This window comes from Pleurodeles waltl, chromosome 9 (assembly GCF_031143425.1).
Source record: "Pleurodeles waltl isolate 20211129_DDA chromosome 9, aPleWal1.hap1.20221129, whole genome shotgun sequence".
Classification (NCBI taxonomy): Eukaryota; Metazoa; Chordata; class Amphibia; order Caudata; family Salamandridae; genus Pleurodeles; species Pleurodeles waltl.
In genome coordinates, this window is record NC_090448.1 from 973,659,942 (window position 1) to 974,153,436 (window position 493,495).

The following is a 493,495-nucleotide window of genomic DNA, read 5'->3' on the forward strand; positions in this document are numbered from 1 at the left end:
CCGTTTTCCTTAAAGGAAAACAGGATGTATTTCATAAAGAAAACTGAAAAGTTTTCTCTTAATTTTGTAGGAGTAGGCAGTTGTCCGTGGGACCACTGCCTGCTCTTAAAACATGTTTTTACCCACATTCGCAAAGGGGAAGCAGTCCTTTAGTGACCCCTTCCCATTTGCGGATGGATTGCCACCAATTGAAAATGGGTGCTAACCTGTGAATGTTTTGTGACCGCAATACGGTCGCAAAACATCCTTTCGTCCCACTGTGAGTCGCTATTAGGAAGGAACACCCTTAACACGCCCCTTCCTAATACCGAAATGCAGACTCTCTTTGGAATTCAGTAATAGGTTACCGAATCACAAATAGGGCCTTGGTACATCCCAAAATGGTTTGCAGTCACAAACTGCCCGATTCCGTCAATCGGACCATTTGCAAGCAATAATTTTTTTTTTCATGTGGCTCATAGTGTGGACGATTGGTGTAATCAATTGAATTCAGAAAAGCCCCAACTTTCCCATTAAAACAATTGTTATATTATATTTGTTTGCGTATTAAATAAAATATTCCATAATTTGTGTATTTATTTGATGAATGCTTGTTTTGTGCATTGGTTTGCAGTTCAAATCATTGAAATTACTTAGATCATGACCTCCCACTTCAAGTAATGACTCAGTGAGGGTCCCTGGATTCCAAAAATGATTCAGTGGGGATCCACAAATTCCAGTAATGATTGAGTGGGGGTCTACAAAAGACAAAAGGTTAAGAACCACTGGCCCACAACAAGGTGGCCCTCTTGGCATAAGGGGTCACCGCTAAGGCATTCACAAGTGCTGGCCACACAATTAATTCAACGGTGGTGCTCTCTGGTATATGAGGTCAGGGCAACAAGGCAGTATGGGGTAGGTGCTCCCAGCATAGTGCAGTCCAGGGCACACTGGTCTTGGCAAGCAGGCAGGGCTGGTACTCCAGAGCAGGTGGTCTTGGGCTTCCCTGCCCTGCCCCCTGCCTAGTTAGAGGTAGAAGTATTACAGAGCTTACCCTTCTCAAACAGCCTGTCTGCCTGCTTGGCAGATAATAAATATTGGGGTTTCATCCTTTTCCTCATATTTCATTTCCAGGCAGCAAATGTGATTTATGGTCTGCGTCTTTGAAGTTGCATGTTCTGCTTCTTTTAAAGTGTACACTTCTCTTTCTCTTCTTTCCTTTTTGAAAGGCTGCCTGTCCCAGAAGGAGAGACTCCAGAGCTGATAGACGCACAACACAGGCCTTGGGAGTGACTAAAGTTCACACCTGAATGTCAGCCACAGTGATATGTACAACAACAGATGAATCCTGGACTCCTGGCCCCACTCTTTTCAGCCCATCTCCTTCCTTAGATATGTCCAGGCCCATTCCTTGTGATTTATCACTGATTCAAACAGCACACTTTTTAACTGTAGAGGAGAAGTCTCTTTCTCCCATCCTACAGCGTGTCCCACCAAGCTCACAGGAATGCAGCAATCCACAAATCTGTCTAGGGGAATTCTTCTGCTCCTCAAGTCTACACCCGGTAGGCCTGGGCTTCTCAAAATGCAAAACAGGGTCCTCCATGTAATGTACCATTGTAGGCGCATTTGCACTCAGTGTACATACACAACACATGTACCGCCCAGCATTGTTACCTCCATATAGTGTGCCACCACAGACGCACATACATTCAGCACACATATTCAATCTGCATGCACGCTTCAATACTGTAGCTTCTCTTTATTGTACTGGGGTGTGCCGTTTGCAAACACACACACTGCCAACACACACACTCACCATGTGTGCACTACACAATACTTTACCCTTGACGTATTGCACTTCTCTCAAACACAAATACACCCAGTTCATGCTTTAATTGCGCGCACACTGCACAGTACTACATCTCTCATGTAATATATTCCTTGCAGGCATAGGTACATGTATGGTTAGTGTATGTACACCAGCACATACACTAACCATACATGCATTCTTTCGAGGCACACATATACCCAGTGCAGAGTCACTACTCCTGTGCTGCACAGCACTCTACATTTACCGTAAGCTGGCCATGGGTAAGTTAAGCACAAACCAGCGGAGCTTTAGAAAGGCGAGTGAGCCTGTTGACTTCACTCCAGTGACACACAATAAAAAGGACCTATTCACTCCTACTGATCACTACATAATATGCTGCCACCAACGTGCTGCTTAACTCTTGGTGAAGGCTGTAGCCTTCCACCACTAAGAGGGTAGCTCTTTGGGTGCCCCTTCTTATCCAACAGCACCTCAGGGGGAGGGAAAGGGGGACACGTCAGCCGCTTGAGTGCACAGCGCCAAATCCACGAGGGGGCCACATGCCCACTGTCACATCCTGGGGAGTGCAAAGCCACAGTCTCTCAAGTCTCTACAGTGGGTGGGTTGCCCACTGTTCCATCCTGGGGAGTGCAAAGCCACAGTCTCTCAAGTCTCTACAGTGGGTGGGTTGCCCACTGCTTTATCATGGGGAGTGCAAAGCCACAGTCTCTCAAGTCTCACAAGTGGGTGGGGTGCCCATTGGTACATCCTGGGGAGTGCAAAGCCACAGTCTCTCAAGTCTCTACAGTGGGTGGGTTGCCCACTGCTTTATCCTGGGGAGTACAAAGCCACAGTCTCTCAAGTCTCACAAGTGGGTGGGTTGCCCATTGGTACATCCTGGGGAGTGCAAAGCCACAGTCTCTCAAGTCTCTACAGTGGGTGGGTTGCCCACTGCTTTATCCTGGGGAGTACAAAGCCACAGTCTCTCAAGTCTCTACAGTGGGTGGGTTGCCCACTGTTACATCCTGGGGAGTGCAAAGCCACAGTCTCACAAGTCTCTACAGTGGGTGGGTTGCCCACTGTTCCATCCTGGGGAGTGCAAAGCCACAGTCTCACAAGTGGATGACAGTCTCCACTGGTTCTGGAGGGGGCATGGTGCCCAGAGTGCTTCATCCTGCTAAGGACAGAGGTAGTGGAGGACAGTCTCTATTGGTTCTGGAGGGGGCCTTGTGCCCAGAGTGCTTCATCCTGCTAAGGACAGAGGTAGTGGATGGATCTCTCCACTGGTTCTGGAAGGGGCATGGTGCCCAGAGTGCTTCATCCTGCTAAGGACAGAGGTAGTGGAGGACAGTCCCCACTGGTTCTGGAGGGGGCATGGTGCCAAGAGTGCTTCATCCTGCTAAGGACAGAGGTAGTGGATGACAGTCTCCACTGGTTCTGGAGGGGGCCTTGTGCCCAGAGTGCTTCATCCTGCTAAGGACAGAGGTAGTGGATGGATCTCTCCACTGGTTCTGGAGGGGGCCTTGTGCCCAGAGTGCTTCATCCTGCTAAGGACAGAGGTAGTGGATGGATCTCTTCACTGGTTCTGGAGGGGGCATGGTGCCCAGAGTGATTCATCCTGCTAAGGACAGAGGTAGTGGATGGATCTCTCCAGCTGGGCTTGTGCTGGCTGTGGCCTCCTGGGCAGCTGGGCTTGTGCTGGCGGTGGCCTCTTGGGCAGCTGGGCTGGTGCTGGCGGTAGCCTCTTGGGCAGCTGGGCTTGTGTTGGCGGTGGCCTCCTGGGCAGCTGGGCTTGTGCTGGCGGTGGCCTCCTGGGCAGCTGGGCTGGTGCTGGCGGTGGCCTCCTGGGCAGCTGGGCTGGTGCTGGCGGTGGCCTCCTGGGCAGCTGGGCTTGTGCTGGCAGTGGCCTCCTGGGCAGCTGGGCTGGTGCTGGCGTTGGCCTCCTGGGCAGCGGGGATGATGGCGGTCTTCTCCGCCGTGCTGCTCTTCCCAGACTTGCTGGGTTTCTTGTGGCCCTTCCCCACCTTGGAAGGTGTCACAGCTGACTCCACACTCCCACCGGGACCCCTGGGAGCGGCTTTGGTGGCTGGAGTCTTCCCCCTCTCCCGCCAGGCACTGGCCAACTTCTGATGCTTCACAGGTAGGGGAATGTCTGTGCTGTGGCTCCGTGCCACACTGGCTGCCCTGGTGGCTGGTGCACTCCAGATTCCGGTGACTACAGGAACCACTGGTCGAGGAGATGTTGTGGCTAAGGTGCTAGTTCGGGACCTAGGAGACGGACGGGGTGGGGGAGGTGTTGGAAAGAGGTCAAGGTTGGACAGGAAAAGTCTTTTTGACACACTGGGACGGGTAGCTGGAGGGGGTTTGGGAGTGGAGGAAGAGGTGGTGGTTGTAGGAGGTGTTCGTTTGCTGACTTTGGGTGAAGGTGCATGCGCTGGAGGCTGTCGTGAGGTGGATGGCTGTTGGGTGGGTGTGTGCCCGCGTTTGTGTATCTTGGGAGGGGGCGTCACAGACACAGTGGGAGGGGACACAGGGGACGTCTGAATGGTAGTGGGGGTGGTGACTGCACGTGAGCGGGGTGTGGTGGTGGGTGTGCTGGAGAGGGACGTAGTGGCTGTAGAGGTAGTGTATGCAGGTGTGAGTGTGGACGAGACAGGGAGGGAGGAGGGAGACGAGGAGGAGGGGGACACAGTGGAGGCAGTGGATGTTGGTGTGTCTGCATGTGTGTGATGCTTGTGTGAGTGCCTGTGGGATGTGTGGTGCTTATGTTTGCCTGAGCTTCCCTTATGTGTTGACGTGTGTGCATGCTGGTCTGTAGTGTGCTTGGGATAGGCTGAGGTACAGGGGATTGGGTCTGGGTGGAGGAAGTTGGAGGGGGGAGGCTAGACACAGGGACAATGGCTGCCATCAGTGCTGAGGCCAGAGTCTGAAAAGCTTGCTGAAGGGCCGCCTGACCAGAATGAATGCCCTCCAGGAATGCATTTTAGTGTTGCAACTGCCTTTCTACACCCTGGATGGCATTCAAAATGGTAGACTGCCCAACAGTGAGGGACCTGAGGAGGTCAATGGCCTCCTCACTGAGGGCAGCAGGGGTGACAGGGGCAGGGCCTGAGGTGCCTGGGGCGAAGGTGATGCCCACCCTCCCGGGTGAGCGGGCACGGGGTGAAGGCTGAGGGGCTGCTGGGAGGGCGGTGTTGGAAGGGGGGGTGGCGGCTGTACCTGTAGACGGGGGTGGCACAGATGTTGCCGCCACCACAAGGGAGCTCCCATCAGAGGACAAGTCCGTGTCACTGGTCTCAGCTCCTGTCCCCACAGTGGAGCTCCCCTCGCCCTCCATCCCACTGGTGAACTCGGAGTCCGTAGTGTGGCCCTCCATGCCCATGTGGGATGCAGCCCCCTGGTGTTCCGGTGCCACTGCTCCTCCGCCTGATGATGCTAATGCACACAAGAACAGGGAGACCACAAAAAGGGGGGGAATGACAGAAGAAAAACATGTTGAGTGCGTCATTACCGCTACCGTTGGCGGACACGACAGAGACAGAAGCCCCCTGCACTACGCCGCGCACTTAGGGTCCACTCTTCAATCCCTGGGAAATGGCCTACAAGGCTATGAACGACATCTGCACACATAGATGATACAGGGGCATGACTAGGTGTGCTTTGCACTCTACAGAGGTGGGGTGCGGTGCCACATGGGCTGCCTAACGGAGGGACCTTGCCCACGGAACTCGCCCTGGCCTAGGGAAACCCACAGCCCACCTCCCCCACCCAGACCCCTCCTCTGCGCGCAAAGTCAGCAGAATGAGAGTGTACTCACCCCCTTGTGGCTGCTGTGATGCCCTCAAGCGCCCATCCAACTCCGGGTAGGCCACCGCCAGAATCCTGAACATTAGGGGGGTCATGGTGCGACGGGCACCCCTCCCACGTTGGGAGGTCATCCCCAGCTGAGCCTCCGCCGTCTTCTTGCTCCAGCGGCGAATGTCCTCCCATCTTTTCCGGCAGTGGGTGCTCCATCTGTGGTGGACCCCCAGTGTCCGGACGTCCTTGGCGATGGCACGCCAAATATGTTTTTTCTGGTGGGCGCTGACCTACATGAATTGTACAGGGGGAAGAGAAAGTTAATACCAACTGCACCGTCAAAGTGATTGGCCCCCATCCCTACCCTTGCCATGTGGCACATGCATTCACCGTCGTTTCATGCATGCCGCACTTTCCCCCCTTCCTTCTTACATCCAGCCCTCTCCACACAGACATAGCCCATACATCATGCTCCCAGTGTACTTACCTGTTTGTCTGGAGGACCCTAGAGTAGCGTGTACTGGGGGGAGGACCCCTTCCACAAGTTTCTCCAACTCCTCCAATGTGAAGGCAGGGGCTCTTTCACCAGACACTCGAGCCATTGTCTCTTCCAGACCGAGGTCACAGCAGCACTTGCAGTGTAGGTCCTCTCCTGTCGAAGATCAGGTATTCAGTGATTGCACAGATAGAAAATGGGGGTCACGTCTGCGGCGGTGCGTACCGTCACCGCCGGCGTACATCGTCATTGGCTCCTGGGACCCATAGGGTCCAATGTTAACCAATGCAGCATTGCGCCGCGGTCTTCGACCGCCTACCGCGACGGTGTACAACGCCAGCGCAGTTACCTCACATCCCATTGTCCCACTTTAGAGGTCAGACAGCCGCCATTTCAGGGGCCCACCTGGCTTCATTTTCAACTGTGTCACACATACCTAGGCCTAGACTCAACACACATACAGGCCACTTTTTGAGTATGAATGGTGTTCTGTGTAAGCTGTGGGTACGTACCTCTGAGTTGTTTGGCTCTGTGCTCGCTGTTGTCCTTCATAGGCACCGTCCACTGGGACATGTGAGGAGATGGCGGCATCCTCCGGTGTACCGACTGTTGGTGGACCTTTCAACAATGGAGGAAAGACATGTGATTATAACATACAGGCTTGACCGTGCCACAATCCAGGAAATGTGTACCCAGTTGGAGCCAGACCTGATGTCAGCTATCCGCCATCCCACAGGAATCCCCCTCAAGTGCAGGTGCTGTCAGTGTTCCATTACATTGCAAGTGGGTCATTCCAAACAACAGTGGCCATAGCATCAGGGATGTCCCAGCCTATGTTTTCCAACGTGTTGTCCAGAGTATTGTCTGCCCTTCTGAAACACATGCGGAGCTACATCGTTTTCCCTCAGGTGGAGGATTTGCCTACAGTGAAAGGTGATTTCTATGCCCTGGGACATATCCCCAACATCATAGGTGCCATTGATGGGACCCATGTGGCTTTGGTCCCCCCCCCACAGGAGTGAACAGGTGTACAGAAACCGGAAGAGTTATCATTCGATGAATGTACAGATGGTATGTTTGGCAGACCAGTACATCTCCCATGTGAATGTCATGTTCCCTGGCTCAGTGCATGACGCCTACATCCTGCGGAATAGCAGCATCCCTTATGTGATGGGTCAACTCCAGAGGCACCGTGTGTGGCTATTAGGTGAGCACCTGAAAGCTAGTCAGTGGAAATGGTTGTCTGGGTCTGGGGATATCCCTCCAGGTTAGTGTGTGTCTAACAGTTGTCCCTCGCCATTTGCAGGTGACTCTGGTTACCCCAACCTGTCATGGCTACTGACCCCAGTGAGGAATCCCAGGACCAGGGCAGAGGAACGCTACAATGAGGCCCATGGGCGAACTAGGAGGGTGATCGAGCGGACCTTCGGCCTCCTGAAGGCCAGGTTCCGGTGCCTCCATATGACAGGTGGATCCCTATTCTACTCACCAAAGAAGGTGTGCCAGATCATCGTGGCCTGCTGTATGCTTCACAACTTGGCTTTGCGACGACAGGTGACTTTTCTGCAGGAGGATGGTCCAGATGGCGGTGTTGTGGCAGCTGTGGAGCCTGTGGACAGTGAAGACGAGCAAGCACATGAACAACAGGGACTCAGTGATCCAGCAATATTTCCAGTGAGACACAGGTAAGAGTACAGACCTGCTTACTACATGTACTTAAACAGTACTGCCTCTCTACTGTCTGTCGTTTTCACCTAGTGTATGGTCACTGAGTTTTCAATTTCCCTTACGATTTCACAGATGTGGGTCCCACTGTGTGTCATCTGCTTTGATTCCTCATGGATTAGAGCTGTGTGACATAGGTATGTTGACATTACATTTGAATGAACATTTTGCCACTGTAATTGCTAATACACTATTTCGAAATCACAGACAGACTCCAGATTGTTTTGTGCTTTAAGTGTGTTTATTTAAGTGCTCAATATTGGAGGGGGTAGTAAAATGGTGAGGGTTGATGGTGGAGGAATGTCCATGGCAGAGTCTAGTCTATTAGTCTCACAGGTGCATTGTCCAAAGGGGCATAGGAAGTGGAGCTGGGGTAGTTTAAGTATGGACAGGGTGACAAAGTGGGACAGTAGGATGACAACCAGGGTGGTCTCATTTCTTGGCGGGGGTCTTGGCATCGTTCTCTGTCTTGTTCCTGGATATCAGGGATCATTTGCGAGGTGGTTCTCCCTCTGCAGGGGGTGGGGTACTGGTGTGGTGGTCCTGTGGCGGGGCGTCCTGTCTACTAGCGCCAGCGGAGGTGGTGGGCAGTTCATCATCCAGGCTAGTGTCAGGGGCCCCTTGTTGTGCCACAGTGTCCCTCCTGGTGTTCACAAGTTCCTTCAGCACCCCTACGATGGTGCCCAGGGTGGAGTTGATAGTTCTGAGTTCCTCCCTGAAGCCCATATACTGTTCCTCGTGCAGGCGCTGGTTCTCCTGAAACTTGGCCAGTACCGTTGCCATCGTCTCCTGGGAGTGGTGGTAGGCTCCCATGATGGAGGAGAGGGCCTCGTGGAGAGTGGGTTCCCTTGGCCTGTCTGCCCCCTGTCGCACAGCAGCCCTCCCAATTCGGTCCCTGGACCGTGTGCCCACTACCACTGCCCCCAGTTCCCTGTTGTTGTTGGGGTGGTGGGTTAGCCTGGGTTCCCTGTAGTGGTGGACACACAGCTGATTGACGTGTCCTGGGGACAGAGGTATGGGCCCGCTGGGTGGGTGCTGTGCTGGTGTTCCCAGAGGGGGGAAGCTCTGTAGTGGCCTGTGACTATGTGATGGGAACCGACTGTCCCGAGGTCCACGATGGGCCGTGCTGGTCATCAAGATCCAGTTGGACAGAGGTGCTGTCATCACTGTGGGCCTTTCCTGTTGGTGGTGTGGACGTGTGTGGACCTTCCTGTCCGGTGAAGTTGGGTAGGGGTCCTGCAGGGGTATAAAAGGATGGTTATTACATCTGTGTGTGGCACGGTGTGCAATGGGTGGGTGACCGTATACCCCAGTGCTTGCATTCCTGTGTGGGGGCTTGTGTGATGATGGTTTAGGGGGGTGTTTGGGTATGTGCAGTGGGCATGCTTTAGTGATGGGTGTCCATGCTTTGTTGTTGCATGCAGGGCGTGGTGTTGGGATGGGTGGTTTGTGATGTTGGGACATTTGTGAGGAGTAGGAGTGCTGGGGGTGAGGGTGAGGGTGGGGGTATGTGCTGGCATGCAGGTAGGGTGGGGGATGTAATAGTTAAGATTTGTCTTACCAGAGTCCATTCCTCCACCTACTCCTGCGAGGCCCTCAGGATGCAGAATCGCCAAGACCTGCTCCTCCCATGTTGTTAGTTGTGGGGGAGGAGGTGGGGATTCGCCACCAGTCCGCTGAACCGCCAGGTGGTGTCTTGAGACCACGGAACGCACCTTCCCCCATAGGTCGTTCCACCTCTTCCTGATGTCCTCCCGATTTCTTGGGTGTTGTCCCACTGCCTTGACCCTGTCCACTATTCTTCGCCATAGCTCCATCTTCCTAGCAATGGAGATGTGCTGCACCTGTGATCCGAATAGCTGTGGCTCTACCCGGACGATTTCCTCCACCATGACCCTGAGCTCCTCCTCCAAGAACCTGGGGTGTCTTTGCCGTGCCACGGGGTGGTGTAGGTGATGTGTGGGGTGGAGTGTGGGGTGATAAGTGTGCTGATATGTAGTGGTGTGTTGTGTGAGGTGCGTGGAAGTTCTGCGGGTGATGGTGTTGTGTGCCTGTGGATGCTAGTGTTTTGCTGGTGCTGTCTCTCTCTGGCTTTCGTTCATGAATTGTTGTCGTAAGGGTTTGTGGGTGATGTGGGTGTGTGTTTTATATTGTATTGGGTGTGTGGGAGTGGTGTGTGTATGTGTATCAGGTGTGTGGATTTCGATTTGTCCAATGTGGCAGTGTTTTGTATATGTGTGTGTATTTTGAGCGCGGCGGTGTGTACCGCCAATGGAATACAGCGGTTGAAAGACCCCTGCGTGGATTCGTGGGTCGTGATAGTGTCGGCGTATTTCTGTTGGCGTGACGGTGGAGGTTTTGTTTTCGCCAGTTTATCACTGACCTTTGGTGTGGCAGACTTGTGTGGGTGTCTAGATTTTGGCGGATTCACAACTGTGGGTCATAATAGCTGTGGCGGAATTCCGCGGCGGTGTGTTGCCGGTCTTCTGCACGGCGGTAAGTGGGATTTACTGCCAATGTTGTAATGAGGGCCTATATGTTTTGTGAAATTCCAAAACAAACTTTATTTTGCTATATAATGTACATTTCTAAATCTTGTTGAACCATAAAAACTATGCAGGCAGTGTTGTACGTTTTCACATTTCCTGTGACTAAACATGGAAATAAAAAATAATTGTTTTGCATTTTGACTGTGATCATCTCATTCTACAGTGCATGGTTTTATTTGACTATGCTTTCCTTAAAACAGAATTGCAGGCATAGTAAAAGCATCTCTCTCCCTTCCATCTGCTGCCCTGGTGGTTTTTGGGGTGGGGTTGGGAGTTGATGGTATTCCACTTCATCAGAGCTGTACTTGCCCCAAACGTGGAACACACACTGCCACTATCCTCCAAGCTCTAGAGGTGAGTCTTGGAGTGCTCTCCCACTTTTGTGTAAGCAGCAAAACCCCGCCTTAAGCAGTCCAAAAGTGTGTGGTATAACAGCCCTTGTTTGCTGGTGGGAAATATTGTACCAGCTTATCTCCTTAATCATAATCCACGTGCATAGTGCATAAGCAATGTCATCTAACCCAAATTAACAAAACATTAAAAACACAACTGTATACTATGGATTAATTCAAATACATGTTGGAAATTAAAAATACCTAAATGAAAATTATCCCCAACGTCTCCTCTTGCAAGCCAGCTGCTTGGCACAGTGCCAGAATATATGAGTCATGAGTGGAACCTGGAAATTTAGCAACAAATTCAGTTATTGAAGATCCAGCATTTCAAACTATCTGAATGTTTAAAGAGTGCTGACTCTTCTGATCCCTGTACAAAGTGCCACAAGAAATAAAATCTGGTCCTGTTTGCTGCAAGTCTTGTGGAAAACTGGGAACAAATATATCTATGAATGTTTAGCAGCATTGCATCTAAAAAAAAGTGTCTCTTTGTTTCTGGAGAAACAAGTGTAGCTAGTGGGACCATGCTTTTCAAAGGGAGCTTTAGTACCTATATGGGGGGGGGTGGCAAGGGGTAATTGGGTGGAAGGCGGATGAGGCTTGTTAAACATTTTTTTAAAACAGTAACAAATTAAGCTTTATAAAGCACATTTTTTAAGTATGTTGGAGAAAAAAGCTACATTTTATGGATTGGCTTAATCTGTTTGCCAACAAAGAATAGACTTTGAGGATATAAAGCTACTTTTTATATTTGGGTTTCTAAAAGCACTATTTTTTATTAACACAAACCAGGAACAGTACTATTTGTCATGGCAGCTTCTACCAAAATATGACTGGAAGTGACAGTCTTTTGGCCTGTTCTCTCTGTGTCATCTGCCCACCTGACTATTGCATACTTTCTGCCGGTGTTGGAGGGTGGTGGGCATTGGCACTCAGTTCATGGCACTTATTTTTCAGCATCAAAATTTGACCCAGAGCAATCAATGAATAAAACATTTATAGAGCACAGCAAAACACACATGAGCGTCTTGATGTTCTGGAGTTAAATGCTGCCGCATACAGGAATGATCATTTGAAGATCCAGGTCTTTAGTTCTCTTCTGAATTGCTGGAATGGCGGTGCAGTCCTGAGGTGCAAGGGGAGGTTGTTCCAAGCCGTGGCTGCTAAGTGCGAGAAGGAGCGTCCTCCGCTGCTGGCTTGACAGATCCATGGGGTGTCTGTGAGGGAGAGGGAAGCTTATCAGAGGTGTCTGGTCTGTTGGTGAAAGGTCAAGCATTTGTTGATGTATGCTGGTCCTTTGTTGTGCAGGCCTTGTAGACGTGGGTCAGCATCTTGAGCTGGCATCTCTTCTGCTTCAGGAGCCAGTGTAGCTTTTTGAAATGGGGTATGATGTGGGTCCTTCTAGGGCAGTCGAGTATGAGTATTGAGGTTGAGTTCTGTATTGTGTGGAGTCTCTTCAGGAGGCGTGCTGTGATTCCTACGTAGAGCGCGTTTCCATAGTCCAGACTGCCGTGATGAGGACCTGCGTGATGGTCCTTCTGGTGTCTACTAGGAGCCACCTGAAAATCTTGCGGAGCATGTGAAGGATGTGGAAGCATACAGATGAGACTGCATTGACTTGTTTCTTCATGGATAGCTTGCTATTCAAGAAGATGCTGAGGTTGCAGGTGTGGTTGGGGTGAGGTGTGCTCAGCTCTGCAGGCCACCAGGAATCAGTCCATGGCAAGGTGAGAACTTCTGTTTTTCGGCAATGAGTTTGAGACAGTGGTCCTTCGTTCAGTCCGCCATGTTCATCATGCTTCTGAGGAAGTTAGCTTTTGTGTGGAGAGATCTTTGGACAGTGAGAAGATAAGCTGCGTGTCGTTGGTGTAGGAGATGATGTTGAGTCTGTGTGATCTGATGGTGATGGCTGGGGGGGGTGAGTTGCTGGTTGATTGCTTTCTCGAGCAGTCTTGCTGGATAGAGGAGGAAGAGAGGGGAGCAAGAGAGAGGATGGCAGAAAAGGAAGAGAGAAGGAATGACAGGAAAATAGTGACAAAGGGAGAAATCAGGGAGGAACAAACCTGCAAGAGTGAGATAGTGAAACCTGAACTGGCTGGATGGGATTGCTGGTATACATTGATGCTTCTCCCTCCTGCCAAACTTGTGGTTCCATCACCCCATTTTAGAGTGAGGAAACCACTGATAGACTGCTGGTAGAAACACATTTACCGCATTTGCCTTTCATGCATTTAGAGCCCCGTATTTAAGGCAATTCATTCAATTAAAAATGTTCCTGTCAGGTCCGTCATGCTAGATGTGGTGGTGTTGGGCAAGGAAAGAAGCAAAGACCACTATGTACAGGGAGAAATCATCTAGCTTTTCAGATTCAATGACTTTTTGTCATTAAAAATAAATGCTGAGAGGCGGAAAAACATGGCTGGTGGACCAGTGGATGCCTTTCTGCATACAAATCCCTGTAAGACATGTAGGAATTGCTAAATACTGTTGGCAATCATCCACCGGGGAGGGTGGAGGACAGGACTTCCACCAACTCATCAGCTGCAGGCTGCCTGCCGTGGAATCTCCCCCTCAGACAATTATCCATCAGTTCTGCACACACCACAATCAGAAAGACGTCACTAAGGGAGGTTCCTCAAGTCATAACCAGTAAGTTAAATTATCTTCAGATCTAGTCTATAGCACCTAATAACTTAAGACAACTGGTCTACTTGTTTTGGAAGGGGACAGAACTCAGCTCAACAGGGTGTACATGGAGACACCTCCTAGGAGCAGTATCAGGAACATAGACATATTATTTACTAAGTCCCTGGCTTGTCATTGTTGGAGCTCACCCCATAGGCCAGGAAGGTCTACTCAAGTAAGGGAGTGTAGTGTATGCCACACCACTTGTGTTTCAATATATTTGAGCAGTGAAATAAGGCCTGCTACTGACTTTCCCAATCAGTATGACAAAGAGGAAAAAGGGAATTATCTATTGCTTTATGGTGGATGTCCTCATTGTAGGTATGGACTTCCTACTAGTCAGCAGCTAAAACTGTATCAGGAAGATTAACGGAATTTAATTGGTTTTTCATCCTCTGTGCATAATAAAACCAAATGGACGTGTTAAGTCGTTTGAGGGACAAGTTTGATATGTTTTAGCTCTAATTTCATCAGAACTGGAGGATAAAAACAAGGGAGGTTGTCTCCAAAATTTGTAATTGTACCTGAAACAAACAAAAAAGAGCATAATGAGAATGCGTACACCTGGCATCCACAGAAGGTCTGGAAAGAAACGGCCCTAGAGTATGAAGTTGATGTAGCAGAAATGTTATTGCAACTTTTCATGTCCTAGTAATCATCTATTTGTGACAATGTATGCATTCTGTTATTTGAAAAACTAATTGAGCAATCATAAAGTGGTGCACTGAAAGCCTCGGTTAGGATGCATTCACTGCAGAACAGAACATTTGAGTTTTGTGGTATAGCCTTAAAACTTCATGTATAACAAATCAATTCAATTCTATGTGTTGCTTTATCATGCTAATTAATTGTTTACACTAAACCGACAATAGATTTCTGAAGAGAAAGTTAAATGCAAAAGTCAAAGGTAGCAGTTCTGCACTGTAGTTAATGTAATGTATTAACAGAGTTATTTTGTTTGAAGACTAGTGTAACATGGTGACTAATAGAGCTTATAAATGAGGAATTCATAATATTGAATGCTATATGTGCATTATTTACATAAATGAATGTGCCATTTTAATTCACTTTATTTAGCCTAAGTAAGGGCTGCACAAAAATGTTTCGTCATTCTTGCTAGCGTGACTTTTCTTTCAGACTTTGTTCCCCTGAAATGTTAGCTTGGTAACAGATTTCCTATTCTTTTACACATAGTGAGCCTGAGAAAGAAGCATTGAACCCAGTACACTGAGGAACTGTGAAAATTGATTCTATACAGTTTCAGCCCGTACAGATGAGCTAAGATGGATGCCTTTCACATGATGGACTTGGGAATCTTTCCTGATGTTGCTGTTCCATGTCACATGGTGAACTTTTATTAGACAATCACACCTTCTGAGACATGTGGAGTGATGGTGGAGTGAATCATCCTCCACTTTGGACTTTATTATACCATTCCCCAGTTGGATGTTGCTCAGTCTGTTTCACTCTACCCTCAAAGCCCGGGTGAGTAGCGCGCTTTATAAATGTTAATGATTTGATTTGATTTGATTTTTGCAGGACCCCATTGGACTCTGAGAGGTAGGGGTATTGGCCTCTGTACCCTTACCTTTTTTTACAATGCTTTGCTGAGACTTAGAAATGTTTCCCCTGATCGCAAGAAGACTCTTGACTGAGATTCTTTAGTTAGTCACCTTTAGCCCCAGATGTCACCTTTCCAAATCCACCTGTTTGTACTTTTTCTTTTTATTTCTGTCCACATGTGCTTTACCCCAACACTCATTAACATTTGACTTGCTAATCTGTAGGGTTTTCCCTTGCCCTCCAAGCTTAGATTACATTTAAATTGCCTTTGTGATTGAAAGAACTAAACAGTGCTTATTTTTTATCCATCAGATTATCCTTGTAAGGTTTGTATTTTCATTGTCGAATGTTTAGTTCTTTTGAATGTAGTTCGTGTAAATCTTTCTGTCACATTGGTCAACCAGTGGTGAGTCTGAACATTTATAACTTTGTCTTGAGAATTGTCTACATGGCTTTAAGTCTGAGCTTGTAATAAAATCCCTTAACTATTTCAGACTGGAGTTTTCCTTGTGTGGCCACATGGGTCACCTTAATTTGTGTTGTTTGAAGGAATCCTGTTTGAACTATTTCTCCACCCCTCCATGCTGGGTCAAAAGATGTATTGACTTTGTTTAAAGCATTACCTTAGGAAAGAAATGCTTTATCAGGAGCAAGGAGTGTCCTGGAGACAGAGAGTGTGTAGCTGTAGTCTAGCAGCGTAGTATTTGGGGTACAGCTATGTTCCTAGGGGAGGTCCAATGGGTACTAATGGCAGTTTCTTCCCAGGCTTATTTGTCTGCAGATAGGAAGGAAGAGTTGTTTCAATACTTATTTCTATGTAAAGGCCTTTGTACCGTCAACCCAACCGTCTAGTTGTTCAGCACTTGCCATGCATATTACTGGAGTGGCCGTAAAATGACATTTGTGCTTTGCAAAAAAAAAGAAAACAGTTCAAACAATGTAATAAATCTGATTATTATTTGCAGTGCATGACTACTCACTTCAAGGAACAATCACAACCGTTGTCAGGGTGAACGCTCAAAGTAACTAAATTAACCTGGACGCTGCACCCTAGTAGCTTTGGTGCAGAGCATACACGCTTAACTAAGGACAATGTGTAGAGTGTTAATTAAGTGCCAAAGCAGTAATAAAATCAACATGCAAACAATAAAAAATCCCAAACCAAATTAGAAGATTGGAGTACAATTTATACAACAAAATGACACAAAATAGCAAAAATTCAAAAGGGGACCAGGAGGTATGAAATTTTAAGGTTTTTATGTAGAAATCGTGCAAATCATACTTAATGGTTGCAGCAGGCTGGGATAGTGGCGGCTAGTGAATATACAAAGTGGTGGGGAGTAAATTAAGACCTTGATTTTCACTGAGTAAGACAACAAAGAAAATCAGCTACATTTCTAGGCCACATATAGGGTGCACATTACAACAGACTTCTCTTTTAGTTCACTAATAGCATTGTCATGGGGAGTGTATGTTTCTAGATTAATTTTTATAAAACACAGGAGTTGATTTGGTCTAGTGCCTATAACTACCAACCATACAACATGTGAAAGCAGTTTCGAATCCTACCAAACCACCCAAAACCAAAAATGTATTGTAGTCTATGTCTTTTATGATTCGTCCTTATGTCCTTGGGCAAAGTTCACTCTTTGTAAAACTGCCAAAATAACATGTGAATTCTGCCTGGCACCAATATTTTAATCCAGGGGTCTCCAACATATGTTCAATAAGAACCAACATGAGTTACTAATATTATAAGTGTTGTAATAGTGACCACCTCAGACAAGATTATGTTAGTGGCCACCATAAGTAAGATTACACGCGCTGGTCACCTCGGTGCATCAAGCACAGTTGCCAGCAGTAATGTAAAACATGTATTATCCATGTGGAATACTTCCACATGGATAGTTCATGATTGAATCAATAAATGAATGAATGAAAAGAAATTCATAGAGCACACGGCTGCTCCTGGGAGTATCCTGGCGCTGTAATGCATCACAGCCATAGCTGCAACGCCTGACACCAAGTTAATAATACCAATAATGATATTAATAATATTAATAGCCCTGCCTCTGCCTCCCATGATTGACAAACTAAGCCCACTGGCTGAAATACTATGCCCTTGTGGATAGCAATAGGAGCATGGCTTGCTGTTCTGCAGTAGACACAACGAACTGCCCTTGAACAGAGTCGTCCCAGTCAAACCATCTGACAATCATTGCTCTCCTTCCTCAGTCATGGTTACCAATGGTCCCTCAGGAAACTGAAATTGAGTCAGATTCTTCCATTTCAGGGACTACCACTCCCTTTGCATTGTTCCGGATACACCTAGTCCAAGTCTAGAAGAGGGTAAATCAGCACCTCCACTCGCCTAAAAGAATTCTACTCTGTTGAGAAGGGAGAAAAAACCTGAATAGTTTAAAACAGCACCTAGCCAAAAACAGCATCTAGCTAAAAGGAAATCCTTGCCTTTTGAGGCAGCCAACACTCTTCAGGTCCTTCAAGGGCAGAGGCCCGTAAAACTCTGCCACATATTCAAGCTGTAAAACAAAGTAAGTATATGTACACTGAGCTCAATGCAAGAAATAATGAGTAACCATGCCCATTAAGACACATTGCCACAGGACCGTACATTGAGAACTTAGTTTTGAGTTCTGTAACAAGTGCCCCAAATAATTCAATAGCATCCACAGAAGGCATCAAGGACATCCAGTCATCAAAGCTCAACAAACATGGATCAGGAGTTGTTTCAACACCAACACTTGTTTCTGAGCTACCCAAGTCAACTATGGAGAACCCAGAAAGCATATGTGCACCGACTGGTTCAAAAACAACAATGAGAAACCAAGACCCCCGGATACATTGCCCGCAGGAATGCCCACAGAATACGTAGCCACGACCTCTTTATTTAGCACTCTAAATAAACCAACTGCAGGCACCCAGGGGACCAACGACACTGAGCTACTAAAGAACACTGTGCAGGAACTTGGGGCTCCAATAGCCACAACTGTCACATAGAAACAAACATCAGGGATAAGCACCAACACAGTTCATTCTTACACTGGCTCAATCTCTAGGACATTCAGGGACTAGGACCCCGATGTAATAATTTTAAATACATTTACAAAAGGGACTATTAGTTCTGACAGCAATTGTCACAATGCCCCTTGGTTCAACAGCTTCTTGCCCATTGACTTGGACCAGATGGTCCCCCAACACGTCCCTTTAAACAACCTGCAATGGGAACAAGCAACCAGCAGGCCCATTTGAAACCCGGGCGACAGCAATACCCTTGTCAATTATCTACAGTCTTCCCCACGACCCTCTGACAAATGGCCCAGGGTTTATTGGCACTACAATCAAGCCCTCACTAGAATATATGAGCTGCCTTAAAAGGAGGGGGTTTACCCTAATAGCCCTACCATACCTGGGTAAACTAGGACATTATATAAAATGTGGTGCAATAGTAGGAAAAAATGTAGTCATCAATACAACAGTGAAATTCTAAATCAATCACTAAAAGAACAATCAATTTCTACAATTCATTTAATGATATTTAATTGAACGATATAATAGCCTAAATCAAACAATATTAGACATGTCAAGACACTTCTGGACAAAAATTACATATCATACAAAACAACTGAAGCAAACATGATTGTACATAAATCAACACAACCAATTATGTAACCGATTCAATTCAACAAGAATGTTCTCCAGTCGTCCTTTCACTCCCAGACAAGTGTGGTTATAAACAATACTTTCTATGTTAATCCACATGAGTTGCATCGTGGTCACATCAAACAACTAATATTGTTCAATTTTTATAAACAAGATGTGTACCATGGGCATTCCTTATAGGTATTATTGAACTTTTCTAGCAACCTCCCCCAGAAAGAAAATGTTGACGCGTTTCAGCCCCTTATAATTGTGGGCCTCTTCAGTAACATAGGAAAAAAGAAGTACCTATTTGGGCCAAGATGTGTCAACACATTTCAATGAGGAATACACCCCTGGATGTGTGTATAGTGAAGACGAAGCTAGCCCATCTGGGACTCCTGGTCAGTCAACAACTGTGAGCCTTTCCCTGCCCACATCGACTCCTCCCAGCCCTGTTGCTTCAACATCACAGAAAACCATTCGCCCCAAACCTGTGTTCCAACGACAGTGTCTACCCTCTTGTGCCCCCAGTACAGATACCTGAGTCTCCTGTTGTTAACCCAGACAATGATGGACCCGGCATCAGTGGGAGTAGGCAAACCTTCCTAGGGGCACAGACACATGGGGGTAGGGTAGGTGAGCGCTATGGCGCGGGTCAGAGGATTGAGGCTCCTAGGGATGCAACTGGCCAGGACACCATCTCCAAAGTCTTGGGAGCTTACCAACATTCCCAAGGCAGGCCAGGTACTTACCATGATGGGGGAGATAAAGCAGCTGCAGTGGGACAATCACCAGAAAGTCATGCAGCAGTGGCAGACACATAATGCCCACTTGGTTTCCATTGCAGGGGTGCTGAGAGACATGAATACCACACTGATTGGGTTCTGTACTCACCAGCTGGCCCCTTCCACTAGCAATGAGACATCAGCCCCTTCTACATCTGTGGCTGCTTGTGGAATGGCGGCCCTACCAGTGGAATAACATGCCTCAGATACCCCTGCCTCTGTTGCTGGCAAACATGGACGTCCCCCAAAACATCCAAGAGGAGCAGATGCCAAAACCAGTGCCGGGAAGTGAACCTCTACTAATTGGTACACCTTGTGTGGCACAGATACACCCTGATGACGTTTCTGAAACATTTCTCCATTTTTCTATGGTACAACGACACTGGACTTGTGTCTTCAAATGTAGAAGCTACCCTGATGATTTCATACACCATGACTGAACCCTCCTTTGTTTACTTTCTGTCATATTTGATCCAATTCACTGATTTTGCTGTGCACTCCCAAATAAATACTACTTAACCACAGATAATGTGTAAGAATCATTTATCAACCATATTTTAATGTCATTATAACACCTCCTGCACAAAGGAATTTCTCTCAAATGTAAGGCATTTGTAATGCTCCATCTCACATGTCCTGTTTCATCTGGGTAGATTTTTTGTTCAATAATAATAACAGACATTACTCTAATAACTTTCATTGAGCTTTCCCACATCCAGGTTTGGAGAATACCAATGATCACACAGTGAAGTACTACTGCTCACTTCAGTGTATCAGCATAGGTGTCATACACTACCACCACACAGACTACTGAACTTATGGACTTATCAGTCTTTCAGTATCCCAATAGGCAAACATGTTGTTACAAAGTATCATCAGCTAACGCCTTATCATATACCCATACCATAGCTCCCAATTGACCATACCCCATTATACAGACAGAGGTCAGTGCGAATGCTCCTAGTCATGGAACCTTCCACTTACCATGATCAGGTATCAGTAGGCATGCCACTCTCCTATGTCAGGCTTGATACACATCCACAGTGGCCTGTAACGAAGAAACACAGAGACAGCTATAAACAAGTTACATATTACCAATACAAACCATTCTGATGGTTGAGGGTATGGATAGCACACGGATGACATGTGTGAGTGACAAAAAGAACACACACATGGCACCATTGAACAAACCTCCAATGCCATACAGGTCTATTGAGTCCCACTGTCTGACAGTCTGGGCATGGAACTCACACATCACAAATCTCATGCCAGACAGTACCTTGTATAATCTATGTCCACTTCACTTGTCAGTCTGCAAATTCCACCTGCCTGTGACACTGTCAGATATTGCCAAATGCTGATGAGCTTGTGAAGTGATCTGCAAAGTATAAATGTCAAACATAAGGTATAGGCTGCATAGAAAATAAAACATCATACAGCCAATTCCCATATACAGTGGTGACTGAAACTATGCTTTGTGAGAAAATAAGACTATGGTGATAGAAAACATGTACACTACTCCATGTAACATTCTGCATGCACATCAGAGTTATGTGTTTTGAAGCTACTTATGACCTGTCCGATGGTTATACTAAGAGTGGGTAGATGGCCATGTGCATATGTGCACAGATAGATTTTGAATCCTGAGACATAGTAGAGTGTGTGATGTATGTACCCTGACCCAACTGCAGACTGTAATACATGATCAGTGAATGTAGTGTGAAAGAAATTGAAAAGATATACCATGTTTAAAGACATGCTTGTGGTCTGGTCACATGTTTCAAGCTGACAAACTTGCCACATTTTCATTCCCTTTAACAGGTTAGTGTATGATGTGAAGGATTCTAAGCCTTGACAATGTGGTAAGTGCAAAGGGTGAAGGATCTCCAAGGAACACATTGATTTACAGTCCCCAACATTGGTACACAGGTGTGCACATTCTAATTTGTTTCAGGACATGTTACTCTCCTATGTAGTCCCCTCTGTACAGAAGCATATGATGATGCACATGTGACTGTGTCTAATGTGTGTACCACTATACAGCTTTTCATCCCCTGGTGGTTGTTCCTTTCCACCTACAGATCAATACTCACAATATCATGTTGTTAAGTTGTTCATGCACTCTGTCCATTCCAATGTCCCTTGATCCATGTCTATGTGCAACATTGAGTCTGACAATTTGAAGTCCTTCCAATTTTTCAAAAGGTTTCTGATGAGTGATAGTATCATATGAGGCTGTGATGTCCATCAGACATTTTGCATGACATACTTGCATGACGTATTCACACCTGTTACAAGGACAACCTCCTTGTTAAGTGAGGGATGTACATAGGCCTGGGAAATGCATCATCTGAGTGGCCATCCTACATGTTGGTGACCGTGGAAATATTGCTAGGCTCCTAATGGATCACATACATTGGTGTCAGGGCAATGAATGTTAGTACCATGTTCATGTTCTGTAGGTGGGAAGTGGCTATACAACTATATCCTTAGCCTTGGTCAAGAAATATTCTGAACAGTTACAATCTCAACAGTTTTTTGCCAGCATCATGTCTACATTAAAAGGTTACATCACGAGTCACATTGAAAAGAGTTATTAACCCTGTGAGTGCCTTAGACATAATGTTTACGTCCTCGGCCACGGCGCTCGTGTGCAGAGGACGTAACCGTTACGTCCTGACCCTGGCCCACGCATAGGGATCGTGCTGCAGGAATATCCACCAGACACCAGGGAATTTTGATTACATTGGTAAACAAATAAGGGGAGCGGCCCCTTGGGCAAGGGTCGCTCCCCAAGGGGGGCAATTTATTTTAAGGCCTTTTCTGCCCCCTTTGAGGGCAGAAGCCACTAGGCACCAGGGATAAAAAATGTTTTATTTTTTATAGGTGGGGAGCGACCCCTTAGGCAAGGGTCACTTGCCTGGTCGTCAAATTTACTTTAGCCCATTTCTGCCCCCCTTAGGGGCAGTTCGTCCTATTTTTATTAGGCCAATCTGCTCCCAAGGGGAACAGAAACCACTTACGCACCAGGGATTGGTGTGTGCGTGTGTGTGTTTTGTTTGTGGGGGCAGACCCCCAAACAAACCACTATAAACAGGGATTTTCTTTTCTTTACTATTTTACGTAAGGGGAACAGCCTTGGGCAAGGGTCATTCCCCATGGGGACAAATCATTTTAGGCCATTTCGGGCCCCCTTGGGGGCAGATCGGCCTATTTCTATTAGGTCCATCTGCCCCCAAGGGGGGGCAGAAACCACTTACACACCAGGGATTGTGTGTGTGTGTTTTGTATGGGGGCAATCCCTTGGCAAGGGTTACTCCCCATGGGGGCACATTACTGTTGGCCATTTCTGGCCCCAAAGGGGGCAGATCGGCCTATTTTTGTAGGGCCCATCTGCCCCCAAGGGGAGGCAGAAAGCCCACTAGACACCAGGGTAGGATTTCTTTTTTTTAAAAGAGGGTGGGGGAAAGGCCATACCCCCACCACAGATTAATGAGGGCAGTGGTGTTCTGCGCACCAGTGGGCAGATACCGTAATTAGCCCCAATCAACTCCCCGAGGAGGGGGGTAGAAAGCCTACTAGATGCCAGGGAATTTTTTTTAAAAATAAAAAATAGTGGGGTGGTGGCTAGCAACCAGTATGGGCATGGTTATGCCCCCGCTCCAACTGAAGGGGGTAATAGTCTTTTAGCTCTCCCCCCCCACACACTAAAAGATCTTATCCCAATGGCAAACAAGAGGATATTTAGGCCCATATTCATACTTTTTTAGTGCCGCATTTGCCCTGCTTTTTGATGCAAAAAACGGCGCAAACGTACAAAATACAACTGTATTTTGTACGTTTGCACGGCTTTTGCGTCAAAAGATGACGCAAATGCGACGCTAAAAAAGTATAAATATGGGCCTTAATTATTTTGGGTTTTGATTTTACATTTTGGCCATGAGAGCTTGGCTAACTCTCAAAATCGTTCCCCTTGGAATGGTGAGGGCTGCACTTTTTGGACTTTGGGAAGCTGCCATCTAGAAAAATCTACAAGACCTAGACACATCTGAAAACTAAACATCTGGGTGAGTGAAAGGTTGTGGTGTGCTTCACATGCACCCTGCACCAATTTGTTACCCACAATGCCCTGCAAACCTACAACTTTGCTTGAAATCACAAATTTCCCCCAGATTTTTGTGATGGAACATTCCGGAATCTGCAGGAATCCACAAAATTCCTACCACCTAGCAATATTACATCTATACGGATACAAATTCTGCCCCTCTTGTCAGCCTAAAAACATTTTTTTCAAACTGCCCTTTTGCACCCGCTTTGGTTCCCCCCTCAATTTCGACATGTTTTTGGCTCTTCCCTGTCACAGGCACTTGGCCCACCTACACAAGTGAGGTATCATTTTTATTGGGAGACTGAGGGGAAAATGTGTGCCAGTGCTGTGATCCCACACAGAATACTGTGGAAAATGTGATTTTTGTTTAGCTAAATTTGAGGTTTGCTAAGGATTCTGGGTAAGAAAACAATGGGGGATTCCCGCAAGTTACACCTCCCTGGATTCCCTCGGATGTCTAGTTTTCAGAAATGTCTGGTTTGGTAGGTTTCCCGAGATGGCTGCTGAGCCCAGGACCAAAAACGCAGGAGCCCCCCCTCCGCCTCTGCAAAAAGAGGTAGTTTTGTCATTGATAATTTTGATGTGTCCACGTAGAGTTTTGGGGCATTTCCTGTCCTGGGCACTAAGCCTACCCAAACAAGTGAGGTACCATTTTCATTGGGAGATGTGGGGGAATGCTGGGTGGAAGGACATTTGTGGCTCCTCTCAGATGCCAGAATTTTGCAGCACCACAATGGGAGGGAAAAGTGTTTTTTTAAACACATTTTGAGGTTTGCAAAAGATTCTGGGTAATAGAACATAGTGAGAGCCCCACAAGTTACCACATTCTGAATTCCCCTAGGTGTCTAGTTCTAAAAAATTTATAGGTTTGCTAGATTTCCCTAGGTGCTGGCTGAGCTATAGGCCAAAATCCACAACTAGGCACTTTACAAAAAACAGGTCAGTTTTCTTTGGAAAAATGTGATGGGTCCACGTTTAATTTTGGGGCACTTCCTGATGCGGGCAGTAGGCCTACCCACACAAGTGAATTACCATTTTTACCCAGAGATTTAGGGGAATGCTGGGTGGAAGGAAGTTTGTGACTTCTGTTTGAGTCCAGAACTTTGCATCACCTAAATTTGAGGAAAAAGGTTTTTTTGCCAAATTTTGAGGTTTGCAAAGGATTCTGAGTAACAGAACATGGGGAAAGCCCCACAAGTCACCCCATCCTGGATTTCTCTAGGTGTCTAGCTTTAACAAATGCACAGGTTTGCTAGGTTTTCCTTTGTGCCAGCTGAGCTAGAGGCCAAAATTTACAGCTAGGTACTTTCCAAAAAACACATCAGATTTCTATGTAAAAATGTGATGTGTCCATGTTGCATTTCCTGTCGCTGGAACTAGGCCTACCCACACAAGTGAGGTACCATTTGTATCGGGAGACTTGGGGGAACACAGAATAGAAGAACAAGCATTATTGCGCCTTGTCTTTCTCCTCATTTTTTCCTTCCAAATGTAAGACAGTGTGTAAAAAAGAAGTCTATTTTAGAAATGCCCAGTAATTCTCATGCTAGTATGGGGACCCAGGAATTCAGAGATATGCAAATAACCACTGCTTCCCAACACCATATCTTGTGCCCGTTTTGGAAATACAAAGGTTTCCTTGATACTTATTTTTCACTCTTTATAATTCACCAAATGAATTGCTGTATACCTGGTATGCAATGAAAACCTAATGCAATGTGCAGCAGCATTTATTGGCTCTGGGTACCTAGGATTCTTGATGAACCTACAAGCCTCTATATATCCCCGCAACCATAAGAGTCCAGCAGACGTAACAGTATATTGCTTTTATAAATCTGCCATAGCTGGAAAAAAGTTATACAAGAAAACGTGGCCAGAAATGGCTAATTTTTTCACCGCAATTTCAAAATGCCTGGATTTTTCCCCAAACAGATGTACGGCTAGTCATGTCTGATGTGTGTTTAGTGATGTTGCCACTCAGTCATTGGGCTATTGATGGAACACTTGCATGATACTTTGCACTGTATGTCACCTTCATGCACATTACAGGTGTCCATTGTCTTGAAATAGTAGATGTACTGCCTGTGGATGTGTGTGAGTAAATGTTTTGTGTTTAATAGGCCCTTATATGAGTGCTGTATTTTTTTTTCAGGAGGACAATGACTTAGATGACTTGGTCCACAAAGTATGTATAATCCTTTCCTACAACACAATTGGTCCATGTGTAGGTGACGTGGTTTGACTCTTTCATCTTCTAACATGTGGGTAAGCCAATTATCGTTGCATGTTTGCACAGTTCCATCATGAAGGTTGTGTACTCAGTGACATGAGGTGGATATGGCTTGTGTACAACATGCTGTCTTGTGTACAACATGCTGTCTTGTGTTCACAATACTATATGTTTCCTTGCCTGGTATATGATATCAGGCCACACTTTTGGTGTGTGTTTGGTGTGTATGTGATATATGGAAATATATGTTACATCTATTCCCCATAGCTTGGTTGCTGGTTGTCTATGTAGCTGTGAATAGGAACCCTGTATCATGTGGGCAAGTCACCTAGTCATGGAAAGGTTAGTTTGATAGCTCTTCTGAGATGTTATTGTAGGTGTGAGATAGATAGCATAGTTGGCGTGTGACTATGCCATGATTGAGGGATGTACAATTAATTGTGTTGTGACATGATGTTGGCACTAAACTGATACTACCTTAGGGTGTTGGTTAACCAGCTGTGACGTTACTGATGTGTACAATGTGAATTAAGTGCTATGTAAGGAATGTGATGACCCTACCTCACTTTCTGTTTCCCAGTATCAACATCGGCAGGCGAAGGAGATGGGGCAAGGCCACAGGACCTCCTGTCAAGAGGGCACTGACACCAAGGGACACAGTGGCCTGGAGGGCAAGGGGAGTGCACGGGGAGACTGGTTCCAGTTCATCATCTTCGGAATCCTCCTCTAGTGGACGCTCCCTAGAGATGGCAGACCCATCTGGGACCACCCCGCACCATCTCTGTCTACCACCCCACTTTCTATCACCACCCTCCCTGTAGCTCTCCACCCAGTTGGCCGTGCCCACTCCCCCTCCTATGCCAAAAACCAAACCCCCCCAAACCTAAGCCCAAGCCCCCTCACTCCAGCACCACCCTCTAGATCATCCCTGAGGTGCCTCCCCGTCCCCTTGATGCCCCTACTTGTGGAGATTACATGGCAATCAGGATTCAAGTTGGGGCATCATATAGTGCCTTTTTCAGATCTGAAATTCATATTAATATATTCAGACCAGCCAGTTGCTGGTTTTCTGGTTACATCTTTGTCCTGCTTTTCCTTTCCTAGGTTTGAGTCGTTCCTGCCTGACATAAGATGTGTGTGAGTATTTGTGTGTGTGTGGTGATTGTGCTTCCTGTATCGTTTGTGATGGTGTGTGCAGTGCTCTTGTCCCCCATCCCCCAACAACAGGGTGTGTGTTGTGTGATGGGCATGTGTATGTTGCAGACATTTTGTAGTGATGGAATTGTGTGGTGTTTGTGTTGACATGTGTTTGTTGTTGTAGTGTGTGGCTTTGTGTGCTTTGACTGTGTGAGTGTGCGTGTATTGTGCATGGTGTGAGGGGTATGATGTGCTGTGTGTGTATTATCTGTGTGTTGATTGCCAAGTTGTATGATTGTGTATTTGTGTGAGTTCGTTCCCTGTTGGTTGTACATTGTGTTGAATGTGTGATGGGTCCCTGGCCAATGTCGGTTGTGAATGATTGACAATGTGTTTATGATGTTGATGTTTTGTTGTTGTTGTGACGTGTTGTTATGTTGTGCAGGATTGTGTGATACTGGGCCTATACTGTATTGTTGTGCATAGGTGTGTTCTTGACGTGTGGTGTGTGTGTGTGCTGGCTGCAGTGTGTGTGCTGTGTATGTGTGGGTGTCTTTATTGTTGTATGTGAGTGTGCTTGTCTGTGTACTGTGACGTGTGAGTGTTGCCCTTGCTTCCCCCACCCTTAAGGTTTGTTATGTAACTGTACAAAATAGTTCAAATATAGAACTGTAATAGGTCAGTGTGGTGTGTGTACTTACGGTTACTGTTGGCGGCGGCGGCGAAGAAGATCCAGTTGTCGTTCAGCAAGCAGGAGCAGCGCAATGATGTCTAGTTGTGGTTCCATAGCGGTTCCGGATGAGTGTGGCTTCCTGCAGGTGAGTGTCTTTTTCAATACAGTTAGTTTCTGCCTGCCTTTCCTTGGTGGTCCGACCGCAGCTGAAATGTTGGCAGTGTGCAACCTCGTAATGAGTCCAACTGTAACTTGCTCTCCATCGGCCTGCTGTTGCCTTCAATCGTCCGCGGCGGTCTGACCACACTGGTAGTGCCGGCGGGGTTTTGGCTGCATTCTGTTTGCAACACCGTCAAAGTCATAATTTGGTGGTCCTTTCTGTCAGTCTATGGCGGTCTGATCGCCACCGCCAACATGGGAATCCTCAAACTGCGATACTTGCAGCCCTAACTCTTACTCTGCCTCTCTCCATGGAGTGGATTTTGTGTTTTTAGTAATGCTTTTAAATGGGACAGGTAAATGTGGCTTTTTTTTTAGTAATTATAGTATCTTGGTTGGTTACTGTATATATGTATGTACATTTTTTTATGGTTTTTAACTAAACAATAAATTGACATTGACATTGCCATTGAATAATTCTACCCAATACCACACAGTGTTTCACTCAACTATCAGCTTTAAACATATTTTTGAAATTCAACCATTTTTCTCTAAACATCAGGTTGTGAGTTCTGAAAATACACACATTTTTGTCGTAAATACACGATTTGTAACTTTGCTGCACATATATTAATTTAACCAAGCAAAAGCTTCTAATTTACTAGGATGGAGTGCACACAAGAGAGCTACTTCCACGTAGGTGAAGAGCTACCAATAGCTCACAAGGTACTCGTTGGAGAAGCCTGCTCTAATCTCATCCTCCAAGAATTAAGGACAAAGCATTATTATTCCAGGTCAGAAAGAGATACGCATCACAGAAACTCTACTAAATCAGTAGGGATGCATGGTAAATAGTTCAATGGGTTGTAACAGAGCAGCGAACCAAATACCAATAAGAATAAGTCCCTCTTTTTTGAAAGACGGTTAGTTCAAATTTTTCTAAATGTTGCTGTTTTCCAAAAATAACCCTACTAAATGTACTGAGATGTTGTTCCAATGAAGACTTACACATTTGTCTTCATAGAAAACTCCCACACAAAACTATGTGAAATGTTCAAATATGTATTTTTATGCAGCATGGGTTATTTAGCAATAACAGTTATATTTGTGAGGAGTATTTTAGTGGCTAGACTGTGGTTTATTCTAGAAAAAAAAAGGTGTTGCATTCATGAACCTTACGGTCTTTCCGAAATATAGTTAACAAAGGAGATGCTTTGTTTAAACATTTTGGGGAAAAATACTGGTGTGTTAATTTATATGTACATAAAAGAGTTTATTCCTGTTATATTTTAATAGCAGCACTATGACAGTGAGTTAACTGAAGGCACTAAAAGAGAAACATTCTTACCATCTCCCATAAAGGTCAGCTTTTTTTCTCTCATCTTAGCACTGTTTTCGCTACCAGCTTAATAGGGCCTAAAAATGTCCCACAGCCCTGCTCTGAAAATACTAACCTATTTTATGTAGCAGCATGAATGTTGCAGAAAGCTGAAGATGGCGTGGATGAACAATGAATCATACCCAAGATTGCGGCCCTTTCTTGTATTGTATTGCATCGTATTGCAGCAGTCATATAGTGCTTATTGTCCCTTTGTGGGGTGCTGAAGTGCTTGCCTACATTAGTAGTCTGCTACACCATGTAGGATGTTTGGTTGGAAGGATGTTGTTTTCGTTTTGATCCTATGTGGGAAGGGTTTCCATGTTGTGCGTGATAACCACTGAGGTGTAGTTTTCGTATTACAGGGCACGGCATGTGGCAATGTGATGGATAATGAAGTTGAAGAGACAGATGTGCAGTTTTATGGTTTTCCGCATGCTAGTAGTTTTGAACACTGCAGGTCCCTTTATCTTACCTGTTATTGCTGTATATTGTCAATTTTCGCTCACACACACAACATACATTCGGGAAGGGGTGCGAGGGTGACACAATACGCACACTCACAGACAGCCACACAGAAACTTGCATATACACAGCGAACACGCCACAGCCACCACACACACACACACACACATGCGTCACAAACACACACGGGTATGCACGGAAACACCGCATAGGCCCAAACTCACACACAACCACACAACAGCACAACACGTCACAAAAACAACACATCCTCACCAACTACAATCACTTGGCAGGGACTCACAGGGGACACTACCCAGGGACACATCACACAGACTTCACAACGTAACACCAACACGCAAAACACATATACAAATACACAATCAAACTGCTTACCTATAGGCCTACAAAGAACTCTGTGTCCAACATTTCATGCATATAACACTCACACACTCAATGCACACAAAGGCAATGAACACACCAACAATCACATCAGCACACCAACAACACACAACACTCACACAACTAATCCCTTCAACACACAAATGTCCATGACACAACACATATCCAACCACTTTCGGACAAAAACACTGGACACAACCACATATACTGCACAAACAACTCACGTAGCCCAAGCAGAACACACACATACATACAAACAAACAACTAGTGTCATCCAAGAACAACTCCATACCAGGGAAAGAAATACATGACAAGGATGTAACTCGGAAACCAACCACTGGTTTGGTCAAGTAATTATTGTAAGTACACAATACATGAATAGCAAAGACCATAGGCCAGTCCACAATGCAGACATGCTGCATGCACACAGTGCACAGATGTGTTCCCCAAACTTGACTCCTGACTGCCATGTAAACTCCACAGGAAGGGGCATCAATGGGGCAGGCAAGCACCTTAGGGGTTATCAGGGTGTGGGGGTTTGGGTTTTGGAGGGGGGGCATTGGGATCAGACTTGGGAGGGGTGTTTGGGTCTGGACTTAAATTTAGGGGAGAGCTCGCTTTTAGGTGGAGGGGTAGAATTATTGGCAGGGGGAGGGGCATGGGAACTTGCATGGGTGCAGGGGAGGTCTTGGAGGTGGAAAGGCTAGGCTTGGGGAGAGACACTGAACATTTAGGGGTATCACAGGGTGGGAGAGGAGTAGGGAAAAGGGCAAACTCCGAAAGGAAAGCTTTCTTAGACACTCGGGACGGTCATAGCAAAAGGGTTTGGGTGTGGAGGGAGAGAGAGTGGTTGTAAGAGGTGTTGGTGTGGCTATCTTGGGTGCATGTTTATGTGAGGTATGCTTGTGGGTAGTGGGTGTCTGTTGGGTGGGTGAGTGTGGGCATTTATGTGTTTTTTGGAGGAGGGGAGAAGTGGAGGTGTTGGGAGATGCAGTGGTCCGTGAGTGTTTGTTGGGGTGGTGACTGCAGGTATTTGTGAATGTGTTGCATGTAGGCATGTCTGTGGTTGCGGTGTCTGCAGATGTGGTGACTGGGGTGGATGTTTGAGGGTCTGCTGTTGTGCTGTCTGTGGGTAAGATAGGTGTAGTGGCTGGATCTGTGAATGTTAGTGTGGTGTCTGCAGGTGTGTCAGGTGATGTGTCTGTGATGCTGGGGGTGGTGGGGGTGTCTGTGCAGGTTGTGACTATTGATGTGTGTGCAGTTGTATGTTCCTTGTGTGCATGCCAGTGGTGTGTCTTGTGGTGCTTGTGTTTGTCTGAGCAACCCTTGGATGTTGAGTCGGATGCATGCCTGTCAGTCTGTGTACTTTGGTTGGGTCGGGGAAGAGGGGCTTGGGATTGTGAAATGGAAGGTGGAGGGGGAACGGAAAACAATGGGTGACTGGCTACAATCAGTGGGGAGGCCAGAGCCAGAAATTATCTCTGTAGGCCAGCCACTGCACCGCGAATGCCCTCCAGGAATGCATTGCTCTGTTGTATAAGAGTTGCCAGTCCCTGGATGGCATTCATGATAGTCGACTGACCCAGAGAGATCAACCTCAGGAGCTCAATAGCCTCCTCACTGAGGGCAGCAGGGCTGGCAGGGGCAGAGGTGCCCGCGTCAAAGAAGACGCCCACCCTCTTGGGTGAGCGGGTGCGGCCAACTGGGTGGGGACCTACAGGGGGGGCAGTGGTAGTAATTGGGGTGGTAGACAGAGATGGTGCTGGGCCACTGGGTCCCTCAGTATTGGTGGTCTTAGCACTCCATGTCCCGTGGCCAGCAGCTTCCCCACTCTGCTGTGCCCCGTCTCCTTCACCTGCCAATGCTGATGCACAGAAAGAGAGAGAGAGGGGGGGTCATCACATTTTTCACACACACTTACTGTACAACATGCACTGCAGTAACTCCATTTGGGTAAATGGACTTGGGAACACTAGGTGGAAAGGATGACACAGCAGGTTACAAAAATGTATGGCTGAGTAGAGTCACACATATGACTCCACATGCAGTCATACTATTTGGTTGACAAAGGTGATTAACATGTCCCTATGCACAATGCAATGGCCACATCTGTGTTTGTATGTTGGCAACTGTAGTACCATGTCTTCCTAGTAGTCACCATACCTGCAGCACTTACCACATCGTCACAGCTGCAACACATAAACATCATACACTAAACTTTCACAGGCAAGTACATGGGTTCTGTCAGTATTTACCCCTTTCTGGCTGCTGTGCTGCCCTCAAACGCCCATCCACCTCAGGATAGGCCACCTCCAAAATGCGGGTCATTAGAGGGGTCAGGGTCCGATGGGGGTAGAGTACCCTACCCTAGGGTAAGTCACTTCCCCCGCCGCTGCAGCTCCACCTGCCCAGGCCCCTGCCACCTCCAGTAGACCGTAAGTGCTCCTTTGCGCTCTCTCCTGTACAGCTCCTCGTTTTTCTCCTCTTCTCTTGGCACTCTCTTGTCCAGCTCCTCGTCTTTTCTCCTCTCCTCTTGGCTCTCCCTTGTCCAGTTTCCTGTTTTTCTCCTCTCCTCTGTGCTCTCTCTTTGTCCAGTTCCTCGTCCTTTCTCCTCTCCTCTTGGCTCTCCCTTGTCCAGTTTCCCGTTTTTCTCCTCTCCTCTGTGCTCTCTCTTTGTCCAGCTCCTCGTCCTTTCTCCTCTCCTCTTGGCTCTCCCTTGTCCAGTTTCCTGATTTTCTCCTCTCCTCTGTGCTCTCTCTTTGTCCAGTTCCTCGTCCTTTCTCCTCTCCTCCTGGCTCGCCCCCGTGAACTTCCCCTTCTACACTCTGCCACTGCGCCTTTCTACTCCTGTGTATCTCGCCCCTCTTTTTCCACTGCGCTTTCTTTACCCCTCTGACTCTTTCTACTTTCCTGCCATCTTCGCCTTTCTTCTGTGAATTTCCCCTTTTCTCCCCACTTTTTCTCTTTTTTTGGCCTCCCGCTCTCTGCTTTCCCACGCTGCCACCCGTGCGGCCCGCCCCCGCTCCCATTCGTCACCCTGCCTCCCACCCCCAGCTGACCCCTCCTCCCCCCCTCCCCCCCTCTTAGGGAAGGCGCGCCAAAGGCAAGCCCGTCTGCGCCCGTCCACGCCTGGACCGCGCCCAGCGCCAGAACCCCTGGCCCCCAGCGCTCCCATAACCCCCAGCACTGCTACGACGCCGCCTCCCTCCACGCACTCAACCCGGGACGTACTACCACCTGCTACCAAGCCAGCCCGAAACGCACTCCTGGACCCTTCGCCTGTCAAACCTGCAAGCATACCTTCCACAATGACTGCATCCCGTCCACCAGCCCACGCGCCAACAACCACCTCAAGTGCATCCTCATCAACGCACGCTTCATCCACAAGCACGCCATTGAACTATGGGACCTCCTGGACTCTACCGCCCCGGACGTCGCCTTCATCACTGAGACCTGGATGAACGCTTCATCGGCCCCCGACATCGCCATAGCCATCCCCGACGGCTACAAGATCACCAGGAAAGACCGCACCAACCAAGTCGGAGGAGGAATCGCCATCATATACAAGAGCTCCATCAACATCACCACCTCCACCGAAGACACCCTCCTCGCCGCCGAACACATGCACTTCCAGATCCACACCGACCCCAGGACCACCCTCAGAGGAACTCTCGTCTACAGGCCCCCTGGACCAAGCGCCCTATTCAGCGAATCCATCACAGACTTCATCTCCCCGCACGCCATAGCCTCACCTTACTACATCCTCCTCGGAGACCTGAACTTCCACCTGGAACAGAACAACGACACTAACACCACCACCCTGCTCGACAACCTCGCCAACCTCGGTCTCAAACAACTGGTGAACACGCCCACCCACATCGCTGGACACACGCTCGACCCCATCTTCTCCGCCAGCAACCACGTATCCTTCAGCCACTCTACCGAGATACACTGGACCGACCACAGATGTGTCCACTTCACCTTCAGACGCAAGACTCACCACCCGCGCACACAACCCATCGCCCGCAGACCTTGGAACAAAATCCCTGCAGAACAGCTACTCTCCACCCTCAACCACAACCAACCTGCCATCACCTCCGACGCCAACAACGCGGCCCTCAGGCTCACACAATGGGTCACCAACTGCGCAGACAACCTCGCCCCCCTCAGACGCCACCCATGTCAAACCAACGCAAGAAAACCCCAATGGTTCACAGACGCCCTCAAAAACTCCAAGAGAACCTGCCAGACCCTTCAAAAAACCTGGCGCAAAGAACACACCGCAGAAAATATGTCAGCCCTCAAAAACGCCACCCGCGAACACCACCAACTGACCCGCACCACCAAAAGAGCATCCTTCAAAGAAAGACTGGATAAGAACACCCACAACAGCAAAGAACTCTTCAACATCGTCAATAAGCTCTCCAATCCCAACGCCAGCTCCAACTCCATCTCGCCCTCACAAGAACTCTGCAACTCCCTCGCTACCTTTTTCCATCGAAAGATCACCGAACTACACGACAGCTTTGGTCCACAGATCCCGCCGACCACCACGGAACTCACAGCCTCAGCCGTCACCCTCAACACCTGGACACCCATCAGCGCCGAAGAGACCAAAACTACCATGAACACCATCCACTCCAGTGCCCCATCGGACCCCTGCCCATACTACATCTTCAACCAAGCCGACGCCAGCATCGCCCCCTATCTCCAGACCATCTTCAACAGCTCGCTTGCATCTGCCACCTTCCCCGAGAGCTGGAAACACGCGGAAGTCAACACCCTCCTGAAAAAAACAACAGCGGACCCAAACGACCTGAAGAACTTCCGCCCCATCTCGCTCCTCCCCTTCCTGGCCAAAGTCATTGAGAAGACCATCAACAAACAACTGACCAACTTCCTCGAAGACAATAACCTGCTGGACCCCTCCCAGTCCGGTTTTCGGGCCAACCACAGCACGGAAACCGCCCTCCTCGCAGTCACCGACGACATCCGAACCCTACTGGACAACGGAGAAACAACCGCCCTCATCCTCCTCGACCTCTCGGCTGCTTTCGACACCGTCTGCCACCGCACCCTAATAACCCGCCTCCGCTCCACCGGTATCCTAGGACAGGCCCTGGACTGGATCATCTCTTTCCTCTCGGACCGTTCTCAAAGAGTCTACCTCCCGCCTTTCAGCTCGGAACCCACTGAGATCATCTGCGGCGTCCCACAAGGCTCCTCGCTCAGCCCTACTCTCTTCAATGTCTACATGAGCCCCCTCGCCAACATCGCACGCAAACACAACATCAACATCATCTCCTACGCCGACGACACCCAACTGATACTCTCCCTCACCAAAGACCCAGCCACTGCCAAAACCAACCTGCATGACGGAATGAAAGACGTCGCAGAATGGATGAAACTCAGCCGTCTGAAGCTGAACTCGGACAAGACGGAAATCCTCATCCTCGGTAACTCCCCATCCGCCTGGGCCGATTCCTGGTGGCCCACGAGCCTCGGCACTGCACCGACCCCCTCAGACCACGCACGCAACCTCGGATTCATCCTGGACCCCCTTCTCACCATGACCAAGCAAGTCAACGCCGTCTCGTCCTCTTGCTTCCTCACACTTTGCATGCTCCGAAAGATCTTCCACTGTATCCCCGCCGACACCAGAAGAACTGTGACCCACGCCCTCGTCACAAGCCGCGTGGACTACGGAAACACCCTATATGCAGGAACCACTGCTAAACTTCAGAAACGTCTTCAGCGCATACAAAACGCCTCGGCACACCTCATCCTCGATGTACCCCGCCACAGCCACATCTCCGCCCACCTTAGACACCTGCACTGGCTACCCGTCAACAAAAGGATCACCTTCAGGCTCCTCACCCACGCACACAGAGCCCTCCACAACAAGGGACCCGAATACCTCAACCGTCGCCTCACCTTCTACACGCCCACACGCCAGCTTCACTCCACCAGCTTCGCTCTCGCCACCGTCCCTCGCTTCCGCCGAACCAACGCAGGGGGGAAATCCTTCTCCTACCTGGCGGCCAAGACGTGGAATTCCCTCCCCGCCCACCTCAGGACCACCCTGCACCATTTCGCTTTCCGGAGGCATCTCAAGACCTGGCTCTTCGAGCAGCAGTGACCCCCCCCGCGCCTTGAGACCCTCACGGGTGAGTAGCGCGCTGTATAAATACCGTGATTGATTGATTGGTTGATTGATGGGCACCCCTCCCTTGTTGGGTGGACATCCCAGCTGCGTCTCTGCGGTCTTCGGGCCCAGCGTCTCAGGTCCTCCCACCGCTTCCTACAGTGGGTGCTCTGCCAGCTGAGGACCCTCAGGGTCTGCACTTGCTTGGCGATGGCAGGCCAGATTCCCTTCTTCTGATTGGTGTGGACATGCATGGATGAGACAGACAAAAGGAAAGAGTCATGTCCACAGGCACCATACCAATGGTAGTGGACAGTACACTTCAGTGACAGCAAGTGGGCAAACATTCCCATCCTCTCAGCTCACACTCATTTACAAATTATCATCTGCATTCATCAACACCTTCACTACTTAACAGTTCAGCTACTCCATCATACACCACACCTACCACACATTGGTATTGCATTAGACTCACCTGTTCCTCTGGTGCACCATATAGCTGTTCATACAGGGGTAGGACCTCCTCCAAGAAGTTATCCAGCTCTTCAGGGATGAAGGCTTTGGACCTCCCACCTGCAGGTTGTGGTATGATAGCTCCCAGAGGCAGTACACAGCAGCCCAGCTAGTGGCGGTCTTGCTGGCAGCAGTGTCAGGAGTCAAGTGAGCAATATAGCAGACTATGGCGGTCACGTCTGCCACGTACATGACCATCACCACCGACGGACATCACCATTGACCCAAGCCTGACAAAGGCTGCAATGTCTTCCAATGACAATTACCACCGCGGTTGTGACCGCCTACCGCCATGACGACTTCTGCCGGCAGACTTAGGTCACTTACATGTGTCCAGTACAATAGGCCAGGCGGCTGCCATTTTAAGCACATTTCCTGTATGGAAGAGTTTTATAATCTGCATCATAAACTATACCCCAAATTGTGCAGTACATATGTAAGTACTGCCTTCATGTTTAGTTGTCAATTTGTGCATCTGTGCAGTAAATGCTGTGTTACTTGAGGACATGTGGTGATTGCAATGTACACTTACTCGGAGGTTCCTATGTGCTTTGGAAACGTAGATAATGTGCAACAATATGCATTTGACATGTCAAATCGGTTGGACTTACAACCGTGTACAGTAACAGATGAATCTGAATGCGCAGTTCAATAGTTATTTGGGGGAATGTGCACCAAGGAGGGTGTCATCAGGTGCTTAGCTATGTGTTGTACTGTAGATATCAGAGTTTGTAAGTGACCTCGACAGCAGATGTGTGTGAGTTGTTTATCTGATTTTACAAGATGTCTGCATGCTGCATGTCACATACTATGTTGACAGTTTTTCACATAGTTATTATGCCATGAGGAGAGGACAACTACCACCAGTGTACCGTCCAATAGTAGACCTGCACACCATGGATGAGAGACATTGTATCCAGACATATCGGCTGAATCGTCATACTATTATGGATCTTTGTGACCAATAGGAGCCAGATCAGATGCCTGCCACTCGCTGTCCCTAAAGCATACCTCCCATTGTTCAAGTCTTGTCTGTGCTATACTTCCTGGCCACTGGGTCCTTTCAGAATTCAGTGGTCCTAACTGTAGGAATGTCTCAGCCCATGTTCAGTCTGGTTTTGAGGGATGTACTGTGTGCAATGTTGAAACACCTGGACAGAAACATCAGGTTTCCCCTACGTGCCATATTATCCTATGTGAAGGCAGAATTTTATGCTATGGGGCACAATCCACATGGGGTTGGAGCCACAGTTGGCACCCGTGTAGTCCTGGTTCCCCCAGTGCCAATGAACAGGTTTATAGGAACAGGAAAAACTACCACTCCATAAATGTTCAAGTGGTGTGTCTGGCAGACCAGTAAATTTCACAGGTCAGTGCTAAGCATCCAGGATCAGTCCATGATTCCTTCATCATGCGGAACGGCAATGTCCTACTGTTGAAGACACGACTCCACACAGAGAGGGCCTGGTTGGTTGGTAAGTAACAACTGAAATGTGTGTTTGCAATGTATGTCTCATGCCATCACAGTCTTGCATGTCCCACATGTGTGTATTGTTCTACCAATTTGTTCACAGGTGATTCTGGCTATCCTAACCATCCTTGGTTGTTGACACCAGTGAGGTCCCCAACCACGTCAGGGGAAATCCACAACAATGAGGCCCACGGGAGGACAAGCCGTGTTGTTTAGTGGACTTTTGGGCTTCTGAAGGCAAGATTTAGGTGCTTGGACAGATCAAGAGGAGCCCTCCTCTACTCAACCACCAAGCTATGTCAGACATATGTTGCCTGCTGCATGCTCTACGATCTTGCCCTGAAACGACAGATAGCATTTATACCAGATGAGGGGGAGCCAGCATAACCTGTTGGTGGAAATGCAGATTTGCCACTTGATGAAGAGCCAGTGTAAGATGAAGCAGGAGACTCTAGGGCAGATCTCATCAATCAGAACTTCAACTGACTAAAAGGTATGTGAAGTAGACATAAAATTGTGGTTCAAATTTGCAACCTGAAGTAGATGGGTGCATGGCACTTCCTTTCTTGCATCATCTGTGGGGTTGTAGATAGCTCCAATGCCTATGAGTGAGTTGTGAATGCAAACTGAAAATATGTATTGTGTACAGGATAGAGTGGTCTACAGTATCACGTATTGTTATAGCAGATAAAAGATTCACTTGTGGATATGACTTCTCTGCTTTGAGGAGTGTATTCTGCTATGTCCCATCCCTCTTCCCTTACAATCACAGATTTTCCTACATCCTGTTTGGCTCATCAACCTTGGCGAATGACAGACAGTGTCAGAAGCAGATGGGAATTTGCAGACAGACATGAGAAGTTGACATGGCTGATACCAGGTACTATAAATCTTGATTATGTGGAGTGTGACTAACATTACTAGACTGTCAGGACAATGGGGTGGAAAGTGTTTTCCCGTCAAGTGCACTTGTAGGGTACAGGAGGTTGTCAAATGCTGTAATTTGTGTCTGGATATGTGTCTGGCTCATGTGGAAAGGCGGGTCTATAGCCTCTCCCATCACAATGTTAACAGTTGTATGTAATCTACCTTGAATGTAGCTGTCAGTGTGTTCCTACTTTCAGACCAATGTACATGTCACTGTGGACCGTCATAGGTGAATGACAAGCCTACAGGTATGTGACCAATGTAAGTGAAACATTCCAGGACTTGATAGATCTGTACTGATCTCTGTCTGTATCATGGGATATGAATGTTTGGAAGCTATGGTATGGGTATGTGATAAGACTTTACCAGATTATACAAATAACCAATCTGTGGGCTGCCAGCCTTGTTGGTGCAGTTACATGTCCCTAACGTCTGTATCATGTAGTTTAGCATTGTGTTACACCCTAGCAGACATCCTGATGCTACTCTCAGACATGCTCTTTGTGCTGTTAGCATATCTATCACTGATTGTGTGTAGTTGTAGTTTACAACTTTTTTGGAATCTATCCTGTTGCAATCCTATTGTAATGAGTCTCCTGCTGATGGAGTCCACATATGAGGTCCATAACAATGGGTGTACAATGCAGAGGGACATGATCAGACTAGAGTTGGCATGCATAACTATTGTACAGGGATGATAAATGAGACATGCACAGTACCCGTGTTTAAGTGTGATTTATTGTGGAAATAAAAACAATATATGTGACTATTAACGTAAAACACACCCAAAAAAAGTGATAGGTTCAGTCATGGTGGATGAAATAATCAGGGTAGCTGCTACACCATTTGAAAAACACAAGTCCAGTGTCCTTGCACCATAGGAAAATAGAGATTGGTTACAGAACAGTCAACAGGATGATCTGTGGCACACAAGGCGAACAATGCAGGAGAGGTTTACGTCCTGGTAGTGTATTTGGTCTTGGCATCTGCTCCTGCAGAGTTGTACTGGATGCTTCCTTGCAGCGATTTCCCAACGGCGTAAGCCATTGCAGTACGCTCTAAGCAAAGCACCAGAACAGTGCCCATTGGATGAATTCAAAACAACATAGCTGCCATCCATTGGCCAAGTGGACACACCTGGAAATCACACTAAAACACACCATATCCTAGACCATGCTCCTTTGCCTCTCCACTGCAGCACAGCTACAGAGAGACCACACATCATTGTTATGTTTTTGTGAGATAAGGGAACCCTTTTTCGCATCCCATTTAACACTTTCCACACACTTCTTTTTTTCCTAAAATCACTTGCCTAGTCTTTTCAGTCCTTGTCACCCACTTTAATTTACAGTTATGTCACAATAAAAAAAATCCACACTTTTCTGAGGCTGAGTTGACAGTCATGGTGGATGAAATCATAAGAGTAGAGCCACAATTGTTTGAAGCCCAAATCCAATATACTTCTTTCAGTAGGGAAATGGAAATGTGGCAAAGAATGGTTGACAGAATGAATGCTGTAGGCAACACCTTGAGCACTGAGAGGAAATTAGGAAGAGTTAGAATGGCATGAGGGGAAAGGTGCGTTCCCTGGCCTCCCAGCAACACCTGGAGGCCCAGAAGACTATTGGTGGTCCTCCCAGTGCCCCATTATAACTCTTTCCCTGGGAGGAGAAGTCTTGGCCGTCCGGCATCCTGAGGGCTTGACAGGAATAGCTGGCGGAGCGGAGTCTGGTAAGTTACACCTCAATAACTGTCACATCACTTCAATGTTCTGTATGCTGTCATCTCAGCTTTTGCCATTGTGTTGTCAATCTACTTTCCTAACATGCAATATCCAAAGTATCAGAGAGGCCAGATTGTCAATGTGTATTGTTGTATATAACATCACATGTATCAAGCTCCATTACATGCCATATGTTGGAGTGGGGTCTGTCAGTGTGTTACTGGTGAAAAATCACCCCAGGACTCACCCCAGGACCCACGGTATGTCTCAATATGTAAATGTATCATCCAGGCTAACCAGTTTAGCAACAGGTATGTAAGATTAACCATCTGGCAAGTGTTGGGAAATAGAGAATGACATGGGTTACAACTACCACAAGGCCCTGTTTCTGTAACTCAAAACAAGAGACTATTGTGCTCTTGCCCATTTTCACTTGCTTGCCATGTCAGAACTGATGTTCCCTTATCATGGAGTTTATCATTTGTCAAGTTTTGGGAGTTAGAAAGCGACATGACTACAACTACAATCAAAGCCTGTTTTTGCAACTCAAAACAAGAGGCCATTGTGTTATTGCCCATTTTCACGTGTTTGCCATGTCACAACTGATGTTCACTTATCATGGAGTTTACCATTTGTCTAGTGTTGGGAGTTAGAAAGTGACATGACTACAACTACAATGAAGGCCTGTTTCTGCTACTGAAAACAAGAGGCCATTGTGCTCTTGCCCATTTTCACTTTTTTGTCATGTCACACCTGATGTTCACTTATCATGAACTGAGAAATCTACATACAATGCTCTACTCAGAGACATGTCTGCCTACTTAGCTTGATGTTTTTCTGGTCTCCCCAGCTGAAATTATTGATGGCCATTGGAAGTGGAAGGTAACCCATAGACCCTGCATTGCTCACATTTTGACTAATGCTACACATACAACCAAGTTGTGTGTTCGCCTGTATCATACACAACTAGGCATTGGTGTAGTCAAATACACTTTTTACTTCAATATAGATGTTTATATTCATCTATATTGAGTCAATTATCAAAATGAGTCCTCCTTGAACATTTGTTACATTAGAATTATAAGTACTCAGTTCTTGGGGGAATATTGGGTTACCCTCTCTATTATGAAACCCCCAGATATAGCCAATGTATATTGAAAAGATCCTGTGGCCAGAAAATGCAATACTGTCATGAGTCCCACAATAGGTGGGATACATGATGGATTAGTGTATTGAGGCATGAGATCAGGCTCTAACTGATTACATAAATCTTGTATTGTTTGCCTATTCAGATGAAATTTCTTTATAACCCCTTTTCTTCCATGGTCTGAAGGTCTGGAAAAAGGGCATTACACTGGAGGTTGTCATCTCCTCCCTCTCCCAGGGACCCTATGTGTGGAATCAAATAAATTGGAGCATTGGTCACAGTGTCCAGAGTAACATATATGATGAGTAAGACAAAACTCATGTGACAAAACATAAGTGGCTCAAAAAGCATTACACATAATTCACCTAGCAATTGTCTACTATTCAAAATCCAGCTATAATCCCCATTGTAGTCTACAAATGTGTCTACAACATTTATGTACACATTATGGGGGTCATTCTGACCCCGGCCGGCGGCGGTAGCCGCCGGCCTGGCTGGGACCGCCAGAAGACCGTACCGCGGTCAAATGACTGCGGCGGTCATTCTGGGTTTCCCACTGGGCTGGCGGGCGACCGCCAAAAGGCCGCCAGCCAGCCCAGTGGGAAACACCCTTCCACGATGAAGCCGGCTCCGAATGGAGCCGGCGGAGTGGAAGGTGTGCGACGGGTGCAGTAGCACCCGTCGCGAATTTCAGTGTCTGCTGAGCAGACACTGAAATTCAAAGTGGGGCCCTCTTACGGGGGCCCCTGCAGTGCCCATGCCATTGGCATGGGCACTGCAGGGGCCCCCAGGGGCCCCACGACACCCCTCACCGCCATCCTGTTCCTGGCGGTCGAAACCGCCAGGAACAGGATGGCAGTGAGGGGGTCGGAATCCCCATGGCGGCGCAGCAAGCTGCGCCGCCATGGAGGATTCCCATGGGCAGCGGAAAGTCGGCGGTACACCGCCGACTTTCCGTTTCTGGCCGCGGCTGTACCGCCGCGGTCAGAATACCCTGCGGAGCACCGCCAGCCTGTTGGCGGTGCTCCCGCCGACCCCGGCGTCCTTGACCGCCGGGGTCGGAATGACCCCCTATATGCCTAAATGATTCTCATGAGCATCTTGATATTGTAAAGTTTGTTTTGTTCTCTCAAAATACCGACAGTGTAAGGTGGACCATGGTTATATGGTGCCTATGCCCAGTAATGTCCTACACTGATGATGGTGTAAAAGATATTACAGATCAATGAAGTAGTACATATGTAAACGTGTTACAGCACATTTGTTCTGGTGGTGACGCATTTACCAGTCACCAATAATGTAGTTTCAACCTCTATAATGGCGGATGCCTGGCCTTGTTATTGGACTTTTGGAAGCTACTGCCGCCGGCAGAAGTCAACCGCACGGTGGGCGGTTTCGTCCACGGCAGGCACAGCCATAGGCTAGCATTGTTGACTGTGATGGTTGTGGGACAACAGCTGTGTCCATCTATGTTATGGTTTGGAAAATAACTCACTTGCCTCCTGATACTGCTGCTATCAACTCTTCCCCCAATTTAGTTGCGGTCTGCCACATTTAGGAGCAGCCATGCCTGGCCAAGAAGGTGGGAGGGCCCCTGCCTTATCTCCAGAGGAGCTGGAGAAACTTGTTGAAGAGGTAATTTCCCTGTATGGTCAGCTCTATGGCTCACCAGAGGAAAATTTAGCTATCTCATATACATATTTCACTCTCTTCAACGCCATCTTCCTTTCTCATAGGCTACAATATGCCTCTGAGTTCCAGAGAGATTTTTAGATTGCTGTATTTAAATTTTGTGGTCCATACATAGGATGAAAATATAATAGAATGTGGAGCCCTGTACTTTATGTACTTAAAATCACCATTGTATTTTGTGATGTGTGATAAGCCCTAGATCCTCTGTGTGTTCCATTCACATATCTATGTAAGTATACTTTTCAGGGTGCCTATGATATTTATGATGGTCAGATAATGGTAAATGAGAAAATAAATGTACTTGCATTACAGCATGAGCTGTGTATGTAAAATGTTGGAAGTAGCTGAAGAGGATGTTACCTATGTGTACAGTCCCACATATCACTCAGCCCAGATCAGGCCTTGCCAAACTGTTGTCTGAGATCTACATAAACCTCACTGACCCCTTCAGAGTGCAACACAACCTTGAACTCACTGAGTGGATGCCCACAAGATGTACCTTTATGTATTGGATTGATGGAAATGTGATGTTCATGTGGGTTCCTTATGCTCAGCCTACAGAGAGCAAGGCCTGACAAAGACTTTTGCCCGTTTTGGGCCATGGTCCAGGCTGGGGCAAAGTTACTGTGGCAATATAACCAATGCACAGTGTAATCTTCCTGTAGACCTGCAGATCCTTGGAGGTTCCCAAAACGAGTCTTCCTAACCAATATTACCCCTGAATGTTTTTACATACACTGCATTTGGAATAGTGACTGAGGTAACCCCCTGGCCTGGTACATCTTTCCATTGACCCACATTGCCAATGTGTAACATTTACTAATGACAGGCCTCTTACTCCCACATCTGTTGTCACTTTTCCATAAGTCATGGTTGCACTGTACTGGCCTATTGCACGAGTGAGAAACTTACAGCACAGATAGTTGGTTAATTCTGAAGACATCATTATATGTGAATTACTAGCTGTGTTACATTCAACCAATCAAACAAAACATACCATGCTATGTTGAATTGCACCTCTGTAACAGTGTCACATATGGGAAAAGATGTGTCCTGTGATGCCAGTACATACCACACAATCAGACTTAGTATGATATTCCATTGAGTAGTCTACATGTCCACACATCCCCAGTGAGTATGCTCTCAGTGACACACATGACAGCCCTTTCAGTGTGACCTAAGTCTTAGGATGTAGTCTATACTATGCAACTAGCCTGTGTGGACAGTGTGCAACAAGTCAATGGGCCTGGCTGTAAAGGTGTCGGTACAGTCATGCACAAGTAGTTTATCCTTTAGAAGGTCACACTGATGTGTTGTGTTTCATAGTAGCTCACATCACAGAACCTCAGTTGGACCTGGGCTACATGATATTAGCGGGCTGGTTTAGCCAGTGTAGGACATGACCAGGGTTGATGATAGTCAGCAGATGACTACAAAAGTGTGTATTTATGTCCCTGTACTTTTCAGCATCTGAGAATTACATATGTAGTGTATTAAAAATGTAAAAATGCTTGTGCTAGGTGTATACAAAATGTGTGTTACCCAAAAAGATATTCTAAAATATACAATTATGATCTGTTTATTCATCCATTGCATCCATACAGGTCAACAACCATTAGAAGCAATCCATTTGGAGAGCCATTGCCCCGAAGATGCAGACCCGGGGAATCCTTAGCTGATGCAGCGTCCATTGCCAGAAAAGTTAGGAGGATCTGAGATGCTGGACCTGAAAGATCATGGATGTCCAGCTGGGTCTGTCCTCCCAATGTGGACATAGCACATGCTGTACTCTGATCTCACTAATGGCCCACATACTGGTGGTGGCATACCTGTAGCTTGATGAGCGGTTGAGGTACTCACAACAGCTACAAGGGGGTGACTCCTGACCAGAGTCAAACATGTTACATTGCCATCTGTATGTGTTGCAGGCAGGCATCTCCCCATCAATATTGGGGGTGGACCATGCGCAACTCACAAGAAGAGTAATTGTATGTGTAGGTCTGGTAGTAGGTGCATACTGATGTGGTTTGCCTATTGTCCTTATGACCAGGAAGACAGCAGACTCCAGTCCACTACCAAATAACTGTCTTGAGCAGACACATGGCTCTATACAGTGATTAATCAGCTCATGTTGTTTGATGTTGTGAGTCACATTTGTACCCAACAGGCCACTTGTGTTCAGTGTGTCAAGAGTGATGGTACTTCACTACTGTGTCGTTTATGATGGTGGCACTCTTACATGTGACAGAGCATACAGTGCACTTCGGTGCAGTCACTGAGTAATACTTTGCCTTGTTAAATGGGGAATGTACAGTTACATGAGATATCAAACATCACTGGTGCCATCAGTAATAGTGTCTACATGTTGGCATGTGTACCTTTCACTTTTGTAGTATCATTTACACTACTGTTTCACACATGATCACATGTCTTCCTAGGTTGATGACTGATTCTATCATATATGTGTGTGTCAGCCAAACTGTTTTGGAAAACAGTTTTATGTGATGGGTATACAGTTCATGTGTTACCACAGACCGGAATGTGTAAACATTGGTTGGTGGGTCACACATACCCTAAGCCATTACTCAATGTCATTAGCCAGGTCCAATTTCTGAAACAATGAAGGACATGACAGAGGGACCTACAGTAATTTCTCAGTAATGTGAATTTCTATGCCATTTATGTGGACGTGCTCAGCTAAGTTATTTGCTCATGTTTACTTGTGAAGGTTCATTCACTGACTGTTGATATGGATCAGGGAGTGACATGAAGAAATATAGGAATCATATGTGAGTGTCTACACTCAGTGATACAATGGAATGGAATTTGTGTTTGCATGAAAAAAGGTACAGTGATGTGCCTTCGCTTTAGGAAACAGATTAAACCACCTCTTCAGGTAATGGAGATTCCCTGAGCCTCAACAACATTCAATGGACTATTGGCTTTTAGTTATGCAATGTAAGAATTGTGTTCTGGAATGGGGATTTCCATAGGCCTAGCTGATTCATTATGCTGTAGATATTTGTAGGCCAATCTCCCAGATATTGTGCCCAGATGATCTCCAGTCTATTTTTCTGTGCGACATTTGATACATAGCAAAGCTACACAAGTACAACTTTCATGAGACTATTCTGACAATGGACAGATTAGGACACTACCATAGGGAAATTTCAACAGTGTGACATGAGTTCTTCCATGTCACCTCATACTACTGTACATATTGCTGCAACATAGCTGTATAAGTTGACCATCATTTCATCATGATGTGGTATTAGGTATATGAACATTTGCTGATTGCAGGGCCTTGTGTGGAATCTGTAGGAATGATTTTGGCATTGCCATACTATTTGATAACATTAGGTTACTGAGGTATGCTACAAGAGCCAAACAATTCATGGTGATAAGGTCTCCTACTTGACACATGGGTACTGTGATAAGACAACTTCACTCATGCAATTGGAGCTGTCTGTGATTATGACTTTACTGTGAGCAACTGTTAACAGGTCATGTACCAGCATTGCACGTGGTCTTGCTAATGTTTAAGCCACTTTAGTGGACCTTGTGTGTTCTGGCACATGCAAAAAACCTATTTGTATTTGTCATTTTAGCATCATCCCAGGCAAGCGGAGGGGACAGGGCCGACATCTGTGGGGAACCAGCTGGCCATGGTTTCTCTGGTCATGACACAACAAACACAGTGGGTCTCGTGGCCCAGAGGGTAATGGGAGTGCCACAGAGGACACAGACTTAGGGGGTTATTCCAACTTTGGAGGAAGTGGCAATCCGTCCCAAAAGTGACGGTAAAGTGACGGATATACCACAAGCCGTATTACGAGTCCATTATATCCTATGGAACTCGTAATACGGCTGGTGGTAAATCCGTCACATTTGGGACGGATTACCACCTCCTCCAAAGTTGGAATAACCCCCTTAATGTCTTCATCATCAGAGTCAAGCCCCAGTGGACACTCTCTAGTGGTGGCATAACACACAAGACCAGTTCCTACACTATCCTTGTCTGCCACCCACACTACCTTCCCCACCCTCCCTGTTGCTCCCCACCCAGTTGGCTCTTAGATGAGCAGGCCTAAGAGGGAAGACGTCTTCTTCGCTCTAGGCACCTCAGCCTCTGCCCCTGTTACCCCCACTGCCCTGAGTGAGGAGGCTATTGACCTCCTGAGAAACATCTCTGTGGGTCAGATGGCACTACTAAATGCCATCCAGGTGCAGGGCAGCCATCTGCAATAGATGGTGGCCTTCCTGGAAGGCATCTATAGTGCTATGTCTTCCCAACAGAGATCTTTTCAGGCTCTGGCCTCCTCCCTCACGACAGCCTTCCACCCATCCCAAACTTCCACCCCACCTCCTGCCTCTTCCACATCCAATTTCCCTATTCCCATACCTGTCCCAAGCACACACACACAAAAGCACACACACACACCTCAACAGCCCCAAGCAACACACAAAAACAGAAACACAACAAAACACACAAGAACGCAATCATTCACCAGACACTCACCCCTCACCACCACCCCAACATTCCCCCAAACACCACACCCACACACCCATTCACCACCCCAACATACCCCCAGATGCCACATCCACACCGACACACCCATCCCCAACATACCCCCAGACACCATACTCACAGACCCATCCACCATCCACAACATACCCCCAGACACCACACCTACTCCCACAGATCCATCCACCACCCCAGCATTCCCACAGACACGACACCCACACCCAGCATTAACCCAGACACCACACCCAGAGACCCATCCATCACACTTCCAGCATTAACCCAGACACCACAGCCACAGACCCATCTACCACCCCCAGCATTCCCCAAATACCACGCCCACACCCACAGACCCATCCACCACCCCAGCATGCCAGCATGTACACATCACAAAAAACACAAACACCCACACTAACCCACACAACAGACACCTACAAAACACAAACATAATACTTCAGGCACACAGATAGCAGCACCAAAAACACCCCCACCCCCACCTGACACTTCCACTCCCTCAAGGACATCCCATCCCTTCCACATCCAAATCCCGCCCTGTGAAACTTGGTCTCCCCACCACTAAACCCAGGCAAAAACCACAGAAAGCCAAACCCTTCCCAAAACCAAGGACACCCCTCACAAAGACAGGACCACCCCTCAAAAAACCAAACTCACCCATCTTAAAACAAACCCCACCACACCCCTCCCAAGACATAATTGAGGTCCCTGGACTGCCCACTGGATGCCCATTCCTGGAGGGGTTCCTCTGGCAGTGTCATAAGAGGCTAATTGAGTGGCACAGTAGTGTACTGGACCACACATTGTTATGTTGGACTGGCCATTGGCCTTTACATTATTGCATGTTTTAATTGTTTAGAATAAAACAAAATTGCTAGTTTTATTACACATTATTCCTGCCATTACTTTTCTACCATTGTAGTTGTGGTTTTTGCACCCTGATTGATGATCCTTTTGATGTGGTTGGTATGATCTGACCTTGGAACTAGTACTGGAATCACCCAGGACAAGGGAAAATATTCTGTGGATGGATGTGTGGGATGCAATCCAATTGGGGCTGACATTGCATTGGGCGGTATTTCATATGGTAAGTATTTCATCTTGGCTTGGCCAATGTAAACATCATTTGGGTTGCATTTCTCCCTACAATGTAGGTTGGATATATGTTTAATAATGTGAGCAAGCTAGAGATCAGTTAACCACACATGGAGGGTGTTCAATTGTCATACCTTTGCATACATTTTAATGGACATGTGTTGATTGTCATGTGTGTACCTTACACCTACTTTATCTAAATGTATGACAAATGCTGTTACTACTGTGTTTGCTTTCATGACTTGCACTTATACATTTGTCACACATGCATGGCACTTGGTTAGTCTATTGGTTGTCCCTGATATCCTTAAAGCTAGGTCCTGTGCAAATAGAAGTTTTGAGGCATGTACAAAGTGGATTGTGGCCCAGGGCACCAGCCTTACAAGGGTGCCCCATGTAGAGGCAAACCCAATCTGCAGAAAGTCTTTGCATTGTGACCTTTGAACGTTTCTCACCCTGATTATTTTGAATCCCATTTACCTAGCATTACCTTGGAATGCGGGTGATATGTGAGAGTCCATTACAGAGATTTAGCATAGAAGGTGTGTTTCAATTGCATCACACATCCATACAGATTGTATCTTTGATATTACAACAGGACCTAGCATATGAACAATGTGAGGGTGTCACTTAGATTAATAGGTGTGATATTGTTGAGTCGGTGCTGTTGTGTGACACAATTTAGTACACACTTCACTATCACTGATTATGAGAAGTGCACACATACCAACTTTTGTAGAGTGTGTCTGTGCAGTGTCAGTGACCTGGCCAAATAGCTGGGATTGGGTCATACATTGAGAGCAACTCCAAACAAGGGCCCACAAAATGTGTTTGGCTCAGGGACAATAAACCCCTTGTCAGGTCCATGGTAGGGCATCTATTTGTTATGGAGTTGATGGAAACGGTTAAGAGTTTAGCTTACCATTGGGTGTGTCCCCAACGGTGTCGATTTTGGGCATCATCAAGCAGCACAAGCAGCAGAAGTACGCGTTCGATCGGCTCTATTGCAGCGCAAGGTGTGTGAAGCTGAGTACAGGTGTGTTTCTGCCATATATGCCCCCCTTTATGCCGGCTTCTTTGTGGTGGTTGGAACACCACAGCCCCGTTGGCGGGAAGACACTTCTTAATTGGTCCAGTGGTAACACTGATGTCCGCCCTCCAACAGACACATTGGCCTATCCAGCCACTGCAGCAGTCGAGATTTGCTGTTGGTGTCAGTGGTATCGCAGCGTTTTTTTGTCTATGTAACTGCCTGCATCGTAATACAGCTGTCAGACCACTAACACTGCGGCGATGAATCAGATGATTCCATACCAAGACCGCCAAACTCGTAATCAGGCCCTTCATCTATTAAAAAAGGGACCACTGACATAATATCGAAAATAACAATATTGGTTCACAAAAATATTTGAATTTAAATATTGTTGTAAAAAATAATACCTTCCTATACTTTATTAATAAAAACTCAAATATTGATGACCAAAATATTACCATGAAAAATATCTATTTTCTCATACATCGATAACACAAATATTGGAAACAAAAATATCATTACCATCAACTATACATATAAATTGTTAAAAATATCACAGCAACAATATTGACTACGTTAGTATCACAAAATAAAGGCACTTGATTATACAACAATGTGAGAATAGTATTTTAATTTAACCAAAAAATAATAATCAACTCTAAAAACATCTGTAACAACAATACAAATAATTTTATATAACTAAAATAAACTAGTTCCAAGGCCAGATCATACCATAACGTTAACTTATAAATACTAACTAAACCCTCTATTTTTTATTATGTCAAAAACTTTAGAAACTACAGAAAATGTACTACACCAACCACAAACTAGAATCCCACCAAGAAACTCTAGCAAACAAAATAGTTATAGAGAGACACACAGATTGTAAGTAAATAAAAAAAAGATCTAAATATCAAGTCATCTTTAAATGCTAAAACATAAACTAAAATCCCTCAACCCCAAGTAGCTACCAACACACAAACTTTTAAATTAAAACTCAAATAACTTTTTTCCCTAACAGACTGCAATTACAATCAAGAACAATATCTAAGTACAAAATAGAAACAATTGCAATAATTTTGTATGTACATTTTAAATGTAAAGTAAATGTATTACAAATTAATTAACACTATTATTAAACTACTTTCAGACATAATGACAGAAGGAGGACAATACATCACACCAAATAAAGTGAAACGATTACTCTCTCACATGGGCTACGCTTTCAGCCAAGAAAGCGCAAGCCTAGAAACTATTAATTGGAAAGGTACAAAATATTACTCTAATGCTTGTTATAGGAAGGCTACTACAAAATATGATGTTGTTATTAATGTGAGAGAATACAACATCCTTCAAATTTCACCAAAATCAAAGTAAGGCATATACTACAAGATTTAAGAGAGGCAAGCACTACTTTCCACTAATAATATACTAAATGGCAAACTCCCTCAGGCACCTAAACAAATCACAGGTCAGCTACCAGCTATATCCACTGTGAAACACTTATTAGCACATACTAAAAAAAACATTAATTGTATTCCTCCCGACCCTAGAAGATACCAAAATATCCAAATTTCCAAACACTTCACCACCACACAAAATAAAGTACCTTTCCTCTATATGACAATGTTAACAATGAGAAACACATTATTACATTTGCTACAGCAGATAACTTATTGAAACTGAGGGACTGCTTACGAGTTCGGCGGGCGGACCACCAGAACGCCAAGGCGGTGGTCCCAAAAAGCCAGCTGAGTCGACGGTCTCTCGTCCGCCATATAACAATGTTATCGCTGGCCCAGCGGCCATGTACTTGACAGTGGTGGACCGGCGGGGGAGGTGGTCGGCAATACAAGGTATATTTTCACATTTGTGTTGATGCAGGTGTGTACATTTTGACCAAAAGGTACACATATGCATGACACATGTGCAAAAAAACTTTGTGCATGTATCATTCCATTGCTGTAGACTTGGCCACATAAGCCCAGTGCAGTCAATGGCAGAAAAATGTGAATTGTACTCATCTGTATTTTAATTTTTCAGGGGGGAAGTTGCTGTCGTGAAGGGGGAGGGGCCTGGACGAAGGGGCTCACGTTGGAGACTGTAGGGAAAAGACAGAAAGGGAGGAGCTAGAATCACATTTCCTTAGATTCCGCCATCTCGAAGCAGGCAGTCTCTCCTGCCACAGTCAGCTCGGTGGAACAGCACATCGTAATGTGAACGGCAGTACCCTTGTCTATACTGCCCTGTGACAGCTGTCTTTTCCCAGCTGACATCGAGGCAGTCGGCAGATGGCTGGCGGTGTCGTTACATCGTAATACACTGGTTGGACAACCAACATGGCAGTGGTCGGACGGCCACCATGGCGGTCCCTAAGACGCCAAATGCATAATCAGGCCCTAAGTCAATGTCAAACATGGATGATGGATGGAGCATTCAAAATGTACATCAAACCATTCACTCAAATTTGTCCCATACACAGTGAACATCAAAATACTAACATGCCTGGGATCCAGGGGTGCCCTGTAGAATTCTTTAAAATGCATAATGCTTAACTAGTACCACATATCCTACAGGCAATCCACACATCGATCAGGAAGGGAATGGTACTCCCTGAGTGGCGTCATGCCAAGACAGTGTTTTTTACTAAACCAGGTCACCCAACGGAAGATCCTGAATCCTACCGACCGATATCTCTATTGAATACTGAAGCTAAGCTACTGGCCAAAATACTGGCCAATTGGCTTCTACCACATCCTCCCATGCTGGTACACCCATATCAGGCAGGCTTTATGCCAGGAGAAACAACATAGGTGTGCTTCCAACACCCTGGCATTGGCAGATCGTCTTGGGCAGCCCACTGCCATCCTATCTGCCGACTTGGACAGGGCTTTTGACTCTGTCGGCTGGACATAACTGTTTGCTCTATTGTGGAGACTCAACTTTGGCTCTAAATTCCTAGCCCACGTTAGATGCTCTACACCTGCCTGAAGGTCTCCCTCTGTGTGGCAGGACACACATCACAACCATTTCCCGTTCGGCGGAACCCATGCCGGGGGTGCCCGCTCTCCCCTGTTCTGTTTGCCTTGGCATTTGAGCCCATGGTGGAGTGGGTGAGCATATATGCTCAGATACAAGGCTTTGACTGGGGCCCATCATATTCTGACAGAATAGCGTTATACACTGATGATGTCCTATTTGTTAATGACACAATTAGAGACCACTGGGCACCTTCTTCTTCAAATTATGGAAGTCTTTGGAGAGACATCTGGTCTCTTCCTTAATAGGTCTAAATCTGTTTCATTGTCTCTTAATGGGTGCAATGACCCCCTTGCGTGGACATCAGGCCTACAGGTGACTAATATAGGTTTTAAATACCTAGGGGTGTTCCTGACTCGCGATCAAGAATTATCCTGGACTAGGAACATTGAATCAGTTGCCGACCAGACCCAGGAAGAAATCAAAATGTGGTCACCCCTTCCCCTACCGTTCTTGGGACGTTCAGCTATCTTTAAAATGATTTCCCTTCCACAACTTCTATACCGACTCCAAAACTATCCATTCCCTATACAATGTGGTTGGTTCCATCAGATCAACTCAGCCCTTTCTGGTTTTCTCTGGAAATGGGAGGACCCCTCGCATAGCCCTCACCACATGTTTTCAGTCTACCTATTCTGGGGTTATAGCCGCAGCTGACATATACTTCTACTAGGTTGCAACACATTTATTGGTCATAAGCTATTGGTGGTGCGGCCCACACCCTGCGGCATGCCAACGAAGACAAGAGGGGTTGGCGACTACTCACATACGCCACAACTGGACCCAGAGAAAAGTTTCCCCTCCAACTAATTGTAGTTGGGAATCGGAGCTGGATGGGTGGAGGGATTAATGACAGAGCTGTGGCTATCTGTACTTAGAATGTATTGATGGTTATTGTTACAGTTCTTAATTAGTGCTACTGCTATATGATGAACGCCACGGAATGCAATCAAATTTGTTATAAAAAACACTAGCATGCAATTTAAAAACACCTCTTAAACAAAGTAACACTAACTAAAAACTACTAAATTAAATTCAAACAAATTAAAATTAAAATAAACAACTACTTCCACATAACAATTGACTTTGAACATGCCATGATACAAACAATTCTTAAACTATACCCACACACTGCCAAACAAGATTTTTGCTACAATTTTAAATTAAGCATTTGCACGATGTGTTGAGTATGCAACAAATAGCCAATTTGCCTTTGAAATAAAAAAGTGATTACACAAGCCTATGTCTCTATAACAGAGGTCATTAACATCTACAACTTACTTGTGGAAAGTCCATTCTACCAACAAAATTAACACAGGCTAAGTCCCATAGTGAACTACTTTGAAGACACTTGAAATGGAAGACTGTGCCACTATGTTCACAGACACTAACCTGAATTACAAATACTATGGATTAATGTCTGTGACAGCACATGGCTCAAGAGTAGTAGAAGGTTGGCAGAATGCCTTTCAATCTATACTAGGGAAAACCTAACTTACTCTGCACAAATACATAGAAGCCCTACAAAAGAACAAAGATACCAACAGCTGATATCTTCACAGTAACAAATGTATTCACCATGGATGGGCCTATATTGCATAATGTCAGGTAGCTTAATTCAGTGAAATTGCTGATAAACTATGCAAAATTAAATATAATTATGCAGACTGCATTTCACACTGAAAAATTACCCAAAAACTCAACTTGAAAATGTGAGTTGCTCAGTTTAAAACATTGCTACTCAAGTTAAATTTGCAGTTTCTAATATAAAATATACCCAAATGGTCTGCATGGGTAAAACAAATCTACATGAAATGTATGTTGACAATCTACATTAAAGGAACTGGTACTCATGTTCAAAACTTGTAGTTTTGTGTTGCAAAATTAACTGAATTGTCCACTCAGATTAAAAATCTACCTGAAATTGCTTTCATTAAAATGAGTAATGGTGTAATCCATGTAATTTTTTGTAGATTTTGTTATGCAAAGTTACCAAAATTACACCAAATACTCCATCTTAACTAAATTTTGCCCAGACTCAGGGTACACCAGCATAACTTAAATATTTTAACTAAATATTAAACACAGTATTTTTATATAGCAACTTGGCCTAACACAGAACACTATTAAACATAACAACACAAATTACAAGTAAAAAACCCAAAACGTAGAAACCAAAACCATCGAAAAATGACACAAAGAGATTATAAAGTAAAGTTAGGGGCCCAGTAATATGATCACCTACAGAAAACAATATGATGTTAAATGAAAATGGTTAAAAGCCTTCAAAAATGTGTAAAAAAGTTATAAAAATGTAAAGCATGTAAAAAAAGGTAAATGAAAATATGAAATAGTTACGTAAAGTATAAAATAAATAATATTAAAAAAAACAAAAACATAAATATTATGATATCATTTATATTATACTTTATAAAACGACACAAAAGATGTTAAAAACTATGGTGGTCATTATGAACACGACGGAAACAACCACCTTGTTTATGCTGGCGGTCAAAACACTGACCGCCAGTGACCCCGGAACCCCGCCGGCCAGATAATGAACATTTCTGAGAGCCGGCGGGTGAAAACTTTGTTTCCGCCTGCAGGCCCACAGAAAGGCTCAGCCTGCGCGACGGGGCTCTGCACCGGGGCCCCCGCACTGCCCATGCAAAGTGCATGGGCAGTGCAGAGGCACCCCTTCCGCCAGCCTTTTCCTGGCGGGATATCCCGGCGGGCGGGAAATGAAACATTATCCGCAGGGTAGCGCAGCTACCCTGGCGGATGGTGTTTCAACCCGCCGCCAGGCTGCCTAACGGCGGGAGCCTGGCAGTGGGTGACGCCATGATCACCTATGTTGGACAAATGTACATACTTACTATAACTAAAAGATAAATAAAAAATAAAAAATGTCAAACAACATTCTGAAAGAATATATAACTTGCATTTTTTAAGATGTATGAAAATGTTGTTTAAAATAACAATAAACGTTTTGTTTCGTGTATAAATATATGTCTATATTAAAAATGTGTACATATACATTGAATAAATGTTGAAAAATAAAAATAAAAATTACAAAATGTGTCATCTACATTTATCATGTAAAAAACACAAAAGGAATTACATTTACTACTCAAACTGCAGTCTACACCATTAATGGGAATGTCTGGACACCAAAGGGGTAGGATTTACTTTTCCCACTCAAATCTAAACCACTTAGAGGAATGTGTTGGACACTAAAGGGCTAGGATTTAATGATCCAACTCCCTTCTAAGCCACTTAGGGGAAGGTGTTGGATGCTAAAGTGGTCGGATGAAAGGCTTTAAATTCAATCTAAACCACTCAGTGAATGGTGTTGAACACTAAAGGGGTAAGATCTGCTATTCCCACTCCAACCTAAACCACTTGACGCAAGGAGGTTGACACTAAAGGGGTAATATTTACTATTCCCACTTCAATGCATTAGTGAAAGGTGGGGACAGTAAAGATGTGACATTTACTATCCCACTCCATTTTAAATAATTTAGGAGAAGATGTTGGACATTATAGGGGTAACATTTACAATTCCCACTCCAATCTAAGCCATTAAGGGGAAGGTGTTGCGCAGTAAAGGTGTAAGAATTACTATTCCTACTCCAATCTAAACCACTAAGGGTCATGTATTTCACACTAAAGGAGTGACATTTACCACCCCTACTCCAATTTAAACATTTGTCTGAAGGTGTTGGACACTAAAGCGGTGATATTTACTATTCCTACTTCATTGACAGCCATTTTAGAGAATGTGTTTAAAATGAAAGGGGTGAAATGAACTTTACCCACTTCTACCTAATAAATCTTTTTAATATTATTAACAGTAAAACAATAGATAGGCTAAAATAGAAAATACTTTTTATATTTATAATAAATTAATACAAAATTATATATCTACTACATAACATAACACATTAACATAAACTAATAAAATTACTAAACATCATACATTAATAATGATATATTTGTATTAAATAAAATAAAAATATTATATATAATATATAGGCATTCTGAATTGCACACATAAATACTTGTATTTAACGCCTTGCGTGCGTCGGACAGCCGGGGACCATCTGACGCCGCAGTGGGAGTGTGCATCAGACGCCCCAGCTGTCCTAGCACTCACCCACGGTGGAAGCACTGGCGCTCCACCCCGTAGGACGCCCCCTGGACCCCTCTACCAGGGATGACAGCGGAAGCACTTCAGTTGTAACCCCCGACTCCCTGGTGACATCAACGCACACCCGGGAACACTGGCATCATCAGAGCAGGCTGGCAGTTCTGGAAGCCATTTGCTTCCATCACCGGAAGAGAGAACATCACCCTTGGTGGGGTGTTTCAAAGAGGCACCAGCAGTTAAAAGAAAGAGTTTTTCCTTTCCCTCAGTGTCTCTTTGAAATGTATTCCTGCTGCATGATAGTGCATGGGGTTGCGATCGTGCAGCAGGAATACCGCTGAGCCACCAAGGATTTTTGTGTGTGTGTTTTCATGTATGGGGAGCGGTCCCTTGGGCAAGGGTCGTTCCCCTTTAGGGGGCATATATTTTGGCTGTTTCCGTACCCTTTGGGAGCAGATCTGCCACTTTTTTAGGCTGATCTGCCCCCAAGGGGTGCAGATGCTGCTAGGCCACAAGGGATTGATAAATGTTGGCGATTTTTGGGGAGCGACCCCTTTAGCAAAAGTCTCTTCTTTCAGGGGGCTTATATTTAGGCCATTCCTGCCCCCTTTAGGAGCAGTTTGACCATTTGTTTAGGCCAATTTGCCCCCAAAAGGGGCAGAAAACAATAGGCCACCAGGGAATTATAAATGTTGGTGATTTTTGGGGAGCGACCCCTTCGGTAAGGGTTGCTCCCTTTAGAGGGCATATATTTTGGCTCTTTCTAGACCCTTTGGGGCAGATCAGCCTCTTTTGTTTAGGCCCATCTGCCCCTAAGGGGGCAGAAATCTCTAGACACCAGTGATTTTAAGTTTGTCAATATTAGGGATATTACATTTTGGTGATTTTGGGAAGTGGTCCCTTGGGAAAGGGTTGCTCCCTTTAGAGGGCTAATATTGTGGCAGATCGGCCATTTTTTTATACCCATCTGCCCACCAAGGGTGGGGGGGCAGAAATCATTAGACACCAGAGATGTTGTATTCACTATGTTGCTGCTGTTGTTGTGGGGAGTGCATTTTCGGGGGATTTCAGATTACTTTGGTTATAATAGGCGGCATCTTGCTGTTGCTATTTTTTCTGCACAAGGGCTGTCCCTTCACAACATGGAGGACTGAAATTGCTTCCACCAGCACAACTGTGTCAAGAACGCATGATGCAGTACTTCAGAGCACCACTCCTGCAACAACTGGAGTGCGACTGGTCTCTGTCATTCCGACCGGCCTTGCATTGTGTGCAGCCCACTGAAAGTCTGTCTTTCTACGCAGTGCTTACTTTCATTGGATGCTGATCTGTTGATGTTCTCGCTGAGGGCTCATTACCAGACATGCAGGTTGAGGATGCGTTTGCTACGGGAAGTTGTCTATGAGTTGCCCTTTGTGGATAATGCAACTCTTAACTCAACATTGGGCACAACACGGAAGCTGCTTCCTCAGCTGGAGCTCCCGCTTTGAGACATGAGTGTTCTACACCAGTGGTTCCCAACCCTTTGACTTCTGTGGACCCCCACTTTATCATTACTGGAACCCGGGGACCCCTACTGGATCATTACTAGAATTCAGGGACCCCCACGGATTAATTAGTGGAAGCCGGTGACCTAGGCCAATACATTGTTGATGATTTGAACAGCAAATAATACACAAAAAGTACAGAAACAAGTATTTCATCAAACACATATACAAATGATAACACATTTTATTTAATTTGCAAACATATAAAACAAAATTAAATTTTTTAAATATAATAAGAAATTTGGAGCTTTTCTAAATTCAGTTGAAGCCACACATCGTCCATCGTATCTTCTTTTGGATGCACCTGCACTGCTCCCACTAATCAATGTAAGGATGCTAATTTAATTTTTAGCCTCCAATTTCAAATTCCTAACATTTACAATACATTTAAAATGTTTCAATTATACATTTATCCACAATATTGTGGGCAACAGTCAATACCCTTTAGGGGCTGAATGTTTTGGCCATGTTTTTAGGCCTATCTGCCCCCAGCTTGTTGTGTGTGGACTGGTGCATTATTTGCATTTGTGACTGTAATGTTTATCTCTCCTTTTTATTCTAGTACAAAGCTTTTGATTCCTCTGCTGTGACTCCTGCTTGCTGTTTCGGCAGTGGTAGATCTGAAGTTTGCGTAGTTGCTTGTGTTTGGTAAGAACAACTATTTTGTACTCTTTACTTCAATTAGTATCATTGCCATGCATGGATGAGTTTTTTGTAAATGGTATAATAGCAGCATATTTAGCTTATGTTTTATTGTGTGTGAAATTCTCCTTGGATTTGTGCACTATATGTATTGTGTTGTTTTATGTGTAATTTTATTTTATTTTTCCTTTATTGTGGCATATCGTTGGTGCTTGTTGTGTCTGTGCAGAGTAGGTGCAGGTGAGTCTAGCTGTCTCTGGCAATTGAGTGGTATGAGTATATAGGTCTTTCTGATAAAGCCACACTTTGTCTATTACTTTTTTACACAGTGTTGGTTGTTGTTGACATTTTTGTCAAGTTACTTTTATTAGGAAGGATCATGGCTAGCTAGCAGGATTACTGCTCAGCAGGTTGCTGGTATGCTTTTTGAATCTTCTGTTGACCATGATAATGAGACTGACTCTGAATCTGAGGCAGAGGAGGAAGTGTAAGATTCTGGAAGTGAATTTTCTGTCCGAGAGGAATTATCTGATGATGAAGTCACGGTAAGCGTGAATGAAGTGTCTGTTTTAGAGGCAGACACTGATGTGCCAATAGTGCAGTAGCCTGGGGCTGAAAGGCTTCCTATTGTAGGATGTGAACTGGGGGTTGCCCCAACTTGGTGCAGCCAGCTCTGCCTGCCTTTACTGGTGTCGATATATTTACTTCTGCTTTGGATGCTGCATTTTGTTGATAATGCTTTAGCGTTGCCACAAGATCAACCTGATTGTGACTGTTGTTTAAAGATACGGCTGCCCTTGATCACTTTGTAGATCGATTTTCAGAGATCTATATTTCAGGAAAGGAAATAGCTGTAGACGAGTCTTTTGTCCTATTTATAGGCCGTTTGTTTTTTAGGCAGTACATTTCTAGCAAGAGGGCACATTATGTGATTAATATAAATAGTCTGACTGAGAGTAGTACAGGATTTGCTTATAATTTCCGGGTCTACCATGGTAGGGATTCTACTATTGACGCCCCTGGTTGTCCATCCACTTTTTGACTTAGTGAGAAAATTGTTTAGGAACTTGGTAAAGGACTTTTTAACAAAGGTCACCGTTTTTACCTAGATAACTTCTACATTGGTGTGCAATAGTTCAGGGAATTGTTCAAAGTAGACACTGTTGCTTGTGGCACAGTCCGTTCTAACCGTAAAGGTTATCCAAAGGAGCTTGTCTGTAAGAAACTTGAGAGAGGACATTGCAGTGCCTTGCGTAATGATGAACAGCTAGCTGTGAAATTTGCAGACAGGAGGGATGTCTACATGCTGACTACCATCAATGATGAAAGTATTTCACCTGTGACTTTTTGAAGTCAGGTTCCTGAAGTGCGCAAAACTGTGTGCATTATAGACTACAATTAGCACATGGGTGGTGTAGATAGAGTAGATCAGAGGTTGGAACCTTTCACTGCTGTGCGTAAGGCTTACGTATGGTATAAGAGTTGGCTATCCATCTCCTCCATTTAGTGACCTTTAATGCTTTTGTTGTGTTCAAGGATGTCAGAGTCAAAGATGAGTAGTTCAGTTTTGGGAATCTGTGATAAGTAGCCTTGTTGTAGTAGAACAGGCAAGTGTTCCTAGAGTTGGAGTGGTGGAGGTTATGGCTAGATCGAAAGATCGCCACTTGGATGATCACATTCTTCCCACACCAAACAAAAACAATCCCTGTAAGCGATGTAGAGTCTGTATGTGAAGAGGCATGCGGAAGGAAAGGCGTATGCACTGCCCTGATTATCCTTCTAAACCTGGGCTGTGTGTGCCCGCTTGTTTCTAAATGTACCACACAAAAAGGCTTTTTGGGAGCACCCGTGAGCATTGCCTGGTCTGTATCATTTTATATTTTTTGTTCAGTTTCACGGTTGGCATTAGTGTGATGTATTTAGTTAGAGTTGTTGCGCCTGTAGTTTTACTTGTACTTACAGCTGGTTTGTGTTTTCTTTTTTGTTGAACAAAAATGTGATGGCAGTGTACGTGGACTGGTGCTTGGCTGGTGGAGTGTGTGGACTGGCACTTGGCTGGCTGTGTACATGGGCTGGCGCTTGGCTGGCGGTGTGAGTGAACTGGTGTTTGGCGGGCGGTATGAGTGAGCTGGTGCTGGGCTGGCACTGTGTGTGTGCTGGAGCTTGGCTGGCTGTGTGGGTGAGCTGGTGCTTGGCTAGTGGTGTGTGAGCAGTGGCTTGCTTCTGGTCACTACACACACTGCTAGCCAAACACCAGTCTACACATTTCATCAGCTGGTGTGATTGCTGTGTCAGGCATGTGGGCGTATGAAACCAAGCGGCCCTTGAACAGAGCTGTCTGTTGATGTGAGTATTGTCATGAGCTGGGCCCGCGGCTGGCAGCATGAATGGTCTTGTGTGTGTCAAATATGAAAGGTGTGTGAATGGACTGTACAGAGGTTGATGCCTTTATGCAGCTTTACAGCTCACAAGCTGGGAGTCATTGCTTCAGGTTTTAAACCTTTCAATCATTAAAAGTGCATTTCATTTTTTTAAATCTCTTGTCAATAAAATTTCATCTATTGAACCACCACTCAGCCTCGTGCAAAATCCAACCAGTATGTGTGTATACTTGATAAATATCTGGCTGTGCAGTAGTATTTGTCTTTTCTGTCTCTGCAAGGGTGCCCATTATGCCTACATTGTCTCTTGCCGTGAATGTTGTAATGTACTGGCCCTGTGGCTGGTGGTGTGAGTGATCTCGTATGAAAGGAGTGTGAATGGCCTGTAAAGCAGATGGTGCCTTGTCATGGCTTTACAGCACACAAGCTGTGAATCATCGGTTCAATTTTTTGACCTATCCAATTTTTAATAGTCCATTTCTTTTTTGTGAATTCTCTTATCAATACATTTTTATATATTGAACCATTACTCACGCTCGTGCCAAATCCAACCAGTATGTATGATGCCACTGAGGAGAAAGAGACGAGAGAGCTCACTCACCTTTCCAAATTAGTATCAACAACCACAAGAAGTGAGCATGCTACCAGGTCTCTTATTTCTGTGATGCCCCAAAAACTCAAATTATGAAAATCACTGGCTTTAACCTTTGCCGAAGATTACCACGATTAAAAATACTCCATTTTAGTGAGCAACCACAAGACAATTTCATTGCACTTCTCCTCTCATTCGGGAATTCAACTCATGAAAAAAACCTGCTTCGCTGTAATCAGGCATCAGAGTACACCCCTGACACACTTGGGCCCTCATTCTGACCTTGGCGGGCGGCGGAGGCCGCCCGCCAAAGTCCCGCCGTCAGGTTACCGTTCCGCGGTCGAAAGACCGCGGCGGTAATTCTGACTTTCCCGCTGGGCTGGCGGGCGGTCGCCTTCAGACCGCCAGCCAGCCCAGCGGGAAAGAGGCTTCCACGATGAAGCCGGCTCGGAATCGAGCCGGCGGAGTGGAAGCTGTGCGACGGGTGCAGTTGCACCCGTCGCGTATTTCACTGTCTGCGCAGCAGATAGTGAAATACATGTAGGGGCCCTCTTACGGGGGCCCCTGCAATGCCCATGCCAGTGGCATGGGCACTGCAGGGGCCCCCAGGGGCCCCGCGACCCCCCCTACCGCCATCCGGATCTCGGCGGTCCGACCGCCGGGATCTGGATGGCGGTAGGGGGGGTCGGAATCCCCGCGGCGGTGCAGCAAGCTGCGCCGCCGCGGAGGATTCAATGGGGCCACGGTACACTGGCGGGACCCCGCCAGTGGTGCCGGTCCGACCGCGGCTTTACCGCCGCGGTCGGAATCCCCATTGGAGCACCGCCGGCCTGTCGGCGGTGCTCCCGCGGTCCTCCGCCCTGGCGGTCAAAGACCGCCAGGGTCAGAATGACCACCTTGGTGTCTCGGCTGGGACCCCAATAATGAAACATGCCACCAACTAGGTTGGTGGGTGAGGGGCCTTTTTAACAAAAGCTAAGGGCATTTTTTCACAATTTGAGTGTTTGGGACATCACAGAAGTAAGAAACTTGGTAGCTAACTCTAATCTTGTCTAAGGAATATCTACCAACTCTGGATATGTTAGAAAATATGTTACCTTGAATTTCTGTGCCAAATTCTTCCAGAAACAGAAATAACCAGAAATGTCCTAACACCCAGCATTCCCCTCGGTCTGCCGATAAAAATGCTACCTCACTTGTGTTGGTGAGCCAAGTGTCCCCGACAGGGAAGGGCCAAAACACAACGTGGATACATCAAAATTACCTGTTTTTGCAAGGGGGCACCTGAGCTTTAGGTCCTGGGCTTTGTGTCCATCTAGGGAAACCTACCAAACCCAGACATTTCTGAAAACTATACACCCAGGGGAGTCCAGTGAGGTGTGGCTTGTGTGGATCCCCAATGTTTTCTTAGCCAGAATCCCCTGCAAGCCTCAAATTTAGCTAAAAAATCTTATTTTCCTCACATTTCTGTGTGGGATCACCACGCTGCCACAAATTCCTACCGCCCAGTGTTTCCCTCGGTTTCCACAGATATGCCTCTCACACGAAGTGTGCAGATACTCCCTCAAAGTATCTCAGACCATGCCCCCTACTCACCAAGCTGGGGTTCTCGCTGGGGACCCTGCGCCCAATGTGGCGGTTCAATGTGTGGTATCTTCCGGACAAAAACGGTGTCAATTTCATGGAAAAGGAAGTGATGGTCTATTGTAGGGAGAACTGTGACTCAGTAGAAGCAGAAGGGACATTGTGGGCGACCAGTAAGCCTACCCCTTAGGGGTATTATCAAGAGCTATATACCGAAGCAAGAATCCCGAAAACTGACACAAGTAACAGAGTTACAAATGCAGATCCTGATACTGGAATAACAAAAAACTATCTGTCATTTTCAGATACAACTCGTGAGCTGGACCGAGCAAGATCACGACATGTACCACTGGAGGAGGCCAAACTATATTGAAGGCCTCCCCTCAGCGAGTTTATGAAAAGGGAGATACACCTGGCAAGCTATTATACTGGCTAGCCACTAAGTACTCAATGTCAGAATTGTACATGCAATACGGGATGCCAATGACATCACCCACGAACGCACAATAGAGATGGCTCAGGTAGTTGCATATTATTACCAAACGCTGCATGCAGCAGCACCCGTGCCATCAAAGAAACACGACTACCCACTGCTGGAGAACATCCGCCTGCCCTCGATCATGAGATCTCTGGGCCGCAAGCTTGATCAACTGGTCAAGCTTGAGGAGCTCAATGAGGCACTGTGGGACCTCAACTCAGGTAAGACTCTTGTCCCAGATGGCTACCCTATTGAATTTCTTAAGCACTATTGTTCCATCCTGCTCCACTGTCTTCTGGAATGCTGCGCAGTGGCAGTAGAACATGGATCACTCCCTTCGGAGATGGACACAGCCACCATCGTGAAAATACAGAAGACTGCTCATCCTATGGACCAATGAGCCTCATACAGGCCTATCTCCTTGAGAAATGAAGACATTAAGGTGTTTGTTAAAGCCCTGGTGACCCGCCTAACATGATCCATCCCCATTTGATACACCCAGATCAATATGGGTTCATGTCAAATAAGAGCACTGAACACTTCATCTGTAGAGTACAACTGGCTTTCTCCCAGGTACATCGTATTACCCACCCTATGGTGCTCCGCCTGATCTATATTGAGAAGATGTTCGACACAGTTGCATGGCCTTTCCTGATAGGGGTTCTACGAAAAGTTGGCTTTGGACCTCACTTCCGCAAATTCATTAGCCTCCTCTATAACACCCCGCCGCCCGAGTGCAAGTGAATGGAGTGTGATCCCCACCCTTTCCCATTCGTAGGGGCACCCAGCAAGGAATCCAGCTTTCCCAACTCTTATTTGCCCTGGCAATTGAACCCCTGGCAAAACTCATCAGATGTGATGCCAGAGTGGAAGGATAATCCAGGGGCGATGTATCAGAAGAACATGTATCGCCTTACGCAGGCGATCTGTTGTTGTTTCTTGCGGGACCTAGATGTCTGGAAATACTTCACCTATCTTGGGAGGTATCAGGACTGAGGGTCAAAAAGAGCAAATCTGTGTTGGTACCTACTGAGGGAGACGGCGAAGGATGCAGTTGGTGCCGCACGATTCCAGTCCATCGCCTCCCCTTCAAATACCTGGGAATGTACATCTCACACTTCCCAGAACTGGCATGGAGCTTGAACATTAGCCCATTGGTGGCTGGACTGAGAAGGGACCTCCATCACTGAAAACGCTTGTCCCTAAACCCCTTGGGACGAGTGGCATTTTTTAAAACAATCTACCTTTCTCGCTTTCTATTTGTCCTTGCCAATTTTCCCCGTCCGATTCCTAGGATGTGGTTTTAGATCAAAATGTCAAAAGTTGCGACCTTCATGTGGGCAGGTGGGTGCCACAAAGTAGCCTTCATTAATGGAGAGCAATTGCCATAAGATGGGGGATTGGGTATTACGGAACTATACAGCTACCATCTATAAGCTCAAAGGAAGATCATTAATGAGTGTCTCAATGAAGGCTGGGATTACTTCATTTACTATATGGAACTGCGCCTACTGGGCCAGGATGGCCTTTTGGGCTTCCTCTATAGAAATCCAGTCCCTCACTCCCTTCCTGACTGTACCCAGGTAACCTTACTCAGCTGGAGAGCAGCATTCCGCCTCATTACATGGGATCGTAAACTCACCGGGGTGACCCTGATTTGGCTGAGAACCTGGCTGCCTCATGAGCGGGACTGCAGACCTGGTAGATATCTGGCGAGGGAATACCATGATGTCATTTCAAGAGCACTATCAGCTCCCCCCACACAATTCTACCACTATCGCCAGCTGCACAACACAGTATCAGAACACATTCCCACAGACATAAAAATACCTGACCACATCCCTCTGGAGGCCAAAATATTTGATGGGGAGCCTGGGAAGCGTGCCATCTTCTGCATCCATTGCTCCTAATTATCAATGTCCCAGACCGCTTTACTGTCCTACACCAGTGGTGAGAGTCTTGGGTGCGGGGGTTTGATGATGATGACGTGGGTCAGGCCCGGATGGCCCAAAGGGAACTAGCCATTTCTGCCTCTCTCAGAATTGTTCAGCTCAGCTATTTACACATGATCTACCTGACCTCCCAGGGCCTGCATCGCACTGGGATGACCACACATGCCCATTCTACCAGGTGCTCATTAGTTGAGGCCGACTTTTTCCACATGGTTTGGGGCAGCCCTGCGAACACCCCTTTCTGGGATGATATTGAGAGGGAACTATCCCAGGTCCTGGGGCATGCAGTGGAGCTTACACCCAAGGTGGAATTGCTGGGAGTGCTGCAAGAGGTCGGGGGCACAGACTGGAGAGGACATTTGTAGGGTTGAACACATTGGTAGCTAAGAGAGACACTGCTCGCAAATGGAAGCTGCTGGACCCCTCTCATTGACAGAATGGAGAAGAGGGGGGGACTGGTGCGCTCGTCTGGACAACCAATATATGGAGCGAGAGGATGTCCGCGGAAGCACAACAAAACCTGGGACAAATGGCGGGAATACCACAATTTCAGTGGAAGGCCATAAGTCTGTAGGATTGCTGGTTAAATTCTGCCTACTGCATTAAAACTCGAGGTGATAAAGATTGACTCTGTAAATGTACAGTTTACAAATCAATAACATTTGGTTAATAAAATAATAGTACAAAAAAGTACTAAATAACCCATATAAATAATATTATATACAACAATATTTTACAAAATTATATTTTTACAATAATTTAAAAAAACAACACTTAAAGTTATATTATTACCGGAAACATTCATATCCACAATATTTTTTTAAGTCACTAAGGGGGTCATTACAACCGTGCGGCCGCCAATGCGGCCGCACTCCGAGGTGCCCATTAGGACATCCCCGCTGGGCCGGCGGGCAGAAACAGAGTTTCCGCCCGCCGGCCCAGCGGGGATGTGGGCCGCAACATGGGAGCCGGCTCCAAATGGAGCCGGCGGTGTTGCGGCCGTGCGACGGGTGCAGTTGCACCCGTCGCGCTTTTCACTGTCTGCTGTGCAGACAGTGAAAAGCTGCACGGGGCCCTGTCAGGGGGCCCCTGCACTGCCCATGCCAGAAGCCCTGCGACTCCCCGTACCGCCAGCCTTTTCCTGGCGGTTCAAACCGCCAGGAAAAGGCTGGCGGTAGGGGGACTTGTAATCCCCTGGGCAGCGCTGCAAGCAGCGCTGCCCTGGCGGATTATCACCGGCGGGGCAAATGTGGCGGGAAACCGCTGGCCCCGGCGGTGCGACCGCGGCGCTACCGCCGCGGTCGTAATCCCCTCTGAAGCACCGCCAGCCTGTTGGCGGTGCTTCAGCCAAAACAGCCCTGGCGGTCTTGGGCCGCCAGGGTTGTAATGAGGGCCTATATTCTTGACACAATATTTATGTGTCACAATATTTTTAATTCAATATTTTGTCCAAACATCTTAAAAAAGATCACAAGATCATTCAAATGATGCAAGTAAGAGAGATCCATAGATGGAGACAGAAGATGAAAAAGCCCTGGAGAAGTACTGCACTCTTTGGTACCTTCAGCACGTAAATAAACATACATACTCTACAATCTACAACTTCTGACCAAGATATATGAGTTTGCCAAGTCAAGTTCCACAGCCCAGCTTAAATTATGTTGGCAACAGAGGAGGAAACCACTGCAAAAAGTCGGCCTCAACTAATGAGCACCTGGTAGAATGGGCATGTGTGGTCATCCCGGTGCGATGCAGGCCCTGGGAGGTCAGGTAGATCATGTGTAAATAGCTGAGCTGAACAATTCTGAGAGAGGCAGAAATGGCTAGTTCCCTTTGGGCCATCCGGGCCTGACCATGTAATGAGGCGGAATGCTGCTCTCCAGCTGAGTAAGGTTACCTGGGTACAGTCAGGAAGGGAGTGAGGGACTGGATTTCTATAGAGGAAGCCCAAAAGGCCATCCTGGCCCCACCCCCCCAACCCCACCCCAAAACCTAAAACCCCCTGACCCCCACCCCCTCCCCAAAACCAAAAACGCCCCACCCCAAAACCTAAAACCCCCCCACCCCCTCCCCAAAACCAAAAACGCCCCACCCCCCCAACCCCACCCCAAAACCTAAAACCCCCTCAACCCCCACCCCCTCCCCAAAACCTAAAACCCCCCACTTACCTTAGTCGACCCCTTGTCACCTGCGTCCTACTCCTTCGCCATCTCCCTTCTTTGTACCTTAACCACGCATGTTCGTAGTTCAGAACATACGTAGTTAAGGCACAAAATAATGGAGTTGTGGTTCAAAAAAGCGTTGTTGCGCTTTCGTTAACCACAACTTCGTTAAAAAGACTTCGTTGAAAAGGATGTTTCCCCCTAAGAACTACCCAGGACCACCTTGCCTCCAGGAAGCACCTCAAGACATGGCTTTTTGAGCAGCAGTAATCCTCCCCCCCCCCTCCCTAGCGCCTTGAGACCCTTGCGGCTGAGTAGCGCACTCTATAAATGGATTGATTGATTGTAAATCAATAAACATCAAATATAACATCAAATAATCAACATAATCAATTGGAGTCAGTAATTTAAACACACCATGACCTATGTGGCCATGAATCACCACACCAGTTTAGTAAAGTTTAAACACGTATTGCCCTTTAGATTAACAATGCTAAATTCAAGTAAATCAAGTGAAAGACCAAATAATAGAAATACAGAAACATCAGAAGCTGTCCAAAACGCCTCAAGAATCTCAATCTAATTAAGAAATTTAACATAAGACATTCCAAAAGAATACAGAACAACAATAGTATTAAGTGGAAAATAGAAATGGCATACATTTAGTTTTGCAACTCAATTAAATCACAATCAATTAATATACATTGAAAATTTGATTTAGGTCAGGCATCCCTAACAAACACTCTAATTCAAAAAGCATGTGTGGGCTTCATTCAAAAAGGAAAAATAAGACAAAAACTTATTTAGAAAACATCTAACTAGGGCTCTAACCATAATAAGCAGTTGGATTTTCCCAAGGGAGAAAAAAGCACAAATGCACATTGGTTATACCTCTCCTAAATGGATCCGAAACTGGCATACACCTAGAGCAGAGCGCAGTAACATCAGGTCTTCAGGAAACAGCATCAGGACATGAAGGAAAACAGTTCAGCAAGTTGGGCCTAATATAACTGAAACTGATAGAATCATAGGCAAAGACAGAAACACATCTAACTCAGCATAAGGCTGGAACAGTACTACTTAACATCACCTAAAACTTTGCTATATTAAAGTCCCAAAAGTTACTAAACAAGCTTTTATGGGACATTACTGTGGGGTGTTTTAGTTTGCAACCAATGAACTTCATCTGCTCATCAGATGTATCTCTTAACGTTTTCTGCAGCCATTATTGGTTTACGATGTCACTCCTCTCTCGTCTTCTTCAAACAGAAGCTTCCATGACTAATTACTTTTAAAACTGTGTGAAAACACGAAATGTGCTTCCTGCCAAAAAATGAAACTCAAGCAGGAATAGAAATGTTAAATGAAAAACAAGACATTGAGCGCTGAAGCCCTTTGTTTAGTTTGTACGTTATTATCTCATCTCAGGAAGGACCACTGTTACAATCAAAGAACATAACTTTTTCACAGTGTTCAAGTTACACAGAATGCTTGAAGAAACAATATTTTTGCAAAGGTAGCATTCTTTTAAAACATTGTGCCTCTGGGAAATTACTAAAACATGAGGCCTTAAAACTAGTGCTAAGCACGAAGAATAAAACATTTAATTTAAAACGAAACCCTTAACCTTTAATACATTATTAGTACTCATCGTGCTATTATATTTAAACATGATAAAACAAAATATATTTTCATTAGTCATTATTGAATTTTATGTCAAAATACATTGTGGCTGATACCAGATTAAGCACATTTCAAAGTTCACAGTTTTCACTTAGACCTTTAAACACGTTAGTTTTATTATTTCATTACATATTTTAGTGATACATTTCTATTAATAAATTTTACTCTCCAACAATCCCTCCTCTGACGACTACATATGTCGTCACAAAAGAATACATTTATCAATATGTGTATTATTACTAATGAGGTTATTCAAAACTTAAATGGTCATTATAACCCTGGCGGACGGTGTTAAAGCAGCGGTAAGACCGCCAACAGGCCGGCGGTAAAAAATTGGGAATTACGAAAGGCGGGAGACAATGTACCGCCCACACTATTATGACAGGCCAATCCGCCACCTTTTCCGGGGCGGATTCACCGCGGATAAAAACACGGCGTAAACAGGAAATTTGAAGAGAAAACGCTCACCTCATCACACTCCACGAGGAAGGAGGGCACCATGGAGCCAGAACTCCATATTCTTCCTGCGCCAGTCTTCCTGCTCCTGTATCAGGAGCACCAACGCCAGCGGCGAAGACCACGGTGAGTACTGCACCTACGACATAGGGGAGATGGGAGGCAAAAAACAGGGACACACAGACGCAACACCCCCATCCCCACCCCCACCCTCACCCTCACCCTCATCCATTATAACACACACACTAATACAGCATGTCCAAACAATACAGTGGTGCTTGAGTTGGCGGTCCATGCCCTGTTCAGCGGTGCTTGAGTTGGCGGTCCATGCCCTGTTCATCGGTGCTTGCCCTGTTCGGCAGTGCTTGAGTTGGCAGTCCTTGCCCTGTTCAGCGGTGCTTGCCCTGTTCAGCAGTGCTTGAGTTGGCGGTCCTTGCCCTGTTCAGCGGTGCTTGAGTTGGCGGTCCTTGCCCTGTTTAGCGGTGCTTGCCCTGTTCAGCGGTCCATGCCCTGTTCAGTGGTGCTTGAGTTGGCGGTCCTTGCCCTGTTCAGCGGTGTTTGCCCTGTTCAGCGGTGCTTGAGTTGGCGGTCCATGCCCTGTTCAGTGGTTCTTGAGTTGGCGGTCCTTGCCCTGTTCAGCGGTCCTTGCCCTGTTCAGCGGTGCTGGAGTTGGCGGTCCAAGCTCTGTTCAGCGGTGCTTGCCCTGTTCAGCGGTGCTTGACTTGGCAGTCATTCATTGCCCAGCTAGGCTGGGGCTGGCGGGCCTTCATTGCCCAGCTGGGCTGTGGCTGGCGGGGCCCTCCTGGGCAGCTGGGCTGTGGCATCGGGGTCCTCCTGGACAGCTGGGCTGTGGCTGGCGGGGCCCTCCTGGACAGCTGGGCTGTGGCTGGCGGGGCCCTCCTGGGCAGCTGGGCTGTGGCTGGCCGGGCCCTCCTGGGCAGCTGGGCTGTGGCTGGCCGGGCCCTCCTGGGCAGCTGGGCTGTGGCTGGCGGGGTCCTCCTGTACAGCGACGAGGGGACTGGCGGTGGCCTCCTGTACAGCGACGAGGGGACTGGCGGTGGCCTCCTGTACAGCGACGAGGGGACTGGCGGTGGCCTCCTGTACAGCGACGATGGGGCTGGCGGTGGCCTCCTGGGCAGCGACGATGGGGCTGGCGGTGGCCTCCTGGGCAGCGACGATGGGGCTGGCGGTGGCCTCCTGGCCAGCGATGATGGGGCTGGCGGTGGCCTCCTGGCCAGCGACGATGGGGCTGGCGGTGGCCTCCTGGCCAGCGGGGTTGATGGCGGTCTTCTCCGCCGAGCTGCTCCTCCCAGACTTTGCGCCTTTCTTCTGCCCCTTCCCCACCTTGGGAGGAGTCACAGCTGAGTCCACACTCCCCCCGGGACCCCTGTGAGTGGCTTGGGTGGCTGTGGAGTCTTCCCCCTCTCTCGCCTGGCCAACTTCTGGTGCTTGACGGGGGGACTGGCTGTGCTCTGGCTCTGTGTTACACTGGCTGTCCTGGTAGCCGGTGCACTCCACATACCTGTCACAACAAGCACCACTGGTCCAGGTGATTTTGTGGCTGAGGTGCTAGTACGGGACCTATGAGTTGGACGGGGGGTGGTGGGAAATAGGTTAAGGGTGGACATGAAAAGTTGTTTGGAGACACTGGGACGGGTAGCTGGAGGGGGTTTGGGAGTGGAGGAAGAGGTGGTGGTTGTAGGAAGTGTATGTTTTGTGGATTTGGGTGCAGGTGCATGCGCTGGAGACTGTTGTGAGGTGGATGGCTGTTGGGTGGGTGTGTGGCTGCGTTTGTGTATCTTGTGAGGGGGCGTCACAGACACTGGGAGAGGACACAGGGGACGTGTGAATGGTAGTGGGGGTGGTGAGTGCACGTGAGCGGGGTGTGGTGGTGGGTGTGCTGGTGCGGGACGTAGTGGCTGTAGTGGTAGTGCATGCAGGTGTGAGTGTAGACGATACTGGGAGGGAGGAGGGAGACAATGAGGAGGGGGACACAGTGGAGGCAGTGGATGTTGGTGTGTATGCATGTGTGTGATGCTTGCGTGAGTGCCTGTGGTATGTGTGGTGCTTATGTTTGCCTGAGCTTCCCTTGTGTGGTGAGGTGTGTACAGGCTGGTCTGATGGTGTGCTTGGGATACGCAGAGGTACAGGGGATTGGGTCTGGGTGGAGGAAGTTGGAGGGGGGAGGCTAGACACAGGGACAATGGCTGCCATCAGTGCTGAGGCCAGAGTTTGAACAGTTCGATGAAGGGCAGCTTGACCAGAATGAATGCCCTCCAGGAATGCATTTGTGTGTTGCAACTCCCTTTCTACACCCTGAATGGCATTCAAAAAGGTAGACTGCCCAACAGTGAGGGACCTGAGGAGGTCAATGGCCTCCTCACTGAGGGCAGCAGAGGTGACAGGGGCAGGGGCTGAGGTGCCTGGGTCGAAGGAGATGCCCATCCTCCTGGGTGAGCGGGCACGGGGCGAAGGCTGAGGGGCTGCTGGGAGGGCGGTGCTGGTAGGGGGGGTGGCGGCTGTACCTGTTGAAGTGGGGGGCACAGATGTTGCCACCACCACAAGGGAGCTCCCATCGGAGGACGAGTCTGTGTCGCTGGTTGCAGATCCTGTGACCGCTGTGGTGCTCCCCTCGCCCTCCGTCCCACTGGTGTATTCCGAGTCCGTAGTGTGGGCCTCCATGTCCATGTGGGATGCAGCTCCCTCGTGCTCCGGTGCCACTGCTTCTCCGCCTGATGATGCTAATGCACACAAGAACAGGGAGACCGCAAAAAAAGGGGGGGGAACAGAAGAAAGACAGGTTGAGTGCATGGCTTACCGCTACCGTTGACGGACAAGACAGACACAGAAGTCCCCTGCACTACGCCGCGCACTTGGGCTCTACAGTGCACTTCCTGGGAAATGGCCTACAAGGCTATGGACGACATCTGCACACATAGATGAGACAGGGGCATGAATAGCTGTACTTGGCACTCTACAGAGGTGGGATGGGGGGCCACGGGGCCATGCCTTATGAAGGGGCCTAACCTACGGAACTCGCCCTGGCCTAGGGAAACCCTCAGCCCTCCTACCCCACCCAGACACCTCCAATGCGCGCAAAGTCAGCTGAATGAGAATGTACTCACCCCCTTGTGTCTACTGTGATGCCCTCAAGCGCCCATCCAACTCACAGTAGGCCACCGCCAGGATCCGGAACATCAGGGGGGTCATGGTTCGACTGGCACCCCTCCCACGTTGGGAGGCCATCCCCAGCTGAGCCTCCGCCGTCTTCTTGCTCCAGCGGCGAATGTCCTCCCATCTCTTCCGGCAGTGGGTGCTCCGTCTGTGGTGGACCCCCGGGGTCCGGACGTCCTTGGCGATGGCACGCCAAATATCCTTCTCCTGGTGGGCGCTGACCTACATGAAATTTACAAGGGAAGAAGAGAAGTCATTACCAACTGCACCGTCAAAGTGATTGGCCCCCATCCCCACCCTTGCCATGTGGCACATGCGCCCACCGTCTTTCATGCACACAGGACTCTGCCTCCTTCCTTCTTACAACCAGCCCTCTCCACACAGGCATAGCCCATACAACATGCTCCCTGTGTACTTACCTGTTGGTCTGGAGGACCGTAGAGAAGCGTGTACTTGGGAGGACCCAGTTGACTAGCTTCTCCAACTCCTCCGATGTGAAGGCAGGGGCCCTTTCCCCAGACGCACAAGCCATTGTCTCTTCCAGACCGAGGTCACAGCAGCACTTGCAGTGTAGGTCCTCCTCTGTCGAAGATCAGGTATCGAGTGATTCAACAGATAGAAAATGGCAGTCACGTCCGCGCCGGTGGGTACCATCACCGCCGGCGTACATCGTCATTGGCTCCTGGGACCCATAGGGTCCAATGTTAACCAATGCAGCATTGGACCGCGGTCTTTGACCGCCCACCGCGACGGTGTACAACGCCAGCGCAGTTACCTCGCATCCCATTGTCCCGCTTTAGAGGTCAGGCAGCCGCCATTTCAGGGACCCACATGGCCTCATTACCAACTGCGTCACACATACCTAGGAATACTCTCAACACACATACAGGACAGATTTTGTGTATGAATCGTGTTCTGTGTAGACTGTGGGTACATACCTCTGAGTTGTTTGACTCTGTGCTCACTGTTGTCCTTCATAGGCACTGTCCGCTGGGACATGTGAGGAGATGGCAGAATCCTCCGGTGTACCGACCGCTGGTGGACCTGTCGACAATGGAGGAAAGAAATTTGTACCCAGTTGGAGCCAGACCTGATGTCAGCAATCCGCCATCCCACAGGAATCCCCCCTCAAGTGCAGGTGCTGTCAGTGCTCCATTTCCTTGCAAATGGGTCATTTCAAACAACGGTGGCCATGGCATCAGGGATGTCCCAGCCTATGTTTTCCAACGTATTGTCCAGAGTGTTGTCTGCCCTGCTGAAACACATGCGCAGCTACATCGTGTTGCCTCAGGTGGAGGACTTGCCTACAGTGAAAGGTGATTTCTATGCCCTTGGACATATCCCCAACATCATAGGTGCCATTAATGGGACCCATGTGGCTACTACATGTACTTTTACACTTCTACCTCTATCCTGTCTGTCGTTTTCACCCAGTGTATGGGACCCGGTGTACAACGCCAGCGCAGTTACCTCGCATCCCATTGTCCCGCTTTAGAGGTCAGGCAGCCGCCATTTCAGGGACCCACATGGCCTCATTACCAACTGCGTCACACATACCTAGGAATACTCTCAACACACATACAGGACAGATTTTGTGTATGAATCGTGTTCTGTGTAGACTGTGGGTACATACCTCTGAGTTGTTTGACTCTGTGCTCACTGTTGTCCTTCATAGGCACTGTCCGCTGGGACATGTGAGGAGATGGCAGAATCCTCCGGTGTACCGACCGCTGGTGGACCTGTCGACAATGGAGGAAAGAAATTTGTACCCAGTTGGAGCCAGACCTGATGTCAGCAATCCGCCATCCCACAGGAATCCCCCCTCAAGTGCAGGTGCTGTCAGTGCTCCATTTCCTTGCAAATGGGTCATTTCAAACAACAGTGGCCATGGCATCAGGGATGTCCCAGCCTATGTTTTCCAACGTATTGTCCAGAGTGTTGTCTGCCCTGCTGAAACACATGCGCAGCTACATCGTGTTGCCTCAGGTGGAGGACTTGCCTACAGTGAAAGGTGATTTCTATGCCCTTGGACATATCCCCAACATCATAGGTGCCATTAATGGGACCCATGTGGCTACTACATGTACTTTTACACTTCTAACTCTATCCTGTCTGGCCTGTTTCAGCTCCTCAAAAGCTTTCTGACAGCTAGCTGTCCACAATACCTTTTTAGGCATCTTCTTGGAAGTGAGATCATTAAGTGGGGCTGCAATGGAGCCATAGTTTTTAATGAATCTCCTGTAATACCCAGTGAGGCCTAAGAAGGCTCTCACCTGGGTCTGAGTTGTGGGGGGAACCCAATCCATGATTGTTTGGATTTTCCCCTGAAGTGGTGCAATCTGTTCTCCACCTACCAGGTGTCCCAGATAAACCACTTTCCCCTGCCCTATCTGGCACTTTGAAGCCTTGATAGTGAGGCCTGCCTTCTGCAGGGCCTCCAACACTTTCCACAGGTGGACCAGGTGATCATCCCAGGTGGAGTTAAAGACAGCTATATCGTCCAGACATGCTGCACTAAAGGCCTCCAACCCTTGCAGGACTGTATTCACCAACCTCTGAAAAGTGGCAGGTGCATTTTTCAAACCAAAGGGCATTACTGTGAATTAGTAGTGCCCTCCAATAGTCGAAAATGCAGTTTTTGCTTTAGCATCCTCTGATAACTTGATCTGCCAATACCCTGCAGTCAAATCAAAGGTGCTTAGATACTTAGCAGATGCCAATGTATCTATGAGCTCATCTGCCCTGGGTATAGGATGAGCATCAGTTTTTGTTACCTGGTTGAGACCTCTGTAATCTACACAAAACCTCATCTCTCTTTTCCCATCTTTTGAGTGAGGCTTTGGTACAAGCACCACAGGAGAGGCCCATGGGCTTTCAGAATGTTCAACCACTCCTAGTTCAAGCATTTTCTGAACTTCTTGTTTTATGCAGTCCCTGACATGGTCAGGCTGCCTATAGATTTTACTTTTGACAGGCATGCTGTCTCCAGTATTTATTGTGTGCTCACACCAAGATGTGGTGCCTGGCACAGTTGAAAAAAGTCCAGAAAACTGACCTAGGAGATTTATGCAGTTGTCTTTTTGCTCAGCAGTAAGACAGTCTGTCAAAACTACACCTTCCACTAGAGCATCTTGTTGTGTGGAAGAGAAGAGATCAGGGAGAGGGTCACTCTCTTCTTCCTGTCCTTCATCTGTTGCCATGAGCAGGGTGAGATCATCCCTGTCATAGCAGGGTTTTAGGCGATTGACATGGAGCACCCTAAGGGGACTCCTGGCAGTGCCCAGGTCAACTAAGTAGGTGACCTCGCCCTTCTTTTCAACAATGAGATGGGATCCACTCCATTTGTCTTGGAGTGCTCTTGGGGCCACAGGCCCCAATACCCACACCTTCTGTCCTGGTTGGTACTGAATCAGAACAGCCTTCTGGTCATGCCATTGCTTTTGGAGCACTTGGCTGGCCTGAAGGTTTTTACTGGCCTTTTTCATGTACTCAGCCATTCTGGATCATAGTCCACTATGTCTTGCTTGGGAGCTTTTAAAGGTTGTTCCCAACCCTCCTTCACAAGTGTTAGGGGACCACTTACAGGGTGTCCAAATAGGAGTTCAAAGGGGCTGAAGCCCACTCCTTTCTGGGGTACCTCCCTGTAAGCAAAAAGGAGGCAAGGAAACAGGACATCCCATCTCCTCCTGAGTTTTTCAGGGAGTCCCATTATCATTCCTTTGAGAGTTTTATTAAACCTCTCTACCAGTCCATTTGTTTGTGAATGATAAGGTGTGGTGAATTTGTATGTTACACCACATTCCTTCCACATGGCCTTCAAGTATGCAGACATAAAGTTGCTACCCCTGTCTGATACAACCTCTTCTGGGAAGCCCACCCTGGAAAAGATTCCCAGGAGGGCTTTTGCCACTGCAGGTGCTGTAGTGGTCCTTAGAGGAATTGCTTCAGGATATCTTGTGGCATGGTCCACTACCACAAGATAAACCTATTGCCTGAAGCAGTAGGAGGGTCAAGGGGGCCAACTATGTCAACCCCTACCCTTTCAAAGGGAACCCCAACCACAGGCAGTGGAATAAGGGGAGCCTTTGGGGTGCCACCAGTCTTGCCACTGGCTCGGCAGGTCACGCAGGACTTACAAAAGTCTTTTGTGTCCTCTGACATCCTAGGCCAGAGAAACAGGGGTACAAGCCTTTCCCATGTTTTAATCTGACCCAAATGTCCAGCCAAAGGAATGTCATGTGCCAGAGTTAGGAGGAACTGTCTGTACTGCAGGGGAATGACCAATCTCCTGGCTGCTCCAGGCTTTGGGTCCCTTGCCTCTGTGTACAAGAGGTTGTCCTCCCAGTAAACTCTATGTGAGTCACTGACATCCCCATTTTGATGTTTGACAGCTTGCTGTCTGAGGCCCTCTAATGTGGGACAGGTTTGCAGTGCCACACTCAGCTCCTCTCTGGCAGGCCCCCCTCCACCCAAAAGCTCAGCAGTGTCTGCTGCCAGCTCCTCTGGTGAAGGTTCTGCACAGGGGGGAAATTCTTCTTCCTCAGAAGTTGAATCATCTTTAGAGGGAGGGATAGTGGGTAGGGATTTACCCTTGCTAGCCCTAGCTTTAGGGAGTACTTGGTCCATTGTTCCAGGATCCAAGTCACCCTGTTCTTTTTGCTTTTTGGTCTGAGCCCTTGTCAAAGCAAAAATATGCCCAGGAATGCCCAGCATTGCTACATGAGCTCCAACTCCACTTCTGCCCAAGCTGATGTCTCTAAATCATTCCCTAGTAGACAGTCTACAGGTAAATCTGAGGCAACCACAACTTTCTTTGGACCAGTAACCCCCCCAGTTGAGATTAACAACAGCCATGGGGTGGCTAAGAGTGTTGTTATGAGGGTCTGTCACTTGGTACTGGAGACCATGTAGGTGTTGTTCAGGGTATACCAGTTTTTCTATTACCATGGTAACACTGGCACCTGTGTCCCTGTAGGCCTGAACCTCAACACCATTGATTAGGGGAAGTTGCTTGTACTTATCCATATTAAGGGGACAAGCAACCAAGGTGGCAAAATCAATGGCACCTTCAGAGACTAACACAGCCTCCCAACCCCAACTAAATTACCAGAAGTGAGCCCAGCTACTCCCTTGGATTGGTTATTAGTAGGTTTGCTCCCACCACCACTGCTATTACTAGGGGCACTAGAGGTTGCAGTAGGGGTTGTGGTAGTGGGAGGTTTGGTGCTTTTCTTTGGACAACTGGCATCAGTTGTCCAATGGCCTTTTACTTTACATAAATAGCACCATGGTTTCTTTACTTGATTAGAAGAGGATTTGGACCCACCACCCCCACCAGAGTGTTTTTGTGGGCCTGATGAAGAGTCATTTTTAGATATGTCCCCACCCTTGTCTGAAGACTTACCCTCCTTCTTCTTGCCATCCTTGTCACCCCCTGTATGAACTTTTCTGTTCACTCTTGTTCTGACCCATTTGTCTGCCGTCTTTCCCAATTCTTGGGGAAGAGGTCAGATCTGAGTCCACTAGATATTGGTGTAACAAATCAGACACACAGTTATTCAGAATATGATCTCTGATGATTAGATTGTACAGGCTTTCATAGTCAGAAGCTTTACTGCCATGTAACCACCCCTCCAAGGCCTTCACTGAATAGTCAACAAAGTCTACCCAGTATTGTGAGGACTCTTTTCTGGTTTCTCTGAACTTAATCCTGTATTATTCAGTGGTTAAGCCAAATCCATCCAAGAGTGCATTCTTCAAAACTGTAAAATTATTGGCATCACTTTCTCTAACAGTAAGAAGCCTATCCCTACCCTTTCTACCAGTAATGCTAGGTGGTCTGCTAAGGGGCAGATTAGGAGGAGAACCCTGTACCACTCTCTCAAGGGGCTCCCCTGAGTCAGAGTGTGAGCTATCTATCAACTTTTCAGATGAGGTGCCACCCTGGGCCTTATCATTCTCAATAAGCATATTAGACAGAAAGTCTCTAGAAGGGTTCTTTCCTACCACTAAACCTCTATCAATGCAGAGACTCCTTAGGCTCTTAAAGTTAAGACGGTCATAAGTTGTATTGATTAAATTAAGAGGAGTTCCTACACCAGACATGATAGAAGAAGGTTTAGAGACAGATAAAAGATAGAAAAAGTTTCAGGACTTTTTAAGGAACAGAAAAAAAAACTTTTTCAACTTTTTGAAAGATTAGGAGTACTTTTCAGCACTTAGCAGATAGTGTAAGAGAAGAAAAGCAAAACTTTTTGGCTAGGTGTACATACACTGAACTTGTTTTGTATATTTTTCTCTTATGAAAAGTACAATATGACAAAGTGGTAAGTAGTTACAAGTACTTATCCCACCGCTGCACAACCAATGTAGGAGGCTGGCCTGGCTTGTAGTGGGTACCAAGGGGTACTTACACTCTGTACCAGGTCCAGTTATCCCTTATTAGTGTAGAAGAGGTGTTTCTACCAGCTTAGGCTGATAGAAGGTAGCTATAGCAGAGCAGCTTAGGCTGAACTAGGAGACATGCAAAGCTCCTACTATACCACTGGTGTCATATGCACAATATCATAAGAAAACACAATACACAGATATACTAAAAATAAAGGTACTTTATTTTTATGACAATATGCCAAAAGTATCTCGGTGAGTACCCTCAGTATGAGGATGCCAAATATACACAAGATATATGTACACACTACCAAAAATATGCAGTAATAGCAAAAGGAAGTAATGCAAGCAGTGTAAAGTTACAATAGATTGCAATAGGAGCACATAGGTATAGGGGCAACACAAACCATATACTCCAAAAGTGGAATGCGAACCACGAATGGACCCCAAACCTATGTGAGCTTGTAGAGGGTCGCTGGGACTGTAAGAAAACAGTGAGGGTTAGAAAAGTAGCCCTCCCCAAGACCCTGAAAGGTAGGTGTAAAGTGCACCTACAGCCCCCAGATAGCAAGAAAAACCAACACCAGCAAAGCAACAACAGTGAATTTCCGGACCTGAGTCCCTGTTAAACAAGGGGACCAAGTCCAAGAGTCGCGACAATGTCGAGAGTGGGCAGATGCCCAGGAAATGCCAGCTGAGGGTGCAAAGGAGCTGCCACCGGATGGAAGAAGCTTGGTGTTTTGCAAGAACGAAGAGGACTAGGAACTTCCCCTTTGGAGGATGGATGTCCCACGTCGTGAAGAAGCTTGCAGAGGTATTCCCACGCAGAAAGACCACAAACATGCCTCTCTAGCTGCAAGGGTCGCGGTTAGGGTTTTTTGATGCTGCTGTGGCCCAGAAGGGACCAGGATGTCGCCACTTGGATGAGGAGACAGGGGGGGCGCCCAGCAAGTCAGGGAGCCCTCACAGAAGCAGGCAGCACCCGCAGAAGTACTGGAACAGGCACTTAGAAGAGGAGTGAACCGGAGTCCACCCGAAGTCAGAAAAGGGAGTCCTACGACGCCGGAGGACAAATCAGAAGGTTGTGCACTGCAGGTTAGAGTGTCTGGGACCCAGGCTTGGCTGTGCACGAAGGAAATCCTGGAACAGTGCACAGGAGCCGGAGCAGCTGCAAATCACGCGGTACCCAGCAATGCAGTCTAGCGTGGGGAGGCAAGGACTTACCTCCACCAAACTTGGACTGAAGAGTCACTGGACTGTGGGAGTCACTTGGACAGAGTTGCTGAGTTCCAGGGACCACGCTCATCGTGCTGAGAGGGGACCCAGGGGACCGGTGATGCAGTCATTTGTTGCCTGCGGTTGCAGGGGGAAGATTCCGTCGACCCATGGGAGATTTCTTCAGAGCTCCTGGTGCAAGAAGGAGACAGGGTACCCCCAGAGCATGCACCACCAGGAAACAGGCGAGAAAGCCGGCAGGATGAAGCGATACAAGGTTGCAGTAGTCGTCTTTGCTACTTTGTTGCGGTTTTGCAGGCGTCCTGAGCAGTCAGCGGTCAATCCTTTGGCAGAAGGTGAAGAGGGAGATGCAGAGGAACTCTGGTGAGCTCTTGCATTCTGTATCTGAAGAATTCCCCAAAGCAGAGACCCTAAATAGCCAGAAAAGGAGGTTTGGCTACCTAGGAAGGAGGATAGGCTAGTAACACAGGTAAGAGCCTATCAGAAGGAGTCTCTGACGTCACCTGCTGGCCCTGGCCACTCAGAGCAGTCCAGTGTGCCAGCACACCTCTGAATCCAAGATGGCAGAGGTCTGGGGCACGCTGGAGGAGCTCTGGACACCTCCCCTGGGAGGTGCAGGTCAGGGGAGTGGTCACTCCCCTTTCCTTTGTCCAGTTTCGTGCCAGAGCAGGGCTGGGGGATCCCTGAACCGTTGTAGACTGGCTTATGAAGAGATGGGCACCATCTGTGCCCATCAAAGCGTTTCCAGAGGCTGGGGGAGGCTACTCCTCCCAGCCCTGACACCTTTTTACAAAGGGAGAGGGTGTAACACCCTCTCTCTGAGGAAGTCCTTTGTTCTGCCTTCCTGGGCCAGGCCTGGCTGGACCCCAGGAGGGCAGAGACCTGTCTGAGGGGTTGGCAGCAGCAGCTGCTGCAGTGAAACCCCGGGAAAGGTAGTTTGGCAGTACCCGGGTCTGTGCTAGAGACTCGGGGGATCATGTTACATAGCCATGTTCGGAGTTACCATTGTGACGCTATACATAGGTATAGTGCACGCGTGAAATGGTGTCCCCGCAATCACAAAGTCTGGGGAATTTGCCCTGAACAATGTGGGGGCACCTTGGCTAGTGCCAGGGTGCACATACACTAAGTAACTTTGCACCCAACCTTCACCAGGTGAAGGTTAGACATATAGGTGACTTATAAGTTACTTAAGTGCTGTGGTAAATGGCAGTGAAATAACGTGGACGTTATTTCACTCGGGCTGCAGTGGCAGGCCTGTGTAAGAATTGTCAGAGCTCCCTATGGGTGGCAAAAGAAATGCTGCAGCCCATAGGGATGTCCTGGAACCCCAATACCCTGGGTACCTCAGTACCATATACTAGGGAATTATAAGGGTGTTCCAGTATGCCAATGTGAATTGGTGAAATTGGTCACTAGCCTGTTAGTGACAATTTGGAAAGCAGAGAGAGCATAACCACTGAGGTTCTGGTTAGCAGAGCCTCAGTGAGACAGTTAGTCATCACACAGGGAACACATACAGGGCACACTTATGAGCACTGGGGCCCTGGCTGGCAGGGTCCCAGTGACACATACCCTAAAACAACATATATACAGTGAAATATGGGGGTAACATGCCAGGCAAATTGGTACTTTCCTACAAACGTGTAACGCAGCTGAAAGTTGTACCTCTATTGAACCAAGTCCTCGAAGGATCCCCCTCAACGGATACTGGATGGTACAGAACTACAAGCATTATTGGATTTTTCAAGTCCTGGACTACTTCAGGCAGATGTCGCCACTCGTGATCAGCTAGGTAACAGCAGCTCACGCTGTTGGCTCTGCCATTCAAAGGTCCTCCAGGAGATGGGCAGTGAGCCACATCCAGTGGTGATGTGCCCAAGTACACAGTCTCAATGCTACCAGGTAAAGGAAGTAACACCCTACTTCCCCCTTGCATGTTCACATACCACATCGCGGTCATGTTTTTCATCAAAATCTGGATGACCAACCCACACTGGAGAGGAGGAAGGCCTTGCATGCCAGCCAAATCGGCAACAGTTCCAGCAGGCTGATGTGAAGCATCTGTTCTTCTTGAGGAAAGAGGCCCTTGCGCTCCAGATAGGCTCCCCCAGCTCAGGATGGAGGCACCAGTCAGTACCAAAGCCACAGCCAGAGAGGAAGCGCAGGCCATACTGTGAGTTAGAGTCATCTCATCCTCCCCATCAAGCCACTTCTGCCCCAGAGCTGGGGGAGATCACAATGGAATACAACAGGTCTCCCCCATACTGGAGCCGCTGCCTATGGAGGCACTCAGGTGGCAATGCGCATGTGTGACCAGGCGGATGAGGAAGCCAGCAGACCTAGAAAATAAAGAACCCTCAAGACTAGGACTCTCATTCCTTGTTGGAAAGATAAAACCATTGTCTGGCTGTTTGAGTCTCTGTCGGGGAGGAAATGCACTGAAAAGGCTGGAGTCCCATACCGACCCTATGAACTGGAGATGTTAGGAGTCCCACAGATGCGATTTGGGCTCGCTGATCAAAATGCCCAGGTGAAACTGCAGGGATACTATCATGGCTTTGAGGAGACAGTCATCCAGGTACAGGAAAATGGGGATGACAGACTGTCTGTGATGGGCCACAACCACTGCCATCACATTTGTAAAGACTCGAGGTATCAAAGTCAAACCAAACGGTAGTACTGCAAATTGGTAATGCATAGAACCCACTACAAACTGCAAGTAGTTCAGATGAGACCGCAGGATAGGGATGTGGAAGTATGCATCCCGCAGGTCCAGGGACAAAATACAGTCTCCACGCTCTGACTTAAGTAGAACGTCATCCAGGGTCAGCATCCTGATCTTTTCCTATTTGAGGAAGAAGTTCAGACTCCAGAGATCCTAAAATTAGAAGTAAACTGCCATCCTTCTTGGGTACCAAAAAGTAACATGCAGAACAGGTCTGACCCATTTCCTTCACTGGCACTGTCTCCACCACTCCTTCGATGAGAAGGGCTGCCCCCTTCTGCTGTAGAATGGCCGGATGCTCGGGAAGCAGAGAGGAGGGTGAGGGTGGAACGGGGAAAGCACCTGAAGGAAGCAAATGGTCCAGTCCATTTCTTTAATTTAGAGGGACCACTGGTCAAAAGTAATGGCCTTCCGAGTCTCAAGAAAGTGAGACACCCAGCCTCCCACGGGCACAGGATTGAATTGGGGAAGCAAAGTAGGCCTGTTTTCTTGGTGGTGAAGTAAGAGGAGGAAGGTTGCAAGGCAGATCTGCAGCCTTTTCTCTACTACAGCCTCTGTATTGTGGGATGAGCAGATACTGCTGTTGTAGGAGCGCTGGTGTATACTGCCAGGGTTAAAAGGAGGAACCCCTTTCAAGGCCATGAAAATGGTAAACTAAGCAGTGCTCTTTGGTCAGAAGCAGGAGCTGAAGGCCAAAGCATCAGGCAATGGCTTTGCAAGCTTTGAACAGCTCCAGCTCAGTTGGCCTTGTCCCCGAACAGGCGTACTCCATCAAAGGGGGAGATCCATTAGGTTGGCTTGGCTGTCATAGGAAAATGTTAATGTTCTAAGTCAAGGAGATTTTAAGACAATACTCCCGGCAGAAAGCCCTTGTTGTAAGATGCTTCCAGGCTTTAGGGAAATTGGCACCAGATTGGGCCCTCAAACAGGAGGCTCGAATTACTAAACTCTCAAGCAAATTATGCATGGAGAGGAAGGCTGGATCATCAGGAGAAGAGCAATAATGGTAGCCCACAAGCCTATTGACCACTGGACCATAGAAGGGCTTTGCCCATTCCGCCATGATTGCTTCAAGCAGAGTCTCATTGAAGGGGAGATGGTGTTCTGAAGAGGTCGTTGAGGACGTTAGTCTTTGTCTCAGACATTGGCAACTGCCAAATGTAATACCTCCACTACCTGTAACACAACCTTATGCAGTGTGACAACTTCCAGTGTTAGTGGTCGGTGGGGAATTCTGTAGTCAGCTCACGGGAGGTATCCAAACTACTGGCTGAAGACGGCCTAAAATCTGAGAGGGTCCTGGAATGAGTCAGATTCTGAGGCTTGCCATTGGGCTGCAGCACCATATTTAGAGGCAGGAGTGACACCATACATGGTATGAGTTGCGGCACAGAGAAGCTGAGTGCCAGATCCAAGTAATGTGGTGAAGGCCCTTGTTCCGAAAGTGTGGCAACGAAGGGCATCAGTTAAAAAGGCAGGAACATTGGCAGGCACAGTGGGGCTGCTGAGCCTGGAATGTATGCTAGATAGTGCTGAGGCCTTAGCGAAAATGGAATACATCTCTAGGAGACAATGGTATGTATTATATGGTGTGGGTGTGCAACCTCACTGTGTAATACACTTACCAACCCCATTTACCACTCATAGGTTCAATTTGTCAAACCTTCAACTCAACCCTGGCTTGCTGCGGCTCCAAGGAGGAAGGTTTACACAAAGGAACAAGTATAAAGCATGTAAACAGCACCAAAACAATTAATGGAGGAATCGACAGGACACCAAAGAAATTTGACACCAATTTATAAAAATAGATGGTAATTTTAAACACCACAATAAAAAAGATTCACCAAAGGATTCCAGAAAGATAGAATTTACAAGGTATCTTAAATCAAAGCATTTTATTCAACCTCAAACAAGAATGGACAAATACAACAAATTTGACACTTAGGAACTTTTTCAGCAAAAGGTTTAGGCTAGCTGTAATGCGGTCACTTAGTCACTTTAGGTGACCAACTTTAGTAGGGGAGCCAGACGGGGACCAGCAAGGTTCTCAGAAACAGTTACCTCAGCAGATAAAGCAGTCCCCTGTCCATTCCAGGAACTTTTATCCTTTGTGGGGCTTTCCAATGGAAGTGGTCTTGATACAAGGGATTAAGGATGTTGAAAATCCTCAAACGATGCTATGAATGCGATGAAGTCAACGTGGGTATTGCTGCAAATACTCCTTGGTCCACGAAGGGGGTGACGTGGCCATGGTCATAGGGTCAACTAAATTGAAAGTCCTCTCGGTATTAGCAGAAGTCTAGTCGCCACTGGACCACCAGTCGCAGAGTACCACAGGTCACAAGCCAATCCTTCCTGGGCAGAAACTCACCCTCTGGAGGTCCCAGCTACACTCAAACAACACTTTGGGGTTCAGCAAATTTGGGTGCAACTTTGTGCATTGTGTCCTGGTCGGTGTTGCTGCATGCCGGCAGTTAGAGTTGGGTCAGAGATTCTGGGCTACCAACTTACCCCATCAGGCTTCTCGGCTATTGTGTCCCTGTACTGTGAACAGGAGGCCAGCTCACTGACACTTGGGGGCTCACAGTTTTGGCTGGGCTCTGGAAAAGACTTCTTCTTGAGGAGGACACAGCAGGCACAGTCCCTCTCCTTTGCTAGCCACCAGGTTCAGCAACTGCAGTCCATGCCGGTGCAACCTTGCTTTGCCTTTTCCACAGTACAGCAGGGCAGTCCTTCATCCAATGCAGTTGAGATCTGAGTTCGGCGTGCCCTTCTTATGCTCAGAAAATGCCCTCAGGGCAGGGTGTGGCTAGTAGCCAATGAGCTAAAAGGTTCCCTCGATGCCTGATGACCACTTACTGTGAAGTGTGGCATCTGGGCGTCCCAGGATGCACTATTTTGCCCACTTGCTATATGGAAGGACTCATCTCCCAGCTTGTGGCACTCCCTAGCCCACCCAGAGGTGTGGCTACCAAGGGCGCTACACGCAACTGGTTTCATCTCTCCTGTTCCAAATGCCAACCTGTCTGCCTGAACAATCGATCAGCCCCTCTCCCAAATGTTATCCATTTGCCCTTCCAAGGCGGCTCCTCTTTTGAAGCTTACCTTTGGGGACAACATCTCTGTGGCTTCCTGCTGAAAGGAAGGGGCACCTTCTTTGAGAGCAGGCCCTAGTGTTTCCTTTCCTTGGAGTAGTTAGCATGTCTCCCCAGGAGGGCAGAAAGCGGTCTCAGTGACAGGACCCTGAGTGCAACCAGATGGGGCACAGGGAACTAAAGGTAACAAAGTGGCAACTTTGCTAAAATTGCACACTGCAACTTGTTACAATAATTTCACCCTGAGAAAAAAGTCAGGCTTAATGTAATGAGTTGTTTGATACCTTGGATGGCCAATTTAGTTGCACCGCTCCAGGGTCAGCATGTAACTCTGTACTCCCCAATTTGCCAACCAATCTTTTCTACAATAAGAATTTTTACTATCAGAACATGTACAATCATATGCTCTGCTTGTATGATATGTTGCAAACTTGATTGGCCTGCCATAGGTGTTCACATATACCAGTGGAATTCTGGCTTTGCCATTACTTCAAATGACAAAGTCAAGCTAGCAGTGTAAACTGCTCTTCCAGCCTCCAAATGGCGAGCTGGGAGTCTTGTTTCACATGTGTCACCCACAGGGTAGCACAACCAGTGGTGCAATCCTTGGGGGAGGGGGACCGTCTAACTTACATGCTCAGGGTACCATCATCTAGGGACTTACAGGTAACTCATCTTACCCAATTGAGTAAGAGCCAATTTAACATACCAATTTAAAGGCACAGGCACAGGCACTGAGGTCTGTGTAGCCTGCATCAGTGCACTCTCCGTTGAAAAACCAGCACATCAGTCCAAAAACTTGGGGGTGAACACGCAAAAAGAGGCATTTCCTTACAACTGTCTCCAGAATGCTACTTGATCTGATCCCAGGATTGTGAACTCAGGGAATGCTGGAGTTTCGAGTGTAAGAGGAACTGGTTCCCGAAGGCTCCGAAAATTGAGGTGGTCTGTCCGGAACCGGGTTCATAGGAGGAGAAGAGCTGCACGGAGGATCTACAGGCACCAGGTCAACATGCTCCAGTTCAGAAGACAAAGGTCCTGTGGCAGACGGAGAGCGACGAGGAGACCCACCTTAGGAACGCTTCTTCTCCTGTTTTCTTCTGGCTGATGAGGAAGAAGGAGAGTGGGAACAGTACCAGGAGAACTTTTGGGGTCGATGTAGTTCCTTTGCCCTGGCCATGAAGAGCTTGGCCTCTCTCTCCTTGATGGCCGTAGGGTGCAAACTGAGGCACAACGAGCAAGACTTTGAATCATGGTCCGATCCTAAGTCCTATAAACAGACTGCATGGACATGTACCCTGCACGACCCATACAGGGTTCAAACCCAGACTTCCTGTGGGAAGACATGGTACAGCAAGAAAGAATTGTGGGAAGAAATTCCTCAGCGAGTGAAGCTCTGGATCAGTGGCAAAGGTGTGGAAAAAAGGGAAGTGACATTTCAGCAGGGGAAGGAATGCTTCATGGCATCAGGTTGCGCACCTGACATCAATTCCAGCACCAACCAGGTCCAGCTCCTGCTAAGGTAACCTTGTTGTTTTTAAGTTTTCCAGATCCAGCCTGGGGTTTGTTTTACAGGTGAAGAATCTGCAAGTAGAAGTACCCATCAGAGGATAGTCCTTACAATAAATGGAAGGAAGAGGAGTGCAGAATGGTTGTGGGTTTGTTTAAAGCGGGATCTATAATTTGGCATTTCACTTTGATGAGACCAAGAGGCTTCGATATGCTCAAGTGAAACAGTCCTTCAGCCTCAGATTAATAAAAAAAAAAATCCAGTGGTGAAAAAATACCCTTTTGAGTCATTGATCCTGAAATGGGTGAAAAAAAGAACACATTTGTAAAATCCGTATATTACTAAAAAACTTGCTGCCAACAAGTGTGGTCACATTTGGGTATTTGGCAGAAAACACTGACCAGACTACAAGACAACGGGAGAGGCTGGGAACACATATACATAAAAGCTTGCACTGTGTGAGAAATGTATGAGATACTGTAAAATACCTTATAACCTTATAATTGGCATTCAGGTGTCAGGTCAGTTGTGGAGTATTGCAGTGGTTCACACAATACAGAAAAAAAGGAAGAGCCAGATAAGATTCATTACTGCACCCATTGCTTAATTTGTAAAACAATGTGTCAGGGCTCTCGTCACTACACTTGCACTACACATTGCACCTGCCATGCTGCCAATGACAGCAACCACACAACCCTTAACCAACACCCTCTTACAAGGGTGACAATTCAAACTATTCCAGGCCCCAAAACATATAAAAATGGCTTGGGCGACAGGTAATATATATATTTTTTTTTAATAAACATTTTATTGATATCTCACAGGTAACCAGGCTGAATCGACCAGAAGGATACCAAAGACATATTTTAAAACAATGCAATAAACAATAACTTAGAACAGGCACGCATAAGTCCCACATACCCAAAGGTAATAGTTATTTTTAATGTATATTGGATGACTAATTAACTACTGTTGTAGGCATCTCTAAATTAGCCAGATAGCATCACCTTGTGGAAGACTGTTACAAGCACTAGTGTTGACAATGAAGTGCCGGTGCTGATCACCTGAAACTACCTGCTCAAATAAAACACCGTTTGCACCTCCCATTTATGCCCAGCAAGGCAGAGCCACAATGATCTTAGTGTCAGATCATGACATTCGTTGACTGCTAAATGAAAGGAGTTGGCAGAGCCACTAATGATTTAGGGTCAGACGTACAACACAGTTTACCAGTCGCAAATGGCCCATAAAGACTTTTGCCACTGGTAAAACGTGTTTTTGTGAGTCTCTAACTTGTTACTGACCCCTATTTTTCTTTAACGATTTGGTATTAGGAAGGAGCAGGTAAAAGGGCATCCCTTCCTAATAGTGAGCCGCACTGGTATGTATGAATGTTTTCCAACCTGTAATGCAGTCGCAAAACATTCATAATTTACCAACTCTTTGAAGGAGGTGGTAACCCATTCGCAAACATGAAGGGATCCCCAAGTGGTCCCTTCACCTTAGTGAATGGGGGCACCAACATTTTTTCCAGAGCAGGCAGTGGTACCATGGACCACAGCCCACTCTACCCAAAAAAAATTTTTTTTTTTTAAAAACAACAAAAAACTCATTTTTTAAAAGCATCCTGTTATCCTTTAAGTAAAAGGGCCTGCATTTTAAAAAAAAATTAAAAAAAAAAAAATACGTTTTATTTAAAGAAGCACCTATGAGTGCCAGCCATTCCCAATGGGTCATAAAATCAGACCTGCCTCATAAATATTAATGAGGCAGGTCCTTTGCAACCCATTTGGGAATTGCAAACAGTGTCTTAGACATTGCTTCACATCAGTGCTTGCGACTCGCAATTTGCAAGAATCTCCCATTTGTTCGTCTGTTGGTGATTCATGCTTAGGAGATCCGCCAGCTGATTGTGTATTCCTGGAATGTACTCTGCTAAAAGATGAAAGCGATTGTGAATTGCCCATTTCCATATTGTCGGGCTAAAAGGGACAGTTGAGATGAATGTGTCCTGCCTTGTTTATTCAGGTAATACATGATCATCATATTGTCTGTTTTTATCAGAACAATCTTGTGTTTGAGAAGGGGTTGAAATGCTTTTAGGGCAAGGAACACAGCTAATAATTCTAAATGGTTTATGTGAAATTGTTTGTGTTTAGAATCCCATTCCCCTTGAACGGTAAGGTTGTCGAGATGAGCTCCCCAACCTATCATTGATGCGTCTGTTGTTATTGTGGTCTGAGGCACAGGGTCTTGAAACGACCGCCCCTTCATTAGGTTGCTGAGATTCCGCCATTGAAGGGACGTGTGCATTTGGCGGTCCATCAACACTAGATCTTGCAATTGACCTTGTGCCTGAGACCATTATTGTGAGAGGCATTGTTGTAAAGGTCTCATATTGAGTCTTGCATGTGGTACTATTGCTATGCAAGACGCCATCATTCCTAGAATCTTCATGATAAATCTTACAGTGTATTGTTGATTTGGCTGTATGTGTGCTATGAGATTTTGGAAAACCTGTACCCTTTGTGTATTTGGATATGCTAGGGTTTTTGTGTATTTAAAATAGCACCTAGGTAAGATTGTACTTGAGCTGTTTGAAGGGGATATTTTTGGTAATTTAGAGTGAACCCTAGTGTATGTAGGGTCTCTATTACGTACTGATTGTGTTGTTGGCATTGTGTAAAATTGCATGATTTTATTAGCCTATCGTCTAGATATGGAAAGACGTGAATGTGTTGCCTTCTTAAGTAGGCTGCCACTACTGCTAGACATTTTGTGAACACTCTTGGCGCTGTGCCAAATGGCAGAACTCTGAACTGATAATGTTTTCCTGCTATGACGAACATGAGGTATTTTCTGTGAGATGGATGGATGGGTGGGTATGTGGAAATACGCATCTTTGAGGTCTAAAGCAGTCAGGTAATCTTGTTTCTGTAGTAGTGGAATGACGTCCTGCAGAGTTACCATGTGAAAGTGTTCTGACGGGATGTATAGATTCAGAGACTTGAGGTATAGGATGTGCCTTAGGGTGCCATCATTTTTGGGAATAAGGAAGTATAGTGAGTATACTCCTGTTCCTTGTTGAGAATGTGGGAACAATTCTATTGCTTGCTTTAGCAGTAGCAATTGTACCTCTTGTTGTAATAGAACCTTGTGTTCTGGGGACAAATTATGGTAACGTGGGGGAATGTTTGGAGGGGTGGAGATCAATTCTAGGCAATAGCCATTGAGGATGATTGACAATACCCAGTGATTTGTGGTGAGATTTTGCCAATGGATGGGAATTTCTGTCGTCTTCCCCCACAGGAGATGCGTGGGGTTGAGGGATGGTAAATAAGTCACCGTTTGGATGGTGTAGTGGCTTGGATACTGTTGCTGCTCTTGTCCCTGCTTTGTCTGGGAGGTAGGGGCTTCAGAGGATTGTGCTTTGCATCCTCCCCTAAATTGTTGCCTGCGAAAGGAGCCTCTATACGGTGTTGAGTATAATGCGTCTATTGCTTTGGCAGTGTCTGAGTCTTTCCTCAGTTTCTCTAAGGTCATATCAACCTCAGGACCGAACAAATGTTTCTTGTCAAAAGGCATGTTGAGTACTGCCTATTGGATTTCTGGTTTGAAGCCAGAAGAACATAGCTATACGTGCCTTCTTCTAGAAATGGCAGTATTAATACTCCTGGCTGCTGTATCCGCAGCATCCAGGGCAGACCTTATCTGACTGTTGCAAATGGCCTGTCCCTCTTCTACAATCTGCTGTGCCCTCTTCTGATGCTCCTTTGGGAGGTGCTGCAGGAGTTCTTGCATCTCACCACAGTGGGCTCTATCGTATCTGGCTAGAAGTGCTTGCGAATTTGCAATTAGCCATTGGTTGGCCGCTTGTGTGGCCACTCTCTTGCCTGCAGCATAAAATTTTCCACTCTCCTTATCAGGGGGAGGACCATCCCCTGAGGACTGGCTATTAGCCCTCTTTATAGCCGCACTCACTACCACTAAATTTGGAGGAACTTGGTGTGTGATTTAGTCTGGGTCTGCAGGAGCAGGTTTGTATTTCTTGTCAATTCATGGAGTAATTACTCTAGTTTTGACTGGCTCATTAAAAATTTGGTCCGCATCTTTGACCATTCCAGGCAACATCAGAAGGCACTGATATCTAGAGTGAGTGGGGGACAGAGAGTTGAACAATAAATCCTCTTCTAAGGGTTCAGTGTGCAGAAGCACCCCATGATAAGCAGCTGCCCTGGAAACAACCTGCGATTATGCAGTAGTGTCCTCTGGTGGAGAAGGCTTGGAAGGGTATAAGTCAGGATCATTATCAAGAATAGGATCTGGGTCGTACAGATCCCAAGGGTCCACTGTATCCCCATGTGAGTATTGTGAATGCGTTACTGAAGGCAAAGGGGGTGGGCTAGTGGGTGGAAGTGAAAATGAAAGCTGTGGTGAATGAGGAGAAGTAGGGGCAGGTACTGGCTTCTCCTTTTGCTTATACGTTTTTGCTTGTGGTTGAACAGTGTCTAATTCTCCCTGAAAAGCCAGCTTTCTTTTGGTTTTCAAAGGAGGTGCAGTAACAATTCTGCCAGTCTCTTTGTGGATGTGGGTTCTGGATTGTCTTTTACCCATAATCTCCAGGATGGGCTAAATCGCAGTGTCCTCATCAGAAGGTCTGTAAGATTCCTGCATTGGTTTCGAACTCTGTTTGTGACAGCTCAAAAGTCCCTGTTCTGTGTAAGAAGATTTTTTGGGTTCTGAAGTTTGGAGTTTTTTCGGTCCCGAAATTGGAGTCTGTTGTTTTGGCTCCAGAGTGAGGACGCTTACTCGAGTCCGAGGCAGAACTCTTTACAGATTTACTCGACTCAGATGTCGATGGAGAAGTGGCCTTTTTCAGCGCTGAACCCGAAGGTCGGTCAACGACAGTCTTTTTTCAGGTTGAACCATGGCCTTCTGGAAGTGGTGTACTCAAGGCCTTGGATGTTTTTTTGTATACGGGCGTGGGGGCAGACGTACTCACGTGCTGGCCAGCAGTGATAGGCCCATCTTCTTCCGATTCTTGCTCGGAGTCGGTGTCTCGGATGGAGACCGTTGTCTGCACCTGTTCTTCCATGACGTCGATATGTTCTGTACTTTTCGACGCCATCTCTAAACTTCTGGCTCTCCAATCACACAAGGTCTTCTTGGATCCAAACGAATGACAGGCCTCACAATCCTCTTCTCGGTGGTCCGGAGAAAGACAGATTACAAGCCAGGTGTTGGTCTGTATAAGGAAACTTTGCGTGGCACCAAGGGCAGAATCGAAATAGAGTCCGATCCATCAGGCTTCCATGCAGTAGGCCCAAACAGGCCAGAGTCAGGCGCCTGCGCCCAGAAAGGCAAAATCTAGATTCCGATGGTACTATCAGTTCGAGGCTAGATGGAAAACGCGATCGAAACAATACCGATGATTAAATAAGTTTTCTAAAGTTTACGATTCAAAATCTTGGAGCGAGAGGAAACCCGACTGAACTTGACAGTGGAAAGAAAACAATCTAACAATGAGTCGATATCCATGTGCAGTGTAACCAAGAGGAGGAGTCACTCGATCCCGTGACTCCGAAAAAACTTCTTTGAAGAAAAACAAATTGTAACACTCTGAGCCCAACACTAGATGTCAGAAGAGTTACATGGAAAATGTCACTTACCCAGTGTACATCTGTTCGTGGCATGTTCCGCTGCAGATTCACATGCTATGCATAGTCTGCCATCTAGTGTTGGGCTCAGAGTGTTACAAGTTGTTTTTCCTCGAAGAAGTGTTTTTCGAGTCACGGGATCAAGTGACTCCTCTTCGGCTCAATTGCGCATGGGCATCAACTCCATGTTAGATTGTTTTCTCGCAGAGGGTAAGGTAGGAGTGATTAGAGTATAAAGAAAAGAGATGTTCATGCAAATGGAATATATACATATATATATATATACACACACGTACAAGAGAATGTTGAACTTAAACGGCTACAGGCTCCCGGGGAGGTGGGAGGGTGCATGTGAATCTGCACCGGAACATGCCACGAACAAATGTACACTGGGTAAGTGACATTTTCCGTTTAATGGCATGTGTAGCTGCAGATACACATGCTATGCATAGAGTACAAAGCAGTTATACCTCCCATAAAAGCGGTGGTTAGCCTGTAGGAGTTGAAGTTGTTTGAAATAATGTTCTTAGTACAGCTTGGCCTACTGTGGCTTGCTGCATTGCTAACACATCTACACAGTAATCCTTGGTAAATGTATGTGGTGTTGACCAAGTGGCTGCATTACAAATTTCAGCCATTGGTATATTTCCTAAGAAAGCCATTGTAGCCCCCTTTTTCCTTGTGGAATGTGCTTTAGGTGTAACTAAGAGCTGCCTTTTAGCTTTAAGGTAACATGTTTGGATGCATTTTACTATCCATCTTGCTAAACCTAGTTTTGAAATGGGGTTACCAGTATGTGGTTTTTGGAACACCACAAATAACTGTTTAGATTTTCTAAATGATTTTGTTCTATCTATGTAATACATTAAGGCTCTTTTATTATCTAATGTATACAGAATCTGGCTGTGAGAAGAAGACTGGCAGTTCCACTGTTTGATTGATATGAAACGGTGATTCAACCTTTGGGAGAAATTTAGGGTTAGTTCGAAGTACGACTTTATGTTTGTGTACTTGTATGAACGGTTCTTGAATTGTGAAAGCTTGGATTTCACTAACTCTTCGCAATTAAGTAATTGCGACTAGGAAGGCAACTTTCCATGTATTTTGAATGCATAGGTTCAAATGGCGGGCCCATAAGTTGTGTGAGCACTACGTTTAGATTCCACGAAGGCACTGGAGGCATTCTGTGTGGGATGATGCGTTTTAACCCTTCCATGAAGGTTTTGATAAGAGGAACTCTAAATAAAGAGCTGTGTTGTATATTTTGCAAGTACACAGAGATTGCAGTGAGATGTATTTTTATGGATGAAAAAGCTAAGTTTGTATGTTATTTGCTTTATTTGCAAAAAGCAATGTCTTGTATTGATGCTGAAAGAGGGGTAATTTGTTTAGATTGACAGTAATACACAAATCTTTTCCATGTCTTGGCATAGCACTGCCTGGTAGTGGGTTTTCGTGCTTGTTTAATTACCTCCATACATTCAGTTGGTAGTTGTAGATACCCAAATTATATGACTTCAGGAGCCAAATCGCTAGATTGAGTATGTTGGGATTTGGATGCCTGATCTGCTGTTTGTTTCGTGTTAACAGATCTGGTCTGTTTGGGAGTTTGATATGTGGTATTACTGACAGGTCTAATTGTGTTGTGTACCAGGGCTGACGTGCCCACATTGGCGCTATGAGTATGAGATTGAGCTTGTTGTGACGCAGTTTGTTGACTAGAAATGGAATGAGAGGGGGAAAAGTGTAAGCAAATATCCCAGACCAATTCATCCGTGGAGTATTGCCCTTGGATAGGGAATGTGGGTACCTCAATGCAAAGTTTTGGCATTTTGCGTTTTCGCTGGTGGCGAATAGATCTATGTCTGGTGTTCCCCAATGTTGAAAATATAGTTGAAGCACTTGAGGTGAATCTCCCACTCGTGTGTTTGTTGTTGATCTCTGCTGAGAACATCTGTCAATTGGTTGGGTATCCCTGGAATGTATTGTGCTACCAGGTGAATTTTGTTGTGGATTGCCCATTGCCAAATTTTTTGGGCTAGGAGGGAGAGTTGGGATGAATGGGTCCCTCCTTGTTTGTTTAGGTAATACATTGTTGTCATGTTGTCTGTTTTGATAAAGATATTCTTGTGAGTGAGAAGCGGCTGAAAAGCTTTGAGTGCTAGGAATACAGCTAGCAACGCTAAGTTATTTATGTGTAACTGATTGTGTTTGGCGTCCCATTGTCCTTGAATGTTGCGATTATTGAGGTGTCCCCACCCCCCCAGCCAATCGATGATGCATCTGTTGTAAGTATGGTCTGAGGTACGGGGTCTTGAAATGGCTGCCCTTTGTTTAGGTTTGTGGAACTCCAATACTGAAGGGACATGCATGTTTGGCGGTCTATCAACGCTAGATTGTGAAGTTGACCCTGTGCCTGTGACCACTGCTGTGCAAGTCACTGTTGTAAAGGCCGCATGTTTAGTCTTGCATGTGGGACAATGGCGATACCGGATGCCATCATGCCCAATAGTTTCATGACGCATTTGACAGTGTGCTGTTGGGCTGGCTGTATTTGTGGCAATATATTGCGAAATGCTTGTATTCTTTGTGGACTCAGGCTTGCAAGCGCTGTTTGTATATTTAGTGTTGCCCCTAAATACTGTTGAATTTGTGCAGGTTGTAGGTGTGATTTTTGGTAGTTTAAGGAGAACCCTAGGTTGTGTAGGGTTTGTATTACATAATGGTATGGTTTTGACACTGTGTTTGACTGTTGGATTTTATTAGCCAATCGTCCAGATATGGGAAGACATGAATGTGTTGCCTTCTTAAGTAGGCTGCAACTACCACCAGGCATTTTGTGAATTCTCTGGGAGCTGTTGTTATTCCGACGGGTAACACTGAACTGATAATGCTTTCCTTGAATCACAAACCTGAGATATTTCCTGTGCGCTAGATGGATGGGTATGTGAAAATACACATCTTTGAGGTCTAATGTTGCCATGAAATCGTACTGTTGAAGTAGTGGGACAACATCCTGTAGTGTTACCATGTGAAAGTGTTTTGACAGGATGTAAAGATTGAGGGTTCTGAGATCTATTATTGACCTTAAGGTTCCGTCCTTTTTGGGAATTAGGAAATACAGTGAGTAAACTCCTGTTCCTAGTTGATTTTGCGGCATTGGCTCTATTGCATGTTTGAGTAATAGAGATTTTACTTCCTCTTGCAACAGGGCAATAGGTTGCGTGGTTTTGGTGGAATATTTGGTGGAGTTTGTGCCAATTCTATGTAATAGCCATTACGGATAATTGATAATACCCAGCTGTCTGTGGTAATGGGTAGCCAATTGTTGTGGAACCTTTGCAGTCTTTCCCCCACAGGTGAGGTGTGAATTGGGAAGGGATGGATCAAGTCACTGCTTTGCCTGGTGTGAGGCTTGTTTTGCTGACTGATATTTTCCCCTGCCTCTGGGGTACTGGCCTCTGTAAGTGCTTTTGAAACCACCCGTTTGATATTCAGGTTGGTAGGCCGACTTTGTTTGTGAGGTGGATGCCTCAGGTGTTTGGGTTCTAAATCCACCTCTGTATTAGGGCTTACGAAAGGATGCCCTGTATTGTATAGTATACAAAGCACCCATGGCTTTAGGTGTGTCAGAATCCTTTTTAATTTTTTCAATAGCCGTGTCCATCTCTGGGCCAAAAAGCTGTTTTTGGTTAAACAGCATATTGAGGACAGCCTGTTGTATTTCAGGCTTAAATCCTGAAGACCTAAGCCATGCGTGTCTTTTTATGGCGACAGCAGTGTTGATGGTTCTAGCTGCTGTATCTGCAGAGTCTAGGGCTGGGCTGATCTGATCTGATTGTGATAGCTAGCCCTTCCTCAACTATTTGTTGTGCCCTTTTCTGTTCCTTGGGGAGATGTTGTATTATGTCTTTCATCTCATCCCAGTGGGCCCTATCGTATCTAGCCAACAATGCCTGAGAGTTGGCTATCCTCCACTAGTTGGCTGCCTGAGATACCACCCTTTTGCCTGCAGCATCAAACTTTCCACTCTCCTTGTCTGGTGGGGGTGTAGCCCCTGATGACTGCGAGATTGCTTTTTTTCTGGCTGCGTTTACCACTACAGAGTCCGGAGGCAATTCTGTGATAAAGGCAGGATCAGAGGGAGGTGGCTTATATTTTTTCTACACCCTAGGAGTAATTATTCTAGTCTTAACTGGCTTCCTGAATATTTGGTCAGCATGCTTTAACATGCCGGGGAGCATGGGAAGCGACTGATATTTTGCATGTGTAGAGGAGAGTGTATCAAAAAGGAAGTCATCCTCAAACAGCTCAGTGTGCATGGCGACATTGTGATAGGATGCCGCTCCAGCTATGACCTGAGTGTAGCCCATACTATCCTCTGGTGGTGATGGCTTACAGGGATAGCAGTCTGGGTTGTTATCTGGAATGGGATCGGGATCATAAAGATCCCATGGATCCACATTGTCCTGCTGTGAATCAAATGAATGTGCTGGTGATTGCACAGGTGTGGGACTAGTAGGGGGAGAGATAAGCAAATGCGGAGAGTGAGGTGGAGACTGAGGAGGAGAAAATTGAGGAGGTGGAGGTTTCTCTTTGGTTTTCGGCACTTTAGCTGGTGGCTGAGCAGTGTCCAATTCTTCTTGAAAGGCTAATTTCCTCTTAGGCTTTAGAGGAGGTGCTGTTATAAATCTGCCAGTGTCCTTGTGGATGTGAATCCTGGCTTGCCGTTCATCTATTGCCTCCATTTGTGAGTGTTCCTCAGTCAGTTTATGGCTTTCTTTCAGTGCTCGTGAAAGTCCATGTTCCTCCGTATAAATTGGCTTTTTCGGCGCCGAAGATGGTTTCTTCGGAAAGACTTGGGGTGGATGATGGCCTCAGCTCCAAAAATGGCTTGGGTGGCGTGGCCTTTTTTGGTGACCAAGTTGTGGGTTGGTCACCGAAGGTCTTTTTACAGGTCGAGCCATGGCCTTCCGGCAGTGGCGTTCCCAAGGTCTTATGTTTGGGCTTGGCTGGGACAGGGGCAGGCGTACTCACGTGCTGTCCTGCCGTGACCGGTCTGTCCTCCTCAGACTCCTGCTCGGAGTCGGACCCTCGAACGGAGACAGCCCTCTGCATGATCTCTTCCTCTTCGACGTCAAGACGTTCAATGCTCTTGGATGCCATCTCCAGTCTCCAGGCTCTTCGGTCTCTGAGCGTTTTCTTGGAACGGAAGGATGTGCAGGCCTCGCAATTTTCTTCCCGGTGGTCTGGGGAAAGGCAGAGATTACAGATGAGATGTTGGTCTGTGTAGGGAAATTTTGCGTGGCACCGAGGACAAAAGCAGAATGGGGTCTGGTCCATGAGGCTTCCACGCGTTCGGCCCGACCAGGCCAGAGTTGGGCATTCGTGCCCCTAAGGGCAAGTAGAGATGTTTAACCCGACTGTACCGAAGAGTCAATAGAGGATGGTAAGCGATCGAAACAATACAGATGAGAATTAGAGAGTTTTTAAGCTTTTCCGACTCGAACTATCGGAGCGAAAGGAAACACGTGCGAACCCGATGGCAGAAAGAAAACAATCTAACATGGAGTCGAAGCCCATGGGCAATGGAGCCGAAAAGGAGGAGTCACTCGATCCCGTGACTCGAATACACTTCTTCAAAGAAAAACAACTTGTAACACTCCGAGCCCAACACTAGACGGCAGACTATGCATAGCATGTGTATCTGCAGCTACACATGCCATCGAACATATTATATATATACATGGAAAATATCACTTACCCAGTGTACATCTGTTTGTGGCATGAGGCGCTGCAGATTCACATGCTGTGCATTATCCTGCCATCTAGTGTTGGGCTTGGAGTGTACAAGTTGTTTTTCTTCGAAGAAGTCTTTTCGAGTCACGGGACCGAGTGACTCCTCCCTTTCGGCTCCATTGCGCATGGGCGTCGACTCCATCTTAGATTGTTTTCCCCGCAAAGGGTGAGGTAGGAGTTGTGAGTATACTAGAGGTGCCCATGCAATGGAGTAGTAATGTATGTACATAGTGTGTATTAAAATTATATTTATTTACATATTTACAATTTTCATGCAACTAAAAACGGCTACAGGCTCCCGGGGAGGGCGCATGTGAATCTGCAGCGTCTCATGCCACAAACAGATGTACACTGGGTAAGTGATATTTTCTGGAGTTGAAGTTGTCTGAAATAATGTTCTTAATACAGCCTGTCCTACTGTGGCTTGTTGTATTGCTAACACGTCTACACAGTAATGCTTAGTAAATAAATGTATGAGGCGTAGACCAGGTGGCTGCCTTACAAATTTATGTAATTGGTATATTTCCAAGAAAAGCCATTGTGGCGCCCTTTTTTCTAGTGGAATGTGCTCTGGGTGTAATGGGTAATTCTCTTTTTGCTTTAAGGTAACAGGTTTGAATGCATTTAACTATCCATCTGGCAATGCCTTGTTTGGATATAGGGTTACCTGCATGAGGTTTTTGGAAAGCTACAATTGTTTTGTTTTACAAAATTGTTTCATTCTGTCAATGTAATACATTAGTGCTCTCCTTATGTCTAATGTATGCAAGGCCTTTTCAGCTACTGAGTCTGGTTGTGGAAAGAAGACTGGGAGTTCCACAGTTTGGTTTAGATGGAATGGTGATATGACCTTTGGTAAGAATTTTGGATTTGTACGGAGAACCACTTTATGTTTATGTATTTGTATAAAGGGTTCTTGAATTGTAAATGCTTGTATTTCACTCACTCTTCTAAGTGATGTAATAGCTATTAGAAAGGCTACTTTCCAAGTCAGATATTGGATTTGACAAGAATGCATGGGTTCGAATGGTGGGCCCATGAGTCGTGTTAATACAATATTAAGGTTCCACAAAGGTACTGGTGGCGTCCTTGGGGGGTATGATTCTTTTTAGTCCTTCCATAAATGCTTTAATGTCTTGGATTCTAAAAAGTGATGTTGTATGTGTAATCTGCAGATAGGCAGATATTGCAGTGAGATGGATTTTAATGGAAGAGAATGCTAGATTAGACTTTTGTAAGTGTAATAAATAGCTTACAATGTCCTTTGTGGAGGCATGTAGTGGTTGAATTTGATTACTGTGACAGTAGCAAACTAATCTTTTCCATTTGTTTGCGTAACAATGTCTTGTTGTAGGTTTTCTCGCTTGTTTAATGACCTCCATACACTCTTGTGGAAGATTTAAATGTCCGAATTCTAAGACTTCAGGAGCCAGATTGCTAGATTGAGCGATGCTGGATTCGGGTGTCTGATCTGTTGTTTGTGTTGTGTTAACAGATCTGGTCTGTTTGGTAGTTTGATGCAGGGTACTACTGATAAGTCCAACAGTGTTGTGTACCACGGTTGGCGAGCCCAGGTTGGTGCTATGAGTATTAGTTTGAGTTTGTTTTAACTTAGTTTGTTGACCAGATAAGGAATGAGTGGGAGAGGGGAGGGTGGGGGGGGGAAAGCGTAGGCGTAAGCAAATATCTCTGACCAGCTGATCCATGGAGCATTGCCCTTGGACTGAGGGTGTGGGTACCTGGACGCAAAGTTTTGGCATTTTGCGTTTTCTTTTGTTGCAAATAGGTCTATGTTTGGTGTTCCCCAGCGGTGGAAGTGATCCTGTAGGATCTGGGGATGTACTTCCCATTTGTGAGTTTGCTGGTGATCTCGACTGAGATTGTCGGCTAACTGATTCTGAATGCCTGGTATGTATTGTGCTATTAGGCGAATGTGGCTGTGAATTGCCCAATGCCAAATCCTTTGTGCTAAGAAACACAGTTGTGACGAGTGTGTCCCCCCCCCCCCCCCTGTTTGTTGAGATAGTATATTGTTGTCATGTTGTCTGTCTTGACAAGAATGTGTTTGTGGGCTATTAGTGGTTGAAACGCATTTAATGCTAGAAATACCGCTAGCAGTTCCAAGTGATTTATGTGAAGTAGTTTTTGTTGATTGTCCCATTGACCCTGTATGCTGCGATTGTTGAGGTGTGCTCCCCACCGAACCATGGAAGCATCTGTCGTGATAATGGCTTGAGGCACTGGGTCTTGGAATGGCCGCCCTTTGTTTAAATTTATAGGGTTCCACCATTGAAGCGAAGAGTGTGTTTGGCGGTCTATCAACACTAGATCTTGAAGTTGACCCTGAGCTTGTGTCCATTGTTTTGCTAGGCACTGTTGTAAGGGCTGCAAGGGTAATCTTGCGTTTGGGACAATGGCTATGCATGAGGACATCATGCCTAGTAGTTTCATTACAAACTTTACCGTGTAGTGTTGGTTTGGTTGTGTGCTTGATCTTACATTTTGGAACGATTGAACTCTTTGTGGACTTTGAGTGGCAATTGCCTTTTGTGTGTTGAGTGTTGCTCCCAAGTATTGTTGCATTTGGGATGGCTGCAGATGTGATTTTTGGCAATTTATAGAGAACCCTAATTTGTGTAGAGTTTCTAGGACGTATTGCGTGTGAAATTGATATTGTTTTTGAGTGTTGGCTTTTATTAGCCAGTCGTCCAAATATGGGAATACGTGCATGTGCTGTCTCCTTCTGTGAGCGGATACTACTGCTAGGCATTTCGTGAATACTCTGGGGGCTGTTATTCTGAACGGTAGAACTTTGAATTGATAGTGTTTGCCTTGCATTACAAGGATGGATGGGTATGTGGAAATACGCATCCTTGAGTTCCAATGTTGTCATGTATTCCTCCTTTTTTAGTAAGGGAACTACGTCTTGAAGTGTTACCATGTGGAAATGATTGGATTTGATGAAGAGATTCAGTGTTCTGAGATCTAAGACAGGTATTAACGTTTTGTCCTTTTTTGGAATGAGGAAATATAGTGAGTAGACGCCTGTTCCTTTTTGGTGCCTGGGTATGAGCTCTATTGCTTGTTTTTGTAGCAGTGCTTGGACCTCTATTTGTAATAGGTCCAAGTGTTGAGACAGTCTGTGCGTTTTTGGTGGCACATCTGAAAGGAAATGTTGTGAATTCTATGCAATAACCATGTGGATAATTGATAGGACCCATGTGTCTGTGGTTATACGTGTCCAGTTTTGGTAGTGTGTGGTTAGCCTCCCCCCCCCCACTGGTGACAAGTGTTGTGACATTGAAGTCACTGCTTGGTTTGGCTGGTTGGCATTTTCCCCTTCCTTTTGGGAATTGTCCTCTATAGGAACCACAACACCCCCCCCCCCCCCCCCCCCCCCCCCCCCCTGGTATTGTGATTGATAGGTGGGTCTGGTTTGGGAGGTGGAAGATTCAGATGTTTGTTGCCGAAACCCCCCTCTGAATTGTGGTTTCCTAAAGGTGCCTCTGACTTGTGGGGAATAGAGCACGCCCATGGCTTTGGCCTTGTACGTGTCTTTTTTCATTTTCGACTTCCAGCCCAAACAACTGTTGTTGGTTAAACGGCATATTTAATACCGCCTGTTGAATTTCTGGTTTGAAACCAGAATTCCGCAGCCATGCAGGTCTACGAATGGTTACAGCCGTGTTGACAGTTCGTGCCATTGTATCCGCTGAGTCTAATGCGGACCTTATCTGATTGTTTGATATGGCTTGCCCCTCTTCAACTACTTGTTGGGCACCCTTTTGGTATTCCTTGGGTAAGTGCTGTATGATGTCTTGCATCTCGTCCCAGTGTGCCCTGTCATAGCGTGCAAGTAGGGCTTGCGAATTAGCAATTCGCCATTGATTGGCTGCCTGTGATGGCACTCGCTTGCCTGCTGCATCGAATTTCCGACTTTCTTTGTCAGGTGGTGGAGCATCCCCTGATGATTGAGAGTTTGCTCTTTTTCCTTGCTGCTTCTACCACCACTGAGTCCGGTGTGAGCTGCTGCGTTATGAACACTGGGTCTGTTCGAGGTGGTTTGTATTTCTTTTTGACCCTAGGTGTGATCGCTCTTCCTTTTACAGGCTCTTGGAAGACCTGTTGTGCGCGCTTGAGCATGCCCGGTAGCATTGGCAGGCTTTGGTAGGATGCGTGGGTGGATGCCAAAGTGTTAAAAAGGAAGTCATCCTCCACTGGCTCAGTGTGCATTGCTACGTTGTGGAACGTAGCTGCCCTGGATAGTACCTGCGTATATGCAGTACTGTCTTCTGGTGGTGACGGCTTGGTTGGATAACATTCTGGGCTGTTATCCGATACTGGTGGATCATATAAATCCCATGCATCAATATCATCTTGGGTCATCCCAGTAGGTGTGGGTGACTGCATTATAAGTGTTCCCACTGGTGACAATTGTGGTGAGTGCAGTGGGGATGGTTGTGGTGAGACCATTGGTGGTGGTTATTTGTCTCTAACCACTTTGGCCTTTGGTTGCATTTCTGTTTCCTGAAATGTAAGTTTCCTTTTCGATTTGGTAAAGTCTGAATCTTGCCAGTCTCTTTTTGGATATGTAACCTCTGTTGTGTATGGTCAGGTTCTTCCATACCTAACTCTTGCTCAAATCGATGTCTTTCCTTGAGTTGCATGGAAAGTCCTTGCTCTTCTGTATAAAAGCTTCTTTTCGGCTCCGAAGCTGCTTTTTTCGGTACCGAAGTTTCTGCTTTTATAGTCTTTTTCGGGTTTTGGTCGATTTGATCACTCGGTGTCAAAATCGTTCAGTGCCAGATTCTCGACCGGAGTCGGAAGTCCTCGGCAACTCCTTGGCCTTTTTCGGTGCCGATGTTTGGTCACCTTCCTTTCGGTGGGTTGAGCCATGGCCTGCTGGCGGTGGCGTCCCCATGGCCCTAAGTTTCTTGGTGTGACCCTGAGTTTGGGACGGGGTAGGTTCACTCGCGGTTTGTTGCACCGTCGAGGTCACTCACTGTCGGATTCATCAGATTCCGTCTCTTGGATGGAGATTCTTTCCTCCTCCTTGACGTCGAGCTGATCTTTCAGTTTTGACGCCATTTGCAGTCTTCCTGCTCGTCGATCTCTCAAGGTCTTCTTTGATCGAAACGCCCGGCAAGCCTCACAAGTATCCTCTCTGTGTTCGGGTGACAAACACAGATTACAGGCCCGGTGCTGGTCTGTATAAGGATACTTTGAGTGACACTTAGGACAGAAACGGAAGGGGGTCTGGTCCATTAGTCTGGGACGACCAGTGTGGTCGGGCCGACCAGGCCTCGGTGAAGAGTGGAAGCCCCGAAGGGCCGCCGAAGCGGTCTTGATGTTTGTGCCGATACACTGACACTAACCCGGTACCAAGCGATAACAATACCGTCAACTTTGATGCTTTAGCTAACTTTCCCGATTCGAAATACGGAGCGAAGAGGAACACGTCCGAACCCGATGGTAGAAAGAAAACAATCTAAGATGGAGTCGACGCCCATGCGCAATGGAGCCGAAAGGGAGGAGTCACTCGGTCCCGTGACTCGAAAAGACTTCTTCGAAGAACAACAACTTGTAACACTCCGAGCCCAACACTAGATGGCAGGATAATGCACAGCATGTGTATCTGCAGCTACACAATGAATATAAAGCTGCAGGTTCCTTACCTCAGAATAGTCAACAGGCATCCGACTGGATCTGGAAGTTTGAGCAGTACCCCTACTTGCCGGTAGGTGGCATCGTTTGACTACGCATTAGTGGAGGCGACGTTCATGGCGCCTATATAGGTGGCAGCTTGGCATGCTGATGTCAGTTCCTTTTCAGGACTTTACAAACAATAAAGGAGGAGCCACGATTAAGACTGAAAACTGTTATGAATTTAAGGCCCTTTGAAGGGGACCCTCACACTAACCAGCAGGGAGGATGAGAGGGTTGGTAAGGAATAAACCAGTAGATAAGAGTCTCTACCAGATAAGGAGCTACCAAAAGGTACCTTGTTCATCTGACAGATCTTTAGCTGTAGATTCCTTAGCTTAGAATAGACACCCAACCAATGCCTCCCTGAAGGTGGGTCCACAAGCCAACGTAAACCAGAAAGTCTTGCAGGGTCAAAAAGTTAGTGTTCATCACTACGGACTTGACTGTCCAGGCAGTTGCGCTTGGTGAATATGTGCAGAGATGCCCACATAGCTGCCCAAACGCAGTATTGGCCCTTGTGGGATGAGGGTTGCTTCTTGGCCAATGCATAGCAGATCTTTATACACAGTACTATCCATCTTGGCATGGTCCTTTTCTGCGCAGCCTTCCCTTTCTTTGCCCGGTTGTATTCTATGAAGAGTTGATCGCCCAACTAGAACTCTTGGGCGATTAAGGTAGCACAACAACACTCTTTCAGTCCATATGGTGGAGTCCCTCCTAGTTAGGAGGGGGAGGAGGCGCAAAGAAGGTATGGAAGAATGTTCTGGCCTACAGGGAAAAGTCACAACCTTCAGGGGGAGGGAGGAACGTGTCCCGAGTACCAGCTTATCCAGAAAGAAGGTGATATAAAGAGGGTGCACAGAGACTCCTAGCTGATGTACTGGCCACTAGAAAAACAGTCTTGATAGTTAATAAACCAAACGAGCAGTTGTGTCAGAGCGAGCACATCAAAAAGGTCAGGACTAGTCTGAAGTCCTATTGGGGCATGACAAATGGCCTGGCAGGAAACGTATTTTAAATCTTTCAAGAACCTAGTCACAACAGGTGGTTTGAATAACAAAGGTTGGTCCAGCGACCCGAAACGTGCTGGGATGGCTGATAAATAGCCCTCGACTGTCCCCAAAGTACAGCCTTGCTGTGCCAAGGATAGAACAAACAGAAGAATATGAAAGTGGTGCAGATGATCGATTTTCCTAGACAGACAACATGCCACAAATTTACTCCAGCAGCTTGTGCATAACAATTTGGTGGAAGGACACCTGGCTGACATAATATCACAGACTTCGGGAGGAAGGTTGAAAGCTACCAACTGTTGTCACTTAATCTCTATGCGTGAAGGTGGAGGATGCACAGGTTCAGGTGCAGAGAATGTGCTGCAACAGAAGAGCCTCCTGAATAGGCAGCCTGATTGGAGGCGTGATGCTCACACTCAACAGCTCAGAACACTAGATTCTCCATTCCCAATCCGTAGCCACAAGAATGACTTGGGTCCGATCTTTCGTGATCTTGACAGCTCAGGGCGGGAATGGTATGGCTAAAAAAGTGTCCAAGAGGCTTGAGCACCACTCATGACAAAAAGTCCCCAACCGAGAGCAGTCTTGGAAACTTCAAGGAGCAAAATATGCAGACATTGCACGTTGTTGGCTGTTGCGAACAGATCTAACCAAGGCCTCCTCACTCTTGAAACAGACTGTGTCCACCACCTCCGAATGGAGGCACTATTCATGAGGCGGAAGAGTTTGCCTGCTCTGGCATTCAGAGAGCCTGCCAGGTGCTGAACTGCCGGGGCATTCCAGCCATGTCCTGAGGCACACAGCCTCTTCACAATGGGTCCACAACCCAAACACGCCCTGTTAAATTTCAATACCACATGGCAGTGCTGTTGTCCATGAACACCTGCACCAGCCTTCCCTTGATGAAAGGAAAAAAAAAAAAACTTCAATGCCAAGCGGATCATCAGAAGCTCCAACAGGTTGATGTGAATCCCAGACTCCACCGGAGACTGGTCCTATGATCTACACCGCTCCCAGATGGCCTTCCCAGCCTAGGAGTGTAGCAACTGTCACTAGTCCGCTCTGGTTGGGGAGGGAAGAGGGATCAGCCACTGACCTAATTGTGATTTGTCAGCCACCACTACAGAGCTTTTGAAGTGCTCATGGTGATCTGGACCATAATGGGGAGATTCCCCATATGCTGTGCTCACTGGAACTTCAGGTCCCATTGCAGGGTCGGCGTATGTCAGCGGGCATGTGTTACAAGCGGGATGCAAGAGACCATGGAGCCTAACTGCTTTCGAGTGGGTCTCACCAAAATCCAGGCTAGAGACTGAAAGATCAGTACCTTACACTGAATATCCTGGACTCACCGCTTTGAAGCTTAGGCATGAAAAAGCAGTGTGTCTAGAACAGCGCTGATAAAAGGAAGCATTTGACAGGGAGTCAAGTGCGACTTCCGCACATTGATCTTGAACTCCAGCGAGTGCAGGAGTTCACTGTAGTCATGGTGGGAGACGACTACCTGGGGTGAGCTTGCTTTCCAGCCAATCGTTGAGGTACGGGGAAGACTGAAACCCCTGATCTCTGCAGATGTGCTGCAACCACAGAAATCACCTTGCAGAAATCCCAAGTGGCACTGACAAGCCTGAAGGGGAGCCCAGCAGACAGAAAATGTGCTTGGACCATGTGAACCACAGGTAAAATCTGTGGGCAGGCAGGACAGGAATGTGGAGATGTGCATTCTGCAAGTCCTACGCTACCATTCAATTTTCCCGGGTCCAGGGCAGACATTACTTGAGCGAGCATGAGCATTTTAAATTTCTCCTTTTTCAGGACGAGATTGAGAAGGCACAGGTCCAGGATAAGATCTATCCTTTTTTGGGCACCAGAAAGTAGAGGGAATAACAATCACAACATACTTCTGATGCTGGCACCCTCTTGATGTCTCCCTTGGTCGACAGTGAGCACTTCCTGACAAAGCAAAGAGAGATAGCCCTGTCAGCTGGTGGTAAGTGGGTGGCATCGGTGGAGAGGTGGTCTCAAGGAGGATGGAGTAGACCCTTTGGACTATCTATAAAACTTAATGGACTGACATTAACCGATCGCCAATGGTGCAGGTGATGCAGTATCCTGCACCCTACTGGATGCCCATGTTGATAAGAGTGCAAACTGATGGGTTTGGAGACTGCTGGGAGTGAGGGGTTGTGAATGACTGGCCCGGCCTCTAGCTACCTGTCCCATGTGGTCCATGGGAACCACATTCTCAGCCACAAAAAGGCTGTGAAACCTTTTAGTCATGGTGGTTGGGAGGGTACGAACGTGTTTGGAGACCCCCTTCTTTGGCCACGAAAGGGGCAGATGCCGGACTAAGGTTGGTGAGAGGCCAAGGAGAAACCAAAGGACCTGGCTGTAGCTCTGCTATACTTAGCCAGTGTCCAGTCCACCTTCTCACCAAAAAGATGAGAGCCATCAATGGGCATGACCATGAGTAAGGCTTGGACATCCTCTGAAAAGGCAGTTCTCAGGTAGGTGCAAGGGCCACTGACAATGAAACCAGTCTACCCAGCAAGACTGTTGGGTCCAATCTAAGTCTCCATCGTATGGTGAACTTTGCTATGTTTGCCCAATCAGCAATAGCTTGGGATAGTATAGCTCAGGCCTACTTAGACCATCTGCAGCACTTGTGCAACCAAATCCCAGATTGTACGGGCATATTGACCCAAGAGGCACAAAATGTTCACCGACTGCAGTGCTGGGCTGGCAGAAGAGAACATCCCTCTTCCCTAAAGGTATCCACCTTCTCAGATTTCCCATGCAGTGGAGTGGTAGGGAACGAGCCAGGGTTGACTAGAGGTGGAGGATTGGACAACCAAGCTCTCTGGGTGGGGTGCTGGGTAAGGAAACCGGGATCCCCAGGAATGGGGCAATGGAGGCAGGCAGTTGTCCTGTGCACAGGAGCACCTTTACAAGGCTTGGACCAGGCTCCAAGTAGGCCATCTGTAAGAGCTTCATTAACAAGTAATGGTTCGCTTTGGGCAACTCCCAGGCTGATGCAACTCTATCAAGACATTTGTCTCGACTGCCACTGAGGGCAATTGAAGGTCCAAGACCTCAGCCGCCCTACGCACCATCATAGTAAATGAGGCACCCTACTTCATAGCCACAGTAGCAGGAGTGACCAAGCCAGTGTCCAGTGAAGTGTCTAATTTACTGACCTCTAGCAGTTCCTCATACCAGCTGTTCTCAGCATCCTCCAAGGTATGCTAATATCCATAAAGGTCCTCAAAACCCTCCAATGCGTTTCCCTCTCCAGGGCTGTCAAACGTAAAAGGCACTGTCTCCAACCTGCAGGGCATAATCCCAGTCGGTACTGGAACCAGCTTTGGACAGTACCCATCCGCCTCTCTGTCCGAGTCGGAATGACCTTGGGGATGGTGCTACCGAGTGGCGTTGGAGGCACTGTGTTGTGGTAAAGGAAGATCTCACTCTTACAGGTGGTGATGCTCTGCACCTAACACCGGATTCAAGCAGCCCGGGTAGCACAGAGGGTGAACCCACTGTCAAGTATCCAGTGGGGGACCCTCCCAAACCCATGGGGCCCAAATGTACTCCAGAGGGGCCATGACACTTAACTAGGAGGTGCATGTCTGCTTGGAATTGGGTGGGTGGGTGTACCACGCCTCAGCTCTGTCAAAGAAAAGGGCCTTGAGTGCCTACGCTTCCTTGCCTAATTCGAGACTTTAGATGGGCACAGCAAAGCCTAAGACCTGTTTGGTTTCTTATTGTGGCGAGATTTACCAGACAACATCAAACAAGACAACTTCCTGAGAGGTCCAGAGACCTTCCTCGCAAGCAGGATTTTGAACGTAGCTGGGTTGTCCTATGTTAGGAGGCGAAGAGCCCTCCATCAGCCCTTTTGGGTGCATGACATGCCAGTCCTTACAGGTCTTGGAGTCACTGTCCCCCTCCAAGCACCACAGGGGGAGAAAAAAAAAAAAAAAAGACATCCACCCGTGACACTGTTTGTAACCGGGAGGTTTCTTTAGGGACATACCTGTCATTCCAGGAAAGAAATATCTAAACAAAACCAAAAATAAATAAATCGAGATTCAGAAAAAAAAACCTAGCCAAAGAGCACCAGAGGGTAGCTCATCAAGGATCAGCGCTATCTGTTAAGGAAAGTAAAGAACGGATGTCCGCGTGCCAGGGTGGCACCTATAAAACACACTACGCATCTCACTTCCGGCACAGCCGACAGGGAGTCAAACACCACACCTACCAGTGTGCAGGGTGCTACTCGAAAACGTCTGGATCTAGTCTGACGCCAGAAGGATCATTTTAGATAAAGGAACTGCGGCTAGAAGCTGCTATCAGATTTATAAAAAAGAAAAAATTATAAATTTTTTTTAAAAAACACGACATTTCTTCGCTTAAATAAAAAAATGTAAAAAATCGAAAAGGTTAAAGTGACAATACAGTTATGTGTTGAAATAAGAGAAACTAAAGGTATTAAAAATAAATACATTTAAAAAACTGAAAAGTCTCCAGTTGCAGTTCACAGAGTTAACTATAACGTGCACCTGCGCCATACACACCTTATAACTTCACATTTTAAATCACTCACAATATGTTAAATGACATAATTGATGAGATCTCAAAATACACTGAGTTACTGTGACATTGTGCTATAAAACTTGAAGTAATCCAAAACGCTACACCTCTCAATACATTTCTGTTCACCTTAATGGGATTACCTTCAAGACTCTACATGACCCACAATTTGAGGTTAAGAGGTCGACAGGAATACATTTGTAAGTCAAAACAAAAATCTTCGGTCAGGCCATATTTACTGCTCTCCATAGTTTAGTAATATACACTAAACACCTTCCTACAATAGCCTCAACTGCAAACAACCTTAGAGCCATGCTTACACCGCCAATGTAAGATAAACCACCTAAGTGGGACATTGCTACATTCTAAATTATTCAACAATGTGCAAATCCTTAACATTTTCAGCAAAGTTCTGGAAATAAAAATACACACCATATAACGCACTATATAGAATTTGTCTATATCACTTCATTTTAACTATTTGAACACTGGTTGTTGGCCAGTTCTCCACCAGTGGATAATCTTTTGTGAACAGAAGCTTTGGCCTTTCTAACATACTTTTTGGAACAGGCTTTGGCTTTAAGGCCCAACCTACTTCCAAAATACCTCTACAAACTATGTCAGGTGCTTTGATCCTTCGTGAAGAAGATGGAATACTACTTGAACCACACACTCAAGTTATATGGTGCTGTTTTACAAATCACTAAACAAGCACAATGACACTTGCATCCAGGGCTTCCACGATTTCCAAGCAATGGACCCATGCGTGCACACTCAATAACGCTATGATGCATATGACTACAGTGTTATCAGTGATGTAATCAATGATTTCAATTGATATGTCAGTCAAAGCATTTAACAAGTCATGAATAATGTAAGGTTATAAGCACAGCTTGATGTGGACACACTATCACTTGTGAATTTCAGTATTCTGTTTTTTAAATGTTAGTTTTTCCTATTTCAAACTTTTTTTTTTTTTTTTTACATAAGCCAATTTCTTATTACTATACCGAACTTTACCGTCAATTTAACCTTTTTTTCCCCCTTTAATTTCTTGGGATTTCGATTGTATTCAACTAACTCCCACACTGCACACAACCTTTGGATGTAGGGCCTGGCCTCCAGTCAGTTCCTACTGCCAACTCCACCTAAGATAGCCAAATACTAACTGAACATGGCCTTTGGCTGTGTGCAGCAGGGGTTTGAAAAACAGTTTTTTTTTATTTGCAGTACTGCAGGGCTCACGTGACCAACCTTACAAATATACTTATTTTTAACCCCTTCAAGACCAATTTGGTCAACTCTTTAAACGCAGATTTCTCTAAAATTATTGAACTGATTTACATCAAAATAACGAAAATCACAGTTTGAAAAAAGAGCAAAAGCTTCCTATGGGAATTAACATGGAAAATCAGTTTTTTAAAAGGAATCCCTGTTTACCGAACCCGGCATGGGTGTTCATTCCAACATGGCTGCCACACTGAATCCTGGAGACAAGGAAGTGCGCATTTTAGCTGCATTGCCAGACAGTGCAGGACAGAAGGGGCAAGAAGGTGTGTTTAATAATAAAGTCGGAGAACGGGGAGAAGAGACAGCCAGCGTGGGAGGTCAGAGCAACCTGGAACAGACAGAATCTATGACCCCAGCGGCAAGAGGAGAGGGGAGAACAGCAGAACACGGAGAACTGCAGGAAGGAGAGCTTAACAGTGACAGACCGGGCCATAAGGAAGAAGACGCTGATGTTCCCAATGCCACAGCCCAGGAGGAGAGCATGGCTACAGGCAAGTGCGATTTACAAACTTCTTTGGTTTGCTGAGTTGGTGGAAAGGGGTTGGAGGGCACTCATAAGGCGAGGGGGACACACTGAGACTAAGTCATAAAAAATATTTTTAAAAAAGGTGTGGGGGAAGCACTGACCAGAGAGGTGAAAGTAGCACTGGGTGACAACCTATGAGAAGAGAAAACCCAAGTCATTGATTGCTGACGCCCCGGGTGGAGTGCAGAAGTACCAAGAAGGAACTCTCCAGAACCAGTGTGCCTATAACAAGGGGAGAAACTGATCCTTGAACTACAAAATAATATTAAAAAACAAAAAATAAAAAAATAAAAATTGCATTTAAAACCTGCATCTTAAGACTGTGGTGATTCATGTATTCGGCTACAGAAAGTAGGTGGATAAACCTTTTTTTTGGAAAATTTTGTGCAAAGTGCGGCCAACATTATTAGTAAAACAAAAAAACAAATCCCTCTTCCTATGAAAACCTAGACCCAATTATGACACACACCCACTTTTATGTGCGTATATAAAGTATCAGATGTTACACTGCATAATGTGTTTTAAAATACCTTGTTGCGAAAGGATGAATTGTAAAAATCTGTGGTAAAGGCATGCACTGTTGTAAACTAGATGCATTGAAACTATTGACATTCCTCTAGAGTTGGGTGCTTGGTGAGAAAATACAGGTAACCACATGCCAAGTCTAATGTCTGGCCACCTGCCAGTACACAGTTAGGCAAAAGGATGCAAGTAGCAATTAGAGTACTTGAGGGCAGCATTAAATGGGACAAAGGTTCAGATACTGCTGGTCCGGGCTGCATAATTTCTGTTAAACCATTCTTTTTAGTCTCAATGTCAGGCAGCTGTAATGACAGCACTTCTGCTACCCTATGAAGCACTACTGCAAATGAGGCATTTTTTCTGCTGGAGGCCCATGTGATGAGCCAAGCTCTGTGTCCAGGGCTATGAAACTCACTGGCAACTAGCAGGTATATGCCATCATCAGTGTAATAGATGAAGCATGTCACACCCCCCTCATCATCTATTACCTTGGAGGTTTCCTGTTATGACACAGGATCATAGTTTGAGCCAAAAAGATAATAGAGCTGTTAGGTGCAGCATGGGTTGAATCCGGCTGCATGACCAGTGTTTGCGCTTTTGTAATTTCATAGCACCATCAGTCGAGCTCAGGCAGACATCTGTTCAGATCTGACATGGGTGTCTTCACCAGATCATCTAGGAGGTATCAGAGTGGTAGGAACTGGCATGGATCCCTGGGATGCAGGGGAGTCTGTAATGTATTCAGTACAGGACCAACAACATGCCATAAAAGGCATAGACAGCAGTGGGGAGAGGCCTGCTAGCAGAAACCAGGCTGGAAGCCCCAGCTGTTCTGTGTGGCCTGAAGGTGCACCAATGAGACCCTTAAGTATGCTGAAGAGTTGCAGCAGGACCTTGAGACAGTCCATGACCGTAACTTGGAACAGAATCTACATGATGGCTTTATTTTCGCGTGCTCGTCAACATACAACTTCACCCCCTGATTTCTAAATCCTTCAGGTACACATCGTCAAGTTGTGTCCCGAATTAAACCCAAGCACATATCATGCAGGTCCGTGACAAACCACTACTTCCTGCAGTCGCAGCACAATTTAAATCCTGCTATATCTGGCATGGACATTGTTTCCTAGTACAATGTGGACTTTTTTTTTTTTTAGCAAGCCGAAAAGCAGCAAACTAAACAAGCATTTGCAATGCAAAGGTCTCACATTTGCTAGAGTTAGAGCAATTGGCGTTGTAAATTCCTAACGTGACTTTTCTTGCCACATAAATTGAAAATGAAGTGTAAAACAGTTGACAGAAGCAAGCAGATTCAAAGCACTGTCACCACGAGCGCAAGAGTTATTAGCTCCCTGCCTGATTACATAGAAATGAGCCCGGCTGGGATGCAAGGAAAACCAAAACCGGAGCCATCACACGCTGTAACAGGAGGAACGTGACGTAATGTGATGCCCAACATAGAAATGTTCAGGAATATTCACTTAGTTAATACACCAGGGGAGGACACTCAGCACACAAAGGAGGGACATTTGACAAAATGCACCAATAAAAATGAAGCATTTAAGACAAGCACAACAAAGAATGAATAGCAAGTGTTGGCGTGGTTAAAAGCCCAGAGCTCTAAAGTGCTTACAAGCTCAACCCTAAAACAAAAAAGGGATTGAAAGAAAGGAACCAACATCAGTGTGGAGGGGTGGAGCTTATATATGACTCAGGTCTAATTCCAAGGCATGTAGAATTAGTGCAGAGCTGCACAATACCACCTAGCAAAGTGCAGGCGCACTGCCACAAAAAAAAAAAAAAGTCTTTAGATCCTGTCTGGTGCCCAGGTGATATTCTAAGAGAAGGGAATCTGTGGTTAGCAGTACCCATCAGAAAAGCCAATCAATAACATTTGTCAGAAAAGGTGGAACGGATAAAGTCAGGAATCTTTTACACATCAGCTTGAAAAACAAACTGCCAGAGCAGAGCACGATGATTACGGAGCTCCTGGTTTCCTTAAAAGGTGCAGTATCAAATTTCAGCTCCAATCTGCTCCATTTTTATAATTTGTTTTTCATGAAAAAAGGAATTAGTGAAGTTAACCTCAGCTAGCTTGGTATGTACTATTCTAATTTTAACCTTAAACCAACCTTTTTTTTTTTTTTTTTAAACGAATGGAATTTGGAAAAGCCTGCAGATGGGCTTTAAAATGTGTTTACATTTAAAAATGTCTCCCTACCCCACACATAAAATAAATTTTTCATTGCTCTAGTAACTCACATTCACAGTACAATTCGAAGTGTCTAACCATCAGTGAACATCCAACGAAGGAGAGCCACTAAGCCTATTTAGACAGCAACACATTGAGACTAACAGCCATACTTAGAGAAATATCTAACAAAAAGGTAATCAGTCAAACATATCACTTACTTTTACCGTGTACTGCCTAGGGACAGCCCACAACCATCGGATCTACTTTACTCTCCCCCTGCCCCCGCCAAAAAAACTCTACTGAAACCTCAAGCTGCTTCACTTCTGCAAGGAAACTTACTGCCAAATGAATTCCATGTCAATAGTAGAAGAACAGAAACTGACGATAATAAAAAATGTCAAGTCTATCTTAGTACTTTTTGGTCTCCATGTTGATCTAAATATGTCCTTGTGTTTGTCAAGATTGCATTGTCTCGGGGTTTTACTTTCTTGCAGATATGACATTCAAATATAATCTATAAATAAGAGAAGTGCCATCTCACAGGTTCTGAAAGTTCCCCAAACCTTGTTTTGTTGTGCGGCATATTGGCAACATTTGTCTTCCAAGCAGTTTCTTATACATGTTTAAATCTGGTCTATGGCTCTCTAACGGTGCAAGATAATCACAACATCAGACACATACAGGAGAGGCATTCCAGAAATAGTTTATTTTTAAAATGTTACGATGCACTTGTGTTCCCAGCTGCAGTCAATGAACTGGCAGCTAAGGCTGTGGACACTTAAATCCTGTAATGCTGTCAAATTGTAGGTCCTTTCCTCATAATTCGAGATTACCCCATGTACAACTTTTGTGGTGAAAACACTAGAAAATCTTAAATTTTCACGCATTACTTCTGTCAAAAAACTGACTGAAATGAAAAAAAGAATACCTAGAGATGAATTTGGGGTCACTCGAGTAAGTCCGTGTGCCACTTTCTCGTCATCTGGGGTGCCAATTATGTATGGCCTATGACTGGTATCCAAACAAGCACTCGGTCTAAACCCTCTGTCTGAGGGGCATCAATCCAGAGCATGCTTCCAATACAAGGGTGGGAAGGGTTGAGAAAAAAAAAAAAAACAAACAAAAAAAACACACCCCCAAAAAAACATTCAGGACAAGTTAAATAAATTTCAGTACACACAAAGAACTTGCTCGTCGGGCTAAAAAAGTGCCATAATTTATGGTTTTAAAATAATCGTGCCCCATATCCAAATGTCTGTTTAATGGCTTCGAAGTAGTGCCGCCTCCAGCCCTCCTTTGTCATGGCATCCTCGCTGGAAGGCACTCCCACCCCTTCCAGTTTCAATTCAGTCTCTCCACCTTTGTCGTGAAACATCAAGGTGATCACTGCATAATGCCCTAGAAAAAAAAAAAAAAAAAAAGCAATAATTGACCACATATATAAAGCGCTTCATTCTGGACAAAGCTTAACCAAAGGACTTCATAACATTTCAGGCATTACAATAATAGCTTTGCATACACCAAACTGTAGAAAGTGCACTTTTCTGCGAGCTTATGTTTGACTCTGTTTATGAACTTTTAATTGCTCTTTCTCGTTTTCTGAGCTCTGCTTACCAGCCTTCACAGCGTGCATTAATTCTTCTAAAACATGCCAATTATTCAGAAAACACTAATTGGCTTATTTGACTTCCATGAAAATTCACAGTAAGGTGCGCAAAAACCAGGCGGGTGGTATAAGATGTCAATTTCCCACGTAAAGCGCAGCAAGACTGCCATACATATGCTGAAAATAAACATGAAATGTCTGACAAGCAGCCAGGCCAAAAACTGAATTGGGCCTCAGTTTGAAAATGTGACTTCAACTGTATTTGGACAGTAAATAAATCTGCTGTTCAGTATAACGGTAGAAACAGCAAGGTCCAGTCACTTAAAGAAAATAGTGCCCATATGCATATTTTTGAGGGAAATATTAATATAAAAGCCTATTTAGCAGAGAGGCTGTGACAACATACGTATGGGAAAGTTTCTGTAATGCTTAGAAGTCCACTTTTATAAGTAAGGCTAGCAAACACGCCCGATATTGTGCTATTTACTGAAATCTAAATCTTTGGCATATTCAGATTATATGCCGAACAGAAACCTGGTTTTACTTTCAGGTGTTAAGAGTGTTCAAGTTTGAGGAGCTTATTCTCATATCACATTAAGAATGATACCTCGGTCTCCCTTACTTACCATTCTTGTTTCCTATACAGAACATTTGTGCATAATTGGACATCAGGGCAGAAAAATAATGGGTATACAAATAAAGACAGGAAGTACACTGCAGGCTGTGAGGGAGTTGCATGCTTTAGCGATTACAAGAGCACTGATTTCACATGGAAATATATAGCGTGAGGTCAAACATGTAAAGGACAATTAGAAAAAAAAATAGCCACACATTCTGGAACTGAACTACAGACAAGTTATGTGCCTCAGTCCCTCACTACAGACCACACCTGCTTCCCTAATTTGGTGTGGCCAAGAGTGGTCAGCTTCACTTGTTGCATTCCTGGGACAGTGGTGCTCTTGCAGCACTCTACACTAAGGGCGAGGCCTTCAGCGAGCAGCCATTTTGTTTCAAGGCACCTCAAGTGTACAAGCGACCAAGGGGTAGCTTGAGAAGAGAAGGCAGGCAACACACAAAGCACGAGAGTAGGAAGGGTGTCCTAGTCGTTAGGAGCACAACACGCAGTCCAACCCTCCAATGCTATGTAACCCTGGTCTACATTCTGTCACCAACATGCAGTCCAAAATCCCATAGTCACCCTTTTGGTTATCCTAACAACATTAAAATAACCACACTGTTATGAAGGAATCCACCAGATCTTCCAGATAAATTACAGAAGTACAACTCGAGCATGGGCATTGTACGCCAGCCTGGAACTGGAATGTTCCCCACTCAGGGGAAAGCATGGAATGCATAGAACAATGTAACTGTCCATTAAGCTTCATAAGCAGAAAATATCCTCTTGCCTTCCATATCCACAAGGTAAAAATAAAGATGCAACACAAATTACCTATATTTTATATAGTTCTGTTACGTATCTTGGTTGTTTGTGAACCCTACCTTCATCTCACCTCGTTTCGTGCAAGAGGCATACACAATCCTGGCAGGAAAGTCCCCACCTCCAACCTCAAGACTCACTCCAAGCCAACGTAACAGGCATAAATCAAGGTCACTCATCAACATAAAAAGACTGCAACTCTTAATCATCCCTGCTCTACACTCGTCCTCCCCTCTGGTAAAGTGCTTTCCCTCTCTGGTTCAGTTTCCCACCTGCCCACGAAATTTGGTCAGACCACTTATCTGACCAGATTTGACCTTCACCCAAACTCCAACCTTCAAATTACCATCCAGGTTCACATTCACGTTTTCCCGAATTTTACCACACCCTCTTTTTCAACCATGTGGGAACCATTTTAGAGCATAGTTTAATGCCTCTCAACACAAACAGGAAACGTTGTTCACAGTAGTGCAATAAGCCCATAACATTTATGCCACAATCCTCTGTCAATATATTTTATGAAGGAATCCAAGAGATCTTTTAGATAAATTATAGGAACTTTACTCAGAAGTGCAACCTGAGTGTAGTTGTCTTGGGCAAGCCAGAAACCAACTACCTGGAACTGCAAAGTCCCCACTTAAAGGAAAGTATAGAAGGTAGAAAATATTCCAACCATTCATAAAGCTACCGAATTATAACAAACACACACCCTAAATCACAAAAGCATCGAAGGTCACAGTTGACAGCGGTCAAACTGGGTTTAGCTCCAAGATTCAGTGGAATTAAGTACAGGACCTATGTTACACACTAGGCAGTACATAATGGGACTAGGCTAAGAGCCTGGAGACTGGACTGGACTGGATCAACCTAGCTCGGATCTGAACACTCCATTTACTCCAGTTATGATCTACTCCATCAAGTAGTAATTCAGTGCCTCTCTGGAGGCATACGTCATCAGCCAGACTGACTTCACAGATTCATGACTCTTGCATGTATGTGAGTATTTGTGTATTTTTGTCCAGTCTGATATACTTTATACTTCAGGTCAAGAGGTGTAATGCGAAAAACAAAACATGCCATAAGGACTAAGTTCATCAAAATTAATAGTGGCTATGCAGAACACAGGTTTTATATGCTTTTCAGCCTTACCTACTCCACCTCATACTACATGATACAAAAGCCAGATGTACGATTCGCAATCCAGCATAGAAACAGATGGCACGTCCCACTTGACTGTTTGGACTGCATTGCATTATATTAGCAATACGTTTATGCCTTAAGGATATGTCCCATGTACATAATTTTCACTCCTGCCATCTTTTGGCAGCACAGTTTACCATTCTGTACATAAAAGGTTGCATTGCCAATAATGTTTAATCATTTTTGTTGACAAAGTAAGGTAGGCAAGTTTTGTTATTCTTTCTTTCTACATGAGAGTTCCAGAGTGAAACTTATTTCCTCGCCCAGTTCCTAAATGTTTTTTTCTAGCAGAAATGTATGAGGAATGTACTAAATTCTCAAAAGGAAGGCATGAAAGAAATCTCGGGATAATCATAGTTAATGGTAATTCCCTTTGGCTGCCCCCAACTCTTAAGTCTTCATAAATATTCTCTGAATTACAACGAGCAAGCACTGAACAATGAAAGCTCATGATTATCTGAATATTTTCTTCAGTGCTGCTAACACCAGTCTGTGCTTCACCTTGGACAGTATGGACAAGCGTAGTTTTTTGGTAGAATGCAACAACTTTTTGTATCTACTATTATCAAAGACCTGGCCTCAGAGGAGAATCAGTTTTATGAATCTTGGTAGAATTACTGACTGGCTGATACCAAGCAGCATGATAACCAAGAAGAAAGTTGAACACTCTGATTTTGGGAGCTGTGTTTTATCTTAGTCTAAGTTATTATGATGTACTCAGGAATGTCCATATGTACATCCATAAGCTACCAAGTCAGATATAGTTGTAGCAGGTCAGTAAGAGCCATTTCTAAAAGGGTGTCATTCATTTCCTGTCCCTTGTGCCTCAAGAGATTCTAGCAAGTCACTGAACACTGAATGGACTCACAAAACACCCAGTAATAAGCAAGTGGCAGCAAATGCAACCTTCAATTAACTCGATGTGCCATCCAGACCCATTCTTCTACTTGTTTTGTCAAGTAGTAGGTGGGCCATGTGAAGCTCTTATCCAGAGTCAATCTGGTATCGACCAGAGTCAAAAATACCTTCTTGGTTAGCATGCTTAGCCCTGGGACCAAAAACAGAACTGGCTTTACTGAGGTTGAGTGCTGGTACGTCTTCAAGACTAATTACGACTTGACTGGTGAACAGACAATAGGATGTAGGGTTTTGCTGCTACACTGACCACGATGTCAGGAAAGGTAAAGTCATTAGTAAGATTCTTGGTAACAGTTGAAAGAATGCATGATACTCCACTTCCAACAGTATGTACTAATGTCTGTTGTACGGTGTCTGTGGCTCCCTGGAGATGCAGTAATGAAACAGATTCTGGAATGCCTAATAGTTCTTGAACAACTTTGCACTCAAGTTATGTGTTTTGATATGTGGCGTGCTAAATGCCATGGTAAAAGTGTCTTATTTTTTTAATGGGTCATGTTTGCATGACATGACACTTGAAAAGCAATCAATGTTTTAGGTAGTATCAAGGACAAAGGGATCACCGTCAGCATAGTGTTCACATGTTAACAAGGATTTACAACAAGCAAGTTGTCAATGATTCACATTGAAACTATGAATGCCTAGATGCCAACGACAAGGCGAGAGTTAAGCTTGCTACTCACTCACAGCAGCCTATGTTAGGAGCTCTATATCTCTTTTTTTAATGCATTATAGCAACCAGTGCTTTGGCAGAAATATTCTATTACTACATTCAAATGGATTCAATCAAGGAGAGGTTGTAGGGCTAGAAATTGCTAAGCAAGATATAGGTTTTGGTTGAACATTATGGACAAGTCAAGAACTACTTGTTTTGATGGAAAACGTGCTTCTCCTTTCAACAGTGGAAGCTATGTTCTACAAAATGAGAGGTTTCAACAATCTTAGTGTTTTGAAAGCACAGGCAGAGGTGAAACACTCAGAAGCAGACGCTTCAACATCAAAGCAGGTGCACTTCAAATTTCTCATGCACGTCTTGATATGAATATCAGCAAATGGCTTCACTTGCCTGAAGGCTCGTCATGGTGGCAGATTGGGCTTCAAATATGTCATGATCACTTCTCCTGGTCTTTTTTTGCCTATTTAGCCTTTTACATTAACAAAGAAAGGGCACTTGTTAAAGAGTGACAGCATAGGGCCCGTCGAATTAGTCAAAAAAAGAGTGTTCGAGAAAAAAAAAAAAAAACACGCTTCAAAATGTGGCGCATACTTTCATCAAAACAACTGACACATATACATGTCTTATGCTGCACAGTGAAACCTACAGTCTGCTTCGAAGATATTTAGAGAAAAAAAATGCAATAACAGGCAAAGCTTTGTTTAGGGCAGGGGTCTTCAAACTGAGGGGCTCAAATGACCCAGAGTGGGGTGGACGCATCAGCCGCTGGCCAAGAGAAGCATTATGCCGATAACACAGCTTTTTTTTTTTTTAACCTCAAAGACATGCAAAGCAGTAAACCACTCTGTAATGGTACATGGCTAACATGTTTTGTCATTTATATCCGAGCTGGGAGCATGTGTTAAAATACTCGCCAAAACTCCCATTTCTGTGGATACTTTTACACATTAGTAAGGCCTGCCTGACCAGAATAGTATGTTTGGCATTATTTATTTGATTGTTGAAACAGTAAAAACTTAACTGCAAAGTTAAAATAAGTCTAGACATATTTAAACATTGCCAATTAAATAGAATAATTGTGAAAAATTCAGAAGGGGGGGCAGGATTATTATTTTTTTCGAGAGGGGGAGGACTTAAAAAATAAAAAATGGTTTAGGGATACTTGTCACAGCTCAGAGCCAATGGGAAGTTGCTTCTCTACTTCAGTAGAGCACAAGGAGAAACAGACCGACACATAATCCAAGGTATGGTAGGGAGGGAAAAGCAAATCAGTCTATCAATAAGCAGCAATACAGAAACTTAGTTCAGTTCACCCAGAGCTTTATATTCTAGTAGCAGTACAAGCTGGAGTTTGCTGCACACACCTGAAAAAAAAATCTATCTATATATTTATTTAATTATTTATTGCCCTTACTGGCATACCAATTAGTCAGTCAATACTTACCTGCAGGCCAAGACTTAAACCTCCATTTCATCGCTATCTTTGTTTCGGGAATCTAGAAAAGTCAAAAACAGATCAAAGTCCTTCACAAATTCAACCTCGACATGAGCAGCAGGCTTTAAGAGAAAGTCACTTCTACAATAACAGCTAGATGCAAGTGCACTACACAAAAGCAAGAGAAAGAGCTCAGCATGTGTTGTCATCCCTAAGCAATGTGGAGGCCTTCAGGAGAATGCTATGCCAGTACAACAGGAGCAGAAGTGTAAATTTCCCATTGATCCCATTAGCACACATTAAGCATGTGAAGCAGCACTGTACACTAAAACATACTTAATAGAAGGTCGTGTGCAATGCACCAATTTATCGCATACACAAGTTAGAGTGAAGGCAACAACAGCATCGCCTTCCATTCAAAGAGCAGCAACAGCACAGACCGCAGCACTGCTTGCCACCCATGTTCTGAACATCAGATTTCTTAAAATGGACCGCCTCACAGGGAATAAACAACATGACAAGGGCACAAGAAGAATAAAAGTAATGTTTGGGTTTAGAATGAAAGATAATAAATGCAACTAGAGTGCTCTTGCCAGGTCAGAAAAACATCTGCAATATCTGCGACTACTTTAAAAGCCACTTTGGCTTTTCTCCAATTTGAATGGCATCTCTAGTTTATTGCTACAGGTTATGTATCCAGTACTTGAGAATGTAACCAGCATTTTCAATTCACGCACTGAAGGACAGAGGCAAGGAGTGGAGGCTGGGTTTCCAAACTTAACGAGTTCTGGCAAGTGATAAAATGTTTAGTTAGGAGGCTAGAGACCACTTTAGAGGTCTTGCCAGCCTTAAATAAAAAAACAAACAAATCCTAAATACAATATATAGTGGTGTATCTAGAAGGTCTTTGAGTCAGCCCTCTTCAAAGACTGATTTGTTGAACTGCAATTCCTATTTTGCTTCCACAGCACATGGCCCGAGGCAATTGTTCTGCCTAATTCAGCCACTGGCTCTCTACAACATTGAGTAACCTCATTTTGTCCAATCACATGCACATCTGCTTGGAGAGAAAAAATGCCTATGTTTTGGAGTCGTTTAGAACTTGTTCTTGGGGGAGTAAAAGAAAGGATTTAAAGTGTGTGATAGAATTACATAGTGGCTTTACATTGGATCCTACCTTTCAGTTGAACGGGAACTGGAAATTGTGTACTGGGCCAATCTGCAACCAAGGAAACTGTGCGCTAAGCAGTAGCTTCCTTCCCCTCTGCTCCCTTGATTTGTTGAGGTGAAATTGAGACTATCTAGGGTAGGAATTTAGGGTTGGTGCAGAGAACCATCATGTCTCCCTGTATTTGGAAGAAGGGTTCTTAAAGTTAAAACCTGGAGCTCACTAACACGCCTAAGTGATGATATTGAGACTAAGAATGCCACCTTCCAACAAAGAAATCGAAGGAAGCATGAGACTAGAGATTCAAAAGGGGGATCCACAAGTCTGGTGAGAACTATATTAAGGTTCCAGGAGGGGGCTGGAGGAACCCTTGGTGGAATTACTTATTTGAGTCCTTCCATGAAGGCTTTGAAGATTGGGATTTTGAACAGAAAAATGTAGATTAAAGGTAGGCAGTCACTGCAGCAAGATGTAACGCATGGAATTGTGATTAATTTGTAAGCACAGTTTGCCTTTTTTAAGTTAAACAGGTAGCAGACAATGTCTTCCACTGTGGCTTTAAAAAGATCAATTTGTTTTGATTGTCGTAGCAAATGGGGACAAAGCCACAAAAACACAAAGCTTAACTGCCGTAGAAAGGAGATAAAAGCAATCATCCATCAATGCATACTTTTAATACCCACTCACAAAAAGACTTCCTCAATATCCCGGCAACCACACACAGCACCTGCAAAAATATTGAAAGCTATCCTTCACACAACCTGATCAGAGGTACATAGATGCTTACTCAACAAGTCTCTGGCACTAGGTTTATTCCCACTTGAGCTAAAAGCCTCTTATGTTTGACAACTCCACAAAAAGAAAAACCTCGGTCCACTGGACCAAGCAAACCATAGGCCTTTATCAAATGGACCATTTTTAGGAAAACTATTTGAAAGGCCAACGCTCAACCTTTACATAACATAATGGCTTGATGCCAGACCAACAGTCCAGCTTCAGAACAGGCAGAAGTACAGAGTCAGCAATCATATCCATATGGGATTATCTAAAACTCACAGTGGACAAGAACGGAGTGGGCGTCCTATTGCTTCTGGATTTCTCAACTTCACACACTGCTACAAAGATTTCTTTATCCTGGGTCCACAAAAATACTTTAAAGTGGATTGCTTCTAACCCCAGGGACAAAGTGTAGTTTACCTTCCATGTTTCTCATCAGTCGCCAGCATACAACACTGTGCTGTCCCCTCAGGGATCCATCATATCCCTTCTACTATTCAACATCTACCCAACCACTGTAATAAACCTGATAAAATCAATCTCTCTCTGGTTACAACTATGCGACAAAATCATTTTATAATTGGATGTCCGGCAAGACCTTCACAATTCAAAATTTGATGACTGCCTTTGTGCTATAAAACACATGGATGAGAAATACTAATTGAAAGTTCAATGTCACAAAGACAGATCATGACCTGAAATGTCAGCTCACTGATATATATATAGCCCAAGGAACATGTCCCTCCAACAACATCAAGAGAAGTCAGAAACCTAGGAGTAACCATAGATTTTTTTGCCAGGTATCTGATGTGCTCTCGACTGAACGTGCACTGGGTTCTTGCTTCCCAGATCCCCAGTTCCAGATCTCTTTCCCCAAATTGTACAGTTTGTCGTTTCACTCAATTGGCACCATCTTTAGCACCATCTGTAAGTCCCTAGTAAATGGTGTCTACAGCCTGGGATTCTAAAGAGGGTCGCCAAGGGCACAAGCATGAATTTTGCCTCCCTAAGGGACCCTCACCAAACACAATTGGCTGCCATTGATTGCTGCATGTCTCTAATCTAATTATTAATTTACCACATAAAGAGTCAGCTTCCTGCAGGTAAGTAACTTGTTCTTCTGACCGCAGACTCCTCACCTTTTGAGCAGAAGCCAATGAAGTGCCTCTCAGGTGAACTGACTCAAACCAACAAGTCCTACAGGGCTGAGCGGGCAAAGTACCCCTTTTCGACTGGCCTGACTGTTCAGACAATAGTGCTTCCTGAAAGTATGGAGGTATGCCCTCTTTGCTGCCTGTCAAATGCCCAAGAGAGGCACCCCACATGCCAAGCCAGTGGTAGCAGCGTTGGCTCTAATGAAGTGAGCCCATAAGCCTTCTGGGGCCTGCTTTTTGGCCAGTGTGTAGCAGATCTTAACACAGAGCACAATTCAGTGAAAGATGGCTCTTTTCTGCAGAGCCTTGCTTTTCTTGGCTCCAGCAATTCCGATAAAGTGTTGACCATTCACCTGGTGTTCTCTGGTACGATCAATATAGAAACTAAAGGCTCTTTTCAGATCCAATCGATGGAGTCTCTCCTTCCAATTAGATGGGTGTGGTGGAGAAGGGAGAAGCAGGACCCTGCCCTGCTGCTTTGACAAGAGATCCTACCAAAGGGGCAGTCTGTTCAGCAGACAGATGACCAAGCCCCAGAGCTCTAGATAGCACACTCTCTGTGCCCACTATGGTGTAAGTAGGATGACTTGAGCCTGGTCTGCCCTGATCTTACTCAGAACTCAGGGGAGGATTGCTTTTGGCAGCTAAGTATATAGGAGCCCAGAGTCTCCAAGCGAGAGATGCCTTTGGCAACTAATGCGTGAAAATGGTGAGAACAGAACCAAGGTTCTTGTCAATTGTGGAAAAGTCCTTGCACCACCTTGGGATATAGCGGTCATTCATGAGCTGCTAAGAATCAACAGCGGAGCTTGCCTGCCCAGAAACAAGGAGATCCAACCAGGTGCCAAACCACCAGGAAAATCTTCTAGCGTTCCAGCTATGTCCAGAAGCGCAGTGCATCCTGTTATAGGGTCCATGACCTCACATCGTCCTGCTTGTTCAAGTACCACATGGTCATAGTCTTGATGTGAGTAACTGTACCAGCTTACCCTTGAGCGGAAGAATGAAGGAAAGCTCTTAACACTTAGAGGATGGCTCAAATCTCCACAAGACTGATGCGAGAGTGAGCCTCCTCTGGAAACCAGAGACCTCTAACCTACAACTCCCCCAGGTGGCTGCCCAACGCTACTGAGCTCAGTCGTCGCTGGAGAAGGGAGAGGGGTCAGCCTCTGACCCAAGGTAGGTCTAGTAATCACCACTGCTGATCTTTCACAGTCTTCTTCAAAACCTGGACGTGGTCGAAAAAGTACCCTTGATGTTGAGCTCATTGGGATTTAGGATCCCACTGCACAGCCCGTATATGCCACATGGCTGCTTCAACAGCAAGATGCAGGAGGCCATCAGTTATCACACTGAAATTCAGGACAGAGGCTAAAAGAACAGGCTCACAGCCCAAATGTCCTGGACTCTCCTTTCTGGCATGCGCTGTGGCAGTGCTATATCTTCAGGGGATTTGGACCTTCTGTAGCCTGGGCTGACCAGGGATGTTATTGCTTTTATTAAGTCGTCAGGATCTTAAATGTTTACATATGCATTCACACCACTACTCTGTTCCTAATCCTAACGGTACCGATACTCACTATGCTTTCACATTTCCCGATCGAACAGCACTTTTTGCACATTGCACTCTTTTTGTACTGATTTGCAGTGTGTATGCTGATGCAAGTCCCATTCTTAATTGCTATTAACACAAGCAGCGTAACTAAGAGGAAATGAAAGCATTTGTAAACAATGAAAAGGCCCTGCATGGTGAAGGCAGACGTTTGGCCTTTCTTGATCCACTGACGCCCTCCATGCCTCTGTCACCTTTATACCTGTGTTTTTTTTGTCATACACTGTGTGAGCAACAGATGTGACCATGGGAACAGGAGCAGGAGCAGGCATTGGTCTTGTAGCCAGAGTGCTGAACAAATTCTCCTGAAGTTTTTTCTTAGACCCCATTCTGTAAACCGGGGGAGTGTTAAAAAAAAAAAAAAAAAAAAAAAAAAAGTCCGCAGGTAGAACTGGTTTGGGGTGGCTTTTGCTTCAGTTGCCTCTAGTGTGTTCTGCAGACTCTGGCTTTGTGTGGGTTGATGTCCTCACAGCAGCTGGTCTCCGCCCTGAGGCACCCAAAACAGAGGCATAAAGAAGTGTGCACTATCTGCTCCTGGCTATGAGCAGCCACAAAGAGTGAGCAGTAAGGATACCAAATGAGTAGTTTTACCCTTCTCACTCTGAGCAACAAGGACTGCAGCTCTCTTCACCCCTACCACTGACCAAGTGACAGTGCTACAGAAAGACTGATCAGCAGCCCCCTCCCAAGCAAAATGACCTAATCGAATTTCTGTTAGAACCTAGGTTCCTTTGTCCTCATTTTCACTCTCTGGGAGAATACCACCCCCAACTTGTACAAAGGAACAAGACTGGGCCATCCAAAAATGGGACCTAGAATCCTTCATCACTCTGCTTCAATTATCTATGCGTATAGTACAATATACACAAATACGCACAACATACATTTGGATGGGATTAGGTGACAGGGTATTAATCTGGTTGTGCACAGGCGAGGTACTCTCAGTCTGTGACAGACATGTTTTTTGTGAGAGTGAAAAAATAATAATGATAGTAATAGTAGTAATAATAATAATAAAATACAGAATAATGAGGAATCTTTAAATAAGACCTTTTCTTTTCCTACCACCCCTTGTGCAGCATACAGAAGCTCTAACAAAGTTGAGATATCCCAGACTATATTTAAAAAAAATTGCTTGGGGAGGCGGTGCCAACCAACATGGCCGACCGGACGTAAACTCCGGAGGCTCCGGAGAAACTCCCCACGGGCACGTTAAATGAGGTGTCGGCGGGGGAGTTCTCCACCTGCGATGCCTCGATGACGGTGTCTGGACACCAGGGGGTGCAGAGAGAGAAGGTGGCAGGGCCCCGCATAAGAGCTGACCGCTCCGGGCGGCAGGGTGAGGAGGCGGGCCAGAGCATGTCTCGGAGTGTCCTGAGACCTGCAGCCCAGTGACGGGCCGGGGGCCGAGAAGAGGAGCCTGAGCTAGGGAGGCAGAGGCCCCCTTTGGCAGTGGGGTGGGGTGGGGTGGGGTGAGGTGCCTTCGACGGGCTCCCCTGGTGTATCAAGCGGCCGCACGGGAAAGAGGCAGTGAGGCTGCGTCCTGGACGGCGCTGAGGCCCGGGGAGGCCCAACGCATGGTGGCGACCGGGGTCCACTGCTGGTGCTGCGGAGGGGTCCGCCTGCACCCCTGATGAGGAGAGTGAGGGGGCCGCAGCGGGTCCCAGTTTATTCAGTGGAGGGACGAACTGGCAATGGATGCCTGACCTCAAGATGGCGCCTAGGGGCAGCGCGGGAAGAGGATCCTGGAGGTGGCCGTGGCCGAGGGACGGTGCGATCAACCCCTTCTCCTGTGAGGGTGCCCTGGATGGTATTCTCTGCGCGGTGAGGAGTACCTCAGTAAGAGGTCTAGTGGGGACTGTGAGGGGAACAGCGTGCAGGGGCGGTGGCAGGAGCTCATAAGGGACAAGACCCTAGGGTGCGCCTATACCTCGGTGGAGACTACAACCAGGGTCTCCAACTATTTCACGCCCACCAGAAAGGGAGGGCCTGCCTCACCACAGGCAGGAGAGATGGAACTAACGAAGGAGGGCCTCCTGTCATCCCCTCGCACCATCAAGGCGAAATTGAGAGAGCAGCTCACGGCCAACATCAGGGCTACATTGGATATGCCCCAAACATGAATAGTAGACTGGCCTCTCTCCAAGCTGATGTGGACTCAGTGGGGATACAAACTTTGGATCTGGAAGTGCAGGTCTAAGAGATGAAACAGGTCACCCTATAGGGGGGTGGGTGGGTAGAGAGAAAGAGAAAGAGGCAGAAAGAGAAAGAAAGAAGTCACGCACATCAAAATGCAACTCCAGCTCTCCATGCTCTAGTGCGAAGACTTGGAAAATCGCACCCGCAGAGACAACATTGGAGTGAAGGGGTTGGAGGAGGGCAGCGGGGGAGTGGATCTGGAGGCCTTTTGTGGTCAGTCTCTTCTCCACCCTCCTGGACGATAAGCATCCAGCGGTACAGGTGGAGAGGGTGCACAGGGTGGGGAGCTGCCCCGCCGGCAAGGGAAGGAGGCCCAGAGACAAGCTGGTGACAGGAAGAGTCTTCCACTTCTGCGGATCAATGGAGGCAGCCAAGGAAGGGGGGGGAAGACCCTCAAGAAATAAAACTCTTCTCATGGCATGTGACAGCAGCAGGACGAGCGAGGGGGACCCCGAGTGGGCCCATATAAGAGTTCTCAGTGTGCTCGGGAGGAGGGGAAATACCCCACTGGGTGGAGCACAGGGAGTTATGGTTGAAGACAGGTACGATCACCGGACGAACAGGTTTGGCGTGGTCCCTAGCACACTACAGGTGAGTAATGGTGGAGGACCCCACTCATGACACTGATGTGGCTTTCGTCAGTGACCTGGTGGGGGGTGGAAGTGGATGCATACCCAGTCTATGCCATGAAGACCACAGGGAGGTTTGAGAACCAGCAACCTGTTCATAGGTTTTTTTCTTGTTCTGAAGTGTTATCTATGTTTGGTTATTGTTAACTATCCCTACTTAGCGTGGGAGGGCCATCGGGGAGGCCTGGGACACTTCCGTGGACCTTGGAAGAGGAGGGTGGTGGGAGGGATCTGAATAGTTGCAAAGGGGAGATGCCCACCTCAGACGAGGGAATTTTGGTCACAATGGTGAAATGTTTGAACTGTTATCATGGAATGTTAAAGGGCTGAACTCGCACAATAAGTAGTCACAGTTGAGAAAGTACTTTGACGATCACCACTACACTATGATATTGTGGCCTTGCAGGAAACGTATCTTAGGAGGGGAGAGGGCCATTGTCTACACCACAAACAGTACCCACAGATATGCACTGCTTCATCGACAACAAAGCATTGTGAGGTTGCCCTGCTATTCCACAGATCTATCCACGTTTAGATTTTGAGGACAAAACAACATGAGTGAGTGAGAGAGTGAGTGAGTGTTTTTTTCTTTCTGGAAGGGTTGGAGGGATTTGCGGAGGGAGAGATAGTGCTATTGGGTACCTTTAATTTGATCTGGGATGCCTCTCAAGACAACTCATCCCCAGAGAACACCTGCAAGTGCTCGGCAAAATCAGTTAAGTCGGCCCTCCACAGGTTAGGGCTCTTTGATTCCTTGCGTACCCTTAATCCCACGGGGAAGGACTACACTTCCCATTCTCACAGATCCTACTCAAGGATAGATTATATATTCTTGAGTCGATCATCTGATTATTATATTGGGCCATGCTCCGGTGGAGATGGTCTGGATTGGTCCCTCGCGCACTTGAAAGTCAGGCGGTGGTACTTCCCAAACATTTTAATCCGTGACTCATCGACCCGCAACAACTTGCGGAGAGATATCAGAGAATTCTTCCAGCATAATTAATCAGGAGACACTTCAACCCCCCCCCCCAAAATCTGGGACGCATTCAAGGTTGTCATTAGGGACACAAGCATCGCCTTAGCGTCCTCACTATATCAGTTAAAATCTGAAGAAAGACAGGTTTTAGAAAACAAATTGAAGGTAGCCGAACAGGCCCATAAGCTCTTCCCTACTTGGCAGGCTCAGAGGAATGTGACTGCCATTAAACGCAAACTGCAATCCATATATACGAATAGAGCAGAAAAAGCACTGTTGAGACTTCACAAAACGCACTAAGAAAAGGGGAATAAAATAGGCACATTTCTTCCTAGGCAACTACGAGCTAAACAAGCCGAGGACTATAGAGCTCAGGTGAATGATGAGTCAGCAGGACATTATTCGACGAGAAGGCGCGAGCTTTTAGAGAGTTCTATGCCCGATTGGTACAATCTGATAAGCTGAATACCCTGGCTCAAGAGAGCTACCTACAACACACTCAACTTCCGCAGGTCTCCCGGGAAGCTAATGACGTTCTGGCAGCCCCATTCACCACGGACGAAGATCAGGTGGCTATTGACACTCTTCCACTTCACAAAGCGCCTGGTCCCAAAGGGTATACTGCACATTTTTATAAATCCTTTAGTGCAGCTCTAACAGCGCACCTAACTGACTTGTTCAATTATGTAAGAGCAGAGGGGGCACTGTCCTCTACTATGGGAGAAGCCCAGATCGCACTTCTTCCCAAGGCAGGGAAGGACCCTCAGCTCTGTGCCTCTTATAGACCTATTGCCCTACTCAACCTCAACGCAAAATTATATTCCAAAATTCTAGCCCGGAGACTTGAAGAGGTGCTCCCTGATTTGATTCATCCTGATCAAAATCGGGCTTCATCGAGGGCCAACAAACGCACGACAATTTGAGACGAGTCATCCACCTAATGGAAAAAGTAACAAGGAAACGGGTACCCGGACTGCTGCTGGTGCTCGACGCCGAAGAAGCATTCAGTAGGGTGGAGTGGTCCTCCCTGGTGGTGACTTTGCAGCATTTTGGGTTCGGGGAACAGTTCATAGCAATGGTGATGAGCAACTTCTCGTGTCCCCGGTCACGAATACTGGAAAACAAGGTGGTATCTGACTTTTTTTTTTTTACTTGTCGCGGGGAACGAGGCAGGAATGGCCTCTTTCCTCGTTGCTTTTTGATCTTAGTGTGGAACCTCTGGCGGCACGGTTTAGGGCATGTCCAGACTAACAGGGCATCAAGTTTAGCCCAGACCACCAAAAGATTTCCTTGTTTGCCAACAACATTTTGCTGTTTGTTACTGAACCCCGTATGTCCCTCTCGACAATCCAGGAGGAGCTGGCTCTTTATGAGGAAGTGGCAGGCTTTAAAGTGACCACGGGGAACTCGTATATCCTTAATTTGACCATACCCACTGCTGAGGTGGGACTGACATCCACGTCTCCATTTATTTGGGCCAAAAAACAAATTACATACTTGGGAGTCAAGCTCATTCCTAGGGTTGCCGACCTGTTTAGGGCCAACAATCCGCCCCTACTTAGGACCTTGCAAACGGATTTTAAAAGATGGTCATCGCTCTGGCTTACATGGTTGGGTCGTATTAATATCCTCAAGATGACAGTGCTCTGACGCTTCTTATATCTGTTCCAGAGCCTGCCCATTGACATTACTACAGACTTTTGTTTTACAGAGATGTGTACGAGGTTTATATGACAGGGAACTAGGGCCGGTCTTTCCAATGAAGTGCTTATGTGCACCAGAGATGGGGCAGTTTGGCACTCCGTGATCTCCTCAAGTATTATAGAGCGGCACAACTCTATGTCATCGCTGAGTGGTCCCTCCGAGAGTCAGACAAGTCGTGGCTCCATATGGACAGGGCAGTGGCGAGACGGACATTATGAGACGTCCTTTGGAAGCCCAAAGGGGCACGACAAAAAAATGCATGCTTTAGTACCCCCACCTCTACCACTCTTAAGGTGTGTGACACTGTGACAAGAGCTTTTGAGATTACAACTTTTCCCTCACCGCATACCCCCATTTATTTTAATACGGCCTTTCTTCTGGGGAATTCGACGGGGTCCATTTGACAGGTAGAGGGAGGTTGTCTGCGGATTGCAGATCTGTTTCATGGGGATCAGATACGTACATTTGATAACTACTGTAGGTACTTTCTACTGCCCCAATCTGAAAACTTCCATTACACTCAGTTAATTCATTGGGTTACGCAGCCTCACATGCGAGCGGCGGCCATCAGGGACCTTTCCCCAGTGAGAGATTTGTTCAGCAGGGAGGAGTGGCGAGAGGTAGTATATCCACACTAATAAATTATTGGCTTCAACGCAGCACGCGTATGCCACCCTCCCACATCCCTTTTTTGCAGCAGGTGCTGGGTTTTTCGGTGGAGGAGGGCCTCTGGCATCACCTGTTTCAGGATATAACTAAATACAACCGTTCTATGGGGGCTAGAAAAGCGCAATATAAGCTACTTTACAACTGGTACCTCTACCCTGAGAAACTTAAAAAAATATATCCTCAGGTATCAGAGAGGTGCTGGCATGGCTGTGGAATGTTGGGGGATTTCAGGCATATCTGGTGGGACTGCCCTGCCATCCGCCCTTACTGAAACAAAATCTTATCACATTTAAAAGAGATGCTGGGCTACCTCATACCAACATCTCTGGTGCATATTCTACTGGGCCTCCACGCCCTAGAACTGAAACGTCAAACGCAGGGAGATCGCTCCATAATGTGGCTGGCGTTAGGGGCTGCGAAGGTGGCATTAGCGTCATATTGGAAAAAAAGCAGACCACCTCCAATAGCACTGCGGTATACTAGGCTGTGGCGCAGCCTCGCCGTGGAGCGTTAAGCAGATAAAATGGATGAATCTCGAAGAAGCTTTGACTACATTTGGGATCCCCTGGTACGGTTCCTCTCAAAAGGGCCTGCCTCTCACAGCCTGTAGCCCACGCCTTAGGGCTCTGCATCGTTTCCATATGTAGGGGCCAGATCAGGGTGGGGAGATGAGTATGGCTAAGGGTGAAGCTTCGGGCTTGGACAAGGGATCCATTGGCTGAAGTCTTTTCAATCCTCGTCTGCTGTGCTGAGAGGGATAGAACACTGGTTTTGTTGTCAAGTTTTATTACTATGTTCATTGTTTTACGGACACAGTGAACTACTACGCCAACTGCGGGGGTGTCGTGCGCATTGAGATGTGTATTTCTCTCCTAAATGTTGTGTCATGACATGGCCGGGGAGGGACGGGGGAAGCCGCAGATTATTGTGAGTGGCTTGATGCCATCTGTAACCTGGCTTGCATACTTTGTTGTATCAAAAATTCTAATAAAAACAGCTTAACAAAAGAAAAACAGCTTGGCACACAACAGGGTAGTTCTTTTAATGTTTAAAATGATGCGTACACTCGAAATAACATGTTTAAGCTTTCTGCCCTGGATGCAGAGCACTATGTATAATGTGGTTTATTGATACAACTTATACTCTCTTAATGCTGGCTATATCCCGAAGACGTCTCCCACTATACACCTAAAACCCTGCATGGAAAGAAAGAAAGAAAAAAATAAAAATAAAAAATAAAAAAATCACCTCGACCCTGATTCTATTTTGTTTTCTTTTAAAGTGACCCCGCCTTCTTTCTTTACATACTAAGCTCACCTTCTATTTATGAGTGTAGCCTACTCTCAGCCTCATGCCTGTCTTCTTCAAATCCTTCTTATTGTTATTCTGCAATACCTCATTTCACAGGTCATAACTTCTCTTCTTTAAAATCCTTGCTCTCTAACCTAATATTACCGGCCAATCTCTCTCACCACTCATTCACCTGAAACCACACTAATGACCACACCTAACTGGCATTGTATGAACACAGTCCATCACTGAGTGGAGTAAAATGCATGCAGTTTTTTCTTAAGAGCAATAACTACTTGATTAACCGCTAACTCTGGGTTCTGGAGTGGTGTGCTACTTGCATGAAGCGCTTCAACGCCTCATCAAGGGTAGTAAGCGCCATACAAATACAATTACAGTGATCACACGCTGTCCCAAGAGCCCACAGTGGAGCTGCACGAACAACAGCTAATCGCCAAGATATGTTTCACGGATAGAGCTGTGCAGGCGGACCAATATTTAAAGCAAAAACTGCAAGTCATAAAAACAAGACAGGTAAACAGATAAAAGGCTCAGACGCCCATGCAGAACTCACCAATTCTAAAAACTCTCCAGTGACACTTCCATTGAGCATCTGAAACTTTCCACCTTTATCTGGCTCCAAAACTGCTGCAGAATGGGTAAATGCCTGAACCAACTGCGAAGAAACAAAAATGTTCACCACTAATAACTTGAAGATTTTACTGAACTCTAACTTTGGTAGTAATAAATTACAAGTTTTTACTTTTTAGTCATAAAAGCATTTTCATACAAACAGTTCACTAACATACATAAACATTAAGATTGTTCTCCAAAATAGCCCATAAGCCAGTACTCAAAATAGGGTTCCACCCCTTGTATCACCTGCTGAATAAATCTGTTTAGGTGCTAATTGTATCGCTTGTTAGAGGCCTGTCAAATGAGGGACTTTTACTAAACTTTTTTTTGCTTATTGTTATGGTATAAACAGATGATGCTGGCTTCTGAGAAAAGATGTTTGGCTCCCATCTGTTTTTTTAAATTGAATATCATTTGAATTACATCTCTCTGTGTTTATTTTTAACCAGTTACTATACTGAAAAAATACACACCACATTCTTAGACTTAAAAAAAAAAAAATATTATTTAAAAGAACTGAAATAGCAAAAACCAACAAATTAACACTGTCAATACATACTGATCAAAAACTCTCAGAATAGGCCACACCTACGGGACACACCCATACACAATAAGGACAGAACTCTGCTTGGTTGGGGGGATGGGGGGGCACCAGAAATGACATCAGTACATTGTTTTTTTTTTTGGTCTCGCCAAAAGTGAACTCATTGCTGTGGCTCCACTCCAGCCCTTGCCTTACGGGTAAATTGCTTAAACACACAACCATGCTTTAAAGTACACATGATGGTGCTATACTGGCATTTTCCCCCCCAAGGTTAGAGTGCTAATGGATAACTGCTCGCATGGGTATACACTTGCTTGGATCTGGTTTGTGGTGCAGATTATGCTCATATTAACTACAATACAATACTGATAATGTGCTTTCAATTCAATTGAGGGGCAGGGTATGGCTCCGTTCACAACTGGGCATTTTAAACTGGTAATGGGGCTTTCATGATTGAGTAAACAATTAAAAGGAGCAGGCCTCTTCACAAAGTAGCTATGTTCTGCTGCCCAAATGTCTAACATAGGCCGTTTCTTCCAGAAGTCATGCTTCAAAATATATTTCAGTACTGCATTATCAGAGATGCTCTTCCCCTGGCGCAGCGCTAGAACCTCCTGCCTAGAACAAGAGCTCTGAAGTTCCTAGCTCCATTGCTTAACTCACCCAGCCCAGTTTTTCCTTTGCATTCTGGGATGTGTAATTCTATTTATCCCATTATACAATTTGGACTACAAGCCCATGAAAGCAAAGGCAAAAACCATGATTATTCGAGTGACTCGAGCATGGACCTTGGAAAACTGAGAGCTCTGCAAAAGCAACCGACTGTCTTGTTACCTACCTTGGTACATGGTGGCTTTTGTGCCTCAGCAACCCTCTTCTTTGTCAAGCGGTCTCCGCTCATATGAGAAACTTATTCTGTCCTAGCTTACTTGGAGGGAGTGGTAGTTTTTCTTACTCAAACTGGCTTTTGAAAGCCAGCTGGCATAAAGTTACAGCTGGCCATAATGGCTAGACTAAAGGTGTCCTGCACAATGTGGGGCCAGCTCAGCAGCTGTACACAAATCATGCTATCAGTTCTAATGCCCTCCTATTATCTGCCGCTGCGCACTCTGAGCCAGTTGCTCCAGTGGCTTCCTGACACAGAGAACAGGGATGAGCCAGTTGCATATTACAGGTGGAGAGATTTATTTCATGCATGGCTGAACCTGCCCTTGAGCACAGTGATGCACCTTCCCCCAGCAACAGGATCAGCATTCCTCATTGACTGCTCCAGTTTGCCATCTACTCCCAGCACACCTGGGGCAGTATTACACATAAGGGCATATGCACCCGCTTTTTGAGCTCCTGTGGCACTAATGTATTATGTGCCGCACACATGTAGCATCAGCACTGTCTTCAGAGAGCGTAGCCTCATTTGCATTGGGGTGTGGTCCAATGGAAATGTTGGAATCACTGTGCCTCTCCGGCCACACCGCATTAGGGATGCAGGTGCAGAGGCAAATAGGCCTGGTGGAGGCACAAAGAGTGACACCGTTAGTGTGGTGATCCTATGGGACCACGCTTCAGCCATGCTCCCTGCAGACAGGTCGCTCACTGCATATTCTGCCTGCAGGGATTTCATTGAATCCGCTACCCCCCCCCCCGGGCATGCACATGTTTGCAGCTGCTCTGAGGGCAGCACATTAATCGCAACAGGGTACAATCTCCCATTTTGTGCCCAGCGCACCTGCCACTGTTCCGGGGAGAGGCAGGTGCCATTTAATTTGGCAGGAGTGGCAACCAGCAGGACTGTTAAAGCACCACAAAGCAGGTGGAAGCAGCAGAGGGGAAAGGGTGCAAAAGGAACATGGGGGAGGGCAGGAGAGGAACCTGAAGCAACACTGTTCATTTTCAGTGATTCACAGTATTTAAAACTGCTTGCAGGATATCTAGCTTCCCTGAACAAAAAAAAAAACAATTTCCCCATTCACAATGACAATGGTGCTGTCAGAAAACGTATCAGCACACCTGAGAAGCTCAACGTGCAGGCGTTATGCAAATATCTACAAACGAATCCTCCTAGTTTGTGAAAATAAACCTTATAAATACTGAAGAGCGTCAGCAAAAAGTTACTTCACATATTGCACTTTCTTCATATGTCTTGTTAAACCTACTCTGTAGTGGGGTACTACAAAAGAAAACCACACAATTAAACTAATTTTGTTTCAACAATATGCTTTCTATTTAAAATATTTTTTATAATACAGTTTCATAAACCATTTTCAATATAAGCACATTACCCCCTAAGACACTCATTTCTGAAAACAATGACAGATATCCGCAGTTTCAGTCAAACCTTTTATATCTTTCTAAACTGTACACAAATTAATTAATAAAAACATGCAATATAAAAACTACACAACTAGTACCAATGGGGTTCTATATTGCTCTCACAGATTCAGGTGATATTTATTTTCCTCTCACCTTTTGGCCTTGTGGTTTGTCAAAGTCACTAGAACTTCTTGATGGCAAGACAGGCTCATATTACATGGTTACCAAAGAATATAATTTATATATGTATACACATTCATACACACAAGTTAACTCGCTACACACTTAATTATATATCATTTTAGTTCATTGTGATTCTTATGCTACCTAGCTGTGCATGCTGAAGCAAAAATAAAAAAAAGCCGGTAGTCACATTATCTTTGTGGGACTCAAGTTCTTACCTCTTGCGTTAGAAAGATTCGGTAAAGCTCCTCAGGCGATGTTAAAAAGGTCTCTTTCAAACTGATTTTGCAAGTAGGGATCTTCACTCCACCAGGGTTACAAGACTGTGGAGTGCTACTGGCAGAAGCAACCTAGGAGGCCAAAGTGGACAGACTGTTACAGTCCCAGGAAATGATCTTACCCAACTAAAGAACTACTCATCAATATATTTTTTCCAATAGAAAGATAATTGACAGCAAGATAGCAATAAGTAAGTGGGGATTGTGACTGGCGATGAATGGGACAACAAACGGATACGGGATATTTATATATATATTTATATATATATAGTTCATTTGTGATTTACTCAAATTACGCGTTTACAATATGTAGCACAAGGAGATACAGACATGAGCCCCTACTCACACACCTGTAAAAGTCTCAAGCAAACATTACAGATTAGGCTGCCAGTACTGGGGGGAAAGATTTCAGCAATTTGGCAACTATGCCATGCTGAATCCCAGAGTGCAGAGTGAAAATTAAACTGTGCATATCTTCAGATTAGGACTTCATAATATACGAGACCAAGGCTTTCCAGCAATAGATAGTGTTTTTGTGGTGATTTCAATACACTTGTACCTTGTTCTGTGCTCTTAACTGGTTCTAACTACTTCCATGTCACTGACAGCACCCAAAAGCTTTTAAGAAAGAATGCCATCTCGTTTACAGGCACAATCAGCAGACAATCACAGCTGAGAGTTCCATGCTATGCCCATTTGTAGAATATAGAGAAATGGTTTAGAAGTGGGAACAGACTGGGGAGGAGCTGAACACTGCAGTGTCCATTGGTAAAATATGGAGCCAGGTGAAATGAATAAGGGCAAATGAACCCAGGGGAAGGATGATTTTGGGAACAAGACTACCTAATGCCCAGATATTTGAGAAAGGGCACAGATGTATAGGTCTTCTGGAGCGTTATGGAGTTTCAAATGGCCTCCTTCAGCCAGTGGCTGCAAAGGGAGGGCAATAAATGTCTTTAAAGCGAGAAGGCAACCTACTGCTTTACTATGGGACTTGAGGACGACATGGGTATACCAGCCCTAGGAAGGGATTAAAAGTGTGTTCCTGAAATATATCTTAAGGCATAATACTCAACCTCAACTACTCCGACTAATTCTGACAGACTACTGGACAATTGTACACTGACTGCTTCAACCGATGACATAACAGAATTTTAGTCTATTAAATAATTGAACCTGGGTAGTACCTTCATAGTACAATGGTTTGCAGATGTAACATCTTGATACTGATGATCACAAGGCACATTGTAACCTGGGGATACTGGGTCTTAAACATAAGCTACACTTGGTTTACTTAGGAAAAGTGACCTGAAAAACTAAGATGCGCATTAATCAACAAAAACCCATAAACAGATTGCACCACTGTTGCCTGCAGGCTCAGCAAGAGTTCAGATTTATTAAAGAGTTGCATGATGTTGAAAGAGAAGACATGCATCAAACTAGATCGAGAGACCTGGTTTTGTCTCACTGAACAAGTTAAAAGTAACATAATATTAAGGTTCCATAACTCTTCAAAGCTGGATTATTCCCTAGTAACTCTCTCCCTCCATGTTTACATCCCTTGACATACATGCAGATGTCACTCACACATATGGAGAAAAAAAAATGTATGTTACGGGGGCTTTAATGCTGAAATTACAATCTAACTCTATAAATTGACTAGAAATTAAGAACATAGTTCCAACAAATTCTCAAAAATTACAACCCAATAATAAGGAATTGTGCCTGAATAAAACGGTACCTTTTGTGGGTTGGCAGGCACTTTGGTATCCTGAACGGGCTCCTTCACACCATTAGCAGTTGGCAAGATCATGCCTTGAGTGAACTCTGGAAATATATATAAAATATCTAGTTACTATACACAAAAATTAACTAAATCCCAAAAACACATTCGAAGATTCAAAATTCAAGATTCAAGATTCAAAGGCAGGGTACCAAGAATACAAAAGGTATGAAAAAGCTCCTTGCCCAATTCCAACAAGACCACTGTCCTACTGCTTAGTGGCTGGAAATGCCTTACAGTTCCTTAGTTTGCAGCAGTCTGGATACACCCACTTTGATAATTGCCAATTCCTTGATATACCGAAGGCAGTAATTTATTAGTAAGCATGTAAAGCAGCACAAGGACAGCTAGTCAGGTTCGATAAAGTAATTTTAAATAAAGTGTTGACTGTGGAAAAAAGTCTCACTCTGGTGTTAACTGGGCCTATAGCGCCCCATAATAATAATTCACTGGCCTCTAGAAGATGAGCGGCAAAATCACAGCAATAGCTTAAGTGCTCAAATCAAGCCTTGAGGTCTCAAAAAAAAAAAAAAGAAGGACACTAATGAAGACTTGAGCACCATTCTGGTTCCATAATTCAGTGAGAGATGTGGGACAGGAGTATGTGTGGTACACACTAAAGAGAGACAGCAAGAGTGGTAATTAGAACTATATGCTAGCAACGACTGGGCCCCTTCGTTGGTATATGGCTCACAGTGCCTCACCCAATCTTCAGTCTAGATGCTGAAACACCAGTGTAGCAGAAGTTATCTTCCGCAAATGACAGCTCCCTAGCCTCAAGTCTGCTGGGTGTCTCACAGCAAGCTCATTAGTTCATGTCCTCTTAGTTTGCCAGTTTTCAGCTCGGCCATGCGGAATGTTTCAGGTGGGCAGTGCTGCGTGTATATAGGTATTTGCTTTGAACAACAGTTCTCTATCCTATGAATTATCATTGAAGTCATATACAATGGGTCTCTCCATTTACGAGGGGGATCAGAATGACTTCCAATCAAAGGAAGCAACTCTCCAAACTTAGTTTTTTTTAAGCCCAACAGCAACAAGCTCTTTTTAATTATTATAAAAGCAAATAAATAAAAGGCCACTCCAAAACTTTCCATGGGTTTGCAGCTTCCCATATAAAGGAAAGTCTATGTAGGAGGATCTCCACAGACCTACAATGCTGTACAGCAACAAGTAGACCATCTAGTCAGCTGGTATCGGACAGGAGGTTTGTTTGAACAATTTAATCAGGACACTAACAACAGAGAACTGTTGCTAAGAGCAGGTAACCTGCTTTCGCACTATGCGACACTCCATAATATTCACAAAAAATATTAAGTGGCAAGCAAGCGCAACCTCTTCCGATGGCTGGAGTGTCTTATGAGATCTATACTTGATCAAGAACCCCTGAAATATACGCAAGGTAAAAAATAAATACATTTAAAAAAAAATCTTGGGAGAATGTTCCAGATGCACAAAGTGAATATCACTGGAATAGAAAGTAGCTCTTTTAATTTCAAAATCATGTATGCAAAAACATTTTCTTAACCAAGGAAGCCTGGATTCCTATATACATTGAACACAACAGCGTATGGGCTCAACCAAAAGTCTGTGGACTCTAGTTCAACACGGGAATAGCTAGATAGCCCAATTAGTCATGGACACAAGAGTTTTAGTTTATTAACAAGCTCATTTTGGATTTATTGGGTCCTTCAACATAGCTGGTTAAGTGCCTTGATCACTGTAAATAAGGTACAACATGTGCCCCCTCACGAAGTAAGAAAAAAAAATAACAGACAATATATGAAGAACCCCTTGAGCTGAGCCATTTGTCTCCAGGTGTTCTTCAAAGTAAGTGTGAGGCATTTGACACAGGGGCAGAAACGTTTCTTCCAAAAAGATACACCCATGCTTGGACTCGGTCAAGTATGCAAAAACAGTGCAGTCTTCTAGAATTCTTAAAATGGGAGGGGGTTAAGTTCACTCAGCTCTGCATAATCAAGCTTATTGTAACCACTTCCTTCTTTTTAGTTTTCCTTTAGATTATATTACAGTGGTGTTTACAGGATAAAGCGCCATACATTTCCAATATAGCGGTTTAAATTTAAAAAAGTAAATACTACCCAATTGAGCATGTTTTTCCATCTAGGTGATAGATTTTTAAAAACCATTGATCTGTTGAAAAGTATTCCAGGATTTCACAAATATGCATATATTTCATCTTTACGATTATCTAAGAAATATCAGATGTTGAAAAAGATTGCTTTTGCATAATTAATAAAGTATGATAGCTATTCTACTGCCCAAACCACGTAAGAAGTTTTCTACTGTGGGTTTAGTGTAGAAAAAGGGTAGTGCAACAACATGGTGAAAATTTCAGTGGGTGTAAATTTCAGTAGGTGCTTACGTTTCCTTTCTTGTTTACAGGCATGTTTAATTCATCTTTTGCAATTTCATAACAGCTACAATTCTAGTGTGCAACTAAAGTGGTTACCCAATTCAAAGCATGTGCTCACAAATGTGTTCTGTGAACCTGCAGTCTAAAGGGAAAGACAGCAATGGTTGCGCACGCAAGCGCTTCGACATGTTGTAATACATCTGTGGGCTTTTAACCACGCCCAACGCACGTCCATCAACATAACTCGTTTATGGACTTGCCTTTCAAAAATCTTTTATCATCATTAGTAAATGCTTTACGTTTGTCCCTCTTTGGGGCGATTGTGTTCCTGCCTTGGCCATCGACCCCGTTACATGGATAATTGCACGTCTGCTGATAAGTTTGACTGCGAGCAAACTTATTTTTCCTTTTGTGCCTCTCCTTTGCGCTCACGGCTGCCGTGGCGCTCTGAATTGGCTTGCTTATGTCAACTTGTTTACTTTTGATTTTCAATTTATGAGGCCAGAAAAGTCCAGTTAGGAATTTAAAACGCTAGTAGCTCGAACTCGAGCAAACGGGAGACCCATCGCATAACAAAAGCTTGTTTCCGTTGGTATACATTCTTGACCACCAATCCCATTCTACTCACACCTGGAGTGAATCCGGATCTCATAAGACAGGGCTCACCAGTCCATACAGAACTTTACTAGGTTGCAAAGTAGAATAAGAGACTCCAATCCCCAGTAAATTTCACCCCAAGCCATTTTTCAAACTCTAGTGATAACAATAGAGGCCCAAGTCAAGACGGCAAAGATACCTTTATTTGCCACTAAGAGGACCAAAAAAAAAAAAATCTGTCTACTTTTTTTCTTTTACAACCCACATTATCTTTAATCTGGAGATATTCTACCAATACCAAGCCACATACACAATAAAATAATTCAAAGGAAGTTTAAAAGCTCTCCTCTTCCCTAGTACTGATTATGTTTTTTCAAAGTCATATACTTGCAGAGTACTACACAAGCCAAACGGGCACTGTTCTCCAGATCCGAGGAAATAAGGTTGTGTGTATCAAAAGCATTAGACGATTCATACAGTACAACACCTATAATATACAACACTTTCAAATACTGGCAAAATTCGAGCTTTGCATCTATAGACTCATCACAGGCACCCTAAAATCAATCTGTCTTTGCTCACAAGACATGATGCTTGCTAGTAGCAATAATGTTTCCCGCCACAATGTCCTGCTGTAATGCATTCATACCAGTCTTCAGAGTGCTGATGTAGTCTGCAACAGCTGCTCGGATCTTCTTGGAACCCTCCTTCTTCATTAAGGCAATGAGATTTGTGTCTGGCTGGTCTTTAGCAAGTGTGACACGAATCTGTTATAAACAACAACAAAATGTTTAGCTTGTCTCCATGAAATGCCACTCAAAAGTGAAGAATGTAATCTAACAATTACACCCTGCATTTGTAATAACCACCCATGTCACTCCATTTGTGTAGATGCTTTCAATCAATTAGCTGCTTTTCTGTATATTTGACACCAGTTAGTTCCCAAGAAACACAAATCTATGAGATACTTTACAAACTTTACAATTATTTCATCAGTCTGCATTAAATCGAACTGAGAATACATACATCAACTTCACTGGGATCGTTTTCATCTGACAGATTGGGGATCTCCACGTGGCCCTTGAATTTCACACCAGACTTTGAGGTGGCTGCAAAAAGCGATAAAGTTAGTTATAATTGTGCTTTAAACAAGCACCAGAAATGCAGTTAGGAAAATGTACTTATTTGTAAATAAGTAAATTTACTCTCTACATTGACAGGACCGGAAACAGTACCTTGAACGCCACAGTCTGAATAAGAACCCATTGATCACGAAAAAATTCCTATGTCTAGTGGGCTTTCTGCTGCCACCCCGCACCCCTCACCAAATTGTGTGTGTTGAGTGGGAGAAAATGTTGAATGGGGGTTAAAACCTCCAATCTACCCCTAGGAGGAGGGCAGAAAGACTTTTGGACTTGGGAGAGGGGTTAGCACTAGCCCATTGCGAGAGGGCAGCTTCTCTCAACAGTAAAGTGTCCTGCTGCCTAGTGTAGTGGATCCCTGCTTGGATTGTCAAGCAGGGATCCACCAGGGAAAGGTACCATTGGAAGGGGGTGGGGGACGATTCTCCCCTTTTGAACGATACCTCTCGTGTGCTTCAGTGCTCGGGGGCCAAGATATGCCCCTGAGCACCGAAGCAGTGAAAGTGAAATGAGACCGCCAGCGCATATGACTTTCACCTAAATGACGTCAACGCACTAGGCCTGCCGATCGTCATTTCAAGTAGAGGAGAGAAGAAAAAAAAATTACAAAAACATAAATAAAAAAGCTTCAGGAGTTGGGGATGCTCTTTCCCAGCTCCAAAACATAAGAAAATTAAAGGAAATCCCTCTGCTACTCACACCATAGGGATTTCCTGCCTCTGGTGCGAGGACAGCCTCAAGTAATTCAAATGTTATTCTTATTACACAAATCCTTTATTTTCACGAGCTATTCGTTTCAAAACAGGCTTAAAGTGAGACGCTGCGTTTAAAGCAGGGTTTAGAGTTTCCATCTGAAACGTCTCCTGAAGAAGGACCTGATACAGTCCAAAATTAATTAGGGTGGCTAGTTTAGTTCTTCCGGAGTTGAAGTAGCCAAATTCACTTCTATTGTTCGTTTTTGGACATAAGACATGCTAAAGGAACACAGGAAATGTGTATGAACTGACCATCATTATAAGATTAAAAAGAGTGCACCGGGAACATCTTATAATTGTCAAACAAGCTGAAGCACAATATAAGTGCATCTTGAGGATAACATGAATTAAACAATACAGAAGAGGACTCAGAGACTGATGTTACGAGAAAAAGTAAGAAGGCTCCTGTGAATCTGAAGATGAACCAAGGTTTGGAGGTGAAGCATGTTAGCATTGAGATGGTATAATATTCTGTGAGTCAATTGCTGCAGTGATCTCTGCTGGCTGGTCCAAAGAAAGAAAGTGCCCTTCGTGAATCAACCTGAATCCCAGTAAATTATAGTGAGCAGAAATACTACCCTTGCTCTCAAGAACACAGATCAAGGGCACAGACTTAGCCGAGGAGCAATCAAAATACTGGAGTGAGTGTAGATGGCAGTATGAGAAACTGATAGATTTCAGTTTGCATGATCTTGAGTAAGGTAAAGGTAAATGTTTTAGAGACAAGGTTGAAAGAGCAGAAAGCAATTAAAATATGTTGCACAAAATGTTTGCATCTTTCTAATTCTTCATTCTTGGATAATACAAAGGAAACCGAAATGATATCGGTGTTACAGTAGCCCGATAGTGCTGAATAGGTTTAGGGGCTTTCTGCTAATTAACGAGGAGTTAAATGATTTGCCAGACATGTCAATAGCTGCTTCTTCGACAATCAAGTATTCAGTTGGAATGTCAATTCTATGATGTGCAAACTATGTTGATATGGCCTACATACAGATGGCCTGTACAATGTTTTAATTTATTTATTTAGGATAGCATTAGGTCCAAAGCTTTATGTGAATGCTTGTTGTATTCAGTTCAATGATACTGACAAACTAAATTATAATTAAAATGTATTTATACTTTATAGTACCTTTTCTTTAGCCTACAAAGTAAAGTCTAATTTCTACATCCAGGGTGGGAAACAACCTTTATTCTGGGCAGTGCAAAGCTGGTAGTAGGTTAGAAGTAATGTTCGATGAATTGCACAGAAAGCTGTAGCCAAGTCAACCTATATATGCTCTGGCAACTGTGAAAGTAACTTTTCAGGAAATCGTCTTTAAGCTTAGCTTCAAATGCAAGTTCCACTAACAGATAGCAGGAGTATTAATCGACCGGGCAAGCTAACCGCCACATCTATACACTACTCCTAGGGGAGTGTACAAAGGGGAAATCCCTTCTCTTTTTTTATATATAACCCTCACCCACTCTAATAGTACTTCATCATCAGGTTCACCCTGACTCCTAAAGGTTAGTGTGGGCACAACTGTATTCCAGGGAGCTCTTTAAAGAAAGTTAAACAGGGGGGCGTAAATCTAAGAAAACAAATTCCTTATCCACTCCCAAGGTGTCCCTTTACAGCTGGGGAGGATGGGAAAGGTTATAAACTATAGACCAATAGGGTTTTTATAGGATTTAAGGGTCCTATGACCCAAAGTTCACACATTTCACCAACATGTTTCAGCCCTACACTAATGGCTTATAGAGGCCCCAGGCTTTCGTCAGTGTGGGTTCCAATTTATAGCACTCCCACAGCACTGTGTTTCACATGTTTTGGTGAATAATGCAAAGTCACTCAAAGCATCCAAGGGCAGCCATATTTGCCACACTTGGTTTCTACCTAGTGTTTAGGATACTCTAACCCTAAAAGGTCAGGAGGGTGGGTTGGCTCTGCAGTCAAACTTTTGTCAAGGGTCCCTACCCTCTGTCACCTACTTGGCTCCACTCTCCCCCGTTAGTGATGAAGTTAGGGCCATAGGACCATTACGTTCTCTAAAACCTCTACTGTTATATAGTTTTTAACCTTTCCCATCCACCCCAGCAACGAAGGGACACCCTGGGAGTGGATAAGGCATTTTTATCTTACAATTAGGCCCCCTGGTTAACTTCCTTCAAAGAGCTCCCTGGAATATGGTTGAGTCCACCCTAACCTTTAGGAGTCAGGGAGAACTCGATGATGAAGCATGCCACTATTAGAGTGGGTGAGGGATATATATATCGATAGATAGATAGATAGATAGATAGATAGATAGATAGATAGATAGATAGATAGATAGATAGATAGATCGATCTAAGGGTTTTCCCCTTTGTACACTTCTTTAGCTGTAGTTGTGGCGGGCAGCTTGCCCCCTCGGTTAATAAGCCTCTTGCTTATGAGTGATACTCTAGTGTTAGTGTTTACAGACCTTTCCTATCCAAGAAGACATTTAAGTGAACTTTTATGCAACAGAGCTGAAAGGGGGGCTTCATCAATATAAGCCATAAGGTAGGACAGATTCCGATAGGAAAGCTATATGACAGAAAATTAACTGTTATATAGAAAGGGGTTCTGAAGTAGTAGTTGTGAACTCTACATACATCTAAACTGAACTTTTTTCCACTACGGCTATACATAACCCTTAGACAACGAGATGTATTTCATTCTTAAAACAGTTCAGATTTTTTCATTTAAATGTTGAATTATTGGACTCTGAATAAAAATATTAAAGAATTATTGCACAGCATTTGTCGACTCTCCCTGCTAAACCGTAATCACGTTTTGGATGGAGGACAGCTAACCCATGGAGCTGGGTAATATGGACATTATGAAACAAATGTATTTTTTTTAACAGCGCTGTCCATTAAACCTTGGTTGTCTGTTGCTACTATACAGTCAAAGGATCGCCCCCACAAGCAACATTTCTAGAACTTAAATTTGTAAGAAAAATCTCAAAAATACATTGCAACACATTAAAGTCTAGTACTTGAACACCACAAATGCAAACTATCTCAAACCTAAAATCAAACCTTACATAGGACATGGTAGTTAATTATCTCTAAGGTATTCAAGGGTGGACCCAATTTGAATATCTGCATGGTCAATGCAATCTCTTTCCTAAAATGTATTTTGACAGTACTGATTTCCTTACCTCATTTCTAATCAGGTAAACGTGATTATAATGCTGCACTCTGTTTTGTATATGCTTCTCTTATACAAAGAAAAAGCAAACCACAAATCCAGAAAAAAGAAAAAGCCCTTTAGTACACGGACACACAAGTCTGTACTAATGTCATTACCATCACACTAATCTACACAAACTAAAACAACGAACATACTCGTTACCAATCTTACACAAACATCCAAAACATATGGCATAGTCGACTTTGGTTATACATTAAGGGAAGCCATTTTTTTTAATGCGCTACAATGCGATGGTAATCATGGTTATACAAAAGCAAAAAACAACTTTGAACTGGCTGTATGGAATACAAATTCTAGGATTTTCTAATAACTAAGCATATACAACTAGCACAGTCTTTTTCTTCTATCCACCAGCAAAATTATGCCTCCAGTCCTGTGCATACTTACCTATCCAATCAAGTTTAATATTCCACTCATAGAAAAAAATGAGTTTGCCCTTGCGATTGTTGATTGAGGCTTCACCTTCTACTTTGCTCACTTCAGTCACTTCACACACACCCTCCTCGCTTTCTACCCTCACTGCCATCAGCAACGCTTTCAGTTTGTCTGTTGACCAGCTGGAAGCATCTCGCTCCGTCCTGTCATGAGAGAAGTAGGGATGTCACACATTCAGCACAAGAAATTAATAACTAGAACACTTGCTCACAACAACCAGAGATATCACACTAGTGTGCAACACAGTTAAAGGAACAGGCTCCACATGCAGAGTTACCACCTCAAATGAAGAGACTTCCTGCAGTGCCCATAAACAACTTAATAAAAAATAAAAAAAAGTTGCTTACCTTCCGTAAAAATCTTTCAGGTGGAGGCTTCATCTATCTGCAGGTTCTTCACCACTGAATATACTAGACACTGGTCTGGATCACCCTATCACCCCCTTAGGGGGACGCCCGGTAAAATACATGAAGATTTGAGGTACATGGCTAAAATATTTTTAAAACTGTCACTCGCTATGTGAATAATGTACGCCAGGATATGGAAGGATAGACATGTTGTTGATGCTTTTGCTCAAGGTTAATAGTCATGTCGTTAATATAGATGTGTGACAACTGGGTACTACTGTTGTGCGTGGACTATTCTTTTAAACCTATAACAATAATCAAAACAAGAGAGGACAGGGCAGCCAGTAGAAAAGCGCTCTGAAGTTCAAGAGTACTTTGTATTATGCCCACCTGATGGCATATCTAGGAGGAGGATAAACATGCACTATGGTCACAAAAAGGATGCCTCGATTGGCAATTCCAGATGAGTACTTCCCTTCCTAATATTAGGCCTCTGCACTAAACGAATGTTACTGCCATCTGTGTTAAACACACACACTAAAAAACATGGGGCAGTAGTGTCTATGATGCAGGTGAGAGCATGCTTTAATGCCAGGAGGTGGTATTCCTGTTGACTGGGCTGGAGACGAGGGGACGAACAGGAGGATAGCTTTCTGCTACTACAACTTTTCAGCCAAAGAAACAAGTGACAATGTAAGAGCAGCGTTCTAAATTGGAAATACATAAATACTGGTACTCTGTATGCAGAGTACTTGTTTGCGCCTGCTGGAGCCTAAACATCATTGATAAAAGTGTGCTACTCAAACGAAATGAAATAACATGTATTTAAAATGTGTAATGCTGAAAAATGTGCTTTAGAAAAACATGTCCACTCTGGTGGCAGTCATAAATCTAGTTCGACATAATAAAATAACTGTCTAAGGAATTATAATTTGTATATGCATAATTAAATGTACAGAAAAACAATTATTAAGAATGTTTAACTCCGTATAATTTAGAATTTGTTTTAAAAAGGCTTCATGTTAGTTACAGTTTTACATAAGCCAGACGATTTAAGCACCCTGCCATGAGGGTGAAGGAGCACACAAAATGAAACAGAAAATCGTTTGCAGTCAAATGTACCGGCAAATGTGCAGATAGATCACGCTACGTAGAAAAGAAAAAGTAATCCAGATACCATGGTGAAAACATGCAACCTCGTATGTTTTCAGTACTGAAAACATACGAGGTTGCATGTTTTCAGTAGTTGGCCGATGCGCTCGAGGAGAGCTAACAACTGGAAAAGGCATGACGTATGCACGCCTTTCATAAATAAAATCTTAAAAAGGCAAGCCCACGAACCAACAAAACTGATGGGCGTGGCTTAAAGCCCACAGAGAGATTGCAGCAGGCTACAGCACTTGCGCACTCAACCCTAAAAATGCTAAGCATCACGTGACATTTTGTTTGCTCGCAGCGGGAAGGTTATGTTCTTATGTTGCATCATTTGTTTGCCTTCCTGCAAGATTGTGTGTTTGCAAGAACAATAGTTAAACAGTTTTATGTGTGATGTGCAAAATTTGCATTCTACTGAGGAAACTGGTGAGTGGGAGATGATGAACCAATTGTGAATGCAGAAAGAATACAGCTGAGAACGTGGAGTGAATGCATTTGGCTTTGACCTAAACCACCCCACAGACTGACCAATAAGAGTTTTATCTAGTTGCTTTATAGGAGTTCAATATGACAGTATTAGTTGATTTACGTTCAAGCATTTCTCTGTTCCTGGCTTTGTTCTGATGTGCTTTTATAATTGCTAGACTAATGATGAGCTATGTGTTTTAGCTTTCTGCCACTGACAGTTCAGATACACAAAGGCCAAACATTACTGAGCTGTTTTCTATATCGTCGCCATTTGCCCAATGAAGACGGCCAGAAGGCGATCCACTGATGAAGACATTGCTGCCTGTTGATCCAATTAAGAGAGGTATGACCAAATTGCACATTTGTCTTTCTTGCAAATTTTCATGTTTTCTCTTTTAAAAACCCAACTGCTAGTTTTGGTTAGTGCCATAGTCAGATGTTTTCCAAATTAATTTTGTCTTCTTTTAGCATGAAGCCCAAATATGCCTATCAGATTAGAATAATAAAGGGTGTCACATTCTAAATTTGACTGTTCTATATAAATTGATTGTAAACAATTCACCTGTAATAACTCCATGGATTATGTATTGATCATGTATTTGCTATATTGTTGATATTCTGCATGGTGGTTCTTGAATGCTTAATGATAAATATTCTCTCTAGACTGAATTTTTTTTTAGAAGATTTGGTCAGCCTGTGTTATTCATATACTTTTATCATTTGGTCTTGCGTTTGGTTTACGTGACCTTAGTACTGTTAATCCAAAGGACAATAAATGATTGAACTTTACTAAACTGGTGTGGTGATTGATGGCCATATGGGTCATGGTGCATATAAGTTACTGACTTCAATAATGAAAAGTGATGTTTATTGATTTGATTTTATTGTTGTTAACCATCTCATTCCTATCGGAGTCCAAAGGTCTGTGTCGACCTCTAAGAGAAATTGATGGTTATCCTATACAGCTCACCTTATAAATTACCAAAGGAAATACAAGGCTAGACACGCTCACACACCTGAAAAGTGCCGGTACTCTCCTACTGAATGTACTGCAGCACAAACTAGCAACCCCTTTTACAAAAGCGTCTAGGGCAAGCCCGGCTTCTACGATGCCGCTTGCAGCTAGAGTAAGCAAACAACATATTGTATCAAAAGCACTTTTAAACTTCCATAACCTCACCGAACTGCAAAAACCTCCCAACTAAGCACTCGACTTTAGTTCCTTCCATCGACAGGGTTGGTTCGTTGTCCCATCAATCTCCCTTCTCCCGCACCACCGGGGCACCGCCCTCTGGTAGTCACCTTACAGAATCTATTTTAGTGGTCAATGAGACCGATTTAATAAATAAAATTCAATGTAACTGTACACGATTAAGATGCAACGTAAATTCGGAGGGCATGCTCTAAAAACAATGCCTCTAACAAAGTATAGAGCGTTATCCATAGAAACATTTAGACATGTGGTAACCCTGCTCAGCCCCGTACACCCAGGGTGCTCACCAGTGCCAGTTGTTAACGTTGGTGGCGTCTGCTCTCTGCTCCACGATCCAGCGAGGATCTCCCTGGCCCCACTTGGCCATGGCGATTCCTTTCTCCTACAAGGGGCCTGGACGCTCTGTACTGCTTAGACGCTCCCTCAATGCACTGAGCTGGGGTGCCTGCTCCCAGTCCCAGTATTGTCTGCTGAGAAGCGTGCGCTTTGGTGTCTTCGCCGAAACTCCCTAGTTCTGAGCTCTTTTGCTTTAGCTTAGTTTTCTTCAGATCTTGTCCCCGGCACTATCCTCCTGCTGACAAATAATGCCAGCCCGGCCTGACTCTTCTTTATCAATCGGGGAGATCCTTGTGTAGAAATTACTAGAAGAGCCTCGAAAATGCCGGCCCTGGCGACACTTCCGGCCCCGCCTCCAGCCGTAACAGACACACTAGAAGGCTTCTGAAGTGCCGTTTAGACTGCGCCTGTGCAAGGTTAGAACGCCACATTAAAGGCAGGCAGCCTATTGGTGATGCTGAAAGAATGATAATTCCGGTTTAGTAACTACTTTGTCTTTTGGGGCATGAGATATCTATCGGGCAAATAATTAATATTAAAAAGACACCGTAAATTATTGCCTCTGGGATCTATGATTATTATGAGTCGTTGCGAATGGCAGAATGTTTTATTTTGTGTACTAACATAACTTAAAACGTTAGTATGGTTTCCGTAACAAAACTGCTTATACTGTGTATTAGTTATTTTTATGTGTAAGCTATTGTTTCGAACTATAAAGGTTTTGTTGACTTTTTTCATATTTTACAAAATGGCCGCTTTGTTTGCAGCGGAGTACTATGTCTAATGCAACGCACACTTAATCGTTCGAGTCTGCTGCTGTTCTTTCGTACCGACTAGTACCCGGAACTGATGCTGAGCAGTTCTGCTAGGAGATGTAGTCCAACGAGAATTCCACCCTTATGCGAACAACTGACTAAGTCTTCGTAATTGAACTACATTTCCCACAGTATTGCATGGCAACCAGAGTAGTTGAGTGGGGTGGCGGTTGAATATACTACGGGGGATTCATGTGAACAGGAAGGGGCCTAGAATGCTAAGGTAAGAAGGGATGGGCGTCAATGACCATCCTTAAGTAGGGACACGATGTCTTGTCAGTAGGTGTAAGTGTAGCAGTTGCCAATTATCCCAAAGCCGTAAACCTATCCATAATATTCCAAGCGGTATTATGTCACTAATTCAGGCACAGTCGATACAAATGCTGATGTTTAGCCACCCCCTACGAGGGAGGGAGATTTTTTTGTAATTTTTTAGTTGTAGATAAACGAGAAATCTGGGGTCCATCGGTTGTTCATTTTTAGGTTGCTGCCGTTTGCTAAAGATATATTGGGAACTGTCAGAAAGGTGACCTGGGTATGCATTCCGCTGGTGTATTACCATTGGCTTTCTGATTTGTAACTCACACTTAACACGGAGGTCAGATGCTCCCTTTCAAGGGCACTTATTTCCTTTCTTTCTCTGACTTCAAAGTGAGAGGATGACAGTCTTGCTGGATGCTGGGCGTAGAAAAGATTGTTTTTATAGCACACAACAACATGTAAATGAACTGTGTAAGTATTTCAGAATATGTTATTTCGGAAGTGTGTTGGAAACAAATACTTCAATATGATCAAAATGAATCATTAAACTAGTTGATGCAATTTCCACACATTTTTGTCTTTGCACTGTAGTTTCTTTAATTACTAAAACTGTATGTTTGCGCAAACGTAATGACCATTTCACTTGAAAAATGTGTTGTCTGTAATGACTGTGCTACCACACCATGATTGGTCCACTCTACCTCATTCTGCTCTGCATCACTCCACACCACTGCACTCTGCTCTGCACCACTCCACTTTATACCATTCTTCGCCACTGCACTCTGCACCTTTCCACTCTATGCTTCTGCACTCTTATGTCGCTTCATGCTATGTCTCTTTACCCTGTATCACTTTACTCTATGCCAGTGCACTCTTCGCTACTGCACTCTACACCATTCCATTCTAGGCCACACCAGTCTACTCTGCACAACTCCATGCCACTGTACTTTACACCACTCTGCAACACATCATTCTACGCCACTGCACTCTATGCTCCTGCACTCTACTCCAATCCACTGTACGCCACTCTAATCTACTCTGCACCATTTCACTCTATGCCACTGCACTGTACACCACTTTATTCTATGCCATTACACCATATGCCACTCAATGCCACTGCACTGCACCCTACTCCACTCTACACCCCTTCACTCTACTCTGAAACAATCTACTCTGCAACTTCACTCTATTCCACTCTGTGCCACTCCACTCTATGCCACTGCACTCAGTGCCACTCTACTCTTAACAACTGCACTCAGGGGTGTGGAATTTAATAAAACAGCTGCTTGTTGATGGGGCAGGTTGCTTCACAAATCTACTTGTCCTGTAAAAACAAAATCTACCCGTCCCTTTGGTGCCTTATAGTGTGCCACAAATTGTGGCAGTAATCTCATTACATAATAGCTCTGACAATAGCCTATCTGATTATGCCGGGTTAATAGCATAGTAGAGCCTGAATACTAGCAATTTCCTTATTTTACCCCCTTTCTGCAGATCTACATACAAGAGGGTGTAGGTAGCAGGCAGTAATAGTTCCAGGGTTGGAATGCCCCTTTGAGTCTGTGCAAACCTACTAACTTGCACGTTTTAAAGGTTTTCACCAGCTCTTCTCTAATCTTTTGAGAGAAAAGTTGGGCATTTACTTCTGACAAGTGTCAGAAGTAAAATCTCTTCCAGGATTGGGTAAAAAGTAGTTGGAAGGAAAGTGAACTTGTAAACTCTCAACAGATTTTTGCACAAGCAAATCTACACATGCATATTTGCTCATGCTAAAATACAGTTCACAAATATTTTCTAGGAGTACGATTTCCTGGTCCACGTCTGTAAATCATTGTGAATTCATGAGACACGCAATCTGCACAATGCAAAGACAAAAACAATGGGTACACTTTTGTGAATTTTTTTAAAGAATTGATTAGTTTGGGCCAGTGCCATGAACTACTATGGCAATGTGTGCTTTTTGAGACCAAACAGTATTTTTGCTTTTTGCCAATGTTTGTTACAATAGTGAGGGCCCAGAGGCTCCCACAACAATAACGTTTTACAAAAGTCATGTAAAAACAAGGCACACATTGACAAAACCAAAGGACTGGCCACCTATGTCAGATCTATTGACTTTGCCATTGCAGGACTGGCCACCTATGTCAGATCTATTGACATTGCCATTCCTTGTTTAATTTCACGTTTCCAATAATCTTGTTGAAACTCGTTTTACTGACTTTCCATTATGAATATTTTTTGAAATTCTAGCATACATCCACACATTTTACTAACTGATGCTTCAAAGAAATGGTACATAAAATTTCACAGTAGTTTAGTAAAACATTTTTTCCTAGTTCCATTTTTTATGAACATTTTAGTTTGAAAGCAAAGACCCAACAATCATGCTTTCAAGCTTCTGCAAATATTTGCATTTAATCGGAGAGCATTCTGGGAGCATTTTACATAGCCTCATATTGTAAAACTTTGCAAACAATTTTTTTACTGAAACAAGTCAGTAGTACAGTCTGAGCTTACAACATTCATTTAGAATGCCCCCTAATAATAAAGGTTTGCATTAAAAAACATAAATACAAGTTCGAATAGCATTAACTTATGTACACAAATATGACCTCAACTGCAGGCAATTCCCTTCCCTGCTCATTAATGACTACTGTCATTTAGCAGACAGAGGGTTCGTGCTGCAGTAGGTTGGGCCTTCTTGTCCCAAGGACAATATAAACCAGGAAACCTGTTGTCCTTGACCCCAAACAATATGTCCTGGCACTGGGCTATAGGAATTCCACACAATTGTGTACTGTACACCACTGCACTCTACTCTGCATCACTGTACTCTTCACCACTGCTCTCTATGCTACTCTACACCACTGGACTCTAACACTCTACTCTGCAACACTGCACTCTCCCCCACTAAACTCTTCTCCACTCTGCACTACTCTATCTGTGCCACTGCACTCTGTGCCAATACACTCTATGCCAGTGCACTTTACTTAACACTTAACTGATGCCCCTGCACTCGACGCCAATTCACTCCACGCCACTGTAATCTAGTCTGCATCACTGCACTCTATGCCACTGCACTGTACACCACTTTGCTCTAGGGCATTACACTCTGTGCCACTCTACGCAATTACACTCTACCCTGCTGCACTGCACTTTCTGCCATTTCACCCTTCTCTAGTCTACTCTACACAGTTGCACTCTACACATGTCTGCGTCACGCCGCTCTATGCCACTCCACTCAACGCCACTCTACTCTTAACCACTGCACTCTACGCCAATGTACTCTACACAACTGCACTCTGTCAGTGCACTCTATGCCACTGGACTCTACTCTGCATCACTGTACTCTACACCGCTGCTCTCTACGCTACTGTACACCACTGCAATCTGACACTCTACTCTGCAACACTGCACTCTCTGCCACTGAAGTCTACTCCACTCTACACTATTCCACCCTATGTTTCTCCAGTCTGCACCACTGCACTTTATGGCTCTATACTTTACTCCAGTGATATTTAAAGTACGGCCCAGGGGCTGCATGCAACCGCCTCACCCTTGCATGTGGCCCCCTGGTAAACAGCAGCACCAGGTTGCTGTTTACTAACGCAGCACTAACATACTAAACAAGCGTTTGGAATATAATAGGTCTCACATTTACTTGCGTTGGAGCTATTGGCATTGTAGATGCATACCTGGACTTATTTTTTGCCACATTAATTGGTCAACCCAGCTGCAAATTTTGGTCCGCTGTGCCACATAATTCCGGAGGCACTGCATATAACTAAAGGGCTAGTAAGCCTACTGGAATATTTTTTTAAACAAGGCCCTTAAAACACAAACTACTCGCAGGTGGAAAACATATTTACTTGGCAGTTGGTACAGGCAACATTGTCAGGTGGGCAATGAATAAATAATTGTACTCCAAGAATGCATGCTTACTGGATCACTGTCCCTTTCTGCAGTCTGGGGAGTCGAACAAAACGCCCATGATTGTTCACATGCTTAAGGAGAGCCACCTCACATGATATTAATGATCCTTTGTCAGTCAAAGAACAGGTACTAGGCAAATCAAAAAGTGCATATAATGTAAACATGTCAAAATAACTCAGGCGATTTATGTTCTTTCTGGAGAGAGAATTACTTTTGTATAGTGCAAGCTTGGAGTCATCATGAGGTAGCACACAGGGTTAATATGCCTGCTGCAAAGAACGTGTACGAAGCAGATCGGAGTGCATATAATGTAAAAATGTCAAAATAACTCTGTCGATTAAAGAGAACATACTTTTGTTTAGTGGAAGCTTGGACTCATCATAAGGAGGGTTTATGTGCCTGCTGCAAAGAACGTGTTCTAGGCAAATCGCAAAGTGCATATAATGTAAAAATTATTCTGGCGATATATGTTCTTTCTGGAGAGAGAACTTATTTTTAACTAGTGGAAGCTTGGAGTCCTCGTAAGGTTGCCAGACGGTTAAGGTGCCTGCTGAAAGACCGTGCACTCAGCAAATCACAAAGTGCAGGTAGTAAAAATGTCAAAATATCTCTGGCGATTTAGGTTCTTTCTGTAGAGAGAACATACTTTTGTCTGGTGGAAGCTTGGACTCATGATAAAGTAGCACACAGGGTTAATATGCCTGCTGCAAAGAAGTGTGCTAAGCAGATCAGAGTGCATATAATGTAAAAAGAATGCCGCCGATCAAGTTTGCGCTCACAACGCCGTGAGCGCCATGGCAACCTTGGAGCGCAGACTAAAAAAACAAGCATTTGCAATGCAATAGGTCTCAAATTTGCTTGAGTTAGAGCTGTTGGCACTGTAAATTCATAACAGCTCCTAGAGGGCACCATAACAAAAAAATATAATTTGTAAGAAACATGGTCATGTAACCACTTAGTTAGCCCCTAGAGCGCATAACCCCATGAAAAAAACAGGAGAAAGTAATGCAGCATAACCATATACTTAGCACCCAGAGAGTGTTTTTAGTGCTAGCAGGCCTACTGCAACAATATTACACACAAGGAATTTAAAATAAAACTTCACCCAGCTGTAAAACAAAAGTTATAGCCATGAGGAAGTTTAAAAGACACTGAATGGTGGGAGGGGTTATTATTTTGTGGTCCCACTAACCTAGTGTGGGGACCCAGAGATGGTGTAGACAGGACATTTTGAAGGTGGTCCCACTGTCCTAGGACCACCACAGGATGAGATATGAGCAAAAATGTTTTATAAAAGTAATGCCCTGCAAAGCATTATGTGGCAAGTTTTTGTGCCGCAAATATAGCATGATGACTGAAATTCAGAACGGGCCCTTAGAGGACACCACAATCAAAATAGCATTTGGAAGAAACATGGTCATGTAACCATAGAGTCAGCCCTCAGAGGACATAACAGCATAAAAAAAGAATGGGAGAAAATAATGCAGTGTAAGCATATATGTAGCTTCTAGAGGGCATACGTTTTCAAGATAGCAGGCATATTGCAATGATATTACAAACAAGGGCCATAATACATAACTTCCCTCAGCTATAAAACAAAGTTTACAACCATGAGAAAGCTTAAAAAGATAATGAATGGTGGTAGGGTTTATTATATTGGAGTCCCCACTAACATGATGTGGGGACCCATACAAAATGAAAATGACATTAAATAATGCAGTGTAAACATATATTTAGCTCCTAGAGGGTGTATTGAGGTTCATATTTTCAGGAGTAGCAGGCCTATTGCAATTATATTACAAACAAGGTCTTTAAAACAAAAGTTCCAGCCATGAGAGCGCTTAAATAGGCACTGAATTGTGGGAGGGGTTATTATTTTGCGGTCCCCACTAACCTAGTGTGGGGACCTAGAGATGATGTAGCCAGAAAGAGCATGTTGTGGTGAATGTTTTGAAGGTGGTCACATTGTCCTAGGACCACCACAGGCCGAGTAATAATGGCCTGCAAAGCATTATAAGGCGCGTTTCCATCCTGCCAATATAATACTATGTTGATATGTTGACTGTAATGCTTAGAACAGCCCCTAGAAGACACAAGGAAATTAGAATTTGTAAGAAACATGGTCATGTACCCATATAGTTAGCCCCTAGAGGGCATAACCCCATGAAAAGAAAATAGCAGAAAGTAATGTAGTGTAACCATATATTTAACCCCTGGTGGGTGTAGTGCCTTACTCATTTTCTGAGCTAACAGACCTACTGCAATGAAATTAGAAACAAGGCCAATAAAAAAAGAAAACTACTCCCAGCTGTAAAATAAAAGTTCCAGCCATGAGAGAGCTTAAACAGACACTGAATGGTGGGAGGGGTTATTATTTTGGGGTCCCCACTAACCTAGTGTGGGGACCCAAAAATGATGTAGACAGAAAAAGCATGTTGTTGTAAACATTTTGGTGGTTGTTCCATTGTCGTATGACCACCACAGGCTGAGTTATCGGCAAAAATATTTTGTAAAAGCAATGTCCTGCAAAGCATTATAGGGCGAGTTTCCTGAGTGCAGTGAATATTGTCATATCAGTTCTCCTGCTCTGCCGGGAGAGACGCTTTTGCTTTGAGGATTTCTGTTTTATGTAAAGCATTTACCAATTTCAAGTGTTTTAAGGCGAGAGCCATAAGAAATGACTTTGATTAGGTAACTGTGAACAATGTGACCAGTGCTCCAATACCACTGATCGAGTTCACTCTGTTTTGCCTGTTCACGCTGTGAACGCCATGGCTGCCATGCAGCACGAATGGGAGAGACAAAAGAAAAAAGTAGTTTGCCTACGCTGAAGTATATCACAATCATGCAATAATCCATGAAATAGGGAATAAAACAATACTTCATTATCGTTTCATTTTTCTGCTGTTGACTCAGGCAGCATGTGAAGGGAGGGGTGGGATCATGGGAGGGGGGAGAAGGAATGGAGTGCACTAAGTGTGTATGTGTGTTAGGGTCAACGCAGCTGGAGTTGACCCTGCTATGCCTGCCTCTTTCTGTGCTTTACAAATGGGTGTGTCAAAGAGTTTGCTGTCCTGCCAGGCAATGCCTTATTTGCCTATCTGATTTCTTTAGCCCTAAGTGGAAGCAACAGGCCAGCAATTCCTCCTGACTGAGCGTTCTGCTTTTTCTTGAAAAAACAGTGGTCCTCCTAACTTCTAGCCCATGGTTATGCCTGTATAACGTTTCATAATATTTGCAGAAAATCAGTGGGATTCATATGTGACCTTGTGTGTTTTTTGGGCATTCTCTGTGTTGAGTAAATCAGAGATCTAATTTTTCAGCTCCTTTTTTGAGTTTGCCCAAGTACACAACTGTGTCATCTTCTTTATATTCCTTTGTGTGGAAAAGTAGCTGAACCAACAATGTCTCTTCTATCTAAATCACATATCATTGTCTATTTATTTCCGATCCAGAAGGTGACAGGTGGGTGTGGCAGTCGTGCAACACTAAGAGGCGAGCATACAAATTATACCAAGCTACGTATTCAGATTTGTTTCTCAGAATTAATATACAGTATGATTTTCTCCATCAGAATGCCCTTACGGCGATCCCAGATATGTTATTAAAGCATTGTGTAGTGGGAAGTCTACAGTGCATCATAGGTTTAGTATGGAAGCATTTAAAAGTTTTGTTTAGGAATTAGTCGTCTCTTTTGAAATTATTATTACATTATTTGTGGGACAGTGACTTCCCCAGATCAATGACAATTGTATGCTTGATAAATTCCTACAATATAGTATAACATAGACCACTAAATTGCTAATTCCAACTTAGCCTCCATGTCTACACCCATGTTTGGAGTAAAAATGGATGTCTACCCATTTACAGCTGTCATAATGACTACTTATGATCAACAAGGAAGCAAAAAACTTTGAACATATCAATAATGATCATCAGTGTGTCGAGTAGGAGCTGCAGAGTTGGGAAACGCAACTCCACTGGGCCATGGCAGATATTGTCTTGTTCTTGACATTGGGAGACAAGTGAGACTGGACAGTTCTGCTGGTGACTCCATGATGATGTTTTGGAGTGTTCACATGATGAAGTAACAAGACGTGCAGGCTGGTGGTTGTTGGTTGTCACAGGCAGTAGGTGAACTAGGCTCTGCGCGATGAATGGAGATGGCCGGTACAGCTTGTCCACACGGAGGAGCCAGGGAGGAGACTGCTCGCATGTGTTGCTGGCAATTATTAGTTTGTAGAGGCCCCTTTCGATTCCACTTGTGAATTTAAGTTAAGTCCCCCTGATTGGCCAACCTACAGCTGGTCTTGTTCTTGGTCTCTGCCAGTTGCTAGCAGCTGGAGGTGGTGGTGGCTGGAGTTCAGATCTTTTACCTGTAGACTTTTGAACTTCTATTGGAGCTCGTATTGGGACCTACTTATAGGGCGTGATTGTGAGGTCTGATGGACTATTGGAGTCATAGTCCATAACCAGATTTTGTCTGCTGTTGAGGAAGCCTTTGAACTTATAAACCTTTTTGAAAGCACATGTTCCTTTGCTATTACTTGACTCTTTTGACCCTCTCTGAATAAATAGGGAAACAACATGACGGCAAGGAAGCCCAGTTTGGGTAGACTGAGACATTTAAGGGCTTGTAAAATGACCACATCTAACGCCCTCAGGAATAAAGCTATTCATTTAAATCTAATGAGGAGTTTGAACCCTATTTTGTTTCTTTTTTCAAGAAAATGTGGATCTGAGTCTTGGTGACATTAATCCAAAGTCAGGGGCATACTCTTTTCTCACAGAGCTCAAAGACACCACAGAGTTTGCATCTTTATCCCCCCTGCCATTGATTGTTATAACTACTACGAATTTAGTGTTTGAGGAGGATGCTAAACATCATAATGAGGATTTCAAACATCATAATGATTTTTTAGCGGGTGTTGACACCAAGAAGAGAAATCACTCATCAAACGAGATAAGCCCCTCTACAACTCTCCTGGCCAACCACAGACAACAGGATTGAAGCTTTACAGCAGTACACCTACGGAGCTATCATCTGCTCCCTCAGAAACGTCTGCCACCCCTGATTTGGAGTTACCCAGGAATATCTGTCTTGGAACCTCCCAGGTCAATATATTCAAGTTTCTGAATCCCTTAAGGGCCTGGAAAGAATTTTATTGTCCATATTAGCTCTTTTATAAAAAATAAAAAAAAGAAACAGTAAATAACTCAAACCACATTCAAGGTACCTTATTTATGATCCTGAAAGTTCTGGTGGATCTAAAGGGTGTGGCGAACACCTTTAATCAGGTTATGCAGTCGGTGAGAAATGGAAGGGATGGAAGTAATTTGCCCAATGTAGGTGCAAAAGTCCTCCTCCACCTCCTGCGTGCTAAGTTTGGGCCGAACAACTGTGGGTCAGAAGTCGTTAAACCTCTGTGCCTGAAGGTAGATCCTTCTCTACTGTCCGGATAGGCGAAATGCACTCATAAAGATTGTGAGACTCAAGCTGGTGAATTAAGAAGCCTACTGGGATCTCTAAGAAGCAGCAGAACAAGGAAAACCCTATTTGCTCTATAAAAACTCTCTTTGATCACGGTTTCCGGAGAAGACTAATTGTCCAAGAATGGATGCTTTTCCCATTTTTAGGTTTAGAGAACTTACCAAAGGGAGCTTGACTGATACTCCTGTGCCTGTTCAGCACAAAGAGAAGACCAAAGTAAAAAAAACTCTCTTTGCAGGAAAAGAATAAACGAAGAATCTCAAAGAGGGCCCAAAAAACTTTATTTTCAAGACAGTGGTGGGACTGCCAGGGAAGAGGTTATGGTTAATAAGATTGACAGTGTCAATAGAAATGTCTTAAGGTTTAATGATGTCCACCCATAAAGAATGATCTATTCCGTGGCTGGAAGAGTAGTTAATGTACCTGCAGCTGCTCTCATTCCTTCGCCCCCCCCCCCAACTTATTGTTAACTAACCTTAATCCAGCTGCTGTGCCTTTTTGTGTTGAACCAATAGGTAAATACAAATATTGCATGGGCAGGTGGAAATGATGCTTTTCTCTCTCCTCTTTTACTGCAGTTACCTCTACACTGGATTTTGTAGCCTTATTTGATCAAGATGTAACTTTGAACCACTCTTTTTTTATTATCATGTTTTGTGGATATTGAGTACCTGAAGATGATTCAAAGTGGTGATATGTCTCATGTTACCCTATTGTATTTCCCTTTGGCAAGTAAAGCAAGGGTTCCATTTCGGTCCAAATTAGATGCAAATCAGGTGTTGCAGAACAGTGTCTCCCTTCAGTGTAGAGGGATTGATTAAATTCCAGTACTCGTGGAAATTAAAAACTACGAACTACAATATAAAAACATGTGCTGCTCTCTCACATTGCCATCTCTTGGCTTCAAACAAGATTTCCTGTGAAAATCCAAGGCTCCTACAGGTCTTGGTAGTGAATGAAGGGAGATATGTGGTTAACCGTGGTACTATGGGGTCTCCTCCTTCTATAATAGATGATTATTGTTCCAAATGCTATTAGTTCTGTAATTGAGGATGATTGTTTCAAATGGAATTAGTTGGTCAGTTCACTTAACTGTGACCGTACATTGGCCCATTGTTTAAATCTTCTAGTTAATAATAGCTTAAAAGTGGTTTCCTGGAAGGCAGCAGGCTTAATGAGTAAACCGGAGAAATTGCAATTTTTAAATAAATTGATGGCTGATGTAATCTGCATTCAGAAAACCTGGTGCTCCTTTGACCTTGTTCTTGATGGTTATTTTGTACTAAGCTGTAGTGCTGCTCTATCTCTGAAAGGACATGCAAAGGGAGGCACAGCTATTCTTTTAAATAATAATTTCAAATGGAATTATAATCATTGTATCGATCCCTTTAATCTTTTCCAGGCTGTAAAAAGTACCCCAATCCTGGATGAGAGTTTAAGGGGTCCCATTTTAGCTGTAAATGTGTATATTCTCCCAGATTTGCATCATAATAAATTGCTACCTGACCCTTTTGCCATTATTAGCGGGGTTATGGATAAAGTTACAAACCTCAGGTTATCTTGGTGATCTAAATTATAAGGTCTCTACCCACTCTATCAGCTCGTTTGCTGATGTTGAAAAAGAAGAGGCGTTACATATTCCCCCCAATCCACTTACCGTCAAAAGTGAAAACAGATAAGAGAGGACAATTACTCCTTGGCCTAGTAAGAAAGCGTAAGTGTGATTATAAATGGTAGATGTATCCATGATTCACCTGCCCAATATACTCATAAATCTCCGCTGTGCTTCTCAATAATTATTTATCACATTGCCTCTTAGTCTGCCGTTAATCCTATTTATAGATAGCAGTTTAGAGATCATAGAACTTTAGTTTTTTCTTTACAGAACTATGGGCCAGATGTAGGAACCAGTTTGCGACTCGCAAACGGCAAAAATTGCCGTTTGCGAGTCGCAAACCGGAGATCCCTATGCAGACATGCATTTTGCGAGTCGGGACCGACTCGCAAAATGCATTTCCGACACGCAAATAGGAAGGGGTGTTCCCTTCCTATTTGCGACTCGCAGTGGTATGCAATTCCATGGAGTCGCAGTTACCATCCACTTGAAGTGGATGGTAACCCACTCGCAAATTGGAAGGGGTCCCTACGGGACCCCTTCCCCTTTGTGAATGGACCCCAAAATATTTTTTCAGGGCAGGTAGTGGTCCAAGGGACCACTACCTGCCCTGAAAAAATACCGAAACAAAAGGTTTCGGATTTTTATTTTAAGTGCAGCTCGTTTTCCTTTAAGGAAAACGGGCTACACTTGAAAAAAAAAACTGCTTTATTAGCAAGCAGTCACGGACATGGAGGTCTGCTGACTACAGCAGGCCTCCATGTCAGTGAGTGCCCATAGTCGCTATGGGGCCGCAATTTGCGACCCACCTCATTAATATTAATGAGGTGGGTCGTTGCGACCCCATAGCGACTCGCAGAACGGTGTCTGAGACACCGTTCTGCATAGCAAATTGCGAGTTGCAATTTGCGAGTCGCTCGGACTCGCAAATTGCAAGTCGCAATTTGCTTTGTACCTACATCTGGCCCTAAATGTCATCATGGAAATCGGATGGTGCTATTTCTATGTTTAATAAGAACTCTATTGGAACACAATGGATCCCTGTCAGCATCTTTAACCTAAAAGGAATATTGGAAAGGGCAGTCAATGATATAGGCTTTTGGAAAGCTTATGTACATAACTTACTTTGTCAACTCATGAAGCAGATTATTAGTAAAGACTTTCAGATCGATACCAAACCATCTCCTAAACCTTTGTGCTTTCCTCTCCTCTCTTTGAATAAGGAAATGAAATGAACAGATTGATAAAGTTGACCACTCAACCCTGTGTTAATAGTCTAAAATAGGAATGCCTGCCACCTTATTGTGTTTAATTATTGCTCTGCACTCCTTCACCTGGTGCCAGGTACTGTTAGGCAGGACTGGAGACTATCTGTGGTTATTTCTACAAAAAATAGCCTGAAGCAAGGGTGTCTGCTTGTGCCGTTGTTATTTTCCCTTTATATAGCTGACCTACCTAGCTTCCTATGTAAAGGATTGGGTTATCCTCCAAGTATTGGGGGTCGCCCGGTGACCTGCTGGTTATGTCCGGACAACATTGTTATCCTTGATTTAACCCATAAGGGCTGAAAGAGTAATCTTTTTGCATTACAGCAGTGCACTGTATCATACTTTTTGAAAATTAGATCTTCTAAAAGTTAAGTTTTATGCTTCCAAGGTAAATGATTGCAGAACACTTCCAACTATTCTTGGCATGCCAAAACTGGAAATAGTAAAATCTTATACTTTCTTAGGGAAAAATTATGTGTAGTACATTAAATAACTCAGAACACATCTGATAGCGTCAGTAAGGCACACTCATAGGCCAAAGGGCTGAGTGCATTCTACAGTGCTTGGGGCGGAGGCAGTTTTCTCATCTTTTCTCTGTGTATCAAGCCAAACTCCCACCCACTCTATTATATGCGGTTGAGTTAATTGATTTGGAATCTTTTTTTAAAATGTTTTTTTTTTTTTTTTTTAGATAAGACCAAAGTAGTCAATATTTTAAGTTACTCCACTATTAAAATAAGCATTTGGGTTAGAAAGCTCATTCGCCCAAGGTTTGTTGGGAGTGGTGCGTTAGGGTCATTGCCTTTTGAGCGGTGGTTGTAACTCTCGAAGACATCTTATGTTGAAGGAAATTTTCAAAATGAGAAAGATAAATCCTTGTTTTTAGGAATGTCAATTATGCTGAAGGGCAACTTGATCTGGATGAAAGATTGGTATAATCTATGACACCAGCCTAGTTAAAAGCCCTTCTCAAGCAGGCCTCTCTTAATTTAGGTCTTTGTTTGGACATTGTCTCTTGCAATAAAACTCTTTTCTCTTGAAAAAGCCACAAGATTACTTGACCTATAAAATGTCCCAGGGGGGGCGGACATTTCTGGACATTATTACGTTTAAATATCATTTAGCTAAAGGTTTTTACTTCTAAATGGTATGGAACATCAGGCACATGTAACCTCTGTAATAATGGAGACCAGGATTTGAAAAATGCTGTTAATATGTCCAGCCCTGTTGTTATAATGCCGTAAGCTGTTGAAACCTCTTTTTAAAAAGTTCTGGCCGAACAACTGCTGTAGCTACCCGTCAAATGAAATGTTTTGTATTCAAGTTTTTAACTTTTTAAATTTGTATTGAACTATGCAGAACAATGGTACTTTCTGATTATGTAATTGATTATACTGTAGGGGATAACTGGTTTTATGGTGTTAATAGTATGGAGATTGTTTTGTATTTTTCGTATAACCCCTTTTATGTGAACCTCTCGAGTTCCAAATCAGAAACTAGAACTTGAACTTGACAGGCAGTTATGATCTAGTGAAGGGGCAGGGTGGATGTCTGGCCATCCTCACCTTATAGTTTCTTGCCTGCATATTATCATAAGAATTATTACACAAACCACTTTTCTATCTTAACTGTAACTTCCTTCCTGAAAACTGTTAACAGTTCTATGTCATGTAACAGAACTAACAACTTATGTATTGTAATTGTTCTTATATACAGCACACTGTCAGCCAATTATGTCTTGGATGTTCTGTACAAAATATGAAAAATAAATAAAATGTTGTTCATATCAACCAATTACATTGTTAATCTTGATCTTGTCCATAGCATACTTATGATGGTGCTGGCCACCTACTTTGGAAGAGCTGTACACCAATTTGTAAAATAACCATCTCTTGATTTAAATAATAGTAGAATATGCTATGCTTACCTATATACAATCTTTAATCCTCTTCCCAGACTCTTAGAAAGCCTTTGACCACGTACACAAGAGGTTCCTATGGGAAGCCTTAGGATCTATGAAATTCCTTATTCAGTTTACTAGGGCATTATGCACCCTCTACACCAATACAACCACCAATTTAGCTATAAACAGACTGCCAACAGTTAAAATTGCTAATCTGCAGGGTACATAGTAGGTTTGCCTGTTGTTAACATTATGTATAGAAACTCTGGCAAGTACTATTATGTGTAATGATAGTATCAAGCAACATATTTGCTAATCAGTCATGTAACATAGTTTTACGCCAATTACATAGGCTCTTATTATGACTGTGGCAGTACATGGACTGCCTGGGCTGCTGTGGCGGTCTCACCGCCGTGGGGCCGGCGGTGTAGACCTCCATATTATGACCGTGGCAGTTTGGCCACTGCCAAACTGCTGCGTCCATGCCCGTCCTGCCACTTTACTGCAGCCCGCTGGGCTGGAAGTTTCCACCTGCAGTCCACCAGGAGTCGGATAACCACTGAGGTTATTCCGACTAGGACACCGCCAGCATTTTCCTGGAGGTCTCACCGCCACAAAATGCTGGCGGAAAGGCATACCAACGACAGGAATTTGTGTTCCTGTCACCGGGATACACTCCCAAACACCTCTGCACACGCACGCATGGACCCACACACACACAATCACACAAAGACACACCCCCACTCACACACAAACTCACAACATTCACCTCATAGACACGCATACATACCGATACACATCACACATGCATACACTCTCAATCCCCCCCACCCCCTCCCTTCAACTACATAACAACACTCACCTTCACACAACCACACCCCGTCCCCCCATCGTACCTCGCCACACACACACACAAACAAACATACACGCACTCACTTACACTCCCCCTTACACCTTACACATCCACCCACCACACACTCCCAGCCTCCCTCCTCTTGCAGAAGATTCTTACCTCGTCCGACGAGGTGCTCCTCTGTGAGGGAACGGGACCCGGCACTCCCACCGCTGGCACGGCCACACCAGAAAAAGACCTCTACACAGAATTACTGGTCGTAATTCTGTGGGCGATCTTTTTCTGCCGTGGCGGCTTTAGCCATGGGACCGCCTAAACGCTGCCTACTGCCATAGTGAATACCACCAGATATCCGACCGCCGGCAGTGTCGGATATCCGGTGGCAGTCATAATACGGCAGTCGGAAGACCGCCATCACTGTTGCACTTCAAGCAGCCGCGGCAATCTTGGGAAAAGACCGCCGCAGTTATAATGAGCGCCATAGTGTTTTTATTTTTCTAAATGCCATCATGGGCAATGTTACTGAAACATTAAGTATATCGAAATTAATGCTTCCAAGGAATCACTGCCCTCAGACAGGCAATCAGTAGATCTACCAGTAGATCGAACATCACCAAAACGATACTTGAGGGTGGTAGTGTGTGTTTAAGTCTAGCTGTACAACTTAAACCACCAGTCTTTACTTAATATTGTTGAATTCTAATTGAAAAGCTGGTGTAACCTGCCACATTCACCGATTAGATGGTTTAACTTCCTAAAAATGACTGCTTTTCCAAAATGTTATTTTTATTTTCTGGTATTACGTTTTACCTAGCATCCATATTCTTTAAAAAAAGAAGTAAATAGTTTGTTCACCTTCCCATTCCATATGAAAGAGTTATCAGAGTCAGCAGAAGAAATATAGCAATGGTGGCTGGGCTTTGCCAAGTGTCAATAAATAGTTGCATCATGCCATTTCACTGCAGCAGCTCATAGTGCCTGTAAAGCAGTGCTTCCCAAAAGTTTTAGAACCACGACCCACTTTTTAGCATGACAACTTTTACGACCCACCTAGCTTCAATGGACATGAGGCAGGTGACTTTTTAATTTTTATTGTTCTTTAATGTAACTAAAGCGTCTGGTAGCGCACTGTTGTTTACAGACATCACATTTTTTTCTATTGAAATGGCCACTGAACTTGCACTGGAATACAGTTTTAAGTTTTACTGATAAAAGTATATGTCACACATGATAATATGTGAAACTCTTGTATCAATGAATATTTATCATTTGTGTCTTGATTTGTTTTGATTCTATTAAAATGTTTGTTTCCGTTACTCCTCAGAATTACAAACAAATGTGCTTCATGTTTGCTTTCCGAACTGCTGAATATGTACAGTTAATGTGCACAGGGTCAGAAGATGGTCAGTGTTTGATTGGATGGGTAACTGGTTTCTAAGAGTAAAGGTTGACCCGGAAGAAATCAGCTCTCCCGGATACATAATAAATTAAATTACTATAATCAGCCAGGCAACCAGGATATGTTGGCTACATGAAAATTGAAACCATGTATTTCATTGACGGAATTCAATGGAATCAAATCTGTGAAATAATCCACTCTGTTTTCAAAAGATCCAGTCTTTATAGGATCCACTACTTCTGTCTGTACCATCTTTATTATACTGCAGAACATTTGTACTGAATGAAATGGAGAAATCAAGAACATTGTGTGAGAGGCAGATGGGGGTCGGCTCTTGGGAACATATGATGTGGTTGTGCTCTAAACTAATTTTGTTTCTGAAGCTGCTTATGGTGTAATATCAGCCGTTCACGGTTGGTTAGTCCACCCTTGCAGATTTTCTGCTTTATCGATGATAGCACTTGGGAACCCTGCACTGCAAAAGGTTTAGAAATTTGTCATTTTTTGAAGGCTGTTTAGTCACCCAAGTTTTCATAGCAAAGAAATGGGAAGGTAAAGAAAGTGTTAGCATAGAAAAACATAAACATTTTCTAAAAAATTATCACATCAGAAAAAATGTTACCTACATCTTTTGGAGTAGTGCGTCTGTTTGTTTGTTTCTGTCTTGATACACAGAAAAAGTACCATGTGATGTACAGTATAAGAACAATCCAAATTACATATGAGTTCCCTGACCATAAAGTGCAAAGCTAAAGGCGAAGTTTCTGTCTAGGGTTATACACTGGGATGACATGCAGTACCGTTTCAGCATACAGCAACGGGTATTTTAGGCCTCGTTATGCAGGACTACACTAGTACCCTTTCTTTAAAAAAATCCTAAATCCATTGCTCCTTCTTATGAATGAGTATAGTTGCAAATCTGTAAAATACATGTAATGAGAAGTTAAACCCACCAGTGTACAACCATTATTTTGATGCAAAAACTTATCATACTCAATGTTAAGTAAGGTACTTTCAATACCCACAACAGTTTATAATGTGCAGTAAAATGAAAATTACAGCTGTGCAAAAAATATAAGAGCCCCCATAAATTTCTCGATTCTGCTAATGAACATTAATTTCAAGAAAAGAGCTCAGAAAAACTGAAAATAAAATGTTCGCTGTTCGAAATGGCAGATGTAAATCCTCTTTGCCTGCCCTTCACAATGTCTGCCAGCTGTAGCCGCATACATTGAAACTTAGTATAGTCGAGCAGCTAGGCCATTTTCTTATTACAGGTACCTAATCGTGTCATAGTTGCGATATGGTTCTGGCCTGTGAATTTGTTATCTTGATGAATTTGGCCTAAAGCTGGCGCCTGTGATACATCGTTTCTGTATTTTATGCAGTGCTGCTGCCTGGACTGTAGGGTTCTGATTTGAACTTGCTCTACTGTTTCCCTTGTTTTAGTTATGGTACTACCAATTAAATGAAATTAAATTATAGTTGTCCTGCTGAGGAGTTTTGTTGCTGTCACGTTAAGGGTACATCATCTCTGCTGAGAATTTCTTGCACTATTAGTTAAAAATGCAGCAGCCATACTTAAAGGTTCTGCTATAACAACATTAAAGCTTTAGCATCTATTGTGAAATGTGCCACTAGTGTTACATTAATGTTATAACAGGCCACTCAAAGATGCTGTATTTCGTACGATATGAATATGAAACTGAACTGGCTTAATTAACACTTAAAGTCATTAACAAAGGATTCAAGTCTTCATTAACAAAGTCTCCACATATCAGTTTAACATTTACACAAGGCTTCTCGCAGCGCTTGTGTTCTTTTGACCTCAACGTATATACATACATGGAAGGTACTCAACTTTAGTTTGGGTGCAGTACGTCTTCCAGCAATTCTCCCCCTCTACAGAGTTGCCTTTCTGTGGTCTACAGTTGAATGGACCATTATTGGTGGAAACGTAACTTCAATAAGAGTGACCTTTTAATAACTGGAAGCAAACAAAATCTCTGGCAACACAGATTCTGGCCTGCTGACGTCAGTCATTGTCCCCTTCCTGCCACCAGTGTGAAGAGTCTGAGAGTTAAAGCCAACATCTCTCTTCAGATGGACTGGAAGTTCTCTTCTGCCATCTTCTCATGTGTATACAGTTTACAACATATTTAACCTCTGATTCCCTTACTCCCTGGGTGCAGAAAAAAAATGAATCCCTGCCATTACTGGCTCGAAACTAGATTGTTGCAACAGTTTCTGCTTGGGAATTAGGAATCCATCTTTTATCTGGCCTCAGGCCAGCCAGTCAGGCTAAATTTTGGTGCCCCTTGCTTCTTCCATGCCAAACCCAAGCTATGTTAACTTTGTGTAACCATGTTACTTTTGAAAGCAGTTTACATAATCCACTAACCTCTCTGTGGTACATCACCTAAACGTATCTTGTGAAGACTGCTCAATCAGGATGATCAGTTTCACTTGTCATCCCTCATTTCCAGAAAATGTGATTGGGAGATCAGCCTTTCTCAGTCCAAGACACTCAAATCTGTAGTCGGCTACCCCTCGAATTTCAATCACCACTCCTTTACAATGCAGAAATGCCCATAAAGCCTGGTTGCTTCCATAATCGTTTTCCTGTTTTTGTTTTTTCTTTAAGTCCGTATAGCAGCAAGAGACCTTCGGATGGTGATGTACTTTTATACATTCAAAAGCAACTAAAAAACTAACGTACTAATGTTAAACGGTGCTGAAGCTCATACGCTGCTAGCGCAGCAAGTGATGTTTTTGCTGGATTGTAAAGTATATGCTTAGAGACAAGTGTAAATTCCATGTTCTTTTGTGCCAAATGCAAGGTAGCGGATGTATAAACTACAACAAAATAACGTAGTAGGTTAAACAATTACTTTGAGAATAGTGAATAGTATGCAGTTGTATTTGTACCCAAATTCCCTTTGGTTTGTCTGGTTAGCCCCACATCCAGGGTAAGCTGGTAGTCTGCGGCCGTTTTTGATCTGCATGGTGTGCATTGCGACCAAAGGCTTCTTTTGGTAGGCAGAATGAATGTCAGTGGGCTCATGGCTCTAGAGAGCTGTTTTGTGGTGTAAGGATCAGGGCCAGATGCTCTCTACCACCAAGTGGTAACGTCAGACAGGTGATAGCAAGGGTTGTATGTCCGAAGAATGCATGCCTTTACAATGCATGCCATTACTCCGCAGTAATTACAATGAATGCATCTTTAACACGCATTCCTTTACCAAGCATATCATTACAGTGTCATGCCTTATGGAAAGCGCTGGACTTTGGAGCGGAATAATTTATTATTCCAACTCCAGTCCATGCAACAGTAGGGAAAGCGTTGGACTTTAAATTCCAATGCTGCTTTCCCTATGGCATGTTGTTGTAACAACATGCGTGGTAAAGAAATGCGTGGGAAAGACGCATTCGGTTCGGCCCTTGCGGTAAAGGCTGTTTCCCATAGCAAGGAGACCCAGAGTCAATGGTCTGTGTATCTGTTGAGCATTGTGTGCTCCAGTTTGCATGGCTCAGAGTCAACAAGGGCAAAGGTTGACTGCCTTTTTAGTTACATTGTTTTGTCCAAATCTGGAAGAATGCAGAGGCCTAACTGAGAAGTTGGATGTTCATGGTTTTCAAACAACGACTTTGCTAAAAACCTCAGGCAGCAGAGCTCAGCAAACAATGGACTTCTCGCCAAGAGTTCAGCTCTTGCCTTCCGTTTGTATAGATGTTAGAATGGACATGATAAATGTGTCTAGAGAGCAGAACAAGTTCTGTTACACATGTCTATGAGACTTAGAGAATAAGTAATTTATTTGTAAAGATATTACTGGTTTGGCTATCAGACAGAAGAGGATGCTTCCAGGCTGCGGAGAGGTTCACAACACAGCTGTCCCTTCGACTGCGCAAATGATACAAGTCAATATCTCACATTGCAGTCCTATCCCTGAGTTAAATATATTAATTGTAGCAATCTCTATGCACAAGGACAAAAGGGCTATTTCTTCTGTTGTGCTTTTATGTTGCACATCTAACAGCAGAGATATCTCTCTGTTTGTTCAGTTAATACAGACAGATATTTGGAAGGAAAATATATCCAGAGATGCGTTGTTTTATTGGTATTCTCCAAATCTGTATAATTTGGAAGATCCTTAAGCCAGAAATTTAGAATACAATTCACATTGACCACATGTTGTTGTTGTGTGTGTGTGTCTGTGTGTGTATTTGCTGAAGAACCACTAGACATGTTCAAGGAAAGAGCAATTGTCTGCACTAATACAACAGACTTATATTTCTTCACAAACAGTAATTCCTAAACTGTCCTATTTTAAGGTCGACAGACTTGAAACTCCTTCCTGAAAATGTGTACTTTAGGTCCAAGACCATCAATGAGATGGCTATATGTCTCAGATGCTTTTGATAATGGTAATTTTGAAGGAGCACTGATGCTGAGGAGGGCGGGCCTTTTTTGTGTGGGTTGTGGGGATCCCTGAGAAGTCTGCAGTTACCAGACTGTATCTTCAGTTGATAATGGTGCTTACTAATGGTGTCCGACGGCCACCAATACTGTGGCGCTCCAACTCGATAACCACATTGCTCCTTGAGACACTCTCCAAGGGTACTGCATACAAACAATGAAGGTGTGGGGGGGTCAGAAACCCAAATATAGAACGAACAGTAAAGGCCACACAGATACTGAAAAGTAAATTAAATGAATGTACTCAATGAAAAGCAAGGAAGTCTTGAAACCTTCTAGGCCTGATGTATGACTTCAAATGTTTGTTTAGTGTTTGTGCATTAGGCGCTATGTTATGAAGTGCAGCAATCGGAAACTACTTGGGAGAACTGGTGGTGATATCCCAGCAGTGCGATTTCTCTTGCAATGTTTGGCTCCTTCAGGAGCTGCTCGATGGCAAATCATGGGATGCCTCACAAATAATACAAGAAATCGCGGGAAAGAGGTACATTGCTTATCACAGTCTCCTGTATTAGGCTAAGAAAACTGAGACAAGGTCCTCTTTCCTCCACTTTATCAGTGATGTTTTGGGGATCAAAACAGTGTGGCTTAACAAGCCCTGGTGTGAAGATATATAGGCAAAAACTATGGGGCTTACAAGTCTGCCCATAGAAGAGATTTAAGGAGCCTATGATTGATACTAGAAGTACCTCTAGACACACTCTAACTTATTCTAAGCAGAGGGCACGTTGGCTTATTCCACTCTGCAGATCCAAGGGTTTTAGGAGTGGTAACTAGCCCTCAGGATTTTTAAATCAAACGTGTATGGCAATGTGGCATGTTTATTGGCAAAATTCTTGGAGGCAATTTGGCCCATTATACGTAAATCCTTGGAGTGCCAATCATGATATATAGCATTATTATTGTTATGAGTTAGCAATTGTAAATTGAAACCCAATATTTTAGCTAGGACCTATGAGAACTAGTTTCTATTTGAGAATCTGAGATGTGCTGTAACTTTGTAGTTATGATCCTAATATTGCTTTTTTAACTCGCAAATGTGTTTTATTAAATTGTATTTTATTCTTACACTAGATTTTTCATGTGGCAGAATTGTTATATTTATTGCTCGCCACTATTAGCTAGAGGTTTTATGATTTTTACTTTATCTTCTGATGTATTTATGTGTTTTGTTTATATGCTTTGATGGTATTTTCTTTTACCGAAATAAAGCTAACTAACACTCTCTAACCCAGTTTTGGGGTGAAACCCAGTTTATGCCGTTTAAGGTACGACAGTACAATATAATATATATTGGCTAATTGTGCTAGTATAGTAACACTGGGCCAGATGTATGTAGCTTTTTTCAGCTCACAAATGGCCTGATTCGCAGAGGTGACCGTTTGCAACTGGAAAAATCTTTTTCCTATGTACCAAACCCTATTTTGCAATTCGGTAACCTAATACCGAAACGCAAAAAGGGTCAGTTATTCAGTATTAGGAAGGGTCACGTTAAGGGCTTCCCTTCCTAACAGCGACTCACAGGGGTCTGTATGAATGTTTTGCGATAAAAATGCGGTCGCAAAACATTTGTTTTTTAGCACCAATTACAATTTGGTGGTCACCCGTTCACAATCGGGAAGGGGTCCACAAGGGACCCCCTTCCCTGTTGTGAATGGACGCAAAACGTTTTTTAAGTGCAGGCAGTCATCCCATGGCCCACGCCCTACTCTTAATAAGTGAAAAGAAATTTTTCATTTTTGTTTTTGAAACGCATCCCGTTATCCATTAAGGAAAACGGGCTGCGTAAAAAGAATATGTTGCTTTATTTAAAAGAAAACACAGACTTAGTGGTATGCTGTCCCCAGCAGGCTACCATCCCTGTGTTTTTAGAGATTCCCAATCGGTCGCAAATTGCGACTTACCTCATGAATATTGGTGAGGCAGGTCAATTGCAACCGACAGGGAATCACAAACAGTGTAAAGCACACTGTTGTACATAGCTGGTTGTGATTTCATAATTGCGAATCACAAAGATTTGCAATTAGGAAATTGCAAACACACAACTTTGTACATGTGGCCCTAAGCATTTTAGAGTACTGTTGCACTATTCCCAGAGTGACCTTCTGCACACGCTTCCTCGTCTGATTCAGTTTTGTAGTTCAAGGGATGAACCTACCTGCTTGGAGTGGTACTTTTGCTGAGAATCCATGAGCAGTATTTCAAGCATCACAAACGTACATGGCTCCTCTCTGCTGATGAAATGGCAGTGACAAAGAAACCCACGTGTTCAAAGAAGTCCAGCCATGCCTGCTCTCATTTTGCAGGTGAACACTTCTTATTTGTGAACTGCTTTTACCTGAACGCATTTGGGAGAATTGTGCTGTTTCACCAGCAATGTGCTCCTTGTATTGTTTTTAAATAACATTGAGACGTGCCAATTGTCAGTCAGTGTGACAGAGGGACCGGACAGATAGCCAAAATGTAAAATGTTTGTTCTGAGTCTAGCTCTTTGTTTCAATATTTCTGGCGGTAAGCCGGACAACCTAGTGAGTTTAAGGTCCAGTGCATGACACCATATAGCCCAAAGTCCACCACCAAACAAGTGTCCAGCCAAAGAAACAATAAAGTGATGAATTTAGGGTGCGAATGGTCTAGGTGCCCATTTCATCAATGCTATGTATTCAACGACATGGGCAACAATCTATGCCCACAGGAATTAGGGTAATTATATGTAAACCAAACAATTGTTCCATGGGACTCATTTAGATAAATACTTCTCTTAAAGTTAACACGTAATTTATTTATGTCTGTGAGTGTTCATATCATGTCTTGATCCATTAAATGCCATTAAATATTTGACAAAATCATATCAATCCACTTTTTCATTTTCTTCTAGCTTTTAGTTATTTGTCTTATAAGATAAAGGAGCATTATGTGCAATGAAAAAATAGAGCAAATGGCATAGTGCTAATGAAGAATAAGCATATGTACAGATGTTCCAAATAGACACTGTGCAGATCCCATGGTTGTTACGCTAGTGAGGCAGTATTCTTAAGAGACTGTCACAGTTGATGTACATTCCCACCATATGAAACAAATCATTTGATAACTAAAGGAAGGTAGATGTTGGCGTTTTGAGATCCTGAATTAATTATCAGGTCTTTTCAGGACAATAGTCACATTTGACAAAAGAAAAAGTGGTCTAGGTAATCTCACTGTCACAATATAGTCTCCAGTCACTTAATGTCAAATGATCACATACTCACTACATAAGTATGTAGTCGCAGGGGAGCTGTAGTCATCAATCAAAGTGATCAATCCATCTACAACATAACATTAATAAACTTAGCCATATTCAGTAGGTATAGGGAAACTGTGAGTCATCTTGTGCTTGTTAAAACCTGTAATGTGGGATCCCGAATGAATTGAACAGGAGTACTCCAGTTCATCTATCCAACACATTCACAGTATCCTGTTATTTAAGTGAAGTGGGTAAACCATGTAACTGAATATATCTATGTTTAGTGATTCTTAACACTGTTCATATCTAAGAGGGTGCAATGATTATTTGAGAAAGCAACATGAGTAAAGAGGCATATCAAGATAACATATGTTTATGCACAGTGCACCACAGACAGCCAGTTTCTTTTATCAACCCTTTTATTTATTGGCATTTCAGGCATCACATTTGTACAGTATTATGCTGGCACGTAGGTCGGCACAATATTTTTGCGATTTGTATTATATAACATAGATGCCTACAATATAACACTCTTCTGTTAAGGTCACCCTGGCTCTCTTTATAGACCAGTGATTACTTGCGGTGATATATGGTCATGGGTACAGGTATGTCTGCCGAATGAGACAATGCCATAAAGAGTAAAGAATTAACATTTTTTATAACAGTCAACTAAGAGCATAACGCCCAAGTTTGCTGGTATTCTAGGGGGTGAAGAGTCAGATATTAAATTGGAGTTCTTGAGTGGAGAACTACAAGGCAGTATTATGGGGTGGGGTGGGGGGGTAAGCTGGGTGAACGCCCCGGCAGCATGGCGGGAGGTGGGAGCCACTGGCACTCCACCATTAGGGTTTTAACACCTCAGGGTGTCAGGGGCAGTACATCGGTCAGTCTTGTTCTTGGGTCCCTCAGAACTGATGGTCACTCTCTGTGATAGTTTGTGTCCCCGCCATCTGTGTGCTCCGCTGCCTCATCAGTCATTCTCCTGTGGAGTCACTCTCTGTTCTGTTGGACTCCCAACCATCTACTATCTCTGCCCATAATGGGTCGCTGCCTGATCCCTCATGCCTCCTCTCAGCGCCACACCCTTTCCTCTGCCCTAGCCAACAGTGTAACATTTTTCACCCACGTCTCCAGTCTAGGACCTGTGCGTGATTTCCATGCCAAGGCTATTCTCCACTTGGCCAGGTCTATAAAACTATTCCCCACTTTTTAGGGGGCTGGACTTTGGAAGAGGCCCAGCAGGCACGTTGCAGTGGAGTTATCGAGGGATCTATGCAGTGTCTGATTCAGTCTCTCAACAACCTCCTGCCAGAACCCTCCAAGGCATCCCCAAGTCATGTGACCGAAATCAGCATCTAGATTCTTGCAGCAGGTCTATCCCTTGGGGACTCCCCCATAAATAGTTCAGATTCTATCGGGGGTCAGAGAGGTCTGGTGTGTGTAAATAATCTGTATGTATTTGAGTCTGGTATTATGGGAGACCTTGTGTGGGTAATCAAGTACTCTCCCCCCTATCCATGTTCGACCGGTCTCAGCCAATGTCAGTAGTCCAGCGGGCTAAGAGGGCATCCATTTGTTTCCCTACTTGACCATTCAGTGCTCTGTAGAACCAGGTGACTAAGTGAGTGCTCTCCCCTAGCGTCAAAAGGTATTGAAGGACTGCATGCATGGGCCGTTCCACGTCAGCATTACCCTATAACTCTAGTAGTGTGCAGGCCAGTGCTTCATAAGTAAGGAATTGTCCCGGGGGAGCCGGGCTGTTCAACACCCATCTGAAAGCAATCTCCCAGGGTCTCAATTACCTTGCCTGTCCAGTGGCCCAGTTGTTGCTTTGTGAAGAAAGTAAGGGGAGTCACCGTGTGGGAGGCCCACCATTGGGAGCTCAGGGCCATAGGGCATCCCTGTGGCTGTACGCCTCAATCCTCACCACCAGCAAAACACCAGGTCAGGTCGAATTGGTCCCAGCTCCATGCCACCTGCATCACCCAGCGATCTCGCAAGCCACTGCGTAGTATAGTTCAAAGTCTTGTACCCACAGACCACCCCCCTCCCTCCACCATGGAAGGACGGGCAGAGGGTAGCCAGCACAACTCTCTGGCTCCCCAATCCCAAATCAGTTCCCGGAACAGAACATCCAGTCTCCTGAACCAGACCACTGTGACCCGCACCAGTAAGTTTGCAAAATAATAAAGCAGTCTTGGGAGCATCACCATTGTGGTAAGTGAGATGCGCACCATGATGGGTAACTTGAGGGTGCGCCCCAAAAAAAAACACAGACCCCAACAACCTACAGACCCTCCCCAAGTTTCCCTCCCTAGATCATGGAAGACCTGGATGCCCAGGTATTTAAATGTACATGGGGACCATGTCACGTCTAGTGGGCACGAAGTGGGACAGTGGAGGCCCTCAGTCACCGGGAACACACAGGTCTTCCTCTGGTTAACCGAAGACCGGATTGTCGGCCAAAAGTCCTCCAGCAGCTGCGAGGCCCGGGGAATGTCCCTATAACCATCTCGAAGGTAGATAAGGAGTCTACTGACATGATGACCGCCAATGGGTCTACTGTATGGCCTTGTATGTAAAGTATTGAGTAGAGGCGGAGGTGGTTGTGAGCGGTATTATGAGTGGGTATGAACCAATTTTGGTCTTTGTGGATCAGGACCTGCAAGCAAGTGAGCAGTCTAGCAGCTAGGACTTTGCTCAAGATTTTGAAATCAGTATTTAGCATGAAGAGGGGATGGAAATCAGAGGCCGTTTCATCCTGTGATGTGGATTTGGGCAATGGGACAACCAGGGACTCCCTAGTTGGGGGAAGGACACCCAACTCATATGTCTCAACATACAATTTAACAAGTTTTGGAGCCACTGTTCCAGCAAATAACTTATAGATCTCTGGAGGGAGTCCATCCGTCTGTGCCCGGTGTCTTGCCAGTTGCCAAAGCCTTTTTGGCCACCTTGACCCCTACCTCCAACACCGGAGCACCAATCGGCTCCCGCTCGTCCTCTGGGAGGGTCCTCCGGTGCAGGCACTCCAGAGAGTTGTGCAGTGTCAGAGGAAGGTTTGTCTGTGGTGCCTGTGGCACCTGTGTCTGTTCCCTGTGCACAGAGGAGTGAATAATCACCCCCTCTGACGTCAGCAGCCTCGTAATTGGGGTGCCTCTAGACTCTGGCCAAACAAGCCAGGCCAGCAGACTACTAGATTTTCCCTCTTCAACTTGAGCACGGTTCACGTAGTTTGTATAATTGTGGCACCTGAGACGTTCCAAGGCCACGTTGTACATCTCTCTTGTTTCCAGTACCTGCAGGAGGGCCCCCAGGCTTGTGCCTTGTTCGTTGTCCTGTGCAAGCAGTTCAGTCTCCAAGTTTCAGAGGTCACGCTCCAGATTGCATCGGATTTACACCGTTTGCCCTAGGCAATGCCCTCTCACCACCACTTTAAAGATTTCCTATTCAGTGCCCTGGCTTGACAACGTCATCAGGTTGAAGGTAAAAAACTCCCTATCCTGTCAGGGTGCAATGGGGGGAGCTGTGTGGCAGTCGGCTGCAGAGTCAGGAGTGGGCTGTGATCCGACAGTGTGCGGCCTATTCCATTTGCATGATGGAGCCGCTAAAGGATTTGGTGCAAATGAATCTGCAATCTGCGTATGGACTTGGCGTATAGTTGAGAAAAAAAGAGTAATCCCTTTCTGTATGGTGGTATGTATGCCAAGGGTCTTACATATTCCAGTGTTCAACCCAGGTTGACAAACTAACAGCCACCCTGTGGGCCGTAGCCCCCGGGATCGGCGGGCAGAGTGGTCCATAGACACTGTTGAAGTCTCCACTCAGAAGATATGGCTCTCCGTCAGTTTGGCCATCCTTGCAGACAGAGTATGGAAGAATAAGGATTGATCATGATTCATTGTATGTATACTACCTAACAACAGTGGCTTGCCGTCTAGGCCCCCCTCCACTAGCATGTATCTGCCCTCCTTATCTATGTCCACAATTGTGGCTTCAAAGGGAACCACTGCACGTACCCAGAGCAATGCCTCCACCTTGCAAAGGCCAAGTGGGTGGTCGCGTGGAGCTGTCTTCACCAGCGCCTGCGTAAGCAGTCAGCCTCTGTGAGTGTAAGGTGTGTCTCTTGGAGGAGGGTTATGTGTACACCCCGCCTGTTTAAGTACCGTAGGATATTATGCTATTTGGACATAGGGCCCAGTCCCCGAACATTCGAGGTAATCAGTTTGTAGGTGTTAGGTGTGATAGTGATATAGTTTGTAATATTTCATCCATACTGTGAGCAACACCCCCCGCCCCACCCATCCAGCCCCACATCAAACCCTACCACCCACAAGGCAGCACAGGACAGTAAAAAAAAATATGAACATTCCAACTTCCCAACCTTAGAGCAGTCCAGCAAGACCGGGCCACCTAAACCATTCTATCTAACAGTAGAGCAACAAATAGCAACTCAACTCCAGAATTCTCTGGGTGGTGGTAAGGGGTGTGTGTAAGAATAGTTCCACAGGTCTGCAACCTCCGCGTGCAGCAGAATTAACACCCACGGTTCAATTTGAGTAGAACCACCCGGGGGAGCAGTGTTGGTCAAGCAATGTCCTCTGCCATCTGGGAGGTCACGTGCGGGGCCCCTCTATCTTAGGGAAGGCAAAGTCTGAGTCTGAGATGTCATCCCGGCATTCCGAGCTATTGTCATCCTCTCTATCTGTGGCCCCCTTAGCAGTCAGCAAAGCTGCTGCCTGTAGTGCTGCCTCTTTACCCAGGTCGGATTGTAAACAGGTGGGTTTGTTAGCTTGTTTGGCCTTGGACGACCCAAATATCTCCAGCATTTCCTGCAGCGCAGTGGATTCTCTCTCGTCCCTCCAGGGGGCCCGTCTGTCCCGTACCTATAAGTCTCCAACCACATCCACTCATCATCTGGGTCCTGACAGAAATGTGAGTGGCCATCTACCATGATTTTCAATCTGGTAAGGAAGATAAGAGAGTATCGGACTCCTGCTTTTCGCAGTGTCCATTTTGCTGCCAAAAAGGAGGCCCGTTTGGTTTGTACTGTGGCCATAAAATGAGGAATCTTGGCCGTTTACCACCCGGAATGAGTAAGTAGCAGTCTTTATAGTGTAGTAGTTTGGCCACAATAGGTCTGGGTGGGCGTCCAAGTGCTGGTGGTGTCACGGTCTGCACGTCTCTTACCGCTGTAGCCTGCAATCATGAAGCACCACCTTGTTTCTTGCTTTTTCTAGATTGACCAAGATAAGGGTGACCCCTTCCGGTAGCCATGGTGCTGCCGACTATATGACGCCAAAGCAGGCTGTACCCACCAGAAGGAGTCCCAAAGGAAAAACCCAGGATATGGGAAAAAAACTCAACCACAGGAACTCCTGGAATAAAATAAAAAGAGAAACAATAAGACCTCAGAGTCAGGAACAAAGACTGCTGGAAAAAAACATGACAGAGATCCAGACCAACTGGGAGCAGGAACGAAGAGTCACCACCAAAACGGAAGCGTTTGCAACGCAAGGAAAGAAGGATCTTCGGTGCTTTTATACTACCAAACAGGAAGTGACATGCAGGAAGAGCTCATGATACCATCTTGGATTGGGAAAGCCATAAAGAAAGAAATAAAGAAAATGCCACGTCAGAAAAGGGAATGCAATGCATGCAGGGAAGAAAGCACAGACACCTGGGGAAAAAGACAATATGATCAACAAAAAGGAAAAAGAAAAGAATCTAGGAGAACAGGTAAAAGAAAGAATTTATGGGGGCCGCCAACAGATGCGGAGCAGCCCAGAGCCCAAGAGAGGACTCATGGGCCACACTGCGGCCGAGAGAATAGGTCACAGCCCAAAGAACGGTCCACGGCAGGACCAGCCGCCTGAAATGCGGACCGCCAAACCTACCTCAGCCTGCGAGTGGGACGCCGTGGAACCCGCAGCATCACAGTAGGCCCCCTCGAAGCCCCAGGCTTGTCCAGAAAACGATGAAAAAACCTGCGGATAAAGTGGGGTGCATGGACTGACGATGCATCCTCCCAAGAACAGTCGGTAATGGTGTAGCCTTTCCAGTGAATCAAGCACTGGAGACGTTTCCGGAAAATGCAAGAACCACAAATTTCTTGTACTTCATACTCAGGATGGCCATCAACTGGAGGAGGATATCGGGCGTGTCTATGATAGGGATCAGGGACAAAAGACTTGCGTTGAGAAACATGAAAATCCGGATGAACCTTCCAAGTCTGTGGTAAACAAAGTCAAACAGAAACTGGATTAGGCCCATGGAGCATTTTTTAAAAGGTCCATAATAACGGGCTTGAATTTATTCTAGGATAAACGAAAAGGCAGAAATTTAGAGGAAATCCATACTTTATTCCCAGGGTGGTATGATGGTGCAGTACTACGCCGGGTATCAGCGACTTTATTCGTATATCGCTTCATGGCTAGAATAGGGGTACGTATGATGTCTTGGACGTGGTGAAGATGCTGAGCAAATGAGGTAACCGGTGTAACTGTAGATTGTTCACGGGTGACATTAGGAAAAGCTGTAGGATGAAAACCATAAGTACATACAAAAGGTGTGGATCCTGTCATACTGTGAACTGTATTATTATAGGAAAACTTGCCTAATGGGAGATACAAGGGCTAGTTACTTTGTGTGGCATTACGAAAACAGCATAGGTACTGTTGTAGCCCCTAATTAAGGCGTTCCGTCTGCCCATTGCTCTGGAATGGAATCCATATCTATCTATGTGTAAGGATTTACAAAAGGCTTTCCAAAAACGTGACACATATTGGGGTCCTCGATCTGAAATGATTATTTGTGGGAGGCCATGTAGGCAAAAAATAACTTGCATAAAGATTTGGCTCATTTCTTTAGCAGTGGGTAATTTCTTCAAGGCTGTAAAATGAGCCATCTTGGGAAACGAGTCAACAGTTACCATTATGGCATGGTGTCCTGCAGAAGATGGCAAAGAACATAAAAAATCTGTAGACAGTGTGTGCCACGGAGCAGATGGCACAGGCAAGGGCATCAATAAACCTGCCGTTTTAGATCAGTGTGTTTTGGTTTGAGCACATATTGGACAAGAAGTTACATAAGTTTCGACATCTGTCTTTAAAGTAGGCCACCAAAAGGAACGAAGCAGAAGTTCCTGCATGTTCTTGAGTCCACGCTGTCTAGCAGAAGGAGAGTCATGGCTTCTGTTTGCACTTTTTTAGTAGGGAGAAACAAAGTGCCTTGATGATAGTAGTATCCTTGGTTCTTTAGCAATTGAGGACCCAGCATGTTCAACTCTTCAAGCGGAAGAAATGCTTTCACACGATCAAGAAAGGACTGTACGACTCCAATTATTCAACATGGTTCTATTATGTGAGGAGCAGAAGTAATCATACTTTCCGGGTAACATCATGAAAAAGCATATGCCACAAGGTTTTGGTATTCCGGTATGTTTGTTACTACAAAGTCATACTGACTGAAGAAGAAGGCCCATCTGGCTTGCCGACTGTTCCGACATTGAAAGCTGCGGAGGCATTGTAGATTACAGTGATCAGTTCTGACTTCAAAAGTTTCCTTAGTACCCATTAGAAAATGCCTCCATTCTTTACAACGTTTTTTTAGAGCGAGCAGTTCTCTTTCCAATACGGAATAATTGTGTTCTGCAACTGTCAGTACGTGGGATAAATAAAAGATAGGATGTTCCAAGCCATAGTCATCTTGTTTTTGTAGCAATATGGCTCCTGTATCTCTATTGGATGCATCAATGTCCACAATGAATTTGCGTGTCAGGGTGCCATAGTATGAGAGCTTGGGTAAATTAAGTAATTTCAGGGCCATCTGTAGAAATTGTACTCCACCACTCATGGGCCAACTGGCAGCTCTTTAGGATTGCCTGTAAACGTGAAGGGATTGCTGTTCTGTGTTAAGCACACTAATGCTTAACTAATGCTTAATGTGAAAGCATACTTTCAGGCGCAGCAGTGTCAGAAAAAGAACTCAATAAATAACCAACCATCTAAGTGAATAAATATAACTATAACTATATGTATATGTATGCCACCACCGTTGTCCAGCTGGAGTTTCTTATTAAAGGAGAAACATATTTTATATTTTGGCTCCCCCTAATAGTTACTTAAATATTTACACAAGATTCTTCTTAGCATTTCTTTGTACCGATGAGCAGCTGTCCAAGTTGCTGAAAAATGCGGCCTGACAAAAAATGCTGCTGCTCGACATGCTGCCTCCTTCAGTTTCTCTACCCAGGCCTTTTGACAGCTAATAATTTTCATCATTATATTTCTCAAGCTCCCCCTGTCCTTGATTTTTGCCTGCAAAAACTTTGATAAAATTGCAGAGGCTGAGAATGGGATGCCGTTGCACTCGTTTCTGACAGTCGACGTCCTTTTCCTCAGGACGTAAGTCTGACATCTTGCAATGAGGCCAGGAGACTCTGCGCCCTCCGGCACTAAGCAGAGCGTGTTCAGTACTTCTGGGCGGCACTGCGTATTCCTTGCACGAGTGAAAGTACACCCAACAATCGTGACTACCAAAGACCACCGGTTATCTGCGTTTTTAGGGTTGAGCCTGCATCGCATGCGCTTGCCCCTGCGTTTGGCTAGCGAGACGCTTTAGGAATTAAAAAGGCTCGGAGCCCCGTCCACGTCACATCAGTGTCTTTCATTGGTTCGTGTGCCTGCCTGTTAGAATCTGCTTGATTTCATTAGTAGAAGGCACGCATACGTCATGGCTTTTCCGGTGGTTAGCCCTCCTCGAGCGCATCGACCAAGTACAGAAAACATACGAGGCTTGCTGTTTTCCGACCGGTTTGTGGACTACTTTTTCTCTATTTTCGCAGCACGATCTCGTTTGGCAGAAGTTGAGCGCTTTGCATAATATCAACCCTGTTACACAGTTAATTGCACTTTTTCCGGTTACGTACATAATTGCACTTTTGCCAATAGGTTTCATTAGGAGTGAAAAGTCCGATTAGGAGTTTACAACTCTATTAGCTCTAACACAAGCAAACGCGAGACCCGTTGCATTGCAAATGCTTGTTCTGCCTGGGGCCTCCCGGCAATCTCAGGCGGCTATCTTCATCAGTGGCCAAAGCGCTAGACTTTTGTTTTTAATTCTGTAAACATTTCAGTATTATTTCTGGACTTTCAATATGATTTCCTGTCTTTAACACAGGCATATGGCTTATTTATCTTGCTGTCACTTCACTTGCTTGCTTGATTCTTTATTTACATAAACACATAACTGCACTACTCTGCACAGCTCCACATCATTTCACTCTACTCTACGTCACTCTGTACCACTCTCCTCTATGCCACTCTACACCACTCTCCTCTATGCCCCTCTACACCACTCTACTCTGTCACTGTACTCCATGCGGCTCCACACCACTCCATGTCACTCCACTCTAAGCCACTCCACTCTATACCACGCCACTCTGTCACTCTACTCTATGCCATTCTTTTCCACGCCACGCCACTCTACTCCATGCCACGCTACTCTGTGCCACTCCACGCAATGCTACTCCACAGCATTCTGCACCACCCCACCCAAGCCTACTCTACTCTACACCAATCCACACAGTGCAACACTACGCCACTCTACTTTATGCCACTCTACGCCACAGTACACCACTCCACTCTGTGCTGCTCTGCACTACAGCACTCTGTGCCACATCAATCTACATCATTCCACTATATGCTACTCCACCCTACTCTACACCACTCCACTCTACACAACTCCACTCCACACAATCTCACTCTACACCACTCCTCTATATGCGACTCCCATGTACACTAGCCCTCTCTATACTACACCGCTCTATGCCATGATGCTGTATTCCACTCTGGTCTACTGTATGCTTCTCTACTCTATGACTCTCTACTCTGTGCCACTGTACTCTATGCCACTCTACTCTACACCACTCTATACCACACAATGCAATTCTATGCTTCTATGCCACTCTACTCCACTCTATGCTACTCTACTGTGTAGCAATCTACTAAACGATACTCCACTCCAACCCACTCTGTTCCATTCTGTTCTGCTCTACTCTTCACCCCTCCACTTTTTTACACTCTATGCCACTCTCTGCTGCTCCACTTTATGCCACTCCACTCTACCTATGCCACTGTACCCTATACCACTCTATGCCACGCCACTCGACACCACACCACTAACATTTAGACATGCTGAACAGCAACCACGCTGCAATACAACCTGGCTAAAAGACATTGGCATAGCCAACAGCTCTTACATAGGCGAGACCTAGTGGCTTTACCAATGCTTGTTTGTCTTAATCTCCCAACCAAGGCACGTATAGAGGGAGGTCTTTGGTGTGACTTCCCGCTTATTAACACCAAATTCATTGCATTGCAGGATTGATGCAGCTAAAATATCCCTCAAAAGGACCTGAGCATTTGCATCTAGCCTGTGAACATGGTGGGTCTCACGCCCTGAGACGGCTCTTATGTTGAGGGAACGAGTGAATGTTTGCAAATTGGCATCCGCATTGGGCCTTCGATTGTGCCTTGACTACTTATGCAACAGGACCTGGTAGAGACCTACTTGTTCAAAGTAAATCACAGGAGAGTTGACATGGACAATTCAACAATAGTTCTTTTTTTTTACCATTTGATTGTTTTAGAATTTACAACACGATGTGACATTTGTTAATGTTCATCATTTCTTAACGTAAACAAAGAGTGCCTGATTAACAAAGCGTATTCACTATGTAGCTGTAGATTTAAGTTTATTCAGTATACCTCCTACATTTCCATGAGTAGGACCCACTTACTTAGAGGAAAAAGCTTTTCAAATTAGGCCTATTAAGATTCGAAAGAGAACCCCCCTGACAAACCTGCCATGAGTGTGCAAAGATGCAATTACCTTTTTGGTATGTTTTTTTTATAGTATAAACCCTGAACTAAATCACTTCAATGCATTCCTTGATTAGCAGTTTAGGAAATCGAGTAGCGCCCAAAAAAGTAATTTGTCGAGGATCACACAATTTGGCGAGGTGGGGAAGCTAGCGAAAACTACAGACTGATTTCTGAGTGCGCTTTAGCTCGAGGGGTCCGCAGTGAGAACGAGGTACAGGGTCCCTTTGAGAAGTACTTGCATTGTGACATACGGTTGCTGTGTGACGCGGTGCTCATCCTGTTGCCAGGTCCGAGTGTTCTGGTCAGGAAACAGATCCGCAGATGTCTAAGGTATGTCACAGATAGATGTCCGGTCACAGTAGGTAGCCTGTTTTTTATTGTTGAGCCCTTACCTCTCAGTTCGTGGAAACTGGTCCAGAATTCTGGCCGCAGAAGTGTTATTGCCCTGTTCTCTTGTGTGATAGTTTGTTTGGGGGAGAGGGAAGGTCGTGGTTTAAAAGAGGAAGATTTCAGTTTGGTCCTCCTCCGTGGGGCTATGGCGTGCCCGGTGAGGGTGGGAGGTTGTTCCGAAGTGGAGGGCAGGACCCTGATAAACGCCTCTTTCATTTACCACTAGTTCTTCGAGCGCCCAGAGTATGTTGGTTTGAGGGAATTATAGTGGGTGGGTTGATGTGACTTTGTAGTTCTCAAGGTCCCGAGTGTTGTAATCATTTCTCGATAAGGCGTGCACGTTTGAAGATGATTTTAGCCAGAGCCGAGAGCCTGTGGTGGTGGTGTGCTCTGTCTGCACAGCGTCGACCAACCCCGTGGTCAAGGAACAATAGTTTAAGACTATTCGTCTTTTTCAAGAGGTAAATTAATTAGTAGCAGTAGCTTCATTCAGCGCTATGTGCAAAATCTGAAAGCAATACCGTAAAGCGAGAATAGATTTACAGCTCAGCATTGACTCCCAATCCAGAGTGTTTCAGAAACAAATATGAATACTATTACCACACGTTTTCTGCATGTATTTGTTTTTTAAATGTGTTTTATTAAGATTTATCGTAAGCATTGTGCATGTGTTTGTTTCTTGGTTTCCAGCAGCCTGTTGCTGGCACAAATCATTAACTGCACTGCCGCATCACTGTTACTATGCGGTGAAGCTAGAATGTAAGGTAATAACTCGCGTAGTATCCTCAGTTTACCACATATTGACCAGTGCATGGCCAGGCAATCCTAGGCACACACTGGCTGTGGAGAGACAGAGGCCTCGTGGTTGGGTGGATTTTCTGCGTAGCTGAATCTGTGGAGAGGAATTCCTCAACCACGTTGCATGTGTGTCTCTATAGTGGCCCACAGCTTGTGATGTCACTCCGGTATGTTTGTGGCCATCTGTTAAGGTGACATTGCTTCTGTTACATGACATGACTGCAATGTAAGATGAAACTGTTTGCTAAAGCATGAGCCTCTGTTCTTTGTAGATAAGTCTTAAGCAACATCTGCCATAGACCTGTCCCGGCCACACCAGACCTCTGTGGAGCTATCAGAGAAGAAAGTAGGCACATGATAATCCCTCAAACGGAGTGTCTGGGTGAGCAAGGGGATGCATTGAACAGAGACCTCCAGCACTTTATAGGGAGCTAGATTTTCAGGGAACAAGAGCAGATATTGGCAGGATGGTGCATAAAAGGGCACAAACATGGTGGTTCACGGGCCACACCGAGGGCTATAGAGAGCAGGCCAGACAGAGGTTGAGCATAATGTCTCACATAAGCATGATGCGGAGTGCTCAGACAAACTGGTACTGCCAGTTATATGTACCAGGACACAGCAGTGGGGGTGGTGGTGGGAGAGACGTAGCTGAAGTAGGTAAGTGTGAACTAGCCAGAGTGCATCATAGAGCAGGAAATCATGGCGATTCAGAAGGCAGTGGCTGAACACCAATGCTTATGTTTAGGATGCTGAAACCGGAAAAAAACTGACAGTATTGGATCATTTTTGGCAATACAACAGCAGACAGAGACTGGAATAGACAAAGGGGGTCATTTCGACCTCGCTGGTCCTTTCACAAGACCGCAGAGGGACCGCCGTGCTGAAGACAGCGAAGTGGTGGCGGTTTTCCGCTCAGCGTATTATGACTGCTGGCAGCCCTCTGTCCTTTTCCGGACGGAGAGCCTCCAGCAGCCATACTGGCGGGTGGCGGGGAAGTGGAGGTTGCACCACCTCCACCGCCACGTCAACAGAACACTGCCCACCGAATCACGTTCTGTGATTCGGCGTGGCGGTGTTCTGTTGACGGTGTGCTGGCTGCGGAGCAGCCCCCATGGATCCCGTCCCCTCCCGGAAGATCAACAGACAAGGTAAGTTGATCGTCCGTTAGTGGGGTGGGAGGTTGTTGTGTGATGTGTGGGTGCATGGGGGTGTGCGTGTGAGTATGTAGAGGGGGTGTGTGAGTGCGTGTATGCATGCGGGGGTGTAGTGTGAATGGAAAAGTGTGCCTGTCTGTCTGTATGTATGTCTGTATGGATGTGTGCGCGTATGTCTGAATGAGGGTGTGCGTGTATCACTGTGTGTGTGTCTGTTGGCATGTTTGTTCGTGTGTGTGCGGGAATGTGTGTTGATGGTGTCTGCATGCCTGTCGGGTTTGTGTCTGTGTTGTGATGTCGGGGTAGGGGTGGGGAGGGGGGTCCTGCCACCTTTGGGGGGTGGCAGGGGGGTGGGGAGTGTCTGGGACGGACTCGGGGGAGGGGGTGGGGGGGTGGCGGAGACCCCTATCAGTGCCAGGGAAGGAATTTCATGGCACTAATAGTGCTTACCGCCATGGATTTCATGGCGGTTCCAAACCCCATGAAATCCATGGCGGTAAGCCGGGTCATGATACCGCCGGCCGTCTTGTGACGGCCGCTGGGCTGGAGACCCAAGTCTCCAGCCCAGCGGTAATCTCCGCCATGGCGGTCTGATCGGAGAAGTGGCGGATGACCATGGCAGCCGCCATAGTCATAATTCCAAATTTTTTACCGCCACTTCTCCGTCAACCGCCAGGGTCGTAATGACCCCCAAAGTGTCATCACTGGCAGAGGCTTTCACTGGCTTGTGGTAATAAAGATATAAGTTGTGGTCAGTCTGTTGATGTGAACCTCCACACTCAATCCGTGTCTGTACTGACCCCTTCATTCTTTATACTGCTGTCAGTAGGGCTACTGAATTACCTCTAACACCCCAAGAGCATGGAAGGTGGTTCCCTATTTGGTATGCAGGCAGTAGCCAAAAAACTCACAAGAGTTCCTAATGTCCACTTAGCACTTACCCCAGACAAGTACCACCTTCCCATGCTCAGTGTTGAAGGAGCTACCTCACTGCTCCATATCCTGGTAATCATTGTATTGGCTAAGGCAGAGGTTGCCTGCTGTTGTCTAAGATAGTATGTCATCTTGTGATGGTCATGATGTGGAGCATGAAACCAACCTCTAGCAAGTCCCATAGCTTTATCGGATTGGTTCTGAATTGACTGGACTTCTGTGGAGCATGTCCTGTTACCAATGAGGGTCCAATGGGAGCCCTGAGTGTTTGCAGTGTATTGTAGCCATGTTATGGTGTCTTGCTTTGTGGGTATCACACCCACACAGCCCTGTGACTGCATCTTGACCTTTGCACCCTTGCCAAGGCCCGGCTGGTGTCCAAAATTAGTACAACATGCCATGAGCCTGGGAAGCATTTATGTATGTGTGGAGGAGTAGGCCAGCATCTCATACCTACTTAACCTTTTGACTAGCTTATCTTTTAAGACAAAGGAGCAGCTTTGGGATTTCTTAGATGGCTCGATGTCTTTGCATGCAGGACCTGCTGTGATTTGTGTGGGAAGTCAACAAGCATTCCACATGGGGTTAAGTGTGTATTCCAGAGTTGCCATAAAGTATTGCATATGAATACTTAGGAGAGGACCCAATAGTTTAATATTGTAGTTTGCCCAGGCGCTTTGTCTCTATGGTCACAATGTGAGGCATATTTTACTTTGTGCAGCGTGTAGCATTATAAATATTAGCATGTCATTAGTGGTGTCTTTTTCTTGTGTCCTCTTTGCTTGGACACGATTTTCTAATTGCTGTCCTCTTTTTCAAATGGCATTTTAGTGTTAAAGCCAGGCTTAAGAACCCTACTCACAGGTTCTCACCTTGTCATAGTGATTGAAACAACAGTATGGTGATGGATGGAATACTTTAATTAATCTCAGCCACCGGCAATTGCTTGGGGCTGCACTCCAGTCCATCGTTTTTCACCCACCATGCCACACCAATTTCGAACCACGCATGTGAAAATAAGTCTTGACCCTGCTCCAATAGGAACAGCCCAGCCTTAACTGCCAGGCCATCACATCTCTGAACCGGATCGCAAGAATCCCGGGACCGGTTTGGCCCTGAGTGGGGCTCTTCAGTCAGGAGTAGCTTGGTTCCAGTGGCACAGAAAGTACGGGAAACATGTCTGGGCAAACCCAGGTGTTTAGGGGCACAACAACAAAGTTAGTGAGGGACAGAATAATTGAATATTCGGCGATACCGGCAGTTGCTTGGGCTGCACTCGAGTCCATCTTCTTTCGTCCACCATACCACCTCAGTTTGGACCCAGCCATATGCAAATCATTCTTGACTCTGCTTCAATTTGAACAGTACCGCCTGAACTGCCAGGCCAGGTCCTCCCTGACGATGGACAAGACTGCAGCCTGAGCGATTGCCAGTGACTGAGATTAATTTAAGCATTCTGTTGTTGTTACAGTTGTCCTAGTCTACAGCATTCTTCTTTGTCTGAAAATTGGAGGGGCTAGGAAGAGGTGTTGACTCTAGTGCCTGCACTTTCATGGTATTTTCAGGTATTTGATAGCAGGTCCTTGCCACTCACAGTATTATCAATACTGCTATGTGACTTGGGTTTTCCTTGCTGGCAATGTTCTTTCTGTGTTTGCTGTGCTCTGAATAAAAGTTATATTTGGAGCAATGTATCTGTGCTTCTAGTCTATCAATGTAATCCTCATTGCAGGTGTTTGAATATTGGAAGCTGGGTATATCAATCTTACTTTTAGTGGAATTATGGTTTTGCAGGTCTCGATTTCAGTATGTGATTATGAATTCAGATTTTAGCACCTTTTGTCTCTCAATTGCAGTGATCGCTTTTTGGGCCCTGATCCCGTTGTTTTGTGGCTTCTTCATTTTGGAGAAGATAATAACTCGATCTGGGCACCTGTCTGCTCTACGCATTGGACATTTCCCAAAGCTTTATAAAGAGATTTTCATTTCAGTGTCCAAGATGGAGAATTCCATTTTTCTATTTTTGTCCATTTAGGCTTTGACCAATCAGGCCCAAAATGTCTTAATGTATTGTTATAACTGGGTAATATGTTAATAGCAGAATGTTGTAATGGAATGTGGGGCTGGAGAATGTTGTGGGAGGCATTCGGGAATTGGAGACGGAGAGGAGCGGAGGACATTCAAGCTCATCTAAAATAAACTATATTTACCTTTCCACTGGTGAAACAATGGAGTTTTTACATGTATGCACTCTGTTTATCCATGACATATTTAAACTATCGTCAGCACGTGGAAATAACAGTTGGTGGCCAGAGATTTTTGTTTCCCGTCACACCAGATGTACACATGGGATACAGGGTACCAGATCGCACAAGATATCTTTTCAAGAATAACAGTGACATGTGTATTATACAGCTAAAACGCTCATAAGGATTATGGGAAAGACATTTGGGATTGAAGCATATTCTTCTTCCTCCTATTTTAATGTTGTGGCATAGTGACAATTAGACAATACAAGAGAGGTCAGATGGTACTTAGTATTTAGGTAGTAGCTCTTCCTGCCTGCTGTACGAGAGAAATAATATTCATAAGTGCATCATTGTATTCATTGTAAACTGATGTGCTGATTTGCTATCTGCAAATCAGTGTTTGCCATTTTTGCATGGAACGCATTTGGCCAAGTTTACAGTAGCTGGGACTAGCATTCATTTGTTCATCCTAGCGACACGTTGCATCCTCCCCTCACACCCATCTCGCCCTTAAATTTCCCTCTTATATACTGCCCAGACCCTTCCCTCCATGTCCCACCCCCCTAAACTGTGCTAATTGCTTTTTGCCCCCGTCCCCAACCACCCTTGATCTTTTGCCTCACTGCTCATCAGTTGCCCAGTAGCTCATGCTCCTTCTCCTGTGCTCTTACTGCTCTTTTGTCTATCTCCATCCTCTTCCTGCAGCTATGGGAGCATTGCAGTCCTCGAGCTGCAGCTACTTCTCCTTTTCCACTTCTTCCTACCCATTGATAGTGTGGCATCTCGCTGCCTCTCACTGATCAGCCAGAAGCCGGCCTGAACTGTTTGATCCTTCCTGCTGAATGCACGATCCCATACAATGTCCATTGTTGCTATCAGTGCTCCCTCTCCTCGTTAAGCACAGATGCTGTATTCACCGTTCACATGCTTTCTCCAACCACTCGTCCTGAAATTCTCTCTTTGTCCACATGCAAACATTCCTTCCACCCACTCACGCACAAATTAGATCCACGCAGATCTCCACCCAATCATAGGTCACCCCACGAATTTAGTGTATCTCCTTTCCTTCCATATATTTCCTGCTCCCTATACTCACTATCGAACACACAAAATCTCTGTATTTGTCCATCCAACCTTCCACACTGCACAAACACTTGCTCCTTCCACACAAACTCACCATCAGTCCATACACACAATTATCCATCCATCTGCAAACATTCTCCATTAACACATTACATTATCACTGTATCCATTTCCACTTTGTCTACAGTCACCCTAAAACAGATTCTTTATCTTTCCACTTGTCATTTTACCAATTTGTCACCCATCTGCTCACTTACTTGGCCACTCTTCTAAGTCACCACTCCTGCCACCCAGTCAACTAACCTATCTACTTACCCATTCAGTACTTGGTGTGAAACTGATTGTAATATAAAATAATTCAAGCTATAGAAACATACAACCGGATTTGTACAAATTAAGAAACGGTGTCACACCAAGAATGATCTACATATCATTAACTCACAAAGTCTGGTATGATACAATGCACCACCATAAAAAAGAAGGGTTTTATTTATATAATTATTTTTCGTCTAGCCATACTGTCGCACATTGACCATTTTTTGACGCAATATTAAAATAATATACACTAGATGAACTGAGGAGAAGGCTGTGTATATCCTATGTAACTAAATAATGTGGGAGTACATTTAAGTGATATAATATTGTGGGTATCAAAAACACCCCAAGGATCTTTAACAGGGATAACATAAACGCTACAGCCCATTGGGAAAGACATATTGATAAACACCTAAAAAAATGGATGCGAACTGATCAGAGTCATTGGGATTCATCAGTCATAGCTGCTTTCATTTTAACTGAATAGTACTGACTTAAAATAATTTTTAAAAACGTTGAAGTCGTTTGTATCGCTAAAGTACGCTGGATGATAATTCCATAGTAGTACTCCTTGGTGGCTCAGGGAGCGGCCTTTGAATCTGGCCCTCTTGATAGGTGGAATGTTCAGCAGAGATTGTTTGAGGTTTTTTTCTTCTCAGTGGGATATATTTCAGCACTCTGACCTGAGGGTAACTGACCCCATCTTGCAAAATGCTCTGTGAAAGTTACAGAGAATGTTGATAGTGATACATCTTCCAATGGTCAGTCATCTGAAGTCTTTCGGAAATGGTGTGATATGGCTTGCTTTCCACAAATCAAAACAGTAGATGTAATTTGTGTATTTTGTTATGTTGGACTGTAGGAGCTCACTTATTATTCATTATTTCACGATAGAGGAATATAATAGAATATGTTAACCTTTTAAGTTTGTTTATGATACTGGTAAGGTGGTTTTCAGTCACACTTTTTTATTTTGTGTTAAAGATTACACTGGCCTACTATGATAATTATCACCCTAATAATATTTGACACAAAAACTGAATTGTTTGGCCAAAGAGATGTGTGGTGATATAATCTACAGATTTGCCTATTAGTGTTTAAATTAATCCTCCTTGTTTTCTACTAGTAGTAGTTTGTGTGTGTATTTCCTTAATAGTAATTATATATACACTGTAATTAATTGATGCCTTATTTCAGCTAACAAAATAATTTATTTACCAATTGTTCGTAATACAACAATACTTCATCAGGCTAGCTGTCACAGAGGCTTTAAAATAAACATACACTTGTTTTCTTCAACAACTATTTTCTGTTTCTATGAACCACTGCAATGTATAGAAAGCAATACCAACCAGCCCCCAGTTAATGCTACATTTTGAAATCCAACATTTCTCCTTAAAGCTTACACGTGCACGTAAGAATATATATGTACCTGAAACAGTAAGGTTTACTTAATCATAAGTGTGAAATGCCCTAATCAAAACTACTATGTAAAGGAAACTGGTCAAAAATTACATGAACAAGTGAATCCCCACTTATGTAGCCCCAAGAAACCCAAGGACATCCTGCTGGATGAAATGTGTTTGGAACCCAAGCACTTCTTCCTAAAGCTAAAGACTGCATGCGGTATGCAGAGGTAACAGTATGTCAGGAAGACACAGCTGCATGGAACTGTATAGTTCACGGAGAGGTTGATTTCACATGCGTCCAAATATCCAGAGCAACTGTCTTGATAGTTAAACTTCCATCCCTTTTAATTGGCAGGAGGCAGCCACTCACCTATAATCTACTTTTGAGGCTGCAGGATTGAGGCAAATCCACCTCACCCTCTCCTACCTGAACCCATAACCACACTGCTTATGTAGCATTTGTGCACATGAGTGGGGTAAGGGGACTGGGAAGAGAGAGAATATGCCTTACAGCTACATCACCAGGACAGCCTTCTGTTGTGCTCTGACCTGGCTTAGTCTGGTCTTGTCCGCCTATAAGTAACCCAGATCGCTGCTACTGAATTTCTGTGCACGGTATGAAAGGATCACCGACTGAATACTGTCATGTACTAACTACGAAGCTCACCTGCTAGAACACTTCCCGCACCTACTTACACAATTTTCTTTAAGAGGCTTCAGCAGGAGTGTAGCTTGGGGGTGGGGCGTTTAGAGTGTTGCACCCTCCTAATAAATGTATTCTTTAGCAAATAGTTGGTACAGGTGATTTCATTTGGATATGTAGAGGTGTCTGTTAGATTACAGCAAGGATTTTTACATAAACACACACACACTTTCTCTCTCTCTGCTGTCTTTCTTTCCCTCCTCTCTATTTTGAAGATCTTAAAAATGACAGTTATTTTACAAAATGCTTTATTTTAAGTACTGCTAACAATACGCACTCCTTTACATTTCCACTGCCTCTTAAACCCACATCACGCGCTGCTTCTCGTCTGATGTACATCCCACGATATGCCAGCATAAGTGTTGGAAAATCTAAAGCTTACACCTCCACAATCGTCCTTGACAAGCAAGGCCCCTGGGCTTCAGAGGGTTTGCTTTAGGATCAATGGAAAGTTACACAGAGATTTACCTAAGAGCACAAGTGCAATGAGAATTACCAAAATGCGCTTTGCTTTTTCTCACAGTACTTTTTGACCCCCTAGGTGTGTCAAACTTATGCTGTTATCATTAACACAGTAGTTTCAAACATTAGCTTAATTCCTTTCAATTATTTGTACATTGGCTTCATGCATTTGCATCACCGTGCATTTCAATGTATGGGATAATTTTTTCAGTTTCTTGTAATCTGTGTTAATTATTTGTTTTATATATAAATAGCCCATGGACTTAGTTTGCATTCAACCTTTTATCCTTGTACAATATGAATCACGAGCCATGCATTTATATTCATTTAAACCATGACTTGTTTACCCGTTGTTTGTTTTCTCCGTATAACAGTGTGCATCCTTTCGCCATCCAAACCATGGTTATCCCATCCCACTGTGTCATTCCGTTAGCCTTGTGGGGTGTTTAATGCTGTTAAGTGTTCTATCCAGATGTTGTCCTCCGGGTGTGTGTTATTTCTTTTTCACCATTATATGATGTGTATGTTTATCTACAGCCCCCTAGGGACATATGGAACTGTCATGATTAAGGCAGGATTCTTCCTTGAGTGTGTTGTCTAAGCTTCTGGACTACCTTTAGGGGTCATCTCATCTGATCTTGCCTGTAGCGCCAGCAGTATTGTGTCCCACTCTGTGATGGGTGCCCCCTTACCCAATTGTCTCTATATCAGAGTCATTACGTTTTTTTCTCTGGTACACCTTTTTTTTCAGTTCCCAGAGCCACTGCGGTTCAGGGGGTTTTGTGGGTGCCCTCCAGCACAGCGCTGTACTCCGTTTCCCTAGAAGTAATGCCAGGTTCATGAATGTGGTCGTGTTCGTAGGTTGCCCTGTGTGTCAAAAACTGTCCAATATGCAGTGTGTAATTTTCCATACAGCAAGTTCTTCAAATGTGAGGGGTGTACCCACACTGTGTTAATCATCCATTGTGGTAATTCTAGCCTGTATCCAAGGTTGTGTAGAGTGATGGTCTGCCGCAGACGCCATGCCTAGTGGCACCCTCAGTGGTAGATATGGACAATAAGGGCCATTCGCTCCCAACATCCTTGTGTATTTGTCCTAGAAGGCTTTGATTGTCCACAACGCTCTAGGGTAGGGATCTCTTGGTCTAGCTCTTGCGTATAGTTCTGTCATGAGGTTCCTGTTGTCTATTAGATTCACGATATCCTGAATTTCAGGATCTGCGTCCACTGCAAGCCACCTTGTAACCAGACCAACTGGGCTACTAAATAATAGGTCTCAGGGTTGGATACACCATTCCTTCCTGTCTAAGGGGCTCATGGCAATCTCCTTCGATACGTCTCCTTTGGTCTCCCCAGATAAGTTCCCAAAACATGGACCCCAATTCAAGAAAAAAGGATTTTGGTAAGATCAAGGGGAGAGCCTTAAAAAATGGCACAGTCTAGACAGGATTATCATTTTAGTGATAGCCACTTGACAAATGGAGGATAGTGGAACCCAAAGCCAGAATGGGTTAACGTGTCGACTTTGGTAACGCATTTATCCTGGTCTCCCTCTTTCAAGCCAAGATCAGTGTGATAGAACTGGACCCCCAGATATTTAAAGATGTCAGTTCCCATTTTAGGGAGGTTACAATGTAAGTAGGGCATTCCGCCTCTTCCATGCTCTTAAGGGGGAAAAAGCAGGACTTATCCCAATTGATCTGGAGGTCTGAATTGGCACCATATTCGCTCAGCCGTAACACTGATTGGGGCTGCGTGATCTCCAAGTCCCTCAGGAACAATAGTGTGTCGTCTGCATACCATGCCCCTGTGTGGTACCTGCCACTGATTTCAATACCTCAGTTCGGGATTCTGGCCCGCAGCATGCATGCCAATGGTTCGATGTCCAAAACAAACAGAATGGGGGATATAGAGCATCTACTTGCACTTGCCAAATCAGTATTGGTAGGAGGACATTCCCAGGAGTCTGTGTTAATAATAAAAGATTATGGCCTGAGTCAGTATGGCACAAGTATATTGCATTGTAGATATGAGGTATAAGCCTAACTAACCCTGTGAGTCTGTCTAGTCTCTCGTGCAGTCAATGGACACCTGAGTGATAAGATTTTTTGCAGCTCTCTAGGAGGACCTCCCTCCACAAATCCATTAGTTTCCACCCAGTAGTCAATTGGCGGAAACTATGTGCCAGCTGTCTGCATGTACTTGATGTTATTGGTGGTAGTGAGCAGTCCAGATCACAATCAAGGCCCAAATTATAGTTTCCACCCCACAAACCAAGCAGCCCCATTGTTCTAATAAGGTATGTGGATAGGATATCCAGAAACTATATCTGTCCAGCACTGGGCACATATAGACCAGCTATTGTTAATGGCGTCCGGTTGAGGGCCCTTTCAATAATCATCAATCTACCGCCTAGGTCAATTATTGTTCATATGATCGTGAGAGGGACCCCGGGAGCCACCCAAATCATTGTGGCCTTGGAAAGGCAGAGGATACAGTGCTCCATAATTGGCCTTTACAGTGTTTCACTAGCTCCTTTAGCTCTGGGGCCATTACGTGGGTCTTTTGAAAGCAGGTTGTATGCGTTTACCTACAGCGAAGGGAGGAATGCACCCTGTGACATTTCACTGGAAAACCTAGGCCCATGACGTTTCAGGTGATGAATTTGTATCTATTTTGCATGTTAAGAAGCTAATGAGTAGTAGGGCCCACACAGGGGCCTGGTGTACATGTCGGGTGAGGGGTATACTGACCAATGTAGGATAGGTGCGATGCATTTAATTGATGGTATGACAACACAATATCTGAATACAAGTGTTCGCCAATGCCCCAGTTAAAGCAAAACAAGCTTCGATCACCTGAACTGAGATAAAAACAAATAAACAAATCAACTATTGTCCATGTGTTTGTGCGTATTTGCAGAGTCTCGATGGAAGCGATCTCGGGGCTGATTCATGGGTGCTGCCAAAGATAATAATTAAGATGTGTTCCCAGCTTGTAGTTGATTAGGTATAGTCAGATACCACTTGGCTGTGCCTCCCGAACTAGAATAAATATCATGTCTTTTTATATCTCTGTGCCATTGAGTGTTCCATAGATATCAGATTATGTTGTCTGCTGACCTCAGGGGTAATGAGGAGGCCCTTCCTTGGTGAAGTCTGTCCTCTGGAAGATCTCACCTCTGAGCAGTCCTCAATCGTCTCTACATCACTGAATGCTGACTGTGCCAGTAACTTCCTCTGCGTGTGCATGTCAGAGACCAGTGATGCTGTCTCCTTCATGGGGGACCGTGATGCCAGTCGTATGCCACGTTTTCTAGGTCATTGTCTCCTACGGGGGAGGATCTTGTTCTTCCGGATGCAGGGGAAATGGTGGCCTTCACTTTCCAGTCTCAACCACATCTTGGCCAGAGTGGTGAAGAAGAATGATTTATTGGCTGCTGTTACTTGTAGCTCCACTGGGTAGATCAGGTCATATTGTGTCCCCAAGGTTTGCAGCACCTGCTTGGCATCCATAAAGTCCCATTGCCTTTTCTGCACAAGAGTCTTTTAATCAGAGAAATCTGCGCTTTGTGCCTCATCAGTTCCCGAGGGGCCATGTGTCCGAGACCTCAAAGGATTTTGGCTGTGTCTCGATAGTTCAGTAATTTGGCTACCATACCATTGGCCTCAGTGGAGCACTCAGGGCAGCGGGCAGCACTGGACCCTATTCGCCTTTTCAGTGATGAAAATCTTGGGTTATGTTGTTAGAAGTATCACCAGGAGCAGACATTCTTCCAGGAACAATTCTGCAGAAGGGCTCTCAAGTCACTCAGGAAGGCCCACCACTCTGACATTGTTTTGTCAAGGCCAGCCTTCTGTGTTTTCCACCCTTTCCTGGAGGATCTGTTTTTCACGTTGCAAGTAGTTCATCTTTTGTTGTAAGGCAAAGACTGTCGGTCTCATAGTGGCAAGGACAGACTCCGTTTCCTACACCCTATCCAAAAGCTTCCTATGATCCACTTGGAGTAGGCCAGCAACTATGGCTATGGCGTTTTCTGTTCCAAGGCCATTCTGAAGTCCTGGATTGTCTGGGGTATCACATCAGGTCTGTCCACAGTGACGGGTCCCTTCTGTCCACTCCGGGTCCCTGGCCCCATCTGTTCTCTGTCTATCTTGTAGGCCTTCCTTCACTCCACTGCTGCGTGCAGCCTTATGAGTGAGTTTACCCATGATGTGTGCCCTCGCGAGCTGGGTTGGTACCTCTTCAATATTTATGGTCTGCAAAATCATGCCTCCAAAGTAGGCAATCTAGCAATCTGACATTTCCAGGCCACGAAGTTCAGAGCCCTTTTCTAAGTCCATGTGAGGGAGTCAGTCACCACAGGACCAGAGCCGCCTCAACACAGTCCAGCCCCAGCCAGGCCTCCATTTACACAAGACAGGGTTTGGCAGGCCTACCAGCTGTACAGTTCAAAAGATATTTGCGGCCACTGGGTAGGACAACCACTGTTCCCTGTATGTGACCCCTGCCTACTGTCTGGGCTGGGTCCTCCAGCTCTGGACAACTCAGATGCAGTCCTTGAACGGCGCTGCCAGCAATGCAGCTGCCTGCCCCACTTCGCTCTGCGCAGCCCTCAGACAGTATGCATCTTCAGACCCCAATGCCGTTGCTACTCAGGGATCGAGACCTTCCATCTGTCAGAGCCCGCCGTCCTTCTTTCTTCAGTTGGTCCCACAGTGCTGCTCACCTACGCCACCTCCTATAGTGCTCCTGGCCGTGAGTCAAGCTGGGAGCACTCCCTCGGGTGAGGCTTCTGCTGTCCTCAGTAATCTACCTCCACCAGGTCTTCTATATTGAGGTTTCTTGTTCTGGGGGCCCCAGTCCTGAGTTGGGGTTTCGTGCCACACTGGGATCTTGTAGTGTGTAGGCTTGAGTACTTGGATAAAGTCAGGATATTGCCAGTGGAGTGAGAGCATGTATCTCACATGTCCACGATATTGTTCACTCAAGCCACGGCCAGAGCCTGTGAAACAAGGTCTGACCTTGGTGGATTCCTCAATGGCAGGCACAACCTGCTAGATGGGAGCAGCATGTATGCCCACAACTAATATGGCTGACAGTTCAGCGATGGTTGTATTTTTCACAGGAGCCACTCCAAAGATGGCCACTGGCTTTGCTGCTCTCGATCCCAGCAGTCACATCTCCCAGCACCACACATGTTCCTGCTTTGAGGATGCATGCCAAATCCTTGCGGCTCCCAGTGAGAGAGCTGGAAGGAATGGACCTGAAGGGTAATGTCACCCAGGTGCCCTTAAATATGCATAGATTGCAACATTCTGCCTTGACACGGTCCACTACCCTCTCTGTACTGTTGTCCAAAATCTAACTGAATAGACCCTAGCAAAGCTCCCTTACAGAGGAACTATCCTGATATGATTGCCCTAACGCCATGCTCACCAGCTGTCTGGGTTACCAGAACTGCATGTAACTGTTTAGATTGCATAGACTATTTTCTTTATTCAGTAGGAAAAATCAAACTACATATCAGGGATTTGTAAATTAAAAGGTGGTGTATATTATCCTTTACCCACGGAGTCCATGTGCATCATCTAGCCTAGTAATGGAATTTGCAATTCACTTTTTTTAATCTTTTAATCTGAACAGGAGGAGCTTGACAAAATAATCCAAAAGTGATGAAGGACCAACCTGACTTGCCCTGCTTCCAGGGAAAGTATTGTTAAAGAGGGCCCTCTCAAGTGGGCTCAGCTCTGGAAACCAAAGAACCATCCGTTGTCCCTGATGAAACAACCTGAGCGACACAGACCACAGAAATCATGGCAGAAGTCAAATTTCGGAAACCAATCATAGCATCATCTATCACATAGCAACCTGTCATTGAAGTTCGACCTCTTGGAGAAAAAAATGCATAACAATTGAAGGAAAATTGTTAGGCTGGAACACCTACCACTTGTAGTTCAAGTGCTAGTGTTTCAGGTGAACCAACTGTAGAAGGTGCATGTTGAGCTTGAAATAGAAAATAAGGAATAATAGCAGGATTTTAGACACACATGAATGGAAAAAGAAATAAAAGAAATCTACTTTTTTAGCAAACGATTTTAAAACACCCTCAGCTTTCTTTGATTAACAATAAATATTTAACATGCATGCTTCCTAGCTCCTTCAACAAAGTCCACCTTAATACAAAACAAAGAGGCATAATAAGTAGGGTCTCGTGTCACAGTGAACTAATTCATCCTCTTGAGAAACCATAGTTTGACTTCATGGTCAAACCCCGGCGCGTCCACTCATCCTTCTGAGGTCGATAAAAATAGTGCCATTGAGTTGCTTAACAGTAAGCATTTATTACTTAACATCAAGGTGCCCGACCGATTGAACGTGTGCTTCCAAGTACACGTTATCTTATACAAATGTGCTTTGTCAGATACACACAAGCCAACATAATTTCTGAGATGGCAAGAAAAAAACCAGACAATTTGCTTGCAAGTCCCCAGTATAATTGTACTTCACGTACCCAGTGCCTGAAAATTAAATGCTACTAGTGGACCATAACACTCCTTGTGCCACCAATTAAATTAGCACTGTAAAAAGTGTATCCAGGTTCGCCCCTGCTGTATGTGTGTGCAGTTTTAATCTGCCGTTTCGATCCAAAGTAGTCTTTCACTAAGGCGAGGCTGGCTATTCCATATGTTAACATTGTTATATTTAATACTTTTTAAGTTCAGTTTGAGAATAGTTAGAAAAATTATTTTAGGACTCATTTTAATAGCTATTTAAAATCCAACTTAACAGGTGAGATTTAATATTACTGTTTTGGAAATCACACTTTTAGAAAGTTGACATTTTACTGCCTAAAACCAAAAGGCTTTCCTGCCAGGATCCAACTGTCACCTTTACCTTGATCGCACCCTTGTGGTGAGATGTGTTTATCTCCCAGGCTGTGAATAAAGGGCTCTGGGTGTGGCGAGGGGACCTGGGGGCTGTACCTAGCCCCTTTCTGAGCTTCTAAGGATGCCTACCTTGTCTATGGCAGATGAAACTCACACCTAGGCTAGCATCCCTTTTGTCTATCTAATAAGGCTGGCTCCAAACCCAGTGAGGGTAGGAACTGATCAGAACTGATTTTGGAGGTGGAAAAAGGCTTGCCCTCCACCCACAGCATGTGGGCATAAACATGAGCCCCACAAACCTCTCCTCAGAACACGCCTGGTTCTGTGAAGAATAAGGAGGAGGACTGCCCTACTGTCCAATGAACCTGATGAATGACTGTTTGCCTTGAACCAGGACTCCAGAAGTGACTCCAAGGATTAGTTTGGCTGCTCTCCTGTTTGCGCTACATGGACATAGCAAACGTCCAGAGGCCTCTCTCCCTTTAACTGACCAGCTGACCAGTTCGAAGTGGACCTACCCTAGACCCTGCTGCTGCCCTATTTTGGAGTGAGCCCTAACCCCTCCTCCAAATTGTAACCCCTACCAGGTTCTAGACCCTGGGCTGATGTTAAAGAGTACTCCTCCTGCCCCACACTGCAAGAAGTTTGACTTAGAAACTTTTTGCCAACTTTCTGCCTGGAGAACAAACAGAGACCAGGGTCACATTCAAAGCTGCAGCAATCTTGTGGAATCAGTGATTGGCCTCAATTTGGGGGCCTAACATGCTAGTGTGCCTAGTGATGTAATTGGGCAGCAGAATCTAGTTTATAGACTCACTATAACCACTTTATTTTGAACACTGGATGTGAACGACACCTGGCACAGTGTTTTAATTTGAGAGATTAAAAAAATCATGATGTATTTGCTCATCGTGGACAATAGGTCTGGTTGCATCTTGAGTCCTTACTTAAAAATTAAAATGTGCTGCAAATAATAATAAATGAAAAACAATTGTGTTCTCTATATAGTACAGTTATGAAATAAATATTTTAATCTGTGATGAGTCAGTGTATTAGAAATGCATTAAATCCAATGACACTTGTAATATTGCAGATGGGATATACGTCACAGTTGTGACAGCGATATCCTTCTGTTGAACTCTAAATCAGACATCTAATCACCACAATCCCGGAAGAATGAGAACAATGTGTTCAACTTACCCAGTCTAATATTGGATGGATTGCACCATGCAACAGAAGCTGTAATATTATGTGGAGACCTTTTGGGACCATATCTTGTATGTCTTTTCCGGAGTCCACCTGTGACATAATCCTAAATAAAGTTGGTTATTTGGGGTAAGCTGTCAAACCGTGTTCTATTACAAGGGAAACCTGCAGCTTCCTTCTTACCTTTAGTTTCTTTATCAGTAGAATAGAAATGTTTCCTGTGGCCACAAAGAATACTATGGTATGACATAAGACATCACAAGTTTTAGGAAGGCACTAAACTCTCATTTGTTTATGAGCTGTTTTAGATTTCCTGTTTTAAATGGGCTCATAGGCTATCTGTTTACTGATCATGGGCATTGATTCACAAAGCAATTGTTATCCCGCAGCTGAGCTTGGGTGCACAGATACATCAATTTATGAGTGTAAAAACTTGCAATCACGAAAAGTGAATTTGCATTTGTACATGCTATAATATTACTTGTAAGAAAAATTGCTGTTGGTTGTGGGCTTTCCAAGGGGGGGGTGCCATCATAATTAAGCGAACATCCACATACTCACAAACTTGTGGACATTGACAAAAAAAGGTTTGCCAGCACATTCTCGCCCCGGATAGGGTCTGAGATAAACTCCTCGCAATGGCATTAGTAAATTCCTACGAAGAGTGTGAATGGGGAGGGGAGCCGCTCCAAATTGGTAGGGGTTGAATGAAATGGGTTTCTCCATAGGGACATATATATTTTCCCAATGAAGAACCAAAAATACACTAGGATGGCACATTTACACATGCACAGATGTACTATTGCTGCATTTATGCATGCCAGAATTCTTATGGATTGAGCAATTTGGATTTCACAGAGAATTCCAGAACGACTACCAGAAATCTGCAACAGTTGCAGCTCCTGAGGAGTGCTCCTGTTATTCTTCTGTGAATTTCAAAAAAGTCAGAAATGTACTCCAAATGTAAGTGTAGGCATGAGGAAGTAGTGGTGTTTCAGTTTGTAAAGAATATGTAGGCTTCAAAAAGGATTTGTTCTTACGTTGAGGTTTTATATTGGTGTTGTGTAAATGTCAGTTGTAAGGGATGTAAGGGATGTTCATGTGGTTGAGTGTGAGTAGAAAGGATACTTCTAAAGACTTTCAATGCTTTCCAGCGTTCTGTTAATCTCTGTCAGTACATATTATTGCTAAAAGATCTTAGCCATATTTTGATAACATATTAATTTGCCATAAAACTAAGAACTCCTTTGTTCTGCTATCAACTGATTGTATAATCATATATCTCCCCATCCCTGCTGCTTCACCAACAGATGAAATGTGTGATGCCCTTTTTTTTCCCTAAATAACCTGTCCTTTATCCGCTTCTTTCCCTGCTTTTCACTGCTTTCTTCACATTATAGAGAATGAACTCAGTGTTTCAAGTTCCATAGTGGTTATTTCTTTTATGTTTTATGTATTTCTACTACTCTGGTCTTGACGTTTCCTAAATGTAAGGTGCACTGACAACATTTGGGTAAGAGTAGTGCTGTATAAAAATATAAATAATAAAAATAAAATAAATCTTGCCATCAAAATTGCAAAATAAGAGCTAATTTGTGCATGGCAGAATGTTCTTCATTGAGGCTTTATATGTAGCCATTAAAAGGAGGACAGATGTTTGATCAGTGTAGACACTAATGTGGTCATTACGACCCTGGCGGCCGGCGGTACACTGGCGGTAACACCTCCAACAGGCTGGCGGTGTTCCACCTGTGTATTATGACTGTGGCACATTAGCCACGGCCATACCGCCTGCCCCTCCACTTGACCGTCAGGCTTCTGCCAGGCGGTCATAATCCCCAGGGCAGCGGTGCAGTCCCCAACCGTCAGCCTGTCCATGGCTGTAAACACCACCATGGAAAGGCTTTTGGTAAGGGGGACTCGGGGTGCCCCTGGGGGTCCCTGCACTGCCCATGCACTTGGCATGGGCAGTGCAGGGGCCCCCAGGCTCAGCCCCATCGCGCATTTCACTGCCCGAATTTCAGGCAGTGAAATGCGCGACAGGTGCTGCTGCACATAAACATTGCCGCCGGCTACAATGTTGATGTGACTTTTCCGCTGGCCCAGTGGAAATGCCATAATAGGGAGCCACCAATACCGCCAGCACTGGCGGTATTGTGACACCCGCGGCTTCGGCGGTCTTTTTGCAAGACCGCCGAAGTCGTAGTGAGGGCCTAGGTCTTCTTTGTGTCAACTTTAGGTCCACGGAGTCTTAGTCTTCAGGACTTGGGGCCTTACTCCCCATATGTAAATCCCATCCAAGCAATATGTGCAACTTTGTTTACATCATTGTCCTTAGCTGCCAGGCTGTAAATGTCTTATTTCTTCCTTCTCTGTAGATGAATCGACTCAAGAGTGAGGAGGAGGAAGAATATTGGAACAGTTCCAAGTGCAAGGCCTTCACCTTTGAGGATGATGACCAGCTTTCACAGGTTTGATCCTAGGGCTTCTGCTGTTAATATGCATGCGCATAGTCACTTACTCGGTATGGGTTCATCGTGGCAAACCGCTGGTACCAGGTAAGTGAACCTAAAGAGAGTCTTTATTTTGTAAATATTTGGGTGCCAGTTTCTATCTTGTGTTGGTTTAGTGTCTCCATTAAGTAAATACATCCTATGATTTTTGGGACTTCAATGGAGACTGTGGCCCGCCGCCCGCCAAAGTTGCGCTTCGTGAATACCGCACCGCGGTCGGAAGACCGCGGCGGGTATTCAGAGTTTTCCCCTGGGCTGGCGGGCGGCCGCCGAAAGGCCGCCCGCCAGCCCAGGGGAAAACGACCTTCCCACCATGAAGCCGGCTCGTAATCGAGCCGGAGGAGTGGGAAGGTGCGACGGGTGCTACTGCACCCGTCGCGTATTTCACTGTCTGCTATGCAGACAGTGAAATACATTTTGGGGCCCTCTTACGGGGGCCCCTGCAGTGCCCATGCCGTTGGCATGGGCACTGCAGGGGCCCCCAGGTGCCCCGCGACTCCCCCTCCCGCCATCCGGTTCCCGGCGGGAGAACCGCCAGGAACTGGATGGCGGGAGGGGGAGTCGGAATCCCCAAGCCGGCGCTGCAAGCTGCGCCGGCTTGGAGGATTCCTTGGGGGCAGCGGGAAACCGGCGGGAGACCGCCGGTTTCCCTTCTCTAACCGCGGCTAAGCCGCTGCGGTCAGAATGCCCCGCGGGGCACCGCCGGCCTGTCGGCGGTGCTCCCGCGTGCCGCGGCCCTGGCGGTTCTATACCGCCAGGGTCGTAATGAGGGCCTGTATTCCATGGTTACCTAGGTCAGGAGAGAAGTAGCATCCTGTTAATATTAGCCAACCGGAGGAGTTTGTATTATGTGGGCAAATGGACCCTTGGAGAGTCTATGACCTGAAAATATTCTAGTACAAATGGAGGTTAAGTGCTTTATTCCCTGGCGATGTTGCACCCAGACTGTAATAATGTATGAGGTTCTATCTTTGAGGGTAGTTGGACTCCAGGAAGACTGAATCCCAGGAGATTTGGAATGTTGCATATTTTGCATTTGGATACTGCATCTGTGACATTGGTCAGGCTGTATCTTGGGGTGAGTGGATGCACTGTGACATTAAAAGTAACCACATGGCAAAGCAGGCTTTATTCTGGCCACCCAAAGTACAATCAAAACTTGAATCATCTGTAGACTTTAGAGTTCAAATATTTAGTGCAAAGGAACCTTTTATTATGACTATCTCAAGGTTATTATGTGAAAGGCTGTATTTCAAAAAAGATATATGCAAACTAGAGTACGCTTTTTGGGGTCTCGTACTTTGGCATTTACTGGATTCCACTGAGTTTCATTCCCTGGTATGTGGGCTTATTCCCTATGGATATATTCTGAGGTTATGGAGGTTCCTTGGTTGCTCTAACCTGGGGATAATAAGGGCCAGTTTTTACTCCTTTGTGACAGTTTTGAAGTTCTAGGATTGTACTACAATGGCAATATTGAGGTAGTCAGGTCTTCTGTATTTTGGGATTATTGATTTAGTAATGATTGTCTGTTTGGAGGATAGCCAGGTCGCAATTTTTGCTCTATCATTGGAAAACTAAAATACCAATGGAAGCTGTGGGCCTGATTTAGATGTTAAGTTGAAAGAACCACGGCACATCCAAGCATTCCAAATGTAAGTCCTTTATTCTTCTTGGGTATTCAATGAAAACAGCAAACGTTGTACCAATCCATGTATGTACAGCCGACACGTGTTTCGTCGTGAAAACGACTTTTTCAAGGCTGTGAAACAATATCCAAAACATATCATGGTCAGCCAATAGTTCCAATGCCTAGTGTACGATCTTTGCCATCACCCAAAAAAATGTACCCCTCCTTTTATGTTAGGTGGGTTAGCAAATAACCGATTGGTGCTCGCCTAGATTGCTAGAGAAAGGAATATTAGGCATGCTGAATGGATATAGCCCATAGATAAGAATTTAATGGAGTGAGTCGTTGTATCACCCAGTGTACAAGATTACAAAAATGCATATCAGTGACCCTAGTGGCGAACAAACGAGAGGAGGAGAGAAGATATCTGTATAGAAGCAATAAAAGAACCACCAAGGATTATACTCAGGAATCATACCTCATTAAAGACTGTAAGTTATTTGATCTGGGTCACAATATGGTCGTCTTGTAATATTTGGTGTAGAAGTTGCTTATCACATGTGTGGATATATCAATATATATTTGACGGTACACCTTGGTAATGAATCAAGGTTTGTACCAGGACCATGATAAGTCCAACTGAGAAAAGAAAATAATCAAAAGAAAAGCTCCGTGCCATATACTAGTAAGATGAGTAATGAAAATAGTGACATCATATACAGTAACGATCTAGAGGTGAGTGATGTGTCCTTCTATATCCAGAGAAAAGGTATGTGTGTTCATACTACAAAAACATCCATCTCCTGATATGGTGGTAAGAATAAAGAAGACAATTTGCACTATTAGGATTCAATCTTTAAATGCAGCATAGCATATTGGTCCCATCTCCCTCCTAGGGAATATTCAAAACAGATTGCCAAAGTGGAGAAAATAATTATATAGAGCTTGAAATTAAATCACCCGCACATGGAGTGTCCATTATGTTGTTGCCACACAACTCTGACTAACAACGGTAAAGCCTTTAGAAAAACATGTACACCGCATTTTTATAAATGCGGTAAAATATCGAGGCATTAAGCTTGATGTGTATCCTCTTATTTTGTCTTGCTGTCTGTAATGCAGTCAAATCGTAAAGATTCAAGGAGTTTGTGACTTCCCATATTCGACGAAACAAACGGTAATGTTATTCACGAGTCATATCTATTTAGAGAAATGCCAAGAACGTGTGTTGAAGACGCGGAGAGAGAAAAAAAGAGAAAAGCGAGCACAATACTGTGAGCATTCTTTTCAGTATTGTATTTAAGTAACTAGCACATCTTAAAGCCAAATATATTGGCGAGGGCGACAAAGAAATAACGGTTGGTTTATCAAGACACATAGGGGGTCATTACAACATTGGCGGCTGTAACCGCCGTGCGGCCGCACTCCTGCGGTCCCCATTACGACATCCGCGCTGGGCCAGCGGGCGCAAACCTAGTTTACGCCCGCCGGCCCAGCGGGGATGCGGCCGCAACATAGGAGCCGGCTCCTAATGGAGCCGGCAGTGTTGCGACCGTGCGACGGGTGCAGTAGCACCCGTCGCGCTTTTCACTGTCTGCTATGCAGACAGTGAAAAGCTGCACGGGCCCTGTTAGGGGGCCCCTGCACTGCCCATGCCAGTGGCATGGGCAGTGCAGGGGCCCCAGGACTCCCCTTACCGCCAGCCTCTTCCTGGCGGTGCAAACCGCCAGAAACAGGCTGGCGGTAGGGGAGTCATAATCCCCAGGCCAGCGCTGCTTGCAGCGCTGCCCTGGCGGATTATCACCGCTGGGGCTAAAACGGCAGGAAACTGCCGGCCCCGGCGGTGCGACCGCGGCGCCACCGCCACGGTCGAAATATGGGTCTCCGTACCGCCAGCCTGTTGGCGGTACGGACGCCACTTTAGCCCTGGCGTTCTCCGACCGCCAGGGTTGAAATGACCCCCATAATGTCTAGAGTTAGTTAAACAAAAGAGAATATTATTAAAGATTTAGATAAAGCAGACATGGATTCCTACCAGACGTGTGTTCGATCCCGTTTCTTGTTTGTAGTGCTCAGAAACGCTCGTGCTGGTTTGAACCAGTTTTATAGTTTCACCTGATTTAGATGTTGGTGGTAATGGTTCCTTGTCGACTTTTCGACTACAAACACGTCTGCTGACGCAATGGTCTGCCTGCCATATTTAGATGTTGGCAGTCCCATAGCCAAAAGCCTGCATTCAAACCGCCGCCTCAGCCAAGAAACACTGCCCGCATCAACAGTGAGATAGGGAAAAGTGACTGCCAGATTGACCTCAGCCACCCTTCCTCGCGTGCATATCTGGATGTGTCTTACTGGCAAGCAAAAAGTGGCAGTCCGACCACTTCTGAGTTGGTGGATTGGGGAGGGAAGTCCCCATTCCATTCACCTTTTTTCCCATTCCACCTCTGTCTACGACTGAACAACACCAGCTGTCACTGCTGCCACCATTCCCCCCTCTGTCACTGGTCTCAAGGGTAGGGATGCCACATTGCCAGGGTATGTCGGGTGGGCATGCAAGGGAGTTGGGGACCACTGCAGGCATATACATGTCACAGTAATTTTTTTTAAATAACTGTGACATGCATATGTCGGGGACACGAGTGGGTCACACATTGCTGGGGACACACTTGCACAACACACATATCGTACACATACGCAACTGTCACTTTGGTGTCGTCATTCATTGCCAAATGAATGCTGACACCACAACGACTGTACACTCACACTTGACAGCGGTGTCCATGTGTGCGCATTGCAAGGGGACCTGTACTGGTAGGTTTGTGCCATATGTTGTGTATGTGAGTTAGTACGTGTATGTGTGTATGTGGATTGGCTGGTTGAGGTTGAGGGAGCTGTAGTGGGTGATGTGGTTGTGTCAGTATGTTTGTCACTTGCATTTGAGAACCATGTTGTTGTGTATGTTGTGTTGCCATGTGACACATTCAGGTGAGTGTTGTTGTGTGGCGGACACTGTGGTGATGTGTGTAGTTTTGCCTGTGTGTCTAGCTGTGTGTGTAGTTGTGTTGGTTGTTGTGGTTGTGTCGTGTGTGGGTGCAGTGTCAATGGTGTGTGTGTGTGTTGTGTCATGGATGTATGTCAGTGTGTGTTTTCGACATGTACAGGTTGTGTTGGTATTGTAAAGGATGATGGTGTATATGTAGTGTGTTGTGTGGAGTGTAGTGCAGGGGGACACATATGGCTAAGGCACAGAGTGTGTGTCAATTACCTCTGTTCGATAGCCCCTGTCATTGTAGGAAGTCCAGTGGTTCCCACCACTGCCTTCCTCCATCAGCAATCCATCGCCAGTCCCCAATTCCAGAGCTGTATCATCTATATACAGCAGGTGGAACACTGTCGACTTGACAGTCTTTTCGGGTCTGTCGCCGACCCTGCTTGGAGGTAACATGGCCAAGATCTAAATCGAGCCCTATTTCTTGCATCTAGGGAACATTGAAGTATTAGTGATGGTTGTATCTGATAGAGACATCTAGCTGTAGATTCCTTACCTTTGCATTTCCCAGGCGTCAGACTGAATCTGGAAGATTTTTAGTGAGCAGTACCCCTTCCTGCCAGTAAATGGCTTCGTTTGGTTCCGTGCAGCGTTGTCGTAGGCCTATATAGGCGCACCTCAGCACTCCAGTTAGCACTGATCCAGAGAAGAGCTACCCCGCTGTCATTTTTTGACAGACTTTTTTCGACATTTTATGGAATTCTTTTTTTGGTGCTTCGAAGGTGTCTTCAAGGAAGACAGGGTTTTAGCCATGTGGTGCCTGTCATCACGCAGTGTCGGTTACAGACCCCCATTCTGTTTGTGGTGTCTCGAGCGCGGCGTCTTTCTTGGACTGTTGGCCATGGCACTGAAAGCTTTGAGGGAGCGGTCCCTAAAGGTGCTAGATGCCTGGCAGGCGACGTTGTGTCGTGCCACTGCTCAGAGATCTCGGTCACAATAGAGGGGACAGTTGCAGAATTACTCCAGGAGCCCAAAGTCCTCCTCGTTCCATTCCAAGTCTTTGGGACACTCTGGGACGAGGCACAAGAAACATAAGAAGTCGAATTGTGCTTCGACTTCTCCACCTGTCCATCGGCCTGCACAATGAGAATGGAACGAGGGCATTCGAAGCACTGTTCTCTGGAGTTGTTGCCAGGTTTGATTCACCGCCTCCCTGCTTTTCTGGGAGCCGAGGTGACCCCCACTCGGGTTAAGGAATTTTATGAGACCATGTTCCACGTTTTTGCGCAGGCAACCCCTCCGGAGCACCTCCTGCCCCCCTGGGGTCAGAGGAGGTCCCATCAGGTTCATGCTGACGGATCTGGCCTCTGCTCAAGTGAGCCCTCGTAAATCCGATGACAGATCCTGGTTGTGCCACAACAACTTTCCCCGACGACGATGCTCCCAGCACCCACTGGTAGTGCCAGCCCCCTTCTGATCCTGGACGACTCTGAGTTGGAATGACATCGATCAACACTGATTCCGACAGGACCCTTGTGTCCTAGGTTGTCACCTAAGCCATTTTCTGAGGGGCTAGGCATGGGAGAAGAGTGGGAGGGGTAACTGGACCCTTTGGAATACCAGTTGGAAGACAGGATTCAATTGACTGGTGTGGATAACTGGAAAATACCAGTGAACTGGATACTTCTCCAGATATCTAATTGCTTTCTCCTCCTATTGTGGCTACAGAGGAGGGAGCATCTTATTCTGTGGTGGTGAAGAGCGCATGGGGAGGCCCTCGACTTCGAACTACTCTCAGCAGCGCTCAAGACTAACATCTTAGACTTCAGCCAAGAGCTTTCTCTTCAGAACCCCAGCTCCCTTTTAATGTAGCACTTGTCCTGCTGGGAACCTTGTCTAAGCCCAGCACAGGGGCTCCTGTGAACAGGGCTATCCCTCGCCTCCACTGCCAGTCCCCAGGGGACCCATCTTCCCTCACCCAACACCCCACCTCCGATAGCTTGGTTGCCCAAGCCCCTACTTCTAATGGCGTGTTTCCTGCCGCTCCCCAGACAGGGAATCCAAGAGGCTGGATACCTTAGGCAAGAAAATTAAAATGTTTTCTTCTGTCAGCCTGGCATTGCAATCGATGAACACTGCGTGCCTTTTGGGCTGCTATTTCCACACACTGTGTGCAGCAAGTGCTGCCATAGGTCCCGGTGGAGGCCGGGCCATTCTCTTCCAAGTGGTCAAGAACCGGAGAGATGGAGCCAAGTTCACCATTAGGTGCGGTTTGGATACAACCAACTCTCTGGGCACAGCGGTTTCCTCGACAGTGGCGCTTCACGCCTCGCTGAGAACATGTGGCTTTTCTGGGTATATCCAGGCCACCCTCATGGACATGCCGAGGTGGCGCCTATATAGGTGACTGCGACGTCACTTCCGGCATGCACAATGCTGCTCAGAACCAAACAAAAAATCTTCTGGATCCAGTATGATGCCTGGGAAATTCAAAGGTTACCAGGTAATTTGTTACCAGGGTAAGTAACCTTTTTATCTTGGTGGTGGTGAGGCACTAATGCAGACTAATGTACTGGAAAATTGAGTGCTGGGGTGATTATACATATGTAAAAGGAGGAGGCTGTATCCAAAGGGCATAGAGTTACCAAATGCTTCTATAACCTGGTAATATTGAAACACAAATGAAAGGAGAGGCTGTATCTTATTGAGGGGAGATGGTTCATGGAGGGGGTATTGATGTAGCCAGGAGGTTTATTGGGAAGTAGTAGCAGTGGAGCCTGTATTCTTGCCATGCTAAGGTAGAAGGATGCACCCATTATGTTATTGAAGTTCAAAGCAGTTTTTATTATGGAAATGTTGAGGTATGTGGGGAAAGCTGGATCCACCCTGTGTTTCAGTAATTTGATGATACTGAGATGCAGTTTTGTGGCGGGTTTTGAGGTACCCAGGGAGGTAACCCTGGTATATTGAGATACCAGGAAAGGCTGTATCCTGAGAAAATTGAGGGTGCAGCAACATCAGTATAGCCAGGATTGAGCTAAGAGGTTAAACTTCTCCCCTACATTAGCAGGGGAGGCTTTAACCTTAGCATACAAAGGTGGGAGGGCTGCATGATCGTGATATTGAAGTACTTATATTTATTTGTTTTTTAGATTATCCTGTATAAAAAAAAAAAAGGATGTGTTCTGGCGGTAGCAGGCTACTGGATGTCAAACTCTCTCTTCCATCCTACACATAAGGAAGTGATGCGAACTGAAAAGTTCGCCCTACTCTTAGATCTCTCTTATATTTCAGTGTATTTTATTGATAAAAATATAAATAAATGAAAAAAGCAACACCTAATAGAAATTCGTCTCCTCTTCCCACCCGACTAATTGCAAGAAAGAATCACACAATTAAAGTCACACGTTACCCCTCAGAATAAATAGACTCAGATGTATGGCATCTTTACAGTTGGGTGGTTAGTTGTGGGGCTCTTAAGGTCATGGGGCAGGTTCTTGAAGTTTGTCGACATGTACTCCAGGCTGGACCCCAGAAGTTTTTTTTTAATGTTCTTTTTGTCATTATAGATTGCAAATCTAATTTTCATCATCCCCAGTATGAAACGGAGTTTCAGTTACCCGTCCTTTAAGGCAGGTACCCCACTCTGTTTCCGGTTTGTTAGGACTGCCTGTTTTGCTCAGAGTAAGAGAACATTTCTGAGTTTCGCACGTTTTCCACTCTTTGGGGGTCATTCCGACCCCGGCGGGCAGCGGGCGCTGCCCGCCGGGCGGAAACCGCCCAAACTCCGCCCCGCGGTCAGATGACCGCGGGGGACATTCCGACTTTCCCGCTGGGCCGGCGGGCGATCAGCAAAAGATCGCCCGCCGGCCCAGCGGGAAAGCCCCAGCAAAGATGACGCCGGCTCCGAATGGAGCCGGCGGATTTGCTGCGGTGCGACGGGTGCAGTGGCACCCGTCACGATTTTTTGTGTCTGCCAAGCAGACACTGAAAATCTTTATGGGGCCCTGTTAGGGGGCCCCTGCACTGCCCATGCCAGTGGCATGGGCAGTGCAGGGGCCCCCAGGGGCCCCACGACACCCGTTCCCGCCAGCCTCTAACCGCCAGGAACAGGCTGGCGGGAAGGGAGTCGGAATCCCCATGGCGGCGCTGCTTGCAGTGCCGCCATGGAGGATTCCTTTGGCCAGGGGAAAACCGGCGGGAAACCGCCGGTTCCCCTTTTCTGACTGCGTCTTTACCGCCGCAGTCAGAATTGGCCAGGAAGCACCGCCAGCCTGTTGGCGGTGCTTCCACGGTCCCCGGCCCTGTCGGAATGACCCCCTTTATCTGTTTTGTGTCAGGCATCCATCCCATTTTCAAGGCGGTTCCCGCGGGGTAAGGGTATCTGTAATGTCCTCAAATCCGTCAGTGCCTCGTAATAATACTGGTTACGTTTCAGGCAAACCAAACGTGTATAAGTGATTGTGCCCTCCTGATTCTATTCCAGGTCTGTGGAGAGCGGAAGTTACTAATATTGTGCAAGTAACTCGGGGTCCAAAGCCAGCGATGTAGTATCTTGCAGGCAATTCCTCTGCCCTTTACATGCCTTATTCATTTGTTTGTTGCAGCGATCCCTGTTGTTCCCCAGACAGGGAGAAGCCCAGCCCCTTTTCTCACTTTAGATGTTTGTTGGTTCTGTTAAGTATAGACTAGTTCCCCGTTCCTATCCCCCAGATATAATTTGCTTATACTTTTTTTTTAGATTTTGAATATTAAGTGTGCGTTCTCAGTTACCCTCTGGAGCATGGGTACTCGCAAACATTTTCCCAGGGGCCAAAAAGTTTGGTCTGTGACGTGCCTGGGGGCCGCATTGATGTCAGGGCAGTGGCGGTCGGGTGGGGTAGCTGGAGGGATTGGTGGCAAGGTAGGTGTAAGAGAAGCAAATGATATACATCTAGTGGCTGAAAAAACAATGGGAAACCAGAAAACCTAGAATTAATCGCAGCTTACCCACTTTTCCAAATTGTGTGATCTTAGGCAATTGTTTAGTCTCACTTTCCCTCCTTTTTCTACATTATCACATTTAAGATGACCTCGAAATACATGATTCATGGTGTGCGCTGCACAAAACCTGCTTCTATGTTTGATTTATTAAACTATAATGTTGTTAATGTATGATAGGAACCCAGGCCACCCATAAAGTGCACATACCAAGTGGCTTACCTCTTTAACTTACTATTAATGATGTCTCAGGGTAGAGGAAAGAATTTATGTTTCCAAATTTATGTATGAAAACTATCACTTTTAAATGAATACATCACAATGCATTGATGAAATAAATTGTACTAAGGCAAAAATGTTCTGAATGTTAACTAAATACACTTTTTTAATTTTGAAGAGACTGTCTTGGTTTTACACTTGTGCTGCAAGATGTCTTTAAAAATGAAGGCATTTCTAAAGTTAAGTGCAGGAGTCCCTAGTTACTTCTTTTCTTTTACACCAAATAAGTTTGAAAGTCCACAAATGGGACGAAAAACAGCGAGCCTCGTATGTTTTCAGTACGTGGTCGCTGCTCTTGAGGAGGGCTAATCTACGGAAAAGCATGACGTATGCATGCCTTCCACTAATGAAAGCAAGGAGATTTTAAAAGGCAAGCCCATGAACCAATGAAAGACACTGACGTGACATTGGCGTAGTTTGAAGCCCAAAGAGAGATAACAACATGGAATGGCGTGCTTTGCGCTCGCCCGTAAAAAGGGACCCGAATATGAGTCACTAATCTCGGAGGTCTGCAAAGGCACTCTTTTTTTAATAGGGACTATCACTCCACAGTCTCTGTGGCATGCTTCACAGCAGAGTCCATCATCCAAGATGATAGTGTATCTGAATGAGCTCAACCTTATTGACTGAGCTCTTGATAGTATTAAAGCAGACAGGACCTAAACAGAAATCTGTTAAAATTCCCTAATGTGCTGACTCATCACCCCCCTTTTAAGGGTCAAACTTGGTAGTGCAGGCACCAGCGCATGTGTCTCGCTTGCGACACTCTGTTGTGTACAGTAAAGGGCTTGTTGGCCACCTGTCACCTACTATTTGTTGGCTTGCGTTGCTCTCTTCATTATAGCCTCATAATTTGTCTCTGCAGGAGGCATGTGTGGAGTGGAGACCAAGCACTGATTGATTCAACTTAATCAGTGCCCGTCTGCTGCTCCCGACTTGATTGCGGTACTATTTTGTTCTGTTTAATTTCTAGTGCCCTGGAAATAGAAGGCTTGTGACTCTCAAAATCATGCCCAGCAAGAAATACTAAATTGCATAGTTTTATGTTTTATAGCTTACTTTTTTGTAGTTTGCCAAGTTGTGTTTTCTCACTTTGCACTCATGTTTCTTTTGTTTTTGCTTGTGTCCCCTGTTCTCAAAAGATGACGATTATTTTGTTTGAAATATTACAAAACGACATTGGTTCTTTATTATGTGTAATTCCTGAAACGCTTTAACACACAATCGTGCGGGACACCTGAATCCACCACACTCCAATCTGCCCAAAAACAATCCAACCTAACCCACCCCACCTCACACCAATCCACCCCAAACCAATTCTGTCCACTCCAACTCACCCCAATCAATACTCCCAACCCACCTCAATTTAATCTGCCCCACTCTATTTCCCCCCACTCCAATCCGAAACAATCTACACCACTTCAAAACAATCTACCCCACTCCATTCCAAAACAATCTGCCCAATCCAAAACAATCTGCTCCACTGCAATCTGCTGCACTCCAAACCAAAATAATCTGTCCCACTCCAATCCGCCCACACCAATCCAAAACATTCTGTCCTACTCCAATCCAAAACAATCTGTTCCACTCCAATCCAAAACAATCTGTTCGACTCCAATCTGCCCCACTCCATTCAAAAAGCAATACACGCCATTTAAATCCAATCCACCTCACCCCACTCCAATCCACCCTACTCCAATCCACCCTAGTACAATATGCCCCACTCTAATCTTTTCCACTCCAATTCACTCCACTCCATCCCAATTCACCACATTTCACCCCACTGCAATCCAGTCCACCCTGCACCAATCAAATCCACCCCAGTCCAACCTACCCCACTCCAATTCAATACACCTCACCCCAATCCAATCCAATCCAGTCCACCCACTCCACTCCAGTCCACCCCAGTCTGATCCAACCCACTCTAATCCATCCCACCTCACTTCAATACAACCCACCCTATCCAGTACAATCCACCTCACTCCAATCCAGTACAACCAATCCACTCCACTCCAATCACGTCCACTGCTACCCAATCCACTACACTGCATTCCAGTCCACCCACACCACACCAATCCATCCCAATCAAATACAATTCACTTTAATCCCTCCCACTCCAGTCCACTCAAGTCCACATTAATCCACCCTACTCTAATCCAGTCCACCCCATTCAGAACCACCTTATTCTTTCCCACTCCAATTCATTCCAACCCTTTCCAACTAACCCACCCCACAACAATCCAGTCCACCCCACCCCAATCCACTCCACATCCAACCCACCCACCCCGCCACAATCCATTCCAATCCACCCCACCCTACTCCAGTCCACCACACTCAATCCAATCCATCAGACTCAATCCAATCCACCCCACCTCAACCTATTCCACCCCACTCAATTCAAACCACACCCAAATCCACCCCACTCAATCCAATCCACCCCCTCCCTAATCCACCCCACTCAATCCAATCCACCCTAATCCACCCAACTCAATCCAATCCATCCCACTCTAATCCACCTCACTCAATCCGATCCACCCCACTCAATCCAGTCCACCCTACTCTAGTCCACCCCATTCCAATCCAATTCACCCCATGCCAGCCCAATTCAGTCCACCCCACCTCACTCCAATCCACCCCTCCAGTCCACCCAAACCCATTTCAATCCACTCCAATCCTCCCCACTCTACTCCAATCCACCCCACTGTACCCCATTCGACCCTCCATCCCAGTTCAGACCACCACTTTATAATCCAATCCACCCCACGCCAATCCAATACACCCCACCTCATACCAGTTCAGTCCTCTCCACTTCAATACATATACCCCACCCTAATCCACCCAAAGTCAATGAAATCCACCCCAGTCCAATCCAACATACCCCACTTCCATCCGATCCACCCTACCCTACTGCAATCCAGTCCATCCCACTGTAGTCCACCACACTACACCCCAATCCAATCCACCCTACCCCATTCCAATCCACCCTACTCCAAAGAAATCCACTCCACCCCACTCCACCACATCCCTCTCAATCCAATCCACCCCACTCTAGTCCAATTCACCCACTTCAACCCACCCCCTTCCCTTCCCAATCCAATCCATCACATCCCAGTTCAGTCCCCCCACACCAATCCATCAAGCCCACCCCACTCCAGTCCAACCAACTCCAATCCAATCTGTCCCTCTCCAATCCACCCCACTCCACTCCAATTCACTCCACTCCACTCCAATTTAATCCACCCCACTCCAATCCAGCTCACCCCATCTCCAGTCTATTCCACCCAACCCCATCCATACCCACCCAACCCCAGCCCTATCACTCCAATCCAGACCACCCACTCAAATCCACCCCAATCCAGTCCAATTTACCCCATTTCAGTCCACCCCACTCCAATCCAATCCACCTCACTCCAGTCCACCCCACTTTACTCCAATCCAATCCACCCCACTTCCCAATCCACTCTAACCCACTCCACGCCACCCCACTCCACTCTGACATTCTCTCCCACTAAACCACTGAACTCTACTCCCCTGTATAGCACTCCACTCCCCCTATTCCATTCCGTGGCACTCCAACAAATCCACTCTACAACACTGTGCTCATACACTCTACTCCACTAACTTTTAGCTATGTTAGGCAGCAGCCACACTGGTGTACAACATGGCAAAACACATTGCCAAAGCAATAGCTCTTGTATAGGCGAGACCTATTAGCTTTGCCAATGCTTGTTAATATTGGGGTCCCTTGGCAAGATTAAAAACAGAGGTGATGCAGGGAAAGGATTAATACTTCTGCGTGTAAAGGTTTACCTGTGATGGCTGGTTTTACATGTCTTTCCAGGTCATATGACTGTAGATCCCTAATAATTCTTAGGTCATCAGAATCTTATTATAGTTAAATTAGTGAAACGAGTTAAACTCAGACCTACATGCACTCAGCCATGCATACATGTGTTCACTATGGAGATTGCCAGGTTACTATCTGTGGATGCAGGAAAAGATACATTTATCATATTAGAGGGTATACAATGATTTGGCACATACCTTATGCAGGTGATCACTGTGTACATCACAGCAAGCCACACTTGATGTTGTGAGGCTAAAGACTCACAAAGGACAAAGCAGCATATCTAGCATTAAGTAATGAATGTTTTTAAATGTCACAGGGATTACTTTGTGGCCACAAAGTGAAAAGACATGTTTTGACAGTGTCGAAAACATACTTTTGCATCTATTTCATGTGGGTGGTCACACTTTTTTTTCCCAAAAAGGTCATTCAACATGTCTTTGTGCGCTGCTCAGTGTTATTATAAAATAAGGTGTAAAACTCACTTCTGGTAGGGCATTATTGTAGTCCCTAACGGAACAAGAGATGTCTGTCCTTATTGTAGAACACTGTTGTGGTAAACAATGAAAACGGAAAAAAAAACATATTGGACTCGAAAGGTCAGGCTGGACATTCTTAAAAAAACACGAATGCGCTCTTCATACTTCTACTCACGTCTTTAAAGGTCCCAGCCTGCGTGCTGCACCTCTCGGATCTTCTTGCCCCTGCAATTGGTGAGTGTGTGGGTGGCCATAGTTTTAACGCTGCTTGTCACCCAGTGCTTAATTTGTAAATAAGAAGGTGCCGGTGCTCATAGCCCCCTTCTTAAACACGAGGCTGCTGTAATTAAATCTGCCAGCACTGAATACCGAGGCAGCGTAATCCTGAAGCCATCTCGGGCCTCTTAAATCCATTTACGGCCAGCCCGCTGCCCCTTCAGCTCATCCTGCAGCTTTCTACTTTCCCCATTTATGTCGCTTTTTCGTTTTTCGCTTCCTCCGTCTTTCCCATTTGTGTTTTTTGCTCGCAACAAATGCCTGAGGTATAAGAATAAGCCCCGGCCCTCACAAATAAGTGCCGGTGCTCAGCACCGGAAACAACAGGCACAAATTAAGCACTGAGCTATATGCGGCGATATACTGGAGCGACGGAGTGTGCTCGAGTTTACAGGTCAGTCTAAGCCCTGTTAAGGTCATTTTGTAACGGGCACATTACAGTAGTATTTGGATGCGGGCTTTATCCCTGCATATTCATGCATCCAGGGACAGGACAGGCAGGTGGAATGCGCCAGGCAGGCGGTGAGTCCAGGAAGAGAGCTTGCTCAAAGCAGGGAACTTTACTCCCCATCTCGCAACAAATATAGATGGTTGAAAGCAGAGTACAACACTGGCTAGGATCTTGTGTGTTTGGATTCATGACAATGACACACACTAACTTACACGCAGACTCACTCTTGCACACTCTTACTCACACAAACCTCACTCACAAACAACCACTGACAGGCACCCACTCACATTGTCGTTCTCTCGCACAACTTTGCCAAGCTGACATATCTTCTTAACATATAAGATCTATGTTTGAGTTTCATTTCTTCCGATAGTAGGGGGGGGTGCCACTGCCACATGCTGTGTGTAGAGGTGTTTATCAGCGCGACCTTCAGTTCAGGGATCAAACCGCCTCACCATTCTCATCATAACGGGGGGTCACCTTGGTTACATTATCACATTCCAGTGAGCGAGGCGGCCACGGCCAATGGCTGAACACAACAATCTTAAAAGTGATCAGGTACATACATGAGAAACAAGAAGGTGCTTGGCCCATCCGTGAACCAAATTGTGACCCTGATGGACAGTGATCAGTAGTCATACCCCCTCCATGACCGCCATGGACTCCATAACCTGCAGTTGGAAGATGCATATCAGTACTGGCGATATTCTGGAGTAACGGAGTGTGAATTCGCCAGGCAGGCGGTGAATGCGCCATGCAGGGGGTGAGCCCGCCAGGAAGGCGGTGACTCCGCCAGGCAGGTGGTGAATGCGCCAAGAGGGCGGTGAGCCCGCCAGGCGGGCGGTGAATGCGGTAGGAAGGCGGTGAGTCCGCCAGGCAGGGGGTGAGTCCGTTAGGCAGGCGGTGAGTCCGCCAGGCAGGGGGTGAATGCGCCAGGCAGGGGGTGAATGCCAAAAGAAGGCGACGGGAAGCAGGAAGAGAGCCTGCTCAATGCAGGAAACTTTACTACCCATCTCGCAACAAATATAGATGGTTGAAAGCAGAGTACAACACTGGCTACGATCTTGTGTGTTTGGATTCACGACAGTGACACACACTAATTTACACGCACACTTACTCATGCACACTCTTACTCACACAAACCTCACTCACAAACAACCACTGACAGGCACCCACTTTTACCGCATACGTAGTACACTTATTTTAGGAGACCCGGACAGTTTATATGTGGCTCTCAAGGATTAGCAGTAATCAGAAATGGCAAATATGCTTCTGTAACTCCACTGGCTCCACCTTTTGTCAGAATTACAAACTGCTCCTCTTAAACACACTGGTGCTGCAATTAAATGTGCGAACATGGAATACTGAGGCAGCGTAATCCCGCTACCATCTCGGGACTCTTCAATCCATATAAAGCCACTACCTGCCCCTTCAGCTCACTCTAGTAGCTTTATGCTTTCTCTCATCGTGACGCTTTTTCGTTTTTCTCTTCCTCCGTCTTTCCCATATGTGTCTTTTGCTCGTAGTATATGCTTGAGGCAGAAGACTAAGCGCCGGCCCTAAAAAATAAGTGCCGGTGCTTAGCACCGGTAACAACAAGCACAAATTAAGCACTGTTGTCACCCTCTGTGTATCGCTGTGACCCTGAGTAGAGGGTGCAATAACGTGATCTGTCATGCGCGCGGAGCGTGTCTGGGGCCTCACGAGCGTGCGTCACACAGTAAGAGATATAACTGCATCATTCAGAAATAATGTGCAGAGGGTTACCCAGTTAAAAAAGATAACAGGATGTCAACTAATTAGCTGTCAATATGACCGCATCCACCTAACATTTTTCATAAATGGAGGATTTACACGGTGTGTAATTTATTCCCTACACAAGTTCGTATTGTTAGTAGACCATCAGGGACTTTACGATTAGAGTCGTGCGCCCATCCCGATTGCTCTCTGTATCTCTGTTGAGAGATTAGACAGTCACTTCTCTCATGTAAACAGCTCTATATTTATTAGTCTTGCTTTGCCATATTGAGATCTGTCCGGGGGATACCATCGAAACCTGTTTTATTGCGTTCCAATGTATAAAGCAATCGTTGTACTTTCTCCAGAAGTATTCCGGACATTTTAAGAGGTGCACGGTTCCTCATTTGTTCAATGAGGACCCAATCAATGGGCCTCCTTCACAAAAGAGCCCTGCAGTCCCGGCAGAGGCCCCTTAGTCGCAGCCGTGGTCCTGCACTTGTGGTAGGACCTCTGCAATGGAAAATGGGGGCTCGGGGGGAGCAGAGGGCTTGCCCGGTCACCCCCAGGGCTATTCGGGCATAGGTGGTACAGACCACACACCCGAGTTATGATTGGTGATCAGTGCAGGAAGGGGCGGGTTTTGGGTGAGGGGATAAAAGACTGGGGCAGGGTGTGGGCGGCCTCTTTGGCCGTCGTCACACCCAGTAGGCGTGTTTGTCTTCGTGCCCTCCCGCCCACCCATGCATCTGAGTTGTTTTATAGGGAGCATTTTCCCAATTTCTTTGTTGGTTTTGTTTTTAGGAGTTAAATGTTTCATTTTCATTTTGAGTTTTTAAGTACGAGTTATTAACAAGTTTTAGCTTTGAGAGGGCAGGTCTGGGTCAGTTTAATGGCTTATTCTGTTTGTTGGAACGGGTAGGGGGGTGGGTTGGTTTTCTTATTTTTGCCGCTGGTAGTCAGGTCTGGCTGCGGGGGGTTTCTGGGCAAGAAGCATTTCGGGTGGGGAAGGGGATCGATATAAAGATGAGTGGACAGGGAATTTACACAAGGCAATGGGAATTTTTAGAAGGGATGGGTAATGGGTAGGTCAGATCAAGGTGGTTGGGATAAGGGGTAGTGTTGAATGGGTTCTTTAGAGGGAGGGGGAGGGGATAGGAGGACATTTATGTATTAGTGAGGTTTCTATAGTTTTGTGAGGCTTTATGCCAAGGTGGTTTTGTTTTGCCAGACCTGTTCTATTAAAGCGGCCTTTTACCCCTTGATAACGAGTTTGTGGTCTGTTCACTGTTATTGCCTGACAGTTGTTCTGAGGGCCCACCATGAGTGCGGGACCCCTGCCGTGACTGCAGGCCCTTTTGGGAATTGGGCCCTATATCTTTTACGCTGTGTCCCAGCAGAGGCCCCTTAGTCGCAGCCGTGGTCCTGCACTTGTGGCAGGACCTCTGCAATGGAAAACAGTTGTTCTGAGGGCCCACCATGAGTGCGGGACCCCCGCCGTGACTGCAGGCCCTTTTGTGAATTGGGCCCTATATCTTTTACGCTGTGTCCTGTCATGATTTAGTGCTTGCTCACGTGTGTTGTGATATGACAGTTTCACTTGATGTTGCTGCGATCTGTGCTGTTCGGTGTCTTGATTCTGCGACTGGTCACCCCAGCCTACCTCACGTTACAAGGGCATTATATTATGTAAATGACACTGTATGATTTGCAGTTACTTTGATTTCTAAGTATTCAGTCCATATTGAGGCCTAGATCTAGGGGCTCATTCCTAGATTGACGGGCGGCGGTCGCCGCCCGCCAAGCGGGAACCGCCAGAAGACCGTACCGCGGTCAAAAGACCGCGGCGGTCATTCTGAGTTTCCCGCTGGGCTGGCGGGCGACCGCCAGAAGGCCGCCCGCCCGCCCAGCGGGAAACCCCCTTCCACGAGGATGCCGGCTCCGAATGGAGCCGGCGGAGTGGAAGGGGTGCGACGGGTGCAGTTGCACCCGTCGCGATTTTCAGTGTCTGCCACGCAGATACTGAAAATCTATGTGGGGCCCTGTTAGGGGGCCCCTGCAGTGCCCATGCCAGTGGCATGGGCACTGCAGGGGCCCCCAGGGGCCCCATGACACCCGTTCCCGCCAGCCAGGTTCTGGCGGTGAAAACCGCCAGAACCAGGCTGGCGGGAAGGGGGTCGGAATCCCCATGGCGGCGCTGCTTGCAGCGCCGCCGTGGAGGATTCCCTGGGGCAGCGGGAAGCTGGCGGGAAACCGCCGGCTTCCCTTTTCTGACCGCGGCTTTACCGCCGCGGTCAGAATGCCCCCGGAAGCACCGCCAGCCTGTTGGCGGTGCTTCCTCCGTCACCTACCCTGGCGGTCATAGACCGCCAGGTTAGGAATGACCCCCTAGTTTCTTGGTACGTCTGGTAAGATGACAAACACTGCAGCTCCCACAGGGGTAAAGGCTTGTAATCAATGTCGTCCCCCACAAGTGTTGATTGTGTCCTCGGGGGGGATTTTTTCTAGGTCAGCTATGTATCAGAACATCCCTCAAGTTCTAACCTCTTGTGGGAAAGCATTGGTTTCTCGAAATTGAGTTTCCCAGTGTTGAGACTTATCTGATCTTTATTTATGATTTTTTTTTTATATTAAAGCTATTTGCATTAGACTACCTCAACACGAAACATTATAGATGACTGAGGAACTGTTTTATTAAAATGATTCGCACCACATGGCCCTCAGGAATTTGGTTTAGAGGACGCCTATAAAGACATTTTTGAAACGCTAAAAGAAACAGAAATTTGGCAGATTGGTTAGAATTTCATCGAAACGTTTCTGGTTGGTTGGGACACAAAAAGACCGTTAAACCTGTGTAAGATTGAAAAGCGGCTGGGCCCACACTCTGAACGTCTGCTATTTCATTTTTGCTTCTACAGTTACTGGTTTCACCAACCGTTCTGGACAGTTTGCAAACCCCGATATGGAGAAACAATTGCTGAGATAATGTGGCGGGCATGGTGAGATAATCCCAAACCCGAAGAGACCCCAGACACACCTTAGAAGAACGAAAATGCCTTTCATGCGTTTAGAAAGTATTAATATAACAACACAGTTTAAAAACGGCATTGAACTCCTTGAATTTCGGCACAAAGAGAGCACAAATCACCTGAATAGGACCATGGCAACAAAACACAGTGTTTGAGAATTAATTTTCCCCAGCACAATGGTCAACGTAAGGACAAGCGATTTGAGAACTGAGACAGGTTGGTCATCTAACCTTTCTGCAGGTAAATTTTGAAAAATTCTGCCTCCGCCCGATGCATACTCTTTGTGCACTAGATATCTTGGGGAAGCCTGACATGCCCATATGCTTGGCAACTGACAACTTTCAAATAATTTGGTCTAGAAACATATCATGATATGAAGTGTTCATAGTTGAAAACATTTCAGCGGCACTCGCCATGGCACTGGAATTTATAGTATTCTGGAAGAAACATTACCTCAGCAGGAGGGGCAGGATTGTTCTCTCCAAGATGGCGGTGCTACCTTGATTTCTATAATTGTGAATGTTATCAATAAAGATGTATAAAATAACTTTTTCTAACTCTAAACTTGATTTTAACTGACTGAGGGCCTGATTACAACTTTGGAGGAGGAGTTAATCCGTCCCAAAAGTGACGGTAAAGTGACGGATTTACCACCAGCCGTATTACGAGTCCATTATATCCTATGGAACTCGTAATACGGCTGGTGGTATATCCGTCACATTTGGGACGGATTAACACCTACTGCAAAGTTGTAATCAGGCCCTTAGTTTGAGGGGGAGACAGATGGAGCCTGGTGCTTCCGAAACTTCAGTCATCATTCACAACACAAGAAACCCACTGTCTGTGAAGTCGTGTGTCAGGTGTGGCCATTGCGACTAATTGTTTGGAAGTAGAAACCCAATATACTGGCACAACCGCTTAATAAGTAATGCCAGATGCTGCTAGAGACTCTGGGCCTGATTACAACCTTGGTGGAGGGGATTACTCTGTCCCAAATGTGACGGATATCACATCTGTCGTGGTACAAGTTCCATAGGATATAATAGAACTTGTAATACAGCGGATGGGACAGAGTAATTCCCTCTGCCAAGGTCGTAATCAGGCCGTCTGTCTCTGACATCCAGAGACCTCTAGATATACTCACCCGATTTGAGTCTGTAGTGCTACCCAAAGCTATGTGATTCACTGAAGTCCATTGATGATGCAAAATGTGCCGAAGCAGGCCTACAGAACATAGGGACTTGTTTGATAACACAGTAATACTCACCTTTGAGGACCTTGGATATGCTGTACCCCATTTCTATTGGAAAGTTGTTAGTGCATGGCAACTTGGTGACAGAAATTACGTATACTTGAGGCCGGGGCTTGAAAACAGGGAACCCTAAGATGCTCCTGCTACTCCACACACTCATTATTTTTGACAGAGCAGAGATAGCTGTCACAATACTATACCAAACTATTCAAGATTTGACAAGAGTATCACTTGAGCAGCTCAAGGTGACTTGGAAAAGAAACGTGGGCAGGGAACAGCCTTTGACAGAATAGGTACGAGTTCTGGAACTTGGTAAGGGTACAAGGAACCCAAAGCTTAATCTAATCCAATAAAACATCTTACATCAAGCACACCTGACCTCAAATTGATTGCACAGTATATGAACTGAGGGCCACACATGTACCCCAGATGCAGTACCAACGGAATAGGCCTCATGTACGTGATGTGGTCATGCCAAACTATATTGGCAGATGATCACAGACACAGTCAAACCCAGTGTAATGTCTAGGCCCAAAGATAAAATGTAAATTTGCCAAATTGATGTTTATTTTAATCAAAAACCACAATGCTTTGTGTTGGAAATTGCCAGGAGCTTGTATCATCCCAGGAAGCTGACCTTTTAAAATAGTCAGAGGCTGAAAGTGCAGCTCTTCGTGCTCAGAGACCGAGAAATTAAGGTGATAAAGGCATAGGGGCATAATCCTAATTAGCATAACTAGAGAAAAAAATATGACAAAAATATGACAAAACACTATTAAAAAAGATATAGGCCCTCATTACGACCCTGGCGGATGGCGGTAATTTGGCAAAAGGTACTGCCAACAGGCTGGCGGTAACTTTCCCTAAATTATGACATTGGCAGTTTGGCTCAAGCCAAACCGCCAAAGTACCACTCAGTCTGCCAGGGGTGTAACAGCCGCCTGGCTGGTGACTTTGGTCTCCAGCCAGGCGGCCATCACAATCCCACCCTCGGGATTACGACCCCGCCTACTGTCATGGTTTTCGTGGCAATCTTACGCCACAAAAACCATGGTGGTAGGCACCATCAGTGCCAGGGAATTCCTTCCCTGGCACTGATAGGGGTCTCCCCTGCCTCCCCTCCCCCTCCCCAGAGTCCTCCCTCCACCCCCGACATCCGCACACCCCACATGCACACAAACACACTCATCCACACACGCATACCCACATCCTTCCTCGCATGCACACATACATACCCACACACTGCAACACACACTAACATACATTGATGCACTCACAACACACACGTACACTCACATTCATTCACACACGCATTCCAGGCGACTCACACCTGCATACACCCATACAAAAACAGACACAAAAACAGACACACGCCCCACCCACGCCCCACCCACACACACCTCCCCCCCTCCTCTCCTGTCGGAGAACCCAACTTACCTGCTTGCAGGGGTTCCTCCGGCAGGAGACGGATGCGGCGCTGCTGCTAGCAGCAGCATCTGCCAACAAAACACCGCCAGGCCGTATCATGGAACATGATACGGTAGGCGGTGTTTTGCTGGTGTGCCACCATGACCATCGACGGAATTCCGCCAGCCTTCAGGCGGAATTCTGCCTACGGTCATAATGCGGTTTGCGGCTGGTAGCCACGCCAACGGTATGTTCCTGGCCGTCGCCGTGGCGGTAGGCGGCATTTGCCGCCATTGTCGTAGTGAGGGCCATAGTCTGATTTTGAGCCAGCTTAAATAGTGGATGCTGAATGTCTTACCATGCACTCACATCTTAACGTAGGTGGGTGAGCTAACAGCATTATGTATACTGTTGACTGTACATGCCAAAATAAAGGTGACATACTTCCCCCTGCCCAATCCCTACCCTGACACTGCACCTGATTAGCAATGTTTTACCTAATATAACAACCTATACTGTTTTGTGAGACTCACTGCACAATCCCAATGAAAGTGTGATTCAAATTGCTCTTTGTGCCCTGTGCTGATATGATTAGGTTTGCCAGATACTTACATACATACATTCAATTTACTCTTTAATTTCGTTGTACTAAGCAGACAGTTGACACCATAATGTGAATACACCATTCTTTTCTCCGTGCTATTTTTTAAAAATTTGTTCCTAGCTTAAAATAATAAAAAGATTTAGGGGGTCATTACAACCCTGGCGGACGGTGTTAAAGGTGCGGTCATACCGCAAACAGGCCGGCGGACCAAAAAAGGGAATCATGACCCTGGCGGAAACCGCCAACAAAGACAGCCACTTTAACACACCGCCCTCCACGGCGGTACAGACAGGCACCGCGGCGGTCACCGCCAACAGACAGGCGCAGACAATGTACCGCCCATAGTATCACAACCCGCCAATCCGCCACCTTTTCCGGGGCGGATTCACCGTGGATAAAAACACGGCGTAAACAGCCATTTCAATGGGAAAACACTGACCTGAACACATCCCACGAGGAAGGAGGACCCCATGGAGCTGGAACTCCAAATACTCCCTGCGCTTGTCTTTCTGCTCCTCTACGATCACCATCTACGTAGGTGCCGAAGACAACGGTGAGTACTGCACATATGACATATGGGAGGCAAAAGTCAGGGGTACACACACGCAACACCCCCACCCCCACCCTCGCATATTACAACACACACACCAATGCATTCACAAAAATTACAGTAACAACCCACAACCCCCCCGGAAGAATGCAAAGACAAAACAAAATCAGTCCAAACATTGTAATGTATCAATATACATGTCTCAAAAATATACACATATATTAGAAAATCATACAAAAGTATATACATTCCGAGAAGTAGTGCAGATATGCACATATCAATGTCCGTGCACCACTAGTCCAAAAATGCATGGGCAAGGCCCACAAAAGATACCTGTCCACACACGGAGAGAACACTGCCGGGGCATCAGATCGAAATACTACAGGCACCTCAGGGGGAAGGGAAGGGGGGGCACCTCAGCCGGAGGAGTGCAAAGCCAGATCCACGACGGGGCTCCATGCCCATTGATGTATCCTGGGGAGTGCAAAGCCACAATCTCTCAAGTCTCTACAGTGAGTGGTTTGCCTACTGTACCATCCTGGGGAGTGCAAAGCCACAGTCTCTCAAGTCTCTACAGTGGGTGGTTTGCCCACTGTACCATCCTGGGGAGTGCAAAGCAACAGTCTCTCAAGTCTCTACAGTGGGTGGTTTGCCCACTGAACCATCCTGGGGAGTGCAAAGCCACAGTCTCTCAAGTCTCTACAGTGGGTGGTTTGCTCACTGTTCCATCCTGGGGAGTGCAAAGCCACAGTCTCACAAGTCTCTTCGGTGGGTGGCTTGCCCACTGTTCCATCCTGGGGAGTGCAAAGCCACAGTTTCGCAAGTAGATAACAGCCTCCACTGGTTCTGGAGGGGGACTGGTGCCCAGACTGGATTGGTCTCCCCGTGGAAGTTCCTGTCCCGTCACTGTCCCACCTGCACATGGTATAACGATGCTTGAAGTGGCGGCCTTTTCATTCATCCCCGGTGCATGTCCTGTTCAGCTGTGCTTTACCATGGCGGTGTCTGGACTGTTCAGCGGTGCTTTGCCATGGCGGTGTTTGGACTGTTCAGCGGTGCTTTACCATGGCGGTTCTGGACTGTTCAGCGGTGCTTTACCATGGCGGTGTCTGGACTGTTCAGCGGTACTTTGCCATGGCGGTGTCTGGACTGTTCAGCGGTGCTTTGCAATGACGGTGTTTGGACTGTTCAGCGGTGCTTTACCATGGCGGTTCTGGACTGTTCAGCTGTGCTTTACCATGGCGGTGTCTGGACTGTTCAGCGGTGCTTTACCATGGCGGTGTCTGGACTGTTCAGCGGTGCTTTACCATGGCGGTGTCTGGACTGTTCAGCGGTGCTTTGCCATGGCTGTCTCTGGACTGTTCAGCGGTGCTTTGCCATGGCTGTCTCTGGACTGTTCAGCGGTGCTTTGCCATGGCGGTGTCTGAACTGGGCATTGGTGTGTGGCATGACGTTCTCTGGACTGGGCATTGGTGTGTGGCATGACGTTCCCTCATTGCCCAGCGGGGCTGTGGCAGCCGGGGCCCTCCTGGGCACTGACTCCGGCGGTGGTCTCCTGACCAGTGACAATACTTGGGCCCTCCTGGGCACTGACTCTGGCGGTGGTCTCCTGACCAGTGACGATACGTGGGCCCTCCTGGGCACTGACTCCGGCGGTGGTCTCCTGACCAGTGACGATACTTGGGCCCTCCTGGGCACTGACTCCGGCGGTGGCGGTGGTCTCCTGACCAGTGACGATACTTGGGCCCTCCTGGGCACTGACTCTGGCGGTGGTCTCCTGACCAGTGACGATACGTGGGCCCTCCTGGGCACTGACTCCGGCGGTGGTCTCCTGACCAGTGACGATACTTGGGCCCTCCTGGGCACTGACTCCGGCGGTGGTCTCCTGACCAGTGACGATACTTGGGCCCTCCTGGGCACTGACTCCGGCGGTGGTCTCCTGACCAGTGACGATACTTGGGCTCTCCTGGGCACTGACTCTGGCGGTGGTCTCCTGACCAGTGACGACGGTGCTGGCGTCCCAACCGCCGGGAAGGATGCCGCCGTTCTCCGCCGTGCTGCTCACACTAGGCTGTGCAGACTTCCTCTGGCCCTTCCCCACCTTTGGAGGAGTCGCAGCTGACTCTGCAATCCCCCTGGAACCCCTGTGAGTTGTTTTGCCTCCAGGAGTCTTCACAGGGTCCCGTCGCCCACTTTCCAATTTCAGAGCCTTTACAGGGGGTGGGCTGCCAGTGCCTTGGCTCCGGGTCACACTGCCTGCCCTGGTGGCCGGTGCACTCCATCCACCTTGAACAGGCACCACTGGTTTTGGAGCCTTTTTGGCTGAGGCGCTACGACGGGACTGATGAATTGGAGGGGGGGGGGTCAAAAAGGTCAACTTTACACAGGGACAGTTTCTGACGAACACTGGGGTGGGTAGTTGGAGGGGGTCTGGGAGTGGAGGAAGAGGAGGTGGTTGTAGAAGGTGTCACTTTAGGTGTTTTGGGTGCAGGTGCAGGTACTGGAGGCTGTCATTAGGTGGATGGATGTTGGGTGTGTGGGTGCCCGCATTTGTGTACTTTGGGAGGGGGCGTCACAGACACACTGGGAGAGGACACAGGGGACGTGTAAATGGGAGTGGAGGTGGTGATTGCAGGTGAGCGGGGTGTGGTGCTGGGTGTACTGCTGCGAGTCCTAGTGCCTGTAGATGTAGTGCATGCAGGTGAGTGTGTAGACGACACTGAGAGGGAGGAGGGAGACGACGAGGAGGGGGACACAGTGGAGGCAGTGGATGTTGCTGTGTCTGCACGTGGGTGATGCTTGTGTGTGTGCCTGTGGGTTGTGTGGTGCCTATGTTTGCCTGAGTTACTTTTGTGTGTTGAGGTGTGTGCATGCTGGTCTGATGGTGTGCTTGGGATAGGCTGGGGTACAGGGGATTGGGTCTGGGTGGAGGAGGTTGGAGGGGGAGGCTAGACACAGGGACAATGGCTGCCATCAGTGCTGAGGCCAGAGATTGCAGGGTTCGCTGAAGGGCAGCCTGACCAGAATGAATGCCCTCCAGGAATGCATTACTGTGTTGCAACTCCCTTTCTACACCCTGGATGGCATTCACAATGGTAGACTGCCCAACAGTGAGTGACCTGAGGAGGTCAATGGCCTCCTCACTGAGGGCAGCAGGGGTGACTGGGGCAGGGCCTGAGGTGCCTGGGGCAAAGGTGATGCCCACCCTCCTGGGTGAGCGGGCACGGGCGAACGCTGAGGGGATGCTGGGAGGGCGGTGCTGGTAGGGGAGGTGGCGGCTGTACCTGTAGAAGTGGGGGGCACAGATGGTGCCGCCACCACAAGGGAGCTCCCATCGGAGGACGAGTCCGTGTCGCTGTTTGCTGATCCGGTGGCTGACGTGAAGCTCCCCTCGCCCTCCGTCCCACTGGTGCATTCTGAGTCCGTGGTGTGGCCCTCCATGGCCATGTGGGATGCAGCTCCCTCGTGCCCCGGTACCACTGTACCTCCGCCTGATAATGCTGATGCACAAAAGAACAGGGAGAGCACAAAAGGGGGGGGGGAGACAGAAGAAAGACAGGTTGAGTGCATGGCATACCGTGACCGTTGGTGGACAATACAGACACAGCAGCCGTGCTCCTGGACTCTACAGATGCAATTCCTGGGATCTGGCCTACATGGCTATGGTGGACATCTGCACACATGGATGCCACAGGGGCATCTATACCTGTGCATGGCCCTCTACTGCGGTAGGGTAGGGTGCCACATGGCCTGCATTACGGAGGGGCCTAGTCTACCTATTCCTGCCTGGCCTAGGTACACCCACAGGCCTCCTCCCGCACCCAGACCCCTCCACTGCGCGCAAAGTCTGCAGAATTATGTTGTACTCGCCCCCTTGTGTCTGCTGTGATGCCCTCAAGCGCCCATCCAACTCAGGGTAGGCCACCGCCAGGATCCTGAACATCAGGGGGGTCATGGGGCGACGGGCACCTCTCCCACGTTGGGAGGCCATCCCCAGCTGAGCCTCCGCCGTCTTCTTGCTCCATCTTTTCCAGCAGTGGGTGTCCCGTCTCTGGTGGACCCCTAGGGTCCGGACGTCCTTGGCGATGGCATGCCAAATGTCCTTTTTCTGGTGGGCGCTGACCTACATGACATGCACAAGGGAAGAAGAGAAGTCATTAACAACCGCATCGTCAATGTGCGTGGCCCCCCTCCCTACCCTAGCCATGTGGCACATTCATTCACATGCATTAATGTTCCCTGAACTCTGCCCCCTTCCCTCTTCCAACAAGCCCTCTCCACCCAGCCCTAGCCCATACAACGTGCTACCTGTGTACTAACCTGTTGGTCTGGAGGACCGTAGAGTAGCGTGTACTGGGGGAGGACCCCGTCTACCAGTCTCTCCAACTCCTGAGCAGTGAAGGCAGGGGCCCTTTCCCCAGACGCAGCAGCCATTGTCTCTTCCAGACAGAGGTCACAGCAGCACTTGCAGTGTAGGTCCTCTCCTGTCGAAGATCAGGTATCTAGTGATTGAACAGATAGAAAATGGCGGTGACGTCCGCGGCGGTGCGTATCATCACCGCCGGCGCACTTCCTCATTGGCTCCTGGGACCCATAGGGTCCAATGTTAACCAATGCAGCATTGCGCCGTGGTCTACGACCGCCTACCGCGACGGTGTGCAACGGCAACGCAGTTACCCCACAATCCCATTGTCCCAGTTTAGAGGTCAGGCAGCCGCCATTTCAGGGGCCCACATGGCTTCATTTACTTCTGCGTCACACATAGCTAGGCCTACACTCAACACACATACAGGAAGGGTTTTGTGTTTGGTGTCGTGTTCTGTGTAACTGTGGGTACATACCTGGAAAAAAGATGACTCGATCCTCGCTGTTGTCCTTCCTAGGCGCCGTCAGCTGGGACATTTGAGAAGATGGTGGAATCCTCTGGTGTACCGACCGCTGGTGGACCTGTTGACAATGGAGGAGCGACATTTAATCGTGACCTACAGGTTTGACCGTGCCACAATCCAGGAACTATGTACCCAGTTGGAGCCAGACCTGATGTCACCAATCCGCCATCCCACTGGAATCCCCCCTGACGTGCAGGTGCTGTCAGTGCTCCATTTCCTTGCAAGTGGGTCTTTTCAGACAACAGTGGCCATGGCATCAGGGATGTCCCAGCCTATGTTTTCCAACGTGCTGTCCAGAGTGTTGGCTGCCCTGCTGAAACACGTAAGGAGATACATCATTTTCCCTGAGGTGGAAGATTTGGCTACAGTGAAAGGTGACTTCTATGCCCTTGGACATATCCCCAACGTCATAGGTGCTATTGATGGGACCCATGTAGCTCTGGCCCCCCCCACAGGAGTGAACAGGTGTACAGGAACCGTAAGAGTTATCATTCGATGAATGTACAGATGGTCTGTTTGGCAGACCAGTACATCTCGCAGGTAAATGCTATGTTCCCTGGCTCAGTGCATGACGCCTACATCCTGCGGAATAGCAGCATCCCTGATATGATGAGTCAACTCCAGAGGCACCGTGTGTGGCTATTAGGGGACTCTGGTTACCCCAACCTGTCATGGCTATTGACCCCTGTGAGGAATCCCAGGACCAGGGCAGAGGAACGCTACAATGAGGCCCATGGGCAGACTAGGAGGGTGATCAAACGCACCTTCGGCCTCCTGAAGGCCAGGTTCAGGTGCCTCCATATGACAGGTGGTTCCATATTCTACTCACCGAAGAAGGTGAGCCAGATCATCATCGCCTGCTCGATGCTTCACAATCTTGCTTTGCGACGCCAGGTGCCTTTTCTGCAGGAGGATGGTCCAGATGACGGTGTTGTGGCAGCTGTGGAGCCTGTGGACAGTGATGGGGAGGAAGCTGAGGAAGAAGACAACGACAACAGGGAGTCAGTCATACAGCAATATTTCCAGTGACACACAGGTGAGAACATTTTCATTTTTTACATTACATTCACTGTCACACGTCTTACTCTATCCTGTGTATAATTTACTGGGATTATTTGGTAACTGAGTTGTTCCTTTCCATTACGGTTTCACAGGTGTGGTTACCAATGTGTGTCATCTGCATGCATCCTTCAAGGACTTGTGATGTGTGACATTGGTATGTTGCCTTATCAACTAAAAAAGCATTTTGACAATGTCATTGATAATACATTTTACAATATCATAGACTGACTCCAGAATGTTTTGTGGTTCAAGGGTGTTTGTTTAAGTGCTCAGAAATGGAGGGGGGTTGTGAAATGGTGATGGGTGATGGTGGAGGAATGTCCCTGGCAGAGTCCAGACTATTAGTCTCACAGGTGCACTGCCCATCTGGGCATAGGAAGTGGAGCTGGGGCAGTTTAAGTATGGACAGGGTAACAAAGTGAGACAGTGGGGGGACAATCAGGGTGGCCTCATTTCCTGGCGGGGGTCTTGCCATCTTGCTCTGTCCTGTTCCTGGATCTCAGGGACCGCTTGCGTGGTGGTTGTCCGTCTGCAGGGGGTGGGGTGCTGGTGTGGTGGTCCTGTGGCAGGGCGTCCTGTCCACTAGCGCCGACGGCGGTGGTGGGCAGTTCATCGTCCTGGCTAGTGTCAGGGGCCCCTTGGAGTGCCACGGTGTCCCTCAAGGTCTGCTGTATGTCCTTCAGCACCCCTATGATGGTGCCCAAGGCGGAGCTGATGGTCCTGAGCTCCTCCCTGAACCCCAAATACAGTTCGTCCTGCATGCGCTGGGTCTCCTGAAACTTGTCCAGGACCTCAGCCATCGTCTCCTGGGAGTGGTGGTATGCTCCCATGATGGAGGAGAGGGCCTTGTGGAGAGTGGGTTCCCTTGGCCTGTCCGCCCACTGTCGCACAGCAGCCCTCCCAGTTCCCCTGTGTTCCTGTGCCTCCGTCCCCTGGACCGTGTGCCCACTACCAGTGCCCCCAGGTCCCTGTTGTTGTTGGGGTGGTGGGTTCTCCTGGGTTCCCTGTAGTGGTGGACACACAGCTGATTGACCTGTCCTGGGTACGGAGGTTTGCCCCTGCTGGGTGGGTGCTGTGCTGGCGTTACCAGAGGTTGGAAGGTCAGTGTTGGGCTGTGCCTGTGCGAGGGGAACCGACTGTCCCGAGGCCCACGATGGTCCGGCCTGGTCATCAGGCTCCAGTAGGGCAGAGCTGCTATCGTCACTGTGGGCCTCTTCTGTGGGTGGAGTGGAGATGTCTGGACCCTCCGGTGTGGTGACGGTCCTTCATGATCCTGCAGGGGCATAAGAGCATGATTATTGCATGTGTGTGTGTCATGGTGTGCAATGTGTGGGTGTTTGTGTACCCCAGTGCAAGCATTCCTGTGTGGGGGCTTGTGTGATGATGGTTAGGGGGTTGTTCTGGGTATGTGCAGTGAGCATGCTTTGGGGAGGGGTGACCATGCTTAGTTGTGTCATGCAGGGCTTGGTGTTGGGATGAGTGGTTTGTGTTATTAGTACATTATTGAGGATTTGGGGCGATAGTGGAGGGGGTGAGGGTGGGGGTGTGTGATAGCATGCAGGTAGGGTGGGGGATATGATAGTTAAGATTAGACTTACCAGTGTCCATTCCTCCACCGACTCCTCCGAGGCCCTCTGGATGCATGATGGTCAAGACTTGCTCCTCCCATGTTGTTAGTTGTGGGGGAGGAGGTGGGGGTCCGCCGCCAGTCCGCTGTACCGCGATGTTGTGCCTGGAGACCACTGAACGCACCTTCCCCCGTAGTTCGTTCCACCGCTTCCTGATGTCCTCCCGATTTCTTGGGTGCTGTCCCACTGCGTTGACCCTGTCGACTATTCTTTGCCATAGCTCCATCTTCCTGGCTATGGATGTGTGCTGCACCTGTGAGCCAAATAGCTGTGGCTCTACCCGTAGGATTTCCTCCACCATGACCCTGAGCTCCTCCTCGGAAAAGCGGGGGTGTCTTTGGCGTGCCATGGGGTGGTGTGTGTGATGTGTGAGGTGGTGTATGTGGTGATAAGTGTAGTGATGTGTAGTGGTGTGTGGTGTTTTGTGCGTGGATGTTGTGTGGGTGATGGTGTTGTGTGCCTCTGTGTAGTGGGATTGTCTAATCAGTGCTGTCTCTCTGGCCTTCGTGACTAATTTTTGGTCGTAGGGGTTTGTGGGTGATGTGGGTGTGTGTTTTATATTGTGTTGGGTGTGTTGGAGTGGGGTTTGTATGTGTGTCAGGTGTGTGTATTTGGAATTGTCCAATGTGGCGGTGTTTTGGAGATGTGTGTATATTTTGAGCGCGGCGGTGTGTACCGCCAATGGAATACCGCGGTTGAAAGACCGCCGCGTGGATTCGTGGGTCGTAATAGAATGGGCGTGTTTCTGTTGGCGTGGAGGTGGAGGTTCTGTTTTTGCCAGTTTAACACTGACCTTTGGTGTGGCGGACTTGTGTGGGTGACTGAATTTCGGCGGATTCCAAGATGTGTGTCATAATAGCTGTGGCGGAATTCCGCGGCCGCGGCGGTGTATTGGCGGTCTTCTGCACGGCGGTAAGCGGCTTTTACCGCCAATGTTGTAATGACCCCCTTAATGTTCTAGAATCAAGTCTCTCTAGATCTTAAACACCATTTTGATTTCCAGATTTACAAACCAAATCTAAAGTACATAAATAAAGTTAGTAAAGTTGGCACAGGACTTAGCCCTGCAGCAGGAGCTCACTAGCCATACCCAGTGGCCACGTCTTGCAGGCCTGTAATTTGAGGAACTGGATATAGGGCAAGTCCAAAGGCCATATCATCCACCCAAAGCCCAACTCCTCGCTCTCACTGAACTGCCAAATCAATGCCGTCTCATCATCCTGCTTCCACACACTCTGCCTACTTCAAAATATTTTCAAATGGATCCTCACTGAGTCCAGGAGAACGGTTACCCAGGCGCTGGTCAGCAGCAAGCTCGACTATGCCAACTCATTCTACACTGGCACCACCCAAAAACTCCAAAAGAAATTGCAGAGAATCCAGAACGCCTCGGCAGACTCATCCTGAACATCCCCTGCTGCAGCCACGTGACCAGTCACCTGAGAGACCTTCACTTGCGCACAATCAATAAAAGAATCACCTTCAAGCTCCTCACTTACACCTACAAGGCCCTCCACATCGGATCCACATAGCTCAGCCACCGCCTGTCCTTCTACACACCCACCAGACATCTTCACTCCACCCAACTGGCTCTGGCCACCATCCCAATGATCAGCAAGAACTCGACCGGAGGAAGATCCTTCTCCTACCTCATCACGCAGACCTGGAACGCTCTACCGCTACATCTCAGGCAATCACCCTCACTGCCTCATTTCAAGAAGGAACTCAAGACCTGGCTCTTCGACTGAACTGCAACATCCTCCTCCCTTAGTGTCTTGAGACCCTAACGGATGACTAGCTGTGCTTTACAAGTACACTGATTGATTGATTGATTGATCAATTGAGCCTTGGAGACTGAGTTCAGGGTTTCACTTGAGGCCACACCCTATCACCAAAGCATGCTGGCATGGACAGAAACTGTTTACAACATGCAGTGGGGAAGGCAGGTCTATGTGGAAGGCACAACCATAAGCAATCTTCAATGAGTATTTTTTTGGGGGGGCAAAGCTATATCAAAATCAAACAAATACATAAAATATACGTTTTAAAAGGTAAATTGTGCTTGTTTACTAAGATCACAAAGTGTTATAGGTACCATATTCGCTTTCTTGAAACTTTCAGTTGAAGTTATATTATAGGTATGATCCGGAACCCAGGAAACACAAAAAGTTGCATCCAACAAAGAAAACATAATTGATGACATCACTGGTAACTTCTTATATCACATTGGCATTTTCAGTGGCATCATTAAAGTTTTGAACAATTGATCTATTTCTTTAAAGTGGACACACAGGCCTTCTTTAAATATATACATATTTATCAAATAAAAGGACACCTGTGTGTAAACCCAGCAATACCAGCCTTTTTACTGCAATTAACAATTATGAGGCTAGTTCTTGCTAGTGAGCAATCACACCAGTCTATTCAAATCCATTTAAAATACTGACACTATGCTCAGATCACAAGTGAAGTGAAGTTTTAGGGGCAAAGGCAGGGGCACCAGCAGGCTGTGGGGTCACACGTTGTGGACATGCTAACAGCATTTCGCAGCGGTGATTTGAGATAAGTCCTTCCTCAGTAAACAAAGAGCCACAATAGAGTCCCAGCATAAAATTAATTTCGTTCCAAATACAAAATATCCAAACCAAAATGTGAGATTTATTTACAGAAGCTCCACCGGCCTTTGTGAAATGATAGTTCTGTTTTGTGGGTTTTTTTAGGATTATTTTCTTCTAGTTAGTAGTTGGTTTTATTGTTTCTCCTCATGGGCATAACTCGGCCATGGTTATAAAACCAGGCCTTCCCTCTTTATACTTAACATCTCTCTTCTTGCTGTTTATCCGGGGAACCCAGGAAAAAGGCAGAGAAATGATGGACAAATTCCTGTGGTGATGTCCCTGTGTGAGCCTGTTAGGACCTAATTTGGCCAGTCCACCTACACCCTTACTCTCACCATAAGCAAACTGCTTCTCCTCCATGCATTGTTGAGTACCAAACCTCCTCCAGGTGCTCATCCTCTCCTCGTCCAGAGAGTCCATGAGATCACAGGAACAAACCAGTCTAAGAAGCTGAGCCTTCCACTGGGCTTCTTTGGCTATTCCACGGTGACACCTCAGTAGACTTCCACACACTTGTGGGTAGAAGACCCTTCCATAGAGTATTCTGGTGCTCGATGACATAATCTCAGCAGATGTGTAGTATGAAGATCCTTCCATGGTGTCACTTCTCCAGTTTCCTTTAACTGTTGAGACGGTGTGCTTTTCAGTGTAATTGAAGTCTCTGGATGGTCCTCAGAGACTTTGGTTGCAGTTGGTGGTTTTGGAACAGCATCTTCTGGTGATTTAATCTCTTCCACACTTGAGCACAAATGTACTCTTTCTACATTTTTGCTTACGCACATGCTTTTGCATTGTAATAATGTGGAATTCACAATGGATTACAGAACTGCTGCTGAACCTCTGTGACAGTGAGTACATTTACTACTCTTTAAATAGCATGTTGATATCAAAAGAGCGTGTTCGTTTTACAATAATGATTAATGTTGTTCTTGCGGGGCTGTGTTAGATGAGAGGTCTTGGGGAAAGCATGCGTAGAAGGGATACTCCAGGATGCTGTGGTTTTTTGATCTTGTTCGTTACATAGTAGTTCTGTTTGACTGGATGTCCTTTCCTGTGATATAAAAGTTAAATATAATTTTGCTGAATGATCCTTGTCATATTTTGATGAGGTCCCCACAGACTCATTATAATTGATGTGCTTTAGACAAGAAGCCCCTTCCAGTGTGTTGCATGTCTGCCGCTCCCATGTGGACCCATAGATCACAACATAAGTGGTGTTTTTTGGGTAACTCCACCTTCCAATTATAGTCATCAAACTACCAGCACACATCAAAGAATCCTTAGCATCCAGCAAGTATACTACAGATCTCAAGACCTCCTACATCTAACAAATGCTAAAGAAATAATGTATTGATCCAACATATCAATCATTTTCACCCTGATATCTGCTTTCTTTAAAGACACAGGGGGTCATTCTGACCTTGGCGGACGGCGGAGGCCGTCCGCCAAGGTACCGCCGTCAGAACACCGCACCGCGGTCAAAAGACCGCGGCGGTGATTCTGAGATTTGCCCTGGGCTGGCGGGCGGCCGCCAAAAGACCGCCCGCCAGCCCAGGGCAAATCAACCTTCCTACTAGGATGCCGGCTCAGAATTGAGCCGGCGGAGTGGGAAGGTGCGACGGGTGCAGTTGCACCCGTCGCGTATTTCAGTGTCTGCTAGGCAGACACTGAAATACTTTGTGGGGCCCTCTTACGGGGGCCCCTGCCGTGCCCATGCCATTGGGGCCCCGCGGCACCCCCTACCGCCATCCTGTTCATGAGAACAGGATGGCGGTAGGGGGTGTCAGAATCCCCATGGCGGCGGAGCGCGCTCCGCCGCCATGGAGGATTCTGACGGGCAGCGGAAAGTCGGCGGTACACCGCCGGCTTTCCGCTTCTGGCCGCGGCTGTACCGCCGCGGTCAGAATGCCCGGCGGAGCACCGCCGGCCTGTTGGCGGTGCTACCGCCAACCTCCGCCATGGCGGTAATTACCGCCGGGGTCAGAATGACCCCCACAGTTTTCATTTGGGGTACCAAACAGAATGTATCCCAGACAAAGGGACAACATTTGCCATAATCATACCTTGAGATGATTGGAAGACGTTTGTTGACACAAATGGAGTCTCCATAGCACTGGACATCTGTTCTGCTTTTGATACCATGTATGAACCCATCCTCCATCAGAAACTGCGTGACTTTGGTATTCAAGGGACCTTCCCGGAGTGGATTTCTTCTTACGTCTTTCCACAATATTTCACTTCCATGTTTTTCTTATGCTCCCTATGACTCTAATGCTGGTGTCCCAAGGCTTCAAACATTTTTTCACTGCCCTTTAGACCATAATTCAGCCTTCATTAGATAATTCAACCTGCAAACTACCTACAACTACTATGACAACGACACCAGGATCAACTGACAATTTTGAACTTCAACTCCCTAGGCTGGTGCCTCCTACGATTGTACCATTGGTTGGTAATCAGCCACATACAAATCATCATAAAAACATAGATTCTCACCTGCAGGAACTGGTTGAGTTTTCACCCTAGTACCATTTGGCCTCAAAAGCTTGGACTCCCACCAGCCACCCTGTTGGATGTAAAGAACCTGGAGGGGATCACAGGTTCCACCCTGCCACTTGGGCCACACCCATAAAAGTACCTTCTATATGATAGGAAGAAACCCTGTGCCATATCTTTCCATATCGAGGCTTTCTTGACAGAGTTCAGGACATCAGTGGTTTGGTCTATGTTACATCAATAATCCCTATCTTGGGTCCTTGTTTTGGGGGCCCTCTCTATCTTCTGTAAAGAATGCACAAAATCTTGTCTGCAGTTGCCGGCAACTCCTGCCTCTAAGCAATATAGCACCGACACCGCAGGCCCTCCATTGATTGCACGTAGCCAAAAGCAGCTCAGTCAAGGCTATGTCCTTTGCTCATTCAAGGCTCTGGGTTTTTTCCACTGGGATGTCCACAGAAGCAGACTCTGATTACTCCAACTAAAGTTAAGATCATACGCCCGAAGAAGTCACTACGTTCCAGACTGACTCCAGTCCTGACCATCCCTCCATTCAAGAAAAGGTGCATTAGTGGTACTTCCTTATCTACTTGTACAGCCATGATTTGGAACTCAGTGCCAGCAAGAATAAGAAACATTCATGGCATCTAGGATTTAGAAAGGCCAGTAAGATGTGGCTGATCCCAAACAGACACTTTTGCATCTTTGTCATCTTAGTGGAGGCTGGTACTTCTAAGCTTGCCCTAACCTTTCCATCTTCCTCCCTTCTGCTGCACTTGAGGCGTAGGCGCAGTTACAAGATAGGTTTTTCACAGTTGGATCACCCTCAAAATCTTGTGCCATATGTCCAATGCTTCACACTTAAACCAGACTACAAAGCTGCACCTTACCAATCAAACACAAGCATTTGGATAGATTTTTGCCCAACTGCCTAAAAATGGTAAATGTATGCAAATACAATGCAATTACATTTACATCTGTTTTCTTCATTCTGTTCTTAAGCACAACCACGAGCTTATCCTGCAGATCTTTCCCTCTTTGGTCACCCTCTAAGCCTTCACTCTACTAACCATGTACAACACATGGATTAACCTTACTCAAAGTTGGGTAAGAAAGGCAAATACAGCTATCTTTCTTGCATCTCTACTTCACTACAGGCTTAAGCCCATCCACACGTTTGCTGCAAAATGAATAAAGCACTCCTTCGCATCTCATGCACAAGACTGAAACCCCTCCCATGTAGACCACTGTATAAATCCACACTTTGCCAACTGTCTCTAAGAGAACTGTCTGACTTCACCATACAAAGCACTTTGGGACCTCATCAGGGGTATGAGTGGTGAAGCAGATGCTACCATTATACAGTAGCTGGCTGAGAACTACACGTGCTCCAAGGCACAGCTGGATTTTGATTATTACTGACCCCTACCAATGATCAATATGGATATAAAAGCCATCAGTAAAGTAATAGCGGAACGGCTATCAGGGAGTTTAATTCAAAGGAACCATTTTAGGTTTATCTCCCATAAAAACACTCGTCTTAGCCAGCATCCAAAGATCCAGAGTCTCTGGTGACAGTTTGACTGCTGCTGTTATTTCACAGATGTGGAATATTCAGTTGGGAAATAGACAGACTAGTCCCTGCTATTCTTTCTTCTGGTCATATACGTTTTTTTGCCTAATAATAGAGTAATGTGGGCTCACTTTCAAACTTCAAATTAATTGCGCAATTTTGGTCAACTGTAGTTTATTGGCTGTGAAAATAACTGCAGTGCTTGACCTCAGTACCAGGTTGCCAATTTAGTCATTTATGTATCTGGAGGTATTGGGTCCGCCTAAAACCTGCGGATGTTACAAGCCAAATGTGTTAAAACTGATGTGTTTTTTGGCAAATCGAGTAAAATTTGGTTTTCTTTTTATGTTGTTACTCAGCAGAGTGATCCTCACAAAGAAGAAAATGCTTAGGTTGTATACATTTCCCATTGCCTTCAAATGCTGATCTTGAACTTTGCTTCAGGGGTAGAGCCTGTACCGGCACTCTATCCTCACTGAAATTGCCCTCAAGCAGCGTGGTGAATCCTGAAGTATGACTGATTCTCCCCTAAGGATAGCTGAGCTGGTGTTAAGTTGATGCCCAAGAATTAAAAGTGTGTTCTCTTGGCCCAGCTAAAATATGTGGAATTATCATTTGTTACACAATGTACAGCCCAGATAACCCGAATGATCCTTAACACAGGAAGCCCATAGGTGTAAATAAACATTTTGTTAAAAACAATAAAGAAAACAAGGAAGAGCTTCAGGCATTCAGTTATGAAAGCATTATTATTTACCCCAACCAGCACAAAAGGAAGGGTTTTTGATATTTTTTTATGACAGTATTGTCACAACTTACGTGCTGCTTTACCCTGGAGGCCGCAGAGCGAGTGGTGTGGATCCTGTTCTTGAATGTTCGGCCTTGGCCCAATTAGGGGCGACTCTTTCTGGTAGCCACGGTGCTGCAGGCAATGGGTACGCCAAGAGCAGGCCGTGTCCCTCAGAAGTAGCGCCAGAGGGAAAAAACCCCAGAAAAGGGGAAAAAACTCCACAAGGATATGTTCCTAAAACAGGAACAAAAAGGAAGAGATATCACCAAGAGCAAATACAGGAAAAAGTATTCCGAACTATCGAGAACCAGCACAAGAATACGAGGAAGCAGGAGCGAAGACACCATCCAAACAGAAAGTGTTGCAGCGCAAGTAGAGAGAGAATCACAGCCCTTAAATACCAACAAACAGGAAACGACCAACAGGAAGTAAAAGGACACCATCTTAGATAGGGAAAAGTACATAGAACAGAATGGACTAGGAACCATAGAGAATAGGGAACAAGGAATGCTGGGGAGAGAAAGGTAACATGGGAAGGGGGAAAAAACAAAAAGGAAGGTACAACCAGATGTCCCAGAAAAGAAGAAAAGAAAAAAGAGAAGAAAAGAACAGGTGAGTGGGGGTCAGAAATGCCTGAAAACGCGGTGCACAGAAAAAGAGCGAGGCCCCATGCCCAATTTGGGGCCTCGGAAAGCACACAGCAGACTGGGGGCGCGCTGCATCTTGGAAATGCGTGTTGCGGCCCGAGCCGAATGTTCGGCTCGTGCGCGTGCAGCGGCGCAACAGTAGGTCCCCCCCCCCCCCCCCCCCCCCGAAGGCCCAGGTTTGTGCGGAAACAAGCGGTGAAAATGATGAATCAGAAGAGGTGCGTGAACAGAAGATGCATCTTCCCAAGAGCATTCACTGAGAGGGTAACCCTTCCAGTGAATCAAGTACTGAAGACGTTTGTGAAAGATACGAGAATCACAAATCTCCTGTACCTCATATTCAGGTACATCATCCACTAACACAGGAGGAGGACAGGGAAAATGACGAGAGTAAGGATCAGGTACATAGGGTTTTAACTGAGAAACATGAAAGACCGGGTGAATCCTCCAGGTACGAGGCAAGTGAAGACGGACAGTGACGGGATTGATCAGCTGAAGGATTTGGAAAGGACCATAGTAACGAGGTGTGAACTTATTCTGAGAAAGGCGTAAAGGTAGAAATTTAGATGAAAGCCAGACTTTATCCTGAAGGTGATATTCTGGAGCATCCCTCCGTTTCTTGTCTGCTATTCTCTTCATGTATCTCTTGGTGTTCAACAAGTTAGAGTGAATCAATCTATGAATCTGTAAAAGTCATCTGGAGAATTAAGTAACAGCAGGAAGAGAAAAGGTAGACTGAGGAGTAGTAGGAAAAGAGGTAGGATGATAGCCATAAGAACAGAAAAAAGGAGTGACCTTGGAGGCACTATGGACAGAGTTATTGTAGGAGAATTCAGCAATAGGGAGATAAGTGTTCCAGTTGCTCTGAGTAGAATTACAAAAGCAGCGAAGGTACTGCTCCAATCCTTGGTTGAGACGCTCAGTCTGTCCATTGGTTTGAGGATGGAAACCCGATGAGAGTGCTATGTTGAAATTCAGTGTCTTACAAAAATGTTTCCAAAACCGGGAGATGTGCTGAGGTCCCCTGTCAGATACAATGCTGTGTGCAAGTCCATGGAGACGGAAAATATGTTGGATAAATATCTGACTTAGTTCTTGGGAATTAAGTAGTTTTTTCAGAGCAGTGAAGTGAGCCATCTTAGTAAAAGAATCTATGGTGACCATGATAACCCAGTTTCCTGCTGATGGAGGTAATGAACACATAAAATCAGTAGAAATGGTGTGCCAGGGAGCCGGTGGAACAGGTAATGGTTGTAGTAATCCTGCAAGTCTGGTACGTGGAATCTTTACTTGAGCACATATTGGACAATCCTGAACGTATCTTTCGACATCTGATTTCCAGGTAGGCCACCAGAAAGAGCGCAAGATTAGTTATTGTGTGGCCTTAATGCCTCTATGACCAGCAACTGGTGAATCATGGCACATTTGTAGTGCTTTTTCTCTGACTCCATTAGTAGGGAGAAACAACAAGTTCTTATAATAATAATATCCTTGCATCTTACATATGTTCAGTTTCTTTATTTCTTGATCAGTCAGATTGGAGTATTCCAGTTGTACCTCATCCAGGAAAGACTGAGCTACTCCGATGATTTTACTGTGCTCAAGAAGATACTGTGATGAGGTAGAAGTACAATCTGGATAACGGCGAGATAGGGCATCAGCCAGAATGTTTTGGGATCCAGGAATATAAGTGACATAAAAGTCATACTGACTGAAGAAGAAGGCCCAACGAGCCTGACGACTGTTCTGGCATAAAAAGTTACGCAAACATTGTAGATTGCGATGGTCTGTTCATTCCTCGAAGGGCTCTTTGGAACCCATAAGAAACTGTCTCCACTCAAGGCAGGCTGTTTTCAGGGCTAACAACTCCCTTTCAAGTACTGAGTAATGTTGTTCTGATGCCGAAAGTACATGGGACAAATAGAACACAGGATGTTCAAGACCGTCATCTTCTTGCTGTTGGAGTAAGGCAGCTCCGATGGCTTTTTCGGAAGCATCTGTAACAACAATAAATTGTTTGTTGGTATCTGGGTGCCTCAATATCGGTGCTTGAGTGAAGGCCTTTTTTAGACTCTGAAAAGCTTGTTCATCCGCCTTGGTCCAGACGAAGCCTTTCTTTAGATTTTCCTTTTTTAATGTTTGTGTTATGTGGCTGGTTTGTTCTGCAAAGTCCAAGATAAACTGCAGATAAAAATTAGCCAATCCTAAAAAACATTGTGGGGGTCATTCTGACCCTGGCGGTCACGAATGACGGAAGCACTGCCAACAGGCTGGCGGTGCTTCCAAGCCCATTCTGACCGCGGCGGTAAAGCCGCGGTCAGAAAACCGGGGCCGGCGGTTTCCCGCCGTTTTTCCCCCGGCTGGGCAAATCCGCCAGGGCAGCGCTGCAAGCAGCGCTGCCATGGGGATTCTGACCCCCTTCCCGCCAGCCTGTTTCTGGCGGTTGTCACCGCCAGGAAGAGGCTGGCGGGAACGGGTGTCTTGGGGCCCCTGGGGGCCCCTGCACTGCCCATGCCACTGGCATGGGCAGTGCAGGGGCCCCCTAACAGGGCCCCATGAAGCTTTTCACTGTCTGCTTAGCAGACAGTGAAAAGCGCGACGGGTGCAACTGTACCCGTCCCACCGCTGCAACACCGCCGGCTCCATTCGGAGCTGGCTCCTGTGTTGCAGCCCCCATTCCCGCTGGGCCGGCCGGCGCTAACTTGGTTAGCGCCCGCCGGCCCAGCGGGAATGTCTGAATGCGGGAAGCAGTATTTTGGCCGCATGGCGGCCAAATGCCGGTTCCCGCCGCCCACCAGAATCGGAATGAGGGCCTGTGTTTCCTTAATAGAGGAAGGAGAAGGCCAATCTAGAATGGCTTGTACCTTTTCTTGGTCCATAGCTATGCCAGTGGGACTAAGGTGATATCCCAAATATTTGACTTCAGTCTTGTCAAACTCACATTTTTCGGGTTTACAGGACAGTTGAAGTTCCCGGAGTCTTTGGAGGACCTGTTTAATGTGAGAGGAATGAAGTTCAGGACGTTAAGAATAAATAAGGATATCGTCTAAATAGATGACGACCGTATGGTTCAAGAGATCAGAGAATACTGAATCCATAAATCTTTGGAAAATGGAGGGGGCATTAGTAAGACCAAAAGGCATAACTCTGTACTCATAATGACCAAATGGGGTCTGGAAAGCAGTCTTCCACTCGTCTCCTTCTTTAATACGCAAAAGGTGGTAGGCTCCGCGAAGATCCAGTTTGGTAAATCGTTGAGCCCCTCTGACTGCCTCTAGAATATCCTTAATGAGAGGCAAAGGATAACGGTCCTTTATAGTTATTTTATTTAGCCCGTGAAAATCCAGACAGGGACAAAGATCCTTTGTTTTCTTGGGTACAAAAAAAGAGAGGAGCCCCAGCCGGAGAGGACGATGGTACAATAAGACCGCTATGTAAGTTTTCTTGCAGATATTGTTTTAGTACTTCTCTTTCAGGTTCAGTGAGTGAATACATCCTCCCAAAGGGAACGATAGCTCTGGGTTCCAAGGGAATAGCACAATCGTAATCTCTATGTGGGGGTCACACAGGTCTGGTTGGTTTTTGGAACACATCTTGAAATTCTAGATAGTGATCAGGAACCCCTTGAACTGTATTGATGGAACTTCCAGTAATATTTTCAGTAGGCATCAACCTCTTGGGTGACCAATAAGTGTCTGAAGCAAAGCAGTTCTCATGACAAAACTGTGAGGACAGGGAAATAGTCCGGGTTTCCCAATTTACATAAGGGTTATGTCTTATGAACCACCGAATTCCCAGAATGATAGTATGGCTGGGGGATGATATTAGATCAAAAGAGATGTGTTCTTGATGGTTTCCAAATTGTAAACTCAGTGTCATGGAGGTGGTATCAACTGGACCAGAGGATATTAAAGACCCATCCACTGTGTGAACTTGTTCTGGGGTTTCTTTGGGTCGTGTTGGTATTTGTTGAGTAGTGGCCCAAGTCTTGTCCATATATATGCCACTGGCACCACAATCAAGTAAAGCCAGTGTTCTCTCTTGACGGCCGTCCGGTAAATGTAACGTCACAGGTAACATAAACAAAGTAGTGGCATTGTCTTTAAAGGAACTGATGGAAGGTATAGCTGATGATCCCGTCCCCTCCCTTCTTACAGAGGACGGGAAGTGGCGTTTCCCGATGGCCTTTGAGGACGAACAGGGCAGGTCCGGAGCATGTGGCCGGCAGCACCACAATATAGGCATAATCCCTTCCTACGTCTGTCTTCCCGCTCACTAACGGAAAGTGGTCCTCGAGTGGTATCCACCTGCATATGTTCGCCTTCGGCGTCTCTTGCAGGAGGACGAGGTTCATCGGGACGATGCATAAAGACACGTGAAGTGCTTGGCTGAGATGATCCTCTACTCTTTCTCTTCTCTATACGTCGCTCTTGGAGACGGTATCCGATGGAAAGAGCCTGATCCATCAGACCACGAAGATCTTCAACTCGGGTGGAGTGTACTAACTCATCTTTGATTTCTTCTTTAAGTCCTCTACGAAATAAGCTCACCAGAGTTCGTTCCACCCAAGTGGTCTCAGCCGCTAGCTGTCGAAAGCGGGTAATATATTGGAGGACATCTTGTGAGCCTTGTTGGATGTCACATAAGGCTTCTTCTGCAGAGGCCTCCAATCTTGGACGACTGAACATCTGTTTAAACCGACTCACAAAAGCAGGATAGTCTGATAATACCGGGTCATTGGAGGATACCATCGGGGTTGCCCAGGCCAAGGCACTGATAAGATATCCCACCTTTGTCTTGTCGTGGGAGAATTGGGTAGGTCAGAAGGCGAAATACACAGTTAATGCATCGAGGAACTCTCGCAGCTTAGTTGGTTCACCCGAGAAACGAGGAGTAGAGGTGGAGACGGCCGGAACATCCGCACTGCGAAAGGCCAAAGCTTGACGTAAAGTAGCATTCTCGTTGCATAATTGTTGCAGTTCCTGAGCCTGTTGCTGAATGGTTGCCAGAAGAGATGGATCAGGATCTGCAGCAGCCGCCACTGTATCATCCATGATGTTAGACGACGTCGGGAGTATTGGGCGCTGCAATCTGTCACGACTTATGTGCTGCTTTACCCTGGAGGCCGCAGAGCGAGTGGCGTGGATCCTGTTCTTGAATGTTCGGCCTTGGCCCAAGTAGGGGCGACTCTTTCTGGTAGCCACGGTGCTGCAGGCAATGGGTACGCCAAGAGCAGGTCGTGTCCCTCAGAAGTAGCTCCAGAGGGAAAAAAAAACCAGAAAAGGGGAAAAAACCTCCACAAGGATATGTTCCTAAAACAGGAACAAAAAGGAAGAGATATCAACAAGAGCAAATACAGGAAAAAGTATTCCGAACTATCGAGAACCAGCACAAGAATACGAGGAAGCAGGAGCGAAGACACCATCCAAACAGAAAGTGTTGCAGCGCAAAGAGAGAAAGAATCACAGCCCTTAAATACCAACAAACAGGAAACGACCAACAGGAAGTAAAAGGACACCATCTTAGATAGGGAAAAGTACATAGAACAGAATGGACTAGGAACCATATAGAATAGGGAACAAGGAATGCTGGGAAGAGAAAGGTAACATGGGAAGGGGGAAAAAACATAAAGGAAGGTACAACCAGATGTCCCAGAAAAGAAGAAAAGAAAAAAGAGAAGAAAAGAACAGGTGAGTGGGGGTCAGAAATGCCTGAAAACACAGTGCACAGAAAAAGAGCGAGGCCCCATGCCCAATTTGAGGCCTCGAAAAACATACAGCAGACTGGGGGCGCGCTGCGTCTTGGAAACGCATGTTGCGGCCCGAGCCGAATGTTCGGCTCGTGCCGCGTGCAGCGGCGCAACAAGTATGCTGTTCTTTGAAAAGCAATGACTATTCCTCACTGTGGTATGACCTGAAAGTAATAGTTCTATATGGTAGTTTTATGAAACTGATTTCTGATTTTGAGAAATTTCATACTGTGAGATACAGCTGGGAACACTTTCTCATATATCTGTCAGGACAGTATGGCTTAAATTACTATTAGTACCAGAAATACTTTTGATTGGAAAAACAATCAGTCTTTTTAGGAGTGGCACACTTTTTTATCATCGGTCCTCATAATTTTATCTCTGTATACCCCACTTCTGCTTATATATAGATATAAAGAATAAATAGCTGTAGCTACATAAATCTATAGGTAGATATATAGCTAGAGATATATAACATGTTATTTAGGTGCTTTCCACAGAACTCAAACAATTCACATCAAAAACAAAAGAGGGAAGAAGGAGATTGTCTTTAGTAACACATTAGATAGGAACGGTGGTCCTGTAAGTGGGTGGAGGCAGAGGAGGTGTATTCAAAATAGGAACTAGCATGATCTGTAGATTATAAAGAAGGAAGAAAGTAGCTCAGGAAAAGGCAGAAGAGATAAGACTTTGGGTGCTTCCTGAACACAGTGCTGAGAACAAATACTGTGAAACAGCGAGTTCTAGGCAGACTTACTGCACCAGTGACATATTGCTTCTGAGAAGAGAAATGTATAGAGAGTTGTGTCTTCTGATGCCTTTCTTCCCACCAGAGAAGAGGTGTTGTGATAGCTGGAGTCAGGACATGTTATTCTCTTCATCTAAGATGAGACCCAACTCCCTTGGGTATCGGGAATGCTTGGGAAATGTAGCTTCAACTTCAGGTAGGCTGCCAGTATTCAGAGTATTTTTTCTTCACATCCTAGGTGCTCAAATCATGCTTATAAGGGGTTGTTTCCTACGTCCTTTCAAGCCTTTTTCTTTTAATCTTTTGTAATATAATGGAATTAATATTCACATAACACACATCTGCTACTGGAAGTTGACCCTAGCTATATAAGGTGGGCCTTGAATATTGATTTGAAATGATCCCATGTGTCTTTAGCACGGTGCTGGGAATTCATACAGCTAGGAGTTTTTTATGGTTAGCTTTGAGGGCAAGGCAGGACAGTATGAAATTAATTCTGCGTTCAATGGAAGCTAATGGAGCTCGCAGAGAAGAAGGTTGGTGTGATACAATTTCCTTGAGGTTGTGACCAGTTTATCACTGAGTGGAGAACTACATTTAGTGGTGCTAGAGATGGTTGTGGAACACTTGCTAAGATTGCTTTTTTTGAAGTCTAATCTGCAAATTACTAGAGCATTACAGCTAATTTGAGGCGATAAGTTTAAAGAGTGGAGGCAGAAACCCCAGGGGAATCTTCCCAGATGCCTTACCAAGCCCACAAGGTGCAGGAAAGAAGAAATGCAGGACTGTGGCTCCCAGATAGATGTCAACAGGAACAGACTGGAGAGACACTCATCTCTGTCCAACTGAGGAAAGCAAATGTTGCATCTTGGAATGCATCTCGCCACAAAAGAGGAGAGAAGAGTTGTCCTCACATGCACCTGGCACTGCAGACCTCAAACAGGCTTAAGCCTGCCGGGAAGTGGCCACAGGGTGAATGTAGCAGTTTAGCCCAGAAATGACTAACTGTTCTTTATCAGGACATAGACTCCAGAAGCCCACCAACAGATACAGTGTGGAGAATGGCTTGTATTTATATTTTAAAAAGTAGCCAGGTGCTTCTACCATAAACAAACACAAGTTCCTACAAATGGCTTTTAGTATCTGCATCTGCTGCACAGGACCAGATTGCAGCAGAGTTTGCATTAACCCTGTGACTCTTTTCCATTTGTGGTTGCATTTCTCTGGACTGGAAGTATTTGAGGCAGAGATATTTCAAACCATGGCATACTATGGCAACGTGTTTGGACTGGCCCTTGACGGCAATTCCGTTTTTCAGCCATACTCACTGGACCTGCTTCCAGTAGAGAGGAAAGCTAAAATGAGGGCAAGGTTTTTGGCACCATGTTGCGCTGAACTGAAAGTCCCAAAAATACATCAAGTTTTAATGCTTAACCAAACTGACTGAGATATCAAAAAAATGCTTAACCTTCAAAAGGCATTTAGGATCAACATGGAGAAAGAATGCATAGACTAACTGCCTAGATGCTTTGGTATGTCCTTCTGAGTTGACAATAGAAGTTTTTGTGAGTATATTATATTCCGTTCCATGTTCCACTGATGAGGAGCTTGTTTACAAGGAGCCTTTCTTCTTGACCTTTATTGCATTTACTTTGTTTGTCTAATGATTATTATAGAATTTTTCATCACCTGAGTATGGCGTTGTGTAAAATCTCAGTAAATAGATCTTTATTGGAACCCATCAGTGTATTGAGATATATTAAAATGGAGAAGTGCGAGCAAATTGTAGTCAACATTAACACAACAATCAAGTTGAATGCCTTTTTCTGTTACTGTTGTGTCACCCTCAACTGGTCCACAGGTTTTTTTAAGACTTACGTTGTTCACAGAGATTATTTGCCTACCAACAATTGCATTTACTGAACTATCAGTGAATTCTGTGAGGTACTGCAAGAAAATGCTGTCAAAGTCAAATTATATTATAGTTAGCAAGGGTACCCTATTTCTTTCCCTCTCATTGGAGTGGTACACTGCAATGTAAGTTTTAGCATTGTGTGTACAGTGGTAATACCAAACAGATCAAATAGTGCAGTTATAATGCAGAAGTGACACAATGTTAATGAAAACAATTGCCCACTCTGTGAACAAATGATGAGACAGCCATGCATTTTCTGGAAATGTAACATTCCTCGTAGGAATGTCGGGAGTTTGGTACCATGAAGAAGCAAAGCAAAACTTTTAGTGTTAAGAGACAAACCTCTTGGATTGAGCTACATCCATACGAAATGTACATATGGCTGGGTACTTGCTAAGCCAATGTTGAGGGAACAGGAGCAACTTGGGTTCAAATTTAGGTTATATTTTCTAAACAGTGGCTTTTACGGTAGAATTCTTGGCAGTGGTATTGTTGCAATTAGTACAGTACAGTAGTTGTGAAGTACTCAACACAACATAAGCGAATGGCACTTTGGAACTGTTCTCATTGTGTGCAGATTCTAGCAACTTGCTGGGAGTATCTTCAAACTGTACCTTTCCTGTGGAATGAACACCACTCTGGTGGCAAAAGAGCTAGAAGGCACAGCTGCCCTTTAACACTTCTTTGTAGAAGCAAGCTTAAGCTAGTGTTGTAATAATATTGCATGGACAATGCACGACCTCCCCCACAGGTGTAAATGAGCAGAGAAATAAAATAATACTCCCTATTCTGTACAACCTCTTCCACATGCCTCCCTAAATGACCTGCATACTCAACTGGTCCTCGGCACTCCCACCGTTTGGTAGAAGGCAAGTCAGTCACCAGTTAGACCAAACCGGTTTTGTTAATACCTCTATCTCAGCTCTCCTAGTCTTGAGGTAGTCACAAGTTTGGTGAAGCATGATGTTTGACTCTTTCCCAAGTGTTGGATGACTAATACTGTATATATACAGATATAAGGCAGGCTCTGTCCAAGGTCTCCTGAGCCTGGGTGTAATCAGTCGCACATGGATTGAATTCTGCACATTGGTCACTTTGCTGCAGGCCGGCTGTCTTTTTAGAAACATAGGGGGTTATTACAACTTTGGAGGAGGTGTTAATCCGTCCCAAAAGTGACGGTAAAGTGACGGATATACCACCAGCCGTATTACGAGTTCCATAGAATATAATGGACTCGTAATACGGCTGGTGGTATATCCGTCACTTTTGGGACGGATTAACACCTCCTCCAAAGTTGTAATAACCCCCATAATCTGTTTTGTGAAATATGTCAATTCACATCTGAGGAAGCATTTCAAAATGTTATGTGCCATACTGCACTGCTAGACTACATTTATAGAATACACTATTTCATGAGTGTTTTCTTTGGATTTGGCAAACCAGCTGTGGTGATCAACCCTTGAGAACATTTGAAGACTAAGGGGGTTATTACAACTTTGGAGGAGGTGTTAAACCGTCCCAAAAGTGACAGTACAGTGACGGATATACCACCAGCCGTATTACGAGTTCCATAGGATATAATGGACTCGTAATACGGCTGGTGGTATATCCGTCACTTCACCGTCACTTTTGGGACGGATTAACACCTCCTCCAAAGTTGTAATAACCCCCTAAGTTTGAAGATAATTCTCTGGGAGACAGTGACCAGAACGAGAACCCTCTATGGTCCTGTTTTTCAAACCCACTAATAAATCAAACTGACATTCGCAGCCTGCATTGATTGTTGCACAAGTTCCACAGAGGGCCCAATATAATAATGTAAATAATGTTACATTAGCCATAATGTCAATTGATGGCTGTCGTTAGCATCAAGTTTGGTCATAATAGGACAGAATTTAGCTCGCGGATTGAAGAAGGTTGTGATCAACAGCCCTACATTGAGGGTCATTCTCTGTGAAGCAGAATGGCTCAGCTCTTAGTAGTATCTCCTGGAGGCAGTGTGGAGAGTAAAGAAGGCTGAAGATTCTGAAAAAAACAACCAGCTAATAGGCCCAAACAGAAAAACTTGCTTAGAAAGCTATTAGCCTTCCAGTTTTCAAGCCTCCCATGTCAACTGAGCAGTCTTGGAAAAATGTATGAAGGTAGTCTGATTAAAAATACAAAAGAGCATGTTCGAACTAGAGGTAAAACAGAGGAGCCAGGTGCATATTGTGAAGAGTCGGAGAAGACGTTGACCCCAGGAAGACCCCATATTTATTGTTGCCTGAATTCTGTGTCATGCTGTACACAACCCCAGGCTTGCAACATTTTACTGTCAATGCAGTATGATGAACTGCATCCATACCCAGCAAGAATGAATTTTGATTACCAGGTTGCTTAAGCAGTTGTAGTGTGCAATGTTGCTTGAATTTCGTTAGATTTGGTACATATGCATTGCTGCCGCCTTTAACACACCATTGACTTTACGGCTCACCTGTCATGGACCCCACAGAAGCAGTATGACATAGGGTTTTTTGAAAATAACACTTTAACAAAACAAAGCTCAACTAAGTGCAGCAACAAGTTGTGAAAACAAATATTGATCAGCAAAAATTGCTGCAAAAGAATTAACCACACCAATAAGATGTTTGCTTGTGGTAATTGAGCTTAATAGGGATGCCACTACATTTTACTTCACTGCTGTTACAGTGATTACTGCTTCTAGGGTTGAGTGCAAGCCAAATGCATTGATGTCTTATCCAAAACTGTACTATAACCGTGTCCGCCACCAAAAAGCCAGCTACCGCAAAGCAAACGAGTTAGAGCTACCCGACGCCCGGGACATCTTGTTTGGGGTCAAGGGCAACAAGTTTTTATGTTTACTTTGTCCTTGGGACAAGTAGGCCCAACCCCCTGCAGCACAAACCCTTTGGCTGCCTGTTTACAGAGAGTTGAACTCTCTGCAGTTGAGGTAATGTGTTTCCAAAAGATAATGCTGTTCGAACTTGTATTTATGGTTCATTATTTGAAAGCCTTCATTATTAGGGTGCATGCTGTAAATAAATGTTTTAAGGTCAAACTTCACTACTGACTTTGGTTCCAGTACAAAACAAAAAAAAACGTGTACACACATGTTTGAAAAGTTTAGGCTAAGAGGCTAAGTATAATGCTCCCAGAATGCTCTCTGATTATATGCAAATGAAGTGTCATTTAGTAAAATGTGTTGATGCATGCTAGTATTTCCGAAAAATATTTCTAATGGAAAATCAGTGTAACCATTTTCAACACGATTATGGGAAGCATGAAAATAAACAAACACTGACAAAGCCAACTGATCTGACATACTTTTATAAGTCTTTTAGTTTCATCAATGCGTGTCTTGTTTTGACATGGCTTTTGTAACACTTTATTGTTGTGGGAGCTACCAGGCCCTCAACATTGTAGCAAACATTGGCAAAAACCCCCCAAAAAGTTTTTGAACTCTTAAAGCACACGTTGCCACCAGCGGCATAACAAAGGCCCCGCAGCCGCCCTCCAGGGGGCCCCGTCAGCACAGCACCTGCCCTGAGTGAGTCTGGTGAGGGGGCTCCTCCATGTTCTTTGCAAAGGGGCACCCTCCAGTTTCGTTACGTCACTGATTGCCACTGTAGTTCCTGACACTGAACAAAACTACTTTGTGTGGCAATATGCTCCTTGTGGAAGAGCAGAATGCGATCACTCACAGTAAAGCCAGCCGAAAGAGAGAGAAATAGAAGTTTAATAAAAACAAAATGTCTTTGTTAACACCAGATCTAATTAGGGACCAAGACCCACATGTAGGTAGCTTTTTGCATGTCGCAAACAGCGACTTTCGCTGTTTGCGACGTGCAAAAAGCACATTGCGATGCACAAACCCAGTTTTGCGATTCAGTAACCTGGTTACTGAATCACAAAATGGGTTTGCGACTCGCCATTAGTAAGGGGTGTTCCCTTCCTAATTGCAACTCGCAGTGCAATGTAGGATTGTTTTGTGACCGCGAACGCGGGCGCAAACCAATCGCAGTTTGCACCCATTTCAAATGGGTGCTAACACTTTCGCAAAAGGGAAGGGATCCCCATGGGACCCCTTCCCCATTGTGAATGTCACTGTAAACATTTTTTCAGAGCAGGCAGTGGTCCTGCGGACCACTGCCTGCTCTGAAAAAATGAAACTAAAACGTTTCATTTTTCGTTTTTGTTATGCATCTCGTTTTCCTTTAAGGAAAACTGGCTGCATTACAAAAAAAAACAAAAAAAACTGCTTTATTGAAAAGCAGTCACAGACAGGGTGGTCTGCTGTCTCCAGCAGGCCACCATTCGTGAGGGGGTCGCAAATTGCGACCCACCTCATGATTATTCATGATGTGGGCATTTGCGAAGCCCTTGCGAATCACAGATGGTGTCAAGGACACCATCCTACATTCGGATATGCGACTCGCAATTTGCAGGTCACAAATCTGAACCTACCTACTTGTGGCCCCAAATTCTTAAAGAAAGTCACAAAAGTGCACCCATGGCATATGTCGTACCCCTATAAAATATTTGTGAACTGTATTTTAGCGTGGGTAAATACGATGTGTAGATTTGCTCATGTGAAAATCTATTGAGCATTTGCAAGTTCATTTTCCCTCCAGCCACTTTCTTCCCAATCCTGGAAGAAGTTCTAATTCTGCCATTGTCAGGAGTAAATGTCCAACCTTTCTTATTATGGGAAAATATTAGAGAGAAGCTGGTAAAAATCTTTAAAACATGCAGGTTAGTAGGTTTGCAGACTCAAAGGCATTCCAGCCCTGGAACTATTGCTTACTGCTTCCTCCAGCCCCAGTATGCAGATCTGCAGAAAGGTGGCAAAATAAGGAAATTGCTACAGTAGGGATTGAAACTCCCAAGTATTCAAGCCCTACTATGGTAGTAGCCCTGGCATATTCAGAGAAGCTATTAATTGCTGCCATAATTTGTCGCCACACTACATGGCACCAAAGGGACAAGTAGATCTTTTTACAGGACAAGTAGATTTGAGAAGCAACCTGTCCCCTGGACAAGTAGATATTTTAATAAATTCCACACCCCTGATGCCACATAAATTGAAAAAAAAAAACAAGCGCAATCACACTATGTAAAGCCCAGCGTGATCGCACTGAAATTGAACACCAAAAAACTAAGCGCAATGGCGCTATGTAAAACCCAGCGCGATCTCGCTGTGTGGAAAATAAAAAGATAAAGTAGTGCAGAAACCAAGCTGAAAACATGGAGCCTCGTATGTTTTCATTAGTTGTCCGGTGCGCTTGAGGAGGGCTGAACACCAGAAAAGGCATGCCTTTCACTAATGAAATCAAGTGGATTTTAAAGGGCAAGCCCACAAATCAATCAAAGTCACAGGCTTGACATGGGCGTGGTTAAAAGCCAAAAGAGAGATTACAACAGGGAAGGAGCGCTTGTGCGCTCAACCCTAAAAATTGCTTAATGTGCTGAGGGTGGTCAAAAGGGGGGACCTGGCACAATAATAGTCAAGAAAAATTAGGTCGTACTGCACTGAAAAAAAATGAGAATGAGGACTTGCCTCACTGAGTTCACTAAAAACAATATGTGCAATATAATTTTATTCTGCTGCTGCAACGACACCGAAGCTGACTTTAAAATTGGCAATATATGTTTTGCTAGTGAAAAGCAATACTAAGAGTTGCACTTTATTGATCACTAAATTGCTGCGCATGCTGGGTTTTGGGTGGGAGCCGCCTGCATTAAGTGTTAATTGTAAATGACAAAGCTAATGCATTGTGGCAACTGAATACTGGGTTGTTTTAAACATGAAAATGTGCTTTCCTGCGCTCTGTATTTTGTATATTTTGGTATCAGAGAAAACTAAATACACAGAATAGAGAGATCCAGGGGGTTGTACCTTGACGGTATTGGTCTGCTGGTAGAAAATGCTATAGTAAAACTGAAATTTCTGTTATTTATTTCATTAGCTGAAAGAGTCAAAGCGCGCAGTAAACAGTTTGCGAGATTTTGTCGACGACGACGATGATGAGCAGGGGAAATACAGCTGGACTGGAGAGCCTGTGGGAAGTAAGTGAAAAAGCTGTGCTTCTGTACTGCTCATACCTTGGGGAGAACATCTCTGTGACCAGGTTTAGAATGAGAAAGGGCTTCCAGTCAAAATATAGAAGTATAGACAAGTGTGCATCTGTACATTGAATAAAGGAAGAGCTATAAAAAGATTTTGTAGAATTACTCAAATCTGATGGAAGACTAGTATAGTAAATGAAAGCAGTACATGCTAAGCAACTAGCTCCAAATTGAGAGGTCTTACAATTTATTTTTTTCAATGTTTTTCTGAAAGTCATTCTCAGCTGCCCTACTTTACTGTATTTTATTCAGAGTGGCAGTACCATCACAAAGGACTATGTATTTGTAATAATACTTATTATCTATCATTTCACACTTTTGTCATGCACTTGTGTTTGAAATTAGTAACTTTTATGGATCAAATCTGTTTATTGGTATTCAACATACACAAACAATTACAAAGCTCTGTGTCAATCCTCCAAACATGTCCACTATCGACATATCAGAATGTCCCATACCGTTCATGTCTAAGGGCTGTCTCACAGAACCGCTTCTCTGACATAGGAGGACACCTTCCTCCCCATGTCTGCCCCCCACACGGACTATAATCGAAGTGGCCAAAGCACAACAGTCTGAATCCCCTCAGAGCTAGCAACAAGAAACAAACATAACATAAATACATAACTGTACTTCCCTGTCTGAATGCCCTGTACCTCCCCTAACCCCCGCACCCTCTCATCATCCTTTCAAGCTACTGTCCCTGCCCCTTCCCGGGCCCCACTAGTCCAATCATTCCTCTAAACATCTCGGGTCAGCCCCAGGACCTTTAGATATGCTGGGCACATCAGTTCAGTAAATTCTGTAGACAAAATCTGGAAAAATGGTCTCCACAGTGGTCAAATGTCGCCCACCCTCTGCCTAGAAGCCAGAGTAAGTTTCTCCATTGCTAAGAGGAACCACAACTTCTGAAGCCAGGACGCATACGTCGGCAGCCTGTCAGAGCCCCATAGGGCGAGAATCGTCTGGAGCACAGCATTAAGAGCTAAGGCCATCTGTCGCCCTCTCAGTGAACGAAGGGGGAAAGTGAGGGGGTTGGGTATACCCAATAATACATATGATGGAAATCTAGGAATCTCTTTCTGGATCAATACCTTATCGATGTCATCCAAGATACTCTTCCAAAATCTCTGTAACCTGGGGCAATGCCAAAGAAGACGTACGAGTGTGCCCGAGTTGCCGCACCCCCTCCAACAAAAGCCTGACTTAGCGGGATCCCATGCGTGTACCCTTGCTGGGGTATAATACCAGTAGGAAGCTACCTTATATGCCGTCTCTGTCCCCGCGGCATTATAGGCCGCGTGATGTGTTCTATAGTATATATTGTCCCATTCCTCCTCCATTAGCTCCCGCCCCAGCTCCTTCTCCCATCTCTTCTGTCCCTTGGATTTAGGTGGGCGTTCCACCCCCTGCAGAAATCTGTACAACTCGGATATCACCCACTTAGCATCCTTCTTTGTCAGTATCCATTTCTCAAACGGGGTAAGCGGCCTATCTATCAAGGGCCTATTTGCCGGCGAGAGGGCCCAGTGTCGTACCTGATAATACAACAATCTGTCTGCCTCGGTCAATCCATACGTCTCCCTTATCTGATCGAATTGGATCACACCGTTCTCATCAAATAGGCTCCCCACCCTTTTGCAGCCTCCATCGTACCAGTGGTGAACATTCTCTACCTGCAGGCCTGGCGCAAAGTCAGGATTCGCACCGATCGGCGACATTGGAGACGGGAACGTCGTCAGACCCAGCCTCCGTGCCACCATATCCCATACACGAAACGTCGCTCCAGTGATCGGGGAGGAGTAGAGCCCCGGTGCCCTATCCCTGCGTCGAAGCCAGGGCTCCTTCCAAATGTGGGACCCAGCCACCGCCTGATCCATAAAGCACCAGTGCTTCTCAGTGAGTGGCCTACTCAACTCCAGCAGAAAGCGCAGCTGGGCAGCTTGAAAATACCGCAGGAGACAGGGAACCGCCAGTCCCATCTCCCCCCTGGGGCGATACAGGGCACTGCGCGGGATCCACGCCGGCTTCCCATCCCATATAAATTTCAGGATAGCTGACTGGAGGGTCGCTATCGTAAGAGACGGTGGAGTCAGAGGGAGTGCTTGAAACACATACAGTATGCGTGGCAGCACTATCATCTTCACCGCGGACCTGCCCAGCCAAGAGAGTTTATGCTTCCCCCAGCTCCCCAGATCCCGCAGTATCTCGCGGACTAATGTGGCATAATTCAAGCTCGCCGTCTTCACAGCCGAAGTTGCCAATTCAATACCCAGGTAGGGTACCTGCGACGTTGACCAAATAAAAGGATAATGGGCCCTCTAGCTTTCTTCATGTTCCGGAAGGGTAGACAAACTTAGGACCTGCGACTTCTGCATATTCACCGAAACCCAGAGACCTGGCTGAACTCACTAAAGAATTCCATGAGAGCTGGCAGCGAGACCATGGGCTCTGCTAGGGTAAAAATCACATCATCCGCATATAGACTAAGGAGGTGGTGGTCTCCCCCAAACTTGATGCCAAAGATAAGAGGGTTATCACGCAGGCGCTGGGTGAAAGGTTCCATATACAGCGCAAACAACAAAGGGGAGAGCGGACACCCCTGTTGCTTTCCCCGACCAATCGGAAACGGCAAGGACAGAGTTCCATTTACACGGACAGCAGCCTAAGGTGCACACTAAATGCATTGGATCCAGACCCTAAACACTGGATCTAGCCCAAAACGCTCCAGTACCTGAAAAAGATAAGGCCAGTGGACCCTTTTGAACGCCTTCTCCACGTCAACGAGATCTGCTAATTTTATCAATTAAATGCAGAAGTCGTTTCGTATTGTCCCCGCACTGTCGCTGAGGTATAAAGCCTGCCTGATCCAGGTCTATAAGACCAGGCATGTAAGGATTAAGGCGGTTAGCCAATATGCCGGTAAACAACTTGACGTCTATATTCAAGAGCGAAATGGGCCGATAAGAACCACATTCTCCTGGGTCCTTCCCAGGCTTGTGAATGACCGCGATGGTGGCCTCCAGCATGCTAGGCGTGAGGACCCCGGACACCCGGAAGGAATTAAAGAGCCACACCAGAAGCGGCGCCAGCTCAGGGCGAAAAGTTTTATAAAAAAGTGCAGTGAAGCCGTCCGGGCCGGTGGATTTCCCAACCTTTAGACGTGAAATCGCTAAGATAACCTCCTCCACCTTAATGGGCTGATCTAAGATGGACGCATCCACGCGGCCGGCACCACTGAACTCCATGCCTGCAGGCACGGCCCAGGTCCGGGAGGGCCCAACGCCTGCGGGCGCTCACCCGATCTCTCCTTGGGGCAACCAGACCTTCTTGCCCCTCCCCTCTGCTCAGGGTGGCCCGAATTAGCAAAGATCTGGGGTCATGGTGCTGCTGAAAGGGCCCAGGCAGCGGAGCTCTCAAAGACGCATCCGCTCACGCCGCCATCTTGGCCATGCCCATGAGTAACTTTTAAAGGTGCATGCCTTATTCACCAGTTACTTTCTGTGACATGAAAAGAACCCTCGTGAAAACCATAATATCTGCAAGAGGGAGCTGCAAGCGCTGTGAACAAATCTTTTTAAAGTACACTTTGGTTTGGATTCTACCCAAGAAGGGAATAGTAGAGACTCATGATGTAGGTTAAATACAAGTGACATCTATTTTGACCTGTGTGTTTGGTCTGCCATATGCCCAAGATCCACCCCTCGGCCATCTGTCAAAAGCGTATGCCCCATCTCCCTCACTCCATCCACCCAACCAACCAACCAACCGATAGGCTGCATTTGGAAAAGGGAATCTGGTTAAAGTGCACATCTGAGTGCAGAGGATCATATCCTTGTTGGGCACTACAAAAAATAGTCTGGCTAGTACCTCCATCCAGTCAATCAGCCAACCAGGACACCTAGGCTGAAGCTGGTTAGTTACTTAGCAGTTTACTGATTGTTCCAATGCCAAATGTAAACAAGCTCTTGGGCCACACATGAATGTATATATACTTGAACAGCCTAACAACTTTCTGTTGGATAGGCAATACCAGAGTCATTTCATACACATCATAAGACGCTTTGATATGTTTAATAAAGATGCATAGGACCTGGCAGAGAGCTTGGCTAATACATATGTTATTCATACATATTCTTGAACCTACTTAAATGAACAAATAAATATGTGCTAGGAATGCTACAAGGTAATTTCTTCAATAGGAGGGTGACTAGCAGGACTGTTCCAGGACAGAGGGCCCAAAACCTGTCTGAGAGCCATTTGATAAACCTGATCCTAGGGACATAGAATTAAGGCACCCATGTAACGAACCAGTAAAGTCCCTAAATATATCCATAATCAGCTTCATTGCTTCATGGGAGAGCACAGCAGACTGTGAATGAGAGGATTCTGTATGTTTAAGTATGCTATTCTCTGTCATCAGGCATTACCTGGTCAATCAAAGAGACCGCATCCAGCAGCCGATCAACAGCAGAGGTACGAAACCTTGAGTCAACAAAGGGCCAAAATGGGAACGCTTCATACCCATTCTCGAGACAAGCATCAACCTACTCCATCAGCAGCTTGTTCAAAGGTAAAAGCAATGCAGTGCTTAAAATGGGTGCATTTTGTATAAATGCTATTCACTCCTTGGTGCTTGAAGGGGAGAAGGGAGAGAACGGAAGCAGTGTTTAAGTGTTTACACTGATCATTCCAATGGTACAAAGAATGAGAAAGGCTGTAGCTTTACTACATTTCAGCGCCTTGGTGTTGAACCGTTATGCTTCTTTAACTTAAAATTATGTGAACTAGATTCACCTTTAAATTTTTTTTTATTTTAATATGATTTTATTGACTATAATGACAGAACAAGTTGCAAGTGCAAGTAAGGTACTGTATGAGCAAGAGAAATACTGAAATCCTATTACTTCTTATTCTGTTCTAATGTTGCTAGCATTTTAATGCTCTGCCACAAATAAGCATCAGGTTCAGTTTGTAATGGCAGGTCTCTCTTGGTACCCAACTCATCTGAATCTCTTATTGACATATTTATCTTTGGCCCTTCTATCTCCCCTGTGTCTGTGAGGCTGTCATTGGTCTTCTTTGACCAAACTCATTCAACTGCCTCAATGCCCATATAGGTAATGTCCAAGTCCCCAACTCAGTTGAGTTCCCTTCAAACTCAGAGGAGCTCACCTCTGAGAATACAAACAGGAGGGGGTGATGTAATGCACACACACATACTACAAAGTCCAGCATCCTTTGTCAAACCACCACAGAGTTTGCAATCTCTGCCCCCAACCATAACAAGTGTGATTTCTGCCTCGCCTTTTATTGCAAAAAGACTGTAAGCTACCAAAGAGATAGAAGTTGGGTGCACCTAAACATGCAGCATCAGCCTCTTTTGAGACACTTGAATGAAATCTTTGGCCTACAGGACCCACTTGGCATTTAAAAGGAAGTGGGGGTCTCCTCCAGCATTCTGGCAGCCCAGTCAAATCCCAGCCCTGGGTCATTGTACTTGATTGCCTCTGAGGTAAAAGATCAAGAGATTGCACCTTCATCATCAACACCATCTAGGCCACTCAAGAAGAAGACACCGAGAGGTGTGAGTATTACACCAGTGGCGAGCCACGGGGGAAAGCAACTCCCACCCAGATGTTCTTCTATGTCACTTCAACTTCAAGGGCCTTTACCAAGTGTCTTGGGGTGGTGGTCGCTCATCTATGCAGAGGAGGCATCCACACCTTCCCATATGTCAATGACTGGCAGATAAATATCAGTAGCAGGCAAGAGTGCCTGAGACTCATTCGAACATTGCTAATCCTGCTTCAGTGATTCGGGATCACTGTAGCTACAAAGAAGACCCACTTCCAACCCCATTAGATCCAGTTCTTCTTGTGCTCAATCGTGAATGTTGCCACAGAATGCATACTCCAACCAGCATATGGTATTGGCATTTCAACAGCTTATGTCTCTTTTTCAGTGAGCTCATCCCTTAACTATAAGAATCGTAATAAAGCTGTTGTTTAGGAGTGCATTCTGAATAGAAATTGTCCTCCATGCCAGATTGCACATGTGCACACTCCAACAGTGCCTTATGAGACAAGAGTCACAAGCAGAGAACGCTGCATAGGATACACTCCTAGGTAACATGGCTATGCAGGTCATCTGGACCAAGGCAACACATCAGCTAATTAGGACTCATGGCCGTTCACCTAGCACTGAAAGCGTACTACTTGCTTGCCACCTCCAAGGTGGTCCTTATAAGATGGGCAACATAATAATGGCCCACATACAGAAGCAAGGGTACTCGTTCATCCCCACTGTATTCACTTGCATAAGACATCTGGCACTGGGTAATAATTCACCACAAGATCCATCTCCTGGCATAACACCTTCTGAGGGTGGACAAGAACTTTGCAAACCTGTTAAGCAGGATGCATCAACAAGTCCACAAGTGGAAACTCTGCCCGCAAATCCTCCACAAGTACATCCAGCAGGGGGGACCACTGACCTCTTCACCACCCCAGAAAATGCAAAATGTCCACTTTACCATCAGGTTTCTACACCCATAGATAGTGCACTATGGATGAATTGTAATGGAAATTTGCCCATGCTTTTGGGAGTGCCCTCAGGATGAATTAATATCCTTCACGGAATGGTTTTACCAGTGAGAGACATGCTCACATTTTACATGATCTACCAGTAATTCAGACACCACTTTTCTAGATGTTGATATCCAAGTAGTTTACCAGAAGATCATGAGAACACTTCATTATAAACCCACGGATAAGAACTATTTGCTTCATTATGGTTCATTCCACCCTAAAGCACTAAGGAACAGCCTACCAGTTCTCCGAATCTTCAGATATCACAGAAATTGTGGTTCTACACAGGAATTGGCGTGGACTCATGCCTGCTCTGTAGCAAACTGAACCAAAGGGGATACCCTAGAATGGTCATACAAAACGGCTACAGACGGCTGTTGAGGGCTCCTAACGAAAGCCCTACATATCACATTTGTATCCACATTTGATCTGCTGTCATACCAGGTTTATAATGTTATCAGAACACACAGGTTCATTTTGGAAACAACGAAGGGGCCTTACCTAAACGCAAATTTGCCTTCAAGCACCTCAGCAATTTGAATGACACACTTGTACACCGAAGGCCTGGGAATGACTCAAACAACAACTAATTATGGCTTTCCTAGCCTCAATAAGTTTGTCTCCCATGTGGGTGCTGTAATGTATGTGTCTTGACTGAGAGGAGCAGTAAGGTCAGACTATGAAATGATAAAATCTGGCATCAATTCAAATTCACCAACTGTCACAGCCTAGAAGTAATATACAGGATGGCCTGTCCTGTGGGCTTCATTATATAGGTTTTACAGCCGCAAATGTTAAACTTCAGATTCAAAAGCATATTCGCACTTTGCATCTAAAGAAATTGCCTACAAGATTGGTAACATGCTTGAAGGACTTAGGTCATTCCCCAAACACTTAAACAGTGCTTAAACATGTCTCTGAGATCATACCCCCAATGGAACAGATCTTATATAAAAAAAGAAGCAAGTGGATCTCTCTGGAGGCAACAGATAAAGATGGACTGAATGACTTTATAGACTGGAATGGGGTGTCACTCTACTTACTCACTCCTCTCTTGGTGTGGTGTTGTGAATAGATTATGTAATATTGGCATCCATTGGCATCCAGTACTTGTGAATGCATTAACAGCTTGTCTTTTGTTGAAATCATACTATACAAGTATGTATATCTGGGCTCCCACAAGCATAGTACCAGGTTATTTATACCTGCTATACGACTTCTAATCTGATACCTGACATTTTAAACCATAGTAATCACCCAATATGTCTCCAGATGGGTGTTCATAAACAGACTATCCCTGTACTTCCATTATCAGTGCCTTTTCCCCAATATCACTTATTACTTTAATGGATTCTAACATTATGATCCCATTCCAAATGGCACATACAATAATAGTACTGATTTTACTTCCGGTACTGGGCCATTTAATTTACGGGCCTTCGCCCCGGAAGCATTCTGTCCTGCATCTGACACTCCTTTCATGCCAGTGTACATTAGAGTGGAGTCTTGATCACACATGCATTATTCTCTGGCATTCTAGTCAACTTTGCCTGACCACTCCTTTTTGCTAGGGTGTTTGGAGCAAATGCTTGCTGCTTTTCTGGCTTTTTAGCATTGAGCTGCAATTCTGGTATTAGATGTGCGTTAGACTGCAAGTCATGGCACCGTTTTCGGCGATTGATTGTTCTAGAGGGAACCTGAGCCACATTGTGTGAGCACGCATGTGCATCCATGGCAGTCATCTTGGAATGTTTTTTCTTACCATACCTTTGCAATCCATGTTTTTTAATGCATGGAAGATAAATTACTAAATTACTGGTAAATAATAATTGTCATTCTCATCAGATTAACAAGACACATATGTCATGAAACTTTATATGTTCCACACAAAAGTTGGGAATGGTGGGATCGTATACGTTGACACGTCTGTTCTGCTTCCGCTGACTTACTTGATCAGTTTTGTCCTTCAATAGTATTCTTTAAGCTGTATGTCATATTGTCACCCACATCCAGTGCTGCATCCATGGCGTTACTATCCTCTGAAAGCATAAACTAAATGATACTTAGATATGTACCACTTCTGCTTTCTGACTCTGCATGGTTTCTTCCTGTAGAACATGAGAAATTCTTGAATAAACAGATGCCTTTGAGTACTAGTAATTTTAGGTTTCTTATGGCTGAAATCAATGTAATGCCCCCTCAAGGAGTCATTGTGATACTTTCATGTTCAGGGTAGGGCAGAAAAGCGATTGGTTAAATGTCACAATGTGAATGTTTTTCTTTTCCCTTTTTTCTTCAGGAAGAAGCAAGTCTGGCAGCTTCCAGGCACTCTCTGACAGTTAGTAATCATTCAGTTAACATTTTAAGAAAGCAACTTACTGAAAGTGTCCTTTTATTGAAGGTATCTCTTGTATGAAAAATACATACTTCTTGCATTGCGCCATATTTTGCTACTTATTTTTTCTACATGTATATGAATAGTAATTCACATAATCTTTGTAATACATAGTGCCCAGTATGCATGATATTAAGACACCTGTCTAAAATCTGGCATTGTATTCAAAGTACCAAAAGCCCTCATTATAAGTGTGTGTGTGTGTATCTGTATTTATATAGATACACACACACATACATAAGTAAAGATTTAATTGGATAGCAGGACTTTGGGATCATTGCTAGAGATTTAATTGGATTGCAGGGCTTTGGGAACATTGCTAGAGTAATGCAAGAACACATGGGTCTGAGTCTTTCACCCAGACATTCCATCTGCTCCAATTAGGCAAAATGTGTGGGAGAAAAACTGCCCGTAAATGGTGACTAGTGTTATGAATGCAGAAAAACAGTTCTGAGCATTAATCCCTATCTCTCAAGTGCTATCTTGTAAATGTGTGGTACAGCACATCCCTGTGATATCAATGCTTATCATTACTTGTACAGAAATGCTGAAGCGGGGTCCTTGCTACCTTGGAATGGCTGGGACTCACGCAAGAATGCTGTTCTAAAAGGTTGATTCTTTATTTATGACAGGAAAAAGGTTATAAATTCAAGATGTCAGCAGGGAGTTCCTTGACAAATATGAACCTTAACTGCCTACTCTCTCTTGCTAAGCTAGATCTTTCTTTTTATAAATGATGCAGGTCCCCTTCTTTGGGGTGATACCCTGTGAACCCGGTTTGCTCTGATAGCAAATGGATTCAGTCTGGTTACAAACTATGCTCTGATCATGTCACATATCTCATTGCATATACCAATCCGTCTATATTCTATAGACCAAAGTCTTGTGTTTTCCGTTGAATCTCTTAAATGTTTTTAAAGGATTGTAAGATGACAGGCTATGTCATAAGAACATGCCTGTGAATGCAGAAAATACAAAAGCCCAAAAACTCTAATATGAAAAAAGCTTCAGATTTCCTTTCTTAAAAGGTGCTTTTTGGTATCAACGGTTGTATTTGGGTTAGGGATCAGCCAACATCCTGAGAAACCTAACAACCTCAGACATTTTTGAAGGCACATTGGATTCCAAGTTGGTGTGACCTGTGTGACTCTATGTCACGGCAAAAAACAACAAGTGATGGACGGAATGCTGAACATTGTCAAACATTCACCCCCAGTACAGTGATCTGGGCCTAAATCCATCGTTTTTTTGCTGCCCATGCCATTCTAGATTGGACCCAGCCATATGCAAATCAGTCTTGACCCTGTTCCCCATGGGAACAGTCCAGCCCGAACTGCTAGGCCAGGTCTTCCCTGGACTGGAAACAAGCATCCTGGGACCGGTTTCAGGGTTCCACCCCTCATCAGCCAGTCTAGCTTGAATCCAGTGGCATGGGAAGCACGGGACCCACGTCTGGGCATACCCTTCCCACTTAGGGCGACAAAGCAAAAAACAACAAGTGATGGACTCTATGTCACCACATTTCCTTACCTAGAATGTCCTGAAAATGTTAAATGTTGGTAAAATAATGAATATTCTCATATGTCTGTGATGTAAAGATCTGATATTGCAGAGAATGGCAAAACTACTACCACCCAGTGTTCTTACACTTTGTCCAATAGAAACAGGTGGGTCTGTCACAGGAAAGGCCCAAAAATGCAACTAAGAAAAGGACTTCAAACTTCATTTTCATAACGCATTTCTTGGAAGTAGGTAGCTGTGGTATGTGGGTTCACAGCCACACTACAGGCAAAGAAACCCCTAGATATATTGAAATCTAGCGTACTGTAGAGTTAAGGATAGTGTGGGTTAAGCATAAGATACTCACAATCCTGCGGTTCCTTGTAATGCCAAGGAAATCGCAAGATGGTTGTGATAGAGTAGGCCAGGAGCCCTTCCATTTGAGCTAACTCATTAGGCAAGATTCCGCCTCAGTACAGCGGTGTCCTGATTACCCATCTGAACGCTTGGACGTTCTGCATGTGTGTTGATCTTAAAACTGTGGAAATCAGTTATTTTCTTCGGAACCAGGCCTAACTAGCCCTTTTGAAGACAAAGCTGATGTTTTCAAGATGCGAGAGAAAACATGGTGGATGAGAAGTGGATCAGGGTGCAATAGCGTATCTGGGGTACAGCAATCGCCTGACCATGGACCTATGAGCCCCCACCCCTGCGCCTTGCTCCAGTTAATTCCTCTTAAAACTATAACCTATGAATAATGCTTCAGCTATAACCTATGAACAATGCTTCAACCATAATCAATAAATACCACAGAGTTCCCTCAGATAAGTCCATAGACCCTCCGTTAGAGATTCCTAGTTCTGCGACTAGTAGAGATTAAAGAAGCAGAGCTCCAGAAGCAGCATACTATTTTGTTTAGTATTGAGATTCCATTGTTGCAGAAGTGAAGTGCCCTGTAGGCATTCTTTTCTTTCCCTTGTGCCTCCATATTTAGGCATAATGATTGCTGCCTCTGTTTCTTGACTCAACTGTATTGACATGCAAGACAAAGAAGATATCCAGAAATATAGCGCTCGCCTGATATCTGCTGTCGGCTTTTTCACAGGTATCCTGGACACAACGGCTAGGAGCTTTGCCCCAGAGCTGCGGAAGCCAAAGGGTGAATACCAGGTGGGTTTACCAAACTGATAAATGATAGTACTTCCCTATAGATTGGATTTTGAGCCAGTCTATTAATGAAGACGTATATGAAAAATATAAGTGTTTAATAAAGTAATACAGATAAAGAATTCCAAAATAAGACAAAATAATGCCTTACGTACCATTTATATATTTAGACACAAAAAGTGAATACCACTGATCAGGTACAAAAAGATCATCACAAAATAATTGCACACAGAGTAAGGTTGAAGAGGGCAAACACATAGACCATACTCAAAAAGAGTGCTCAGATGAGAGAGGTTGCACATAAAAGTCAGTGAAAGCTCAGAGAGAGAATGTGGAGCACACAAAAGGACAGTGCAGAAATAGAGATTTTACACTGAATGGCTGTGCTGACAGAGTGAACGTGCATTGTGCAGTGAGAGTGCAGAAAAGTGAACGATGCACAAAGAGCCAATAACTATACATACACACACACAGTTGTCACTGGAAACCAGATGCAGAAAGAAAGTTCAAATGTGTCAGGACTATGCCAGGTTCAATTTAGGACGTGTTTCAACTAGTCAGTCACAAGTACCAGCATAAATTATCTAGTCATTTACTTTAAAATGATTTGGCACATTGAGCTTGGTACTCCAGAATCAATGTGTTTACATGTGTCTGACAGGCTTTCAGAGCTAATGTTATGTAACGCAAGAGAACATTTTATAATTAGAATATTGTTTCCTTCTCAAACAGCTTAAGCAAATAGCATTTGTAACCTTTCAAAATGACCTGAATCTTCTGTTTCATGTAAGCATCATAATAACCAGAGAAATGGCAGTCAAAATGCCAATCATCTCTAACAAGTGCTATTAAGGATTTTACTTAGGATGTTATCTGGACTGTATACAATCATAGGCAAGTAAAATGTCAGCGACTGTAAAATGAGGAGATAGCCAAGACGAGCTGCTCTAGTTTATTCAGCCCTTTGTGGACCAGTTGTTGTGGCACAATAGCTGAAATCATAGTCACTGTAAATTTTGAGTGTTCTAATCTCATTCAGTTACGAGCCATGAAAACAAATGTATAGACACAATAAGCTTCATATCAAATGTGGTTATCTTGCCTGTCCACATATCACTATCTTGAGCAATTGTTAGCAGTTACAGGTCGTCAACAAGATGTAGTACAAAATTACCACTTTTGTGCACATGCCAGTGTCTCTGATAATGATTCCGTTTTATGTAGGGAATAACACTTTTCACTTGAAAATCACCTACGTTTACTTGACCAACAACATTTAGATGGCTCTAAATTTTCTGAAAATGCACCTAACGTTCAGTTCCCTAGTGGGAACAAACTTCTAGACATAAGTAAATGGAATAACAAAAATGAATGGTAATCTGTTTATCTCCCTTGAACATAATACGAAAAACACCAGATGATTGTAGTACAAAATAGGAGACATTAAGAGAAAAAAGTGCCAGCAGGCTGTAGTTCTTATATTTTAGGTGTGAGTGAATCCAAGTATTTATATGACAAAGTTCATTTTATTTTATAGCACTTATTATTGCCCATTAGGCTGTTTCTGACAAGATAAGGACTTTAAACCCATCAACATTCTCTTACCAAACACAGATTCTTACCTCTGGTATTCTGGACTGTGGCCTTCCTTCATGGTCACTTTCCCTAGGTCAGACAATTTTTTTATGTTTAACTCTGGCCTCTCTATCTCCCGATGCTCAGATTGGAGGGTGCCTCACAAGCTGCTCTTTATACAACCAGAACAGCCTAAGGGGAAGACCTACATTTCCTCCCTGGTTAGTTCTCTGCTTTTCAGTTTTTCCACAAGAAGTTCATCAGTTCGTCCACTGATTTTCCTTTTCTTTCAGTAGGTCATCAAAGGACTTCAAAACCTCTCCTATAATAAGCCTAGGCTTTAGCCAAGAGGGAGGCTTCCAAACCTAACACTTATCTCTCATAAACAGATCCAGGCAATATTAGCATGGCCAAAGCCCTGTGCCACCTCTGATCCTAAAATCTTTGCATTAGACCCTGCCAAACTATAAAAAAGCTTGGAAAGATCTAAATGTAACATACTTGATTGATTAGGATCAGCCTACTTAAGTAAAAAAAAGCATGGGATGAAAGGGGCGGCCATTTACTCGCAGGGCTATCAGGAATCTAGTTATCATGGTCGGAGGTGGATGGAAGAGGGAGATGGGCAATAGCAGAAGTGAGAGTAGGTCTGACCAACTTTGTATGTGTGGGATACTACACACCTAATTTGGATACCCCGGACCAGACCAGGGACTTATTCGGTAGATTTCTAGAATATAAAGAACCCGTTATATGGGGGGAGACTTTAATATTTGAATGAATATTATCTTAGATAGATCTAATTCCCAGGTAGGTATAAGCCCACCCAAGATGCCAAGTAGCTTAAAGAACATGCTAATGTTTTCAGGAGTAAGAGATATATGGAGGGAGAAGATAGGATAGAGCAAAGAGCTTCTTCTTTCTATAGAACCCACAGTCCTAGTTCTAGATTAGACTACTGGTTTGTGGATTACAAACAGGTCTTCAAGGTGAGACAGGTTAAATATACTCCAACAGCCACTTCAAACCATAAATTAGTGTGGTTAGAGGTAGAGCTTGAAGAGAGAAAGAGTCCAGAGTGGGCTAGAAGGACAATGGAGTTAAAGTGCTTCGCACACCAGGATTTTATACATAACATTCAGACCCTCACCAAGGAGTTCTTTGGACTAAATAAAGTAGCAGTACAGACAGGGTACTCTGGGATGTTTACAAAGCATATTTTAGAGGGCAGTATCCAAATGGGTAAGGAATCGTAGACGTGAGGAGAGAAAAGTGGAGGACACCATACAGAAAGAACTACTTCATCTTGATGACATGCTTTGTGATCCGGCATTAGCCAACCAGTTTGAAGAGATTAAGACAATTTGTGGTCCAAAGACCGGAGTTTAAGCTTATATTAGAGGAAAAGCAGCATGAGATATGGGTAACAAGCAGGCAGGAGCCATTTCACTTTGGTGAAATAGCAGGCCCAGAGAGCAAAAACCCAAGGTACCCGTAATTATAAATACTGTATTAAGCTAGGTAAGAGAGAGAAGGAACTAACACAGTCTGGAAATCCGATTTGCATTTGAGGAGGTTCTATCAGGAGTTGTATAAAAATACAGGAAAGTGGCTAGACTCTATACGGCTCCCCTGTTTATCGGCAGTGAATAGTGAGGAATTAGTACAGGACATTTCAGAGGGAGAGATCTGCGAGGCCATCAGGAGAATTAAGAAGGGGAAGGTTGCAGGCCAGGCCAGATTTTGGCAAAAGTAGATCAGGTAGAAGTACATTTATATACTATTAAACAGAACTGCCCCTTACTAAGATCACTTTTTTAGGTCGAACATTCAAGACCTCTTGTATATACTTTAATATATACTTCTTTGTGGGCTCTCTGCTTTTTGATTGGTTTGTTTCCGTGCCCTTAAAAAATCCTTGCTTGCTAGTGGTCATTCCTTCCTCTTTGTTCCACCTTTTTCTCAGTTGTACACTCCCCTAGAGCATGACCCCAGCACTTGTACCCTCCCACTTGTGCCACAATAGCATGTGTTTAGGGACTACTTTTTTCTTAGGCTAAGAGCATTTGACCAGAGTGCTGGATGTTTTGAGTGGCTCCAGTCTGTTTCTGTAAACAGGGCTGTAAATCATGTTCTTCACTGGTTACATGTGCTGTGCATTCAAAGACTGAGGTCAAAGGTTAGAGGCTGTTTTATGAGGGCGCCTGTTTCCGCCCCCCTGCCGCGCCACGCAAAGGCATTCATGACCACAACTATGTTTACATCGATTTCCTTACGTGCTGCTGACGAGTAGAGAAAATCGCTACCATTAGAATATCTAATGTATATTCCCCCAATTTAAGATGGCCGCCGCACGTCATGTGTGATGACTTAATTAATGTCATGACAAGGCCATCTCTTCTTCTTCACCGTTGCTTGTTTTTGTTGTGACCTCCTCCCTGACATAAGCTCTGCCCATGAGAATCGTGCCGCACAACATCCAATGCTCTGGTCATGAAAATTATTCGCAAACCAGTCCACAGTAGTACCCTGGTGCATTACCGGGGCAAAAAGAGAATTCACTTATTCTCCTTAATGATCAGTGTCAAGAGAAACGGTTGCACTCAGAGCGAGTCAATAACAACAGCCTAATCATAGGCTTTCAGAGCTCTACTCACGCCCAGCAGGCCCTCGCATTTTAATTGGAAAATAAAATGTCTGAAGCTGTGCATATCCATCACAGCCAAACAACGTCTTCTTTTCATGGCCTTTGCTATCTTTGAGATCACCTCTGACCTAACAGCAAGAAGCAAACTCTCTCGTCCATAATGCCTTCATTTAGCGAAGACACCTTCATCATCAATCTGCCATGGCCGCTATGTCCACAAAGAATAGTCAGTAACAGAACTCTTCAAAAATTTGTGTGACCTTCGTACTACAGTCATCCCTTCACAGTTTGAAATACGGTGGTAGTTTTAGTTAATCCATACCTCTGGACCCAATCAAGACTCCGCCTTCGCAGTTCTCTGAATATTTAAGGCGTAGTGTTAAGGTCAGGTCTATTTTGTCAGTTTGCTTTTTGTGTTTGGGGCGTCATGTCAAATGTGGCTTGGGGGTCAGGGATAACATAGGGGAAGAGAAAAACTTTAGTTATATTTGTTTGTAAGATATATATATATGTATATATATTTAAACTATTCTACTGCAACAACTTTACAACAAATCAGATATCTGTCTCAAATACATTTAGTAGCAGTAATACTATTATGTGGGTATAATAAAAATGAACGCTAATGTTCTTCTGAGACATGGTTATGAACTTTTTCTCCATCAGTAGTTTTTCACCCCATTTAACAATATCCTAATGATATTAAGAACCAAGCAAACACACTTTTACAAAAGAGGGCTTAATAATGCTTGGCCTGGAGCAAATCTCAGGGGCTTTACTAATAGCGCAGAAGTGTACTCGAAAATATTTATCACCAATGTTAAGAAAATTTGAAATAGCTTCTGTTACTGCCAGAACTTATGCGACTATTAGCTCAGTAATATTATTGCGAATAACTTCCGTGACGTTCTCCCGTTTCTCAAATGTAAGGTCTTGATTTGGTGTTTAAGAACCTTTTTTTATGGATGCTGCATGAAACAAACGCAAAAAGAATGATGGACGGAATGCTGAACAATGCAACCATTTACCCCCAGTCACAAAGATCTGGGTTTAATCCATTGTTTTTTTTGCTCACCACGCCACCCCAGATTAGACCCAGCCATATGCAAATCAGTCTCGACTCTGTTCCCCGTGGGAACAGCCCAGTGTGAACTGCCAAGCCAGGCCTTCCCTGGACTGGAAGCAAGCATTCTTGGACCATTCTCAGGGCATCACACTTCATCAGCCAGGCTAGCTTAAAACCAGTGGCGCAGTGAGCACAGGGCCCATTTGTCACCTCAAGTGGGAAGGGTATGCCCAGACGTGGGCCCTGTGCTTGCTGTGCCACCAGATTCAATTTAGCGTAGCCTGGCTGTTGAAGGGTGATACCCTGAAACCGGTCCCAGGATGCTTGTTTCTGGTTCAAGGAGGCAGGTTGAGCTGGAACAGGGTGAAGACTGATTTGCACATGGCTGGGTCCAAACTGGAATGGCATAGCAGGCAAAAGAAACTGATGGATTAAACCCAGATCCGTGACTGGGGGTGAATCTGCACTTCCCTCCATAATACCAGAGTTTCCTTGGAAAACAAAACTGACCATGTGGTAACTGATCTCCACACTGATCATCACAAATTGGCTGACAATGTCCAAACCGCAAAACAAACTATTGCTGGATTGCAGCCACGATCTCAGGACATGGAGTTATCCTTGAAAACACTTGTGGATCGGGTCCAGGCATTGGAGAATAGGGCGGAAGACACTGAGTACTGCTCTTAAAGAAACAACATTTGTGTGATTGGCCTTCCCGAAGTCATCAAAGGTCCTGATGCAGTTGCCCATGCTGGTGCTGGTTATGTGATCGACTTCCTCCGGCAGCATTTTCACAATTCTTTTCCATTGAAAGAGGCCATCGCATCCCTGCACGTAAACCTCCTCCAGGCTCTAATCCCAGACCAATGCTGTTCCAACTGCTTCACTACAGTGAGAGAGACTCCATCCTACAGGAAACTAGGAAACTCAAAGACGTTATTGTTGACAATGCTTGTATCATGTTGTTTACAGACTATACAGTAACAGTACAATGTCAGCGAAACACCTTCCTAGCTGTTAAACACTGTCTTCTTGAACTGGACTCCTGATACTCACTCTTATTTCCTGCCTGCCTTCAAGTGGTTGCCAGCGAGACAACCCACTTCTTTAAATCCCCCCGAGGACACCTGGGACTGGCTGGATTCATCTGGTCTAGCATCTACTAGACATTCTCAAACGTAAACACCAATGTTGCACAACACTACTGGAGCTCACCGATGGAGGCACTAGCGCCAACAGAAGCTCTCCCTTAAGCTTAGATTTACCCCTGACCTAAAACAAGTCATACTGGAAAGATGACGCGCTCTACAGACAGCAGCTGCAATCCGTGAGACCACTCAAAATCCGGACTTGGAAGAAAACTCCACCAAATCCTCAGGTGAAAATGGCTCCTGTGCCATGTGACCCCCTAAGACGGACTCTGCTCCTGCCTGAGGTCACTCCTCAAACCGCTGACTAATTCATTTGTACTTAGTCTTGCAAGTGATATTTCCTTTTTTTTTTAACATCAATGTGCTGTTTATTGCCTATTATTGTTTTAATCGCTTTACTAACAATTCAGGTTTTTTTCTTTTACAGCAACTTTCTTTTTGAACAGTTATTGACCTGTACACACCAAGGCTTATTGATTTAATGTATCGCCTTCAGGACTAGTTTTTGTACTTTCCCCTCTAACACTGCATCGATCGCCTCTCACTGCTGGTGCTCACACACACCTACACATCATGGAGTAGGCGTGACCACATCGTTGCACCTCTATATGTCTACCTCTGTGCTCATATTGCTGTTTTAGATACACACTGCTTACAAGTTTGGGCAGACACACGTTCATCTGCTATGGTTGTATTTACCGTTGGTATTTGACTGTCATTTTGGTTCTGTTCCTATGTGCTGCGATGCCCACCCCCCACCCACATGCAGCATTGTCGCTACACCCTCACTCATTGTCTTGTCCATATATGTGTGACCGAATGCTACACTCTTCCTCACCGACACCATGATCAACACATAAGTTATAACTTGGAACATGCAGGGAATGCGCACTCCATGATGCTGATATGCCGCCTACTCCTATCTTAAACGCTGTTCCACTCACATTGTGCTCTTAAAGGAAACACATTTAATGCTTATAGAGGTGACTAAATTAGAAAGGTGATGGCGTGGACACGTATTCACCACTAATTACTCTGCCTGTGCCAGAGGCGCACTGATTTGGGTAAGACCCAGGGTCACCTTCAAGGCAGAAAATCTTATAATAGACCCATTGGGTCGATATGTTTCTAAAAGGTCTCCTGCACATCCTACTGGGGAACATATATGCCCTAACTCGGACCAGGCCACGTTCTTTCATAGCTTATCTGACACTCTCTTCCACTGCAGCGGACGCCGATGGCTTATAGGTGATGATTTTAACTGTGTATTAGACACAGGCCTAGATCGCCCTTTCACTTCTTTGCCCCGTAGATCTGCCACCACCAATGCCCAGGCACCTCACGATTGGCTTCACCATTGGCATGTGGTCAACATTTGGTGACAGCGGAATTCAAACACAAAGGTGTACTGCTTTTTCTCCCCTCCATACTGTTTCCATGTTTGGATTGATCATTTCGTGAGTGCGACCAATCTATTACCCTCGGTCACTCTCACTGACTACCTAGGCCGTATCCATTCTGCTCACAGTCCTCAATAGCTACAACTCATTTGGGACACTGGCCCCTACCTGATCCTTTCTTGGCGCTTACAGATAGCTGTGCTGGAGGATCCACACTTCCGCACATCACTCAACAGAGCCATAGGAAATCTCTTTGAATTTAATGCTGACACAGACACTATCAAATTGATGAGTGGGATGCTTTTAAAGTGACAATAAGATGACATTGCTTTGGGGTCAATTGGTGCCTATGCAGGCAACTTGACAAAGAAATATCTCACTTTGATTGAAAACATTTAGACTATGATACCCAGGTGGCACATATACCATCACAAGCTCATCTTCTAGCAAAAGCGCAACATGAACACTCTTCATTGTTAGAATGACTCTGCTGCCTTAATTTTGCCGGCCAGTCTGCCAGAACCCACTGCACAGCGCACAGATCTGGTTTCTTACTAGTGTGGCTAATACGCCTAGATCAACCTCAACATCCCATTATGATGCCGGATTCCACCACTAGCACCTTCCTATACACCCAGCATGACATACTTGATTAGCTGACTTGCCATTACACTTCATTATACCAGTCAGCCACAAATGCCACCCGGGAAGATATTACCACCTCCTCTCTAACATACCTCTACAACGCCTTACCCCTGACCACTGGGCAGAACTTGATAACACTTCTTAAAATTCAGTAGGCTATCAGATTCTTAGCTGCCAACAAAAACCCTGGGCCCAGATGACTTACCTTCCGAATTTTACAAAACTTACAGTTCTTGCAACCGAGGAGCTAGGAGGGGGGTATGACGAGGCCTTGATGGCATACCCTTTGTGAAGCTCTTCTTATTTCTTTCCCTAAGCTGGGCAGAGACCGCACTGAACTTGGCTTATATAATCCCCTAGCTCTACTCAACACTGATTACAAAATACTAGCTAAGATCCTTGCAAATCGCCTGCACCTCTAGTCCTGTCCTTGGTCCATTTGGACCAGAATAGATTTGTCCAGGTCTGCAACACCTCCCTCAATTCCGACGTTTTTTCCTCATCATGGAAATGCCCCATGTCAATGGCCACAGGCGGGCTGTTTGGTGCTAGATCTCGAAAAGTCCTTTGACCCTTTGGAATGGGCATTTCTGTTTCCAACAGTGCAGTGCTACGGTACTGGAAACTGCTCGTTTGGTGAAATTATTATATAACCTGCTAGTGGCCAGGGTCAAAACAGGCCCCTTTATTTCAGACCCAATACAGATGCATAGAGGCACTCGCCAAGGATGTCCCCTTTCTCCACTGCTCTTTGCCCTTGGAATAGGACCTCTAGCACTGGCCCTTCGTGAGCACGGTAGCAACTGGAGCATCCCCTTAGGGGATGGCACTCATATTGTCTCGCTCTACACAGACGATCTGATTCTTTACCTCCCTGACATGCCATCATTCCTGACCATGATCTCTCTGGTACTCAGTCGTTATGCTGACCTTTCAGGCCTGAGGGTCAATTGGGCAAAGTCGTGCTTATTCCCTTTCATATCCACGTTGCCCAACCCAAACTTTATCCTCTATGAAATTCAAATATCGTGGCAACCTACTATGTTTCTCTGTTTGGGAATCTGGGTAAATTATTCACCCCTATACCTTTTTGATGGCAACCTCATGCGCAGCAATATGTCTTAAAACCCAGATGTCCTTCTGGCGGACGCTGCCTCTGCTGGTGGCAGGGCGCAAAAGCCCTCCTCAAGATGGGAGCACTCCCTTGACTTTTATATTGTTTTGACAATCTTCCCCTCTCCGTTTCACCATCCTTTTTCACTCCTTTGAGGAGTCAATTAGAGACTTCATTTGAAACAAATCCTGATGCAGAATAGCCCTTTTGAAACTCTATCTACCTACAGACCGAGGATGCCTTGCTGTACCAAACTTATAACAGTAACCCCCCCCCATCTCAACTTCAGTGGGTGGCCAAATGGTTGGTGGAATTACAGCTGTCCCCGACACTGCAGAACACTGCCTTCCTGGACTCTCAATAACATCCTCTGTCTGTTTCACCCCTGTTCCAAGACACCAACACCAGACCACCTTCTACTGGAAGTAGCAAGCCGTTGCTTTCATTGTAGCCTCTTTATTGCACAATCTTCACCTCCTTATGCTCCGGCAATGGCCTTGCTTGGTACAACCAGGGGACAAGGTGCTACCTCAATGATAGAACTAGCTGATTGGCATGCTGTGGGTTTGCACACTCTGGGCAACCTCTACCGCGACGGGACTCTTCTTTCATTCAAATCTTTGATGGCGTATGACGGTTTGCCCCCTGGTCACTTTCTTCATTATAACTCTTTGATTATCATACTGCATAACAAATGGGGTGACATGACACAAGAACATCAAACACATCTTACCATGCAATACTTTTATGTGATGAGACCAGGTAGATGCCTGATCCACTGTGTTATAACTGCCTCCATTTATATGCTGCGCCTCCTCTTGTATCCCTCCGCTGCCACTGGGACAACTACCTATCTCATCCCTGTACAGATAAGGAGGGGTCTGCTTTGTTAAAAAGCCCGTCCTATATTGCACACATTGGGAGGTATAAAGAATAACAAACACAAAGCCACGTCCCGTTTCTTTGGACTTGGCCTTTTGATAGCAAAACGCCTCATTACCAGAAAATGGACATCCCACGTACTTCAAAACCTTGTGGCCTGGACAGTCTCTGATTTTATGGACTAAGGCAGAGAGTACTGCCCTACACAGAGAATACAATTTTGTACTTCGGAAATACCCAATAGCGGCCACCTGGGACATCATCCTAACAGACGTTCAGGCAAGCTCACAGCCTGCTTCTGGCTCACTTATTTGATCGAAGATTGGGGGGAGAGGACAATAGACACTTAAGGATCCAACTGATGTCACAATCTCTGTTGGATGTATGGCCTTCCCCTATTCACGTAATTTCTGTTCTGAGAGTTATTAGCATAACCTGCTCATTTTTGTGAATTCTTTTTTAAAAATTGTGCCGATTGCTGTGTGTAGGGAGGGGGCAGTCTCAAGAGAGTATTTTTTTATTGTGCTTTATTCCATTTACCTGTTGTTGTCGTCTTATTAAATTGGAAATGTTAGCCTCTGTTTACAAAACATCCTACTACTTTTGTTGATATCCTACTGGCTGTGCATCACACTTCATTTCCATTGAGCTCATTTATATACTAGCAACCATTTCTTTATTATGGTGTGAACCTTTCTTCTAGACATTGCATTTGTTGTTACACAAGCTTCCCTGTAGTGCCTTACAGTTTACCTCCTGTACACTATGTGGACTTTCATTAGGCAACATGGGATTTGTCTACAGATGCTGGGCTTTGCACTTTGTATTTTGAAAACCAATAAACAGACAAACAAAAAAAATTAAGACTGTCTGACCTGGACATAGAGAAGGTTTGGCATGCATCCTTCGGCATTTTTTATGATATTGTGAAACAAGCTGTGTTCAAAAGGGATCACCTGTTCACTTTATATAGGGCATATTGGATGCCATACAAACTAGCTAAACTGCAGTGGAGGTAAGAATCTAGATGTAAGGACTGTAATTTACCAATTGCAGATGGTTTCCATATGTTTTTGGAATGTCCCAAACTGAAGATTTTCGGGATAATGTTAGTTTTATCCTTGTTGACCTCTTGAGGCAAGATATCCTGGTATGCCCCCTACTTGGTTTCTTTGGGATACAACAAGGAGTGGAGGAGGATGTGTAGATTAGAAAAAGGCGGATGATAAGGTTTTATCTCATATTACTTGCTAGCTATAGGATCTGTGGAAATTGGATTGAGTCATTACCTCCTCATTATATAAAATGGGTTGCACTGGTAAAGAAGGCATGTGTATGGAACATGAAATATTTTAGTTTCAATAGAAAAGAAAACTACTGGTCTCCAGTGACAGATTGGTTTTGTTCCGTAGCTCCTTGGTAGGTTGAAATGTCTATTGGACTTAAGGTGATGGGGACACATTTTTTTAAAAAAACGAACTTCTTTATATGGTATCATTGCGTGAATCTCATGGGCTGTGGATGCATTTCCTTTAATCCCATAGTTTGCTGGGGCTATAGGAGTTAGAGCATCTCACAATCCCCTCTAACTTTCATAATTTAATTGTGCTGCACACAGGACTACAGTGGAGACTGGAGTATGGAAGACACCATCAAGCGAATGCAGAAGGGAAAGGTAAGGGCTTGTGGGTCCAACCACCCTTGTGCTCAGCAAACATTTTTTCTTTGGCAAATATCTTTGTCTGGACATTACTCTAAATGATTAGTGCATAGATGTATTAATCTGCGCATCTCGCACTGTGTATCTTGCACAGTATCTTACCTATCCATCTCTGTGAGTGGTTAGTTGACTTTTGCTATAATGTGTATTACTTGTCAAGCTGTGTGTTCAGCTTGTCATTCCTAGATGTGTTTGTATGTTACATTTTGGCCCACTGCTATGTTTTGCTGGATTTTTTTTATCTTGTCTGCATTTATATATCTTCCAGCCCGCTTCTAAGTACAGCTATTATATTTAAATGTCTGTAAAGAAGTACGGGGTCCCCTAAGAAAAAGAGCGTAGCTGAGGGGCAAGATTCTGCCCCCCCGCTGCTTAAGCTCCTGGTTAGGAAATAGAGGTCAGAGCGTGGTTGTGGAGTGTTGGAAGAGCTCGGGGGAATTTCCTTTACGGACTGGGTGGTCTCACACACTGTATAGTGTCATGCTTCATCATTTGACCACCTGTCCCACTCAGGTAGGACAGTACCACCTGGGCGGACTCAACCTCACTGTTTAAAGAACAGGAGGGAGTGCGTAAATTAATTCTTGGTCTGGAAAGATGTGGGATCCAGCTAAACTAGGGAAAATAAAAACACCTAATCAGTCACCCATGCAAAGTTACAATTTAATAATGGTGTCTGTTTGGTGTTGTTAAAACAAAAAAGTGGGACACTTTCGTGAGAACAAGGACTCACAGGGTCACCTATCTAAAATGCGTTTGCCAACATGTTTCTGCCCTTATACTTGAGCCAAGGAAGATCTCGGGGCATTCATCAGGGCTTTGGATCCCTAAGACTTACACTAGAATGAAAAGAACCTGCTCCAAGAAATTGGAGAGTGAAGGTATTTAGATAGAGATAAAGGGCCTAACTTACCCAAGGAGTTACCTTTGGGAGGCCCTATCCCTAGAGACTAATAGCCTCTGGTATCCAGGAGGGGGAGAGTCCCCTTATAGTCAAACATGCATCATGCTCGCCGTGCGAATTGCACCGTCCTCTCCATGGACCGCTTGTATTTGTATTGCCTCTAGTTTGCCATACTTGGCTTGGCCAGATGTGTCTGAGTGTAATTTCTGAAATCGCTCTTGATAAAAGGTGTGGGCTGTTGTTGGCCAAGCCATTTTACCTTCTGTATCTCTGAATTTGCTTATGTTTTGCACTGTAGAAATGTCCCTACCTGCTGGTCCCAAGAACCCAGATATCAAAAGGACACCTGGGACTGAACTGAGAAAGCACTTGCATTCATCTCACATTCACTGGGTCCTATGTTCTTTCTTTCTAAAACAAACCACTATCCTTCCCTCTGGCATTGAAGCAAGTGAGAGCCAGCAGGGCATTGAAATGTACCAGACAGAGTTACCCTGTTAAAATGCCAGTTTACAATATTTCCATATTTTGTGCACTAAACTGTTTCTTCTGAGTGTTCATCAATGTGTTAGCTGTTCACTTTATGTATATATTGCTCTTTTGCAGGTCTACTCACTGGAAAGATTTCGCTCCTTGACAGATAAACTGGCACTCCTGGATGAGGCAGTCCGATTGCATGATGGGAACGTGATTACAGCAGTGAGTAGTAGAACAGCAAAGCATAAAGATAGATTCTGTCATCTACTGTGGAGATTTTTTATTGAAAGCCTCTAAGCAGTGGATATGTCCTAACCCAACAAACCAAAAGGCAGTAGAAAGAGTAGCAAAGATATGAGCAGCACTGCTGAGTTTCACTCCCAATTTTACATGTTAAGGACAACAATCCATTCACCCATCCTGTCACCAAGGGTTCTATGTATAGTACCCACACCTAGGCCCTGTATCCCAAGTCAGAACTTCTGCAGCACCTCAAATAGAAAGTGTCCCCATTCTGTACATTCAAATGTTTTTTTCGTATCAAGAGAGAGATCACCCACCCATTGCAAACAGCTACAAAGCTTACAACTATTTGATGTGTTGAATCTGTGTGCTTTGAACTTTGACTGATCTGACATAGGAGGAAGGTATTAACCAGGAAAATCCTGGGTCAGAATTTTAGTTTTGATCTTCAAAAAAGAGATGGAACTGCATGTTGATTCTTCTGTGACAGTTTACCCTCTTTATCGATAAACACTGAAGGTCGTCAGACAACATTCCAACCCCTCTGTCTCTTTGTAGCTGTTGAGCGACCCATCACTCACTGTCATTATCGAAAGGGACCAGCAATATGCCAATCTGACACAATATTTTCACATGATAAACAGCAAGATGAAGGATGAAATGCCTGAATTAATCTCAGTCACTGAGGAGCAGCATGGGAGTGGTATGGGAACATAGGAACATGTCTCCTAACCCCACAGTCCCATACCCTCCACCCACAGATCTGCGTGGTCGGACACGATGTGCTGTGGGTGAACAGCTCCTTCCCACAGCAGGTGCAGGGTGAAGTACCAGGTCTTCAGAAATCACTGAACCATCTGATTCACCAACTGTGTCTCCGCAAGCCGCTGGGAGTCCTTGCCTCTACAATGAATCGCAGGATTTAGCAGGATTTTTGGGTGGCCAGGCAGCAGATCCTTAGCTGAGCAGCCATTTATTTTAATTTATTTATTTATTAGTGTGTACAGTTAATTAAAACCATTACACAATTGGTACGTGACTAAAAGAAAAAGGGTCAGTTTAAAATATTCAGTTGGATTGCAGAGAATTACAAAGTTGCCTGCTGGCTACTTGTGCACACTTGCCCTACTTGTTCAGTCTCTTGGAGTAGACGCCCTAATTTGTTCTGGAATTTTACCAGCCTGCAGCTGAGCTGCACATCGTCCCCTTTGAATGCTGCCAGGATCGCTGGTCTGCAACTGCACAGCCCTCTTTGAAGCCAAGCTGATTGTAAAATTTTTTTACAGTCCATCATAGTACTTTTATAAAGACATATCTGGTGGACCAGTGTTTCCGGAGCCAGCCCCCAGAATCGGCAAGTGCCTGTCATATTACATTGTGACCACCTGGGGAGATGGGGTTATGTTGGAAGGCAGCCCATTCGGTATTTCGTAAAAGCTGCTTTAGTCCTTGGGTTGAGTGCTACCCCCAGGTAAGATTGTGGGATGAGAGTATCGTATGATGACAAGATGAGCCAGGCGTTACTTCTTTGTCCAGTTGCTGCGAGAGAGACTTGTCTCTTGCTTTCATCACACGCTTGATGACCTGGAGCAAACTGAATTGAGGCATCTGGTCTACCAGATCCAATGCCGTCAGAGAGGCCCGGGGTAAAGACGAGAAGGTGAGTTGGTGTCTGGGGCCATTTCGGCCCAGATAAGGGAACTTGGCGAACCTTCCCTTTCTGCTTTCAGTTTGTAATTTAGGTGAATAAATGCCCCTTTCCTTTCTAGAGACTGTCTGGCCAGGCCAAATTCTCGGCAGACCTGGGCGGGTGAAGCACGATTTGGTAAGCTGAATAGCCTCTTGAAAAGCTTGACGATCATTTGTCCAGGTGCTCTTCACCTCTGCCCCTCAAAGCTGCGCTGCTGTATTCGATTGTTGAAATTAGTTTGGCTTGGATGACCTTTAACAGCGGCAGGTTGGTTGAGGAGCCGGTTGCTTTTTTTAATTCGGTGAAATGCAAATGTGAGCGAGATGGATTTCCGGCTTAGGCATTCTAGGTGAGGCTTAAAGGAGCTTTTGCAGTCAAGAAGAACCCCTAGGTATTTATATTTGCGCACTTTTTAAATTTTGTTGTTGCCCAAATACCACTGGTGCCACGGCCGTGCGGTCATCCTGAAGGGCATAATTTTTTATTTGTCCAGATTTATCAGAAGAGCATTTCCTTCTGAAAAATCGGCTGTTGCGTTGAGTAGCCTTTGCAGACCTATTCTGGTGTGGCTAAATAGAATAAGATTGTCGGCGTACATCAAGCATGCCTTAGCAGTTTGCCCCAACCTTTGTGGGTGTGAAGCTGAGCAGCCATAACAAACCAACTCAGTCAATACCCCATATCACCAACCTCTTTCTTATCATGGCTAAGAGCCCAATTCATTCTAAGCTATCCCAGTCTACCCAGCCTCATTTCCACTCACAAAAGCAGGCATGATGCAGGGCTTGGACAGGAAAAAGCTGACATACATTATGTCTGCCTGTTGAAATTGCCTAGTTTCGAATAACACTTAACATTCTGTTCTTAGGTGTTCCTCTTTTTCTAGACAGCATAACAGACATATATTTTGCTTTCTAGTTGACCTTCCTCTTTGACGGATCAGGTCACCCTAGTCAGAGAACACTTTGTCATTCAATCTACCTTCCAGCTGCTTTAGAGCTTCCTCACAGGATATCTCTGTGAAGTGAATGCTATGTGAGACTTCGCTCTTGAAAAAAGCATCACAAATAAATACATAAATGGAAAGATTGCACTACTGAGGTATTCTGAAAAGAGGCTCTGCAGCTTTTACCTGAAAGTCCTGTGTCTTCCGTCACCCAGACTGTGTTGATTCCTCTTTTTCTAGTCATTTCCAGCTCTCGCCTCATCCCAACAGATCTAGTCCACTCTCTTCCCATCCCGTTCTGCTTGCCTCTGCTTCAGGGTCTTACCAACTTTTCCTGCCTCTCCATTCTCCAGCTGCTGCCACCTCTCACCGTATCCTCTATCTTCCCTCATCACTATTTGCTTTTTTTTTTTTGCTGGCCTCCCTTTAGCTTTAACTGCCCTCATCTATATTCCATAGTTTTGTTGGTCTCCAGTATTAATCCCGGTTTTAAATAATCTCTCTGGGCATGGGCAACACACATAAACTCTCTCAGTTGGACACATTGAAGAGAAGACTCCATGTACATATTACCATGCTTACAACAGCAGTCCGCTGAACCATACTATGTACTATCATACAAAAAACTCAGAACTTCATGCAGCCACCACTCCCCAAATATGCAATTAGTAGGACACAACCTCAAATAACAGCAATCTTTACCACCAAATGTCTTAACACATATTCACTTCCACCAGGAAGTAGGCATGCGTACAGTCTGAGAAGAAGAGTAAGCAAATAGATATAAACCTCTGGTCTCACCCATCAAACACATTCACCAACAACTTGTTGAAGTTGACACATTTATTTACTTTAGAAAGAATCACACTAGTAATAGCACATATCCATAAACTGAGTTTGACTTGAGGCTCTAGTAGAGAGCTCAGAACCACTGGGAAAGTCAACCCAGCACTACCATTAATATAACAAAGCCAGATGAAAATGTTATAAATGTCAAAACATGATATAATAAAAAGGAACAGCCTGATGTTCCACATGTGTGAGAGCAGAACAGAATATAACAGATAAATAAGATAAGAGAGAGCACACTATTATGATTTGCAAAAGAAAGAACAGTCTGATAGTACTGATGAGTGAGGGAGGAACCGTCAGGTATTAGAAGTTTTGTAAGAACAGATCAGCATATTAATATATAGATATTACATATCTGAAATAAAGAATAGCTTGAAATCCTGAATGAGAGTAGAACAGCCTGGCTTTGTAGATATTAGGGTGAAGGAAGATGGAATTTAACTAATATATAAGAACAAGACAACCAAATATTACAGGTGCGTGAAAGTAGAAAGGTCCATTAGTGAGATACCAAAGAAATAAATCCAAAATTACAGATGGGTGAAATAAATAACACACTGAGATTTAGTGTATACAATAAAGGATAGCCTAACATTCCATATGCATATATGAGTATGTACAGTTTCCAATTGAGTTTTTTATTTACTTCTAATACCTGCTTTTGCCAACAGAATGTTAGGCTATCTACTACTTTTAGTTTTACAGAAAGCTTCAAAGAAACATGTGATAGAACAGTTATATGCCAATAACATTTTATTAAGGGATGGGGAGAAGCCATCTAAATGGCCAGCGCTATGGTTGCAGTGCCTGGTACAGCAGTTTTGAAGCAGTTTTTAATAATCCTCAGCTTTAAACTTTCATGTCTGTGAGGCCTCTTTGGCTCTTCCAGGCTCTCTTAATCATTTTTTCATCCTCTTGTGTACCTGCCACGTATATGTATTATTTTCCTTGGTTCCTGTTTGGACAAAGTGCAGCATGGGACATTTGCAATGTTTGGCCACAAGAGGTCAAGAATGTGCTCTAAACAAACATAGGAAGGCTTTTTGGGGAGGGGGTAACAAAGTGTAGGAAAAGCCTAAAGGATTTAATTCAATTCTCCCAATGAAAGAGATTGGGTTTGCACCAGGAATATTAGAGTAGTGTAACTGAAGGATCTCCCTCGTAAACCTGCATACTAGCTGGCTTTTTGACTTCTAAGCCTTGGGTGTGAGCCCCCATGGGATTCTCTGAGTTTGCCTCAGGTTTATTCTGGATTTTCAGCAGGCCAGCAAATGCTCTGGTTGAGTTTAGAATGTGCTTTGTTGCAACTGATTTCTCATTATGGATGCTCCTAAACATGACATCCATAAAGGTTCTTCAGAGGGACAATGGCGCTGGAGGGCTGGATGTTGGATTTGAACACAGCATACCTAGTCCAGTGGATGCAGCCCCCTTCTCTTCCTCCTGAGGGTGTAGTTGTCAATATGAAGTGTTATATGGAGTGACATGATTTGTTTTAACATCTGAGCAGGTCACTGCTTTGAATCAGACCACCTAAAGAAATTCTGTCCTCGTTGCCTACACTCATTCTACACGCAAACCTAGGGGTAGGAGGCACTTTCTCTTGTGACATTATGAATCAGGTTCCACCAGGGCACAGATCTTTTGAGAGGTTTTCAGTGCTAAAAATCCTTTGTTGCTTTCACCATCTATTTTGTTGATCTTTTTGAAAGGGGCTTGGGGCACAGTTGGTCTGATGATAAAATAAGGATATTTTAATTTAAACTTAAATTCTGGTGAACGCTCTGAACTAATCCCGTCATCCAAATCCACCAGCAAGGACACGATGGACAAGACTGCCTTCATGACTGCCCTCAACCTCTACTACAGACAGTTGAGAGAGTCGAAGAAAAATGCCTTGGCCTCATGTATCAAATCAAGCTCCAATACCAGGAAAGAACTCTTCAACATTGTCAAAGAATTCTCCAACTTTCAGCTTCAACAAACAATATTACACCCATACAGGAACTCTGTGACAATCCTTGCAAATGTGTTCCATGACAAGATCGCCAACATCTACAGAAACTTCAACCCCCAGCCCAAGGCCACCGACTTCTTCAAGCGACAGAGCGACCCTGCTAACACCCCAGGCATCTGTCTAACCAAATGGAGCCAGCTCGTTCCACAGGACACCACCTCCATCATGGACTCAGTCTACTCAGGGGCTCTAACTGACCTATGCCCTCACCACATCTTCATGCCATGATCAGCCATGTACTCACCACCTTGTTCAACAACTTAATTGTCACAGCCACCTTCCCCAAGGACTTGAAACATGCAGAAGTCCACACCCTACTAAACAATCCATTGGCAGACCCCCAAAAACTCTCTCCCTGCTCCGGGGCCAAAGTATTAGACAAATCCATCAACCAACAACCCTCGTCCCATCTGTAATGGAGCCTCGTATTCGACTCCTCCCAATCTGAATTCCGCAGAAAACACAGCACAGAGACAGCCCTCGTTCGGGCTACCAACGACTATAGGATCCCTACTCGACCAAGGACAAACTGCAGCTCTGATCCTCCTAGTCCTCCCGGCAGCGTTTGATATGGTCTCCCACCACACACTCATCACAAGGCTACACAACATAGGCATCAAAGGAGCATCTCTCAGATTAATCGCCTCTTTCCTCACTGGAAGATCGCAAAAAGTCTGCTCCCCCCCCCCTTCATCTTAGAACCCAAGGAGATGATCTGTGAAATACTCGAAAGATCATTGCTCAACTCCACCCTCTTTAACACCCATATGATACCTCTGGCCAACATTGTCAAACCCACGGACTCAAAATCATATCCTACCCAAACAACACATAACTCATCCTTTCCCTCTTTGAAGACACATCCAAAACGAAGACCACCTTACCGAACTGCATGACAGACATCACCTACTGGGTGAAGGAGAACTGTCTGAAGCTCAATATGGACAAGACAGAGGTACTGATCTTCGGAAACAAAAGTTCCCCATGGGAAGTATCCTGGTGGCCCTCAGAACCTGGACCTACCCCTGCCCCACTGGCCACACTAAGAACCTGGCCATCAAACTGGACAACAATCTAACCATAACTCAGATTATCTCTGTCACTTCATCTTTCTTCTTTATTCTCTGCATGCTTTGTGAGATATTCAAATGATTACCCCAAAGCTCAAGACAAACCATTACCCAGGCCCTCATCTCTATCCACTAGACTACAGCAACAGATTTTACGCAGGGCCACAGCTACTCTTCTCTGACAACTACAGACCATACAGAGTGCCGCAGCCATTCTCATCCTGAATCTCCCTAGATGTACCCCATCACACATTACCTCAGGAAACTTCACTGGCTCCCTGCACAGAAAAGATGCTAGTTCAAGCACCTGACACACACATAAAGGGTCCTACATAACTGCTGACCCGCCTACTTGAACCACCGCCTGAACTTCCATCAGCCAGTTAGACACCTCCGTTCTGCTTCCCTTTCTCTAAACCACATCCCCGCATCTGACGTAGAAGATGAAGGGGTCGCTCCTTCTCTTACCTAGCATTGAAGACATGAAATGAGCCACCCTTTCTTTTCCGTACCTGGCATCTCTTCCAGAGTTCTGAATGTCAGTGAAGACCTGAATATCCGGCTAATAAACTGGACCCTGCCAGCGCTTAGATACCATCACAGGACTAGGAGTACATAGCAACTCACATTACTAATCAGTAGATTGAAACCATCGCCAATATAATGGAGAAAGTAGTAGCCCATCTGACACTAACGAGAGCCTCCCAGAGGTGCAATAAATAACAAAAAAACTTAGGAGGCAACTTAGAATAGTTGGACAAAGATGGAGGCAAAAACCCCTGAGCAATGAATCTGGCCAGAGACTGCACTGCAAGGATAAGGTACAGAACCAAGGCATTTAGTTTATAAAATTTTCCTGCAGGTAAAACTATCACACTTTATAAAGTGATCCAATGCTGTCAAGGTGCACTTAAATTTATTATTGAAAGTAAAATGTGTTTAAGTGTTTTTTGTCTTAGGTGTCTACATTGTACTGCTCGTAGAGTTCCCAGAGCTGTTTTCAATAAACAAAACCATATTAATATAAGTATTTCATTTGTATTGAATTGTATCACTTTTTAGCCTTATCTAGACAGATTTCCTGGTTAGAGTGTCCCTTTCGTAAACAAAGCAAGTTCCTCAATATCTTCTTCTTAGCTCTGTAGAGATGGACAGGGCTCTTGTGGAATACATTCTACTCCGTACAACAAACTTGCTGGACTTACCATGTTGACTTGTGTAAGTGAAAGTGTGTTTTTCCAATTGCATTGAAACAATAATACAATTTGATACCATAGGACTCTGCATAGATGATTTGCTATTCTTCGTGTGTTCTACATTTCAAATAGTATAATTCTACATTTTCCAACTCAATAAAATATTTTACTTATTTAACTCGCAAGACACACATTAGCAACTCTCCATCCAAACTGTACTTTTGTATGTTAAATCAAAACCCTTATTTAAATTTTGTAACATTTATCTTAAGAAAATTATTCTGGGAATAAGTTTCCCATTAATTTACCCATACAACAACATAGTTGGTGTCATAACAAACGTGGTCAGCATAAAGGAGCACTTGGATATTCGGACTGCTTACTCCTAGTAGAAACCTCACCTTTCCCATAGAAAAAAAAAATCAAATATAAATCAGATAATTACAGAGAGAAAAAGAGGCCACGGCGGTATGAGCTGCCGGGCCAGAGATGTCTATCTACAGCCCGGCGGCCGGCATAGTACAGCTGGCGCCATTCTGAGCCTGCCTACCACCATGGATTTCGTGGCATTAGCAACACCACGAAAACCATGGCGGTAGGCCCTACTGGTGACGGAATTCCTTCCCTGTCACCGGTAGGCAGCTCCCCATCCCCCCAACACTCACCTGATGCCTCCCATCCCTCCCCTCCATCCAGACTCACCCCCACCTCCTCTGATCCACACACTCACCCCCCCCATTCACGCACACACCACACAACAGGCCCCACCCCCCACAGCCACACACTCACATATCATCCCACCCACCCCACCCCCACTACAGTCACAGCACCCCTCACACCACACCCCCCCTCCCCACATACACGCACACAGACACCCACACACACCAGGCACTCACCCATTCACTTAGACATACACGCATTCATTCACACACTGACATACACTTATTCACACACACACACTCACACACTCAAACGCACACACAACACCCCCTACCCTCTCACCCCATCCCCTGTTGGAAGCGCGACTTACCTTGGTCGAGGAGGTCTTCTGGCAGGGATCGGGAAGGGACACTGTTACCGCCAGCAGCGCCCCGCCACCAGAACACCACCAGCCGTATCACTGGTCATGATACGGCTGGTGGCGTTCAACTGGCGTGGCTGCGCTGGTGGTAGCAGTGGCAGATTACCACCGTCCACCACCATGAGCAGTGCCGGGGTTCCGCCATTATTGTGGCGGAAGTCAGGCAGTGCTCATAATATGGCGGATGGATGGTAGGCACGGTGGCGGTATGTTTGAGGCCGTCACCACGTCGGTAGGCGGTAAGTACCGCCAATGTTATAATTAGGGCCCATGTCCTTTTTTAAGAGCTACTGTGGACAACCTATCCAGCACTTGTGGTGTAGAAGGCTTTGCTTTCTTGATAAGATTTGGCACCGCCTCCACTGTACGAAGATATCACAAGGCTTGCTATAAATGGCTTTTAAGAAGGCATAATGACGTTTTTACAGTGCATGGGTAAAGAATTCCATGGAATGCCCCTCTTAGCAGGAGCACCTGTTTCTAAGTTAAAAACAAATCCTCCAGGAAAAGCTTAAACACAGCAGCTGCTGTATCAGGCCAATCTAGTGGTATAGCCATGTTAATGATCTCACCATTGATTTGCATCACAAACTTTGAGAACATTTTGCAGTACAGTGTAGGGGCCATGAAAAAGCGTGGGCTTGGGGAATAATGTAGATTTTCCTAGTTTATGACGGAAAGTCTTAATTTTATTAAAGACACAGAGGCGAGTATTATGCGTTTCTTTTCTCGCTTTATTCAATGAGCAGCAGTCAAGAAACTACAAATCCCATAAGGCTTAACATCTACAGCCAATGGGATTAAAAACGTAGTTCAAAACACACCAGAGCCAATAGTAATAACGTTATGCCATTGTGACATCACTTGACTGCAAGCAGCCCTCTTTTCTTGCAAATGAAGTTAATTAACAGTGAACAACGGGAGTAATAAACAAAGAATAAACAGTGCCATAAGGAAAGCGAACACATCGGAGAAGAAGTCTAAAATCTTGCAGAAGAAGGGATGGTCCTTCCAAACAGGAAGAGACGATCCAAAGCTTGAAGGAAGCGAAATAGTCGGATGGTCTGACGAGGTCCGATTAGGACGTTGTCTGAGTGGTCGAGACCGGAACTAGAGGAAAGGGAGGGAGAAATAAAGTTATACAAGAGGTGGGATAATACTCGCCTCTGTGTCTTTAATAAAATTAAGACTTTCCATCATAAACTAGGAAAATCTACATTTTATGACAAGACCGGAGGCTCCTATTATGCGAGTTTAAAGCATATTAATAACATTCAATGAAGCATTATCAATCGGTTTGCAATAAAATACTTTAAAAGTATTATCATTGGACCAATCCGCAGATTTCAGAATATCCTCCAAACGAGATCCCGCCCAGAAAGCTTTGGAAGCCATAGCCCCTCTGGAGGAGTGAGCCCCGAATTTTGAAACATCAATACTAGCCAGGGACATAATCAATCTCAACCAACGGGCCAATGTAGCAGAAGAAACCGGGTTATAAGGTTTCCTGAAGGATATAAGAAGTTGGGAGGAGGATGTTCTCAAATCTGCGGTCCTATGTTCGTAAGCCTTGAGACACTGTCCCACACATAATTTCGGTTGAAGCGGAAAATAAGGATAGAAGACTGATGACAAATTGGTTTTGGTACGTCGTACAACCGAAAATAACACTCCCGAAGGGGTGAACTGACGGTTGGAAACGTCCAAAGCCTTAACATCTGATAAACGTTTAATGGAACTAAGCATAATAACATTGTCAACTTGGCAGATAAAAGTTTTAATGATAAACTTGAATTATCTGGTAATGCAATCAAATATTTTTAAACAATATTAACATCCCACAATTGATTGTACTTTGGTAACGGAGGTTTGGAAAATTTTACTCCCTTTAATAATCGGCATACCATCGGATGTTCGCCTACCGGTTTCCCATGGACATGAATATGGTTGGAAGAAATAGCAGATCTGTAAAGATTGATAGTGCAAAATGCTTTACCTTTGCTTGCTTCTGAGGCTAAAAAATTTACAACAAAAATTACATCTGCTGAAAAGGGATTAATTTGTCTTCCGACACACCAGCAGTCCCATAGAGACCAGGCTGCCTTGTAGGCTTTTTTGGTGCCTGGAGCCCAGGAGTTTAAGATATATTGGGAAGCTTCTGCCGAAATGACAGGGGAAGATTGGGAACCCCTGAGATTTTCCAAGCGGATAGGGTTAGGATATTGTTCAGAATAAGTGGATGAGAATGTTGAAGAGGGTCTAGCAGTAGATCCGGGAAGGATGGAATTAACAAGGGAAAATCTATTGACAGTTCCAAAAGTGTGGGGAACCAAATTTGGGATTGCCAAAACGGGACTATGAGAGAGAGAGAGGCGTGTTGACGTCTGGCATGAGCCAGGACCCTGTTGATCATTATAAAAGGGGGAAAGGCGTGGTTGAGGGAATGAGACCAGTCTTGTGAGAAAGCATCTGATGCTAAGGATAAGGGATCTGGGCGCCAACTGTAAAAGTGAGGGAGTTGTGTGTTGAGTCGGGATGCAAATAGGTCTATGGAGAACGGGCCCCATAATGATTGTATGTTGTGAAACACTGAAGGGTGAAGTCTCCAATCGCTGGAGTCTCGAAGGTGGCGAGAATGCCAATCTGCTACCGTGTTGAGAACTCCAGGAAGATACTCTGCATGTACCGAAAGATGGTTTGAGAGGCAAAACTCCCAAAAGCTCTTGGCTAGGTCTGCCAAAGGTTTGGACTTTGTACCCCCAAGATGGCTTATATATCTGACGGCGGAGATATTGTCCATCCTGAGAAGGATTGCACAATGTACTTTGTGTTTTGCCAGGCTTCTGATTGCAAAGGAGCCTGCAAGCATCTCTAAACAATTGATGTGCAATTTGGACTCCTCGGTTGACCATGTACCTCCAGTCGAGATGGGACCACATCGGGCTCCCCAGCCTAGATGACTTGCATCGGATTCTAACACAAGATCTGGGGCTGATGGAAAGATACTTTTCCTGTTCCAAGCATCTAAATGGTCTAACCACCATTGAAGCTCTGTGCGTGACTCCATGTCTAAAGCAACGAGGTCGGAATACGAGAGCCCCTTTCTCAGCTGCTGAATCTTCAATCTTTGAAGTGAGCAGTAGTGTAGGGGACCTGGAAAGATTGCCTGGATAGAGGAGTAGAGGAGACCTACAATTCGAGCTAGAGTCCGGAGGGAAATGAGTGAATTGCAGAGAATTTGTAAAATTTCTGATTTTATTTTTGACGAGGGTAGAAGAAGGGTAGCTGAGAGAGAATTGATCTGAAATCCCAGGAATTCTATGACTTGGGAGGGTATTAGGAGAGATTTTTCTCTGTTTATTATAAAACCCAATTGTTCCAACAGATTGCAGGTCGTTTGTAAGTGGACTAGAAGAGTTTGAGGCGACTGACTTAGGATGAGGATATCGTCTAGGTAAATTAATAGTCTTACCCCCTGAGCTCTCAGAAAGGCTACTACGGGCTTCATGAGTTTGGTAAAACACCATGGGGCTGACGATAGACCGAAGGGCAGAGAGGTAAAGTGATACGTTTGGTCCAACCATTGAAATTGAAGACATTTTCTGCATTCCGGATGAACAGGAACCACTAAATAAGTGTCCTGTAGATCCAGTCTGACCATCCAATCGTTCTAAAGAAGTATATCTCTGAGATGGAGAATTGTTTCCATTTTGAAATTCCGGTATACTACGAACCGGTTGAAATGTTTTACATTGATGACTGGGCGCTTCTTTTTGTTCTTCTTTTGAACAAGAAAAATTGGGCTGATAAATCCCGACGGATGAGGAAGAGTGGGTGCAATCGCTTGTTTATGTAACAGTGTGTCTACTTCGAGAGATATTAGATGAACCATTTCTGTGGAAAAATGGGGAGGAGCTTGGAAAAAAGTTTGCACCGGAGTAGAATAAAGTTCTATTTTGTAACCTAGAACCGTGTTTAACACCCAAGCATCTGCGGTTATTGTTTGCCAATTTGACAGAAAATGGAAAATACGACCCCCTGTCGGGAAAGAATCGACTTGGAGCCTTACCTGTTGGGGTGGAGGTTCTGGAATGTCTGGCGGACCTGGAGCGGTAACCTCTGCCACGTTGGGGGTAGAATTGAGGTCTGAAATCCTGCTGGTAGGAACTGTAATAACCTCTGGAGCCTTGATTAGTGAATCTGCGGCCGGTAAAGCGACCCCTGCCTCTACCGGCCCTGGCAAAAACACGTTGGTGAAACATTTTTCTCATTGACTGTTGGGCTTTGTCTAAAGAGGTAAAAGTAGCAACGTATTTGCTGAGGTCCTTTAGGAGGGAATCTCCAAAAAGTTCTCATCTGATTGAAGCTGAGGTTGAACTGATGCCAAATGAATGAGTTTGGGGTCTAGTTTGATGAGTAGGCCTTTGCGCCTCTCGTGTATAAAGGAAGAATTTGCATTTCCTAGAAGGCAGAAGCAACGTTGAATCCATAATGATAATTCTTCTGGATCTAGAAAGGAACCCCTAGTCTGGCTGATTCGACAAGATCAAAAATCCTAGTAAGTGGACCTGTAATGTCTAAGAGTTTGTCCTGGCAAGAGGACCATGCTTTGTCCACGCCTTTGCGAGTGTCTTTACCCTGTTTGGTGAAGAAAGTCAACAATTGTTGATCAATGGTAGGGGTAATAGTGGCTTTGTTGGAAAGTACAGGACGAGGGCATTCTACCTTAGCTTAGATCTAGTTTGTTTATCTAGAGGTGAAAATAATTTTTGTGCCACATAACGGCCCACATGGTCAGCCGGAAACCACTCAGTAGAATTAGGGTGATGAATTTGAGAGGGATCAAACATAGGCAACCCTTCTGAGTCAAAAAGAGAAGGAGTAGCTGAGGCTACTTTTGATTTTTTAGGAGGAGGAATGGAAAAGGAATCATCATCGTCCTTGTCAGATATATATGGATCTGAATCTACATCAGGCATGTCCTCATCTGTGTCCTGAATAACGGGAGAAGTAACAGGGTGAACATTACGTTCATTAAATTTCTGTTTTAAAGAAGATTTTGAGGCCATATTGTTATACTCCTTGGCAGGAGCCTTGTGAGGAACCGCGTCCTCTGGCGTGTGTGAGAAGGTCTCACTTTCCATTTGCGTCCCCGCACCTGGCTTTGTTGGTGGAGGTTTACTGCATTCCCCCGCAGTCTGGGCCGATTTGGAGATTAAATCAGAAAAATTGTTCTCCAGATTCTTTGATAATTTTTGTAATGAGGAAGATACTGCCTGATGGACAGAACTTCTAATAAAATTACAGAGTTCATGTCTTATATCTTCCAATTCAGTGGAAGCACCCTGCTCCATTGTGGAAGTGCCAGGTTCCATGGAGTCTAATATTAGTTTAAAAAAAAAAAATTATGTAAAACAAGGAACAGCCAAATTATATCAAAAAAATTGAAATAAATTTGTACATTTTTTAAAGGTAGAAAAACTTTGCCAGGAAAAAACAGGATCCCTTTAAGTAAGAAAGGGGAGATAAAGCCCAAGTTATGGTTGTGGAGGGGTTAATGGCAGATTAAATGACGAGTTGGAACAACAAAACGTTGTTCAGGAGGAGGAACGAGTGTCTCAGCGGAGCGCTCTTCAAACGAAGTCCTTGCCTCAGGAGCAATCGAAATGACGGTTGCAGCCTGAGGCAAAGGAGTGCCTGGAATTCGGGGCACGCGCGCACTGCGCGCTAAACTGTAAACAACACTGGCGCTTGAAACGTTCAGTTCATGACAGCGCGAGCGCTGTGAACGAACGAACGTTAAATATAGAACACATGCGGCAACCTGCCGTCAAACATAGTATGTTTAAACAGTACAATACTCTGTAAAATGAACACCATTAAATAAATATATAACAAAAGGAGCGTGAATAAAAGAAAGTGCGACTTATCTTGACTGCAGCAGCAAGAAAAGAGGGCTGCTTGCAGTCAAGTGATGTCACAATGGCATAACGTTATTACTATTGGCTCTGGTGTGTTTTGAACTATGTTTTTAATCCCATTGGCTGTAGATGTTAAGCCTTATGGGATTTATAGTTTCTTGACTGCTGCTCATTGAATAAAGCGAGAAAAGAAACGCATAATAGGAGCCTCCGGTCTTGTCATAAAATTGTTCCTCTGCCCCATTTTCTGACAGCCCTGCTAATAATGCCAACATTTTAGATTAAAGGAATCTTGGAGTCTGATGTACAAAGGGCAGCTCACAACTTTTTGGGCAAAAACCACAATGACAGATTGGCAACCTGCCATTTATTTTGTGATACAACTGATATACTACTCACTTGCATTGCACAATAGATATGCGTAGGTGATCCTCAAAACCTCCTCGATAATGAATATTAAAAATGCAGGAGGCGTTTTGCAGCCACTCTTGGAAAGACTGCAATCATAGAACTCCATCTCTGTATCTGAATACCATTTCTATGAAAACTGTTTTTTCCAAGCACCTTAAAGGGAGACATGCTGCTTTTTAAAATATTTGTTTGATGGCATGTGTGGCTATAGATACACATGCTGTCTACTCCTGCCATCTAGTTTTGAGTCCGGATGTGTGCAAGTTGTTTTTCTTCAAAGAAGACTCTTGAGTCAGGAGGTAAAGTGACTCCTCCTCTTGGTGATAATGTGCATCAGCAGTGACTCCATTGTTGGATTGTTTTATTTCCACCATCGGGTTCGGATGTGTTCTTGGGTGCTCCGGTTTGAGACCATTTTTGGTTTCCCTTCGGCCCGTTGTTGACCTCTATATCTGTCGGTATTTTTTTCGTTCATATTCTACCGTCGTCCTTCGAAAACAGAAGAAAACCATCACCCGTCAATTTGATGTTTTCCAGTCACTGCCTTCCTGCCTTTCCTCATTTTTTTATTTTTTTTTAAATCTGTTTATTAAGCATAACATTCACATACCGGTACATTGGCTGTTAATAATTTATCGAATTATTTGCTTACATATGTAACCTTGCACAGCCTCGTTGCATAGTAACTGGTATGAAGAAGAGAGAAAAGAAATCAAATTATAGACAAACATAAGATATTGCTAACAGAGCAGAAAAAGAAGAAACATACAGCTTAAATACTGTGCGACAACTACTTGCCGAATAACAATGCAGCTAAGCACGACTAATGTCATTGATAGTATTTACTGCCTCAGACAGAGGTAAGGAGAGGTTAAAGGAAGGAATGCAGCTTATATATGTAAGTATGTGTAGAGCGGGGGACAGAAGTGGGGCAAGGATTTATGTTTTGCGGTGTTCAACGGGATGCTGAGCAGAATTGGCATTGAACGGGCTAGGTTTGACCTGCGCAAAATCTTGTACGCAGTGAAAACAGCCTGGTATGTTGGGCTATTACTTTGAGGATAATAATGAGAATGTCAGCAATGTCAATGAATGAGATTGAGGCAGTTCGAGTATCCTGCTGACCGTATCCACCTGGCTGTAAGAGTTGTGTATGGTGCGCTATTCACGGGGGGTGTAAGTCATCGCGCGCTTCTATTGCCACCACAAAGGTGTTCCAGACTTCGGGGCCCACCTCAATGAGACCCTTGCGTTGCAATAGGTTGAGTGTCTGCGCCTCAGCCTGTGCGCGACTATGTAAGCCGCGTAGCCAAACCAAGTGGGATGGAACATGTGGAGCCTTCCAATGTGTTGCGATCAGACGTTTAAAGACAGCAAACGCTAAGTCTATGAATCTGTGTGTCTGTTTATCTCCCTTAGTACGGTGACATATGCTTAATAAGCAGGATTCTGGTGTGGGGGATAATGCGAGGGATGAGATGTCTGCTGTGACGTCTGTGACTCGGTGCCAGGCTGAGTTTATTGAGTGACAGCTCCAAACCATGTGGTAAAAGTCGGCTGCCGGGATAGCACATCTTGGGCATGACGGAGTTGTGTTCGGGTAAATTCTTAGAATGCGGGCTGGGGATAAATAAGACTGGTGAATATAATTGAATTGGGTGTAGCGTAGGCGAGGATTTCGGGATATTGATTTGATCGTTGCAAGAGCTGCGGTCCAGGTTTTTTGTGGTAATGGTGTAGGAAGGACCATGTCCCAACGTGCCTTAGCATGCGGCAGGGTGGTACAGACTGCTGCTAATAGTATATTGTATATTTTAGTTATGGTTCCTTTTACGCTACCTATTGTAAGGATAGTAGTGAGCAATGGGGACTCAGGAGGTTCGTCATTGCCGAGGCCCCAAATCTTGTTTAGTAGTCGTTTAATGGCGCTGTATGTCAAAAAGGCCCCCTTGTGCATCACCCCAGCAGACACCAGTTCCGTAAAGGGGTACAACGCGGAATTGGAGTATAGGTCACCCACCTTCAGTGTATTTATGTCACGTGTATTATGATGTGTTGAAATAATTTGGGTGCCCGGTAATTGAAACAGCGGTAGCAAGGGTGAGTAAGGGGGGAAGGGAGTCTTGCCAAGGACATATCTATGCCAACAAAAGCGAGCTGCCTCCATCAGTATGTGTTTCGAGGGTAGGGAATGAGGGGTAGATAACAATGTGAGCAGCAGCCCCTGTGGGGCCATACATGACTGCAGCATCACGCCCTCGGTGGAAGGGGCATCCCGCAGCCATGCAGTCAGCCACGACAATTGAGCGGCCGCGTAGTATCTTTCAAGGTTAGGCATGCCCAGCCCGCCCATTTCCTGCGGATGTTGTGTTATGGTCAACGCTACTCTGCGTCTGTCTTTGCCCCAGAGTAGGTCGGTCAATATTGAATGTAATTTACTAAAGAAGGAGCGTGGCAGGCACACTGGAAGGGCAGAGAAATAATATAGGAACCTCGGGAGGATAAGCATCTTGGCAATTGCTACCCGGCCCATTGGGGATAAGGGGAGTGAGCTCCAGAATGGTATCGAGCTGCGAGTGGATCTCACTACTCTGTCAATGTTGCCCTCTTTTAGATCTATAACCGAGTGGTAAATCTGCACCCGAGGTATTTAATGGTTGTATGTGACCACGGTAGTTTATACTGCGGAAGTGTTGTATGTGTGTCAGCCGGGGTGGGGACAAGAGGGAAGATACTGGACTTGGACCAGTTGACGTGTAGTCCAGAAGCGAGGGCAAAGGAGTCCAGCAATTTCAGCACCTCTGACATGGAGGTAGAATGATTACTCAGATAAATCAGGGCATCATCTGCATATAGAGATATAATATGATAGGTGTTAGATTCCGGGATGCCCCACATATGCGCGCAGCTACGTAGTTTGATCGCCAGTGGCTCCATGGCAATAGCAAACAGCAAGGGGGACAATGGGCAGCCTTGTCTGGTGCCTCTGCTTATGGAAAATGCTTCGGAGATAATGCGACCATTTTTTACCCGTGCTGTGGGCCTAGAATACAGCGTTTTGATCCAGTTTATGAAGCCAGGTCCAAAACCGAACGCCCTGAGTGTGCAAAGAAGATAATTCCAGCTTAGTGTGTCAAACGCTTTTTCAATATCTAAGGAGAGGGCGACCGCTTCGGTGGTTGTGTTGTGCATTATATGGAGCAGCCTCCTAATATTTAGGAAGGTGCTCCTACCAGGAATAAAGCCGGACTGGTCTTGATGTATCAGACTCGGTAAGTAGGGGAGGAGCCTATTCGCTAATATTTTCCCTAATAATTTGCAGTCTGTATTTAGGAGGGAGAGCGGTCTGTATGATTTAACATCCAGGGGGTCCCGACCAGCTTTTGGAAGGACCACTATTAAAGCTTCGCGCATAGAGTCTGGCAGTTGTAAATTATGGTACGCCTCATTAAACACTTCTACGAGCGGGGGCAGGAGATGACTCGCATGAGAGTTGAAGTATTCTACCGGGAGTCCATCCGATCCGGGGGTTTTACTGCGCGCCATTTGTGCCAGTGCTGAGCGCAGTTCATCAATGGTAATGGGGCCATCCAGAATAGGGGTGTTATCGAGGATAAGTTGGTTTTGAGAGACAAGTTGTAATATATCAGTTAGGTGTGATTCCGGCGGAGGAGGAGGAGACGTGTAAAGTGTGCGGTAATATATGAAAAAGGCTTCATTGATGCCCGACTGAGTGTTAACGATATCGTCGGGGTTTAGGCGTATCGCGCCGATAAGCGTTGGCTGTGAGGGCTGTCGAGTCAGCCAGGCTAATAGTCTGCCGGATCTATCTCCTTCAGCGTGCTGTCTTGTCATATAATGTCTGTAGTCATGTTTGCCTAGCCTAGTATCTGCTTCGTTATGGGCAGCCCTAAGCGAGTTCAGTGTTGTTAGTATGGACTCGTCTCTGACAGCCACATTCTCTGCAGTGCGGATTTTTACCTTTAGTGTTTGTAGCTCTTTAGTAAGTGCTTTTCTCACCCCCACCGTGGCTGCAAGGCAGTGTCCTCGTATCACCACTTTATGGGCATCCCACTCTATAGAGCGGGATGATGACAAGTTTTTATTTAGCAGGAAATAATCAGCTAATTTTTTAGCTATATCTGTTTGAAAGGGGGGGTCTAAAGGAGCTTCCGGCTGTAAACGCCACGTTGGTATGCGAGTGTGCATGTGACCCCAGGCTATTGTTACACATAAAGGATTATGATCTGATATAGTGCGAGCTAAGTATTCAGATCCGCACACTTTCTGAATTACTGCTGCGGATACAAAAAACATATCTATTCTGGTATATAACTTGTGTACCGGGGAGTAATAAGAGTATTCCCGTTGAGTGGGATGGGCCGTCCTCCATACCTCCCTCAGGCCGTTATTTAAAGCCCAACTTGCTAATGCTTGAGAGGCGCGATTGGAAGGGGCTGAGGTAAGCGGGGGGAACGAGCGATCTATTTGAGTGTCTAAGACACTATTGAAGTCTCCTCCCCAAACGCATTCCGACGTAGGGTCGTTAAGGTTGCCGGTAGAAAGTGTAGATAGGAAATCGCGCTGGTCTGCATTTGGGGAGTACAGTGCAACTAGGGCTAAAGGGGACCCATCCAGTATGCCCTCAACTATCACGTGTCGACCATTTGAGTCACATTGTGTGCGAGATACGGTGAATGGGACCCCGGGGGCGATCCAAATCGCTACCCCACGGGCGAATGATGAAGAAGTTGTGCCATGCAATTGCCCCTTCCATTTCGAGCGTGTGTTTTCTAGCGTAGTTTTAGAGAGATGTGTCTCTTGCAATAGAGCTATATGTATCTGATGTCTCTTGAGGAAAGCATAAACCCTTTGTCGCTTCCGTAGAGTTGCCATACCTCTAATATTCCATGTGAGCACCTTGTATTTTACTATGCTCCTATGAGTTTGAGTGGCCATGATATTTTTGTGGTTTTCGTGTATTCCAGGGAATGGGTGTCTGCTGACCATGACACAAAAACATTGTGATATGTACACGCTAAGATTGGGTAACTTGTACCTGCGATATTACAAGCTGTAATCCTGTTACTATAATAATTATGACATGTACGTCTGCTGCTGCATTTGAAATTAACTAGCATGTGACAGAACCAACGACTAAATAGAAAGGTGCACTCTAAAACAACACACAATAACAACTGAATTAAAAGATAAAAATCAATTCCAGCAATTGCTGGCACGAGAGAATGGTCCATATGGAGTAGGGGGGTGTCAGGGAGCATTGGTGCAAAGTCTAGGGTTTACCCTGCCCTATTCGCTTGTGATGCAGAGTGTGCCGCCCAGGGGCACAACCGAGTCACGCAGCACAGCAGGGAGATGTCGACGGCGCCCAGAAGAAGATGTAGTAGAATTGTGATGCTATCCTCACTTTGTAAGAACCAGTAGAACCCCACTGCTTAGCAAATATCGTCCGCTGTGCGTGGTGTGAGGGTAGGGCCTCGTGTGGATTCCGCTGAGTCAGAGTTTGCATCTTGTTCCTGCTCAACGTCCCCTTGTGTAGAGGAGGCAGTTGGTGAAGCGTTAACAAATCTGGATGTGGCCCGCAGGATCCGGGAGCGTTCAGTTTGCGCTTGTTCAGGCGAGGGCTTCGCGCCTTGTTTTTTGCGCTGTCTACGACCCGACGTGGAGGAGGGTCTATTGACTCCCAAAGCAGTTGTGTCTAACGGATCAGCTAGACCCTTGGCATGTAGCCAGATCCAGGCGTCCTCCGGAGAAGTGAAGAAGAGTGTACGGGTGTCATCTTGTACCCGGAGTCTGGCAGGGAACAACAACGCATACTTAATGTTGTGTTTTCGGAGACACGCCTTAACATGGTAGAAAGAGTTGCGTTTCTTCTGTACTTCTGCTGTAAAATCTGGATAGGCTGTAATCACACCATCTTCGAAGCTTACCGGACCAGATTTGCGGAATAGCTGTAGGATAAGGTCCCTGTCCCAGTAATTGAGGAGTCTTACTATAAGCGGACGTGGTTGTGAGCCAGGAGGGGGAGGCTTGGCAGGAATCCTGTGTGCCCTTTCGACAGAAAAAAACTTCGGGATGTTATCCTTCAGAATAATGTCGGTAAGCCATTTCTCTATAAATAATTCAGCACTGAGGCCCTCGACACGCTCGGGAAATCCCACCATACGGATATTGTTGCGGCGGGATCTGCCTTCTGCATCCTCAGCTCTGCGTTTTAAAGAATCCACCTCTGTTGATAAGTGAGCTAGCTGCGATTGGAGATCTTTCACAGAGCGGGGGAGGGCCACAGTGTCTTTTTCAAGTTCCGATACCCTATCAGCTAGTGCGTGTTGGTCAGTGCGAAGTATGTTAAGATCTTCTGTTACCGAACCTATTTTAGCTTCTAGAGTAGTTTTAGTGTCTAGAATGGCTTGTAGTATCTTTTCAAATTGTGATGTGTGTGATTGTAGGGTCAGTTCTAGCTTCTGAAGTGCCGCTTGCGTGGTGGCGTAGGGTTCTGAGGAGGATGAGGTGGTGTGTTCCATCTTGCCCACCGGTGCACGTGGGGTTTTTGGTTTGACCATTTGGCAAGTGCTGAGAAAACGCGAAGCAGTGTGTACTACCAAGTCAAGTGTCCTGTCAGTTCAACCTGGACGTTGAGGAGGCCCGGGCCAATACAGGACAAGGATCTGTACAGCAGGGGCTGTGATTGTGGCCCCTTGTGCTGGTGCAGCAATAGACATTAAACCAGTACGTTTGATTGGCTGCGATTAATGATCCAGCGCAGCCTGCGACGTTGGAGCCGGTTGATTTGGTTGATTTGTGAGATTGTTCCCGCAGGCGACTCCGTGCAGGGGGCAGGAATACCACAGGTCGATGCCACCACTCAACAACACCCCAGAGTAAGTTTTCGGGGTGTGCGCCCTGATGTGTTGCACTGCTGCGCGACGCTTCCTGCGCACCAATGGGCCCTTTATGGCAGAGTTAGGCGCTATTATTTACAAAGGATGCAGTGGTAAAGATTATTGGCCGTCACTTGTTGGGCCTGTTGATACGCGGTTTACGTGGTCTAACCACTAGCCGGAGCGCGGAGCGCAATGTAGCTTTAGGCAAACGGGGGGGGCCAGGCCATAGTCAACCACATCGGCCGCACACCTCGATGATTATGGTACGGAAAGGGCCCACCACGACAGGTCACGACCCGCGAGGGGCCACGTTGCAGTGAAGAGATTTCAGCCGGCGCCGCCCTTACAGGATGTCACTCACGGGCCGGCGTGCCATATCATCGCACATTTCTGGGTAGGGTTCTCGATGGTGTCCTCCATCCGTACGGCGCGACTCCCGAGCCTCACCGATATAGGGCGTGTCACTTGCGGCACGATCTCCGGGTCGGCCGCGGAGCGGCGTATTGCCACAGATTAGCGGGTGAGCCACGGTACGGAGAGCCCCCTTCACTGGGCAAGAAGCGGGTAAGCCTACCACGGCAAGGCTTAACCCGATAAAAATGGCGCTGTGTCGGAGGTGGCCTGGACGGCACCGCCCCTCCAGCGTGCACGCGACTGGACGGCGCGCCTCACCGCCTCTCACCTGCGGGTAGGATCGATGTTGTTGCGCCACACCGGCGGTGCACAAACCCGTGTTCCAGGTACGGGTCCCGGGTGGCACTGTGCCTCGTCCGTCGTGAACGTATTGTCCGTGCCACGAACTCGGCCTCAATCCAGCCGATTGTCAGCTATTCGTCGGCAGTGCGACTCCGGCTGCGGTCACCGATGCAGCCCTCTTAACGGCAGACGGACCCGCTCCAGGGGGGGTCCGGGCGCCTCTAACAGGATGTTTTTACGGGCCAGGGATCGGAGCTGCAGTTTATGCTGCCGCTCCGGTCGCCATCTTGGCCACGCCCCCTTCCTGCCTTTCCTCATCTCATCGGATTCGGCCAACGATGCATTGCTAAAGGAACGAGCTCCATTTCGATTCTGTCCCAGCTGCCATGCGAAATACCCGCACACCGACCTCCATCAGGTTTGTAACCTGTCTGTCACCTGACCACAAGGAACACAACTGTGAGGCCTGTTGATCTTTTCGATTTAAGAAAACATTGTGGGAACCATTGTGCGCATTGGAAAGAAATGCAGCGTAAAGACCTGGAAGAGAAATCCGATATCTTTGACCAGCACAAGGTCAAACAGAGGAAGAACTTCAGGACAGTAAGTACCCATGCCCTTGTCCAACCCATCATGAGACACTCGGTTCCAACCGAGACCACGGCTCATGGGCCACCACTGCCTACAGGCCATGGTAGGACTGAACATCTGCTAAGTATGCCCTGCCCTCAGTTTTGACACTGAAAGTGAAGCTGAAACCTCCTCCCGTCGCACCGAGTGGACCAGCCTTGGCGCCGAGCCAACCATCTGCCTCATTGGCTCTGAGCATTTTGGCCTCTGCCGCTCCGGCTCCAATCCCCTCTGCACCAAATATAAACAAAAATTGTGTTAGTAATGGTAAAATAGATGCACTTCCCATGTGTGTCCAGCAGTAGAATGAAAAATACTTATGCTTTTATTTATAGACGTGGTGCTCTGTGGTCATTTGCCTTACTATCCCAAGGCAAAAGCATGTATTCCAAGGCTACACGGCATACAAATATCAAAGTCAGACCACAGCACTCAATTATGAGTACAAAGAATATTGTTAAATTCTCCTTAGTCATAAGGATTTTAAACAAGTTCTTTTTAAAGAAAACAAATTCTTTGTTGTAAACTTGCAGTTTATTCACGTCAGCAATAGTGTGACTCTTTCAAGGCTGTAAAATACAATAATGGACAAATACTCAAATTTGGAAATTAGTTTGTAAACACAAGAACATGACATAACCCGATTATCATAACCTTGTGAAAGTAAAGGGATGCCTTTGAAAAGAGAATGTACAACACACACAACTAATGAAGACAATTCAAATCCAATTGTGTTAACCGAAAACATAAGTAATATACAATAACCCTATAAAGAAGTGTAGTGAATATAAGTTGAGAAAAGAAAATAGTACCTGAAGTGTGTTGAGAGGCCCCGTACCATGCAGAATCGTCATAGAAATTCAGTCAGAATCATTAACTCAAGTCGTGTCAACCTTCCAAAAACATGTAGGGGGTCATTCTGACCCCGGCGGTCATGGACCGCCGGGGCCAGGGTTGGCGGGAGCACCGCCAACAGGCTGGCGGTGCCCCGCAGGGCATTCTGACCGCGGCGGTTTGGCCGTGGTCAGATGCGGAAAACCGGCGGTCTCCCGCCGGTTTTCCGCTGCCCAAATGAATCCCGAGCTGCGCCGCCATGGAGGATTCTGACACCCCATACCGCCATCCTGTTCCTGGCGGTTCACCCGCCAGGAACAGGATGGCGGTATGGGGTGTCGTGGGGCCCCTGCAGTGCCCATGCCAATGGCATGGGCACTGCAGGGGCCCCCGTAAGAGGGCCCCACAAAGTATTTCAGTGTCTGCTTTGCAGACACTGAAATACACGACGGGTGCAACAGCACCCGTCGCACCTTCCCACTCCGCCGGCTCAATTCTGAGCCGGCGTCCTCGTGGGAAGGTTGATTTCCACTGGGCTGGCGGGCGGCCTTTTGGCGGTCGCCCGCCAGCCCAGTGGAAATCCCAGAATCACCGCAGCGGTCTGACGACTGCGGTGCGGTGTTCTGGCGGGGGAGGCCGCCCGCCAAGGTAAGAATCAGGCCCGTGATATGATGCGCCCATTCATAATGTAGGTCAATTGTATATGAGAAAAGTGTAATACAATAATTACATCATTAAGGTACTAGTACTTCTACTATTTGTCCAGTTTAGAGATGAAAAAAAGGAGTAGGAAATATACAAAAGACAGACCAAAAGAATCTTATAATCCATAAAGAACCAAAGGTTAGTGACCGAAGAAAAGTAACACATTCCTATGTAAGTACCAATGTAGGTTTCAGGCACTTTGAAATAGTCGATATACTGTCTCCTCTAAAGTATCACCAGGGCAGATAAATTCCAAAATGTCACTGTTTAAGACAGAAGTGGAAGTTCACGGGATCATAATAAGTCCTATGTCTATCAATGGAAGCAAGTCAAGAGAGGAGAACACGATTCAAATAATATTGATTGTAAGTTAAATATGCAAAAATTGCAATTGTCTAGCGTTAACCAAATAACCATAGAGCCTAATTTGCCAGCAGTGTCTATATGTAGCACTGGTGTGCACTTTGAGTTAAAACATGCGGCGTGACCGTGTCACCCTTAGGGTCCATCAATAATGGAACACATCTCCGAACATACCTAGACCTATCCTTAGTATATGAAAAGAATCCAACCCTCCATATGCTGTTACCTTAAAGAAAAGTATTCTGCCGAGTCTCAGCATCCTCAGGGTTTGCACCATGGATACATGCATTGTGTGTGCATATATAAGCTCCTCACTGATAGTAGAAAGAGGACTGAATAGAGTAAAACCCCCGTAACACTAAAAATTTTAGAATGATGGTTGATACGTAAACAGTGGATCCAAACGGTATCCTGTTATACCCTAAAATTTATGTTGAATCTGTCATTTCTCTCTTTTTATTCAACTCCATTGTACACATTGTTACCACTATATTTTAAGACTGCAAGTGCTCAGAAAAATGAAATTCGCAAAGAAGGGACAGAGAGAGTATAGCTGCCCTATAACACTGAAAAGTAATGGCAGCCATGTTGGAGTGATGGTTGAAACGTAAACTGTGGATCCAAACGGTATCCTTGTAGAATACAAAAGTACAAGTATGTATCCTACTGTACCAATGTAGACATTATGGGGGTGATTCTAAGCTTGGCGGGCGGCGGTAGCCGCCCGCCAAGCGGGAACCGCCAGAAGACCGTACCGCGGTCAAAAGACCGCGGCGGTCATTCTGGGTTTCCCACTGGGCTGGCGGGCGACCGCCGAAAGTCCGCCCGCCAGCCCAGCGGGAAACACCCTTCCCACGAGGACGCCGGCTCAGAATGGAGCCGGCGGAGTGGGAAGGTGCGACGGGTGCAGTTGCACCCGTCGCGAATTTCAGTGTCTGCAAAGCAGACACTGAAATTCTTCGTGGGGCCCTCTTACGGGGGCCCCTGCAGTGCCCATGCCATTGGCATGGGCACTGCAGGGGCCCCCAGGGGCCCCGCAGCACCCCCTACCGCCATCCTGTTCCTGGCGGGAGACCCGCCAGGAACAGGATGGCGGTAGGGGGTGTCAGAATCCCCATGGCGGCGGAGCGCGCTCCGCCGCCATGGAGGATTCTCAAGGGCAGCGGGAAGTCGGCGGTACACCGCCGACTTTCCGTTTCTGGCCGCGGCTGAACCGCCGCGGTCAGAATGGCCAGCGGTGCACCGCCAGCCTGTTGGCGGTGCTACCGCCAGGGTCAGAATGACCCCCTATATGTCTGTCATGAATTCCCGTATGGAAACATCAGCTCTAGAACCGATCCTCAAAAGAATGAAGGAGAAGCTGAATCTGAAACAAAAAAAGGCTACATATACTTACTGGTCAGAGTTTGGCAAAAGCAGTACAGTTAGTGCCCACTCCATCAAAATGCCAGCTTTTATTGAGGAGGCTATTGACTTACCTGTGCCTCCTAAAAGGAAAAAGAAGGACATTGCAACCAGCCCTCTACAGCCTCCTCTGCCTGCTTCTCCTCCACCACCTCCTCCACCCCACCACATCACTCACCTAGTGCCATAGGTGACATTACTTCCCAGGGCTCTCCACAGTCTTACACTGGGGATCAGGGAGGGGGAGGGGGAGATGAAACAGATCAAGAGCCTAGAGATCCATGGGACAGTTATGACATTGACCCCCTGCCCCTCTCCCCAGGGATACTGACCATACATCTACCCAGCTAAGCCATTACCCCTGAATGATGCAACATCCTTCCAAGAACTCATTGCTAGGACAGCTGCATATCACGTGGTCCCTTTGCACAAAGATCCAATTAAAGATGTTTTTTTCTTCAAGATACTCTTCATCACCACTAGGGCATGTCAATATCTGCCCATGTTAAAGGGGATTTTCAGGTAATCAGATGAGATTTTTAAAGATCCAGTGCTGGCACGTATTAATACACCGAGGGTGGATAAGAAGTTTAAAGCTGCACCCTGAGACCCACCATATATCAAGAGTCAACTCCGACCATACTCTCTGGTGGTATCTCATGCCCGTAAGAGAGACAATTCGCAGTCAACAGAAGATGGCCCACCACCCGATAAAGAGTCTAAACTCATCAATGCATCAGGGAAGAGGGTGGCAGCACAAGCAGCCAACCATTGGCAAACTGTCAACACCCAAGGGATGTTGGCAAGATACGACAGAGCCCATTGGGACGAGATAGGGAAACTCCTCCTACATTTCCCTGAGGGGTACAGAAAAAGGGGTCCACAAATTGTTCAGGGAGAACAAACTCATTTCAAATAATTTGATTAGATGTGCCCTTGACTCTGCAAAGACCGCTGCCAGGGGCATCAATACCATCAATGGCATCAATACAACCCTACTACTGCTGAATAGACACGCTTGGCTACACATATCTGGCTTTAAGTCAGAGGTACAGCAGGTGCTTCTGAATGTTCCTTTATACCAGCAACACCCTGTTTGGTCCCCAGGTGGACCAAACATTGGAATAGATAAAGAAAGACACAGAGGGGGTCATTCCGACCCCGGCGGTCAAGGACCGCCGGGGCCGGGGATGCGGGAGCACCGCCAACAGGCTGGCGGTGCCCCGCCGGGCATTCTGACCGCGGCGGTTTGGCCGCGGTCAGACAAGGAAAACCGGCGGTCTCCCGCCGGTTTTCCGCTGCCCTTGGAATCCCCCATGGCGGCGCAGCTTGCTGCGCCGCCATGGGGGATTCTGACACCCCCTACCGCCATCCTGTTCCTGGCGGTTCGCCCGCCAGGAACAGGATGGCGGTAGGGGGTGCCGCGGGGCCCCTGGGGGCCCCTGCAGTGCCCATGCCAATGGCATGGGCACTGCAGGGGCCCCCGTAAGAGGGCCCCACTGTGTATTTCAGTGTCTGCAATGCAGACACTGAAATACGCGACGGGTGCAAACTGCACCCGTCGCACATACCCACTCCGCCGGCTCCATTCGGAGCCGGCTTCCTCGTGGGGTGGGGTTTCCCGCTGGGCTGGCGGGCGGCCTCCTGGTGGTCGCCCGCCAGCCCAGCGGGAAAGCCTGAATGGCCTCCGCGGTCTTTCGACCGCGGAGCGGCCATATGGCGGTTCCCGCGAGGCGGGCGGCGGTAGCCCTGAGTTTGCTAAATCGATGGGAGCACTTCAAACCCCCACTGCTCATGGTTCCTTTCGGCATCCCACATACTAACAGGACACCAAAGCTACACCATCAGATGCCTGTACCTCCTATAGGCAACAGAATCAGACCTCCTGTTCAAGGCTATATTACTGAAGCACATATCTAGGGAAATAATTCCAAGGGTCGTGGAAAGGATGCCTCCACTCACACCACTCCTTCCACCTCCAAACAGTGACTCTTTCCTCATTCCCCCGACCATTTAACACCTGTCTTGGGATGACTACAACATTTCTTCCACGCCTGGAAAACCATAACAACAAATCAGTGGGTTTTGGATATTATCCAACATGGTTATTGTCTGGAGCTCATCAAAACACCTTCCAAACGTCCCACCTCGCAAACATGAACTCTCCATAGAACATCCAACCTTGCTAAAACAGAAAGTATGGGCTCATTTGTTCAAAGGAGCCATAGAGCCTGTCCCTCTTAAACAGCAAGGATCAAGAGTATGCTCCCTAAACTTTCTGATCTCCAAAAAAGACAGATCACTTCAGCCTATGTCAGATCTGTGGCTGTTAAATCGTTAAATCCTATCAGAACATTTCCAAAAGGTAGCTCTTCAGGACGTGATCCCCCTGCTACAACAGGGTGACTTTGTCTGCACTAGACCTAAAGGACACTTACTTTCACATCCCAATCCATCCAGCTCACCCAAATACCTCAGATTTGTAATAGCAGGAACGCATTATCAGTTTCAAGTGCTCCTATTTGGAGTCACTACCTCACCCCTTGTGTTCACCAAGGGTCAGATGTATAAAGATATTTTGAATTCGCAAATGGTGCGAATCACAAGATTCCACTGTTTGTGAATGCAAATTCTCCTTTCAAGCTCTATGAAAGGCATTACAGTGTACTTTTTTAGGGAATCGCAATTTTTAGCGCTTCCCTAAAATTGTGACTCTAAATAGGAAATCACAAATAGGGAATTGCTGTTATCGATTTCCTATGCACATGTATCATGCATTTCCTAAATGCGAACTGGGCATTTAGGAAATGCAATTACCACCAACTTCAAGTTGGTGGTTACCATGTGCAATATTAAAAATGCATTTTAATTTTTTTTTAAAGTGCCATCTAGGGCATGTGTGTGCTTTACATGTTCATTTGTTTTGTGGGGTGTGCATCTAAGGGGGCATTAGGCCCCCAGCACCATTGGATTAGCCTTACCTTAGCTACGGATTCTTAAAAGGAATTTGCAATTGAGGAAATGCAAAACCATTGGCACCTATGGGCTTTTGGATGAATGGAGTCCCATTCCCTAATAGCGATTCCCTAATTGCGATTGTGAATTTTAAGAAATTGTTATTAGGGATTTGTTAATTTCTTACATACCATTTTGCATTTCATAAATAGTGATTTCTTAAAATTCGCTATTTAGGAAATGCAAATCAGTACTTTAATACATCTGGCCCCAAATCCTTAGCAGTAGTCACAGCACATCTGCGCAGACAGAGTATCCTTGTCTTTCAATATCTGGATGGCCGACTCATCAAAGCTAGCTCGCTTCCATTGTGTCTACAACACACTCAGACAACTCTACACCTTCTCCATCAACTGGGGTTTACCATCAACATACAAAGCTCACACCTTCACAGATTCAGACATATCTAGGGGCTATTCTCAACACACAGCTGGGATTAGCCTACCCAAATGCAGCCAGGATTCAGAACATCACAGTGCTGCTACAATAGTTTCACCCCAATAAACACATAACAGTCAAAACAGTTCAACAACTCTTAGGCATGATGGCATCTTTCACTAAAATAGTACACATGCAAGACTACATATGCAGGAATGTCTGACGAACCAAAGGTCTCAATCACGGGGTCAACTACAAGATCTAGTGTTGGTAAATGGCCGCACATTGCACTCTCTGCAGTGGTGGAACTCACAAAATTTGTCAAAGGGGCAGCCGTTTCTCGACCCTGTTCCCCAGGTCATTCTCACAGCGGACGCATCCCTAATGGGGTGGGGTACACATTTAGAGGACCTGACAGTTCTGGTTCTACGGGACATCAATCACCAGAGTCTCCACATCAACTACCTCGCTGTTTACCTAGCATTCAAAGCCTTCATAACTCACCTCTTAAGCAGAGTTGTCCTGGTCTGGACGGACAACATGACAGCTATGTTTTAGCTACAAAAACAGGTGGGGGACATATTTTCTAGCTATCATGCCTATCTCAGACGATTTGGCATTAGGCAACACGTCACAACATTCACCTGCTAGTGGAACACCTCCAGGGACGGACAACGACTTTGCAGACTTCCTTAGTGTGAACTCCACCCCGAGTCCTCCTCCTGTATATCCACAGGTGGCAGTTTCCACAGATAGACCTGGTCGCAATCGCAGACAGCGCAAAATGTCCAGGGTTCGCCTCCAGGCTTCCACACCCACTCTCCAAGGGCAGTGCTTTATGGATGAACTGGTCAAGGATATCTGCTTACTCTTTTCCACCTTTCCCCTTTCTTCCATTTGTGGTACGGAAGCTCAGTCAAGCATCTCTCACCCACATCCTGATAGCGCCTGCTTGGGTTTGACAGCCATGGTTCACTACACTGCTCAAGCTTTCCGTAGTACCACATAAGAAGCTTCCCCTCAACCTGGTTCTTCTCACTCAGCACCTTTGATAAATCAGGCATACAAATCCAAAGGAACTCAACCTTGCGATTTGGCTCCTGAGGTCATAGAACTCAGTTTCTTTAATCTCCCACCTGAATGTATGACCATTCTCTAGGAAGCTCGTAGACCCATAACTAAAGTGTGTTACTCTGCTAAATGGAAAAGATTTGTTTTCTACTGCCGCGGTAAACACGTGAACCCAGTTGATGCAAGTGTTCAAAACGTTGTCTGCCTTCTTTTCTATTTGCAGAACTCTGGTCTAGCCTACACTTCAGTACGCCTGCATCTAGCTGCAGTGGCTGCCTACTCGGAGAATAGACAACATTTATCCTTTTTCAAGGTACCAGTTATTAAAGCATTCATGGAAGGCTTTAAAAGAGTAATTCCCCCTGCACCTACATGGAATCTCAGCATTGTTCTCACAGGACTTATGGGTCCACCATTTGAACAGTTGCATAACTGCCCTCTCCAATTTCTATTTTGAAAGGTATCTTTTTTGATGGACATGATTTCATTTAAACATGTCTGTGAGGTACAGGCATTAACCCTTGGTAGAACCTTTCTTCCAGCAACACAGAGACAGCGTAGTCCTTAAAACTAACCTGAAATTCCTTCTAAAGGTTGTTTCTACTTTCCACCTCAATCAGTCAGTTGAATTACCTGTTTTCTTTCCGCCTGATTCAGTTGAAGAAAAAGCCCTTCGTGCACTAGATGTAAAAAGTGCTTTAATTTACTATGTCGACAGAACTGGAGAGTTTTGTAAAACCAAACAACTCTTTGTTGCCTTTTCACCTCTCACAAAGTAAAGTCCATATCTTAATCAGGCATTTCCAGATGAAAAATTTAAAGCATTCAGATATGTTACGCCAAAGTTAAAAGAACTTTGCCCACAGCTCCTAGAGCACACTCTACCTGTAGGATCTGAGGTTCCTCGGCTTTCCTGGGCAATATGCCAATAGCTGAAATCTGTAAAGCAGGTACATGATCTACTCCACTCTCTGTCACTAAACATTATTGTGTAGATGTGCTAGCAGGCCAACAGGCAAATGTAGGACATACCCTTTTTCAAACAACTGCAACACCCACAGATTAGCCACAGCTTTCTGGGGAGCACTGTTTAACAGTTTATGCAGAGTGTGTGTGTCTGCAGCCACACGCCATAGAACGGAATATGTTACTTAACCTGTAAGCACCTGTTTGTGGCATGTAGTGCTGTAGATTCACATTCACCTGCCCACCTCCCCGGACACATTTCATATGCATGCACATCTTTTTACTAATACTCGCAGCCCATTCTCACCCGACCACGGGAAAACAATCTAACAGTAGAGTCGATACCCATGCGCATTATCGCCGATCGGAGGAGTCAATTTACCTCGTGACTTGGGAGACTTCTTTGAAGAAAAACAACTTGCACACATCCGGACCCAACACTAGATGGCATGAGTATGCAGAGCATGTGAATCTACAGCACTACATGCCACGAATAGATGCTTACAGGGTAAGTAACATATTCCTTCTGTGCACAGAAGACATCTCTCACAATTTTCAAATTTTCACAATGTTACCACCATTTCTGAGGAGTCTGTAGATGATCTCTGGATGGGCCACAAATGCAGTCTCAAACCATTAATACTTGTGTTTGTGATTCGCAAAAAGTAAAAGAACGCCTTTTAACACCGTCTCCTAGTTCCCATTCACAGAGGGTAGCAAAAGCCATTTTGTGCTTCAGAAAGACTTTTCCAACTCACAAAATGGCTTTTGTAGATGGCAAAATCGTGATTTAAATTTAATGCTTTTCAACCTCAAAATACATTTATACATCTGACTATTTATTATTTGCTTAGTAAAGCTGCAATATATGATTTTGCCACTCCTTCAAGGCTCAACTTTTTCTGGGACTTGCAGCACTAGACATAAGTTTCCATAACTGTTTTGGCTGTCTTTCTTTCAGTGCTTCAGGAGGGAGGGAGATGTACCTCACACCTCATGTGAACCTGTTAAATTTGCCTGCTTTAAAGGACGGAAGCTGTGTGTATGGTTTCACATCAACCTTTGCTTTGCCCCCTTGCTATATTAGCACCACAGCCTTGCTTCTGCTGCTGCATTCTCTATCTCTTGTCAGCCCCTCTGCAAGCAATCTCGTAAACGTAAGCCTATGATCTCCATAACTTCTCCACTTTCACCACTACAGCACCTTGCAATCCGGCCACTCAGCACCTTGCAAACCGGAACCTGGGAGATATAATTGGGTGGGGCTAGGGCAAACCAACCCCACTCCTGCAGCTGCCTCTGTCCCATCCCATTACCCCGTAAAAAAGGTATCAGCTTGATAGTTTTATAGATGTGTGAAGTGAAGGAATTATATTGCAGACATGAGGTAGAAGGAATATCCTTGTTATCATAGATGTGTCTGAGTAAGGCAGGACCACAAATTACAGATGTGTGAGAGAAAGACCAACCTTGTATTATCACATATATATGTGTGATTAGACAGGGGAGCTTATTACAAATGTCAGAGAAAAAACAGCCATGTGTTACAGATATACAAGATCTGAACAGAAGAGCTTGGTAATATAGACTTTTGATAGAGGGTAGAAGCATCTTGATAGCATAGCTGTGTGAGCGAAAGAGTATCCAGATAAATATAGTTCATAGCAATGTTATATAAGCATAGAACAGATTGGTATTACTCACATTCAGGAGAAGCAACCTCTTGATATTACAGCTGAGTGAAGAGACAGCCTAAAAGTACAAATGCATGAACAAAAGATGTGTTTGAACAGGTTAAGCATGATGTGCCCAAATTGAATTTCCAAACTTATGTTGCTTTTTTCATTTGCAGGTCTTGATCTTCTTGAAGAGGACATTAAGCAGAGGTAACCAATTCTTATCCCTGAGCCACATCATACTTTATGCTTTAGTGTCATTTTCTAATGATGCTTCATTGCGCAGTTCCAGCCTCGTTTCTGGGTAGCTGCTTGTTGCACCTTCTTTAGCACATGAAAACATGGAGTTTGATTCCTTTTGACAAGCAGCACCTCTGTAACCCTTATTTCTGTAAACTACATATATGCAGATAAAATAAACATATATGCTCTTGAATATTTCCCTCCAGTGTACAGCTAGTTCTAATTCCAAAACTATAAAAGAAAATACAACCAGAACACCTCGGTAAGAACTAACTGGACTCTAAAAATGCAATATAGCTTAGCCGGCTTCACAATACCTCCACAATAGTGACAATCCACCACTCCCTTTACTTTTTTTCATTGACTAAATGGATAAAAAGTTGGGCTGGTGGGCAGTGGTTAATGAATAATCACCTGTCAACAATGGCCGCAGTGGGGATTCAGATGCCCACTGGCTTTTCTCTCTCACTGAGGCAGCAGAATGAGGAGAAGACTTTGCTGGTGCAGCTGTAGAAATCCCATTATCATTCTGCCATCAAACTAAACTTATTAATGAATGATGAAAGGCTTTTGTAGTCCAGCACCCCTTATTACTTGAAGTCAGCAGTGGAATAGAAATAAGAAGACATAAAAATAACTGTACATGAGAGAAGATGCAAAATGAGGTTATAGATTAAATCTACAATGAATAGTAAAACTAAACAAAACAGTTATAAGCTTGAATATGAGAACTGAGATCAGGAGAAACCGGCCATACTTGACAACTTGGCATCCTATGTATCCCTAGGTGCCTTTCAAATTGTGCCGTACCTGCTACAGCATTTGTGTACATTGCCACACGTGATATTCACTTCTTTTTTTATTTTGGCCACTAAAGAGTGCCTTAGGATTACTTCCAAAAGGATCATCTGAACAGTACACATTGGGCAGAATGCTATAGGCGCTTCTTACACTTCAACAGTGTCCCATGTAATGGATATCCTCATGTTCACAAAAGCACTTTCCACCAAGACATACTGCACACTAATGTACAACAGTACACATTAGGACAGAACTCAGAACATTCATCCAGCAGGTCATCACTCCTGGTCGTGAGTTCTGTGCCCCGCTACCTCCACCCCGACCACAGCAGACGTCAACGAAAACTCAACTACCCTCACACCAAAAAGCGAAGACTTGCTGGGCCACCTCTGCCTTTCGTTCATGGTCGGTGCAGACTGGCTGATTCGGACACACCCAGCTTCAGCATGCCGCCAGAAAAACAGCCTAAGCAGCAAGTTGTCGACTCCGAACCCTCTACTTTGGACACAAGTCAACCTTCGATGCCAAAACAATATTCCATCTCGGCGCCAAGAAAATCAACTTCGGAGCTGAAAGCGTCTGCACCAAAAATACTGTACAAAACCTACATCGGGCTGAAATCTTTGCCAGCTCCTAAACACTTGGTGGAAACAGTGCTTGAAAAACTTCATCAGGATATGGACTCCAGACAGAAGCACCTCATGAATCATCTATATAAAGGACATATCATCACCAGGTCCCCTCATTCAGGAGCGAAACCTTAATATAGACAGCTCTCTTTTGAGGAGGCTTTGGACAGTTCTCTTTTTCCAAAAAAAAAGAGAATAAAGCAAGCAGCTCACTGCACATCCGTCCACCACTATCACTGGCTACTGTGTACACCCCATCACCACAACTCTCACCTGCTCATACTGCTGAGTCGCCTGAAGATTCACTACATGAAGGTTCACTACACTCCTACACAGGTGATTGGGGGATGCAGATCAATACTCAAACCCACTTCAAGATGACCTGTGGAACTCTTCTGACGTAGACCCACCTGATAATACATACCTCCTTTTATATCAAGCTAGACCTTTCCAATCGGATGATACAACATGACCTCATAAATAGAGCAGCTACATTCCATAAAGTACCTTTACATACTGCGCCTCTGGAGGATGATTTATTTTTATACAAAACTCTCTTGTCCAATTAGCGTTCGGCACAGTATCTGCCAATGCGGAAGGGTTTGCTTGGGCACACTCATGGCATTTTTAGTGACCCTTCCACCTCTACTAGCAAGCCTTGACTTGCTGACCATTTAACCACCCCACCGCCCCACCCTATCACACTATACCAGTCGGGGGAAGACTACAAAAGTTTTCCCCTGCATGGCAGAACATCACCTTTGACCAGTGAGTGTTGGATATTATTCAACATGTTTATTGTCTGGAGCTCCCATCCACACATCCACACATCCAAACATCCAAACATCCAAACATCCCACCTCACAAATACAGGCTCTCATCAGAACATCAACATTTGCTCAAAGAGGAAGTTAAGGCACTTCTCAACAAAGGTACCATATAACCGGTGCCTATACAGCAACACGGCACAGGGGTTTATTCACTCTACTTCGTTATACCCGAAAAGCACGGGTCCCTAAGGCCATTCTTGGAACTCAGACCCCTGATACCAATACATCCTCTCAGAGCACTTTCACATGGTCACTGCAGGATGTAATTCCATTATTAGTCTTCATGGCAACACTAGAGCACAACCCCCACCCTTCTTTCACATCCCCATTCATCCAACGCATTGAAAATATCTCAGATTCATAATAAACAACCAACATTTTCAATTCAAGTTACTCCCCTTTGGAGTCACAACTGCTCCCAGGGTGTTCACCACTGTCTCGCAGTAGTAGCTTCCCACCTTCGCAGACAAAACATATACATTTTTCCGTACATGAACGATTTGCTCATCAAGAGCTCAACACGACAACTCTCTTTTCAACATACTCAGGCCACAATAAACCTGCTTTATTACTTAGGCTTTCACATCAATGCAGTCAAATCCCTCTTCTGAAACCGCCGCCCCCACCCCCGCCACAAAGTACATCCCTACCTGGGAGCCATTCTGGACTATCAACGGGAGAGAGCTTATCCTGATGCCGCTTCAATTCAATCCTTCCAGGTGCTCATTTCACAGTTCCAACCTCTCCAACAAGTAACAGTGAGGACCACCATGCGTCTTCTCGGTATGATGCCTTCATGCATAGCCATAGTACCCCATGCCAGGCTCAGCATGTGTCCACTACAGGAGTGCTTGCCGCACCAATGGTCTCAAGCGTAGGGTCGATTGGAAGATCTAGTGTTGGTGCGCTGTCAAGTGTATCACTCTCTGCAGTGGTAGATCACCAACAATCTCCTCAAAGGACGGCCTTTCCTTGACCTAGTTCTGCAGGAAACCATAACAACGAACAACTCTTTCACCAGTGTTCACAGGATCTCACAGTCCAGGCACGCTTGATGCCCAGTCAGAGACCTCTCCATATCAATTACCTGGAGTTGCTAGCTTTCATGTGTAGCGCTCAAAGTCTTCCTTCTTCATCTGATTGGCAATATAGTCTTCATAAAGAAAGACAACATGACTGCCATGTATTAACTCCAAAAACGGGGGGCACAAGTTCCCCTCAGCTTTCTCATCTAGCCCAGAACATCTGGAGACCGGCCCTCCATGCCACAAAACAGATGCTTACTGCGTAAATAACATTGTCCTTATGTATCATAATGCAACACAATCTGTAGTGGTATTATTTTTTGGGGTCATTTTAAGACATATTTAGACTCAAAGGGCTAAGTTCCATCTCATTATTACTGGTTTAACACATAAATACAGCAGTCAGCAACTGAACGGTTACCAAAATTTAGGCAACGTAAAATATGATGCTCAGGTGTGTCACCCATTGAAAGATAATTACAAACTTACTAGTAACAGTAATAGTTGGGATGCTTCTCCTTTGTCAATATCCCCCCGTTCAAAGCCTCTTCTCAGAAACTCTCAGGACAGGTCAGATCCTCCCACTTCTAAAGAAGCCTACACTAGCCCTGATGACCTCGCAGCTAACTACTCATCACTCCCTACTTTCCCTCACAAGATCAATGAAAAAGCAGTCTATGTTCAAACCCAAGATCACATGAATGAGTTCACTATGCAGCTACCTTGCACATAATAAATTGTGGCCTCCTGACCACAGATGAAGAAGTCCTCTACCTTCTGATATTTCTGGGCCTGGGTCTGTCTTTGACACAGTCGACCATCCCTGATATGCGCCCGTACTCTCAAATGGGATTTACCAGCAATGTCCTTTACTGGTTCTCCTCCTCCCTTTCCAGTCAACACCAGTTTTTCACTTAGGCACCTCAAGTTCCAAAGGATCACCAACATCTGCGATGTTCCCTAGGGTTATATATTGTTCCTTGTCATTTTCAACCTCTGTATGGAACCGCTTTGGTCCTCTACTCACATTCACCAGTGTGTTGATGAAACACAGCTCTGCTTAACAGTTTCCTCTGCTTCAGAAATCCAGTGCTCAAACACTGCCTGCACATCATCCAGTCATCCAGACCTGGATGTCCACCTCTTACTTGCAGTTCAATTCAACAAAACAGAAATTCCTGTTTTTTGCCAAGAACAAAAAAAAAACAAGCAGGATGATATGAACCCAGATGACTCAGAATCTCAACTTTCTCCAAACCCAGAGTCGCTTGGATTCTCCTTGAATATCAGCTTCGCCTTTAAGGAACACCGTGCCAAAAAATGGCTTAGTACTAGCTCTCATTTATAAAGAGAGAGAAACCATTTCTTTTTTAATACAATTTCAGAATTGTTGTTCAAGCCCTTGTACTCTTGCATCTAGATGGTGGTTACGCCTGCTGCCTGGCTTCCCAGACTCCACACTGGCAGCCTAACTCCATTAGCTCTCCTTCCTGACCTTCCCCACCTTTGAAACCAGCTGCATAATTTACAAATCCACTGCAACTAACACACTTGCCTACCTTAGAGACAAGCTAACCATTTCTGGTTGTTCTTGACACACCCGCAGCCAGGACATCATCAGACTGGAGACTAAGAAGTGTTAAACAAAAAAACAAAGCAGCGGGCCTTTTCCATCTATGCACCTAGAATCTGGAACACTTTACCTGTATCCACCAGGACAGCCCCACTAGTGCTCCAGTTGAAACCACACCTCTTTCAAAAATACTGCATAGCAGTGCATTAACTGTCCTCAAACAAGCTGCCCTCATATGTATTCTTGTCTTGCCCTGTACAGCGCTCTACTTGTTTCTAGTTTGAAATACCACAGAAACACCTATTACTGGTATTAATAGCACACATCTTGGATCTTACCTGAAGAGCAAGCCCGCCTCTCATAAGTAAGTTGCATTTGCTTCACCCTAGATCTATTCTCATTCCTATTATGTACAGCGGTTTTATTATGTTACAGCCAGGTTTGTGCTATAGAAATACATGGTTTATGCTGTACAAATACATGCACATACATTTATACACACAGTAGTTTTAATCGTATTTTGAATCCCACATTTGACTGCCGTAGTAGTGCTAACAGTAGAGTTAATCACAATATTAGTTTCAGTAGTGCTAGTAGGAGCACTTTGTGCACTTCTTCTAGCTGTTTCATGGGAAGTAACTGCATCACTATTTTCCTGTTGTTACACCTGTCACTAGTTGTAGTGATTTGCAGTATGAGTGCTAGTACTATTAAAAATTGGGGAGAGTTGGTACTAGTGAAACAAATGCTAGTGATACCAGTACATGTGATATCATTAGTGGTAGTAAAAGTACTCCAGCCAGGACTAGAAGATGTTCTTAGACGAGCACATTGAGAGTGCAGCCTTCATTCAACTGCCTTCTTTAAAAAAAAAAACATATTTTCTGACTACCAAACATGATTCTTTCCCAGCCCCAATAACAAATCTTCAATTGCTATCTAAGGTGACCTCAAATCATCTGTCAATTAGAATGGACTTGCTGCATTCTTACTACACGACCTGTCTTCAGTCTCTGGTACAATATACCATCATACCTTCCTGTAGATACTGAGCGACTTCAGCATACTAGAGACGGCTTTGAGTGGAACACATTATAAGTTACTAAGCTATGTTAAATTACCTCCTTCCGCAGCTTCTGACCTAACATTTCTACTCTATATATACTCTACCATCACACACTTTCTCTTTATTGTCTACTCTACAAATAAATCACCAACCTTGGGCCCAGCTGGAGAAAAACTTTGAAGGGTGTCTCTCTGTCTACCTCATACTCTTCTGCATCACTGACATACTTTGGATCAGCACCAGGATCATAGCAATACAAGGACCACCCCCTAGTCCTCTGCACCTGACTACCAAGGTTTCCCACATAAGTGACAATATAGACACTCTACCAACCATACATACTGATTGGTCGAACTCAAAAAATAATTCAGGAAGCTTGAGTCTCCTGTTTTAGGGAAGAATTTTGTTAGCTACCAATACCTTATAAACAAATTCAAAACTCCTTAATAAAAGTTGTAGCAGTAATATAATTAAACACTGCCAACTTTTCTTTGGTTCATTGACTGTTTTTTTATGAGAAACTCACAAATCTATGTTCTTTTTGTCAGTTAATGACTTTTGCTAATACCTAAATTTGGCTTTTATGGCCATTTCCTAAGCCCATATGGCATATTTTTTTTACAGATTTACATCTTACACAAGAAACAACAAACCTATTGACTTTAGCCTTAAATACAGGAGCCTTCTTATAAACGTCCTGTGCAGATATTCCATTTGATGCTAAACTGCCTTAGTCTACTCTTTCTGTGTAATTCCCCCATCTTCTGAGCCTTAGCGCTACTGAATGGAAACAAGAACTTTTGCAGTGGCAGTGGACCCAAATATCGTGAGTGTCTTGAGTAGTGGCTTGCCTCTTTTTTTGTTTTTTATTTTTGTAAGGTCGAACCTTTCAAGTCTCTCAAATACCGTTCCATTCTAAGTTGCTTCCAGTGTGTCAAGGAGTGTCTCAGGGATCTTCCCTGAGTCCAACTATCCTAAATATTTACATCTGTCCCCTGGCTAATATAATTGAATGCTTCAGCTTTACTATCATGTCATAGGTGGATGATACTCTGCTTATTATCACTCTTTCTCAAAAAAGCAATTATACTGCCTCCTGGCTGTGCTTGTGCCTTTCGGAAGTAGCCAGCTGGATGGATAATAACTACTTAAAACTGAATGTTGAGAAGACCGAGGTACTGATTTTGGCCAATCAGCCCAATATCTGGTCCACTGCATGGTGGCCCAATAGTCTAGTTCCGTTACCCCCACCTAAACCAAAAGTAAAAAGTCTCGTATTTGGCTTGATGATAAACTGTCTTTCAAAAACTAAGTCAGCTCACTAGCTAAATGTTTTGGGTTATTGAAAATCCTTATGAAAGTCTTAGGATTTTTTCCATCGTCCGCTCAGAAGACCGTACTTCAAGTTCTGATCCTGTCCAGGCTGGGCCGTTGTAATCTACTTTATCTTCGTCTTTCCCAATTGCAATTAAGTAGACTTCAATGCATGCAAATCTCTACAGCACATTTGCTGTTGAATCTTCCTAAACAAGCTTACATTGGAGCAGGTTTGAGCAAAATTCATTGACTGCTGGTCAGGCAGAGAATCACGTTTAAAGCTCTCTTCTATTGTTATAAGGCATTATCTAATTCTGTCAGGCATAATCTTGAGTCTCTGGTCAAATTTCATGCTCCACCCAGAAACTTGAGATCATTTGAAGCCAAGCTAACCCTTATTCCTAATTGAAAAAGTTAGAATAGGAGGCAGTTGTTTTATCTACCTTGTGCTTAAGATCTGGAACCCTCTGCCTTAAACAATTTGACAGACCCCATTTGAAACTTCTTTTAGGAAACAGCTAAAAACCCTGTTCTTCACTTCAGGCTTTTAATCTCCTGAAATCCTTTAACGTACACTCTGCTCAATGGAAAGGAGTTTTAGTGCTGGGACACTTCATCTGACTTAGCCATGCGCTTTATAAATCGGCTTAATATTATTATTAGTTACTGCTTGAATTTGCAGCAGCCTGTTTTTTTACAATTACTCAAAAAAGCATGTGAATTTGCTGATCACAGGTTTTTTAAGTGAGAGATGTGCATTGGATCCAGCACAATCAGTACTGGTCTCCATCAAGCATGGGTTTTGATTGATGTTAGAAAATTGTGGCAGAGCAGCATTCATTTTACTTGACCTTTTTGGTGCCTTTGAAAACATCTCACATAAGTAAAACATGGTTACTGTTTTACAGCTCTTTAGCTCTGTAACATTGGTGAAGGCTGGAAAGAAGTTAAATATGGTGTTATAAGAGACGATCTAGGAGTCTCCCTCTAATAAGGTTTGGGAAGTTGAATGGGAAATGGTGCATTTTGGGCAGAAGCATTGGTTAAAGCACAAAATAATTTCAATACAGCCGGAAATACAACTTTATAGTATTAAGGATGCATGAAGCATTGCATGTCAAATTGTGCACATGATTGTATGACATTTACATCAGTTCTGGAAGTGAAAAGAGTCTGTGAACTCACCTTTGCAGCAAGAGCAGGGTAGAACCTTCCTGGTATTAGTCAGCTGATCAACGATGTATTTTTTTTTTTACTTTGTTTATTGCGTCTTTCAGTACAAATATCAATATCAAAGAAATCCAGCAATAAGAGAAAGGTAGTATGAAAAAACAAAAAACATATCAAACAAACCAGGCAGGCGGAGGTTTAGTATGACAATAGCAGAATGTGTATGTTCCCCGACACAACTGGTATCTAAAGACGAGCAAAAGCAATCATATATCCAGAGCTAATTTAGAATCCCCCAATGTCATCGGGGCAGAGAGACCAGCAGCGCTATCCCACGCTGTCGGTGAGCAGTCATCACCATACCCCCCCCCAATCATCTCAACCAAAGGCAAGACTCCAGCATCTCACAAGCAGATGAAGACAGCACTACCTCCCTGATCCTCCTTTGACTGTCCAAGCTCAGGCAGCCAGCATTCCATCCTATGCAGGTAGTAAGACAACTCTCTGCAAGGCACTAGCCTCCTCCCTTCACAATGCTTCCCATTCACACACCGCCCACTTATTAAATTCTCTACCCCAGCAACCCAGGTCAGGGCCTGAGGCAGACTTCCACCTCATCATTAGTTGCCTTCTTGCCAGTATCAGAGCTAAATCCACAAACTAGTCTGTTGCCTTCGGGCTGTGCTGCGCATGTGCAGGCCCAGCAAGCAGAACTGCAGGAAGCAGTAAAATTGCCTGTCATTAGCCCTTTGTATCACCTGTATTACAGAGGCCCATTACATGGTTGGGGGTCGGCAGGACCAAACCATACGGAAAAAACAGCCTCTGGTGCATGACAATGAGAGCAATTTGGTAACACCCCAGGGGACTTAGCATTTAATCGCCGTGGTGTAAGGTACGCCTGGTGGAGGTAAAACAAACTGGATAACTTTAAGTCTAGCATTCTGAGATACCTTAAGAGGAGGACGTCGGTATCAACTTCCAAGCGGAGTCAGAGGGCACTGGCCCTAAATCTGTTTTCCATCGGCCTCATAGGGGTGAGAGATCTGTCTGCGTGCCCCGAAACAGTGTGTGATACAATAGCATAATTGTCTTGGTCCTTCCTGAAATAAGAAACAGGTATCTGAGGCACTGGTGTGTTCCAGGGTCTCCGAGGAGCCTATCTTCCACCATTTACGGATCTGACCCGTTAAAGCCCCAGGTTAGAGGAAGTGCTCTTCCAGGATGCAGGATGTCGTATGTCTCTCTGATGTCTGTAAAAGGGCTCAATTTGTCACTGTGAATTACTCTTCCATTATATTGACGCCTGCATCGGGCTAAACCTCTAACTCAGCCCAGTCACCGTGGAGCTGCCAATAATGGGCCATTGTCAAGGGAAGCTCACCCGAGTATGGAGCACTGGAGTGTAGCCTCTGGAGCGCTCGAGTCCATGTGTACCGGGTCATGCAGATTAGAATGTTCTCCCCATGAGTCATTGAGACAGGGGTAGAAGGCTTTAGAATACCAGTAAGGAGAATTCTAATAGTCACCCCGCGTTCGCAAGTGCCTGCTGCTTCCCAGAGTAGTGCCCTCCACTGAGTGACCCACTGCAACTGAGCGGCTTTAGTAGTACAATTAAAAATCTGGTGCAGCCAGTCCCCCTTCATACACCGGCAGGCGCAACTTCAGAAGGGCACCAAGTACCCCAGTATAGTGTGGTGAGCAGACTATTCAATTCTCCGAAATAAGCCCCAGGAAATTCGATCGGAAGTGCAGCAAAGAGATATAAGAGGCGCGGCCATAGAGTAATCTTGGAAACGACGATCCGCCACTCTGGGTGCTCCAGAAGGAAGTCAAGCTCTGCACTGCTGACATGGCCCTGGTAAAATTGCCCTTCCAAAATAGCTCTGGTGTTCTATATATGTCTACCTCTAGGTAACAGATGGAGTGGCTCTTCTAGCGCAGCTTCAGATTGGCGGACGTGGGCCAGGTCTCCTTCGTGCTGGGTCGAAGGGGGCAGGCACACGTCTTGTGCCAGTTCACCTCCAGTCAGGACAGTCTCCCAAAGCATAACAGTGCCGCTGCACCCTTTGAATCAACAGCCGTCCTGCACATATATGAGAACAGATCGCCTGCATATAGTGAGATGTACACATGGTCCCCCGATGCCAGCAAACTCTGGTAGTGCCCCCTCGCCACACCATCAGTGTAAACAGCTTCATCGCCAAGCAAAGAGTAGCTGGGCAGGGGGTAGCCTTGCCAAGTACCGCATTCGACGCTACATGCCTCTGAGATCACCAAACCCGTCTTAACCCTAGCGAGCAGTAAGGAGTACAAGAGTCTGGTCCATCTGACAAAGGGCACTCCAAATTGCATCCCCAAAAGAACAGTATCAAAGAAGTCACACCTTATGGAGTCAAAAGCTTTCCGTATATCAACTGACATAACCAACGCATCGGGTGGTAACGCCACCTTGCTGTCAAGGGTCTTGATAAATTGACGGATGTTTGTTACTGTGCTGCAGGCAGGGGTAAAACTGGTTTGTGCGGGATATACCAGTGTGGTCATGTACGGCAGCATCCAGTTGCCCAATATTTTACTCAGGATTTTGGAATCCATATTGAGCATCGATAGCGGTTGATAACAGAACACCAGGAACTGATCCTTAGCTTTCTTAGGGAGGGATACTATTAAGGCCTCCCACAGGGTAGATGGGATTATGCCAAGACTGTCGTCTCATTGAAAAGAGCTACTAATCTTGGGGGAAGCACAACTGAAAAGGCATAGTAGAATTCTTAATGGCTTCCTGGACCTCCTGCATTGTGATCTCTACTCCCATTTGATCTGCCACCACCAGGTCTAATTGCGGGAGTGAAGAGTCACATTATTATTCAGTATTTCCATCTCATCAATCACTGCACCTACAGCATAAATCATATGGTAGAAGCGCAGTAAAAACCCCATTGATATCCTCCTGCATGAACACCGGTCAGTCACTGGACTCCTGGACTTGTAGGATAGTATGGGTTTCTTCTCTTTATAAGCCAGGCCAACATGCTACCTGATTTATCCCTCTCGGAATGGGCCCTCGCAAAGTGCACCCTGTAGTCATAGTGGCACAACAACTCTACAGAGATAAGCATTTTCTCGTGCTCCATGAGTATCCCCTTTCTACTGTCCAGCATGATACCCAACTCCCCATGGAGTCCCTCCAATATTGCTTCTTTCTGCAAGATATCAGAGTGCAACTGGGCACGTACCTCCACCTTATTAGCAGTGCAGTAGCCGTGCATAAACACTTTAAAAGCCTCTCATTCAATCCCAATCGATGATGTTGAGCCCCTGTTATAACCCCAGTAATCTGCAAACTTCATGTGCAGTGTGGACTGAAACACCTGGTCCTCTTGCATTACCAGCTCTAGCCTCCAATATGGGATACTGGTCTTACAAGGAGATCATATGAAAGTGCACAGCAGTAGGGAATGATCAGAGTATGTTCTTGCCAGCTACTTGGCATCTACCACCTTCTTGCATACCCAAGGACAGCCAAGTACCATATCCAGTTGCACCTCCAGGTCATGTACACTATAGCTGTGAGAGTAAACCCTGGCCCCTTAGGTTCATTACCCTCCAACAATCCACAGTCCCCAATGCTGCTCCCAGTTGCAGAAAGCATCCACAAGCTTGGTCGCAAATTTCATGCACAAGGGGGGATATAATCTGTCCAAGTTGACATCCGTCTCACAACTAAAGTTGCCCCCCACTATATGGGCATAGAGGAGCATGGAAGGGAGGAGAGTTATAAAGCCCGGGACTTTATGCACTCTGTCCAAAGCATAGTATTTGGAAAGGCCCTCTGGGGCCACCACCTCCTGGAACCAGTTCTCCAGTTAATCGAGCATAGCCTCACTCTCCACATCTTCAGGCAGTCCAACTACCCTGACATTTTTTAAGCGTTCCCTTCCCTCCTGGTTATCCAGCAGTACAGCCAGCCATTGCCTTTGGGCAGCTAGTTGATGCCTTGTAGCTTGTGACTTGGGCACCAGGGTCTGAACCGTCGCCTTCAGGGCTGATACTCTCCCAGCTACCTTCGTGGAATCCTCCCGGATCAGGCCCAGTTCCTCCACAATAGTCACTTTCACCTTCCAAGCACTCACCTGTAGCGCCTATCATGGCCAGGAGTTTGTCCAGCTTAGAATCACTGGTTGGGGTGCCCCTCCCCAGCGCCTTGCTTGATCCCCTCCTGTGAGGTACTAGTTGGTACATCGTCCCTGTGACTCTGTGCAGCCCATATCCAACAGTGCAATGGGAGCTGGAAAGGAAGGAGCAAATACTCCGGCTGGGCAGTCAGAGGCAAGTTCGCCCAGGAGTACGTAAGTTCCGTCCACACCTCCTCCAAGTGGGCACCAAGCCTCCTTCATAGGCAAGTATAGCCCCTCAGCCAGTCAGCAGATGTGTCCAGTAAAAGAAGGGAAGGGGGGTGAGGGGTGCAGTGGAGGCTCACAGACACCAGCTACCCCGTCCGGCCAAGGCCAGGTTCGCACCACGCAGAAGTCCACGAAACTTGAAGGTGTTCAGCAATAGGACAAAGTGCTGCTCTGCCGTTCCAGTAAGGCACCTCACATCAGGGAGCAGGTGCCAGCACATCCCAACAGTGGAGCCTCACCTAGCAGTGCCAGTTGAGCCCGGAAGGCCCCTTCAGGGAGGAGCGCAGATGTCCGTCCCCAATAACACTGGAGGGGAAAAAGGGGGGGACCTCCTCCCGCACCAGCGCTGTAGCATGGAGCTCTAGCTATCAGGGCCGCCACAGGAGGAGCACGGTGGTTGGCTCCCAATGCTGCCGCGTTCCAACTGCCCTCGGAGTGAAGTAAGTCCCTGCAGGGTCCCCCTGTCTGGAGACGAAGGGGTATGCCCCCCCCAATGTTGCCATGCAATGCTCCATGCCTCAGAGCTGCTGGGGGAGAGGCTCCCCACTACGGACCAGGTCCCAGCCAGGGCTGCCTTTGTAGAACCTTCGGGGAGAAGGTGATATCCAGGCACCTGGGTCGCAGCTCCTCCACTATAGGAAAGAGAGTCCATACCTCTTCAGGAGCCGCTTCCTATGCCAATGCACGCCCTGTAGTATGTCCACGACTATGGGGGTGCCATCTGAGGAAGAGTGCAATCTGTAGCATCTTACAGGCTCCCCAACGGGCCTGATGTGATCACCAGCAGCCCCAGTGCTGTGGAGGCACTGGAGCAAGTGGAAGATCTTCTGGTGCGGGTGACTGACACTGTTGGGGGTCCGTGGGCAAGTGAGGGGCTTTGACTCCGAGCTGCTCATGCCATGACGGCTGGCTCCATCCCCCATCTGATCAACTGCTTAAGTGAAATGCAGTCCTGGAATCCATTATTTAACCACCATATTCGTAAGAACACTTTTCAGCAGTGCCCACAAACATATGCTTACACAGGACAAGCACTTTTTAGTAGTACTGCTACTTCTTTTCCGGGAGAATGCCACTAATTTTCTGAAATGTTGCCATACATTAATTTGGTATTCTGAATTTATTTTGATAGTGTGCCAGCACTTCTTGCAAGATGAGTTATGTTTTTACTGGGCAGGACAGTCATTCCTCAGAAGGCCTACCATATAATTATAGAGCTTTACTAACTCTACACAACATGGATACTTTTCTTTGTATTGCCTTAATCAAAACTTCTCAGTAGGACTGTTATGCGTTATTATTCAATGCCGGTACTTCTCAGTTGGGCTGCTATACTCTATGCTGGACAGAGCTGAAACTTCAGTAGGGCTGCAATCTCTTTCATGTACAATATCCACACTTCTCAGCAGGGTTGTCATGTTTTGTGTAGATGGTAAAAGTAGTTCCCAGTACAACTCTGTGTCATTATTGGGCATGTCAGCATTTATCAGCAGCATTGCCAATATCTGTTTATTGTGTATAGATGGACTAATGTCTTCATGACTAAGCCCATGGTGACCCATTTAAATCTCAGCATGTCCACTCAGTTTTTCATCTGCCAGAGTTTGCTAATATGAGTACCATTCAGAACAACACAAATCCTACAGTAGTGCCAGTTGACCTATTAAGGGTTAACATACACTTTACATAGGCATAGTCTATCTCAGAAGTATTGCATAATTTGCTTTGGACTCCTGCAGAAGGGTCTGTGAGGGAGTGGTCAGAGCTGCCAACTGACCCAATGTCATGAGGGTCACCCTGTACTAGTCACTAATTTCATTTCTGGGACTTCAGGTTTCCCACAGGTAGCATTGGCTGGAAAATCCTAGCTTTTTCATGGCCTAAACTTACTATATGGCATAAGTCATGTTACAGTGGTGGGTGGATTGATACCACAGAAATAAGGAGACTGAACTATTTCCTACAATGCAGCAGGAGTTATACTGCAAGATGACCTCAAACCTCCTTCCTGCTCTACAGGAAATTAATTGTCTGTGATGAGCACAGTAATCCAAGGATCCTATCCTACAGAACTGGGACATTTACTAGAGATTACATTTGGCAACAGCACGTTTTCTTGTTCAATAATGTTGCTAAAATTCAGTGCAGTACAGACATGTTCAAGAAGGATGAGGGCAAGAGACTGTACACAGGACAGGAGAATGTGAAAGTTTCCACCCTTCAGTCCTTTGCACAATTGATCACTTTAGTTTTCATTCATGCAGTAAGATTTTTTTTATTTTTTATGAAAGTGTAGAATTTTGCATTGATATTTGTATTGAGGACTGTGGTAGGATTGTGTTTTTTAGTTGCGACATAGTTGCCACTGGTGCTTGCGTCTGTGTGTACGTTAGCTAGGCAGTGTCTTTCATTTTTCTCATATACCTTGTCAGTGTCCTATTTCACCTCATTTTGCCATGTCTTCTTTGTCAGTTACCCTGTTTTAGTATTTCCCAGTGTCCCATTGCTAGTCTCCCCATGTCAGTGTACATCCGTCAGTTTCCAAGGTAAGTCATCAGCATCTGAATATCAGTACTCTGTCATCAGTGTCCCGTAGTCAATGTCCCTGTATCACTCTTTCCAGTATCATAGTGATACATTTTCGAAAGCTTTCTAGAACAACACTAGAACAACAGAATTCGTTTTTATCCCCCTGGCTCAGCGCCCCCTCCCCCCCTGTTCCACCTACCCCTAGGCTAAAGGACTCGGTCAATATGCCAACCGGAATCAGAAAACCTGTTGAGTTGCAACCAATACACAGCCCAATGAGCTATGTTTACATAAGATATGTTGATGGTAATGATCAGTCCCATGAGACAAGACAGGGACAATTAGTAGAACTCCATATCTTTGTCAATAAAAAAAATAGCACACTTAAGGAGAACTAAAAAGTGCATTTTAAAATATTTGTTTTAAAAACCTAATTTAGAGCATACAATTGGAATTGTAACCATTTTATTTTTGAGTTTCAAAGATGATGCTTACTCGTATACCTGATTCAGAACAATAAGGATAATTGTTCCTTCTGAATAGGAAGTTTTCTATTCCTGACATCCTGATGTTTCAAATAATAAACCCAAACAGTGAAGCAGCCAGCATAGGCCGTACGCCTCACAGTAGCCTTCAGTTAAGGTAAATCAACCGAGAGTGGAGACGTGCGTTTTCAGCTATTTTCATTCTGTTAGACAATGTTCTTTTAAAAAGACAGCAACTTTGAGTGGGTAATTGTTAGCCTTCTAGAAAATCTATTATTTCATAATAACAAACTAACACTAAAATGATCACCTTCAATGGTTATATATTACAAATATATTCACGTAAGATTGATTATCATATGTACAGGACAAAAAGATATCATAGGTAGAATATGCACTTGATATTATCATATGCATTCACTTTCTAATTAACTTAATTAGCACATGATATTCACAATAAGGAAGATGGAAAAGTCCTGTAAAAAAAATGAATGTTTATGACTGTAGTCTTCCCGATGTTCCTGCATCAGTGTCCATACATCAATGGCCTTTATGAAAGTTGCTGTCCCTGTGCTAGTGTTCCTATGTAAATTACATGCATATGTTACACTGTGTAGTGTTTCTTTTATTTTTCAATATTCCGATCCTCATCTCACTCATGATTACAGGATAGGAACAGTTGGTTGCGTTGGAAATTATAGGTCTACAGTGAGAAAATCTCTTATTTTAACTTGCATGCTTTAATTCAGGGTGAATGATGTTTGAAATGAGTAGAACATTTAGTTTAATAGAAGGTCACTTGACCGGCCAGCACTGACTGTTGCCTAGTGAGATGAGGCGGTCCAAAAGTCAACAGCGGCTAAATGGGCCCTCGAGGTCCACACCCTATTCGATGGCTACAGCCCTAATCCTATTGCCTAAAAAAGACCAAAAGCATAGTGTCAAATCAGCCAAAGCCTTGTCCCCTCTTACAAGCTCAAGTTTCAGGAAGCCCAGACTTCAACACAGTTTTCTATATTTCTATATGAAAACGAAGCAGCAGCCTTCACTCACCAAAAATATGTTGCATGGCTAAGAAGAGGTATCGACCTAAATAAAAACATGTTCTGTACATCTGCTGATCATCCCTGAAGAAAGGCTGTTGTGATTCTGCATCCTGGCAAAAGAGTCCTATAAAACAAGTTCAAGTGGTTGAGAGAATTCACGTTTCTACTCTTGAGGTTATAGTGACCGCAAGGGAAACTGTTGTATCAACATTTCTGTCATTAATAGTGTTTTGGTTAGTTATGATCTGTGTTTAACAGGGTTAAGTAGGTACCTGGAGATTGATGTAAAAGCTGGAGTTCTTCCTCAGCAGCCTGACCAGAAAGACCTGCGTTAGATGGAAAAAAACACAATATTGTCTGCAGAAGCCTTGGTCTCTTGTTCTGCGCAGTTGATCTTAACTGGAGGGACTGACTTGTGAACATGGTCCAAGAATGGTTCTATGTACAAGGTAAAGAGGAGAGTGGTTATGAGGGCACCTCCTACCCTAAAAGATCCCAAAATGATTGACGTGCATACCTATTGCAACAACTCTTAAAACTAACCCATCATGCAATAACTGTATGTCAACGAGACACAGAGCACCAAATATCAATTTAGCCTATGTAAAGCACAGGTAGGGACAGTAGACCTTGTCAAATATTGTTCTTGATAATACTCTGCCCCTGAGGTCTCAAATTAACAAGACTACCTTGAATAAAATCTGTCAATTCTTGTTACAGTGTCACAAAGCATTATTCCAAGCTTCAATTCTCTGTAGGCTGGATTACTGCAATGCAGTGTACTTGCTCAAAATATCAACTTCTCAAACTGCAGCTTGTGCAGAATTTAGCCATGCATGTAATGCTAAGCTTGCAGGCATACCCCGATCTCTTTTATTTTGGCGAATACTCATTTACTGCCTGCTCTGTGTCCTCTGCTGTACCTTTCATCAGCAAAGTCCCGTGTATATTGAAGCCATTCCTCAAAGGCCCCTTTGATTGTCCACAGCAACTGTGCTCATTTTCTCTTGCTACAAGACTGTGAGATCTCATGGCTGTTATGTTTGTTGTTTGCACATCCAAAGACTCAATTTCACTTCCTTAACAGTTAAGGCTACAGACAAACCATCTCACCTTCGGCAGATTCGCATAGACCTGGCTTTGTATTCAGTAACAAAACATTATTTGACTCACACATGCAGTTCTCATCCAGGGAGCAGCTTTAGCACCACCACATCCTACCAATAACAGGTGTGCTTCATCAACAATATTAGCACAGTATAGCATACTTAGGAGAACAGCCAGTCAACTTCACTCTTCTTTGACACTGTTATGCCTATTCACAGTACCAAGTCTACTCTGAGATGACTAGAGCATCCCCCCTGCCCTCAGTCCAGGTACCCAGTGCTTCCCACATATATCACATTATTAATATGCTCCTTACCGTGCATACTAAGCATGCTTGTCTCATAACCAGCAGGTATCAGATGATGCTTCAGAGCCACACTGGTGGTATGATTGTTCTCTATAATTATGTTAAAGTGCCTCTTGCCATATATTATAAAGATATTGCAAGTCACTGATGTGTTCCATGGCCATATAGAGGAAGAAGGCTGATGGAAGAGTTTCTTTATGAGGTCATGGAGCTCCTGGGTGGCTTGTAATGTCCTTATAATGTATGACATGGGCACTTTAATTCTTATAATTAATGGCCATATCACCATCCTTCCCACAAAAGACCTAAGTCCTTAGTATGTTACTCGTTCACATAAAAGAGATGGGAGTTTTGCAGACATGAAAAAAAATAGAATTGCAGTGCAAATTAAACTTACCAGAAAGCATTTAGGGGCCAGATGTACTGTTTAGTGCTTGCAAAATACTAGTCAAAGTTTCCTGGTCAGAAAAAAATTCGGATTTAGAGTGGATGGCAGTCAGACTACCTCATTAATTTCATGAGGTAGGTCGCAAATTGCAGCCACCACAGGAATGGTGGCCTAATGGTGTCAGCAGCCCACCATGTGTGTGATCGCTTTTAAATGGAGCAAACTTTTTTTTTTAATACAGCTTGTTTTCCTTAAAGGAAAAAGGCTGTGTTTAAAAATAAAACACAGCTTACCACCTCCTTTGAGTTCTCAGTAACTTTTCAGTGGTTTGCTGCTGGATTTTGGTTGTAAAACACTGACACATAGCATACTGATCCTGTATTTCAAAGGACACCTACAACACATCTCTTTTGAATACTGAATGGGTATCTATTCACAGTCCATAATAGGAAAAATGTGTCCAAATCTTAAAATGGGAGCTGAACTAGGTGTAGTTTCCAGATGTACTACTGCGAAGGTCATATGACATTCCCAGAAAATGCATTTTTTGTACACAGCAAAATATTTGTTACCCCTAGAGAAAGCCCTTCCTTGACACCCTAGCAAATCTCGGTCCCCCTTACCTCCCAGCAAGAGGCGTAATGCCAGTCTTGTGTTCTAGTACATTTCTGACCCTTTCCAGGGTGGAAAGGGGATGGGTTCGTGTTTGTGAATGCCCATAAACGTAAGAGTTTATGGGTATTTTCAAACTTCTGAGGCAAAATACTGCTTAAACCGCCCATCTTCCCACCTCTTGAGAGGGATTTCGAGCTGCATAAAGTTCGGCATCTTTAAATGGCTGGAATCTCTCCTCGAGTTCCTGGCAGGCTTAAAAAAGTGAATTGGGTCATAAGTCTAGTTTGACTGAATATACCTTTGTTAATAGGCCCCTTACAGCTTTCCCTCCTCCTTTTTGAAGGCCCTTCATAACTGTAAAAAGTGTTTCAATTTGTAGTATTTACTGCAAACAACACTCCTTTTCTATCAGTCTTTGTGTAGTGTCACAAATAAAGGCATGGCGCTGTACCAGAGCACCTTATTTAGTAATAGTGACAGTCCGCACTGTCCTGGAATGGAATCATCTAGTCAAACTTTTGATTTTTTTAAAAATAATTGTCTTTTCTATATAGCACTTACCTGGTAAGACATAGCCCCAAAATGAACTGCTAAAACATTTCGGTGGCTTATATTTGGCAAAATGTGGGCATAATAGTAAATACCTTTATTTTTTAGGATGCTCACTTGAAATGTCTCTGTTATTCTGGCAACGCAGTGAGAAAATAAATTGAACATCCTTTGGTGCACAAAAGCTTCCTGTCAAGCTCATCTTCCAAAGAGTTAATGAACTTAAAATACAGAGTTAAAAATGTTTCTCTACGATTCCGATAAATGAAGACCTTAGTTGCCCCATATGTTAGTATCATCTATTTACGGTATCTGAACCTCGGCTTCTGTTAACGTGTAAATGAAGTTCCACATGGAAGTCTGTCAGGAAGGTCCTAATTAAATCCTGCCTTATTGTAATCTTAGTGTCAACCTTTAATAAACTGCTGATGTAATTATGTGATTTTCTCCCTGACCCCAGAGTATGTCATGCTGTTCTCATAATTCAATTACAGCTTCCACAGAACTACTTTAGAGCTTTAGTCAAGTTAATAAATGCAACAAAGCCTGTGACTAATGTTGAATGAAAATGAGCAATGGGTTGAGGAATTTTGGCTTCAAAGATACAGCAACAATTGTTTTATAAAGACAACATGCTACATCATTTCTCCGTGCTATTGTTCGCCTCACTACGTTTAAGTAAGAATCAGACGTGACTCAACTAAAGCAGAAACAATTTTCTAGCAAAGCCTGTCACACTAGGATCAGTCCAGAACCGTAATCTCAGGTACATGTAAAAACTTGGGACATCTTTCCCTATCCCTTCTTGCAGCCTACGTAGCACACCTGGTGGGTCATCTTGGTGGTTCCACAAAGTCATTGGCATTATTCCGTAGCACGAATAGCAATGCCAAGATGAAGGAAATGAGCACAAGATGATGATGATGATCACCCTTGAGCCTCTGTGTAAATATTATATACTTATTTATATTGATATTTATATTGTTAATGCTGTGCCACCTATATAGCAATTTAGAGAAAAGTCACTCGAAAAGGAACTAAGGGCCAGATGTATGAAGAAACCACTTTGCAAATCTCTAATAGCAATTTTTAAGAAATCGCTATTTCTGATTCACAAAATGGTATGTATCATATTTGCGATTCAGTAATAGTGATTTCTTAAAAATTGCAAATGCGTTTACCGGATCGCAAATAGCGATTCTGAGCCCATTCGCACCTATGGGCCTGTAGGCCCATAACTGCGAATTATTTGCATTTCCCAAATTGCGAATTCCTAACTGGAACTCGCAATTTAGGAAATGCAAAACCCCCAGGGTGCTGGGGGCCTAAGGCTGCTGCAAAAATATTTGAGGACATGTAAGGCGCACACATTTTAATGCATTTTTATAATTTGCACATGGTTACCACCAAGTTTTACTTGGTGGTAATTGCGATTCCTTAATGCCCAATTCGCATTAAGGAAAATCTTGATACATGTGCTTAAGAAATCGCAAATAAGGATTCCTTATTTGTGATTTCTTATTTAGAGAATCGCAATTTGCGATTCTCTAAATGGCCTCGCAATTTTATGGAAACGCTATTTTAGCGATTCCTTAAAATTGCATAGCAAATGCCTTTCATACATAATGAAAGGCATTTTTGCATTCGCAAACAGCCATTCGAATGCAAATTCGCTTGATACATCTGGCCCTAAATGTTATATGTTATAACACTTAATTGCATCTTGATTAACCAAACAGCTTATACTAAAGTACTCAGAAAATTTCTTTAAAGAAAACTGATGTTGGGCCACTAACCATTTATTTGGGACTTTTCTGGTTAATACTTCTGGCATGATTTAACTGAACATAGATTAAAATTAAAAAAAATATAACTGTGTGCTTAAAACTCCTTTGACTATGAAAATTTTTAAAAAAAACTTTTTAGAGAAACCATGGTAAAGGAGCGATATGTATTATACAGTGTCATCTGTTTTACCCAAAAAAGAAGCAAATGGTACATATTTTTATGCATGTGATCCTGCATCGTTTCAACAGAATTCATTTCATAGAAATTAATGATGGCTGAAAGATTCTTCCACTCTCCACTTTTATACAAATAATCATACTAAAAAGTGTGAGTTTCCGAACAGCTTTTGGCTCAGTGAGCTTGTCAACCTCATGCAGTTTATTGAACCCATAAAACGCTTTGTTGGAGATATGGTGGCATTTGTGATGTCTTACTCAATAATGGTTACAAAAATTAGGAAATTAGAATGCTAAAGCACATCATTCAGTCCAGATTTGTTACTGTCATATTGTCTCCTATGACACTGCTCACTGTCTTGACTTTGCGGTCCAGAATTATACCCAGACCTCCTATAGCCCTTGTCCTCTCACACTATCCAATCTGAACTAACATTGTTACTGAAATTTCCAGTACATAAAATGTCCCCTTCATATTTGTATGCACATTATTTGTATTTCTTCTACTGTTCAGCTCTAGAATCTGCTTGACATGCCTGATCTACACCTCGTAAGATTTGTCTACACCTTGCAAGATTTAAATAAGAAAATATAAATAAAACCTGGCTCGAATTGCAAGAGTGCCTTTCCTCTACCTCACTGATGAAAATGAATGAGGAGGGGAGGGAGTGTAGAACATGGGGGGCAATGGGCCTGGAATCCCTGGTACAAATGAAGCGCTGGCTGGTTTTACATAGGCACCCATGAAACATAGTATCCTGCATACTGGTCAGAATGAGTCAATGACTGGTCTGTTCAGTCTACGGGACATAAGTGGTTTGCGATGTTCCAATGTTTTCTTCCCAAAACATCGCCTGGGCAAGAAAAGCGAAAAGCGTGGTCCTTCAGAACAAAGCCCGGGCTAGAGAAACTGATTACAAACCCTTGGACACAGTTAAAATTGCTATTTGGAGAGTCATTCCTTGACAGTGAAATGTGATTTATCTCCTCAGAAATCCTCTTCCGGGAGCTGGAGTACCGACAAGTAGCTCTTCGACACTTCATGCATTTTCTAAAGGAAGTAGGTGAGCAGCAACTGCTCCTGGATCTCCTCAGGTAAGAACTGTCTTCCTTTTGACAAACTTTTATTGATCTCCCTGGGTTTAAACTGTTACCTTAGATGCACCTCCTTTTCCTCGTGAGCTAAGAAGATTTTTTTTTCAGTGTGACCCCTGCAAGTCATTGCCCAATATTTCTGTATTAGTTATGGTTTTTGGGAGGTTCATGTTCACAGGTGGAGCTGTATTGCTTGATTGCACACCTGATAAAGTGAACACGAGGGCAAAGGTGGATTTATTTGTTAGAGAACTAATAGTAGGATATTGCAAACTGTACCTTGCTGTGCACCTTTGAATTGTTATGATAACGCCTTTTCCATTTATATTCTATTAAACCACCTTTCTTGATACAAATAGACACCCAAGTCCTCCCCCTCCATTTGGGGGTTCTTAGTTTGGGACAGTATGTGCCTTTTATGTATCTAAACCAACATATTTGTATTATTTCAAATTTGCAGATATGACTGTGCCTTGGGGGAGGGCTCAACAGCATTTAGCTTAGCCTCAAATTGCATGCACATGAAGAAACCCCCTTCCTTGTTGAGGATGAACTGATGCACAGGATGCTAGTGTATCCAACAGACACATCCTGCCTCTCCATGCACATCATGTCGACCGAAGGAAAATTCTCTCAGTGCAAAATCCTGCTTCAGTTTTCTAGCCATAATTAATTGAGTTATTTTGTTGTCATTGTTGCAGCAGACATTGCACTGAGACGTAAGAATCTGGCTATCTGTGCAGTGTACAAATGTAGGGGTGCACTATGCAGAAAGTACAGACGACCCTTATTGGTTGACAGAGGCAAAAGTAATAACCACACTCTCTCTTTTGTGGTACTGTGTGCGAGAAGTTTAAGCTTATCACAGGGTCTTGCTAAACATTTGTTGAACGCACAGAGTCAATAAATGAAACACAGACTCAAGAAGAAACTCAAGACCAATTCAGAAAAATAGTACAGATTTTTTAATTAATTTAGATACCAATATCTACACGATCAGGTAGGTACTTTTTGAGTAAACGATTTTAAGAGATACAGAATATACAACTGTCAAATCTGAGGCATGAGCCTCGAATGCTGTAATGTCATCCTAGTTTGAAAACATACACTGCACAGGGTCACTTGCAATTGACTTACAGGACTGTTCTTCTTGACTTAAGGTAAGTAGGGGTCAAGGTCCCTAGAACCACCAGCAGTTTCGAGTTACCTGCCCTGGTGTGTCCAGGTGCAGAGGTGCTCCTGGTGGTGGTAGCCTCAGATACTACATGTTGAAGTCAATGGGAACAGTACCTGTAAGACAAGGGCTGCAAGTGGGGACTGGGTGTCAGCTCTGCAGAGGCAATGTTGGTTTCAGTGGCCCCAAGCTGGGTGGCTCAGGGGCATAGGAGTGTTTTTTCCACCGGGTCCACGAGGTAGAGGCTATCACAGTTCTTGGGATACCTGCAGAAGAGGGGAAAGAAACCCAGCAGAACGACTTCTGATGTGGAGCTGGCCTCTGTTGAATTCCCTCAACATGTTGGTAAGTTTTTGCGGCAGTGGTGTTCTGGCTGAACAATACAACCACAGCGCTCAGTTCAATGAGACAGCTGACATTCATAAGGTCATATGAGTCCCAGACCAATCCTTCTTATACTCCAAAGTCTTCTTTATTGTTAATTGTCACTCTCATTCATATTCCGAGACAATTTCTCGTTTCAGTTTATTGCTCGACAGCCAACACATGTTTCGTCATTAAGTGACTTTCTCAAGGCTGCAAAGTACACCAATGAACATATATACATAAGCCAAGTACACTTATTTCCACTGACCATATATCGTATTCTTGCAATATAGCAGAATGCCTGCACTATGTGCGTACATCAGCCCATCATATGTTTATAACTTACAAGAAAACAGATTAGAAACACCTATTAGTGCCAACATCACCAAAGAACAGCGTGAGATCAACCACGTAAATAGAACACCTAGACACAGGAATCCCCCGTGACATAGAGGAGAAAAAGAACATCTCCAGATCCAGCTTAATAACCAGGTTTCAGTCAGTATGCCATTATCATGTGTTCCCATGCTTACTGTAGCTCCCCTGTACGTCAACATATACGTAGAACCAATTATTTATCAAAAGTGAGTCCAAAAATTTCTGCTATCAAAGGAAACAACGCATCCAAAGTTATGATTTAAAGGGCCAGGATACACCCATTGACCTGCCAGTAAAGATAATGTATATGTTATTGACCAACAAACACATAACAACGTACTGCGAGTCATACACATCCAGTACTACATATACATCAGGCTCCATATATCATTTAGCCCAGAGTAACTAGCATTACTCCAGCTGGAAAATAAATAAACCGCAATAGGCTTTGGTACCCCGGGTATTGGTTCAGGGAGGCTCCGGGCAGGCTCAGCATCTCAAAGACTGGATAGATCGATGGGGCTGCGCTCCTGGACACTCTGGATCCTCCTCCTGATGAGATGCTTACATGGTGGACCCAATGCTCAGCAAAACAAGGAACCAGACTGTCTTGGTCTGTTGCTCCTCCACTCCTAGGGAGTTGCTAGCTGGTTGGTGAAGTGTTGACAGACCTCTGAGGCTTTTAGAGGATGCACAGCTGCAGGACAAGTTGGGTTTTTACAATTGTCAGGACTGGAGGAGGTAAGCAGGGTTTGGCGCTGAAGTCCTCAGCTAGTCCACAGTTGTGTTGGTCGGTTCTTCTTTGTCCTTCTTCTTCTTTAGTCAGTCACATCTGAGTTTCTGGTATCAAGGGGCCCCTTAAATACTCAATGTATGGATGTTTATGGGAGTGTAAGGTAGAAGCCAAGGGGCTACTTATCCCTGGGGTGACCACACACCCTACATGACCATTTCCTGTGGGGAGTGGGCATAACCCTGCCCCAGAGTTCCTAGTTCCACAGAAAACAAGATGGTGGAACCCTTCCTTCATGGAGCACATCAGGCAGCCTACCTTAGGGGTGTGACTAGCCTGTTAGTGCTACTTGCCTACCTGCGTAGCTAGTTTTTCTCCTGTCCTGGTGCCAAATGGGCCTCAGGGCAGGTGCTCGCAATTGATAAACCTCAGAGCCAGTGGCAAAAAATGGGGGGGGCCATGTCAAAAGGGGCCCTTTCCTACATGATAACTTCAGATACCAAGCCTTACCACAAACTCAGAATCCTGCTGCTTTCTTGCACCAGGACACCACATCTAACCAGTAACCAGCTACCAACTGTTAAGGTTCCCTGCCCTGTGACAATGGTTTTGACGAGCATCTGTTGTGTGATGGGGAAGAGGCCCACAATTGGGTCATAGATGTATTCCAAAGTTTTTTTGGGGGGAGTGACCTCCACAGTCAGGTTGGTGAGAACAAGTTTCACATCATCATTTTGCAAAACCCCTATGGTCATTTGGCCTAATATGCAGCATCCTTGGTTGAATCGGCTGCCCCCAGACTAAGAGTTTTATGTGGTGATGTGATGATGGTCTCCTTTCTTTGTCCTGCCACAGGTTTCTGGAGCGAACGGATGAGCTGGCAGTAAGTACCAGGATTTAAATTTGTTCTTTCATTTTCCCTGAATGTATGTTGTACAAATTTTGGTTATTAGTTGTGAAGGATGTGAGTCCTGAGTATGTAATATGTGTGCAATTGTCTTTTTACTGGGAACCAAATACCCTACTGTAGTACTTGAGTTTCTTAGGGTAGCGAAGTAGAGCCCTACTCGGCCCTACTCTGAGGTGGTGGTCTAGACCAGCAATCCCGAGTTGTTGGCATCCAGCAAGAACACACTCAATAACATATTGTCCAGTCAGTGCTATTTCCCATACCTTTGGTGTCACCCTTAGTGTGTGCTGAACCCCATAATCACAATGCCCCCCATGAAACTAGATGTGCCAGCACCGTAAAAGGGAGTGTAATTATTTATAAGGTAGGCTTTTTGGCTTTGTCATGGTGCCATATTAAGATATATATAAATATAAGCCAGGCCTAGTGTCTTTATTCAGGGATCACCACATTAATAAAACAGCCACTTGATATGATATCACCATTAAAATTAGTGGGAACAATAATCATATTTAATGCAGTCTTCATAAGTCTAGGCATTGCCTTACCATTAGCAGTGTTAATAAAGCAGGTTTAAATAAAGCATTGCAATTCAACACAAACAAAATCATATGTCAGTCATTCTTTTACAGTCTTCAAGCTTCATAATGTAGCAATAGGACCAACCACTAGGGGTCCCCGCAGTCCAGAGCCCAGACACTTTTAACTCCACTCTGGGAGTGCTTGAAATGAATTGGAGTTTCTCCTTTGGTCAAGGGCAGAAGGCCCCATGAGACTTACAGTTTGTTTGCAGAAAACACTGATGCTGCTGCATTCTGTACAGCCCTCCCAACACTTTGAAAATACATTGGTGGTGTTCCTACCCCTCCTTGACGCACCACAGAGAAAATCCATACATTTTCAGCTCCTTTGTGGGGCATTATAGGGCGCTCCCTGGCTGGAAAGACTATTTGAACAGCGGTTCGCCTGCTGTACAGCTTCATACTGCATGTTTGTTTTCTTTAGGAGCCGCAAGCGGGTTCCCTTTTTGGATTTCAGGCACCCCAAGCAAACCCTAGGATGGTTTATCATACCTCCACCTCTATTCCACCCTCACGCACTGTATTCTGGTAGAGTCTTCCAAGGTGACTTCGATTTTTCGCGTGAAAGAGTTCCTCTGAGGACCTTAGCTCCACCCCTAGCTAGCATCACTTTTAGATCCCTTGCCACTAAAACGTCAAAGGCGAGGTCCTCCTGTATTGGCTTCAAAGATCAGGGCTCCCTCCTGCTCCGGTGACCTTAGGCTGTCCTAGCCCAAGTGCAACAGCCAAATTATCATATGTAGATTTTCCCCAGACCCCTTTCCTGGCCTAGAAATTAAGTAAGTCACTGTTGATTGTTCTTTTCATGTGGTTAGGCCTTTGTTCCCTCTGCTGAAGAGCAGAGTAATTAACTTGGCCCAGCTAAGAGGACATATGCCTTGACTCTGATTATGAGCTGATACAGAGAAATGTGATAAACCTTGAAATCAAGTAAGATGTGGATATGTTGTGTTGGGAACTGCAAATTAAAATTTTGTGTGCATGTTTTACCCTCGTTTGACACCTTGCTGGACTGTAAAGGCGTAAGTGGAGCAAAACTGTAGTTTAGAACAGATTTCGTCTATGTGTATAATACTTCATAAGCACTACAGATTTTCCAGTAAACCTTACTGACTTAACTATGAGTGGCCACTAATATTATAAGACCTACCCCAGGTCAGCACCAATCCCTTCTGCATCAAGCTACCAGTGCACAATTACTGGGCTGTGATCAACAGCAATCTCACAAGCGCAGCCGGCACACATGTTCATGTGTAACTAACCCAGTGCCCTTTACTGTAGCTGCACTGCAACAGCCTTATCAAAGGTGGACTCTGGCATTGAACATGCTCAGTTCAATTACACTGAATTTACTGTGAGACAGAGGTAGTGAAACTTACCCACAGTAAAGGTCCACAAACAGTGTAGCCATAAGTAAAATGTTCCTGTGAATTAAAGGACGAAAAATAATTTGCTAGCTAAGTCACATTAAAAATAGTGATAGAGGAACAGGGCAGCATAAGCTATTAGCACTAAGGTTTCAACTCCACAATCAGCACTATTGTCAGTATATCATCTGTGGCCTTCGGCATGGTTGACCACAATTTGTTGTAAACCATGTGGAGTTTCTGGACTTCAAGGCTGAGCCCTTTATTGGATAAACTTGTTCTTGAAGAACCAAATTCAGTCGGTTAATTTGGGCCCATTTAGGGTCATAGCAGCCCAGCTGGACTGTGGTGTCCTTCAGGAATCCTCTGTCACAGCACTTATTTATTTACTTTTTTAGGCCCATTTTTATTGAGTTTTGATACAAAACAGGTGGTGACTAACACCAAACTACAAACAAGATTTTGAGGCATACCGGTCAGATTACAGTATCAATGCTATCAAACCGCAATTCCATGGCACCAATAGGCATGTGGCAGCGCCTTCCCTTCACTGTAAGTGTGCAATGACATTTCCCCCTTTTCAGTAGCATGGCCACCCCATTTCTGCCCACTGCCTGACCTACCAGGCCCCAGACTTCAGAACCCTGTCCCCAGTTTCTGATAACATCATGTCTTGTGATATTACAAAAGAGCAATGTGTATCGCTCTAGAGTTTGTGCCCCCGTATACCCAGGGTTACAAACTGTGGAGTGAGTTTCAATGTAATCTCAAGGACTGCTGATAGCCATCGCCTTACTTTGCCCCAGTCGTCTTGGAGATCCCCAGGTTGTGGGTATCAGGGTGCCTTTCTGCCTGCAACTCCTTAAACCAAGATCCGAGCCAATTCTCCCTGTCTGAATTAGTCTAGTCCTCATGAAATAGGCTTGAGGCAGTATTTTCTGGTCGATTAGTTGAAATCCCACTTGTATGGTTGTCTACTGGTGGTAGCAACATGCTGCCACCTGTATTGTCTTCTAACCTGCCCAGATATCTATCCCATGTATCCCTAAACTGTCTAATGGAGGAAGAGTGTTATGTAGTAGAGAGGAATTTAGTCGGGTCACTGGAGGGCTGGTCAAGGGGCCTCTAGAACCCTATCCTCAAGAGGTGTTTCATTTGGTGCTTCCTGTGACATCTCCACCTGTCGCTGCAAGAGATACCCTAGCTGCCGATACCGAAGGTATTGGCTAATGGACAGCTCATATTACTCCTGTAGTTCATAAAAAATAATCAGCTAATTTTCTCGCCATATGTCACCCACCTTGGAGATTCTCAGGAGGTCCCATTTTTTAATGGACCTTTACGTTTCGTAGTCCCTTCAGTACCTCAGAATCCCATAGTGGGGTCTCTAGTGTCAGTTTACCCTTCAGACCAAGGTCCTGGTTGCCCTGTGCCATGTCCTGACCACTAGGGCTGAGGGAGTTGGTAATCGTTTCATTGCCCTTTTACAGTATAGATGCCGAACATACCCTCTGGGTCTATGGCCCTTCTGTCTGTCAATACTGAGGCTTCCTGTTGGGGAGAGAATCCCCTATCATTGATCACTTACAGTTCTGTCGTCCAGTACTATAGTCTTAAATCTGGGAAGGTGATTCTGCCTTCCAGGGGCTTTCTTGTAAGGAATATCCAGGCAATCCTCGGTGTACCACCCTCCCACAGCAAGCCTTGTATTACATCAGCCACTACCAAGAAGAATCTGTCTGGGACCTCATACGGTGTGTTTTTAAAAACATAAAGGAATTTCGACAGATAAATCATTTTATAAAGGGCCACTTTGCCCACCCAACAGGGATAATGGAAGTTTCCTCTAGTAGCCCACATTCACCTTATAGGATTCAAGGATTCTCGTCAGGGTTCCTCTGAATAACATTTCACGGTCCTTCGTGATGAAGATCATAAGGTATCTAAAACATTTGGGTTGTCATCTTGGGGGATAGTTTCAGGCCCACTCCTTCGCTTTCTCTGACAGTGGGAACACACTTGACTTGTGCCAATTTATGCAGATTCCCGAGTATGAACTAAAACCTTTAGGATTTTCAACACTGGGTGAGGGTGAGGGGGAAGGAGCGGGATGGGACTGTTTGAGTTGGCTAGATAGAGAAATATATCATCAGGATAGAGGCAGACAACATCCTTCCATTCTGTGTCTCCTCGTATGCCCCGTATCATCACATCTTTGCACAGCCAGCTCACCAGGGCTGCTGTCGCTAATGCAAAGAGCAGTAGGGACAGTGGGCAACTCTGTCAGGTAGGCTTGCCAAATCTAAATTCCTAGAAGGCCCCATTTGTTTTGACTCTAGCAATAGGGTCTTTGTATAGCAGTTTCATCCAGATCAAGAACAGCTGATCTGCATTTTTTTTAGGTCATTCCTGCGAGCCAAATGCCTTTTCGGCATCTAGAGCTAGCAAAATGGCCCTCTCTTCAATCTGGTCACTTCACGCCGGTATCCGGCTAGTCTGCGAAGGTTGTGTCTTGTCGCTCTGTAGGGCATGAAGCATGATTGATTGGGAACCACCAGCTTGTCCCCCACCTGAATCAGGCGGTTAGTCAGAACTTTTGTCAAGACATTGGTTTCTAGTTTTAGCAGTGATATTGGCTGGTAGGAGGCAGAGTACTCCAGCAGCTTCGCTTACTTGTAGATCATAACTGTTGTTGCTTGTTGGAGGTCTGTGAGTAGGGTGCCCTCCTTTCTTGCCCTGTAATATATTGCTCATAATGGGCCCACTGTTGGGGACCGAACACATTTAAAAAATTTGAGTGGCAGTCCCCTTGGACCTGGGGGTTTCCCACTTTTAATTTGGCCCAGTGTGTCCGAGATTTCCCATTCTGAGAGTTCTGCATCTAAGGAGTGGCTCTCCTCTTCCTGGCGTCTGGGTGCTGGTATAGCATTAATAAAGTTTCCTATGTCGGTTATGTTTATCTCCCTCTTTGCCTGGTAGAGATCAGTCAGATGTGTAGCAAAGGCTTGAGCTGTATTGACTGGGGTTTCAACAAGCTTGCCTGTCACTGTATTTATGGCAGATATCCACCTTTGGCCTTCCTCTTTCTTGGATAGCCACACCAGTAATTTGCTGGCCTTACTACCCACCTTGTATTGCTTGCCTTGTTTCGCTTTAAATTGAGTCCTCTCCTCTTGGTGGAGCTAGTTTCACGGGTCTTCCCCTCCCTTCTATCATGAGTGCTAGCCTCTGGGTGGGAGAGGCTAGATAATCTACTTCTGGTTGTAGTAATCTAACTTCTAATTCCCCAGGCTCTCTATCTCGCTCTTTACATTTTCCACACACATGTGCAATAGGTTGTCCTCACATAATTGCCTTGTATGCTTCCAAGATGTCTATCTCGGAGTCCACTGTGCCTGTGATCAGCTTTCTAGTGGGCCAATCGGATATGTCCCATGAATCTAACTTCCATTCCCCCTTTGTCCCCAGGATGTCTCTTTGCAGGTGTGTTCTCATAGGCGAGTGATCCGAGATGCCTCATGGTAAGATGGTTGTATGGCTAGCTGCCCAGTGTATGTTGTGGTGTCAGAAAGTAGTTCAACTTGAGCATTGAGCACATTTTCTTGGAGGTATGCTTATATTATTGTGTCCTGGGGTGCTCTTCCTGTCACAAGTCTGTCATCCCTAGTGAGTCAAGAGAGGATGTGAGGCGTGAATCGGGCCTAGGTCCATCACCAGATGCCGTCATTCTGTCCAAATCATTATGTAGTATTAAGTTGAGGTCTCCTCCAACAAGGAGCACATCCTCTGGAGTCTCTGCTATCCATTTTCCCAATTTATCCCTCCACTCGGTCTACTGCCTTGGGGTAAAGTATCAGGACGTGAGCAACAGTTTTTCCCCATTTTACCACCCACTCACTGCTGATGGTCATTCACACGTATTTACCCACATTTGGGTGACCTGCAATGGGAGGGATTTCTGGACCAATATTCTGTTCCCACTCCCTAAACCCCATTGAGTTTCCTGCATGTGCCAGACAATGATATCTGCTATGGGTTAGCACCCTGCAGTGGTTGCAAGCGAGTTGAGTTTCTTGAGGTGGGACGATATCAAGATTTTGCGTTGCTAGATACTTCCACATTCCTCCTCTCTTCAATTTGCTGCTTAAGCTGTTTATATTCCAGGATACTACGTTAAGTGCTAGTCCTTGGGGTGGTGGGAGGGGTGCAGAGCATGCCTTGCAATTTGTGTTTGCCTCCTTGTAGCATTGCTGTGCCTGGGTTGTGACTCACTATGCCTCCAACTGTACCCCTATCCAGCCTCCCAACTTGCTTGTGCTTCAGATCTAAAACTACCTGCCACCCCAACGCCTGAGGTGTTTGTTGCCCCAAAATGTCTAACTGATACATCATGATATGCTAGCAGTAACAATCACTCTGATGGGTAGGGGTGTAAAAGCACACTTTATCTGAAAATAAATAAACAGTCAGCACACAGTTGTGGTATGCAAATAAAAAAGCAGAGTTTATTTTGCTTTAAGCTTCATTGGAAACATGCAGTGACCAGCTGCCAAGTGTTGTGCCTCACTGGGTTACATCACACTTTTTACACGAGTCACTTTTTACACGAGTTTGTGCATTACGATACATTGAAAGGACTGAATCATCTACTACATCGAGCTGCAAGGTCACTCTTATCAGGACCTTCAAACATGTTTCAACAGTTATGGGTCTTGGCGGTAAATCTGTTACTAGAAGCTAAAGAGTTCTCTTAATTTCTGAGGCCCAAGGCCTCCCTACATTTTTGTAGTCTGTGATTATGAGATAGAAAGTTACATGTTTCTGCGTAACAAACAGAGTGGAAAAACAGACTGATAGGTGTCAGTCTCAAGAAATTCAAACAGTAATTCACTACTACTTTCACGACACTTAACTTAGTCTCCAAGATCCTACTTAAAACAAAAGCATTATTTCCACAAAAAGCTGCATTTCTGAGCTGGGCCCACATGTTGCACCTTGTTCTCACAGTTTGTGGGTGAGAAGTGGAAACTTACAAAAACTCAGTCAACAAGTGTGTACCAAGTAAGCACATCCCGAAAACAATTCTTCAGGAGGGCATACAAATGGAGGACCAGTTACAAAAATGGTTGAAAGATGGTTCATATATATATATATTTTATGCTTTGGCGGGGTGCGGCCCTATGTGACCATCATCGTTGTCGTCATCAGGGGACCCCATTTTGTTCAATGCTGACCGGGCCACCATATCCATAATGCTAAGAGTTGCCAGGGTGGTGTCAGGCCTCTCAAACTATATTGTCTGGAGGCATCGGTGTGACTACCGGTAAGGCTGAGTATCCTGATTCTTCTTGGGAGTCCTCAGATCTGCTGACTGCCTCCTCTGAGTCCCCTTCCAAAGGGGCCCATTTGTTACCCATGTCTAAGAGTGATGATGTTGTGTGTCTGCAATCACTTTGTCTCTTTCATTTTCCACTTGGACCCAGGTTGGGGTTCCCATCGGTCATCTACGCATCCTACTTTTTGGCTCTGTCACTGCCATTCCAAGGATCAGGTCACTCCCGGATCTCTAGGAGCGGATAACCATGCATCTTGAGGCAGTCCAAAACTAAAGTAGCGGACAGAAAAAAAGGTGACTCATCCTTGTCACTAATACGTAGTTTTGCCAGAAAGAATAGGGCGTACTCCAGATTTAGTTTCTGGAGATGATGTTTAATAGTAATGATTCTCTTTGTCTGTGCATTGCGTTGGTATAATCTGGGTATATGTTTACCGAGCCTTCTCTTATCTGCTAGGGCCGGTGGGTATGTGCCACTTGTAGGATATGAGCCCTGTCTGGAAAATTGAGCATCATGGCCATGAACAGTCGTGGGGGCGCACCCGGTTCTGGTGGTATACTTGCCACACTATGAGCCTTCTCTACTGTGAACATTGTGGATGCCTTACATTCCAGCACCTCAGAGAGAAGCCGGTCCTCCAAAAAGAAATACAAGCTCGAGCTTTCCAATTTTTCCAGGTCCACCTCCACCAGCTTCACGTTAATTGCACCAGGATCGTCCTTCAGCATCTTCCACCTTGTCGAGGAGGTTGCTGATATTTTCGTGGAGGGAATGAATCATCTTATCGCTTTACTTGACTGTAGCTTCCAGTGGAACCAGTGTGCATTTGGTTTCCCCTACTCTGTCCACTGATTTCCTGTGGTCGGTTCGTAGGAGCCCCAGGTCCAGGGCCACAACATCGATTTTTTGCTCCAAGGCTGTTTTGGTATCTTTATACGGCTAGCTGCCCTTATTCTGTCTCTGGTTGCCCTGGCAGCGTGTGTCCTCTGTGTGATGAGGGGTGTCCGCCGCTGGTCCCATCTTCGGTGTCTTGGGCCACACCATCCTGCAGTGGCAGGTCTCCTTCTCAATATGTCCCCAGTCCTGCTTGCAGCCTATCTCATAGGTGTTTTCTGCACTGGGTTTGTGTTGCCTGTCACTGTTGGCAGGCATGTGGTGTCTGACGTGGTAGGGCTGCCATACGAGGGGCTGCGCCAAGAGTTCCCCCCTAGGCCAGAAGCCCCCCACTCAGACCCCCATCCTTGGAAGGCCAGCTACCCAGACCCTCGTTTGCCCAGCCTGAGCAGGAGGAGAGCCCCACCCCAAGCAGTTACCCCAGCTGCCCCCCAGGCCTCACTGGTCGGGGAGGTGTGTCTGCTGGGGTATGTTGTCCACCTCCTCATCATCTCCCAGGCGTAACACACTTTTTAATATATATATTAAATCCTTCATTCAAGCTCTGGGCAAACTGAATTGCAAAGTATATAAATACATAGACGGTTCCCAATGGCTTTTTGGACTGAATGGCTCCTTAGTGTCTCAACTTTCAATCTGTCATCCACTTTATCTGGGACTAGATGGGCAGTAATTTCCTAAAGCTTAAAGCTAAATAATTTGAAATCTTGTGATCAACAAAATGGATTTTTGGAATCCTTCTGCCTGTCTGTCTGAAAGTCTAGAGCACCCCCCTCCTCCCTATTCCTAAAACATCAGCTAAAAGCTTAGGCATACTCATCAAGAGTGAACTCACATTGAAATCTCAGTTAAGCTCTGTGGTTTCAACCTGTTTCATAGCTCTTAGAAAAATAAAAAAGATTTCCTTGTGCCTTACTCATGATGCCTTAATCCTGGTGCTTATGGCATTATTTACATCTCAGCTTGATTACGCCAACTCTTTATAGCTCGGCCTTCCCAAACCACAATTACGTAGATTGCAGATGGTTCAAAATCAGACCACCAGACTTCTCTTTAAATCACCTAGTAATTGTCATATAACTTTGTTGAAAGATCTTCACTGGTTCCCATTGAAACATGGGGTTCATTTTAAAGGCTGCTATATTATCTTTAAGGCGTTTTGAGATGAGGGCCCCCAGTTCTTCAAAACCAGAATTATGAAATATATACCGGCTAAGAATACAGATCCAGTCTTCTGATTATTCCTAAATTTAACAGGCAAAGGCTGGGTGGTGCCAGGCTTTTGTAAAAGCCCCAATAATTTGAAATTCACTGCCTCTATCATTGCACCATCATACTGACTAGTTGAAATAAGGAAAAAGCTAAAGACTCGGCTAATATAGGCAGGTTTTTTAGTAACTATCTCTTCTGTCAATGCATTAAGCTTGGAATGGATTACCTGTTGTTCCTCAGCACCAGGACATCATTTGGGGGAATGTGTGCTTTATAAACGTGTTTTAACATAACATTTTTAACATATTGACAAAGTGACAGTGCAAGGCTTGAAATTCAAATGTAGCAGAACATTATTTCAATGGCAATGGATGAGCTAGAAGGCCATTCCATTTCAAATCTTTGTTTAGTAGTGATAATTCTATTTTCCACATTGCCTACAACTCGTAGAGGAATACAACTACTCTGCATAGGTAGGGGATTCATCCCATTTCATCCCTTTTCTTCAGGCATGTTTGTTTCTGTGGAAGTGCATGTTGACTGCAGTCATAAATGCCAATAAACCAAAATGGATTCCAGCATCTGGAGTTTCTTCAAACTATTCTTTTTTAGTGTAAAATGAAAAAGCTAGATCAGTTCTGAAGTACGACTTGTTCTGCTTATAAAAGTGTATGTTGTAACCTTATATTTGGATAATAAAGTTATTGACTGCTTATTTACAGTCTTGCTAGGTCATGTGCCTCATATTTGGTGGTTAGGTCACGGTGGGCATGAGATGGCGACACATTGGTTTAAAGACTACCGCATTTTCCCTTGTTAGCAGTGCTCACACTGCATTACATCGTTCCTAAATGACAGTTTCACTATGAATGCAGCTGGCCTTTCTGCCAGTCTTCACATCATACAGAGGCTGGTCTGTCAGCCTGAATCTGCTGCACAACTGCCTGCCAGTCAATACAGAATGTAGTAGGAGAGGTCATGTGTAGTGCGGTAGAGGCCAGGGCTTGTTACAAGCGCTATCATGAAGTTTTGCACCACCAGAAAATAGCAAATCACATATCCAGGGTAGGGAATACAGCACTCCTCTTTACAGCCAGAATTTGCTGCAAGGGCACAATTCCTTTTGATCATTAGTCAGTACTCCAATACAAATATGTGTTTAATCAAAATTGTGTGAATAATCTGCAGTGGTGTTGAGATGTAGGAATGTCCTCAGTTTGTGTTAGTGGTAAATGCAGCATATAGTAGACCTATTTCAGGTAATATCCACTTTTGTCAATATGACTATTGTTACTATAAGCTGAGCCGTCAGCTCCCTCTCACCACTGTACACGCATGAGCTATTTTTTTTGGATGTTGGACATAATGAGAAAACGTATTGTTTTATGAGAATCGATCAAGCAACCCGCCCAAATCTAACTGTTTTAATTCTTGCAGCTCACCAAATACAGGGAACAATTAAGTATTCAGAATGCAGAGGAACGGCGTGATTTCTTAAAAACGAAGTGCCTTGGGTAGGTATAAGTAGGCGGTGTCATTTGGTTGCTGTGCACTCGTTTAGTGGAATGATCTATCTTTGATTAACTATTTTAAAAAGTTGTATTTAGAATTATTCTTTAAATTGGTCATAGGACATTCTGGACTTCCAGTTCTATGGCCTAACCACATACGAGTCTTTTTTAATAATAATAATACAATTCTTATTCTTTCTGTTCATGCAATCACCTCTGTTTCTCTTCATCATTCTTACAGACTTTATTTAAATAGATATGTATTTTTTTATTTGTATTAATAATCATTACTAAATTGTTATTTAAAAAGTGTGTATTAATTCAGTTACTCTCTTCCGTTTCAATTAAAGCTACCTATCCTGTATTAGTGGTGTCACAAATATATTTGTTACATACCATTGTTCAACCCACCTGCCCCACCTATTGACATACACAACTCAGGAAATAGGATACTGTAGGACATCCAGCAAGCCCCAGTGTAAATTCAGAAACCTTATAGACAGTAGCAGCACCCCTCCACCACATCTTCTCCCCCCTCCCCTCCTCAGCGCCTTGAGACCCTCACGGGTGAGTAGTGTGCTTTACAAATCCCTGATTGATTGATTGATTGATTGAATGAATAGACAGGAAGAAGCTAAGTGTGTTGCACAACTTGCTAATTGTTTCAAGACCCAGAACTTTGTTGTTTTTATATTGTTGGTGATTGAGAAACACATGAGCAGAATCACTACTTCATCTTCATGACTGCATGGTCTCTCTTGTTGAAATTCTTAGCAGTGGCTATCTCAGAAAGTGTTGTGTCTGTACGGAGTTTGTCCCATTCTACACCATGAGATTTGCAGCTGGAGATGATATATGAAACATTTTTATTGTAATTGATTCTCCAATCAGCCATACATTATGTAAGTCTACAGGAAAACTGACAAATTGAATTAATTCCAGCACTGGCTATATTTCTTTTAATAATCTTGATTTATCTGCACAGGTACTTTTCAGCTCATCTTAAGATCCACTGCAAAGTATTTGGCTAAATATCCAACAGAGACTTTGAGAGCTAAGTTTCCTTTTGAAGAAAACATAATTAGGAAGCTGCGTGTTGGCTGTCTTTGCATTCTGTAAAAAATGTACCCGGGTCAACCCAAACAAATCAAAAGCATCCTACATGGTGATAAAGCAACTGTCAGGATATAAATCAAGGAACATGATACAGCCACTTTCCCACCATTTTACAGTAGACATCACTTGAGCTATCTGGGCGAATGGACCAACAATCCACATGTCTGGATTGGGAGCAAAGGATGTCCACTTTATCACCTGCCAGATCTCATAGTCACATATACGGCAGGTCAGATGGCTCACGTGGGGCAAGGTGTCTGGGACATCCCTACCCCTCATGAGGCATTCCCCCAGCTGGTGGCCATCATGGGATCCGTCCAGTAGCCTTCTGCTACCAATTATCTTCCCCATCCATCTAGTGAACCACATGCTGGAGATCAGTGCTTAATTTGTAAATAAAAACATGCCGGTGCCCAAAGCCCTCCTCTTAAATATGCGGCTGCTGCTATTATATGTGCGAACACGGAATACTGAGGCAGCCTAATCCTGAAGCCATCACAGCCCTCTTCAATCCATTTACAGCCCCTCCCTGCCCCCTCAGCTCACTCCTGCAGCTTTCTGCTTTCTCCCATTGTGACGCTTTTTCGTTTTTCTCTTCCTCCGTCTTTCCCAAATATATATTTTTGCTTGCAGTGAATGCTTGAGGCAGAAAATTAAGCGCTGGCCCTCAAAAATAACTGGGAACAACAAGCACAACTTAAGCACTGCTGGAGATGCGTGGCTAGAATTCGATACCTCCCCCTCGCTATTCCCTCAGGAGCATAGCGAGTCAGACCCTTAAGTGTTTGCCAGCCCATAATATTTGTAATAGAAGCTTGTCTAGCTCTTTAAACACCCATCAGGGGATCGAGTTCGTACTACCTTGAAGAGTACATGGACATCGCGGTAAGACCACCATCTTCTGCAGGGCAATCTTCCCCATCAGGGACAGTCTTGGTGTATTCCAGAAGAATATAGAGGGGCTTAACCCACTCATCGATTGGCCCAGGTTAGGGTCATGCATTATTTGTTCCCCTCGAGAGAGGTAGATACCGAGATATCTTATCTTATTGATCCATGGAATGCCCGTCTTTGGAAGTTGCTCCTGTGGGATCGTAACCAGTATCCTTATGTGGAACAGTGTGAATTTAGATGCATTGACCCGCAGGACAGAGAATTCCCCCAAATCCTGCATTAACTTTAGAAGAAAGGGGCCAGACCGGTCCGGTTACCGCAGGAACACTAGGCATCATCGGCATATAGTGAGACCATGTGCACCTTGCGCCCCACTGTGTTCCCACAGCCTCCCAGAATCTGATGTGAGCAAGGGGCTCCATCACCAAGGCGAACAGGAGAGGGGACAGCGGACAGCCCTGTCTTGTGCCACGCTGGAGAGAAATGGTGGCGAACACATAGTTGCCAGTCCGAACTCGCACAGTAGGTTGTTCATATAGTAATTTCACCCAAATTACATATTTTTGACCCGGCCCGATCACCTCCAGCACCCTCCATATATAGTCAAAGCCAACGGAATCAAAGGCCTGTTCGATATCGAGAAAGGACAGGGTGAAGGGATTATCCTATAGTCCCAGGGAGTGGAGCACATGCGCTTGCTGAAGGATATTACTCAACGTGTTTCTACCTAGGATAAATCCTGACTGCTCTGTGTGGATCAGTCATGGGATATATGGAAGAAGTCTAGACACCAATACCTGGTTTAATATTTTCTGGTCGACATTCAGTAGGGAGATCAGACGGTATAAGCCTGCCAGCATCCGATCCTTGCCCGGTTTCTGAATGAGAATAATCATAGCCTTCCGCATCGTTGTTGGAAGTATTCCTTCGGTATAGGCTTCCTGGAATACTGTGAAAAGTTTATCAAGTAAAACATCCATAAAGGCCTTCTAAAACTCCACGGAGAGCCATCTCCCCCTGGCGCCTTGACAGTTTTCGTGGAGTTAATCACAGTCCTGAGATCCTCGCAAGTGAGGAGGGGCTTCTAGGAACTCCCTCTCAACAACCAGCAGGGTTTGCAGCGGTAGCCCGGGGAAGTACTCGGAGTAAACAGAAGTGCCTATAGGCAGTGGCATGGTATATGTCCACTGCAGGTTGTCCTCAAATACCCCATTAATCTCTTGTTGGGTGGTGACCACCCCACCTCCTTATTGGCAAGTGCCAGGACCGGTTGTGTTAGGGTCTCTGATCGTATCAAGCGTGCCAGGAGGCGACCAGCCTTGTTCCCCTCTGTATACAGCCTCCGCAGGTTAACAGTTTGCACATGTTTCTCGAGCCTATCCCACAGTGTACACACAGTGTGTTGTTTCCGGTCCCAGTGTGTCTAATTCTCAGGTGACGTAGAAAGTGATTTTTCTAACTGGGTTATTTCCTCTTCCTCAATACTCAATATGTTTCTCTCCAAAGTTTGTCTGAGGCCCAGTGTAATGGACATGCAAACTCCCGTCAGGACTACTTTGAGTGCCTCCTATTCGACCGTTCTGCAACTTGCTGTTTCCTAGTTGGTAGTAATATATTGGTCCAGGGCATCTCTCAGGGTGGAGAGGAATGCTGGATCCCTCAGCGCCTCCAGCCGAAGTTGCCAAAGCCGCACCCTAGGCCAGGATTGACTGGTGGAGTATCATATGAGCAATGGGGAATGGTCTGAAATGTACTTCCCTAAATAGACTGACTCAAAAGAACACGTTGTGTGGCTGAAGACTAGACCAAAAAGAGATCTAGACGGCTATGTGTGTCAGACGCTGATGTGTAGTAGGAGTATTCGCGGGGAGTGGGGTCTGCTGAAGTCTCCAGGTGTTTACCAGCCTCAGTCCTTGTTGTAATTGGGCTAATGCCGCTGACATATTCGGTTTCGTCAGTAGTCGTGGGGAAGTCTTATCTAATCCTCCATCGGGGGCAGTTAAAGTCTCCTGCTAGTAGGAGCTCGATCCCATTAGGCAGCCCAGTGCTCATTGGTACCCTCCCAAAGAAAGCTCCATCATCAACATTGGGGCATAAATGTTAATAAGGAAGCGGTCATGTCCGTCTAGGGTCCCCATCACAATAACAAATTGTTCCTCAGTGTCTAGATGTGTTCTGGCCAACTTAAATGGGCCCAGAGCCACCCAAATTAGTGTCCCCCTGGCATAGCAGAATACCCCCAGACCAGAGCATCAAACCTTGAGACAGCGGGGGCTCCCACTTTACATGTGGTCCTGCAGGCGGGTCACAGTAGGTCCCAACGCCCACCCGGCTTTACGGCTTATTAGGCTCTGGTATCTCTCCTCTTTTGAAGTATTGCCGTGTGTCCCTGGGTGAAAGTCCTCACCTGGCTATGTAGAGGGACTCGGGGGACCCAATGTATCTCCTGTCCATACCTTGCATCTTCTAAGGGTCTCCCCTGACCCGCACAGTGGGAGCCAGCAGTCACCCAAGGTCCGCGACGCCCCTGCTGCACTGCCAGCAACAGCTTCAGTCTCCTTGATGCGCTGCAGATCGCTGAGGAAGAGGCCGAAGGAGGAACCCCCGCTCTGATGTCCATGCAGAGGCCCCTGGGCCACCAGAGGCAGCTAGCCCTGTATTGAGTGAGGCAGCAAAGCAGGAGTGAGTAGGCACTAGGGGCCCACGAAGCCCCGGCCGCACCACCACCACCAGCAGCAACGTCGGCTCTCTAAGGCGCCACAGGCTGGCCATGGGGAGAGGTCGGAGGAGGAGCTGCCACTCTGATGCCCACGCCACTGCAGCCGGATCGCGGGAGGCAGTCAACCCTGGACCACCGCTTTCCGAGAAGGGGAGGCCTCTACTGGTAGGATGGACGCACACAGTGCAACGAAGCAGCTGCTGACTGCATCCGGCCGGCCGCCAGCAGGAACCACAAGTCAGAGGCCTGGGCCACCCCTTCTAAGCAACAGGGCCACCCCTGGGCTTTGTGCACTCGCCCGGTGTCAGGGAACAGGATGCCAGAGTCAGATCCGACCTACAGCAGTCAAATCAGGCAGGATGGCATATTCACTTTAAAAAAACAAAGGTTACAGGGACGTTATGGTTAGGCTCACATTTTAAACATGCCTAACCATAGAAATTCACATGTTATAGTTAGTTATCTCCAGCAACTATAACTCGTGCCCTCGCCATGAAATTTGTTCATCCAAAAGTTTACTGCAAATATTACATTGATTTTATCAATGATATTATCAGAGATGTCATGAGTGCTGTAATTTATGGGATAATTAGCAGTGCATGGTGAGGGTGCCAGTTATAGTTACCGTAGAGTTACTTGAGATAACTCTAACTATAACAAGTGAATTTCTATGATTTGGTACATTTAAAATGTGAGCCTAACTATAACGTCCCTTTAACCTTTGTTTTTTAACTGAATTTCCCTGATTTTTTAAAATTCTAGTTCCTAACTATAAAGAACTTGTAGTCTTTGTTTTTCCAGTGAATGTCTATGTTTTCTAAGTTAATTTTATTACTTACATCCACCCGCGGCCAGCCCCCTATATTCACCCAACCCATGTCATGCACAGGCAGGGGTTCGCTGCAGGGCCTGGCCACAGGCCAGACCCTGTGGCCAACTCCCTAACCACCCAACCCCATGCTGCGCACAACCTTTGGCCAGGCGTGGCGAGAGTTGACCATGGCATGTCTCTCTGGGTTTGAGAATAGGTGTGAGAGGGTGTATCTGGGTGTGAGAGTGACTGTGAAAGTCTGTCTGGGTCTGTGAGTAGGTTCATGTGAGTCTGAGTGGGTGTGTGAGTGGGTGTGTGAGTGTCTGAGTGGCTCTGTGAGTAGGTGCATGAGGGTCTGAGTGGGTCCCTAAGTGGGGTGCACAAGGGTCTGTGAGTGTCTGAGTGGGTCTGTGAGTAGGTGCATGAGGGTCTGAGTGGGTCCCTAAGTGGGGTGCACAAGGGTCTGTGAGTGGGTGTGTGAGTGTCTGAGTGGGTCTGTGAATGGGTGCGTAAGAGTCTGGGTGGGTCTATGAGTGGAAGAACGAGATTGAAAAGCACAAATTGAGAGAGCGAGAAAAAGAGAGAGAGAAAGAGTCTTTTCGACTTATCAATGATCACCTTTCAGTATGAAACTTAAACTTTTGAATTTTAAAAGAAATTAAAGAAGGAAAATGACCATGGACACATCTGGAGTACAACCCACAACTTTCAGTGCGAGGTTCTATGACCTTAACCTTTAGGCCATAGGTGACTCCTTATTGTTATGCTTCCAGACATACCTATGACAGTCAACACATGCATATCATTGGAAAGAAACGTGAATGCTCCATCACTATGAAAGATTAAAAACACTAGTAAGTAAAACACACTGCCAAGCCGTACTAGGATTTGAAATCCAGTCTACTGAGTGACAGCACAAGACCTTGACCATTAGCCCAGAAGTGACTGTTCCGCTCTACTTCCAAAAGTAATTACAACATTCGTACCAAACATCTTGCTGGTCTGACTCTTAGAAGTCATTGTATGGAGAGTAGGCAGGGAGCTGCTTTAAATAGCAGCTCCCTGCTTGCAGGAGCAATGTTTTCATCTGTTTCCCTGCACGCATATTTAGAAAGATCTATGTCCCAGGACTTAGCAGGTGCCAGCCCTGGGAGTGGCAGTTCCCAGGGCTATCATTTGCTCCTCGAGGGAGGGCTGTGCGACCCCCCCCCCCCCTTCATCGACTATTGGCCCAGGGAGGTGGTGGCCCCCCAGGGCTGTTGGGAGGGTGCCCCCCCCCCCTCCCCCATTGGATTAAAACTTGTGCCTGGGAAGGTAGCAGTGCCCGAGGCTGCAGAGGAGGGGGTTTGTGTGCCCCCAATGTATTTTCCTACAAAGCCCTGAGGAGGTGACGGTCCCTGGGGCTGGAGGGGCGGGTGGCTCCCTCATTCAAATACTAAATGCTCCTGGGACCTGGCCCAACCGGGTACTTTAGTGAAACAAGCGCAGGAGCCTGTGCTTGTTTTTGGATTATTATTTTTTTAGTTTTTGGCACATCCTCTGTGATTCTCGCTGAAATTGTTTTTTTAAATGCTTTTTTGCTCTAGTGGGTCCCTGTGGGACCCCAGCACCAGAGCTAGGGGGTCAGGGTATACCAGCCCTGGTCCCTTTTCTTTTTTTTCAGCTTTTTTCCTGGACATGGCTGCCAACACTTTCTTGTTGAAGTTTTGGCAGCTAGTCAGATCTCAGAATGAGAACAGCCAAGAAGATATAAGGGCTCTAATAGCTGGGTTTCCACATTATTTATAAACATTGGCCTTTTGGCTATTCCACACCAGGGCCTTCCTGTATGCTCTCTAGTCAGTCTGGGTAGGTCATTTGAGAGTTTTGATAACCCCATGCTGTTGAGGGTGTTTCCTTACTACCCTTCCCTCACAAATAGATTAGATGTTATATTGGGTGCATTTTCTTTACAGTGACAACTCTTCAAACGTAATTCCTCCATCCAGAAGTTGATTGAATGCCTTTTAAATGTTTTCTGTAAAGAAAAGTGACTAGAGTGCAATTTTGGTGATCCTCCTACTTGGAAAAGCACATGGGATCAATGTCTGTGAAAGCAATTAATTTTAATAAAGAAATACACCTAAACGTTCTAAGAATGTTTGCACAGTATTTTTTATTCGTGGATTGTTTTCATATCACTCACTTTTCAATAAATATTTGCATAGCTGGATATAGGTAAGTGTTGGGCTGCACTTTGACAATGGATGGGTGTTTGACATGTGAAGCCTGTTTTTGAGGACCCCCTTCGTTCACCAAACTCCACCTTCTATATTTTTCTCTCTGTGTGATTAGAATATCTTCCCATTTTTCTACCTGCTTAACTATATTTCTAGCTGTTTATACTGGGATGGTGGTCCTATTTTGTATACGTTATCTTTTTTCAACTCACTCGCTAAACAGTCATTAACCATGACAGCTTTTCTTTGTGCCTATTTTTTACTTTTATTTTTTGCTTTGCTTTCCTTCTCGAGACGGGGGTGGGAGTTATTTAGTATAGTTAGAATGGACCAACTGCAGAGTGGAACTGTCCATACACAGCACTCTCACAGCGTCTAATCACATGTGAGGTGTGATACGAAATATATTGGTTTTCTTCCCCAGCTGAAGCTGTTGGATGAATGCCGTGCATCAGAAGCCTTCCTGGACACAGCAATATTAGCTCCAGGAAGACTTCCCCAGTCCCCCATATATAAGTAAACCGTGCTCACTGGTTTGTTCAATTTAAACCACATTAACCAGCCCTGCACATAAGCATCGTCAAATCCATTATTGATAGATTAGACCCAACCATCCCATTTCTAGGCTTCCAAAGGAATGAAAAACAGAATTCCATTGAATTGTTTACTTTACAAAGCATATCTGCTCATTATTAGAATTATCAACAGGTTATTTATTAACCTAATTTGCTTCCATTTCAGAACATTGCGCTATTTCTAGTGTAATGCTGCTTTCATCAACATCCGTTTGTCCTTGAACCGACTGCATGAAGATAGATCAGCAGGATAGTCTGCCTATACCCTTTCCCATATTGTTACCCTGTAATGCCCTCAATGGCCAAGGGTATGTGCAGACGTAGGTCCCTTTCTCGCTCTCCAACAGGATCCAAGCTTTACCTCACTAAAAAGGACTATCGTCTGAATGTGGTTGAGGCTTCTTGTGTTCCATTCTAGAGGGGCCTCGTCTGAAAGGTAGGGACGGACTGTTCCAATGATGGGCACAGTCATTACTGATTTGAATAAGGAGGATTTTGGTCTACAGTGACGCAGTGAGTGAAATATTATTGAAATATTATTGGTTGGATTGCCAGTGGATTACACGTTTCTGATGGCATTACTCCCTCACTTTTTGTTTGGTTGATGGAATGCCCTCGGTCTTCCAAGGATGTGCCTAGACGTGGATCCCTTGTTCGCTGTGACACAGGATCCAAGCTATACTTGAGTGAGAAGGCTTAACAAGGCCGAAACCAACCTGGGGTTGCTTGTGTTCCATTCTGGAGAGGTCCTTGCTGGACAGTTTGGGGTAGACTGTTCCCAAGAGGAGCACGATTAATACTAGTTTGCATAACACCAGCCTATGTCTAGAGTGGCATAACACCAGCCTATGTCTAGAGTGGCACAGTGGGTGAAAAAGATGGGTTGGAATGCTGCCCAGAGCAATTGTGAGTGGTTTAGACGTTTTACAAGAATTCATCCCATCACCATTTATGTTTCCGAGATTTATCAGTGCCTGCAGACCTAAGTCTTAGAATGTGTTGTTATTGTATTTGGATACAAACTTACAAATGGAAGAGACCAAGGAAAATTTTGAACATGATTCTCTAGTAATGCCCTTGCGTTAAAGTTGTTTTTATTATTAATGTTTCTGCCTGTAGACATTGTTTCCCTTTTGTTACCGAAATGTAGTGGGAGATGAACAGACTACTCACCCACTACCGTTTGTGCAAACCTGCACCACTTTCGACATGTAATAAAAGTCCTGATAAAGAATATGCATAAAATACATAATGAGATGCATGGAATATTGGCTCCTGTTAGTGGATGTAGGCAGGCAATAGGACAGGATATGTGCTACGTTTCTCTTTGCTTCTATGTGCCCAAGAAAGAATCATCATCACCATCTTTATTCTAATTGGTTCTAAAAAAGCTTGGTCTTCAACTAGGTGTCAAACCATTCAACTTTGGGACAGTATGAGTGGACTATATGGTGAATAAAGTATTATGATTACCTATAATCCATAATGAAGCAACACAGACTGCCATACTAGATAGGTCTATGATCAGGGTTTGAAATGTAAATCACTTCTTACCTTGTGTGGGCACAGCAGCATTACCAGATGTCATTGCCACAAGGTGGTAGAGATTGTATCTAAATGGTCCCCTTGTACTAATCAAATTTGTGCTCTATTCTGCATTAGTGGGATGACAGAATTAGCACACTGTGCTTTAACATATATTAGCAGTTAACCTTAGATAGCTTTTTAAGTTTGAGGAACATTTTTTTTTCTGTATGTTCACCCTCCCCCTCTAGTTTCAGTCTGATATTGTAGAGCAGTGGTTCCCAACCTTTTGACTTCTGTGGACCCCTACTTTATCAATACTGGAACCTAGGGACCCCCACTGAATCATTATTGGAATCCGGGGACCCCCCACTGAATCATTAAAGAAAGCTGGGGACCTAATCAGTTAAGATTATTTCATTTTCTAAGCAGTCGTGGACCCCCCTGAGGAAGCTTTGCGGACCCCGAGGGTACCCCAGACCACAGTTTAGGAACAAATGTTCTAGAGGAATATTGCTTCTACATAAAGAGGATCAAATGGAACAATAAGCTGTCATTGTGCCTCAAAAGTAACAATTAGTGGTAAAGCCCAACCAAATCGCTCATTCTTATTGTGTGTCTCTATAATTCAGCAGTGCCTATAAGAATTTTTGGCATCCACTTTTAAACCACCAGTGGATGGATAGTGGCCAAAGAAATATGAAAGAAGGCTAACTTTTCTTTCTGTAAATGCATTTTTTTTTTCCCCAAAAGTAACAGTACAGTACATTCATGACTCAAACTGTGTTACACCTCAAATCAATTTTAAATTACAGTCACAACAGATAGATATCATCCCAGTATCAGTATCCCATATCACCCATCCGACTCAACAAGGCACCATTCCATTGAAAACCCAAAAGCTGTTGGTCCACTCATGGGAATCAAGGTCTAACATATGATCTAATTGCTTGTACTTTACCTAAAGGAGGACTTTCTTGCTGGATTTGCAAAGCAGGGATGAATGCTTTCTCACAGTCAATAGATAATTGTTGCCTTCTTTCTAAAGCTTCTGTAATTTCACCATTTTGTAGTGCTTGCTGCAGTAAAAGAAGTCCTCGACTGAAAGTTATACTGGAAATAAGTGTGTTCTTATACTGTAATTTACTACAGTTTTAGAAATCTGGCTGCGTACCAGTGCTCTAGAAATCTAAAATTAAGTTAAAATGTAATCTCTTTAATCAAGGATCCCTCCCCCCCAATCATGCAAAATTCCAGCTTCGCATTCAGAGGCACATATGTGAAATTGTGACTTTAGTTTACATTTGTGGCATTGGAAATGTGGATGTGTGCAGAATCGTAGACAGAAGCAAGTGACTTAAGATCATGAAGTTGAGATTAATGCACTGTGCATGTATGTGCAGTTTCCTTTGCATGTAAGGAGGAAATACAATACTTTGTCCAAATAATGTTGAAAAGTGATTGTGATGATGTGTAGAGTTATAGAATGCTGCTAAGTTGATGTTGTTGTGAATATGCGTTATTATAGTGTCCTTTGGTCTGGGTGTCTTCCCTAGAAGGCACAGTAATGTTCTGATGCTTGGAAAGTGTGACTAAGAAGCTACATTGCTATGCTGAGTTCTTATTGTGATGGAGAAGATGCAGGGCTCTAGTATTCTTATATTTCTGGTTGCAGGGCTGTAGTTTCCTTATGTCAGTATGCTGTAACAGAGAAGCAATTGATCTGTAGGTCCAGACAATGAATACAGTAGGGGTAGGGTTGTCCTGCTTTCAGTATTAAGCTATCACAGATGTTCTAAATGTCCCTTTGCTGTGCACTGCATTTATTTGTTAATAAAAATCCATGTTTTATTCATTCTATTCAGGTTGCCTTTTTCAGCTGAGGATGGGGTTCATGTCCAAGATCATTATACATTATTGGAGCGACAGATCATCATTGAGGTACATTCTCTCTGCCTCGCTGTTCTTACTGTGAGTCTCAGCAGGGGTGTTGGATCTCACCAGATCATCACAAGCACATTTCTCCTTTAAAATTGCCTCTGTGGAAAACAAGGTACTATGTTTTTGAAGGAAATGTGTAAGTTTGCCAGACACCACTCCTGGGAGCATAAGGCACCTGGGTCATACACATTCACAGCTTGCCTCGGTTTTGAGTTTGCCTAAACATCATACACGTTTGTTTGTGCTTATCCATAGGCCAACACAAATCTTTTTGCCAGCATGCGTCCTTGTTCTGTTCATGGCTCCTGTCATTACCACACCTATGGCCATGAGGTCTGCCATTGGATTCTGACATCTTAGCTGGTATTGTGTTGTATCTGCCCTTGGTGCAGATCATCCCAACAAGTTCCGCCTTTGTTTCTTTCTTTAACCATCTTTTATATGCATAATTTCAAAAAGAATAAACAGTTAAACTGAAATACCCCAAGTAGCAACAAGAAAATCCACATACAAGTAGGTGCAATGTTAACCATGGAACACATCATATTTAATACATCATCACACTCAACATTGTCAGAAGATGTATCAAATGTAAGCAACTCAAAAGAAACACTCCACACAATATTGATATCTTGATGACCATTAACCACCAAAGTGGACTGTATCTGTCCTTTTGTACTGCAAATGTCAACCCAGTCTTCTTCCAAAAGTAACATCAGTAGCGCCTCTATACTCATCCTCCCCATTGCAACATTTGTATTTGTCCACAAGAAAACCATCTGTATGGAGGTCCAGCCAGTACTGCTTTTGCCATGAAGACAGAACAGGCTATATAACTTACACAGCGCTACACAAATCCAGTCACTCTTTTATGAATGTCAGCCCAATAGCTGTCAATGGGCTGACCACACCATACCACTGAAAAACCTTTACCTATAACATACGGGGATCTTAGACATATCTTGGGGCATTGTTGGATCAATGCTGATCAGTTTCTACGAGATGAGATACTTTTTTTATGTGCATACTGGAAATGCACCAGTTTATGTCATGCATGACTTAATCATTTAACTGGACTGCAGCATCTGTTCACCATGAGTCAGTCCAATTATTAGCCAGGTCTGTGTTTTGTTGTTCCCAGTTTTTCACAGGTACAGTAGAAGTGACTTTTCCAATAGTCATGTATAATATAGAACCCTTGTTCCTTGTTGTGGCTATATTCATCAGAATTGTAAGCATAATATTCTCAGCATGAGAGACCGAGAAACCACCCAGGTTGGATCCTATCAAGTGTCTTAAACCATGGATATTAAATCACATACCGACCACTCTCTCATGTCTCAGCAAGCAGGAGGCCAGACCATTCAGAAAGGGAGAAACATTTTTCAGGAGACCCTGCTGCATCATCCTCATACCTTTGCCCCAACCCTTAATGAAACTGATTTGGCAACAAACCCACTGGTTCACTGTTGTGCTGCTCAATGTTTAGTACAATAACCTCTGGCAGTCCCTGTACCATCTGCTTCTGTTTTGACCATATGGGCCTGCAAATGAAATCACAATATGATGGAGTTTAGCAGTCTAGTAATAATGCAGTTTCTCAGCGCCAGCAAGACCATTCTTTTTCATATGGCAGCTGCAACACCATTCTCTGCTCCTGACTAGATCTATCTGCTGACAGATGTGTCCAAAGATTTGATAGTCAGACAGGGTATGTTGTAGGAAGAGTTTGCAATCACAGTAAAACATTTGGTAAAAACCCCATCTTAATCAACACTACCCAGCCCATAATTTACTGTGGCAAATTGTCCCACATGGACAGCTTCTCAAGCACATATCTAGCTCCTTAGTTATCAGTACAATTGTGGACCGTACCCTCATTGCAGATTAGTGTAATCTGCTCCTAATGGAGTTGGTCACCAGCTGATTATATTTCCACCATTACTGGATATTGTAAAATCCCCCCAACCAATGGATACACCTCTAATGTCCCCCTTATTCTTTCCAATGCCTCTATTCAGATAAATTCCCCCACTGTGCTCAGGATATCAAGCACCAGTTCATGCAGTCATACCTACCTGAGTAAGATGCTATTTGCATAGAGTGCATTAAGGATTACTGTGTTGCTAAGTCGTACACTCCATTCTTCAAATCTCGTTTTTCACAGAGCTCAAAACGATGCAATCTCCACAGTGAAGAAGGTGTGAGATAATGGGTAACCTTGCTTTGTGGCCCAGTGTGACAAAAATGTGGATCTTGACCGTAATGCATTCTAGAGGTTGTGCATACACTGTTCATATCCAGGATCTAATCTTTGGCCCTAGGTTCGTAAACGCAAGCATTTGTGAATCCAGTTCCAGCAGAGTGAAATGCAAAGACATGTTTTGTGGTCCCCTTGTACATGATTAAATGAACTGCCTACAAGCATGTGTAGTATCCCTGCCAAAAAAATCCAGACTGCTAGGTGTACAAGCTAGGGGCTACAACAATTATACTTTTAGAAATCAGTTTTGCAAGGATTCTAAGGTTGCAGTTAAACAGGGAGAGGTATCTGTGTGAGAACTCCTTGGATCTGGACTTGGATCTAGGATGGCATCTTGATAAATTATGTGAGTAGGAGTGAGACCAGTAGATCACATGACCTCTGCTAGAATTAAGGCCTGCATAATCATTGTTTGGAGTCTTACACCTTGCCTTACCCTGTAATAAAAGCAAGTTTCTGTTTCATTTCATCACCATATTGACCCTTTGATATATCCTCTGTGAATCTCAACAGTGCACTTATCCTAAAAAGGGTTTAATCCCTACAGCGCTTGATAGTAGTCTCCTGGGAGATACAGCACACATCAACAGTGATGTGTGTTTGCAGTCTTAAACTCCTAAAGATGGGTCAACATCCTCTCTCTGTTCATCATTCAGACCAGGAATTTGCTTGATTTTGCATCCTCTAGAAAATGGTTTAACATTTTTGTTACATCTGGTGTGAGCAGTATAAAATAATTGTTTTCAACCCTAGGAACTTCACTTTGCCTGTCTATTCTTTCCTTCTTTCATATGCAAAATAAGAAAAAGGTGTAACAGTTGTAATCAGCTCAGTCTGCCCTTCAGTACCTTTGTCTCGTCCTGAATCCTTTCTGTGGTTTGCTTTCTTCTCCATTTATTTCCACCCTACTTTCGATATTTGTCTGTCTGTGAGCATAGAAATGTAATTCTATAAAACTGTTAATCTCTGGAGATCATTAATCTGTATTTCAACCAGGTGTACTGATGCTCCAAAGGTTGCTGTTGAAGTTTACTGGTGTCATCACTTTACGGTGGGATTTCTTTTGTCTGCAAAAATATGAGTTCAGTACCGCCTACTCCTTTGCTGTCAGGGTCCCCACAGAAGCATAAGAGGGGAGTCAGTGAGCAATACAAAGAGTTCAGAGACAATCTGCTCCATAGTCATTCATACTGAACAAGAGTCTTTGTGCCTACAGTTGCAACCAAGACTAGCTATTAAACTTCTAAAAATAAACTAGGCTTTTTCTTGCATGTGGTATAATAAAATTAGCAGTTGTTAAATATTTATGTATACATGCTAAGATACAGGTTTCATAATACTTAGGAGCGAGACATGATTTTGTTGTAAGCCAGAATACTAAAACAGTGTTTTTCAGAGTTGGAAGTGTGATCGTGAAATAAATCGTTGGTTTTATTACGTTGTTTTTCATTCCTAAGTCAATTTAGAAAACTTTTGGAAAATCATTTGTTCCAATTGTATTGTTAAGCTTTATCTTTTATTTCTCAATTGGAGGAATTTTATTCCTTGGCTTTTTATCTGTAACAATTTTGAAAATCTTTGCTCATTTGGTATTGCTTGTGCTTCTAACAATGTAATTTAAATACTCAGTTATATTATAAATGTCCAATAAGCATTCATTTTTCACCTTACAAACGAGTAGGACATCCAAGTACTTTATGTACTGGAAACAGAGTAATACATATTTTGGTGTTTCCGTTATACCATTCATACTGTCATCACATTCTAAAGCATGAATGCTACAAGTACAGCATATACCACAACATATCTGTAATAATAATAAGCAACAGAGGAAGAAATACCTATAGCAAAAACAGAATTGTCTGTTGAACCCAGCATAACGTATGTTATTATTACCTAAATTGATGGCAATGTTTATATCCACTTCGTAAGGAAAAGCTTAGGAATCAGCTCTATCAGAATTTCAACATGTATCCTGCAGGTGGAGTGTTGGACTTTTTTTGCCTATGCATGGTCATCTCCAGTCTTTTTGCCTCCTGCTTCCTATTTTTTCTGACCTGTTGCTGTTGGTTTTTGAAATCTGAGCACTTTACCACTGCTAACCAGTGCTAAAGTGCATATGCTCTCTGTGTAAATTGTATTGTTGATTGGTTTATCCATGATTGCCTTATTTGATTTACTAGTAAGTCCCTAGGAAAGTGCACTAGAGGTGCCCAGGGCCTGTAAATCAAATGCTACTAGTGGGCCTGCAGCACTGGTTGTGCCACGCACATACGTAGCTCTGTAATCATGTCTCAGACCTACCACTGCAGTGTCTGTGTGTGCAGTTTTAACTGTAAATTCGACTTGGCAAGTGTACCCACTTGCCAGGCCCAAACCTTCCCTTTTCTTACATGTAAGGCACCCCTAAGGTAGGCCCTAGGAAATATGCTAAATTTGTTTTTCACTGTTGCCAGGCCTGTCCCTCTCATAGGTTAATATGGGTGCTACCTTTAAATCTGATTAAAGTGTAGATTGCCTTTGGAAGCGGATGGACATGTGGAGTTTGGGGTCTCTGAGCTCACAATTTAAAAATACATCTTTTAGTAAAGTTGATTTTAAGATTGTGTGTTGGAAGATGCCACTTTTAAAAAGTGAGCATTTTCTTGCTTATACCATTTCTGTGACTCTGCCTGTTTGTGGATTCCCTGTCTGGGTCAGTTTGACAGTTGGGCTGGTTGCACCTCACACTAGACAGTGACACAAAGGGAGCTGGGGAGTAGTCTGCATTTCCTGATGAGCCATCTGTGCTAGGAGGGAGCGGAGGAGTGGTCACTCACACCTGAAAGGGCTATGCCTGTCCTCACACAATGCAGTCTCTGACCCCCTGGTGAGTGTCTGGGGCCAGGCCTGGACAAGGCAGGATTTCACATTCAAAAGAGACTTTACTTTGAAGTAGGCCTACTTCAAAGGAGAAATTGGGTATAAGAAGGGCCCCCAAAACCACAGACTTTAGAAACCCTTCTGGAAAGAAGAGAAACCTCTGCCTGGAGAAGAGCTGAAGAGCTGAGGAAGAAGAGCTGCCCTGCCTGTGACTGTGCTTTGTGGAGCTATCCTGCAGTTGCTGCTTCTGCCAGAGTAAGAGGGCAAAGACTGGACTTTGTGTGCCTTCCATCTTGAGAAGAAATCTCCAAGGGCTTGATCTAGAGCTTGCCTCCTGTTGTTTGAAGTCTCAGGGACAGCAAAGACGTCTCTCTGCCAGCACCTGGAGTCTCTGGAGAGACTTCTACTCTGCCCTGTGGTGCCCATCCAGTTCCTGGGACCCTGAAAGGAGAAGCTGGCAGCCTAAAGACAAGGAAATCCACGCACAGAACGCCATGCGGGGAAAAGATCGACGCGACTCCGATCTGCGGCTGAAGAAACGCTGCCCCGACGGCTCCGCAGCTGAGAAATGACGCTCGCAGGAAACACGACCGAAGAATCGATGTACGGAGCAGGAGAAACGATGCGCAGCATCGCTGACGGAGGCTGGGAGATGACAACCCACGCTGCGGGGTTTTCGGCATATCGTGCGGCTGGATTTCCGACTTAAGTACCGCTGTGCGTGGAAAAACAACGCAAGGCCTGCCCGGACCCGAGAGTGCTGACCGGTTCGGCGCATCGCCCTCCTGGGGAGAGAAGAAACAACGCGCCCGACCCAGTGCAAGGAGAAACAGCGCACGGTCCCACTCTTGAGTGGAATCAACGCATCGCAAGCCCTTTTTGACGCGCACTCGCCCGTGCAGGGTTATTTTTGAGGCGCCCAAGATACTTTTTCACGCTGACAGCGTTAGTGTGTGTTTAAAACTACTTAAAGACTCTTTTTGCATTTTTATTGATAACTTGACTTGTGTATTGTGGATTTTTGTCGTTTTGGTCTTGTTTTGTATAGATAAATATTTCCTATTTTTCTAAACCTGTGTTGTGTCATTTTGTAGTGTTTTCATTAAGTTACTGTGTGTGTTGGTACAAATACTTTACACCTAGCACTCTGACATTAAGCCTACTGCTCTTCAAAGCTACCAAGGGGGTAAGCAGGGGTTAGCTGAGGGTGATACTCTTTTACCCTGACTAGAGTGAGGGTCCTTGCTTTAACGGGGGTAACCTGACTGTCAACCATAGACCCCATTTCTAACATGGAGCATATATCTCATCAGTGGGTGCACAAAGCCTTAACTTGTCAGCATAAAGCACACAATGTAACTACTATTACACAGACAACTGTTTCATGTTTTGTTGTCCATTGAAGGAGTGACATTAGAGCCTCTGGTTGCATGGGTCCTGAGACCGGTCGTTTTGTCCTGTTGCTCTGTGTGTTTAAGGCACCCTCCCTGGAGGCAGTAGAATGGTGCCAAATTACTGGCCACTGACATCGTCTTAAGAAATCAGTGCAAACTTGATATGAGGTTGTTCTTTAATGGGGAAGCATATGAGGTGGTTGACCTTGCATAATAGAGTCTTAACAATGGACACAAAAGTGGGTTAATCACTGTTCAGTCTTTGAACCATTGTGATTTACTAGAATGGTGTACAAGAACATATTGATGTTATATCTTTGACACACCCCATATATAGCAGGTGGTCCTGGAAACAAGAAGTAAGTTAACAAATTTCCTGTTTTTGGTTATATTTGCAGGCAAATGACAAGCATGTAGAAGCTTCTGGGCACGATGAAATCTTCCGTAAGCATCCAAGAAAGACGTCCATTCTCTTCATGCCTCTTGTGACTACGCTGTTTTACTCCTGCTTATACCACTACACTGAAGGAGAGGTAAGCTCTGCTCATGATAGTGCATTGTCTGCTGGCAGAAGGCTTTAAGAGAGGGAAGTATAACTCGTCCACTCTAACTGACAGGGTGAAAGTGAGCCTGGACGTTATAACTTTTTCAGAGAGTGAAAGAGAAGAGAAATACTGGAATAAGCCCATGTATGAAGATGGGGTTTGTACAAACTCCTGTGACTTTGGGATGTAGTACAGTAAGGGACAGATTTTGAGACCATATCATAAAACTGAGATGAAGTACTTCTCTTTGCCTTTAGAAAAAAAAACACTCTAATGAAAGCAATGCAGTGTTATGAACAAAGGAACATACTACTGTATGTTGGAAGTTGAAGGACTGTTTATGGGATAGTAATTATATGAAGTGGGAGGAAAATAATGATGCAATGAATATTCCTTTGTAGCATTGGTGAAAACTGGACTAGCAATGGGAATAAAACATGTTTCTGGTGGGGAACAAATTACTTCCCCTACAAATTCACTTTTATAGAGTTGAATAGGAATGCCCTGCTTCTAATAAAATATGACATGGCATAGTATAAACCTAGCTGAATGATGTGAACATTGACAGCTTAACTACCCAACTTTCATGAATGCCAAGTCATTTGGATTCACCCCAGTCACCAATCTCCCCCTCCAGGAATAAATCAGCAAGAAAATAAAGACAGCCTGGTACCAGCTGTCTCTGCTGAAGAAAGTAAAATCATTGCTCCTAAAAAGTGACTTTTGAACTGCTGTTCAAGCCCTCATATTCTTGCATTTGGATGGTGGAGATATGCTGCTCTTCGGCCACCAAGACTCCACCTTGGATTCACTTAAGGACATCCTGAATATTTCTTATGCCCTCATCCAAGCCCATAAAAAATATGATCACATCAAGCTCATCCTTATATTACTTCACCGGCTCCCCTTGACAGCCTTCGCCATCTTCAAAACCGGTGGCATCATTTACTAAGCCATCACAACCTGCACTCCGACCTATCAAGCTGACAGGATCACCGTCTCTAGTGACTTGCTGCACACATGCAGCCAGAACATCAACAGACTGGAGACAAAGCAGTTTAAGAAAGAAACACAAGGTAGCAGGCCTGTTCTACCTGTGTACCCAGGATATGGCAAGGACTGCTGAAAACCTGCTGCAGTTCATGAAAATGGTGAATTTAAAAAACACTGCATCGTGTTACAGAGACTATGCACAAATGAGCTACCTTTCCAATTGCTTGTTGACTGTATCCTTTGCTTCAACCCTGTGAATCACTCTGCTCGCTTCTGGCTAGGTTTGCACTAGGCAAATGCTATCCATTCATAACGCACATATGCCATACTGTGTGGAGGAGGGACTACACCATTGGAAAATATCAAGATACCAGGAAAATGGAAAGGCCTGTATTTACTTCGATAAATGTTGCTAAATTTCATTGGAAAGAAGCATGTGTCTTGGTATGAACCACTAAATGCAGGGGCTAAGGCAGGTCATGCTTGTGTTGTTATAATTAATTGTTAACCAGCAGGAATGACCAGGTTTTCAAAGATTGACAGTCAGTGAGAGAGAAGCAGACCGTGCTGCACATGGTGGTAAATGGAATTTAACTAAAATGTGTCATTTCTTAAAGGGTTTCTAGGTGCAGCAGTTTCCTGGAAAAAGTGATTTTCATTTAAATGACAATTTGAGGTACTAACCAGATAGTATCGTTTTTCAAGATATGAAGTTCTGAAACGGGATGAAGAAAAGGGTCATGGTGTCTCAGTATTTTGAAGGGGTTGATTAATGTCTGCAGTCCAGTGTGCCGGGCAGAAGTCTGCTGCCCAGGCTGAGTAAAAAGAAAGGGAGAATAGAGATTGTTTTGTTTGGAGTGTGTGCCAGTGGTTAGGATCTGATCTCTGACTAATAGAATAAAAATTTTCTGGGTATTCAGTTTCCATGTCACTACTGAGAAAAAAAGCTTAGTTGGGTCTTTCTGGTGTATTGAAAATTGGTAAGTAGGAGATATTTTGGGGGGGGGCACAATTGCTTGGACTGAGCGAAGTTGTGGGTACCACCAAATTCATGCATAGTGCTTGGTAATGTAAAAAAAAAAAAATCATCATTTGGGTTGGAACAAAGTAAGATTTATGACAACAGTGACTGGAGTATATTTTGAATAGCAAATGGAGGCGCTTTGATTTTCAGTTCCAAATCTTACGAAGGACCATTTTTTCACTGCACTTAAGATGCCTGCCACTATGACGAGCCTCTCCCTAGCATCACTGAATGACCCAGGCTAGTAAGTGCACATGGCCAGTCAGAGATATCTAGGACGATAAGGAAGGGTTTCAATTGTTGTAAGGGTCCAAACTGACTGAGTGCAGGGACTACTGCTGTCCATATGGTTGATCACTGGGTGCATTGGCGACTCGCTCTGAAAGGAATACTTTTGCACAGTTATAAGATACAAGTGTAATTAAGGGACTCCTATTACACCTTCATTCATTACATTTCCAATAGACTTCTCGTATTTCAAGTGATTGTAAAATATAATCGTTTTTACTGAGCTGTCACAGCAGGCACATGTTTTGCTCTGACAATTCAGCTGATTGGATTTTTCAAGGCAGTTACAAGTCATTTGGTTTAAAAGGGTCCAAGCTGGGTTATCATCATTATTGTATCTGTCAATTAGTATTGTCTTTCTTGTCCAATAAGCAATGTTGGCTGTAAATGTCCAAAAAAAAGGAATGCACTTCACAATCGCCTGGAATAAGAAACATCTGTTTGAAATGGAACAAGTTGAGTTTCAAAATGGTTTTAATAATTACACAATAAGGGAGCTGTACTTATAGATTACGGTGCAGTTTGTCAAGGATGGGAACCAGCAAATATTGCTGTTATTGACTATGCTAATGTGAAAAGTGACTGATTTGTGCTGCAGGGAGAAAATCACTTCTTGTTTCAGTTATAGATGTTTCTTATAGTGAATGAGTGGTCTATGTTGGTGCAGATTCTTGATGGAGTAGTATGGTAAGAGGTTGCTGTCTGGAATAGAGAGGAATGGACTATAGAACTTAATGTGGTATTCTAGGGACAGCCTGTTTCAGGGCTTTAGTGACTTTATAACTACCCCATCGACCTCTGTCAGTCTTACACAAATGTGGGCGTTACCTTGAAACAGATTTGTTTCTCTTTAATTAGAGTGCTAATTAAATGCATTGTAGTACAGCCAACTCCACAAAATGTAGTAAAAATGGTATAGCATCTTAATAGCGAAAGCGTGTAAGCTAAATTATTAAAATTGCATGATTATATTGTTTATTTAATGACTAATCTTGCCACCACTTGTTTTTCTGTTATAAAATGTGTTGTATTGAGTTGTACAGGGCCTTTCAAGATGGCTACCACATGTATGCCTGTAAATTGTTACAGTCCTCTTTTTGTTCCGTGGCCACTGGCACACAAGCCGTAGGCCCATGAGACTTATGAAGCTGCACATGAAATTCTCCTCACAGCAAAAAGAAGAGTTTTGCTTTAATGCCTTAAACTAACATATGTACTTTCTTCTAGGGAACATTCAGCAGCCCAGCCAACCTGAGGAAAACATTTAAGGTAAAGAGAAGCATAGCTGCCCTTTTGTGGTGACAGTTATTAAACATGTGGTGGCAGTAATTACCATTTTGCATTAACCTGGTGGTATAAAATACTGAGACATAGCATCACATTTAGGTTCTTTTGCTCTTTTTGTGGTGTCTGATGACTTACTTTTTTTTGTAGCTTTGCAGATCACAGTCTGGTTGTTCTCAACATGCGGTGTAACCAAAGTGCCATTATACATATATTTGATTAGTAGTTGGTTCTTAGATGTGCCATAACAAGGCTACAATTGAGATACTTGCCACTTTCAATGACTTATCATTTTGGGCATTTAGTGGCTATTCTCATTTGGCCCATCTGCAAATCCTGTTGAGGTTCTAAGAAACTTTGATGTTAATTTGAGTCTACATTTACCGTGCCCTCTTAGATTAAAGGTGTATCCCAGCCTTGCTTCTTCCAGCTACAAATACTCAAAAGATTGCTTTCCATTCTCCATGGCGTATCCTTAGTCAACACTTGTATAGTAGTCTTTCTAAAGTACTCCTATACAATATATCTAGGTCTCTCTTAATCATACTGTAGATTGCAGCTGGTTCAACACATGACTGCAAACCTATTGTTGAAACTGAACTTATAGGACATCACTTCTGGTCTGGAGGCATGCAAGGAGTGAAAGAGAAGTGACATACTGAAATAAGCCCATGTTGAAGATGGGGTTTGTACCAAATCCTGTGACATATATATATATAAATATATATATATATATATATATATATATATATATATATATATATATATATATATATATATACATACACACACAATATAAAAGTGAAGTTATGGTAAGGTTTTTTTTTAATAACACCTTAACATATCTCTAAAAAAAACATTTTTGGGGAAAGCACTGTAGTGTACTTATCAATTATTGGAACTCAAATCAGTGTTCAATCAAACAAATAGGTCATAAAATTGTAGTCTAAGCTAGTTATATAATGGTGGTCCAAAATTTTCAAAGAAGTGTCCCTTCCATAAGCATATTTTCAAATCCCAAAAACGACATTGTTCTTTTTCTCGATAAAAACTCAGCCTTCAGCCAACGTGTTTCGTCCCACGGAACTTTTTCAAGGCAAAATTATATATACACACCATTAAAATCAATATTAATTCATTCCATACAAACCATTCATTAACATTAAAATACATAAATTGTCTAAATTATGTAACATGGACCACAATAGAAACAAATGAGTAATTGTACATTTCCTCTTCTCTCAACTATCGATCCTTACACACTGCTGATTCTCTAATTAATTGACCCTTGATGGCAGAGGTTTCTGTGCTTTAGAGATACACATTTCATAAACATATCCTACTTAAAACAAAAGTATACAATGTTTCAATAATTTCATAAATAGCACACTCAATAGTTATAGCATCATTGATTTTCAAAACCACATAAACTATCATTTTCCAATCTCATCATAAGTAACCTTTAAGCGAATAACTTTTCATTAAAGTCTGTATGGTACTTGTTACATTCCACCAATTAATCAATTTCTAATCTTTAAAAAGCATCAGATTCATTCCTAAACAGTAGTCCCATGCGCAGACATATCCTTCCTAGTGGGGTTTTTCAAACTGCATCTAGCTTAGTAACCTATAAATAAAATAATAATCTATTCAATATGTCTACAATTATGTAAAAAAATACATTATTTCAACATTGTTTAATTTTCAAGAACCCTCCAACCTGTTAAAATGATTCATGACTCATACGTTTTAAGATTTGTTCTTGAAAATTACATAAGTTCACAGATGTTCTCATTAATATTTTGTATTGACATCATACCGAGTCCAAGTTTGTTCATAGTTTAAAAAAATAAAATAAATAACATTGCTATACAATTCAAGTTGGTAAGATAATCATCCCAAATAATAGACATAATGTATATTTGAAACATCCCTCAAAAGTGTGTGGTCTAACTATCCCAGAAAGCAATCAGTTTTTTGTTTTAGAACAGAATTAGTTTTACTCTTAATGATGAACACCCAAAAAGACCTGCCAATGGCCACAGCTGCAGCATTTACTAAGTAGCTAACACCTTAAAACCTAATGAACAAGAAAGATGTGTAAATAGAAATTACATGGCATACAGTATATTCAGCCTGGAGCCACACCATTTATAGTCTTTACACCAATACTTCCTTGAATACAAGTTATACGTATCATCTAGTTTCAGAAAATCTTTCTGAATCAGATCTTTGAGGATGTTCAAGAATGACTATATTTAACATACACCACTCGCATCAAATATAGTTTTTCGGTCCCTTGTGTATTACCAGGGTCACTGGAATTATGCGGCCAGGGAGCACCAAATTATGTGGCAGGGTTGACTAAATTATGCGGCAAGAAAAGCTAAGTTATGCAACATAATGCAGCACATTTTTTGATAATATTACTTAATTATTTTGTAATTTTTACACATGGTAATACTGTCTGGACAAATATTTCATGTCATTAGTACGAGTTTAACAACCAAATTCAGAGATAAGCAACTGAAGGATGACGAGCTAACCTTTGCTAAGGACCTTCAGTTGCATTCAAACACATCAATTTTTTTTTCATAACCTTTAATCCTTTGGAGCTAGAAATTTTTTTTTTTAAATCTGCAGATTATGCGGCAGACGCAGTAATATGTGGCATATGCATTAAAACAATAATTATGCAGAAAAAGCAGCAGTCGCAAAATCACATACTTTCAGTGGCCCTGCGTTTACCCATTGTTAAAAAAGCAAGGTTCAAAAGTCTACATCCCAATAACAGGGTCTGAAAATCAACAGTGTCCTCCCCTTCTATTGAGTAAAACAAAATCCAGCCCACGGTTCTTGCTGTGAAAGCTTTCTCAAAGTCAGCTTGTGGAATGCAAAGTGCCATCTTGGTGCCCATATAAAACGCCACCATATCCCAGAATTAAAAAAACATTACTTCCCAGTTTCACTATACTTTCTGCCATCTTAAACAGTCTAATTACCTCAAGTAATAGATATAAAACGATCTTAAGCAATTCTCTTAGTATTAAGACTCCATTCATTAGCTATCTTAATTATTCATAACTTCTTGATGAGATAGATTCTCCATCGTTTCTTACTATTCTGGTTCTCCATAAACGCTTCCTAGAATTCTATGTGAGGCATAAATGACACCATCTTGGATGCCTGTTTACAAAGCCGCAAGATTGTAACAGCAACCATGAAGTCTAAATATACTGTGTCCTAAACCCACTAAACTGTCCTTCATCTTGGACCACTCAGTTTCCTTGAATAATCTAGTGCACACCAAATAAATAAATCACAAAAAGCATAATACCTCATCGATCTGCCACTTTTTATATAGCTATTCGTGAGTTTGTTACAAACACATGTTACCCGACCACTTCCCTGATAATAAACAAATCAAAAGACTACATGCAGTTTATTCACATTTTTCTGTCCATTCTGTGGGCTGTTAAACGCACAAGTGACCAACCTGTTCCATTATAATTCAAGTATCATAGACAGTGCAAGTGCATGCTGATTAGTCACATATTTGTCTGATAAAATTGATAGTACATATCTCAACAGACCGTGCATGCAATTCATTCATAACTACCTGTTCTGTGAGCTGTCACCAAACCACTTCTATGATAGTTTAAGTGCCATAGAGCAGTGGTTCCCAACCTGTGGTCCGGGGACCCCTGGGGGTCCGCGAAGCCTTCTCAGGGGGTCCGCGAGAGCCTAGAAAATTAAAAAAATATGAACAAATATTGACAAATTAGGTCCCCAGCTTCCAGTCATGACTCAAACGGGGGTCCCCAGATTCCCATTATGATTCAGTGGGGGTCCCTGGGATCCATTCATGTTAAAGTGGGGGTCCTTAGAAATCAAAAGGTTGGGAACCACTGCCATAGAGCATGCATGCTGGTTACTCACATATATCTGCCCTGTAAAAATGATATTAGTAAAATTGACTTAACCACTTGCATGCACCATTGTGGACTGGGACAACAATTTCATAGATAAACTGAAAGAACAGAATTTCTTCAGCCCAACTATGTCATATCCCTAATTTGAGACTGGTTCATATCCTAAAGCAACATGTATTTTGTGCTAATCAAGGTCATTACCTTCATTGTCTATCACTTCACTGATCCAGATCAAGCGTCATGTACCCATTCCACTGTATTGTTATTTGAGTTCCTCATTGTTAGAAATGGGGTCTCTAGTAGGCAGTGGTTTTCACCCTGTCCAAGTAGGACCCTCACTATAGTCAGGGTAAGGGAGGCACACAGCTAAGATAACACTTGATCACCCGCTTTGTAGCTTGGCACGAGCAGTCCACGAGCAGTCCAGCTTAACTCAGAAGCAATGTGTAAAGTATTTGTACACGCACACACTGTAACAAAGTGAAAACACTACAAAAGGACTCCACACCGGTTTAAGACAAATAGCCAATATTTATCTGAATAAAACAAGACCTAAACGACAAAAATCCAACACACATAAGTCAAGATATCACTTTTAAAAGACTAAAGCAATAGATCATAGTAATCAATGGATGTGTTTGTTTTAGGGCAAAGTACCTTAGGTGCATCAAAAATCAAATATGGGAACAGGCGCAGGGGAGGTGAGGCATCGTAAAAACAAGCGATGCATTGGTTCCTTCCTGCCAGGGGAGGTGAGGCGTTGGTTCCTTACAGTCACAAGGAAGTGATGTCAGTTCCTTACTGTCAGGCGGAGCAGCCTTGGTTCCTTACTGTGGTGCGGTGTCGATGAAGAATTTGGCACCCAGGGACGATGTGTCGAAAATCCAGACGCGATGTGTTGGTTTAGAGCAGCAAAGCAGGCATTGTGTCGATTCTGCACTGGCGTTGCTGGTGCTGCATCGATTCTGCAGTGGCGGTGCAGGCACTGCATCAGATCTTTCCTGCGATGCGTCGGTTTACAGCAATGCTGGAAGTCGATGCTTGGATTTTCACCTTAAGATCACTCTAACTCACTTCCAAGGGCCCAGGGACTGGATTTGGCAAAACTTGGCAAGTCAGGACTCTCAGCGAGAGAGCCCAGTTGCTGGCAGGTGAAGTCTTTGATGGCCCGAGACTTGTTAACAGGAGGCAAGCTCAGTTTAAGCCCTTGTAGAACCTTGGAAAGCAGGACGTAGAAAGCAAAGTCCAGTCCTTTCACTCACAGGACAGAAGCAGCAGGCCAGCACAACAGAGCAACAGGCAGAGTGGCAGTCCCTCCTACAGCGTCCAGCTCTTCTTCCTGGCAGACTTTCCTCAGTCCAGAAGTATTCTAACTAGGTGGGGTCAAAGGTCCAGTACTTATACCCATTTATTTCAATGAAGCAGCCAAACTTCAAAGATAAGTCTGTAGTGCACAAGACCCTGCCTTTCCCTGCCCTGGTCCCAGTCACACTCCAGGGGGTTGGAGACCGCCTTGTGTCAGGACAGGTACAGCCATATTCAGATGCAAGTGTCAGCTCCTCTCACCACGCTTGTTCAGGAAGACCCATCAGGATATGCAGGGCACACTTCAGCTCTCTTTGTGTGACAGTCTAGAGTGAATGCACAAACAACCCAACTGTCATCCTGACACAGATGTGTTTTCAGCAGACATTCAGAGGCACTGAATGGTTAAGCAAGAAAATGTCTACTTGCTAAAATTGGCATTTCCAAACTTACAATTCAAAAAACAACTTTACCAAAAGATGTATTTTTAAATTGTTAGTTCAAACTCCACATCTCTATCTGCTCCCAATAGGAAATTACACTTAAAAGATATTTCAAGGCAATCCCCATGTTACTCTAGGGGAGAGATAGTCCTTGCAATAGTGAAAAATGAAATTAGCATTAGTTCACTATCAGGACACGTAAAACACACCAGTACATGTCCTGCCTTTTAAATACACTGCACCCTGCCCACAGGCTGCCTTGGGCCTACCTTAGGGGTGACTTACAGGTAATAAAAGGGAAGGTTCGGGTCTGGCAAGTGGGTGCACTTGCCAGGTCAAAATGGCTCTTTAAAACTGCACTCACAGACACTGCAATAGCAGGCCTTAGCCATATTTACAGGGCTACTCATGTGGGTGGCACAATCAGTGCTGCAGGCCCACTAGTAGCATTTGATGTACAGGCCCTGGGCACACACTGTGCACTGTACTAGGGACTTACTAGTAAATCAGATATGCCAATCATGGAGAAACTAATCACCAATATATTTTAGACAGAGAGCATATGCACTGTAGCACTGGTTAGCAGTGGTAAAGTGCATAGAGTCCTAAAGCCAACAAAAACAGGTCAGAACAAATAGGAGGAATAAGGCAAAAAGTTTGGAGATAACCCTGCAAAAAGGGCCACATCTAACACTCATAGTACAATAATCTATAAAAAAAAATATTACATTCATTATCCATATTCAAACCCCTACTTACAGCTCTTAGTTGAGAAAATCCATACTCTCTGTGTTCATTCGAAATGTGTACTGCAAGTGGCTTCCTGCATCTTTATGCTTAACAGATCTTAAATGCTCATGGATCCTGATTTTAAATTGAAGTGTGATACTACCTACGTATACTTTTTCACAACTGCAAATAATGACAAATATCACATATGTGCTATTGCAATTTATAAACGTCTTATTGATTATTCAGTGCTACCAGCATAAGTAAATGTAAGTTTCTTATTTATGCCACATTTACATACATTGCAGCTGTCATAATTGTAGAAACCAATAGGGGGGCAAGGAAGCCAAATTTCAGTTGTCTCTTTCAGAGGTAAAAGATAAATTGGACTAATTATGTTTGTATACTCTGTGGAGCACTCCCTTCCTGAGTCATGGAGACTGGGACAAGGTGGAGTGGGGTGGTTTGGACCCCACATATATACACACCTTTTAGACAGGAGATAAGGATCCACTGATTGAGGTTTCAGAAACTATTTGGGCTGGTTCTTTTTTCAGATGCCATTTTCAGGCAGCTTCACTAGCTGGACAAGGCAGCTCACAAGCTGATACAAGAAACAGGAACAAAAGTAAAGACATAATGAACAATCCCAGGGGACTGCAGAAGAACTGTGGCAGGAGCAGGAAGTCTCCCAAATTAAAGGAAGGAGAGTCGGTACAAGAGTCGAACAGACAAAATTACTCATGCCTGACACCAGCGTTTGGTAGGCTATTTTTCCAAGCGTTCAGTATGTTTTTGTTCCCACTCCCGCCACCTTTTTTGTGCTTCTCTATATTCAGCTCCCTCGGTACTTCTCTCTTTGTTGCTTCATTCTTTGGGATTCATGTGACATTACCTCTCCTTTTCCAGCAGTCTCACTTCCATTTGCATGTCAAATGTTTTTTTTCTTTTTTCGGAAGACAATTATAAAATGAGGATTTGGGAGTCATCTGCATAGACACTGATTAAAAACCAATTGATGAAACTAAGGAGGGCTTTGTAGTAGTATAGAGTGAAGTAAATTAGAAGACGAAGAACATATCCTTGGTGGACACCAAAATGGGAACAATTAATAGCAGAAAATTACCGCAAGGAGATAGTATGGCCTGAAATATAGAGAAGAAACAATCTATCATCGAACCAGTGATAAATAGAGAATTAAATGCAGAAAGAAGTGTTTGGGAAACCATTAAGAGTGTAAGTACAAGAATACCATGGAAACAATATTGCACTACAAAAATATCATATTAAAATCATTGACTGACAAACTACCATCAAGGCAAGTATTTTAGGTAAGTATAGGTGTCACATATCTATTTTCACATATATGTACCTCGACAATATAAATGTATAGCTTCACGACATGTAGATGTGGTTTCAGTAAATCTATGCTTACCTATATATACTAAATTTGAGACTTCTCTTTGGTAACCTACATATTGGCTACAATACTTTTGAAGCACAATATTTGTGGCCACAATATTCAGACATACAACCCCACCATATCAGAAGTGGATGATAAATCAAGTAAGACCTGAATAAAATATAGTTTGTGAAGACTGTAGGTGTGTTAACTGTCTTTATATAGATACTGAGCATACTGATCTATGTTTTCTTCAAAAACTATTTTCTGATAGCTGTGGCTTATAATTATGTAAGTTTTCTCCATGAGTATTTACCTGTTTTCATAAAGCCACAAGAGGCCTTTTTTACATTAATTTCTCCACTGATTTCAGCATTCAGCAGGCTTTTCACTTGTATGTTGTAACACCAGTGGGCTTTTTGTTTTAAGATATGTCTTTTGATCGTTGGTAGACTGTGAGGGAAAGACGTGGACACCCATTGGTGAGCTTCCTTTAAACTAAACCTACTCAGAGGCTTTTTTGTTCAAGAAAATTGCAGTGGCGAGAAAACCTCAACAGTCAAAGATCTTTGACAACAAGGGGCTCCAACTTCAACAGAATACGGCTCTGACTTAAACGACAAGTGAAACACGACTTCAAGAGTGGCCCAAAGGCAAGATAGCCTCAGGAAGATCCCAGTGCCAGGAATGGCCCATTCAGAAGAGGAAATAACCATTATAAGGACTCCAAGGAAAACTGTCAGGATGTTCCTAGTAAAAAGATGGTACAAATTGTCTGTCATTAGTGAGATTTTTGATCTGAAGAAGGCTAAACATCCGATGCTCATAATGTTGCAAAAGTACATCAACGTTAAGGGAGCCCTATCATTGAAAGGCAGTTATCAGCTAGCCTCAACGGATGCTCTGTTGATAAATAAGACAACATATCTGTAGAAATCAAGTAGTCCAAATGTATTCTTCCAGCTAAAAGTTATGACAATGAAACAGTCTAACTGGACGTTAGTCTGAAACTGGAAGGCCAATGAGAAATGCCATTCAGGCCATATCTCGGAGTAGTTCCAAAAATCTCTGCTATGCTGTCATCAAGAATTGAGCTTAGGTGCGTTCTGTATTCACCGGGTGCTAAGGACAGACATATTTCTCTGTATATTTTGCTCTTAATGTCCCCATCTATAGCAAACACCAATGATACTGTCTAAACAGTTTTGACCCGGCGAATATGTGGCTGATTAAAGGCAGCTTTAGTAATTGGTATGAAGTCTGAATCCTAATCCATCTACAGAATAGTTTGATCTTGTAAATACAGCTCTTTTTTATCAGTACCACTGAGAGTGTGTTGCATGCTCTATAGGTGGTTTTCTCTCCTCTTTTGGTGAGTAACTTCATTTATTATCATAGTCTTTGAAGAATGTCTTATGTAGCGTATTTTAATAGGTAACACTGCCATCTGTCAGAATATAGTTTAATATCTATTTTCAGGGGAATCTCTATCCCTCATGTTTTACAGATGTTGGAAAAATGACCATAAAGATATGGCGCATACTCCAATAAGTGACCTAACTTGAAGGTGCTGATACCATTGTTCTCCGTGCTCCTCTCACAAGGAACTATTCCACTTACATTACAAGCGTAGCAGAATTACCAGCTGGGAATTTCTCCATGGGCAACTACTGATACTACTGATTTGGTATTTCTCTGGGATGAAATTCCTATATTGTTCAGTAGTATTAACAGTGGAGGCGGTCGGAGGGAAAAATAATTGTGGAAATCTGTGTTTGAGCGTGGATGTCCACAGTTTTCACTAATTCTGGGCACTTTTCTTATTGCATATTTCACTAGATTTTTCCTGCAAAAAAATTGCATGGAGAGATTTCTTTGATGTACAGTGATCCCGCAAAACTTGTAATCCCAATTCTCCAGATAACTCTGTTACTGGCTGAATTTTGTATTTACGAGAAACTCATAAGGAGCACCCAAGTGTTGGCCTTGATGCCAGCTTCCCTGCCAGCAAATTGTTGACAGAGCTCTGGATTTTCCTGGAAGCTATGGTGCATCACCTTTCCTTTAGTAATAAATTTGGCTTTTGGCTTCCCCAGCAAGGTACTCTAAATGTAATTCGAAAAACATATTTGTGATACTCCTGCCATGCTGTAGATGCAGCTGTTTAGGTTCACCTGTTTCATCACTTTATAGCAGAGATAGCGCTCGTTCCTAGCCTAACTAGCCATTAATCTGAGACTGCCTTTCATTTAACCATTGCAGCCTTTCTAGAAGCACCAACCTCTAAGCACGTCACACATATTTGATCTATGCCTGCCCACCTATGACCAATTAGAGAGATGAAACTGTTACTATTCCCTCTTTATCTGTGTTTTGGGAGAAGCGGGGACCCAGGAAAGGTTATCCAGGAGAAAATAAAGTTGACATAGGACATAACAAAGACTGGTTTGGTTGCTATGAATTTGCTTTTCCTAAAGATGATCCTCTCTGTTATTTTCAGATTCCAGAAAAGCTGTTTGTTCTTACCGCCCTGGCTGCAAGAGCGAAACTGAAAGACTGGCATACTGTAGACACCTTGCTCACGACAAAGGTAAGAAGCCTAGCTTTTGTAAAGCATGACCTGGCGTATTCCCAGTGAGTACTGTGCTTACCTTCTTGTTTTGGAGCAGTTACTCATCTCCCCTTTAGAAATACTATCGTTATAAAACTTGGACTGTTTTAAATGTCTTAGGAAGCCTCATCTGTCAAGGAAAAAAACAGACCATTTAAATGCTAAGATCAGTGTGAATAAGAGAAAAAAAGAATCACTTTGTTATGTTTTGGAAACAAACTTTCCCTTTGATAATCAATACACACAACTCTGCAGCCCATCCTGAAAGGTGTTTTTTATGGAATCACTTCAAACAAAAAATATTTTGGTACGAAAATGCAAAGCCCCCTTTTAACTTCAATGATTCAACATAGAAGTACATCATAATGGCATTAAGTAATGTTAGTGTAGCTTTTAACAGGATTCTCTGAAAAGGCAGGCATATCTCAACAATGTTCTACAAAGACATGTTTCATGGAGATCATTAGAAGTCACTGTTGGCCAAAATAGCCTTACAGTCCTAGCATGCGTAATATACAGATTCTCTTCCAGGGGATCCTCATCAAAGTCATAAACATTGAATATTCCCGCCCTTGTGCGGGGACCCCGGAGCATATATATATAAAATACATACATATTATCATGTGTAAAACAGCAATGCAGGCTATAATCATAAATAGGCTAAAATGCTTTATTTCTATGCAAGTTTTTTTTTTTTTTTTTTTTTATATTATAAAATCACAATAGATCATAAATATCTACCTAAGCCCCAAAAGCTGGACTTAGGGAAGTAAACAGCAGTAAATATCAGAGAAAATAGAAAAAAACCACATTGAAAAACAATGAAGCATTCTTAGCCAATAGGCTGCATGCAGGTTAACACAGGAGAACCATAAAAACTTTGGCACCGTGCCTTTAAGACCCTGAGCACCTCCAGTATCCCACCATGCCTCAGGGGTGAAGGGAAGGTGACAGTTGGTTCACAGTTAGGTCAGTTCTTTTTTCCGGCTTCTTCTGAGAGGATCCTGGAGCATTGAGCTCTCAGTTTTTCTGAGTTTTCCTCAGAAAAATTCTTTAAAAAAGCGTTTTTCACTTTTCACTCGACAAGTAATATCTTTGTCTGAGCTAGGAAGGTTTTTTCTGACAGAAAAATGCCTTCTCTTTTTGTAAAATGTCCCTCTTGTGGGAAGAAGAAAGCCCAGTCAGACCCACACTCTCTGTGTATTGTCTGCCTGCCACAGAGTCACTGTCCTGACACCTGCAAGTATTGTAAGAACATGTCAAGGAGGACTCTCAAAGACAGAGAGAAGATCAGGCTACATGGGCTTCAGGAGAGGAAAAAGTCAACATCCTCTTCACTTCCAAGACCTACAGCAGAAGGAATGGCCCGATCGACGTCGACAGGTAGGATTGTACCTGTTTGTTCTCCATCGACGTCATCGGCACCACCGTCTCACCGGCATAGATCGCCGTCGACGGCGACCAGACCGACGTCGAGGGACAAAACGTCGAAGCATGGACACAGGGGTACATCTCCGTCGACGGCAGGCCGCCGTTCGGCGTCGAGTCATCTCCGGCGCTCCCGTTCGCCGTTGAGAACGTCTCACCCCTTGGCGTCGAAGGACACGACACCAAAAACACCTCGACGGCATGAACATCCGCCGTCGACCACTCGCCACTCACCGTCGAGACACACGACGGCGAGTAGGTCCAGGTCCCGTGATAGGCGATCGGCGTCAAGACACTCGACGGCAAGACCTCCGACGTCAAGACCTTCGACGTCGAGAGCAGACCAGCCATCGCAACCTTCGACGTCGAGGATACAATCGACGTCGATACAACCTTCAGCTGTGTCACAGGCAGTAGAGCCAGCGGACAAAGCTCCCTCACTGGTGGTCTCTATAAGGAGTGCATCATCCCATTCCAGAGCATCGGGGCATGTTTCTCCCATCACAGCATCCCCGGATTCACAATACTCGAGGATGTATTCTCCTACTGCCTCATTACCGAGAACGCCATCGCCTACAGCTAGAGCAGGACGGGCTCGTTCTGCTTCTCGTCAGCCGACCACAAGACCTGCACACTCTGCTACAGCCTCTCGGAGCAGGTCCCGTTCCCGAAGGAGAACCAGGTCACGAACACCACGCAGAAGATCACCTTCTTGGTCTTCTTCAGGATCGTCTGTGGGGCGCTACTCCCCCACACTCACAGATTCTCCACCTGCTAGGATTTCCCCGGTGGATGATATCACCACTTTTAATGAGGTTCTTCTAAGGGGAGCGCAGAAGCTAAATATTGAGGTACCAGAGCCGGCCACCTCATCCTCAGTTATCTTTGAGACCCTACAACACAGATCAGTCTCGAGAAAACTGCTGCCACTAGTACCGGGTTTGCTGCAACCGACTATGGACACTTTTCTGTCTCCAGCCACTCTCAAGTCTGCCCCGGCTAGGATTCAAAAGAAATACAAAGCTCCGGAACAAGATCCTTTATTCCTGCGGAAGGATCCGCCACCGGACTCTGTGATCTTAGCCGCAGCCAGAAAAACACACTCTGTGGCATCATCTTCCACAGTCCCCCCGGATAAGGAGAGCAGACACCTAGACTCTCTGGGGAGAAAGATGTGCGGTACGGCGGCATCTGCTATGAAGGTCTCCAGCGCCTCAGCACTTCTGGGCAGATATGACCGCTCTCTGTGGGACTCACTCCACAGATTTACAGAAAAGTTGCCCAGGGAAGATAGGCAGGACTTCCAGGAAATCTTGCAGGAAGGGGGCCTAGTATCTAACCAGGTCATCAGCGCGGCGGCGGACGGGGCGGATTTGGCTGCGCATGGGTATGCGCACGGAATCTGCGCTAGGAGGTCTTCCTGGCTACGGCTCACGGGTCTGAAACAGGAAGCACAGCAGCGCATTTTGAACCTCCCATTCAGCGGGAGTTCGTTGTTCGGTACCCACGCGGATGAAGAGATGGCCCGAATGAAAACGGAAGTCGACACGATGAGGGCAGTGGGCCTGGAACGTAAAAAAGACTTCAGGCGGAGGTACAGGCCGTATGACAGACGACCATTCCAGCAGAGGGTTCAAACCCCTCACTGGTCTCAAAGGCCACAACAACGACAGGGACGTCCCCTGTTTCAGGCACGTAGACCCACAAGAGACAGAGGGTCAAGTAGACCTCAACAGTCTACAGCAAAGACACCATCAAAGCAATGAGGCATTGCTTCCCTCAGCACTGTGCACCACTCCGGTGGGGGGAAGTGTTACGCATCATCTTCGCGAGTGGCACTCAATCACAAAAGACAAATGGGTGCTCAATATTGTCGAACATGGCTATTCTCTCCTTTTCAAAAAACCTCCTCCACACTTGCCGCCAGCAAGGTGTTTTCCTTCTCATCTCAGCCTGCTACGCAAGGAAGTTCTCGCACTCCTACAAAAGAAAGCTGTAGAAAAGGTTCCTCCGGCACAAAAAGGAAAAGGGGTGTACTCCCGTTACTTTCTGGTGGCGAAAAAAGGTCAACAGGGCCTCTTCAGACCAATTCTGGACTTACGGCTCCTGAACAAGTACATAAGAAAACAAAAGTTCAGGATGCTAGCCCTTCACCAGATTGTCCCGCAACTGCATCAGGGAGACTGGATGTGCTCCATCGACCTACAGGATGCATATTTTCACATCCCAATAGCAACCAAACATCGGAAATTTTTACGTTTCCAGATAGCGTCACAGCACTACCAATTCAGAGTCCTTCCATTCGGCCTTAAGTCTGCACCCCGAGTCTTTTCAAAATGTGTAGCAGTGGTAGCGGCACACCTTCGAAGACAAAAAATATTCGTCTACCCCTACCTGGACGACTGGCTAGTGAAGGCCTCATCTCCGGATCAGGCGAGAAAACATCGAGATATCGTTCTAAGAACTTTCGAGTCTCTAGGTCTTCAAATCAACCACGACAAGTCAACCTTGATTCCAACACAAAACCTCCACTACCTGGGAGCGATACTAAACACAGAGCTCCAAAGAGTGTATCCTTCGGAGGAACGATTTTTATCAATCCACAGGAAGTGTCAACATCTATTAACAGCCGATGCACCTACAGCTCGTCAGGTGACATCGCTTCTGGGCTCCATGGCTTCATGCATCTTCATTGTCCCGAATGCCAGGCTACGCATGAGGCCCCTTCAGGAGGCATTAGAGAACAATTGGAGCCAAAAGACTGGTCACTGGGAGGACAGAGTTCGACTACCAGCAGTGGCTTTTCAATCACTACAATGGTGGATGCACAGACCTCACCTGTCGATAGGTTCTCCGTTTCACCAGACAATTCCAGTCGACACTCTAGTAACGGATGCGTCTCTTCAGGGTTGGGGTGCTCATCTGGGTTCCTTCCAAGCTCAGGGTCTTTGGTCCGACAAGGAAAAGAACTATCACATAAATCTACTGGAACTCAGAGCAGTCCATCTGGCTCTCAAATCTTTCTCTCCATTGGTTCAGGGGAAATCTATCCTAGTTCAGACAGACAATACAACCACAATGTATTACCTGAACAAACAGGGGGGAACAAGATCACTACCTCTGTCTCGAGAATCCCAAACGATATGGCATTGGCTCCTGGCCAGGGGAATGTCTATCACAGCGGTACACCTGCCAGGTCAGCAAAACGTAGAGGCAGATTTCCTGAGCAGACATCTGGAAGACGCGCACGACTGGGTGCTACACGACGAAGTCGTCGAGGACATCTTCGGTCAATGGGGTCGACCTCAGTTGGATCTCTTTGCAGACGAAACAAACAAAAAATGCCCAGACTTCGCGTCCAGGTTCTGCCGTCCGGGATCTCAAGGGAATGCCCTGTTGATCAACTGGTCAGGGACATTTCTCTACGCCTTTCCACCGATTCCCCTCATACCGACAGTAATCAACAAATTTTACAACTCCAGAACCAGAATGATTCTGATAGCGCCACAATGGCCCCGCCAATTCTGGTACACGGACCTACTCAACTTATCGGAAAGACCTCACAGGAGGTTGCCGTGCAGACCGGATCTCCTGAGCAGAATGGAAGGCAGAATCCTACATCCCAACCTTCCCTCTCTGAGCTTGACAGCATGGCTCCTGAATTCCTACAGTATGGGCACCTAGGGCTCTCACAGGAGTGCATGAGCATCTTGAAAGAGTCAAAACGACCTTCCACGCGGCGTTCTTACGCTTTTAAGTGGAAGAGATTTTACATCTGGTGCTCTCAACAAGGTATAAATCCCATACGAGCTCAGGAGGACGTCATACTATCCTATTTACTTCATCTGGCGAAGTCTGGTCTGCAGGTATCTTCTATTAAGGTTCATTTATCTGCAATTACAGCGTATCGTAAGTCGCCTTCTCAGGAATCCTTCTTTACGATACCTGTAGTCAAGGATTTTTTAGAAGGCTTGAAAAAGGTTTTTCCTCCCATTCGGAGACCTTCTCCTCCATGGGAACTGAATGTAGTCCTGTCAAAACTTATGGGCCCTCCCTTTGAACCTATCCACAAGGCCTCTTTACAGCACCTTACGTGGAAGACGGCTTTTTTGGTGGCCATTACTTCAGCGAGGAGGGTCAGCGAAATTCAGGCTCTGTCTTGCAGAGAACCGTACACGGTTTTTCACGATAATAGAGTGGTTCTGCGAACTCACCCATCTTTCCTTCCGAAAGTGGTGTCAGAATTCCATATCAATCAGACTATATCTTTACCGACTTTCTTTCCCAATCCGGAGACTCCGGCTGAGAAAGCATTGCATTCTTTAGACTTAAAAAGAGTGCTGAAATTCTATTTGGACAAAACAAAACCGATTAGACATTCTAACCATTTGTTTCTGAATTATGGGCATTTAAGAACAGGAGAGGCAGCGTCTAAACGAACTATATCAAGATGGATTGTGTCTTGTATTGTTAACACTTACCAACTGGCTAATAAGCAATTACTGGCTAGGCCAAAAGCGCATTCCACAAGGGGAAAAGCGGCTACTGCTGCCCTCCTTAACAATGTACCAATTTCCGAGATTTGTAAGGCTGCTACATGGAAGTCTGTGCATACCTTTACTAAGCATTACTGTTTAGACTCGGATGCAAGAGCGGATGCCCAGGTGGGGCAGGCCTCTCTTAGAAATCTATTTGCATGAATATGTATTCTTTCCTGCACTTCTTTCGGACAGTCCGCAGAGTTTAGGGATGGGCTTGCTAATCTATTCAATGTTTATGACTATTGATGAGGATCCCCTGGAAGAGAAGGATTAGTTACTTACCTGTAAATCCTAGTTCTCTTCCAGGGGTATCCTCATCAAAGTCATAAACAACCCACCCTCCTCCCCGGACTTAAGTCTCCTAGAAGTGCAGGACAGATTATCTTTCTGATCAGTTACACAGATTGTCACCGTAAAAAAGTACTGACCTAACTGTGAACCAACTGTCACCTTCCCTTCACCCCTGAGGCATGGTGGGATACTGGAGGTGCTCAGGGTCTTAAAGGCACGGTGCCAAAGTTTTTATGGTTCTCCTGTGTTAACCTGCATGCAGCCTATTGGCTAAGAATGCTTCATTGTTTTTCAATGTGGTTTTTTTCTATTTTCTCTGATATTTACTGCTGTTTACTTCCCTAAGTCCAGCTTTTGGGGCTTAGGTAGATATTTATGATCTATTGTGATTTTATAATATAAAAAAAAAAAAAAAAAAAAACTTGCATAGAAATAAAGCATTTTAGCCTATTTATGATTATAGCCTGCATTGCTGTTTTACACATGATAATATGTATGTATTTTATATATATATGCTCCGGGGTCCCCGCACAAGGGCGGGAATATTCAATGTTTATGACTTTGATGAGGATACCCCTGGAAGAGAACTAGGATTTACAGGTAAGTAACTAATCCGTCTTACCCAGTGTGTGTTTTTGTGCACTCTTCTGCAAAACCCAGCAAGAAATAGTGGAGAGGCATTCAGTGGTAGAGCAGTCAGTGGTGGGACATCACTTTGGGTTCGCCATATGTTGGTGACATCGCCCAATTCCCCCTCACAGTCCTCACTTGCAACCCCCCATCTACATTTGATCACCAGCTGTGATACTTTGAAGTTATTTATTAATTGAACCGTTGTGATAACAATTGTTATCAATTTCTTGTGATTTCCTTGAAGTTATAGGCTGTCTAATACCACTTTTCATTATGTCATTAACAATGTCAAAAGTTGTTGGTTGCCATCAGGGAATCAAAAAGCACATGAAGACTGTTGTGATAACCATTTAGTTCTGGTAAAATGACACCAGCTGTGACTCTGGCCAGTTTTCAAGAATTCATTTAGCAAGGGAGAAAATTGTGTAAAATCATTATTTTCTAATAGCATTAGCGTTATTTTTGGAACACCGCATCTGCATCTCTAAACTCAGTGGCCATATTTGTAGCCATTGGCCCTTATTAAGATGGGCCACTGCTCACATGTTTGCACAGGGATCAGAATCAAGAGTTTAGGAGTAATTACTCTATTGCCCAAATTTGTTCTATGTGAATTTTAGCAGGTCCACTTTGCTCAAATGTACTGGGGCAGTGACTGCTGAGTATCAGTTCATGCAGATATTGGTGCAGCAAGCACCAGTATCTGCATGTTATTACACATCTGACTGGGGAAGCCTCGTGATGGCAGTTATTTATCAGGCCTGATAAATAGCAATCCTTGGGGTATTGGTCTTTTTCAAGACCGATAAATAGCTCATCCCCCACCAGGCCAGTCATAAGAATGGCCAGTGTCCTCCAGTTGTATTTAGTTTTTGCAACCATGCAAAGAGAAAACTTAACCCTCCTCCGGAAACTGTACCCTCTATAATAATGTTCAGCACTGCTGGTAGCAAAGTACCAGTTCCTTTTAACTGTCAGTTGTCCAAACGTCTAGCTCAGTGTCTCCAGACATGAGCACCACATTGTATTTTACTCTATTGTGCAGTGGTTTTTAATCAATCAGATTCTGATGCATGTATATTTTAGTATAGCTATGCTGATATTCGTGTGTCCTTTTTTCATAACCATTTACAGTGTTATTTTCTGTATGTATATGAATTTTGAGTTTTACTGGGCCATTTCATTTGTCTTAGAATTAAGATTTATCTTCTTTAATTGAACCCAAATAAACTATTGTCTTCCTAGAAATGTAGCCCACTACAGAAGCAAATATGCCAAACCAAGTGTTTATTTATTTCTGTATCCACTGCATGCACGAGGAATTCAAGTGTTATTTTGCCATAGTAGTCTGATCATGCAATACTCCGCCCCTTTTGTCATTTCAGAACTGGCTCGGTTATGCAAAGAAGAGAGCCCCCATTGGCTTCCATCGAGTGGTGGAGATCCTGCAAAGGAATGGCGCCCCAGTTCAGGTAGGAGCACCCTTGTGATAAAAGACTGGAATTTTGCACCCTTGGAATACTTTCACTGACATTTCCTTCAAACCCTAATTTCACTTAAGCTTGGTGCTTGTCTCAAAATGGTTAACCAGATCTCAAGTTGTTCAGTTCATCTATTATATGAATATGTTATTAGTGGTTGTTGCTTATAAACCATATGCATGGATAAATCTTTACTTCCTGCCCATGATGAATTGAGTACTATGACAGTAACATCTCATATTTTGCAAACATGATGATACAATCTTTAAAAAATGTAAGGTGCTGGTCTTAAAAATGCATACTGTTTAACTGGAAAATAACTGTATTGTGCAGTTGTTTCTGATAGAGAGTTCTAGCTGCAGATTCCACACCTTTTAAATATTCACCCGACATCAGACTGGATCTGGAACCTTATAAGCAGTAACTCTGCATGTTGAAGGTGGCTCCTTGCGGCTCCGCAATGTGGCCATTCTGCTCAGGAAATGATGTGTGGGGCTTGTTAGACCTGTCAGCATTAGGGTGGTCTTCCCCCAGACTTTTTGCCTCTCCTCATCCATTTTTGCTAAACCTATTTTTGTTGGCCGCAGGACTCTGGGCACTTTATCACTGCTAAACAGTGCTAAAAAGCTTGTGCTCTTGCTCTAAAACATGTTACATTGGCTTCTACCCAATTGGCATATTTAATTTAACTTTAAGTCCCTAGTAAAGTGGCCCTACATGTAGCCAGGGCCTGTAAATTAAATGGTACTAGTGGGCCTGCAGCACTGATTGTGCTACCCACTTAAGTTGCTCATTAAACATGTCTCAGGCCTTCCATTGCAGAGCCCGTGTGTGAAGTTTTAAACTACCATTTCTACCTGGCAAAATCAACCATTTAGTAACACAAAAAGATGATGGACGGAGTGCTGAAACTTTTCAAATGCTCACCCCGTGTCACAGACCTGGGTTAAGTCCATTGTTCTTTTGCTCATCGTGCCACCCCAGTTTGGACCCAGCCATATTGAAATCAGTCTTGACACTGCTCCCCATGGGAACAGTCCAGCCTGAACTGCCAGGCCAGGTCCTCCTTGGCCTGGAAACAACGATCCTGGAACCGGTTTTGGAGTATCATCCCTCATCAGCCACACTAGCTTGAATCCAGTGGCACAGCAATGTATTGAAAAAGTTGGTCAGGTACTTTTAAGTTTTACGTGTCCTGTTAGTGAGAAATTCTTACATTTGTTTTTCACTACTGCAATGCCTGTCTCTACAGTAGTATAACATTGGAGTCACCTTGTTTCATATTATAAATGTAATTTCCAATTGGAAGGGATAATTAGGTCATGTTTGGTGTCTTTGGAATTAGGGTGAAAAGCCCATTCAGTGGTGAAGTCGGGTTTTTGATCACAATTTTAAAAGTGACACTTTTATAAAGTTGGCATTTTTCTACTAGCCATTTGGTGCCTATAGCATGGCCTGGTTCACGTGACTGGGCGTAACTGACAGAATTTGTGAATGTGTCCCAGAGAGTCACACAATAGAGGGAGTAGATGTGCATGAGTGGGCCATCTGTTGGCAGGATGGTGGGGTAGGCCCCACTTAAATAGCCTGTGCTCTATCTTCATACAAAGGACCTAAAGACCCTGCATTGTCCCTTCAGCCAGCTTGGAGCCAGGGCAGGCAGGAAATTCAATGCACTTCATAGCCATTGGCTGAAAGCTTCTCCCACCTTCCAGAACCCGGGCATGAGTATATAACAGAAGGAACTCGGACACCACCCCTTCAGTACACTTCTGGACCTGTGGATATTCTGCCAGGAAGAAGGACTGCTGTGCTGCTACTAGGACTGTCACTCTGCTGGACTTCTGCTCTAAAGGAACTGCTGCCCTGCTGTGCTGACCTGCCACCCTTTTGCATGGGGAAGAAGAACCTGCAACTTCATCTTGACCCCAGAGTGACTCAAAGGGATAGCCTGCTGGCCTTGTGGGACATAAAAAGCGCCTCAACAACTCCTGGACCCAGATGCAACAAGTTCCTAACTCCCTAGAGTTGCCCGTCAGGTCCTAGACTATTGGTGTGGCTCACGGCCTCCTTAAATCAAGCTTTTGGCCTCTTCGCAGCTGTGAACCGGGCCGTTTTCACCGGAACCACGCCACTCACACCAAAATGCTGCATGAGCCGCCACCAGCCCAGTTCTTTGCACAGCGAGCATTGTTCGCCCGTGGAGGTTCGCCACTGCGAGGCACTAGGCCGCCCATTCGGAACGCCACGCCTGTCCTTGTGCCTCACCGACCACCTCCATCAACGCTCTTCTTGCTCCCTGCGACCCTCTCCAATGCGAACAGGACTCTTGCACAAAACCTTCAGTGGGACTAAGCTCGGACTGTATCCATCCCGCACTCCATCACGGTCAGCCTGAACATTTGACTTTGACCCGGTCCAATGCGACCAGATAACCATAGTTGGCACTTTCTGCTTTTAAGCTATATTGCCATTCATAAAAAATCATATCTCCAGTCCTACTGATTGGATTTTTGTTGTTTTGGTCTTGCTTTTTTTATTACATTTTGCTGTACTTTTCTAACCTGGTGGTGGATACTTTTTGTGTGGTGTTTTCACAGTTTTACTGTTTAAAGTGTTGCACAAATACTTTAGATGTTGCCTCTAATATAAGCGTGACAGCTGTGTGCAAAGATATCAGGGGAATGAGCACTGGTTAATTTGGGGTTTGCTTGTGCCTTACCCTGACTAGAATTGTATGTGCTTCTGGACCAGAGCTCCCACCCCATTCAACCAATATCACAGTTTTTAACAGGGCTTATATCAGCTGACTTGAGTTTCTTTCTTTTTGCGCCACCAGACCAGATCTGGCTCTCCTTTTCGTCTGTCTGCAACAGTTACCTCTGCATTTTGTGGCAGGAAATGCAAGCTTTCTTGGCCAAAGAGGCTATTGAAAGGTTGCTGGTGCCAGAAGTGGGACATGGCTGTTATTCCTGCTACTTTCTGGAGCCTAAAAAGGCCAGAAGTCTTTGACCTATTCTCGATCTGTGCCCTCTCAATACCTTTCTCCGGAAGGAGAAATACAAAATGCTTACCCTGGCCTGGGTTTTGTCTGCCCTCGACCCTGGAGACAGGATGGAAGCAGGACGCCTGTTTCCATATTCTCAGTCTTTCAGCCCATCAGTGCAACCTCTGGTTTGTGGTGAGAGAGGAGATTTTTTAGTTCAGTGTGCTCCCTTTTGGTCTCACTAGCGCCTCTTAAGGTATTTACAAAAATGATAGCGGTGGTGGCAGTACACCTTCTGTGTTCAGTGTTGCCATTATTCCCGTACCTTGATGCCAAGCTGTTGAAGGCGGGATCGCTCCAGGCAGTCATCAACCAACTCCAGGTTAGGGCAAACCTTCTGTCATCTTTGAGATTCACTGAGCCAGGAATGCATAGTATTTTTCTAAACCTTGGCATTAGGAGCACAGTACAGGGGTAGCCCAAATTCTTCTCCAATATAAGATGGGTCTCACTCGTATCTTATCAGAGATTAATCTGAGCCCCAGATCTAATCTGAGAGGGAGCAGGGGTTACTAAAAGGGGGCCAGTTAATTGGTGCATAAGTCTATTATCGGCTATTACTAAAGCAGTCGCGTCTCTATGACCCCACAATTCTGTGCTGTAAAGAGCTGCTTCTAGTGCCTGGTGATTGTAAATCTGAATTGCCGGAGTAATGGGATGAAACTGTGTGCCTTATATCATTTTTGCTATTGCCCTAGTTCTTTGTTCCATTTTAAGCATATGATAAGTTATGTGGGTGTGCCCCTTCAAGCTGTGTTCTGTAACCTCCAGATAGTCAAAGGTGTGCACTTGCTCCAACGGTATCCCCTTTAATGTTGGATTCGATCTAGTGGAATGGAATGGGCTTAAGACCATGTACTTAGTTTTCCATATATTGATCTTCAAACCCCCCCTGCTTACAAACACATTAGAATCAACCTAATGGTTTTTGGAGGTTCACAGGTGGTTTGGAAAGCAGTAGTGTGTCGTCTACAAACAGAGTGGGAACCCTAATGTTTGCCAGGCTTGGTGCAGAATTGTCACATTCATCTAAATAAGATACTAAATCATTGATGTACTATGTGAACAGTGTGAGGGGCGAGAACACAACCCTGCCTGACTCATCTATTGATAGGGAATCGATCAGACTGTTCACCCAATTGGGTGCATCTAACTTGCGCATAGTTATTATTGTGAAGTCTAATCATGATATCCAGCAGGTACTTATGGACCCCCATTTCAAGGAAGTCACAACAGACTCCTTCTCAGACTCTCCCCTTCATCTGAGCCATTCTGGACAAGGTTCAGTTCCATGCCTTTCCCCGGGAAAAAGAGTCATGTATTTTCAGGCTATGATCCCGATCTTTCATCCTCCGTCCTAGATTTCAGTGAGGTCGACTCTCGAGGCTGCTGGGACTGATGACCACCTGCATCCTGTGGGTCGAGCACGCCAGGTGGCATATGTAGGCTCAGCAGTGTGACTTGAAGTTCCAGTGGAATCAACATTGAGAGGACTTCTCCGCCCACGTTCTAGTTTTGAAGGAGACTGCAAAAGATCTGCAGTGGTGGTTACTGGACCTTAATCTACCTTCCCCACCCAGAGCTGACAGTGCAGACTGGTATAGTGCTTCTGGGTTGGGGTGGCCATTTGGGAGAGGTGGAGCTCAGAATCTTCTGGTCTCCAGCAAAATCCCTGGTCCTCATCAACTTTCTGGAGCTGGCGTCCATCTGCATAGCCATAAAAGCCTGCCCGTTGTCCATCAAGGAATGGCTGATACAGTTGCTCATAGTTAACACCAGCACCATAAGCTACAGCAACAAACAGGATGGGGTGGGGTCACATACCTTGTGCCAGAAGGACTTCAGCCTCTGGCAATGGTTAGACCACTAAACATTTTCTGGTGCGGAACCCCCGGGGAACGATCATTAAATGCCAGTGCACATGAGCTTAGCCATCAACGCCTAGCAGATCACAAATGGCAATTACACCTGTAGGTGGTGCAAAGTTTCTTCTGCAAATCGGTGTAACTTGTCTTAATCATTTTGCATCCACAAAGAGCTCACAATGTCAGTACTTCAGCACATTGGAGTTTCCAAGACACCTCTTGCTTTGAGACGTGTTCTGCCTTGAGTAGAACTTGGTACTCCTGTATGCCTTTCCACTGATAGCACTCCTACTAGAGTTTTCTAGATCAGGACAGACTGGGCGCTAGTCAGTCATAGTGGCTACGGATTTGGCATGGTGTGTCTGGTATTCAGAACTCCTGGGCTTGAGCTTATGTCTTCCAACCAGGGTGCCCATCTGGAAGGACATAGGGGGTCATTCCGACCCCGGCGGGCACCGCCAAAAGACCGTACCGCGGTCAAATGACCGCGGCGGTCATTCTGACTTTCCCGCTGGGCCGGCGGGCGACCGCCAGAAGGCCGCCCGCCGGCCCAGCGGGAAAGCCCCAGCAACGATGAAGCCGGCTCCGAATGGAGCCGGCGGAGTTGCTGGTGTGCGACGGGTGCAATGGCACCCGTCGCGATTTTCAGTGTCTGCTTTGCAGACACTGAAAATCATTATGGGGCCCTGTGAGGGGGCCCCTGCACTGCCCATGCCAGTGGCATGGGCAGTGCAGGGGCCCCCAGGGCCCCACGACACCCGTTCCCGCCATCCTGTTCCTGGCGGTATTTACCGCCAGGACCAGGATGGCGGGAAGGGGGTCGGAATCCCCATGGCGGTGCTGCAAGCAGCGCCGCCATGGCGGATTCCTTGGGCCAGGGGGAAACCGGGCGGGAAACACCGCCAGCCTGTTGGCGGAGCTTCCGCGGTCCCCGGCGGTCATGGACCGCCAGGGTCGGAATGACCCCCATAGTGTCTCAGCAAAATAGCAGGGTCCTGCCCCCAGGACCCACACGTGCTCAACCTTCATGCTTGAGGGTTGAGCTACGACAGACAAACACATTCGACTTTCCAGGGGTGGCTGATGTCATCTTGGCAGGCCCCCTGCTACGAAAAACTGAATATGCCTGTCATTGGGACAGATTTGTGGCTTGATGAGGTACACTCCATATTGACCCCCTCCAGACCAAGGTACCTAACGTCATGTTATTTGTTCTATCTTTTGCCTTGCAAGGCGTTGTTTTGGGCACAGTTAAGGGTTTATCTTTTGGCCGTTTCTGTCTTTTTACCGTTGCCAGATCAGCCTTCTTTGTTTAAGTCACTGGTTGTGATGTGATTTTTTAAAGGGCTGAAGCGTTTGCACCTTCTTTTGTCATGCCCCAATGAGACCTGACTTATCTGATGCGCACTCCTTTCGACCAGTTACACACTTTCCCTTTGCAGCTCCTTTTTATCAAGACTGCGTTCCTCATCGGCTTGGCGTGCGAGTGAGCTTCAGGCTCTTTGTGTTGATTCTGGCACCCTGTCAGCCGAATGTTGTGATGCCTTTCAGTGTCGGTCAAACCATTGTCCTGCCCATGTTCTATGCTTCGCCTCACTTTCTAAGGAGGAGGAGAGACTCCATTCCTTGGTCTCCGAGAGAGAGCACAGAGCTTCTACAGAGATCGTTACAAAGACCAACGGATGGACGATCAGTTGTTTTTGGTGTTCCCTGTAGTGAAAAAAGGCAAGGCAGTGAACAAGAGAACCATCTGCTGCTAAATTGTGGTTTTCATTAAGATTTGCTATGCACTGGCAAAAAAGTAGCCTGGGGATGTAACGCATGCTCATTCTACCAGGCCTATTCTACCAGTCCCACAGCCTACGTTGGCACAAGGAGTCCTTATCCTAGACATTTGCCCGGTGGCTATGTACTCACAAAATACTATTGCCATGCATTCACAAAATACTATTGTCTAGAGAGTTAGGTTTGTTAAGAAGGGCATTCTGCCTCCTCTGTCCTGCAGGATGTTCTGGTTTGACTCCATTCACAGACCAACCTCCAAATAGGCATTGCTTTGGTATCTATTCAAAAGGTGTATGCAGCTAGAATCTCTGTCAGAAGAACAAGTAACTTACGACGGTAACGCTATTTCTCATAGAAGCTATCAATTCACAGATTCCTCACTGACCCTCCCTATTCTGTGATTGGACTCTCACCATTAAAAAGATTTCAAGTCTAGGAATCTGCACAGTGTCTACTATTTTGCTTTTAGGGTTCGGCATCTGGGGCACAGACAGTCTTGAAAGCAACTGATGTCAGCGCACAGGAGTGGTACCTATAAAGACCAGGCACGTTCGTTCCAGATTGGAATGCGCCAGTGTAGAGCTACAAGGTGCCACCTTCTGGCACAGAGAGCCATTGCCGAAAAGTTTCCAGATCCAGTCTGACGCCTGGGAAATATTCAAAATTTGAGCAATCTGGATCTAGATGAAGGGTCTGATTTAGATTTCGGCAGATTGGTTACTTTGTCACAACGGTGATGGATATCCTGTCTGCCCAAATATAAAACCAATAGGAACTAAAGGGATTTATATTTCGACAGACAGTATATCCCTCACCTTTGTGATGCAGTAACCCATTTGCTGAAATCTAAATCAGGCCCCTGAGTCTCTACTAGAAAGAGCATTACGAAAGGTAAGTCACTTCTTTTTGAGATTGCAAGTGTGAAACTAGGCTCAATTTAAATTAATAATTTAAATATTGAATTAAAAACATACATTATTAAAGCCAATTAATTAAATTATGACTACATACATTGCCATTTTATGTTGTTATGTTATATATGAATGACAATTCGGTTAATGATGTTGTGCGCCTCCGAAGGTGAAATGGGCAGTTTTCCTGTTACCTGGAGAGGTTTACAGGTGCTGATTGAAATAAGGAACTAGAAGCTTTTATGTACAACACATTTTTCCATAGACTGGGAATGGGTAAAACCCTTTGATACATCTGGCTGTAGCGCAATTAGTGATTGAACTGGAAGTTATTTGTTGAAAAAACGCTTTACACACCTTCTAGGAACCTGCCATGTACACATTTGGTTCAGAGGGAGAAAGAAGGCATTCCATGAGTGAGAAGGCTCGACTGCTGCACTATGCTGGTTCCATAGAACACAGTCGGATAATAAGTTGACCACTGGTTAAAAATCAGAGGCATTAATTAGACAGGTACTCATGAAGTGTACACTTAAGGAAACCTGGATCATTACTGAAGGCTCTGTGTATCAGGCAAATCGTTTTGAAGGTTTGTTTCTGGATCATAAGCCAATGCGGACCAGGGTAGAAGTGATGGTGTTTCCTTAACTGACTGAAAAAAACAGGTTGATGGAAAGAATGCTTGAATTAATCTCAGCCACTGGTGACTGATCTGGGCCTCATTTCAGATCATTGCTTTTCACCTGCTGTGCCATTATAGACAGAGACTTCCTATATGGAAATTAGTCTTGGTCCTGCTGCAGCAGTAACAGTACAGTCGGAACTGCGAGGCCAGATCCCTGCTAGAGGGTAACACAAGGAACCATAGACCTACCTAGGTCTCATTGCCTGGCAGTTTGGACAAACTGTTCCCTTGAGGAGCAGTCAGCACTGATTTGTATAACGTGGTCCTTTATCAAGAGAGGCATGATGATGAACTGGAATGTGGCCAAGCTACTGCAAGCGTCTGAGAACAATAACATGGTGGAGCAAAAGAGTATCTAACTCAGACCAATACAGAGGTTCACTATTGCAAAATTAGGGGGCTAAGTGAATCGAGTGTCCAAGAGCAAAATAAGTCATTGTGAGGGTTGAAAGAAATTGTTTATGTCTGCATTACTGCCACCACTTTTAATAAAAAAAAAGTTGGAGGCCAGATTCTTGCTGATTGTAAACGAAGGGACAATGGACGATGAGACAGCAGAGTGCGAGGTACCTGCCCTCTTCATTTTTAAACTTTCTTTTGAAACATCAAAAGATAGGAAAATGTGGTTAGCTGGGTCCTGTTTCCTAGCTTTCGCAATTTGGAAATTTTAGAATTGTCTCTTCCACAGGGCTCCGGCAAATGGGTTAAAGCAACATTCGAGCTTCATGTGAGATTCTGTGTGATAGTTACAAAAACTTGAAGTTAAACCAAAAAGCATGTGCTTAGTTGATATTACATAGTGACAGTGATGACTTTTAAAAGACAGCAGGTTAGGTGCATAGGCAATGGAGCAATGGCAATTGACAAATACGCATATGGATCAAGGGATAAAATGGGAAAATGGGTGTCTATTTGGTCTTAGTGAACAGTACCTAATTGGTTCACCTTTGCAAGTCTCTATACGTTTTTAAGTTTAGTAGATTTAAGTGGTAGAATAAACCCCCCAGCATCAGCCATCAAGAATTTGTAAGTTACAGTAAAATTACTAGACTAGATAAAAGGTAGAATCTGTCACGCCAATGTCCAAAGACAAAAAAGGGTTATTAAAATGACCAGTTGAGTATGTAGGTCTGAAAGTTAATTCCTGGAGCACATCCACAGATGTGCAGTGACGGTTTAACCGATAAATCGTGAGCTCTCTAAGTTTCTCTCCTGTTTTGGACCAGGATGCTGAGGCCTGGCTGAAAGCCCATAAAAGTAAGTATATCATACATATAATTTTATTAAAGTCAAAACATCTTGGCTAATGCCAGATCTAAAAAGAATCAATAGACGCATTTGCATGCAGCAGACATCAAGTCATGCGAGTGGGGGAATTTAAGGACTTTACTCATCCAACAAAGGGGAAAACAGAACTGCCAATAAAATATTTAGCTCACATGTTAAAGGCACAAGAAATAGTCAAACTAACAAAGATTTTCTAAATTAGATATGATCATGTTTTACCATATGGATGTGAATCTACAGCACCAAAACAAAAATAAAGAGGAAGTGTTTATGCTAGGGCATAAAGTGGAGAATTAAACAAATGTATAGTCCAATAACAAAAACAACAGTGTTTGAAGCTGGTGTTGAAGAGGCAGGATTTTAATAGACCATCCTTAAACTCTCAAAGCCCTCGCCTCAATGGACTACATCCTCCTAGGCGACCTGAACTTCCACCTGGAGAATAACAACGGTACCAACACCACCAACCTAATCGACAACCTCGCCAACCTCCGCCTCAAGCAACTTGTCACTTCACCAACCCACTCAGCAGGCCACACACTCGATCCCATCTTCTCAACCATCAACCCCGTCTTCTACAGCCACACCACTGAACTCTACTGGACAGACCACCGATGCATCCATTTCTCCTACCAGAAACCAGTCACTCACCACCACCGCACACAACCTCCCGACATAACTGGAGCAAAATATCCACGTACCAACTGACTTCCACCCTCCCCCAGACCTCCCCCCCACCCCTCCAGGACCTCAGACCCCAACACAGCCACCACCAACCTGCACCACTGGGTAGAAGACTGCGCCAACCCCCTCGCACCACTCAAAAAACATCCAAACACCCCGCACATAATCAAGGCCAGCTGGTTCACACCAGATCTTCAGGAATCCAAACGACGATGCCGCAGAATGGAAAAAAGCTAGCGCCATGATCCTGCCATCTCCAATCGCATCACCTTCAAGGAGGCCCTACGCAGACATCACCAAATTATACGCACCGCCAAAAGGACCCACTTCAAAAACCGCATCGACACCAACGCTCACAACAGCAAAGAACTCTTCGGCATCATAAAAGAGCTATCCACCCCCAGGGCCAGCTCCAACGAACCCCCGCCATCACAGGAGCTCTGCAACTCACTCGCATCCCACTTCCGTCGAAAGATAGAAGAAATCCACGACAGCTTCATCTCCCAGTCCCACCAGCTACCTACAAGCACCCTCGAACCCTACGCTCCAAGCAACACCCACCTCCTCCACACCTGGACCCCGGTCAACACAGAAGACACTGCGAGCACCATGACCACCATCCACTCCAGATCACCATCGGACCCGTGCCCACACCACATCTTCAACAAAGCTAACACCATCATCGCCCCCCATCTCTGCCACACCATCAACAGTTCCTTCGAATCAGCGACCTTCCCAGAGAGATGGAAGCACGCAGAAATCAACGCCTTGGTAAAGAAACCAAAGGCAGACCCTGACGACCCCAAGAACTACCGACCGATCTCCCTCCTCCCCTTCCCAGCCAAAGTCATCGAAAAAATCGTGAACAATCAACTATCCCGGTTCCTGGAAGACAACAAGGCACTCAACACCTCCCAATCCGGATTCCGCAAAAACCACAGTACCGAGACCGCACTCATTGCTGCCACAGACGACATCAGGACCATGCTCGACAAAGGAGAAACAGCAGCACTCATCCTCGTGGACCGCTCCGCAGCTTTCGACACGGTATGTCATCACACTCTCCGCACACACCTCCACAACGATGGAATCCGCAACAAAGCACTGGACTGGATCTCGTCATTTCTCACGAACAGGACCCAGAGAGTCCGCCTCCCGCCGTTCCTGTCAGAAGCCTCTAATATCACCGGTGGTGTCCCTCAAGGATCATCGCTTAGTGCCACACTTTTCAACGTGTACATGGCCCCCGTCAGCAACATTGCACGAACACAGCACATCAACATAGACTCCTACGCTGACAACACTCAGCTCATCATCTCCCTCACGAAAGCCCCCCGGAACGGCAAAGGACAAACTCCACAACGGACTCCACGCCATCGCCAGCTGGATGGAATCAAGCCATCTCAGGTTAAACACAGACAAGACAGAATTACTCATCTTTGGCACCAACCCCTCAGCTTGGAACGACTCCTGGTGGCTCACCTCCCTAGGATCCGCACCCTCACCCACCACTCACGCACGCAACTTGGGCTTCATCTTGGATTCCACACTCAGCAGGTCAATACCATCTCCTCTTCTTGCTACAACACCCTCCGCCTGCTCCGCAAAATCTTCAAATGGATACCCATCGAAACCAGGAAAACCGTCACCCACACCTTGGTCAGTAGCCGATTGGATTACTGAAACGCCCTATATGCAGGAATAACAAACAAACTGCAAACAAAGCTGCAAAGAATCCAGAACGCATCCGCCCACCTCATCCCACGCTGCAACCACATCTCACCCCACCTCAGAGACCTACACTGGCTACCAGTATCAAAGAGGATCGCCTTCAAAATCCTCATCCACGCACACAAGGCCCTCCACAACACAGGTCCCGCCTACCTCAACAACAGACTCACCTTTCACACCCCCACCCGCAACCTTCGCTCCGCCAATCACGCCCTCGTCTACGTTCCTTGCATCCGTTGCACGACCGCCGGAGGAAGATCATTCTCTCACCTTGCCGCAAAGACCTGGAACTCCCTACCGCTCCACCTCCGCCTGATCTAAGACTTCCTATCCTTCAGGAAACACCTCAAGACTTGGCTTTTCGACCAGTAGCTCTCCTCCCCCCCTAGCGCCTTGAGACCTTACCGGGTAGTGCGCTCTATAAATCCCTGATTGATTGATTGATTGATTGAATAAACTGAATGTTATTGGTAAGTTGCAGATGTTTGTTTAACTACTAATGATACTACAGAGTAGGAATTAATTGAAGAAGAAAGGTGAATGAGTTCCCCATCAAGAGAAGAAAAATCCCCTAGCACTCTTCAAGTGCCAAGCTTTGTTTTTCTCAAGAAAGGCTTGGTGGTATTAATTTATTCAGGGTCAGCACTACATTTGTCTGTAATTAGATTTAATGAAACCGGATATATCTGAAAAAACATATGGTAGGCAGATAGTATGCTTATTCCTTAAAAGTGCAGCTTAACTGCACCTGGCTTGACTAAGATGAAGGCTGCCTCTTGCACTCTGTAGGTCCAGGCGCAGATGTAATTACTGTGTTAGTAGAGGTATTGAATTCTGCACTCATTAACCTCTGCTCCACCAAGCAGGAGGTCTTATTTCTCAGACCCTCTGGTTCCATAGTGGGCAGCCTAAAAACAATAACAGTTTGTTGGTGAGTTGTGTGAACCATGCATACTGAGATAGTTCAGATTGAATTTTTTGAGGATTTTCACAAAGACATTCAAATATCCCACTCCAAAGACAGCGCATGTAAAAAAAATGGACACGCTTTATTTACAGTTTAACATATGAATTAATATGGAGAGTAACAGAAATGGTAGAGGAATTACCATTTGGTTTAGTTTAGTGCTGGGAAGTCAGTTACCTTTGAAAGCAAGTCCTGCTGCTGCATGATCAGTTCAAGTCTTTACATGTTTATTGCACACAGTTTCACAAGGCTGAATAGTCGCTTGTCCCTTGTGGACAAGAAGTCCATTCCCAGTTCAAACACAAGATTTTCTCTTTGTGTCCTGTCACATGCCCACAGACATTCAGTCCTCCAGTATGTGGGCTCCTGAGCTGCTCCTGCCAGAGTCAGTCCGGTTTTAATGGCACCCAAAAGTGGTGAAATCAAGCGCCATTCAAGGAGAATTGGACTTGCCCGCCTTCCCCAAGGAAAAGCTGCTCGATACAATTAGAACTTGCAAACCACTTTGTGCATTGTTCCTCATAAGGACAAGACTTAAACATAGGTTTGCTGAAACTAATATGGAAAGCAATTAAATATATAGGCATACACTCTCTGGGACTGGGCTTGGCAGTACTGAGCAACTGGACACCTGCTGGACTGTGCCACTCTTATGCAGCACACATACTCGACTCCTAAGTCTAGTTTTTTGCCCATAGGCGAGGCACACTACCCTAAAGCCAGGTAGACTGGAGGGGCTTTTGACCCAAGCATGCCAATGGGGCTAGGTCAGTTGTTTTTTTGCACTGGACAACTCCCTTACTCCAGCTCCTTTGTCTGTATTGCTGTCCCATAAACAGTTCCTAAAGAAGATACAGTACATCACAAAGAATCAAGGTATGAATTCAGAATACTCGTCGCTCATTCTGCTGAAATAGAATGCATCTAAAAGTACCTCATTTTGGGCTCACCCCAATATTATCAGCAAGGTGCATCAATTTCAGAATTATTTTATCTATTCTTGGGCACTTAAGCAAACAATATTTTTAACTTCATAATTCCAGTAAAATTAGAAGGCCACTCATTAGAAGTGGTCCGACTGGGGATCCAAAAATGATTGCACCTTTTAAAATCTGATGCCTATTACAAGTTGCACCCTTTAAAGTGGTGCATGACACGTGGATTTTGGTCCTTTGTAATCCACATGTGCCAATATTTACGGTGTACTTTTCGTCAATAACATTTGACAGGTTTCACCTGCTAAAATTTACATGGGAATGATGGTGGGTAGTGTGGTTATTACTAGAAAACTTGTAATCTGATCGTTGTGCAAACAGTTGTACAAAGGGCTTTTGGTTAAAAATCCTGAAGGAAGAAAGCTAGCTACATATGTATTTATGCCAAATACTAAGGTGTTCTGTAGATAAGCAAATGGTGATTCCTAAAAAGATTAATGCTTTAATTGTCTAGTATTATATCTTTCATAGATTCACATGCTTGAATCTTCCCCGTCGTCATGGAGGGGGTCCCCAGTAATAGTAATAAAAAGCAGTGCTACTACATATGATTTAGGAATCCCACTGAAAACAATTGACATTGCAAACAAATTGATATTGTTTTAATTCATCCAGACTTCAACCAGTCAGAGCAGAGACCCTGAAGCACTCATCCCCTGCAGAGCCACTATACCTTAGATTTCTTACCGCATGTCGTGTGTTAGGGATTGTCCTTGAGCTCTGCTCAGTCAGTGTTTCCTCTGTAAACGTTTGACCCCTCAACTCTTCAAACAATTTCTAAACCTCCAGGCAGCATCTGAGTTACAGCTGGGAAGAATTATTTCCTATTTTGGGCATGACTAAGGGATCCAAGAAAAAGCTTTTCAGGCCTTGTAAGTCCTGTGAGAAATCAAGACTCTTCTCTGAGGACCCCCACAAGGAATGTTTGTACTGCCTTTACCCTCAGCACAAACCAATAGAGTGCAAGTACTGTCGTAATTTCTCAGCCAAGACCCCCAAGAACCGTAAGGCCAGGCTTCTTCTCTGGCTTTAGAGGGGAAAAAAAGCTCATTCTGAGTGAGAAAAAGGAGGACATTCTTCCTCAAAAAAGTAAAAATGAGGCCTCTCCCTCATGTGGGAAAGATTCCAAGAGGGCAAAATCCCGTAACAGGGAGACCAGTGTTCAGAGGTCGAGGAGCAAGGATCAGACTTGACCCTCTCATAGAAGATCTACCTCCTCACCTGCATTGGTTCCTGTCACACCTTTTAAGGAACCATGTGTGAAGAAAATCCAGATTACTACATTGCACCAATATCTGCATTTCCTATCCCAGCTCCAGCGGACTCGCCCCCCCCAACTGATATAGGTGGCTTTCATGAGCTCATGGAACGAGCGTCCACAGGTTTCCATTTGCCACTCCCGGCTAAGCAAACCAAATGTTTTCTTTATGATTTCAAAGATTCAGCTCAACGCATACTACGATCTATCCCCATTGTGGAATATATCGGGCAAGAGGAGTTAAAATTAATGAAAGCACCAGCTTCAGTGGCTTCTGTTGTTCCAAAACTGGACAAGAAATGTAAGGCCCCTGACAATACACCAATGTGCCTTATAGCCTCGACCTGACTCTGTTATAATGCAAGCAGCCTGACAGCAGGCTAAAAATCCATCTTCTCCATGCTCCCCCTCCAGACAAAGAGGGTCACAGATTGGACAATATAGGGAAGCGGTTCTCAGCCATGGGTGCAACATCAATAAGAGCCTCCAGTGCATTGGTTATCTTGGGGAGATATGACCATCAAATGTGGTCTGACATGTCAGCGTTTCTGGAATAGCCCTCTTTGGAGATCATTGATGCGTCCATGGACATTTTTCCTACTGCCCTTCGTCAGATGGCAATGAGGGGCTGTCTTACGTCATAAGGGCTGGTTAAAAGCATCATTTCACCCTGAAGTGCAAGCAAAAATCCTTGACGTGCCATTCAGTGGGGAAAAATATTTTCCGGAAAGCATGTGGACGATGCTTTGCAGTCCATGAAATCGGATGCTTAAACCGCTCAGAGACATTTTAAACCCTTTCGGGGAGGCAGATGCAAAGGACAGTTTGCCTCTCAAATTCCTTACCAGCAACCCAGGTACCAGCCTTAGTCCCAGCAGGGTTTTTGCTCATCATATCCTTCACAGCAAACATACCAGACTACTGCAACATCCTCTTACCCTAGGCAGGCAGCACGTAGGCATCCACCTGCTGGAGGAAAGTCACAGGACACATATAGGTGACAATGATGCGCCCCAGGCACCGGTCGCCTCTGTCCCACAACAATTCCGAAGTTCCCTCTCCAAATTTTACAATTGTTGGAAGAACATCTCTTCCAACAAATGGGTTTTAGATGTAATCCGGCACGGTCACACCCTGGAATTATTTCAAATGTTTCCAATTTTCCACTATCCAGAACAGGGCACCGCCACCTTGCTCTGCTGAACCAGGAAATCCATTTGCTTCTCTCCAAGAATGCAATAGAGGAAGTCCTGTCAGGTCAGCATAACACGGGGTGGCTTTTCTGAGAAGATCAGGACACTAGGTTTTTACTTACCTCGACGACTAGCTCGTAAAAGGAGCCACTTATCACTTGGCAAGAAAATCAACTCATGCCTGTCTGAAGCTATTCCAAACTCTAGGCCTCAAACTGAACAAGGAGAAATCTTCCTTGATTCCATCTAAGCAAGCAGTCTTTCTGGAAGCAATTATAGATATGGAAATTGCTATGGCCTTCCCCACTGCAGAAAGGATTCATCGCCTCAAGGCAATAACAGCATCTCTCTCGGCAAAAAGATTCAATTCTGTGCGGAAGTACAAGTCAATGTTGGGGGTGATGTCATCCTGCATCCCTTTGATTCCAAACTGCCGTCTTCATATGCGACCATTGCAGGAACAGCTGGATGAGCAATAGGTTCAGTGCCAGTGCAGCTTCGAGGATACAATTGTAATCACATCAGAGATGAAGTCAACAATGTCTTGGTGGATGGACACAGACAACATCTTACACAGTCTCTCATTCATTCCCGTACAACCTCAATTAGTGATGATGGCAGACGCCTCCCTAGAAGGCTGGGGGGCTCACCTGCAAGACTTAGAAATCCAGAGGAAATGGACCGCCCAAGAGGCTTTGTCACACATAAATCTCCTAAAGCAGTTTTTCTAGGCCTTCAGGCCTTCCTTCCCAGGCTTCACAACTCCTCGGTTTTGGTGAGAACGGACAACACTATCTCCGTGTTTTATGTCACCAAACATGGAGGAACAAATTTGCAGATCCTTTCGGCTCAAGCACAACAGATTTTGGAATGGTTACTTACCAACAACATTAACTTGAAGATAGAGCATGTCCCAGGGGTACAGAACAAATGGGCTGATACCTTAAGCAGAACAGACAAACAGTGCCACGAGTGGGAACACGATCAGCAGCAGTTGATGCAGGTGTTTCAGCATTGGTGGTCTCCAAACCTGGATCTTTTTGCTACCCTTCACAACAAGAAATGCAAATTGTATGTCTGCAGGTACCCTTATCCGGGTTAGGTTATTAGAGAAATGCATTCCACCTAAGATGGATAGGAATGTTTGTGTATACTTTTCCTCTATTTCCCACTCATTCCCAAAGTCAACGTCAAAATGAAGCAGGAACCTTGCCATCTCAAACTCATAGCCCTAGCATGGCAAAGACAGTACTGGTTCACCATGTTTCTATTACAGTGCTCACACCTTCCATTCCAACCATTGGAGTATCTTTTGTCACTGAGGAAGGGGCAGGTCCTTCATCCATGGATACGATCTCTCAACTTAGCCACCTGGCTCCTCATGGCAATGAGTTCAGAACACCAAACCTGTCTGAGGATTGCAGAGTCGTTCTTCAACATGCTTGTGCTGAATCCACAAGTAAATGTTATTCTGCAAAATGGAAGAGGTTTTGCTCCTGGTGTAGCTTTCAGTCTCGATATCCCATCACATCTTGTCTGGAGCAGATTCTTCCTGATCTTCTGCAGCTTGCAGACTCTGGACTGACTCCCTTATCTATTAAAGTCTACTGGGTGGCTATTTCCAGATGAGGAGTAAAGGGAAGATTTTGTTATGGTCTTACAGACTAGTTTAGGAGTTTATGAAGGGCCTGTTTCTGATGGATACAACTACCTGTGGATTCCTCACCTAATGAATACTCCCATGGCGCCAGCATTCGACGGAAATCTTCTTCCTAGCTTCTGCACGTCGACGAGGACGTCACTCTAGCCCGCGCGACGCCGTCTGACGTCATACAGGCAATAAGAGGTCCTCGCCGACGTGCCGACGTCAGTTCCCTTTTCCGTGCATTCAAAACGGTTATCTTCGAGGGAGCTACTGTTACTTTCGTAGCTACAGTGTATTTTCTGCTGCGAAGTTCTTCTCAGCGGTAATAATGTCTCAGAGGAAGTTTCAAGCCCTGTCGAGAGTGTGGGGGCAAGATGTCCGTTACAGATCCTCACTCCGACTGTCTATGGTGTTTGAGCTCCGACCACGACGTCGTGACTTTAGATTCATGTCAGCACATGAACCCGAAGGCCCTCAAAGAACGTGAGGCTAAACTATTCATGGCGAAGTCGAAGAGAAAGGAAAAACATCATAAAAAGTCTTCTTCGCCAAGGTCTCATCGGCGTCATCGAGACACCCGGCGCCGTAGAGATTCACGGCGTCATTCCAGCAAGGAGACTCGTTCGAGGTCGCCTTCGGCTCAGCGTCGGAGAACTTGGGAGGTCAGTCCCACGGTCACGCCGCATCCATCGACGCCGTTGCCCTCTCCGGCGTCACCGACTTCGCCTGGACAGGTGTCTGTGATTGAGGTGATGCAGCCTCTGGTGTTGTCTCCGGCGTCGCAGACGTCGAGGTCGGGGTCGCCTTCGATCCAGGCACCCCAGTATCCGGCTTTTCCCACCCCTGGAGCCGATAGTACTGCATTCCTGAATGCGATGCATACCATCTTTCAACAGATGGCTCCAGGGGGTGCTCCGGCTTGTCCTTCGGGGCCTTTGGCCTTTTCATTGGGTGATCCTGCGCCTCTACGGCCGGCACCCTTTATGCCCTTTCTCCCTTTTGGGAATGTGGGCTCGGCGCCGGTGTCGGCTTCAGAGGGATTGGCCCCGGAGGTTTCCATCCCGTCGACGTCAGGATTTCGTCCTGTGACTCCGGTGGGTCCATCGGCTCCAAGATCTCTTCGTCCTGCTCCTTCAACGGCACCGAAGCTGCCTGTGGCACCGGACGCGGCGTCGGATACTGCTGGAGATCGGCGCCGATCTTCGACTTCGGCGGAGGCCATGTCGACTCCGCGTATCGAGCAGAGACTACATTCGAGGAGGCGTGCTCTCCGTCTTTTGGAAGAGCAGGAGTACCAATGAGTCCTGGAGGAAGGAGAGGTTGAGGACTCTGGTGATGGATTGCATGGTCTGGATACGGCCAGTGGGCTGGATACTTCCCCTGAGTGGGACCTTTCATCTCCAGGGGAGTATACGGAGGAGGCTGCTACCTTTCACGCTGTGGTAAGGAAGGCAGCTAACTTTCTGGACCTGCCTTTGCCGGCGGCAGAGGCAAAGCAGAATTTATTGACAGAGGTATTACATCCGGCCTCTGCTGCAGCGGAGCCTCTCTTGCCGTTTAATGAGGCTTTGCTTGATCCGGTGTTGGAGGTGTGTAAGAAGCCAGTATCTTCCTCAGCGGTTCATAGGGCTGTGGCCAGGAGATATCGAGCTGCACCATCTGACCCTGGCTTTCTTTCTAGACACCCTACGCCGGAGAGCTTGGTGGTGCAAGCCTCCTGTTCATCGAAGTCAGCGCCTGGATCTTTCCCGACGGTACCTGGAGACAGGGACTCCAAAAAGCTGGATGCACAATCCAAGAAAATATTTTCATCTTGCAGTTTGGCGTTGAAGGCCACCAATGCAACTTGCATTCTGGGGAGATACATCCATGCTCTTATGGACGATATTTCATCTTCATTTACGGAGCTTCCCCAGGGACTCTTGGATGTTGTCTCGGACGCCCAGGCTGCCGCAACCCAGATTATCCAGTCTGGACTGGACACGACCGACTCGGTGGCTAGGGCGATGGGCACGGCTGTGGTGGCAAGGAGACAGGCCTGGCTCCGTAATTCAGGGTTTTCTGCGGACGTGCAGTCGACCCTATTGGACCTCCCGTTTGATGGGGACAAACTGTTTGGAGCCAAGGCAGATTCGGCCTTGGAGCGATTTAAAGAGAGCAGGGCCACAGCCAAATCGTTAGGGCTGCAAGCTCCTTCTTCCTCTGCCTCTTCCAGGTTTTTCAGGAGGTTTCGTGGATTTGGGCGTGGCTCTTCCTCCTCTTCCTTTCGGGGGAGATTCCAGCAACCCCCCTCTTCCCACCCCTATAGATCATTCAGAGGGAGAGGTAGGGCCCGCACCAGAGGAGCCTCTCAACAGCACTCTGCCTCTTCCTCGTCCTCTGGAGGGGTGCAGCAGGGAAAGCAGTCTTAGGCTTCCACCATTTCCCACTCACTCCTCTCCTGTAGGGGGAAGGTTACAGCATTTTCTCCACAAGTGGGAGACTATTACAACGGACACTTGGGTTATCAGTGTTGTGGGAAAAGGCTACACCCTTCCCTTTCGGGAGTTCCGCCCCCCATCCCGCCCCGCCCATCTTATTGTTCAGAAGAACACCTCCTGTTGCTAGAACAGGAGGTTCAAGTCCTCCTTTCAAAGGGCGCGGTGGAGTTGGTCCCAGGGCAGGAAAGGGGTCGAGGTTGTTACTCAAGGTACTTCCTGATTCCCAAGAAGGATGGTCGGTTGAGACCGATCCTGGATCTGAGGATCTTGAATTGGTTCCTCAAACAGGAAAAGTTCAAGATGCTGACCCTAGCACAGGTGCTTTTGGCATTGAACAAAGAAGATTGGATGGTGTCTGTCGACTTGCAGGACGCTTATTTTCATATCCCGATACTCAAGTCGCACAGGAAGTATCTCCGGTTTGTGGTAGGGTCGCAGCACTATCAGTTTGCGGTCCTCCCGTTTGGTCTTACTTCAGCACCTCGAGTTTTCACGAAGGTGATGTCGGTGGTTGCGGCAGAGCTCAGAAGGAAGGGGATAGCAGTATTCCCTTACTTGGACGACTGGTTGATCAAAGCCAAGTCTCCGGAGCTTGTGTTGCATCATCTGCAGTCAACAACCCAGTTGTTGTTCGACCTGGGCTTTTCGGTGAACGTGCCCAAATCTCACCTGGAGCCCTCTCAGCGCCTCCTGTTCATAGGGGCAGTACTGGATACAACATTGAATCGAGCCTTTCCTCCGCCTCAGCGGATTCAAGACATTCAGGCGTTGGTTCCAATGTTTCAAGGTGGAGCGGTCATTCCAGTCCTCAAGGTCCTTCGTCTGCTCGGTCTGTTTGCCTCCTGCATACTGTTGGTCACGCATGCTCGCTGGCACATGAGGGCTCTTCAGTGGTGCCTCCGAAGGCAGTGGTCTCAACACAAAGGAGATCTCGAAGGTGTGGTCAAGATCTCCAGAGATGCTGCTGTGGACTTGAAGTGGTGGATTGCGAGCAACAATCTTTCACAAGGAAAGCCGTTCGCGCAGTCGCCACCAGTGGCCACGGTTATAACGGATGCTTCCACTCTAGGGTGGGGAGCTCATCTGGGGGATCTGGAGATCAAAGGACTTTGGTCTCCAGAGGAACAGATGTTTCATATCAATCTGTTAGAGTTACGGGCTGTACGTCTGGCTCTCAAGGCCTTCCTCCCTTCCCTTCGTGGTCAGTCGGTACAGGTCCTGACGGACAATACTACCACGATGTGGTACATAAACAAACAGGGAGGAGTAGGGTCGTACCTTCTCTGCAGAGAAGCTCTTCGACTATGGTCCTGGGCAAAGGACCATCAGATTTGCTTGGTAGCAAATCATCTGGCCGGGGTCTTGAATGTACGTGCGGACAGTCTCAGTCGCCAATTCTCGGCCGACCACGAGTGGCGTCTCCATCCAGATCAAGTCCGTTTAATCTTCCAGATGTGGGGGTTTCCTCGGATAGATCTGTTTGCCACTCTGGAGAACGCGCATTGTCCGTTATTCTGCAGCCTCCAGTATCCGGTGCAGGGAGCATTGGGGGACGCGTTTCTGATAACCTGGTGCGACCAGTTGCTTTACGCGTTTCCCCCCGAGTGTTGAGGAAGATTCGCCAAGACCGGGCCCAAGTCATCTTAATAGCTCTGGATTGGCCAAGGAGGGTGTGGTACTCCGACCTTCTCCAACTCTCGCTGTGCCCTCCGCTCCGTCTCCCTCTCAGGGCAGACCTCCTCTCGCAGTCGCAGGGGCAGGTTTTACACCCCAACCTCCAGAGTCTACACCTACATGCCTGGAGATTGAACGGGGCAACCTGAGTTCCTTCTCTCTCCCGCCTGATGTAGTGGATGTTATATTAGCGGCCAGGCAACACTCCACTAAATCTATCTACGCTAATAGGTGGTCTCAATTTGTTATGTGGTGTGGAGAGAGACAGATTGATCCCTTACATGCTCATCTGTCGGACGTTTTGTCTTTTGCTCTGTCTCTAGCGCAGAAAGGTTGTGCAGTGGCTACCATTAAGGGTTATTTGTCGGCTTTGTCAGCCTTCATTTGTCTTCCAGACCAACCATCGTTATTTAAATCCCCTATTGTTCTCAGATTCTTGAAAGGTCTTCTAAATAAATATCCTCCAAAACCATTCGTTATGCCTCAATGGGATTTGTCCTTGGTCCTTACTTTCCTTATGGGGTCCCCTTTTGAGCCTATGCATTCTTGCCCCTTAAGGTATTTAGTTATTAAAACAGTCTTCCTGGTGGCTATAACATCTGCAAGGAGAGTGAGTGAGTTGCAAGCCTTATCGGTAAAACCCCCTTATACAACTTTTTATGGGGATAAGGTGGTGTTGAGGACCAAGGCTGCTTTCCTCCCGAAGGTTGTTTCACCTTTCCATTTGGCCCAGACAATTACTTTGTCCACGTTCTATCCTCCGCCTCATCCTTCTAAGGAGGAAGAGAGACTACATCGCTTGGACCCAAAGAGGGCGTTAAGCTTCTTCATTGATAGAACGAAGGATTTCAGGCTGGAGGATCAGCTGTTCATCGGATACGTGGGCAAGAGGAGAGGAAAGGCAGTCCACAAGAGAACACTCTCCAGGTGGGTTGTTCTTTGCATTAAAATCTGTTACTCTTTGGCAAAGAAGGATCCTCCTGATGGCATTAGAGCTCATTCCACCAGAGCTAAGTTGGCCACTTTTTGTATATACATGATTTGCATATATTTGTTTGTTTGATTTAAAAAAAAAAAAAAAAAAAAGGAGAGTTATATTAAATCTACAGCCATTTTATTGCAATGTTGTGTGATTTACAATGTTATGGGATGTTGCCTTGCTCTTTCATTGCATTGGGTTATTATTCTCATGCACGTAAAAAAATGTTGGTACTGACGTCGGCACGTCGGCGAGGACCTCTTATTGCCTGTATGACGTCAGACGGCGTCGCGCGGGCAGAGTGACGTCCTCGTCGACGTGCAGAAGCTAGGAAGAAGATTTCCGTCGAATGCTGGCACCATGGGAGTATTCATTAGGTGAGGAATCCACAGGTAGCTAATGTATCCACCAGAAAAGTCGTTACCGAAGGTAAGTAACTCGTTCTTCAGGTCTACCCTCCAGTAAAGCCTCGCCTGTGGTATGGCAGCTAAACACAATCTTATCTTAACTAATGAGGGATCCTTTCAAACCAATTCATAAGGCTGAATTGAAATTTTTGTACTGGAAAGTAACTTTTCTTTTGGCACTCACTTCTGCAAGGAGAATAAGTGAAATTCAAACCTTGACAGCTCACAGGCCATTTTTGCAGTTTCAAGAGGATAGAGTCATTTTGAGAACCAACACTAAGTTCATCCTGAAAGGGCCAACACCTTTTCACTTCAGTGAGCCCATCATATTACCAGCATTCTTCAGTAATCCATCTGCGCCAGCCTTACATTCTCATGAGATAGATGCTGTCTCAAGTTTTACATCAACAGAACTAAGGTTTTCAGGAAATCTGATGAGCTCCTGATTTCTTTCGCCTCGCCAAGGAAAGGACAAGCTCTGTCACGAGGGATTATCGCTTGCTGGGTGTCTGCAACTATCATGTTCTGCCATGAACGAGCAGGAGAACTGCTGTTGGCAAAAGTGAAGGCAAACTACATGGAAGGTCGCTGATTTTTCAGCCTTGTTTGCAAGGGTAACATTGCCTGACATCTGCCAGGCAGCAACGTGCATTAATGCCATACCTTCACAAAGCACTTCTACCTGGATTCCTAGAAAAAAACTGATGTGGCAGTCGGACAGGCTGCATTATGGCACCTGTTTTCCTAAATCATGCAATTTTGAGTTTTTTGCTCATATTTCTTGGTTATGATATATCTTTCTCTTGTTGTTTTATTATATATATATGTATGTATATATACATATATATGTTCGATGGCATGTGTAGCTGCAGATACACATGCTGTGCACATCCCGCCATCTGGTGTTGGGCTCGGAGTGTTACAAGTTGTTTTTCTTCGAAGAAGTCTTTTCGAGTCACAAGACCGAGGGACTCCTCCCATTTCGACTCCATTGCGCATGGGCGTCGACTCCATCTTAGATTGGTTTTTTTCCGCCATCGGGTTTGGACGTGTTCCTTTTCGCTCAGTGTTTCGGGTCGGAAAGTTAGTTAGAATCTCGGAAAAAACATTGGTATTGTTTGCGTTCGGTATCGGGTTAGCTACAACAGATCAACACCGAATTTTGAAGAGCTCCGGTGGCCCTTTGGTTTTTTTTCGATCCCCCCTCGGGGCCTGGTTGGCCCAGCCACGTGCGACTTCAAGGCTGATGGAACGACCCCATTCCGCTTCTGTCCAAAATGCCATAACAAGTATCCGTATACGGATCAGCATCTGGTCTGTAACTTGTGCTTGTCCCCAGAGCACAAGGAAGATACTTGTGAGGCCTGTCGAGCGTTTCGGTCCAGAAAGACGTTAAGAGACCGAAGAGCCAGAAGACTGCAGATGGCGTCGACGCCGACAGGACAAGAGGTTTTCGAAGAGGAAGAGGAAGCTTTCTCTATCCACGAGTCGGACTCGGAAGAGCTCGAGGCCGAAGAAATGCCGAAAACCGTGAGTAAGACATCAAAACATAAGACTCACGAGAAGTCAACAAAAGCCCAGGGGACGCCACCGCCAACAGGCCATGCTTAACTCAAAAAATAGGTGACCGAGCCAAGGCACCGAAAAAGGGCACGCTGGTGTCGAAGTCATCCGACTCCGGTCGAGATACCGCCACACAGCAATCTCGGACCCGAGACATCGGCTCAGAGAAATTTCGACACCGTGACAGCGGCACCGAACAAATTTGGCACCGAGAAACCTCCACGCCGAAAATTACAAAGGTTTCTTCGGAGCCTAAAAAGACATCCGAAAAATTTTCGGTTCCGAAACATCCAGCCTCGGAGCCGAAAACAGGTTCCTATACAAAGGAACAAGGATTGTCCAACCAAATGCAAAAACATAGATTTGGAGAGGAACTTCAAGCTGTAGAGCCAGACTATACTCAAAGAAGGCTCCACATTAATCAAGACACAGGAAAGATAACCACTCTTCCCCCAATTAAAATAAAAAGAAAACTTGCCTTTCAAAAAAAGGACAAGGAGCCACAGGCAAAGGTGGCAAAGAAAACAACTCCACCACCGTCTCCACCACCATCAGTGCACACATCACCAGTAGCAACTCCACCACTGATGCACTCCCCGACTCATACTGCCATGAGTCAAGATGATCCCGATGCATGGGACCTTTACGATGCTCCAGTATCGGACAACAGCCCAGACTCGTACCCTGCCAGGCTGTCCCCTCCTGAGGACAGTACATCTTACACACAGGTGATCGCAAGGGCAGCTGCTTTCCATAACGTCACCTTGCATTCCGAACCAATTGAGGATGACTTTTTGTTTAACACGCTATCCTCCACTCATAGCCAATACCAAAGACTACCTATGCTCCCAGGAATGCTAAAACATTCAAAACAAATCTTTCAGGATCCTGTTAAAGGCCGAGCTATAACTCCAAGGGTGGAGAAAAAGTACAGGCCACCGCCAACAGATCCTGTTTATGTTACAACCCAGTTAACACCGGACTCAGTAGTTGTCGGGGCAGCTCTTAAGAGAGCAAACTCTCATACCTCGGGGGACGCACCACCTCCAGACAAAGAGAGTTGCAAATTTGATGCTGCGGGCAAAAGGGTTGCAGCACAAGCAGCAAACCAATGGCGCATTGCCAATTCACAAGCACTTTTGGCAAGATATGATAGAGCTCACTGGGATGAGATGCAACATTTGATAGAACACTTACCCAAGGAGTTCCAAAAAAGAGCACAACAAGTGGTGGAAGAAGGACAAAGTATCTCTAATAATCAGATACGGTCTTCAATGGATGCAGCAGATACGGCTGCAAGGACAGTAAATACTGCAATAACAATAAGAAAGCATGCATGGCTACGCACATCAGGTTTCAAGCCGGAAATTCAAAAAGCCGTGCTAAATATGCCATTTAATGAACAGCAGTTGTTTGGGCCGGAAGTCGACACTGCTATTGATAAACTCAAGAAAGACACTGATACGGCAAAAGCTATGGGCGCACTCTACTCCCCGCAGAGCAGAGGCACATTTTGCAAAACACCTTTTAGGGGAGGGTTTCGAGGACAACCTACAGAAACCACAACATCTCAAACAAGGCCCACTTACTAAAGCCAATATCAGCGGGGAAGTTTTCGGGGGCAATATAGAGGGGGACAATTCCAAAAAAATAGAGGAAAATTCCAAAGCCCCAAAAGTCCTCAAAATAAGCAGTGACTTACAAGTCACACATCCCCATCACATAACACCTGTGGGGGGAAGACTAAGCCAATTTTACAAACATTGGGAGGAGATAACAACAGATACTTGGGTACTAGCAATTATCCAGCATGGTTATTGCATAGAATTTCGCGAATTCCCTCCAACAGTCCCACCGAAAACAAACAGTATGTCAAAACAACATTGAAATCTTCTAGGATTAGAAGTTCAAGCATTGCTCCAAAAAGAAGCAATAGAATTAGTACCAAAACAAGAACTAAACACAGGAGTTTACTCACTGCACTTTCTGATACCCAAAAAGGACAAAACTCTAAGACCTATACTAGATCTCCGAATATTAAATACATACATCAAATCAGACCATTTTCACATGGTTACATTACAAAAAGTAATACCAACGCTCAAACAACAAGACTACATGACAACACTAGATCTAAAGGATGCATATTTCCATATACCAATACATCCTTCACACAGAAAGTATCTAAGGTTTGGATTCCAAGGGATACATTACCAATTCAAAGTGTTGCCATTCGGAATAACGACTGCGCCAAGAGTTTTTACAAAATGTCTAGCAGTAGTAGCTGCACATATCAGAAGGCAGCAAATACATGTGTTCCCGTACCTAGACGATTGGTTAATCAAAACCAACACGCAAATACAGTGTTCACAACACACAAATTATGTCATAGAAACCCTACACAAACTAGGTTTCTCAATCAATTACTCAAAGTCACACCTTCTGCCGTGTCAAACACAGCAATACCTAGGAGCAACAATCAACACAGTAAAAGGAATTGCCACTCCAAGTCCACAAAGAGTCCAAACATTCCACAATGTAATACAAGCCATGTATCCAAACCAAAAGATACAGGTCAAATTAGTAATGAAACTCTTAGGCATGATGTCCTCATGCATAGCCATTGTCCCAAACGCAAGGTTGCACATGCGGCCCTTACAACAGTGCCTAGCATCACAGTGGTCTCAGGCACAGGGTCAACTTCTAGATCTGGTGTTGATAGACCGCCAAACATACATCTCGCTTCAATGGTGGAACAGTATAAATTTAAACCAAGGGCGGCCTTTTCAAGACCCAGTGCCACAATACGTAATAACAACAGATGCATCCATGACAGGGTGGGGAGCACACCTCAATCAGCACAGCATCCAAGGACAATGGAACATTCAGCAAAGACAGTTTCATTTAAACCACTTAGAACTGTTAGCTGTGTTTCTAGCGCTGAAAGCATTTCAACCCATAATAACCCACAAATACACTCTTGTCAAAACAGACAACATGACAACAATGTATTACCTAAACAAACAAGGAGGAACACACTCGACACAGTTGTGTCTCCTAACACAAAAAATATGGCATTGGGCGATTCACAACCACATTCGCCTAATAGCACAATTTATTCCAGGGATTCAGAATCAGTTAGCAGACAATCTCTCTCGGGATCACCAACAGATCCACGAATGGGAAATTCACCCCCAAATACTGAACACTTACTTCAGAATGTGGGGAACGCCACAAATAGATCTATTTGCAACAAAAGAAAACTCAAAATGCCAAAACTTCGCATCCAGGTACCCACAACATCAGTCTCAGGGCAATGCACTATGGATGAACTGGTCAGGGATATTTGCGTACGCTTTTCCCCCTCTCCCACTTCTTCCATATCTAGTAAACAAGTTGAGTCAAAACAAACTCAAACTCATACTAATAGCACCAACATGGGCAAGGCAACCTTGGTACACAACACTACTAGACCTTTCAGTAGTACCTCATGTCAAACTGCCAAACAGGCCAGATCTGTTAACACAACACAACACAAACAACAGATCAGATATCCAAATCCAGCATCGTTGAATCTAGCAATTTGGCTCCTGAAATCCTAGAATTCGGGCACTTAGACCTCACACAGGAATGTATGGAGGTCATAAAACAAGCTAGAAAACCTACCACTAGACACTGCTATGCAAATAAGTGGAAAAGATTTGTTTATTACTGCCATAATAAACAAATTCAACCTTTACACGCATCTGCAAAAGAGATAGTAGGATATTTACTACATTTGCAAAAATCTAACCTAGCTTTCTCTTCCATTAAAATACATCTTACGGCAATTTCAGCTTACCTACAAATTACGCACTCAATTTCATTGTTTAGGATACCAGTCATAAAAGCGTTTATGGAAGGCCTAAAGAGAATTATACCACCAAGAACACCACCAGTTCCTTCATGGAACCTCAATATCGTCCTAACACGACTCATGGGTCCACCTTTTGAGCCCATGCACTCTTGTGAAATGCAATACTTAACGTGGAAAGTTGCCTTTTTAATTGCCATCACATCTCTAAGAAGAGTGAGTGAAATTCAAGCGTTTACCATTCAAGAACCATTTATTCAAATACACAAAAATAAAGTTGTTCTACGGACCAATCCTAAATTTTTACCAAAAGTAATCTCACCGTTCCACTTGAATCAAACGGTAGAATTACCAGTGTTCTTCCCACAGCCAGATTCTGTAGCTGAAAGAGCACTACATACATTAGACATCAAAAGAGCACTAATGTACTACATTGACAGAACAAAACTAATTCGAAAGACAAAACAACTATTTATCGCCTTTCAAAAACCTCATACAGGAAATCCAATTTCAAAACAAGGCATTGCTAGATGGATAGTTAAGTGCATTCAAGCCTGCTATCTTAAAACTAAAAGAGAACTGCCTATTACACCAAAGGCACACTCAACCAGAAAGAAAGGTGCTACCATGGCCTTTCTAGGAAATATTCCAATGAACAAAATATGTAAGGCAGCAACATGGTCTATGCCTCATACATTTACCAAGCACTACTGTGTAGATGTGCTAACTGCACAACAAGCAACAGTAGGTCAAGCTGTACTAAGAACATTATTTCAAACTACTTCAACTCCTACAGGCTGAACCACCGCTTTTGGGGAGATAACTGCTTACTAGTCTATGCACAGCATGTGTATCTGCAGCTACACATGCCATCGAACGGAAAATGTCACTTACCCAGTGTACATCTGTTCGTGGCATTAGTCGCTGCAGATTCACATGCGCCCACCCGCCTCCCCGGGAGCCTGTAGCCGTTTAGAAGTAGATCTTAAACATTTGTACATTTGTAAATATATTACTTGAAACTTTATTATGTACATACGCATTCACTCCATTGCATGGGCACTATTACTAGCATACACAACTCCTACCTCACCCTCTGCAGGCAAAGCAATCTAAGATGGAGTCGACGCCCATGCGCAATGGAGTCGAAATGGGAGGAGTCCCTCGGTCTCGTGACTCGAAAAGACTTCTTCGAAGAAAAACAACTTGTCACACTCCGAGCCCAACACCAGATGGCGGGATGTGCACAGCATGTGAATCTGCAGCGACTAATGCCACGAACAGATGTACACTAGGTAAGTGACATTTTCCATATATACACACACATATATATATATATATATATATATATATATATATATATATATATATAACCTTTATTTTAGCTTCTTGCCACACGACCTTTGTTCACATCTTTGTACAACATTCTTATGATTGAAGTTTACACTCAATTGTAATAGCTGTCATGGTGGGATGGTGCCTTACCTGCCTCCATTGTTCTCTTAATACTGCTTGCTAGTCTGAGTCAAGCATGTGAATCTATGAAAGAACTACTTATTGTACACTGTGGTTCTCCAGTATTAATATCTTTCATAGATGCACATGCGACCCGCCCTCCTCCCCGTTAAGGCTCGACATTTTTCATGCCGCTTATTTTCTCTGTTTTTACACTTGTGCCTGAAATCTGAGGTATGGGTACTCTGCAGGGGATGAGTGCTTCAGGGTCTCTCCTCTGACTGGTGGAAGTTTGGATGCATTAAAACAATGTAAATTTCTTGACAATGTCTATTATTTTCAATGGGATTCATAATGCTTATATATTAGCAGTGCTTTTTATTACTGTTACTGTGGGAGTCCCTCCATGACAACGTGAAAGATTCAAGTATGTGAATCAATGAAAGATATTAATACCGGAGAACCATAGTGTACAGGTAAGTAACTTGTTTTTATGAGGGCCTCCTCAAGTTGGACCTGTGTGTGATGCAGAATTTATGTTGAATGTGTTCCTTTTGTCAATCCTCCCCCATTCAGAAAAACAAAATCAATCTACCTAAAATGAATAATACATAAATTCCATTTATTTTTAGCACAAACATAGTTGAATACCTGTTTCCCGTAGTGTGCATCCAGAGAACACCAATGGCTTATTGACCTGATTTGCACACTTCACTAAAACAGTAATCCTATATTTTTTTTAAAGTGTGCAGAAATCTTTGAAAAATTCCCAGAATTCTTCTTTGAACAGACACCCCTTAAATTGGACTTTGTTACCCACAGTTCTTCTTTTAAATCCCGGACCTTAAAAGGTTAGTTCAACTCTAAAACATTAGTTCAGTGTACTGTGATGAGAACTGTTCTTGCAGATCATATCTGACTTAGCTAAATACTCCATCATGTTGCCCTGAATTCTTTCAAAGGTCAGATACTCTGAAAAAGTCACTGTGCCATGGCCTGGTGCACCATATTGCAAATAATATTAACCACGTTGTCAGTTTCAACTTCTGCCTGGATTAAAGATCTGTTTCTTCTTCTCTTCAGGTTCTCCAGGACTATGTTCAGCTGGTGGAAGACGTTGACATAAGACTGACCCTTGCCACAAAATATAAGTGCCACAACGTTGTCATCGATGTGAGTGCTGGAAAGTGCATCAGCAGTGCATGAGTGTGGATAGTGGTGGGTGGCCTACTGGCTCAACGCGTGCCCCCATCGTGGGCATTGTACTACTGTCCATGCACTGAGTGTGTGCCCTTGAGGGGTGGTGGCAGCAGCAGTGATTTACAGATCAGTAGTTTCAGGGAGAGGTTCATCTACTGACCCCTCTCATGTACAGTTCAGCTGTTATGTAAAACCTAGAACCTTACATTGACATCTTAATTGCATGTCTAGTGCATGTATTTGTATTGAGTGTGTAGCAAACTGTGATAGTAGGACTCTGTGTTGAGTGAGTCTGAGCATTGGAGCCAGTGGAATACGTTTTTAATTTCTCTGGTACAAGATGGAGAATTAATACAGCTTCCCTAGACAGTGAAAGTGTCTCTATAACTGTGGCAGGATTGTATAGGCCCAGACACTGAAGTAAGAATCAATGGAGACCGGGCTACCTTTAGAAATCTAACTTGGACTTAGGTAGCAAAAGACTACTGATTAGGTTTTCCTGAGCACTACCATTTGGTAGATGGTAGGGGCAACAGCTTCTGTTGTTCAGTGTGAGGAAATTTCTAGGCAGGTCCTACTCTGTATATTTGATTACGGCTGCAGGAAGACTAATGGCAACCAGGCGGCAAGATCTGACACTTCATTGTGCCCATGATTTGCATACTACTGCTTTGAGCAATCCTCATTTCTACCTGCTGTGAGTACCATCCCTTTGCACAAAGGCTATGTCTGAAGAGAAGCCTGAAAATAAAATTTTAAAGAGAACCAATCCAAACTGATTTTGATACTTTAGCCAGTGGATCCACATACCCTGCCTAGAAAATGTGTATAGAAGTGGGATCCAAACCCCCTCTCTTTTTTCAGTCCCAAAGTCTTCTTGACCAAGGGAGGAAGTGCTCTGCACAGTACACAAAGAGATGCTGGTGTTTAACTGACAGCCAGTCTCCTGCAGGTTTGGAGACATCACCTCAAGTCGGTTGTTTTGCTTTCACTAATGACTGAGCTGGCAAAAATCTCTGAAATGCACTTCTCAGTTCAAAGAAGACATTTATTATTATTTCACCATGAGGTTCCTAAAAAGGAGATTAGTAGGTCAAAAGAACACAGTTAAAAATAGTCTCAGCAATGAAAGAAAAATATATCAAAATGATTCTCAACTGCAATGTACATAGCAAATATATGTGGGTATACTATATCATAATTGCAAAACAAAGAATAAAGTGAAAATTCATCACCCTAGGGCCTGCCAAGCTCTTTATCTTTCTCATGCCAGCAAGAATATGACCCCGTTCAACTGCGAGAAAGAGATATCCACCCTCACGGGACAAATGTCAGGCATTTGACATCTAATCCTGACCGAGGTCTTGGAAATTCCACAGCTACTGAGCAGGGCCACCTTTTTATATCTTATAGAACCGAAAGGGCATTCTGGAGAAAACCCCTCCCATGAAAGAGAAATATTCAAACATGCTGGCTACTGTAGGTCAGAGTTGGAAGAAAAGCGTTGAGAACTGGCCAACATCTCAAGGCACTCCTCCCAAGGCCGAACCGTTCCCTGCACTGAAAAAACATGTACATTCTTATCATGCTGACTGACTAACTGTTCGGCGAGAAAGAATACGAAAAACAAGCGCAGTTTACTATGTGGAAAACCACTGCTCAACTGCAATGTCTAACGCTACGATAAAGTCAATAGGCAGCTAAAATGAATACAAAATGTGATCTTCAACTGGTGAACCCTGAACAACTAATCCAGATGCAAAGTGGTGCAACACAAAATTAGTGGTCAAAAACACCTATTTTACTACATCTGTACTTTCTGCTGGAGGAGCTAAGAGACTGGTTGACGTGCCTAGACCCCTGCCAGCCTGCTGAGAGAAGGAAGGAGCTTGCCTGGTCCTGTAGTAGGATGAACTGTCCAGAAGGCAGAGCCCATCGTGTTTCTGGTATCTAGAGAAAGCAGAATGTCCCCAGTGAGAAACCAGAAGCGACCTTTGCCAAGAAGGCCACCTCGGTATTTCTGAATGTTTCCTATGGCAGTTACCACCTTGATGCCTGGCAGTCTCCCAAGGGCTCACAAGACTGGTGCTGCCACTGCTGATATGACAGAGTGAAGTTATGTCACCGCCAAAATCGAAACCCCAATCAGACTGGTGGCCACAATTTCTGAAGGTCTGTCACTGCAGATAAATCTGGAGGCCACAACTGCCAAATGTGACAGCCATAACCATGAGGGCAGGGGCATGAATAACATTCTCTGCAGTGTTGTTTTGATACCCAGCAGATGATTCTGCTGTGCACGCTCCTGACTTTTGTCTGAGGAACAAGCAACAATTAACTGAATTGTATTTGGCCTGTGAGAGATTTTGACACTGTCATCACCTGTAACTGATCAGTGCCTAAGACGTAGGGGGTGATTCTGAGACTGGCGGGCGGCGGAGGCCGCCCGCCAGTCTTCCCCCGACAAAATACCGCTCCGCGGACGCAAGACCGCTGAGGGTATTTTGAGATTTGCCCTGGGCTGGCGGGCGGCCGCCAAAAGGCCGCCCGCCAGCCCAGGGCAAATCTACCTTCCCACGAGGACGCCGGCTCCGAATGGGAAGGTGCGACGGCTGCAGTGTTGCAGACACTGAAATACTTTGTGGGGCCCTCTTACGGGGGCCCCTGCAGTGCCCATGCCATTGGCATGGGCACTGCAGGGGCCCCCAGGGGCCCCGCGGCACCCCCCTACCGCCATCCTGTTCCGCCAGGAACAGGATGGCGGTAGGGGGTGTCAGAATCCCCATGGCGGCGGAGCGCGCTCCGCCGCCATGGAGGATTCTCCCGAGCAGCGGAAAGTCGGCGGGAGACCGGCGACTTTCCGTTTCTGACCGCGGCTAAACCGCCGCGGTCAGAATGCTCGACGGAGCACCGCCAGCCTGTTGGCAGTGCTCCCGTGGTCGGTGACCCTGGCGGTCACCGACCGCCAGGGTCAGAATGACCCCCGTAGTGTGTTGGGGACAGTAGACATAGAATTCCAACCTAGTGGGGATAAAGGACATCAGCCAGTGTAGCCTTTTACTTTTAAACGCAACTTGGATTACAAACCTGTATTACATTGTCATGAAATTGAGTATTATTGAGTTTTGCTATTGGATACAAAGTTCTTTCCTTTACATAAAAGATAAGCACAGGATGGACATACTATTGTGATTGCTGGTTGACTTTGAATTCTGAGCCGTTGACCCCACACTACTTCCCTGAGTAGCTTTTGACAGTTCTCCCTCACAGTTGTGAAAGTCTTGTGCGGGAAAGGTTGGATTTGGCACAATTTATAGAGCCATTGTAGAACTGACCCCAGGATACCAGGGGCAAATGACCCTAAACTCCCCGTTTGGGGCCCTGTAGCCCCTGTTTCCCCTAGGTTTCTCTTAAACTGGGTATGACAACACTTAAATTCAATGCAAGTATTCTATATGCATGAATGTAACTGAAATGTTAGAGTGTGTCCACGTTGCCAAGTAGTCCCATGTCATGTGTGACAACTTTAGTGAGCCATTACTTTTTATGACACAAGTGCAACTAGGGGAGTGGTATTCCACTTACCCTACTTTACTTGCAGGAATCCAACAAGAATTGGATTGTGGCACACTTCATCATTGGTGACCTAAAATGCTGAGGTAGGTGAATACTATCTGAGCGGACTCAACCGCTAGTCGGAGTTCTTGATAAGAATTTTTCTTGTCACCAACAGGGATCCAGATGTTTTTCCTAAAGAATATATTGGGGTATGCACAAGAGGTTTCCATTTGTTTTACTGGTGCTTCGGATATATTTAGAAACCAATCCTACATGGATTTGCGATGTGCATTTCCAGCATCTGGAGCACCTAGAGAAGGGCAGATGGTCTCCAGAGCAAAACCAAGAGCGACCTGTGCCAAGAAGGCCCCCTCAGTCTCTCTGTTTCCTCTGAGAGCCATATTCACTGTAGTGTGGGATACTGTAATGAAGTGTAATGAAAGATTTCCTAGCTATCGTAACGGAAAGTTTCAATTCTATTAAGAATTCGGAGGCGAGGATTATGCTTTCTTTCTCCACTTTATTGAACAGCAGCTAAGAACAAACGATAGCTACAACTCCCATGATAACTTGGGAAAATAGAGTACAGTCACAACAAATAAAAAACAGGCATTTAGTCCAATCAGGAATAGGCAGTCCATAACGTAGTCTTTCCTTGATCTCTCCTCCTCCTCTTTCGAAGCGCGAGCACGTCAAGAACCATCATGAAGTATCCTGTTTTGCTGTGTCAGATCCCAGAAAGAATGAAACAGATTAAAAGAGAACTAGCTTTGATGATCTCTCTTTGCTTTTTTGTTGTTGTTTTTTTTGTTTTAGATAAACCCAACATATTCATAAAACATTACAAGTGAGAAAAACAAGATTCAAAATTTTACTTACTAGGTACGGGGAGGGATCACTTAAAATTGCAGTATTATAAGGTGAGCAGGGTGGGATAATCCTCACCTCCGAGCCCTTAGTAGAATTTAAACTTTCCGTTACGATAGCTAGGAAATTTTTCATTCTATGTCAGGACCGGAGGAGAGGATTATGCTAGTTTAAAGCTTGTTTACAACCAATTGAGCAATATTTAAGACTGGTTTGAAATAGAACCTCTTGAAGGTAGAGTCCGAGGACCAGTCTGCTGCATCCATGATATCCTACAAACAAGCACCTAAGTTGAATGCTTTGGAGACCATAGCTCCACGAGCAGAATGTGCACCAAAAAGGGAAAGATTAAGGCCCGCTTCTTGCATGACCCAACGAACCCAGCGAGCAATGGTAGGAGAGGAAACAGCTCTGTGAGGTTTACGCAATGCAATAAGGAGCTGATTTTCACCAGGAGGACGGAGTTCTGAGGACATGTCCTCGTATGCTTTAAGGCATCGAACCACGCACAGTTTTGGGGCATCTGGGAAAGACGGATAAGAGATAATTCTGGTATTTGTTTTTGTACGTCTACTTACTGTAAACGAGACTCCTGAAGGGGAAAAGGATCTGTGAGAAATATCCAGAGCACAGACATCAGAAACTCTTCTACAAGATACCAAACAAAGCAGCATGGCTAACTTAGCTGAGAGTTCTTTCCTGGAAAGATAGTGGTTATGTTGCCAAGATAGGAAGAGATTCAAAACTTGATTAACATCCCAAAGGGAAGAGTATCGGGGTTCCGGAGGTAAAGAAAGTCTTATGCCCCGGAGAAGACGACACACCAGTTTATGTTCTCCTACAGGAAAACCATCCACCAAAACATGTCCTGCTGAAATAGCAGATCAGTAAGAATTAATAGAATGATATGCAAGACCTTTGGAAGCAAGGTCAGCAAGGAAATTAAGAACATGAACTATATCTGTTTCCACTGGATTATCACTCCTTCACAAACACCAATGGGTCCACCTTCCCCACATCGATTTATAACGTTTACAGGTGCTGGTGGCCCATGCTTTGGAAAGTAGCTCCTCAGCTTGTTGCGAAAGTCCCGGGACCGACCATCGTCCCCAGAAATCCGCCACACAATCAAGGACATGGAACCTTCTATAACCATTTGATGAGGCGTACCGTCCAGACTGCGAAGAAGCGAGGGAAACAGGGGGAGTCGGATTGGAGAATCCCAAGAAAGTTCCGAAAGAACTGGAAACCACACCTGAGACCTCCAGATTGGAGTTATCAGCATTATGGACGCCAACTGGCGACGCACTTGGGCAGATGTTCGAGTAATCATAGCAAAGGGAGGGAAAGCGTAAGCTTTCTCTTGACTCCAGTCCTGAAGGAATGCATCCGTGACAGTTGATAACGCGTCTGGTCTCCAACTGAAGAACCTGGGAAGTTGATGGTCCAGTCTGGAGGCAAAAAGATAGACTGAAAACGGCCCCCTAAGTTGGGACAGATAAGAAAACACTTCTGGATGAAGTTTCCATAGACTGGAGACTTTGAGGTGTCGGGAATGAAAGTCTGCAACTTGATTCTGGCTTCCCGGGAGGTATTGTGCTGTCACAGAAACCTGGTGTTCCAGGCAGTACTCCCAAAAACTGGACGCCCGATTGGAAAGTGTTTTGGACCAAGTGGCACCCAGATGATTTACCGGACCGCAGAAATATTGTCCATCTTCAAGAGGACGCACGATTGGATAGAGTCTTTGGTCCAGCATTTGACTGCAAATGAACCAGCTAGAAGTTCGATACAATTTATATGCAAATTTTGCTCCTCTAAGGACCAGGTTCCCCTGGTGGAGAAATCCCAGCATCGCGCACCCCAGCCTAGTCTGCTGGCGTCTGACTCTATGACCAAATCTGGAGCGGAACCGAAAATAGCTCTGCAGTTCCAGGCTTCCATATGTGAAAGCGACCAATGAATTTCCTCTAACGCCTCCTGTGAAAGGGTCACTTTTGGAGAATACGTTAGGCCTTTGAGACGTTGAAGAGCTCGGTAATGCGGCGGGCCCGGGAATATCGCCTGTATGGAGGAAGAAAGAAGTCCTATGAGGCGGGCAATTTGACGCAGGGAGACCTTCTGTTTGACCAGAGTGCGATGTAATTCTTGACGTATTTTCATCATTTTGCGAGATGGGAGACTTAGAGTGGCAGACACCAAATCAATAGTGAAGCCTAAAAAGACCACTCTTTGAGAAGGGGTTAAAAGGGACTTTGCTTTGTTTATGATAAACCCCAGGCCTTGTAACAAGTTGAGTGTTACCTGCAGATGGACAGAAAGTTGTTTGAGACATTAGGCTAGTAGCAAAATGTCATCGAGATGAACAATTCGTCGAATTCCCTGAGCTCTGAGGTGTTCCACTACCAGTTTGGGAACCTTGGTGAAGCACCATGGAGCTGAGGAAAGTCCGAACGGAAGGATAGTGAACTCGAATGTTTAATTTCCCCAGAAAAATTTAAGAAAACGCCTGTGAGGTGGGAAGATAGGAATGGTGAGATAGGCGTCTTTTAAATCGAGACGAGGCATCCAATCTAGAGGGCGCAAAACATCCAGAAGAAGGTGGATCCCTTCCATTTTGAAGTGGCGATAAACAAGCCACACGTTGAGCTCTTTTAGATTGATGACCGGTCGTCGACCACCATCTGTTTTCTCCACGAGGAAGATATTGCTTATGAACCCTCGAGGATGCGGAATTGTCAGACAGATAGCTTGTTTGTCCAACAAAGCTGTAATCTCTGTGTCCACCAAAACGGCGTCTTGCGAGGAAAACACCAGGGGATTAGGATGGGAAAACTGCTTGGGAGTTCCTACAAATTCTATATGGAAACCTTGTATTGTCTGTAAGACCCATGCATCCTGTGTAATTTGCTTCCATTCTAGTATAAAATTTGCCAAACGACCCCCTACTTTTAAAAGGGAAGAAGGGATAACACTTACCGTAAGAGGATGTTGATGTAGATCCTCTACCACCACGATGTCTGAAGCGTCTGGCCCTGGTTGGGTAGAAGTTGGCAAAGTGGTTCTGGTCTTGGAACTGTGCCTGCCTGGTCCTCTGAAGGAGTTGGTTGATTGTACAGGGCCGGACGAGCGGCCCCTGCCTCGACCGGCCCCATGGAAAATTTGAGTGGGAAAAACCTTCTTCATTGAGGAACGTGCTTTGTTCAGGGAATTGAAAGTATTCACAAACTTCCCTAACTCTTTTATGGAGGGTTCTTCAAACAAACCTCCTTGAGCTACAGGACCCGCTTCAGAATCGGCCAGATCTCCTAACTTTGGGTCCACCTTAACTAACAAAGAACGACGGCGTTCGGTGGAAAGAGCACAGTTAGCGTTTCCCAAAAAAATTATAGCACGCTGTGCCCAGCCTGAAAGGACCTTGGGAGAAATTAATGTACCAGAAGATTTAGGCCCTCATTCCTACTTTGGGACCGTACCGCAGTCAAAAGACCGCGGCGGTCATTCTGACTTTCCCGCTGGGCTGGCGGGCGCCCAGCGGGAAAGCACCAGCAACGAGGAAGCCGGCTCCGAATGGAGCCGGCGGAGTTGCTGGTGTGCGACGGGTGCAGATGCACCCGTCGCGATTTTCAATGTCTGCCAAGCAGACACTGAAAATCAATGTGGGGCCCTGTTAGGGCATGGGCACTGCAGGGGCCCCACGACACCCGTTCCCGCCAGCCTGGTTCTGGCGGTGAAAACCGCCAGAACCAGGCTGGCGGGAAGGGGGTCAGAATCCCCATGGCGGCGCTGCTTGCAGCGCCGCCGTGGAGGATTCACAGGGGCAGCGGGAAACCGGCGGGAAACCGCCGGCTTCCCTTTTCTGACCGCGGCTTTACCGCCGCGGTCAGAATAGCCCCAGAAGCACCGCCAGCCTGTTGGCGGTGCTTCCTCCGTCCCCTACCCTGGCGGTCTCGGACCGCCAGGGTAGGAATGACCCCCTTAGTGTCTTCAGCCATGTCAAGTATCTTTGTTAAAGGGCCCAAGACATCAAGAAGTTTATCCTGACATGCCCTCCAAGACCTGTCAATTCCTTTCTTAAGATCCTTTATACATTTTTGAAGGAAAGTAGACATCCTGGGGTTTAACTCCGGAGTGATGGCTACCTTGTCTGCCAAAGAAGATCGAGGACATTCCGCTCGTAGGCAATTACGAGAATCTTTTTCTAGTGGTTTCCTGATGTGTCCTGCTACATAAGATGCCACTTTGTCAGATGGTGCCCATTCAGACGACCTGGGGTGGATAATGTCATCTGGGTCCAACATGTCTGAGACTGCAGGAGCAGGCTGCGAACCAGAAGGAAGCCAAGGTCTGGATGGACTGGCATCCGTTTCCTGGTCCCCAGAAGAATCACTGGGGCCTTGAGGAATCTAAGGAAAAAGGGGGGTGAGGGGGGGAAGTTAGGGAATTCCTGACCTTATGAAAAAGATCTACGTTGATACCTAATTCACCAGGACGCTTAGCAGGAGGTGTGTCTGTGAAAGTATCGCTGGAGGCTGGAGGGGCTGAAGGGAAAACAGTAGAGGTTGAGAATTTTGCACATTCGCGCGCTATTTTTTTTAGATAATCTGTCCTCGAGGGGACCAATTGCTTCAGAAACGGCCCTATGAACGGAGGCGTCCACAGCATCAAATAATTCCTCCTCCTCATTAAGATCCATATTAGAAATATGGAAAATACTAAAAATAATACAATATTTAGAGCAGTACTAGAGGAATAATGTATAGCTGGGTGTCAGCTTATAAATTGAAGAGTGTTATACACTCGAAGTAAGGGAGGGCTAAAGCCAGGGACACTACACCCCAGTGCACAGTAATAATCTAGAGGGGTAAAAAAGCAATATTAATTGCTTGCCTGGGAGTGTGTCCCATGAAAAAGGCAATAGATTTAATCCAAAGGGTTACATTTAATTAAATTGAATTGATAGATACAGACTCCGGTGAATCAACGGGGCATCAGAGCCTTTTTTAGTTCTAATATTATAGTAATACAGACCCCATAAGGAAGGGCGTCTCTCTCCAGGCATGGACAACTAAACAATGAGATGAACGCGCTGAGGAGAAAAACCTCGCTTCGCGCTGAAGTAAAGTGAAAAGACACATCTCCCTCAGCGCATCCGTTGCTAAGGGAAACCTTCCCGACGAGCGCCCTCTGGCAGTCGTCGGGAAGTCCCCAACAGTGCACAGCAGTTAACGCTCGTGAAGGGGTGAAAAACGCTCCCGTGAGTAAGATAAACAAATATATTCACGATAAAATAGGAAACAGTAAAAAATACAATACAATTTGAATAACTATCGACAACAAGAAAAAATGGTGACTTAACTCGGCTGCGAGCAGCGAGGAAAGAGGAGGAGGATAGATCAAGGAAGGACTACGTTATGGACTGCCTATTCTTGATTGGACTAAATGCCTGTTTTTTATTTGTTGTAACTGTACTCCATTTTCCCAAGTTATCATGGGAGTTGTAGTTATCGTTTGTTCTTGGCTGCTGTTCAATAAAGTGGAGAAAGGAAAGCATAATCCTCGCCTCCGGTCCTGACATAGAATTAATTGCAAGGCGAAATAATCAAATATTCCCTCATACTTTTTCAATGTGGACTGAAGCAATCACACTAATCTCTTGTACTCCAAGGTAGTGATGTGTAAACTAAGACTGGCTTAGCTCTATAAAGTTTGTTTTCACTCCCACAGGTGACACAAGTGAACTTATTTCAATGCACCAATGATTGAATGTGAACGACAGGTTATTGTAGCTTTGCCGGACCCCACCTAATACATAGTTGAAGTGGTGTCAATGCTTTTGGGTTACTAACAGGGAGCAGTGGTAATCCAAGTGATCATTCATTAATGTTTACACACTCAGGATCACTAGAAACAGAACATGCATTTAAAAATATTTATTTTAAGGTAGTTATTTTTAAAACTCTGGGATCTGGTGCACACTATATTGGTAACGTAACAGAAGATAAGAATTAAAAGCAGCTAAGTTTTTCAATAACAGTGAAAATGGAAAAAACATAACATCACAATTTTTACCATAACACCTTCACTGTGTGGTCTCTAAGTACTGTACTTGTTCTAGCAGATGACTAAATAAAAAGCCTGAATTTCAGAGGTGGTGCTGGACAACATGATTTGTTGTCTGTATACAATAGCTTGCCAGCTATTTCAAGGACAAGGCAAGGAGTTTGTGCTTGTGCGAGAACACAATCTTGGCACCAGTTAATGAAGGCAAAGTGTTACGCAGAGCCTCAGAGAATATTGATGGAGGCTTCCCTAGTCAAGGTGGCTTTTGGCTTCTCCAGTCATGGTGTGCTTATCTGGATCTGCAACCTGGGTGACGTTTCTGTCACTCAAAAGGACTTTATAGTATCAGTCACTGATTGTATCTTACTTGAAGAATTTCTGACATAATCTATCCATCATTCATCTTAAGACACCGTAGTATAAACAAATACTTCAATTCAGACAACATTGTTTATGTTATTGCTGTTATCTGACCTTGAAATAAAGATAACAATGCACTTGTCTCAGGCTGATGTTGCATTAGGTGTTTTTATATATGTCTTTGGTTGGATGATTTGACACCTTCACAGGTTCCTAGAAAGACAATGACATGCAGTATGCAGGTCAAAGATAGGCAGGCCACTGGTCAAGAAAAGAAAAGTATGTGAATTCTGTAAAAAGACCCTTATCATTTGCGCCAACTTTAGCTCATGTTTAGGGAACTCGTATTAGATTAAATCTCCTTAGGTGTTTTCAAAGCCATTATTTGGATGATTTGACACTTTTACAAGTTCTGTGGAGGATAACGACAACTACATGCAATGACTGGGCCAAAGCTAGACAGACCAACTAAAATGGAAACTGCAGCTAAAATGGAAGCTGTCCTCTTTGTGTTTAAGAATTTAAAACTAAAATAATGAAGCCTAAAAGCAAGTGAAATAAAATAGTTAAACTAATAGAAGTATGAAAGGAAATAGTCATAACATTTATGACATTCCTGGGATAATTTCTAAACTAAACAATTGCTAAATAATTACTGAATTTAGTTTTTGCAGGATCTGGCATGTTATATTTGTTACCCGCTAGTATAAAAGCACATGCCAGAAACATGCATTTGATAAAACAGCGATTCATCACTTGCAGAGTGTTCAATAATATGTTTTCAAACTGAAATGAAAAGGGCTCCGCACTGTAAGACATGATCTTTACAACAGTAGGCCTATGTAATTCTATATTTTTCTTTCTTTTAATACACAGTAAAATATCAGAGTAATCTCATTCTACAAGCTCATGCCGAATTCAGAGATCTGACTAATTTCCTTTTATAATCTAACTATGGACAAAATAACCAGTCTTCTATTTTATAATTGAAGGCATGGTAAAGTAACATATTTAAACAACCAGTTCATCACCTTCTGAAATCCCATGCAGGATAAAGTAATCAGTGCAGTCTCCTTTGATAATCCCAATGCGGTGTAAACTAATTTTAGTTATCTCCTGTCAAAATCTTTTTAATGGAATCAGACTGGTTTCATTCCATAATTCAGCGCAGGATGGAATAATTGGCATTGTCTCATTCTTTAATAAAATATAGAGTAAAGTAAAGAACACAATCACCTTCTGTTATCTAATGCATGACAATACAGATCATAGAAATCAAAGAAATCCCTTTAAAGGATGAGGGAATACAAATGTTACTGTGCCAGATCCTGGGTGCGTAGATGGAGAAGATTTGTTCTCTGTTTTTTTTTGTTTTGTTTTTTGCACTTCTTGGTCTCCATTGATGGTGTCCTAGGTGAAGGTGTGTTGAGAGCCACCATAGACAGTATGGTGTACCAGGCACCAGTTGTAATGGCTTGAAAGATAATGCAGCTGGTCTGTAAGATAACTAGTCCGCCAACAGGAGCCAATGAAGTCCAATACATGGCTCTTTCTATCCTGTTGTATTTTCTTGGTTGCATGCTAATAAGTGACAGAATTACCATCAGCAGGTACCAAGTTTTTAGGGAAGACTATTTAATGTTGTGTATATGACAAGAGTCCTTATTCTTTCTTTGATTTAGACGTTTAGAGCCATAGTTAACTATGCGTGTTTTTCCCAATAGACATACAAAGATCTGAAGGATCGACATCAGCTCATGGTGTACCGGTGTAAGGTGGACAGAAACTCTCCAGAAGAGGAGAAGATAGACATACTCCTAAAAAACACGGTATGTGATAGTGACTTAAGTTCTTCTTCACAACCCATTCATTAAACTCACACTGTGGCATACGATGCATTCATATCACTCACACAGAATTCCATGGAAGCAAAGGACTGAACTTATTGGTTTTCTCTCACTCATTGATATACACATGACACTCCTACCAAATCATGCAGACTCAGAGAAAGGAAATAATGTAATCTCTTATTCTCACTGATGTATATGTCTCTCACTGAATCACCAAGAATAACGTGAGGTAGTCTTTCACCATTGTTCACCTCTCTTTAGAGTAACTGGATGTTTAATTGTTTCAAGAGGACACTGAAACAGTTCTGCAGTAAATTTCCAGTTTTAGAATTTTGGGTGATCTTTTAGCCCCTCTCAAACATGGGCCGCAACCTGCACGTGGCCAGTGACTTCCCCAAATTCGTCACTCTACTTCATACAAGGGGATCAGACTTGTTTTCATACACCTAGCACTGTATTTTGGACCTCTTGTTGGGTGACCTTTGAGTTAAGAGATTTTTGTTACCTGTTGCTCTGCCTTTGGTTCTCATGTTTCTTTTTATGCCTATGCTAATAGTTTTAAAGCGTGCAGGTTCTGCTAAGCAACAGTGGTTATGTCTGTAATGTCAGAAACCTGATTATTTATTTCATTCATCTGCATCTCTCCAAATATATCTGCATCAATGATCTGGCATTTTCATACTGTGTCATTCACTGGAGTTACGTTCAGTATATGCATTCAGTATATTTATTAACTCACTGTTGCAGAATGAACTCCCATGCTCAGAGATAGGTTTGCACTGGGAATGCTCCACCCCACCAGGTGCGTCTCCAAGAACGTGTCTAGCCTAAATCTTTGGTTTTCCAAAGGTGTCCCCAAAGCCTCCCATATGGACTCAACCTTTTGTACATATATTATCTAACAAAGAGGCTTTCCCTGAGGAGGAGTAATATTCTAACACCAGAGTCCACTTCAGTGTCATCACTGTCTTACACTCAGCATCTGTTCAAGAAGCTCTCAAAGGCCAAGCATGCCTCTAGTTGGTGACTACCAGCACATTGGTTAGTTGGAGAATAGAACTTGTTCAGTTGCAGCATCTAAGTGCTGGAATTTGTTTCCAGAATCTGCTCGTTCTTAATTTACTCTTTTAAGGTTCATAAAAGCATTGTGTTTGTTCACTAGTACTACATCTCTTCTCTTGCTATATTTCTTTTTACTTAGTGTACATTTTACATGTCCTGTTATTATTTAGCACCATCTCCATCAATGTATTCTCATTTTATGCAATGCAAATGTGAATAAGCAAAATTAAATTTCACCCATTAAATATAATATTTGTTCAGTCCTCGCTGATACTCTACGTTTAATGTAAAGAGCCGGAGTATTGTTCAACAATATAAAATCCTTTATTTATTCAAGATGTTCATTCTTCTTGATACACAGAATAGCCAACTTGTTTTCTTCTACATAGGCGGAATTTCATCAGGGCAATTATAGCTTAAATGAGTGGTCTCAATTTTCTCCTTCATACATGGTTCTACACCAATATCAAACATACTAGGTTTTGCTAGCAATTGTGAAGAGTACTTGAGCAATCATATTGCTCAGATTTCACCATGATCCAGAGCCAGTTGTGTAGTTTGAACTTAAATTCGGACAACAGCGACTCACATGGTTTTTGACGTGTATTCTCATTGTATGCTCTAGATAGTATTAGTGAACCGCCTCCCCCAATTGCCATTCTGAAGAGATCCATCTTTCAGAAATGTAACTCTGTCTTGGGCTCCACTACTACATTAACTCCATAAAGATCCTCTGTGATTTCAACCTTGAACTTAAGAATCACCAACAAGCTATCTCTTCAATCATCTTCCCTTTGACCAATCTCTTTCTATCAAATACCCACTGCCTTTCCACTCTTATGGTAGGTCCTTGGGTCTCATACTCCTGTCTTCGCTGGTCGACTTCTTCCATATATACACCTTTTCCCCTCTGACCATTCCTTGATATACCAGTGGTCACCATCCTTCAAACATCTCATACATACCTGAATACACCATGACCTTACTCCGATCATTGACCTTAACAATGCCCACCAGCCTAGCCTTTAATGCTTGATACAATTTATACTCATATCTAAAGGCTCTCCATGTCATAATACTGCCATTCACTTTGGCCAAATCTGCATTTTACATATTGGTTCACTCCAGCATCATTCTCATCAACAGTCCCCCACTATTAACTCCCTTCTCCCCTGCCCAAGCAACTACTTTGTCCATGCTCACTACTGACAACTTTGTATCTCACTTCTCTTTGATAATAACCACTTTCGGAACTTCTCTTTGGCCCCTCTACACTAAAACAGCCCCCTGCAGTCTGCTTAACTCATCTTTTTCCTCCTGTCAGCCCCATGGAATTGAACCCCATCCTCTCATCACCAGTCCCAATTCTGACATCAAATCAACAAGCCACTGCTCTAGGGTACTAACCTGCCCTTCTTATGCCTTCACCTACTTTCCTCTGTGGCTCCTGCTCACAATGCACAATCCTAAAATATCTGTATGCCCACCCCTGCTTTCCATTGTACCTTGTATTTCAACTCCCCTTCTCCAAAACCTGGGAACAGCTGGTACTGAAATGGATTACCAATCCTTCCTAATCCACAACTAGCCATTTTACACCTCTCCATGGGGATGGTCCTCACACAAATGTCAATATTCTATTTTTATAATGCTTAATATCTCAGCAGTGTTCAACACAGTTGACCACAAAAGTGCACTTATACCTTTCACCTCAGTATAGCTGGTTACATCCTATCTCACCTGCTGATTAGTCTCTGTTTAATGGTGCTCATTGCTCTCTCTGTTACTCTGTCTACCCACCTTCCAATCAATTGGTGTTCCAGAGAGAGCTGTCCTTATTCCTCTCACCTCACACTGCTGCCCTGAGTAACATCATCGCCTCCTTTGATTTCTCCGAACTATTCCCCCCACCACCACCATGCTGACCGTGCACATATGGTTTCTTTTCTTACCTCAAGAAGAATCTTTTTACTGCCTGACAGCCATCAAGCACTGGATTGCCCTGGTCTTCAGTGCTCAACTCTTCCAAAGATGATCTGAATTAATTTCATGTCAATTGTCCCAACAACTGTATCATGCATGAATGTCTTTTTCCCACATTCGATTAGTGTCTGTCACTCAGCCATGAACATTGGCAAACAGATGAACTTTACCATGAAATCTGAGTCACAATTTGCAACTTATTAAATGTGGAAAGTCCCACCTTCTACTTTTCATTCAAAATGACCAAATCAGTAGTGATGTGCAAGCTGTACTACTGCTTTAAAGAACTGATCAGTGAGGACCATGGCAATGTCATCTATGGAGTATTGGAGTATTGCTAAGTTATAAACACCAGACCCCCAAATAAACGTATTGGCAGGCTGCAAAACCAGGCAGACATAATGTGCTTGAATCTTAGATTGTGCAATTACATAAAACCAGCCCTAAAAAGTCTTCACTATTTACAAGTGGGTGCAAAGATCAGATTGAGGACCTTTGCCAAATGTCTAAAGAATATGAGAGCAAAAAACTAGTTATCTGCAGAAACCCTCTATGCAATACCTCTGCTTATAACCTTACATTGGCTGCCGACGAGGAAAAGAATAATCTTTAAAATCTGCTAACAGATAATTCTTTAATGGGGAAAGGCCCCCGTTATCTACACCAGAAGCTCAAACACTACTGCCCTGTTAAGCACTTGAGATCCACTAATAAAGCTCTACTCACCATCTCACTGATCAGATGATCAAGATCTGTGAGTAGGTCTTTTTCTTATCTGGCTCCCTCTTACTGAAATGATGTGCCTTACAACACCAAAACATGTACAGATTACATCAAATGTAGGAAACTGCTCAAGACAGTGCTGTTTTAACTGACTCTTACATTTATGCCTGCGATATGGCCTATTGCCAAGATACCTCTCCCGGGGTGATTTGTGCACGATATCAAATTACATTAACATAACAATATACAGAAACCAGTAGTTGACTACTTTGAGCCTTAAGTGGATGAAAAAACGAGGGTGGTTCCTTGAAATACTTGGTTCAAACCGTGCAATCCCTTGAATCCTTGCCTAGAGCAAATAAAACCATGTAGTTCAGGGAATGCCTGAAAACTGAGCAGTTTGGACTTGCCTTTTAGTACACTCATGCAGATCAGGATTAGAAACTGAAGAACATAGGAAGGAGTTACAAGCATATTCATCTGCACTCTCACTTAAGCAGCCCCTGCATCAGAACTTCCGCTCTGCAACACAAGCTTCACAGTTCTCTGAGGTCATGTAAAAGGAGACATGCAGAGTTTTATGACTCTTCATAACTGAACTAGAAGAAGTTCCAAAGTATTGTTTCTAGCCTCAAAGAAATGTTTTATTTGCAGCAAGAATGCTGTTATCTGTCTTTTACAGTGTGGACAACTCACTCCATAGACACCAGCAGGCTGGCTCCCAATCAGTCACATGGTTGAATGCAAACTTCTCAATCTTGTGCTTAAAATATATCCTGGCATGTCATCCTATTATCTCTCTTAACCATTTTCACACCACCCCCTGACACTACTGTTCTAACACAAATCATAACATGCCTCTGGTATGTTTTGGTTTTCTGAATTGCTCCAGCATTTCTGTGAAATGCTGAGACCTACGTTTCCCCTTCTAGAGTCGCCCTTATAACACACCTCTCTAGTTGTGAGCACTATTCCTTTCTCCTTCACAAATCCAGGTTCTTTCACTATCAAATCTCCCTTGCCTACACATGAATATATATATACATGTGGTCAGTGGTGCTGTCAGTGGTGCTGCCTTAACTCTGATTGTTCTTCAAAGAATGGAAAAGCATATGTTGGCTCCAACATGGCAAAGGAGGTACACTCTAAAGTAGTCTGTCTCTATGCAAATATTTAGGTACATCATCTAAAAACATGTCTGTCTGGGTCACAGCGCTTAGGTAGCTATAGTTGCATTCCTTGTTACGTCTGAAGCATAGGCAAAGGTTTTGGTTCAGGTCTCCCTTTACATTGGGTAAAATAAGGATGGTACATCTAAATCATTGTTATTGTTCCCATCCCCTTCATGCCATGCTGCCTAAAGACTGAGGAAGTCTAGCTAAATCTGAAGAAACATCTGCTTCAATTGGGACTCTTATCTGTGAGCATAGGAGAGAATACCAAGTCTTCCAAGGGAATCTTCAATTTCACTGGGACAAAAACAGCTGACTGCCCACCACATAGCATAGATCAGGGCGTCCCTCATCCAGTGGGCTGTTTTGGAGGTGCGGGGCTGGGGTGCAGTGAGGAGGTAGGATGACAATTTTTTTTCTCTGCATTATGTCTGTTGTTAGACAATTCAGGCTCTGCATCCCTGCTGTTCCTCTGCCATCTCCTTTCTCTTCCCATCATGTATTTTCTGAGCTGCTTCAGATGGTACAGAAACCCCTGGATTTGGGGTATTCAAGATATCATCTAGGTCAGGATTTCTACTTTGTTTGCTGTGGAGAAGAGGATCAAGGGCCTCCATACAATTTTGAAACACTACTTTGTTAAACTCTTTGTTCCAAAAAAGGCCTTCAAGATAGGTAGCTTGATCTAGATTCTGAGATCAGTAGTGGAATTTTTCATTAAGATTAATATTGTGGCACCACTGATGGGTCCATTAAGATGCAACAGTATACATCTGTAGCACTATCTAGACAACTGATTTTTCATAGCCTTTTCAACTAAGGATATAGAGAGACCCTTTGAGCCAGTTATATCTCTTCTCTTTATCTGGACCTGTCAGTGAGCTAACTGAGCTACAGTAAGTCTTCTCTGCCCCCTATCCGATGACTCTATCTTTCGGACTGCTCTGGACACACTAGTAGGATGGACTTTTCCCTGGAAGTAGAAGAAGGCAACACAGTGATATGGTTGTTCACTTTCACATCGAACATACTGTGCAACTTTATAGAGTCCAGGGTTGATAGGGTCCTGATTCCATCTAGTTTTCCATAATCATCTCCTGATATTCTATATATAACTGCAGATCTCGAAGCATGGGGTTCAGGAGGAGGACTCCCACTCTCGTCTGTTCCCTATTCCCAAGACAAGAAACAAGACCTGGAATGATGGTCTTCCTCCCTCAAACCTACCGGAGAGTACTAACTGCCTTGCTTAGTCTGGAACTGAAGATCTCCTTAGCTATGGACTATTTGTTGAGTCCATTGTGGTTACACAATATTTACTCACCATCAGAAATGGCAGTTTTGAAGATCCTTCCTGTATAACCTTTCCATCTCCTCGGCTCATTGTTGAATCTTCATGGATCCACCCCATAGGCTTGCCCAAAACTGGATAGCAGGCAGGCTAGCTCAAAAGTCTATCACTAGTCTAGTTACCAGTACTTTAACACCTAGTCCTCACCACTTTCTCTTTGTATTGTGCATAATGTCCTCTACTATGCCTTCCCCCCTCGATTACAACTTCAACTCACTATCCCATGAATCCTCCGGCTCCTCTTCAAGACTGAGATGTTTTCCCTACTGTTGCAGTTCAGTGGATTGCCCTACACGTTGGTCTAATATATGCATGTTCAAGAGCACCTTCAAAATAGTCCTCAAGACACCTTCCTCGAATCCAATTTTACCACCAGTCCTGTATCTGCTAAAGTCCTTAGCTCAGAGGTATGGCTCATGATCAAGCCTGTTTTGTTTGACGCCATTTCTGTGTATTGTAATGTCTAACTGGCCACTGTCTTGTGCAATGACTTTTTATTCTCCTTTTAAGACTTAGGTCCCATTTTAACATGCTTACATCGTTTCAATCCAATAAATGTCTAAATATGTGTAGAAGTAATTGAGCCTGATATTTGCACTTGTGGTGATGTGAACACTCTTGAACCCTCTTGTTGAAAGCTGTCAAAATATGCAGTGAAGGACACTTATACCTTTCTCATTATGCAGTGTTGAGCACACATCATGAAAGGAAAACTTGAGTTTGCAGAGGTGCATTGGGTCCTGTGTGCAATATAGGACCGATTCACATGTCAGTATCTATAGTCATGTCTGTCACCAGTGAAGGGACAGTGGATTCTGCCTCACAACCACGCCATTAAAAATACATTGTGACAAATAGGCTAACACCCCCTGGTAGCCAAACACTGGAGGCTAAGCTGGAGATTGAGCTGATGAAGGCTGCCAACCTCTTCTGAACTGTTCAACTCAGGAATCATTCAGCAAGCTCCCCTGTGATGGGAGGGCTCCCATGGTGGGAGATGTCTCATCACTGTCTTCAACCAGTGGGACTTCCATTGTTCAAGATCCATCTTGTGATTTCATGGGCAGAGATGGGTGCCTGCAGAGGGGCTTCCAATGTCCAATTGAAGACCAGCAGATGCTGCTGGATAATGAACCAACAGTACAAGGAATGTCATCAGGCCACACTACGTGCCCAGCAACCTGGTCTGTCTTTCCAGGACTACAATTGAAGATGAAAAAGGAGACCGTGATGCATTCTACTGCCTTTTCAGTGGCTCCTCAGTACGGCAGTTTTGGTGAGCAGGTCTGAACAATAGTATTGCTTTTTTCCCCATTTCCATAGATGCAAGAGATAGCACAGTGGCCTCCAAAATCCAGACTGGGACGTGTTTCCTCACCTTGTTTTTAGATCCTGACGATTTCGGACCTTTACACAGTGAGGTCATCTGTGACTATATAATGCTACTGTAGTGCTCCCTATTGCTGAGGTCTCACATTTCACCTAAGTTGAGGGGTAGGCAACTCACTATCTTAGCCCTAAGGTGTATGATTTCTTATAAGGGTCATTTGTTTGTTAACCTAAAAGCTTTGTAAGCCATCACCTTCTCCAGATAGTGCCCAGTAACCTTAGGCTGTGAAGGGAGAACAGGGTACACTGTTGCATTACAAGAAATGTGATTTTCTAAAGTTATCTATTTATAATAACTTGTATTTTTCTTTCTTTCAAATAGCAAATACGGTGGAAGAACTAACCAGAGCTTCCGATCTGTGTGAAGAAGAGTATTTATTGCCAACAGAGAATGGAGACTTGTTCCCACAGAACCAAGATTAAACAATAAAAATGTTTTGATAAATAAATGCCACCATGTGTACATCTCTAAAGCCCTGTGATGTAGGTGATTGGATATGTAGAAATCATCATTGCTTCATTTATGCAGTAAGAATCTGCTCTTACTAAAGAACAATGAAATACAAAAGAAAATTAAAACCACATGAAAACGGATAAATCATTTTAACAGTGGGAATAACTGAGGACAGCCAGGAGGAAAGTGACTTGCATAAGATCTAGGGCCGTCTGACATTTAAATGGAAACATTTCCGTGGCCGCCATAGTCGGAGACCCTTGATGGAGGATTATAGGGTACGTCTTCGGAGAACCGAATAGACACTTCCATTACATTCAAATGGGTAACAATTGTTAGTCGGTTGAAGTTCATGGGATTATATGTGTCCAGGTTTTGTCCCCTGTAGGAATTTGTAAACCATGGTGCCCAACTTGAGTTGCCTTGGGGAAATTACCAATAGCTAGTTTGAATCCATAGAAGGAGAATGATGTACATCAATTGATAGACAATCCTCAGCACCAAAACATTCATGCTGTATATGAACTTGATATTCCATTAGCTTGTCAACCCAAATAAACATGATCTTCTGAAAGTGGAGCTTCCACAGACACTTCTCAGTGTCTGTGCTGCTACTTTCTGTACAAGCCTGAGCTCAGCATTCGAGTGGCCACATTCTGCTCCAGGCGCATATGCGACTCATGGATCTCAGCATAATAGAAACCAAATTATACATACAATAGAGTTTCTGCGCCTGGGCATCCATGTTCTGAAGTAAGTGGTATTGGCTAACACGTCACATTTACCATTCCACATTCCTTAAAGTTAGAGCTTTCTCCCAAATCCAAATGGAAGCTCTACATGCAGGGCTTTCCTATAGAGTGTGCATATCAATTCAAAGGCATACCCTGTCTTTAGAGCAAGCTAGCAACAATGTAGCAAAATTCAGAGCAAATAGTGAAAATGATCATATTTTAGTTTACAGTGATTATCAGCAAATATACCTTCATTCTCTAATCAAAATGTGATCTGAGGTGGGACACAGGAATTCTGCCTTTATCTTTGGTCCTTGATCTGTTAATCGGACAAACTTTCCTTGACCCAATGTAAAGTAATGGGGACATCTCCCTGTAAAGGCGCCCTGGTGCTTGTGTCAACCTTGGAGTTTTAACAATGGTGTGTGATGAAACACAGCACAATTAAACCCTGCCATCTCAGATTGGGTTCAGATTTTACAGGCACTCCCGTCTGCCCCATTCAGAAATGTGAATGAGGCAAGTTGAGAGGCAATCTGAACAAGTGACTTTTGTTTGAACAATGCTTGAGACTCAGACGTAAATATGTATTTCTTGTGCATACCAATGACAATGAAAATATGCCTCCATGTCATAGCCCTTATGACTGCTTCTTCTTCTGGACCATAGATATTGAACCTATCTTTAGTTCTTTATATTTTTCTGACTTTGGGTTTGCCCTAGTCACTGTACCCCCTATACATGCAACTCTTGTCTTTTCCTCCACTTTGAAACCATCATATATTCTGCCTTAGAAATGGCCGACTCATTTTGAAACACTGTCTGCTGTCTATACAGCGACACTGACTTTGACGTCATGGTCTGCCATCGGGAGACAGGACAACACTGGTGATAAAACACAACCAGCTGCAACCACACAGTGGCATTGTCTGCCATTCGTATGCTGTGTAACTCTGGTGTGCAAAATGGTCTGCCACTGACAGGCAGTGTGATTTGAATGGTTAAACTATGGACTTTCATACTGAGTATTTATGCATATGTATGCATCTTATATAGTGCAAACCTTGCTAAGAATCAGGTGAGCACAGGTGAACTGGGGTGAACAGCTGTAGACGGGAAGTTGAGTCAGGAAGAGTGGGCGCCGTACAACATCTGTATTTTGGGAGTGTGTGAAAGGCCAGAAGTCTTGGTAAAGTAAGTCAAATTGTAAATCAAATTGCTTCACTATGAAGATTTCGATATAGTAATACATTTATAATTTTCCTTTGCATCATTTCCGTGATTATCTTGCATCTCTTGATTCTATTCACATGATATGTTTCATTTAGATGGGTTGCCCAGTCTTTATGGTGGGCTGCTTAGCCAGCACGTGTTTCGCCTGAACAGGCACGGGCCTAGGGCTTTCTCAAGGCACGTAATACAGAGTTCAGGTCATATGAAAGGTGAGAGAGATGTGGAATTTGGTCATTAGCGGCAGGATTCTGAAAGAATTTACAGAATCCTGGTAATTAGGGGCATAAGGCTTATAAGAACAGAGGAGTCTTTCTGAATAGAATCAAATATTATCTTAAGTCTTACTGAAAACAACAACGGTTCTGGAGTTGCTTGGGTTTCAGTTCGAGACTGAATTTTCCACTTAAAGCAAAATCAAGACTGATTTGCATGTGTTGCTCTCCATCTGAAATAGCACTGCGGACATAAAGGAACAGGCTAGCATGCTGCTAAAGGGATTGCCAGTGGCTAAGACGTTTGCAAGCACTCCATCAATCGTTGTTAAATAAATGTAGGAAGCTGTTTCCACAATGGTGTACCAAACACAAAGAGGGGGCATAAAAAATAATCTAATTCTTCAACTAACAGCTTTAACAACTTTTCCAGGTCATAAAGTCACATCTGATCCAGAGAGTTTAATCTTTCTCTGGTAAGGGATTTGGCACAAAGTGCCTAGTGGGCAAGGACCAGAATGCCAGAAAACAACTTTCCAGCAAGCCTAATGTGATATCTTTTGAAGGCAACAACCCAGGTCAGCATCACCAGTCGTTACCTGTAAGGTGCCACTGTGTCCCAGTTCAGTCACTATCACAAATCACGTCCAGATAGGTAGACCACAGGCTGTCTTTCCGCTACATAAAGCCTAAAAGGTGCACCGATTTTGAATGGTGATCACAATCTGAGTACCAGAGTGAGGCTTCTAGCCTTGAACACTTGGAGACATGGTGGGCACAAGTGACACTGCATGAACAGCAGTGATGATTAAAGTATAATGCCAGTTTGCAGCCTGCGATGGAAGCTTCAGTCAAGTTCCTGTGCGCCCAATTCCATAATTTTGATATATGTGACCAGTATGCCAAAATCACCTTCGTGATCTACATGTGTATGCTGCAACAAAGTCAACACTGACTCCTCTTTGGATGACATAAATAAATAAAATGGAATGGAATGGAATAAAATGACAGCAACAAACAAGGACACAACACACAAAGCAGTGAAGTGGTGTGAACATTCTGTTTAAAACCAACTAAATCAATTACAAAATGTCAAACGCCGGTGTTTTGCCACTACGCATAACTTGCAAACGTGTGCCAATTTGGTTATTTATGTTGAATGTAAAATATATTAAAATTAGCTATGCATAAGGGAAACAACTAGACAAGTTAGGTAAAATGTTCCAATAATGTAACTATATGATTACATAATCATTAAATATGTTGCACTGTTGTTCTTTATATTTGGTTGTTTAAATAAAGATGCATTTGACAAAGAGGTGAGTAAATAAGATTTAATTCGCGTCTGTGAGCGACTGCGAGACAGTGCAGTGACTATCACCTTGCGATCCTTGCGCGTGGAACAAAAAAGTCTCATAACCAAGAGCTTATGCTCGCAAGTAATATGTGCAAGAAGCGTGAAATCGTATAAAACTGGTACTTGTAGAGAAGAGTGCATTGGCACATCTACACTGGCTATACAATTTCTGTTATCTCATAAACAGTGTATATAAAGTGTGTAGGGAGCTCCAGTGTTGGACGAAAACTGTGGAAATGGTTTATTGATCTAAGAAATGCCCGAACTTTTTTAATATCGGTGGACCATGGCATTTGTAAAGCTACTTGAGTTTTGCCATCAAATTGTTAACCTATTTCAGAAGGCTGTTTATAAACCTTCTTAACTTCCAAAATGTTCCACAATGATGAGATTACCTTTGGTTTGTTTACTGAATATGTGTAGTGATGTAAAAGAGTCTACGCATCATGTGCATGAGAGACTTCTTTTCATATATTGCCAAACCATGAAGAGCGCATGCTTACCTCAGTTTTAAAGCGATAAACGTGATTTGATTGATTCTAAATACTCCATTCAATTCTTTGTTTGATTATTTTCAACATTTCAATATATTTGATTCTCCCTCAAAAATGCAAATGGAGGGCAGGTGATGTGTTTAACCCCTTAGCTGCTTATTCTCCCCCCCCCTCCTGTATTCCAGGGCTGAGCCCTTTTTTTGGCTATTTGGGGTACTTCGCCCTTAGGCCTTCATAACTTTTTGTCCACATAAGTTATCCACGCCAAATTTGCGTCATTTTTCCCAAAATCCTAGGGATTCTAAAGGTACCCAGAGTTTGTGGGTTCCCCTGGAGGAGACCAAGAAATTAGCCAAAATACAGCTAAAATGTTGTTGTTTTCAGAAAAATTGGAAAAAGGGCTGCGGAAGAAAGCATGTGTTTTTTTTCCTTAAAATGGCATCAACAAATGGTTTGCTGTGCTAAAATCACCATCTTCCTAGCTTTCAGGAACAGGCAGACTTGAATCAGAAAAACACATTTTTCAACACAATTTTGGCATTTTACGGGGACGTACCCCATTTTTACTATTTTTTGTGCTTTCAGCCTCCTTCCAGTTAGTGACAGAAATGGGTGTGAAACCAATGCTGGATCCTGAACATCTAAACATTTCTAAAAAGCAGACAAAATTCTGATTCAGCAAGGGGTCATCTGTGTAAATCCTTCAAGGTTTTCCTACAGGAAGTACCAGCTAAAATAAACTAAAATATTGAAATTGAGGTGAAAAAAGAGCCATTTCTGTCCACGTTTCTTCTATAACTTTTTCCGGCTATGGCAGATTTTTGATCATTACGTCTGCTGGACACTTCTGGTTGCGGGGATATACAGGGCTTGTAGGTTCATCAAAAACCCTAGGTACCCAGAGCCAATAAATGAGCTGCACCTAGCAATGTTTTGTTATTGTATACCGGGTATACAGCTATTCATTTGGTGAGGTATCAAGGAAACCTTTATATTTCCAAAATGGGCACAAGATAAGGTGTTGAGAAGCAGTGATTATTTGTACATCTCTGAATTCCGGGGTCCCCATACCAGCATGTGAATTACAGGGCATTTCTCAAATAGACTTCTTTTTTACACACTGTCTTATATTTGGAAGGAAGGAAAAAATGTAGAGAAAGACAAGGGGCAATAACACTTGTTCTGCTATTCTGTGTTCCCCCAAGTCTCCCGAGAAAATGGTGCCTCAATTGTGTGGGTAGGTCTAGTGCCCCAAAACACAACGTGGACACATCACATTTTCCCAAAGAGAACTGATCTGTTTTTTGCAAAGTGCCTAGCTGTGGTCTTTGGCCTCTAGCTCAGTCAGCACCTAGGGAGACCTAGCAAACCTATACATTTTTGAAAACTAGACAAGAGGGGGAATTCAGAATGTGGTGACTTGTGGGGCTCTCACCAGGTTCTTCTACCCAGAATCCTTTGCAAACCTCCAAATTTGGCAAAAAAACACTTTTTCCTCAGATTTCGGTGATGGAAGGTTCTGGAATCTGAGAGGAGCCACAAATTTCCTTCCATCCAGCATTTCCCCAAGTCTCCCGATAAAAATGGTACCTCACTTGTGTTGGTAGGCTTAGTGCCCCCGACAGGAAAGGCGCCAAAATGCAACATGGACACATCAACTTTTTACATTGAAAACTGACGTGTTTTTTGGAAAGTGTCTAGCTGTGGATTTTGGTCTCTAGCTCAGCTGGTACCTAGGAAAACCTACCAAACCTGTGCATTTTTTTAAACTAGACACCTACAGGAACCCAGGATGGGGTAACTTGTGGCGCTTTCATCAGGTTTGGTTACCCAGAATCTTTTGAAAACCTCAACACTTGTAAAAAAAAAAAAAAAACTTTTTCCACATATTTTGGTGATAGAAAGTTCTGGAATCTGAGAGGAGCCCAAAAGTTCCTTCCACCCAGCATTCCCCCAAGTGTCCCGATGAAAATGGTAGGTCACATGTGTGGGTAGGCCTAGTGCCCGTGTCAGGAATGGATCACACAACTGTCAATGTTAGTCCTTACATGAGGGCAACTGTTGACCCTGGGGTGATCCATTCCTGACGCAAGCACTAGGTACAGGCACTCAAGTGGGGTAGCGTTATTATCAGGACAGGTAGGGAATTGCTGGGTGGTAGGAATTTTGTGGATCCCAGCATATTCCTGTAGTTTGTGTGACAGAAATGCAAGAAAAAATACAGTTTTTATTCAACATTTCACCTTTGCAGGGTATTCTGTCATAGTTTGGACTCTTGCTTTGGGCAAGACTGCTGGTTCGAGGATGACAGTACTTATGTTTGTAGGTGACTATGCCTATCCTACAACAAGTCCCAACCCTTCTGGCTCACTAGCAGTACCTCACCAAAAACCCAAACAGTTAAAGGTGATTTGTGGCAGCATTTACGCATGGACTCAGAAGTATGACATCTCAGGGAATGTCGTGGTTAAACGGAGATTACCCCTTTCTCACAGATATATCATGTCTCAACCAAACACAGTCAATAACGAAGATGCAGTAATGTTTCAATAGTTTTTATTTAATACAATCTGCAGTAAATCGTATGGGCTGCAATGATTAGGATAATGAACAGTTCAAGAAACAGAATTGTAAAGACAAGGGTCATGATTATAGAGACCCCCCCCTTTTTCCAATAGCATAAAAATACATTGGGTGTGTGATATGCCCTAATATCCTACCATAAGAGGCCTAACCTTCTACCTAGAAGAGAGCTGGGTATGTTAAACCTAATCTGCCAATGCCATGTCCCTGGAAGGAACCCCCAACCCTTGTTACCTTGGAATGAGGTCTCGTGCTCAGACTCCAAAGGAACACGAAGTCCGGGTCAGCGTCAAGGCGACGTGCAGCATCGATACCTGCGATGGTATCTGGTCGTAATCCCTCTGATTATCTGTCTAAAGTGTGATGTATTTATACAGATCTACTTGGACCCCTGACGTAGGTTGTTCCAAAACTATAGATAACACAGCATGCTTGGGACGGTAATTTCTAATGTGAGCACCTACAGTTGGTTTGTCTTTGTCGCAGGAGTTGACGCCTTAGCCCGCTGACACTGATAACATAAATCTAAACAAAATGGCTAACTATAAACAAGGCAGCCATCTTAGAAGAATTAATTAAATAAATGGTCTAAGACAGAGCAAGCTAAGTAGGTTAAAAGTCACTAGGTGATTGGGGCACGAGTCTGCAAGCCAAAGGCTAAGCTAACTCCTGTTATCCCATTAAAACAAACTAGGATTCACTACACCCTCCCCATTGCCGTAACAAGTATGACGCCAGTACTGGACGCCACCGAAGGTGAGGGAATCCAAAAGCTAAAAAAAAAAACTGCTCTGGACTAAAAGCAAAGCATAAAAACAAAGTTAAAAACATAGCTTAAAATTAACTGTTAAAAAACATACAAAAGAGACTTAAAGTCAACCATGACAAGCACAGCAGGCCAAAGAAAGAATCATACATTTAGAAGTCAGTTTGGTAAAAAAAAAATCCAAAAAAAATCATTGTGGCGTGGAACTATAGTCGTGATCTTGAAGACTAGCTCCGAAATCACCTGCTAAAAAATCATCAAAAAATGAAGAAAAATCATCTGATGTAAGACCTATCACTTGGGCGGATGGATTCACAGAGCAAAAGTGTGCAGTAGTCTCTTGTGCATGTCCACCTGCATCAGTGCCATTGTTCGTAGAAGGAAGAGCCAACTCAGTCAACACGGAGTGTTCATAAGTGGCCTCGCGGATCAGCCTTAGTCTCATGGGGCACGACCGTGTATGAACCCTCATCGGGGACATCAGCAGTTCTTGGTCCACAGGAGATACTGGCAAGACGGTAAGACACACAGTTGGCAAATGTTCAAAGAAGCACCATACGCAGCGAAAGACAGGCTGCACGCACCAGAGGAGTGGTCGAAATGACAATGACAAATTCCACTCTAGTTCCTCCAACAAGGAAGCATCGAAGATCTGAACCATGCGTTCACGGCACAGTTGTGCTGGTGGCAGCGGCTCCATCGCTCCATGTAGGTGTAAAAAAACAACCACTGCGAATCAGAAAAGATAGCAGTAGTATTCTGCCAAATAATGCCAAAATTAAAGGTAAGCCACCAAACACACTTGAAAATAGTGAATGGAAGGCCAACGGGATGACTCCGAAGATAGTCTGGAAGACGGACACAAATCCAGACCCGACAGCCTTAAAGAAATGGACAATCCCAGTAGTGCTCGAGGCGTTGAAAATTCTAGATACCAGCTCACCAAAGTGCTTGGGGAAGTTGGTATTTAATAGGGATTGTATCTCGGCTGATGATCTTGCGATCTGGAGAACATACGTCTCTCTAGCAGAGGTCAACGCGAGGTGTTTTTGAAACAGTAGCACCTTTAGCCTACTCAGCTTGTCATACTTTACATTAATAGTATCAATGTGAGGCCACATTTCTTATACCTTTATCTCTTGTGTTGGGGGGGAATAAAACATGTCCACAACACGTAATGACTTTAGAGACTGAAATTGTGTAGGCAATACCCGGTCGCATTCCGCAACAGCTTTGATCGCTCAGCACCACATATCTGCCATTGGAAAGTACATGAAATGCTGGTTGAATCAAAGAGACAGGAGTACCCTTCAGGAAACAGGCCAAATTTGCGACCCCCGCATTGCAGTGGCCGTGAAGGGACACCTCCTTGCAGATCATTGAATGATTAACAGTAGTCTCACATTCGCTTCCGCTAAGAAAGACCTCTGTTTCGCCGTTCAGACATTTGTAATCAAAGGGCAACTCCCACTCTTCTTTAATATAGCTATCGCCCAGACGCTCATACCTGCCCACGGCAAGATGTTTCAGACATTTTGAAAAATGAAAGGTGGATATGTGCAGATTAATAATGCCATGTATGAGCCAGACAGTCGACGGACTAAAAGGCAATTTTTCCAACTTCTCTATATGAAGCATGGTGAAACTCGCTTCCCTTTTAGCCATTGTCTGTTTTTTCTCTGATAAATTAAAAGCAGCGAACAATTCACTACCGTTAATGTATCCCCGTGGAATACGGCCATTTTTCAATGTGTGTAACGTCCAACCAAGCTGCATAATAGAACGCAGCTGACTTTTTCCATGGTATAAACGTGACATGTCTGACTGAATGATATCAATCGTAGACGACACTGTCAGAGTCACCAGATCCTCGGGGTCTGTGCACGTTCCCAACACGTCCACCACTGAACAGCTCCAAGACTCTGATAGATAAATCACAGAGACAGAGAGTTCAAGAGGGGAAGAGGGGATTAGGAAGGGAACAGCTGGGAAGGAGACCTGTAGTAAGAAAAAGGTTAGAACACACAGTATGAAAATTATATCTCCTGAAATCAATACTAGACTATGATTTTAAGCCTAGTCACTCTGAAAACATGAACAATCTAAGAGTTAAGTTTAAAATGATTAAGTTTCAAGATGGCCGGATACCTGTAGGGGAATCAAGATGAATTAAATGAAAACTTTCTTATTCAAGTACTTTCCTTTACATGAGAATCAGAAAAAAATACATTCTGACTAAATTTTAAACCAGTCCTATAAATCCTGTTTTGAGAATGTATACTAGGACCATACAATATTGCATCTAGAAACTCTGGCCTTCTGTGTACTCTTAAAATGTTTCAACACAAATTGCGCATATTGCAGATATATATAGATAGATATATATAGTAAACACCATAAAAGGATTGTGCACCATGAATAACACAATATGGATTCAGGAAACAAATCACATAACTTGTCAACTCGAATATTACATAATAAATATCTTAGAATAGTAGCATACAATAAACAACATGAATTAAACTTGAGGAGAGAATCGTGCGTCTTGCCAATTCAAGTGTTACCATGTAAAATACCAAGAAATGGTAGCACGCAATGAATATCAAAGTCAAATCATCATTAATCGAATCGAGCATCTTGCCGATTCGTAAAACACGATGTAAATGTCAAGGAATAACAGCTCACAATAAATAACAAGATCAAAGTACAATGAAACGAATCGCGCTTCTTTTGCTGATTCTTAAGCCACCATGTGAAATGTCAAGAAATGGTAGCGCGCAATGAACAACAAAGTTAAATGCTCATGAAACGAGTTGTGCGTTTTTGCCAATTCGTAAAACATCATGAAAATGTCAAGAAATACTAGCGCGCAATGGACAACAATGTTTAAACACCATAAAACGAATCTCGCGTCTTGCCGATTCTTAAGCCACCATGTGAATGTCAAGAAATGGTAGCGCACAATGAATAACAAAGTCAAACCTTTATGAAATAAATCGCGCGTCATGCCTATTTGTAAACTACCATATAAATGTCAAGAAATGGTAGCGCGCAAGTAATCTGTTACTCATTTAAGAATTTAAACCAAGAATATGAAAATTCTAAATAACGGTGTCGGGACAGTCCAACCACCGTCTTACCGCCTGGAACAATGATCAACAATGAAGGATTAGGGCAGTAGACTGGAAGATCCAAATAGGCCGCCAGGACAGGAGTTTAGGAAGAAGCTGCTGCTCTGCAACGGGACCTCTGAATAGTGAGCACTGGGAGTTGGGCTGGCTCTCTTTTATAGAGTCTTGGCCCAGCCCAGAACAACGCCCAGGCATGTTGCAGGGAAAGTCTCTGGAAGGCCCTGGAAAGAGGCCACACCCTAACACAATGCATAAATTACTTTGTTTTGAGAGTGCTGGGTTTTTGCATTTTTGTCGCCAATAGAGCGCGTACTGCTCTGGTGGGTGTTGACAGACACTATGTTTGTTAGTGAATAAATTCTGTTGGACAGGGTGTTCATGCCGTTATCGACAAGCGCCAAAGCCTTTTCTAAGTTTTCCTTATCTATCTGCCTTAAGCGTGCAGCAGCGTCTATCTGAGAAAGTTTCCATATCTCATTATCCATAGCATAAATAATTGGCCAAACCAATCACCCGCCGGGACTGGAAAGTGAAGAATTATAGGTACCAGCCTGAACTTTTGCATCTAGTTCTTCTTCGGTGTTATTCAGGAAGAATTGCCAAACATTAAACTTAGTCGGTGTGGGGATACTGGGCGTGTTCATATTTTTGCTAACCCGAGGCAGGATGTCTGTTGAACAGTGTCATTTAAAAAAATCATTTGTACAGGAATCAGGCATCCCCTGAACAAGGCTTCCCTACCCTGTATTTGCCAATCTTGTGTCCCCCATACACTCTTTAAATCAATATTGTTTTTCCAGTGATCGTAACCTTCAATGGTAAGACGGGAAATAAAGGCATCTGAATATATCAGTTTTGTATCTGTTAGCAAATTTTTCCTAATTTTTGATCGAGGTAATTTGAAAAAATATGACTCAGAATTTCTTGTGTCATGCCCAGAAAAATAAGTGAATTTTTCTAAATAACTTTTTGGGCTCCCCACTGGTGGCGTTGAACAATGTTCCCACTGTGTGTAGTTAAGTACCGGTCTATGTCTAGTTGCACGGTGCAGGTAGTAATGTACCCAATTATTGTAGCAGAACATTTCCCCATAATTAATTGAATTTACAAATACACCATCACTTTCAAATACTGAATAGTCCTTCATTTCAGTTAACATAGAATCAACTGTCTGGACATCCCAATCATCAGATACAACACTGGGTGTGATAACATCTGTCATGGATATTTTGAATACATATGGAATTTGAATAACCTCAGTAGGCCCGTATATTTCAAAAGGAACCTTGTCCCACACAATCCCATCAGAAATGGGTACAGCTGAAATGTTCACTGCGGGCAAGTCTCTGTGGACCTTGTGTAAGGAATGATGTGGAATTAACACTTCATCTACTGGCGCTACAGTGGCGTGTTCAGGAATGTAATGACCATTTATAAGTAAGAAAAAAACAGTCACGAAACCAATCCATAAAAATAATGTTGAGAATGTTAGGCAGAACCATAAATAGTTCCAAGGATATATCAAGTAGTTCTTTTTAAGCCATAGATATAGCTTGCGTGTCTTCAAATCATTTTCAATTGCTTGAGTGGATGAGTCTGAAGAAAAGTCATCAATGTTGATGAAGTAACCAGAGCCAGTCTATGCAAAAACAGGAGCAAGTTCAGTACTTGTAGATGTGTTCACTTCATGTGGAGGCTCATAGTAAATAGTGCCATCAGTCTGTGTTGTATTGGTGTCTAACACGGCCAATTCTTGAACAGCTGTTGTCGTGGAAGTGGTGACTGGAACCAGCAAGAGCTCATTCTCCGCCCTCCCCATGGTCAAGGAGGAATCTATAGCATTGTTGGACATTGTAGCATAGTCCATAGTAGCGTTGGTCACTCTATTCTGAAGAGGAATGTCCTGTTGGGTAGTGAGAGGGGATCGGGAACTACCCAAGGGACCTCTGGGTCTACTGTGCAGGATCGGCCACATGGTTAGTTTGACATTGTCAATCGAAACAAATCTGTTTCCTCAGGAACCAGGCAATGGAGGCAAGATTACAGTTCTGGTACCTTGTATTCCCAAGACTGAGACTGGTGCTCTGTACGATGGACCGAATTCCTTCTTTACAGCAATCTTTTCACAAACCAGATCTCCAACTTTAGGAATCCAGCCAGTGGAAGTTGTTGGGATATCCCTTATTCCTAAGGTGGCAGCACTGGTAGATGATTTATCATCTCAAAATTGTTGAAGCTCCTGTAAGACAGTGAGACATGCCTTTATGTCAAACAGTGTTTCTGCTGTCACCATACCAGAACCATCAAGATCTGGGACATACATAGGTATCCCAAAGAGAACCTCAGAGGGAGTTCGTCCCCCCAAGGACCATCTTGGCAGATTATTCAGTGCTCTCTGGACCCCATATAGGTGATAAAGCCAGCTGCGACCAGAACCTAATACTCTAGCTGTTAAGGACTGCTTTAGATCACGGTTCCGCTGCTCCACAACCGAATTTCCCTCGAGATGGTATGGTGAGGAGTAATGCAGTTCAACACCCATCATCCCCATGGTGTCCCTGAATGCCTTAGAGGCAAATGCAGGGCCCTGGTCCAAGTGGAATGCTGCAACCGCATATGTACAGATAAAGATCAGCAAATCTTCTATAACAGTTCGAGCGTCAACCGACCACTGCGGCCATACCCATAGGAATCTAGATCAAGAATTTACAGCGACTACGATGTATTTGTATGCACCATCCGGTTGGAGTGGACCACAAGGGTACACACATTGTAATGGCCTGCTGGACACTAAAGGGATGTCTGTGGTGGGCGTTTGATATTAGAGCCCTTTATTTGTTGGCAAATGTCACAACAAAGGACATATTGCTTTGTCTGTTTGTATAGACCTAGCCTCCAGAATCTTTTCTGTAAGAGTGTTACCATGGCCGAAATACCAGCATGAGCAGAAGCGACACCCTCATGCGCTGCCTTCACTAGATCTAATCTCTGGTCTTCATTGGGGATTGCTCGATCTCCAACCCCAGGAAGCAATATGGTAAGAGTATTTTGTAGGGTACCCTTTTGGGAGAGACCTGCCTTCAGCCGAAGCTTTCACAGCAGTCACTATTTAATTATCCAATCTCGTATGGAAATGAGTCACTGCAGCCACAGAAGCCGTAGCTACTGCAAATTTAGCTGCTTCGTCAGCCAAAGTATTACCAATAACGTGTACTCCTACACGTTGGTGGCCCAATGTATGTACTACATGGATGCACGGTAGCATACCCTTAAGATCAGCCACTCTCCCCACAATGTCTTGTGTTTTATGGTGTTCCCTTTAGAATCTCTAAACCTGTTCAATTTCCAATGATTAAGATAATCATTGTAAGACTGAACACAGTAATATGAATCACAGACTATCAAAGTCAGTATTCCTCTCTCCGTTTTTTCTAGCGCTAAAATAAGTGCTTTGAGTTCTGCTAACTGAGCTGTGCAGTCCCCTAGGGTCTGCGTGTAGGTATTATGAGGGTGGAAGACTCCATCCTTCATTACTCCACTCACGGCTGCGCAAGCAGCTGAGTATTGATGTTTGGTACCTACTGCTTGTTGGGTTGAACCATCAGTATAAATGACAGTATCATAGTTTTCTAAAGGTAAGAGATATAGAGGAGCGGGCACTCTTGATCATATTGGAGAAATTCTTGTGTCTGAAGTTTCGGATCAAAAATATAATCTACATCAGTAGCTGTCAGAGAAGTTGCCCACTGAATCCAACGTGGATGAAATGCTTTAGCGTTAGGAACGCTCGCTTTGGTGACGGCCTCTAAAGCTGGCACCGGGGTAACGACAATGGTGTGTATCCCCTGCGCAAGAGGCCTCTCTTTTATGACAGCCATCTGAACTGCAGTTAGAATTTTTTCTATTTGTGCAATGCGTTGCTCTGCATTTGTGTATTAATGTGATTTATATGCTATGGGCACTGTGTCATCCTCATTGAAGGTGACATACGTAAACCCAAGGGCACCAGCAATTATTCTGATGACCAAGTTATTTTTATTATCACGGGTGTGTAAGTGTTTAGCTTTCAGCATGTCCTGTTGCAAATCCCTTAGGATGCGTGTGTGTTCAACTGTCCAGTGTGTGCTAGAAAAATCTGGACGTATTAAGTCATATAGTGGCTTGATACGTTGTGCATAGTCAGGAATGTATGTTCTGCCAAAATTAAAGAAACCAAGTAAAGACTGTAGTTTCCTTAGCGTATTTGGTGGGTGCAGTTGTGCACACTTCTCTAGGAAGTGCGGGCCAGGCTCTTTCCTTCGTTTGATAGCTTGTATCCCAGGAAGAATACACAGAGAAAGGCGATCTTGCTTTTCTTAAAGTTGAATTCATAACCGACTTCTGCAAACACCAAAATTATTCAATCGACCCTCACAAGATGAATGTTCAGTTCGTCTGTGAGATAAATGTCATCCACATAGGATAACGCCTTAGGATCAATATCATGTAATATTGATGTTACTCGGGCTGAGAAAATCCCGGGACTGTTCTTATAGCCCTGGGGTAAATGGCAAAAGCGTTTTTGTGAGCCAAATGAGAATGCACTCAGCTCCCAACTTTCTTCAGCTAAATTCTGGCAGAAGAACCCGTTGGAGCTATCCAACTTTGTTTTATATTTTTTGCGCACTATGTTGTTTATCAGTGCCGTGCTATGTGAATTTTGTATTGCATATGTACGTGTATGACTGTTTAAGTGTCTGTAATCTAAGACAATTCTATAGGAATGGTCTGGCTTCGCAACCGGGAATAATGGATTATTCATTGCAGAGGCGCAGGGCTCGATTACCCGCTTATAATCTAGCTGAGTGAGGATCTCCATCACTGGAGCTTTAGCCTCGTGTTTGACTGGATATTGTGTCTGAGGCTGGGGTGTAGACCTGATATGTATTATATGACATGGAGAATCCCTGTCCCAACCTACATGATTGCGGTATAATGCAGGTGCCTGCGCTAGAGCCCATTTGACAGCGTACTGTACCTTTTCTGCCTCTGGAACAAGATTAGTGAAAGAAGGCAAAATGACATTATCCCTATGTGGGAGCTTACGGACGTGTTCGGGCAGCCAATCTCTTTCGGCAAATAGGATGTCACAATTAAGTTCATCCCAAAAGATCACACCGATGGTGCATTCCACGTCTCCCTCAATTTGGATCTTTAGATCATAAAGTCTATCCGGTGGGAGTACGCGCCCGTCCGCCGTTTCAACTGCAAAATAATTGCAAGTTGCTGTTGCATCCAGATGATCTTTCATACTCTGGCGACATATTGTGACCTCTGCTGCGCTGTCTAGCAGTGTCACTGCCCACGTCATATTCTTCAGCAATGTTCTCAAGTGTATTGGCATTTTTGACCAATAGTGCCGCCAATTTTTTCTTTTTAAACTATGGCTTTTAATGCGAAGTCTTCTCTTCTTTTTTGACTGTAGACTGCGGTGAGTCTTCCTTTTGTTTCACGTATTCCGGACATTGGTCAGGATGGCCCCCTCTCTCGCTACGCCTATCCGCAGTGTCCTGAAAAGAACGAGAGGGACGTGAATCAGTATATCTATCAGGAGTTCTAATATTCTCCCTATTTCTGAGAGTATATCTCCTTTTGGAGTTCTCAGGATGCGGAGAATCTGCTCTCTGCTTCTGTCTGTCTTTAAATTGTTTTGACTTCTCCCAGTGCTTTTTCGAACCCTCTTGTGTCTGTTTCGTATCTTCGTTAGGGGCGGAACTCTGTACTTCCAATTTCTTTGGCTTGGCTCCCAGACTATCCCTTCCTATACTAGTATAGGTATCGGAAATCATTTTTGGTAGCTATCTCTCTTGATCCAAATGTGGAGTTTCTCGGAGACGCTGGCGTATAGCCAGTGCTACCGCTTACCCTTTAATGTTACTGAGTATTATCGAGGATACTGCGTCAAAATTATGCATTAATTTCATCCCCAAATCTAGTGCAGGTGCTGCCCATGCTCATTCTGGATTTGTTTGAACACTTTCGGTAAATTGGCACGTGTCGGGGTACCATGTGTAGTAGTATATATTGCAGAGAAGACTGTACCCCATGTGGCACAGTCGTCCACCAAGGGAACCATCCCAAAGGGCAAGCACATTGTTCGAATTCTATGTTTCTCCTGTGGTCCCGTATAGGGAAACACAGCTTCCAGCTGATTTGTTTTCTGGGCTATCCAGTAAGGTATTTTTTCATGCTCTGTGGGTACTTTACCCATAATAGTATGCACTGTTTGTGGATTAATCCCAGTAACCGATTGGTATCCAGCAGGTGATGGTGGTGCTGGACGCGCTGGTGTTGTGTTCAAAGTCCGCATTACGAACTGAACAAGCCGTCTTTATAATGTTACTATTCCATTCTATAAGTTTCGCAGATCTGCTTGTTGCAAATTTTGTATACCCGGGTGAGGTGTATATGTGGCAAACATAGGCCACATATTGCCGTCATTCCCTAAAGCAGTGTTGTCCAACCTTTTTATCGCCGCGGACCGGTAAATGTTTGATAATTTTTCCGTGGCCCGCTTGTCCCATTGTGTGACAAGCGGGCCACGGAAAAATTATCAAACATTTACCGCCCGCCACAGTGGGGTGGCCCGGTGCCGATTGATCCACAGACCGGCACCGGTCCGCGGCCTGGGGGTTGGGGAACACTGCCCTAAAGGACCTAATCTCACGCGTTGTATTAAATGTGGTAGGGCGCCTTCAAATCAGTTCTGATGCTCTTGATAGGTGAGCGGTATTTTATTGTACTGGTATGCTTCGTACCGTTGAGATACATTACCAATTCGATTTGTGTGGAATGTGACTGACCTGCGGTCTTCCTCAGGAAAGGTGACCCAGGAGTAGAATATTTCTGTTTGGTAAGCCTCATTAGCTTCTACTATGAAAGTGACATCCCCACACTCTTCTTTTAAGCCGTGCGCTACTAGATGTATTGTTAATGCTTGTCTAGCACTCTCAGGAATGTCTATGTCCATATTTGAAAAAGAAAAATGGGTGAAGAGATGGAACACCAAGTGGGGAGTATATTTCTTTTTATGAGTTCGAGCTCGAACAACCTACAGTCTAATTAGGTGTTCCCTGTTCAGCTGAGGAGGATTTTCCCCAAAGACCACGGATGTCTCCGTATAATGGTACTTAGGGTACCTGATGTCTGTGAGATAGTGATAGTCGGGGTATCTGTAAATGAGTGCCTAAACACCATAGTTGGTGGCGCCATGTCGTAGTTTGGACTCTTGCTTTGGGCAAGACTGCTGGTTCGAGGATGACAGTACTTATGTTTGTGGGTGATTATGCCTATCCTACAACAAGTCGCAACTGTAGTCCCAACCCTTCCGGCTCACTAGCAGTACCTCACCAACAACCCAAACAGTTAAAGGTGATTTGTGGCAACCTTTACGCATGGACTCAGAAGTATGACATCTCAGGGAATGTCGTGGTTAAACGGAGATTACCCATTTCTCACCTTTCGAAAAACAAATCTTTACTGGTATTTAGATAACATACTCACATTTGACATTAGTAAAGAACAGCATACAATTACAGTGTTCAGTAGTCTTATTCCTGGTATCGAGTGTGAATGGCAGATTAATTCTGACATATTTTGGTATTCAACAATGAGTGCCATTTGCCAATCTATGATTGTTGACTTCAGGCATTAAATTTGCCTACCAAATAAAAAAGAAGCAACTAACTCAACCAGGTAACCGCATGCATGTGTACACCATACTTCCATGGGAGGGGAGATGGGTCACACCTGCCCAGAAATAGGGGGAAAGAGTTTACCTCGGCGGAAGGGGTGGGAGGTCCGTGCGGTGGGGGGAGCAGGTGGTGGGGACTGGGAGAGCAAGCCAGCCAGGATGGTATTGGCATTGAGAAGGCACATGGACCAGAGAGGGACCTGCGATAGGAAAAGGGGTGAGGGGGGAGCGGAGACAAGAGCAGCAAGCAGGCAACGGGGTAGGCAACCCTTCCAATCCCTTAGGTGAGGAGGGGTCTGCCATTGTAGTACGCATGGTGCCCTGTGTGAGTCGTGGAGAGCCCACATAGTGTGGTAATAGTGTTTGTCCACAGCTCAGGGTGGTCTCACGTCTGATTTGGCTTCGACTGCCGCCAAGTAGCTATCCCAGCCCGGAGACCTGATTTTCCTGCCCGCCCCAGGGGTAGTGCACGCAGTCCATCCTGCTCGTCTAGTATTGCAGAGCACAGCTGTTACTATCACTTAAGGCCAACACTGGTCTGTCATGAGAGGATGTTATATAAACCTAAGAGACATCAGTGTATGACAGTTATCAGGCCTGGGTATCTTTAAGGTTATCAGAAATGCTGTAAGGTAGCATCTGATAGAGACAATATCTAGCTGCAGATTCCTTACCGTTGAATTTCCTCCGGCATCAGACGGGATCTGGAAGATTTTCGTGAGCAGTAACCCTGCACGCCGATAGGTGGCGTTGAACATCTCTGCACAGACGCTTATCCCTGTTTTTTTTAATGATCCAGGTGCTACTTAGCCTTATGACTTGATGACGGAAACTTGATTGTACTGGAAAATGCTTAATATATGAACAAAATAAGGGGACATCTCTTTCTTTCAACTACTGCAAGTCCTGATGATGGTCTCACTGACATCTACTAAGACCGAAACTTCGTCATGCTTCCCAACTCATCCTTAATTATTCAACGTGGAGTCCTTGATCGTCACTACATGAACATTTCTTGTGGATATTCTCTTTTTTGAGTGGATTACTGTCACACGGACATATGGTTTAACATAAATATTGATAATATCAGATTCACCATGTCTGTAACTTCATGTGCTTCTAGCTCTTGTACCCCTGTGAATCTTTGTTCAATGATTGCATATCATTTTGATTGTAAAAATATAAATACAAAAGCTTCTGTGGATTATACAGCTATGTTTTTATTCCTTTGTGATTAGATCACACTAAATGGTTATTAGTTATATTCCATATAGATGTTACTTTGGTCTGAACACCTTGAAATCATTTATGAAGTAATTTACATTTATTTGATTTGAAATAACTCCATTGTTGGCTCTTTATACCTTACCTTATGTATTCCCAAACTCACAAGGGTGTATTGGGTTGTCCCTTTCAATTTCTGGTACCTTGTTTAAGGAATACGAATGACAGAAATACATGTTTACTGTAAACCCCAGAGAGTAATGCATCTAGCCTTGTTACACATTCCTGATACTGGCCAGCTAGCATTAATTGAATACCCAAATGCATCTACAATCTGCCATGGGTTTCCAAATGAGGGTATGTAGATCTGTTTGCAGCCTCAATAGAGTTTCAAAGCGTTTAGTTGTGGATAATTTTATTAAGGTGCTGACTAATTGGCATACTTGCATGATGCTTTCCAAATCTGCAACTTAACGTGATTCTCTCTGCACCAGAGAGGGCTCTGCAATAAAAATAGACAGCTTATGGCTGAGCTCCTCCCAGGTTAGGTTATGAAAATGAAAAAGTGTTGCTTTTTGATGCTTATAGTCTAGTGTCTCCCCAACTGCTGGAAAAAGGTAGGGGGGTGGATGTCAGCAAGCTGCAGCCGGGACTTCACGTGAACGAGATTCTTGAAATATTGAACATAGAGGGTCTAGTATACAATTAATAATAGCCCTTCTTATACCTTCTTGTCCTCAGTGAGAATTTGCTAACATTACCCCACACATAATTCAAATAACAATGGTCTGAAGTCACTGGCTATGTGCTGTACTGGACAGACTGAAGATATTGAACCACTCATTAAAGTTTAATTTTCACTGAGGTAATCTCCTGACATTATGACAGATCACTTTTATTAAAGCTGAGAAGAACGTGACCTTGGATGGTGGTTATGTTCCACAATACCTTGTGACCTTATTGAAGGTGCACATCTGTGAAAAGTTATATTCTACTTTGAATGTACCATAGTCAAACATTAGGGGGCATATTTATAAGTGGGATTTTCTTCGCTCTTGCACCACACAATGTGGTGCATGCGTGACGCAAGCTCAAAATGTGATTTATGAAGCCATGCAAGGCCACCATGCGTGGCCCTGAGTGTCTTCATAAATCTGGAGTAAATCAATGCCGTGCAAATCGCTAAATTGCATTACTGTGCCCCAGGGAGGCGTTCCATGGATGTTGCATGAGTATTCCCACGCAAACATCCATGGATTTCGACGCATTGCCAGATTTACCAGAAGTGGTAGACCTGGAAATACGCCAAAATACTACACATTCCCAGGTGAGGCATAAAGAGGAGAAATACCTTTATTTCTCCTCGTGTTTTCCACCTTCTATGTTTGCTGCACACATAGAAAGAGGAAGATGCCTATTGGGATTGCTTTTGTGCAGGAAGGTGCCCCCTTCCTTCACAAAGGCACCTTCCTGCTCAAAAACAATCCTCCTTACAACGCAGGGACCACAGCACCATTCTTCTGCCCCAAGCATTTGCTGCGAGCAAAAGACACGTCTGGGAAAAATGGAGGAAGAGGAAAACGAAAAAGCATCACAATGGGAGGAAGCAGAAAGCTGCAAGAGTGAGCTGAAGGGGCAGGAAGTGGCTTTAAATGGATGAAAGGGGCCCGAGATGGCTTCTGGATTACGCTGCCTCAGTATTCCGTGTTCCCACATTTAATTGCAGCAGCCGCGTGTATAAGAGGAGGGCTTTGGGCACTGGCACGTTTTTATTTACAAATTAAGCACTGCTGAAGTTGTTTAATGAAAGTGAATCATATTGTTAGGAGATGCATTTTCCCGCTGCATTAAACTGTGATATAAAATGGAACCCAAAACCGGACCTTCAGCTAGAACGGGCAGTGATTTCAAATGCGTTTTTGGTGTCATATGCCTTTGAAAACACATTTGTTAAGTCTAAGTGTGAATACGAACTCTTCTGGTCACTGCACATCTTTAAATGTCGAATCTTTTTATACATCTGAATAAATATTTTTAGGGATATCAATTCCTAAAGATTTCTTACTTGAACCGCTTCCAGGTGCCAGATTGGGACACATCGGTAGCATGGGCACAGAATGCAGTCGACAGTTGCATCTTGTGACCTAACTGGAAATAGCCCGTTTGCTGCCATTAAAGATTTAAGGTGTCATTTGTGAGTGTAGTTTCACTTGCTTTTGTAATACGTATCCAAGTGATGCAAGACTCGGAGCGGTTGAACTTTCTCATCTCATTTTTCAACTTTTCTTTTTTTCTCTAAAATCTGTTTGGAGATATTTGGCATCAGGTCACCACCCAAGTCATCTGGCTTCAGGCCATGCAAATTTGTAGCATACATGTCACCGACTATTTCATACATCCAAGGTGCATCGATAAAGAACATGAGTACGCGACATGTGCCGAAGAATGCACCCTAATGCATTGAGAGGGAAACAGGCCAATCTTTTTTACGCCTCGGTAAAGGACAAACTTAAATCTCTTTAATCTCATGTTGTGGGTCCCACTTCATTCGCTGCTTCTACAAAGGAGTCTGTGGAGTCTTTGCCTTCTTCAGATAACATCCCTAAGTGAGCCCCAGAGCGAAGAAGGCTGAAAATGCCTTCTGGCGTAGAGCAGCAAAGTGACTCAGAGAGCAAACCTCATAATTCCTCCAAATTAAACTATTCTTACAAGAAAAAACAAACTATAAGTTCTTCTCTTCTAATGAGGCTCAGATGGACCAAGTGAAAGAGCCCTGTTCAAAGCTACATTCGACTCCATTTGTTTGCAGGCCATCTTAAAAAAATTGAGTTGCTAAATTTGACCCCTCTTCCCTCTCTGCTCATCCTTATCCAGATACTTTGATTGTGACAGCTTCTGCTAGAAAATTAGGACATCTTCCCACTAACCCTGCAAACACGGAATCTAGGAAGCTGGGTGCTTTAGGGGGGACAATGTTTGCTTCTGGAAGGATAGCACTCATTTATTGCTACATGTTTGTTAGCTAGGTACACCTATGTGGTGTGGGATTTTGCTGCTTTTGCTGTTCCATCAAAGCCGAACACCTAAGGATTTTTTTAAAGTGTCGCTTCAGGACAGAATGGATGCAGACCAGCCTGAGTGCTGTCACCAAGTCCATGGTGCCCTTCTTGTATTGTGCGGACGTGCCTAGATCATAACTGTTTTTTCTAATGATGTTAGGGGCGAATTGATTGATGTTCCTTTTGATGAACAGCATATATTTGGTGACAAGGAGGATCGTATAATATTTTTTTATTTTTTTAAGTTGGTTAACTACCAGGGCTTTAGATTTAGCCTCACCTTCATGCACATTTCATAGGCAATACAAAACATTTCGGAGCAATGGCCATCAGCTTGGGGGACAGCAGACTCAACAGCAGCAGCCACAGGCCCCACAGCTTCTTTGGGGCCCACAAAGATAATGGATCACGCAGCAGGTATCGTCAGGGTTCTTCTTGATTTGTATCAAGGTTTTGTTTATCTGACTTTCGTTGAGGGGCAGGTGGTAGGCTTTCTCCAGAAATTAAATTTTACTTTCACCCACTGGGCCTTACAAACAATAGACCATGATAACATCCTTTAATTTCTGAAGCAATCTCCACTCACTCCTCCATAGCCCTCAGCCTCACACATACATCTTTATGATGGCCATTTCTGCTTAGGAGGGGTAAGACTTGGCTGCATCTGAAATGGCGTCGGTTGGCTAAAGCTCCAACAGCTCAAAAACCTCTAAGCACTTAGCTAAGGCGTGCCGGTGTGAAACTCTCACAGCTGCACAGACATGAATGGTATCAGGGATAGTTGGCACAGAATCAACTGGAGAGGCTAAACACTACCAACCTCCCCATTCCCAGTTTCCTTCAGGATCCTTTGCCTGATCATCAATCTGAGACAGTGGTGCTGGTGCTGTCCTCGTGGTGAAGCTAGCACAGAGATGGATGGCAGAGAGGATGCGAGGATGTCGCCCCTAGTGTGCTGCTGTGCTCCTGCCACTTGTAAAAGAGGGAAGCTGCCAGCAGAGGAAAGAAGCAAGCAATAGGATTATGAGAGTAAGGCCTTTTTCCTCTTTTATTACTCCAGGTTCTAATCATTGGGCATAGGCAAGAAACAAGCAGTGGCAACGCTGATCGGTCAGGCTTTGGTCGGAAGCCTTTTGGCAATTCCTGTTTTGGTTTTTTTTCTTGGTATTTTAAAAACTTTATTGTTTGGGAATGGTCCGGGCCCTCATCAATCTAAAAAAATTATTGTTTGCTACAGACAAAAATGTTTTTGATTTAAAAAAAAACATATTTCCATAGTACTTGCTGGCACTGAAGGGAACTACTTTTTGTGAAATGTGTTCCTTTTGAAAGAGTGGCAGGCAGGCCTTAACTCATAGTGAGGTCAGACATTGGCTGAAGTTGTCTGATACATTGCTCCTTAATGCATGCTGGAGTGGGTGGATGAAAAATGTGAATGACATCGACCACAGACTAATGGGTGAACTCTTGCTGAAACCCCTATAAGCATGTTATACACATACACATAATTTTATTAAAATCAAACAGTCTTGGGTAACACAGACCTAAAAAAAAAAAAAGGTCAATTAGTCTTTCATTGGCTGCAAGTTTCTTGCCTTTGAGAAAGAAAGAAAGAAAAAGCAAATAGAGAAAGGAAAGAAGGAAGAAGAAATAAAGAAAGGTAGGAAGAAAGAAAGAAATACATAAGGAAGGGAAGAGAAGGCAAGAAAGAGAAGAAAAGAAAGGGAGAGAAGAAAAGAAAGAGAAATAAATAATGAACCAAAGAAAGCAAAAGAAAGAAAGAAAGAAAGAGTGAGAAGTAATGAGAACGAAAAAAGATTGAAAGAAGGCAAGAATGAAAGAGAAAAAAGAAAGAAAGAAGAAAATTAAAGAAAGAAGTAAATTAGGAAAAATAGAAGGGCAGAAATAAACAAGTGAAACATAGGATAACCTAATACAGAACAACTTCTAATGGACACAGTCTGGTATACTGCGAAATAGCAGAAGTTAAAAAAGCAGAACACTCCAAAAGGAATTTACAGCAGCACTGGCAGGAGATGGGATCTGATAAAGATAGAATGTGCATCAGAAGCATCCTGCTATCACATTAGGCTCTAAGCGCAAAGACAACACTAAAGGATGTGCTCCTTATGAGCGAGCAAAATAGTGAAGCTAACTAGTGGTATATGTAGGCTGACCCATTACCCCATGCTATATGCTGTAGTGGGTGGAAGCCGAAGAAAAATGTGAATGACAACAACATATTTTAGTAAATCAAAAGGTCTTGCCTAAAGCCACACATAAAAAGGGCTGTATCGATGTGGTCTCCTATCAGTGCCATGGTTATAGATTCAGCTATGAACGACTGCAGTCTGGAACTCTGTTTCTGTAATGGGACAACATTTAGGGGGTCATTCCAACTTTGACGTGCGGCGGAGGCCGCCCGCCAAAGTTCCCCCAACAGAATACCGCTACGCGGTCAGAAGACCGCCGCGGTTATTCTGTGTTTCCCGCTGGGCTGGCGGGCGACCGCCAGAAGGCCGCCCGCCAGCCCAGCGGGAAACCCCTTCCCACGAGGAAGCCGGCTCCGAATGGAGCCGGCGGAGTGGGAAGGGTGCGACGGGTGCAGTAGCACCCGTCGCGAATTTCAGTGTCTGCTAAGCAGACACTGAAATTCAAAGTGGGGCCCTCTTACGGAGGCCCCTGCAGTGCCCATGCCATTGGCATGGGCACTGCAGGGGCCCCCAGGGGCCCCACGACACCCCTCACCGCCATCCTGTTCCTGGCGGTCGAAACCGCCAGGAACAGGATGGCGGTGAGGGGGTCGGAATCCCCATGGCGGCGCAGCAAGCTGCGCCGCCATGGAGGATTCAGCAGGGCAGCGGAAAACCGGCGGGACACCGCCGGTTTTCCTGTTCTGACCGCGGCCATGCCGCCGCAGTCAGAATGCCCTGCGGAGCACCGCCAGCCTGTTGGCGGTGCTCCCGCCGACCCCGGCCCCGGCGGTCCTTGACCGCCGGGTCAGAATCACCCCCTTAGTCACTTTTATTTCGCTGTGACATTGCACTAATTCCCACAGAAAGAACACTTTTTACCCGACCGCTGAAATACGAGGCTTTTTCACACAAAAGTTACTTACAAAGTGGCAGTGTTTATACTGGCGCCCATCTGGATTTGTGTGCATGAGCTGATCCCTCTTGATTCTCTCCTGTTGATCTAGTTATTTCAGCCCACACCTGTGAAGTACCAGAATCCTGGATTAGACCACACTGTACTGCTTTCCTGGTATCCATCTGGCCTTGCCTTTGATGCCATTGCCGGATCCTGTTGAAAGCAGAGCAATTAGACTCATTGATAACGACTACACATATATACTTTTGCTCTTGATCACTTATACCTAGCACATGCTTAACTCCAAGGCTTCGAGACTACTGCATTTTACAAATCTGTAGGGAACAACATCAGAAAGCCCAAGATCGTCCTTCTACTGACATGTCACCAATTATCCTAGACCCTGGACGTTAGAGTTGAAACTTCAACTTCTGAAATTCTGAGAAAGAGTAAATCATTACCATCAGACCTGCAACCCTTAGCAACCACCTAGACACGTAGCTGGGTTTTGCTCCGGTAGCTCATTCAGCGAAACCAGCTTTGACACCTACAACTCACCTCTCGTCACAAAGTACTCCACCGATAATTGCTGCCTTTGCCTCAGCTGCACCGGTACTTGAAACTCCATCTGCCATATTGCTATACTGTTCTCTTTTAAGAGTGGCTCCCTTCATCGACAAACAATCCTGTTACTTATCCACTGATGTAAATGAGCCTTGTTCCTGCCAATCTGTAGAACTTTAAGCACAGCTGGAGGGCCCCAATCTGTGTTTTTACAACTTTAACAGTGTATGTTGCCTCACATAGGCATTGTAAACCTTAATCTGAATAGATTCATCCCAAATTAAAACGAGAAGAGATGTTATTCGAATGTGTTTGCTAAGGAGCCTGTTGTTCTTTTAAATGTACCTTTCATGTGAGCTTTCCGGAAGTTCGTCTTTTGTTGGAAGATGCTCTTGTTTTTTGGTCGTATTTGCATTTGTATTGCGCTGCACATGCCTGACAAGACAATGAAGCTAGCTTAATCTGCCACCATAGTGCAGAGCATTATTTCCTGTTCTGTGGAAGAATAGCCTTCCCTGTATTCATAAGCGACCACTCAACAGGATGCAAGGCAATGCACTGTTTTTGTCCTCCTCAACCTTTGTGAAGTGTGATGAGCAAATGGGAGTGGAAGGGAAGGGACAAGAGAAGGAAAAGTTGTGAGGTTTACAGGCAGGATGAATGCAGCATTCTACAAAAACAGTGATCAAATGTACCTTTCTATAGAGAGAGGTGAGAGGGAAACTGATTAATTGCATGTTTGTAGACCGCTCCTTGCGCCCCTCAGAATGTTGGCTTCCTGGGCGTGGGCCAGGTTCGCCCATGCTTAAAGCCGGCCATGTCTGGATACCACTGACACAAATCTGGAAGTTATAAAAGAACAACTGGCAAACACCCCAAACTTCAAGTCAGGATATCTGGAACGGTCAGAAGAAAGTCGCAGACCTCAAAGACAAGAGCAGGTGGGGCAACATCCGTGTCTCTGGATGCAAGAGGCAAGGGACATGGTTACTTTCCTAACTCACTTTCGTTTCCCTTTTTTGGCTCCACTGGAAATCCAGAACAGGTGGCACTCCAAGACCAGACAAATTATCAGGGGCAGCTCCTCCATTAGGGCAGAGGAGCTTCGCCCCCCACCAGCAGCTGCAAAACGTTTACCAAAAATCAATAATAAATGATGTTAATTATTGTTTTTTGGTAAAAGAGGTGGGGCCACAGGCTGTGATGAGCACTGAGGGGGAGTGCTGTGCGCATGTATGTTTGGCCAGCCAAACACACATGTGCAGTGGGCTCTCTGTGTTGCCGGGCTGGAGAGAGCATGCACAGGCTCCCAGCCAATCCTCTGAGTCAATGCTCCGAGTAGGGTCAGTATTGGCCGCAGGGCAGGCTGGGAGCCTATGCCTGCTGAGGAGAAGCGGATGGAGCGATGCGGCGGCGGCAAGCAAGGTGTTAATTTTGTTGATTTTTTTATTTAATTTTTATTCAACACCCCCCCACCCCGCAAGCACCACCCCGCCACTTCTGTGCACTGCGAGCCGCAACTGCAAATCATCACTACAGGAAAGAAGAAAGGTCCCTTGTAATACATAAGCAGTAAAATTCATATCCCTTCAAACGTATCTCAGGAAACCAACAATCAGTGGTAATGGAAAACATTCTTGGTTCATCCAGCTTTGCTGTGGAAGCAGGGCATAAAATGTGGACTACTCCAACTGACCTTGGATGGCTGCCCTAGCGATGTCAATAGCCCAGATAACTTGGAGCATTTCCTAACCTCTTTGGAGGACTGCTCAGTGGAATCAACTCTGGGCACATAGACGTATTTGTTAACCTTGCTTCAGGAAGAAGGTTCCATTACTGTTACTATAGGCCTATATATTTGACACCAAGTAAATCTGTTACGAGGAAATGAACTGACAAAGACTATGTACAGTGTAGACCACTTCCAAGAGACAGGGACACATCTGAATCACCCCTTCATCCTAGTGATGAAGATATCTTTAACTCCTACTTTGTCTCTCACGTAGCACTCAGAATGTTAATGTGGGCCCTCATCTCTTCACCATGCCGGTCCCTCGGTAATGACCTGGCTTTACTGATCCCAACACATAGTTGGAGATACACCATACATAGCACTCTCAGCTGGGTTGAATTTTGATTTTTCTAAGGGTCTGGCCACTACTAGGCCATCTCCTTTGAAATTCCTCCAAGCCTTAATGACTTTAGTCCCCGATCAGCACTCACATTTGTTTCTTCCTTCAAATGTACATGACTACAAAGTACCAAGATTTACATTGGCAAATAGGCGTACTGTTCTTTTTGTCAATGTAAAGCTTGGTGAGCTGTAAGGGAAAGATGCACCTTCCTGCATCATCCTCATACAGGCTGCTCTGTTGTGAGCATTGCGCAGCGATATCTGCTCCCTGCCCACCCAGAAAGCCCCCTCCCCAAAATAAAAAATCATTTTCTAACATATTTTCATGCCAGTGGGAGAACATGGCCTAGAGTTTCTATTGCCAACTCTAGATGTGCCCCAGCTGCATAAAAATGTATGACATCACTTTAGGATACCATGACCAACAACAAAACTGAATCTTGCAGCCAAGCCCACCTGTGAAATTGGTGCCTTTATGAGGTTTATACTTCATCTGTGAGAGGCTAGGTGCTCCAATACTTTTGTGCTGACCGTCTGTTAAATTTTCCAGTTTCCTTATAGTTCTACAGCCATTGGAGATTATTCCTTTCCTTTCTTTTGCTCCTGTTTGACCATAGGCCATACACCTGGATGCATTAGTTTACAGACCCCTCCTAACATTACCTACAGTTGTTAAATAAGTTGACTATTCAGCTATGTATAACCCTGGCATACACATATTTTGACCATGCCAACTCTCAAGCATTTAGTATTCTCCCTCTACCTTTCTCTGTTGTATTCTTATCCCCTAAGCTCCTTTCCCTCCAGTCTCTCCCCATCCATTATCTCTTCATTTTCAGATTTGGAACATCTTCCGCTGACCGCTGTTTTGTTCTATTGTGCCTCAGAGGTGGTGCATTAACTTTATACTACTTCTGTGACAAAAGACAGTTTCTCTGTCATTGCAGTGAACAGTTCGTTATCCCCTCAGGTTCAGACCCAACCTTGTAATAGCACACTCCCTTTAACACTGCTAGACTTATGAAACATGTAGCATACTCCATCTGCCACTCCAGAGACATTAGCTATTTCATCTTTGAACATAAATGGTCTATCCTGCTAGTGTGAAAGATAGAAAGAAAGGCTCAGATGCCTAGCTATCACGTTGTGGAGTATTGCCATGTTCCAGGAGACCCATTCCACTGTTAAACAATTTGAAAACCTGAAAAAAGACAGGGTGGTACACTTTCTAGTTCAACCTTCTTGATTTACGGCTCTCCTACAGGTCATGGCTACGGGAAAATAAGAGTGCAATTATCTTTCACGGGTCCTTTCTTACTTCTGCCTCCTGATGGTTTCAGAAGACCCTCATGGGAAGTTTGACTTTTCCAAAAAAACAAATCACAAGACTCCTCTCCTTGTAGGATCAATATATGCCCTTAATGTTTAAAAATCCACATTTTCACCACTCTGAACAGACTGCTAGTTGAATTTGGCAGATCCAAAAATATAATTGCTAGAGACTAGAACCTAAAATTCAATCCAGTACAGGTCTGGTAACCGTGTTTGTAGCAGGGGCTGTGATGGAGAAATACTGAGGATCCTTATGTCAGACCTTGTTTGATGTAGCCATGAAGGCTAACACATCCACCAGATGAGGATTATATTTTTGGGAGTTCACAGAATGAGCATGAGAATCTAATATTTCCTAAACTCTGGATTCATACTCCCTGACATGACTCATTGTACTATCCTAGAAGAGGGCATCTGCAACCTCCTCCCCATTCTCCCAGAATTGACCTTGGGTCATACAGCATCAGTTAATAAAACCTCAAGCGTAAATATTACCAAGTACAGGCAACCTGCTTGAGCTTGTCTGGCCTTATTTGGGCTTTTATAGATTAGTTGATAAGGGGACGCGTTAGAGGTTCAATGGACCTTTTGACTACACTTACAGTGATTCCACCATAAGCTATACCTTCAACAGTAATCCTTTCAACATAATCAATAAACAACATTCATCTTGGAGTCAATAATCTTTACACACCATGGCCCATTTGGCCATGAATAACCACACCTTTTAGTATAATTTAGTATGTTTATTTCCCTATATTAACAATGCTAATATCACACAGATTAGTCTCAAAACTAAATAATAAACATATACAAACAAAACAGGTTGACTAATCTCAATTTGGCTAAAGTATTGACAGTTAAACATTCAAGAGTTACAGTACAAATCAATAATAGCATTTAATTGGGAAACAGAAACATCTAGACTTAACAGTTGAATAGAATCAATTCTTTGTTAATAACAATTAGTCAAAATCTTGGCATGCTAAATAGCCTTCGAATCAGAATAGCATGTTTGGGCTTCATAAAAAACAATTTAGTCAAAGTTAATTTGGTAAACATCTAACTATGACTCTGTCAAAATAGCGGTTTGTACCTAAAAGAAAAGCACAAATATAGCACAAAAGAATAGCATTGTGTTATACCTCTAGTCAATGAGTCAGCAAAAGAGAGTTTATTCGTCAGGTGGACATCCGCCTGGTCAGCATCAGCAATGGGCAGTGAAAGGGGTGGCTCAGTCACGGTTGGACTCTAAGTTGATTGAACCACAGGACATTTAAGCTAAAAGCATCAGCATTAACACAAAATAGCAGAAGACATAGAAGTGCAGTTCTCCATGAACAGGACACTAACAGGGACAGAAAGAATTGCTCCAAAGGTTTCAGAAAAAAGAGGCTCTCCTCCCTGAGTCAGGCAGGCTAAATTAAACTACCATGAAATGTCTTCTCACAGCATCACTGGTCAGAATATTGTACATTCACAGTAGAACAAATTGGCTATAAACAATATATCTAAAATATAACTAAACCATCTTTCACATGTCGATGATTGGCTCCTCTTCTCCTGTTCCCATCGTCAGGTTCGTCAGGTAACGTTTCTTGTTGCCATCCTAGCTGCAGTCAGTGCATCCATTATTCAGTCCTGGGAACATCGCTGTCTCACGCATCAAGTCTACAATGTAATATTTTCCAATACAAGACATTCTAGCAGGCAGTTCTCACGAGAAAGTTTAAGACATTTACAAATCGCTTGGTCAGCTCCATGTGAACAATGAATAATGTTAATTCTCAGCTTTCACAGAACATTTACGAAGATTTTCCATGTCAGGTAATTTAGCATGAGGCTTGTAAAGTAGGCCCAAAACTACATGATTAGTCAATGAGTAATATTATTTAAGTAAATGCATAATATGAATATATCAGTAGATTTCGTTAATACATTTTTCTACGTGTGCAGATCAAGAAACATACAAGCATGAATTTATTATTGGTTATTACACACACTATGGTAGCCACTCAGGTGGGCACATCCTCCAAGACATAAACTTTTCTCCATGCTATCCTAATTCATGTAGATTCTTATCATATTAATGTCAACATCTGGGCAGTGCGTGCTCTACGGGCGACTGGAATGCAAAAACCCAGCACGTATGAGATGACGTAATTCATGCATTATGTTGATATGCTGTTGTTTAACCTTTTGCATTGCAGAGTTTAATCCTGAAGACTTATATTTAAGGTGCTTGTAAATACTGTTCATTTGCAATGTATTGCTGCAGGCTTTCAGAGTGTGTCAGGGTGTGGTCCCTTTCCAGGGCCTTCTAGAAGCTTTCCCTGCAGCATGCCTGGGTGTGGTTGTGGGCTGGGCCAAGACTCTATAAAAGGGAGCCAGCCCAGCTTCACGTGCTCACTAGACCCGGTGCAGAGCAGCAGAAACTTCCTGAGCTCCTGTTCCGGTGGCCTATTTTGATCTTCCAGGCCTCGCCTTTTCACTTGGCTGGGTGATTCTTGATCAGGGCGGTAAGACGGAGTTCGGGCTGGGCCCCCGACTCCGTTATCAATGACGCTCGAGTTCTTGGGCCTAATCTTTGCATGGTAAGTGATTGGACTCTAGTGCGTGTGAATGTGCGTTTGGGCGTTTCATGGCATTTACTTGTGCATATTCGAATCGGCAAGACGCGCGATTCTCTTCTCGTGCTTAATGCATGTTATTCATTGTGCGCTACCATTTCTTGGCAGTTACATGGTGGCATTCAAATCAGCAAGACGCTCGATTCGCTTTTCGTGCTTTAACCCTTGATATTCATTGTGCGCTACCATTTCTTGACAGTTACATGGTGGCATTCGAATCGGCAAGACGCGAGATTCGCTTTTTGTGCTTTAACCCTTGATATTCCCATTGTGCGCTACCATTTCTTGGCAGTTACATGGTGGATTCGAATCGGCAAGACGCGCGATTTGCCTTTCGTGTTTAACCCTTGGTATTCATTGTGCGCAACCATTTTCTATTATTTACAAGGTTTCTTTCGAATCGGCAAGACGCGCGATTCTTTACTCATGTACAAATCACGATATTCATTGTACGCAACCATTCTCTGACATTTATAAGGTTGCTTTCGAATCGGCAAGACGCGCAATTCTTTACTCGCGTACAAATCTAGATAGTCATTGCGCGCAACCATTTTCTGGCATTTACAAGGGTGCATTCAAATCGGCAAGACGCGCAATTTGTTTCCTTTGCTTAATTCATGTTACTCATTGTGCGTGCTATCATTTCTTGGCATTCACATGGTGGCCTTCGAATCGGCAAGACGCACGATTCCTTTTACTGTGCTTAATTCATGTTATTCATTGTGCGCAACTATTTCATGACATTTACGAAACTCTCTTGTGGAAATCCGCGATGTGCGCAATTTGTGTTCTGGCATTCTAAAGATCTAATGTGACAGAATTCTGGATGTTAGAATTAATGTGCATGTAGGGTCTCTAGTGCAATTCTTATTGTTTTCCAAGGAATGTTTTTGGAGAGCCTTATCCTCATGTAATGAGACCATGTTTGTTCTGGGACATTGTTCTGGAAAGTTCTACTATTCCTAGAACAGTATGTTTTCAATTTATGAAAATTCCATATGAAATATTGTACTAACCATTTTTGATTCTTTTCCAGGTTCCTAGATTTAGTAAGGTCTAATCAGAGTCTAGTTCTAGAACATTTCATGTTTGCTTAGTTTTAGGTATTATTTCATGTTTCAAGTATCACTGAACTCTAGACTCAACAGAGTGTTTATTTCATGTTTTAAGTATCACTGAACTCTAGACTCAACAGAGTGTTTATTTCATGTTTCAAGTATCACTGAACTCTAGACTCAACAGAGTGTTATTTCATGTTCCGAGTATCACTGAACTCTAGACTCAACAGTGTGCTATTTCATGTTCCGAGTATCACTGAACTCTAGACTCAACAGAGTGTTATTTCATGTTCCGAGTATCACTGACCTCTAGGTTCAACAGTGTGTTTATTTCATGTTTCAAGTATCACTGAACTTTAGGTTCAACAGAGTGTTAATTTATGTTCCGAGTGTCATAGAACTCTGGACTCAATAGAGTATTATTTCTTGTTCCAACTATCATTGAACCCTAGATCCAACAGAGAGGTTTTATGAGTCCAAATATGGTTTTGAATCTGATGTTGTGTTGTTTTAACTTTTGCTTCCTACCGGTCTCCTTCCCAGCTGTCCCCTTCCTAATCCCCTCTTCCCCTCTAGAACTCTCTTAGCCTCTGTGATTCATCTATCAGAGTCTTGGAGCTGTTCAGTGGTGGGCGTGTTGGGAACGTGCACAGACCCCGAGGATCTGGTGACTCTGACAATTAATCAATACAAATGTATTAGTAATTAAATTAATTCAGCTCTCACACTTGTAGAAAGCAACCTGTTGAGACGTAAATAACACAAGTTAACATTTTGAGGCAAAGGAAGGCTCGCTGTCGATCAGTGAAGTCCTATTTGCAGCGGGCAAAGCCTGCCTTTGTGAAAACTTGATGGAGACTCAGTCAGGGCACAGAAAAATGGCATGAAGAAGCAAAAAGCACTAGAACAAACAATAAAATCACTGAACTTAAAAGGCAAAGTTCGATCAGAACTCACTCTTCACATCAAATGCAGAATACGCTTTACCAGTGCAGGGTGAGAGGGAGCACACTGCTGGCATTTAGGCAAAAGTTCCCCATTACATTCTGGTAACTGCAAATCATGATATTTTCAGTAACACAGATAAAGAAGAGTCCACCATCAGATGGTGCAGCCAGTGCCAGTATTTTTGTTCAGTCCCGGATGCTAGCATCTGGGTGATTGTCCTTCTTCTGCAGGAAGTAACTGGTCTCTCTCTATGCTGCTTGAAATGCTGCTTGTATTTCATCTGGTCAGTACCATTCCAAAGAGTGAAGGTGCATTCCAAGTCCCATCAGTGGTGTAGCCAGTGTGTCATTGGGCCTAGTGCAAGGAAGGAAATGGGCACCATCGCTGCTGTTTTAATTGCAGCATATTGCAATAATCAAGGTTCTGTGGCCGCCGTGCCACTTCACATGCTGCACCAATGGAGACTATTTCCCTTGATCAGCATAATGACTCTAGGAGGAGGTTTATTGGTGCGGGGGGCACTGCTGGTATCTAAACAAAAGTTCCTCATTGCTACTCTATTCCAGCTACACACCTATTTTACTGATCAACATGGATGTTAAGAGTATGTCAAAATTGTTGGCCATTCAATTGACAATTGTGCTCCTCACACTTATCCATCAGTTGCAGTTGGACTTCATTCCACACAGGTGCTCCACAAGTCATCTTCGCAGACCCCATTTCTTGTAGCTCACCCATAATGACCAGATGAGGAGGCACTTTTCTTAGATGGTGAGAATGCCTTCAACGGGGTTGATTGGGTCTACCTGTTGAGAACCCTATACTGAGCAGACAATCACCCAAACTACTAACAACCATTGAATAGTTATACCAAGAGTGTTGGTCAGTGTAAACTGTGGTAGCTTTCTATCAGACACCTTTTGTAACAACGGGAGCATTTGCCACTTTTATTCATCCTAGCACTGGAGCCTGTGGCAGTGGCTAGTAGGTCATCCAAACAGGTCCTAGGAATACATATGCAGGTTGATGAGGTTAAGCAACTATTGTGCACGGATGACATATTGCTAACTCTTTTATAACTAGAAATCTCTGTCACCTCCTTAATGTCTCTGACGTCTCAGGTTTCTTCCTTTTCTGGATACAAAATAAATTGGCCCAAGATTAAAGCCTCCCTGATATCGAAGCATACTGCTAAGTGGTCAACTGCACTAAATGGAAATCTCAGAACCCCTCACCACCCACTTACATTTGAGAAATAGACTGCAGAAAAGATGAAGCTGGCCCCACAAGAGTCTAATTTAAAAGATAAATGACCAGTTGCAGGAATGTGAAAACATGTGGGATCATTCATAAGACTATTGTTTTCCTAAGGCTAAGTGTGTGTTACTTCCTCTTATATTTATGTTAGGCTCTAGTTCTCATCTTCCTATGTATCTACATGCTATTGCCTTGCATATTGTAGAAAATTAATTTTGTAGATATTTTCTTTCCCTATTATGGACATATAATAAATGTTTTAAAGATACTGTGGCGATTAATTTTTATATTATGTGAGTGCTCATGCACCGTGTACAATTTTGTTGATATGTTTGATGATTCTGAAACTGCTTCACATTTTAATTCAATATCCTGGCAGGTGCCTTCCTTTACCCTTCGTGTTTCTTCTTGTTCTAAACTGGTAGACAGACAAACCTCCTTTCCGAACTCTTTACACAGCTTTGAGATTAACTAGGACTCTCTGTTTATCGATATATACTGAAATGCTGCAGGTGATTTTCAGAGACCAAAAGTAATGCCCTGGTATTAAAACAATCCACACTTAGTACAGAAAGCAGTCTTAGGGGGTCATTCTAACCCTGGCGGCCGGTGACCGCCAGGGTCACCGACCACGGGAGCACCGCCAACAGGCTGGCGGTGCTCCCAAGGGCATTCTGACCGCGGCGGTTCAGCCGCGGCCAGAAAGGGTAAACCGGCGGTCTCCCGCCGGTTTACCACTGCCCTACAGAATCCTCCATGGCGGCGGAGCGCGCTCCGCCACCATGGGGATTCTGACACCCCCTACCGCCATCCTGTTCCTGGCGGGTCTCCCGCCAGGAACAGGATGGCGGTAGGGGGTGCCGCGGGGCCCCTCGGGGCCCCTGCAGTGCCCATGCCCATGGCATGGGCACTGCAGGGGCCCCCGTAAGAGGGCCGCACAAAGTATTTCAGTGTCTGCCATGCAGACACTGAAATACGCGACGGGTGCCACTGCACCCGTCGCACCCCTGCAACTCCGCCGGCTCCATTCGGAGCCAGCATCCTCGTTGCAGGGGCATTTCCGCTGGGCCGGCGGGCGCTCTTTTGGAGAGCGCCCGCCGGCCCAGCGGAAATGTAAGAATGGCCGCCGCGGTCTTTTGACCGCGGTGCGGTCATTTGTCGGCGGGACTATGGCGGGCGGCCTCCGCCGCCCGCCATAGTCAGAATCAGGGCCTTAATCTCATCACTGTCTCGGACTCTGAACTAGATGAAAAAAAAGATCCTTTTAAATTACATGTTTTACTAATGTGGCATTTCTAATCTAATCAACTAAAACAGACATCAAAGGGAAGGGATTACACCTTTTCACGGTCATTCTGTCGAGAGTTCTGTAACCTATACACGTCCTTAACTCACCCTCTTTTGGGAGTATAAAATGTTATGGTGAAGAAGCTGGAGACTGTTAGTCTAATAAATCCATAACCCAAGTTGTCATCCAGATACTGCCTGAGATATTCTATCTCTGACTTTATGAGACCATATACTCAACTACAAGGAATCTCTGCTTCTGGTTCTAAAAATGTCTTTCAATCCTAACTTTGATGTTGGCGTAATACATTTGCCTATTTTTTGTCCAAACATCACTAAAGGTAAAAAAGGTAAAGAAATATCACACCTTACAACTGTCAAAATACTACTGCAAGAACGCTGAAGGATGATTCTTTCACGATAGACATGAAAGTCAACAATTCTAACAATAATCTGAATTCATCTTAACTGTCAATCAATACAAGGACTGTATTTAACCCATGAGCATGTTAAATGTCACTATATGCTTTCTTGATGAAAAATAAATATAGTTACTAAGTTACTAGTTGATTGCTGTAAACTAAAACCATAAAAAACATCACTCACAAAAATAACTTGAGACCATTTACAAAAATACTTCACATTTTTAGAACATTTTTAATACCAAGATCATCAAAATCGGGTAAGTATTTTCAAAGTTATGATTTTTCAAAGTTAAGCATAAATAGTCTTTTTGTGCGTAATTAAGTACCATAGGAATCAATGGGAGAAAAATGTAAAGAAAATCCAGCAATGTGTTTACCAATGTCTCCTTTTGTTTATGGGTCGATGTAGTTGACATGTCCTGTGGGCCAGCCAAGGAAGTTCCGGCAGCTCCCATTTTTGGCAGGAGCAGCTGCAGAAAAGTCCTTGGAGCTGGAGCAAGACCACTGCAGGGGACAACTTGATAAAGAAATGCACAGGCGGACTTCAAGGTGAGTCCGGTGGGTTCCCTTGGAGCGTAGACATTGCAAGGAGTGGGGGCTCCTTAGAGCACAGCTGGTTTTCTGGTGCATGGCCCAGGGAGGCTGAGTGCAGAGCAAATAGGTGAGCCAGTAGCTGTGCGCAAAGGAGCACTTGGAAACAGGAGGCAGGTCACTTTGAGAATGGACTGCTGGTCAGCAGGGCCACTCTGTGAGGTGGTACTTACGTGTCCTGAAGTTCCACGACTGGGGCTTGCTCCTGCTCCTTTGAGAGTCCAGAGTGAACTTTTCTTCTTGGTGTCCGACGTTGGGGGTACAGTACCCCAGGCTATTGCACGGTTCAGCCACTGGAGGCCGCAGTGCCACCAAGTTTAGCACACTTGCGGGATTTGTCTTCCGGGTCATTTGGGTGGAGTTTGATCCAGCTGCTGTATCTGGTTCCTTGGTCAGTGACCAGTCAGTGAACTAGTCTTCACTGTTCTTTTTCTTCTTTGTTGCAGGGAGTGATACCTTCACTATGGATGGACATCTTTGGTAATTTTCAGAAGGGTGGCGGTCCTCTGGGGTTTTGTACAGACAGTCTGATGTCCATGCAACCCCTCAGTAGTGATTGAGGAGTCCTGGGTGCAGCAGGCAGAATTTGTCACCTTTTTCTTTGTGCAGCAGGATGCAGTTTTCGAGCCTTCGGTCTTCTTTGTAGCAGGCCTTCTTTTGCCCTTGGAGTCCCTAGTAGTGACCAATGGGTCATCCATCTTAGGGTGGCTACGCTCATTATGTGAGCACTTCCTGCGGGCAGAGGTCACTTCCCCAACCCTGATTGGCTATTTTCCTACCATGCAAGATGGAGGAATATGAAATGGAGGGCTCACCTCACATGCAACGCCTTTGGGGTGGTGCAAGCTGGGGGTGGCCACTCCTCCTGTTCTTTGTGCAATTTCCCCACATGGCTCCCTCCAAAAGTGGGGTTTGCAATGGGGGCGGTCATCTGCTTCTAGCAGCTGGGCTGGGGGTTGAGTTTCAGAGTCTGCAAGCCTTTAGAAGTTTGCTGACAGGACAGGGCACATTCCTGGGGGAGGAGGTGTAACATCTCTGCCCAGGAAGGGCTTTGTTTACTGAACTCAGAGAGCAAGGGCTCTCACCCCAGGCTTCTAGAATCTTGTCTGGTGGTGGCAGATTGGTTGTGACTGGCCAGCAACCAGGGTTAGTTAGCTTTTGCAGGGGGCGCCTCTAAGGTGGCCCCCTGGATACATTTTGCAAACAAAATCCAATACTGGTACCAGTTCGGATTTGTTGTCCTGCGTTCTTTGATACCAAACAACCCATGGTTCGAAGTTGCCATCATGTAGCAGTAGTGTTCGATCTCCTGCTGGAGGTCCACAGAGTAGGCCTCATCCTGCTAATCCCATGCATTGATATGCCACATAAGCCACCGACTCTCATCGGGGTGGCCAATGGTCAGGGAG

At 44.8% G+C, this 493,495-nt stretch overlaps 2 protein-coding genes across 4 annotated transcripts; one reads left to right on the top strand and one right to left on the bottom strand.

The window, feature by feature from the left end:
• Positions 1-117,060: 117,060 nt before the first annotated feature.
• On the bottom strand, positions 117,061-153,939 carry AHSA1 (activator of HSP90 ATPase activity 1). Its single transcript, XM_069208406.1, has 9 exons — positions 153,558-153,939; positions 150,040-150,230; positions 145,562-145,644; positions 145,185-145,302; positions 141,520-141,605; positions 139,719-139,850; positions 136,402-136,503; positions 123,656-123,707; positions 117,061-117,771 (listed from the first exon to the last, which is right to left on the bottom strand). Exons 1-9 carry the CDS (start codon positions 153,635-153,637, stop codon positions 117,599-117,601), a joined length of 1,017 nt encoding a protein of 338 aa, XP_069064507.1. The 5' UTR covers positions 153,638-153,939; the 3' UTR covers positions 117,061-117,598.
• Positions 153,940-154,549: 610 nt separating this feature from the next.
• On the top strand, positions 154,550-454,240 carry VIPAS39 (VPS33B interacting protein, apical-basolateral polarity regulator, spe-39 homolog). 3 transcript variants are annotated; one of them, XM_069208408.1, is made up of 20 exons: positions 154,550-154,644; positions 209,707-209,799; positions 263,433-263,532; positions 268,013-268,162; positions 272,479-272,517; positions 275,180-275,244; positions 287,343-287,399; positions 288,955-289,047; positions 323,072-323,105; positions 345,938-346,040; positions 349,547-349,574; positions 360,429-360,505; positions 372,226-372,301; positions 379,219-379,353; positions 382,898-382,939; positions 393,266-393,355; positions 401,655-401,741; positions 433,297-433,386; positions 445,986-446,090; positions 454,114-454,240. In XM_069208408.1, the coding sequence occupies exons 2-20, from the start codon at positions 209,707-209,709 to the stop codon at positions 454,132-454,134; spliced, it is 1,485 nt and encodes a 494-aa protein (XP_069064509.1). In that variant the 5' UTR covers positions 154,550-154,644; the 3' UTR covers positions 454,135-454,240. The 3 variants fall into 3 exon arrangements, with proteins under 3 accessions (XP_069064509.1, XP_069064510.1, XP_069064508.1); XM_069208407.1 differs by lacking the exon at positions 154,550-154,644 and adding an exon at positions 155,089-155,153; XM_069208409.1 differs by lacking the exons at positions 154,550-154,644; positions 287,343-287,399; positions 288,955-289,047 and adding an exon at positions 155,088-155,153.
• Positions 454,241-493,495: the final 39,255 nt, after the last annotated feature.

Excerpts from the sequence above, each read along its gene's own strand:
- AHSA1 (XM_069208406.1), bottom strand. The coding sequence starts at position 153,637 with ATGGCCAAGTGGGGCCAGGGAGATCCTCGCTGGATCGTGGAGCAGAGA. Across the intron at positions 145,645-150,039 it reads TATTAAACTTGATTGGATAG|CCACCTCAAAGTCTGGTGTG; the intron begins GTAAGTATGCAC and ends CGCTTTTTGCAG. Across the intron at positions 123,708-136,401 it reads CTGGAGAGTTTTTAGAATTG|ATTCCCGAAACAAAGATAGC; the intron begins GTGAGTTCTGCA and ends TGACTTTTCTAG.
- VIPAS39 (XM_069208407.1), top strand. Across the intron at positions 287,400-288,954 it reads AGCGAATGCAGAAGGGAAAG|GTCTACTCACTGGAAAGATT; the intron begins GTAAGGGCTTGT and ends GCTCTTTTGCAG. Across the intron at positions 349,575-360,428 it reads AGCGAACGGATGAGCTGGCA|CTCACCAAATACAGGGAACA; the intron begins GTAAGTACCAGG and ends TAATTCTTGCAG.